This window comes from Coregonus clupeaformis, chromosome 15, assembly GCF_020615455.1.
Source record: "Coregonus clupeaformis isolate EN_2021a chromosome 15, ASM2061545v1, whole genome shotgun sequence".
In the NCBI taxonomy this organism is placed as follows: domain Eukaryota; kingdom Metazoa; phylum Chordata; class Actinopteri; order Salmoniformes; family Salmonidae; genus Coregonus; species Coregonus clupeaformis.
The window spans coordinates 49,152,633-49,729,348 of record NC_059206.1 but is presented as its reverse complement, the minus strand read 5'-3'; the positions used below and the strand labels follow the sequence as shown (position 1 = coordinate 49,729,348).

General features: G+C 44.0%; 1 protein-coding gene across 2 annotated transcripts; it reads left to right on the top strand.

The window, feature by feature from the left end:
* Positions 1-94,533: 94,533 nt before the first annotated feature.
* Positions 94,534-343,847, top strand: LOC121582830 (contactin-associated protein-like 4). Of its 2 annotated transcripts, XM_041898958.1 has the most exons (24): positions 94,534-94,840; positions 137,703-137,813; positions 165,327-165,520; positions 170,444-170,591; positions 176,996-177,205; positions 208,078-208,259; positions 209,452-209,592; positions 216,385-216,685; positions 216,919-217,068; positions 217,994-218,165; positions 271,636-271,742; positions 274,958-275,077; positions 277,119-277,316; positions 281,636-281,792; positions 284,464-284,591; positions 287,140-287,310; positions 297,345-297,566; positions 323,081-323,320; positions 325,743-325,973; positions 331,177-331,310; positions 333,951-334,038; positions 340,857-341,075; positions 341,552-341,623; positions 343,485-343,847. In XM_041898958.1, the coding sequence occupies exons 1-24, from the start codon at positions 94,756-94,758 to the stop codon at positions 343,682-343,684; spliced, it is 3,981 nt and encodes a 1,326-aa protein (XP_041754892.1). In that variant the 5' UTR covers positions 94,534-94,755; the 3' UTR covers positions 343,685-343,847. The 2 variants fall into 2 exon arrangements, with proteins under 2 accessions (XP_041754892.1, XP_041754893.1); XM_041898959.1 differs by lacking the exon at positions 341,552-341,623.
* The last annotated feature ends 232,869 nt before the right edge of the window (positions 343,848-576,716 follow it).

The following is a 576,716-nucleotide window of genomic DNA, read 5'->3' as shown; positions in this document are numbered from 1 at the left end:
GGTAGATTTACCACCGCTGTAAAGTCGTAAAGGGACAAGAATCACAATTAATTTATCACCTCTCCTGTCATTGAGAAGGCAATATGAGTCAACACGTGCTAATTTGCCTTGCCTGTGGTCAGAATCACTGGCGTACCACACACCCCCGTAAGGCTTTAGGCCCCCCAACAACCCAGAATACATGGTTTCTCTGTAATTGAGTCCGGACTCATTACTGCCAAAAAAAACATTCATAATCTATGTCTTTATATAGGAGACGTTATATTACAATGAGGAAAGATTGTGAAACCCATCAAGTGGGCTGAAATTAACAAATTGTACCTCTGCTTTCATGGCCTTTCAAAGCTACTTCTGAAATTAAGTGCTTAACCTGGAGTCTGTTTCAACATGCTCTTAAGAGGTAGCCGCTTTAAAAGCATTAGAGCAACTTGAGATGATTGTCAATCACAATTCTTAGCAGTGCAGCAGCTGGTTTTAAATGAATTAAATGTTTTAACAGGGCGCCATGTGGATGGAAAGATATCAGCTCAAGCACACAATGTCCTTTGGCTCGACTTTACAGCATGTCATCATACAGTATGTCGTCAATGAATCTATTTGATCTTATACCACACTATCAAGCAATACCAGGGACAGCAATGGGCATGTACAGTGCCTTCAGAAAGTATTCACACCCCTTGACTTTTTCCACATTTTGTTGCATTACAGCCTGAATTTAAAATGGATTAAATTGAGATGTTTTGTCACTGGCCTACACACAATAAATACCCCATAATGTCAAAATGGAATAATGTTTTTAGACATTTTTACAAATTAATAAAAAATGAAAAGCTGAAATATCTTGAGTCAATAAGTATTCAGCCCCTTTTCTGTCGGCCTTGCATTAAAGAACATAATTGGTTAAGGAAAACTGTGATAAATAAAAAAGTATATCAGTTTCATTTAAGGACCAAAGGATTGACAGCCGTCCCATATAGATTGCAAAATACTTGGGAAGAGTTTTTTGACATACCGATCCCATGGCATAGTGTTTATGAACTGATACGCAAAACGACACCGGATTCAAAACTTAGAATCTTTCAACTTAAATAACTATATAAAATGATTGCTACCAATAGAATGTTATTTATATGGGGGATACAATCTTCCCAGCTCTGCATATTTAGCTGCGACGAGACAGAATCATTAGATCATTTGTTTTGGTACTGTCCATTTGTAGCTTGTTTTTGGACACAGGTCCAGGAATGGCTAAAGGATTGCAATATTTAGCTGGAGCTAACCCTGCAGATAGCACTACTGGGTTATCTGAAAAGTCATAGTCAATCGATCAATAACATAACAATACTATTAGCAAAAATGTTTATTTTCAATTCACAATCTGTAGAAACAATGAGAATAGAAAGGTTCAGAACTTTTGTAAGACATCACAGTACAGTTGAAATATATATGGCAAATAGAAATCCTATATGGATGGTGTTAAAAGATAGATGGGAGGTGTTGAATGGAATTGAAGGATGGGACTAATAACAACTAACAACAAACAATAACAAGATAACTAATAATGTAGGCACGCTGTATCCATAATAGGTGTATGGGTTGTAGGTTGGGAGCTTTTGTGAAGGAGCACAGTTTGAAAGATATGGCATATAGAAGCAAACCGGATGGCCATCATGAAAATGATCGGAGAGGTTGAGAGGAGAAGAAGTTCAGGAGAAAGAACAAACAAAATGTAATTATTGTAAAATTGACTGTGTCCATAAAATGTAGATAGTGGGTATGGGCTGGAAGTAGAGGCCTAGGCGTTGTTGTTCACTATTTTACTCCAAGTGGGGAAAGGGTGGCAGGGTTGGAAAGTAATAAAGGGGAATATATATATATTTTTAAAGGATATGTATGTATGTGTGTGTGTATGTATGTATATGTATATGTGTATATACACAGCTCAAAAAAATAAAGGGAACACTAAAATAACACATCCTAGATCTGAATGAATGAAATAATCTTATTAAATACTTTTTTCTTTACATAGTTCAATGTGCTGACAACAAAATCACACAAAAATTATCAATGGAAATCAAATTTATCAACCCATGGAGGTCTGGATTTGGAGTCACCCTCAAAATTAAAGTGGAAAACCACACTACAGGCTGATCCAACTTTGATGTAATGTCCTTAAAACAAGTCAAAATTAGGCTCAGTAGTGTGTGTGGCCTACACGTGCCTGTATGACCTCCCTACAACGCCTGGGCATGCTCCTGATGAGGTGGCGGATGGTCACCTGAGGGATCTCCTCCCAGACCTGGACTAAAGCATCCGCCAACTCCTGGACAGTCTGTGGTGCAACGTGGCATTGGTGGATGGAGCTAGACATGATGTCCCAGATGTGCTCAATTGGATTCAGGTCTGGGGAATGGGCGGGCCAGTCCATAGCATCAATGCCTTCCTCTTGCAGGAACTGCTGACACACTCCAGCCACATGAGGTCTAGCATTGTCTTGCATTAGGAGGAACCCAGGGCCAACCGCACCAGCATATGGTCTCACAAGGGGTCTGAGGATCTCATCTCGGTACCTAATGGCAGTCAGGCTACCTCTGGCGAGCACATGGAGGGCTGTGCGGCCCCCCAAAGAAATGCCACCCCACACCATGACTGACCCACCGTCAAACTGGTCATGCTGGAGGATGTTGCAGGCAGCAGAACGTTCTCCACGGCGTCTCCAGACTCTGTCACGTCTGTCACATGTGCTCAGTGTGAACCTGCTTTCATCTGTGAAGAGCACAGGGCGCCAGTGGCGAATTTGCCAATCTTGGTGTTCTCTGGCAAATGCCAAACATCCTGCACGGTGTTGGGCTGTAAGCACAACCCCCACTTGTGGACGTCGGGCCCTCATACCACCCTCATGGAGTCTGTTTCTGACCGTTTGAGCAGACACATGCACATTTGTGGCCTGCTGGAGGTCATTTTGCAGGGCTCTGGCAGTGCTCCTCCTGCTCCTCCTTGCACAAAGGCAGAGGTAGCGGTCCTGCTGCTGGGTTGTTGCCCTCCTACGGCCTCCTCCACGTCTCCTGATGTACTGGCCTGTCTCCTGGTAGCGCCTCCATGCTCTGGACACTACGCATACAGACACAGCAAACCTTATTGCCACAGCTCGCATTGATGTGCCATCCTGGATGAGCTGCACTACCTGAGCCACTTGTGTCGGTTGTAGACTCCGTCTCATGCTACCACTAGAGTGAAAGCACCGCCAGCATTCAACAGTGACCAAAACATCAGCCAGGAAGCATAGGAATTGAGAAGTGGTCTGTGGTCACCACCTACAGAACCACTTCTTTATTGGGGGTGTCTTGCTAATTGCCTATAATTTCCACCTGTTGTCTATTCCATTTGCACAACAGCATGTGAAATTTATTGTCAATCAGTTTTGCTTCCTACGTGGACAGTTTGATTTCACAGTAGTGTGATTGACTTGGAGTTACATTGTGTTGTTTAAGTGTTCCCTTTATTTTTTTGAGCAGTGTATATATATATTTATATAAAAAACATGGGGGATTGGAAGTGATGCAGACAATTACATTGATGGAAGTTACAATCTATCTGCAATATTAAGCTGATCTACCCCCTAAAATTAAATTAGAAATAAAATAATAATAATAATTGTATTCAGCCCCTTTATTATGGCAAGCCTAAATAAGTAAAAATGAGTAAAAATGTGCTTAACAAGTCACATAATAAGTTGCATGGACTCACTCTGTGAGCAATAATAGAGTTTAACATGATTTTTGAATGACTACCTCATCTCTGTACCCCACACATACAATTATCTGTAAGGTCCCTCAGTCGAGCAGTGAATTTCAAATACAGATTCCACCACAAAGACAAGGAAGGTTTTCCAATGGACCTAAGCACAGGCAAAATCATATAGGAAAACCTGATTCAGTCTGCTTTCCACCAGCGACTGGGAGATAAATTTACCTTTCAGCAGGACAATAAACTAAAACACAGGCCAAATATACACTGGAGTTGCTTACCAAGAAGACTGTGAATGATCCTAAGTGGCCGAGTTACAGTTTTGACTTCAAATCTATGGCAAGACCTGAAAATGGTTGTCTGGCAATGATCAACAACCAATTTGACAGAGCTTGAAGAATTTGGAAAGAATAATGGGCAAATGTTGCACAATCCAGGTGTGGAAAGCTCTTAAAGACTTACCCAGAAAGACTCATAGCTGTAATCGCTGCCAAAGGTGATTCTACTTTTGACTCAGGGGTGTGAACACTTATGTAAATTATATAATATATTTGCAACAATTTCTAAAAACAGGTTTTCACTTTGTCATTATGGGGTATGTTGTGTAGATGGGTTGGGAAAAATCAATTTAATCCATTTTGAATTCGGGCTGTAACAACAAAATATGGAATAAGGGGTATGAATACTTTCTGATGTTGCATCATTTGACAGGTCATTTGTGGATATAAAGGCTTAAATTAAATCACAGGCGAGATGAGGGAAGGGTAAGATAGGCCCTTAAATGGCAGGTATTCCAAGAAAGAAATAAAGTAGTCGGCCAGTACGATGCAGAAAACATAAGTAAGCTATTTACAGATAATATTTACACAAAGAATACATAAGTAGGAGCAGATCAGTCTATGGTATACATAACATAAGCACAACTGCAATGTGTTTCGACTGCAAGAGTCTTCTTCAGGCAGCCTTTACTACATTTTTCGTACTGGCAGCCTATTTCTTCTCTTTCTTCAGTTGAAACACACAATGTCCTTGGACACAATACCTTTACTACAGCATGTCACCATACAGTATGTCGTCAATAAATCTATTTTATCTGATATTGTATTCAGTGAATTTTACTGTGCACTATCAAACAATGTCAGGGGACAGAAATGGGCATGCAACTTGCATGTTGTATCAAACAGCAGGTTACAGTTGTGACAGTCAGTAGTGTTGTGTTGAGGAAATGGCCAACGCAGTGTGACAAGCCAGGCTGGGCTGGGAGGGATACAAGATCTGCACAGCAAAGGGCCCACAGAGTGAAAAAGAAAAGGAGTGAGGAGGAAATTGTGTTGGAGAGGAGGAAAATAATTCCAATCAGATAATATACCCTTGGGTAGTGTTAAATGCATTAAAGGGATACTTCTAGATTTTGGCATGAAGCCCTTTATCTACTTCCCCAGAGTCAGATGAACTCATGGATAGCATTTTTATGTCAATGCATCCAGTATGAAGGAAGTTAGAGGTAGTTTCACGAGCCAACGCTAGCGTTAGCGCAATGACTGGAAGTCTATGGTACCTACTAGCATGCTAGCAGTTACCATAGAGCAATTGCGCTAACGCTAGTTAGCAACTTCCTTCAAACTGCATGCAGAGACAAAAATGGTATCCACTAATTAATCTGACTCTGGGAATAAACCAATTTCCTTTTTATAGGTTTCGGGCATAACTACATTTAAATCCACCACCATTTTGTGAATTACTAAAACTACAGATGTCTTTAACATGAAGCAAAGTCCTTACAGAAACCCAATGGAAGTGATGAGGGCATGTGTTTTTTTTTTTAAATGGCCAAATAAAATCAGCTTTAATTAACATCAAACCAAATAATGGAGTTGATTTCAGGTGATTTGGACATTATTTGCCCCAATCACTTCCATTGATTATTAGCTAGCGGTGGCTAAAGTTAGCTGGTTTGTAATGGCCGTTTAAAGAAAACTGAACCATGGATTATAGTTTCTCCTGGCCCATAGACTACTTTCACGGTGAGGAACCATTAACATTAAGTTGTAAAATAGTGAACAACTCCTTTAACAGTGCATCTCCAAACAGTACCACTCCTGTTATGTATTGAGGTCAGTTTCTCCTGTGGGATCAGTCCATTTCTCCGTATTATTCTGCCCATTGATCCACAGATGGCCCACTGACGGAGGGTTGTATCACTGCCACTCCCTCCTTCCCTCACGTCAAAAATATTGAAATTCCCCCAACTGGATCCCCTAGCTGCTCTAACAATGGGTACATCCCAAACTGCACCCTATTCCCTTTACAGTGCACTACTTTTGACCAGGGACCATTTGCGATGCAGACAATGTTCCACCTGAAAAGTGTCTGTCTGTCACTCACAGGCTGATACTGGGGAGATGCTCAGGGGTCAATATGGCGCTGGAACCCTGTGGTGTGTACCGCTTCGCCTAATATCACACTCCACATCACACTCAATATCACACGGCCTGGTCAACCTCAACCCAAGTGCCGCTCACAACACAAAGTACACACACTCCACTCTAGTTCTGTGGTTAAGTCGTGACCCTAAAGGAGTTGTTATTTTATTGTGTTAATATATATTTTATTTTTATTTAGCAAATAGTTTTCTTACTTTTTAAATCTACATTGTTGGGAAAAGGCTCATAAGTAAACATTTCACTGTAAAGTCTACACCTGTTGTATTCTGCGAATGTGCCCAATCAAATGTGATTGATTTGATTATGAATCAGATCTAGAAGTCACACTTGAATACTTCTGAACACCTCTCCCATCTTCTCACTATTTCCCATTGAATTATACTAAGACCCTAGTGTTTTTTTTAACTAGGCAAGTAAGTTAATAACAAATTCTTATTTACAATGACGGCCTACACCGGCCAAACCCGGAGGATGCTAGGCCAATTGTGCGCCGCCCTATGGGACTCCCAATCACGGCCGGTTGTGATACAGCCTGGAATCGAACCAGGGGGTCTGTAGTGACGCCTCAAGCACTGAGATGCAGTGAGATGCAGTGCCTTAGACTGCTGCGCCACTCGGGAGCCCAAGGATAATTGAACCCTGACACAATTAGTGCATCGGTATGTTTCAATTATCACAGACTTTTAATTATCCCAGCAACTTATACCCTTGTACAGTGAGGGAAAAAAGTATTTGATCCCCTGCTGATTTTGTACGTTTTACCACTGACAAAGACATGATCAGTCTATAATTTTAATGGTAGGTTTATTTGAACAGTGAGAGACAGAATAACAACAAAAAATTCCAGAAAAACGCATGTTTTAAATTGATTTGCATATTAATGAGGGAAATAAGTATTTGACCCCTCTGCAAAACATGACTTAGTACTTGGTGGCAAAACCCTTGTTGGCAATCACAGAGGTCAGACGTTTCTTGTAGTTGGCCACCAGGTTTGCACACATCTCAGGAGGGATTTTGTCCCACTCCTCTTTGCAGATCTTCTCCAAGTCATTAAGGTTTCGAGGCTGACGTTTGGCAACTCGAACCTTCAGCTCCCTCCACAGATTTTCTATGGGATTAAGGTCTGGAGACTGGCTAGGCCACTCCAGGACCTTAATGTGCTTATTCTTGAGCCACTCCTTTGTTGCCTTGGCCGTGTGTTTTGGGTCATTGTCATGCTGGAATACCCATCCACGACCCATTTTCAATGCCCTGGCTGAGGGAAGGAGGTTCTCACCCAAGATTTGACGGTACATGGCCCCGTCCATCGTCCCTTTGATGCGGTGAAGTTGTCCTGTCCCCTTAGCAGAAAAACACCCCCAAAGCATAATGTTTCCACCTCTATGTTTGACGGTGGGGATGGTGTTTTTGGGGTCATAGGCAGCATTCCTCCTCCTCCAAACACGGCGAGTTGAGTTGATGCCAAAGAGCTCGATTTTGGGCTCATCTGACCACAACACTTTCACCCAGTTCTCCTCTGAATCATTCAGATGTTCATTGGCAAACTTCAGACGGGCCTGTATATGGGCTTTCTTGAGCAGGGGGACCTTGCGGGCGCTGCAGGATTTCAGTCCTTCACGGCGTAGTGTGTTACCAATTGTTTTCTTGGTGACTATGGTCCCAGCTGCCTTGAGATCATTGACAAGATCCTCCCGTGTAGTTCTGGGCTGATTCCTCACCGTTCTCATGATCATTGCAACTCCACGAGGTGAGATCTTGCATGGAGCCCCAGGCCGAGGGAGATTGACAGTTATTTTGTGTTTCTTCCATTTGCGAATAATCGCACCAACTGTTGTCACCTTCTCACCAAGCTGCTTGGCGATGGTCTTGTAGCCCATTCCAGCCTTGTGTAGGTCTACAATCTTGTCCCTGACATCCTTGGAGAGCTCTTTGGTCTTGGCCATGGTGGAGAGTTTGGAACCTGATTGATTGATTGCTTCTGTGGACAGGTGCAGTCCAACAGGCAGATGATCTCCGGGAACCAGGGTTGTCTGGGCCAACGGGGAACCACCAGAATCAACAACAGACCCTCTTGACGGATCTTCTCAAGTCCACCGTAGGAAACGCATAGCGCAGGGTCGGTGGCCACTGATACGCCAAAGCATCCGTTCACAATGGAGCGCCCAGATCCCTCATTGAGAAGAACAGACGACAATTCACATTTTTGTACACAACTGAATTTGTCCCAATACTTTTGGTCCCCTAAAATGGGGAGAATATGTACAAAAAGTGCTGTAATTTCTAAACGGTTCTCCCGATATGGATGAAATTAAAGCTGACAGTCTGTACTTTATCCTCATAGTCATTGTATCATTTCAACCAAAGTGCTGGAGTACAGAGCCAAAACAGATTCCTTTCTATTGAAATGTAGTCTTGGTAAGTTATTTTATATCTTTAGGGATATGACTACCAAGTATTTCTACTTCAATATCCCCCCATTTTATATGTAAACTACAGGGTAATGTGAAGTTTGTGTCTTTAAATGTCCACAGAGGCTAGAGAAGAAAATATAAACCCAACATGTAAAGTGCTGGTCCCATGTTTCATGAGCTGAAATAAAATATGCCAGAATTCTTCCATATACACAAAACACGTATTTCTCTTCAATTTTGTGCACAAATTTGTTTACATCCTTGTTAGTGAGCATTTATCCTTTGCCAAGATAGTCCATCCAGCTAACAGGTGTGGCATATCAAGAAGCTGATTAAACAGCATGATCATTACACAGGTGCACCTTGTGCTGGGGACAATAAAATGCCACTCTAAAATGTGCAGTTGTCACACAACACAATGCCAGTGAGAAAGACAAGAAAGTAGTCAAGACGACTAACTTGATTATAAGCCTCCTCCATGTATTTGTATTTATTAAGGATCCCCATTAGCCAACACAGCTACTCTTCCTGGGGTCCAGCAACATTAAGGCAGTTATATACAGTTTAAAATATTACATGACATTACATTTCATAACACTTTACCCAATACATTTACTGTGTTCCCTCAGGCCACTACTCCACTATCACATATTTGCAATACAACATCCATGTGTATGTGTGTGTAGAGTGCGTGTCTTATCATGTGTATGTGGGTCTGTGCCTGTGTGTGTCTCTTCACAGTCCTCGGTGTTCCATAAGGTGTATTTTTATGTTTTTTAAATCTGATTCTACTGCCTGCATCAGTTACCTGATGTGGAATAGAGTTCCATGTAGCCATGGCTCTATGTAGTACTGTGCGCCTCCCATAGTATTTTCTTGACTTGGGGATTGTGAAGAGACCTTTGGTGGCATATCTTGTGGGGTATGAATGGCTGTCCGAGCTGTATGCTAGTAGTTTAAACAGACACTTTGGTGCATTCAGCCTATCAACACTTCTTACAAAAACAAGCAGTGATGAAGTCAATCTCTCCTCCACTTTGAGCCATTATAGATTTACATGCATATTATTAATGTTAGCTCTCCGTCTACATTTAAAGCTAGCCATGCTGACCTGTTCTGAGCCAATTGTAATTTTCAGAGGTTCCTCTTTGTGGAACCTGACCACACCACTGAACATTAGTGCAGGTGCGACAAAACTAGAGCTTGTAGGACCTGCCTTGATGATAGTGTTGGTAAAAAGGTAGAGAAGCGCTTTATTATGGACAGACTTCTCCCCATCTTAGCTACTTTTGTAACAACATGTTTTGACCATGACAGTTTACAATCCAGGTTTACTCCAAGCAGTTTACTCACCTCAACTTCCTCACTTTCCATATTATTTATTACAAGATTTAGTTGAGGTTTAGGGTTTAGTGAATGATTTGTCCCAAATACAATCCTTTTAGTTTTTGAAATATTTAGGACTAACTTATTCCCTGCCACCCATTCTGAAACTAACTGCAGCTCTTTGTTAAGTGTTGCGGTGATATAACTCGCTGTAGTAGCTGACGTGTATAGTGTTGAGTCATCTGCATACATAGACACACCGGCATTATTCAAGGCCAGTGGCATGTCATTAGTAAAGATTGAAAAAAGTAAGGGGCCAAGACAGCTGCCCTGGGGAATTCCTGATTCTACATGGATTATGTTGGAGAGACTTCCATCAAAGAACACCCTCTGTGTTCTGTTAGACAGGAAACTCTTTATCCACAATATAGCAAGATTATGATCGATAATGTCAAAAGCTGCACTTCTTTTTATCATCAGTTTCTCTCAGCCAATCATCAGTCATTTGTGTAAGTGCCGTGCTTGTTGAATGTACTTCCCTATAAGCGTGCTGAAAGTCTGTTGTCAATTTGTGTACAGTAAAATAGCATTGTATCTGGTCCAAAAAATGTTTTTAAAAGTTTACTAATGGTTGGTAACAGGGTGATTGGTCGGCTATTTGAGCCATAAAAGGGGGCTTTACTATTCTTGGGTAGCGGAATTACTTTTGCTTCCCTCCAGGCCTGAGGGCACACACTTTCTAGTAGGCTTTGAAGATATGGCAAACAGGAGTGGCAATATCGTCCACTATTATCCTCAGTCATTTTCCAAGTTGTCAGACCCTGGTGGCTTGTCAATGTTGATAGACAACAATAATTTTTTCACTTCTTCCACACTCACTTTACGGAATTCTAAATTCAAAATTCAAATGCTTGTCTTTCATATAATTTCATCAGTTATACTTGGATGTGTAGTGTCAGTGTTTGTTGCTGGCATGTCATGCCTAAGTTTGCTAATCTTGCCAATGAAAAAGTAATTGGCAATATCAGTGGGTTTTGTGATGAATGAGCCATCTGATTCAATGAATGACGGAGCTGAGTTTGCCTTTTTGCACCGAAATGTCATTTAAGGTGCCCCAAAGCTTTTTACTATCATTCTTTATGTCATTTATCTTTGTTTCATAGAGTAGTTTCTTCTTAGTTATATTCAGTTTAGTCACATGATTTCTCAATTTGCAGTACGTTTGCCAATTGGTTGTGCAGCCAGACATATTTGCCATTCCCTTTGCCTCATCCCGCTCAACCATACAATTTTTCAATTCCTCATCAATCCACAAGGATTTAACTGTTTTTACAGTAATTTTCTTAATGGGTGCATGCTTATTAGTAACTGGAATGAGCAATTTCATAAATGTGTCAAGTGCAGCATCTGGTTGCTCCTCATTACACACAACACACCAACAAATATTCAACAACATAGGAAACACCACAAAACGTATTGTATGACCTCTTATACACTATCTTAGGCCCAGCCTTTGGAACTTTGGTTTTCCTAGATATGGCCACTATATTGTGATCACTACATCCGATGGATTTGGATACTGCTTTAAAGTAAATTTCTGCAGCATTCGTAAAGATGTGATCAATACATGCTGGTAATTTCATTCATGTGCTGTTTGTAACAACCCTGGTAGGTTTACTGATAACCTGAACCAGGTTGCAGGCATTAGTTACAGTTTGAAGCTTTTTCTAGAGTGGACAGCTTGATGAAAGCCAGTCAATATTTAAATCACCCAGAAAATATACCTCTCTGTTGATATCACCTACGTTATCAAGCATTTCACCCATGTTATCCAAATACTGACTGTTAGCACTTGGTGGTCTATAGCAGCTTCCCACCAGAATGGGCTTTAGGTGAGGCAGATGAACCTGTAGCCATATTACTTCAACAATATTTAACATGAGATCCTCTCTAAGCTTTACAGGAATGTGGTTGTGAATATTAAACGGCAACACCTCAGCCTCTGGCATTTCTGTATTTTCTGTAGATGTTATAACCATGTATTGCTACCACTATCATCAAAGGTATTATCTAAGTGAGTTTCAGAGATTGTCAGAATATGAATGTCATCTGTTACTAGCAAATTATTGATTTCATGAACCTTGTTTGTTAAGCTACATATGTTAACGTGGGTTATTTTTAGCGCTTTTCTGGGATGCTTGATTGTTTTCATTTCTTTACTGGGAAGCTTAGCAGAAATAGATATGCTCATGTTATTTATATTAGTGCAGGGTGAGCTGCACACAGTAGACTTCCTACTAGGGCACACCACTTCAGTGTTAACAGTATAACTCTGGTTCATAGGCACATGATTACTGCATTCAATAGCTGTAGGATCAGCAGAGGCATTCAGGGCAGTTAGAGGGACATAAATTAGGTTACTTGCATTGTGTCTTCCAACTCCCCTGGGATAATGTACATTTGCTGAAGCATTATGACAACTCAGCGACACAATGGTAAGGCATTAACTGAGCTGGGCTTGGGTCATTGACAAGTAATTGTCTCAACGCAGCCTTATAAGGCTGTGAAAGGATCCAGGAACCCAAATGATTTGAGTGGATCCCATCCTCCTTATAAAACAAGCTTTGTTTCCAGAAGGTATCAAAATTGTAAATAAATGTTACACCCACAGAGCTGCAATAGTATTGTAGCCAGTTATGGAGGGCTAAAAGTCTGCTGAAACGTTCAATGCCACGATTTAGGGAGGGCACAGGGCCAGATTGTTATGTGGGCAGCTTGTCTCTCCCTTTTCTGTTTCCCTTCCTCCTTGTTTTGTCCCCTCTTTGTCTGTTGTATCTGTATGTGTGTTTGTCCCCTTTATGTGGGTGTGTCTGGAGTGGATCAGGGGGCGTGCTCAGGATCTGCCTCTCCTGTGCAGCTGCGGGTTGTTTCCAGTGATTCCTGCCTACGCAGCTGCATCCTATTCTCTCATCAACCTGCACTACTAATTCCTGGGCATGGCTCTCCACCGGCGCCAGATCGTTGTTCTTACTAGAGCGGTAACTTGGCTCACCAGTAAAGTTATTATCTTAGTCTTCAGCCTGGCTTTTTACTCTCCTTAACCTGTCATTTGTTTTGTCTTCAGTTCAGACATACCTCCCTGCCTGCCTGCCTTCGTGCCTGCCTGCCTGCCTGCCTGCCTCAGCCTCTCCTTCCTCCGGAGCCGACTAGCCCACTCTGTTCCTTTTCTTCAGTTGTTTTTTGGACTAAGACAAATTGAACTTTTATTAAAATAATTTTTGTTTCCTCCACTCCCTTAGTCGTGTTTGTTTCTCTGAGTGCTGGGTTGAACCATAGCGTAACAGAACGATCTGGCCATGGACCCAACAGAGAAACAGCACGGGGCAAACGAAGACAGCTTCCAACAAGCTATCCAGGCTCAAGGAACGTTGCTAGGACAGCATGACCAATTGATTCGGACTCTTGTGGAAGATAATCATCAACTGCTGAACCAGGTGACTCAGTTAACTACACAAGTCTCTAAATTGTCTGTTATCAGTTCTCCATCTCTCTCTAACCCCCAGTTTGATGCACCCCAAGTTGTTTCCTCGGACATTATGCAGGCTTCGTTCCGTCGGGAACCCCCTGTCACGTCGCCTGAACCGTTCAATGGAGAATTGGACAAGTGCCGGGGATTTTTGCTTCAGTGTGACTTGATTTTTCGGCAGAGACCACTGTCGTTTTCTACTGATTCCTCTAAGGTACATTATGCTCTGGGGCTGTTAAGAGGGAGAGCTCTGGTTTGGGCTGAGGCTGTGTGCTCAGATCAAACTTTGACTGGATTGACTTTTGCAGATTTTTCTGCTAAATTGAAGACTGTTTTTGACCATCCTGACCATGTGGGTAATTCCTCCAAGATACTTTTTAATTTGAGGCAGGGCTCTAACAGTGTGGCAGAGTACTCTATTGAGTTCTGGACGTTGGCAGCGGACTCCAAGTGGAACAATGTGGCACTTCAAGGAGCATTTCTAAACGGTTTGAATGAAGCCATTAAGGATGAACTGGCTGCTCGTGATGAGCCACATGATTTACATTCTCTCGTTTCCCTGTCCATTAAGCTAGACAACCGGTTGCGGGAGAGGCGTCGGGAGAGAGGCGGTCGGCCACATCTAGGAGGACGAGTTCCCCAGCCTTCAACCACTCGAGTCTCACTCCCCGGAGCCGGCAGCGTCTTGTTCCTGATCCCATCCCGAGCACAGAGGAGGAACCAATGCAAGTGGGTCGAGCTCAACTACCTCCAGCAGAGCGGCAACGGCGCCTCCAGGCAGGTGAGTGCCTGTACTGTGGAGACGCCACACACATTCTGGCTACATGCCCTAAGCGACCCAAAAGACAAGGCTCGCTCGTAACGGTGGGTCTACTTGCGAGCCCAGAGTCAGATCCGAACCCGTCATTCCCCGATTACAAGTACCTGTAACCTTACGTTTCCAGAGTCATTCCCTGCCACTCTCAGCTCTCATAGACTCAGGTGCAGAAGACAACTTTATTAGCCACCAGTTCGTTACCCAAGCTCGTATCCCCATGGAGCCACTACCTACCCCCATTCGGGTCACAGCCCTTGATGGGCGCCTCCTCGCGGAGATAACTCATCAAACCTCCCCCGTTTCCCTAGTGATTTCTGGCAATCATTGTGAAAGCATTCAGTTAAGAGTTATGTCTGGCTCAGCTACCTCCCTAATCCTTGGCTTCCCCTGGTTGGCTCTTCACAACCCACAAATTGATTGGACACGTCACACCATTCTCAGTTGGAGCACTAACTGCCATTCAGAGTGCCTTAGATCAGCGGTTCCCCCCACTAAGTGTAACCCAACTCATCCCTCAGCTCCTCTCGATCTGTCATCTGTCCCCAAAGAATACCATGACTTAGCGGAGGTTTTCAGTAAGGACAAGGCTCTGTCTCTACCACCACATAGGCCTTATGATTGCCCTATTGAACTGCTTCCTGGTGCTCCCTTGCCCTCTAGTCGCTTATACAATCTGTCCCGACCGGAAAGAGAGGCAATGGAGCAGTATATTGGGGATTCTCTGGCCTCGGGCATAATCCGTCCCTCGTCGTCTCCTTTGGGTGCAGGGTTCTTTTTCGTGGAAAAGAAAGACAAGTCGTTACGCCCCTGTATCGATTTCAGGGGTTTAAACAACATAACTGTTAAAAACAAGTATCCCCTTCCACTCATCAACTCAGCTTTTGAACCTCTGCATGGCGCCACAGTTTTTTCCAAGCTCGACCTCAGGAACGCTTATCACCTTGTCCGAATCCGAAAGGGAGATGAGTGGAAAACCGCTTTCAACACTCCACTGGGACATTTTGAGTATTTGGTCATGCCCTTTGGGCTCTCAAACGCCCCTGCTGTTTTCCAAGCCATGGTGAACGATGTTCTTAGGGATTTTTTGAACCGTTTTGTCTTTGTATACCTGGATGATATTCTTGTTTTTTCCAAGTCACCCGAGGAGCATGAGTCACACGTCCGGCAAGTCCTTCAACGGCTCTTGGAGAACAAGCTGTACGTCAAAGCAGAAAAGTGTGAGTTCCACAAACAGTCTACATCGTTCCTTGGTTTCATAATTGAGAGCGGGCAGGTGAAGGCGGACCCCGAGAAGATCCGGGCAGTGACGGAATGGCCCACACCCACCACCCGTAAGCAACTTCAACGATTTTTGGGCTTTGCTAACTTCTACCGTAAATTCATTAAGGGTTTTAGTAAAGTGGTGGCACCCCTTACTAGACTCACATCCCCTAAAGTCCCTTTTCTGTGGTCCCCTGAGGCGGAGCAGGCGGTAGGGGTTTTGAAGGAACTGTTTTCCACCTCCCCCGTGTTGATACACCCCAATACCTCTCTGCAGTTTGTTGTGGAGGTGGACGCGTCGGACTCAGGTGTGGGAGCAGTCCTCTCCCAGCGCTCTCCCACAGACCAAAAGCTTCACCCCTGTGCTTTTTTCTCCAAGAAATTGTCACCCACAGAACGGAATTACGACGTTAGAAACCGGGAACTGCTGGCGGTCAAGCTAGCACTGGAAGAATGGCGGCACTGGCTGGATGGAGCTGAACTGCCGTTTGTGGTCTGGACAGACCACAAAAACTTGGCTTACATCCAAGCCACTAAGAGACTCAACTCACGCCAAGCCAGATGGGCCCTGTTTTTTAGTAGGTTTAACTTTATTCTTACATACAGACCAGGGTCAAGAAATGTTAAACCAGATGCTTTGTCCCGCCAGTTTGCTGACCCTTCGGAGACCAGCGAGCCTGAGGCAGTCCTGCCTTCCTCATGCGTCGTGGCGGCAGTACAGTGGGAGATCGAGTCTCTTGTGAAGACTGCACTTGCCACGGACCCGGGACCGGGTGATGGACCTCCCAACCTACTCTTTGTTCCCGAGACGGTCCGGTCTCAGGTGTTGCAGTGAATTCACACCTCCCGTTTTGCTGGTCACCCTGGGATGAGACGCACGTTGACGCTGCTTAGGAGACATTTTTGGTGGCCTTCAATGGAAACTGACGTTCGGGCTTTTGTGGCAGCCTGTTCAACCTGTGCTCGGGGCAAAGCCTCCCATCAGTCCCCTTCGGGGCTGCTGCTACCCCTCCCAGTTCCCAGCCGTCCCTGGTCCCACATTACCATGGATTTTGTCACCGGCCTACCCAAGTCTGAAGGTAATGATACTATACTTACCATTGTGGACAGATTCTCTAAATCTGTCCACTATATAGCATTACCAAAATTACCGTCTGCCAGTGAGACAGTGGACCTCCTAGTCCAACATGTATTCCGTCCCCATGGAATACCTGTGGACATCGTATCTGATAGAGGCCCACAGTTTACTTCCCGTGTTTGGAAGGTTTTCTGTTCTGCTTTGGGTGCTTCCCGTTAGTCTGTCCTCAGGGTTTCATCCCCAGACCAACGGTCAAACAGAAAGAGCCAATCAAAACCTCGAAGCAACCCTTCGTTGTGTGGCTGCTCAACATCCATCATCCTGGGCCAAACATCTGCCTTGGATAGAGTACGCCCACAACTCCCTCACCACCTCTGCCACCGGTCTTTCACCCTTCGAGGTTACCATGGGTTATCAACCCCCTCTGTTTCCTGCTCAGGAGAAGGAATTGGCTGTTCCTTCGGTTCAGGAGAACCTCCGCCGCTGCCAGAGAGTGTGGAGCGACGCTCGGGAAGCATTGCTTCGGACCACCGACAGGAACAAGACGACAGCGGATAGGAGCAGGACTCCCGCACCTGTGTTTCATCCTGGTCAAGAGGTTTGGCTGTCATCTAAGAACGTACTCTTCGTACCAAATCACGCAAGCTGTCTCCCTCGGTACCTGGGTCCGTTTGTGGTGGAGTCCATCATTAACCCCGCTGCGGTTCGTTTGAAGTTGCCTTCAGCCATGAAGATACACCCTACTTTCCACGTCTCCCAACTGAAACCTGTGTCCTCCAGCCTTTTGTGCCCGCCGGCTGATCCACCTCCACCTGTTCGCCTCATTGACGACCATCCGGCCTACACCGTCAGTAGGCTCCTGGACTCTCGGAGGCGGGGTAGGGGTCTCCAATACCTAGTCGATTGGGAAGGTTATGGACCAGAGGAGAGGTCTTGGGTCCCTAAGCGTTTTGTGTTGGATCCTCAGCTGATCACGGACTTCCATCACGACAACCCTGACAGGCCTGGTGGGTCGCCAGGTGGCGACCATTGAGGGGGGGTACTGTTATGTGGGCAGCTTGTCTCTCCCTTTTCTGTTTCCCTTCCTCCTTGTTTTGTCCCCTCTTTGTCTGTTGTATCTGTATGTGTGTTTGTCCCCTTTATGTGGGTGTGTCTGGAGTGGATCAGGGGGCGTGCTCAGGATCTGCCTCTCCTGTGCAGCTGCGGGTTGTTTCCAGTGATTCCTGCCTACGCAGCTGCATCCTATACTCTCATCAACCTGCACTACTAATTCCTGGGCATGGCTCTCCACCGGCGCCAGATCGTTGTTCTTACTAGAGCGGTAACTTGGCTCACCAGTAAAGTTATTATCTTAGTCTTCAGCCTGGCTTTTTACTCTCCTTAACCTGTCGTTTGTTTTGTCTTCAGTTCAGACATACCTCCCTGCCTGCCTGCCTTCGTGCCTGCCTGCCTGCCTGCCTGCCTGCCTCAGCCTCTCCTTCCTCCGGAGCCGACTAGCCCACTCTGTTCCTTTTCTTCAGTTGTTTTTTGGACTAAGACAAATTGAACTTTTATTAAAATAATATTTGTTTCCTTCTCTCCCTTAGTCGTGTTTGTTTCTCTGAGTGCTGGGTTGAACCATAGCGTAACACAGATATTATGGGGCGTTTGTTGGTGTCAAACAGAGGCCCATTCAGTTCTTTAAAATCCATCTTCAGCTGTTCTGAGCTGCCCTTCATAATGTAATTGAATCAATCCCACATTAACTATGATAGACTCAATTTTCTGATGCAGGTTTAAAATGTTTGGGAGCAGCTTAATTGATATCCTGTACTCGTGCATTGACCTGCCCAATACAACTGCCGGAGAAGGGGATGGAGAAATCCGCCCATTCCTACCCGTCACACAATTCGTTGAACCTTTCACGGGCCCACGAGAAGCAGGATAGCATACGCCCGCTGCTCCCGGCAATAGGTCCAGACCTCCCACAGCAGGCAGTGCCCCGTCAGATCCAGAGAGAGGGAAAGGAGCCAAACTCAACGATGAAGCTGGTGCTGGAGTCAGCATAGCCGTCGCAGACACAGGCAATCCCAGCGATGAAGGCGCAGGTAGATCAGGTACCAGTGCAGCGAAGCTATTCCTTATGTCAATTTGCTCCGAACTTCTCGCAGTCACTCCCGTCCGCTTAGCAGCATGCAGCTGCCTTCGGTTTCCACGACTTGTGACATGGGACAAGTGCTGATTGGAACAATCCTCTTGCTGTTCTCTATCTACTCCACTACAAGATGGAGGAGGAGAAGCAGATAGAGTCTACTTCCTTGGCAGGCAAGTTCCAGGTAGCACAGGCCATTTGGATAGGGACAGATGACAAGGCAGGGAAACATCCATCAGGCCCGAGCGGCGTCCAGCCACAGGAGTTGAGAACGAGAAAGTTCCAATTAGCATTTTCCCCATAAGTTCGCGCAGAATTGAAATTTGTCTTGCTAAGGATAGCCACCTCATTCCTGTAATCCTCCGCTAGCAAACAATTGCCGCATTGGAACTCCGGATTGTCAATATTGTCCTGGACCAGAGCATAATAAACACAGCTTCTACAGCGCTGGAAACATTTGTTAGCTATTCCAGGCGAAGCGGGCTCCATTGCAACCTAGCTAGCTAGCTGGCTAGTTGGTATCAGGTGTTGACACAAACACTTATGAACAAAATACAACTTTGGAAACAACAGGCCGAAGCAACAGGTTGAGGCGCAGGATGTATCCGAGTTCGTGACAGGTATTTGTAACAGGAAATGAAGTGGTACAGCCGAACTTCATGTATATTTCACTAGGTCAGGATTTTTAAGCCTCCATATATCTACAAGTTCTAATCTGTCTATGATATTCGTGATCTCTTTAAGTGCCTGAGGGTGATAGTTTGTAGTGTGATTTCCTTTATGCCCATTGCAGTACTTAAAACCGTGTTATAATCTCCCACCAAAATAATGAAATCCTTGGTTGCATGTGAGATCGGTAGATTATTGTAGTGTGGATCGCCGTTATTCGGACCCTATAAATTGATGAGCTAAATCTGTTTATCGTCCAAAAGCATATTTAAAAGGATCCACCTACCTTGCTGATCTATTTGACAGTGTGCACATTTGGATCGAAATGATTGTTAATTAACATCATCACCCGTTTTTAATTTCTTTGACCATGACAGAAATACAGTTCTTCCTCCCAATCCCTTTTCCATACATCTTCATCTAAGGTTGTAGAGTGGGTTTCCTGTAAACAATAAGTATTATATTCCTTCTCTTTTAGCCAAGTAAGGACTAATAGTCTTTTTTTATAATCTGCTAGACCAAATACCTCTTTCCGAGTAGCCCACACACAGCTCTCCCCATCCCAGTAAGGACGCATCTGCCGTCATCACCCTGTGGGACACTACCCGGCCCATGTGAATCCTCTGCAACAGCAGTCACGGGTCCCTCCAAGGAGTCAATACCCTTAGGCATGACAGGGATACCTTGAGCAACCGATGACAGTGGCGAGATGCATCCAGACGCGTAGCAATCACCCTGCGCTGAAACAGACGTATCAACAGAAGTCCCAGAGGCACCACAGCTATCATTCAGGCCATCAGATCCAATAACCACAGGCACAAGCGAAAAGGCACTGAGTGTCCCAGCTGAAAACGTGCCAGACAGAGCTGGAATGCGACCCTCCTCTGTTGGGACAAAAACGCATGATTCAGAACCGAGTCCAGACAGAGACCCAGAAATGGAATGCGCTGAGCCGGAGTCAAACAACTTTTCTTGTGATACACTATGAACCCCATAGACTGAATATGGGAAACCAGTGTGGCAGTGTTGAGCACCATCTGTTCCCTCGACTCCACTATGACCAGCCAATCGTCCAGATACTGTAGGCCAATACTCTGATCCCCTGGCACCGCACCATGGAAAAGGTGCGGGCGATAGGGAGAGCCCGAAAGGCTGGACCAGAAACTCGTAGGCCACACTCTTGAAATGAAACCTCAGAAATTGTCTGTGGGGAGGATGTATAGCCACATGAAAATATGCATGCTTCAGATCTATGGACGTGAAACAATCGCTGGGACGCACCGACTGCAATAGCCGGCGAAGTGTGAGCACTTTGAACTTGCAAACCTTGAGGTGCTTGATTAAAACACGCAAGTCCAGCATGGGACACAAAGTTCCATCGCTCTTAGGAACTAGCTAAGAAGTAATGGCTGTACCAACCGCTCTGTAGCCTGCTTTTGAAGGAGAGAGGACCTCTGGGACCATTGACGTAATGACGCCATGAAAAGGACTGCAAACTGCAGTCCGTACCCCTTGTCATTTTCCTCATCACACATGGTGAAACTGTGCATGCCCACCACTGGACGGAGCATGCTGCCAGTCTCCCATACATTATCTCCTGAAGAGGCAGAGCGCCACACTGAGAACTGGGATAATTTGTTATTTCTGTCATGCTTGTTTTAATATCCACCACTCTTGACAACCGTGTGTCTGAATGTGGGGAAGGAACTGTGTTTACTATGCCCACACCTGGAAGATACCGCACTCTCTATACCCCTCAACACAGAGGAACCTTGGGTAGAAACAATTTGTGGTACCGGCGTTCTGATACCAGGCCCACACCGGGTTTGGGGACTTCGGCAACCAGTAACTTTCCCCCATTGACAGAGTCACTTGGGAGCAATGTTGCCATAGTAAATGCTTGGGGAGGAGGTCCCAAGAACAAGCCCGCTTCCCCGGCCTCCAGCTATGGTTGCAAGGTCTGCTTCTTCCCCTGCGCAGCGGAAGAATCCGCTTTCACCCTGCTCTCCTTTAACCCAGCACGGCATCAGTGCCAAGACCTCCGCTGCTGCCCAGAAGCACCAAGACGGTCAAAAACCGAAATTGAAGCTGCCCCCTGGCCTAGGGCAACCCAACTCTGGCCTGGACCCTTTCCTTCACGCCTCGGGAACTGCCGAACCGACCCCGCAAAATATTTTAGTGGGAAAAGGATCGGTAGAGCTGCGTCCTGTTTTTGTTTCTCATCGAAACGGGCCTGTAAAGACTCCATAGCCGAGCCAAGCAACCATCTTGGCGAAACTGGCTCATCCAAATCAGTGGAGGCTGCTAAGGGGGATAACTTCTCATAATAATGTCTGGAACAGAGCTAATGAAATGGCATCAAACACATGGAAACCATGTGTTTGATGTACACTGAACAAAAATATAGAAAAGCAACATGTAAAGTGTTGGTCCCATGTTTCAAGAGCTGAAATAAAAGATCCCAGAAATGTTCCATAAGCACAAAAAGCTTACAGTGCTATGAAAAAGTATTTGCCCCCTTTCTAATTTTCTCTACTTTTGCATATTTGTGATACTGAATGTTATCAGATCTTCAACTAAAACCTAATATTAGATAAAGGTAACATAAGTGAAAAAATAACACAACAATATCATATTTATTTCATAAACAAAGTTATGCAACACCCAATTCCCCTATGTGAAAAAGTAATTGTCCCCTTACACTCAATAACTGGTTGTGCCACCTTTAGCTGCAATGACTCCAACCAAATGCTTCCTGTAGTTGCTGATCAGTCTCTCACGTCGCTGTGGAGGAATTTTGGCCCACTCTTCCATGCAGAACTGCTTTAACTCAGTGACGTGTGGGTTTTCAAGCATGAACTGCTCGTTTCAAGTCCTGCCACAACATCTCAATTGGGATTAGGGCTGGACTTTGACTAGGCCATTCCAAAACGTCCAATTTGTTGCTTTTTAGCTATTTTCATGTAGTCTTGATTGTGTGTTTTGGATCATTGTCTTGCTGCATGACCCAGCTGTGCTTCAGCTTCAGCTCACAGACGGATGGTCTGACATTCTCCTGTAGAATTCTCTGATACAGAGCAGAATTCATGGTTCCTTCTATTAAGGCAAGTCGTCCAGGTCCTGAGGCAGAAAAGCATCCCCAAACCATCACACCACCACCACCATGTGGATGTGTTCTTACTGTGGAATGCAGAGTTTGGTTTTCGCCAGGCATTAATGGAACCATGTCATCCAAAAAGTTATACTTTTGAATCATCTGTCCATAGAACATTCTTCCAAGAGTCTTGAAGATCATCCAGGTGCTTTTTGACAAACTTGAGTCAACTTTTTGGACGAGATGGGTCCCATTATCCCATATTATTATATTGTTGCATGTTGAGTTTATATTTTTGTTCAGTACATTTGATACCATTCCACTTATTCCGCTCCAGTCATTACCACGAGCCCAACCTCCCCAATGAATGTGCCACCAACCTCCTGTGATCCAAATCCATCCGCCTGTGCCTCAGAAATCCGGGACAACGTCAGAACTTGCTTAAGGGCGTTGACTCCTTGGGAGGACCTGCAACTGCTGCTGCAGGGGGTTCACATGGGCTGGGTAGTGTCACGCAGGGTGATCACAACCACCGTTACCCCCATACTTTTGCTCACAGCCAGGATAGACAGACACAGCACAAAATCAGCTGTAGCTCTGAAACCAGCTTCCCCGCCTCCACAGTCTTATACAGCTTCTGCAGCAAATCGATATGACCATACCTTCCCCCAACCTTGGAGGAACTCCGCTGTGGGGGAGAAGACTGCCAATCCACTCCCAGGTGGTCTGCCGCCCTACGACACTCATTAAAGACTAATTAACCACCGATAGTTCACGCTCTTCTGCTTATTCCCTTCTGCTTCCAGGAGTATTCTAGCCTGGTTTCTGGAAAACCTGAGAAAGTTACTGGAATTTTGCAACCCTATGCAACACCTAGCCTCTCCCAGTAGGATCTGTGGTGCAACAGTAGGGTGTTAGCCCCTCTCAGTAGGGTGTCTGTTCGCCTCAGTGCTTATCAGCAGGTTATGTTGTGCACCTAGCCCTTCTCAGTAGGGTCGGTGTGCTGTGCGCCTCAGAGCACCTGGAATACTGGAATGAGGTCACAGTGGGTTAGTGGCTCTGCTGACTGGGCCGCTGGCTGTGATGAATTACTGGTCCGGAGGGCCAATGACATTTTTCCCTTCATGTCAAGGCCTGTCAAGTCACAGACACTTCTCTGGGACACAGGCTGTTTATTTAGCATCCCTCAAACCGTCTGGAAGGTGGATTTTGGATCGTGTGGCTGAGCTGAGGCTAAGCTATGGGACAGACTGAAACTGGCTGCTAACGGGGTGTTCTTATGATCAGAGCTCAAAACATCTCCCAGAGAGGTCTTTCAGAATGGTTGTAGAGATCAATATCTTTATCGACTGTTATTGTATGCTGTTCTTCTACTTTTGAAAAAAATAACAGCTTCCATCCACAAACACAATCTTTCTCCAAATATTGATACTCTGACACAATACTAAGGCTTTTGAGTAAAGGGAAGTGTAGGGTAATGCTTTGTATATTAGCTTGATGCATAATACATTTGAAACACCTGCATTTCTTGTAAATTGCTCCTTGTGGTATGGTTTCACAAAGGTGAAAAAGCATGTACAGTATATTCCAGTAACTACAGTGCAATGATCAATAGGATACCTTTGTGAGGATATTGTATTACTCGATGGAGGTTGTGTACTGCACGTCATTGGCACAGTATATACTGTACTTAATAGTGATCGTTATCGCTGTCATAATTAATACTTGCTAAAATTGAGAAAAACAACTATTAGTAGGGTTCCCATAAGACTATATCAACCAGACTATTTTTATAATTGGAGTTAATTGCAGTGTTAATTTCGGCACTCTTTTTGTCATTTGAATAATAATATAGTCTAGTTATTGTCAAAATTACAAAAACAGTGGGCCATTTTAGTCAACTACTGTAAATGTCCTTTCTTTTTAGTAATATTTTAGTCAAATCACATTTTTATTGCCTCATTAATCCGAGGGACAAATCTGGGTTTGGGGGATGCCAGAAGAACGCTACCTGCCCCAATGCATAGTGCCAACTGTAAAGTTTGGTGGAGGAGGAATAATGGTCTGGGGCTGTTTTCCATGGTTCGGGCTAGGCCCCTTACTTCAAGTGAAGGGAAATCAACGCTGACATTACACGATTCTGTGCTTTCAACTTTGTGGCAACAGTTTGGGGAAGGCCCTTTCCTGTTTCAGCATGACAACGCCCCCGTCCACAAAGCGAGGTCCATACAGAAATGGTTTGTCGAGATCGGTGTGGAAGAACTTGACTGGCCTGCACAGAGCCCTGACCTCAACCCCATTGAACACCTTTGGGATGAATTGGAACGCCGACTGCGAGCCAGGCCTAATCGCCCAACATCAGTGCCCGACCTCACTAATGCTCTTGTGGCTGAATGGAAGTACCCGCAGCAATTTTCCAACATCTAGTGGAAAGCCTTCCCAGAAGAGTGGAGGCTGTTATAGCAGCAAAGGGGGGACCAACTCCATATTAATGCCCATGATTTTGGAATGAGATGTTCGACGAGCAGGTGTCCACATACTTTTGGTCTTGTAGTGTAAATTGTTTCATCTAACATGTCCAAGCAGGAACGCATGATGTGCAACCTAATCCAGTGTTTGTTATGAATTGTGAGTTGACAATAGGGTATTGTTATATTTTACTGTTAAAATAGGGCTCCAGAAATTTCTGAAATTTCTGTTTCAATAGAGATGAATTTGCCTACATCTTTATGTGCACTAGTATCATTTATTTTGGGTCTTATTCACCACGTGAGGAAGTGAAAACTTAAAACACATTAGCTAGATCTCTAACACTAAATATAAGACCCACTGCTAGTAGTCATGTATTAATCTAACAATAAATGTAATTCCCCCCAAAAAACCTTGCAGTTGTAGCCTGCTACCCAATGCACTTGGAATGGCCTATGCGCAATTGCGCATTTCGTGCGCTTCCCATCTTAAAGCCATATAAAATATATTTGTTGTAAAATAGTTCCTATTGGGCTCAATATTAAGCGATCACAAATAAAAAGTATCCACACAGAAATCTGAGAACAACAGTAGTTGCTTCCAAAGCTATTTATTTCCGTCAATTGGATTTTGCAATGTTATACAAACAGAAGCCTTTTTTCTCTCTCCTGGAGCACAAGTCAAGTGGCTCCCTCATCACAGCAGCAGGCCCCAGCAGAACAGGCCGAGGGACTGGGCTGACAATTATAGGAATCATGAGGATAATGCACTCTACTGTTTGATCGAATCATGGTTTTAGCCAAAAACTAGGAAGTTCTGAAACTTTTGAGTGAGGTAATTTGTTCAGCTCGCACACGACCTATTACAGATTTAACACGCACAGCAAAGTCAAAGGGTCGCAAAATGCCACTAAATGGTTGCAGTCTTCTGGAGCCCTGCCCCTTGACATACTGTAGCTATATTGTAATCAAAGTTGTGTCATAACTTAAGTAGTGGTCTGATAGGTTGCAGCAAACTACTAGCTAGCATTATCAATCTGTTATTAGCCTACCTGAGCATAGCCCAATATATTGGGATGAGGCGCTTTTAGATGTTTCTTGAGGTCGGTAGCATTTCCCCCCGACAACTTGTGGGTGTAAACGCTGTCTTCTCCCATGGAAACGTTGCATTTGGTATTGTTTGAATCTACACGATAAGTCAAGTGGCTCCAAACATCGCCCCTTTTTCTACCGGGAGCTTTTACCACCAGAAGAGTAGCCATGGTTCCTTACTTACATCAATTCAAATATCACTGAAAAGATCTCAATCTCTCCAAAACTCTTGTCTAGTCCACTTACTAGGCAGATTTTAGTCACAGAGATGATTTAGTCTCGTTTTTGTCAACCCAAATTATTTTTTTATTTAATTTAGTTATATTTTTTTCTGGGTCTATTTAGTCAGTTATGGCTCATCAATTGCCACTGAAATATAGGTGTTTGACAGTGGCATCATTAGGCCGGGGCTGCAGACCCGATGTTTTTGGTCCAGCCCCGAACCTTTTCATGGTCCAAAAAACTTTGTTGGTTCTTTTACATTATCGTCTGATATGAGTTTCCATAACCACACATCACTTGCACTATGCAGTATAAAAAATTAATGGAAAAAACATGCCAATTTTTAGGACAAAAATAAACAATGAAATATACTGCTCTAGGCAAGCAGGAGGCACTGCAAGAAGCCCTTGGAGTGACACCGTGCCTGCTGTGATTGGTCGAGATTTCCCAATGGAGTGGACCTACGGCGACCACATGGCTCGGATTGTGCGAGACAGCTCCGCATTTTGGCCCTTTGTCCCACGTCCCGCAACCAAACAATCATGTCCCACATCTTATCAACAAATTCACATTTTTATTTTTTGTCCCGTATTTCAGTCAGACATTTCAACCTCTCTTGCATTGGCCTTATGAAAATATGTATATCATAAGGATGTGGTACTTCAGTAGTTACTGTCTGGCTAGCTAGCTGAGACCGAAGAGATTAGAAAACGTTTTTCTGACTGAAGCACATAATTTATCTTCTGTCAGTGATACAGTGTCCCCCTGTGGACTGAAGCTGAACTATACTACAACATTATATTTAAACCTGTTCAAAATTAGCAATGTTGAGGTGGGAGAACTGACTAAATTAAATGAATCATAGAGATCTTATAACCTATTCCATTCTACAGGCAAACATGCTTGGCTCATGCCTGTTATTTCCATATATGTAACTAGAAAAAAAAGCCCATTATTATTATTATTATAGGGCCCCATGTAGCTCAGTTGGTAGAGCATGGCGCTTGCAACGTCAGGGTTGTGGGTTCGTTTCCCACGGGGGGCCAGTATGAAAAATGTATGCACTCACTAACTGTAAGTCGCTCTGGATAAGAGCATCTGCTAAATGACTAAAATGTAAATGTTATTAATTTGGTTTAATTATTTAATTGAGCTTTTATTTGTATTACTCTTTTTATTCACATAGCTACTTACTTTTTCTATTGTTGTTGCATTGTCAAGCGGTTATATCATGTGTATGATAAAAATGATAAAAAACACTTGAACTTGATCTTAGAAGGGAAGGGGGAGGGCAGCCAGAAAGAGAGGGGAAAAGATGGCTAGCTTTTTGGTTAGATTGTAGATGAACAAAACTTGACAATACATAGGCCCTTAAATTATGTGTCCTCAAATGTTATGTAATCAAAAAATCTCCCATTAGCTGGTAGAACTGACGAGGTTTTATAACTTATTGCATTCTACAGGTACATTTTTATGGCTCATGTCTCTTTATATTCAGATAGCCTAGATCAGTGATGGGCTACTTTGATGGGGGTGGGGGCCATAAAAAATCAGTCTTGTCCAAAATAGAGTTTTGTGACTTGTGGTTGTAACTGCATCAAAAAATAAATTAAGGTTGTTTTTATTTCAATCCTGCCCACATGCCCACAGCTGACAGCACACAAGTAATCATCAATACGGAGTGCAGCTGCCCGTGCCCCGATCGTAATCCCTGTGGTAAATTTGGGTTTACTTTAGATATCCTTATGGGGCTAGTTACGGACGATCTGTAAATTACACAATGTACATGGGACAATATGTTAAAATTCCAATAGCTCCAAATTTCAATGACTTAAAAACCTCAAACCAACTATACATTTTAGAAATTCATATACAAATATTGAAAGCATTTAATGAGAACACTAAAAAAACAAACAAAAAAAAAACACTAAAAGGTGTGCAACATGAAAATATTGTCTCATTTACATTGTGTAATTTATTGACTGTCCCTAACTAGCTCTGGAGATCCAAAGTCAAAGGCAGGTTGCACACCAACCGGCTGAAGCCAATTGGTGAAATAATTTGGCTAACTCTTCCCACCTGTGAACACACACGAGGCACCCACATCAAACCACACCCTGAAACCAACTCAGTCATGGCCGCTAGCATTTCTTAATGAACCAAATCAAAAAACGAGGCAAAATCAGGAATTGCAGTCGCCCTTTAAAACTAACTAATAACATGCTGCACCACTACCTTGTGACCTTTCAGATCAGCTAAGGAGGAGGACAGATGAGAACAGCAGGCCAGTGGAGCACTTATAACAGCAGCAGCCAAGGGCAAATGGTGGGGAAGAGGATGATTTAGGGTGTTTTCACATATAGACCTCTTTAAAAGAACCGATCTGAGTCCTCTTTAAAGTGAACTCTGTATTCACACTGCCCTTGCCTTTGAATGAGGAATCAACTCTTGTGCCAGTTCACTTTACCAATTTTGTGGTGCGAGTCCTCTTTGCACTCACATTGCTATGTTTAGAAAGGAACCAATATCTTTTTCCAACATTCACTCAATGCACTCTGGGCCTTTACAAAGTGCAGGATAAGCCATTTAATCAGAACGTGTTATCGGACAGCTAGATATACCTACTTACATTTTGGAAGCTAATAGACTGCATTTAGTTAAAATATGAGACATAATAATTGTTAACATGTAAATATTATTAGTAACAGAATAAATAACAGAAGAGTAACAGCAGATTAAATAATGCTGTAATTGAAAATTGTACACCCAATGTAGGCTACTGCCCCTTTAAGAACTATAATAGATTTTGTATCCTGTTGTGATTCTCACCAAATATGTTGTTGTCTTCTCACACTATTCAAACCCCACAATTGAATAAACAGTTTATGAAACTCTCTTATTGATCACATATTGCAAATAAATAATCTGAACTAACAACTCCACACATATTTTGGAATTTCTGTGCATCCTTGACAATCGCTAATCAATATCCAAAAACAGCACTTTTCTTGCTGCGAATCTGCACATCATCTTCTCTCTTTTGTGGTACCAATGTGAGTGTTTATGGCAGGGGGAGCGGTGTTGCAGTAGTCTCTTTTGAGGGGTCTGAGTTCCTTTGGAGTGTTCACACTGCACAAAAACTTCTGCGAACCGCACTGAGGTCACAAAAATTGGCTGAAATGGACCAAGTGTGAAAATACCCTTAGGTGACTGTCACAGATTCTGCCGAGGCTGCCCCTCCTCCTTGCTCGGGCAGGCTGCGGCGTTCGTCGTCACCGGAATACTAGCTACTGGCGATCTATGTTCTATGTTTCTATGTTGCACCTGTTGTCTAATGTCACAGACCTGTTGCCCATTATTGTAATCCCTATTTAACCAACTGGTGGAGATGTCCATTAGGCTGGATAACCTGTTGGAGACCCACGGACGGTCTGATCAGGGCCCATTCATTCCATCCCCCAGCACCTCCGACTCTACCCCCATGGAGCTTTGAGGTGCTGCGCTTAGGAAGACCAGGAGAGGGGCCATCCTCTACACCAACTGTGGCCGCAGAGGACACACTGCGGGTCGGTGCTTGGGAGGGTCCCCAGGGAGTCGAGGCAGTAAGCAGAGCACTGGTCGACCATCTCAGGTGAGTAGGCACCCGACTCACCCAGAGCTCCCTGTTGGTCAGTTATGTATAGAGGTTGTGTTTCCAGTGTTTTCTCCTCATTCCCAGCATAAGGCGCTAGTAGATTCAGGCGCAGCTGGGAATTTTATTGATCGTAAATATTCTCATAGGTTAGGGATTCCTACTGTTCGTGTGGATGTGCCCTTCCCTGTCCACGCATTAGATAGTCGCCCGCTAGGGTCAGGTCTAATCAGGGAGGTTACCGCACCCCTCTTAATGAGGACGCAGGGGGGTCATGAGGAGAGGATCAGTCTCTATCTGATTGATTCTCCTGCGTATCCTGTGGTGTTGGGACTTCCCTGGTTAACCACTCATGATCCCACTATTTCCTGGCAACAGAGGGCTCTCAAGGGATGGTCCAGTCAGTGCTCAGGGAGGTGTGTAGGGGTTTCCTTGGGGGCTACTACGGTGGAGAGTCCAAACCAGGTCTCCACAGTGCACATTCCTTCTGAGTATGCCGATTTGGCTCTCGCCTTCAGTAAGAAGAGGGCGTCTAAATTACCACCCCATCGTCCGGGGGATTGTGCGATAGATCTCCAGGTAGGCGCTGCACTTCCCCGGAGTCACGTGTATCCTCTGTCACAGGCGGAGAAGGCGGCTATGGAAACATATGTCTCCGAATCTCTGAGACAGGGATACATTCGGCCTTCCACTTCACCTGTTTCCTTGAGTTTCTTTTTCGTGAAGAAGAAGGATGGTGGGTTCCGCCCGTGCATTGATTACCGTGGGCTTAATCAGATCACTGTCAAGTACAGCTATCCCTTACCTCTGATAGCATGTATGACGGAATCAATGCACGGGGCGCGCTTCTTCACGAAATTGGATCTCAGGAGCGCGTACAATCTGGTGCGTATTCGGGAGGGAGATGAGTGGAAGACTGCTTTCAGCACTACCTCAGGACACTATGAGTACCTCGTCATGCCATACGGGTTGATGAATGCTCCATCAGTCTTCCAAGCCTTTGTCGATGACATTTTCAGGGATCTGCACGGACAGGGTGTAGTGGTGTATATTGATGACATTCTCATATACTCCGCTACACGGGCCGAGCATGTGTCCCTGCTGCGTAAGGTACTTGGACGACTGTTGAAGCATGACATGTATGCCAAGGCGGAGAAATGCCTGTTCTTTCAGGAGTCCATCTCCTTCCTAGGGTACCACATGTCCGCGTCTGGGGTGAAAATGGAAAGTGACCGCATTTTGGCCGTGCGTAATTGGCCGACTCCAACCACGGTGAAGGAGGTGCAGCAATTTTTGGGATTTGCCAATTACTACCGGAGGTTTATCCGGGACTTTGGTCAGGTAGCGGCTCCCATTACCTCGTTGCTGAAGGGGGGACCGGTGCGTCTGTGGTGGTCAGCTGAGGCGGACAGGGCGTTCAATCATCTGAAAAACCTGTTTACCTCGGCTCCAGTGCTGGCTCATCCAGATCCCTCCTTGGCCTTCACGGTTGAGGTGGACGCGTCGGAGGCTGGGATAGGTGCTGTACTTTCCCAGCGCTCGGGCACACCACCCAAGCTCCGCCCCTGTGCGTTCTTTTCTACGACACTCAGTCCGGCGGAGCGCAACTATGATGTGGGGGACCGAGAGCTGTTGGCCGTGGTCCAAGCCCTGAAAGCGTGGAGACATTGGCTTGAGGGGGCTAACCACCCTATTCTCATTTTGACTGACCACTGCAATCTGGAGTACATCCGGGCGGCGAAGAGATTAAACCCTCGCCAGGCAAGTTGGGCAATGTTTCTCACCCGTTTTTGTTTCACCCTTTCGTACAGGTCAGGTTCCCAGAATGCTAAGGCAGATGCTCTGTCCCGACTGTATGACACGAGGAGAGTTCCATGGAGCCCACTCCCATACTTCCGGCGTTGTGTCTGGTGGCACCGGTGGTGTGGGAGGTGGACGCGGACATCGAGCGGGCGTTGCGTAACGAACCCACTCCTCCCCAGTGTCCAGAGAGTCGTGTGTACATCCCGCTGGAGGTCCGCGATCGGTTGATCTATTGGGCTCACACGTCACCCTCCTCTGGTCATCCTGGTATCGGACGGACAGTGCATTGTCTTAGTGGGAAGTACTGGTGGCCCACCTTAGCTAAGGACGTGAGGGTTTATGTTTCCTCCTGCTCGGTGTGCGCCCAGTGTAAGGCTCCTAGACACCTGCCCAGAGGGAAATTGCAACCCCTACCCGTTCCACAACGACCGTGGTCCCACCTATCGGTGGATTTCGTGACGGATCTTCCTCCCTCACAAGGGAATACCACGATCCTGGTCATTGTGGATCGGTTTTCTAAGTCCTGCTGCCTCATTCCTCTGCCCAATCTCCCTACGGCCCTACAGACTGCTGAGGCCCTATTTACACACGTCTTCCGGCACTATGGGATACCTGAGGATATAGTGTCTGATCGGGGTTCCCAGTTCACCTCGAGGGTTTGGAGGGCGTTAATGGAACGTCTGGAAGTCTCGGTCAGCTTGACCTCAGGGTTTCACCCCGAAAGTAACGGGCAGGTGGAGAGAGTCAACCAGGAGGTGGGTAGGTTTCTGAGGTCGTATTGCCTGGACCGGCGGGGGGAGTGGTCGGTTTTCCTCCCCTGGGAAGAGATGGCCCAAAACTCACTCCGCCATTCCTCTATTAACCTTACTCCATTCCAGTGTGTATTAGGTTATCAGCCAGTTCTGGCACCTTTGCATCAGAGCCAGATCGAGGCACCTGCGGTGGATGAATGGTTTCGGCACTCGCAGGAGACCTGGAACGCTGCCCATGTGCGCCTGCATCGGGCGGCAGAAGGCGAGCGCCGACCGCCACTGCAGTGAGGCTCCGATGTATGCACCGGGGGACCGGGTCTGGCTCTCAACCCGAAACCTACCCCTTTGCCTGCCCTGCCGGAAGCTGGGTCGGCGGTTTGTGGGGCCATTCAAAGTCCTGAGGAGATTGAACGAGGTATTTTATAGGTTACAGCTTCCTCATGAGTATCGTATTAACCCCTCATTCCATGTGTCTCTCCTCAGGCCGGTGGTAGCTGGTCCACTCCAGGAGTCTGAGATACGCGAGGTTCCTCCGCCCCCACTGGACATCGAGGGTGCACCGGCGTACTCGGTCCGTTCCATCTTAGATTCGAGGCGTCGGGTGGGAGGCCTGCAGTATCTCGTGGAGTGGGAGGGGTACGGTCCGGAGGAGCGGTGCTGGGTCCCTAGGAGGGACATCCTCGATCCCTCCATGTTGAGGGATTTCCACCGTAGTCATCCGACTCGACCCGCACCGCATCCTCCTGGCTGTCCCTGAGGCCGGTGTCGACGCACGGCTGGAGCCGCACGTCAGGGGGGGGGGGTACTGTCATGGATTCTGCCGAGGCTGCCCCTCCTCCTTGCTCGGGCAGGCTGCGGCGTTCGTCGTCACCGGAATACTAGCTACTGCCGATCTATGTTCCTATGTTGCACCTGTTGTCTAATGTCACACACCTGTTGCCCATTATTGTAATCACGCCTTCCCTATTTAACCCAGTGGCTCCCAATGTGTTTTGTGCGTGGTTGTTTTTTCGTTTCATGTGCCGTTGGTGAGCGGGTTAGTTCCTTCCTGTGTGGAGGTATTTCTGTGTTTTCTTTACTAATTTTCAGTAAAGTACGTTTCTTCGAGTTCTGTGTCCTGCGCCTGACTTCGATCCACCGCATTACACTGACACTCGTTACAGTGACCCAGACACAGGCACAAAACAAGTTACCCCAGTATCCCCTTGAACAGACAATAAACAGAGAAAGCAACAGAAGAGTAGATGATGGAGAGAGACACTAAACAAGACACAGATACAGCAACAGAAGAGTATGATCTGATGGAGAAAGACACACCCAGTACTTAATTTGTAAATCGGGAGGTGCCGGGACACAAAGTGAGAGATAGAGGGGGTGACCTGGGGGGCTTGCCAATAGCAGAAGCGTTTCTAGGATTTGCACACATGGGATTTGTTTTTTAAGATGGTCTTGGGGAAACTTTGCTTTCTATAAACGCAGTTGTTTGATATTTGCTGCGCGTGCCAAATTGTGGGCTTCCTGACTGTATGCGCTTGTGATTCAGTTATTGTAGTGAATTTGTATTGAAATTTGCATAGTTATAGTAGGGCCTATTTATATTTTCAGAATTAATAGGTGGACACGTACCTTACAGAATATCTCACCATTTACATCGTCTCCTCTCGCTCTCCTTCATTTCTTTCTCGAGCGCACAGAGTGGCTCTCAACAGTTTAATTAAATACGTTTTGTTGTGAAAACATCCATATCAATGTTCTCAAACAGATTTTGGGGCTTGAGTGGGCTACTGCCTGTTCTTATCAAATTGCAGATGCGTTCCTCCCAGTGTTCTACAGGCCAGCATTCAGGTAGGCTACTGCCAACAACATGTTCAATTCAACTGCAAATAATATCGCCTATCTAACCATAACCATGCAAGGAAGAACATACAACTAATAAGAATATAGAATAATTTTGGACAAATTATGAAGTTCAGTGCTGGAGAGTTGCAGGCTCATGTCTTTCAGAGCAGAAAGAGGGAGAGGGATAATATACATATAATCTCATTGTAATTCTGTGAGAGAGATACAGGGGCACACTTCTCTCTCTCACCACAGCAATGGCCACGCGTTGGTCTCAAAATAATAATAATATCATATGCATGCTGAAAATCGTTTTTTAGGGGGCAGCAGAATTAACGAGGAGGCAACTTGATATAGCCTAAGCCTCTTCGCTTTTATTAGCATTTTAACATTGCAAACAGTGAAAATTAGGCCTGTTTGTCATGCCATGTGATGTACTGGATCCAGGCAGAAAGGTTTCAGAATGCAGCGGTCCAAAACTGAGAGGTGCCTGATCCTGTTCCGGCAGAATTGGCCTCAAATTAAGCACTGGACACACCAGACAACCCACAGAGACAGTAACAGAGAAGAATAGGTGATGGAGAGAGACACCATACAAGACACAGAAACCGCAACAGAAGAATAGATGATGGAGAGAGACACACCAGACAAGACACAGAAACCGCAACAGAAGAATAGATGATGGAGAGAGACACACCAGACAAGACACAGAAACCGCAACAGAAGAATAGATGATGGAGAGAGACACACCAGACAAGACACAAAAACAGCAACAGAATAATAGCATATGATAGATAGAGACACCAGGAGAACAGAACAGGCCATAACAGAAGATGATAGACAAAAGAGACAGTAACAAACAAGAACCTAAGACAGCAACAGACAACACACAGAGAAAGAGACAGAAGAGGTCAGAAGGAGAGAAAACAGAGGTAGGTTGAGCACACAGTAGACTGTATCACCTCAAGCTGCTCTATAGATACTAATTAGTTGTATTTATTTGCACAAATTATAACAGGTGAAATACAGACAGTGACAAAGTAAAACATGGTTTACAAACAATTTGCAGGTGAGGTGAAAAAGCCAATCACTATTTAAAAAATGGTTTACTTTTACACTTTTTACAACCAGGACAGGACAGGAGAGGAGGGCAGACAAGAGAACGACACAGAGAAAGAGAAAGCGATGGAGAGAAGCAGAGGAGGGGTGAGCGCTAGTGATGCGCGCCTTGACTCATAACCTGCAGTCCCTGTGGTTATATCCGCGGGGCGGGCTGGTTTAGGGATGAATAAAGAGAAAACAATACCTTTAGAAAATCCATAAATGTACAGTACCAGTCCAAAGTTTGGACAAACCTACTCATTCCAGGGTTTTATATTTGAGATTCTTCATAGTAGCCACCCTTTGCCTTGATGACAGCTTTGCACACTCTTGGCATTCTCTCAACCAGCTTCATGAGGTAGTCACCTGGAATGGAATTCAATTAACAGGTGTGCCTTGTTAATAGTTAATTTGTGGAATTTCTTTCCTTCTTCATGCATTTGAGCCAATCAGTTGTGTTGTGACAAGGTAGGGGTGGTATACAGAAGAAAGCCCTATTTTGTAAAAGACCAAGTCCATATTATGGCAAGAACAGCTCAAATAAGCAAAGAGAAACGACAGTCCATAATTTCTTTAAGACATGAAGGTCAGTCAATACGGAACATTTCAAGAACTTTGAAAGTTTCTTCAAGTGCAGTCGCGAAAACCATCAAGCGCTATGATGAAAATGGCTCTCATGAGGACCGCCAGATGAAAGGAAGACCCAAAGTTACCTCTGCTGCAGAGGATAAGTTCATTAGAGTTAACTGCACCTCAGATTGCAGCCCAAATAAATGCTTCACAGAGTTCAAGTAACAGACACATCTCAGCATCAACAGTTCAGAGGAGACTGCGTGAATCAGGCCTTCATGGTTGAATTGCTGCAAAGAAAACACTACTAAAGGACACCAATAAGAAGGAAAGACTTGCTTGGGCCAAGAAACACGAGCAATGGACATTAGACCGGTGGAAATCTGTCCTTTGGTCTGATGAGTCCAAATTTGAGATTTTTAGTTCCAACCGCCGTGTCTTTGTGAGACACAGAGTAGGTGAACGGATGATCCCTGCATGTGTGGTTCCCACCGTGAAGCATGGAGGAGGTCTGGTGGTGTGGGGGTGCTTTGCTGGTGACACTGTCAGTGATTTATTTACAATTCAAGGCACACTTAACCAGCATGGCTATCACAGCATTCTGGAGCGATACCCCATCCCATCTGGTTTGCGCTTAGTGGGACTATCATTTGTTTTTCAACAGGACAATGACCCAAAACACACCTCCAGGCTGTGTAAGGGCTATTTGACCAATAAGGAGAGTGATGGAGTGCTGCATCAGATAACCTGGCCTCCACAATCACCCGACCTCTATCCAATTGAGATGGTTTGGGATGAGTTGGACCGCAGAGTGAAGGAAAAGCAGCCAACAAGTGCTCAGCATATGTGGGAACTCCTTCAAGACTGTTGGAAAAGCATTCCTCGTGAAGCTGGTTGAAAGAATGCCAAGTGTGTGCAAAGCAGTCATCAAGGCAAAGGGTGGCTACTTTGAAGAATCTAAAATATAAAATATATTTTGAATTGTTTAACACTTTTGTGGTTACTACATGATTCCATACGTGTTATTTCATAGTTTTGATGTCTTCACTATTATTCTACAATGTAGAAAATAGTAAAAATAAAGAAAAACCCTTGAATGAGTAGATGTGTTTGAGTTTAATTCAAGAAGAGAAAAGCTGTGAAATGGAGAGTTGAAAATAAATAGAAGGGAGGGCTTGAAAAGTAATGTTTGGGAAAGATTTGGTGAAGTGGTAAGAGGATGATAGCAGTGCCGGCTATGTTACAGTGCTTTCAGAAAATATTCATACCCCTTGACTTATTTCACATTTAGTTGTTACAGCCTGAATTATATTTCTTTTTTATTGAATACAATTTATTTTGGGTAACAGACATAGACAACACAATGTACATTGTGAACCCAGAGGATATCACTTAAAAGTATTAATTAAAACGCTTTTTCCAAAGTGGTCCTCGATGGTAAAAACAATAACACATAATGATTAAAAGGCAAGACAAAATTACAAACAACCATAAATACATTCATTTATATTGACATCCTATAAAGTGGCACTATGAACGTTTAAACAGAGAAAAATCTGGCCTTAATGGCCATGTACTGTTATAATCTCCACCCGGCACAGCCAGAAGGGGACTGGCCACCCCTCAGAGCCTGGTTCCTCTCTAGGTTTCTTCCTAGATTTCTGCCTTTCTAGGGGGGTTGTCCTAGCCACCGTGCTTCTACATCTGTATTGCTTGCTGTTTGGGGTTTTAGGCTGGGCTTCTGTTTAGCACTTTGTGACATCTGCTGATGTAAAAAGGGCTTTATACAGTGCTATGGAAAAGTATTTGGCCCCTTTCTAATTTTCTCTACTTTTGCATATTTGTGATACTGAATGTTATCAGATCTTCAACCAAAACCTAATATTAGATAAAGGGAACATAAGTGGACAAATAACACAACAATTACATATTTATTTCATAAACAAAGTAATGCAACACCCAATTCCCCTGTGTGAAAAAGTAATTGCCCCCTTACACTCAATAACTGGTTGTGCCACCTTTAGCTGCAATAACTCCAACCAAATGCTTCCTGTAGTTGTTGATCAGTCTCTCACGTCGCAGTGGAGGAATTTTGGCCCACTCTTCCATGCAGAACTGCTTTAACTCAGTGATGTGTGGGTGTTCAAGCATGAACTGCTCGTTTCAAGTCCTGCCACAACATCTCAATTGGGATTAGGTCTGGACTTTGACTAGGCCATTCCAAAACGACCAATTTGTTGCTTTTTAGCAATTTTCATGTAGACTTGATTGTGTGTTTTGGATCATTGTGTTAGGCCTACTGCTGCTAGGTAGCTCTCTCTGCTCTCTCCCTCCCCTCTGTCTGTCCTTGATTGCAGGAGTGAAGTCTGGTGTGTGGGAGTCAGGGTTCCAGCTGCAGCTCATTCACCATAATCACCTCAGCCTTTAAGACCCGGTCAAACTTGCCACTCATCGTCAGATCATAGTCAAGACTACCATGTTAGTTTCGCTGTTGACTCAACCTGCTTGTTTTCGCCCTTTGTGTTTTTGGCCTGTTCTAGTTACTTTTCTCCTGTGCCACAGATTATTGGAACCTGACTCCTGCCTCCGCTTCACTCCTGCCACCACCATCCTGCTTACCACTACCGGACCTTCCTTTTGGACTCACCACGGACACTAGGACGTTACGGTACCACTCCTGCTCTGAACCTGGATCTGTTACCCTCCCTGTTAACCTGGACTTGCTCTTCCCCTATTATTGGAAACCTGGACAAATTGAACTTTTGTAAATAAACCTGTTAAACCTTCTCTGGCTCGGTGTAGTTGTCTCCATTTGGGTTCATATCTAGTTAAATCGTGACACATTGTCTTGCTGCATGACCCAGCTGCGCTTCATCTTCAGCTCACAGACGGATGGTCTGACATTCTCCTGTAGAATTCTCTGATACAGAGCAGAATTCATGGTTCCTTCTATTAAGGCAAGTCGTCCAGGTCCTGAGGCAGCAAAGCATCCCCAAACCATCACACCACCACCACCATGCTCATGGGCGGCGCACAATTGGCCCAGCGTCGTCCAGGGTAGGGGAGGGAATGGCCGGCAGGGATGTAGCTCAGTTGATAGAGCATGGCGTTTGCAACGCCAGGGTTGTGGGTTCGATTCCCACGGGGGGCCAGTATAAAAAATATATATATATATTCACTAACTGTAAGTCGCTCTGGATAAGAGCGTCTGCTAAATGACTAAAAATGTAAAAAAAAATAAAAAATGCTTGACCTTTGGTATGATGTTCTTACTGTGGAATGCAGAGTTTGGTTTTTGCCAGGCATTACTGGAACCATGTCATCCAAAAAGTTATACTTTTGAATCATCTGTCCATAGAACGTTCTTCCAAGAGTCTTGATGATCATCCAGGTGCTTTTTGACAAACTTGAGTCAACTTTTTGGACGAGATGGGTCCCATTATGCCTGGCGAAAACCAAACACTGCATTCCACAGTAAGAACATCATACCAAAGGTCAAGCATGGTGGTGGTGGTGTGATGGTTTTTGGGATGCTTTGCTGCCTCAGGACCTGGACGACTTGCCTTGATAAAAGGAACCATGAATTCTGCTCTGTATCAGAGAATTCTACAGGAGAATGTCAGACCATCCGTCTGTGAGCTGAAGCTGAAGCGCAGCTGGGTCATGCAGCAAGACAATGATCCAAAACACACAATCAAGACTACATGAAAATTGCTAAAAAGCAACAAATTGGAAATTTTGGAATGGCCTAGTCAAAGTCCAGACCTAATCCCAATTGAGATGTTGTGGCAGGACTTGAAACGAGCAGTTCATGCTTGAAAACCCACACGTCACTGAGTTAAAGCAGTTCTGCATGGAAGAGTGGGCCAAAATTCCTCCACAGCGACGTGAGAGACTGATCAACGACTACAGGAAGCATTTGGTTGGAGTCATTGCAGCTAAAGGTGGCACAACCAGTTATTGAGTGTAAGGGGGCAATTACTTTTTCACACAGGGGAATTGGGTGTTGCATAACTTTGTTTATGAAATAAACATGTAATTGTTGTGTTATTTGTTCACTTATGTTCCCTTTATCTAATATTAGGTTTTGGTTGAAGATCTGATAACATTCAGTATCACAAATATAGTGGGGGAAAAAAGTATTTAGTCAGCCACCAATTGTGCAAGTTCTCCCACTTAAAAAGATGAGAGAGGCCTGTAATTTTCATCATAGGTACACGTCAACTATGACAGACAAAATGAGTAAAAAAAATCCAGAAAATCACATTGTAGGATTTTTAATTAATTTATTTGCAAATTATGGTGGAAAATAAGTATTTAGTCAATACAAAAGTTTCTCAATACTTTGTTATATACCCTTTGTTGGCAATGACACAGGTCAAACGTTTTCTGTAAGTCTTCACAAGGTTTTCACACACTGTTGCTGGTATTTTGGCCCATTCCTCCATGCAGATCTCCTCTAGAGCAGTGATGTTTTGGGGCTGTCGCTGGGCAACACGGACTTTCAACTCCCTCTAAAGATTTTCTATGGGGTTGAGATCTGGAGACTGGCTAGGCCACTCCAGGACCTTGAAATGCTTCTTACGAAGCCACTCCTTCGTTGCCCGGGCGGTGTGTTTGGGATCATTGTCATGCTGAAAGACCCAGCCACGTTTCATCTTCAATGCCCTTGCTGATGGAAGGAGGTTTTCACTCAAAATCTCACGATACATGGCCCCATTCATTCTTTCCTTTACACGGATCAGTCGTCCTGGTCCCTTTGCAGAAAAACAGCCCCAAAGCATGATGTTTCCACCCCCATGCTTCACAGTAGGTATGGTGTTATTTGGATGCAACTCATCATTCTTTGTCCTCCAAACGCGACGAGTTGAGTTTTTACCAAAAAGTTCTATTTTGGTTTCATCTGACCATATGAGATTCTCCCAATCCTCTTCTGGATCATCCAAATGCACTCTAGCAAACTTCAGACGGGCCTGGACATGTACTGGCTTAAGCAGGGAGACACGTCTTGCACTGTAGGATTTGAGTCCCTGGCGGCGTAGTGTGTTACTGATGGTAGGCTTTGTTACTTTGGTCCCAGCTCTCTGCAGGTCATTCACTAGGTCCCCCCGTGTGGTTCTGGGATTTTTGCTCACCATTCTTGTGATCATTTTGACCCCACGGGGTGAGATCTTGCGTGGAGCCCCAGATCGAGGGAGATTATCAGTGGTCTTGTATGTCTTCCATTTCCTAATAATTGCTCCCACAGTTGATTTCTTCAAACCAAGCTGCTTACCTATTGCAGATTCAGTCTTCCCAGCCTGGTGCAGGTCTACAATTTTGTTTCTGGTGTCCTTTGACAGCTCTTTGGTCTTGGCCATAGTGGAGTTTGGAGTGTGACTGTTTGAGGTTGTGGACAGGTGTCTTTTATACTGATAACAAGTGCAAACAGGTGCCATTAATACAGGTAATGTGTGGAGGACAGAGGAGCCTCTTAAAGAAGAAGTTACAGGTCTGTGAGAGCCAGAAATCTTGCTTGTTTGTAGGTGACCAAATACTTATTTTCCACCATAATTTGCAAATAAATTCATTAAAAATCCTACAATGTGATTTTCTGGAAAAGAAAATCTCAATTTGTCTGTCATAGTTGACGTGTACCTATGATGAAAATTACAGGCCTCTCTCATCTTTTTAAGTGGGAGAACTTGCACAATTGGTGGCTGACTAAATACTTTTTTTCCCCACTGTATGCAAAAGTAGAGAAAATTTGAAAGGGGACAAATACTTTTCCATGGCACTGTAAATAAAATAGGCAGCTTCATTAAATAGTACCCGCAAAACACCAGTCTTAACGTCAACAGTGAAGAGGTGACTCCGGGATGCTGACCTTCTAGGCAGAGTTGCAAAGAAAAAGCCATATCTCAGACTAGCCAATAAAAATAAAAGATTAAGATGGGCAGTCTGAGATATGGCTGTTTCTCAAACTAGACACTCTAATGTATTTGACCTCTTGTTCAGTTGTGCACCGGGGCCTCCCACTCCTCTTTCTATTCTGGTTAGAGCCAGTTTGCGCTGTTCTATGAAGGGAGTAGTACACAGCGTTGTACGAGATCTTCAGTTTCTTGGCAATTTCCCGCATGGAATAGCCTTCATTTCTCAGATCAAGAATAGACTGACGAGTTTCAGAAGAAAGTTATTTGTTTCTGGCCATTTTGAGCCTGTAATCAAACCCACAATTGCTGATGTTCCAGATACTCAACTAGTCTCAAAAAGGCCAGTTTTATTGCTTCTTTAATCAGCACAACATTTTTCAGCTGTGCTAACATAATTGCAGAAGGGTTTTCTAATGATCAATTAGCCTTTTAAAATGATAAACTTGGATTAGCAAACACAACGTGCCATTGGAACACAGGACTGATGGTTGCTGATAATGGGCCTCTGTACGCCTATGTAGATATTCCATAAAAAATCAGCCGTTTCCAGCTACAATAGCCATTTACAACATTAACAATGTCTACACTGTATTTCTGATCAATTTGATGTTATTTTAATGGACAAAAAAATTTGCTTTTCTTTCGAAACCAAGGAAATGTCTTAGTGACCCCAAACTTTTGAACGGTAGTGTAAGTATTCACACCCTTGAGTCAATACTTTGTAGGAACACCTTACAGCTGTGAATCTGTCTCTAAGAGCTTTCCACACCTGGATTGTGCAATATATGCCCATTATTATTTTCAAATGTCTTCAAGCTCTGTCAAATTGGTTGTTTGTCATTGCTAGACAACCATTTTCAGGTTTTGCCATAGATTTTCAAGAAGATTTAAGTCAAACTGCAACTCGGCCACTCAGGAACATTCACTGTCTTCTTGATAAGCAACTCCAGTGTAGACTTGGCTTTCTGTTATTGTCCTGCTGAAAAGTGAATTCATCTCCCAGTGTCTGGTGGAAAGCAGACTGAACATGGATTTTGGTTGTGCTTAGCTCTATTCCATTTATTTTTATCCTGAAAAACTCCCCTGTCCTTAACGATTACAAGCATACCCATAACATGATGCAGCCACCACTATGATTGAAAATATGGAGAGTGGTACTCAGTAATGTACAATGTGCCCTTGGCCTGAGAGGATGGAAGTTCAATATGTAGCTAGATGTAGAACGCTAATGTTAAATAGTTAACGTTGCCCAATTCATGCATTTAGCTGTTGAAATTCCTATTTCTGGGGGGCCGGGGGAGAATGCCCTCGGACCCCCCTACTGGCTTTCGGCTACGCCGCCAATATCTTCATATCCTAGAAACGCCCTTGGTGTTTGACAAATATTTTTATCACTATTTTAGTTGACGAAGTTAACACTGGTTAAATGTCAAGCACCTTTATGAAACAATACAGTATTTCTGTACTGTAGGTCTGTGCTCTTGTTTTGGAGTGTGTATGTTTTGTTTTTCTGTGTAATAACTGTCCAACATCACTGCCTGCTTTCTGCTCTGCAATATTTGAAATCCATCCTCTCATAAAAAAGCATTATGTGTGTCTTAAATGGGCACCCTATTTTCTTAGTATTTAGTGCACTATGTTTGACCAGGACCGATGGGATCTGGGGCTCTGGTCGAAAGTAATTCACTAAGGAATAGGGTGCCATTTGGGATGCAGACTACATCTGTTCATACTGTACAGCTGTTGCTTTCTCCATGTTGTTCCTATTCTTGGCTGATCCCTCCAAAATATTATCTTACTAGTGTAATGTTCACATTGCAGGTGCTACTTAGTTCTAGCCTGGTTCAAGGTATGTTTGTGCTGTTGGCAAAATGGTCATAACAATGACCATAGTAGTTGGCAAGACAGCACAAACAGATCTGGGACCAGGCTATCTTAGTTCACTGTAGGAATCTCCAGGTAGATACTTCAATCTACTTCTATTCAAAATACCTTTGTGATGAAAAGTGTATTTCCTATGCTGTTGCTGTTTTCATCTGTGAGGAAAGAGAGTTAGTAGTCATGGACCAGAGTGAGGCTCAGTCTCGCACTGGTGTTGGCTAATCCACGCTTTAGGAGTGCTAATCCTTGACATGGAGAGTTATGCTAGCCTCTTCGGCGTGTTGAATCAACAAGTAATAACATTGTTGAAGGGCTTATATGATTCTGCCTGTTTGTTGAGCTCCTGCTAAAAAAGTAAAGGGAAAAGAGAAAAGTAAAAGACGCCTACCAACACAAACAAATAGGATTAACTAGAGGTGTTTTTATTTTGGTAAATATCACGGTTGACCAGTTACTGTGACTTATGTTTTCAAAGTAGAGGTCGCCAGACAAACTCTTACTGATATCAAGGTGGTTAAATGAGAAGCTGGGAAGGAGGGTTGTTGGTGGCTGGGTATCATGAATACAGATTTCCCTTATGTAATAGGCTGTTTCCCCATAAGAGTGTTGTTGTTTTTCACTATTAAATCTTATCATTGTTGTGCTATTGCTATCCATCGCTATCCGCTTTTGTTACTGTTATTCATCTGACAACCTTTTTACTGGTCAAGCTTTTAATAATGGAGAGGTATATTTTCTGGGGGATTTAAATATTGACTGGCTTTCATCAGTCTGCCCACTCAAGAGAAAGCTTCAAACTGTAACTGGTGCCTGCAACCTGGTTCGGATTATCAGTCAACCTACCAGGGTAGTTACAGTGCATTCGGAAAGTAATCAGCCCCCTTTTTCCACATTTTGTTACGTTACAGCCTTATTCTAAAATTGATTAAATAAAAACAATTCCTCATCAATCTACACACAATACCCCATAATGACAAAGCGAAAACAGCTTTTTAGAAAACAGAAATACCTTATTTACATCAGTATTCACACCCTTTGCTATGGGACTCGAAATTGAGAACAGGTGCATCCTGTTTCCATTGATCATCCTTGAGATGTTTCTACAACTTGATTGGAGTCAACCTGTGGTAAATTCAATTGATTGTACAAGATTTGGAAAGGCACACACCTGTCTATATAAGGTCCCACAGTTGAGAGTGCATGTCAGAGCAAAAACTAAGCCATGAGTTTGAAGGAATTGTCGGTAGAGCTCTGAGACAGGATTTTGTCGAAGCACAGATCTGGGGAAGGGTACCAAAACATGTCTGCAGCATTGTAGTCCCCAAGAACACAGTGGCCTCCATCACTTTTAAATGGAAGAAGTATGGAACCACCAAAACTCTTCCTAAAGCTGTCCGCCCAGCCAAACTGAGCAATCGGGGGAGAAGGGCCTTGGTCAGGGAGGTGACCAAGAACCGGATGGTCACTCTGATAGAGCTCCAGAGTTCCTCTGTGGAGATGGGAGAACCTTCCAGAAGGACAACCATCTTTACAGCACTCCACCAATCAGGCCTTTATGGTAGCGTGACCAGACGGAAGCCACTCCTCAGTTAAAGGCACATGACAGCCCGTTTGGAGTATGCCAAAAGGCACCTAAACGAGATTTTTTGGTCTGATGAAACCAAGATTGAACTCTTTGGCCTAAATGCCAAGCATCATGTCTGGAGGAAACCAGGCACCACTCATCACCTGGCCAATACCATCCCTACGGTGAAGCATGGTGGTGGCAGCATCATGCTGTGGGGATATTTTTCAGCGGCAGGGACTGAGAGACTGGTCAGGATCAAGGGAAAAATGAACGGAGCAAAGTACAGAGAGATCCTTCATGAAAACCTGCTCCAGAGCGGTCAGGCCCTCAGGTGAAGGTTCACCTTCCAACAGGACAACAACCCTAAGCACACAGCCAAGACAACGCAGGAGTGGCTTCGGGACAAGTCTCTGAATATCCTTGAGTGGCCTAGCCAGAGCCTGGACTTGAACCCAATTGAACATCTATGGAGAGACCTGAAAATAGCTGTGCAGCGACGCTCCCCATCCAACCTGACAAAGCTTGAGAGGATCTGCAGAGAAGAATGGGAGAAACGCCCCAAATACAAGTGTGCCAAGCTTGTAGCGTCATACCCAAGAAGACTTGAGGCTGTAATCACTGCTAAAGGTGCTAAAGGTACTGAGTAAAGGGTCTGAATACTTATGTAAATGTAATTCTTCAGTTTTTAATTTTTATAAATTTGCAAAAAAATCTAAAACCTGTTTTTGCTTTGTCATTGTGGGGTATTGTGTGTAGATTGAGGATTCTTACAAAAACAATCCATTTTAGAATAAGGAAGTAACTTAACAAAATGTGGAAAAGGTGAAGGACTCTGAATACTTTCCAAATACAGTGTACCAACAGCACAGGAATGAAATCATCAACATGTTTTGACCACATCTTTACTAACCCTGCAGAAATTGGTTTAAAGCAGTATCCAAATACATCGGATGTAGTGATCACAATATAGTAGCCATATCTAGGAAAACCAAAGTTCCAAAGGCTAGGCCTAGTATAGTGTATAAGAGGTCATACAATACGTTTTGTAGTGATTCCTATGTTGTTGATGTAAAGAATATTTGTTGGTCGGTGGTGTGTAATGAGGAGCAACCAGGCACTTGACACATTTATGAAATTGCTTATCCCGGTTACTAATTAGCATGCACCCATTAAGAAAATGACTGTAGAAACTGCTAAATCCCGTGGATTGATGAGGAATTGAAAAATGGTATGGTTGAGAGGGATGAGGCAAAAGGAATGGCAAATAAGTCTGGCTGCACAACCGATTGGCCAACGTACTGCAAATTGAGAAATATTGTGATTAAACTGAATAAAATGAAGAAGAAACTACACTATGAAACAAAGATAAATAACATAAAGAATGATAGTAAAAAAGCTTTGGAGCACCTTAAAGGACATTTTCATTTAATCAGATGGCTCATTCATCACAAAACCCACTGATATTGCCAACTACTTTAATGATTTTTTCATTGGCAAGATTAGCAAATTTAGGCATGACATGCCAGCAACAAACACTGACACTACACATCCAAGTATAAATGATCAAATTATGAAAGACAAGCGTTATAATTTTGAATTCCGTAAAGTGAGTTTTGAAGAAGTGGAAAAAGTATTGTTGTCTATCAACAATGACAAGCCACCGGGGTCTGACAACTTAGATGGCAAATTACTGAGGATAATAGTGGACGACATTGCCACTCCTATTTGCCACATCTTCAATCTAAGCCTACTAGAAAATTGGGCCCTCAGGCCTGGAGGGAAGTCGTGTGGTCAGGTGCCACAAAGAGGGACCTTGGAAAATTACAATTGGCTCAGAACAGGGCAGCACGGCTGGCCTTTAAATGTACATGGAGAGCTAACATTAAATCTCTCATGGCTCAAAGTGGAGGAGAGATTGACTTCATCATTACTTGTTTTTGTAAGAAGTGTTGACATGCTGAATGCACCGAGGTGTCTGTTTTAAACTACTAGCACACAGCTCAGACAGCCATGCATACCCCACAAGACATGCCACCAAAGGTCTCTTCTCAATCCCCAAGTCAAGGACAGACTATGGGAGGCGCACAGTACTACATAGAGCCATGGCTATATGGAACTCTATTCCACATCAGGACAGGGATGTCCAATTCAATTCCTATAGTTTTTTGTTATTTCCTTTCAATTTGTGTCCAATTAAAAGCTAGACAATCAGGTGAGGGGAGTTTCTAACTAATCAAGGGCCTTAATTGATCAATCAAGTACAAGGGAGGAGCGAAAACCCCTGAACCTTTAGTTACATGGCCCTCCAGGAATTGCGTTTGATCCACTGCCCTATGAAATGCAGATTGCACGATCACACTAGCAGTGAGTAGATATGGTTGTCCTTGTTCAATAGAGCCATTGGGCTTGTCTCAACGATGTTCCTATCTGCCAGGACATTGCAGGACATCTATAGTAGGTTGACTCATTTTCCTTGTTCCCACGAAGGCAGGCTTTTCAAAACAGGGGCGGTACTAGTTCACAGCTTCACCGGAGCTATGTTACCGTACACTCACTGTCTGTCAAAGATTGCTAAATAATTAGCTACAATGGCGCTTCTGATTCCTCTTTCCAAGAAGAGCTAGACTATTATTATTTTTTAATGTTCTTTTACATAGGAACATACAGCCCTATTTATTTGAGCCGGAATACACTGAAGAGGAGTTGAGACAGTGAGAAATAAAATTGCGAGACCAGCAAGAAGCGGCGGCAGCATAGACCAACTGGACCAAGACTCAGGAGGGTAAATGACAAACGAGTTAGTTGTTTTGCTGTCCGTAGCTAGCTAGCAATATAATACCCTTTTACACAAGGCAGTGTTGTTCAGTACAGTACATTTTGTTGATTTATTCGGCCAAAACGGTGCTTGCTAGTACCACTACAAGCGAAGTTTAGCCAGCTAGCTGTGTTTGCTATACCTAAAATGTACTGTAGTCTAACGTTATAGCTAGCTAACTACTCTAGCGAGCCTCAGTGCCTCTCATTAGGAGCAAAACTGGAGAAATGTTTTGATGATGGTGGAGAGTAAAGGAATGACTTTGGCTTGATGACTCAAATTAATCTTAGAGTAACTATACCTGTGTGTTGTAGCTAGTTAGCTAGCTCACATGTGTCTGTGAGATGTCTCATATTCTACACCATGCTGCTACAGTAAGAATACAGACAGTACACAACGATTGCCCATGAATGTGTAATAGCGTTTTCATCTTTCTCTCACAGACAATACCGCTTGGATACAAAAAAGTTGAAGACTCTCAAGAGACGTGAAAGGTCCCATAACAACAATCTCCCCTCCAAACACCTCACTGCACCACATGCAAGTATTCCCTTTGTAGAACTGTAGTATTTATTATAAGCGTTAGTAGTATATTTTTCATCTACTGTATATATCATACATTGCCATAACTGTTCCTGCATACTGCTGTGTAAACTCACCTTGGTCTCCAGAGCAAACTTTGTCTTGAATACAAGCCATGTCTACTTATTTGCTACATTGACAGACTAATCTACTATTTTATTAAAACATGTTTACTTGCCAACAAATTAAAGATTAAATGATAAACTAACTCCCTGCATTATTTGTTTTAGCAGTATGACTGAAGCTAGTTTATCCAAATACATTTAATGAATATCACAATGAATTGATCAAGAAGTGGAAGTCATCACTTTATTCGTTTCTGATGCAGTTGGAAGCATTTAGTCACTTGTCATTACACATTAAAAATATTACATAAAACACCATTATAGACATACGGTATGGTATGTACAGCAGTTGTGAGCATACTAGGCATTCTATATTATACTACAACATCAGTCTAACTGAATATATATGTTGTGTTGGTTGAATGTTGCAGTAGGTTCCAGAATGTTCTTCAGCTGGTGAACCTCTTCTTGTGTTGGGTAATGGCAGCTGGTTTAGCAGGCTTTGGCGATGTTGGCAGGGATGTTGCATTCGGGGGGCTGTGACTCTGGATCCTTGTAGACAACCGTTTGGTCCTTTCTGCATTCCACAGCCAGGTGGACAAGCCTCTCGTACACTTTCTTCACCAACCACTGCTTTGACCTCTTGCAGAAGATGTGTTTGTACTGCAAGTCTCCTGGAAAGACATGAAGACTGATCATGAGGATGTTTAACGATACAAAAAGGGTATAGTAGACTGGTATGTGTTTTGTTACACTCAGTCAATAAGATGTGAAAAGTTTGACTTGTAGTCGTGTATTGTTATGTATGAGCACCTACAGTTACGCAATCTACAACCACTGTGATTATTATTTGACCCTGCTGGTCATCTATGAACGTTTCAACATCTTGAAGAACGATCTGACTTTAATGGTAATGTACTCTTATAATCTCCACCACAGCCAGAGGAGGACTGGCCACTCCTCAGAGCCTGGTTCCCCTCTAGGTTTCTTCCTAGGATCCTGCCTTTCTAGGCAGTTTTTCCTAGCCACCGTGCTTCTACATCTGCATTGCTTGCTGTTTGGGGTTTTAGGCTGGGTTTCTGTATAAGCACTTTGTGACATCTGCGGATGTAAAAAGGGATTTATAAATACAGTTGATTGATTGATGGAGAGTTGTTGTCACGACTTCCTCCGAAGCTGCCTCCTCTCTTCGGCGTTCGTCGTCACCGGCCTTCTAGCCACTGTCGCTCCTCATCTCATCATTCAATTTTTTTTGTCTTGTTTACCGTTGAAGTCGGAAGATTACATACACCTTAGCCAAATACATATAAACTCAGTTTTTCACAATTCTTGACATTTAATCCTAGTAAACATTCCATGTCTTAGGTCAGTTAGGATCACCACTTTATTTTAAGAATGTGAAATGTCAGAATAATAGTAGAGAAAATGATTTATTTCAGCTTTTATTTCTTTCATCACATTCCCAGTGGGTCAGAAGTTTGCATACACACAATTAGTATTTGGTAGCATAGCCTTTAAATTGTTTAACTTGGGTCAAACATTTTGGGTAGCCTTCCACAAGCTTCCCACAATAAGTTGGGTGAATTTTGGCCCATTCCTCCTGACAGAGCTGGTGTAACTGAGTCAGGTTTGTAGGCCTCCTTGCTCGCACACGCTTTTTCAGTTCTGCCTACACATTTTCTATAGGATTGAGGTCAGGGCTTTGTGATCGCCACTCCAATACCTTGACTTTGTTGTCCTTAAGCCATTTTGCCACAACTTTGGAGGTATGCTTGGGGTCATTGTCCATTTGGAAGACCCATTTGCGACCAAGCTTTAACTTCCTGACTGATGTCTTGAGATGTTGCTTCAATATATCCACATAATTTTCCTTCCTCATGATGCCATCTATTTTGTGAAGTGCACCAGTCCCTCCTGCAGCAAAGCACCGCCACAGCATGATGCTGCCACCCCCGTGCTTCACGGTTGGGATGGTGTTCTTCGGCTTGCAAGACCCCCCTATTTCCTCCAAACATAACGATGGTCATTATGGCCAAACAGTGCTATTTTTGTTTCATCAGACCAGAGGACATTTCTCCAAAAAGTACGATCTTTGTCCCCATGTGCAGTTGCAAACCGTAGTCTGGCTTTTTTATGGCGGTTTTGGAGCAGTGGCGTCTTCCTTGCTGAGCGGCCTTTCGGGTTATGTCGATATAGGACTCGTTTTACTGTGAATATAGATACCTTTGTACCTGTTTCCTCCAGCATCTTCACAAGGTCGTTTTCTGTTGTTCTGGGATTGATTTGCACTTTTCGCACCAAAGTACGTTCATCTCTAGGAGACAGAACGCGTCTCCTTCCTGAGCGGTATGACGGCTGCGTGGTCCCATGGTGTTTATACTTGCGTACTATTGTTTGTACAGATGAACGTGGTACCTTCAGGCATTTGGAAATTGCTCCCAACGATGAACCAGACTTGTGGAGGTCTTGGCTGATTTCCTTTGATTTTCCCATGATGTCAAGCAAAGAGGCACTGAGTTTGAAGGTAGGCCTTGAAATACATCCACAGGTACACCTCCAATTGACTCAAATAATGTCAATTAGTCTATCAGAAGCTTCTAAAGCCATGACATCATTTTCTGGAATTTTCCAAGCCGTTTAAAGGCACAGTCAACTTTGTGTATGTAAACTTCTGACCCACTGGAATTGTGATACATTGAATTATAAGTGAAATAATCTGTCTGTAAACAATTGTTGGAAAAATGACTTGTGTCACGCACAAAGTAGATGTCCTAACCGACTTGCCAAAACTATAGTTTGTTAGCAAGAAATTTGTGGAGTGGTTGAAAATTGAGTTTTAATGACTCCAACCTAAGTGTATGTAAACTTCCGACTTCAACTGTATTACACACACCTGGTTCATATCCCCTCATCAGTACCTGTATAAGTGTTCCCTCTGCCCCCTTGTCTTTGTGTGTGATTGTTTATTGTAGAGATGATTATAGCTCGGTAGAGCTCTTTTGTATTTTGTATCGCCGGGATATTCACCTGTGTGCCTTGTTGTTTTCCAGTGTGCCGTATTTCCGCACTGGAGTGTTTTACGCATTGCTGCGTACCGCTGTGTTACGGAATAAACCAGTTATTCTGTGATTTTACCTCCTCACATAATCACAGACCAAGACATGGAGTCAGCAGGAGATGAGCACATGCCTGGAGTCAGGGCGCGGGTCCGGGAGCATTCTACGATGCTAGCCAGCTTGGGAGAAGCAATGGATCGGGTTCTCCAGGTCATCCAACGCCTGGAGAGGAGAGGACCCGATCCTTCGGGACCAGCTGAGCAACCGGATCCAGCAACCCAAACCCCAGCACCCAGAGGATTAATCTATCCCGACCAAGGGATTATGACGGGACAGCTGCCCGCTACCAGGGATTCCTCCTGCAACTGGACCTCTACTTCTCCACCATCAGCCCGGCTCCATCGGAGCGGGAGAAGGTGTCCACCCTCGTCTCCTGCCTCTCGGGGAAAGCCCTAGAGTGGGCCAACGCGGTCTGGAGTGAAGGAGGAGCCGCGTTGGACAACTACGGGGAGTTTGCTCGCCTCTTCCGGGCAGTCTTCGATCACCTGCCCGAAGGAAGAGAAGCGGGCGAGCGGCTGGTCCAACTGAGGCATGGGAGGAGGACCATGCAGGACTGTGCCCTGGAGTTCCGTACTCTAGCGGCTGGGTCTGGGTGGAACGAGCGGGCCCTCATCGACCGTTTCCCGTGCAGCCTGTGAGAGGACGTCTGAAGGGAGCTAGCCTGCCGGGATACCATGTTGACTTTCGACCCGGTTGGACAACCTGTTGCTGCTAGTGGACGTCCTGTAGGGGGCCTGCCCATTTCACCACCCTTCAACCCGGATTCAGTTCCGATGGAGCTGGGTGGTGCAGCGATCCGGGAGAACGGAGGACGACTGCTCCAGTGTCACTCGTGGCAGGAGAGATTATTCTGCTGCACGCTGTCGTCAGGGTTCTTCCGGGTCTGGAGGCGGCAGGCAGGCCAGTCTTGCATCACCCCAGGTAGCGCAAACCCACACTCGTTCAGAGCCGTCTGCGGCGCACTGCACCATACACGTCACCTTCCCTGGTTACACAGTAGTTTCCCAGTGTAAGGTGCTGGTCGATTCAGGCGCAGCTGGGAACTTTATGAACAGGTCATTAGCTCATAGTTTAGGTATTACTTTGGTTCCCTTATCCATTCCACTACCCATCAAAGCACTTGACAGTCGACCATTAGGGTCTGGGTTCGTTAGGGAAGTTACAGCACAAGACGCTGTGCCTCCCAGGAGTCATGTATATCCCCTGTCGCAGGCTGAAACGGAGGCGATGGAGACATACGTCTCAGAGTCCCTGCGCCAGGGTTTCGTACGTCCCTGCACTTCACCTGCATCCTCAAGTTTATTTTTTGTGAAGAAGAAAGACTGAGGTCTGTGCCCTTGCATTGATTACTGAGCACTGAAAAAGGGGTCAATACGTTATAGTTATCCTCTACCGCTCATTCCCTCTGTAATCGAGTCAATGCATGGGGCACGCTTCTTCACAAAGTTAGATCTCCGGAGTGCATACAACCTGGTGCGTGTCCGAGAGGGGGATGAGTGGAAGACAGCATTCAGCACAACCACGGGGCATTACGAATACCTGGTGATGCCGTACGGTTTGATGAATGCTCCATCCGTCTTCCAGTCCTTTGTAAACGAGGTGTTTCAGGACATGCTTGGTCGCGGCTTAGTGGTCTATATCGATGACATTCTGGTGTATTCCGCTACGCGCGCCAAGCTTGTGTCCCTGGTTCGCAAAGTGCTGGGCAGACTGTTGGAACATGACCTTTATGCCAAGGCAGAGAAGTGTCTGTTTTTCCAACAGTCCGTCTCCTTCCTCAGATACCGCATTACCACCTCAGGTGTGGAGATGGAGGGAGATCGCATTTCAGCCGTGCGTAATTGGCCGACTCCAACCACGGTAAAGGAGGTGCAGCGCTTTATTGGCTTTGCCAACCACTATCGGAGGTTTAACCGGGGCTTTGGCAAAGGTTGCAGCTCCCCTCACCTCTCTGTTGAAGGGTGGGCCATCCCGGCTCCGCTAGTTTGCTGAGGCTGACAGGGTCTTCAGTAACCTGAGTGTCCTGTTCACCTCAGCCCCGGTACTGGCCCCGGTAGTGGAGGTGGATGCGTCGGAGGTGGGGATAGGTGCTGTCCTATCTCAACACTTGGGCACGCCACCCAAGCTCCGCCCCTGTGCCTTCTTCTCCAAGAAGCTCAGCCCGGCGGTGCAGAACTACGACGTTGGTGATCGGGAGCTGTTGACTGTTGTTTGAGCACTGACCATGTGGAGGCACTTGCTCAAGGGGGCGAAACACCCTTTCCTCGTCTGGACAGACCACAGTAACCTGGAGTACATCCGGGCAGCGAGGAGGCTGAACTCTCGCCAGGCCAGGTGGGCCCTATTCTTCACCTGGTTTGATTTTACACCCTTACATCCAAGGTACGAAGAACGTGAAGGCAGACTCACTGTCACGGCTGTACGACACAGAGGAAAGGCCCACAGACAACACCTCCTGCATTGTGGCGCCGATAGTGTGGGCGATGGACGCAGACATAGAGTGGGCGTTACGCACAGAGCCATCTCCACCTCAGTGCACAGCTGGGCTGCAGTACGTGCCGTCTCTTGTCCGTGACCGTCTGATCTATTGGGCACACACGTCCCCCTCCTCTGGTCACCCAGGTATCGGCCGTACAGTGTGCTGCCTGACCGGAAAGTACTGGTGGCCTACCTTGGCTAAGGACGTGAGGGTGTATGTCTCCTCCTGCTCGGTGTGCGCCCAGAGTAAGGCACCTAGGCACCTCCCAGCGGGTATGTTACATCCCTTACCAGTTCCACAACGGCCATGGTCCCACGTGTGTATTGACTTTCTTACTGATCTTCCCCTCTCTCAGGGTGACACCACCATCCTGGTTGTTGTGGACCGCTTTTCAAAAGCCTGCCGCCTCCTTCCTCTGCCCGGTCTCCCCATGGCCCTGCAGACTGTGGAGGCCCTGTTTACTCATGTCTTCCGGCACTACGAGGTGCCAGAGGACATAATGTCTGACCGGGGTCCCCAGTTTACATCCAGGGTCTGGAATGGGTGAATCAAGAAGTGGGTAGGTTCATGCGGTCCTACTGCCAGGACCGCCTGGGGGAATGGTCGGTGTTCTTGCCATGGGCCGAATATGCCCACCACTCCTCCACTTTCCTATCACCATTTCAATGTGTTTTAGGTTATCAGCCAGTTCTGGCACTGTGGCATCAGAGCCAGACCGAAGCTCCTGCGGTGGATGACTGGTTTCGGTGTGCGGAAGAGACGTGGAACGCTGCTCACGTCCATCTCCAGCGCAACGTGCGTCTGTGACGATCCCGGCTGTCTGAGTCGGGTCCTGTCTGGTGACTAGTGTTCCTGTTCGTAAGCTCCAGTTTCCCGAGGGTTCGGGAACGCTCCGGGGAGCGCTCTTGTTTTCCGCACCTGCATCCCATCAGCAATCTGCACACCTGGTCCTGATCATCACCCTTCTTAGGCTCTGGCCCAACATCCAGTTCCTGCCGGATCGTTAGCCATGAACAGTATGTTTGTCAGCGTATCAGTCTCTGAGCCATTAGTGTTAGTTTTGTTGTTTTGCACCTTTTGACTTGCTGTGTACTGACCTCCGTTTTGTTCTGTCTGCAGTCTCTCACCCGGAACCTTCACCCAACCTCTGCCTGATGGTCGGCGGCTGCCGAGCCAGTACCGGACCAACCACTGCACCCTCAACAACCCATCCACGCCACCCGCTCTGTTCCCTGGATTATTCAGCCTCACTCGGAATCTATTAAATAAACACTCACCTTTCTCTCAACGTACCTTGTCCTGGTCTGCTTCTGGGTTCTGGCATAGTAAACCGTGACAGAACGATCCGGCCAGTAATGAACCCAGCGGACCTGGACTCTGTTCGCCATGCTATTACCCAGCAGGAGAAGATGTTGGGCCATCATAGCACGGTACTACAGGAGATCGCGTTGTCAGTTCGGAACCTTTCTACCGGTCTGACGGAGGTCCAGAACCAACGTAAGTGTCCGGTGGAGGATCCACTACCGGTTTCACCCATCTCGCCTGCCGCTTCTGAAGCTGTGTCCATCCGTGAGCCCAAGGTTCCGACGCCGGATAAATATGAGGGGGAGCTGGGAAGATGCCGTTCCTTCCTTATGCAGTGTGGATTAGTGTTCGATCTACAGCCCTACTCTTATGCCACAGACAAGGCTAGGATAGCCTTTGTGATTGAGTTGCTGCGTGGTCGAGCGCTGGAGTGGGCTTCAGCCGTTTGGGAACGACAGGATCCCTGCATGGCTTCATACCAGGGGTTCACGGCCGAGATGAGGAAGCTCTTCGACCATTCCGTCCGAGGGAGGGACGCAGCTAGGCGCCTGTTTTCGCTTCGCCAAGGAACTCGCAGCGTGGCCGACTTCGTGATCGAGTTCAAGACGTTGGCTGTGGAGAGTGGGTGGAACGAGGAGTCTCTGCAAGCGGCCTTTTACCAGGGTCTGTCGGAGCAGCTCAAGGATGAGTTGATCTCCTATCCGGAGCCTAGTGACCTGGACAGCTTGGTAGCTTTGTCTATTCGGGTGGATAATCGAGTCCGAGAGCGAAGGAGGGAGAAGCAATGGGGTCCGTCCAATCGATCAGCTTCTCAGTTCCCAGTCGGGTCGGGTGATGGACCAGAACACGTCGATCATTCTCCACCACAATGGAATAGTGGAGAGGTCCTCTCTCCCGATTCTGAACCCATGCAAGTGGGGCGGCACGGGTTAACCAAGGAGGAGCGTCAACATAGACGTAAGACCAACTGCTGCCTCTACTGTGGTAGCTCGGGACATTACATCTCCACTTGTTCCCGGCGGTCGTCAAACTGCCCGGCTCGCTAAAGTTGGGAGGACTTTTAGCGAGCCAGTTTCAACCTCTCAGTACCTCTGTCAGACCCCGTTTCCCGGCTACCCTTGTGAACAGGAATCAGAGCTTAGCGCTTAACGCTTTTATCGATTCAGGTGCCGATGGAAGCTTTCTTGATGCCGAGTTGGTGGAACAGCTGGGGCTTTCCAAGGAGCAATTGCCGGAAGCCATTGAAGCGACCACTCTGAACGGCAGTAGTCTGGCACGTATCACGATGAGGACTGAACCGGTTAAGATGCGGTTGTCGGGGAATCATTCTGAGATGATTTCATTCTTCATTCTGCCGTCTTCCCATGTTCCTCTGGTCCTTGGATACCCCTGGCTGAAGGAACACAATCCCACGTTCGATTGGGTGACGGGCAAGGTAACGAGTTGGAGCCTTGATTGTCATGCTAACTGTCTCAAGACTGCCTGCCCCCATTCGGTTCCCAGTCAGGTGATTGAGGCTAAACCCCCAGATTTGTCCCTGGTTCCCGAGACATATCACGATTTGGGGGAAGTTTTCAGTAAGCAGAAGGCTCTGTCACTCCCTCCCCACCGACCATATGATTGTGCCATCAACCTGGTTCCTGGAGCTGTCTACCCCAAGGGAAGGTTATACAGTATCTCCCGACCTGAACGTGAGGCGTTGGAGACCTACATCAAGGAGTCCCTAGCTGCTGGTCTCGTTCGTCCCTCGTCATCACCCCTGGGGGCAGGATTCTTCTTTGTGGGTAAGAAGGATGGCTCTCTTCGACCGTGTATTGATTATCGGGGGTTGAATGACATCACGGTCAAGAACAAGTATCCCCTGCCCTTGATGAGTTCTGCCTTCGACTCCTTACAGGGTGCTACGGTGTTCACCAAGCTAGACCTACGCAATGCGTATCACCTGGTCCGGATCAGAGAGGGGGGACGAGTGGTTGACGGGGTTTCAATACACCGATGGGTCACTTCGAGTATCAGGTGATGCCGTTTGGACTGACCAATGCTCCAGCGGTATTCCAGAGTATGGTGAACGACGTCCTGAGAGATATGATCGGTCTCTTTGTGTTTGTTTACCTGGATGACATTCTGATCTTCTCGAAGGAACCTTCCGACCACGTCCAGCATGTCCGGCAGGTTCTGCAGCGATTGTTGGAGAATCGCCTGTTCGTGAAGGCCGAGAAGTGCGAGTTTCACGCCCACACGACATCCTTTCTCGGGTACATCATCTCCAGGGGAGAGATTAGGATGGACCAGGAGAAGGTTAGAGTGGTTCTGGAATGGGCCCAGCCCGGTACGAGATTGCAGCTCCAGAGATTTTTGGGGTTTGCGAATTTCTACCGCAGATTCATCCGGGATTACAGCCGTGTGGCCGCTCCGTTAACTGCCTTGACTTCCAGTATCAGGACCTTCAAGTGGAATCCGGAGGCGGATCGAGCGTTTCTGGATTTGAAGAGGCGATTCACCAACGCACCGATTCTCTCTCAACCGGACACGGCCCGTCAGTTCGTCGTTGAAGTGGACGCGTCTGATGTGGGAGTTGGCGCCATCCTGTCGCAGCGATGCTCCACGGACAGTAAACTCCATCCCTGCGCCTACTACTCTCGTCGCCTTTCGCCTGCGGAGAGGAATTACGATGTGGGTAACCGGGAGCTTCTCGCGGTGAAACTTGCCTTGGAGGAGTGGCGCCACTGGTTGGAGGGGGGCGGAGCAACCGTTTATTGTCTGGACTGACCACAAGAATCTTGCTTACGTGCAATCGGCTAAACGTCTCAACTCCCCGTCCAGGCCAGGTGGGCGTTGTTTTTCGGACGATTCAAGTTTGCCCTGACGTTCCGACCTGGATCTAAGAACGGCAAGGCGGACGCCTTGTCCCGGATGTTCTCCAAGACGGAGGAGAGTGGGTCCAAGACCGAGACAATCCTCCCCCGGAACTGCGTCGTGGGAGCAGTTATGTGGAAGATTGAGGAGGAGGTGCTGGCGGCCCTTCGGACTCAGCCCGGTCCCGGTAACGGTCCACCCGGTCGGTTGTTTGTGCCTGAGTCGGTTCGTCCTGCTGTCCTCAAATGGTCCCACGCCAGCAAGATGGCTTGTCACCCTGGCGTGGCTCGGACAATGGCGTTTCTTCGCAGACGTTTTTGGTGGCCTGCCATGGCCGAGGATACTCGGGGTTTTGTTGCTGCCTGTCCAGTGTGTGCGCAGAATAAGAGTACCAATCGGCCCAGCTCTGGACTACTTCACCCCCTTCCTATTCCCCGGCGACCATGGTCGCATCTGGCCCTGGACTTCGTCACTGGGTTGCCCGCTTCTGAGGGGAACACGGTCGTTCTGACTATCGTGGACAGATTCAGCAAGTTCGCCCACTTTGTGCCTATTGCCAAGCTTCCCTCTGCCTCGGAGACGTCCGAGATCCTGGTTAGGGAGGTTTTCAGGGTCCACGGGTTGCCCAGTGATATCGTTTCCGACCGTGGCCCTCAGTTTACCTCTGCTGTCTGGAAGTCCTTCTGTTTGGCCATTGGAGCTACAGTCAGTCTCACATCTGGGTTTCACCCCCAATCCAATGGTCAGGCGGAGAGAGCCAACCAGAAGATGGAATCCACGCTACGCTGTCTGGTCTCTTCCAACCCCACCTCCTGGGTCTCTCAGTTGCCTTGGGTTGAGTATGCCCACAATACTCTTCCTACATCTGCCACTGGGATGTCTCCCTTACAGTGCCTGTATGGCTACCAACCTCCCCTGTTTCCTTCTCAGGAGAAGGAGCTCTCAGTGCCTTCTGTTCAGGCCCATATTCGTCGTTGCCACCGGACCTGGCATCGGGCCAGAAAGGCACTCCTTAGAGTTTCGGACCGGTATCAGCTCCAGGCGAATCGTCGCGGATCCCCGCTCCCACCTATACCATCGGAGATAGGGTTTGGTTGGCCACACGGGATCTTCCGTTACGGACTGAGTCTAGGAAGTTGTTACCGAAGTTCATTGGTCCGTTTGTGGTGGAGAAGGTGATCAATCCAGTGGCAGTTCGACTCAAACTACCGAGGACGCTCAGAGTCCATCCCACCTTTCATGTCTCCTGCCTCAAGCCTGTCTTCCTCAGTCCTCTGTTGCCTCCTCCGCCTCCTCCTCCTCCTCCTCGGATGATCGGAGGTGGTCCTGCCTACACGGTGCGTCGCATCATGGATTCCAGACGGCGGGGCCGGGGTTTCCAGTATCTCGTGGACTGGGAGGGGTATGGCCCTGAAGAGAGGAGTTGGATTCCGCGGCGACAGGTCCTAGATGCGGACCTCATCAGTGACTTCTACCGCCTCCATCCTGGCGCTCCGGGGAGTCCGCCCGGTGGCGTTCGTCGGAGGGGGGGTACTGTGACGATCCCGGCTGTCTGAGTCGGGTCCTGTCTGGTGACTAGTGTTCCTGTTCGTAAGCTCCAGTTTCCCGAGGGTTCGGGAACGCTCCGGGGAGCGCTCTTGTTTTCCGCACCTGCATCCCATCAGCAATCTGCACACCTGGTCCTGATCATCACCCTTCTTAGGCTCTGGCCCAACATCCAGTTCCTGCCGGATCGTTAGCCATGAACAGTATGTTTGTCAGCGTATCAGTCTCTGAGCCATTAGTGTTAGTTTTGTTGTTTTGCACCTTTTTGACTTGCTGTGTACTGACCTCCGTTTTGTTCTGTCTGCAGTCTCTCACCCGGAACCTTCACCCAACCTCTGCCTGATGGTCGGCGGCTGCCGAGCCAGTACCGGACCAACCACTGCACCCTCAACAACCCATCCACGCCACCCGCTCTGTTCCCTGGATTATTCAGCCTCACTCGGAATCTATTAAATAAACACTCACCTTTCTCTCAACGTACCTTGTCCTGGTCTGCTTCTGGGTTCTGGCATAGTAAACCGTGACAGCGTCGCCAGAGGGCCAACGCTGACCACCACCGCAGTGAGGCCCCGGTCTTTGTACCGGGTTATCGGGTCTGGCTCTCGACCCGGAATCTGCCCCTCCGCCTGCCCTGCCGGAAGCTGAGCCTGTGGTTTGTGGGGCCGTTCAGTCCTGAGGAGAATAAACGAGGTTACCTATAGGTTACTACTCCCTCCAGATTATCGTATTAACCCCTCGTTCCATGTGTCTCTCCTCAGGCCGGTGGTGGCTGGTCCGCTCCAGGAGTCTGAGGTGAGGGGCCCCCGGCATACTCCGTCTGTTCCATCCTGGATTCGAGGCGTCGGGTGGGGGGCCTTCAGTACCTCGTGGAGTGGGAGGGGTACGGTCCGGAGGAGCGGTGCTGGGTTCCGGTGAGGGATATCCTTGATCCCTTCCTGTTGCGGGATTTCCACCGTCGCCATCCGGCTCGCCCTGCTCCCCGTCCTCCTGGCCGTCCCCGAGGGCGATGTCGGTGCGCTGCTGGAGCTGCGCGTCAAGGAGGGGGTACTGTCACGACTTCCTCCGAAGCTGCCTCCTCTCCTTTTTTGGGCAGGCTTCGGTGTTCGTCATCACCGGCCTTCTAGCCACTGTCGCTCCTCATCTCATCATTCCATTTGTTTAGTCTTGTTTATTACACACACCTGGTTCATATCCCCTCATCAGTACATGTATAAGTGTTCCCTCTGCCCCCTTGTCTTTGTGTTTGATTGTTTATTGTGGAGATGATTATAGCTCGTTAGAGCTCTTTTGTATTTTGTATCGCCGGCATATTCACCCATGTGCCTTGTTGTTTTCCAGTGCACTGGAATGTTTTACGCATTGCTGCGTACCGCTGTGTTACGCTGTGTTACGGAATAAACCAGTTATTCTGTTATTTACCCTCCTGCGCTTGCGCTCCTTTTAAATCACGCATCACAGTTGTGCTGTTAAGTAGACATGCGCTGCCAACAATAGAGTGAATAGGCTAGAAGAATATACTAACAGCCTCCCCCATGACAAAGAATTGACTGCAAGGGTGTGAAAAGTTTCCGGAGCACTTGTCTTGTAGACAGTTTAGTGTATGCATGCATGCTAACCTTCACACACAATACCCACCCCCAAAAGACACCAGTCAGTCACCCACACCATCCCCCCTTACCAATACCTCCTTTTCTCCAATTTAGACTTCAAGCCTTCCAGGAACAATCAACTAATCCTCCATAATACAGAAAAAAACTACAGGAGAAGTTGTAGCCTACTTGTAAACACACAAACTATGACAACAAGACACGGACAATGTTTATGCCTAGTTCCAGTATATATATTTGCTCGTCATGGAAAGATTTAGTAGATTTTAGTACGATTTTAGAAGATGACACACAAGTTCCTGGTGCTGAGCTAGATGTTGATTCTCTGCAGATGTTGATGGGATCAGACTCTAAATAGAAGACAGTCACGTTAGCTTCTGCGGTAGTTAGTTAGCTAGCTAGCTAACGGTTAGCTAACATAACCTAACGAAGCTAATGTTATCTTGTAAAGTTACAAATCAGATCGCCAGATAGCAGCTGTCTAATTACATTGATATGCTTTGGAATGTCTAGCCAGCGTATTATGAAAGCTAGATAGCTAGATTTTGGTTTAGATAAACAAATGTAGTTTGCTAAGTAATTAGTTAGCTAGGTAACGTTAGCTACCTTACCTCAGCTTGTTCTCTTTTCTGCTGCGCTGATGTTGGCTGATCGGATGACTTCCTCTTTGAAGTGAAGGGGAAAATTGATGGAATAGCATCACTTTTCAACATTCGACGACATGGCAAACCCATCAATTGAGACTTCAGTTCTGTTTTGAAATCAAACGCAGACATTTTGCTATTTCCTCCACGGGTCAGTCCTCCACGTCCTGAAATATGAATTATGGACATTGTGGTTTGCTTACAACCAGGAAATGTAGCTGGCCCGTTTCTACCGGTGAGATGCAGAAATGCTCGTATTTGCATGTAGTGAGGAAATTCCACATTTTTATGACACATATGATATGTTAATAACATATTAATGGACATATATAGTGAAATGGAGCAGCGGTGAAATTTCCCTTTAATGCCGATCTTAATCAGGGGAGGCAAATGCTGCTTTTCAGAAATGGGTTTTACTTTTCCACTCTCATTAACCTCTTTATAAATCAGAAGTAATGACCTGGTAATGTCAACAGAGTGCAGCTAGGCCAGGGGGAAAGTTTGGTTTTAGTTGGTGGGGAAGAAAACTTGGACCAATTGCGACGAAATAAATGAAACCAGGAAGAAATGCGTGATTTAGGAGTACAGTATATCTGTTAGATACTGGATTGATTTTGCCATGCTGAGCTAATAGTTGGATCCTGGCCAAAATCCCACTAATTTAGAGCATGGCGAGCGATGGGGATTTTTTAAATTTTATTTTTTATTTTCTTTTATCTTTTTTAATCTTTTTTTCAAATAGTTCCTTTCTTTTTTTTTTCTTTATTATTATTATTTATTTATTTTTTTCGGGGGAATGGATCAGCTTAATATTGCAGATAGATTGTATCTTCTATCAATGTAATTGTCTGCATCACTTCCAATCCCCCATGTTTTTATATTTTTTATATTTTTATATATATACTCCCCTTTTATTACTTTTCAACCCCACCATCCTTTCCCTACTTGGAGTAAATTAGTGAACAACAATGCCCAGGCCTCTACTTCCGGTCTATACTTACTATCTACACCTTATGGACAGAGTTAATTTTACAATAATTATATTATATATATATATATATATATATATATATATATATATATATATATATATATATATATATATATTTTTTTTTTATTGCTCCTGAACTTCTTCTACTCTCAACCTCGCCGATCATTTTGATGATGTCCATCCGGTTTGATTCTATATGCCATATCTTTCTAACTGTGCTCTTTCCCAAAAGCTCCCAACATACAACCTATATACTTATTATGGACACAGTATGCTTACATTATTAGCTATCTTTGTTATTATTTGTTGTTATTTGTTATTAGTCCCATCCTTCAACTCTATTCAATACCTCCCATCTATCTCTTAACACCATCCATATAGGATTTCTATTTGCCATATATATTTCAACCGTACTGTGATGTTTTACAAAAAGTTCTGAACCTTTCTATTCTCATTGCTTCTACAGATTGTGAATTAAAAATAAACATTTTTGCTAAAAGTATTATTATATTATTGATTGATTGACTATGACTTTTCAGATCACCCAGTAATGCTATCTGCAAGGTTAGTTCCAGGTAAATATTGCAATCCTTTAGCCATTCCTGGACCTGTGTCCAAAAACAAGCTACAAATGGACAGAACCAAAACAAATGATCTAATGATTCTGTCTCTTCACAGCAAAATCTGCAGAGCTGGGAAGATTGTATCCCCCATATAAATAACATTCTATTGGTAGCAAGAATTTTATATAATAATTTAAATTGAAAGATTCTAATTTTTGAATCCGGTGTCGTTTTTGCGTGTCAGTTCATAAACACTATGCCATGGGATCGATACGTCAAAGATCTCTTCCCAACTATTTTGCAATCTATATGGGACGGCTGTCAATCCTTTGGTCCTTAAGTGAAACTGATATACTTTTTTATTTATCACAGTTTTCCTTAACCAATTATGTTCTTTAATGCAAGGCCGACAGACAAGTTCCTTACTTTCTCCCCCTTCCACTTTCCTCTTCCACTTTTGCGGTAAGGCTGCAATTATTTGGTTGTAATTTTGGGTAGAGCAGACATTTCCATATGTTTTTGTCAGCTGCATGTGCGACATAACTCCACCAGTCCTACCGATGATATCATTTACGAAGATTATACCTTTTTTAAACATTCTATCAAAAAAGAAAGGTTTTTTGTCAATTAGTATATTTGAATTTAACCACAATATTTGTTGCATTATTTGTTTTGTCGTTTCTGGAGGATTAAATTGAAATTGCAACCAACTTTCTATGGCTTGTTTTAGAAATAGTGACATTTGGGAGATTATTTCCTTTTCAAATAACTGAAAGTGAGAGGTTGTAATCTGAATAAAGGGAAAAAGGCCTTTCTTGAACATTGGGTGAGACAATCTTACTAATTTGCTTGAGAACCAGTTCGGATTTAAGTATAACTTATGTATGACTGAAGCTTTTAGTGATAGGTCTAATGCTTTAATATTTAATAATTTCTGTCCTCCGAATTCATATTCATTATATAAATATGCTCTTTTAATTTTGTCTGGCTTGCCGTTCCAAATAAAATTGAATATTTTTTTCTCATATAATTTAAAAAACTGTTCGCTGGGCGTAGGCAAGACCATAAGCAAATAGGTAAACTGGGATAATACTAAAGAGTTAATCAGGGTGATTTTTCCACAAATTGACAGGTATTTTCATTTCCATGGTTGTAAGATCTTATCTATTTTTGCTAACTTTCTATTAAAATTTATTGAAGTGAGATCATTTATTTCCTTTGGGATATGTATTCCGAGTATATCCACATCACCATCAGACCATTTTATTGGTAAACTACATGGTAATGTAAAAATTGTATTTTTTAGTGATCCAATACGTAATATAGTACATTTGTCATAATTTGGTTGTAATCCAGAGAGGTTAGAAAATGTATCTAGATCCTCTATGAGGCTGTGGAGGGATTCTAGTTGTGGATTTAAAAGAAAACATGAATCATCAGCGTACAATGACACCTTTGTTTTTAAGCCCTGTATTTCTAATCCTCTGATATTATTATTGGATCTGATTTTAATAGCTAACATCTCGATGGCCACAATAAATAGATATGCCGATAGTGGACAACCTTGTTTCACTCCTCTTGACAGTTTAAAACTTTCTGAGAAATAGCCATTATTTACTATTTTACACCTAGGGTTACTATACATGATTTTGACCCATTTTATAAGAGATTCTCCAAAATTGAAATGCTCCAGGCATTTATATATAAACCCCAGTCGAACTTTATCAAATGCCTTTTTCGAAGTCTGCTATGAATAGCAGGCCTGGTTTCCCATATTTTCCATAGTGTTCTATTGTTTCCAATACTTGCCTTATATTATCTCCAATGTATCTTCCATGTAAAAAACCTGTCTGATTAGAATGAATAATATCCGATAATACCTTTTTAATTCTATGCGCTATACATTTTGCTAGGATTTTTGCATCACAACACTGAAGTGTAAGGGGCCTCCAATTTTCAGTTAGAGGAGATGGAGGCGACTGAAAAGAAAACATATGCTTAAAGTACTTTGTTTCTTCCTTCAAAATATAATTTGGTGAATTATGGGTGACTCCGTCAATTGTAACCAGTTTCATTAAGTTCTTTTTGGTAGCATTCCTATGTTGAAGATTAAAAAAGAATTTTGTGCATTTTTCCCCATATTCCATCCAGTTTGCTTTATTTTTATAATATATTACACTTGATCTTTCTTGAATAAGTTTCTCCATTTCTTTTTGTTTTTCCTCTAATTTATTCTGAGCCTCTATGTTACAGTTTTTATTGCCATCTATCTGTTCTGTTAGACTTTCTATTTCCTTTCTTAGTATAAACTCTTTTTACCTAAATTGCTTTTGTTTTCGAGATGAGTACTAAATTGCATGGCCTCTAAAGGCACATTTAAAGGTGTCCCATACAATAAGGGGATTCGCTGTACCTATGTTGTGTTGGAAAAAGTCAGTTATAAATTCCTTTGTTCTAATTATAAATAAATTATCATCCAATAGGCTTTGATTAAATTTCTAATATCCTCGCCCACGTGGAAATTCAGTAAGAGTAATGTATATGCCTATTATATGGTGGTCCGACCACATTCTGTCCCCTATCAACACTTTCTTTACTTTTGGTGCCAACGAGAATGAGATAAGAAAGAAGTCAAGACGACTAGCTTGATTCAGTCTCCGCCATGTATATCTCACTAGATGAGTATATTTAAGCCTCCATATATCTACTAGTTCTAATGTATCCATGACATTCACAATTTCCTTAAGAGCATGTGGGTGATTGTTTGTGGTGTGATTTCCTTTACGGTCCATTGAGCTATTTAAAACAGTATTATTTTTATTTTTATTTTTATTTCACCTTTATTTAACCAGGTAAGCCAGTTGAGAACAAGTTCTCATTTACAACTGCGACCTGGCCAAGATAAAGCAAAGCAGTGCGAAAAAAACAACACAGAGTTACATATGGGGTAAAAAACATAAAGTCAAAAATACAACAGAAAATATATATACAGTGTGTGCAAATGTAGCAAGTTATGGAGGTAAGGCAATAAATAGGCTATAGTGCAAAATAATTACAATAGTATTAACACTGGAATGCTAGATGTGCAAGAGATTATGTGCAAATAGAGATACTGGGGTGCAAAAGAGCAAAATAAGTAACAATATAGGGATGAGGTAGTTGGGTGGGCTAATTTCAGATGGGCTGTGTACAGGTGCAGTGATCGGTAAGGTGCTCTGACAACTGATGCTTAAAGTTAGTGAGGGAGATAAGAGTCTCCAGCTTCAGAGATTTTTGCAATTCGTTCCAGTCATTGGCAGCAGAGAACTGGAAGGAATGGCGGCCAAAGGAGGTGTTGGCTTTGGGAATGACCAGTGAGATATACCTGCTGGAGCGCAGACTACGGGTGGGTGCTGCTATGGTGACCAATGATTTGCCTAGCAGTGATTTATAGATGGCCTGGAGCCAGTTGGTTTGACGACGAACATGTAGTGAGGACCAGCCAACAAGAGAGTACAGGTCACAGTGGTGGGTAGCGTATGGGGCTTTGGAGACAAAACGGATGGCACTGTGATAGACTACATCCAATTTGCTGAGTAGAGTGTTGGAGGCTATTTTGTAAATGACATCGCCGAAGTCAAGGATCGGTAGGATAGTCAGTTTTACGAGGGCATGTTTGGCAGCATGAGTGAAGGAGGCTTTGTTGCGAAATAGGAAGCCGATTCTAGATTTAACTTTGGATTGGATATTCTTTATGTGAGTCTGGAAGGAGAGTTTACAGTCTAACCAGACACCTAGGTATTTGTAGTTGTCCACATACTCTAGGTCAGACCCGTCAAGAGTGGTGATTCTAGTCGGGTGGGCGGGTGCCAGCAGCGTTCGATTGAAAAGCATGCATTTAGTTTTACTAGTGTTTAAGAGCAGTTGGAGGCTACTGAAGGAGTGTTGTATGGCATTGAAGCTCGTTTGGAGGTTTGTTAACACAGTGTCCAATGAAGGGCCAGATGTATACAAAATGGTGTCGTCTGCGTAGAGGTGGATCTGAGAGTCACCAGCAGCAAGAGCGACATCATTGATATACACGGAGAAAAGTGTCGGCCCAAGAATTGAACCCTGTGGCACCCCCCATAGAGACTGCCATAGGTCCAGACAACAGGCCCTCCGATTTGACACACTGAACTCTATCTGAGAAGTAGTTGGTGAACCAGGCGAGGCAGTCATTTGAGAAACCAAGGCTATTTAGTCTGCCAATAAGAATGCGGTGGTTGACAGAGTCGAAAGCCTTGGCCAGGTCGATGAAGACGGCTGCACAGTACTGTTTATTATCAATCGCGGTTATAATATCGTTTAGGACCTTGAGCGTGGCTGAAGTGCACCCATGACCAGCTCGGAAACCGGATTGCATAGCGGAGAAGGTACGGTGGTATTCGAAATGGTCGGTGATCTGTTTGTTAACTTGGCTTTAAAATACTTTCGAAAGGCAGGGCAGGATGGATATAGGTCTGTAGCAGTTTGGATCTAGAGTGTCACCCCCTTTGAAGAGGGGGATGACCGCGGCAGCTTTCCAATCTCTGGGGATCTCAGACGTTATGAAAGAGAGGTTGAACAGACTAGTAATAGGGGGTTGCGACAATTTTCGGCGGCTAGTTTTAGAAAGAAAGGGTCCAGATTGTCTAGCCCAGCTGATTTGTAGGGGTCCAGATTTTGCAGCTCTTTCAAAACGTCAGCTGTCTGAATTTGTGTGAAGGAGAAGCGGGGGGGGGCATGGGCAAGTTTCAGCGGAGGGTGCAGTATTTGGTGGCCGGGGTAGTGGTAGCCAGATGGAAAGCATGGCCAGCTGTAGCAAAATGCTTGTTGAAATTCTCGATTATTGTAGATTTATCGGTGGTGATAGTGTTTCCTAGCCTCAGTGCAGTGGGCAACTGGGAGGAAGTGCTCTTATTCTCCATGGACTTTACAGTGTCCCAAAACTTTTTGGAGTTAGTGCTACAGGATGCAAATTTCTGTTTGAAAAAGTTTGCCTTTGCTTTCCTGACTGCTTGTGTATATTGGTTCCTAACTTCCCTGAAAAGTTGCATATCGCGGGGGCTATTTGATGCTAATGCAGTACGCCACAGGATGTTTTTGTGCTCGTCAAGGGCAGTCAAGTCTGAGGAGAACCAGGGGCTATATCGGTTCTTAGTTCTGTATTTTTTGAATGGGGCATGTTTATTTAAGATTGAGAGGAAATTACTTTTAAGGAACAACCAGGCATCCTCTACTGACGGAATGAGATCTATATCCATCCAGGATACCTGGGCCAGGTCAATTAGGAAGGCCTGCTCGCTAAAGTGTTTTAGGGAGCGTTTGACAGTGATGAGGGGTGGTCGTTTGACCGCGGACCCGTTACGGACGCAGGCAATAAGGCAGTGATCGCTGAGATCCTGGTTGAAGACAGCTGAGGTGTATTTAGAGGGTATGTTAGTCAGGATGATATCTATGAGGGTACCCATGTTTACGGATTTAAGGTTGTACCTGGTAGGTTCGTTGATAATTTGTGTGAGGTTGAGGGCATCTAGTTTGGATTGTAGGATGGCCGGGGTATTAAGCATATCCCAATTTAGGTCACCAAGCAGTACGAACTCTGAGGATAAATGGGGGGCAATCAATTCACATATGGTGTCCAGGGCACATCTAATCCCCCACCATAATAATATTGTCTTGAGTTGCTTGCAGGCTTGATAATTTATTATATATATATTGTCAAAGAATTGTGGATCATCATTATGTGGTCCATAAAGGTTAATGAGCCATATCTGTTTATGGTCCAATATCATATTTAAAATAATCCATCTACCTTGTGTATCTATTTGTACAATTTGCACATTCGGATCGAAATTACTATTAATTAATATCATCACCCCTTTTGAATTTCTTTGCCCATGGGAGAAGTATATTCCCCCCCCCCCCATTCTTTTTTCCACGCTACTTCATCTCGAATTGTTGAATGAGTTTCATGTATACAATAGATATTATATTCCTTCTCTTTGAGCCATGTAAATATTGTTCTTCTTTTGTTATTATCAGCTAAGCCATTACAATTATAACTGGATATACTTATTTCACCATACACCATAATGAGATACAAGTTTCAAGTCTATTTATCATTATATATGTTTGTAAATTTACCAATAAAAAATAGCGTAATGATTGAGTGTCCATATAGCTGTACCGTGATATTTGCATTGCTACGGAGCAACCCTTCAATTGTTCTCTACTAATTCCCCCGCTAAAACCCCTCCCCATCCCAAGTTGAGCCGTTATCCCAGTGATCAGCATCCCACCCACGTCCCTCCGCATCCCTAAGGCCCCGAGAGGCCTGGACCCATCCATCGAAAACAGCACACAGTACCACCCACAAAACAGAAGCAGATTAATCGCCAAAAGCATTTCCAATGCTTTCACCTCTATATATACAGTGGGGAGAACAAGTATTTGATACACTGCTGATTTTGCAGGTTTTCCTACTTACAAAGCATGTAGAGGTCTGTAATTTTTATCATAGGTACACTTCAACTGTGAGAGACGGAATCTAAAACAAAAATCCAGAAAATCACATTGTATGATTTTTAAGTAATTAGTTTGCATTTTATTGCATGACATAAGTATTTGATCACCTACCAACCAGTAAGAATTCCATCTCTCACAGACCTGTTAGTTTTTCTTTAAGAAGCCCTCCTGTTCTCCACTCATTACCTATATCAACTGCACCTGTTTGAACTTGTTACCTGTATAAAAGACACCTGTCCACACACTCAATCAAACAGACTCCAACCTCTCAACAATGGCCAAGACCAGAGAGCTGTGTAAGGACATCAGGGATAAAATTGTAGACCTGCACGAGGCTGGGATGGGCTACAGGACAATAGGCAAGCAGCTTGGTGAGAAGGCAACAACTGTTGGCGCAATTATTAGAAAATGGAAGAAGTTCAAGATGACGGTCACTCACCATCGGTCTGGGGCTCCATGCAAGATCTCACCTCGTGGGGCATCAATGATCATGAGGAAGGTGAGGGATCAGCCCAGAACTACACGGCAGGACCTGGTCAATGACCTGAAGAGAGCTGGGACCACAGTCTCAAAGAAACCATTAGTAACACACTACGCCGTCATGGATTAAAATCCTGCAGCGCACGCAAGGTCCCCCTTCTCAAGCCAGCGCATGTCCAGGCCCGTCTGAAGTTTGCCAATGACCATCTGGATGATCCAGAGGAGGAATGGGAGAAGGTCATGTGGTCTGATGAGACAAAAATAGAGCTTTTTGGTCTAAACTCCAATTGCCGTGTTTGGAGGAAGAAGAAGGATGAGTACAACCCCAAGAACACCATCCCAACTGTGAAGCATGGAGGTGGAACCATCATTCTTTGGGGATGCTTTTCTGCAAAGGGGACAGGACGACTGCACCGTATTGAGGGGAGGATGGATGGGGCCATGTATCGCGAGATCTTGGCCAACAACCTCCTTCCCTCAGTAAGAGCATTGAAGATGGATCGTGGCTGGGTCTTCCAGCATGACAACGACCCGAAATACACAGCCAGGGCAACTAAGGAGTGGCTCCGTAAGAAGCATCTCAAGGTCCTGGAGTGGCCTAGCCAGTCTCCAGACCTGAACCCAATAGAAAATCTTTGGAGGGAGCTGAAAGTCCGTATTGCCCAGCGACAGCCCCCGAAACCTGAAGGATCTGGAGAAGGTCTGTATGGAGGAGTGGGCCAAAATCCCTGCTGCAGTGTGTGCAAACCTGGTCAAGACCTACAGGAAACGTATGATCTCTGTAATTGCAAACAAAGGTTTCTGTACCAAATATTAAGTTCTGCTTTTCTGATGTATCAAATACTTCTGTCATGCAATAAAATGCAAATGAATTACTTAAAAATCATACAATGTGATTTTCTGGATTCACAGTTGAAATGTACCTATGATAAAAATTACAGACCTCTACATGCTTTGTAAGTAGGAAAACCTGCAAAATCGGCAGTGTATCAAATACTTGTTTTCCCCACTGTATATAACTATTTTTTTTATTATGCATATCCTATTTTCCATCATTATCAATTAATATGCGTACTAATGTCGGCAGTTCACGCGTAGGATTCTAACATATAACCCGGATTGCCATTGTATTACATTTAATTCATTGACAAGCAATTATTATCCTAGCAAATAATTCCCGTGGTCCATCCCATACCCTCCCCCCCAACATCCCCACCCCCCCACACACGCACATACTCACATACTCCAACACACTCAACCCCCCTTCTCCACAATCCACCATAAAATCAGATACTCAACGGCTGTTATATCCCAGAGCCCAACTCAAGAAATAACTTGATTTACGAGTGCACATACAGTTAAAGCTGATTGAGAAAGCATGCAGATTGAGCAGAAATTGATAACAATGTGAGATTTGATTAATCTACTTAATCTATGTCAAGTCCTAGGTGATGGAGATCAGATCCACCCTCTTCACCTGAGACACAAACACTCTGATCCCCTGTTGTAACCATTTTCCCAAGCATCTCCATGCGGTCAGACCTTTGATTATTTTGTGCCACCTGGGCTACAATGATAAACCCCCTCTCTGATTGTCCGAGTGTGACCCCCTCCCCATGGGTTACTGCAGCCAGTGTTGCCAGCACTGCCACTACCTGGGTGGGCGTACCCCACCGGAATCCCCACCGGCTAGGTAAAAGGTCGCCAAGGTTCTCATTAGCAGCTTTGAGAATTTCCTTGCCCTGACAAAATTTGAGTTGTAATGTTTTTACTCATTTGATATGAGGACACATATATATTTGTGTTGCTGTGATTGTCAATTGTTTATTTATTAGGCACAAAATGGAACAGAGGCGATATCACCATTTTAATTATGCTATTTCAAAAGATAAATCAATTGAATCACCTTCACACAGCATTCCAGCATTCCAAGTGAGTAGCCATCTCTGGTTGTTTAGGGTCACGGCTACAGTCATATAAATACATTATAGGATCTCTGTGGAACCCATTCATGCCAGCTAAAAAATAAATAATCTGACTATGAGTTATTTGAAGGTAAGTCATAATTATAAGACATGTAAGTCATAATTATGAGATACTAAGTCATTATTATGAAACTGTATGTAAGTCCTAATTATGAGATAGTAAGTCATAATAACGAGATACTAAGTCATAATTATAAGATAGTATGTCATTATTATGAGATAGTAAGTCAAAATTATGAGATAGTGGCTGTGTCCAAATACCCATACTTGCATCCTAAAAAGTAGGCTGTTTAAGTATGTGAAAGAAATACAGTTTTATAATATGTGACATTTCGAAAATAAATTATATTTTAAATGCCAGAATGTCAAACTCATTTAGGCTTTGACAACAGCTGATAATCAGCTGTCAATTAGATATGGGGATGTGGTACCGAAATGAACCAATAGCGGGAAATAACGAAATCGTGCATGACGTATTCTCAGTATGCAAAAATTTAACGTTTTATAGTATGTGAAGTTTTGAAAATCGAATATGCTTTAAATGCCATCTCTGATGCTCGTCGGATGTGGCTGGGCTTGCAAACTATTACGGACTACAAAAGGAAACCCATCCGCGAGCTGCCCAGTGACGCGAGCCTACCAGACTGGCTAAATGCGTTTTATGCTCGCTTCGAGGCAAGCAACACTGAAGCATGCATGAGAGCACCAGCTGTTCCAGACGACTTTGTGATCACACTCTCCGTTACCGATATGAGCAAGATCTTTAAACAGGTCAACATTTACAAGGTCATGGGGCCAGACGGATTACCAGGGCGTGTACGCAGAGCATGCACGGACCAACTGGCAAGTGGCTTCACTCACATTTTTAACCTCTCCCTGACCGAGTCTGCAATACCTACATGTTTCAAGTAGACCACCATAGTTCCTGTGCCCAATAACGCGAAGGCAACCTGCCTAAATGACTACCGCCCCGTAGTACTCACGTCGGTAGCCATGAAGTGCTTTAAAAGGCTGGTCATGTCTCACATCAACACCATCATCCCGGAAACCCTAGACCTGCCCCAACAGATTGACAGATGACACAATCTCAATTACATTCCACACTGACCTTTCCCACCTGGACAAAAGGAACACCTATGTGAGTACGCTGTTCATTGACTACAGCTCAGCGTTCAACCCCATAGTGCCCACAAAGCTCATCAATAAGCTAAGGACCTTGGGACTAAACACCTCCCTCTGCAACTGGATCCTGGACTTCCTGACGGGCCACTCCCAGGGGGTAAGCTTAGGCAACAACTTATCTGCTATGCTGATCGTCAACACAGGGGCCCCTCAGGGGTGCGTGCTTAGTTCCCTCCTGTACACCCTGTTCACCCACGACTGCGTGGCCAAGCTCGATTCCAACACTATCATTAAGTTTGCTGATGACACAACGGTGGTAGGCCTGATATCCGACAATGATGAGACAGCCTATAGGGAGGAGGTCAGAGACCTGGCAGTGTGGTGCCAGGACAACAACCTCTCCCTCAACGTGAGCAAGACAAAGGAGCTGATCATGGACTACAGGAAAAGGAGGGACGAACACGCCCCCATTCACATCGACAGGGCTTTAGTGGATAGGGTCGAGAGCTTCAAGTTCCTCTGTGTCCACATCACCAACAAACTATCATGGTCCAAACACACCAAGACAGTCGTGAAGAGGGCATGACAATGCCTATTCCCCCTCAGGAGACTGAAAAGATTTGGCATGGGTCCCCAGATCCTCAAAAAGTTCTACAGCTGCACCATCGAGAGCATCCTGACCGGTTGCATCACTGCCTGTTATGGCAACTGCTCGGCATCAGACAGTAAGGTGCTACAGAGGGTAGTGCGCATGGCCCAGTAGATCACTGGGGCCAAGCTTCCTGCCATTCAGGACCTGTATACTAGGCGTGTCAGAGGAAGGCCCAAAAATTGTCAAAGACTCCAGTCACCCAAGTCATAGACTGTTCTCTCTGCTACCGCACGGCAAGCAGGACCGGAGTGCCAAGTATAGGTCCAAAAGGCTCCTTAACAGCTTCTACCCCCAAGCCATAAGACTCCTCAACAATTAATCAAATGGCCACCCAGACTATTTGCATTGACCCCCCCACCTTAGTTTTTACACTGCTGCTGCTCGCTGTTTATTATCTATGCATAGTCACTTTACCCCTACCTACATAGTCAATTTAACCCCGCACATTGACTCAGTACCGGTACCCCCTGTATACAGCCTCGTTATTGTTATTTTATTTTGTCACTTTTTAAAAAGTTTATTTAGTAAATATTTTCTTAACTCTATTTTCTTAAAACTGCATTGTTGGTTAAGGGCTTGTATGTCACGCTCATTGTATAAATGATTGGACCAAGGTGCAGCGTGGTATGCGTACATAGTCGTTTATTATTTAAACACCGACAAAACACAGACAAAATATCAAAATCCAACATAATGTGAAGTTCAAAAGGCTAAACATCCAACAAGCCAAACTGAAACAAGATCCCACAACATAGGTAGGCGAAATGGCTACCTAAGTATGATCCCCAATCAGAGACAACGATCGACAGCTGCCTCTGATTGGGAACCACACCCGGCCAACATAGATATACACATTCGAGAATATACACATAGATATTACATTTACATCATTTAGCAGACGCTCTTATCCAGAGCGACTTAGTTAGTGAGTGCATACATAATTTTTTTATTTTCATACTGGCCCCCCGTGGGAATCGAACCCACAACCCAACGCTATGCTCTACCAACTGAGCTACATCCCTGACCAAACCAACTAGAGATCTCTGCCAGGGTGTGACAGTACCCCCCCCACATCCGGCCGCAAAACCTGGCTCCTTAGGGAAGAGTCAATCTTACTGTCCTCTCCTTTTCTGGCTCCCCGTTGCACACCTGGTCCGGTCTGAACTCTGGCGCGATGCTTCCCCTCTCAGTCCTCCCACGATGCACCAAGCCCTGTCTGGACCCTGGTGTGGGAGGCACCGACCCTGGAGAGGGGCTGATGTCTGGGCCTGGACCGGCAATCCTCCCGTGATGCACCAAGCCCTGTCTGGACCCTGGTGTGGGAGGCCCCGTCCCTGGAGAGCGGTTGACATCTGGTTCTGGCTCTGCAGTCCTCTCGCGATGCACCAAGTCCTGTCTGGACCCTGGTGTGGGAGAGTAGACGACCGGACCCGGACTGGGCACCGGTGGAGCAGACTGCTCTGGCACTGGAGTGGAGCAGCTGACCGGAGCTGGACTAGGCACCGGTGGAGCGGACTGCTCTGACCCTGGACTGGACCGTACCGGGCTGGCGACACGCACCACTGGTTTGGTGTGAGGAGCAGGTACGGGCCGTACAGGACTGGAGACACGCACCACTGGTTTGGTGCGGGCAGCAGGTATGGGGCGTACCGGGCTGGTGACACGCACATTTACATTTACGTCATTTAACAGACGCTCTTATCCAGAGCGACTTACAAATTGGTGCATTCACCTTATAGCCAGTGGGATAACCACTTTACAATATATTTTTGTTTTCTTTCTTTCGGGTGGGGTAAGGGGGGGTAGAAGGATTACTTTATCCTATCCCAGGTATTCCTTAAAGAGGTGGGGTTTCAAGTGTCTCCGGAAGGTAGTGAGTGACTCCGCTGTCCTGGCGTCGTGAGGGAGCTTGTTCCACCATTGGGGTGCCAGAGCAGCGAACAGTTTTGACTGAGCTGAGCGGGAACTGTGCTTCCGCAGAGGTAGGGGGGCCAGCAGGCCAGAGGTGGATGAACGCAATGCCCTTGTTTGGGTGTAGGGACTGATCAGAGCCTGAAGGTATGGAGGTGCCGTTCCCCTCACAGCTCCGTAGGCAAGAACCATGGTCTTGTAGCAGATGCGAACTTCAACTGGAAGCCAGTGGAGTGTGCGGAGGAGCGGGGTGAAGTGAGAGAACTTGGGAAGGTTGAACACCAGACGGGCTGCGGCATTCTGGATGAGTTGTAGGGGTTTAATGGCACAGGCAGGGAGCCCAGCCAACAGTGAGTTGCAGTAATCCAGACGGGAGATGACAAGTGCCTGGATTAGGACCTGTGCCGCTTCCTGTGTAAGGCAGGGTCGTACTCTCCGAATGTTGTAGAGCATGAACCTACAGGATCGGGTCACCGTCTTGATGTTAGCGGAGAACGACAGGGTGTTGTCCAGGGTCACGCCAAGGCTCTTCGCACTCTGGGAGGAGGACACAACGGAGTTGTCAACCGTGATGGCGAGATCATGGAACGGGCAGTCCTTCCCCGGGAGGAAGAGCAGCTCCGTCTTGCCGAGGTTCAGCTTGAGGTGGTGATCCGTCATCCACACTGATATGTCTGCCAGACATGCAGAGATGCGATTCGCCACCTGGTTGGTGCGGGGAGCAGGTACGGGGCGTACTGGGCTGGTGACACGCACCAATGGTTTGGAGCGAGGAGCAGGTACGGGCCATACAGGACTGGAGACACGCACCACTGGTTTGGTGCGAGGAGCAGGCACGGGCCTTACCAGGCTGGGGACACGCACCACTGGTTTGGTGCGAGGAGCAGGAACAACCCATCCTAGCTGAACTCTCATTTTAGCCCGGTAAGAGCGGGACGCGGGCACCAAGCGCACCGGGCTGTGAATGCGCACTGGAGATACAGTGCATATTACAGCATAAGAGGGTGCCTGTTTGGTCACACACTCCTTAACACGAGCGAGGGGAGTTGGCTCTACTCTGAAACCTGGCTCCGCCAGCCTCTGCTCTAAGGACTGCGTTCTCCTGTTCTCTAGGATTAATTCCTCTCTCAGCTCCTCCTGTTGCCTAGCCAGCTCCTCTCTCCGTGCATCCACTAACTCCTTCTCCCTGTGGGCCTCCTGCAGTGTCTCCTTCTGAAGGGAGAGCTCCTGCTCCCTCTTCTCTATCAGCCCCCGTAAGGTGGTGGTCTCCTCTCTGAATGCTGAGCTGCAGGTCTTTCAGGGCCTCCTGCTGCTTCGCCCACCACCCCGTGTCCCCCCCAAAACATATTTCTTGGGGCTGCCTCTCGGGCGTCCTTAGTGATCGAGAGCTTTTGAGTGGCCGTTTTTTCTCCCTCGCTGGCTCCCAAGGAAGGCGATCCATACCTGCCTGGATCTCTTCCCAAGTCCAGGATCCCTTACCGTCCAAAATGTCCTCCCATGTCCATGTTGTCTGCTCTTCCTGTTCACGCTGCTTGGTCCGTTGGTGGTGGGATCTTCTGTCACGTTCGTTGTATAAATGATTGGACCAAGGTGCAGCGTGGTATGCGTACATAGTCATTTATTATATAAACACCTACAAAATAACAAAATCCAACAGAACGTGAAGTTCAAAAGGCTAAACATCCAACAAGCCAAACTGAAACAAGATCCCACAACATAGGTAGGCAAAATGGCTACCTAAGTATGATCCCCAATCAGAGACAACGATCGACAGCTGCCTCTGATTGGGATCCACACCCGGCCAACATAGATATACACATTCTAGAATATACACATAGATATTCACACCCTGACCAAACCAACTAGAGATCTCTATGTCAGGGCATGACATTGTTAGTAACCATTTCACGGTAAGGTTGTATTCGGCGCATGTGACAAATAAAATGTAATTTGATTTGATTTGTTATACTAATTTCGGCTTTTCATCTAGTATAAATTCGCTGCACACTTTTCAACTTGGAAGATGGCGAATAGTGAAGCTTCTGTGGTGTTGTTAAAATGTAAGTAGTTTTTGTTCTTCATAAAATGATCACAACTATTTCGTCATACATCTTTGAAAACAGATTTGCAGCCTGCTGGCGTTCCTTTAGCTAGCTACATGCTTTAGTAAGACTAGAAGTTATAACTGTTAGAACAGTAACGTTAGCTACTGGGTTACTTGCTGTTGATCAACAACTTCATATTTAACGTTAGCTTATTTAGCTAGCTAGCTAGTTTTATAGCACTTAACCTGTTAATGTGAAAGTAATGGTAAGCTGCACTCATTACTGTTTCACCTTGGCAGTCTAGCTACAGAAAGTTCACACAACTCTACTTTGGTCATGTTTTGGTTAATGTTGTACTTCATCTTATATCTTTTCAGGATCTACGTGAAGGAGTGTGAGCTGGGGGGGAAGCTGTCACCTGCATGGGTGATAAAGAAGTGACAGAACTTTAAGCATAAATACACAGTACTCTACTGTATGTTGTCTTGACATTTATTGCTGTGTTTACTAATAGAGTTCCCCTTTTCTCTGAGAGCAACAACACTTTTCCATCTATTTCCTATGCTTCACCGGCACATTCATGTAAGTGTGAAGATAATATAAATGTTAGAAAGGTGCAAGTATTCCAGAGAAATGTACTGCAATTGGCATAATACCTTTTACAGGCCTTTACATGTAGTATGTTTGATGCTGAAAGCTGTCCTTTTCCTTATTTTTCAGGAGTTGAAAGCTCCCTCCACCGGAGTCAACACGGAGGGACGGGAGGCCACAGCCGCATCCTGGAAGTGGTATGCCGTGATGGATGAGGCGCTGCAAGGGCTGCCACTCCATCACACCACCAGTCATTATCTCCTCATCCTCCCAAGGTGCAGCTGTGGGCTCCTCTCCCTCCCAGAAGGGTCAAGATGTGGGCGGGAGAAGGGTGTGACTGCCATGGAGGCACGCCATATTGCCATTTTAGAGGCCATGATTAAGAAGTTGTTTTATGTATTTTGTATGAATTTTATTTATAGCTATTAATTTGTGTGTGGACTTTATTGATAAATCAATCAATGTGAGATATTTATTGGATATAATCTCTGTTCGGATATTGGTTAGGCTACGATTAGGCTGTGGAAATGTTTATCAATAAAGTCCTCACACTTGTCTCAAAGCAGCGCAAAACGGTGCTGAAATAGATGACCACAGGCGGGTAGGCTATTGCTTCAAATGTATTATAACAATATGATGACTTTGGGAGTCTCAGTAAGCAACAATTTGATGCATTCAATTGCATTATCCTACTTTATTCCAATGTTTTCTTCCTTTCTTCCCACAGTAATTCGTTATGGATCCATCCAGTTATGAGTACTGCTCATTATCATCTTGTCTAGTTAGCTAATTTATCTAGGTCTACTCTCGACCAAAAGCCTGTGACTTGTCTTAATCAATCAATATGATTTGGTTTCACTGAATCTCTGTCTGTATACAGTGCATTCGGAAAGTATTCCTACGCCTTGAATTTTTCCACATTGTGTTACGTTACGGCCTTATTCTGAAATTGATTAAATTGTCCCCCCCCCCCCCCCTCATTCATCTACAGACAATACCACATAATGACAAAGCAAAATCTGGTTTTTAGAAATGTTTGCAAATGTATACAAAAACCTACAGCCTCGAGTCTTCTTGGGTATTACGCTACAAGCTTGGCACACCTGTATTTGGGGAGTTTTTCCCATTCTTCTCTGCAGATCCTCTCAAGCTCTGTCAGGTTGGATGGAGAGCGTCACTACAGCCAGGGGTTCGATCCCAGGCTGTGCATTACCGGCCGTGACCTTGAGTCCCAAAGGGCGGTGCACAATTGGCCCAGCGTTGTTCGGGTTAGGGGAGGGTTTGGCCGGGGGGGCTTTACTTGGCTCATCGCGCTCTAGCGACTCCTTGTGGTGGGCCGGGCGCCTGCAGGCTGACTTCGGTCATCAGCTGAACAGTGTTTCCTCCGACACATTGGTGCAGCTGGCTTCCGGGTTAAGCGGGCGGGTGTTAAGAAGCGCGGTTTGAGGGTTATGTTTCGGAGGACGCATGACTCAACCTTCGCCTTTCCCGAGCCCGTTGGGGAGTTGCAGCGATGAGACAAGATCACAAAATTGTGGAGGTAAAGGGTGTAAAAAATAAATAATAATAGATGTCCTCCCACATCAGCCCACGTCTTCTCCCGCTCCTAAACTTGCCGGCGTGTGCACAGGAGATATAAAAGGTGTATCCCGGCAAGAATGTGGTGAAAATGGGACTGTATGAATTGAGTTCTAAAAAACATTGCCAGATTTTTTTTACAGGCAACATATACCGTAAAGTCTTTCTGTAAAGGGTTTAATAAACATTTTTATTTGATACCGGTACATCTACTGTTGGTGTATTTTACTTTCAAATTTCAACATTCAAAAATGCACTCGCACATCTGAGCTATCTTGTTGCAGGTGCATGGTAACAATTAGATAAGTTGAAAGAAAAAAGAAAAAAGAAAGCTGCACACTGCTCTTGCTAGTATAACCTTTTTATTGAAGCTCAAGTGTCAGCCTTTTGGCCTTCGTCAGAGCTTTTTACTCTACTAAACTAAATAAACCATCTTTGGTATAGTAATAATTGATTAACTTTCTATAGCGTTTTTCATAACAATCCCAAAGTGCAAAAGCAAAAAACAAACAAGCAATACATCATCATGAGTAGCCTAGCTATAGTTGGCTAGGTAAACCAATAGAGGCCCAGTCTTGCATCCTCCAAAGATGGAGAGGGACAATTCTTGGTTTGATCAGAGGAAGGTGGTCAGGGAGATGTTCGATGAAGATGTAGTTTGGTGACAATCTTGTAGATGCCTAGCTACTCTGGAAACCAGCCTGTGTCGTGTAGCCACTGGACTTCTCCTTCATAGTGTATGGCACAACTTCGGTGATGACTCAGCAGCTCTGGGCACCAGAAAGCTCTTCATTACGAGCCCTCTGCCCTTAGCACTGCATTCCTCTACTGCATCTCCCATTCCTCTCAAGCTTCAGGTGACTCTTCAATCAATACATGCGTAGGCCCACGGTACAGTCAAGTTTACTCTTAATATGTCGTTCCAAATGCTAGCTACTTAGCTCATGTTAGCCCAAAACAACAAATCAAAAGGTCACTGTGTCACGCCCTGGCTCTGGGGACTCTTAAATGTTGAGCCAGGGTGTGGACTTGTTATGTTTAGTTTTCTAGGTTTTGTTCTAGATCGTTTATTTCTATGTTGGCCAGGGTGGTTCCCAATCAGAGACAGCTGTAGCTCGTTGTCTCTGATTTGGGACCATACTTAGGCAGCCTTTTGGCACTAGTTTATTGTGGGATCTTGTTCCGTAAGGTTTGTGTTATTAACCTAGGACTTCACGTATCGTTTGGTTTGTTGTTTTTGTTTGTGTGTGTACTTAATAAAGATGTACGTTTATCACGCTGCGCCTTGGTCCGCTTCTATCGACGATCGTGACACACTGGGTGGGGCTACAGACGATCCTTTCCAGTTCATATGTGAAGCCGTAACTGATGGTGTTTTCAAGACAACAGGGAACTCTGTAAAAAAAATTTAAAACGGTCATCCAACTCAGAATTACAAGTCAGAATCTGGGGCATCATCCTAGAGCTCCGACTTCTCAGGCCTGAAGATCACCAATGTCACAATCTTTCCCAGTCTGAGCTCGTTTTGTTTCCGAATTCCCAGTTGTCTTGAACGCACCAAAAGTAATATGTTTCGGCCGTGTCATACTGCATACTTTTTCTAAACTGTACGTGCTAAATAGTATGTAGTACAATTAGTACACAGTATGGAGTTTAAGTAAGTAGCAGGCAAACCAGATTTCGGACACGGACAGAAAGTAATAATTATGAAATAGTAAGTAATAATTATGAGATATGTAAGTCATAATTATGAGATAGTAAGTCATCATTATGAGATACGTTTAATCTGTATCCAGACTGATGACTAGAAATAGACAGCGATTTCATACATTTGAAAAGGTCCACAAAACGCCTTCCTCTGCTCTCACAACAACAACAAAAAAAATTTGCCAAGAGCTGGGTGTGAACTCGTGATGCTCGGAGCCAGAGCGCACTGCTTAGACAACTGCTCTACCGCAGTTTTCACAATGCTCTAGCTAGCCGCGAGAATACTTGATGTTACTAGATGGTAATAGCGCGTAGTTTTTAATTATTTCGTTTTAAGCCTTCCCCAAACCCTAGGCCTAACCTTAACCACTCAGAATTAATACCTAAACGTAACCCTTTGAGTTGTGTCTGTTTTAACCCTGTAACCATGCAGAATAAATGTGTCAAAAATAGATGTTCATCCATAATACATCGAATTTCAAAGGGAATCTATGAGATATTGTTGCTGTATCACATGAATCCAATATGGACTTTGTATAAGTCCCTTTTCAACTTTCAAAGATAACCAAGGATATCGTCAATCACACATTGTGTGTTTGTGTGTGTGTGTGTGTGTGTGTGTGTGTGTGTGCGTGCGTGCGTGCGAGAGAGTTTGTGGTGATATTGTTCCATATTAATGGATTGGATTTTTCCCTTAAATAATGTACAATCGACATAAATTCTATAAAGCCGATTTACCATCATTTGATTGTAACATAATTTCGTTTTTAGAATGTTGAAGTAAAAATAAATTCAGTCATTTATATGGTAAAAACAACTGTAATTTAAAGGGGCGGTACACCAACATTTTAAGTATACTTAATTTTATTGACAAAAAGTGATTCGTCCATTGATCCTTATTATATTATTAGATGTTTGGTAGTAACACTTCTTAAAAATACATTAAGATTGCCTACTTGCTCACTCATTTTCTCCAAAATGTTTGCAGACAGACTACTCACCATGTGGCCATAGTGGAGAGTGGTGTAATCCCATCACCTGGTGATATTTGTAGGGTTGTGGCTTAAGGCACATTCATTCTACAGTCTTTTAAAGTGCGTGTTTCAGTAGTGACATCAAAAGTGGGGACAGCATTTTTCAGAGAACGATGTTTAAAAATAAACAAAACAAATAATTAGATCAGTATCGTTCAATGTAATAATGGATCTACTCAAGATGTTGTATTTAAACAATAGTTACAAAAAATACAAAAATGGCTTTATTTACAAACATGAAGTTTAGGAGTCAGGGTTTGCGACAGCCACCTCTCAATAGAAATAGGTATATAAACAATGACTTTGTACTATATTAATTTAACAATATGTTTGTTATTGCCTTGGATGGAATTAGAACGTATCATGTAATAAATCTTCTACTTTTATGTGGGTGGGACAGCAATTTACACCACTTCTGTAGAATCACCCATATAACATTTCCTGTAGATGTTTGTTTTTTAACAATACACACCAATGCAGCATTATTTGTACATTTAGAAGGTAGCTGTTTCTGTATTGCAGTTCTACCAAGTATTCATACCACTGACCGACTTTTATGAGCTGTTTTGACTGCAAATAAGCATATACAGTCGGAAGTTTACATACACCTTAGCCAAATACATTTAAACTCAGTTTTTCACAATTACTGACATTTAATCCTAGTAAAGATTCCCTGTCTTAGGTCAGTTAGGATCACCACTTTATTTTAAGAATGTGAAATGTCAGAATAATAGTAGAGAGTGATTTATTTCAGCTTTTATTTATTTCATCACATTCCCAGTGGGTCAGAAGTTTACATACACTCAATTAGTATTTGGTAGCATTGCCTTAAAATTGTTTAACTTGGGTCAAACGTTTCGGGTAGCGTTCTACAAGCTTCCAATAATAAGTTGGCAAAATTTTGGCCCATTCCTCCTGACAGAGCTGGTGTAACTGAGTCAGGTTTGTAGGCATCCTTGCTCGCACACACTTTTTCAGTTCTGCCCACAAATGTTCTATAGGATTGAGGTCAGGGCTTTTTGATGGCCACTCCAATACATTAACTTTGTTGTCCTTAAGCCATTTTGCCACAACTTTGGAAGTATGCTTGGGGTCATTGTCCATTTGTTAGACCCATCTGTGACCAAGTCAGTGCACCAGTCCCTCCTGCAGCAAAGCACCCCCACAGCATGATGCTGCCACCCCCGTGCTTCACGGTTGGGATGGTATTCTTCGGCTTGCAAGCATCCCCCTTTTTCCTCCAAACATAACGATGGTCATTATGGCCAAACAGTTCTATTTTTGTTTCATCAGACCAGAGGACATTTCTCCAGAAAGTACGATCTCTGTCCCCATGTGCAGTTGCAAACCGTAGTCTGGCTTTTTTATGGCGGTTTTGGAGCAGTGGCTTCTTCCTTGCTGAGCAGCCTTTCAGGTTATGTCGATATAGGACTCGTTTACTGTGGATATAGATACTTTTGTACCTGTTTCCTCCAGCATCTTCACAAGGTCCTTTGCTGTTGTTCTGGGATTGATTTGCACTTTTCGCACCAAAGTACGTTCATCTCTAGGAGACAGAACGCATCTCCTTCCTGAGCGTTATGACGGCTGCGTGGTCCCATGGTGTTTATACTTACTTACTATTGTTTGTACAGATGAACGTGGTATCTTCAGGCGTTTGGAAATTGCTCCCAAGGATGAACCAGACTTGTGGACGTCTACAAAAAAGAAATCTGAGGTCTTGGCTGATTTATTTGGATTTTCCCATGATGTCAAGCAAAAAGGGCACTGAGTTTGAAGGTAGGCCTTGAAATCCATCCACAGGTACACCTCCAATTGACTCAAATGATGTCAAGACACCTATCAGAAGTTTCTAAAGCCATGACATCATTATCTGGAATTTTCCAAGCTGTTTAAAGGCTCAGTCAACTTAGTGTATGTAAATTTCTGACCCACTGGAATTGTGATACAGTGAATTATAAGTGAAATAATCTGTCTGTAAGCAAATGTTGGAAAAATTACTTTTGTCATGCGCAAGTAGATGTCCTAACCGACTTGCCAACACTATAGTTTGTTAACAAGACATTTGTGGAGTGGTTGAAAAACGAGTTTTAATGACTCCAACCTAAGTGTATGTAAACTTCCGACTTCAACTGTATGTAAGGTAATTTTGATTTTGTACACGGTCATACCTAGTTAGAACCAGTTATATCCATATACGAGTACATAAGGTGCTTCATTTCTACAGGTCATCTGTCTGTCTGGTCAAAATCACTGATACAGGTCCCCCTCCACCCTCTGAGGATATGTATAACTTAATGTTATATCTCCAGAGAAACCTGGATTCAAATAAATACTTTTTAGATTTGCCTTAGAATAACTACTTTTCGGAAAATACACACCAATACAGCTCTCTGTGTAGATTCAGAGCATATCTGAGTTCTGTATTGCAGTTCTATCAAGTAATTATACCATTGACAGACTTTTTATACCATTGGCAGATTTTTATATGCACAGAAAAAAGGTAATTTTGGTTCTGTACATGGTAATACAATACGTGGTATAGAAAAGTACAATCTTAGGCGAGTACATGGAGAGCTATATCTGGTCAAAATCACTGATACAGGTCCCCCTCCACCCTCTGGTGGTATGGATAACTTGTTATTTATTATGTCTCCAGAGACACCTAGATTCAAATAAAGGTCCTATCTATCAACACCTATCTAGGTGTTTTTGGCTGGGGGTCAAAATGACCCCAAAGGACTTAAATGTTATAAAAGTCTATATTGATACAGAAACACTAAACAATGACAAAGTCAAGAAAAATGTGAAGAATTTAATAAACCACCTTTGCACTGTGATCAAAAATATGCAGTCGGTAGTATGAGGATTAAAGAGGCAATCTGAGATTATTTAATTATTAATACATAGCCATTGATTCTTGAAGAATGTAATGTAACCCCATCAGAACCCAAAATATAACCTTGTTTTATGCCATTGTTTGTAAATAATTGTAAAGAAACACTGTATAGCTTAAAAAAAAACTATCATTTTGATCTCATGGATTGTCAGCATCCATATGTGAGAATATTTGCGTCTATGTATTTGAGAGTAAACCAATCCCATAATAATGACTTACTATCTCATAAATATGACTTACTATCTCACAATAATGACTTACTATCTCACAATAATGACTTACTATCTCATAATTATGACTTACTATCTCATAATTATGACTTACGATCTCATAAATATGACTTACGATCTCACAATAATGACATACTATCTCATAAATATGACTTACTATCTTACAATAATGACTTACTATCTCATAAATATGACTTACTATATCATAATTATGACTTACGATCTCATAACTCGTAGTCCGATTTTTTTGGGGGGTGGCGGGAACGGGCTTCCATAGATCTCCATGGCTACTGTACCATGCACACACCCATATAGAGCAGCAGCTGTGCAACAACCACTTCAACCTCTATCTCACTCTGTTGACTCCGCAGGTCAAGGTCATGGCCTTTGGGAGAAATACATATTTAATGGATTATAAAAGGTTCAGTAACTGTTGCTGTGTTTCCATTTGAGGACTTCAATAAGTCATCTTGACTACCCAGGTTCACAATGTAATGGTATATTTTTGATACACAGTAAGATACACAGAAATACACTTTTAGAAAAAAAGGTGCTATCTAGAACCTAAAAGGGTTCTTTGGCTGTCCCCATAGAAGAACCCTCTGAAGAACCCTTTTTGGTTCCAGGTAAAACCTTTTCGGTTCCAGGTAGAACCTTTCTGGGTTCCATGTAGAGCCTTTTCCACAGAGGGGTCTACATGGAACCCAAAGGGGCTCTACCTGGAACCAAAAAGGGTGTACTATATACTGTAACCATAGCTATTGAACTTCACTATAAATCATTTAGCCCACCATTTAGGTCCATAAGGAAAGTATATGAGAGTGAGTACATTTTAAAACACGGCCTCATTTAGAGTGAGCCTTCTATAGAGTTTGAGGGGGAAGTTTGTCAGGGCTCATGGCTGTAAACCAACTGGACCCACTGCTCTAGCTAAGTATCAGCTGCTCAGCTACGTAATCTCACACCACCCTCTCCTTGAACAGCAAAGTAGCATCATAAATTACTGTACTACCTTCTTCTGGCTTTATTTCCTTTCCTTGTGTTCGCTGAATTGTGGTCCCATGAATTTATTAAGCCTGTAAAAGGCCACATCCAGTTAGTCTACAAATTACAGACGGTCTCTTTCTCCCCATACATTTAGTGGTTCTCAGCCCCTGACTGTCTCTTGTCAGGTCACATCACAATGACCTCCCATGTTGAAGTAAAGCAGCTAATTTACAGTACGTTCGGTTAAAACACAAGGACCTACGCTCTCCAAACCCATGATTTACTCCTTATTGTTTCTGAGTTCCGACATGCCAAGAAGAGGTGCTAGAAACACCTTGATCTCTGAAACTCTACGCCCTTACAGAAATTGATACTTTTCAGCTATCTGGTTAAGCACATTCTTCTCTGTCAGTTCACAAATATAAAACACAGTATCAACACAGGACAACTGCACAAGTCTTTGCCAGGGCAATACAACACAACACAACACTACACAGCACAGCACAGACCAGCTGGTACAGAGAGGGGATATAAAGCAGAATAAGTGTGCATCGATCGCCATCGATCATAGAGTGGCTCAATTTAGTATGCAAACAAAGACAACGTTGAAACCAGTGGACTGCTTTAGAACAGATGCAAAGCCAAATTACTCATTCACTATAGGAAACAACCTAACTAACTAATGGCAAAACTAGCGTCTCTGCACTGCGTGAGCCTAATGTCCGCTTAATTATTCCATAATGAAGAACTCCTTCAAATTGTTGTGCTGGAAAATGTTACAGCAGCAAACTGGACAAGTTGTACCTTTGTTGATTTACTTTACATGATTTCAAGTTTCATATGTGAAAAGACCTTGGATCCGAAACATTTGAATTCATCACACTCAAAGGAGTTAAACCGATCATAACATATTTAGACTTCTTATAGCACACTAAATAAGGAAGGTTCTGATAGGAAGTTTTGCACTGAGGAAATGTCTGATTTTCATTTTTGCACACTTAGAAAGATTATGAGTATTTTTATGGTTATTCGCAAAACTACCAGCATAATCATGCAGCCTGGATTACTTTTAAATTTGTCAAGAGTTGCAAGTACTGTACACTGTATTTTGTTTGAGTTTGAAGGCATTTTGTCCAAATGGCTTAGCTGAAGAGCTTCTTTAAAGATTAACAATGTTCTATTGAATAAGATTTTGAGGCACAAAACTACCAACAAATCCTGAGTAAATGTTTTCTGAATGAGTATGAATATTCAATTTCATATGCAAACTGTTCCCAAGTTTACATTTAGTAAACTTGTGTGAAATGTAAATGAGTAGAGATTAATGTAGGCATACCAAATGTAGATCAAAGACAACATTTGGATGTATACATATGCATTAGCTACTGTATGCTTTCTCAGAGATATCTCCAATGCTATTTTAGAGATATTTTCCTCCTTTGTTGTCCAACTTATTTTACAGAAAAAAGCAGTTTCTCATACCAACCAGCTTTCCTTCCATTCTACTGAGTTTGGTTGAACAAAACTACTCCATACTCCTTGTTACGAAACCATATAGCCTCAATTACTAACACTCCTAAAACTAAAGGTGTGTGTATATTGAACACTCTATAACACTCCATCTTGCCCACTCTTATACACAGAGCCCTTTACTAATTCATATTCTCCACACATCTCTCTTATTTAGAACTCTTTTCAACATCTCTGTTCAATGGGAGGAGGAGTTCCAATGGGAAATGGACATCTGAAAGCAAAAAAACAACAACCTTGATGCCGAAACAAAGATAGGCAGCCCAGCAGGTAGGCATTGTTACAGGACTCACTTATGTGAAATGTAATTACACCGGTAACTCTTTGACTCTGACTGTGTGAGTAGGAAACTCCTCCATTAACATTTGTATGAGTGTACATTCACAGTGTGGCTTAAGGCATGCAAATAGATATCAATAAAGAGATTGGATGATGCTGTTTGTACAAATGAGCCTCATTGTTTTTTGAATCACTTTAGCATTTGTTGCAGTGATGAATGTATTACTTAATCATCTGCAGGCAAACAATTATGAACTCTTACTGTAAATATCAATATCAATGCAACAACACAAGACCCAATAGGCTGAGACACAATATCTTAGAAATGTCCTGGATATTGTCGACACAGGAGGCTGGTATAACTTTGGATTTAATCTTGTTGAGAAATAGAAAATAATATGTGTATTGAGCTGTAAATAAATATGTTATACATTCTACACATGAGTAGAGAGGTTTTCCCAAGCCAGCTACAATATGTTGCTGGAAAAATCTAACCCTTTGGGCTTTCCAGCCTTAGATTAGAAATAGTGGTTGCATCCAAAATGGCACCCTCTACCCTAAATAGTGCACTACTTTTGACCAGAGCCAATAGGGATGCATCCAGTGACTTGTACTCACGGCCACAAACATATAGGCTACACAGATTCCTAATACTAACCCATATTGCACATACAGCCAATGAGGTGATGCTAGTCACACACAAGGTAATATGAAACTAGAAAAGGAAATGTCCTCTACCTCCAAACAGATTTTATATCTCCCCAACATTCCTTCCCAGGTCATATAATGGAAATCCTACATGGGGAAACAAGATTTACATGGGGTTCAATAAAGAGAGTGGAATTTTCAACATTTCCGAGCTGTATTTATCCAAACATGGAAGTACTAGTCCCAGATAGATAGATGGAGCTGCATCATGAAAGAAGAGACACAAACATTAATCGTCAAGTGATTTCCCACAACATGGTAATAAAAGGAAAGTTCTGTCTTTGAATTTACAAAGCTGGTCAGTATAAAGGCTTTTTGGTATTGTGGAGGCACATGTCACTCAACACAGTGATGCGTTTCCATTGACAGAATACAATCTTTAGTGTGTACAGCAAATGGCTGGAAACGCTTTGAAGCTCAGGTTCTCCCTGTCTGTCAGTCAGACTCTCATGTATTGTATAAAAGCCTTTTACCTGCCAGGACATCCGATACGGCAATTAAATAGCCCAGTGGTTCCAGTCTGTAAGTGTAGTCTGTCAGCGGTGCACTGGGGTGTGATGATTAGGGCTAGTGTGTGCGTGTTTGAAATCCGTCCCTCATATGCAGTGCCCTCAATACAAAAGGTCTATTATTCCATGTTGTCTTTGTCTCAGTGCGCTCTCACCATAACGGTTTATTGGCCTGTATTATAATTAGTTAGTCTATAAATACATTATGAGTCTGTGTAACTCCATTGGGTGTGATGAATTCAAATATTTTGGATGCAAGCCCTTTTAGCCTTTTACCCTTTTAACATATGAACTGTGAAGTCATGTGTAGGAAATCTGGAAACAATGGTTCAATGGGTGAAGCATCAGGCTTGACCTAAAGTACAATACTACAAATTGTCTTCATCCCAACAATACAGTGTGATCTCTTTTATGCATGTGGGTGTAAGACCTATATGTAGGCTACTGTCTGTATGTGTCCATGGGGGTTGGCTCTAAGGCACATTCGCACAGCTACATTCCATACGTCATCTTTCGGTATATCATCTCCAAAAGAATGTGCTGGAGGTCTTTCTAAGATGATGGATGAACTATGTGGCAGCAAAGCAGTGTCTTTACCATTATTACCATAGAAATGCAAAACGATAACATCTCCCACCAGTGGAATTGTTGTTTTTATGTTAGATGTGATATGACAGGGGTGGAGTTGTTGCTTTACAAAGAGATGGAAAATATATTATAATCAAATGTTGACATTGGGATAAGTGCCATTGCTGTGTGTGTGTGTCAAGTTTTGGTGCACACTGCCAAAAAAGCCATTTAAAGCTATTATGGAAACATAATGGATGGCTCAGCGAGGACATTGTTTTTTTAGGCTGCAGACAATGCATTATGTCACTGAACTATTCTACATGCCCTACAAATTAACGGTAAAATTAACTATACTTAAGTATATTTTAGCAATTACATTTACTTTTGATACTTACAGTAAGTATATTTAAAACCAAAGAGTTTTAGACTTCTACTCAAGTAGTATTTTACTGGGTGACTTTCACTTTTACTTGAGTAATTTTCTATTAAGCTATCTTTACTTTTACTCAAGTATGACAATTGGGTACTTTTTCCACCACTGAGCATGATAATGCACGGCCCCATGTCGCAAAGATCTGTATACAATTCCTGGAAGCTGAAAATATCCCAGTTCTTCCATGGCCTGCTTACTCACCAGACATGTCACCCCATTGAGCACGTTTGGGATGCTCTGGATCGATGCTCAATATCTAGCAACTTCGCACAACCATTGAAAAGGAGTGGGACAACATTCCACAGGCCACAATCAACAGCCTGATCAACTCTATGCGAAGGAGATGTGTGGCACTGCATGAAGCAAATGGTGATCACACCAGATACTGACTGGTTTTCTGATCCACGCCCCTACTTTTTTTCTTGAATAATGTTTTAAAGAATGTGCAGATATTGTACAATCCAGTTGTGCAAAGCTCTTTAAGACTTATCCAGAAAGACACACAGCTCTAAGGGTTGGGGTGAGGTGTGACCCAGGATATACAGTAGGCAGTAGGCAGAGATGGTGAAACAAGGATCTTTACTGGTGGTCCCAAAGCCAAAATACAAAATAACAGACTTATCACGATAAATGAAAGGTGGAGCAAATAAGTCTCGAAAAACCGGCTGACAGCCAAAATACGAAATACTACCTAAGACTGAAACAAATAACGAAACAGGGTAACCACTTCTCAAGTACCTGTACATAAGCCACCCCCCTTGGCATTTTTCCTATTTTGTTGCCTTACAACCTGGAATTAAAATTGATTTTTTGGGGGTTTGTATCATTTGATTTACACAACATGCCTACCACTTTGAAGATGCAAAATATTTTTTATTGTGAAACAAACAAGAAATAAGACAACAAAACAGAAAACTTGAGCGTGCATAACTATTCACTGAAACAGGTTTCCCTCAAGAATTTCCCTGTATTTAGCGACATCCATCATTCCTTCAATTCTGACCAGTTTCCCAGTCCCTGCCGATTAAAAACATCGGTGTTGGTGTTCTCGGGTTGATGAGAGGTGTTGGGTTCGCGCCAGACATAATGTTTTCCTTGATGGCCAAAAAGCTCAATTTTAGTCTCATCTGACCAGAGTACCTTCTTCCATATGTTTGGGGAGTCTCCCACATGCCTTTTGGCGAACACCAAACGTGTTTGCTTCGTTTTTTCTTCACGCAATGGCTTTTTTCTGGCCATTCTTACGTAAAGCCCAGCTCTGTGGAGTGTATGGCTTAAAGTGGTCCTATGGACAGATACTCCAATGTCCGCTGTGGAGCTTTGCAGCTCCTTCAGGGTTATCTTTGGTCTCTTTGTTGCCTCTCTGATTAATGCCCTCCTTGCCTGGTCCATGAGTTTTGGTGGGTGGCCCTCTCTTGGCAGGTTTGTTGTGGTGCCATATTCTTTCCCTTTTTAAATTATGGATCTAATGGTGCTCCGTGGGATGTTCAAAGTTTCGGATATTTTTTTATAACCCAACCCTGATCTGTACTTCTCCACAACTTTGTCCCTGACTTGTTTGGAGAGCTCCTTGGTCTTCATGGTGCCGCTTGCTGGGTGGTGCCCCTTGCTTAGTGGTGTTGCAGACTCTGGGGCCTTTCAGAACAGGTGTTTATATACTGAGATCATGTGACAGATCATGTGACACTTAGATTGCACACAGGTGGACTTTATTTAACTAATTATGTGACTTCTGAAGGTAATTGGATGCACCAGATCTTATTTAGGGGCTTCATAGGAAAGGGGGTGAATACATATGCAATCACCCCTTTTCTGTTATTTATTTATTTTAATTCTTTTGAACAAGCAATTTTTTTCATTTCATTTCACCAATTTCAACTATTTTGTGTATGTCCATTACATGAAATCCAAATAAAAATCAATTTAAATTACCGGTTGTAATGCAACAATATAGGAAAAACGCCAAGGGGGATGAATACTTTTGCAAGGCAGTGTAGAGAAACTAGCAGAGAAAAATGAGCAAGGGAACACAGGGAAGTGAGGGCATAAATACACAAGTGAACAGATAGACACAGGTGACACCGATAGGATGATGATTAGTCCCGACTGTGAGTGAGGAGGTGCCTAAGGTTGTCGGAGGATGACACCTAGTGGGTCGCTCCGGAACTGCGACCCCCTCCTGTAACACACAGCTGTAATCGCTGCCAAAGGTGATTCTAGCATGGATTGACTCAGGGTGTTGAATGCTTATCTAACCAAGATATATTAGTGAGTTATTTTTCATATTTTTTTCTGAGTATTTTGTGTAGATCGTTGACAAAAAAATGACAATTAAATCCATGTTAATCCCGTTTTGTAACACAACAAAATGTGGAAAAAAGTAAAGGGGTTTGAATACTTTCTGAAGGCAATGTATACGAAAAAGGTAGGCTACCATCCTCCATGCCTCCTCACAGCCACTGCCTACCTCTCATTAAAATATCCACTCATACAATAGCTCAGGCTAAATGTTTGGCTAAATTATTTTAAATTTTTAAATTTTAGTCATTTAGCAGACGCTCTTATCCAGAGTGACTTACAGTTAGTGAGTGCATACATTTTCATACTGGCCCCCCGTGGGAAACGAACACACAACCCTGACGTTGCAAGCACCATGCTCTACCAACTGAGCTACAGGGGACCCTAATGATGTCACCATACCTGTAACTGAGACGCATAGCCATAAGTTAGTTAAATAGAAGACAACATTCAGCCCAGGATTTGTATGTCTTGAAGGCATTGCTTAACGGACACTTTAAAAGCTACTGACTTAACGCCAATGGAGGCTGGGGCTGTAGAGGTGTGTCTCAGCCTGCTCGCTCACTCTCTCTGAGCACTGCACAAAGAATGCATTCAACTGTTCCTCCTCGAGTCGGACTCGGCAGCAGTCAAATGGCGTGAGCAGGAGGGCACTGCACAGGACAGAGCGGACGCACGGGCATCACACAGACTCACGCGCAATTCATTTACGGATCTAGAGGAGGACAGGACAGGGCTCTGTCCTCCAGCAGCAGCCTTTCGTTTCGAACATGGATTTGGGGACCAGAAGACACACTGGAATGCTTTTACAGCTAGCCGTCCTTCTCTGCTGTTCAAATGGGGCAATTGGAAAAGGTGAGCAACGTGCGTTTTCTCCACACACACACACACCGTTGCGGACCTGCTGCTTGAGTGCATGAAGAGGGATAGAGTGGAATTTGCTGTATTGAAATTGTAAAGACTACGTTTTTTCTCAGCTTTGTGTAGTCTACTTTGCTTGTATGTAGTCCGGGTGATTTAATATAGTGGTTTATGTTTTACTTTCATTATGTCTACCTTGACGAGGGATATTAGCTTAGACTACTTTTTTTGACAGATTGCCACAGTCAGCAGTGACATTATTGCTATTTATTCGTTTGGGCATCCAAAACCCTCTGTAGTTAATGTGTTAAACCTCTTTTGCTGAGTGCTTAAATATGTTTTCCAGAATCCTTTATTGCCCACCCTGTCATTTATTAAACGGAGCTTTCCCCTGCCATGTGGGTAGGATACCGGCCGTTGATGATGATGCTTTCACTTGACAGAAATGCGCAGCAAGCCCATCCAGTGTGTAAAAACGAGAAATGTATTGGGCAATCAGAGTTTGCAGTGCAGAGCAGAGCAGTGTACTCAAATGTAGCAGCTGTTGTTATTATATCCCTGCGGTTAAGTGGAATGGTTATGCTATCAGTGCATATTCCCGCAAATTGTATTTGCTACAACAAATACGCCAGTGTAAACAACGGGTAGGCTACAATTAGACAGTTCAAGATATACCATTCGACAAAGAGTACTTTCACAAACATGGCTAATGCACATAATAGCCTATAGGTTGAGTTAACAAACATCCAGATGGGAAATTTGATGTATTCTTTTTGACCACTTCATAGGCTAAATTTCCACATACTGCATAAAATGCACTGAAGAAGCTTTTGTGAACAGGGTCCCACGAAATTGTGTGTGTGTGTGTGTGTGAGTAAGAGAGAATTGGTCTAGTAGGCTGGTGCGTAAACTAACCCTCTCTGGACATCAGTGCAGCGCACAGCACAATGTGGTTCCTGCTGATTCCCATCAAAGGTAGATGACTTCACTGAAACCTGTGTTTTGGTTTTAAGAGGGTGTGTGTGTGTCTCTCTGTGTGTGTCTCTCTCTCTCTCTCTCTGTGTGTGTGTATGTGTGTGTGTGTGTGTGTGTGTGTGTGTGTGTGTGTGTGTGTATGTGTGTGTGTGTATACGAAATGAAGCGAGGGCGACATGTTTATTGCATCAATCATAATGCATTACAGGATGTAGGCAACTACAGACATAGGCTACAGATGCCAAGAAAACAGAATTTCACAGACATTGGAAGATAGGAAAACATTTGTGTGTGTGTGAGCCTATGTGTGTGTGTGTGTGTCTGTGTCTGTTTCCGTGCACACACACACGTGTGTGTATGAGAGAGAGAGAGAGAGAGAGAGAGAGAGAGAGAGAGAGAGAGAGAGAGAGAGAGAGAGAGGTTTGGTGGTTGGAACTGTAATGAGATGCATCTGTATTGTAATTGGAGCAGATGGCTGTAAACTTTGCAAGTCCCTGGCCCTCCACTCCACTGCCTGCACTGCTCTGCTACTCAGTGCCCTCTATGTCCCAAATGGCACCCTATTCCCTATATAGTGCACTACTTTTTACAAGGGCTCATAGACCTCTGGTCAAAGTAGTGCACTATGTAGGAAATAGGGTGCCGTTGGGGACACAAGTAGAGTCTGCTGCTGTGTCACGGACACTGCCTGATTCTCCCTATCCAGCCAAACACGTTATACACACATGTTACACACACACGTTACACACACACACACACACACACACACAGGCCATCACTGTGAGGTTGAACAACTGTGGTATAATAATATACAGTACATTTTACAAAGTGAGTGGAGACACTGGCTGTCCTGCTGTTGAGTGAATTTGCTGTGTGTGTGTGTGTACGTGTGTGTGTGTGTGTGTGCGTGTGCATGTGTGCACAATATATATATTTTTAGAAACATTTATTTAATTAGGCAAGTCAATTATGAAAAACTCTTATTTACAATGACGGCCTGCCGAGAGGCAAAAGGTCTCCTTCGGGGGCAGGAGCAAAAATAATAATGTCAAAAAGTAAGACAAAACACACATCACGACAAGACATAAAGAGAGACCTAAGACAACAACACAGCATGGCAGCAACACATGACAACAACACGGTAGCAACACAAAATAGCAGCAGCACAGACATGGTACAAACATTGTTAGGCACAGAAAACAGCACAAAGTGAAAAAAGGTAGAGACAACAAATCATCATGTGAAGTTGCAGTCTCATTGCAGAGGGACATTTTCCTATTCATAATGGAGATGTTACAAAAATGACAACAAAGCAAAGGATACATATGTTAAAATCTGCAGATGTTGCCTAGCTGTCTTTGAATTGTTTTTCGCCCTGAGGTGCAAACATTTTAGTTGTTACTTGATGTGATTGGAGAATACATTTGCATCACAAATGGCACCATGTAGTGCACTGCTTTTGACCAGGGCCCATCATATACTGCCTTTACAGTGAGGGAAAAAAGTATTTGCTCCACTGCTGATTTTGTACGTTTGCCCACTGACAAAGAAATGATCAGTCTATAATTGTAATGGTAGGTTTATTTAAACAGTGAGAGACAGAATAACTTTTAAAAAATCCAGAAAAACGCATGTCAAAAATGTTATAAATTGATTTGCATTTTAATGAGGAAGATACGTATTTGACCCCCTCTCAATCAGAAAGATTTCTGGCTCCCAGGTGTCTTTTATACAGGTAACGAGCTGAGATTAGGAGCACACTCTTAAAGGGAGTGCTCCTAATCTCAGCTTGTTACCTGTATAAAAGACACCTGTCCACAGAAGCAATCAATCAATCAGATTCCAAACTCTCCACCATGGCCAAGACCAACGAGCTCTCCAAGGATGTCAGGGACAAGATTGTAGACCTACACAAGGCTGGAATGGGCTACAAGACCATCGCCAAGCAGCTTGGTGAGAAGGTGACAACAGTTGGTGATTATTCGCAAATGGAAGAAACACAAAATAACTGTCAATCTCCCTCGGCCTGGGGCTCCATGCAAGATCTCACCTCGTGGAGTTGCAATGATCATGAGAACGGTGAGGAATCAGACCAGAACTACACAGGAGGATCTTGTCAATGATCTCAAGGCAGCTGGGACCATAGTCACCAAGAAAACAATTGGTAACACACTACACCATGAAGGACTGAAATCCTGCAGCGCCCGCAAGGTCCTGTAGTGTCTGAGGGTCTATGATTGTGCTGACGTTTGCAAAAGTGTGTTAGAGGAAACTTGGCTCTGCTTTCGGAAACATCTGGGAAGCATTACTAAATTCCTGGAAAAGAGGATATGGGAAGAAATGTGAAAAGCCAGGGATTGGTGTATTAAAATCACGCCATACTATGTCACATAGGATATAAATACCATGTCTTGAACAAAGGAGGGAAGAATAGCAAATCACAGATTGGGTCCGGCTGTTCTTCAGATATCTGCAGGTATCTGTAAATCTGACGCTGAAACTCTTTGTTATAATAAACCTTTATAATCAAAGTACAGTGTCAGCGGATCTTCTTATCATCACAGCATAATTAGCAACGTTGACTTGGACACCACAGTCCCCCTGCTCATGAAAGCACATATACAGGCCCGTCTGAAGTTTGCCAATGAACATCTGAATGATTCAGAGAAGTACTGGGTGAAAGTGTTGTGGTCAGATGAGACCAAAATCGAGCTCTTTGGCATCAACTCAACTCGCCATGTTTGGAGGAGGAGGAATGCTGCCTATGACCCCAAGAACACCATCCCCACCGTCAAACATGGAGGTGGAAACATTATGCTTTGGGGGTGTTTTATCTGCTAAGGGGACAGGACAACTTCACCGCATCCAAGGGACGATGGACGGGGCCATGTACCGTCAAATCTTGGGTGAGAACCTCCTTCCCTCAGCCAGGGCATTGAAAATGGGTCGTGGATGGGTATTACAGCATGACAATGACCCAAAACACACGGCCAAGGCAACAAAGGAGTGGCTCAAGAAGAAGCACATTAAGATACTGGAGTGGCCTAGCCAGTCTCCAGACCTTAATCCCATAGAAAATCTGTGGAGGGAGCTGAAGGTTCGAGTTGCCAAACGTCAGCCTCGAAACCTTAATGACTTGGAGAAGATCTGCAAAGAGGAGTGGAACAAAATCCCTCCTGAGATGTGTGCAAACCTGGTGGCCAACTACAAGAAACGTCTGATCTCTGTGATTGCCAACAAGGGTTTTGCCACCAAGTACTAAATCATGTTTTGCAGAGGGGTCAAATACTTATTTCCCTCATTAAAATGCAAATCAATTTATAACATTTTTGACATGCGTTTTTCTGGATTTTTTTGTTGTTATTCTGTCTCTCACTGTTCAAATAAACCTACCATTAACATTATAGACTGATCATGTCCTTGTCAGTGGGCAAACGTACAAAATCAGCAGGGGATCAAATACTTTTTTCCCTCACTGTATATGGCTGAGTAGTCCGTTCAGTAGTCTGTAGTTTTCAGTAGAGGGCCTGCCCTCCACTGTGAATTTAAGGCCCTGTGTGGCTCAGTTGGTAAGAGTGTGTTGCTGGCAATACAATTGTTGTGGGTTAAATTCTTGTAGCGATCACATACACATATTGCATGAGTAGCTGTTCATTTCATCAGAGGGTCAGTATACAGTACTGCCTGTTGTGTAAGGATGCGTATCCCTAATATATTTTGAGGCTATTTCATGAGAGCGTCTGTCCTCGCCATCCATTGACAGGTTAAGGTCTACCATATGCGGTTTGTGAAGTTGTACATATTATACTGTATGTTGTATAAGATGCGTATCTCTAAAATATTCCAAGGCTATTTCATGAAGGCATCTGCCCTCGACCTCCACTATCAGGTGAAGGTCTCTCTGGCTGGTTATGCTGTTTATAGGGAGGATGGGGGGTACTGCACAGTGTACTGCGTATTGTATAAAGACTAGAGTATCCCTGAATTATTCAGAGGCTACCCTCTTATCTGTGGAGGGTCTATGAGAGTATCAGGCTTAATCAGAGCTCTGCAGTGTTTTGATAGAAACCCCAAGACGAGAGAGAGAGAACACTACAGAAGCAGGGCTGTAGCCGCTGTAGCTGGGGGAAGAACTTCAATAATTCTCAGCTGGAGACTCACAGTCGACTGTTTATAGTTCGCTCGTTCGAGTGACCTGTTTTCACAGATTATGTTTTTATGCATGTACCCAGCGTCCTTTACAATTAAGAGCCCAAAACACAGCTATGTGAATCACTTCTATTTCATATAGGATGAATAATTAATTAAGTTGATGCACAACTTATTTATTTTTATTTTTTATATGACCCATTGTATAATACAGTAAACATGAGACAAGTTTATATAATCAAAATAATGAGTTGATAAGTAGGCTACTCTGCGTTGACCTGGTGATAAACCCTGTAAAGAGCCTCTTGGTAGAAGCATTGCTCTGTTAGCAGAAAATAATAATAATATGCCATTTAGCAGACGCTTTTATCCAAAGCGACTTACAGTCATGCATACATTTTTGTGTATGGGTGGTCCCGGGGATCGAACCCACTACCTTGGCGTTACAAGTGCCGTGCTCTACCAGCTTAGCTACAGAGGACCACCAGTAGTTTACCATCTGAGTGTGTATGTGTGTGTGTGTGTGAGAGAGAGAGAGAGAGAGAGAGAGAGAGAGAGAGAGAGAGAGAGAGACAGAGAGAGAGACAGAGAGAAAGAAAGAGACAGGGTGGGAGGGACAGAGGTAGGGGGAGAGAGAGAGTACAATATATCCTAATCTCTTTACCAGCTCACAGTAAACAGACAGAAAGTGATTCAGAGTTGAAGGAGGATGATAATCCTGCATCTCTCAACTCTCATTAACACAAAACTTGTATGAGCACCATCATTTTGTCATGGACAGAGGAGAGTTGAGGAGAATGTGGTAGTCACTCCGCGGTGCTGAAAGGACAGCACCGTTATCCAGCCAGCTATGGAGTTGTCATGTTCGTTGGCAGTGGAACAGTTTGTCCCACGGGTTGTGGGAAAGTAGTAGTGATGGGGGGAGAAAATCGATGCAATTACGTATCGCGATATTATTTTAGACAATATTATATTGACACTTTGACTCCAAGTATCACAGTATCGAATCGCAATACATATGAAATTGTGAGAATCGCAATACATATCGGCACCTAAGTATCGTGATAATATCTTATCGTGAGGCCCCTGGCTATTCCCAGCCCTTGAAAGTAAGGTTACAGTCCACCTGAATACATAGTCATAAGGGCTACATAACACTGCCATAATCATGACAAGCGGTGGATTGTACATTTACATGGTTCATTTGATCACTGAAAAAGAAAAGGAGAGCTGCACACTGTAGGAGCTCAGATGCAATAATTTAATAACCTAATAACCAACGTTTCGAAACGTTGGTTATTCAGTTATTAAATGATTGCGTCTGAGTTCCTAGAGTGTGCGGCTCTCCTTTTCTTTTTCAAGTGTTCTACTCCGTTAGCCAGCACCTCGCCTAAATAGGTGTGCATTTCTTTCGCCTCCAAATTCATTTGATCACTGTGAATTGTCATGTGTGTAAGCATAAGCTCCTTCCCAGACACTCACCCAAATGTGGAAAGAGTTTGGTGGACCAATGCGTCAAACTTTGCCTTCGTTAGCCAATACAGAGAGCCTGGAGAAAAACCCAGGGAATTGGCTTAATTGGCTTAATCTACCAACCAATCATCTCCCACAACACCTTTATTAAATTAAATGATGGCAAAATCCTTTATTCAGTAGGTCACTCCCATATAATTCTATGGTCACTCCCACTGATTCGGTTTTTATTCGCTCTCAAAATCATACCTTTTTAACAGAAAAACAACACAATTGGATGTTCTAAGTCCACATAAATGCTTAAACCACATCATGAGACCACTTTTGAGTTCTGGGAAAAATAGAAGACATTTAGATTTTTGGGTGTAGTTACCCTTTAATTCAAGTGCCCAGCAGCAAGAGACAGTTGTTTGGTTAGCAATGTTTCTGTAGCGCTCATGTGATTGGAGAGTTTGCCAAATAAATGGCCACTGGATTGATGCAAATAATCATAATATCATTCTGCCAGGTGGGCATAGGCTACTTTGTAGTTGACATTTAATTAAGAAGGTTTTTGGGAAAGCCTTTCCATCTACCAGAAGACAGTTGTAATTTCATTAGCATCATCGCTAACGGCTACACAAAGTGGTAGACAAATGCACACACTCAGACAGTCGCATTCCTGTGCTGTTGCCTCTTCAGAAAGTTGAAGGTAAATACGAATCACTGATGCATTTTGTTTATGTCTTTTGATAATCTTGGGCAAATTAATGAATGTTCTAATAAGTTAAATACATGTTTGAATATTGTTGAATTCCATTTTAATGTCTGGATTCTGTGATTCCATCCACATTCTCCGCAATGCAGATTTTATAGGTCCCTATTTACAAAAGCCAACTTTGAGTGGTTACTCTGAGGAAGGTCTTTGTGAAAACACATTAAAACACAGAAATGTGCATTGATGTAAATGTGCAGACTTTTCTACAGTTTAGTCTTTCAACTGATTGACTCATTCCATGACCCCCCCCTCTCTCTCTCTCACTCAACCTCTTTCCCCTCTCGCTCCCTCTTTCTTTCCCTCTCTCTCCTGCCCCCTCGCTCTCCCTCCCCCTCGCTCTCCCTCCCCCTCTCTCACTCTCTCTCTCTCTCTCTCTCTCTCTCTCTCTCTCTCTCTCTCTCTCTCTCTCTCTCTCTCTCTCTCTCTCTCTCTCTCTCTCTCTCTCTCTCTCTCCTCTCTCTCTCTCTCTCTCTCCTCTCTCTCTCTCTCTCTCTCTCTCTCTCTCTCTCTCTCTCTCTCTCTCTCTCTCTCTCTCTCTCTCTCTCTCTCTCTCTCTCTCTCTCTCTCTCTCTCTCTCTCTCTCTCTCTCTCTCTCTCTCTCTCTCTCTCTCTCTCTCTCTCTCTCTCTCTCTCTCTCTCTCTCTCTCTCTCTCTCTCTCCTTCTAATCATGGCCTAATGGCAGATTACACCATGATATCTCAGGCCCCTGCCCTGGGTGTATACACAGATAGAAATGAGTCACACTCACACTAGTCTCGCTTGCCAGACTCATGTCGCTCCAAGCTCTTCATTGAGCTTCATAACTGTGACGTCAGTAGGCCCTTTATTAAGCTTCATAACTGTGATGTCAGTAGGCTTTTTAGTCAGACTGTACAGGCAACATAATCAATTACAGTGGACCGGCGAGGGCAGGAGCAAACCGTCGACAGAGATGCCCTCTTTGGCTGTGAGTCAGCTGAACGTGTCCCCAAGGTGTTTAGGAACAAGCAGAGAGTTTGGCTTGTGATTGAGGCTGCAGGGAAACTTTTTATTCCTCTAATTTAGACTGTCAGCATCCCAAATGCTACCCTATTCCCTATATAGTGCATTACTTTTTACCAAGGCCCATAGGGCTCTAGTCAAAAGTAGTGCACTATGTAGGGAATAGTGTGCCATTTGGGATACAGTCTTAGACTTCAGGCAATGACTCCCTTTTCATCCACTCTACCTTGACTATTTCCCACAGACAGGGGTTATTAATCAAGTAAATAAATATGCCTGGACTGGAAATTATGTATATTTGGCCAGTAAACCAACCAGTCGGGTGCTTCATTGCTTCAAATGCAGCACACAACTCCCTGCCTCATTGGAATTGATTAACTTTTCAATGAGCTGGTTGTTTGTATTGTGAAGAACATAAACCAGTGAATAAAAACAACTTGATGCAAATGTCTGTGTGGCGTACGTATTTCCCTGCAAAGCCCACTGTCCATTATGATTCATGAGAGAGGTGGCGTCTTATAGAGGTTGAATGACGGAAGGGGAAAGCGGATATTGAGGAGAGAATAAATCGGCCTCATATTTCTTCTTTACTGTAATTTATGAAAATGTCTGTTGGAGAAGTCGAGCCTTGAATGGGATCTTATGAAGTCAAGGTTGCACAAAGGTAGCACTGGTCGTTTTTACTGTGTGAATTTGAGGCTGTCTCTAGCAGTCATGAATCTAGATTATTAACGGAGAGAGCAGTGTTTAAGCAGGAAATTGACTTAAAATGGCAGTCCATCTATCTTTGATTCTGACCCATGCAATTCTGTATTAGCTCAAGGCCAAATTCTTCAAAAGACTGGCACCGTCAAAATGGACACATTTATCACACAGCCCTCATCATCATAGATGAGTTGGTACTGGACCAAATATCTGTCATGGTGGCACTGTTCATAGTGTGTCCAACTGTGCTCTCAGCTTCTGTTATCTTCAGTCCTACTTTGCTGTAATAACTAGAATATTCAACCTTGCTTCTACAGATTAGGCTGCAGTTGTTTCACATTCATACAGTCATCATTCACAACAACACCTGATTTTATTGCGCAATATGCAATGTTATTTTCCATTTCCACTCATGTATGTCAGGGCAAATCACAGCTGTGACATTTGACAGGGTATGCTTTCTAAATGGCACCCTATTCCCTATTTAGTGCACTATTTTTAAACTGGGGCCCATGGGAAAAGGGTGCTATTTGGGATTCAGACTCTGACACAGGGATAAAGCACAGGTGTGCTACCTACCATTCAGCCATTTGCTATCATTCATCTACCGTTCACCCAGCAGCTAAACAGTACCACACTCCTGTATATGCAGTTGAGCTAGGTGATGTAATTTGTGAAAGCGATATTGTTCTGATATAGATGATATTGTTCTTGTTGCCTGCTGTTGTTTGCAATGATTAAAGCATTGACAATAAATGCCATGTCCAAGTCGCCTGGCAGATTGACAGACAGGTTCCTGATACAGTATCTGTTCTCAGTCATTTCTATTCATTATTGTAGATAATTTCCACTGCCGGTTGTGCTGTTCTACTGTTATCACATCTCACACCTCACTCCACCCATCCCCTGACGGTGGCAGAGAGACTGGGGGATCATAAACTGGGTCCCCAAACTCCCAGTGACCTGGCCACTGATCGGTTGCTAGGGTTAGGTGGTTGCTGGGGGCCGGACAACCGACAGTCCTCTTACCTGCTCAGGTCACACAGCCTCCTCAGTCTCTCTCCAAGTGGACATGTGTGATGTAGTGCGTGGACAGAAGTGACTTGGTGTAACTATTGTAACTTGTGTGTCTATTGTTTACTATTGTAACTATTCTTAGTTGTTCATAGTAGTTGTGCTTTGTGTTATACAGTCCTTTTCTTATCCCATAGTGTTATACAGTCCTTCATTGCTCTCATTGTGCTATTATATTGTGTACAGCCTATTAATTGCATTCATGTCTCTTTATACAGGACCACATCCATTCTCATATGTCCTCTGGAAATAAAGGTTCTTATTGTGTGTAACTCTCTGCAAAGTTGCCTTATTCCTCTGACTGGGAAACATGTCAGTGAGTCACAGACCAGCCCAACTGGAGAGCTGCTCTCTTTCAATTATTTAGTTTAGTCATTCGTATTAAAGGCTACAGTCAGGAGCCTTATGCAGAGAACAGAGTTTAACATCTGAGGAGGTGTAGTGTTATTATTTAGCCTGTTTGTTTAAAATGCAATTTGTACTGCTATAGTGGTACATATGAAAATAAAAGCTTATTCCAAATTAAACGAAAACCACCCACCTCTGTGTCATGTGTCTGCACTTGTCATCCCCAGACAGTCCCATATTTCAGCTCCTTTTCAGGTGTCCGGACTTTTCTTTCTACAAAAAAGGTCATTTTGTCAGCAAGACGCATCAATTAATTCAGGCTACAAGAGTGTAGACCCAATCGCCGAATGTTATTACACTTTTTGGTGTTTTGTAACAGATGTCTCTTTCCATTCATCAAATGGTGTGAATGCACAGTGCACGGTCTGGATGCTGGAATTATTTTGGAGTGGACGAACATGCTAATTATAATGTTTTAAGTGATTTGTTTGACAATAAGATTAAATAATCATGACTGGTAGTGTTCATGCCAAATTAAAAGGTAATACATGTTTTACCGGTTAATTACATGTCTTTACTATTAGGCCTATACAGTGGGGAAAAAAATTATTTAGTCAGCCACCAATTGTGCAAGTTCTCCCACTTAAAAAGATGAGAGAGGCCTGTAATTTTCATCATAGGTACACGTCAACTATGACAGACAAATTGAGGAAAAAAAATCCAGAAAATCACATTGTAGGATTTTTAATGAATTTATTTGCGAATTATTGGGGAAAATAAGTATTTGGTCACCTACAAACAAGCAAGATTTCTGGCTCTCACAGACCTGTAACTTCTTCTTTAAGAGGCTCCTCTGTCCTCCACTCGTTACCTGTATTAATGGCACCTGTTTGAACTTGTAATCAGTATAAAAGACACCTGTCCACAACCTCAAACAGTCACACTCCAAACTCCACTATGGCCAAGACCAAAGAGCTGTCAAAGGACACCAGAAACAAAATTGTAGACCTGCACCAGGCTGGGAAGACTGAATCTGCAATAGGTAAGCAGCTTGGTTTGAAGAAATCAACTGTGGGAGCAATTATTAGAAAATGGAAGACATACAAGACCACTGATAATCTCCCTCGATCTGGGGCTCCACGCAAGATCTCACCCCGTGGGGTCAAAATGATCACAAGAACGGTGAGCAAAAATCCCAGAACCACACGGGGGGACCTAGTGAATGACCTGCAAAGAGCTGGGACCAAAGTAACAAAGCCTACCATCAGTAACACACTACGCCGCCAGGGACTCAAATCCTGCAGTGCAAGACGTGTCCCCCTGCTTAAGCCAGTACATGTCCAGGCCCGTCTGAAGTTTGCTAGAGTGCATTTGGATGATCCAGAAGAGGATTGGGAGAATGTCATATGGTCAGATGAAACCAAAATATAACTTTTTGGTAAAAACTCAACTCGTCGTGTTTGGAGGACAAAGAATGCTGAGTTGCATCCAAAGAACACCATACCTACTGTGAAGCATGGGGGTGGAAACATCATGCTTTGGGGCTGTTTTTCTGCAAAGGGATCAGGACGACTGATCCGTGTAAAGGAAAGAATGAATGGGGCCATGTATCGTGAGATTTTGAGTGAAAACCTCCTTCCATCAGCAAGGGCATTGAAGATGAAACGTGGCTGGGTCTTTCAGCATGACAATGATCCCAAACACACCGCCCGGGCAACGAAGGAGTGGCTTCGTAAGAAGCATTATAAGGTCCTGGAGTGGCCTAGCCAGTCTCCAGATCTCAACCCCATAGAATATATTTGGAGGGAGTTGAAAGTCCGTGTTGCCCAGCGACAGCCCCAAAACATCACTGCTCTACAGGAGATCTGCATGGAGGAATGGGCCAAAATACTAGCAACAGTGTGTGAAAACCTTGTGAAGACTTACAGAAAACGTTTGACCTGTGTCATTGCCAACAAAGGGTATATAACAAAGTATTGAGAAACTTTTGTTATTGACCAAATACTTATTTTCCACCATAATTTACAAATAAATTCATTAAAAATCCTACAATGTGATTTTCTGGATTTTTATTTTTCATTTTGTCTGTCATAGTTGACGTGTACCTATGATGAAAATTTCAGGCCTCTCTCATCTTTTTAAGTGGGAGAACTTGCACAATTGGTGGCTGACTAAATACTTTTTTTCCCCACTGTATGTTTTCTTTTCAGGTCCCATGAAATAAATAGAGTTAATTTGAGAATCGGTCAGAGCATCTTGCCTAGTGGTCACCCTCCAGCTCCCAGCCCTTCAGTGACACATTCTGAGCTCGTACCCCCATTTCACTCCCCTGTGGTTCCCCCGGGAAGGCCAGGCAGATAGGCTGACCCAGTGCCAAATCTGTGTCAGAACCAAAAAAGGAACCCTTTTCTTCCAGCTCTCCTCTTCTCTTCTCTTCTCTTCTCTTCTCTTCTCTTCTCTTCTCTTCTCTTCTCTTCTCTTCTCTTCTCTTCTCTTCTCTTCTCTTCTCTTCTCTTCTCTTCTCTTCTCTTCTCTTCTCTTCTCTTCTCTTCTCTTCTCTTCTGTGCTCTACAAGCTCCCGGCGCCAAAAAGGTCAGGGGACTTGCAGATACATGGGGCCCTGGCTACCAACAGTTCGTTAGCAAGGGTTGACCTGGGGGTAGGTGAGGGCTGTCCATTCTGCTCATTGCCTGAAACTGTTCAGCATGTATTCTCTGTGTATGCCAATGTGATGCCTTTGCTGTCTTTGTTGGACTGTCTGGGTGAGAGGTTGGAGGTTGGTAATGTGGTGTTTTTAGTACAATGAGGTTGGCTCATTAAAGATAGAGTCAAATACCCTCTCCCTCTCCATCCCCTACTCTCATCTGCTTAATTCTGTGCATTGCATTCACAGTACCTGAGCACTCCAAGCCCAGGTGTCCCACTGCTCCGTGTGGAGGGCAGGCACCTAAATATTTTATGAGTTACCTCAGGCTCCCCAAAAGACTTCATTTGGAAACATGACTGGGCGGTGAGTTAGTTTGACCTCCTGAAGAGGTTTTCGATCAGCATCGTCGTAGGCACAAAGCTAAGCAGTGATCAAGGTTAAAGCTAGAAGTAGGGCTGTGGTTCAACACAGACTCTGTGAACTGGTAATTTCTCTATCCCCTGAATACAAACTAACCGAAGGTAAGGAGAAGAGGGTGTACTGTACTGTACCAAAGGGTTCAGTGAGGACTATCACCCATTGACTGACAGTCACCCACAGTCTGTGTGTCTGTGCACCCGTGCATTCAAATGTGTGTGTATTTAAGTGTAGTCTATAATTGCCCCATATAACCAAGTGATTGAGCTAGAATTGGTCTCAGATGAATTGATTGAATACAGGGCCTTACTCCCTGTATTCACTTCCGGAGTCTCCCAAACCCCCTCAACACATGCTCTCTCCATTCCTCATTAGCTTTGTGCTAGTACATCAGTACAGTAAAGTGGAGTGGAATAGCGCATCCAGGGGACCTGCTGTTCTAATGAGAGGCTAGTTCTGGATAGGCAAATAAATAATAATAATCACCTGAGCTACGGGTCTAATTACTCACTCCATTTTACTGTCCCAAGTGGCTCCTCCTTAGCAGTAGAATAATATACTACCTATAGTGCACTACTTTTGACCAGAGCCAATAGGGCTCTGGTCAAAAGTAGTGCTTTATATAGGAAATAGGGTGCCATTTGGGACACACATTATGGTTTAATGTAGTACAGGCTGCCACTGACTATCAGAGTCATATTTCACTTATTTTATGTTATGACAAAAGCCTAATTAGTATGGTTAAAAGAAGCGATTTATTTACAACAGATGTGTGAATTTATATGTTGCTGCTGAGTTCTGCACTAACTCATTCTAGTGTAGATAGTAATCCATTGTGTGTGCGATGGTGTCACGGTTTCGGCCGAGGCTGCTCCTCCTCCTGGTTCGGGCAGGCTTCGGCGGTCGTCGTCCCCGGAGTACTAGCTGCCACCGATCTATGGTTCATGTTCGTTTGGTTTTGTCTTGATGTTGTACACCTGTGTCTTGTTAGTCCTCGTTAGTGTCCTATTTAGTTCTCGTTGTGTGTGTCTGTCTTTGTGTGTGATTGCTCTTCTGTTTCGTGTTGGAGCTACGTACTTCCCTCCAGTGTTTTGGAGAGGTTTTTCGCACATGTTAGTGCGCCGTTTGTTTGACGCCTGTGTGCGCCGTTATTTCGCCTTCGGGCTTATTGTGCTTATTTTCTACGTGAATATTGCACTAAAGTCTTTTGGACTGAGCTTCTTTGTCCTGCGCTTGATTCATGCACCACACCCACCTTCAGCACCCCTTGACAGATGGGTCCTCTGGAAGTGTAGCAGCGTCTGTGTCTGTTTCAGGCTTGGGCGATATATTGTTTATACTTTATACCGGGGTATTTAGAAATACAGACGGTATGATTTTTAATACCGTTTAATATTATAGTTAGTTATAAGCAGTGGTGTAGCACGCGCAAGGCATGGGTGCCTCCACCCATTAAAAAATATACATACCAACGGCATGATTTTCATACTGTTTAGTAAAATATACAGTATATATACAGTATATACAGTACCAGTCAAAAGTTTGGACACACCTATTCATTCCATGGTTTTTCTTTATTTTTACTATTTTCTACATTGTAGAATAATAGTGAAGACATGAAAACTATGAAATAACACATATGGAATCATATAGTAACCAAAGAAAAGTGTTAAACAAATCAAAATATATTTTATATTTGAGATTCTTTAAAGTAGCCACCCTTTGCCTTGATGACAGCTTTGCACACTCTTGGCATTCTCTCAACCAGCTTCATGAGATAGTCACCTGGAATGCATTTCAATTAACAGGGGTGCCTAGTTAAAAGTTAATTTTTTGTGGAATTTCTTTCCTTCTTAATGCGTTTGAGCCAATCAGTTGTGTTGTGACAAGGTATGGGTGATATACAGAAGATAGCCCTATTTGGTAAAATACCATGTCCATATTATGGCAAGAACAGCTCAAATTAGCAAAGAGAAACGACAGTCCATCATCAGTTTTAGACATGAAGGTCAGTCAATCCGGAAAATGTCAAGAACTTTGAAAGTTTCTTCAAGTGCAGTCACAAAAACCATGAAGTGCTATGATGAAACTGGCTCTCATGAGGACCACCACAGGAAAGGAAGACCCAGAGTTACCTCTGCTGCAGAGGAAAGTTCATTAGAGTTAACTGCACCTCAGATTGCAGCCCAAATAAATGCTTCACAGAGTTCAAGTAACAGACACATCTCAACATTACTGTTCAGAGGAGACTGCGTGAATCAGGCCTTCATGGTCGAATTGCTGCAAAGAAACCACTACTAAAGGACACCAATAAGAAGAATATACTTGCTTCTGCCAAGAAACACGAGCAATAGACATTAGACCAGTGGAAATCTGTCCTTTGGTTTGTGAGACGCAGAGTAGGTGAACGGATGATCTCTGCATGTGTGGTTCCCACTGTGAAGCATGTAGGAGAAGGTGTGATGGTGTGGGGGTGCTTGGCTGTTGACACTGTCAGTGATTTATTTAGAATTCAAGGCACACTTAACCAGCATGGCTACCACAGCATTCTGCAGCGATACGCCATCCCATCTGGTTTGCGCATAGTGGAACTATCATTTGTTTTTCAACAGGACAATGACCCAAAACACACCTCCAGGCTGTGTAAGAGCTATTTGACCAAGGAGAGTGATGGAGTGCTGCATCAGATGACCTGGCCTCCACAATCACCCGACCTCAACCCAATTGAGATTGTTTGGGATGAGTTGGACCACAGAGTGAAGGAAAAGCAGCCAACAAGTGCTCAGCATATGTGGGAACTCCTTCAAGACTGTTGGAAAAGCATTCCTCATGAAGCTGGTTGAGAGAATGCCAAGAGTGTGCAAAGCTGTCATCAGGGCAAAGGGTGCCTATTTGAAGAATCTAAAATCTAAAATATATTTTGATTTGTTTAACACTTTTTTGTTTACTACATGATTCCATATTAGTTATTTCATAGTTTTGATGTCTTCACTATTATTCTACAATATAAAAAATAGTAAAAATAAAGAAAAATCTTTGAATGAGTAGTGTATATATATATATATATTTTTTTTTTTTATGGTCGGAGGCAGCCCCGCCTTGCGCATGCTACGCCACTGCTTATAACTAACTAATTATATGTTAAGAATAACTTAAGAAATCTAAGATGTGTCAAATAAATTACATCCAGCTCAGGGCTCCAGGTATCCATTTGGTTTGCTAACTTGCTAGCTAAGTGGCTAGATTTCAAGATCAAGCTTCTTGGTTACAGCAGAGACATTCAATCCCCTCCTGATGCCTAAATTGTTATTTAATTTTTTTATTGCGCCCCTTGTGAGCAGCACTTCCGGTAATAAAATACCCCGGTATGGTACAGAAATGGTATGATAGTAGTGATTATCAGTTGGTAAGGCATATCTCAACACTGAAAAAACACACTTACATGGCAAAGGTACAACACCTAAAGCAAGATGGATTACTATAAAATGCATGAGCAACACTTAGATAAAAACTTACAAGTGAGATATGACAACTTTGAGGAGAAGGGAGAAAAACATGACAAATATTGGTGGAGAGTAATGGCATTTTCCCCTTTACTGTAATGAATGTTACACATCAGATATAGAATGCATTGACTGTTTTCTGTGATGGTATATGATCGTCATTTACCCCTCTGAGGCTTCACTGCTGAAAAACCCCATCAGTGGCAGACCTGGGTTCAAATACTTCATGAAATCTTTCAAATACTACTGAGCATTTGCTTTAGCCTGCCTTGAGTGTCAGGTGGGCGGGGTTAACTTTTCTATTGGTTATATTGTACCAGGAAGCGAGCTCAATAAAGCACAGTTAAAGTATTTTAGGTATTTTAAATAGTATTTGAACCTATATAGGTCTGCTCATTGTGTTTTGTTTAGTTGTTATCCCAGTGCTCCAGCCCTGCAGAAGGATTGTGTTGTCACTGTCGCGGGGGAGAAATCACAGAGGGAATGTGATTATCTTAGAACTTTTCAAAGCAGTAGCGCTAACAGTTGAGTACAGTGGTCACCAACCTTTTGTCAAGATCTTTTCTGAGTCCAAATGCAAGCCGATATCTACTGCTCAGATATTTTTTAAACATGACTTAAAAAACTTAAGCGTATGCAACATTAACCAATTAAAAACAGTTATGTAGCAATGAGGTTTGTGCAGTAGGCTATAGGCCCAATACAGTGCCTTGCAAAAGTATTCAGCCCCCTTGGCGTTTTTCCTATTTTGTTGCATTACAACCTGTAATTTAAATGGATTTTTATTTGGAATTCATGTAATGGACATACACAAAATAGTCCAAATTGGTGAAGTGAAAGTATACAAAATAAATAACGGAAAAGTGGTGTGTGCATATGTATTCACCCCCTTTGCTATGAAGCCCCAAAATAAGATCTGGTGCAAGCAATTACCTTCAGAAGTCACATAATTAGTTCAATAAAGTCCACCTGTGTGCAATCTAAGTGTCACATGATCTGTCAAATGAGCTCAGTATATATATACCTGTTCTCAAAGGCCCCAGAGTCTGCAACACCACTAAGCAACGGGCACCACCAAGCAAGCGGCACCATGAAGACCAAGGAGCTCTCCAAACAGGTCAGAGACAAAGTTGTGGAGAAGTACAGATCAGGGTTGGGTTATAAAAAATATCAGAAACTTTGAACATCCCACGGAGCACCATTAAATCCATTATTAAAAAATGGAAAGAATATGGCACCACAACAAACCTGCCAAGAGAGGGCCGCCCACCAAAACTCACGGACAAAGCAAGGAGGGCATTAATCAGAGAGGCAACAAAGAGACCAAAGATAACCCTGAAGGAGCTGCAAAGCTCCACAGCGGAGATTGGAGTATTGTCCATAGGACCACTTTAAGCCGTACATTCCACAAAGCTGGCCTTTACGGAAGAGTGGTCAGAAAAAAGCCATTGCTTAAAGAAAAAAATAAGCAAACATGTTTGGTGTTCGCCAAAAGCCATGTGGAAAACTCCCCAAACATATGGAAGAAGGTACTCTGGTCAGATGAGACTGAAATTGAGCTTTATGGCCATCAAGGAAAACGCTATGTCTGGCGCAAACCCAGCACCACTCATCACCCCGAGAACACCATCCCCACAGTGAAGCATGGTGGTGGCAGCATCATGCTGTGGGGATGTTTTTCATCGGCAGGGACTGGAAAACTGGTCAGAATTGAAGGAATGATGGATGGCGCTAAATACAGGGAAATTCTTGAGGGAAACCTGTTTCAGTCTTCTAGAGATTTGAGACTGGGACGGAGGTTCACCTTCCAGCAGGACAATGACCCTAAGCATACTGCTAAAGCAGCACTCGAGTGGTTTAAGGGGAAACGTTTAAATGTCTTGGAATGGCCTAGTCAAAGCCCAGACCTCAATCCAATTGAGAATCTGTGGTGTGACTTAAATATTGCTGTACACCAGCGGAACCCATCCAACTTGAAGGAGCTGGAGCAGTTTTGCCTTGAGGAATGGGCAAAAATCCCAGTGGCTAGATGTGCCAAGCTCATAGAGACATACCCCAAGAGACTTGCAGCTGTAATTGCTGCAAAAGGTGTCCCTACAAAGTATTGACTTTGGGGGGGTGAATAGTTATGCATGCTCAAGTTTTCTGTTTTTTTTGTCTTATTTCTTGTTTGTTTCACAGCAAAAAATATTTTGCATTTTCAAAGTGGTAGGCATGTTGTGTAAATCAAATGATACAAACCCCCCTATAATCAATTTTAATTCCAGGTTGTAAGGCAACAAAATAGGAAAAATGTCAAGGGGGGTGAATACTTTCGCAAGCCACTGTACATTATCACTGCATATTGGCTATGCTTAAATTGCCCTGCCAATGTTGTTCTTCTCAGACCATTCTGAAATTATACAGTTGAAGTCGGACGTTTACATACACCTGTCACGCCCTGACGTATGGAACTCTTGTTTGTCGAGTCAGGGTGTGGAAATCTATGTGATGTATATCTATGTTTAGGATCTAGGTTGTTATTTCTATGTTTGGCCGGGTGTGATTCCCAATCAGAGACAGCTGTCGCTCGTTGTCTCTGATTGGGGATCATACTTAAGTAGCCTGTTTGCCTACCTTGGTTGTGGGATATTGTTCCGTGTTAGGCTTGTATGTGTTTAGCCTGAGGACTTCACGTTACGTTGTTTCTTGTTTTGTTTATGTTTAGTGAGTTTAATAAACATGTTCGCATTCCACGCTGCACCTTGGTCTGACCCGTCTCTCAACGCTCGTGACAGAAGATCCCACCACCAACGGACCAAGCAGCGTGCCCAGGAGGAGCAAACACCCTGGACACAGGTGGGGAAGATGTGGTCTTGGGAGGAGATATTTGCGGGTAAAGGACCCTGGGCGAAGGAGGAAGCCCAGGCAGGAGAGGAGAAACGGCGACCCAAAAGGACTCGGTCAGGAAGAAAGCCCAAGAAGCAGCCCCAAGAAAATTGGGGGCACAAGGGGTGGTTGGCGGAGCCAGGGTTCAGAGCAGAGCCAACTCCCCATAGTCACGCTAGGAAGCGTGTGACCGTGCAGGCATACCACGCTGCACCTTGGTCTGACACGTCTCTCAACGCTCGTGACAGAAGATCCCACCACCAACGGACCAAGCAGCGTGCCCAGGAGGAGCAAACACCCTGGACACAGGTGGGGAAGATGTGGTCTTGGGAGGAGATATTTGCGGGTAAAGGACCCTGGGCGAAGGAGGAAGCCCAGGCAGGAGAGGAGAAACGGCGACCCAAAAGGACTCGGTCAGGAAGAAAGCCCAAGAAGCAGCCCCAAGAAAATTGGGGGCACACGCGGGGTTTGGCGGAGCCAGGGTTCAGAGCAGAGCCAACTCCCCGTAGTCACGCTAGGAGGCGTGTGACCGTGCAGGCTCCGTGTTATGCGGAGCGACGCAGTGTGTCGCCAGTGCGCCGGCACAGTCCGGTGCGTCCTGTGCTAGCGCCACACACGTGCCGTCCGAAAATGGGCATCCAGCCAGGACTGGTTGTGCCGGCTCAACGCTCCTGGTCTCCAGTACGCCTCCTCGGTCCAGCATATCCTGCGCATTTTGGCCCTAACTGAGTCAGGTTTGTAGGCCTCCTTGCTCGCACACACTTTTTCAGTTCTGCCCACAAATGTTCTGTAGTATTGAGGTCAGGGCTTTGTGATGGCCACTCCAATACCTTGACTTTGTTGTCCTTAAGCCATTTTGCCAAAACTTTGGAAGTATGCTTGGGGTCATTGTCCATTTGGAAGACCCATTTGCGACCAAGCTTTAACTTCCTGACTGATGTCTTGAGATATTGCTTCAATATATCCACATCTATTTTGTGAAGTGCACCAGGCCCTCCTGCAGCAAAGCACCCCCACAGCATGATGCTGCCACCCCCGTGCTTCATGGTTGGGATGGTGTTCTTCGGCTTGCAAGCTACCCCCTTTTTCCTGAAAACATAACAATGGTCATTATTGCCAAACAGTGCTATTTTTGTTTCATCAGACCAGAGGACATTTCTACAAAAATTACGATCTTTGTCCCCATGTGCATTTGCAAACCGTAGTCTGGCTTTTTAATGGCGGTTTTGGAGCAGTGGCTTCTTCCTTGCTGAGCGGCCTTTCAGGTTATATCGATATAGGATTAGTTTTACTGAGGATATTGTCACGTTCGTTGAATGACGGGTCAGACCAAGGCGCAGCGTGATATAAGTACATGTTTATTTTAACTATTAAACACACGACAAAACAACAACCGAAACGAAACGTGAAGTCCAAGGTAGAACAAACAACATACCTTACAAGGAACAAGATCCCACAACTACACAGTGCCAATAGGCTGCCTAAGTATGATCCCCAATCAGAGACAACAAGCGACAGCTGCCTCTGATTGGGAACCACACCGGCCAACATAGATCCACACATACTAGATAACACCACATAGAATATACGCAACAAAGAATATACACACCCTGACTCAACATATACAAGTCCCCTGATCAGGGCGTGGCAGTACCCCCACCCCAAAGGTGCGGACTCCGACCGCACAACCTTCACCTAACAGGGTAGGGGCCGGGTGGGCATTCCGCCACGGAGGCGGATCCGGCTCCGGGCGTAACGACCACATAATTTCCGCCTCCCTGTTGCGCCCCTGGTCAGGTCCAGACCTCGGCGCGCTGCTTCCCCTCTCCTTCCTCCCTCGATACTCCAGGCCCTGTCTGGACCCTGGTGTGGGAGACCCCGAACCTGGAGAGGGGCTGACGTCATGGTCTGGACTGGAGCTGCTGACCGGAGCTGGACCAGGCACCTGTGGAGCGGACTACTCAGGCTCCGGACTCGAGCCACTGACCGGAGCTGGACCAGACGTCGGTGGGATGGGCTGCTCAGGCTCCGGCTGGAGCTGCTGACCGGAGCTGGACTAGACCCCGGTTGAGCGGACTGCGCTGGCTCCGGAGTGGAGCAGCTGACCGGAGCTGGATCAGGCACCGGTGGAGCGGACTGCTCTGGCTCCGGAGTGGAGCCGCTGACCGGTGCCGGACCAGGCACCGGTGGAACGGGCACGGGCCGTGCCGGACTGGACACACGCCCCACTGGTCAGGTGCGAGGAGCAGGCATGGGCCGGACCGGACTAGGAACACGCACCACTGGCCTGGCGCGAGGAGCAGGCACGGGCCGTACCGGACTGGGAACACGCACCACTAGCTTGGTGCGAGGAGCAGGAACGGGCCGGGCCGCACTGGCGACGCGCACCACTAGCTTGGTGCAAGGAGCAGGAACGGGCCGGGCCAAACTGGCAAAGTGCACCACAGCCTTGGTGCGAGGTGCAGGAACAGGCCGAACTGGACTAGCGACGCGCACCACAGGCTTGGTGCGAGGAGCAGGAACGGGCCGGGCCAAACTGGCGACGCGCACCACAGGCTTGGTGCGAGGAGCAGGAACAGGCCAAACCGGACTGGCGACGCGCACCACAGGCTTGGTGCGTGGAGCAGGAACAGGCCGGGCCGGACTGGCGACGCGCACCACAGGCTTGGTGCGAGGAGCAGGAACAGGCCGGGCCGGGCTGGCGACGCGCACCACTGGCTTGGTGCGAGGAGCAGAAACAGGCCGGGCCAGACTGGCGACGCGCACCACAGGCTTGGTGCGAGGAGCAGGAACAGACCGGGCCAGACTGGCGACGCGCACCACAGGCTTTGTGCGAGGAGCAGGAACGGGCCGGGCCGGACTGGCGACGCGCACCACAGGCTTGGTGCGAGGAGCAGGAACGGGCCGGGCCGGACTGGGAACTCGCACCACTGGCTTGGTGCGGGGAGCAGGAACGGGCCTGACCGGACTGGCGACACGCACCACTTGATTGGTGCGAGGAGCAGGACTGGATTCCTTCATTAACCCCCGCTCCTTCTGCTACCTAACCAGCTCCTCTCGCCGTGCCTCTACTTTTTCCTTCTCCCTTTTAGCCTCCTGTAGCGCCTCCCTCTGACCGAATATCTCCTGCTCCCTCTGAGCCAACAGCCCCCGTAACATGGTGGCCTCCTCTCCTAACCTGCAGACCTGCCCTTTCACGGCCTCCTGCTGCCTCGTCGTCCACACCGTGTGCCCCCCCCCAAATTGTTTTATTGGGGTTGCCTCTCGGGTCTCCGTTGTCGGCACTGTTGGTGCCGTTTCTCCTCTCCTACCCGGGCTTCCTCCTTCATCGCCTTCCGATAACGGACTGTCTCCTCCTCTGTAATTCTCCCCCAACCGAGGAGGACATCTACTAATGTTACCTCCTGTTGAGTCCCAGGCGTTTGCTCCTTCTCGGCACGCTGCTTGGTCCTTGTTTGGTGGGATCTTCTGTCACGTTCTTTGAATGACGGGTCAGACCAAGGCGCAGCGTGATATACGTACATGTTTATTTTAACTATTAAACACACGACAAAACAACAACCGAAACGAAACGTGAAGTCCAAGGTAGAACAAACAACATACCTTACAAGAAACAAGATCCCACAACTACACAGTGCCAATAGGCTGCCTAAGTATGATCCCCAATCAGAGACAACGAGCGACAGCTGCCTCTGATTGGGAACCACACCGGCCAACATAGATCCACACATTCTAGATAACACCACATAGAATATACGCAACAAAGAATATACACACCCTGAATCAACATATACGAGTCCCCTGAGTCAGGGCGTGGCAGTACCCCCCCCACCCCAAAGGTGCGGACTCCGACCGCACAACCTTCACCTAACAGGGTAGGGGCCGGGTGGGCATTCCGCCACGGAGGCGGATCCGGCTCCGGGCGTGACGACCACATAATCTCCGCCTCCCTGTTGCGCCCCTGGTCAGGTCCAGACCTCGGCGCGCTGTTTCCACTCTCCTTCCTCCCACGATACTCCAGGCCCTGTCTGGACCCTGGTGTGGGAGACCCCGAACCTGGAGAGGGGCTGACGTCATGGTCTGGACTGGAGCTGCTGACCGGAGCTGGACCAGGCACCGGTGGAGCGGACTACTCAGGCTCCGGACTCGAGCCACTGACCGGAGCTGGACCAGACGTCGGTGGGACGGGCTGCTCAGGCTCCGGACTGGAGCTGCTGACCGGAGCTGGACTAGACCCCGGTTGAGCGGACTGCTCTGGCTCCGGAGTGGAGCAGCTGACCGGAGCTGGATCAGGCACCGGTGGAGCGGACTGCTCTGGCTCCGGAGTGGAGCCGCTGACCGGTGCCGGACCAGGCACCGGTGGAACGGGCACGGGCCGTGCCGGACTGGACACACGCCCCACTGGTCTGGTGCGAGGAGCAGGCACGGGCCGGACCGGACTAGGAACACGCACCACTGGCCTGGCGCGAGGAGCAGGAACGGGCCGGACCGGACTGGCGACGCGCACCACTGGCTTGGTGCGGGGAGCAGGCACGGGCCGTACCGGACTGGGAACACGCACCACTAGCTTGGTGCGAGGAGCAGGAACGGGCCGGGCCGGACTGGCGACGCGCACCACAGGCTTGGTGCGAGGAGCAGGAACAGGCCGGGCCGGGCTGACGACGCGCACCACTGGCTTGGTGCGAGGAGCAGGAACAGGCCGGGCCGGGCTGGCGACGCGCACCACTGTCTTGGTGCGAGGAGCAGAAACAGGCCGGGCCAGACTGGCGACGCGCACCACAGGCTTGGTGCGAGGAGCAGGAACAGACCGGGCCAGACTGGCGACGCGCACCACAGGCTTTGTGCGAGGAGCAGGAACGGGCCGGGCCGGACTGGCGACGCGCACCACAGGCTTGGTGCGAGGAGCAGGAACGGGCCGGGCCGGACTGGGAACTCGCTCCACTGGCTTGGTGCGGGGAGCAGGAACTGGCCGGACCGGACTGGCGACACGCACCACTTGATTGGTGCGAGGAGCAGGACTGGATTCCTTTATTAACCCCCGCTCCTTCTGCTACCTAACCAGCTCCTCTCGCCGTGCCTCTACTTTTTCCTTCTCCCTTTTAGCCTCCTGTAGCGCCTCTGACCGAATATCTCCTGCTCCCTCTGAGCCAACAGCCCCCGTAACATGGTGGCCTCCTCTCCTAACATGCAGACCCGCCCTTTCACGGCCTCCTGCTGCCTCATCGTCCACACCGTGTGCCCCCCCCAAAAATTGTTTTATTGGGGTTGCCTCTCGGGTCTCCGTTGTCGGCACTGTTGGTGCCGTTTCTCCTCTCCTACCCGGGCTTCCTCCTTCATCACCTTCCGATAACGGACTGTCTCCTCCTCTGTAATTCTCCCCCAACCGAGGAGGACATCTACTAATGTTACCTCCTGTTGAGTCCCAGGCTTTTGCTCCTTCTCGGCACGCTGCTTGGTCCTTGTTTGGTGGGATCTTCTGTCACGTTCTTTGAAAGACGGGTCAGACCAAGGCGCAGCGTGATATACGTACATGTTTATTTTAACTATTAAACACACGACAAAACAACAACCGAAACGAAACGTGAAGTCCAAGGTAGAACAAACAACATACCTTACAAGGAACAAGATCCCACAACTACACAGTGCCAATAGGCTGCCTAAGTATGATCCCCAATCAGAGACAACGAGCGACAGCTGCCTCTGATTGGGAACCACACCGGCCAACATAGATCCACACATTCTAGATAACACCACATAGAATATACGCAACAAAGAATATACACACCCTGACTCAACATATACGAGTCCCCTGAGTCAGGGTGTGACAGATATAAATACTTTTGTACCTGTTTCCTCCAGCATCTTCACAAGGTCCTTTGCTGTTGTTCTGGAATTGATTTGCACTTTTCGCACCAAAGTACGTTCATCTCTAGGAGACAGAACGAGTCTCCTTCCTGAGCGGTATGACGGCTGCATGGTCCCATGGTGTTTATACTATTGTTTGTACAGATGAACGTGGTACCTTCAGACGTTTGGAAATTGCTCCCAAGGATGAACCAGACTTGTGGACGTCTACAATGTTTTTTCTGAGGTCTTGGCTGATTTCTTTTGATTTTCCCATGATGTCAAGCAAAGATGCACTGAGTTTGAAGGTAGGCCTTGAAATACATCCACAGGTACACCTCCAATTGACTCAAATGATGTCAATTAGCCTATCAGAAGCTTCTAAAGCCATGATATAATTTTCTGGAATTTTCCAAGCCGTATAAAGGCACAGTCAACTTAGTGTATGTAAACTTCTGACCCTCTGGAATTGTGATACAGTGAATTATAAGTGAAATAATCTGTCTGTAAACAATTGTTGGAAAAATGACTTGTGTCATGCACAAAGTAGATAGTCCTAACCGGCTTACCAAAACTATATTTTGTTAGCAAGAAATGTGTGGAGTGGTTGAAAAACGAGTTTTAATGACTCCAAGTGTTTGTAAACTTCCGACATCAACTGTATATAAAGAAAATGGTATTTGATCACACTGGTAATAGATAATTTGTTGTATTGTTTGTGAGGCACAGCTAAGTGAGCATAATATATATATGTATATTTATATATTTTTTTTTACTGGACTGATGGCCTGCATCTGATGGTCAGTCTGAGGGGAGGGAGCAGTGGTGAGGCTGCCTCTCACCTGACTCAACGACACCTTTCCTCCGTTCTTCCTCCCTCCGCTGAGAAAAGGGGACACAGTCTTCCAGCTGATGGTGAACCTCAAGTCGCACTGCATTAGTTCTGCCTCATGCACCAATTCATGTTGTTACTCCTATGACCAGAGAAAGTGAAATATTCCTCGATATTAAAAAAGACAAGTCAGTAATAATAACAACGTAAGCTTACACTGTCCACCCACACACATCATGTCTTCTTCATGTCCAAGCCAGGCCCATCACAGAGGAGTAGAGGTGAAGGGAGGGGAGGATCCAGCTGGTTGCAGTAATGGTTGAAAACATCTTAGGGTGTGTCCCAAATGGCACCCTATTCTCTTAATAGTGCATTACTTTTGTCCCGGGCCTCGTTGCTGGGTTATAGAGCATCTTAGTTTATTTTTCAAGCAAAATTTGATTACCCATTCTTGGGAACTATTAGCAGTGGCGTGTATTCATGGATGCCAAGGGAAGCCAGGCTTCCCCAAAAAATAAAATGCTATTTCGTCTCTCTGTGTTTCATAATTGTCCTTCAATTTGCAAGAGGCTGAATGTATCTCACAGGAGAAAGCATCCGAGCGAGTGAAACAGCGCCCCTCTGTCTCTCTACGTGTAGGCCATCTATCTGATGCTGTCTGGTCCAAACGAGTATGACATTGTTGCTGCCCGTAGAAGGCAAGGGAAGCCAGTGAGCATTTGGCCTCCCTTGATAAAAAAAAGTATACAACATTTGCCAATCAGCGTTGAGCTAAACTGAGCGAGCTCAACTGTGAATGGTCCTGGCGCACTAAAAAAAGTGTCAACGGAAGCCAGCTTGCATTTTGGCATCACTCCTATCAAATCCTATTGAGAGTATACATCATTGACAGAAAAACTTGAATCGTTGTGTTGTTGTCCTCCTGTGTCTAGCTAGCTAGCTAAAATTGTCCCTTTCCTAAATTAGCCATGGATGGAGATAGGGATTTGGACTTGTAGTTTTACTTAATTCTCCGTACTGGCTAATGATTATAACGGCGATTCTGATCCAACCATTAATTCCTACATTGTTGTGCCCCTGGCCTGAGAGGATGGAAGTTCAATATGTAGATAGATGTAGAAGGCTAATGTTAACTAGCTAACTTTGTCCATGAAGGGAAGTTAGTCTAGCGAGCAAGCATTTTAGCCAGGTAGCCTAGGATAACAAAAAAATATAAGTGTGTACTGTATGACAGAGTGATAGACCGTTTCATCAACATGAAAGAGATGAGGATGGCATTGGTGTTTCTCTACAAGTAGGGCGAGTCAACATGTTTTTCTACTTGCACGAACACGTACGCACACATACACAAGCGCACACACATACACACAGAAATCAGAACCATGGACAGCCACATCATATTTAGCTTACGTTGATTGGACTAAATTGTTTTTGGTATCTTTTAGTTGTCACTGTATTAGACTAAGCAGAGGTGATTTGATGATGTTGAAATGTTGAACTTGAAATGGTGCTGGAATAGTGCAGGCAGCTCCTGGTTTCTTTGCGACTTGCAAAGACTCTTGCATTAACTTGATTGACCGTGCTGTAGGTCATGTAACTGTCTGTTACATGCAATATGCTTTGTGGACTTCATTGGACAGAGGTTGCGCTCTGGTTTTGTGATAAAACAAAGGTGTGGCTGAATTTAGTGATTTTACCCACGCACCGCTACTGACTATTAGTAAAGTGAAGTTACCTGAAGGATTTTTGCTGAAATCTGCATTAGCATGATAGCAAGGCAAAGTATTGCAGTCAGTGAATGTTCCTAGTTGTGGCTGCGCTCTAGTAATAAACGTGTTTGAACCCAATCATGTAAGTGACAGCCTTGCAGCTGCCATCTGCTTGTCTCAACTCTGTGTCTGCGTGGTATTGTAAAGAGAGTTAAGACTGGCAGACTGACAGATTCAGGATAAATAGTTTTTTTATCATCCTCCCTTTGATCGTAGCCTTCTCTGATTACATTTATCTTGGTTGTGGTCAACCTTGATGGTGCAGTATGCTGTTATTGTAAAGCACAAATTATTGTTTTCAGATAATTTCAAAGATGAAGATAGTTTGTTTGGTGAGCTGAGCATGATTTATGGATAGCTATTTTCAGCTATTGTCAGCTAATGTCTTGCTGCATTGTTTAACTGGATCATTTTGGTGGAAGCTGAAGTTAGGAGGCGTCACAAGGATGCCAGGTGTGTTTGCTGAAGGCTACAGCGATGAGGATCAAACACCTCTCTCTTTGTGTTTGTTAGCGCTTCAGTACACACACACACACACACACAGTTTGTTAGCGCAGCAGCAGAGCTTCAGCTTGCCATTTGACGGCTTCCAGAGAGGAAAGGGAGAGAGGGAGAGAGAGAGCGAGGGAGAGAGGGAGAGAGAGAGAGAGAGGGAGAGAGAGAGACTGCTGGGAGAGGTATCTGACTGAGCAGCAGTAAATGAGAAGTTAGAGGAGAGCTAGCGAAGATTCCTGTCTATTAGTGCCAGTAACAACAACATCAGAAAGAGAGAGAGAGCCCTGTTTGCTTGCTCACAGTTAAAGATACTCTGATTATGCTGCTGTAGTCTAGTGCAGCTCTCCTCCTGTGTGTGTGTGTGTGTGTGTGTGTGTGTGTGTGTGTGACTGCTGCAAAGCAAATGGCCTCTGAAACATAGCGGGGTTCCACTACAGATTGGAGAAGTGGGGCTTGATAATGCCCCATTACAGGCTGCAGCTATCATAACCTCTCTATGATTGGATAGTCAGGGCTTGCTTTTGTGTAATAGCAGTCAATGACAGTTCACAGATCACACTACAAGGCAGTTTGCAAGCCCATTAGTACATTATTTAATGCTCACCCACCACTATTTCTGCAGAGCCATCCTGTGCTCATGTAACAGTTTTACTTCCATCCCTCTCCTCACTCCAACCTGGGCTTGATCCAGGGACCCTCTGAACACATCGACAACAGTCACCCTATAAGCATCGTTACCTATCGCTCCACAAATGCCACGGTTCTTGCAGAGCAAGGGAAACAACTACTTCAGGGTTTCAGAGTGAGTGATGTCACCGATTTAAACGTACTAGCGCGCACCGCTAACTAGCTAGCCTTTTCACACTGGTTACACTCACATGCTGCGAAGAAAGGTACTGGTCATTCAGTTTTTTCTTCTTCAAAAGACTGGCACACAAATCGTCTTCAAAAGCCATAGACTGGACCAAAGTTGATTATCCATGTTTTTAACTCACTTGACTTTTGTGCACGTTTGCCCTTTGGAGAGCATAGGTCATTCACAAACTTCCTCCATCGAGTTCGGTTCCATATTCAGGTGTATTTTGTTAGAAATTAACTTCCGGCATTTTGTATTATTGTAGATACACCAGTAGATTTGCAGAGTATCTTTTGGGGCCAATATGAAATAAGAAAAACTAGTAAGTTAATTTTATTATCAGGGACACTTCTTTCCCCTGTGGAGGTTGGTTATGCATGTGTTTCACTCTACAGAAGCTTCTAGCTGCTCTACTTCCTGTGGCAGTCAGTGTAAATGTTATAGGATGTGTCCCGAATGGCACCCTATTCCCTACATAGTGCACTACTTTTGACCAGAGCCTATAGGGAATAGGGTGCCATTTGAGATGCAAATAAAGCTAACCACGTTGTGCTAGCTGGCCACAAGCCCAATCTGGCTCTCCCTCTCTCTCAATCTGGCCAATTAATTCCCTGCCAGAGGAAGAAGCTAATTTAAACAGTGACTGAAGCACCCCTGAAAAGTCACTACATTGAGTTAGCACCCAGGTAAACCGGCGACCCTGTTTTCTTATTTTTCTTTTTAAAGTACACGACATCTTATCACCAGGTGAATGATGATGGCAAGGATAATTATTCAACATTTGATAAATCGTTTTTCATTATTTTGACCTCCCTACATTATAATTGGAAGAGGAAGTGTTAACTCTAACAAAGGCTATTAGCTAGAAATGTAACTCCAAACACATTTTCGTTAATAAAAGCTGTTTAGCTGGATAAACAAAGGTTAGCCATGTGTTAGGAAAAATGTATGTCCAAGTCAAGAAAGCTTACCAGCAGCCAGCGGTACTTGCAGCGATTGGTACTCACGGGTGCTTTTTCAAAGCCTATGTCAGGTACTCCAGTGAGTGTATTTAGCTCCAATGAGTGTAATTTGCTCAATATTAGGAGCTGAGAAATAAAGCTGACATCGTTAGAAATAAGATATTCTCATATTTCCTACAGTAGGTATGTATACTGAACAAAAAATTAAACGCAACAATTTCAAAGATTTTACTGAGTTACAGTTTATATAAGGAAATCAATCAATTTAAATACATTTATTAGGCCCGAATCTATGGATTTCACATGACTTGGAATACAGATGTGCATCTGTTAGTCACAGATACCTTAAAAAAAAGGTAGGGGTGTGGATCAGAAAACCAGTCAGTATCTGGTGTGACCACCATTTGCCTCATGCAGCGCGACACATTCCTTCACATAGAGTTGATCAAGGCTGTTGATTGTGGCCTGTTGAATGTTGTCCCACTCCTTTTCAATGGCTGTGCAAAGTTTTAATTTTATATACCCCCTTTTTCTCCACAATTTCATGGTATCCAATTGGTAGTTACCATCTTGTCCCATCGCTGCAACTCCCGTACGGACACGGGAGAGGCGGAGGTCGAGAGTAGTGCGTCCTCCGAAACACAACCCAACCTAGCCGCACTGCTTCTTGACACAGTGCCCGCTTAACCCGGAAGCCACCCGCACCAACGTGCCGGAGGAAACACCGTACACCTGGCGACCAAGTCAGCGTGCACTGCGCCCGGCCCGCCACAGGAGTCGCTAGTGCGCGATGGGACAAGAACATCCCTGCCGGCCAAAAGCTCCCCTACCCTGGACGGTGCTGGGCCCATTGTGCACCGCCCCATGGGTCTCCCGGTCGCGGCCGGCTGCGACAGAGCCTGGAATCGAACCAAGATCTCTAGTGACACAGCTAGCACTGCGATGCAGCACCTTAGACCACTGCGCCACTCGGGAGGCCCCCGCTGTGCGAAGTTGCTGGATATTGGCAGGACCTGGAACACGCCGTCATACACGTCGATCCAGAGCATCCCAAACATGCTCAATGGGTGACACATCTGTGAGTATGCAGGCCATGGAAGAACTGGGACATTTTCAGCTTCCAGGAATTGTGTACAGAGCCTTGCGACATGGGGCCATAATGGCGGCGGATGAATGGCACAACAATGGGCCTCAGGATCTCGTCACAGTATCTCTGTGCATTCAAATTGCCATCGATAAAATGCAATTGTGTTCGTTGTCCGTAGCTTATACCTGCCCATACCATAACCCCACCGCCACCATGGGGCGTGTTCACAACTTTGACATCAGCAAACTGCTCGCCCACACAACACCATACACGTGGTCTGCTGTTTTGAGGCCGGTTGGACATACTCCCATATTCTCTAAAACAATGTTGGAGGCGACTTATGGTAGTGGAATGAACATAAAATGATCTGGCAACAGCTCTGGTGGACATTCCTGCAATCAGCATGGCAATTGCACGTTCCCTCAAAACTTGAAACATCTGTGGCATTGTGTTGTGTGAGTGGCCTTTTATTGTACCCATCACAAGGTGCACCTGTGTAATGATCATGCTGTTTAATCAGCTTCTTCATATGTCACACCTGTCAGGTGGATGGATTATCTTGGCAAAGGATAAATGCTCACTAACAGGGATGTAAACAAATTTGTGCACAACATTTTAGAAAAATAACCTTTTTGTGTGTTTGGAAAATTTCTGGGATCTTTTATTTCAGCTCATGAAGCATGGGAGCAACACTTTACATGTTTAGTTTATATTTTTGTTCAGTGTAATTCAAAATTAATTTTCTGTTATCGCTAGCGATATTCATAAAAACATTTGGGGAAAAATGTACTTTAAGAAAAAAATAATTGGCGGACCCCCTGCAGTAGGGGTCAGCGGACCCCAGGTTGAATACCCCAGAGATAGCACATTTGGTTGGGTGTGCTGCTACTGTTCTGCACTTCAATCTGTCTGAAGACTGAGAGACTAAAGGCCCCATGGGTCAAGATAGAGTAGAACCAAGTTGTACAGAATAGAACAGAAGAACAGAGTACTGCGGTTTAGTTTGAATTGTTAGTGTTCCATTAGATAGTTCCATTCCACAAACAAGCATTTTATTGGCCCTCATTAGGGTATATGTCTGCTGAATGCAGCATGGTCAGAATTTTTTTATGCATCCAAAAGACATACAGTGAATATGACTGAACTCTTGGAGTTCAGTCCAGTGCCTTGCCCACGGTATGGTTTCTTATCCATACTGTATTTATTTTTGTTGTTTGTGAAGGTGATGTATCACCTTCATCAGTATTCACTCTCCACTTCCATCACCTGGACTGTGGGCAGTTTGTTATTTCAGCAAAATGTGAAATGGGACACAGTAGATGGATGGATGGATGAAGCACAGGAAGGGAGAGAAGTGGAGTGGAGGGGAGCAGATAGGAGACAGTAGCCTGTCTCACTCTGTCGGCTGTGGCTCCTGCCAAGGATCCGTCCTTTATCAATACTGATTAAACACTTCTAATGGGTTCTGAGGTCACTCCCTGAGAAGTACTCCTTTGAATGAGGTAATGACTGCATCCCAACTGGCACTCTATTCCCTATACGACTTTTGACCAGGGCCCATAGTGCACTATATAGGGAATAGGCTGCCATATTGGGATGCATCCAATATCTAAGATAGTAGTATTATGTAGCGAAGCGTTATAGAGAATACAGCTAATTATTACATAGATTATGTTTCTAAGACTAAACAAAACATTACCTTGGTATTTAAGTGTTGTTATGGGCTAGAGCTAGCTGGAGGAATGAGGCGCAGTAGCTACAGTATAGGCCTATTTTTGCAAAGGAGGCTCCTGCACAAGGAATGGTGAGTTTTCCATCAAGGTTCAGTTTTCCATCAAGGATGTGAACAACCAGGTATACAGCATTTACCTCCAGTTTCCGCCTCCGCACCACGGACGTCTGTGCATGACTGATCACGGAGTCAGTCAGAGACGTGGGTAACGGCACTGAAATGCTAAACTCCGAACGCCAAGAAATGGCTCTTGTGTTTTCAAACGCTCTGCTCTTTCTGTCAAGTAGTTTTCAACGAGTACTCTCATTAGTGATTATTAACTTAGCTTTTACTCCTCTGCTCTGTTTTTGGAGTGCACTTTCACATTTCCCACTCTAAAACACTATAATTGAAAAGCTTTTCACACTGAATACTCAACAAACAACCCTAATCTACAGTCATGGAGAAACAGAGAGTGCAGTTTGGTCATGAAGAGAGTATGTGTGCGCAACTGATAAGAGGTTCGGCAAGCTGGTTTATATAGCATTATCTAGTTGAAATGTCATCATCTAAAATGCTATTTGGAGAACAACAAAAATTAGCAAACTTACCCCAGCCATTATCACATTGGTTGCTGTAGCTTCACTCACCTCAGTTGATCTACAAAAACATAGACTATTAGCTTTACAATTAGCCGCTACACATTAACTCACATTAACTCAGCATCAGGTTTGAAAACTATAATTAAATAATTACGTACATTAAGGTAAACAAATACGTTTGCTGTACATAACTTTTTTTGTTGCAGTTTCATAGCTAATTTCCTGCAATTCTACATATTTGTGACCGACTGGCTCGAATCTCTCTTATGTAGCAAAATTGAAATTGTGTTTTTCACATTGGATAAAAGTAGAGACTCAGAGTTAGAAAATGGTATATCATACACTACAATTTTGGATTGGCCTTGAATTTTTTGGTACACCAACTGGAGAGCTCTTCTTTGTCTACACCCATTCAGCATCGTTCACACCCTCTTAAGCCTTTACCCCACCCATCTCTTTAAGGCTTCACATGTGAGGCCATGTGCTATACAGAGTGAGTACGGTGGTGTACTAACCAACCAAAGATTTCAACACTAAAGACTGATTTATACTATGTCTATCGACATCTCTGTATAGAGTTGTCGCAGTGACATCGTTGTTGTTATGAAAAAGTATAAACACAAAAACAACAGGCTGCATGACATCAGCAGCCTGATGGTCCAAAATAGCATAACTGGTGTATTTTAACACTTATAAACCCATCCGTTTAAAAATGAATTTAGTATATGTAAATCTAGAAAACCAGGCAACTAAAAGCAACTTTCTAAACAATGTTTTGGTTCGTTTTTAGCTTGTTAGCTAGCTAGCTAACGTTAAGTTATCATATATATCATATATATATATATCATATATATATATCATATATATATATATATATATATATCATATATATATATATATATATATATATATATCATATATATATATATATATATATATATATATATATATATATATATATATATACCATATCATATACACTACCGGTCAAAGGTTTTAGAACACCTACTCATTCAAGGGTTTTTCTTAATTTTTACTATGTTCTACATTGTAGAATAATAGCGAAGACATCAAAAGTATGAAATAACACATATGGAATCACGTAGTAACCAAAAAAGTGTTAAACAAATTATTCAAACAGCCACTCTTTGCCTTGATGACAGCTTTGCACACTAATGGCATTCTCTCAACCGGCTTCACCTGAAATGATTTTCCAACAGTCTTGAAGGAGTTTCCACATATAATGAGCTCTTGTTGGCTGCTTTTGCTTCACTCTACGGTCCAACTCATACCAAACCATCTCAATTTGGTTGAGGTCGGGGGATTGCGGAGGCCAGGTCATCTGATGCAGCACTCCATCACTCTCCTTCTTGGTAAAATAGCCCTTACACAGGGTGGAGGTGTGTTGGGTCATTGTCCTGTTGAAAAACAAATGATAGTGCCACTAAGCCCAAACCAGATGGGATGGCGTATCGCTGCAGAATGCTGTGGTAGCCATGCTGGTTAAGTGTGCCTTGAATTCTAAATTAATCACAGACAGTGTCGCCAGCAAAGCACCCCCACACCATAACACCTCCTCCTCCATGCTTTACGGTGGGAAATACACATGCAGAGAGCATCCCTTCACCGACTCTGCGTCTCACAAAGACACGGCGGCTGGAACCAAAAATCTCAAATTTGGACTCCAGACCAAAGGACACATTTCCACCGGTCTAATTTTTTACATGTATTTTTATTTTTTATGTCCATTGCTCGTGTTTCTTGGCCCAAGCAAGTCTCTTCTTATTATTGGTGTCCTTTAGTAGTGGTTTCTTTGCAGCAATTCGACCATGAAGGCCTGATTCACACAGTCTCCTCTGAACAGTTGATGTTGAGATGTGTCTGTTACTTGAACTCTGTGAAGCATTTATTTGGGCTGCAATTTCTGAGGCTGGTAATGAACTTATCCTCTGCAGCAGAAGTAACTCTGGGTCTTCCGTTCCTGTGGCGGTCCTCATGAGAGCCAGTTTCATCATAGCGCTTGATGGTTTTTGTGACTGCACTTGAAGAAACTTTCAAAGTTCTTGAAATATAATATAATATAATATAATAATAATAATAATAATAATAATAATAATATAATATGCCATTTAGCAGACGCTTTTATCCAAAGCGACTTACAGTCATGCGTGCATACATTTTTTTATTGTGTATGGGTGGTCCCGGGGATCGAACCCACTACCCTGGCGTTACAAGCGCCGTGCTCTACCAGCTGAGCTACAGAGGACCACAGGAAATGTTCTGTATTGACTGACCTTCATGTCTTAAAGTAATGATGGATTGTCTTTTCTCTTTTCTTATTTGAGCTGTTCTTGCCATAATATGGACTTGGTCTTTTACCAAATAGGGCTATCTTCTGTATACCCCCTTATCTTGTCACAACACAACTGATTGGCTCAAACGCATTAAGAAGGAAAAAAAATCCAGAAATACATTTTTAAGAAGGCACACCTGTTAATTGAAATGCATTCCAGGTGACTACCTCATGAAGCTGGTTGAGAGAATGCCAAGAGTGTGCAAAGCAACTTGCTACTGTATTTGAAGAATCTCAATATAAAATATTTTAATTTGTTGAACACTTTTTTGGTTACTACATAATTCCGAAATAAGAATTTTAGAACTTGGACACTGTCTCGTTCACTTAACGTTATATCCTAATTTGACTTTGGTGCATGTCATGTTGTTCTTCACATTACTGTCTCTGGTAAACACACACTATATCAAATAAAATCAAAGTTTATTTGTAACATGCACAGGATACAGAAGGTGTAAATGGTACAATTTAATGGTTACTTTCATAGTGGAGTCTTTTGTTTAGACATGTAGCTAGCTATTTAGCTAAACAATAAACCATAATCCCAACTCATAATGTTACTACCCTGCATGAATCTACAGGTAGCTAAAGCTAACCAACTAGGTTCAATGTTAGCTAGCTAACATTAGGCTATAACTAGCAATGCAAATGGCTCTGTGATACAAATAATATTACTACACAGATCATACACGTAATGTTAGCTAGCTAGCAAGCCGTCCAGCCAGCAAACGTTAGCTAGCTAGCTAACAGTACGCTTTAACAGAAACCGACTTTCTGACCAAATTAGAAACTTCTCTGAAAATGTAGATAGCTAGACTCTTACCCGTATACATGGATGAACGCTTCTCCCTCTCTATCAGAGATGACATGGTTGCCCTTAGTTTGAAGATGTAATCCAGAGACAGGTGTTTCTGACTCGCTCTGCATATTTGCAATCAAACGCCTGCATTTACTCCCTCTCCTTAGCTAGCATACTCTGCTTCCACCGGGCATTACACTGATTTCGAAACTCAGTCCTCCAGAAAGAGGAGAGCATTAGCACCCTTTTGCAGTTCTTTGTGATATCTTTCACAAAATACATATTAGAAAGGATTACCTACACATATTGAGCAGCTCATGTTATAGACAGAAGCGTGCTACATGACAGACCAATCCAAACTCATCTCTCGGCATGTCCAGTCCATCCATTATCTCAGCCAATCATGGCTAGGTGGAATGTTCCTGTCTTTTTCCGTGGGTAAACCAACTAGGCTCATAATGTATTTGTATGTACAGATGGCATACAAGTCTGTTATTAAGGCACATGAAATATCACATGTTCCACAAGGCATTTCTGCCACAATTTTTTTTGGATAAAAAATAAATATTTACGTTCAAATGCCTCTCCTGTGAAGTAGTGACGTGCGACATACGCTTAGTTTCCTGAAACGAGTTTCCTGAAACCTTGTGTATTCTATTATTAGAACTAAACCCTGACTGAGTTTGAAAAAAATTCAGAGGTCTGGACCTCAGTGTCCTCATGTGTAGCTATGGCCCTGCTGGTGACATCACCAAGCGGTCAATGAGTTAATAGACCAATAAGAAAGAGAGTTCCAAACCTCTCTGCCAATAACAGCTCGTTTTCAGTTTTCCCCTTCCCACTATAAAAGTTATTGCATAAGAAATTGCTCTTGCTAATAATCTATTTTTGTTTATTTTTGACCATGTTAATTGAAAACAATCACGGTAAGGTACTTAATTGTTATCCAGAAATGATTTGATATTGAGATAAAAAAAAGAGGGTTGCATTGGGCCTTTAAGGTTGCAGTTCGGCGCACAAGCATAAACCTTTCAATATGTATTCTGCTGAATTACATATATTTTGGCCAGCCCCAGTCCATTTCATATAAAAACATTGATCTTAGTCAACTGCAGCTAGCACGATTCTGCCATATTGTTTTTTTATTGTACTGTTTTTAATATTCATTTAAAAACAATGAAATAGGCCTACTTCATCTGTGTGAATTTGCGTGCACACATACACTACCGTTCAAAAGTTTGGGGTCACTTAGAAATGTCCTTATTTTCGAAAGAAAATTAATTTTCTTGTCCATTAAAATAACTCCGGGATGCTGACCTTCTAGGCAGAGTTGCAAAGAAAAAGCCATATTTCAGACCGCCCATCTTAATATTTTCTTTTTATTGGCCAGTCTGAGATATGGCTTTTTCTTTGCAACTCTGCCTAGAAGGTCAGCATCCCGGAGTCGCCTCTTCACTGTTGACGTTGAGACTGGTGTTTTGCGGGTACTATTTAATTAAGCTGCCAGTTGAGGACCTGTGAGGCGCCTGTTTCTCAAACTAGACACTAATGTATTTGTCCTCTTGCTCAGTTGTGCACCGGGGCCTCCCACTCCTCTTTCTATTCTGGTTAGAGACAGTTTGCGCTGTTCTGTGAAGGGAGTAGTACACAGCGTTGTACAAGATCTTCAGTTTCTTGGCAATTTCTCGCATTGAATAGCCTTCATTTTTCAGAACAAGAATAGACTGACGAGTTTCAGAAGAAAGTTATTTGTTTTTAGCCATTTTGAGCCTGTAATCGAACCCACAATTGCTGATTCTCCAGATACTCAACTAGTCTCAAGAAGGCCAGTTTTATTGCTTCTTTAATCAGCACAACAGTTTTCAGCTGTGCTAACATAATTGCAAAATGGTTTTCTAATGATCAATTAGCCTTTTAAAATGATAAACTTGGATTAGCAAACACAATGTGCCATTGGAACACAGGACTGATGGTTGCTGATAATGGACCTCTGTACGCCTACGTAGATATTCCATAAAAAATCTGCTGTTTCCAGCTACAATAGCCATTTGCAACATTAACAATGTCTACACTGTATTTCTGATCAATTTGATGTTATTTTAATGAACAAAAAAATTCATTTTCTTTCGAAAACAAGGACATTTCTAAGTGACCCCAAACTTTTGAACGGTAGTGTACATGTGTATGTGTGTGCGCGTAGCCAAAATACATGTATGTGCATTTGATTGTGCACGTAGGTTAGACAAGGCTGGTGGGAGGATTTATAGAAGGACGGGCTCATTGTAAGGGCTGGAATTGAATTAATGTAATACGAAACACAGCATACATATAAAACAATGTGTTTGACTCCGTTCCATTGATTCCATTCCACAATGAGCCTTTCCTCCTATAGCTCTTCCTACCAGCCGCCTCTGGTGTATGCGCATGTGTATGTGCGTTTGCATGTGCCAGCCAGTTCACCCGTTATACAAGTCAGTATTCGACGTCCATCCATGTCTAAGTATGTCGGGAGATAACATGGAAACCAGCCACTAGGGGGCAACAGTGAGCAATGTTACCTTCAAGTAGGTTTCGGTTTTCCTAGGGCGTTTTGGACGTGGATGGTGGATGGGCATAAGCATCTGCCTCTGATTCCAAAGGTTGCAAGTTAATAATTATTGTGTTGGATTCACGTCTCCATCTCAACCAAGTTATAGAATAGGACTAAATCAAATCAAACTTTAAATGCACTTTAAATAAAGTTTGATTTGATTTAGTCCTATTCTTTAACTTAGACGTGAATCCAACATATAAATTAGTAATTTGTAGAAAAAACTGGAATTTAACACAGACTAAGTCAGTGGCACAAAAGATACATCTCCTTAATTATAATATAATATGCCATTTAGCAGACGCTTTTATCCAAAGCGACTTACAGTCATGCGTGCATACATTTTTGTGTATGGGTGGTCCCGGGGATCGAACCCACTACCTTGGCGTTACAAGCGCCGTGCTCTACCAGCAATAGAGCATATAGCCTTTTAACTTGTCGACAAGTTAACAAATGATATGTTGGATTCACGTCTCCAACTAAACCAAAAATAAAAATGAAACAATAGGGTTTATTTGTTTATTTGGATCCCCATTAGCTTTTGCAGAAGCAGCGGCTACTCTTCATAGGATACACAAAAAACACAAAACATGACAAGTAACGAAACACTGATACACTGATAGAAAAGGACAGTCACACAAATGTAAAATACAATGATATGCAAACAATGCAACTAAAAAAGAATACAAACAATACAACCAAAAAAGAATGTGCGTATTAGTGTCTCTGTGTGTTTGTGTCCCCTCACTGTCCCCGCCTTTCCATGAGATGTTGTTTAACCTCTTAAGGATCAGACCCTTTTTTTCAATTTTCGCCTAAAATGACATACCCAAATCTAACTGCCTGTAGCTCAGGTCCTGAAAGCAAGGATATGCATATTTTTATACCATTTGAAAGGAAACACTTTGAAGTTTGTGGAAATGTAAAATTATTGTAGGAGAATATAACACATTAGATCTGGTAAAAGATAATACAAACAAAAAAACATGCGTTTTCTATATATATATATTTTTTCAGCATCTTTGAAATGCAAGAGAAAGGCCACAATATAATATTGCAGTTTTGGTGCAATTTAGATTGCAAATAATTTAAGCTTTCTGCCCATATAAGACATGTCTGTGTCCTGGAAAGTTTGCGGTTACTTACAACAGTCATGCTAATCACCGATCCAGTAGAGGTGAATTCGTTTTTAAATGTAATTTTGCTGTTTGCTTGAGTAATTGAAGAGGGAAGGGAGTTCCATGTGATCATGGCTCTGTATAATACTGTGCTTTGCTGTGAATTCGTTTTTTGAATTTGGGGACTGTGAAGAGACCCCTGGTGGCATGTCTTGTGTGGTATGTATGGGTGTCTGAACTGAATGTTATTTGATTATGCAGACAATCTGTAATTTTCATCACAGTAATATTTCACATAAAAACTAGAAGAGAAGCAGTTCATCTCTCATCAACCCTCAACCAGGGAAGACTGGCATTCATGTTGTTGATGTTAGTTCTGTATGTGCTGTTAAGGGCAAGGCGTGCTGCCCTGTTTTGAAATAACTGCATGTTTGCTAGGTCTTTCTTTGCTGCACTTGACCATATTACCGGACCGTAATCAAAATGGGACAAGACCATAGCCAGAGCCTGAACAACTAGTACAGTTGTCATAAACGCAGAACATCTTTTTATAAACAGACATACCCCTCCCCATCTTCACAACAACTTTGTCAATATGACTTGACCATGATATTTGACCATCCAATGTCACACCCTTTATGCACATCTCCAGGTTAAGCCAGTTGCTCAGATTAAACTATTCAAGCATTAGATACAGCTCCTTTAAAATGTTGATATTTGGTTGTGTTGTCAACCAAACACAATTTAATATTACTTATCTAATACAGTAAATAGCCTAAAGGTAAGGCTATCTTACAAACAAATGTAACAGTATTTTATCAACCTTAAAATGAGAAACACATCCATGGCCACATTTTGAGGTTACTTTAAATGGCTTCTTATGTAATCATAGAAAGTGTGCATGTTCAAGATAGCATGCAAAGTTTGCAGGTCTGTGGAGGTCTTCACAATTGCTATAATAATCTGTACAGAATCTCGAACAACATTGATCACTTGCACTATGTACTTTTAATGTAATCTCAACTGCAATCCAGGTCATTTGTTGTGCTATTAGATGAAGCACAATGATAACACATTAAGCTGTTGTATAAATCTAACATATCTGACATTGTATTCCCATTTGAACTTTTTTGTGCTTTTAAATGGTTGAAAGTGCAGTGATAGCACATTTAAATGAAAGCTAAGGGCTCGATTCAATCCATATCACCGAAGTTCAGCGCTATAGGGCGATTGAAATTTAAAGGCAATGTTCCCACATTTGTGGAGACTGCATTCATGGTAAACTCTGCATATGTCGTCTCAATCGGAAATTACCTTTACATTTCAAGCACGCGTTATAGTGCTGAATTTTGGCTATACTGATTGAATCAAGCCCTAAACCGAAAATCAGACATTGTTTTCCCATTGGAATTTGGTTGTGCTTTTAGACTCACATTGGGAATTCAACAAACTTCTGGATGTCTTTTTGAGTGTGTGAAAAAAGGTTGAAATCTCATTGATCAACATCTCAACCAAATATTCCCCAAATTTACCAATTGAAATGACGTGGTGTGCCCAGTGGGACGGTACTCATGCACACATTTGTGAAGGTGTTGGAACATAACAATGTGATCTGCACACTGTAGCAATTTTAGTTATTATTAGCATGGTGATGACATCCTGTGATGTCACTTCAATGGTGTCATTGGTGCTGACAGACAGCAATAACAGCGTGTTAACTGGTGGTCCAACGGAGATGACATGGTTATCAAATTGAGACAAAATGGAAAATAGTGTCTCTCAAATTGCTTTAAACATGCTTCCTCCCTGATGATGTTTTTGACTACATCTCTGAATAATTTGGAAATGCTGTACTAATAATACAGTTACTAATAGTTCAGAGTTCACCTGTGATTGTAAAGCCTAACCCTGTCCTTTGTGTTTTCCTGTTTGCTTGACAGACAGCTGTGATCGCCCACTGGTGTCCAACCTGCCCCAGTCCTCCTTCAGAAGCTCATCCCAGTTGTCCAACAGCCATGGGCCCGGCTTTGCAAAAGTCAACAGGAGAGATGGTGAGTCCTGGACTTTTGACACATGAGCCTGATATGGGCACTGTATTGATTGTAGGATTCCTTAGTATCTCCACTGTTATTTCGAGCGTGTATTCCGGCCGTACACAGTGGGCTGCTGTGTTGTGGTGCTCAGCTGCTCATTGCGGAAAGGGAGAGAGAGGGTTGGATTCCCCACAGGACTGTGCATAGAGAACATCAAAGGCAGGTTTCAGCAGCAGCAGTAGCGCAGGATCAAGATCCCACTATTTTTTTTTTTTTAAGTCCCTTGCTGGCGAATTCAGTTTGAGAAAGGGAGGAAAACAGTCAGAGAGAGAGACAGAGAGAGACAGAGAGCTGCTGTTACCTCATCCCCAGCTGGTCGCCTAGATAGATATTGGAATACTACATCACAAGCCCCAGTGCAAGGTCGCCCTTCTTTACCATCGGAATGCATCTGAATTCATCCACACACAAAATTCACATTGGTTGATTTGTTGGTTGGTTTGGATGCTGAATTCTGATAGAAGGGTATCCTTGCCTTTCTTAGAGGGGAAAATGCTATCACGGTGGTTCTTTGTTTGAATGTTTTAAAACGGGTAGGGTTGATCTATTTTGTGGTTTATCCTACCTTGAAAGCAGAAAATCAGTTGGCAATAGGAGGGATTTTAAGCAGCCACATAAGAGCATCTGTGCACATGATTTTCTTCGACTGTGAGACCAAAGCAATCTAAGCTTGTTGGATGCTTCTTCCAAGCTGAATTTGATGGCTGTAGCAGTAAGCACACACAGTGTTGTTTTTTCACTATTTCCATCTGAGTTGATCTGGGTGAAGTGGATCAATAGGTGTCCAAAACTGTCTATGGTATTATCAGTTTGGTATACTGTATTTCCCTGTGTTTGACCATGATGAAGCTGTATCAGCCAGGTTAACCGTTTTTTATATCAGATAATATATGCACCGTGGCAAAGCTGGTTGAAATTACTATACATTGCTACACACTAAAACAGATGGTTCTGTGCCAAATAAGGTTATATAAGAACAATGCTCATATGGTTCTAAATGGAACCTTTATGGTGCTATAAAGAACCCTTTCCTAAGGTTCTATTAAGAACTATTAAAAAAAGGTTCTGTATATCACCAAATCGGGTCCTGCTACGGTTACATCCCTTTTTGGTGCTGTATAGAACCCTTTTTAATGGTTATTTTTCTAACCTTAATGGATAATGGTTCTATAAAGAACTTTTCTCAATCTCAAAGGTTCTACAAATAACATTTTGAAGAAACATACAGGATTCTTTTATCTGGTTAGCCATTTTATATTGTTAAAATTCCATATGTTTTATTATTGTGTTAATTGACAAGTTGAATCAGGTATGCTAGCTCTGGAATGACTGGGGGTCTGTAAGGAGAGAATTGAGAACCACTGATTGACACAAAGGTTCTCAATTGAACTGCAAATAACCATTGAAGGGCTCAAAGGGTTATTTGGGTCATTATGGTTCCACATAGAACCATCTCCCTTCCCAAAGAACCCTTGAAGAACCCGCATATTTTAGTGTGTACAACTAGAAATCACCATCATTTCAACCAGATTTCTGGCTATAATGGCGTCATTGCAACCAGTTTTGCTCGCTGGCTGAACATTTCTCCCTTTCATATAATGATGGAATATGTAATCAGTTGTTTACATGGCAGAGGTTACATGGTTACATGGTTATTTACTCGGTTGCCTCTCAACAACCACTCTTCTATTTGACCTTTGACCACTTTCTAAGGTCACACCTTTATGTGACTGGAGGAGGATCTAACATGGCATCACAAAGGGTTGAGACAGGGATGTTAATTACAAAATGCACTAGATGACACAATCCCAGCTGTTCTAAGAAGAAATCAATGAATCAATTAATGGATTCATCTAATTTACATCTCTGCCTGAAAAATTTAAAACTCGGCATCCTCTAGCGTTTCTCCGAGAATATTCGCATTACTGATTCGATTTACTGACAAAATGAACAGTGGTAACTGTCAAAAGCTCCATAATATTGCCCTCTGTTCAGTTCTACTGGTATAATATCTTCTCACCAGGCTCGTTTATTATTGAGAATGGTCTTTTGTGATCTGACAACTAAGTTGATTGAAATAGTGAATTAAATACTTCCATTCAATAATTATAATCAGAAAGCAGCAACATGAGAACAGTGGTGATAGGATTGCATACAGTATATAGTCTGTAAGGTCATTGTATAAGAACATATCAAAGTGGCCTATTGTCTGATCCATGCAAATGATATTGTTTGTCCTCAGACTGTCCTCAGAATTGATTGGTTGGTTCCCCTCTCTAGTCAATAATATAATATAAAAATATATGCCATTTAGCAGACGCTTTTATTGAAAGCGACTTACAGTCGTGAGTGCATGCATTTTACGTATGGGTGGTCCCAGGAATCGAACCCACTACCCTGGATTTACAAGCTCCATGCTCTACCAACTGAGCTACAAATGACCACCAATCTAGAATTAGAATGCTATTCAGGCCCCACCGTTCTACACTTTCTACTACACACACCAAACCCACCAACTATTCTACAGTCGTGGTCAAAAGTTTTGAGAATGACACAAGTATTGGTCTTCAAAAAGTTTGCTGCTTCAGTGTTTTTAGATATTTTTGTCAGATGTTACTATGGTATACTGAAGTATAATTACAAGCATTCCATAAGTGTCAAAGGCTTTTATTGACAATTACATTAAGTTTATGCAAAGAGTCAATATTTGCAGTGTTGACCCTTCTTTTTCAAGACCTCTGCAATCCGCCCTGGCATGCTGTCAATTAACGTATGGGCCACATCCTGACTGATGGCAGGCCATTCTTGCATAATCAATGCTTGGAGTTTGTCAGAATTTGTGGGTTATTGTTTGTCCACCCGCCTCTTGAGGATTGACCACAAGTTCTCAATGGGATTAAGGTCCGGGGAGTTTCCTTGCCATGGACCCAAAATGTCGATGTTTTGTTCCCAGAGCCACTTAGTTATCACTTTTGCCTTATGGCAAGGTGCTCCATCATGCTGGAAAAGGCATTGTTCGTCACCAAACTGTTCTTGGATAGTTGGGAGAAGTTGCTCTCGGAGGATGTGTTGGTACCATTCTTTATTCATGGCTGTGTTCTTAGGCAAAATTGTGAGTGAGCCCACTCCCTTGGCTGAGAAGCAACCCCACACATGAATGGTCTCAGGATGCTTTACTGTTGGCATGACACAGGACTGATGGTAGCACTCACCTTGTCTTCTCCAGACAAGCTTTTTTCCCGGATGTCCCAAACAATCGGAAAGGGGATTCATCAGAGAAAATGACTTTACCCCAGTCCTCAGCAGTCCAATCCCTGTACCTTTTGCAGAATATCAGTCTGTCCCTGATGTTTTTCCTGGAGAGAAGTGGTTTCCTCGCTGCCCTTCTTGACACCAGGCCATCCTCCAAAAGTATTTGCCTCACTGTGCATGCAGATGCACTCACACCTGCCTGCTGCCATTCCTGAGCAAGCTCTGCACTGGTGGTGCCCCGATTCCGCAGCTGAATCAACTTTAGGAGACGGTCCTGGCGCTTGCTGGACTTTCTTGGGCGCCCTGAAGCCTTCTTCACAACAATTGAACCTCTCTCCTTGAAGTTCTTGATGATCCGATAAATGGTTGATTTAGGTGCAATCTTACTAGCAGCAATATCCTTGCCTGTGAAGCCCTTTCTGTGCAAAGAAAATATGACAGCACGTGTTTCCTTGCAGGTAACCATGGTTAACAGAGGAAGAACAATGATTTCAAGCACCACCCTCCTTTTAAAGCTTCCAGTCTGTTATTCTAACTCAATCAGCATGACCGAGTGATCTTCAGCCTTGTCCTCGTCAACACTCTCACCTGTGTTAACGAGAGAATCACTGACATGATGGCAGCTGGTCCATTTGTGGCAGGGGCTGAAATGCAGTGGAAATGTTTTTTGGGGATTAAGTTCATTTTCATGGCAAAGAGGGACTTTGCAGTTAATTGCAATTCATCTGATCACCCTTCATAACATTCTGGAGTATAAGCAAATTGCCATCATAAAAACTGAGGCAGCAGACTCTGAAAATTAATATTTGTGTCATTCTCAAAACTTTTGACCACGACTGTACACATGCTGTGATCAGATATTTGGCCATATCCATGCAATCCAAGGTAGTGTAGAAACATGAAAAACCTATTGAGATCCAGTCAGGATCAGATCTGGTTATACCACCTCCATAGGGGGACAAGAACGCATTATGGCAGGCCAGGTTTTGATCTCCCTCTGACTTTATTTTCTCTCCTCCAATAAAGCATCATTAGTTTACTTAGTTCAACCCAGTTTCTCTCTTTCTCCTCCCCCCCTCTCTCTCTCTCTCTCCCTCCCTCCCTCCCTCCCCCTCATTACCTTTCCATTCCCTCCCTCCCTTGTCTTCTCTTTCATACCTATTCTACTTTCTCTCTCCCCTCTCTCTTTCTAATAACTTCTCTCTCTCCTTTTCACTTTCTCATTCCCTCCCTCTCATCATCACTATCTCTGACACTGCCCTGTCCCCTTGAATACAGAAACTGTGTGTTTAATTCTAATTATGAGTTACTCTGTCTCCAGTTTAAAGGGAAACTTCACCGCTAGACACTATTTGGGGTGTTTTTCCAGTCTCCCTACATAATTATGAGTGATGAGAGGTGTTTCAGACATAATTATGCACCATAGCGGTATTTTTTAAATTTTTGCGCTACGAGACTTCAACCAATGACGTCATTGGTTGATTGAGCCTGCTGTCTGATCAAAAACTGAATGGAGTCATGTTTTGTAGCAATTATTGTGGCCTTTGTGTTTCACCGATTGCACGATCACGCTAGTAGATATGGTTGTCCTTGTTCAATTACTGCACTGTCGGAGCTAGAAGCACAAGCATTTCGCTACACCCGCCAAACACGTGTATGTGACAAATAAAATGTGATTTGATTTGATTTAAATAGAGCCATTGGACTTTTTGCTATCTGCCACGACATTGCAGGATATCTAGGTTGACTCATTTTCCCTGGCTTTGTAAAGACTACAGCCTGATGGGAGCCCTACTTCCTTGTCCAATTGTGTTCCCACCCTCGAATGCAGGCTTATCAAAATGGGGTTTGTATTAGTTTCTAAAGGTTCACGGAGCTATGTTACCGTGCACTGTCCATCCGAGATTTCTAAATAATTACAATGGCTGCTGATGATTCCTCTTTCCAAGAAGAGCTGGACTGACGAAACTGTATGGGACATACAGCCCTATTTATTTGAGCCGGAATACACTGAAGAGGACTTGAGACAGTGAGAACTAGAATTGCGAGACCAGCAAGCAGCGATGGGGAGCCATCGCCAGACTCCAAATAGTGCTGCCTATGCAGGTGCTGTCCAGCAATGCCGACAGAAGACGAATGTCTGTGCCGCAACGATTCGATCACGGACAGTTCTTACTGGAGAGGGTCAGTGCAGACCCCATGGATCGTGTGTGTGTGTGTGACAGAGCATCAAAGTTTCAACACACATATGGATAGAGGGTGCTGGAGACGTTCTTCAGAACCTCCAAGATCAACTGGCAGCTGCAGCCTAGACCAGCTGGACCAGGAGGGCAAATGACAAACGAGTAAGTGGTTTTGCTGCCGGTAGCTAGCTAGCAAAATAAGCTCTCTTTTTACACAAGGCAGTGTTGTTCAATACAGTATCATTTTGTGATCGATTCGGCCATAACGGGGCTTGCTAGTACCACTAAAGGCCAAGCTAGCCAAGTTGAGCTATCTGGCTTTGTTTACTATACCCAAAATGTACTGTAGCCTAAAGCTATAGCTAGCTAGCTAGCTAGCTAATGTTAGCTAGCTAGCCTCAGTGCATCTCATTAGGAGCAAAACTGGAGAAATGTTTTGATGATGGTGACGAAGACTAAAGGAATGACATTGGATTTATGACTCATCCCATTGGGCACACACTGGTTGAATCAGTTGTTTCCACGTCATTTAAATTAAATGACGTTGAACCAACGTGGAATATATGTTGAATTGACGTCTGTGCCCAGTGCGATATTAGTCTTTGAGTATCAATACCTGTGTGTTGTTGGGGCCATTTGAGCAATTTGACTCAAGAGATGTGAAAGGTCCCATACCAAAAAATCTCCCTTTCTATCAAAGTGACTACACCTCACTGCACCCACCAAACGCAACTATTCTCTTTGTAGAACTGTAGTATTTATTATAGGCGTTAGCAGTATATTTTTAATCTACTGCACTGTATATATGTCAAACATTGTCATAACTGTTCCTACATACTGCTGTGTAAGCTTACCTCGGTGAGTAAGATTGTAGCTAGTTACTTCCAAATACATTTCATGAATACCACGATGAATTGATCCAAAAGTTGAAGTCTACACTTTAGTTGTTTCTGATGCAGCTGGAATCATTTTGTACACTTAAAAATATTATATAAATTTTCAAACTCCATTATATACATACACTACCTTTCAAAAGTTGGGGTCACTTAGAAATGTCCTTGCTTTCGAAAGAAAAGCAATTTTTTGGTCCATTACAATAACATCAAATTGATCAGAAATACAGTGTAGACATTGTTAATGTTGTAAATGGCTATTGTAGCTGGAAACGGCTGATTTTTTAATGGAATATCTACATAGGCGTACAGAGGCCCATTATCAGCAACCATCAGTCCTGTGTTACAATGGCACGTTGTGTTTGCTAATCCAAGTTTATCATTTTCTCAATCTCAAAGGTTCTACAAATAACATTTTGAAGAAACATACAGGATTCTTTTATCTGGTTAGCCATTTTATATTGTTAAAATTCCATATGTTTTATTATTGTGTTAATTGACAAGTTGAATCAGGTATGCTAGCTCTGGAATGACTGGGGGTCTGTAAGGAGAGAATTGAGAACCACTGATTGACACAAAGGTTCTCAATTGAACTGCAAATAACCATTGAAGGGCTCAAAGGGTTATTTGGGTCATTATGGTTCCACATAGAACCATCTCCCTTCCCAAAGAACCCTTGAAGAACCCGCATATTTTAGTGTGTACAACTAGAAATCACCATCATTTCAACCAGATTTCTGGCTATAATGGCGTCATTGCAACCAGTTTTGCTCGCTGGCTGAACATTTCTCCCTTTCATATAATGATGGAATATGTAATCAGTTGTTTACATGGCAGAGGTTACATGGTTACATGGTTATTTACTCGGTTGCCTCTCAACAACCACTCTTCTATTTGACCTTTGACCACTTTCTAAGGTCACACCTTTATGTGACTGGAGGAGGATCTAACATGGCATCACAAAGGGTTGAGACAGGGATGTTAATTACAAAATGCACTAGATGACACAATCCCAGCTGTTCTAAGAAGAAATCAATGAATCAATTAATGGATTCATCTAATTTACATCTCTGCCTGAAAAATTTAAAACTCGGCATCCTCTAGCGTTTCTCCGAGAATATTCGCATTACTGATTCGATTTACTGACAAAATGAACAGTGGTAACTGTCAAAAGCTCCATAATATTGCCCTCTGTTCAGTTCTACTGGTATAATATCTTCTCACCAGGCTCGTTTATTATTGAGAATGGTCTTTTGTGATCTGACAACTAAGTTGATTGAAATAGTGAATTAAATACTTCCATTCAATAATTATAATCAGAAAGCAGCAACATGAGAACAGTGGTGATAGGATTGCATACAGTATATAGTCTGTAAGGTCATTGTATAAGAACATATCAAAGTGGCCTATTGTCTGATCCATGCAAATGATATTGTTTGTCCTCAGACTGTCCTCAGAATTGATTGGTTGGTTCCCCTCTCTAGTCAATAATATAATATAAAAATATATGCCATTTAGCAGACGCTTTTATTGAAAGCGACTTACAGTCGTGAGTGCATGCATTTTACGTATGGGTGGTCCCAGGAATCGAACCCACTACCCTGGATTTACAAGCTCCATGCTCTACCAACTGAGCTACAAATGACCACCAATCTAGAATTAGAATGCTATTCAGGCCCCACCGTTCTACACTTTCTACTACACACACCAAACCCACCAACTATTCTACAGTCGTGGTCAAAAGTTTTGAGAATGACACAAGTATTGGTCTTCAAAAAGTTTGCTGCTTCAGTGTTTTTAGATATTTTTGTCAGATGTTACTATGGTATACTGAAGTATAATTACAAGCATTCCATAAGTGTCAAAGGCTTTTATTGACAATTACATTAAGTTTATGCAAAGAGTCAATATTTGCAGTGTTGACCCTTCTTTTTCAAGACCTCTGCAATCCGCCCTGGCATGCTGTCAATTAACGTATGGGCCACATCCTGACTGATGGCAGGCCATTCTTGCATAATCAATGCTTGGAGTTTGTCAGAATTTGTGGGTTATTGTTTGTCCACCCGCCTCTTGAGGATTGACCACAAGTTCTCAATGGGATTAAGGTCCGGGGAGTTTCCTTGCCATGGACCCAAAATGTCGATGTTTTGTTCCCAGAGCCACTTAGTTATCACTTTTGCCTTATGGCAAGGTGCTCCATCATGCTGGAAAAGGCATTGTTCGTCACCAAACTGTTCTTGGATAGTTGGGAGAAGTTGCTCTCGGAGGATGTGTTGGTACCATTCTTTATTCATGGCTGTGTTCTTAGGCAAAATTGTGAGTGAGCCCACTCCCTTGGCTGAGAAGCAACCCCACACATGAATGGTCTCAGGATGCTTTACTGTTGGCATGACACAGGACTGATGGTAGCACTCACCTTGTCTTCTCCAGACAAGCTTTTTTCCGGATGTCCCAAACAATCGGAAAGGGGATTCATCAGAGAAAATGACTTTACCCCAGTCCTCAGCAGTCCAATCCCTGTACCTTTTGCAGAATATCAGTCTGTCCCTGATGTTTTTCCTGGAGAGAAGTGGTTTCCTCGCTGCCCTTCTTGACACCAGGCCATCCTCCAAAAGTATTTGCCTCACTGTGCATGCAGATGCACTCACACCTGCCTGCTGCCATTCCTGAGCAAGCTCTGCACTGGTGGTGCCCCGATTCCGCAGCTGAATCAACTTTAGGAGACGGTCCTGGCGCTTGCTGGACTTTCTTGGGCGCCCTGAAGCCTTCTTCACAACAATTGAACCTCTCTCCTTGAAGTTCTTGATGATCCGATAAATGGTTGATTTAGGTGCAATCTTACTAGCAGCAATATCCTTGCCTGTGAAGCCCTTTCTGTGCAAAGAAAATATGACAGCACGTGTTTCCTTGCAGGTAACCATGGTTAACAGAGGAAGAACAATGATTTCAAGCACCACCCTCCTTTTAAAGCTTCCAGTCTGTTATTCTAACTCAATCAGCATGACCGAGTGATCTTCAGCCTTGTCCTCGTCAACACTCTCACCTGTGTTAACGAGAGAATCACTGACATGATGGCAGCTGGTCCATTTGTGGCAGGGCTGAAATGCAGTGGAAATGTTTTTTGGGGATTAAGTTCATTTTCATGGCAAAGAGGGACTTTGCAGTTAATTGCAATTCATCTGATCACCCTTCATAACATTCTGGAGTATAAGCAAATTGCCATCATAAAAACTGAGGCAGCAGACTCTGAAAATTAATATTTGTGTCATTCTCAAAACTTTTGACCACGACTGTACACATGCTGTGATCAGATATTTGGCCATATCCATGCAATCCAAGGTAGTGTAGAAACATGAAAAACCTATTGAGATCCAGTCAGGATCAGATCTGGTTATACCACCTCCATAGGGGGACAAGAACGCATTATGGCAGGCCAGGTTTTGATCTCCCTCTGACTTTATTTTCTCTCCTCCAATAAAGCATCATTAGTTTACTTAGTTCAACCCAGTTTCTCTCTTTCTCCTCCCCCTCTCTCTCTCTCTCTCCCTCCCTCCCTCCCTCCCCCCTCATTACCTTTCCATTCCCTCCCTCCCTTGTCTTCTCTTTCATACCTATTCTACTTTCTCTCTCCCCTCTCTCTTTCTAATAACTTCTCTCTCTCCTTTTCACTTTCTCATTCCCTCCCTCTCATCATCACTATCTCTGACACTGCCCTGTCCCCTTGAATACAGAAACTGTGTGTTTAATTCTAATTATGAGTTACTCTGTCTCCAGTTTAAAGGGAAACTTCACCGCTAGACACTATTTGGGGTGTTTTTCCAGTCTCCCTACATAATTATGAGTGATGAGAGGTGTTTCAGACATAATTATGCACCATAGCGGTATTTTTAAATTTTTGCGCTGCGAGACTTCAACCAATGACGTCATTGGTTGATTGAGCCTGCTGTCTGATCAAAAACTGAATGGAGTCATGTTTTGTAGCAATTATTGTGGCCTTTGTGTTTCACCGATTGCACGATCACGCTAGTAGATATGGTTGTCCTTGTTCAATTACTGCACTGTCGGAGCTAGAAGCACAAGCATTTCGCTACACCCGCCAAACACGTGTATGTGACAAATAAAATGTGATTTGATTTGATTTAAATAGAGCCATTGGACTTTTTGCTATCTGCCACGACATTGCAGGATATCTAGGTTGACTCATTTTCCCTGGCTTTGTAAAGACTACAGCCTGATGGGAGCCCTACTTCCTTGTCCAATTGTGTTCCCACCCTCGAATGCAGGCTTATCAAAATGGGGTTTGTATTAGTTTCTAAAGGTTCACGGAGCTATGTTACCGTGCACTGTCCATCCGAGATTTCTAAATAATTACAATGGCTGCTGATGATTCCTCTTTCCAAGAAGAGCTGGACGACGAAACTGTATGGGACATACAGCCCTATTTATTTGAGCCGGAATACACTGAAGAGGACTTGAGACAGTGAGAACTAGAATTGCGAGACCAGCAAGCAGCGATGGGGAGCCATCGCCAGACTCCAAATAGTGCTGCCTATGCAGGTGCTGTCCAGCAATGCCGACAGAAGACGAATGTCTGTGCCGCAACGAATTCGATCACGGACAGTTCTTACTGGAGAGGGTCAGTGCAGACCCCATGGATCGTGTGTGTGTGTGTGACAGAGCATCAAAGTTTCAACACACATATGGATAGAGGGTGCTGGAGACGTTCTTCAGAACCTCCAAGATCAACTGGCAGCTGCAGCCTAGACCAGCTGGACCAGGAGGGCAAATGACAAACGAGTAAGTGGTTTTGCTGCCGGTAGCTAGCTAGCAAAATAAGCTCTCTTTTTACACAAGGCAGTGTTGTTCAATACAGTATCATTTTGTGATCGATTCGGCCATAACGGGGCTTGCTAGTACCACTAAAGGCCAAGCTAGCCAAGTTGAGCTATCTGGCTTTGTTTACTATACCCAAAATGTACTGTAGCCTAAAGCTATAGCTAGCTAGCTAGCTAGCTAATGTTAGCTAGCTAGCCTCAGTGCATCTCATTAGGAGCAAAACTGGAGAAATGTTTTGATGATGGTGACGAAGACTAAAGGAATGACATTGGATTTATGACTCATCCCATTGGGCACACACTGGTTGAATCAGTTGTTTCCACGTCATTTAAATTAAATGACGTTGAACCAACGTGGAATAGATGTTGAATTGACGTCTGTGCCCAGTGCGATATTAGTCTTTGAGTATCAATACCTGTGTGTTGTTGGGGCCATTTGAGCAATTTGACTCAAGAGATGTGAAAGGTCCCATACCAAAAAATCTCCCTTTCTATCAAAGTGACTACACCTCACTGCACCCACCAAACGCAACTATTCTCTTTGTAGAACTGTAGTATTTATTATAGGCGTTAGCAGTATATTTTTTAATCTACTGCACTGTATATATGTCAAACATTGTCATAACTGTTCCTACATACTGCTGTGTAAGCTTACCTCGGTGAGTAAGATTGTAGCTAGTTACTTCCAAATACATTTCATGAATACCACGATGAATTGATCCAAAAGTTGAAGTCTACACTTTAGTTGTTTCTGATGCAGCTGGAATCATTTTGTACACTTAAAAATATTATATAAATTTTCAAACTCCATTATATACATACACTACCTTTCAAAAGTTGGGGTCACTTAGAAATGTCCTTGCTTTCGAAAGAAAAGCAATTTTTTGGTCCATTACAATAACATCAAATTGATCAGAAATACAGTGTAGACATTGTTAATGTTGTAAATGGCTATTGTAGCTGGAAACGGCTGATTTTTTAATGGAATATCTACATAGGCGTACAGAGGCCCATTATCAGCAACCATCAGTCCTGTGTTACAATGGCACGTTGTGTTTGCTAATCCAAGTTTATCATTTTAAAAAAGGCTCATTTATCATTAGAAAACCCTTTTGCAATTATGTTAGCACAGCTGAAAACTGTTGTGCTGATTAAAGAAGCAATACAACTGGCCTTCTTGAGACTAGTTGAGTATCTGGAGCATCAGCAATTGTGGGTTCGATTACAGGCTCAAAATGGCCACAAACAAAGAACTTTCTTCTGAAACTCGTCAGTCTATTCTTGTTCTGAGAAATGAAGGCTATTCTATGCGAGAAATTGCCAAGAAACTGAAGATCTGTACTATTCCCTTCACAGAACAGCACAAACTGGCTCTAACCAGAATAGAAAGAGGAGTTGGAGGCCCCGGTGCACAACTGAGCAAGAGGACAAATACATTAGTGTCTAGTTTGAGAAACAGGCGCCTCAACTGGCAGCTTCATTACATAGTACCCGCAAAAAACACCAGTCTCAACGTCAACAGTGAAGCGGTGACTCCGGGATGCTGACCTTCTAGGCAGAGTTGCAAAGAAAAAGCCATATCTCAGACTGCCCATCTTAATCTTTTCTTTTTATTGGCCAGTCTGAGATATGGGTTTTTCTTTGCAACTCTGCCTAGAAGGTCAGCATCCCGGAGTCGCCTCTTCACTGTTGACGTTGAGACTGGTGTCAACTAGTCTCAAGAAGGCCAGTTTTATTGCTTCTTTAATCAGCACAACCATTTTCAGCTGTGCTAACATAATTGCAAAATGGTTTTCTAATGATCAATTAGCTTTTAAAATGTTAAACTTGGATTAGCAAACACAACGTGCCATTGGAACACAGGACTGATGATTGCTGATAATGGGCCTCTGTACGCCTATGTAGATATTCCATTAAAAATCAGCTTTCCAGCTACAATAGCCATTTACAACATTAACAATGTCTACACTGTATTTCTGATCAATTTGATGTTATATTAATGGACTTTTTTTTGTTGCTTTTCTTTCTAAAACAAGGACATTTCTAAGTGACCCCAAACTTTTGAACGGTAGTGTATGTACAAGCGCTAGCAATATCTACAGTATGCCACAATGCAGTTGTGAGCTTTCTAGGCATTTTATACTATACTACAACATCAGTCTAACTAAATATGGATGTTGTGTTGGCTGAATGGTTTAGGCAGGGTCCTAAATGTTCTTCAGCTGGGGAACCTCGTCTTGTGTTGGGCAATGGCAGCTGGTCTGGCAGAACTTCATGAGCTCCGACCTTGGACTCATAGACTATACACTTTGGCTCTTGCCAGCCCTGTGCAGTCAAAGGTGACCTAGACTAGTTCCTGGTGCTGAGCGTCATGTTGATGCCACTGCAGATGTTGATGGGATTGGACTCTGTAAATAGAACACATAGACCAGTCACTCACAGTAGTTACTAGCTAACGGTTAGATAGTGTCTGGCAGGCTGTAGCTAACGTAACCTAATGTAGCTATCGTTAGCTTGCAAAGTAACCAATGAAATATTACCTCAGCAGCCTGTGCTTGCTTGAAGTTTGCACATCCAGGTACTGAGCACCACATCATGACTAATCTTTACAGTTATTCGCAAGGTGATGTTCTATGAACGAGTGGCTGGTCCAGTAAGGAACATTAGCTACCTGTTGATTCCCGTTCTCAACTGGAACCATCTCGATGGGGTGGTACTACATCCTGAAATCGCTATAAATTCTTGATATTGTGGTTTGCTTACAAGCAGGAAATGTAGATGGCACGTTTCTACCGGAAATGTAGATTTTAATAACATATTAATGAGGATATAAGCATTTTGCTACACCCGCAATAACATCTGCTAAATATGTGTACGTGACCAATAAGATTTAATTTGATAAAGTGGAGAAGCAATTCGGACAACTTCAGTTCATCCCCTCGCCAAATATCCCCTCGCCAGGTAATCACTTTCTAAAAAGATCTAATTAGATTTTAAAGTGAAATTAAAATCCATTAATTAAAATTAACTCTATAAAGGACTATTGGCTAATCAGATATTGTTCCATTTGTTCACTCAGAGTTCCACTATCCCCCACCTGTTGCATGGTCTGATTGGTCTCTCCATGTCTTTGGTCTGGTGAACATTTACCTTAACTGGCAGCTCAGCCAGATGCCAGCTTGGAAAGTCATATCAGCGTTGCATTGGCATAATTATGTTGCAATTAAACCTCCCTAATTCAGCCCAGTGTTTTCCCTCTGCCATGCTATTCATGTGGCCATTATTGGAGGGTTTATGTCACCCAAGACCCTGCGCCCTAAACGGCTCTCTATTCCTCATTCATTTGCTAGCAGGTGGAAAAACAGTACATTATTGATGAGAGAGTCGCCCGTTCATTAGACACACATCTGTTCTTCACTGAAAAGCTGGTACAACTTGCCAAAGTCATGCCCGTCTCACCTCTAAAAGAGAGAGAGCAGCACATACCAGGCTTGAGATAGGTTCTTAACAGAGCTGTGTGCATAACAAATGGTACCCTACTCCCTATACAGTGCACTACTCCCTAAACAGTTCACCATAGGGCTCTGGTCAAAAGTAGTGCACTATGTAGGGAATAGGGTGCTGCCCATGTTGCTGGGGATCAGAAGTGTCCGGTGCGAGAGAGGCAGGTTGAGGTGTCTAGAGTCAGAGTAGTGCAGAAGGTGTCGTATACTGAGGCAGTGAAGAAAGTAGAGGAGGATGGGTCAAGGGTGAGGGATTCTGAGAAGATTCCTGTGACTAGTGGATCTGTGCCAGCACAGAAGGATATGCCAATGAGTGATAAATGCTTCAGTAAGATTGGCTTCTTAGCGTTCATAGCACTCACAGAAAATAGATGTTGTGGTGGCAGCTGCAGAGAAGTACTTGGGGGTACTAGATTACAGCATGTGTTGAGTGGTAGTGTCCCGTCCTCTCAGGACATTGGCCTGGGGTAGGATCAGATAGGGTTAAAGTAGTGGAATAAGGTGATGGGTTTTAATGATTATAGGGATAGTTGGTAGGGTAATTAAAATACATTTTTATTTTTTATTTTTCCCGGTTCCCATTTTGTATCACAAAGTGTAATGGATCTATTGTATAGTTCAGTTGGGGGCGGTAATGCAGCATATTGGATGCCAACCGCCGTTGAAGAAGAGATGTATTAGAAACCCTACAGATACACTGGTCAGTCATAGTGGAATTCACCACTGATCTCTGAAGGAAAATTGTATTTTGTTGAACCTTAGAAGAGGATATAGTGTTTGCAGTAGGGGACAATGGAGTAAGTTGAGCCAAATGGGTAAGTTGAGCCAACCTTGTTTCTAGGAAACCATACACAACATAAATAATTTCACCAAATATTTAGGAATATGTCATAATTTCGGTTAAGGAAGAAATCACATGGAAAAAGTGGTAAGCAATAAAAAAAAGAATGTATTTTCAACAAGTCAAATTATTTTTTTGTGTTAAAGATTTCATGATCCTTGTATCTAAACCAAAGTAGATAATTTGTGACCCACCACCTGGATTTGGTCCAATGCAGCTAAAATTGTTTTTATTTTATTTACATTAGATAAAAGTAGAGACTCAGAGCTAGAAAATGGTGTATCATACACTGCAGTTGAGGAACAATGGGAAAGTAATTCTGCTTTGAAAGTTGATAAACTTGTAACCCCACTTTTGAGAAAATGGCCCTTTAATGTTTTGGTACATCTACTGGAGAGCTCTTCTTTGTCTACACCCATTCAACATCATTCACACCCTCTTAAGCCTTAGCCCCACCCATTTATATCAGGATTCACATGTGAGGCCATGTGCTAAACAGAGTGAGTAAGGTAGTGTAGTAAACAACCAAAGATTTCAAGACTAAAAGTGGTGAAAGTAATAGCAAAAATACACTATCTAGTCCTTGGCCTATATCCTAATCTGACTTTGGTGCAGGTCATGTTGTTCTTCACATTAAAGTCTCTGGTAAACACACTATATAAAATATAATCAATGATTATTTGTCACATGCACAGAATACAGAAGGTGTAAACGGTACAGTGAAATGGTTACTTGCATATTTGCATAGTAGCAATATAAAAAAAAAAGTAACTAGATAAATATTGTATAAATATTTTATAATTATTAGATGATTCTTACCTGACACACATGTCTAAATTGATGGGTCATATGAAAGAAATGATATAACCACCTCCCAGCCACATCTAGCTAAGTGGATGGGTCACTATTGTCTAGACATGTACACATACTCATGAGATACAATAGATGATCGTAATCACCCTCAGACACACCTGGCTAACTTCATGGGTCATGTAATCATCTGGCGAAGTGGAGTCTTTTGTTTAGACATGTAGCTAGCTAGCTAGCTAAACAATTAACCTAATGGTGCTTTCAAGACAACTGGGAGCTTGGAAAAATACGAGGTCAAATCATGACGCCAGTGATCTTCAGGTCAGAAAGTCGGGGCTCTAGAAAGAGGCCACAGTTCCCGAGTTGGAATTTCGAGTTGGATGACCGTTCAAAATGATTTTTCCCAGTTGGAGCTCATTTTTTTCAGAGTTCCCAGTTGTTTTGAATACGGCAATAATCCCAAACCCATACTACTAGCAATACAAACAGATTGTCATAGCTAGCCACCATAAATTAATCTGCAGGTAGCTAAAGCTAACCAACTAGGTTCAATGTTAGCTAACTAGTTAACATAAGGCTATAACTAGTAATGCAAATGGCTTTCTGCGATACAAATAATATTACTACACAGATCATACACGTAACGTTAGCTAGCGAGTCAGCCAGCCAGCTAACATGAGCTAGCTAGTTAACAGTATGCTTTAACTTGCAATGAAAAATACTTTGACAAAATTGTATATGTATAGTATCTGAACATAGACTCTTACCCGTATACATGGATGAACGCTCCTCCCTCTCCACCACGAATGCCATGGTTGCCCTTGGTTTGAAGATGTAATCCGGAGACAGGTGTTTTATACAACAGCCTTCTGTGTTCTCTTTTCGACTCCCTCCGCATATTTGCAATCAAACGGCAGAATTTTCTCTGTCAACTTCTTCTGTGACAACACTGTTGATCACCATTTCTTCACCACCACTGTCATCAGAAGAGTCATCAGAAGCAACACTTTTGCATTTCTTCATGATATCTTTATTTTTTATGCGGTAGAAAGGATTATCTACACATACTGATCAGCTCATGTTATAGCATGAAGCATGCTACAGTGCCTTGCAAAAGTATTCATCCCCCTTGGCGTTTTTCCTATTTTGTTGCATTACAACTTGTAATTTAAATGGATTTCTATTTGGATTTCATGTAATGGACATACAAAAAATAGTCCAAATTGGTGAAGTGAAATGAAAAAAATAACTTGTTTCAAAAAATTCTAAAAAATAATGGAAAAATGGTGCGTGCATATGTATTCACCCGCTTTGCTATGAAGCCCCTAAATAAGATCTGGTGCAACCAATTACCTTCAGAAGTCACATAATTAGTTAAATAAAGTCCACATTTGTGCAATCTAAGTGTCACATGATCTGTCACATGATCTCAGTATATATACACCTGTTCTGAAAGGCCCCAGAGTCTGCAACACCACTAAGCAAGGGGCACCACCCAGCAAGCGGCACCATGAAGATCAAGGAGCTCTCCAAACACGTCAGGGACAAAGTTGTGGAGAAGTAAAGATCAGGGTTGGGTTATACAAAAATATCCGAAACTTTGAACATCCCACAGAGCACCATTAAATCCATTATTAAAAAATGGAAAGCATATGGCACCACAACAAACCTACCAAGAGAGGGCCGCCCACCAAAACTCACGGACCAGGCAAGGAGGGCATTAATCAGAGTGGCAACAAAGAGACAAAAGATAACCCTGAAACAGCTGCAAAGCTCCACAGCGGAGATTGGAGTATCTGTCCATAGGACCACTTTAAGCCGTACACTCCACAGAGCTAGGCTTTACGGAAGAGTGGCCAGAAAAAAGCCATTGCTTAAGGAAACAAATAAGCAAACACGTTTGGTGTTTGCCAAAAGGCATGTGGGAGACTCTCCAAACATATGGAAGAAGGTACTCTGGTCAGATGAGACTGAAATTGAGCATTTTGGCCATCAAGGAAAACGCTATGTCTGGCGCAAACCCAACACCTCTCATCACCCCGAGAACACCATCCACACAGTGAAGCATGGTGGTGGCAGCATCATGCTGTGAGGATGTTTTTCATCGGCAGGGACTGGGAAACTGGTCAGAATTGAAGGAATGATGGATGGCGCTAAATACAGGGAAATTCTTGAGGGAAACCTGTTTCAGTCTTCCAGAGATTTGAGACTGGGACGGAGGTTCACCTTCCAGCAGGACAATGACCCTAAGCATACTGCTAAAGCAACACTTGAGTGGTGTAAGGGGAAACATTTAAATGTCTTGGAATGGCCTAGTCAAAGTCCAGACCTCAATCCAAATGAGAATCTGTGGTATGACTTAAATATTACTGTACACCAGTGGAACCCATCCAACTTGAAGGAGCTGGAGCAGTTTTGCCTTAAAGAATGGGCAAAAATCCCAGTGGTTAGATGTGCCAAGCTTATAGAGACATACCCCAAGAGTCTTGCAGCTGTAATTGCTACAAATGGTGGGGGGGGGGGGCGTGAATAGTTATGCACGCTCAAGTTCTGTTTTTTAAAATCTTGTTTCAACCCAAAACATATTTTGCATCTTCAAAGTGCTAGGCATGTTGTGTAAATCAAATAATACAAACCCCCCAAAAAATCAATTTTAATTCCAGGTTGTAAGGCAACAAAATAGGAAAAATGCCAAGGGGGGTGAATACTTTCGCAAGCCACTGTACATGGCAGACCAATCCAAACTCATCTCTCGGTATGTCCAGCCCATCCATTATCTCAGCCAATCATGGCTAGTGGGAAGGTTCCTGTCTTTGTCCGTGGCTAAACCAACTAGGCTCGTAATTTAACAATTTTATTCATATTTACAGATGGCATACAAGTTTGGCACATGAAAGTTCACATGTTCCAGAAGGCATTTCTGCCCAAAAACTATTAAGTTCAAATGCCTCTCCTGTGAAGTAGTGACGTGCGACATACTGTACACCTAGTTCCCTGAAATGAGCCACATATTTCCCTTGACGGAGTGATGCCGAATGTAAAAAATGGCTCAACTTACCCCACTCTCCCCTACTATGTAATTATACTCAGTGCGTTGTTATCTACTCCCGAGTGGCGCAGTGGTCTAATGCACTGCATCGCAGTGCTAGCTGTGCCACTAGAGATCCTGGTTCGAATCCAGGCTCTGTCGTAGCCGGCCGTGACCGGGAGACCCATGGGGCGGCGCGCAATTGGTCCAGGGTAGGGGACGGAATGGCCGGCAGGGATGTAGCTCAGTTGGTAGAGCATGGCGTTTGCAATGCCAGGGTTGTGGGTTCGATTCCCACAGGGGGCCAGTATGAAATAAAATAATGTATGCACTCAATAACTGTAAGTTGCTCTGGATAAGAGCGTCTGCTAAATGACGTAAATGTAATGTAAAATGCAAAGCTGGTTGAAATCATGACATAATTTCAACCAGTTTACAAGGTTGTAATCTGTTTGTAATGATGCCATTTCAATATGATTTTTTCTCTCCCACTGGGTAGTAGATATGGCATTAGATAAATGTTACACCGTTTGGATACAGAAAGTGTTGATTTCATACAAAGGTAAAATATTACACTTGTCACTGATGATCTTTTCAGACTTTTGCCCACGAAAAACTGTTATGGTTAATATAAGTGTTGATTTTGGACAAAATATGATTTCCTACTGAAATTGTTACTATTAACAGTAATATAATGTGTTGATGTGAATGGGCAGCAGCACAGCAGTGGTTTAATGTCCACGTCCATGACACTTCATTAACCCTAATAACCATGCACAGCAGTGGTGGTCAGTGCCGTTTAAGATGAGGGAAGATTATACTTTTTTTTTATGAGCATGGCCTTATTTCTACTACAGCATATTGGATGACTGTCATTCATATTCCATTCACCCAGCTCAATGTAACATTGACAGGTTTAGGCTACAACATGATACTCAAATTTTCCCTATACCCATCATAAGATTGCTACAACCTAGCCTATGAATGAATGTTTACAACGTAGGTGCACAGGTCAAGAGAAATTTGAGTAATCAAGGTGACAGACATTGACATATTCAATACCGCCTTGCACAATCTAGGGTGTAATTATTAGTCCAACAGTTGCAAACAAGAGTTTCTATTGGACAAATTCAGGTATGTTTATCCCCATTTTATTCAGTTTGCTTCCATTTAAGAAATGTTTTTCAAAAGAATCAGCGGAATGAATACAACCCTGTTCACATGCAAACATAGTTCACTTTCATAGCAGCCATATACAAACAGCATGATCCCTTTAATCGCTGGATAATTCCTTCTCGCATCTATGCGCTCTCCTCTTCTCACCTTTTCCCTTTGCTTGTGGACAACACATCAGCTGTCCGTGACCTGGCGATAAAACCTTTCCAAGCCAAACCTTCATATCATAACCGCTAACCCTTACACATCATTGTCACCATATTAGCTAACGTCAAGTCAACATAGCTACTAGAACTAATGCTTTAGTAAACCCGCTACAATCATGCAGTACAGTGTACAGTTAGCAAGCAGTTTAGCAGTTACACAGGGCACGGTGGCAATACATTAATAAAACCAAAAGCTTACCTTGACTTGGAAGAGTTCCAGTGTTGGATAGCCATAGCCAGCTAGGTAACATAGCATCCCTCTCTGTCAGTTCATGCTGCAAGAGCTCTGATCAGTTGGAGGATGTCCTCCGGAAGTTGTCATAATTACTTTGGAAGTCTATGGAAGGGGGTGAGAAACACAAGCCTCCTAGGTTTTGTATGGAAGTCAATGTACCCAGAGGAGGATGGAAACTAGCTGTCCTCCGTCTACATCATGGTGCTACCCTACAGAGTGCTGTTGAGGCTACTGTAGATTTTCATTGCAAAACAGTGTGTGAATATATTTAGTATAGTTTTATCTAAAAAGGATAACTTTTTTAATGTTTCACAATTTGTATTTATTACTGAGGAGGATGGTTCTCCCCTTCCTCTTCAGAGGAGCCTCCACTGATGCACAGTGGGAGAAGCAGCAACCCAGTACGTTCTAGTCAGGGATTTGAACAGATAGCACTGCAGACTGAGCGGGGGAGGACACAATGATAATCCAGGTTTATGTCCCAAATGGCATCCTTTTCCCTGTATAGTGCACTACTTTTGACCAGACCATATGGTGTGCACTATATATGGTATAGGATGTCTTTTTTATTTATTTTTACCCATAATGCATTCATACTTCCCAGCAGACCTGGGGAGAAAAGTGTTGTATTATGTATCTTATTTGAAAATACCAACTTTTCAAATACCCGAGGTAGTCGAATGTAGTTCATATAGAGTTTAAACTAAAAGGCAACTATTTTCTTTGATATTCAAATACAGGTCTCAGAAAACCAAATCATATTTCAAAGTATTTTGAATACCTCTCAGAAAACTAAATAATATTTAAAGGTATTTGAATATATGCAAGTTTTATATTTAAAAAAAAACATGTATTTGATGGCTGCTATATTTTGGATGAGGAACCAAAAACTACAACAGTTAGTTGAATTAGTCTAAATATATTATCATAAGCACATGGTTTGGAGGTCTTTTAGATATGAATCTTAATATAACCTATAGCCTAGAATTAAATACATGAGGGACATGGACTCTCCTCAACATTAGAGTAGACCACTTTTGTAGCTTCAAAATGACAAAAAAAAATATTTTCATAATGAGTGAGACATAAGGTAATACAGTAACACTTGACATCAAGTTCCTATACATGTGTAGTAACTTTGTGATTATTACAATAGCAACATTGTTGTTACATAGGACTTTGGAAATTGCTTTATAATTGAATAATAATGGAGTTATTACATAAGTGGAATAAGAAAGTCACTGTTCCTCTTGTATATGGTATATAAAAAACTATCAGCTCATTGCTTTGCAATTAAAATGTAATTACCAAGGTATTATGCAACAACATGCTACTACACTTTTCTCCTAAAATAATTCCAGTTTTATTACACAGGCACAAGAACAGTTTCATTTTAAGTGTTACTGAGAATATTAACAGGAACAAAATATGGCTATTAAGTGTTGAAAGGAAACTAAATATCCCAAAACTGCCTTCTTGAATGAACTACAGGCCAACGTAGGTGGAAAATTGTTACTTTCTATTCTGAGTAAACTATCCCTTTAAAGACAGTATAGTGTGTGTTTGAAACAAGAACACTTACCCTCAGAAGGACAATATGTTCAAAGTTGTTTTTTCTAAGTATCCAACATGCTGTTTGTAATATTTGAGGTATCATAAAATGTATTGCAACTGTTTGCTGAGGAGTATTTCTGTCTGTAATAAAGCCCTTTTGTGGGAAAATAACGTATTCTGATTGGCTGGGCCTGGCACCCCAGTGGGTGGGCCTATGCCCTCCCAGGCACACCCATGGCTGCGCCCCAGCCCAGTCATGTAAAATCCATAGATTAGGCCCTAATGAATTTATTTCAATTGACTGATTTCCTTCTATGACCTGTAACTCAGTAAAATCTTAGAAATTGTTGCATGTTGAGTTTATATTTTTGTTCAGTATACTTATCTGTACAAAATATAATTGGTTAATTAGTTTGACTTAATTATGTACACCTGGGGCAATGGACATTAAGGAGAATTTACAACATGTTCAGATAGATTGTGTATTGTGTAGCTCAAACATGATTGTCAGATAGATTGGAAAAGTATAGGAGATTGTGTGTGCTCTATTAATTATAGTTCTATCTTCAAACTGACGTTCCAGATACAGCCCTGCCATTAGTTGAAGGAAGCCAATCCAATAGTTTTCAGAGAAGTAGTCACTTCCTGAGATCTGTATTCAAATATGTTTTTTAAGTAGTAATTTTTGGGGATCTATAGTTAAATATTATAGGAGGGAGAAATGGCATAAACAAATACACATGATCACACTATCCTCTTAAAAGTTTGTTCCAATTCTTATAGGGTTTGTGATAACACTTTATTTTGAGATGCCCCCTATGCTCAACTAACTATTAATAGACTATAATTTTTTAACATTTTTAAGACAGAATAAAACACAGGAATGTGTTAATTGCTTGTGAGAATGAGAGATGAAAGCTGATAAAGCTGCTTCATACAACCCATTTTCTGTCTTTGGATGCATCCCAAATTGCACCCTGTCCCCTATAGAGTGCTCTACTTTGGTCCCCTATACACTACTTTTTGACCTGGGCCAGGGCCTATTTGGGATGAATACTCTGTCTTTGTCTTCTGTCTTTGTAGGTGGATGCCCTCCTGGTATTGTGCACTCTTCTCCTCTTTGTTCCCCCTGCATGTTGTCTATTCCATCACCAGTATTGAGCAAAGGTCAATGTGTTTGCTCTCTGGCTCTCAGCGTCTGTCTGAAGTTACTGAAGTTAAGTACTTATTCAACCTGGCCTTTCGCTGCCGCATGTCCTAAATGCCAACACATACAGGCAGCGTGTGTCTTGCCCCTGAACAGACCAGACAGTATGAGTGGAACCAATAGGCAGTTATATAAACAATAAAGTAGGATATTTAATATAAATGACTACCAACTCATTCACCTCAGTATACAACATCTAAACATGTACATGTGTATGTAGTATGTACTAGATTATCTTTCATTTAGTTTGGTGCAGGTGTGAGGTGTACGTAGTATGGGTATTGTGCAAGTGCACACTTTGGGAGAAGTGTGGAGAATCAGGAGAATCTGGTCCCTAAGTCTATGTGGGATTCCTACCAGTTCTGGAGAGTTTTTGCGTCAGCTTAGTTAGATGACATCTTTGCAAATGTTAAGTGGTCTTTAACCTCGGTGTCTTTGTGTTGGTTACTTAAAAGGCTCTGTGTGTCTCTCTCTGTAAGGTGCACTGCAGCTTGCTGGCCCATTTCTATTCCCAGCTGCGGTATGAGTAGTTTCGGTCCTCTAGCTGTCTTGTGTTGTGTCTTTGGGCCGGCCCTGCTGGAAGCCTGGGCACCTCCTCCAGACTCCTCTCTGCTCCCACCCTGTCCATCTGGCGTCCGGGGCCCTGAGGTGGCGCTTTGGCCTGACTCAGCACTTTCTACTTCCCCTCTGTCACAGACATTAGCACACCTCTCATCCTGTGGTCCGTTCTTTCTCACGGTGGTGTCTCCATTCTACAGTGCCATTTCTCCCTCCTCCTGGCTCCTGCAGAAGCCAAAGAGCTGTTCCACAACCTGTTGTGTTGTTTCATGGAACAGGACACTTTGCTGATCCGATTGCTCAATTTTTTCTATCTACATTTACATTTGGTCGTTTAGCAGATGCTCTTATCCAGAGCGTGCATTCAACTAAGGTAAGACAACCATATATCACAGTCATTGCAAGTAAAACCTTCCCCCCAAAAAGCAGCTAATTATTGATTGTTGTTACTGCACTTGATAAGTGCCTGTGTAGGGATTGACTCTAAACACTACTGCAGTCATATCCAGAGCTCCAGTTTGAGTGGTTACTTTATTTTGAATCCGATGAGAGACTTTAATTGTCTTGGAGGACTTTTCTGCACATTTAAACCAGTCTGCTGCATTATTGGAGCTGCTCTGCTTTATCATACAATGATATTCATATCAGGTGTTTGCTACTGGCAAATGGAGAGTGACTGCTTGCTCATATGAGCTCTGAATACCAATGATACCTGAGAATAATTGATCCTTTATTTGTATGTATTGAAAGAAACATGAGGTTGTGTGTGCACAGTACCTGATGTTGGATCATTCTTCCTCATTTTGCTACCAGCTCTGTAATGGATGTTGATGTGTTTAGGTTAGATCTCGTAGTGCAAGGCTGCTATATTCCCACAGATGATATACAGTACATTGTACAGAATGTGTTCATTGATTATGTACACTGAGTTCTCTTGGCTCGGTAGGCTCCCATCCCACGTCATGCCTCAGCTGGCTCGTCAGGCTCCCATGCCTCAGCGTGCTCGGCAGGCTCCCATCCCACCTCATGCCTCAGCCAGCTCGTCAGGCTCTCACGCCTCGGCCGGCCCGTCAGGCTCTCACGCCTCGGCCGGCCCGTCAGGCTCTCACGCCTCGGCCGGCCCGTCAGGCTCTCACGCCTCGGCCGGCCCGTCAGGCTCTCACGCCTCGGCCGGCCCGTCAGGCTCTCACGCCTCGGCCGGCCCGTCAGGCTCTCACGCCTCGGCCGGCCCGTCAGGCTCTCACGCCTCGGCCGGCCCGTCAGGCTCTCACGCCTCGGCCGGCCCGTCAGGCTCCCATGCCTCGGCCGGCCCATCAAGCTCGACAGGTTCCGGTTCCTTTTTTTGGGGGGTTTGGGACGTCTGGTCTGGGTGCCGCTGCCGAAGGAACCGGGGATGCCTCAGCTGGCTCGTCAGGCTTCCATGCCTTAGCTGGCTCGAGAGGTTTTCTTGTCTCGTTTGGCTCGGTAGGCTCCCATCCCACGTCATGGCTCAGCCGGCCCGTCAGGCTCCCACGCCTCAGCCGGCCCGTCAGGCTCCCACGCCTCGGCCGGCCCGTCAAGCTCGACAGGTTCCTGTGCCTCGGTTGGCTCGTCCAGCTCCCATGCCTCGGCCAGCCTGTCAGGTTCGCCCTGGTGGGACACCGGGTGACGTCCCTAGAGAGGGGGGGGTACTGTCACGCCTGCTCCTGCTGCCCCTCCCTGGTGCTCGAGGGTGCCAGGCTGCCCATCATTACGCACACCTGCCACCATCATTATCCGCATCTGGTATATCTGTCTGTTCCTCAGTCGTTTCCCCTGTCCAGACGCTGTCCGTGTTTTGTTTCATGTCTGTATTTTTTTTAAATGTTCACTTCCTGTACTTACTTCTGGTCTCCCAGCTTCTGTCCTCACAGAGACATGGATTGTGTATGTGTGCCATTCAGAGGGTGAATGGGAAAGACAAAAGGTTTAAGTGCCTTTGAACGGGATATGGTAGTAGGTGTCAGGCGCACGGGTGCAGCTTAATATTAGGAAGGCGTTCCTAATGTTTGGTATATTCAGTGTATGTCATATGTTCTACAATACTATAGGATACTGGACTGCTACCAAACTATGCGCAAGCTTATCGTATGCTGTTTTTGTTGACAGGTTTGTTTATCTAATGCCCATTTGTTTCTTTTTAAAAATGAACTTCCCTCCCCTGAACTACAAGGTCACCCATATATTAAAAACACACTTTCCCAAACGTTCCCCTCAAAAGTTTGTTTCTCCTCTCATAGAGTTTACAATATAATGATGGCTACCAAATCAAAATGTATTTGTCACATACACGTGTTTAGCAGATGTTATTGCGGGTGTAGCGAAATGCTTGTGCTTCTAGCTCCGACAGTGCAGTAATATCTAACAAGTAATATCTAACAAGTTCACAATATATACCCAATACACACAAATCTAAGTAAGGAATGGAATTTAAGAATATATACATATATGGACAAGCAATGACAGAGCGGCATGGACTAAGATACAGCAGAATATTATAGAATACAGTATATACATATGAGATGAGTAGTGCAAGATATGTAAACATTATTAAAGTGACTAGTGTTCAATTTCTTAAAGTGGCCAGTGATTTCAATAGGCAGCAGCAGCCTCTAATGTGCTAGTGATGGCTATTTAACAGTCTGATGGCCTTGAGATAGAAGCTGTACCTGTCCTATTCACAGGGGGTACTTGGGAAGACTCATAAGAATATAGGCCTAATGATCAGTTGCACATGAGGGGGTCATGCAGAGCAAAATGTGGTTGGGGAAAAATAACCAAAAAAAGGTTTAGAACCACTGAGTTATGTAATACGTTATACAGGGTCACTCATAAACAAATACACATGATCACACTATCCTCTTAAAAGTTTGTTCCAATTCTTATAGGGTTTGTGATAACACTTTATTTTGAGATGCCCCCTATGCTCAACTAACTATTAATAGACTATAATTAACAATAAGTTACATAATGTTGGATATTGTGTGTCTGTGCATGTTCCTTCTGTCATAGGGCCGGTTTCCCAGACACAGATTAAGCCTAGCCTTTAGGCTTAATCTCTATCCGGGAAACTGCCCCTTTGTGTCTGTGTGTGTCGGTTCCTCTTCTCATAGAGTTAGTTTATAATATAAAGAGTTACAATATGTGGGATCCCTGTGTGTTTCTCCTGCAGGTGCCGGGGGCTGGGCTCCTGTAGAGTCTAATAAGTACCAATGGTTAGAGGTGGACCTGGGGGAGCGGACAGAGATCACGGCCGTGGCCACGCAGGGTCGCTACGGCAGTTCAGACTGGGTCTCCTCCTTCCTCCTCATGTTCAGCGACACGGGACGAAACTGGAAACAGTACCGCCAGGAGGACAGCATCGGGGTAAGTCTCAGTGGGCAACCTTGACTAGTGTACATTGTAGGTAATCATACCTGGAAGACAGTGTCAGGGTCAGTGGGCAACCTTGACTAATTGTAGTCATTTAAACCTGCAAGACAGCATCGGGGTGAGTCACTGAGCAAAGACACCCTTGTGCTACGTTTGACCAGGGCTAGCCTCTGCTCCTAGGCTTCGCTCACGTTGTGGTGAGGTGAAAGCCTGTGGCAGATGCTAGACCAGGGCCCATGGACTCTGGTCAAAAGTAGTGCACTATATTGGAATAGGGTGCCATTTCAGACGCAGCCAAGTACACCATGTAGCTAAACTCTCAAATAGCCTCATAAGCGTCCTTTCACTATCAATGAATAATAGATGAATCACTGGAAGGCAGGAAAAGCCCAGCTTAGCGCTATACTGTTAGCTGAGATAATTATTGGATATAGCTGCTTTTTAGTGTGTTGCCATCCTGGTTACTTGCTTTCGGTACTAAATAACATTCTGTTAATTTTAGCTGACACGAGGAGGAGAGAATTAGAAAGATTGTCAATAAAAAAAATCTAATTTTACAACATATGTGAATACAGTACTCTCATCTACTCACAGTTTGACTACGCATATTTTTAAGTACTTGGCATCAAATTTCTGCACATGTACTCATAAATCCTAAGAACCTCTTAGAGGATTTTTTAACTCCAAATGACAGCAGGAGTCTAATATCAGTACCAGTCACAAGTCCTGGTACGTGTTTTTTGTTTCCTCAGACAGGGCTTAATAAGTTTGAGTTTAAGGGATGAGTGTTGTTCGCTCTATCTTTCTCTACTATGAGCGAAGGCTTGTCAGACAGGGGGCAGGCGTTGGAGGGATTTGCACCTTGACTCGGGCATATTTCAAAGGGACACCTCCCTCCCGGAGCAAATGAGATGCAACTTCCTGAGCTTCATCATACGCATGCACGTATGGGAACACACACACACACACAAATGAGATGCAGCTTACTGAGCTTTCTCAGCAGGAAACAATGACATTTGTTGGGCTTAACACTCCACCAGACGCACGGTTCATATTTTTTTTCCCCTCATCAATCTACACACAATACCCCATAATGACAAAGCATAAACAGGTTTTTAGAAATTTTTGCTAATTCATTACAAATAAAAAACTGAACTACCTTATTTACATAAGTATTCAGACCCTTTGCTATTAGACTTGAAATTGAACTCAGGTGCATCCTGTTTCCATTGATCATCCTTCCTCAGACAGGGCTTAATAAGTTTGAGTTTAAGGGATGAGTGTTGTTCGCTCTATCTTTCTCTACTATGAGTGAAGGCTTGTCAGACAGGGGGCAGGCGTTGGAGGGATTTGCACCTTGACTCGGGCATATTTCAAAGGGACACCTCCCTCCCGGAGCAAATGAGATGCAACTTCCTGAGCTTCATCATACGCATGCACGTATGGGAACACACACACACAAATGAGATGCAGCTTACTGAGCTTTCTCAGCAGGAAACAGTGCAATTTGTTGGGCTTAACACTCCACCAGACGCACGGTTCATCCGCTCTCTTCAAAGACGCTGTGGATGCTTCTCAGCACTCCACATTTTGCAACAATGCTAAGAAAAGTCAATTTCAGTCTGGGACAGACATCAAATGTTATATTATAAACGCAGGTTTTCGACACCAAAAACTCACTGTAGTATGACACGGAGCTCTTTGTTTAAAAACTTCTAATGCAACCTCAGACCTCAAAGCTCACTTTGCATTTTAAGTCTCAGTTGAAGTGGGTTCCCATTGATTTCCTTTACAATAGGCAGGTGATTGGAGGGGGGAAACAGTCCCCATTACTCTTATGAGAAAGGCTCAGGATGGGTACTGAAGTCCTGTGGTTATTGATTGCTGCTGGCCACACACATTGCTGTATCCGCATCTCTCGGGCCAACTGACGCAAGGTCTACGACTATGCTAGTCAACATGACAGGGAACTGGTTTCTATCTATATATCGTGTAACTGCATCTATCGTGCCAACCTGGCATAAGGTATAGTACAGTGCATTTGGAAAAGTATTCAGACCCCTTGACATTTTCCACATTGTTACGTTACAGCCTTATTCTAAAATTTATGAAATAATTTTTTCCCCCTCATCAATCTACACACAATACCCCATAATGACAAAGCAAAAACAGGTTTTTAGAAATGTTTGCTAATTCATTACAAATAAAAAATGGAACTACCTTATTTACATAAGTATTCAGACCCTTTGCTATTAGACTTGAAATTGAACTCAGGTGCATCCTGTTTCCATTGATCATCCTTGAGATGTTTCTACAACTTGATTGGAGTACACCTGTGGTAAATTCAATTGATTGGACAAGATTTGGAAAGTCACACACCAGTCTGTATAAGGTCCCACAGTTGACAGTGCATGTCAGAGCAAAAACCAAGCCATGAGGTCGAAGGAATTGTCCGTAGAGCTCTGAGACAGGATTGTGTCGAGGCACAGATCAGGGGAAGGGTACCAAAAAATGTCTGCAGCATTGAAGGTCCCCAAGAACAAGGTGGCCTCCATCATTCTTAAATGGAAGAAGTTTGGAACCACCAAGACTCTTCCTAGAGCTGGCCGCTCAGCCAAACTGAGCAATCGGTGGAGAAGGGCCTTGGTCAGGTAGGTGACCAAGAACCCGATGGTCACTCTGACAGAGTTCCAAAATTCCTTTGTGAAGATGGGAGAACCTTCCAGAAGGACAACCATCTCTGCGGCATTCCACCAATCAGGCCTTTATTGTAGAGTGGCCAGACGGAAGCCACTCCTCAGTAAAAGGAACATGACAGCCCGCTTGGAGTTGACCAAAAGGCACCTAAAGGACTCTCAGACCATGAGAAACAAGATTCTCTGGTCTGTTGAAACCAAGATTGAACTCTTTGGCCTGAATGCCAAGAGTCACGTCTGGAGGAAACCTGGCACCATCCCATCCCAGTAAGGATCGAGGGAAAGATGAACAGAGCAAAGTACAGAGAGATCCTTGATGAAAACCTTCTCCAGAGTGCTCAGGACCTCAGACTGGTGCGAAGGTTCACCTTCCAACAGCACAATGACCCCAAGCACACAGCCAAGACAATGCAGGAGTGGCTTCGGGACAAGTCTCTGAATGTCCTTGAGTGGCCCAGCCAGAGCCTGGACTTGAACTCGATCAAACATCTCTGGAGAGACCTGAAAATAGCTGTGCAGCGACGCTCCCCATCCAACCTGACAGAGCTTGAGAGGATCTGCGGAGAAGAATGGGAGAAACTCCCCAAATACAGGTGTGCCAAGCTTGCAGCGTCATACCCAAGAACACTCGAGGCTGTAATCGCTGCCAAAGGTGCTTCAACAAAGTACTGACTAAAGGGTCTGAATACTTATGCAAATGTAATATTTCTGTTTTTTTTACTTTTAAAATAAATGTGCTAACTATTCTAAAAAACAGTTATGGGGTATTGTGTGTAGATTGACGAGGAAAAAAAACAATTTAATCAATTCTAGAATAAGGCTGTAACGTAACAAAATGTGGAAAAAGTCAAGGGGTCTGAATACTTTCAGAGTACGTTTGGTCTCCCCTAGCCAACATAAGAGCCAGGGCAGTAATTCCCTCTAATCTATCTCACAATAATAGTAAGGACTTTGTGTTAATTAGGTATTTCACCCTTATTTTAGCGTGTGAACCACCAATTAACTGGAGTGTCAACTTCAAAGGAAGGCTGGAATTCCTAGGGGATGACCCCATTGTTTATCCATCTTAATGAGAGACAGGGGCTGTGTCCCAAATGGTACCCTGTTCCATATTTAATGCACTACTTTTGACCAGGGCCCATATACAGCACTGGTCAAAAGTAGTACACTAAATAGGGAATAGGGTGCCATTTGGGACACAGCCAGGGAGCAGGAAGAGAGGAAAAATAATATAACACAATACTGATATGTAATATGTGCATGTCTTATTAGACACATAAGTTAGGATCAGAGAGGTTAACGACACTCATTACTCATAGAGTAGACCTAAGTGTTTGCCAGCAAACATGAGACAGAAAGAGCATCAGTATTACATTTCTTATTCATCTGATCTTATCAGTAACAAACCACTCTTCAGATCCCACATTATCAATGAGACCACATGTTCTTCTCTATGTGGAGGCAAAGCTATTGGGAGCCTTCATCAGTGTGCGAGTATATATTTTTATTTCAAGAATAAAAACGGGGTTTGCCAAAGCAGTGGAGGCTGGTGGGAGGAGCTATAGGAGAACAGGCTTATTGTAATGGTTGGAATGGAATGAACTGACCTCCTGAGTGGCGCAGTGGCCTAAGGCACTGCATCGCTAGCTGTGCCACTAGAGATCCTGGTTCGAATCCAGGCTCTGTCGTAGCCAGCCGCGACCGGGAGACCCATGGGGCGGCACACAATTGGCCCAGCGTCGTCCAGGGTAGGGGAGGGAATGGCCGGCAGGGCTGTAGCTCAGTTGGTAGAGCAAATGCCAGGGTTGTGGGTTCGATTCCCACGGGGGGCCAGTATGACATTTAAAAAAAAATTATGCACTCACTAACTGTAAGTCGCTCTGGAGCGTCTGCTAAATGACTAAAATGAAAATGAATGGAATGGTATCAGACACATCAAACATATGGAAACCATGTTTGACTCCGTTCCATGAAATCCATTCCAGCCATTACAATGAGCATGTCCTCCTATATCTCATCCTACCAGCCTCCTCTGATCCAAAGAAGATAAACAATGACATCATACAGTGGTAAATCAGGTAGTGCATATGGTAACTCTTTATTTGGATAGTCCCAAATAGACGGTTTGTAGATGTTCAACTAACTGTCAACAACATTTCAATGAACTATCCATTAACCCTAACCCTCTCTGTATTTTTGTGCCCTCTGTGTGTTTCTCCAGGCGTTCACTGGGAACAGCAATGCAGACAGTGTGGTGCAGTTCAAACTGCAGCAGCCATTCTTTGCCAGGTTCCTGCGGTTACTTCCTCTGGACTGGAACCCTAACGGGAGGATAGGCCTGAGGCTGGAGGCCTATGGATGCCCTTACAGTAAGTACAACCAGGGGGGTTGGACAGGACATAATTTCCTTATTGCAATGAGATTACTCTAATCTGGTTGTATCAATGTCATTGCAACCAGTTTTGCCCCCTGGGTATTTTTTCCATTATTATACTAGGAAAGCAAGTACTGGAGGTGTACATGTACTAACTGCTTTTTTCTTAAGATGAGCCAACAAACAAGATGCGAAAGCTGAATTTATTTTCTGTTCACCGTTGTCATTTCTGTCTCACACAGACATATACTGTATATTTTTTCTCATACTGTGGCAGTTAGGCCTCTGTTTCTCCCTCAGTCCAACAACCTATCCCTGGATTGTTTTTAATCAGTCCACCATGTAGAGCGATGATTTATGAGTTGTATTACATAAATATATGAATAGTTTATTTTTTATTTTTGTAGACAGCACTAGTGGGAGGAAATGTATAATGAGACAAATGAGAGAGGACAGAGTGGATGTGTTTTGATATTTTATATTGCGTTTTTGAATTATTATACATGAGAACAGACGGTTTCACTCTCAAAACAATTAGCATCCAGGGTTTGTTTATACTTATTTATAGCGATCTTTTCTGGCTTTGGGAATGGAATTACAATCTGGGCGTTTTTGTTTGAAACACTCAGTGAATGCAACCAGTGCTATAGTTGTTCAATGGCCCAATTCAAATAAAAAGTTGTATTTGGTCATTTTTCTGTAATGACCATTTCACCATGTAATCGGTAACCATGTCAAGTAAATGCCAGGGAAGAAGTAGCCTTGTAAAACAGTGTTACCCAAAATTACAATATATTATACACTGAGTATACCAAACATTAGGAACACCTTCCTATTCTTGATACACACTGGAAACTGTTGAGCGGGAAAAACCCATCAGCGTTGCAGTTGTTGACACAAACCGGTGTGCTTGGCACCTACTACCATACCCCGTTCAAATGCACTTAAAAATGTTGTCTTGCACATTCACCCTCTAAATGGCACACATACACAATCCATGTCTCAATTGTCTCAAGGCTTGAAAATCCTTCTTTAACCTCCCTCCACCCCTTCATCTACACCTACTGAAGTGGATTTAACAAGTGACACAACAAGGGATCAAGTATGTATGGCTGTGATTTGAAGGCCCCAGCCAGAGGCCATACTGAGCCCCCCCCCCCCCCTCAAAATCATGTAATGGGATTTATTTATAGTAAAGACATGTCATTTAACTGTACAAATGTATTACCTTTTAATGTGCCATGAACATAACCAGTTATGATGTTCTCATCTGATTGTCAAACAAATCACATCAGAAAGTAGGTTACCTTCGCACGTTCATCCAAAATAATTCCAGCATACGAACAGTGCACTGTGCACCCGCCAACTTTCCTTCAATTCGCAAGTGGCTGAAAATATGTCACCGTAGAAAGCATCCGAGCAAGCGAAACAGCGCCCCTCTGTCTTACTATTTGTAGCCCATGTATCTGATGCTGTCTGGTCAAAAAGAGTATGACATGCCATAATATTTTTGGCCAGACAGCATCAGATACATGGGCTACGCCAGGGTTCCCCAAACTCGGTCCTCGGGACCCCAAGTGCTTGAAGAATTGTAAAAATAATAATGTGAAAATATTGTACAATCCAGGTATGCAAAGTTCTTAGAGACTTACCAAGAAAGACTCACGTCTGTAATCACTGTCAAAGGTGATTCTAACATCTATTGACTCAGGGGGTTGAATACTTATCTAATCAAGATATAGAGTTTTATTTTTCATGTATTTTTAACAAATGTATTTTTTTTTTTATCCACTTTGACATTATAGCGTATTTTGTGTAGATTGTTGACAAAAAAATGACAATTAAGTCAATTTTAATCCAACTTTGTAACACAACAAAATGTGGAAAAAGTCAAGGGGTGTGAACACATTCTGAAGGCACTGTACATGTCCTCTGCCTCAGCCTTGACAACGATGTCAGTATTATCAGCAGCACCTGTCTTTTTAATAAATAAATAAATAAATATTGTATACCTCTAAAGTCTAAGGGCCCAGGGCTGGGTCTCTAGTAAGCTAACGTACGGAATTGTTTTAAGATACCAAAGATCATTTAGCTATTGGATTTTAAATGTAGGACCCTGCAAATATATACAGTTGAAGTCGGAAGTTTACATACACTTAGGTTGGAGTCATTAAAACACATTTTTCAACCACTCCACAAATGTCTTGTTAATAAACTATAGTTTTGGCAAGTTGGTTAGGACATCTACTTTGTGCATGACACAAGTAATTTTTCCAACAATTGTTTACAGACAGATTATTTCACTTATAATTCACTGTATCACAATTCCAGTGGGTCAGAAGTTTACATACACTAAGTTGACTGTGTCTTTAAACAGCTTGGACAATTCCAGAAAAGGATGTCATGGCTTTAGAAGCTTCTGATAGGCTAATTGACATCAATTGAGTCAATTGGAGGTGTACCTGTGGATGTATTTCAAGGCCTACCTTCAAACTCATTGCCTCTTTGCTTGACATCATGGGAAAATCAGCCAAGACCTCAGAAAAAAATTTGGGAGCAATTTCCAAACACCTGAAGGTACCACGTTCATCTGTACAAACAATAGTATGCAAGTATAAACACCATGGGACCACGCAGCCGTCATACCGTTCAGGAAGGAGACGCGTTCTGTCTCCTAGAGATGAACGTACTTTGGTGCTTAAAGTGCAAATCAGAACAACAGCAAAGGACCTTGTGAAGATGCTGGAGGAAACAGGTACAAAAGTATCTATATCCACAGTAAAACGAGTCCTATATTGACATAACCGGAAAGACCGCTCAGCATGGAAGAAGCCACTGCTCCAAAACCGCCATAAAAAAGCCAGACTAAGGTTTGCAACTGCACATGGGGACAAAGATCGTACTGTTTGGAGAAATGTCCTCTGGTCTGATGAAACAAAAATAGAACTGTTTGGCCATAATGACCATCATTGTGTTTGGAGGAAAAGGGGGTGGCTTGCAAGCCGAAGAACACCATCCCAACCGTGAAGCACGGGGGTGGCAGCATCATGCTGTGGGGGTGCTTTGCTGCAGGAGGGACTGGTGTACTTCACAAAATAGATTGCGTCATGAGGAAGGAAAATTATGTGGATATATTGAAGCAACATCTCAAGACATCAGTCAGGAAGTTAAAGCTTGGTCGCAAATGGGTCTTCCAAATGGACAATGACCCCAAGCATACTTCCAAAGTTGTAGCAAAATGGCTTAAGGACAAGAAAGTCAAAGTATTGAGGTGGCCATCACAAAGCCCTGACCTCAATCCTATAGAACATTTGTGGGCAGAACTGAAAAGCGTGTGCGAGCAAGGAGGCCTACAAACCTGACTCAGTTACACCAGCTCTGTCAGGAGGAATGGGCCAAAATTCACCCAAATTATTGTGGGAAGCTTGTGGAAGGCTACCCGAAACGTTTGACCCAAGTTAAACAATTTAAAGGCAATACTACCAAATACAAATTGAGTGTATGTAAACCTCTGACCCACTTGGAATGTGATGAAATAAATCATTCTCTCTACTATTATTCTGACATTTCACATTCTTAAAATAAAGTAGTGATCCTAACTGACCTAAAACAGGGAATATTTACAAGGATTAAATGTCAGGAATTGTGAAAAACTGAGTTTAAATGTATTTGGCTAAGGTGTATGTAAACTTCCGACTTCAACTGTATATACAGTGCATTCTGGAAGTATTCAGACCCCTTTACTTTTTCCACGTTATGTTATAGCCTTATACTAAAATTGATTAAATCGATTACCGCATCGAGTCTTCTTGGATATGACGCTACAAGCTTGGCACACCTGTATTTGGGAAGTTTCTCCCATTCTTTTCTGCAGATCCTCTCAAGCTCTGACAGGTTGGATGGGGAGCGTTGCTGCACAGCTATTTCCAGGTCTCTCCATAGATGTTCGATCGGATTCAAGTCCGGGCTCTGGCTGGGCCACTCAAGGAAGTTCAGAGAAGCCACTCCTGAGCACTCTGGAGCTGTTTTTCATCAAGGATCTCTCTGTACTTTGTTCCGTTCATCTTTGCCTCGATCCTGACTAGTCTCCCAGTCCCTGCCGCTAAAAAACATCCCCACAGCATGATGCTGCCACCACCATGCTTCACCGTAGGGATGGTGCCAAATTTCCTCCAGACGTGATGCTTGGCATTCAGGCCAAGGAGTTCAATCTTGATTTCATCAGAGCAGAGAATCTTGTTTCTCATGGTCTGAGAGTCTTTAGGTGCCTTTTGGCAAACTCCAAGCGGGCTGTCATGTGCCTTTTACTGAGGAGTGGGGTCCATCTGGCCACTCTACCATATAGGCCTGATTGATGGAGTGCTGCAGAGATGGTTGTCCTTCTGGAAGGTTCTCCCATCTCCACAGAGGAATTCTAGAGTTCTGTCAGAGTGGCCATCCGGTTCTTGGTCGCCACCCTGACCAAGGCCCTTCTCCCCCGATTGCTTAGATTGGCCGGGTTGGCCAGCTCTAGGTGGTTCCAAACTTCTTCCATTTAAAAAAGATGGAGGCCACTGTGTTCTTGGGGACCTTCAATGCTGCAGACATTTTTTGGTACCCTTATTTTAACTATTTTCTATATTGTAGAATAATAGTGAAGACATCAACATTACGAAATAACACATATGGAATCATGTAATAACCAAAAAAGTGTTAAACAAATCTAAATATATTATATATATGAGATTTTTCTAATTAGCCACCCTTTGCCTTGATGACAGCTTTGCACACTCTTAGCATTCTCTCAACCAGCTTCATGAGGTAGTCACCTGGAATGCATTTCAATTAACAGGTGTGCCTTGTTAAAAGTTAATTTGTGGATTTTCTTTCCTTCTTAATGCGTTTGAGCCAATCAGTTGTGTTGTGATAAGGTAGGGGTGGTATACAGAAGATAGCCCTATTCGGTAAAATACCGAATAACGACAGTCATCATTACTTTAAGACATGAAGGTCAGTCAATCCGGAAAAATTCAAGAACTTAGAACGTTTCTTCAAGTGCAGTCGCAAAAACCATCAAGCGCTATGATGAAACTGGCTCTCATGAGGACCGCCACTGGAAAGGAAGACCCAGAGTGTGTGTATATATATATATATTACATACATACATACACACACACACACACATCTGATGAAACATTGAATTTGGCCTTAATGGTATTAGCCCATAGAAACACATTGAATAACAGATTAAAACATGGAAAAATAGATAGTCAAAGATTAAATCAAAAGGAAGTATGTTTTGAGGTGTCTGTGCTATATCTGAGAGATATAAGAAAGCTCAGAATAAAAAAATAGAAAAGTATTTTATTGTGGAATTATACCTTTCACTTTGAAATGCCCTACTCACTTCCATGAATTTTCAGCTCGGTACCGAGTTACCTTCAGCAGAGTCCTGTGACACAAAATGGAGAACACCGTTGTGTTCGTAACAGTCTCATCTTTCCATAGAAGGTCAAATTAGTGTGTAGCCCAAACCGCTCGGATGCTACAGATATTTTGTGAGAAGATGTCTCCTTGTCTATTTTTTTTGTCTGACAAACACTGCTGTAGCTCGGCCACCTTCCATCGCAGATATGGAAGTCCGACATTGGCGTATGCGTTGTATTGAGACGCAGCCCATACAAGAAAACAGATATCTCTAGCTTAAACAGACAAATTTCAATTGGGATTTTATTTTATTTTATTATGCCTCAAACGAAGCATGGGGGGCCTGAAGCAGATACATTATTTTAATAAAAATATATATTAAATAATAAATATGCCCATTGATGATGAGGCCTCTTCTGCCTAATGGTATATCCGCCACTGTACATTACCAACAATATAAATAAGATGAAATGTAAGATAAAAGCATGAGATAAAATGTGTCAGTACCCTCACATTAAAGTCTTCTTTAGTCTTTAATCACAGATCTTCAATCATTGAAGTGGTTTGATGTGTGAGGGACAAAGGCTACCCCGCCTCATTAGAAGCAGTTAAGTATGGAGAAATTAGCTTCTTATCTGAATCTCACTCGACCAGCACACACTGGGGTCTATAATGTATAGCTAATAGCTAATGAAAATACTGAGCACTGAATGACCACCACTTTGAGATTGAATCACCTGCTCATACCTCTACTATTCTCTTTAGTATCCAAGTGGCCAGATGTGGTTAAAATTCAGTTATTCCAGCTGGTTTACAACTAGAGCTGAAAATAATGAATATTCCTTTGTCTTTCTGCTGAATATGAAGGTTGTGATATGCATTTCTACTCTACTAGTGCAGAATCTTACTGTAATGTAATGTCTTGTTTGCATAATCTGATTGTACTACTGCACCCTACTGTAGAATCTTTACTTATGAATGTGTTTTTTGCAGAGTCTGATGTGGCAAATTTTGACGGCAGCGGCTGCTTGCTCTACAGGTTCAGCCCCAACCCAACACCAATTCTAACAGCCAAAGACACTATCTCTCTGAAGTTCAAAACCCTGCAGAACTCTGGGACACTGATACACACAGAGGGACAACACGATCGCAGCCTCACGCTGGAGTTACACAAAGGAAAACTTTTACTCCACCTCAGAAAAGGTACAGTACTAATTACAATAACATCCCATAATCTCCTACAGCGTTTACTCTACTTTTCTGTGATGTATGGTTTTCACAGTTAGGCATGTGTTTGGTGCCGACTCAGCGATTTAGGCGATTAGCCTACTGTAGTAAAAATGATACATTGACTACTTACTACGGCATAGCAGAGCCGGAAAAAAAGTTTTACGTTTGCCAGGCACAAGTGGTGCTAAACTTCAGGCGGGTGCTGTGATGTCAGGGAGCCAGCTTGTCGAAGGCATCGACATATGCTACACCTCTTAGCAGGACCATCTGTCTGTTGCATACTACACCTCCCAGCTAGCCCTCCTCCCAGTCCTCCTCCCAGCCCTGCTCAGCTCAACGCTCCACAAGGGTAGGAGGAGGGCCAGAGAGACACCTCTCTCTATCTCCACAGGGAGGTTAGTGCTTAGTGCAGATCTACTTTACTATAATTTCACAGAGCGTACAAGACACACACACGCACACATGCATGCACACACAGAGCACATGGAGCACACAGATCACATGAACCACACAGAGCACATGGAGCACACAGAGCACATGCATGCAAGCACGCACACTGTAGTGCAGATGTACTGTCAGCACACTAAGCATGTCTAATACTATGTTAGCCTACACAGGATTATTGAAACAGTTAAGAGAAATTAGGGGCATAATAATATACCTACTGCATTATTTAGGGAAGGATACCTTGTTGCTGCATATTGTAGTTTGCTGTATACTGTAGTTGGTTAGGATATCCAATCCCAAAACCAAATAAAGGGTCTTTACCATGATGCTCTGTTATTCATTAGTAGTGGTAGACCTAAAATGAAACTGGACAATCTATGACTGGAATAACATGATTGTCAAAATAGAAGGATGGGGAAAAGAGAAAGCAAGTGACAGACTGGATCTTTGCCAAAAACAGAATATAGGTAAAAACCAATCATCGTATATCAAACTATTTGAGAGGATCAAATTGTCTGCTAGACTAAATCAAACAAAAAGGTCTTAGGCTACAGTACCTGTCATCGTGATTTATATTTTTCAAATTCCATTTTACAGTACATGATGACTGAGGCCTAACTGAAGAGGGTTGTGAGTCCAAAATCTATTTGAGGGACAAAGATGTTTGAGTATTTCGTTTTTGGTGGAAGTAGTTACTTATAAACCTGGATAGGCAGCCACCCTTGTCTGAGCATAGTGTGTACATTTCAAAAGTCTGTTTATAGGAGTATTTACCAATTTGTGATGTAACATTTATTTAACCAGGTTTTCCCAGTGAGGTCAAAATACCTCCTCCATACATCTCTTCCAACAATTAGCTTATAGGAACTCCCTCTAGGCAGTTCTAGGTTAGGTTCACTCTCTAGAGCCTAGAGTATAGGTACTGCCATTTCTGTCTATCTTAGAGCCCTGCCACCTGCTCGCCCCGTACACTGAATTCCCTCAACAGCAGTTTCAGTTCCCCTGCAATAGCCGTTTTCGACTCCACAATGTGATTGAATCGAGCTGATTGTCAATGTGCTGACAGTAAACCGCAGTTAAGCTCTGTCATTTTAAAGGAAAGCTCAGAGGGAGAAAATTAAAACCATCCGTCGTTATGACGGACGAGAGATTACATGTTATTCTGCTTATCCTGATATGGACCGGTGCTGACAAAATAAATGCGTCTCCACCTCAATCAAAGTGTTTGTCTGAACGCTCTCCCTCTCTCCGTATTTGACATCACTTCACTGTTTTCCTCTTTCCCTCTTGTTATTTATCAGGCTTTTCGCATTTTTATCCCAATCCTCTCCCCTCTCTCCCTCCCCCTCTTTTTCCAATTTGTTCTCATGCAGTAATTTGCCATTTGCAGTTGTATGCTCTCTGTCCGTCTCTTTCACTCTTTCTCTCCATGCCACCCCATCCCTGACGTGAATGTAATGTTGTGTCTATTGCATCAGTGTGATTCTTCCTCTGTTTGATATCAATGTTGAATAAAATTAGGCATGATCTCTTGAAAGCATCAGACATCCAATCTCCCATTAGTAACTGGAGCATACTGTACCTCTAGTACCCTCAACGTTGATGTATGTCACAATATGACAATAACAATTTAGAGGAGACAGAGATTGTCCTCTCCTCTCTCTACTATTATAACTGGTGTCATTCCCCTGTCAAGAAGCTTTCTCTGCACAGTTTCTGTTATCGTGATGGCTAGCTTGAAGTGAAACGCTGGTCTCCTTGGTGTGTGTCCCAAATGGCACCCTATTCCCTATAGTATACACTGCCCAATGGTCTCTGGTCAAAAGTAGTGCACTATATAGGGAATAGGGTGCCATTTCAGACGTAGCCCTGTTCTTTCTCTTTGAGGTAATCAGTGAGTGCCGTTTGTCAGAGTAGTTTTCACCACAAAGGGCCTTGTCATGGCTGTGTCAGGTAGTGTAAGGGAAGGATGGTAGGCCATTCTTCCTCCATCCACTCCTCAGTGGATTGGGAAAGGAGAGATTTACAGTGCTGTAGGGGCACACTGCACTTTACATCTGTTACTAAACTGGTTCTGGCAGAAACTCCGCATAGAGAACTTGTGAGTTACATTCAAACATACAAACACTTAAACAAACTCGAACAAACACATACATACAGTGCCTTTGGAGAGTATTCAGACCCCTTGACTTTTTCCACATTTTGTTACGTTACTTATTCTAAAATGTATTAAATTGTTTTTTCCCCCCTCATCAATATACACACAATACCCCATAATGACAAAGCAAAAACTGGTTTTTAGAATGTTTTGCTAATTTATAAAAATTAAAAAAACGGAAATATCACATTTACATAAGTATTCAGACCCTTTACTCAGTACTTTGTTGAAGCACCTTTGGCAGTGATTACAGCATTGAGTCTTCTTGGGCATGACGCTACAAGCTTGGCACACTTGTATTTGGGGAGTTTCTCCCATTCATCTCTGCAGATCCTCTCAAGCTCTGTCAGGTTGGATGGGGAGCGTCGCTGCATAGCTATTTTCAGTTCTCTCCAGAGATGTTTGATCGAGTTCAAGTCCGGGCTCTGGCTGGGCCACTCAAGGACATTCAGAGACTGAGGTCCTTAGCGCACTGGAGCAGGTTTTCATCAAGGATTTCTCTGTACTTTGCTCCGTTAATCTTTGCCTCGATCCTGACTAGTCTCCCAGTCCCTGCCGCTGAAAAGCATCCCCACAGCATGATGCTGCCACCACCATGCTTCACTGTAGGGATGGTGCCAGTTTCCTCCAGACGTGATGCTTGGCATTCAGACCAAGGAGTTCAATCTTGATTTCATCAGACCAGAGAATCTTGTTTCTCATGGTCTGAGAGTCTTTAGGTGCCTTTTGGAAAATTCCAAGCGGGCTGTCATGTGTCTTTTACTGAGGAGTGGCTTCCGTCTGGCCACTCTACCATAAAGGCCATCGGGTTCTTGGTCACCTCCCTGACCAATGCCCTTCTCCCCCAATTTCTCAGTTTGGCAGGGCGGCCAACTCTAGGAAGAGTCTTGGTGGTTCCAAACTTCTTCCATTTAAGAATGATGGAGGCCACTGTGTTCTTGGGGACCTTCAATGCAGCAGAAATTTTTTGGTACCCTTCCCCAGATATATACCCGACACAATCCTGTCTCGGAGCTCTACGGACAATTCCTTCGACCTCATGGCTTGGTTTTTGCTCTGACATGCACTGTCAACTGTAGGATCTTACATGGACAGGTGTGTGCCTTTCCAAATCATGTCCAATCAATTGAATTTACCACAGGTGGACTCCAATCAAGTTGTAGAAACATCTCAAGGATGATCAATGGAAACAGGATGCACCTGAGCTCAATTTCGAGCATCATAAGGTATTTCTGTTTTTAATGTTTTATAAATTAGCAAACAATCTGTTTTCACTTTGTCATTATGGGGTATTGTTTGTAGATTGCTGAGGTACATGTTTATTTAATCAATTTTAGAATAAGGTTGTAACGTAACAAAATGTGAAAAAGTCAAGGGGTCTGAAATTCCATAAACCCCTTTGAAAAGGTATATTTCTCTAAACACCTATCGTTGAGGAAAACCACAAAACCACTCTCCCACATACATCATGTCCATACAGACATCCAAACACACAAATACAGTACCCATGTACAGTACAGGCGCACACATACACAGTGTCAACAAAGCTCTGGTCCAAGGCTTTTCATGAGTCAACAGTGTGCAATATGAACCAAGGCTGCAGTGCTCACATTGAAAAACATAGGCAGTTCCACTACCAAGGAACAGACAGTCGCAAGCTGTTTGCAGTAACTTCGCAGCCCGTGTGTGAAAATGAATTAAATAAATGGGCTTGCCAAGATTTATGTCCAGTATCCAAAACCATTCCATTTCCTCTGTATTTTACATTCATCAAAATGTCGGTTTATATTGTTCCCCACTGGCTCATATTTCATCCCAAATCTTAACTGTCAACTGTAATATTTGTTGAATGCAAATATACGAGGGTCATTGTGACCTGCTTCTGGATGTGGGGTGGTAATTGAATCCAACAGAGTTAAGAATATGTCAGCCATGAATATTGTAAGGGTACATACTGTAAATGCATACAGGTATATTGAGGATTGTTTTGTAAACTAAATATAAAAGTGTTTTTCTCTGGCCAATAGGACTGTCAGTCAGTCTGTCTGTTTGTTTGTTTGCTTGTTCCCTGCTATTATGTTCACTTTGCAGAACAAGAGCCAGTTTTCTTATGGTTGGTGTACTAACCAGTATAACGTGATACGTTTTCTCCTGACGATCAATATAATATGTAATCAAGTTCTCCTCTTATAATAAAGTCATAATATCACAGTCAGAGTAGGGCTGTTGCGGTGACCGTATTACCGCCACACCAGCAGTCACGTGTCATGACCGCAGTAAAATTCCACATGACCGTTGAGTCACAGTAATCTCACTCTGGACATGCGTTGGTTGTACCCAATTTGCTAACCACCATCAGGTCGCTAATGGCCTGGTACTCAGGGCTCTATTGTCCCTCTAACCACTCTGACATCAATGCAAATGCGATCAAAAACCACATCAAACACTTATCATCAAAACAGCATCATGCTTTTAAACTCACCTCATTGTGATGATCAATTTGAAGAAAGAAGTTCAACAGCAGGTTGAAACTGAGTGAAAAACATGGTTGTTGTGGATGTTGTTTCAAAGCCTATACAACGAAATGGACAGCGCTTTCTAAGATGATGATTAATTCAAAACACCCATATGTATATTAGCGCTTATGCATATGCATAGGCTTATGAGCTCAAGCCTGGGAAAAAAAAAAAAATGAATTAAAATGTGGATTGTGCCATTATACAATACATAGCCTACCACATAGTATACATGGCAGGTACATAATTGGTCTAGACTATAATCCAAAATTAAACAAATTTGAGTAATCGCCTTTGAGTGAGGACCGTCTTATGCATACTGGATGTTAGCTCCAAAATGTCTATCCACCAGTCTGGGACAGAACGTATAGCTCTAGGCCACGTGTCAAACTCATTCCACCCTTGTACTTGATTGATTAATTAAGGTCACTAATTAGTAAAGAACTCCCCTCACCTGGTTGTCTAAGTCTTAATTGTAAGGAAAAAACTAAAACCTGCAGACACTCAGCCCTCCGTGTAATGAGTTTGACACCCCTGTCCTAGGCAATGCTGTTGGTTCATTGATTATGCAGGGCGGCTTATAGTTAGCCTACAATTATAGTGAAATTAAATAGTCTAGTAATAGTGAATTTTTTATATTTTCATAATTATTTGGGTGACACATTAGCTTTAGCTACAGAATCTCTCACCACCATGCATTTCCTTCTCCTCTCTCTCATTTATTACTTTCTCAAGCGTGCAGAGGGGCTGTCAACAGTTTAGTGAAATATGTTTTGTTGCGAAAAAATGTTAATATCAATGTTCCTGAACAGATTTCAGGTTTCCTAAATTAAGCACTGCGTAGCTGCAGGAACAGGGTTGGAGAGCCCATGGCATATAGAGTTTGGGCGGAATATCAGCTGTCGAGCAGCGAGAGCATGCTCCTCAAACAGTGGTTGATGCATGGAGTGAAATAAGTGTTCTTATATTTATTTCTCAGCTGCTCATATTAAGCACATGCTCCGCTATAAAACCGAATTAGACTACCCAGCATCATTGAAAAATGGACCCGGAAAGTGTGCGGACTCCATTTGCTATTCAAGTGCATACAGATGACATGGCTTTTTTCCCCTGCCCCTGTTCCTGCCCATTTGATAATGGGCCATTCTAAATTGAAACTAATTTTACATATTACTAAAGACAAGATTAAATTGAGAATAGCCTGAAGGGTGAAAATATGTTCACTTGATGAGAAAACTGCTGTGGAGCCTGAGGCAAGGAACAGAGTGCAAGGTTTTTTTGCGATTTTCTCAAATCATCAATAGCCTATAGTTGGATGATGCAGCCCATATATGTTTTGAATTCTAAGACATTCTAAGGTTTGTATCAACTAAAGCTGCTAAATATCTCTATATCTAGTATATAGGACCTGTTTCAAATGATCACTTTTATGCTCAACATAGCCACTTCATATGCAAACTCGCTCCGGAATGGGGAAATAATAATAATATGCCATTTAGCAGACGCTTTTATCCAAAGCGACTTACAGTCATGCGTGCATACATTTTATTTTTATTTTTTTTGTGTATGGGTGGTCCCGGGGATCGAACCCACTACCTTGGCGTTACAAGTGCCGTGCTCTACCAGCTGAGCTACAGAGGACCAAGCCTCCAAATAAGCTAAATGAACAAGCCTACATCCTATGGCATGGAGCATAGCCAGATAACATAGAGTAGGCCAACTCATATTCTGTTCTTCTGAACAGGGGTGCAACTTTCATTCCAGTTTTATCATTGGAATGTGATACAAACGAGGCAACTGTGTGCTTTAGGACCATGCAGATGCCTCCGAGCAGTCGGGTAGGCTATCTGGAGTGTTTATCCGAAAAAGAAAAAAGAAATATGACCCTCAACTTTAGACCTGACTAAAATAAATAATGCATTTATTGTGATGGTGTACTATATATTAAATTGATTTATAATATTTTTTTTAATGTAGATGTTCCAAAGGCGCCCATCAGCAGCTTGTATGCAGCTTCTATGTGTGGAGGCCTAGAGTCCGTGAGACCGGCAGTCTTTTTTTATTTAGGAGGTAGATCAGCTTTAATATTGCAGATAGATTGTGGCTTCTATCAATGTAATTGTCTGCATCACCTGTCTTTGTGCTTGTCTCCACCCCCCTCCAGGTGTCGCCCATCTTCCCCATTATCCCTTGTGTATTTATACTGTGTTCTCAGTTTGTCTGTTGCCAGTTCGTCTTGTCAGGTCTTACCAGCGTTCTTTCCCATCTTCCTGTGTATCAAGTTCTGTTTCCTAGTTTTTCCCGGTTCTGACCATTCTGCCTGCCAAGACCCTGAGCCTGCCTGCCGTCCTGTACCTGCCTGACTCTGACCTGATTACGAACCTCTGCCTGCCCTAACCCCAAGCCTGCCTGCCGTCCTGTACCTGCTTGACTCTGACCTGATCACGAACCTCTGCCTGCCCTTTGCCTGCCCCGTGCTTATAATAAATCATCTAAGAACTGTACTATCCACCTCCCGTGTCTGCATCTGGATCATATCCTGATACGTGATAGTACGAACAGGCCATGACTGACCCAGCAGACTCGGACCAGCTCCACAACGCTGTCTCCTCCCAGGGAGCCACCATTGGAAGACACAAGGATTTACTTCAAGGTCTTATGGAAGGTTTCCAGACCTTGGAGGGCTCTTGCCTGGGCTACGGCGGTATGGGATCAACAGTCCACCGTTTGCCTCATATTGGAGGAGTTTGTGGCGGAGGTATGGAAAGTGTTTGATTCTCTGTTGTCCGGGAGAGAGGCGGCTCGTAAGCTGCTCCAACTACTTCAGGTTTCCCGTAGTGTGGCAGACTATGCGGTGGATTTTCGCACGTTGGCGGCTGAGAGTGCCTGGAACCTGGAAGCCCTGTTCGACGCATTCCTTCACTGGTTATCGGAGGGGATTCAAGACGAGCTCAGAGCCCGGGAGCTGCCCCTGGACCTCGACTCCCTTATAGCCTTGACCATACGGAACGATGGGCGGCTACGGGAACGTAGGAGAGGGAGGGAGTCTGTTCCCTGTCGCCGACGCTCGTCCTCGATTTCCGCTTAATCTCAGAGGAATCTCCAGTCCAAATCTCTCCGGGTGCTCATAGACTCTGGGGCCGACGAGAGCTTTATGGATGCTACCCTGGTGTTGGAGCTGGGAATCCCCACACAACCCTCTCCATTCCCATGGATGTCAGAGCATTGGATGGGCGCTCTATTGGCAAAGTCACCCACACCACGTGTCCCATTAACCTTAGAGTCTCGGGTAATCACAGTGAGTTTATGCAGTTCCTGCCCATCGAATCCCCTCATGCACCTGTGGTTTTGGGGTTTTCCTGGATCCAGAGGCACAATCCCCTGATCGACTGGGCTACTGGTTCTATCCTGGGTTGGAGCCCGTTATGCCATGGGCATTGCCTGAAGTCCACGCTTCCTGCCCCGGGACATCTACCTGCGGGCTTGTGAAAAGCCCCGGACCTCTCGGCCGTTCCCGCAGAGTACCAGGACCTCCGGGAGGTTTTCAGCAAGGGCCGTGCCACAGCGCTTCCTCCGCATCGGCCCTATCACTGCGCCATCGACCTTCTCCCGGGCACTACACCGCCTTGGGGGCGGCTTTATTCCCTGTCAGGTCCAGAGACCAAGGCGATGGAGACGTACATGGAGGACTCCGCCGGCGCAGGGTTCTTCTTTGTGGAGAAGAAGGACAAAACCCTGCGTCCAGAGCCTGAATGACATCACAGTTAAAAACCGTTACCCTCTTCCACTCATCGCCTCGGCTTTCGAGCCTCTCCAAGGGGCTACCATCTTTTCCAAGTTGGACCTCCGGAACGCCTTCCTTCTGCTACGGATCCGGGAAGGGGATGAGTGGTAGACCGCCTTTAACACGGTTAGCGGGCACTACGAATACCTGGTGATGCCATTCGGACTGACCAATGCCCCTGCTGTGATCCAGGCCCTGGTAAACGACGTTCTCCGGGACATGTTGAACCGGTTCGTATTGGCCTACCTTGATGACATCCTTGTGTTTACCCACTCGGCTCAGGAACATGTCCTCCATGTCAGACAAGTCCTCCAGTCTCTTCTGGAGAACCAGCTGTTCATCAAAGTGGAAAAAAGCCAATTCCATCGCACCACCATCTCCTTCCTGGGGTACATCATAGCTGCAGGCAACATCCAGATGTATCCTGAAAAGGTGAGAGCGGTGGTGGATTGGCCGCAACCCCACCTCCGGAGTGCAACGCTTCCTGGGGTTCGCCAATTTCCACCTCCGGTTCATCCGGGGCTACAGCACCCGGGCTTCCCCTCTGTCAGCACTCACCTCTCCCAAGGTCCCGTTTACGTGGTCTCTAGCTGCAGACCAGGCGTTCTTGGACCTCAAACACCAATTCACTACCGCCCCCATCCTAATCAATCCGGATCCATCCCGGCAGTTCGTGGTGGAGGTCAACGCCTCGGACGTCGGAGTGGGGGCTGTCCTGTCCCAGCGTTCGGCCCAAGACCAAAAGCTGCATCCTTGCGCTTTCCTCTTCCATCGTCTCAACCCCACGGAAAGGAATTACGACGTGGGTAACCGGGAACTTCTGGCGGTGAAGATGGCATTGGAGGAGTGGAGGCACTGGTTAGAGGGGGCGGAACACCCATTCATAGTTTAAAAAATATAATTTATTTAACCTTTATTTAACTAGGCAAGTCAGTTAATAACAAATTCTTATTTACAACGAAGGCCTACCCCGGCCAAACCCAGACAATGCTGGTCCAATTGTGCGCTGCGGGATTCCCTATCACGGCCAGATTGTGATACAGCCTGGAATCGAACCAGGGTCTGTAGTGATGCCTCTAGCACTGAGATGCAGTGCCTTAGACCATGATAGTATGGACAGATCACAAGAACCTGGAATATCTCCGCACCGCCAAGCACCTCCACTCCAGGGAAGCTCGGTGTGCCCTGCTATTCATCCAATTTAACTTCACCATCTCCTACTGCCCAGGGTCCAAGAATGTGAAGCCGGATGCGCTGTCACACCTCTATTGCCCACTGCTACACCATCGGACTCCGAGACCATCCTCCCTACCTTTTGTCTCATGGCTGCACTCATCTGGGGTATAGAGAACCGGGTCCATGAGGCACAGCCTTCCCAGCCAGTCCCCAGGGGGGGCCTGGCTAACCAGATGTTTGTCCCGGACTCTGTCCGTTCCTCGGTTCTGGAATGAGCTCATTCCTCTCGACTGGCCTGCCTTCCTGACCCCCATCGGACCCTGGCCTTTGTATGACAACGTTTTTGGTGGCCCACCTTGGTTCCTGACATCTCCGTGTTTGTCGCCGCCTGCATCGTATGTGCTCAGAATAAGACTCCTCAGTAAGCTCCAGCTGGCCTCCTTCAACCACTTCCCGTACCTCACAGTCCCTGGTCACATATATCCCTGGACTTCGTCACTGGTCTCCCCCTGTCTGATGGCAACACAGTTATCCTTGCTGTGGTGGACCGGTTTTCCAAAGCCACCCACTTCATCCCTCTCCCCAAGCTACCCTCAGCCAAGGAGAAGGCCCAGCTCATGGTGCAGCACGTCTTCCGGATCCATGGACTTCCGGTGGACATGGTCTCCGACCAGTGTCCTCAGTTCTCGTACCAGTTCTGGAAGGCATTATGCATTCTCATTGGGTCATCGGTCAGCCTGTCCTCCAGGTTCCAGTCGGAGCGAGTCAATCAGGACCTTTGCTGCCTGTTCTCCGCTAATCCCACCACCTGTAGCCAGCAGCTCGTGTTGGTGGAGGACGCCCGCAACACCCTCCCTTGCTCAGCCACTGGTCTTTCGCCTTTTCAGTGCTCCCTGGGATATCAACCCCCGCTCTTCCCGGAGCAAGAGGAAGAAGTCAGCACACCCTCGGCCCAGATGTTCATCCACCACTGTCGCCGTACCTGGAAGAGAGCCTGGTCGGCTCTTCTCAAGACCACCTCCAGGTATCGACGACAGGCGGACCGCCACCTTTATCGTCTCGGACAGAGGGTATGGCTATCCACTCGGAATCTGCCCCTCCGGGTAGAATTCCGCAAACTGTCCCCCCGTTTTTGTCTGCCCTTTCCCCATCTCCAAGATCCTTAGCCCCTCTGCTGTTCGTCTTCTGTTGCTCCGTACCCTCCATATTCATCCCACTTTTTATGTGTCTAGGATTTAACCTATGTCTCACAGCCCTTTCTCTCCTGTTTCCATGCCGACCCCTCTCCTCTGTCTCATCGACGGCCAACTGGCGTACACGGTGAGGCGCCTCCTGAAGATTTGCCCGCAGGGCAGGGGATTCCAGTACCTGGTTGACTGGGAGGGTTATGGCCCGGAGGAGAGGTGCTGGGTCCCGGCTAGGAACATCCTGGACCCAGCCCTCATCGCTGAGTTCCATCGCCGGCACCCCGGTCAACCAGATATGCGCCCAGGTAGGATGCCAGGTGGCGTCCCTGGGGGGGGGTACTGTCACACCCTGATCTGTTTCACCTGTCTTTGTGCTTGTCTCCACCCCACTCCAGGTGTCACCCATCTTCCTCGTTATACCAGTACCTGTGTTCTCAGTTTGTCTGTTGCCAGTTCATCTTGTCTTACCAGCGTTCTTTCCCATCTTCCTGTGTCTCAAGTTCTGTTTCCTAGTTTTTACCGGTTCTGACCATTCTGCCTTCCCTGACCCCGAGCCTGCCTGCCGTCCTGTACCTGCCTGACTCTGACCTGATTACGAACCTCTGTCTGCCCTGACCCCGAGCCTGCCTGCCATCCTGCACCTGCCTGACTCTGACCTGATCACGAACCTCTGCCTGCCCTGTCCCCGAGCCTGCCTGCCGTCCTGTACCTGCCTGACTCTGACCTGATTATGAACCTCTGCCTGCCCTGACCCCGAGCCTGCCTGCCGTCCTGTACCTGCCTGACTCTGACCTGATCATGAACCTCTGCCTGCCCTGACCCCGAGCCTGCCTACCGTCCTGTACCTGCCTGACTCTGACCTGATCACGTACCTCGACCTGCCCTTTGCCTGGCCCGTGTTTATAATAAATAATCTGAGAACTGTACTATCCGCCTCCCGTGTCTGCATCTGGGTCATATCCTGATACGTGATATATTCTCATATTATTGATCAAGTCTACAGATTGTAAATTAAAGATACAACATTTTGCTAAGAGTATTATTGATCGATTGACTATGACATTTCAAATCACCCAGCAGTGCTATTTGCAGAGTTAGCTCCAAGTAAATGTTGCAGTTTTTCAGCTATTGCTGAACCTGCGACCAAAAACAAGTTACATATGGGCAGTACCAAAACAAGTGATCTAATGATTGTCTCTTAGCAGCAAAATCTGCAGCGCTGAGATGGTTGTATCACCCATATATATATAACATTCAATAGGTTGCAAGAATTTTGTATAATAATTTCAATTAAAAATCTCAGTTTTGAATCCGCCGTGGTTTTCTGTATCAGTTCATAAACCATGTGCCATGGACTCGGTACATCTAAAATCTCTTCCCAACTATTTTGCAACCTGTATTGTGCAACTGTCCATTTTTTGGTCCTTAAATTAAACTGGTATACTTTTTTTTTAATGCAGGGCCGACAGACAAGTTCCTTACCTTCTTCCCTTTCCATTTGCCTCCTCCATTTTTGTGGTAATGCTGCAATCAGTTGGTTGTAATTTTGAGACAGGCAGTCTTTTGCATTACAATAAAAGGCTGACAAAATGTAATGACCTCCATAATCCTAAATCAGAGCAATTATATGGTAACATGCTTCTCCTTCATCATTCATCATTCTTAATGACTTTGACCTTTCTGTCAATGATACATGTAGACCAGAGGAGGCTGGTGGGAGGTGCATGATTATTTTCCTGCTGTAGCAAACTGGCTCAAATTAAGATCCTACGTCTGAATTCGAGCCAGTTTGCTACAGTAGGAAAATAATCTTGCAGCAACAGGAAATGTGAAATATTATGTGAATTATAATAATGGACATTTGTGTAGGGGTACCAGTCAAAGGTTTGGTACTAGTCAAAAGTTTGGACACACATACTAATTCCAGGGTTTTTCTTAATTTTTTACTATTTTCTACATTGTAGAATAATAGTGAAGACATCAAAACTATGAAATAACATATGGAATCATGTCGTAACCAAAAAAGTGTTAAACAAATCAAAATATATTTTATATTTGAGATTCTTCAAATAGCCACTTTTGGCCTTGATGACAGCTTTGCACACTCTTGGCATTCTCTCAACCAGCTTCATGAGGTAGTCACCTTGAGTGCCTTGTTAAAAGTTAATTTGTGGAATTTCTTTCCTTCTTAATGGGTTTGAGCCAATCGGTTGTGTTGTGACAAGGTAGGGTTGGTATACAGAAGATAGCCCTATTTGGTAAAAGACCAAGTCCATATTATGGCAAGAATAGCTCAAATAAGCAAAGAGAAATGACAGTCCATCATTACTTTAAGACGTGAAGGTCAGTCAATACGGAAATGTCAAGAACTTTGAAAGTGCAGTTGCAAAAACCTTCAACCGCTATGATGAAACTGGCTCATGAGGACCGCCACAGTAAAGGAAGACCCAGAGTTACCTCTGCTGCCGAGGATAAGTTCATAAGAGTTACCAGCTTCAGAAATTGCAGTCCAAATAAATGTTTCACAGAGTTCAAGTAACAGCCACATCTCAACATCAACTGTTCAATGGAGACTGCGTGAATCAGGCCTTCATTGTTGAATTGCTGCAAAGAAACCACTACTACAGGACACCAATAAGAAGAATATACTTTTTTGGGCCAAGAAACACGAGCAATGGTTATTAGACCGGTGGAAGTCTGTCCTTTGGTCTGATGAGTCCAAATTTGAGATTTTTGGTTCCAACCGCCGTGTCTTTGTGAGACGCAGAGTAGGTGAACGGATGATCTCTGCATGTGTTTTTCCCACCGTGAAGCATGGAGGAGGAGGTGTGATGGTGTTGGTGTGCTTTGCTGGTGACACAGTCAGTGATTTATTTAGAATTCAAGGCACACTTAACCAGCATGGCTACCACAGCATTCTGCAGCGACACGCCATCCCATCTGGTTTGTGCTTAGTTGGGCTATCATTTGGTTTTCAACAGGACAATGACCAAACACACCTCCAGGCTGTGTGAGTGTTATTTGACCAAGAAGAAGAGTGATGGAGTGCTGCATCAGATGACCTGGCCTCCACAATCACCCGACCTCAACCCAATTGAGAGGGTTTGGGATGTGTTGGACCGCAGAGTGAAGGAAAATCAGCCAACAAGTGCTCAGCATATGTGGGAACTCCTTCAAGACTGTTGGAAAAGCATTCCAGGTGAAGCTGGTTGAGAGAATGCCAAGAGTGTGCAAAGCTGTCATCAAGGCAAAGGGTGGCTACTTAGAAGAATATAAAATATAAAATATATTTTGATTTGCTTAAGACTTTTTTGGTTACTACATGATTCCATATGGGTTATTTCATAGTTTTTCATGTCTTCAACTATTATTCTACAACGTAGAATAATAGTAAATATAAAGAAAAACCCTTGAATGAGTTGGTGTGTCCAAACGTTTGACTGGTACTGTACATGCTTATAGCTTGATTGCTGCTGTTTTCAGTGTACAATGCTATTTTTGTTTTGAATCCACAATTGCTTGTTTGTTATGTACTGGACAGTGCCTTGCAAAAGTATTCATCCCCCTTGGCATTTTTCCTATTTTGTTGCATTACAACCTGTAATTGAAATTGATTTTATTTAGATTTCATGTAATGGACATACACAAAATAGTCGAAATTGGTGGAGTGAAATGAAAAAAATAACTTGTTTCCAAAAAATGTTTTACAAAAATTATGGAAAAGTGGTGCGTGCATATGTATTCACCCCCTTTGCTATGAAGCCACCTAAATACGATCTGGTGCAACCAATTACCTTCAGAAGTCACATAATTTGTTAAATAAAGTCCACCTGTGTGCAATCTAAGTGTCACATGATCTCAATATATACACCTGTTCTGAAAGGCCCCAGAATCTGCAACACCACTAAGCAAGGGGCACCACCAAGCAAGCGGCACCATGAAGACCAAGGAGCTCTCCAAACAGGTCAGGGACAAAGTTGTGGAGAAGTACAGATCAGGGTTGGGTTATACATAAAATATCAGAAACTTTGAACATCCCACGGAGCACCATTAAATCCATTATTAAAAAATTGAAAGGATATGGCACCACAACAAACCTGCCAAGAGAGGGCAACCCACCAAAACTCACAGACCAGGCAAGGAGGGCATTAATCAGAGAGGCAACAAAGAGACTAAAGATAACCCTGAAGGAGCTGCAAAGCTCCACAGCGGAGATTGGAGTACATCGGGGAAAAAAAGTATTTAGTCAGCCACCAATTGTGCAAGTTCTCCCACTTAAAAAGATGAGAGAGGCCTGTAATTTTCATCATAGGTACACGTCAACTATGACAGACAAAATGAGAAAAAAATAATACTGAAAATTACATTGTAGGATTTTTAATAAATGTATTTGCAAATTATGGTGGAAAATAAGTATTTGGTCAATAACAAAAGTTTCTCAATACTTTGTTATATACCCTTTGTTGGCAATGACACAGGTCAAACGTTTTCTGTAAGTCTTCACAAGGTTTTCACACACTGTTGCTGGTATTTTGGCCCATTCCTCCATGCATATCTCCTCTAGAGCAGTGATGTTTTGGGGCTGTCGCTGGGCAACACAGACTTTCAACTCCCTCCAAAGAATTTCTATGGGGTCGAGATCTGGAGACTGGCTAGGCCACTCCAGGACCTTGAAATGCTTCTTACGAAGCCACTCCTTCGTTGCCCGGGCGGTGTGTTTGGGATCATTGTCATGCTGAAAGACCCAGCCACGTTTCATCTTCAATGCCCTTGCTGATGGAAGGAGGTTTTCACTCAAAATCTCACGATACATGGCCCCATTCAATCTTTCCTTTACACGGATCAGTCGTCCTGGTCCCTTTGCAGAAAAACAGCCCCAAAGCATGATGTTTCCACCCCCATGCCTCTCAGTAGGTATGGTGTTCTTTGGATACAACTCAGCATTCTTTGTCCTCTAAACACGACGAGTTGAGTTTTTACCAAAAAGTTCTATTTTGGTTTCATCTGACCATATGACATTCTCCCAATCCTCTTCTGGATCATCCAAATGCACTCTAGCAAACTTCAGACGGGCCTGGACATGTACTGGCTTAAGCAGGGGGACACGTCTGTCACTGCAGGATTTGAGTCCCTGGCGGCGTAGTGTGTACTGATGGTAGGCTTTGTTACTTTGGTCCCAGCTCTCTGCAGGTCATTCACTAGGTCCCCCCGTGTGGTTCTGGGATTTTTGCTCACCATTCTTGTGATCATTTTGACCCCACGGGGTGAGATCTTGCGTGGAGCCCCAGATCGAGGGAGATTATCAGTGGTCTTGTATGTCTTCCATTTCCTAATAATTGCTCCCACAGTTGATTTCTTCAAACCAAGCTGCTTACCTATTGCAGATTCAGTCTTCCCAGCCTGGTGCAGGTCTACAATTTTGTTTCTGGTGTCCTTTGACAGCTCTTTGGTCTTGGCCATAGTGGAATCTGGAGTGTGACTGTTTGAGGTTGTGGACAGGTGTCTTTTAGACTGATAACAAGTTCAAACAGGTGCCATTAATACAGGTAACGAGTGGAGGACAGAGGAGCCTCTTAAAGAAGAAGTTACAGGTCTGTGAGAGCCAGAAATCTTGCTTGTTTGTAGGTGACCAAATACTTATTTTCCACCATAATTTGCAAATAAATTCATTACAAATCCTACAATGTGATTTTCTGGATTTTTTTTTCTCAATTTGTCTGTCATAGTTGACGTGTACCTATGATGAAAATTACAGGCCTCTCTCATCTTTTTAAGTAGGAGAACTTGCACAATTGGTGGCTGACTAAATACTTTTTTCCCCCACTGTATCTGTCCATAGGACCACTTTAAGCCGTACACTCCACAGAGCTGGGTTTTACGGAAGAGTGACCAGAAAAAAGCCATTGCTTAAAGAAAAAAATAAGCAAACACGTTTGGTGTTTGCCAAAAGCCATGTGGGAGACTCCCCAAACATATGGAAGAAGGTACTCTGGTCAGATGAGACTAAAATTGAGCTTTTTGGACATCAAGGAAAACTCTATGGCTGGCGCAAACCCAACACCTCTCATCACCCCGAGAACACCATCCCCACAGTGAAGCATGGTGGAGGCAGCAGCATGCTGTGGGGATGTTTTTCATTGGCAGGGACTGGGAAACTGGTCAGAATTGAAGGAATGATGGATGGCGCTAAATACAGGGAAATTCTTGAGGGAAACCTGTTTCAGTCTTCCAGAGATTTGAGACTGGGACGGAGGTTCACCTTCCAGCAGGACAATGACCCTAAGCATACTGCTAAAGCAACACTTGAGTGGTTTAAAAGGAAACATTTCAATGTCTTGGAATGGCCTAGTCAAATCAAATCAAATCATATTGTATTGGCCACATGCGCCGAATACAACAGTTGCAGACATTACAATGAAATGCTTACTTACAGCCCTTAACCATCAGTGCATTTATTTTTTCTAAAAAAGTAAAATAAAACAACAACAAAAAAGTGTTGAGAAAAAAAGAGCAGAAGTAAAATAAAATAACAGTAGGGAGGCTATATATACAGGGGGGTACCGGTGCAGAGTCAATGTGCGGGGGCACCGGCTAGTTGAGGTACGAGATAATATGTACATGTGGGTAGAGTTAAAGTGACTATGCATAAATAATTAACAGAGTAGCAGCAGCGTAAAAAGATGGGGTGGGGGGGCAGTGCAAATAGTCCGGGTAGCCATGATTAGCTGTTCAGGAGTCTTATGGCTTGGGGGTAGAAGCTGTTGAGAAGTCTTTTGGACCTAGACTTGGCACTCCGGTACCGCTTGCCGTGCAGTAGCAGAGAGAACAGTCTATGACTAGGGTGGCTGGAGTCTTTGAAAATTTTGAGGGCCTTCCTCTGACACCGCCTGGTATAGAGGTCCTGGATGGCAGGAAGCTTGACCCCAGTTATGTACTGGGCCGTATGCACTACCCTCTGTAGTGCCTTGCGGTCGGAGGCCAAGCAGTTGCCATACCAGGCAGTGATGCAACCAGTCAGGATGCTCTCGATGGTGCAGCTGTAGAATTTTTTGAGGATCTGAGACCCATGCCGAATCTTTTCAGTCTCCTGAGGGGGAATAGGCTTTGTCGTGCCCTCTTCACGACTGTCTTGGTGTGTTTGGACCATGATAGTTCGTTGGTGATGTAGACACCAAGGAACTTGAAGCTCTCAACCTGTTCCACTACAGCCCCGTCGATGAGAATGGGGGCGTGCTCAGTCCTCTTTTTTTTCCTGTAGTCCACAATCATCTCCTTTGTCTTGGTCACGTTGAGGGAGAGATTGTTATCCTGGCACCACACGGCCAGGTTTCTGACCTCCTCCCTATAGGCTGTCTCATCGTTGTCGGTGATCAGGCCTACCACTGTTGTGTCATCGGCAAACTTAATGATGGTGTTGGAGTCATGCCTGGCCATGCAGTCATGGGTGAACAGGGAGTACAGGAGGGGACTGAGCACGCACCCCTGAGGGGCCCCCGTGTTGAGGATCAGTGTGGCAGATGTGTTGTTACCTACCCTTACCACCTGGGGGCGGCCCGTCAGGAAGTCCAGGATCCAGTTGCAGAGGGAGGTGTTTAGTCCCAGGATCCTTAGCTTAGTGATGAGCTTTGAGGGCACTATGGTGTTGAATGCTGAGCTGTAGTCAATGAATAGCATTCTCACGTAGGTGTTCCTCTTGTCCAGGTGGGAAAGGGCAGTGTGGAGTGCAATATAGATTGCATCATCTGTGGATCTGTTGGGGCGGTATGCAAATTGGAGTGGGTCTAGTTTTTCTGGGATAATGGTGTTGATGTGAGCCATGACCAGCCTTTCAAAGCACTTCATGGCTACAGACGTCAGTGCTACGGGTCGGTAGTAATTTAGGCAGGTTATCTTAGTGTCCTTGGGCACGGGGACTATGGTGGTCTGTTGAAACATGTTGGTATTACAGACTCAGTCAGGGACATGTTGAAAATGTCAGTGAAGACACTTGCCAGTTGGTCAGCACATGCTCGGAGTACACGTCCTGGTAATCCGTCTGGCCCTGCGGCCTTGTGAATGTTGACCTGCTTAAAAGTCTTACTCACATCGGCTACGGAGAGCGTGATCACATAGTCATCCGGAACAGCTGGTGCTCTCATGCATGCTTCAGTGTTGCTTGCCTTGAAGCGAGCATAGAAGTGGTTTATCTCGTCTGGTAGGCTTGTGTCACTGGGAAGCTCGCAGCTGTGCTTCCCTTTGTAGTCTGTAATAGTTTTCAAGCCCTACCACATCCGACGAGCATCAGAGCCGGTGTAGTACGATTCAATCTTAGTCCTGTATTGACTCTTTGCCTGTTTGATGGTTCGTCGGAGGGCATAGCGGGATTTCTTATAAGCGTCCGGGTTAGAGTCCCGCTCCTTGAAAGCGGCAGCTCTACCCTTTAGCTCAGTGCGGATGTTTCCTGTAATCCATGGCTTCTGGTTGGGGTATGTACGTACGGTCACTGTGGGGACGACATCATCGATGCACTTATTGATGAAGCCAGTGAGTTTCCCTGCATTAAAGTCCCCGGCCACTAGGAGCGCTGCCTCTGGATGAGCGTTTTCCTGTTGACTTATGGCCTTATACAGCTCATTCAGTGCAATCTTAAAGCCAGCATTGGTTTGTGGTGGTAAATAGACAGCTATGAAAAATATAGATGAAAACTCTCTTGGTAAATAGTGTGGTCTACAGCTTATCATAAGATAATCTACCTCAGGCGAGCAAAACCTAGAGACTTCCTTAGTATTTGATTTTGTTCACCAGCTGTTGTTTACAAATATACACAGACCGCCACCCCTTGTCTTACCGGAGTCAGCCGTTCTATCCTGCCGATGTAGCGTATAGCCCGCTAGCTGTATGTTAAGCCCAGATCTCAATCCAATTGAGAATCTGTGGTATGACTTAAAGATTGCTGTACACCAGCGGAACCCATCCAACTTAAAGGAGCTGGAGCAGTTTTTCCTTGAAGAATGGGCAAAAATCCCAGTGGTTAGATGTGCCAAGCTTATAGAGACATACCCCAATAGACTTGCAGCTGTTATTGCTGCAAAAGGTGGCTCTAAGTATTGTCTTTGTTGGGGTGAATAGTTATACGCGCTCAAGTGTTTCTTGTTTGTTTCACAATAATAATTATTTTGCATCTTCAAAGTGGTAGGCATGTTGTGTAAATCAAAAATCCATTTTAATTCCAGGTTGTAAGGCAACAAAATAGGAAAAATGGCAAAGGGGGTGAATACTTCCGCAAGCCACTTTATATGCAGTGTTTTAGAGCTGGTGTATACGATCACAGTAAAATGAGTATGAAATATTAAAACATCCTGAAACTACAGATGTAGGATCTACTCCGAGCATACTCCGAGGATCTACTCCGAGTGTACTCCGAGCATGTGCTGACCAACTGGCAAGTGTCTTCACTGACATTTTCAACATGTCCCTGACTGAGTCTGTAATACCAACATGTTTCAAGCAGACCACCATAGTCCCCGTGCCCAAGGACTCTAAGATAACCTGCCTAAATGACTACCGACCCGTAGCACTGACGTCTGTAGCCATGAAGTGCTTTGAAAGGCTGGTCATGGCTCACATCAACACCATTATCCCAGAAACCCTAGACCCACTCCAATTTGCATACCGCCCCAACAGATCCACAGATGATGCAATCTCTATTGCACTCCACACTGCCCTTTCCCACCTGGACAAGAGGAACACCTACGTGAGAATGCTATTCATTGACTACAGCTCAGCATTCAACACCATAGTGCCCACTAAGCTCATCACTAAGCTAAGGATCCTGGGACTAAACACCTCCCTCTGCAACTGGATCCTGGACTTCCTGACGGGCCGCCCCCAGGTGGTAAGGGTAGGTAACAACACATCTGCCACACTGATCCTCAACACGGGGGCCCCTCAGGGGTGCGTGCTCAGTCCCCTCCTGTACTCTCTGTTCACCCATGACTGCATGGCCAGGCACGACTCCAACACCATCATTAAGTTTGCCGACGACACAACAGTGGTAGGCCTGATCACCGACAACGATGAGACAGCCTATAGGGAGGAGGTCAGAGATCTGGCCGTGTGGTGCCAGGACAACAACCTCTCCCTCAACGTGACCAAGACAAATTGATTGTGGACTACAGGAAAAAAAAGAGGACTGAGCACGCCCCCATTCTCATCGACGGGGCTGTAGTGGAACAGGTTGAGAGCTTCAAGTTCCTTGGTGTCCACATCACCAACAAACTATCATGGTCCAAACACACCAAGACAGTCGTGAAGAGGGCACGACAAAGCCTATTCCCCCTCAGGAGACTAAAAAGATTTGGCATGGGTCCTCAGATCCTCAAAAAATTCTACAGCTGCACCATCGAGAGCATCCTGACTGGTTGCATCACCGCCTGGTATGGCAACTGCTTGGCCTCCGACCGCAAGGCACTACAGAGGGTAGTGCGTGACGGCCCAGTACATCACTGGGGCAAAGCTTCCTGCCATCCAGGACCTCTATACCAGGCGGTGTCAGAGGAAGGCCCTCAAAATTGTCAAAGACTCCAGCCACCCTAGTCATAGACTGTTCTCTCTGCTACCGCACGGCAAGCGGTACCGGAGTGCCAAGTCTAGGTCCAAAAGACTTCTCAACAGCTTCTTCCCCCAAGCCATAAGACTCCTGAACAGCTAATCATGGCTACCCGGACTATTTGCACTGCCCCCCCACCCCATCCTTTTTACACTGCTGCTACTCTGTTAAGTATTTATGCATATCAATCAATCAATCAATTTTATTTTATATAGCCCTTCTTACATCAGCTAATATCTCGAAGTGCTGTACAGAAACCCAGCCTAAAACCCCAAACAGCTAGTAATGCAGGTGTAGAAGCACGGTGGCTAGGAAAAACTCCCTAGGAAGGCAAAACCTAGGAAGAAACCTAGAGAGGAACCAGGCTATGAGGGGTGGCCAGTCCTCTTCTGGCTGTGCCGGGTGGAGATTATAACAGAACCATGCCAAGATGTTCAAAAATGTTCATAAGTGACAAGCATGGTCAAATAATAATCAGGAATAAATCTCAGTTGGCTTTTCATAGCCGATCATTAGAGTTTAAAACAGCAGGTCTGGGACAGGTAGGGGTTCCATAACCGCAGGCAGAACAGTTTAAACTGGAATAGCAGCAAGGCCAGGCGGACTGGGGACAGCAAGGAGTCACCACGGCCGGTAGTCCCGACGTATGGTCCTAGGGCTCAGGTCTCTCAGTTGGCTTTTCATAGCCGATCATTTAGAGTTGAAAACAGCAGGTCTGGGACAGGTAGGGGTTTCGTAGCCGCAGGCAGAACAGTTGAAACTGGAATAGCAGCAAGGCCAGGCGGACTGGGGACAGCAAGGTGTCATCATGCCCGGTAGTCCTGACGTATGGTCCTAGGGGCTCAGGTTCTCAGAGAGAAAGAGAGAACGAGAGAATTAGAGAGAGCATACTTAAATTCACACAGGACACTGGATAAGACAGGAGAAGTACTCCAGGTATAACCAACTAACCCCAGCCCCCCGACACATAAACTACTGCAGCATAAATACTGGAGGCTGAGACAGGAGCGGTCCGGAGACACTGTGGCCCCATCCGAAGAAACCCCGGACAGGGCCAAACAGGAAGGATATAACCCCACCCACTCCGCCAAAGCACAGCCCCCGCACCACTAGAGGGATATCCCCAACCACCAACTTACAATCCTGAGACAAGGCCGAGTATAGCCCACAGAGGTCTCCACCACAGCACAAACCAAGGGGGGGCGCCAACCCAGACAGGAAGATCACGTCAGTAACTCAACCCACTCAAGTGACGCACCCCTCCCAGGGACGGCATGAAAGAGCACCAGCAAGCCAGTGACTCAGCCCCTGCAACAGGGTTAGAGGCAGAGAACCCCAGTGGAGAGGGGAACCGGCCCGGCAGAGACAGCAAGGGCTGTTCGTTGCTCCAGCCTTTCCGTTCACCTTCACACTCCTGGGCCAGACTACACTCAATCATATGACCTACTGAAGAGATAAGTCTTCAGTAAAGACTTAAAGGTTGAGACCGAGTCTGCGTCTCTCACATGGGTAGGCAGACTGTTCCATAAAAATGGAGATCTATAGGAGAAAGCCCTGCCTCCCGCTGTTTGCTTAGAAATTCTAGGGACAATTAGGAGGCCTGCGTCTTGTGACCGTAGCGCACGTATTGGTATGTACGGCAGGACCAACTCGGAAAGATAGGTAGGAGCAAGCCCATGTAACGCTTTATAGGTTAACAGTAAAACCTTGAAATCAGCCCTTGCCTTAACAGGAAGCCAGTGTAGGGAAGCTAGCACTGGAGTAATATGATCAAATTTCTTGGTTCTAGTCAGGATTCTAGCAGCCGTATTTAGCACTAACTGAAGTTTATTTAGTGCTTTATCCGGGTAGCCGGAAAATAGAGCATTGCAGTAGTCTAATCTAGAAGTAACAAATGCATGGATTAATTTTTCTGCATCATTTTTGGACAGAAAATTTCTGATTTTTGCAATGTTACGTAGATGGAAAAAAGCTGTCCTTGAAACAGTCTTGATATGTTCGTCAAAAGAGAGATCAGGGTCAAGAGTAACGCCTAGGTCCTTCACAGTTTTATTTGAGACGACTTTACAACCATCAAGATGAATTGTCAGATTTAACAGAAGATCTCTTTGTTTCTTGGGACCTAGAACAAGCATCTCTGTTTTGTCCGAGTTTAAAAGTAAAAAGTTTTCAGCCATCCACTTCCTTATGTCTGAAACACAGGCTTCTAGCGAGGGCAATTTTGGGGCTTCACCATGCTTCATTGAAATGTACAGCTGTGTGTCATCCGCATAGCAGTGAAAGTTAACATTATGTTTTCGAATAACATCCCCAAGAGGTAAAATATATAGTGAAAACAATAGTGGTCCTAAAACGGAACCTTGAGGAACACCGAAATGTACAGTTGATTTGTCGGAGGACAGACCATTCACAGAGACAAACTGATATCTTTCCGACAGGTAGGATCTAAACCAGGCCAGAACTTGTCCGTGTAGACCAATTTGGGTTTCCAGTCTCTCCAAAAGAATGTGGTGATCGATGGTGTCAAAGGCAGCACTAAGGTCTAGTAGCACGAGGACAGATGCAGAGCCTCGGTCTGACGCCATTAAAAGGTCATTTACCACCTTCACAAGTGCAGTCTCAGTGCTATGATGGGGTCTAAAACCAGACTGAAGCATTTCGTATACATTGTTTGTCTTCAGAAAGGCAGTGAGTTGCTGCGCAACAGCTTTTTCTAAAATTTTTTGAGAGGAATGGAAGATTCGATATAGGCCGATAGTTTTTTATATTTTCCGGGTCAAGGTTTGGCTTTTTCAAGAGAGGCTTTATCACTGCCACTTTTAGTGAGTTTGGTACACATCCGGTGGATAGAGAGCTGTTTATTATGTTCAACATAGGAGGGCCAAGCACAGGAAGCAGCTCCTTCAGCAGTTTAGTAGGAATAGGATCCAGTATGCAGCTTGAAGGTTTAGAGGCCATGATTATTTTCATCATTGTGTCAAGAGATATAGTACTAAAACACTTAAGTGTCTCTCCCGATCCCAGGCCCTCGCAGAGCTGCGCAGATCCAGGACAGCTAAGCCCTGGAGGAATACGCAGATTCAAAGAGGAGTCCGTAATTTGCTTTCTAATGGTCATGATCTTTTCCTCAAAGAAGTTCATGAATTTATCACTGCTGAAGTGAAAACCATCCTCTCTTGGGGAATGCTGCTTTTTAGTTAGCTTTGCAACAGTATCAAAAATAAATTTTGGATTGTTCTTATTTTCCTCGATTAATTTGGAAAAGTAGGATGATCGAGCAGCAGTGAGGGCTCTTCGGTACTGCACGGTACTGTCTTTCCAAGCTAGTCGGAAGACTTCCAGTTTGGTGTGGCGCCATTTCCGTTCCAATTTCCTGGAAGCTTGCTTCAAAGCTCGGGTATTTTCTGTATACCAGGGAGCTAGTTTCTTATGACAAATGTTTTTCGTTTTTAGGGGTGCAACTGCATCTAGGGTATTGCGCAAGGTTAAATTGAGTTCCTCAGTTAAGTGGTTAACTGATTTTTGTCCTCTGACGTCCTTGGGTAGGCAGAAGGAGTCTGGAAGGGCATCAATGAATTTTTGTGTTGTCTGAGAATTTATAGCACGACTTTTGATGCTCCTTGGTTGGGGTCTGAGCAGATTATTTGTTGCGATTGCAAACGTAATAAAATGGTGGTCCGATAGTCCAGGATTTTGTGGAAAAACATTAAGATCTACAACATTTATTCCATGGGACAAAACTAGGTCCAGAGTATGACTGTGGCAGTGAGTAGGTCCAGAGACATGTTGGACAAAACCCACTGAGTCGATAATGGCTCCGAAAGACTTTTGGAGTGGGTCTGTGGACTTCTCCATGTGAATATTAAAATCACCAAAAATTAGAATATGATCTGCTATGACTACAAGGTCTGATAGGAATTCAGGAAACTCAGAGAGGAACGCTGTATATGGCCCAGGAGGCCTGTAAACAGTAGCTATAAAAAGTGATTGAGTAGGCTGCATAGATTTCATGACTAGAAGCTCGAAAGATGAAAACGTCATTTTTTTTTTTGTAAATTGAAATTTGCTATCGTAAATGTTAGCAACACCTCCGCCTTTGCGGGATGCACGGGGAATATGGTCACTAGTGTAACCAGGAGGTGAGGCCTCATTTAACACAGCAAATTCATCAGGCTTAAGCCATGTTTCAGTCAGGCCAATCACATCAAGATTATGATCAGTGATTAGTTCATTGACTATGACTGCCTTTGAAGTGAGGGATCTAACATTAAGTAACCCTATTTTGAGATGTGAGGTATCACGATCTCTTTCAATAATGGCAGGAATGGAGGAGGTCTTTATCCTAATAAGATTGCTAGGGTGAACACCACCATGTTTAGTTTTGCCCAACCTAGGTCGAGGCACAGACACAGTCTCAATGGGTATGGCTGAGCTGACTACACTGACTATGCTATTGGCAGACTCCACTAAGCTGGCAGGTTGGCTAACAGCCTGCTGCCTGGCCTGCACCCTATTTCACTGTGGGGCTAGAGGAGTTAGAGCCCTATCTATGTTGGTAGATAAGAGGAGAGCACCCCTCCAGTTAGGATGGAGTCCGTCACTCCTCAGCAGGTCAGGCTTGATCCTGTTTGTGGGTGAGTCCCAGAAAGAGGGCCAATTATCCACAAATGTTATCTTTTGGGAGGGGCAGAAAACAGTTTTCAACCAGCGATTGAGTGCTGAGACTCTGCTGTAGAGCTCGTCACTTCCCCTAACTGGGAGGGGGCCAGAGACAATTACTCGATGCCGACACATCTTTCTAGCTGATTTACACGCTGAAGCTATGTTGCACTTGGTGACCTCTGACTGTTTCATCCTAACATCGTTGGTGCCGACGTGGATAACAATATCTCTATACTCTCTACACTCGCCAGTTTTAGCTTTAGCCAGCACCATCTTTAGATTAGCCTTAACGTCGGTAGCCCTGCCCCCTGGTAAACAGTGTATGATCGCTGGGTGATTCGTTTTAAGTCTAATACTGCGGGTAATGGAGTCGCCAATGACTAGGGTTTTCAATTTGTCAGAGCTAATGGTGGGAGCCTTCGGAGTCTCAGACCCCGTAACGGGAGGAGTAGAGACTAGAGAAGACTCAGACTCAGACTCCGACTCGCTACATAATGGGGAAAACCGGTTGAAGGTTTCTGTCGGCTGAATGAGCGACACCGGTTGAGCATTCCAACAGTATTTCCCTCCAGAAGCCATGAGAAAGTTGTCCGGCTGCGGGGACTGTGCGGGGGGATTTATACTAACATTACTGTCTGTACTTACTGGTGGCACAGACGCTGTTTCTTCCTTTCCTACACTGATATTACCCTTGCCTAACGATTGCGTCTGAAGCTGGGCTTGTAGCACAGCTATTCTCGCCGTAAGGCGAGAATTCTCCTGTATATTATGAGTACAGCGACTGCAATTAGAAGACATCATGTTAATGTTACTACTTAGCTTCGGCTGTTGAAGATGTTGATGAACCATGTCCAGATAAAGCGTCCGGAGTGAAAAAGTTGAATAAGGGAAAAAAGTTGCGATGGAAAAAGGAAAATAACGTAAAGTTGGCAGCTAAAACGCACAGGAAAATGACTCTTCTGTCTCGGGATAAACGTCCGGGGTGAAAAAGTTTAACGAAAAAAGATGAGTGAGGACAAAACTAAAAAGTTGGTAAATTTGTTGAACACAGAGATTGATTAAACGTTTATTAAAAGTAAAACGTGAATAGTTTGTTAGGTAGCCAAGTAGCAACAAACAGCAGAGCAGCACGGAGACAATGCGGAAGCGAGACGGAAGTCACGTGAGTCTCTACTGAGGCACAGGAAGTATGCTTGGGGGCATAGTCACTTTAACTCTACCCACATGTACATATTACCTCAACTACCTCAACTAGCCGGTGCCCCCGCACATTGACTCTGCAACGGTACCCCCCTGTATATATAGCCTCCCTACTGTCACTTTATTTTACTTCTGCTCTTTTTTTTCTCAACACTTTTTTTTGTTGTTGTTTTATTTTTACTTTTTTTGTTTAAAATAAATGCACTGTTGGTTAAGGGCTGTAAGTAAGCATTTCACTGTAATGTCTGCACCTGTTGTATTCGGCGCATGTGACCAATAAAATTTGATTTGATTTGATTTGAAATTAGATATATTCTTTGATAACATTTTTGGTTAGGGCAAATCAGGTCTGAAATTTCAAAGTGGAAATTACAAACTTTAGAAGCCTTTTTAAAACTCAAATAGACTACAAGTTTGCATTTCCTGCTTTGCAGTAACATTCTCAGCAACAAAATATCAAATTAAGATCCTACATCTGTAGATATTATTATTTATTGTCATTGGTAATCTGATTTAAAGTTGCAGCAAATGACAGTAACATAATTGCATATGCAATACAATTAAATTATGCTCTTTTCAGGCTGTCCCCCTGAGTATTCCAGTTCATTCTCCAGCAAATATAATGACATTATATGAACCAGATTGTTCAGACACAAAGCATTCGCTACCCCATCAACGGAGAGCTATGGCTTTTATGGTTGCCTCTTTATATAAGACCTCTGCATGTTCCTTGGTCAACAACAGAGATGTACAGGTAACTGATAAAATAATGGAAATACTTGAGTAAATGAGGAATACAAAGTATATTGAAAGCAGGTGCTTCCACACAGGTGTGGTTCTTGAGTTAATTAAGCAATTAACATCCCTTCATGCTTAGGGTCATTATTTTGGCCATTATTTTGGCTACCATGGCTATGCCCCCATAGGATGGCAATGCCCCCATCCACAGGACACGAGTGGTCACTGAATGGTTTGATGAGCATGAAAATGATGTAAACCAATAAACCAATTTAACATTTATGGGACATTCTGGAGCGGTGCCAGAGACAGCGTTTTCCATCAACAAAATGAATTCTGGAATTTCTCGTGGAATAATGGTTTCGCCTCCCGACAATGGAGTTCCAGACACGCATTTAAGCTTTTCTGGCTCGTGGGGGTCCAACACCCTATTAAGACACTTTATGTTGATGTTTCCTTTATTTTGGCACTTACCTGAACATAAAAAGGCAGTTTTCAAATGACCGTCTAGACAAATCAAATAAATAAAAAATATATTTGCCACATGCGCTGAATACAACAGTGAAATGCTTACTTACAAGCCCTTAACCAACAATGCAGTTTAAAAAAAATTGTGTTAAGTAAAAAATAGATAAGTAAAAAATTAAAATAGCAAATAATTAAAGAGCAGCTGTAAAATAAAATTACAGTAGGGAGTACTTTGTGTAGAATATATAATGTGTATAGAGATGCTGCACCTTGCTCATTGTCATCTATATTTATATTTATATTTCCAAACTAGAAATGTGATCCTCTGTAGCTCAATTGGTAGAGCATGGCGCTTGTAACGCCAAGGTAGTGGGTTCGATCCCCAGGACCATCCACATGTTAAAATGTATGCACACTTGACTGTAAGTCGCTTTGGATAAAAGCGTCTGCTAAATGGCATAAAATAAATGTGTTCTTTAGCATCACAGTACCCAAGCAGAATTTCACCAGCATGGTTTATTTAAATGTTGTGTCTCAAATGGGCCTTGGTCAAAAGTAGTGCACTATATAGGTATAAAGTACAATTTGGGACATATTCTTGGTTTTAGAAGTCCTGTTTATAACAACACTGCACTTAATTAAAAAGTGATCCATGTTTAGATCTTGCCACTGTGAGATGGTGACAACCTCATCCAATCTTACCCTCTGAAAGATTGATCACGAGGAGAGTTATTAAAGTTTGACACCAGCGCAAAATAATGTATTTTTAAGACTCTAACTCTGCAACGAGACTCCTCCCGCACATCAGCCCATGGGGATTAGTTATGGGCCTTAGAGCACCCTGCTCCCTATATAGTGCACTACTTTTGACCAGAGCTCTATTGGCCCTGGTCAAAAGTAATGCACTAAATAGTGAATAGGGTGCTATTTGGGAGGCACACTAGGTATAGGCCAAACTGCCTTGGCAACGGAACAAGCTCACAACTCAGTTAATCAATACCAATAAACTGATATTGATTTGTTTGTGAGGCTCGCCCTCAAGACCTCTTAATCGTGCCCCATCCCCATCTCTCTTCTCAACTAATCTGACATCATACAAATTTCCTCTACATAATTAATGTGTTAAAGTGACACACATTCGTAATTTCCAGAGGTTCGTGCAGCATGTAATCTCTGTTAATGATGTTGTTGCCTCTGTTTGATTCCCAAATGGCACCTTATTCCATATATAGTGCACTAGTAGGGACCCATAGGGCCCTGGTCAAAATTAGTGCACTATGTAGGGACTAGGGTGCCATTTGGGATGCAGACGAGTCTCCTGTCTGAGGTTCAATTAACTATCTATTGTAGTTTAAAACATTGAAACACTGAGCCCTCAAGACCTTTGCACTGTTCAACCTTATGAAGTCTGTCTTCTCAAAGCCAGCACAGTCATATATATTAATTTTAACTAATTGCTAAGGGCCATTAAGTAATGGATTTTGATTAATGAATTGTCCCCTAGTCACTGAGGTTGACTGCTTGGAAGTCATGTTGTTTGATAGATTGAGTAGTTGACTGGCGCCTCTCTTACTGCTGTTTGTGTCTCTTGAATAATTCAGTATGTGGTGACCTAAACACTGAAAACCAGTGGTTGCTCGTGGCACTTTACCTGGGAGGACTGAAAACCAGTGGTCGCTCGTGGCACTTTACCTGGGAGGACGAGCTCATATTAATAGCTGGAATGGAACGGTTTCAAACACATCAAAAACATGGTTTCCATGTGTAAGATACCATTCTGTTTGTTCCATTCCAGTTATAACTATGAACCATCATCCCCTCACCAGCCTCCACTGCTGGAAACATTCCCTCTTCTAGCATTGCTTGTCCTAGAAAGGAAAACACTTTCACTTCTACCAGACTCTCTGTTGTTGTATTCTAGGTAAAAGTGCCTCTCCTGGTCCTGAGAGCCACACGGTCGTATCACTGGGTAGTCTTCTAGATGACCTGCAATGGCACCACGTAGCCATCGAGCGCGTTAGCGGCCATGTCAACTTCACTGTGGATAGAAGCACTCAGCAGATCCAGGTCCCTGCAGAACTCAGTCCTTTTGAGATAAACGAGGTGTGTTGTATGTGACCTGTTCCTCAAATCATTCCACAGATACACACACATGTACACAGAGTACGCATACATAGACACAAACACACACACGGACACACAAACACACACATACACACACGTAGGCATGCACAAATACACACACACATGCACAAACACCTGTACACACGCACACACACACACCACACACACACACACACACACACAACCATTCCTGCATGCTCTCTTGCATTCCTGCATGCTCTCCCAAATAGCACACTCCATTTGTTTCTATCAGATGTGTTCACAGATACTGTACAACGTACACACAGGAGACACACACAGGAGACACACACACACAAACAATAAAACATATATGTTTTAGTAATAGAGTTATAGCTTTGTATAACGGATGTCTAGTAAGCCACTGAATTCCCTACAAGAATGATTCATCCAAGGCCGTACCAAAGAAAATTCTAATCAATAACAGTAGTCCCTTCCTGCAGTCAAATTATCAACTCACCCTCTAGTGGCCTCATGGGTGGAATGTTATTAACATTTTTCATAATTTAATTAATATGTTTCTATTTTATTTTTACGCCCATAATCCAGGGTTTCTATGTCAAACGGTTTTGTTATATGTCAGTCTTCTGTGATGTGTATATAAAGTGTAATATTGGGATGCAAACACAAAATTGAATACATTTCAACTCTACATCTGACATGGTACAGGTGTCTTCTTTTTTTAAGCCCATAACCATGTGTGTGAGGTGTATATTTTTGTTTCAAAGTAGATTTGTTTAAGACTACCACGAAACACTCTGTGTGACCCTGATTTAGCCCACTGCAGTAAAAGGTTAACCCAACCTCCATACAATATTTCTAGACTGTTTTTAATAAATGGGAGTTGGAAATAATTTTCTATTGAAATTGAAAAACAATACACTTCTGGTCATGGTCTACATAAGACCTAATGAGACAGTTATGTGTACAGTGCCATTTTTGTCCCTACCTGAATACACAGAATGTGATAATTACTTACTTTAGTTTACTTGGCCTTGTATTGTTTCCTAAACATAGGTCATTGATTAACCACTTCCAATCCCATTCTATCACCACTAGTTCAATATGTTACTATATCAAAGCCCCTTGTAATGATAATGTAGGTACCATTTTTTTGTAGAATATTAACATTGGCTTGATGTTCTTTCACAAGATAAGCTTTGGTGGCATCCAGTGCCATGGCACACAGACGGTTCTGTCCAGGAGGAACTTCCATGGGTGTCTTGAGAACCTTCTCTGGAACGAGGTGAACGTGAATGATCTGGCCAAGCAGCAGCAGAAGGTCTCCATCATGGTATGTTACCTCAGCCTTGGTCGTATAGTATAAAACTTTTTCCGGTGTGCACTATACCAGTGTTTCCCAACTCCAGTCCTCCAGTACACCCAACATCACACATTTTTGTTGTAGCCCCGGACAAGCACACCTGAGTATATTTGTCAACTAATCATCAAGCTCTCATTGAGTTGTATCAGGTGAGTTTGTCTGGGGCTACAACAAAAATGTGTGCTGTTCGGTGTTCTGTAGGACTGGAGTTGGGAAACACTGGTATAGTGCACACCGGAAAAAGTTTTCAGGTGTGCACTAGTTCAGGTAGTCTCTTCCCATTTTGGTCAGTTTCCATCTGTTTGGTGTGTAGAGAATACGACCCTGGGGAACTTTGGATGGTTTGTACTGTGTTTATCTTCTGACCTGGGTTCAAGTAGTATTTGTTTTCTCTCAAATACAGTAGTTGACCTTGATTGAGCTTGACTGGCTGGCGCAATGGAACTGGTGGTATAGTCCCAAAAAGTGCAAATGTATTAAAAAATTAACAGATATTTCAGCCCAGGTCTGTTTCTGTGTGGTGATGTGTATATCGAGCGGTATTTTGGGGAGTTGCATTGGAAAATAACAACATCCTCAACTATTTATGAGGTTCGGATGGAGCTTCCACCCTGCTTTAACCTGACAAAGAATTGTATATTCTGGACAGCTGTTGTAATCAATGCTAGGGATGGAACCCCCCCCAAAAAACGGCCGGACATTTGTACGTTTAAGTCTATTTCTGCCGTAACATGGACTCTTAACAACGTGTAGAAACTTCGTTGCTCCTTTCTGAAACAAGCAAACAAGTCTTCGGTTGCCTAGGCAACACACACACACACACAATGCAGCAGCACACATAGAAATAGAAGGAATAAAACTGGCTTGGAACCTCTAACCCTGGCAGTTTGACTGGTAAACTCATGGGTACACTCACAATGGCTGCCTGGTATTGAGATGCAATAATTTCCATGGTCATGTAGAATGTTCTTTCAAATTATGTTAACTGATGCATAGAATTAGGAATTAGAATACTTAAATTTGATTTAACCTTTATTTTATCAGTGAGTCATACTGAGACCAAGGTCTCTTTAACAGATAAGCCCTGAATTACATAAATTACAGAAAATACACACATCAAAATAGAAATACAAAATGAAAACAGAAAGAAAAACACGGTCATAAAAAACAAACACATTCGTCAGGAATAAGGGCCTCAATCAGCTTTCTGAATTGCCCTAGAGGCACCAGAACATTACATTTATGAACATTTTGAAGATTGTTCCACAAATAAGATGCAAAATAACTAAAAGCTGATTTACCTAACTCAGTAGAGACCAAAGTCATTTCCAGAGTTAGCCATCCCTGAGACTGGTGTGGTAACTCATATGTCTAAAGTTTAGTAATGATGTTAGGTACAGTGGGACTATTTGTAAAAGGGCTTTATACAAAATAAAAACCTCCGTGACATCAAAGAGAGCCAAACCAACTTTCTGATAGATAGAGAATGCAGTGAGGAGTACTACAATTGTTGCCGGTACTAAAGCACAGTGCGCTATGATAAACTGCATCTAACGGCTTTAATGACGTGGCAGCTGCGTTCATATACAGTGGGGAAAAAAAGTATTTAGTCAGCCACCAATTGTGCATGTTCTCCCACTTAAAAAGATGAGAGAGGCCTGTAATTTTCATCATAGGTACACGTCAACTATCACAGACAAAATGAGAAAAAAGATTCCAGAAAATCACATTGTAGGATTTTTAATGAATTTATTTGCAAATTATGGTGGAAAATAAGTATTTGGTCAATAATAAAAGTTTCTCAATACTTTGTTATATACCCTTTGTTGGCAATGACACAGGTCAAACGTTTTCTGTAAGTCTTCACAAGGTTTTCACACACTGTTGCTGGGATTTTGGCCCATTCCTCCATGCAGATCTCCTCTAGAGCAGTGATGTTTTGGGGCTGTCGCTGGGCAACATGGACTTTCAACTCCCTCCAAAGATTTTCTATGGGGTTGAGATCAGGAGACTGGCTAGGCCACTCCAGGACCTTGAAATGCTTCTTACGAAGCCACTCCTTCGTTGCCCGGGCGGTGTGTTTGGGATCATTGTCATGCTGAAAGACCCAGCCACGTTTCATCTTCAATGCCCTTGCTGATGGAAGGAGGTTTTCACTCAAAATCTCACGATACATGGCCCCATTCATTCTTTCCTTTACACGGATCAGTCGTCCTGGTCCCTTTGCAGAAAAACAGCCCCAAAGCATGATGTTTCCACCCCCATGCTTCACAGTAGGTATGGTGTTCTTTGGATGCAACTCAGCATTCTTTGTCCTCCAAACACGACGAGTTGAGTTTTTACCAAAAAGTTATATTTTGGTTTCATCTGACCATATGACATTCTCCCAATCCTCTTCTGGATCATCCAAATGCACTCTAGCAAACTTCAGACGGGCCTGGACATGTACTGGCTTAAGCAGGGGGACACGTCTGGCACTGCAGGATTTTATTCCCTGGTGGCGTAGTGTGTTACTGATGGTAGGCTTTGTTACTTTGGTCCCAGCTCTCTGCAGGTCATTCACTAGGTTCCCCCGTGTGGTTCTGGGATTTTTGCTCACCGTTCTTGTGATCATTTTGACCCCACGGGGTGAGATCTTGCGTGGAGCCCCAGATCGAGGGAGATTATCAGTGGTCTTGTATGTCTTCCATTTCCTAATAATTGCTCCCACAGTTGATTTCTTCAAACCAAGCTGCTTACCTATTGCAGATTCAGTCTTCCCAGCCTGGTGCAGGTCTACAATGTTGTTTCTAGTGTCCTTTGACAGCTCTTTGGTCTTGGCCATAGTGGAGTTTGGAGTGTGACTGTTTGAGGTTGTGGACAGGTGTCTTTTATACTGATAACAAGTTCAAACAGGTGCCATTAATACAGGTAACAGGTGGAGGACAGAGGAGCCTCTTAAAGAAGAAGTTACAGGTCTGTGAGAGCCAGAAATCTTGCTTGTTTGTAGGTGACCAAATACTTATTTTCCACCATAATTTGCAAATAAATTCATTAAAAATCCTACAACGTGATTTTCTGGATTTTCTTTCCTCAATTTGTCTGTCATAGTTGTCGTGTACCTATGATGAAAATTACAGGCCTCTCTCATCTTTTTAAGTGGGAGAACTTGCACAATTGGTGGCTGACTAAATACTTTTTTTCCCCACTGTAGATGATGTCGCCATAGTCTAGGACCGATAGGAACGTCGACTGAATAATCTATTTTCTACTATTTAATGAGATTTCTAGAGAAGAAGCTCATTTTTATACTCAGCTTCTTAACGAACTCATCAATATGCCTTTTTAAAGACAGATTTTCATCTATCCAGATGCTTAGATATTTTTAAGCAGGGACATGTTCAATATGTACACCATCCAAACTTGCTTAGGCATGGAAGAAGAGGAATTTGTACTCTTCCGTTCATTTACTGTTTTTCTGAAATTTTGAAGGATCACCAGCAGAGTCAAAGATGGAGCTGAAAAAGTAGCTTGATTTAGCTTTCTTAAACAAGATAGTACATCTGTTTCTCAATTGTCTGAAAGATTGCCAGTCCACTACAGAGTCAGTTTTCATTGCTTTGGCCAAGGCCTAATTTCTCATCTGAATGAGCTGGGGATTGCCAATCCAGATTCAAATTGCCTATAATGACCAACTCCGAGGACATAAAAAGGTGTTAAACACTCAGATATAGTACCGATATTATCATTTAATAGGATATTAAAGTAATTTAATAGGATCGCTATGAACTGATGTGGCTCTTGCAATGGAATGTATTTTTTGTAATGTCAGTTGAGTTGACTCAACAAATCACAGCACATATTTTAGCACATATTTTACTTCCTGCTTTGCTCGTATGGGTACTCTAGCAATGACCCCCAGTCCACCCATTCTATTCATTCTATTTCTATGGCAGCACATGCAGTCAGGAGCGCAGTAAAAATAAAAGAAAGTAAGTAAAAAAAATGTGCTATTCAAACGGTTATTACGGTGACCTTGGTCATTTGGCTGGCCAATTACTGTCATCCAAAATTCCATGACCGTCACAGCCCTACTCAATACAAATGGGTTATTTTCATGTTGATTGGTCCATTAATTCATTCAACAAATCCATGATGAGAATGGTATAGGGAGCAGAGAATGTTCTTTTGTGGAGCTAAATCCCTCTAGATGGTGTTTAGCTCTCTCCTAAACACATTTTACATCTTGTAAATGATTACCTTAACCGCTCCAAAATGAAGTAGGGAGGAATGAGAAATAATCCATGTGGGAAAGCTTTTTAGGTTTTGCACTGAAATTCATAAACACCCACATTCTAACAAAGAGAATACCAGTAGCCAGAGATGAGATATTACCACTTGTTTAAATGTAATAAGGACTTTAATGAGGGAAATCATTTAATAAAAAATGAAATAAAGATAGCCAGCCAAAGGGTTATACTTTAATTACATAATATTTATTTGTAATTTTTCTGGGCCTGAAGTTTCTGTTCACTACAGTAGCACACTGTAAGCACTCTATACTACATGTGTTGCTGTATATCACTTTGACTGCTACTGTTTCCCTCTTGCAGTTACTGAACAGCAAAGCCAAACTGTTATAAAGATACCTCCTTCATATCCCTTTGGGGTAGACGGTACTGTAATACATCACTTTTGCTGCCTCAGCAAGGGACCATGAAACCATTTCTACCAGATGTCCAAACCCTACTCCCAGACACACAGATGGCCTGCAGTCATTACTTCAGAAATCTACATTGAACTCACCTGGTTAAATCAAACTGAACGCTGTGCTCACCGTTGTTTTAACTGAAGCAAAACAATGGTTGAGCTCAGCGTTCAGCATGGTTTAACCAGGTTAGCTTTTGACTCCAAGCCTCTTTGTTTGCTCTACTAATGTCCTGAGACAATGTCCCTATAAGTTTGAGGACTCTCATTATGATAATATACAGTGGGGGAAAAAAGTATTTAGTCAGCCACCAATTGTGCAAGTTCTCCCACTTAAAAAGATGAGAGAGGCCTGTAATTTTCATCATAGGTACACGTCAACTATGACAGACAAAATGAGAATTTTTTTTCCAGAAAATCACATTGTAGGATTTTTTATGAATTTATTTGCAGATTATGGTGGAAAATAAGTATTTGGTCAATAACAAAAGTTTCTCAATACTTTGTTATATACCCTTTGTTGGCAATGACACAGGTCAAACATTTTCTGTAAGTCTTCACAAGGTTTTCACACACTGTTGCTGGTATTTTGGCCCATTCCTCCATGCAGATCTCCTCTAGAGCAGTGATGTTTTGGGGCTGTCGCTGGGCAACACGGACTTTCAACTCCCTCCAAAGATTTTCTATGGGATTGAGATCTGGAGACTGGCTAGGCCACTCCAGGACCTTGAAATGCTTCTTACGAAGCCACTCCTTTGTTGCCCGGGCGGTGTGTTTGGGATCATTGTCATGCTGAAAGACCCAGCCACATTTCATCTTCAATGCCCTTGCTGATGGAAGGAGGTTTTCACTCAAAATCTCACGATACATGGCCCCATTCATTCTTTCCTTTACACAGATCAGTCGTCCTGGTCCCTTTGCAGAAAAACAGCCCCAAAGCATGATGTTTCCACCCCCATGCTTCACAGTAGGTATGGTGTTCTTTGGATGCAACTCAGCATTCTTTGTCCTCCAAACATGATGCTTTGGGGCTGTTTTTACCAAAAAGTTCTATTTTGGTTTCATCTGACCATATGACATTTTCCCAATCCTCTTCTGGATCATCCAAATGCACTCTAGCAAACTTCAGACGGGCCTGGACATGTACTGGCTTAAGCAGGGGGGACACGTCTGGCACTGCAGGATTTGAGTCCCTGGCGGCGTAGTGTGTTACTGATGGTAGGCTTTGTTACTTTGGTCCTAGCTCTCTGCAGGTCATTCACTAGGTCCCCCCGTGTTGTTCTGGGATTTTTGCTCACCGTTCTTGTGATCATTTTGACCCCACGGGGTGAGATCTTGCGTGGAGCCCCAGATCAAGGGAGATTATCAGTGGTCTTGTATGTCTTCCATTTCCTAATAATTGCTCCCACAGTTGATTTCTTCAAACCAAGCTGCTTACCTATTGCAGATTTAGTCTTCCCAGCCTGGTGCAGGTCTACCATTTTGTTTCTGGTGTCCTTTGACAGCTCTTTGGTCTTGGCCATAGTGGAGTTTGGAGTGTGACTGTTTGAGGTTGTGGACAGGTGTCTTTTACACTGATAACAAGTTCAAACAGGTGCCATTAATACAGGTAACGAGTGGAGGACAGAGGAGCCTCTTAAAGAAGAAGTTACAGGTCTGTGAGAGCCAGAAATCTTGCTTGTTTGTAGGTGACCAAATACTTATTTTCCACCATAATTTGCAAATAAATTCATAAAAAATCCTACAATGTGATTTTCTGGATTTTCTTTCCTCAATTTGTCTGTCATAGTTGACGTGTACCTATGATGAAAATTACAGGCCTCTCTCATCTTTTTAAGTGGGAGAACTTGCACAATTGGTGGCTGACTAAATACTTTTTTTCCCCACTGTATATTATGAATGTCCTCCTTCAGGAGATTTTGCTGATTAGCTAGATCTCTTCTATTGCTATTCCCGATATACTCAGGTCAGAGGTCCCTTAGCTTTATTTCACCTTCTAGCTGAGGACAAATTAATATTTATGTTTTTCATATTTCATTATTATTATATAATTTTTTATTTGTTTTATTTCTTCAGGGCAATGTGACCTTTACTTGTGCTGAGCCAGTCTCCGTCCCTGTGACGTTCGCTGGAGCCCAGTGTTTCCTCCAGTTGCCGGGTGCAGCGCTACTGCAGAGAGATGCCGGTGGCGGCGGGGTTGCCTTGGTGGCAGTTGGTGTGGTGATCAGCCTGCAGTTCCGGACCTGGAACAGAGCGGGCCTTCTGTTAACCTTTGACCTCCAACAGCAGGTGGGGAGCCTGTGGCTCTACCTGAGCGAGGCCAGAGTCAGGCTGCAGATACACAAGGCTGGCAGGATCCTAGTGGACGTTGCCACAGGTCAGATAAACAGTAACATCTGGTTGTTGTTTTGTTTTTGTTTTCTATGTGCCGTTTTTATTTCAGAGAATAACACAGTCTTATTACCCTAGATAGCTAATCACTCGAAAAGGAAAAACAACCTTGTTGCGCCCTAAGACTTTGTTATGCGGAATATCGAGTTATCTGAGAGCAGCTTACTGTTGTGAACCGTTGACTCTGACACATTTTTGTTGTGTCTGTTCTGTCTATAGGGTTTGGTCTGAACGACGGCCAGTGGCATTCAGTAGACCTGACTGCAAGGCGAGGTCGTCTGACCATCACTGTGGATAAAGAGGAAAGCTCCACGGCTTATGCCAGCCCATCTTTCCCCGTGGTATCAGGAAACAACCTCTTCTTTGGAGGTAAGAGAGAGCATTATACTTACATCAGACATTGGACCCCAAGTTTTTCCTGACTGTGTCACATGACCAGGAAAAACTCTGGGCCCTAATCGTAAATACTACTTGGATTTCAAGGGACAAATCCTAATTGTAGTTAGATAGGCAAGTGTAACTCTAACTACTGTTGGTGCATACAGTAGCGTTTGATCTCAGGGCTTAGTGCAAAGAAGCATATAGCTTCTTAACCAGACTTCAGGATCTGTCATCCTCCAATTTAGCTTCCATCAGAGCAGTGTTTCTCTGTTTGGCTTCTAAGCTGCTCTCTCTGTCCCCCTCTCCTCTCTCCCCTCCTCCTCCTAATCCTCCTCCTCCTCTTCCATCTCTTTAGTTCCTCTCATTTCTCTCGGTTCTGCTTCTGAGCTGGTCTCTCTGTCCTCCTCTCCTCTTGCCTCTCCTCCTCTCCTCCTCCTCTTTCCCCTCCTCCTCCTCCTTCTCCTTCTCATCTTTAGCTCCCTTCGTTTCTCCATCGGTTCTGCTTCTGAGCTGGTCTCTCTGTCCCTCTGCTCTCTCCTCTCCTCTTCTCAACAAAGGCTCTTTAGCAGGCTTGTCATGCCATTTAATTACCTTTAGCTAGCAGTGTAACCAGAGAGCCAGGCAGGCAGCACCAGCTCGGTGTCCACAGTCTAAACACACTGAAAACCAGGCAGAATAACGCTTGTGCTTAGAAAATGTCCTGTGTTCAACACTTGGCCTTGAGCTTGAGCTGCACTATATGGTATTTTTTCTAGCCACTCAGGAATATAGTCTGCTTCGCTACTGTATGAACAATGTACATTCATATAAGATACAACATATCTACGTAATTCTTTATCATGGGACAATGGTCTTCTGTAAGTCCTACAAGGGAATGGCTATTGATTTATGGCTATTGTTTGGTCTAATACAGGTTGCCCGGACAGCAAGAATAACCAGGAGTGCAGAAACCCTTTCAACGTGTTCCAAGGCTGTATGAGACACATCCATGTGGATAATAATGCTGTGGACCTGATCAAGGTGCAACAGATGGTGATAGGAAACTACAGCGACCTGCAGATTGACATGTGTGGAATCATCGACAGGTCAGTACAATACACCACTCCCTGATTGGATTGTTACTAGGGTTTCAAAACTTTCCCCAAATTCCCAAGGATTACCGGATTTCCTGTTAATTTGCTTCTGATTCCAGGAATCTTCTAACTGGGATTCTGGAAAACCTAGGCATTTTGGGAAAAGTATCGGAATTTTGAAACCTTAAAAATACTTTTACTAATGCTTTATTTTCCTGGGTTCTCACACATACACCCAAACTTAGCCTGATACAACTTGTACAAGGTACACTGACTGAGTGTGTGGACTATTGGATGAACTTATCGTATTATGAAAGCTCCTGATTCAACTTTATGAGTGTTTACATTTTGTAGATACTGTATTTGCTAGATGTAGTTCTGTGTTGATTTAAGACTTTTTTCTTCAATAAAGTGATTACCTGACAGGTTTGGTTTTGCTACACAGAGAACTCTGTGTGCATTGTGTGCTTGTCACTCGAATGCTTACTTATTAAATCCTAAGATCTTCCCCTCTGCTTCTCTTGATTGTTTTCTCATCTAACTTTATATGAAGTGGAACCTTTTTTGAGATGAGATGTGCTATTTTGACAATACAATTTATTTACAATACAACAGTGGAAAGTCAAAGGGAGAGATTACACCACCACGTCGAGTCACATAGATGAGGAATCAGCAGAAGATACAAGATGGGTCCCATATGAAATATACACTTATTGTTCAGTGGAGGCCATAGTTTGGAAATAACCACTATTACATTCCCTGCAGAATCCGATTTGTTACAATTATGTCATTGCTTCGGCTGCACCTCTCTCCTTGGCTTTAAATTGCTATCCATTTGGTCAGTATCTCCCATCGCCTTCCTCTTATATTGTCATTGTTACGGCCATTATCATCAAAGTCATCATCATTTTTATCCCCCATTATCATTCTTATCATCACCACCATCATACTAGTCATCACCATCACTGCAATCACCACTCCACTATCACCATCTATCAGTATTGTTATTGTGTGCATCCCAAATGGCACCTTTTTCCCTATAAAGTGCACTGCTTTTAACCATAGGCCCTGGCCTGGCCACTATTGTCGTAGAAATATTTGACTCAAAAAGTAGTCAACTTAAAAATATTTCTCAAGAGACTGGAACTTGTGAATTTAGACTTGTATTATTTGCATAACAAAGCCGAGCTTGCTCCATGGAGCAACAACTGTCTCTCTTTGGCTTAGAGCTCCCTTTTATACACACAAATGCATAATCATGTTACATAGCATATACAGTCCCTCCCCTTAGTGCAAATGATTAACTTATTTTAGTGCCACTCTACCCTTATCTTTCAACGTCCAGATGTCACCTGTAATTTACTCCAAAAGGTCATGGGCGCTTTTCCACAGGAAGCCTCTTCCCTAATCTCATTATATTGGTAGCAGACCCTTTCCCTAATCTCATTATATGGTTGCAGACCCTTTCTTTACAAATAATACACGTACATACATTAAGGCATTTATCATTTACCATCCTCCCTGGCCCTTGAGATTATGTGCATGTGGCCATGTGTCAGGTCATAGGGTCATAAGCAAAACAAATGATAACACTAGGTCCATTGTTACTCCAATCTCCACACAGCCATCACATGTCATTGACATACCCAGACCAGCTGCAGGGAGTTTATGAAAAACACATAAATGTCTCTGCTCTATATTAACCCTTCAACTGGTTGTCAATCCATAAACATTTTAAGGCACATAGGTGTTTAATTCTACAACATATGTACTTGAAAATCATCCATATATTCCCCCCTTTGGGACAATTTTTTTTTTTTTTTAATGAATGTAAGCCTGTGCATTTACTTATTCTTAGCCTTGCCATATGTGGTTACTTTTCATATACATATATTTAAACCAATATATATTCCTCATTGTTTGACCTATCCTGATGAGGACCCAGAGCCCAGTCAGGTATTGGTTACAAGTCTTGAAGGTTTCCCTCTAAGCTAACCTCCAATTGTTGCTGTTGAGCTATGTAACCATTGCTCCCCTTTTTGTTTTGTTGTATTTCCAATATACGTGGTAGTATCCTAACACATCAAAATATATAAGAAATAAATGCAACTTTGTTTTAACCATAATATTTAGGACATGTTAAGAATAGTGTCAACATCTTTAGCTTACATAACCTTTTTTTACCCATATCATAATTATTATAACAATCAAAAGAATCAATATCTAATCCATTCATTGCAATGTCAACATCATTAGTTATTAACATATTAATAACTTATTCAAATCAATCAGTCACCTTATAATTCATAGTCATTATCAGATGAATTACCCAAAACAAATTTAGAATGACAATTCTTAGTTATTCACTTTGGTTCCATCATTCAAAGTTAAATCTCTCACCTTGGCACATATTGACACTGGCAGAATGTATATTTATATATATATATATATATTTGTCATTTATCTGACACTCTTATCCAGAGCAACTTACAGGAGCAATTAGGGTTAAGTGCCTTGCTCAAGGGCACATCGACAGATTTTTCACCTAGTCGGCTCGGCGATTAGAACCAGCGACCTTTCGGTTACTGGCACAACGCTCTTAACCACTAAGCTACCTGCCGCCCAGAATTACTATCATAATTCTAGCATTAACTTCCTCATAACAAGAATTACAACAGATCATTATCTTAATACATTCCTAGTCTAAATTACTATACATTTAGCAGTGTATAATACCTCCTTAATCAACATACTACCTTAACTAACACTCCCTTACTCTACCGGCACTCAATCTTCTGGCAGGCCCATTATGTTCTTCAGATAGCTTCATAGTTCATCTTGGTTGCCCATGGCAATGTCCCAATTCCAATGTCACCCCTGAGCCGCCCCACCTCCACCATCATTCTGTTTTGTCAATTTGCAAACCAGTATACCCTATGAAGAATGTTGCATTTGCATAGACCTCTCACTTCCTGCTCATTCCACATGGACTCCTGTCACATTCCTGAGAGAAAAGGCACAAAAGAGAAGGCAATTGATTGCCTTAATTTGATGCTGGATTCAGGTCTCCTGGCAGAGGTGGTGTCGGACAGGAACGTCTTCAACGCCTTTGTTGTTCCTCTTCAGCCGGGTAGAGGTCTTTTGGTTTTTATTGTGGTTCACACCGCTCTGGACCAAATTATTTCTACTATGCATTATAACACCATCTGTAATAACATATTGAATGTCTGGAATCTCTCGGTGGTCTGGAATCTTTCGGCGGTCTGGAAGGTCTTGGAAGTCTCTGTGGTCTCCTAGTCATCAGTTCCCTCACTCTGGTACAATGGTTTAGATGACACCCGATCACACTCCCCTCTATCCGTACCGCTGTTGGTGTAACTGGGACGATGATGTATGGTCACCTTTAGCTGTTAACCTTCTCCCATCACTAGGGTCTCCGGATCAGCCAGAGTCCCTCTCAATCTATCGACATCGGTCTGCGATGAGTGTCCTTCTATCAGCCTACCCATAGGGAAGCTCGGAGTTACTGCTGCAAAGACACAAGCACAGACACACACAAAAGACAACAATGCTACCCAATGGCTGAGGTTGGAACACTCCTATAGTGGGAAACATGGATCTAAGCATCTGTCTCCACCACTTTTACCATCATTAAGGTAGCCAACAACACCTGGTACAGGCCCCTCCACATAGGGTCTTTCTTCTGTAGTCTTTTGCCATCACATAGTCTCCAGGGCACAGAAAATACTCAGATTATCCTACTCAGTTGGGCAGAGTTATCTTCACCCATGAAAAGAAAATCTTAAGAACATTGTTAGGTTAGGTGAGACACAGTATGCTACTTATGTCCTCTCATCCGTCAAGAGAAGCCTTGAAATTATGAAGCACACCTGCTTCCAGCTTGTTGTAGTCCACTTATTTCATGCCTCCTATCACAAAAACAAAAAAGATTTAACCTAACCCATAACACATTATTACTACTGCTCATATCCTTAATACACATTGCATATTTCCCCACAAAACCATTATAAAACATTAAAACCTCTGTAATCCCAACTTCCCCCCTTGGACACATGCATCACATCGTGATTCATGTGTACAAAAAACAAAACAACAACAATATTGCCTATCAAACCTAAAATAATAACTAACCTTAAAATGACAACCCTTGAGCATACCTTTACTTAACTGTATTCCATAACACTATTCAAGGAATACCTCTCCTTCAGGACTAACTCTCTCACATCATCCTTGTCCTGTTTGGACTAATTTATATATAGGATTTTTTCCAAATTATAAACTTCTTCACAATTATCCTTATTATATCTAACCCCCTAATACAGCATGCCTCTAGAATTTATAGTGCGGGTGATCAGGTCACACTATAAAGCCAGGACAGATTTCAGAGGTCATTGAAATCATTCAATGACTTGTTTCATCCAATAGTATACTACTCCTAACAACCATCAAGACCTTTCATAAATGTTGTATCCCGAGTGTACAGTACGTCCTTAGTACAGCTCTTTTCAAAATAAATCACACATATTTACCTATCCCTCAGTAAATAAAACCCAAATTACATGTGTATGCCCCTTTAAGATATTTCACTTCCATCCCGTCACAAAACCCAAAATAGAAATAAAATCCTATACAGAATAATATTTCATACTAAGTAGTTTGTTTGTGGTTATTCGAATACCATATAGTAAAACAATAAACAAACAAAAAATGGCCAGGCCTTATTTATTTTGGTAGCTCCCTATGACAACCTAAAAATACAACTACTTAATTTTACTAACTAGTTCCACCCTAGCCTACAGACTTTTTAACATCTCAATGAGATATAAAGAAATCCCCATGTTCCTGGAAGAGAAAGTATACATGTCGTTAACATATAATCAACAATCCAAAGATAGTAATTACACACAAAACATCATACATATATCCCCAGTCCCATCTCATCAACAATCATTAACCCCAGCATCGATTTAAAATTGTTTGATACGTCGTGTCCTACTTTACCCCTAACATAATATTATAGGAGACTCCCATAAATCCTTAAAAGAAACTCCCACTTAGAAGACACTAGATAATAACACATTTTATTAAGTTAACTACACCTTCCACTATAAACCTATAACCCCTTTTTAGTAATTTAAACGTCTCAAACTGTTGCATTGATGTTTTTTTTATTTTATTTTTTTATATAAACTTATTGTTTCATAATCCAAAACCCATAAAAAGATGTCTACTTAATCCATCAAGCCAACAGCAACAACTACCTCCCAAGGTTCAACGTACTATAAACAAATTATCGTTATCTGAAGTAATAAAACATCGTCATAACTCACTGCTGTTTAAACAAACTATATAATGTCATAATAAAATGATCAATTATCAAATATCGTTCCTTATTCAACTATCGAGACATGTTCTTCATTAGTAAATCGTCTCCACAAAGCAATACTACCTAATAACATATTCTCATTCTCCTAAATATAAATAATTACTTCTATTAAACAATCCCATTCAACATCAAGTCAACCTGTCTCATTACCCAATTAACTTATATTTTAAACCCTCTACAATATCTATCATACTCTACCGCGAATTTCCCTTATAACGGTACCTCAACAGATGACAAATTATTTTATATTTATAGTAAAAACCAATAAAACATCCAATTCATCAATATGCAATTTTAATTACTATGTTATCCATCCAACATGGATTGGTAGGACAACATCTTTCCTATAATGCTATCAATGAAACCAGTAATTCACATCAATAACATCAATGTAAAATATTTGCTTTCTGTCCCTTACTGGATTCGAACCAGGGACCCTCTGCACACATCGACAACATTCACCATCGAAGCACCGTTACCCGTCGCTCCACAAATGCCACACAAAGCATCTACTTCCAGTTCATAGAGCAAGTGACGTCACACAACGAAAACCGCACTAGCTCTCACCGCTAACTAGCTAGCAATTTCCTGCCGATAATAATAATAATTATAATAATAATATGCCATTTAGCAGACGCTTTTATCCAAAGCGACTTACAGTCATAATATTCAACCTCCTATGACTTCCTACAAAATATGCGATCCCTTGTACACCTAACTTAACCCATAATGTCCCTTATAGCGTTCTCACGTTTCAGCAAGCCCCAATGTTTAACACCCACAGACAAAAAATGGAAATTCTTCAATTTTTACTAGCAGACCTAATAAAACACACTTTCAAACAGCGTTCTGCATTTACCTCTATCATAGGGTTTAAAAACGAACTTAACAACATTAACCATCCTAAATTGCCGTAGTAACGTCATGTTTGGTTCAGTTGATCTATTACCATATATGAACATTCACTTCTCCATGCGTCGTAAACTATGTCCTATTTCTCTTGTAATCAACTAAAATCATGCCACGCAATTAAACCATCACTCCGCCATTATCAGAATGAGATCTATTAATCTATCCTTTCTAAGTAAGCTACAAGTAACACCAAACACTTGCTGTAGTTTACCATCATACATTGAAATCATCCATTTATCACAATCCAATTTATCTATAGACATATTCCACCATTGTCACTCGTTTAATCTAGCAACACCTTATTCAATGACTAAAAAATTACCACCACGTACTCTCCTCTCCATACCCATTAACATTTTAGCAGATGCTCTTATTCCAAACGACATTATTATACTTATACTAGCCCCCCTTGGGAATCGAACACCCAAACCTGGCGTTGCAAGCACTGTGCTCTACCAACTGAGCTACAGAGGACCACAGATGAGCGTATAGTGCCTTTTTCTGATAATGTTATAATTGTAGCCTATTGCATTACTTTAGTTTAAAATATAAGTTTGTTTATTCAACAAATCTAGAACCCACTATAAATTGGTGCTATTCACTCAGCATAATAGCCAAAGCTCCTTGCATCCCCTGGTTTACGCAACGAAAATACATTATCATTCTACAATTCACCAACTACTCCCATACACCACTGGTGACGCAAACCATAGAATAAAGTAATAACAATTTGAATTTTGTCAAATAAATGTTTTCCATCCAACTATTCAAACTTGCTTTAAATAACTCTTTCAGCTCGATACAGTCAAGCAAGTATGACTCTCTTTTAACCGGAAACTAATTCATGGCATTAGTAAAGTCTATTCACATCCCAACAATAACTAATAATATATTTATATTCATACTATTATAATACCTTACTTTTATTCCAGTCTACCTAAACAATTCAAATTATGGCCAAATCTCTTATCCAAATTGCCAGTCCGCTATTCAAATGTAACTGTCCTTTCTGATTTAGACTATAGACACTCCTCCTTTCCCGTTGAATAAGTGAGTCCTTCAGTCTGAAAAGACTCAGGCTGCTAAATCGTCCAGTCTTATCCTGAATGTTCCTTCAATCTAAACAACCCACAACCATAGCTGAACTATACTTAGAAAACCTAGATGCATCTAGCGATGCAGAATATATGCTTTATTGAAATGACAAGTTAATCCTCCTTTATTCCAATGCTAATGGTCAGTAGTTTTAGCATCTGGCACATACCACACTTTATCAGAAAATAGCTTTGAAGGACACAGATCTCACACGCTCAACGTATACAATTTAACAGTCAACGAGTCAAACCCCACATTCATTGATTTTGCACCAGATCTAACGACCTAACCAAATGAATTATATTTTCCCCTAATATACTAATTCCTTGACTATCTTATCTCTGCTTCTGAAATAATAGATAGTTTATTATAATGCTTAATTCTACCACATGTCCTATGTACCCTCTCCCATTTCCACGTACGTCTACGTGTTTGGGCAAGTCAACACCTATAATTTTATCCAATCCCTCGTATTAAATCACACTCACATAAAATTCATTATATTCCAATATATTCATATCTACCAAACCATTCATGTTTCTAATTATTCTTTATTGCCACAAATCAGTTAATCACCATCTAGTCTCAGCGGAACAAACAACAAATTACCCAAATCCTTTCCCTCAGTCATAGAATCCTCCTAGAATCATATATGCTGGTCACTATTCCCTGATCTTACAAAATTCTATGACAGGCATTGTTGTACGAAACTCCAAGATATAATTTACAAGAAAAGCTTATTATTCCAACGTATATACAATTATCAAACACACCTCTATATCTCATCATTCAAACTTCAGAGTGCGACTAATTTACACCATTATACCACTCTTATTCCATATTTATACAATGTTGTTCTCAAACGCCCTTAATTACTATTTGTATAACCTACAGGAATATTTTATTCTATCAAAGGGCCCAAATTTGGAATGTTAACCCTATCCTAGTTATTATTTTACTGTAGTCAATTTATCATAATACTACATCACCTCTAAAGTTTCTAAATATAATGTAAGAAACATACCCTAAAAGATTTATCAAAATACAATGCATAGACATCATATGACCACACTGGTACACGTGACCTGTTCCTCCAACAGGATTTATTCTACGCCTCCTGGTAACGTGAATTGGTCAACTCAGTTGGTCAATGAATATCCACGCGCCATTCACTCTTCCTCTCTTGGTGTGAGACCGGGTGCGTCCTTCCTACCAGGTTATACTCAAACAACGGTCCAGGAAAGGTGCGCCAACCTTTCTCCACCAAACACCGACACTTCAAACGACCTCAAACACAGCTTCTCTCCTCAACACAGAAAATAAGCTGTTATCTGCAGGATTTCTTATTATTCTCATTCATACAGATGAGCAGCCACTTGTGCCCAAATGAATCAGACAGTTGAATGACTCACAGCCGCCCAAGCAACCCATTCACCCATACGAGATGAGCAGACCTACTCTATTTAACACTTTCTCAATATTTTGAAGCCCTTGTAGCTATTTAACCCGTTCACCTACTCAGAATGACCGGTGTTACTCCAATTTATGCTGTCACCTACGCCGGATGACCTAACTTTTTTACCTGATCGACCCTCCCTAATTTTGGCATCACCACAACACAGGATGATCCCCTACCTACCCGAGCAGACCTCTAACAATGAATTCCTCATTAGAGCGGTACCGTAGGTCCCAAATTTAGCTAGCCACCTGCCCGTTCAGACCTCTGGAGTGCTAATTTTAGCTCTCCAAAGCGGTATCCACAGGATTCTATTTATTTAGCCCAGGTGTTACACTTCCTCTACACACCTGGACTTCTACTACGCTTTCCTAAGCGACCTGTAAATTCATAAATTCAGCCCTCTTTCTCTGATACACTTTCACGACACAGAGAAAGAGCGTTATTGCACAGGATTTTGCCTACCTAAGCAGTCCTCAAGACGATTCACTTCCACTACACGTATAGAGCGGTATCTGTAGGTCTTTCTAACATGTTATTGTCTGATCGCTCAACCAGCTGGACAGCCGCCCGTGTCGAAATGACCCAGACAGAGCGATCAGCAAGATGAATCAAATGAATCAAATGAATCAAATCAATTGAACAGACGGTTCAGACAAACAACAGAGTGACATTGACATGTATTCTTAAATTCAAAAGCTCCTAGCCTCTAATGTTCTGGTTCTTAAATTTGGAGAGACTTACTTTGGTATTTCTTTAGATGTTGTCGAGCCCCGGATCGGACAACACAAACGTTTCACAACTGCAGATGTATACCATCTCTGGTCCCTATTTTTCAACTCCTGGCAAAGCTCGCCAATTATGTCGTAAAAATATTTGACTCAAAAAGTAGTCAACTTAAAAATATTTCTCAAGAGACTGGAACTTGTGAATTTAGACTTTTATTATTTGCATAACAAAGCCGAGCTTGCTCCATGGAGCAACAACTGTCTCTCTTTGGCTTAGAGCTCCCTTTTATACACACAAATGCATAATCATGTTACATAGCATTTACATTCCCTCCCCTTAGGGCAAATTATTAACTTATTTTAGTGCCACTCTACCCTTATCTTTCAACGTCCAGATGTCACCTGTAATTTACTCCAAAAGGTCATGGGCGCTTTTCCACAGGAAGCCTCTTCCCTAATCTCATTATATTAGTAGCAGACCCTTTCCCTAATCTCATTATATGGTTGCAGACCCTTTCTTTACAAATAATACACGTACATACATTAAGGCATTTATCATTTACCATCCTCCCTGGCCCTTGAGATTATGTGCATGTGGCCATGTGTCAGGTCATAGGGTCATAAGCAAAACAAATGATAACACTAGGTCCATTGTTACTCCAATCTCCACACAGCCATCACATGTCATTGACATACCCAGATCAGCTGCAGGGAGTTTATGAAAAACACATAAATGTCTCTGCTCTGTATTAACCCTTCAACTGGTTCTCAATCCATAAACATTTTAAGGCATATAGGTGTTTAATTCTACAACATATGTACTTGAAAATCATCCATACTATATAGGGAATAGTGTGGGTGCCATTTGGGATGGAGACATTGCTATCTTCGCCGTAGTTCTTGCCATTATCATCTGCCCTCTATTCCAGATTGCATTTGAACGAGACAGCGAGTCAAAGCCACTCAGAAGCAGAGCTAATGGATCACTGTCGGCTTCCTCTACGCTCAAATAGGAACACAATTAGTGGGACAATTATCTACTCTCCTTGTGGCCATACAAACACACACACACACACACACACGCTCACACACGCACACAAACACACACACAGTTTTAGCAAAGTCTGCACTGCTAGTCATCAGAGAGAGAAATATCTCCTGCTTCACTGATTTTAATTTAATATCTGCGCGTTTGTAAATGTATCCTATTATTTCATTGTACCTCACTATGAAATCGGGGAGGGGACTGTGTACCTGTTTCCACAAAGAAAACTTTGGTGAATGATGCGTCTTGCCATAGAGATCTGGCATTTACAAAATTACTCTGATTGGCCCAAGGCGGGGGTTGATTCACTTTTTAAGGAATTTACAGTGCATTCAGTAAGTATTCACACCCCTTGAATTGTTCCACATTTTGTTGTGTTACAGCCTGAATTTAAATGGAATAAATTATGATTTTCTTTCAGTGGCCTACACACAATACTCCATAATGTCAAAGTGGAAGTATGTTTTTCAAATTGTTTACAAATTAATTAAAAATGAAGAGCTGAAATGTCTTGAATCAATAAGTATTCAACCACTTTGTTATGGCCTGTAATTTTCATCATAGGTACACGTCAACTATGACAGACAAAATGAGATTTTTTTCCAGAAAATCACATTGTATGATTTTTAATGAATTTATTTGCAAATTATGGTGGAAAATAAGTATTTGGTCAATAACAAAAGTTTCTCAATACTTTGTTATATACCCTTTGTTGGCAATGACAAGTTTTTTGTAAGTCTTCACAAGGTTTTCACACACTGTTGCTGGTATTTTGGCCCATTCCTCCATGCAGATCTCCTCTAGAGCAGTGATGTTTTAGGGCTGTCGCTGGGCAACACAGACTTTCAACTCCCTCCAAAGATTTTCTATGGGGTTGAGATCTGGAGACTGCCTAGGCCACTCCAGGACCTTGAAATGCTTCTTACGAAGCCACTCCTTCGTTGCCCGGGCGGTGTGTTTGGGATCATTGTCATGCTGAAAGACCCAGCCACGTTTCATCTTCAATGCCCTTGCTGATGGAAGGAGGTTTTCACTCAAAATCTCACGATACATGGCCCCATTCATTCTTTCCTTTACACAGATCAGTCGTCCTGGTCCCTTTGCAGAAAAACAGCCCCAAAGCATGATGTTTCCACCCCCATGCTTCACAGTAGATATGGTGTTCGTTGGATGCAACTCAGCGTTCTTTGTCCTCCAAACACGACGAGTTGAGATTTTACCAAAAAGTTCTATTTTGGTTTCATCTGACCATATGACATTCTCCCAATCCTCTTCTGGATCATCCAAATGCACTCTAGCAAACTTCAGACGGGCCTGGACATGTACTGGCTTAAGCAGGGGGACACGTCTGGCACTGCAGGATTTGAGTCCCTGGCGGCGTAGTGTGTTACTGATGGTAGGCTTTGTTACTTTGGTCCCAGCTCTCTGCAGGTCATTCACTAGGTCCCCCCGTGTGGTTCTGGGATTTTTGCTCACCGTTCTTGTGATCATTTTGACCCCACGGAGTGAGATCTTGCGTGGAGCCCCAGATCGAGGGAGATTATCAGTGGTCTTGTAAGTCTTCCATTTCCTAATAATTGCTCCCACAGTTGATTTCTTCAAACCAAGCTGCATACCTATTGTAGATTCAGTCTTCCCAGCCTGGTGCAGGTCTACCATTTTGTTTCTGGTGTCCTTTGACAGCTCTTTGGTCTTGGCCATAGTGGAGTTTGGAGTGTGACTGTTTGAGGTTGTGGACAGGTGTCTTTTATGCTGATAACAAGTTCAAACAGGTGCCATTAATACAGGTAACGAGTGGAGGACAGAGGAGCCTCTTAAAGAAGAAGTTACAGGTCTGTGAGAGCCAGAAATCTTGCTTGTTTGTAGGTGACCAAATACTTATTTTCCACCATAATTTGCAAATAAATTCATTAAAAATCCTACAATGTGATTTTCTGGATTATTTTTTCTCAATTTGTCTGTCATAGTTGACGTGTACCTATGATGAAAATAACAGGCCTCTCTCATCTTTTTAAGTGGGAGAACTTGCACAATTGGTGGCTGACTAAATACTTTTTTCCCCGACTGTAAATGTAGCTGATACTAGCCTTCTGGCTTCAAAAGAAAACAGGTCTCATTCCTAAAATAAAATCCCAACTTCAGCTTCAATTTCTTTGTAAGTTGTTGAATATGCAATTTAAAAGAGAGGCTGTCATCAATAAAAATTCCAATATATTTATATGAGGTTAAAACCTCAATCTCATTGCCCTGACAGGTAGTAGTAATAGGTGAAAGGTTCAGTGGTCTATTTCTTGCTTTAGAAAACACCATTAGTTTAGTTTTGTAAACTTTGAGGATAAGCTTAAATTGTATGTTGAACAGTATAAAAAGCAGTTTGCAAGTTCTGGAAGCTTTTGTGAGAGACGAGGCACAACAATAAATAACAGTATCATCAGCATAAAAGTGAAGTTGCGCATTTTGCAAATTTTTGTCTAAATTATTTATATAAATAGCGAATAAGAGGGGACCAAGTACAGAACCCTGGGGCACACCATTACAGACAGAGAATTTAACAGACATGAGCCCATCAAATTGAGTGCGCTGAGTTCTATCAGACAGATAGTTAACAAACCATGCAACTTCATGCTCCGAAAGACCTATGCTCGACAATCTCTGCCTCAGTATAGCATGATCAACTGTATTAAAAGCCTTAGAGAGATCAATAAAAAGTGGGACACAGTGCTGTTTTTTGTCAAGGGCTTCAGTGATATCATTTAAAACCTTAATGGCTGCAGTAATTGTGCTATGCTTTTTCCTGAAGCCCGATTGGTACATTGATAAAATAGAGTTAGTATATAAAAACTATTTTAGCCGTTCACTAACAAGGGTTTCAAGTATTTTTGCCAGGGGTGACAGCTTTGAGATTGGCCTATAATTATTTAAAAGAGTTGGATCTCCCCATTTTAAAAGTGGTAGGACAAAGACTTCCAGATCCTTGGAATTTCATTACATTTCAAGGTTAGATTGAAGAAATATGTAAATTCTTCAGCTATGAAATCAGCTGCCAGTTTTAAAAATCAGGGATCAAGAAGATCAGGACCTGCAGGCTTTCTCTGATCTAAGGATTTCAGGGCTTTATGTACCTCCTGCACTGAGAATGGCGAAAAGCGAAAAGTTTGACCAGCTCTCACCGGTTCATCCACACAAGGTTATACAGAGACAGAGGATACTGAATCAAAAAGCCTACCAGATGGTACAAAGTGCTCATTGAAACAATTCAGCATTTCAGTTTTGTCATATACAGCAACAGAGTCCTTCAATACACATGACGTTAATTCATTAACATTACTGTTACCAGAAATAGACTTAATAGCCTTCCAAAACATTCTAGGGTCATTCAGGTTATCAGTGGTAGCAGACATAACATATTCAGACTTGGCCTTCCTGAGAAGAACACTTGTTTCGTAGCTGCCTAAAAAAAAGCCAATCAGCATCAGAACATGATTTCCTTGCTTTAGCCCAGGCTAGATTATGTTTGTGAATAATACAGGACAGCTCAGAAGAAAACCATGGATTATTCCGCCCTTTAACTCTGAACCTGCGGAATGGGGCATGTTTGTTTACTATTTGGAAAAAAACATAATGAAAGAACTTCAAGGATGTTTCCACATCAGGAATAAGCTCAATCTTGCTCCAGTCAAAATCAAACAAATCATGAAAGAAAGCCTGCTCATTAAAACTCTTAAAATGTATCTTACGAATAAAGCGTGGGTTTGTCTTAGGTACCTTAGTATTTCTAACAGCAACAACAGCACAATGGTCACTTAAATCATTACAGAAAACACCAACCGCAGAATATTTATGTGGAACATTTGTCAATATCAAATCAATCTGTCAGAGTGCTGTGTGTGGATGTAGTGAAGGGAATCAAGCGCAGGAACAAGGATGTTCTTCAACAGACTTTAGTAATTTCCAAAACAGGAATGAGTCGCCAACCCAACCGGGCGGCACGAACAATTACGCACAACACACAGTGCGGAAAACAAGAAAAAGCGCACGCAGTGCGAACTCACGAAATAACAACAAACGAGAGAGAAAACTCCTCGGAGGCAATAGCTGACAATAACAATCACACATAACACCTGACCCAAATAAACGAAACTAAATAGGGAACACAATCAAACACTAACAAGGGACAGGTGTTACAAACAGACAAAACCAAACGAACATGAAACATAGAACGGTGGCAGCTAGTACTCCGGAGACGACGACCGCCGAAGCCTGCCCGAACAAGAAGGAGGAGCAGCATCGGCCGAAACCGTGACAGTACCCCCCCCTTGACGTGCGGCTCCAGCCGTGCGCCGACCCGGGGCTCGGGGACGACCCGGACGACGCGGAGCAGGGCGCGCAGGATGACCCCGATGGAACTCGGTCAGCAGGGACTGGTCCAATATGTCCCTCCTTGGCACCTAGCACCGCTCCTCCGGGCCGTACCCCTCCCACTCCACGAGATATTGAAGACCCCCCATCCGGCGTCTCGAATCAAGGATGGACCTCACAATGTACGCCGGAGCCCCCTCGATGTCCAACGGGGGCGGAGGAGTCTCCTCTATCTCATACTCCTGGAGTGGACCAGCTACCACCGGCCTGAGGAGAGACACATGGAACGAGGGGTTAATATTCCTATAGTCAATAGGCAGTTCTAACCTGTAACACACCTCGTTCAACCTCCTCAGGACTTTGAATGGCCCCACAAACCGCCGACCCAGCTTCCGGCAGGGCAGGCGGAGGGGCAGGTTTCTGGTCGAGAGCCAGACTCGATCTCCAGGTGCGTACACAGGCCCCTCACTGCGGTGGAGATCGGCGCTCGTTTTCTGCCGACAGATGGCCCGCTGCAGATGTACGTGGGCAGCGTTCCATGTCTCCTCCGAGCGCCGTACCCATTCATCCACCGCAGGGGCCTCGATCTGGCTCTCGTGCCAAGGTGCCAGAACCGGCTGGTACCCTAACACACACTGGAAAGGGGTTAGTTGGGTGGAGGAGTGGCGGAGAGAGTTCTGTGCCATTTCGGCCCAAGGAACGTATCTCGCCCACTCCTCCGGCCGGCCCTGGCAATAAGACCTCAGAAACCTACCCACCTCCTGGTTAACACGTTCAACCTGCCCATTACTCTCCGGATGGTAACCCGAGGTAAGGCTTACCGAAACCCCCAACCGTTCCATAAACGCCCTCCACACTCTGGAGGTGAACTGGGGGCCTCGGTCAGACACTATATCCTCGGGTACCCCGTAATGCCGGAAGACATGGGTAAACAGAGCCTCAGCGGTCTGTAGGGCAGTGGGTAGACCCGGCATGGGAAGGAGACGACAGGCCTTCGAGAACCGATCCACAACGACCAGGATGGTAGTATTCCCCTGTGAGGGGGGAAGGTCGGTAACAAAATCCACCGAGAGGTGGGACCAGGGTCGTTGTGGAATGGGCAGGGGTTGTAGCTTACCCCTGGGCAAATGTCTGGGCGCCTTACACTGGGCACACACCGAACAGGAGGAGACATAAATCCTCACATCCCTAGCTAACGTTGGCCACCAGTACTTCGTGCTAAGGCAGTGCACTGTCCGGCCGATACCCGGATGGCCAGAGGAGGGGGACGTATGAGCCCAACAAATGAGGCGATCGCGTACCTCGAGCGGAACGTACGTCCGACCCACTGGACACTGTGGAGGACTTGGGTCGGTGCGTAACCCCCGCACGATCTCGGCATCAACCTCCCATATCACCGGTGCAACCAGACAAGACTCTGGTAGTATGGGCGTGGGCTCCACGGACCTCTCCTCCGCGTCATATCGCCGAGACAGAGCATCTGCCTTCCCGTTCTGGGACCCAGGGATGTAAGTGATTTTAAACACAAACCGGGCTAGAAACATAGTCCAGCGGGCCTGGCGAGGATTCAGTCTCCTAGCTGCCCGGATGTATTCCAGGTTACGATGGTCAGTTAGAATGAGGAAAGGGTGTTGAGCCCCCTCGAGCCAATGCCGCCACACCTTCAGGGCCTGTACCACGGCTAACAGCTCCCTGTCTCCTACGTCATAATTCCGCTCCGCCGGACTGAGCTTTTTAGAATAAAACGCACAGGGACGGAGTTTAGGTGGTGTGCCAGAACGTTGGGAAAGAACGGCCCCTATACCGGCCTCTGACGCGTCCACCTCTACCTGGAAAGGTAAAGAGGGATCTGGATGCGCCAACACCGGCGCCGAGGTAAACAGGTCCTTCAGTTTCCCAAAAGCCCTGTCCGCCTCAGCTGACCACCGCAAGCGCACCGGACCCCCCTTCAACAGAGACGTTATGGGAGCTGCCACCTGTCCAAAACCCCGGATAAACCTCTGGTAATAATTTGCAAAACCCAAGAACTGTTGCACCTCCTTCACAGTGGTTGGGGTCTGCCAATTACGCACAGCTGACACTCGGTCTACCTCCATCTTCACCCCTGACGCAGACAACTGATAACCCAGAAAGGAGACCGACTTCTGAAAGAACAGACATTTCTCTGCCTTGACATATAGGTCATGCTCCAACAGCCTCCTCAATACTCGGCGCACCAGGGCTACATGCTCTGCTCGGGTAGGACTGTACACCAGAATATCGTCGATGTACACGACTACTCCCTGTCCCTGCATGTCCCGGAAAATCTCATCGACGAAGGATTGGAAGACTGAGGGAGCATTCATTAACCCATATGGCATGACTAGATACTCGTAGTGTCCGGAAGTCGTGCTAAACGCTGTCTTCCATTCATCGCCCTCTCTAATGCGCACCAAGTTATATGCGCTCCTGAGATCCAATTTTGTAAAGAACTGCGCACCGTGCAATGACTCCGTCATAGTCGCAATCAGAGGAAGTGGATAGCTGTACTTCACCGTAATCTGATTGAGACCGCGGTAATCAATACACGGGCGCAGACCTCCATCCTTTTTCTTCACAAAAAAGAAACTTGAGGAAGCGGCTGAAGTGGAGGCCCGTATGTATCCCTGTCTCAGAGACTCAGCGATGTACGTCTCCATTGCCTTCCTCTCCTCTTGAGACAAGGGATACACATGGCTCCGCGGGAGAGCTGCTCCTGACTGGAGATCTATCGCACAATCCCCCCGTCTATGAGGCGGCAGCTGCGCCGCCCTAGTTTTACTAAACACCAGTTTCAAATCCTCATACTGGGGAATATGCAGTGCTGGCATTAGATTCGGACTTTCCACCGAGGTCGCCCCTATGGAAACACCCAGACACCGCCCCTCACACTGGGCAGACCACCCTTTAAGAGCTTTCTCTCGCCACATAATAGTAGGGTCATGGGTCATCAACCAGGGAAGGCCCAGCACTACCGGATACGCAGGAGAGTCAATCAGATAGAGCTGAATCGTCTCCTCATGACCCTCCTGCGCCATCATCTTAAGGGGTGCTGTGACCTCCCTAATCAACCCAGACCCTAACGGACGGCTATCTAGGGCATGAACAGGGAAAGGCTTATCAACTGGAAGGAGTGGAATCCCTAACTCTATACAAAACTGGCGATCTACAAAATTCCCAGCTGCGCCTGAATCTACCAGCGCCTTATGCTGGGAACGAGGTGCAACCTGTGGAAAACAAACAGGCAAGGTTAGGTGAACGACAGAAAGCTCTGGGTAAGTAGGGCGCCTACTCACCTGGGGGGACCCCCCAATGCGTGACCTGCCTTCTCCTCCACCGGGGGACCCTCCCCAACACCTAGCCGCGGTGTGCCCTCCACGGCCACAGTTAGTGCAGGGAACAGCGCCCCTCGGGTTCCTACTCCTCCGTTCTCTAGCGCCAGCACCCCCGAGCTCCATAGGGCTCAGCTCGGAGGTGCTGGAGGGTGAAATGGGCGAACCCCACCCGGGACGTCCACGGGTGGCGAGCAGGGTATCCAGCCGAATGGCCATGTCGACAAGTTGGTCAAACGTCAACGAGGTGTCCCTGCACGCCAACTCTCTCTGGACGTCCTCCCGGAGGCTGCAACGGAAGTGGTCTATAAGGGCCCGCTCATTCCACCCTGCATCGGCCGCTAGAGTCCGGAATTCCAAGGCAAAGTCCTGGGCGCTCCTCATCCCCTGTCGGAGGTAGAACAGACGCTCCCCCGCCGCCTTCCCTTCCGGTGGATGGTCAAACACAGCACGGAAGCGGCGGGAGAACTCCGCATAGGTAGTGGTAGCGGCGTCCATTCTCCTCCATTCGGCGTTGGCCCACTCCAACGCCTTGCCGGTGAGACAGGAGATGAGGGCTGAGACGCCTCGTGTCCCGAGGGCGCCGGGTGTACGGTGGCGAGGTAGAGCTCCACTTGCAGCAGGAACCCTTGACACCCGGCAGCGGAGCCGTCGTACGCCCTCGGGAGCGAGAGCCGAATCCCACTGGGTTCCGGAGATGGGACAGGAGGACTGACCGATGGGGATGGTTCGGTAGGTGGGGTCGTGGGTACCCCGCTGGTTTCCCATCGGTGGAGAGTGTTCATCACCCCCTCCAGGGCATGACAGACCTGGTTAATCCGGTCCTCCTGCCCACGAAGACGTTCCTCCATACTTGCTGTTGGCGCGGTCGCTCCTGCTGATTCCATGGGGGATGTGTGATTCTGTCAGAGTGCTGTGTGTGGATGTAGTGAAGGGAATCAAGCGCAGGAACAAGGATGTTCTTCAACAGACTTTAGTAATTTCCAAAACAGGAATGAGTCGCCAACCCAACCGGGCGGCACGAACAATTACGCACAACACACAGTGCGGAAAACAAGAAAAAGCGCACGCAGTGCGAACTCACGAAATAACAACAAACGAGAGAGAAAACTCCTCGGAGGCAATAGCTGACAATAACAATCACACATAACACCTGACCCAAATATACGAAACTAAATAGGGAACACAATCAAACACTAACAAGGGACAGGTGTTACAAACAGACAAAACCAAACGAACATGAAACATAGAACGGTGGCAGCTAGTACTCCGGAGACGACGACCGCCGAAGCCTGCCCGAACAAGGAGGAGGAGCAGCCTCGGCCGAAACCGTGACACAATCAGGGTAGATTTCTCTGGACATTTGAGATTTGGGTGGGTGAGTGAATTAATCAACTGGGTAAGATTAATAGAATTACAATACATTTTAAAATCATCAGACACTGGCTTTAACCAACACCAGTTGAGATCACCAATCAAGATCATTTCACTGTAAAGAAGTTAAGACATAAGGTGCATCAGAGAAGAAAATGCATCACCGAGAGCAGAGGGGGGTCTATAACAGCCAATCACAGTTATAGAGAGACCCTTTGAAACCTCAAGATTCAAAGCAAGAAATTCCAACTGTTTACAAATAGTTTCAGACTTTGCCACACTTACAAGGAATTTAGTCTTTACATATATAGCCACACCCCCACCTTTCTTAACTCGATCAGTGCGATACACATTATAACCATTTATACAAATATCCTTATCAAGAACAGCAAAGTTTCAGAAAACACAATTACATCAGAATCAGTTGATTTAGCCCAAATCCTAACCCCATCAATTTTAGACAACAGGCTGCGTACATTTAAATGAAAAATACTAAAACCAGATCTAGATTTAAAATCAGAGGGGGTTTGGAGACATTGCATTTCAGGGCCAGGGTTAGATTGCACGTTACCTGATATCAACAAAAGAAGAAGAACTAGGCACCTCTGTTAAATAACCTTGCACGGCTTCTCTTTTTTAAGAGACCTACTGCAAGCGAATTCTACAAGTGAGTTTCCAGACAATACAAAACAGTCATTTAAAACCATTAGACTTTGGTAGTGACACAAGTTGGTAGTGTTCACATCATGACACAAATGCATCGGCACTTGGACGACTGTACCGAGTGAAAAAGAGTGAGTTCCCGCAGACACAATGTCTAATGGACGGGAGAGCACATTGTCAGATGTGCTCACCCAGAGACAATATTTGTTTCCTTCAGAGTTCAGTAATGTCAGTGCGCAAAGCAATACCATGAAAATTGTCATTTTCTCTGAGGGATGTAAGAAATAGAGGCCAAGGAAAGGTAAGGGGAGAGAGGGACTGAGTGTATGTATGTGAATGTGCGCGCGTGTGAGTAGATTGGGGGTGAGAGTCGATTGAGAGAGCGGGTTGGGGATTGTTGAGCTGCTGCTGACAGCCAGGTAGAGAGGGAAGAGGAGCAGCTTGGACGAGACACTCCGCGGAGGGAAAACAGAGGATAGAACCCAGGCCAGCCAGAGAGAGGGATACTTTGGTAAACTTCGAGTAAGCAAGTGCAAATATCGAAAAAAAAAAAAGATCAGAGTTGAGGGAGACCCGCGATCTTTACACCAGCAAAACTAAATAGTTTTCACTACACAACAAGAAAAGTGTAGATTTGCTCCACCATAAAGTTATTAGTAGGTTAAAAACTACTAGTCACAGACAAACGACTTGACATGTTGCCATCTTGGACATCAAGAGAGGCCGCAGTTGCTCGCAGGTCTGCATACCTACCCAAATATTCCAAGATTTTCATAAAACAGCCACACATGTACAGTGGAGAAAAAAAGTATTTAGTCAGCCACCAATTGTGCAAGTTCTCCCACTTAAAAAGATGAGAGAGGCCTGTAATTTTCATCATAGGTACACGTCAACTATGACAGACAAAATGACAAACAAAAATCCAGAAAATCACATTGTAGGATTTTTAATGAATATATTTGCAAATTATGGTGGAAAATAAGTATTTGGTCAATAACAAAAGTTTCTCAATACTTTGTTATATACCCTTTGTTGGCAATGACACAGGTCAAACGTTTTCTGTAAGTCTTCACAAGGTTTTCACACACTGTTGCTGGTATTTTGGCCCATTCCTCCATGCAGATCTCCTCTAGAGCAGTGATGTTTTGGGGCTGTCACTGGGCAACACAGACTTTCAACTCCCTCCAAAGATTTTCTATGGGGTTGAGATCTGGAGACTGGCTAGGCCACTCCAGGACCTTGAAATGCTTCTTACGAAGCCACTCCTTCGTTGCCCGGGCGGTGTGTTTGGGATCATTGTCATGCTGAAAGACCCAGTTACGTTTCATCTTCAATGCCCTTGCTGATGGAAGGAGGTTTTCACTCAAAATCTCACGATACATGGCTCCATTCATTCTTTCCTTTACACGGATCAGTCGTCCTGGTCCCTTTGCAGAAAAACAGCCCCAAAGCATGATGTTTCCACACCCATGCTTCACAGTAGGTATGGTGTTCTTTGGATGCAACTCAGCATTCTTTGTCCTCCAAACACGACAAGTTGAGTTGTTACCAAAAAGTTCTATTGTGGTTTCATCTGACCATATGACATTCTCCCAGTCCTCTTCCGGATCATCTAAATGCACTCTAGCAAACTTCAGACGGTCCTGGACATGTACTGGCTTAAGCAGGATTTGAGTCCCTGGCGGCGTAGTGTGTTACTGATGGTAGACTTTGTTACTTTGGTCCCAGCTCTCTGCAGGTCATTCACTAGGTCCCCCCGTGTGGTTCTGGGATTTTTGCTCACCGTTCTTGTGATCATTTTGACCCCACGAGGTAGATCTTGCGTGGAGCCCCAGATCGAGGGAGATTATCACTGGTCTTGTATGTCTTCCATTTCCTAATAATTGCTCCCACAGTTGATTTCTTCAAACCAAGCTGCTTACCTATTGCAGATTCAGTCTTCCCAGCCTGGTGCAGGTCTACAATTTTGTTTCTGGTGTCCTTTGACAGCTCTTTGGTCTTGGCCATAGTGGAGTTTGGAGTGTGACTGTTTGAGGTTGTGGACAGGTGTCTTTTATACTGATAACAAGTTCAAACAGGTGCCATTAATACAGGTAACGAGTGGAGGACAGAGGAGCCTCTTAAAGAAGAAGTTACAGGTCTGTGAGAGCCAGAAATCTTGCTTGTTTGTAGGTGACCAAATACTTATTTTCCACCATAATTTGCAAATATATTCATTAAAAATCCTACAATGTGATTTTCTGGATTTTTTTTTCTCATTTTGTCTGTCATAGTTGACGTGTACCTATGATGAAAATTACAGGCCTCTCTCATCTTTTTAAGTGAGAGAACTTGCACAATTGGTGGCTGACTAAATACTTTTTTTCCCCACTGTATGTGGTCTCTCATTTCTGCATCACCAAATGTTGCACAAGACAAAAGAGTAGGCTAGGTGTGCTTCAATTGCTCATTCAGTGCAGCGGACTGCAGGCGTGTAGTGCACCGGAGCTTCGCTCTGCCACCTCTCACAATGGTGCTTGTTTAGTAAAGTTAGATCAAAGCTGAATCAATGTCTTGGAAGATCACATAATGATGAATTAGTATTTTACATAACATAACCAAATATACAGAGCTTTCGGAAAGTATTCAGACCCCTTGACTTTTTCCACATTTTGTTACTTTACAGCCTTATTCTACAATGAATTAAACAATTTTTCCCCCCTCATCAATCTACACACAATACCCCATTATGACAAAGCTAAAACCATTTTTTTTTTTACATGTAAAAAAAAAAAAAAAAAAAACATTTACATAAGTAATCAGACCCTTTACTCAGTACTTTGTTGAAGCACCTTCGTCAGCGATTACAGCCTCGAGTCTTCTTGGGTATGACGCTACAAGCCTGGCACACCTGTATTTGTGGAGTTTCTTCTCTGTAGATCCTCTCAAGCTCTGTCAGGTTGGATGGGGAGCGTTGTTGCACAGCTAATTTCAGGTCTCTCCAGAGATGTTCGATCGGGTTCAAGTCTGGGCTCTGGCTGGGCCACTCAAGGACATTCAGAGACTTGTCCCGAAGCCACTCCTGCATTTTTTTGACTGTGTGCTTAGGGTCATTGTCTTGTTGGAAGGTGAACCTTCACCCCAGTCTGAGCACTCTGGAGCAGGTTTTCATCAAGGATCTCTCTGTACCTTGCTCTGTTCATCTTTCCCTCGATACTGACTAGTATCCCAGTCCCTGCCACTGAATAACATCCCCACAGCATGATGCTGTCACCACCATGCTTCACCGTAGGGATGGTGCCAGGTTTCCTCCAGACGTGACGCTTGGCATTCAGGCCAAAGGGCTCAATCTTGGTATCATTAGACCAGATAATCTTATTTCTCATGGTCTGAGAGTCCTTTAGGTGCCTTTTGGCAAACTCCAAGCGGGCTGTCATGTGCCTTTTACAGAGGAGTGGCTTCTGTCTGGCCACTCTACCATAAAGGCCTGATTGGTGGAGTGCTGCAGAGATGGTTGTCGTTCTGGAAGGTTCTCCAATCTCCACAGACAAACTTTGGAGTTCTGTCAGAGTGACCATCATGTTCTTGGTCACGTCCCTGACTATGGCCCTTCTACCCCGCTTGCTCAGTTTGACCGGGCGTCCAGCTCTAGGAAGAGTCTTGGTGGTTCCAAACTTCTTCCATTTACGAATGATGGAGGCCACTTTGTTCTTGGGCACCTTCAATGCTGCAGACATATTTTGGTACCCTTCCCCAGATCTGTGCCTCAATACAATCCTGACTTGGAGCTCTATGGACAATTCCTTCGACCTCATGGCTTGGTTTTTACTCTGACATTCACTGTCAACTATGGGACCTTATATAGACAGGTGTGTACCTTTCCAAATCATGTCCATTTATTTGAATTTACCACAGGTGGACTCCAATCAAGTTGTAGAAACATCTCAAGGATGATCATTGGAAACAGGATGCACCTGAGCTCAATTTCAAGCCTCATAGCAAAGGGGCTGAATACTTTCTGTTTTTATTTTGAATAAATTAGCAAAGATAAATAAAACCTGTTTTTGCTTTGTCATTATGGGGTATTGTGTGTAGATTGATGAGGGGAAAAAACGATTTAATGAATTTTAAAATAAGGCTGTAATGTAACAAAATGTGGAAAAAGTCAATGGGTCTGAATACTTTCTGAATGCACTGTAATAGCATAGTATAGCATTACTGTTACACCAAAAACTTTCTTATGAGATTTAAGGATGGTTTGCTGAAAAGTAAAAAAATATATAATATATAATGTGTCCAAAACTCAACAGCGCGCACCACATGGCAAAATGTGCTTTGACTACAAAAAAATACAAGAAGGCTATATAGTTTGTTAACACCATCTGCTCTAAAATAATGTACTCTTTACTCCATACATTTTCCCTGACACCCAAAAGTACTCGTTACATTTCGAATGCTTAGCAGGACAGGAAAATGGTCCAAATCACACACTTCTTGTCACGGTTCCCTAAGACAGAACCCAGAAGCAGACCAGGACAAGGAGAGTTGAACGAAGGTGAGGGTTTATTACAGATTCAAAAGGTGCAGAATAATCCAGGAGACGGAGCGGGTGGCGGAGATGAGTAGGTGGAGGTGAAGTGGCAGATTAAACGATGGCACGGCAGGGGTTGGGTGAAGGTTCCGGGAGAATGACTGTAGACAGAAAAAAACTGAGGTAAGTACAAGGCAGGTCAACAAGGTGCAAAACAACAAAACTAACGCTAGTACTAAGAGGCTGATACGCTGACAAAACATACTGTTAATGGCTAACGATCCGGCAGGGAATGGATGTTAGACCAGAGCCTAAGAAGGGTGATGATCAGGACCAGGTGTGCAGATTGCTGATGGGATGCAGGTGCGGAAATCAAGAGAGCTCCCCGGAGCGTTCCAGCACCCTCGGGAAACTGGAGATCACGAGCAGAACAACTAGACCACAGACAGGACCCGACTCAGACTGCCGGGATCGTTACAGTACCCCCCTCCGACGAACGCCACCGGGCGGACTCCCCGGAGCGCCAGGATGGAGGCGGTAGAAGTCACTGATGAGGTCAGCATCTAGGATCTGTCGCCGCGGAATCCAACTCCTCTCTTCAGGACCATACCCCTCCCAGTCCACGAGATACTGGAAACCCCGGCCCCGCCGTCTGGAATCCATGATGCGTCGCACCGTGTAGGCAGGACCACCTCCGATCATCCGAGGAGGAGGAGGAGGAGGCGGAGGAGGCAACAGAGGACTGAGGAAAACAGGCTTGAGGCAGGAGACATGAAAGGTGGGATGGACTCTGAGCGTCCTCGGGAGTTTGAGTCGAACTGCCACCGGATTGATCACCTTCTCCACCACAAACGGACCAATGAACTCGGTAACAACTTCCTAGACTCAGTCCGTAAAGGAAGATCCCGTGTGGCCAACCAGACCCTATCTCCGATGGTGTAGGTGGGAGCGGGGATCCGGCGACGATTCGCCTGGAGCTGATACCGGTCCGAAACTCTAAGGAGTGCCTTTCTGGCCCGATGCCAGGTCCGGTGGCAACGACGAATATGGGCCTGAACAGAAGGCACTGAGAGCTCCCTCTCCTGAGAAGGGAACAAGGGGAGGTTGGTAGCCATACAGGCACTGGAAGGGAGACATCCCAGTGGCAGATGTAGGGAGAGTATTGTGGGCATACTCAACCCAAGGCAACTGAGAGACCCAGGAGGTGGGGTTGGAAGAGGCCAGGCAGCGTAGCGTGGATTCCATCTTCTGGTTGGCTCTCTCCGCCTGACCATTAGATTGGGGGTGAAACCCAGATGTGAGACTGACTGTAGCTCCAATGGCCAAACAGAAGGACTTCCAGACAGCAGAGGTAAACTGAGGGCCACGGTCGGAAACGATATCACTGGGCAAACCGTGGACCCTGAAAACCTCCCTAACCAGGATCTCGGACGTCTCCGAGGCAGAGGGAAGCTTGGCAATTGGCACAAAGTGGGCGAACTTGCTGAATCTGTCCACGATAGTCAGAACGACCGTGTTCCCCTCAGAAGCGGGCAACCCAGTGACAAAGTCCAGGGCCAGATGCGACCATGGTCGCGGGGGAATAGGAAGGGGGTGAAGTAGTCCAGAGCTGGGCCGATTGGTACTCTTATTCTGCGCACACACTGGACAGGCAGCAACATAACCCCGAGTATCCTCGGCCATGGCAGGCCACCAAAAACGTCTGCGAAGAAACGCCATCGTCCGAGCCACGCCAGGGTGACAAGCCATCTTGCTGGCGTGGGACCATTTGAGGACCGCAGGACGAACCGACTCAGGCACAAACAACCGACCGGGTGGACCGTTACCGGGACCGGGCTGCGTCCGAAGGGCCGCCATCACCTCCTCCTCAATCTTCCACCTAACAGCTCCCACGACGCAGTTCCGGGGGAGAATTGTCTCGGTCTTGGACCCACTCTCCTCCGTCTTGGAGAACATCCGAGACAAGGCGTCCGCCTTGCCGTTCTTAGATCCAGGTCGGAACGTCAGGGAAAAATTGAATCGTCCGAAAAACAACGACCACCTGGCCTGACGGGAGTTGAGACGTCTAGCCGATTGCACGTAAGCAAGATTCTTGTGGTCAGTCCAGACAATAAACGGTTGCTCCGCCCCCTCCAACCAGTGGCGCCACTCCTCCAAGGCAAGTTTCACCGCGAGAAGCTCCCGGTTACCCACATCAGACGCGTCCACTTCAACGACGAACTGACGGGCCGTGTCCGGTTGAGAGAGAATCGGTGCGTTGGTGAATCGCCTCTTCAAATCCAGAAACGCTCGATCCGCCTCCGGATTCCACTTGAAGCTCCTGATACTGGAAGTCAAGGCAGTTAACGGAGCGGCCACACGGCTGTAATCCCGGATGAATCTGCGGTAGAAATTCGCAAACCCCAAAAATCTCTGGAGCTGCAATCTCGTACCGGGCTGGGCCCATTCCAGAACCGCTCTAACCTTCTCCTGGTCCATCCTAATCTCTCCCCTGGAGATGATGTACCCGAGAAAGGATGTTGTGTGGGCGTGAAACTCGCACTTCTCGGCCTTCACGAACAGGCGATTCTCCAACAATCGCTGCAGAACCTGCCGGACATGCTGGACGTGGTCGGAAGGTTCCTTCGAGAAGATCAGAATGTCATCCAGATAAACAAACACAAAGAGACCGATCATATCTCTCAGGACGTCGTTCACCATACTCTGGAATACCGCTGGAGCATTGGTCAGTCCAAACGGCATCACCTGATACTCGAAGTGACCCATCGGTGTATTGAAACCCGTCAACCACTCGTCTCCCTCTCTGATCCGGACCATGTGATACGCATTGCGTAGGTCTAGCTTGGTGAACACCGTAGCACCCTGTAAGGAGTCGAAGGCAGAACTCATCAAGGGCAGGGGATACTTGTTCTTGACCGTGATGTCATTCAACCCCCGATAATCAATACACGGTCGAAGAGAGCCATCCTTCTTACCCACAAAGAAGAATCCTGCCCCCCAGGGGTGATGACGAGGGACGAACGAGACCAGCCGCTAGGGACTCCTTGATGTAGGTCTCCAAAGCCTCACGTTCAGGTCGGGAGATACTGTATAACCTTCCCTTGGGGTAGACAGCTCCAGGGAACAGGTTGATGGCACAATCATATGGTCGGTGGGGAGGGAGTGACAGAGCCTTCTGCTTACTGAACACTTCCCCAAATCGTGATATGTCTCGGGAACCAGGGACAAATCTGGGGGTTTAGCCTCAACCACCTGACTGGGAACCGAATGGGGACAGGCAGTCTTGAGACAGTTAGCATGACAATCAAGGCTCCAACTCGTTACCTTGCCCGTCACCCAATCGAACGTGGGATTGTGTTCCTTCAGCCAGGGGTATCCAAGGACCAGAGGAACATGGGAAGACGGCAGAATGAAGAATGAAATCATCTCCGAATGATTCCCCGACAACAGCATCTTAACCGGTTCAGTCCTCATCGTGATACGTGCCAGACTACTGCCGTTCAGAGTGGTCGCCTCAATGGCTTCCGGCAATTGCTCCTTGAAAGCCCCAGCTGTTCCACCAACTCGGCATCAAGAAAGCTTCCATCGGCACCTGAATCGACAAAAGCGTTAATCGCTAAGCTCTGATTCCTGTTCACAAGGGTAGCCGGGAAACGGGGTCTGACAGAGGTACTGAGAGGTTGAAACTGGCTCGCTAAAAGTCCTCCCAACTTTAGCGAGCCGGGCAGTTTGACGACCGCCGGGAACAAGTGGAGATGTAATGTCCCGAGCTACCACAGTAGAGGCAACAGTTGGTCTTACGTCTATGTTGACGCTCCTCCTTGGTTAACCCGTGCCGCCCCACTTGCATGGGTTCAGAATCGGGAGAGAGAACCTCTCCACTAATCCTTTGTGGTGGAGAATGATCGACGTGTTCTGGTCCACCACCCGACCCGACTGGGAACTGAGAAGCTGATCGATTGGACGGACCCCATTGCTTCTCCCTCCTTCGCTCTCGGACTCGATTATCCACCCGAATAGACAAGGCTACCAAGCTGTCCAGGTCACTAGGCTCCGGATAGGAGATCAACTCATCCTTGAGCTGCTCCGACAGACCCTGGTAAAAGGCCGCTTGCAGAGACTCCTCATTCCACCCACTCTCCACAGCCAACGTCTTGAACTCGATCACGAAGTCGGCCACGCTAGCGAGTTCCTTGGCGAAGCGAAACAGGCGCCTAGCTGCGTCCCCTCCTCGGACGGAATGGTCGAAGAGCTTCCTCATCTCGGCCGTGAACCCCTGGTATGAAGCCATGCAGGGATCCTGTCGTTCCCAAACGGCTGAAGCCCACTCCAGCGCTCGACCACGCAACAACTCAATCACAAAGGCTATCCTAGCCTTGTCTGTGGCATAAGAGTAGGGCTGTAGATCGAACACTAATCCACACTGCATAAGGAAGGAACGGCATCTTCCCAGCTCCCCCTCATATTTATCCGGCGTCGGAACCTTGGGCTCACGGAAGGACACAGCTCCAGAAGCGGCAGGCGAGATGGGTGAAACCGGTAGTGGATCCTCCACCGGAAACTCGCGTTGGTTCTGGACCTCCGTCAGACCGGTAGAAAGGTTCCGAACTGACAACGCGATCTCCTGTAGTGCCGTGCTATGTTGTCCCAACATCTTCTCCTGATGGGAAATGGCATGGCGAACAGAGTCCAGATCCGCTGGGTTCATTAATGGCCGGATCGTTCTGTCACGGTTCCCTAAGACAGAACCCAGAAGCAGACCAGGACAAGGAGAGTTGAACGAAGGTGAGGGTTTATTACAGATTCAAAAGGTGCAGAATAATCCAGGAGACGGAGCGGGTGGCGGAGATGAGTAGGTGGAGGTGAAGTGGCAGATTAAACGATGGCACGGCAGGGGTTGGGTGAAGGTTCCGGGAGAATGACTGTAGACAGAAAAAAACTGAGGTAAGTACAAGGCAGGTCAACAAGGTGCAAAACAACAAAACTAACGCTAGTACTAAGAGGCTGATACGCTGACAAAACATACTGTTAATGGCTAACGATCCGGCAGGGAATGGATGTTAGACCAGAGCCTAAGAAGGGTGATGATCAGGACCAGGTGTGCAGATTGCTGATGGGATGCAGGTGCGGAAATCAAGAGAGCTCCCCGGAGCGTTCCAGCACCCTCGGGAAACTGGAGATCACGAGCAGAACAACTAGACCACAGACAGGACCCGACTCAGACTGCCGGGATCGTTACACTTCTCAAGTGAACATCGCCGGTCATCCCTACTGCCTCTGATCTGATGGACTCACTAAACACAAATGCTTCGCTTGTAGATTATGTCTGAGTGTTGGAGTGTGCCTCTGGCGATCCCAAAAAAAAAAATTATAATACAATTATCCCATCTGGTTTGCTTAATATAAGGAATTTGATGTGATTTATACTTTTACTTTTACTTTTGATACTTAAGTATATTTCAGCAATTACATTTACTTTTGATACTTAAGTATATTTACAACCAAATACTTTTAGACTTTTACTCAAGTAGTATTTTACTAGGTGACTTTCACTTTTACTTGAGTAATTTTCTATTAAGGTATCTTTACTTTTACTCAAGTATGACAATTGGGTACTTTTTACACCACTGTGTAAGGGCATGTCTGGATACAGCAAATGTCATCCAAAACTCACTGCAGCCATAGATAACCTGGCTATACAATACAGTAGCCTCTGCTGCAGAGCCAATGGGAAAACAAAACATTGCTGCAGCACTGCAGGGGGTAAATTACTGTACATGAATGGCAATACGAGCGAATGCTATGGGGAATTATAGGAAATTAGCTAGTAAACAGTAAGAGTGGAATAACTATACAATAGAATGGAAGTCATTTTCAATACATCGTAAATACAATTAAGTGTGACAATTATGGGATGGAAATCATTATGGTGATTAAGATCTTAAGATAAATATCCTGCATGTTTGCAGTGTATAAAAGTGACATCAACACATCTCCGATTCTTATCGTATAAGGTGAGGTGGCTATGGACCTGATCGAGCATGTTATTTTCTCTGTTCCTGAGCAACTTGGTATTTTTATAGATTTAGGTAGCTAGCTAACCTAGAGAGAGAGCAGACTAAAATAACTGTGCATTATAAATTATTCAATTCTCCTATCCACTCATAAGGCTTAGCTACCAGCTTTGTGCTACTGCCTTATTCTCTTTGTCAAGCACACACACACACGTGCGCACGTACACACATACTCACACATACACACACGCACGCTCTGTGTCTTAAAGTAATGTAGTGTGCAGGATGCCTGCCTGATGTGTCAACATTGGCGTCATTATTTCATTATATACTCTATGCACTGTTTATGCCTGTGTTAATTTTTCAAAGGAGCACTTTCAACACGCCTCCTGCCTGATGCCGAGGTGTCACACAGACCAAAGGGACATGGAGGGAGCTAAAAGCAGCACTCTCCCTATAGCTTCCACATGCACGCACAAAGGCAGGCGCACTCACATACACACACACACACACACACACACACATGCACAAGCCTCACAAATTAACTCCCTCTCCCCCTCCCCCTCTCTCTCTCTCACACACACACACACACTAACACTACTTTCTCGTATTACTTTCTTCATCCCTCCTGACAAGCAGCAGAGCAACAGCATCACACAGGCATTCCCATTTACACTGTGGCGAGATTGAAGTTACGTAACAGCGGTAGGGGGTAGAGCTGGAGAGTCGAACTCATTTTGCCCCAGGGGCAGCATTTGGTCTTCAATGAGGTCCGGAGGGCCGCACTGAATTTTTTAAATATTTCCTTACAGTCACAATTTGCAAAACATAGTCCTCTATCCATCGTTTTCGGAATTTTTTATGCTCCCTGACAGTCCAGTGATTATTAGCAAAATGGACAGTCAAGAAACTGTATGAATATAGGTCCATTACAGCGACAGTCGGTGCCGTTTTAAGATGAGCATGGCCTTATTTCTATTACAGCATATTGGATGACTGTCATTCATATTCCATTCACCCAGGTCAATGTAACATCGATAGGTTTAGGCTACTACATGATTCCCTATACCCATCATGAGGGTGCTACAACCTACGAATGAAAGTTTACAACGTAAGGGCACAGGTCGATAGAAACATTTGAGTAATCAAGGTGATAGACAGTGACACATTCAATACCGCAATGCACACTCTTGTGGGTAATCATTAGTCTAACAGTTGCAAATGAGAGTTTCTATTGGACAAATTCAGGTATGTTTATCCCTGTTTCGTTCTGTTTCATTCTGTTTAAGAAACATTTTTCAACAGAATCGGCAGAATGAATACACACCTGATCACACGCAAACACAGTTCACTTTCATAGCAGCCACATACAAACAGCCTGATCCCTTTGATTGTTGTATAATTCCGTCTCACATCTATGCGCTCTCCTCCTCTCACCTTTTCCTTTCGCTTGTGTACTTCAGTGTGCAACACATCAGCTGTCTGTGACCAGGCGGAAAAACCTTTCCAAGCCAAACCATCATATCATAACTGCTAACCGCTACGCACAGCCTACATCGTTGTCACCATATTAGCTAACGTCAAGTCAACTTAGCTACTAGAAGTAACGCGTTAGTAAACCAGCTACAATCATGCAGTACAGTGTGGCAATAAATTAATAAAACCAAAAACGTACCTTCAGTCGGTAGCGTTCCACTGTTGGATAGCCATAGCCAGCTAGGTAACATAGCATCCCTCTCGGTTTGAGCCAGGTGTTTGAGTAGGCTAAACTAGCTAGCTGCATTTGCTAGCTAAGTAAGTGAAAGTGAAAAAGTGCTTCTCCTTCATAAAAAATTGTTTAAGTTCAAAACTGTTCAACTATTGTCTTTCTCTCTCTTTGAGTCAATTACTCACCACATTTTATGCAATGCAGTGCTATCTATCTGTAGCTTATGCTTTCCGTACTAGATTCATTCTCTGATCCTTTGATTGGGACGACAACATGTCAGTTCATAATGCAAGAGCTCTGATAGGTTAGAGGACGTCCTCCGGAAGTTGTCATAATTACAGTGTGAGTCTATGGTAGTGGGTGAGAACCATGAGCCTCCTAGGTTTTGTATTGAAGTCAATGTACCCAGAGGAGGTGACATAAGGAATTGTTTTAAGATGGTCATACTATGGATACTTTAGCTATTTGATTTAGAATTTTAGGACCCCTTTAGGTATCATTTAAAAAAAATAAAAAATGATTTGATAAAATACTAAATTTGGCCTTTACTACCATAGCCCAGAGAAACGCATTGAATAAAACATTCATACATGGCAAAAAATACAGTCAAAATAGATAATCGCTAGAAACAAGGTTTTGAAGTGTTTCTCCTATACAGTGGCTTGCGAAAGTATTCACTCTCCTTGGCATTTTTCCTATTTTGTTGCCTTACAACCTAGAATTTTTTTTTTTGGGGGGGTGTTTGTATCATATGATTTACACAACATGCCTACCACTTTGAAGATGCAAAATATTTTTTCTTGTGAAACAAACAAGTAATAAGACAAAAAAAATGAAAACTTCAGCGTGCATAACTATTCTTATTTTTTTCTTTAAGCAATGGCTTTTTTCTGGCCACTCTTCCGTAAAGCCCAGCTCTGTGGAGTGTACGGCTTAAAGTGGTCCTATGGAGAGATACTCCAATCTCCGCTGTGGAGCTTTGCAGCTCCTTCAGGGTCATCTTTGGTCTCTTTGGTCTCTTTGTTGCCTCTCTGATTAATGCCCTCCTTGCCTGGTCCGTGAGATTTGGTGGGCGGCCCTCTCTTCTCCACAACTTTGTCCCTGACCTGTTTGGAGAGCTCCTTGGTCTTCATGGTGCCGCTTGCTTGGTGGTGCCCCTTGCTTAGTGGTGTTGCAGACACTGGGGACTTTCAGAACAGGTGTACATATACTGAGATCATGTGACACTTAGATTGCACACAGGTGGGCTTTATTTAACAAATGATGTGACTTCTGAAGGTAATTGGTTGCACCAGATCTTATTTAGGGGCCACATAGCAAAGGGGGTGAATACATATGCACGCACCACTTTTCCGTTATTTATTTTTTAGAATCTTTTGAAGCAAGTAATTTTTTTCATTTCACTTGACCAATTTGGACTATTTTGTGTATGTCCATTACATGAAATCCAAATAAAAATCCATTTAAATTACAGGTTGTAATGCAACAAAATAGGAAAAACGTCAAGTGGGATGAATACTTTTGCAAGGCACTGTATCTCGGAGACATAAAAAAGCTCAGGAAATATATATGTAATTTTTTTACACCTTTCACCGCAGATGCGGAAGTGCGACATCGCCGGATGCGATGGATGGAGACGGATCCAATGCAGATATCTCTAACTTAAACTGACGGATTTTGATGGGGATTTTGAATATTACCTAGTCAGCAGGCTTGTCAAACATTATATTTTTATTTTAGCACACTATTTTTTAGGTTTTCAGGCCAGGTTTCTGAACCCAGATTAAGGGCTGGATTCAATTAGATTGACAGCTGCATAGCGTTGTTTTGGTAGTATCGGAGGTGGAACTGCGTTAGAGCTGTCAAATCCACAATCAGCTCCTTGTGTTACATTATCACAGACACTGCCACTGGATGCAACGAAACCACACCCGACTATAATCCGACAAATCCCATGCAGCCATGTTAAAAGTTCAAACATTTGAATTAGACTGATATGCATAAATCCCCCCATCCAAATTAACATGAAAACATGCATTAGCCTAACATCAATGTTTTGACATTTGAGAGTTATTAAGCTATTTCTAACATTGATAGAGCCTTTCTAGCACCGTTTTGAACTTCTGACGCAGTAAGGATAATAAGGAAGGGTTTGTGACACAAGAGCAGCCGCTCACCGATATGTCAGTTTATACAGCAGTTACACCTCCAACACCGCCAAATCATATGCTATGCAGATGTCTGCCAACGCTGGTTAATGCTGGTTAATGCTTGATCTGATTGAATCCAGGCCCAAGCTTTCTCCTGGACTGATAAGCATGCTCAGCTGAGAAGGTCCATTGAAAGTGCTTCTAAGGCAACACTATAAGCATATTCTGTGTCTGTGAAAGCGGCCCTTTGTGTTTGAATCTAACCATTTTACTGATGTTTAATATATAGTATTGAAATGTGTGGCACTCACTAGATATGGTTGAACATAATTTGATTGATATGCACAGTACCGGTGCATTTTGTCATTTTTTCTAGTTAGACTCAGTCTGTTTCTCTACAACTGACACACAAACGTGCACATTCACACATGCCAACATACACACACACACATGCCTGCAGATGTAATAAATTCCACTGAAATGAGAAGAAAGCTGGGGATATCAGTAATTTATTTCACCCCCCCCCCCCCCCTAACGTTACACCACAATAACATCTGTTAAATGGAGTTAGAAGATGACAACTTTATTTCTGCTGGCTGTGAACGTTTTTACTATGTGATTCTGTCCAGTGAAAAAAGAAAATCCCAAATCCTCTCTGACTGCCTGTGTACTAACACATAAGGGACGGTTTGAAATGTACAGAATGTGGACGCTAATTTGAGAAGGTCTAATTAATTTGAACAGTGTTTATTTTAATTAGAATTTACTAACAAAAAAGAGGGCTTTGTGTTGGAGCCAATATCTTCCTATTTAAGAAATAAGAGGTAAACCTACCCATTTGACAGACAAAATTATAGGCTGCTATCCATAGATTTGTCCACCAATTCCTCCACCCACCATGCACACTTTAAATACCTCTGTGTCAGTGAAGGGCTTGGTGTGTTAAGTTAAAACCAGGGCTCAAATTGAAGGGGGTATGTGAAGGTACCTTTTGTTAAATAAAATGTCAAAAAGCATAGGTCTACCCCTTGTTAGCATAACATCTTTAAGAAAATAAAAAAGAACCTGATTATATAAAGCAATCTATAACAGCACTTTAGTCCGCAATGCTTTTAGCTAGAAACAAAGTACCCGGGAAAGACGTGACTCTGATGCATATGGGGATATATTTGGGCCGTTTCTATGACATTCAGAGATTGAGCTACAACCTTTTATAGTCAAAGAGATTTTAAATGCATTTATAAAAGGCTACTTTTTCTCAGACCCACAAATGCGATGATAAATTCATGCAATGTTTTTTTAAAGGAGATATTTTTACCCCTACCCTTGTCCATGGTGGTCTGCAAACCCACAACCATCTGGCAAGCAGCTCTAAGCGATATAAAAATTGCCAAGTTGCCATGTAATGTTAACACGTTGTCATGTAATATTTAAAACAGCATATCTATGGCTCTGGTCTGTCCTGTAAGTGAGGGTTAATGGTATGCATGTTCTCTGCTATCCACTCTATGTTTTAATTATTATTTTGGGTATAGGGGATGGTCACTTGTTTTTTTTTTCTAGTGTTCAGGGATGATCGGATAAAATATATTTCACTGAAAGGAGGGCCATCCATTTTCATTTTAGAGAGGTACTATTTTCTCCAAGGTACACCTTATTATAAATAACGTACAGGTATTTCACTGAGTGGTATATCCAAATACACAGTCATACAAGTATGTTGTGCATGGTTACCATTGTATGTGGACTCCTGCTTGTCGAACATCTCATTCCAAAATCATGGGCATTAATATGGAGTTGGTCCCTCCTTTGCTGCTGTAACAGCCTCCACTCTTCTGGGAAGGCTTTCCACTAAATGTTAGAACATTGCTGCGGGGACTTGCTTCCATTCAGCCACAAGCGCATTAGTGAGGTTGGGCACTGATGTTGGGCGATTAGGCCTGGCTCGCAGTCGGCGTTCCAATTCATCCCAAAGGTGTTCGATAGGGTTGAGGTCAGGGCTCTGTGCAGGCCAGTCAAGTTCTTCCACACCGATCTCGACAAACCATTTTTGTATGGACCTCGCTTTGTGCACGGGGGCATTGTCATGCTGAAACAGGAAAGGGCCTACCCCAAACTGTTGCCACAAAGTTGGAAGCACAGAATCATCTAGATTATCATTGTGTGCTGTAGCGTTAAGATTTCCCTTCACTGGAACTAAGGGGCCTAGCCCGAACCATGAAAAACAGCCCCAGACCATTATTCCTCCTCCACCAAACTGTACAGTTGCATTGGGGCAGGTAGCGTTCTCCTGGCATCCGCAAACCCAGATTCGTCCGTCGGATTGCCAGATGGTGAAGCGTGATCCATCACTCCAGAGAACGCTTTTCCACTGCTCCAGATTCCAATGGCGGAGAGATTTACACCACTTGGCGGTACCGTTCTGTGAGCTTGTGTGGCCTACCACTTCGCAGCTGAGCCGTTGTTGCTCCTAGACATTTCCACTTCACAATAACAGCACTTACAGTTCTAGCAGGGCAGAAATATGACGAACTGACTTGTTGGAAAGGTAGCATCCTATGACGTTGCAACGTTGAAAGTCACTGAGCTCTTCAGTACTGCCCATTCTACTGCCAATGTCTGTCTATGGAGATTGCATGGCTGTGTGCTCAATTTTATACACCTGTTTTTGCTTTGTCATTATGGGGTATTGTGTGTAGATTGATGAAGAAAAAAAAATTGTTTAATCAATTTTAGAATAAAGCTGTAACGTAACAAAATGTGGAAAAAGTCAAGGGGTCTGAATACTTTCCGAAAGCACTGTATATTTGATTATGTTATGTAGAATACTAATTCATAATTATGTGATCTTCCAAGACATTGATTCAGCTTTGATCTAACTTTACTAAACAAGCACCATTGTGAGAGGTGGCAGCGCGAAGCTTCGGTGCACTACACGCCTGCAGTCCGCTGCACTGAATGAGCAATTGAACCACACCTAGCCTACTCTTTTGCCTTGCGCAAAATTTGGTGATGCAGAAACAAGAGACCACAAACATGTGAGGCTGTTTTATTAAAATCTTGGAATATTTGGGTGGGTATGCAGACCCCGCGAGCAACTGCGGCCCCTCATGATGAGTTCAGATTTTTTGTGGCCCCCACCCCCATCAAAGTTGCCCATCCCTGGCCTATAACATTGGCCTACATCTCGTCTTGCGCTGCGCAGAATATCAGATCTCAACCACGATTGGAGAAGTGTTTAATAACACCAGTAGGCTAGGCTACCACATCCTTATGATATACTGTATATCATTTCATAAGCGCAACACAAGAGACAGGTCGGAATGTCTGACTTTAATACTGGGCAGGTAGCTTAGTGGTTAAGAGCGTTGTGCCAGTAACCGAAAGGTCGCTGGTTCTAATCCCCGAGCTGACTAGCTGCTTTGAGAAAGGCACTTTACCCTAATTGCTCTGGATAAGAGCATCTGCTAAATGACAACAACAAAAAATCTACCTTTTTAATCCATTTTAAAATAAGGCTGTAATGTAACAAAATGTGGAAAAAGTAAAGGGGTCTGAATACTTTCGGAATGCACTGTACATCAAAATCCACAGTCATTCAAGTATGATGTGCATGGTTGCCATTGCATTGCATTCTATAATGAATGGTTGTGGCACCACCAGGGGTTGATAGTGCTAGCGGAACCGCTTCTTTGCAGTGCAGGCAGTGTAGTCCTTCCAATACAACACATTTTCTAAAGAAGCCAATCAACTATACAGTCGTGGTCAAACATTTTGAGAATTACACAACTACTAATTTTCACAAAGTCTGCTGCCTCAGTTTTGATGATGGCAATTTGCATATACTCCAGAATGTCATGAAGAGTGATCAGATGAATTGCAATTAATTGCAAAGTCCCTCTTTGCCATGAAAATGAACTTAATCCCCCCAAAACATTTCCACTGCATTTCAGCCTTGCCACAAAAGGACCAGCTGCCATAATGTCAGTGATTCTTTCGTTAACACAGGTGATAGTGTTGACGAGGACAAGGCTGGAGATCACTCTGTCATGCTGATTGAGTTAGAATAACAGACTGGAAGCTTTAAAAGGAGGGTGGTGCTTGAAATCATTGTTCTTCCTCTGTTAACCATGGTTACCTGCAAGGAAATGCGTGCCGTCATCATTGCTTTGCACAAAAAGGGCTTCACAGGCAAGGATATTGCTGCTAGTAAGATTGCACCTAAATCAACAATTTTTCGGATCATCAAGAACTTCGAGGAGAGAGGTTAAATTGTTGTGAAGAAGGCGTCAGGGCGCCCAAGAAAGTCCAGCAGGCGCCAGGACCCTCTCCTAAAGTTGATTCAGCTGTGGAATCGGGGCACCACCAGTGCAGAGCTTGCTCATGGAATGGCAGCAGGCAGGTGTGAGTGCATATGCACGCACAGTGAGGCGAAGACTTTTGAAAAACATCAGGGACAGACTGATATTCTGCAAAAGGTACAGGGATTGGACTGCTGAAGACTGGGGTAAAGTCATTTTCTCTGATGAATCCCCTTTCCGATTGTTTGGGGCATCCGGAAAACACCTTGTCCGGAGAAGACAGGGTGAGCGCTACCATCAGTCCTGTGTCATGTCAACAGTAAAGCATCCTGAGACCATTCATGTGTGGGGTTGCTTCTCAGCCAAGGGAGTAGGCTCACTCACAATTTTGCCTAAGAACACAGCCATGAATAAAGAATGGTACCAACACATCCTCCGAGAGCAACTTCTCCCAACCATCCAAGAAGAGTTTGGTGACAACCAATGCCTTTTACAGCATGATGGAGCACCTTGCCATAAGGCAAAAGTGATAACTAAGTGGCTCGGGGAACAAAACATCAAAATGTTGGGTCCATGGCCAGGAAACTCCCCAGACCTTAATCCCATTGAGAACTTGTGGTTGATCCTCAAGAGGCGGGTGGACAAACAAAAACCCACATATTCTGACAAACTCCAAGCATTGATTATGCAAGAATGGGCTGCCATCAGTCAGGATGTGGCCCAGAAGTTAATTGACAGCATGCCAGGGCGGATTGCAGAGGTCTTGAAAAATAAGGGTCAACACTGCAAACATTGACTCTTTGCATAAACTTAATGTAGTTGTCAATAAAAGCCTTTGACACTTATGGAATGCTTGTAATTATACTTCAGTATACCATAGTAACATCTGACAAAAATATATCTTAACACTGACGCAGCGAACTGTGTGAAGACAAATACTTGTGTCATTCTCAAAACCTTTGACCACGACTGTACAGCTACAGTGCCTTCAGAAAGTATTCATACCCCTTGACTTATTCCAGATGTTGTTGTCAAAATTAACGTTTTTTTCTTATTTAATGGTGCTTGAATTTGTTGATAATAATAATAATAATAATATGCCACTTAGCAGACGCTTTTATCCAAAGCGACATACAGTCATGCGTGCATACATTTGATAAAATTATGGACATGATTTTTTGATTTGAACAAAATGCAGGACTGTCCCACACAATCCGGGACATGTGGTCACTATACCTGTCTCACCTGTTTACTGCAGGGCCCTTATCAGGCTCAGCCGCCCCTTGAAGACAAACTACAGTTCAGACACAAGTGAATGACAACGAAGAAAACAGCACTGTAGCCTACACTGTTGTTTCTTTCGGCCTGCTGTGCCTATTGCTAAGCCGGTGACTTTTCCGCCCTGTGACATGGCTATATTTGTGACCTCTCTGTGATTGGGTTCACGATGCAAGAGGCTTAGCCTGCCGAGGGCTAGGCGGGAGGTGGCGTCGAGGCCGGGAAGAGAGGGGGGTTATAAGTAGCGGAAGGTGCCTAGCTGTGCCAACCTCCTGTCACCCTGTCTGTGAGCTACTGTGGCATACTGTTCTGGAGCAGGTGCTCTCTCTCTCTCTCTCTCTCTCTCTCTCTCTCTCTCTCTCTCTCTCTCTCTCTCTCTCTCCCCTCCCTACTACTACGACTACAGTGAGGGAAAAAAGTATTTGATCCCCTGCTGATTTTGTACGTTTGCCCACTGACAAATAAATTATCAGTCTATAACTTTAATGGTAGGTTTATTTGAACAGTGAGAGACAGAATAACAACAAAAAAATTCAGAAAAATACATGTTGAAAATGTTATAAATTGATTTGCATTTTAATGAGGGAAATAAGTATTTGACCTCTCTGCAAAACATGACTTAGTACTTGGTGGCAAAACCCTTGTTGGCAATCACAGAGGTCAGATGTTTCTTGCACACATCTCAGGAGGGATTTTGTCCCACTCCTCTTTGCAGATCTTCTCCAAGTCATTAAGGTTTCGAGGCTGACGTTTGGCAACTCGAACCTTCAGCTCCCTCCACAGATTTTCTATGGGATTAAGGTCTGGAGACTGGCTAGGCCACTCCAGGACCTTAATGTACTTATCACAAGCCGTGCTAGAACTCCGGTCTCAGATGTGGAGAGCTGGGGGTAATACCCCTTAGCCACAGAGGAGGTGTAGTAGGACCCAAATGAAACACCCAAGGCAATACTCCAGGCCAGTAGATTTAATGTAAAAACAAAGGTTCTTCGCCATTCACAAATAGTCCAACAAAAGTTCTTCTCAGAAAGAGGTATGTTAACAAAACAGGAGGCAAAACAAAATAACTCCACGAGGGAGAGAAAACAAACTAAAGATAACTTAGAAAACCTTACTTGGAAAGACACGGTGGAACAAAGCAGGAGACACATAGCCAGGACTCAATAACCAAGTGAGAAACAAGGGGAAAACACACAGCTAAAATACACAAGGGGAAACAAGGCACAGGTGACCTGGATCAAGCTAATTAGGACACACGAGGAAGAACTAAGGCAGAGGGGGAACACAGATGACCTCTAGAGGCCCGGAGACAAACAGGAGGCAGGAAGCTGACAGGACCCCCTCCTCTAGGAACGACTCCTGACGTTCCTTCCAGAACACCCCGGCCCCAGGGTGCGAAAATCTCGGATCAAACCTGGGTCCAGGATGTCCCTGGCTGGAACCCAGGAGCGCTCCTCTGGCCCGTAGCCCTCCCAGTCCACCAGATACTGCAGAGAGTTCTGGACCCTCCGGGAGTCCAGTATCCGGCGGACTGTGTAGGCTGGCTGGCCGTCAATGATCCTGGGAGGTGGCGGGGGTCTGCGTGGGGGGGCAAAAGGAGAAGACAAGACAGGTTTAAGGAGTGAAACATGGAAAGTGGGGTTAACTCTAAGGGAGCGAGGCAGAACCAAACGATACGAAATAGGGTTAACCTTTCTAGCAATGCGGAAAGGGCCGATGTATCTCTGGGAAAGCTTCTTGGATTCGACCCGGGAGGGGCAGGTTCTTAGTGGCCAACCAAACTCTCTGACCAGCTCGGAAACTAGGGCCGTCCGGCGGTGTCGATTAGCCTGACTTTGGTATCTCTGGGAGGTCCGAAGGAGGATACACCTGGCCTTCTTCCAGGTCCGCCTACAGCGTTGGACAAAGCGCTGGGCCGAGGGAACACCAACTTGCGCCTCTTCCTCTGGAAATAATGGAGGGTTGTAACCGAACTGGCATTCGAAGGGGGACAATCCGGTGGCTGAAGACTGGAGGGTGTTGTGGGCATATTCAGCCCAAATGATATAGGTGGCCCAAGACGTGGGATTACTGGCCGCCATACACCGCAGGGTGGTCTCCAGATCCTGATTAATCCGTTCCGTTTGGCCATTAGACTCTGGATGGAACCCTGACGATAGGCTGGCTGTGGCCCCAATAAGCCTGCAGAAGGCCCCCCAAAACCGGGACGAGAATTGGGGACCTCGGTCAGAGACCACGTCCCAGGGGAATGCCAAATATCCGGAAGACATGGTTCATGAGGAGCTCAGCAGTCTCCTTAGCCGAGGGCAGCTTGGGCAGGGGAATAAACCGGGCAGCCTTAGAGAACCGGTCAACGATCACTAGGATGACGGTGTTGCCCTGGGATGGAGGAAGTCCCGTAACAAAGTCCAGAGAAAGGTGTGACCATGGCCTTCGAGGAATAGGTAAGGGATGGAGCAGTCCCTGGGGTCGCTGGCGCGTCGACTTTCCCCTGGTTGCACACCGGGCAGGCCTCAACATAGACCTGCACGTCCTTCTTGATGGACGGCCACCAAAACCGCCGTCGGAGGAATTCCAGTGTGCGAGCACTGCCTGGATGGCATGTCAAGGGCGACTCATGACCCCACTGCAAGACGCGGGCCCGAACAGAGAGAGGAACGTACAGGCGACCGGCAGGACCACCGCCTGGATCGGGCTCATGGACAAGGGCTTCTCGTACCCCTCTTTCTAGTTCCCACTGAAGAGGTGCGACGATCCTAGACCTCGGAATAATCGATGCCAAGGGCTTCTCTTGTACCTCGGGAGAATAGGCTCGAGACAGGGCATCCGGCTTGACGTTCTTGGTGCCAGGTCGGTAAGACAGGAGGAACTGGAATCGATTAAAGAAAAGGGACCATCGTGCTTGCCGAGGGTTCATCCGCTTAGCCTGTTGGAGATATTCCAGGTTCTTGTGGTCTGTGAGAACCTGGAACGGGTGCTGAGCCCCCTCAAGCCAATGGCGCCACTCTTCCAAGGCCAGTTTTACTGCAAGCAACTCTAGATCCCCCACGTGGTAGTTGCGCTCGGCCTCAGACAGGCGGCGAGACATGAAGGCACAAGGGTGTAATCTCCCATCCTCACCCCTCTGTGACAGGATGGCTCCCACCCCCACCTCTGAGGCGTCCACCTCCACCACGAAAGGTCTTTCTGGGTCAGGAGTCACCAGAATCGGAGCAGACGTGAAGCGGCGCTTGAGATCCTCGAAGGCCCCTGCTGCTTCCGGACCCCAGTGAACCTTGGTCCCTCCTCCCTTGGTAAGCGTCGCCAAGGGGGCTACCACTGAGCTGAAATTCTTGATGAACTTCCGATAGAAGTTAGAAAAGCCAATGAACCGTTGAACCTCCTTGACCGTGGCAGGTGTGGGCCAGCTGCGGACCGCTTCGACCTTCTTGGGATCCATCTCTAGGTGCCCGGGAGTGACAATAAACCCGAGAAACTGAGTCTGAGAAACATGAAATTCACACTTCTCAGGTTTAACATAGAGGTGATTGTCAAGGAGCCTCTGGAGAACCCGGCTAACATGCCCCTCATGCTCCTTCAGTGACCTCGAGAAGATGAGGATATCGTCCAGGTACACGAAGACGAACAGATTAAGCATATCCCGGAGAACATCATTAATCAGGGCTTGGAATACTGCGGGGGCATTGGTGAGCCCGAACGGCATCACCCGATATTCATAGTGCCCCGTGGGCGTGTTGAACGCCGTCTTCCATTCGTCACCTTGCCGGATCCGCACGAGATGGTAAGCATTGCGGAGATCCAGTTTAGAAAAAATGGAAGCCCCTTGAAGCAGCTCAAAAGCAGTGGCCATGAGAGGAAGAGGATATTGATTCCGAACCGTGATCTTGTTGAGTCCCCGTAATCAATACAAGGCCTAAGACCCCCGTCCTTCTTTTCAACAAAAAAGAAGCCCGCCCCAGCCGGGGAAGTAGAGGCATGGATGAGGCCGGCTGCCAAGGACTCCTTAATGTAGGTGTCCATAGCTGCGTGCTCGGGGGAGGACAAGGAAAAGATCCGACCTCTAGGAGGGCAGCACCCAGGGAGTAGATCAATGGCACAGTCATACGTGCGATGAGGCGGTAAGGAAGTAGCCCGGGCCTTGCTGAACACAGCCTTGAACCGATGGTAAACACTGGGGACTAGGGAGACGTCAACAGACTCTTGAAACTGGGTATTAGGGGCTGAGGGACTCTGAAGCATGCAGGTGAGTTGGCAAGTGGGACCCCAGCTTAGAATGGTGCCAGTAGGCCAGTCGATCTGGGGATTATGTCTGCATAGCCAAGGGTGACCCAGGATAATAGGATACTCGGGAGAGTCAATGAGATAGAAGGTTTCCTCCTGCTGGTGTTGAGAGATGGTAAGTCGCAGGGACTGAGTCGCCTCTGTAACCTTTCCTGGTTCCAGAGGTCTGCCATCTAAGGCTGTAACTGCCTGGGGATGAGGAAGTAGTTGGGTAGGGATCTTAAGTTCCTTAGCCAAGGTTACATCCAGGAAATCACCTGCGGCACCGGAATCGATCATAGCCTGGACCCGATGCTGGTGGCCCTCCCAGGACAGAGTGGCTGGAATAGCCAGGACAGCGTTAGTAGGAGGAGCTCTAATTCTCCCCATCACAGCCCTCCTGTAGCTGGGCGGGGACTGGCGTTTCCCGAAAGCTCGGGGCAAGTGGATCGGAAGTGGCCGGCAACCCCGCAGTAGAGGCACCGACGCTCCCTCATGCGACGTTCCCTTTCATTGGTAGAAAGCCTGGAACGGCCTAACTGCATGCTCTCTGGGGAATCCTGGAGCAGTTCAGGAGCCGGGGAAGCTCTGAATGACGGAGTCCAAACAGGAGAAACAGAGCTGCTCCGAGGAACTTGGGACTGAGACACCTGGCGGCGAGCCGTTCTCCGCTCTCTTAGACGATTGTCCAGGCGGATGGCCAAGGCTATGAGGGACTCGAGATCTCCAGCTGGTTCTCGGGTGGCTAACTCATCTTGAAGGGGCTCAGATAACCCTCCCTGAAAGCAGACCCTCAGCGCCTCATCATTCCATCCGCTCCTTGCTGCTATGGTCCGAAAATCAATGGCGAAATCTGCCGTGCTTCGGGAGCCTTGACGGAGAGACAGTAGGCGCTTGGAAGCCTCCCGCCCACTGACAGGATGATCGAACACCCGCTTGAACTCTTCTACAAATGCAGCGTGGGAATCACAACAGGCCTCCTGGGACTGCCACACCGCAGAGGCCCAGGCGAGCGCCTTGTCTGAAAGAAGGGTAATGATGTAGGCAATCTTGGAAAGGTCTGTGGGAAAACTTGAGGATTGGAGCTCGAAGGTGAGGGAGCATTGGGTGAGGAAACCCTGGCAAGAGCTTGGATCCCCAGAAAAGGGCTTGGGAGGTGGTAGTCGGGGCTCCGCCAACCGAGAAGGCCTGTCGTCACTGGGAGGTGACCTGGGGGAAGGGAGAGGACCAAGGAGGCGTTCAAAGAGCTGGTGAAGGGAACTCATCATTTCGGCCAGGAGTTGAGAATGTCTAGCCATCAGCTCCTCTTGTCGGCTGAGAACGGCTTCATGGCGCTGGAAAGAAGCCTCATGTCGAGTGATCACCGCCAACAGGTCCTGGGAACTGAGTGTTTCTGGGTCCATGATTGACTTGGTTATTCTATCACAAGCCGTGCTAGAACTCCGGTCTCAGATGTGGAGAGCTGGGGGTAATACCCCTTAGCCACAGAGGAGGTGTAGTAGGACCCAAATGAAACACCCAAGGCAATACTCCAGGCCAGTAGATTTAATATAAAAACAAAGGTTCTTCGCCAACCACAAATAGTCCAACAAAAGTTCTTCTCAGAAAGAGGTATGTTAACAAAACAGGAGGCAAAACAAAATAACTCCACGAGGGGAGAAAAACAAACTAAAGATAACTTAGAAAACCTTACTTGGAAAGACACGGTGGAACAAAGCAGGAGACACATAGCCAGGACTCAATAACCAAGTGAGAAACAAGGGGAAAACACACAGCTAAAATACACAAGGGGAAACAAGGCACAGGTGACCTGGATCAAGCTAATTAGGACACACGAGGAAGAACTAAGGCAGAGGGGAACACAGATGACCTCTAGAGGCCCGGAGACAAACAGGAGGCAGGAAGCTGACAGTACTTCTTCTTGAGCCACTCCTTTGTTTCCTTGGCCGTGTGTTTTGGGTCATTGTCATGCTGGAATACCCATCCACAACCAATTTTCAATGCCCTGGCTGAGGGAAGGAGGTTCTCACCCAAGATTTGACGGTACATGGCCCCGTCCATCGTCCCTTTGATGCGGTGAAGTTGTCCTGTCCCATTAGCAGTAAAACACCCCCAAAGCATAGTGTTTCCACCTCCATGTTTGACATGGGGATGGTGTTCTTGGGGTCATAGGCAGCATTCCTCCTCCTCAAAACACGGCGAGTTAAGTTGATGCCAAAGAGCTCGATTTTGGTCTCATCTGACCACAACCCTTTCACCTAGTTCTCCTCTTAATCATTCAGATGTTCATTGGCAAACTTCAGACGGGCCTGTATATGTGCTTTCTTGAGTAGGGGGACCTTGCGGGCGCTGCAGGATTTCAGTCCTTCATGGCGTAGTGTGTTACCAATTGTTTTCTTGGTGACTATGGTCCCAGCTGCCTTGAGATCAATGACTAGATCCTCCCGTGTAGTTCTGGGCTTCATTCCTCACCGTTCTCATAATCATTGCAACTACACGAGGTGAGATCTTGCACGAGGTGAGATCTTTAAGAGTGTGCTCCTAATCTCAGCTCGTTGCCTGTATAAAAGACACCTGTCCACAGAAGCAATCAATCAATCAGATTCCAAACTCTCCACCATGGCCAAGACCAAAGAGCTCTCCAAGGATGTCAGGGACAAGATTGTAGACCTACACAAGGCTGGAATGGGCTACAAGACCATCGCCAAGCAGCTTGGTGAGAAGGTGACAACAGTTGGAAGAAACACAAAATAACTGTCAATCTCCCTCTGGCTCCATGCAAGATCTCACCTCGTGGAGTTGCAATGATCATGAGAACGGTGAGGAATCAGCCCAGAACTACACAGGAGGATCTTGTCATTGATCTCAAGGCAGCTGGGACCATAGTCACCAAGAAAACAATTGGTAACACACTACGCCGTGAAGGACTGAAATCCTGCAGCGCCCGCAAGGTCCCCCTATTCAAGAAAGCACATATACAGGCCCATCTGAAGTTTGTCAATGAACATCTGAATGATTCAGAGGAGAACTGGGTGAAAGTGTTGTGGTCAGATGAGACCAAAATCGAGGACTTTGGCATCAACTCAACTCGCCGTGTTTGGAGGAGGAGGAATGCTGCCTATGACACCAAGAACACCATCCCCACCGTCAAACATGGAGGTGGAAACATTATGCTTTGGGGGTGTTTTTCTGCTAAGGGGACAGGACAACTTTACCGCATCAAAGGGACGATGGACGGGGCCATGTACCGTCAAATCTTGGGTGAGAACCTCCTTCCCTCAGCCAGGGCATTGAAAATGGGTCGTGGATGGGTATTCCAGCATGACAATTACCCAAAACACACGGCCAAGGCAACAAAGGAGTGGCTCAAGAAGAAGCACATTAAGGTCCTGGAGTGGCCTAGCCAGTCTCCAGACCTTAATCCCATAGAAAATCTGTGGAGGGAGTTGAAGGTTCGAGTTGCCAAACGTCAGCCTCGAAACCTTAATGACTTGGAGAAGATCTGCAAAGAGGAGTGGGACAAAATCCCTCCGGAGATGTGTGCAAACCTGGTGGCCAACTACAAGAAACGTCTGACCTCTGTGATTGCCAACAAGGGTTTTGCCACCAAGTACTAAGTAATGTTTTGCAGAGTGGTCAAATACTTATATTCCTCATTAAAATGCAAATCAATTTATAACATTTTTGACATGCGTTTTTCTGTATTTTTTGTTGTTATTCTGTCTCTTACTGTTCAAATAAACCTACCATTAAAATTATAGACTGATAATGTCTTTGTCAGTGGGCAAACGTACAAAATCAGCAGGGGATCAAATGCTTTTTTCCCTCACTGTATACACAGTATATACATTGGCTTGCGAAAGTATTCACTCCCCTTGGCATTTTTCCTATTTTCTTGCCTTACAATCTGGAATTAAAATTGTTGGAATTAGAATTTCCCTGTATTTAGCGCCATCCATCATTCCTTCAATTCTGAGCAGTTTCCCAGTCCCTGCCAGTGAAACACACCCCCACAGCATGATGCTGCCACCACCATGTTTCACTGTGGGGATGGTGTTCTCAGGGTGATGAGAGGTGTTGGGTTTGTGCCAGACATAGCGTTTTCCTTGATGGACAAAAAGCTCAATTTTAGTCTCATCTGACCAGAGTACCTTCTTCCATATGTTTGGGGAGTCTCCCACATGGCTTTTGGCGAACACCAAACGTGTTTGCTTATTTTTTTCTTTAAGCAATGGCTTTTTTCTGGCCACTCTTCCGTAAAGCCCAGCTCTGTGGAGTGTACGGCTTAAAGTGGTCCTATGGACAGAAAGTCCTATCTCCGCTGTGGAGCTTTGCAGCTCCTTCAGGGTCATCTTTGGTCTCTTTGTTGCCTCTGATTAATGCTCTCCTTGCCTGGTCCGTGAGTTTTTGTGGGCAGCCCTCTCTTGTCAGATTTGTTGTGGTGCCATATTCTTTCCATTTTTTTATAATGAATTTAATGGTGCTCCGTGCGATGTTCAAAGTTTCTGATATTTTTTTATAACCTAAACCTGATCTGTTCTTCTCCACAACTTTGTCCCTGACCTGTTTGGAGAGCTCCTTGGTCTTCATGGTGCCACTTGCTTGGTGATGCCCCTTGCTTAGTGGTGTTGCAGATTCTGGGGCCTTTCAGAACAGGTGTATATATACTGGGGCTTATTTAGGGGCTTCATAGCAAAGGGGGTGAATACATATGCACACACACACACACACACACACACACACACACACACACACACACACACACACACACACACACACACCTGTCTGTCCTCCTGAGGGAGCAACCAACCTTCACTGACTGAATGATAGCTGCGTCTAGTCAGAATCCCACTTTTCCGTTATTAATTTTTTTGAATTTTTTGAAACAAGTTATTTTTTGCATTTCACTTCACCAATTTGGACTATTTTGTGTATGTCCATTACATGAAATCCAAATAAAAATCCATTTAAATTACAGGTTGTAATGCAACAAAATAGGAAAAATGCCAAGGGGGATGAATACTTTTGTAAGGCACTGTATATATATATTTCGGACTCTGACATTGCTTGTTCTGTTATTGCTCACTCTGATATTTATGTTTGTATAGTATATAAAACATTTTTTGGGGGGGGTGTATTAAACTATATGTGTATTGTTATTTTTAGATATTACTGCACTGCTGGAGCATAACCATTTCACTGCACCCGTGAAAACATCTGCAAATCGGTGTATGTGTAATCTTTGATTTGAGTTTGATTTGATAGGGAACCGGACACTATTCCTTCATATGATTCTGACTAGACGCAGCTATCATTCAGTCAGTGAAGGTTGGTTGCTCCCTCAGGAGGACAGACAGGTGTGTGTGTGTGTGTCTGTGTGTGCACGTGTGTGCGCGTGTGTCTGTGTGTCTGACTGTCTCCAAGCTTCAGATCTCCGAGCAGTTGACCACCTGACCCCACAACGTCATAAAGAGACTGTTATTAACAAGAGAATGTTACCTGCCTGCAGGCATTTACTTGTGTGCAAATGCCAAATAAAACATTGAATGAGAAGAAAGCTGGCCATGTGAACAGCAGGCTGCGGTGAGAGATAGAGAGTGTGTGTGTGTGTGTGTGTGTGCGTTTGAGAGAGAAAGAGAAAGAGATAATGTATGTATGAGGCAGCAGGCATCATTGAGAGTGTGAGGCAGCCTGTGAAATCCTGTGATTCAACTCAGTGGCTGTCCTGGAATCAATTCCAGTCAGGCGAGGCAGACGAATGTGTCTCAGGCTGGGCTGCTGGGTTGAGGATGATGAGGATGGCTGGCAGGATGGCCTCCCTCCTTCACATGCCATTTTAAATCTTTATCTGAGAGAGAGCAGTGTTAGAAGGCAACCGTTTCATTCTCAGCTTGAAATATGTTATCTCATTCCGTGCTTGTTGGGAAGGGCTCAAAATCCGTACCCATGCTGCATTTAGAGCCTATATCTACAAAAAACACACACAAATATGGTAACATAGGCTACAAAAAGGTATGCATCATGAAACGCGTACATATCCACACACATACAGTCGTGGTCAAAAGTTTTGAGAATGACACAAGTATTGGTCTTCACAAAGTCTGCTGCCTCAGTTTTTATGATGACAATTTGCATATAGTCCAGAATGTCATGAAGAGTGATCAGTTGAATTGCAATTAATTGCGAAGTCCCTCTTTGCCATGAAAATGAACTTAATCCCCCAAAAACATTTCCACTGCATTTCAGCCCTGCCACAAAAGGACCAGCTGACATCATGTCAGTGATGTTAACACAGGAGTGACGAGGACAAGGCTGGAGATCACCATGTCATGCTGATTGAGTTAGAATAACAGACTGGAAGCTTTAAAAGGGTGGTGCTTGAAATCATTGTTCTTCCTCTGTTAACTATGGTTACCTGCAAAGAAACATGTGCCGTCATCATTGCTTTGCACAAAAAGGGCTTCACAGGCAAGGATATTGCTGCTAGTAAGATTGCACCTAAATCAACCATTTATCGGATCATCAAGAACTTCAAGGAGAGAGGTGCAATTGTTGTGAAGAAGGCTTCAGGGCGCCCAGTCCAGCAAGCGCCAGGACCGTCTCCTAAAGTTGATTCAGCTGTGGGATCGGGCCACCACCAGTGCAGAGCTTGCTCAGGAATGGCAGCAGGCAGGTGTGAGTGCATCTGCACGCACAGTGAGGCAAGACTTTTGGAGGATGGCCTGGTGTCAAGAACGGCAGCGAGGAAGCCACTTCTCTCCAGGAAAAACATCAGGGACAGACTGATATTCTGCAAAAGGTACAGGGATTGGACTGCTGAGGACTGGGGTCATTTTCTCTGATGAATCCCCTTTCCGATTGTTTGGGGCATCCGGAAAAAAGCTTGTCCGGAGAAGACAAGGTGAGCTCTACCATCAGTCCTGTGTCATGCCAACAGTAAAGCATCCTGAGACCATTCATGTGTGGGGTTGCTTCTCAGCCAAGGGAGTGGGCTCACTTACAATTTTGCCTAAGAACACAGCCATGAATAAAGAATGGTACCAACACATCCTCCGAGAGCAACTTCTCCCAACCATCCAAGAACAGTTTGGTGACGACCAATGCCTTTTCCAGCATGATCGAGCACCTTGCCATAAGGCAAAAGTGATAACTAAGTGGCTCGGGGAACAAAACATCAACATTTTGGGTCCATGGCCAGGAAACTCCCCAGACTTTAATCCCATTGAGAACTTGTGGTCGATCCTCAAGAGGCGGGTGGACAAACAAAAACCCACAAATTCTGACAAACTCCAAGCATTGATTATGCAAGAATGGGCTGCCATCAGTCAGGATGAGGCCCAGAAGTTAATTAACAGCATGTCAGGGCGGATTGCAGAGGTCTTGAAAAACACTGCAAATATTGACTCTTTGCATAAACTTAATGTAATTGTCATTAAAAGCCTTTAAAAGTCATTAAAAGCCACTTATGGAATGCTTGGAATTATACTTCAGCATACCATAGTAACATCAGACAAAAATATCTCATAACACTGACGCAGCGAACTTTGTGAACTGGACACTCTTCCTTCATATGATTCTGACTAGACGCAGCTATCATTCAGTCAGTGAAGGTTGGTTGCTCCCTCAGGAGGACAGACAGGTGTGTGTGTGTGTGTCTGTGTGTGCACGTGTGTGCGCGTGTGTCTGTGTGTCTGACTGTCTCCAAGCTTCAGATCTCCGAGCAGTTGACCACCTGACCCCACAACGTCATAAAGAGACTGTTATTAACAAGAGAATGTTACCTTCCTGCAGGCATTTACTTGTGTGCAAATGCCAAATAAAACATTGAATGAGAAGAAAGCTGGCCATGTGAACAGCAGGCTGCGGTGAGAGATAGAGAGTGTGTGTGTGTGTGTGTGTGTGTGTGCGTTTGAGAGAGAAAGAGAAAGAGATAATGTATGTATGAGGCAGCAGGCATCAGTGAGGCAAAAACACTGAAGCAGCAAACTTTGTGAAGTCAAATACCTGTGTCATTCTCAAAACTTTTGACCACGACTGTATACGTCAGAATATATGGGGCATTTCTCATCTGGTGGCCTTTTAGTTATAAAATGTTTTCAGATTATTCGAATATAATTCTAATGTTGCCCATTGCTAATTTTCTGAATTGACCATTTCAAAGGAGAACATTCTCTTCATGTCATGAATGAACATTCTAATAATGTCCACCTGTGCTGAACAGTTCTTGAGGAAAACTTTAGAAAGGTGTAGAAAAGCTAAAGAAATAGGACCTTGAACCAAAAGCTGATGCACTTATTTACATTTACATTTACATTTTAGTCATTTAGCAGACGCTCTTATCCAGAGCGACTTACATCCAGAGCGACTCACTTATCTTAAGGACACTATTATAAAGGACATAAAAATATGTATTTATTCCTAGTCATTCACAGGACATTCACAGGACATCAAACAATGGTTGTTTTTAGTCCGAAATGCCTTTCTGAGACTGCAGAATTCAGGGCATTCATACTTCTTGCACTTTGTGGAGCAGAGCTGTTGTGAAGGAAGATGCCACGGAAGTGAGTTTGTGTTTATACAGGACCTCCCGCCCCCACCTACTGTCAACCAATCATGTCAATGTGCAGCTATATGGCGCTATACAGAGCCCTCCGCATTGTTACAAAATTTGGGAGGCACACGGCGATGAGGTACGGAGCTCGATTGGGCCTCTGTAAGCCTCCGGAGGCTCCGCAATTGCATCACACCCTCCGTAGCAAGCATAAATTGGCTTTTACTCTTGAAAGTGAACTTGAATCCTTGAAAAATATACATGCAGATTTTTGACCTTTTGGAAATATGTGGTGAATAAATATCTCTCTTTTCTTTTCAGATGCTCTCCAAGCCATTGTGAACACGGGGGGAAATGCACTCAGTCTTGGAGTACCTTCCATTGCAACTGCTCTAACACAGGCTACAGTGGAGCAACATGTCACAGCTGTAAGAGGCATTGTCTGTATCTTATAACTGTACAGTGTTGGTTTTATATCTGAAGAATATATACAGTACATGCCTGCATGTGGCTGTGTGACTAAACAGGACTAAGCAGAAATACTGTCAAGAGGATATTGTGTTTGTTCCTTATACATGCACAGACAAACGGTCCGTTGAATTCAAGGTCAAATGTCTTATCTGTGATGCAGCAATAGCCTGCAGCAGTGCCAGAACATCTTGACAAAGCCTCACCATAGATAAGGAATAGGACAGAGCCTTTAATGATGCTTCTCCCTCTCGCTGCAACCCGGTGTCATCATAAATAGTGTGAAAGAAGATGAAATTAAGCCATTTGTCAGTCAAACAAAATCGCCTCACTATTTAACACTTTTAACACTTGGAGTTGCGCTGAAAGTGAGGTGGTGGTGGAGACAAAGAAAGGACTAGCAGTGATTTTCTCTGTATGCATAATTAGATTTGAATTAAGACCCAGATCAATCACAGGAAGTGAGGAAGGAAATAAGACATTTGTGAGATTGGAGATGTCATGTGTGACTAAACTGTTAAAGGATGTTAGTTATTCTGTTCTGTATTCTGGAGGGGAGGGTTTGTATTGTATTATTACACACATCTAATGACTTGTATGGTGCAGGGTACAAAGGGATACAAAGAAATGTCTGACGGAGACCTTTGGGTCAAAAGGTTGCGCAACAAAACAACGGGAGCATTCATCAGTGTGCGGCACAGGAGGTTGGTGGTGGCCTTAATTGGGGAGGACGTGCTCGTGATAATGGCTGGAGCGGAATAAGTGGAATGGTATCAAATACATAGAGCACATGGTTTCCAGGTGTTTGATACCATTCCATTCACTCCGTTCCGGACATTATAATGAGCTGCCTTCCCCTCAGCAGCCTCCAGTGTTGTACGGTTATCTATTTTTTATTTCTTGAGGGTCTGTAGTATGCCAGGTCAATGTGTTCTAGTTACAGTACAGAAGGATTTCATAGTGCTGTTCATGGCGACCCACCATTTTGTTCCTGTCCAGAACTAACACATCTTATTCAACACTCACCTGGATACATCCTCCTGTTAACATTGTTATTGTTATAGCCTTGTATTCATTATTTATCAGTCAGCCACGCCCACTAGCCATTAACCAGGAGCTATTCAGAATAGTATGGACTGGGATACACAGTGGCTGTGTCTGAAATGGCATCCTATTCCCTGTATAGTGCACTAAGTAGTGCACTAAGTAGCTCTGGTCAAAAGTAGTGCACTATACAGGGAATAAGGTGCCATTACGGACACAGTCAGAGAAACAGCAACATCTGCAGTGATGGGGCCTGTGTTCCTTAGGGACACCAGCTAGCACCCTTTAATCTGGCATGCAATGGTTTTCTGTGTGTTTCCTTTCAAATAATGATGGGAAGCACATCAATAATGTAACAACATCCGCAACAACAGAACAGACTGCACACACAAACACACACACACACACACACACACACACACACTACATCTACAGAACAGAACAGACAGCAGGCACACAAAACTACTGTAGAGGGTAAAGCAGAGTAGAAAGAGAGATGACCTAAGACAAAGAGAGCCTTTCGCGGTTCTGTGTCAGTTGCAGCATTGCTGTTTGGCAAACACCAACATGCCTCAGTACAGTAGTGTCTTGGAATATAACATTTTGTTTTGTTTGTCTTTGTGTATGTGTGTGTTGTGTTGGCATGCCCAACATGCTTTGGTGTCTTAAATAAGAATATGAAAAAAATAAAAATAATGCTTTGTGTAATGTTATTGGACAGTCCTTGCCACCCAAAAGCCTTAAGTATGCTCCTCAGCTGAAGACTGTGTTGACAGTACGGTCCCTCTTTTCCTTTTCACGCCAAATCATGTCCAAATCATCCTTTTTTTTTTTTTATGACTGTGTAACTCAACTAAGTTACTTGAAGATGATTTGGACATGATTTGGACATGATTTGGAAAATGTTAGTTTAGGTACCATTGACTTGCATTGGATTGCCGGGGGTGGCAAGTTGCCCCATTGGTGGGGGGGGGGGGGGGTGGTCTACAGATCTGTTGGGGTGGTGTGCGTCTAGTGTGTCTGTGATGATGGAGTTGATGTGTGCCATAACCAGCCTTTCAAAGCACTTCATGATTACAGATATGAGTGCTACAGTGCAGTACTCATTGTGGCATGAAGCCTTAGAGTTCTTGGGAACAGGAATGATGGTATTCATGTTAAGACGTGGGGATTAAAGACTGGGACAAAGAGAGGTTGAAAATAAACGTGAATATGCCTTCCAGCTGATCTGCGCATGCTCTGAGAATGCGCCCTGGAATACCGTCTAGCCCCACGGCCTTGCGAGTGTTGACCTGATTAAAGATCACCCAGTCCTCTGGGTCGGTGGGTGCCCTCACGCACGTTACGGTGTTGTTATTGTCGAAGTGTGCATAAAATGCATCGAGTTCGTCTGGAAGAGAGGCATTGTTGGACAGATCACTGGGTCTTCCGTTGTAATCCATAATGGACTGTAGCCCCTGCCAGACGTGGCGGGCGTCGGAGCCTATGTAGTATGAATCCACCCCAAAAAAATGTCCCCTTTTTCGTGGTATCCAATTGGTAGTTACAGTCTTGTCCCACCTATATTGTCGTTTTGCTTGTTTGATGACTCTGAGGTCGTAGCGGGACTTGTTGTACTTGTTTCTGTCCTCAGCTGTAGCCTCAGGGTTGTCTGTTAACAATGTGTGCTGTAGCCCTGTCCTTTAGTTTAGCACCAACCTCTGTGTTAATCCAGGGCTTTTGATTGGGCAAGCAGATTTCACTGTGGGGACAATGTCGCCAATGCATTTTATTATGAAGCCGGTGACGGAGGTGGTTAGCTCGTCGATGTTATCGGCGGAGTCTCTGAACATATTCCAATCAGCGCTAGCAAAGCCGTCCTGTAGCATAATCTCTGATTCTGATTACCATTTCTCAATGGAGCGAGTCACAGGTATTTCCTGTTTGAGCTTCTGCTTGAATACAGTAAGCAGGAGTACAGAGTCATGATCTGATTTGCCGAATAACGGACAAGGGAGGGCCTTGTATGCTTGCTTGTGGGTAGATTGTGTGTGTGTGTGTGTACACATTTTTGTTTATAATTTCAATCAGTACTCATTTCAGTTATGATTTAGCAGTAACATAACCTGAGTATTTGTTTTCTCCTCCTCAGCCATCTATGAGCAGTCGTGCGAAGTGTACAAACACAACGGCAACACATCAGGGCTGTATTACATAGACGTGGATGGAAGCGGCCCGATCAAGCCACAGCTGATTTACTGCAACATGACAGGTAAGCCACACGCACACTCACAGGCACACACACACCGCAAGGTGTGGGGGCCCACGGTCTATCTATATATATATATATATATATATATATATATATATATATATATATATATATATATATATATATTCTGTATATACAGTACCAGTCAAAGGTTTGGACACACCTACATGAAGCTGCTTAAGAGAATGTCAAGAGTTTGCAAAGCTGTCATCAAGGCAAAGGGTGGCTACTTTGAAGAATCTCAAATATAACATATATTTTTATTTCTTTAACACTTTTCTGGTTACTACATGATTCCAAATGTGTTATTTCATAGTTTTGATGTCTTCACTAGTATTCTAAAATGTAGAAAATAGTAAAAATAAAGAAAAACCCTGGAATGAGTAGGTGTGTCCAAAGTTTTGACTGGTACTGTATATATATATATATACTTTTTTATTTTTTGGAGGGGGAGGTTTGGGGGCCCCCTTCGAGGTCAGTCCCCCCTGCTCCAGATAGCATATGAACACATAATATGCCACGTGAATCTGAGGTATGCCACAGACAAACACACACAAACCATAGAGCTAATTAAACCACTGGATGACGAGCTAGAGTAGGGTTTCCTTGCATACATTATGACCACTGCATGACTAGTTAGGGTTTCCCTGCATACATTACCTTTCTTGCATACATTAGTACATTGCATACATAACCAATGGCAGCACTGAGACAGTTTTCTGATAATCTTCTTGTAGTTTCTACCATTGCCTAATGTATACATATGTTAGATCTTAATTTGAGCCAGTTTGCTAGCAGGAAAATAATCCTGCAGCAACAGGAAATTTGAATTATTCTGTGGATTATAATTGATGGAATTTTTTTGAATTTTTTATAATCGTGGTCCTCTGTAGCTCAGCTGGTAGAGCACGGCGCTTGTAACGCCAAGGTAGTGGGTTCGATCCCCGGGACCACCCATACACAAAAAAAAATTATGCACGCATGACTGTAAGTCGCTTTGGATAAAAGCGTCTGCTAAATGGCATATTATATTATATTATATTATAATGGGAATTTTTCATAAAGGGAAATCAAGTCTGAAATTTCAAAGTGGAATTTTCAAAATTCAGAAGCCTTTTTAAACCTCAAATACACTATATATATAAATGTGTATGTGGACACCCCTTCAAATTAGTGGATTCAGCTATTTCAGCCACACACATTGCTGACAGGTGTATAAAATTGAGCACACAGCCAAGCAATCTCCATAGACAAATATTCGCAGTAGAATGGCCTTACTGAAGAGAAGAACTTGACTGGCCTGCACAGAGCTCTGACCTCAACCCCATCGACGACTGTGAGCCAGGCCTAATCGGCCAACATCAGTGCCCAACCTCAGTAATGCTTGTGGCTGAATGGAAGCAAGTCCCCGCAGCAATGTTCCAACATCTAGTGGAAAGCCTTCCCAGAAGAGTGGAGCCTGTTATAGCAGCAAAGTGGGGTTCAACTAAAGGGCCACCAACACTAGCGTATGGTACTGGCTTATTGCCCGCCAGTGGCGCTTTAGTTATCTCCCTCACTGACGGAAACAGATAGGCACCTCGTTTAGGGTGCAGTTGATGTCTCTCAGTAAGTAACTGAGCTATGAGCTGTGGCTTTAGAGGGTGATGCGTGCAGCCGAACGCACCATTGAGTGCACACTGCCTGCCTTCCCTACAGGACACCTACAACACCAGGTGTTGCAGGAAGGCCAAGAAGATCATCAGGGACCCCAGCCACCCAAGCCATGCCCTGTTCTCCCCGTTTCAATCACCTAGCAGTACGCAGGCAGTACAGGAGCATCATGGCAAAAACTTGAAGACTGGCCAATAGTTTCTACCCTCAGACCATCAGGCTGCTGAATAGCCATGCCACTCCCCTGAGTGAAAACGTTTGGGAACCCCTGACTTACCTTACTTGCTGCTCCTCTCTCTCTCTCTCTCTCTCTCTCTCTCTCTCTCTCTCTCTCTCTCTCTCTCTCTCTCTCTCTCTCTCTCTCTCTCTCTCTCTCCTTCTCCTCCAGATAAAACATGGATGGTGATCCAACACAATAACACGGAGCTAACCAAATTAAAGGCCTCCTCTCGGATAAATCAGCATTTAGCCTATTTTAACTATTCGGCCGATGAAGAACAGCTCGGGGCCATAATTACCCAGGCAGAGCACTGCGAGCAGGAAGTCTTCTACCACTGTAGAAAGTCACGCCTCTTAAACACACCAGGTAAGCCCTTTTTATTAACAGTATTGATCCCAGCCAGCCATAAAGGTCAGGATGATTAAAAAGCTGCTCACTCGGCCGACTGTGAGTCAGTGCATGCGTTCCAAAAGGCCAAAAGTACTGCACTATATAGGGAATAGGGTGCCATTTGGGAGACACCCTGTGAGAGGGAGTACTGCACGCCACACGCAGAGCTTAAGTAGACGTCACAATTGGATTATTATGCTCTTTCTTGCAAACTAATTTAGGTTTGGAGGGGAGATTTATTTTCTTTGAGTAATGTATGTAGGCCTAACGCCATTGTGTTGTGATAGAATATTAATAATTTCTGGATATGAGACATGCACTGAGTGAGTTAGCTTTTAGGTGATTTGTTTATTTTTGTTGTTTGGTGTGTCGTTGGTGTTTATCATATGGTATTAATTTGTAGTTTCGACAACCTTGTAATTACTATTTAAGACCTGCAAATGAACATGAAACAAGGCAACGCACAGCTTCACAGAGTAATTGCTGTCCATTAGCTGTCTTGTTACTGTAGAGGCTGACTGAGAGAAGAGGAAAACAATGTCAAAGCTAAATAAATAATGTTGGAAAATGTCAAATTAAGAATAATGAGGGGAGCGTGATCAGCAAAGTCCGGAAGTGGTGACTTAACCATTCTCTATAAAGCACACTCTCTCTCCTCTTGTTCCAGTCTTTTTGTGGAAGGTGTCTCTGTTATATATCAAATCAAATCAAATCAAATCAAATCAAATTTTATTGGTCACATGCGCCGAATACAACAGGTGCAGACATTACAGTGAAATGCTTACTTACAGCCCTTAACCAACAGTGCATTTATTTTAAACAAAAAAAGTAAGAATAAAACAACAACAAAAAAGTGTTGAGAAAAAAGAGCAGAAGTGAAATAAAGTGACAGTAGGGAGGCTATATATACAGTAAAATAAAGTGACAGTAGGGAGGCTATATATACAGGGGGGTACCGTTGCATAGTCAATGTGCGGGGGCACCGGCTAGTTGAGGTAGTTGAGGTAATATGTACATGTGGGTAGAGTTAAAGTGACTATGCATAAATACTTAACAGAGTAGCAGCAGCGTAAAAAGGATGGGGTGGGGGGGCAGTGCAAATAGTCCAGGTAGCCATGATTAGCTGTTCAGGAGTCTTATGGCTTGGGGGTAGAAGCTGTTGAGAAGTCTTTTGGACCTAGACTTGGCACTCCGGTACCGCTTGCCGTGCGGTAGCAGAGAGAACAGTCTATGATTAGGGTGGCTGGAGTCTTTGACAATTTTGAGGGCCTTCCTCTGACACCGCCTGGTATAGAGGTCTTGGATGGCAGGGAGCTTTGCCCCAGTGATGTACTGGGCCGTACGCACTACCCTCTGTAGTGCCTTGCGGTCAGAGGCCAAGCAGTTGCCATACCAGGCGGTGATGCAACCAGTCAGGATGCTCTCGATGGTGCAGCTGTAGAATTTTTTGAGGATCTGAGGACCCATGCCAAATTTTTTTAGTCTCCTGAGGGGGAATAGGCTTTGTCGTGCCCTCTTCACGACTGTCTTGGTGTGTTTGGACCATGATAGTTCTTTGGTGATGTGGACACCAAGGAACTTGAAGCTCTCAACCTGTTCCACTACAGCCCCGTCGATGAGAATGGGGGCGTGCTCAGTCCTCTTTTTTTTCCTGTAGTCCACAATCATCTCCTTTGTCTTGGTCACGTTGAGGGAGAGGTTGTTGTCCTGGCACCACACGGCCAGATCTCTGACCTCCTCCCTATAGGCTGTCTCATCGTTGTCGGTGATCAGGCCTACCACTGTTGTGTCGTCGGCAAACTTAATGATGGTGTTGGAGTCGTGCCTGGCCATGCAGTCATGGGTGAACAGAGAGTACAGGAGGGGGACTGAGCACGCACCCCTGAGGGGCCCCCGTGTTGAGGATCAGTGTGGCAGATGTGTTGTTACCTACCCTTACCACCTGGGGGCGGCCCGTCAGGAAGTCCAGGATCCAGTTGCAGAGGGAGGTGTTTAGTCCCAGGATCCTTAGCTTAGTGATGAGCTTAGAGGGCACTATGGTGTTGAATGCTGAGCTGTAGTCAATGAATAGCATTCTCACGTAGGTGTTCCTCTTGTCCAGGTGGGAAAGGGCAGTGTGGAGTGCGATAGAGATTGCATCATCTGTGGATCTGTTGGGGCGGTATGCAAATTGGAGTGGGTCTAGGGTTTCTGGGATTATGCTGTTGATGTGAGCCATGACCAGTCTTTCAAAGCACTTCATGGCTACAGACGTCAGTGCTACGGGTCGGTAGTCATTTAGGCAGGTTATCTTAGAGTTCTTGGGCACGGGGACTATGGTGGTCTGCTTGAAACATGTTGGTATTACAGACTCAGTCAGGGACATGTTGAAAATGTCAGTGAAGACACTTGCCAGTTGGTCAGCACATGCTCGGAGTACACGTCCTGGTAATCCGTCTGGCCCTGCGGCCTTGTGAATGTTGACCTGCTTAAAAGTCTTACTCACATCGGCTACGGAGAGCGTGATCACATAGTCGTCCGGAACAGCTGGTGCTCTCATGCATGCTTCAGTGTTGCTTGCCTTGAAGCGAGCATAGAAGTGGTTTAGCTCGTCTGGTAGGCTTGTGTCACTGGGCAGCTCGCGGCTGTGCTTCCCTTTGTAGTCTGTAATAGTTTTCAAGCCCTGCCACATCCGACGAGCGTCAGAGCCAGTGTAGTATGATTCAATCTTAGACCTGTATTGACTCTTTGCCTGTTTGATGGTTCGTCGGAGGTCATAGCGGGATTTCTTATAAGCGTCCGGGTTAGAGTCCCGTTCCTTGAAAGCGGCAGCTCTACCCTTTAGCTCAGTGCGGATGTTTCCTGTAATCCATGGCTTCTGGTTGGGGTATGTACGTACGGTCACTGTGGGGACGACATCATCGATGCACTTATTGATGAAGCCAGTGACTGATGTGGTGTACTCCTCAATGCTGTCTGAAGAATCCCGGAACATGTTCCAGTCTGTGCTAGCAAAACAGTCCTGTAGCTTAGCATCTGCGTCATCTGACCACTTTTTTATTAGCCGAATCACTGGTGCTTCCTGCTTCAGTTTTTGCTTATAAGCAGGAATCAGGAGGATAGAGTTATGGTCAGATTTGCCAAATGGAGGGCGAGGGAGAGCTTTGTATGCGTCTCTGTGTGTGGAGTAAAGGTGGTCTAGAGTTTTTTCCCCTCTGGTTGCACATTTAACATGCTGGTAGAAATGAGGTAGAACGGATTTAAGTTTCCCTGCATTAAAGTCCCCGGCTACTAGGAGCGCTGCATCTGGATGAGCGTTTTCCTGTTGATTAATGGCCTTGTACAACTCATTCAGTGCAATCTTAATGCCAGCATTGGTTTGTGGTGGTAAATAGACAGCTATGAAAAATATAGATGAAAACTCTCTTGGTAAATAGTGTGGTCTACAGCTTATCATAAGATACTCTACCTCAGGCGAGCAAAACCTTGAGACTTCCTTAGTATTTGATTTTGTGCACCAGCTGTTGTTTACAAATATACACAGACCGCCACCCCTTGTCTTACCAGAGTCTGCAGTTCTGTCCTGTCGATGTAGCGTATAGCCCGCTAGCTGAATGTTGTCATTGTTGTCGTTCAGCCACGACTCCGTGAAACATAAGATATTACAGTTTTTAATGTCCCGTTGGTAGGATAACCGTAATCTTAAATCGTCAATTTTATTCTCAAAAGATTGAACGTTGGCTAATAGGATTGATGGGAGAGGCAGTTTACTCGTTCGCCGTCGGATCCTTACAAGGCACCCGGATCTGCGTCCACGATATCTCCGTCTCTTCCTCACGCGAATGACGGGGATCTGGGCCTTGTCGGGTGTCTGTATGATATCCTTCGCGAACGCCTCGTTGAAGAAAAAGTCTTCGTCCAATTCGAGGTGAGTAATCGCTGTCCTGATATCCAGAAGCTCTCTTTGGTTATAAGAGACGATGGCAGAAACATCATGTACAAAATAAATTACAAATAACGCGGAAAAACACACATAATAGTACAATTGGTTAGAGGGCTGTAAAACGGCAGCCATCTTCTTCCGGCGCTGTTCTTCCGGCGCTATATCATCAGTGTCGTCATTGAAAATAGCACTTAACTGATCTCTAGGTAAAACATATCTTGTCCGACCTGTTTAGGAGACATTTACAATACCCTGAGCTTAATGTTTTTACATTAGTGCCCAAACGTCCAATGCCCTACATGTAAATACATTAACAAGAGTTTGGGAGTCTGTAAGGTTTTTGAATAAGTGTGTGTGTGTGTGTGTGTCTCAGATGGATCTCCGTTCACATGGTGGGTGGGTCGTACAGACGAGCCCCAGACGTACTGGGGCGGGGCAGTACCAGGGAGCCAGCAGTGTGGCTGCGGTCTTCAGGGTAACTGTATCGACTCAGACCACTACTGCAATTGTGATGCTGACCACAAAGAATGGTACAACACCATCACCAATACAACTCATTCTCAAAATGTTTCCCTTGTTACTTCGCTCTCTCTCTCTTTTTTCCCTCATTCTTTCTCTCTCTTCCTCTCTCTCTCTCTCTCTCTCACTTTGCTTATTTCTTCCTCCTCTTCTGAATAGCCACTACTCTTCATCTCCTTTACCCCATCATTTCCTATGTCTTTCCCTCCCTTACCCTCTTTCCCTAGGTTCCCTGCCCAAACAGGCTGTAGTATAACATGTAGTTATACTCAATAGGAACTATACTGACTGAGATCCGCCTTTCAATATTTAATCATATTCAGAAAGGGCCTTGTTCTCTCACCGGCATTTGTATTTTTAGATATCATTTTTATAGCCAGTGCTATAAGCCTGCAAGAACATAAACAGCATCTGAAAGTTAAAATAAACATAATCTGGATGGTGGTTGTTAGTATTTGCACAATTTCCTTTTCTATTTCCTATTCTAAAGTTGTTATGGACTGCAGAAATGGGTTCAAATCAATAGAGGCTGCTGAGGGGAGGACGGCTCATAATAATTACTGGAACGGAGCAAATGGAATGGCATCAAACACATGGAAACCATGTGTTTGATGTATTTGATACAATTCCACTCCCTGTTCCGCTCAAGCCATTACCACAAGCCCATCCTCCCCAAGTAAGGTGCGACCAACCTCCTATGGTTCAAATAGTATTTGTTTTCTTTCAAATACTTTGAGTGCTTGATTGAGCATGCCTGGTGGTGCCAGATGTGCAATGTTTGCACTTCTGTGACTATTTCTTTGGTTCCTATAGACCAGGCAAGGGCAATCAGGCGCAGTTAAAGTATACTAAACAAAAATATAAACGCAACATGTAAAGTGTTGGTCCAATGTTTCATGACCTGAAATAAAAGATTCCTGACATTTTCCATACACACAAAAATATTATTTCTCTCAAATGTTGTGCACAAATTTGTTTACATCTCTGTTAGTGAGCATTTCTCCTTTGCCAAGATAATCCATCCACTTGACAGGTGTGGCATATCAAGAAGCTGATTAAACAGCATGATCATTACACAGGTGCACGTTGTGTTGGGGACAATAAAAGGCCACTCTAAAATGTGCAGTTTTGTCACATAACACAATGCCACAGATGTCTGAAGTTTTGAGTGAGCATGCAATTGCATGCATGGCAATTGGCATGCTGACTGCAGGAATGTTCACCAGAGCTGTTGCCAGAGAATGTAATGTTCATATCTCTACCGTAAGCTGCCTCCAACGTCGTTTTAGAGAATTTGGCAGTACGTCCAACCGGCCTCGCAACCACAGACCACGTGTAACCACGCCAGCCCAGGACCTCCATATCCGGCTTCTTCACCGGCGGGATGGTCTGAGACGAGCCACCCGGACTGCTGATTAAACTGTGGGTTTGCAGAACTGAAGATTTTCTGTAAAAACTGTCAGAAACCTTCTCAGGGAAGCTCACAGCGTGCTCGTCGTACTCACCAGGGTCTTGACCTGATTGCAGTTCGGCGTCCTAACCGACTTCAGTGCTCACCTTCGATGGCCACTGGCACGCTGGAGAAGTGTGCTCTTCATGGATGAATCCCGGTTTCAACTGTACCAGGCAGATGGCAGACAGCTTGTATGGCGTCGTGTGGGCAAGTGGTTTGCTGATGTCAACCTTGTGAACAGAGTGCCCCATGGTGGCAGTGGAGTTATGGTATGGGCAGGCATAAGCTACGGACAACGAACACAATTGCATTTTATCGATGGCAATTTGAATGCACAGAGGTACCGTGATGAGATCATGAGGCCCATTGTCGTGCCATTCATCCGCCGCTATCACCTCATGTTTCAGCATGGTAATGCACAGAACCATGTCGCAAGGATCTGTACACAATTCCTGGAAGCTGAAAATGTCCCAGTTCTTCCATGGCCTGCATACTCACCAGACGTGTCACCCATTGAGCATGTTTGGGATGCTCTGAATCGACATGTACGACAGCGTGTTCCAGTTCCCGCCAATATCCAGAAACTTCGCACAGCCATTGAAGAGGAGTGGGACAACATTCCACAGGCAACAATCTACAGCCTGATCAACTCTATGTGAAGGAGATGTGTCGCACTGCATGAGCCAAATCGTGGTCACACCAGATACTGACTGGTTTTCTGATCCACAACCCTACTTTTTTTTTAAGGTATCTGTGACCAACAGATGCATATCTGTATTCCCAGTCATGTGAAATCCATAGATTAGGGCCTAATTTATTTATTTCAATTAACTGATTTCCTTATATGAACTGTAAAATCTTTGAAAGTGTTGCATGTTGTGTTTATATTTTTGTTCAGTGTATTTAAAAGATACTAGATACAAGTACTATTTGAACACAGGTCTGATTGACTAAACTGTTTTTTACGTTGTATGTTGTTACTCTGTTTATTGTCATGAGTCTTGTGCTGGAGGCAGAACAGAGATATTTTCCCTTAGATAGGCCAGCTGCAAAGTCAAAATTGGCTATATTGTAAAAATTCATGAAAACAAAAATATAGCCTGACTTTGCAGCTGGCCTATCTAAGGGGAAATTGCTCAGTTCTGCATCCAGCACAAGACCACTCTTCAGAGGTGCCTCCAGAACAAGATTCATGACGAAAAACGCTAACCTGCTCTTATTTCCAACAGGGCTGCTGACTCTGGCCTGCTCACCCATAAGGAGAATCTACCAGTCAGATGGGTGGTGGTGGGGGATATACAGAGACCTGAATCAGAGGCAGCCTATAGAGTCAGCCCACTTAGGTGTCATGGCGACAGTAAGTATCAAGTGATTAAATAATTAAAATAGTCATTCACTCTATACTCCCAATGGTTTATTGGGTAGCACCAACGTTTTGGCGCACAGTGCCTTCCTCTGGGTTAAATAGTAAGTATATTAAGTCAATTAGTCATTCTACTGTATCAGTCCATTATTTTCTCCATTACTGACCCTCCCCAGATATATTGACTGGGTCATACTGAATACTGTATGCTCGCTTTTGATACAGTTGATACAAACTCGTTTTTCAACCATTCCACAAATTTCTTGTTAACAAACTATATTTTTAGCAAGTCGGTTAGGACATCTACTGTGTGCATGACACAAATAATTGTTTACAGACAGATTATTTCACTTATAATTCACTGTATCACAATTCCAGTGGGTCAGAAGTTTACATACACTAAGTTGACTGTGCCTTTAAACAGCTTGGAAAATTCTAGAAAATGATGTCATGGCTTTAGAAGCTTCTGATAGGCTAATTGACATAATTTGAGTCAATTAGAGGTGTACCTGTGGATGTATTTCAAGGCCTACCTTCAAACTCAGTGCCTCTTTGCTTGACATCATGGGAAAATCAAAAGAAATCAGCCAAGACCTCAGAAAAAAAATTGTAGACATCCACAAGTCTGGTTCATCCTTGGGAGCAATTTCCAAACGCCTGAAGGTACCATGTTCATCTGTACAAACAATAGTTCGCAAGTACAAACACCATGGGACCACGCAGCCGTCATACCGCTCAGGAAGGAGACGCATTCTGTCTCCTAGAGATGAACGTACTTGTGAAGATGCTGGAGGAAACCGGTACAAAAGTATCTATATCCACAGTAAAACGAGTCCTATATCGACATAACCTGAAAGGCCACTCAGCAAGGAAGAAGCCACTGCTCCAAAACCGCCATAGAAAAGCCAGACTACGGTTTGCAACTGCACATGGGGACAAAGATCGTACTTTTTGGAGAAATTTCCTCTGGTCTGATTAAACAGAAATAGAACTGTTTGGCCATAATGACCATCGTTATGTTTGGAGGAAAAAGGGGGTGGCTTGCAAGCTGAAGAACACCATCCCAACCGTGAAGCACGGGGGTGGCAGCATCATGCTGTGGGGGTGCTTTGCTACAGGAGGGACTGGTGCACTTCACAAAATAGATGGCATCATGAGGAAGGAAAATTATGTGGATATATGGAAGCAACATCTCAAGACATCAGTCAGGAAGTTAAAGCTTGGTCGCAAATGGGTCTTCCAAATGGACAATGACCCCAAGCATACTTCCAAAGTTGTGGCAAAATGGCTTAAGGACAAGAAAGTCAAGGTATTGGAGTGGCCATCACAAAGCCCTGACCTCAATCCTATAGAAAAGTTATGGGCAGAACTGAAAAAGCGTGTGCGAGCAAGAAGGCCTACAAACCTGATTCAGTTACACCAGCTCTGTCAGAAGAAATGGGACAAAATTCACCCATTTTATTGTGGGAAGCTTGTGGAAGGCTACCCGAAGCGTTTGACCCAAGTTAAACAATTTTAAAGGCAATGCTACCAAATACTAATTGAGTGTATGTAAACTTCTGACCCACTGGGAATGTGATGAAATAAATAAAAGCTGTAATAAATCATTCTCTCTACTATTATTCTGACATTTCACATTCTTAAAATAAAGTGGTGATCCTAACTGACCTAAGACAGGGAATTTTTACTAGGATTAAACGTCAGGGATTGTGAAAAACGGCGTTTTTATGTATTTGGCTAAGGTGTATGTAAACTTCCAACTTCAACTGTATGTCAGTCTATCAGTTAATCTATCTGTCCATTATTTGCTATATGGAAATTGAGTATGTGCAGTACACACAGGCTGTGATTCAAACAAATGCAGATAAATGACCTGAGCACAGTAATAGACTACAAGATGCTTTATTTAGCTCAGTCATTCGTTCCACACCTGTTTGATGCTAATGCAACATTCTCTTCATCTTGCACTCTGATTATGTACATAACCTAATTATGCATAGGGATATACCACATTAGCCGAATTGTAAAAAAACAATAATGTTCTCTCTTTTATGTTGTTATGCTGATGGCAGTAGGTAGTCGTTGTTGTTAATCAGACAATAATGAAATAATCACACATCTCCATCTCTTTGTTATTCCTAATTGCCTTGGTTGCCTACAAATATTACATAAACGGGGAAAACAATGGTGGAATATTATTAGTAGAAACTGTTGGCCTGACCGTCTCATCAATGGATCATTATTATAATGGACTGAGTTGGGGACAGTATACTCAAAGCCACATCTTATTTAATTCTCAGTCTATTTAGACCCTTGTGTCCAATTAGCACCCTTTTGCTCAATGAGCACCATTCATATTGTTAAAGAAGCAAAGCAGAACTTAAACAACTTTTATTTCCTGAGAGGGCACTTCCTGTGTGGTGACGGATTGGTACATACAAGATGTAAAACAGCATAGAAGACAAAAAAAACATTATAACTGTATAAAAGTATAAACAGTATAAATTGTAATTATTATGTATTATTTGCTTCATTTTCCTAGAGAACTTCTGGAACGCAGCGTTCTTCAACAAAGAGACATCGTACCTGCACTTCCCCACGTTCCACGGAGAGCTCAGTGCAGACATCTCCTTCCTGTTCAAAACCACCACCTCTTCAGGGGTCTTCCTGGAAAACCTGGGCATTAAAGACTTCATACGGGTTGAACTCAGCTGTAAGTAGAGCGGTCCCCTGTAGCTCAGTTGGTAGAGCATGGCGCCTGCAACGCCAGAGTTGTGGGTTCGTTTCCCACGGGGAGCCAGTATGAAAATGTATGCACTCACTAACTGTAAGTCGCTCTGGATAAGAGCGTCTGCTAAATGACTAAAATGTAAATGTAAAAAAATGTAAATGGATGATACCACTGTGGAGAGAATGCTTGACTCAATAGTTCATGATCAATAGTCTTTGGGTGCAGGGTTCAAAAAGCATATAGACGGGGAAAGGAAAAGCTGCACTAACTAAAATTCACTGAACTTCTGTGGAGAGAACTGACCATGGTGTTCATCTTGAATATAATAGGTCCTGAATTTGGCAATTGCTTGAATGCAATACACATCTTCCAATGCTGTTAGGCACAATTTAGCTTGAATGCAATAGGCGTTAACATATTTGAATGGTGTTAGCTTGAATGCAATGCACATCCTCTTCGACCATGATGTTAGAAAAAGATTAAGCTTGAATGCAATACACATCTCCGAATATTGTTACAATATTATTTGGCTTGAATGCAGCACATCATCTTTCTCCATGGCGTGGAACATGATTTGGCTTAGTAGGTCAGCTCATTGTCAGAGATATTGCAATTGCAGAGATTGTAAAGTTCTAACACTTTGAACGGTGCTTTCTAAAGATAAAATATTGGTCTATTTGTAAAGCAGCGGTAAAGCGTGAAACTCCTTTTCTGAGACGACATATGATAGAGGGAGTCTGCGGTGCTACACAGACATCATGAGCGTACTCTCCTTGGGGAAATTATGGGACTGCCATTGTTAAAGTGAAGCACAGACTTTGGCGCTGATATACTTATTTTATGTTGACTCCTGTTTAGATAGAACTGCATTATTATGGGCCCGGAGTTAGAAGTTTTGTCTCTACATTATGGTCTGGTGCTGTGACTGTTATTGTTTCATATGCCTTCTCCTGGTCCCATGGCAACAAATCCACACTCCGGTAGAATACCCCGAATCCCCATGAGCCTTTGCGATTGGAGGATGCCGACTTAGGAGGGAAGAAGCCTTTCTATTCTGTATTGTCAGGACTCATTTTTTTTTACATCTGTAGCGGAGTGTTAACTTTGTTGTCGAGGTGCTAGATGTTATTGTCTGTAGAGACAATAGCCAGGGGTGATGGATGGGAGGCCTGCATAGAGAGACCTACCAGAGTGTAGGGGTATGTTCCTGCTGTAACGACCCATTCTACAGATGTAGGATCTTAATTTGAGCCAGTTTTCTACAGCAGGAAAATTATCCTACAGCAACAGGAAATGTGAATTATTATGTGGATTATAATGAATGGCCATTTTTGTAGGGGGTGATACATTTTTCATAAGGGAAAATCAAGTCTGAAATTTCAGTATGGAAATTACAAACTTCAGAAGCCTTTTTAAACCTCAAATACACTACAAGTTTTACATTTCAATATTTCCTGCGACAGGGGGATCAAATTAAGAACCTACATCTGTACACATCACTGACTTCACAAAGCTTAATTAAAGCCCCTTAACCCCACTAAACTGAATTACTGGGGACACGGCATGATATGTACCTATAGTACAGACAGACGTGTCTATTGTTGTGAGGTGTTTGTAAAATCACAGCCATACCATGTTATCGATTGAGCGTCCATGTAGACTAGTAAAAGTTGCACAACTGACTCTTCAGGCTTAATCAAAGTATATCCTATGGAAATATAACCATTTATACAGAATAATGAATATTCATTCACCCCCTAATTTGTTGACAAAGTTATTGAACTGTTAATGTGGATGCTATTTTTAACCTTACCGTTGCTGTTACATTCCCTGTCAGGCCCCCATGCACAATGAGGTTGTGTGTGTGTGCCTGTGTGCATGGGTGTGTGCATGTGGGTGTGTCGGCATTGGTGTGTATGTGTGTGTTCTTAAGAGGCAGAAAGGGAAGCTAGCTGTGCAGTGAATACTAAAGAGATCAGAATAGATTATTAGCTTTTTCACAGAGTTTTTGTCACCGCCATGCAGACCAGAGAAGTGTTTGATGACAGACTCCGGCCCTGCCCTCAGCTTCCTATGCACAGTGGTGTGTGTGTGTGCATTTGTGTGTGCATGCAAACCTTTGTGTGTGTGTGTGTGCATGCGCGTTTGTGTGCTGCCCTGAGCTCTTCCAAGATCCTATTCATTAACATGATCCATTCAGATAAGATCCCATCGTCCTACAGATGGGCAGGCAGGAGGAGCATCAATTACACAGCCATGTATGAACATATGCGCTGAATGAATGAGAAAAATGCCTGACAAATGTTTTCAAGGGGGAAAAAAGACAGCTAGCTACTGTATAGTGGAGCCAACTGCCAGGCCAGCAGTGGATGTTTTTGTTGTAAATTAGGATTTGGATGTGCGTGTTGTACACTGAGTGTACAAAACATTAGGAACACCTGCTCTTTCCATGACATAGACTGACCAGGTGAATCCAGGTGAAAGCTATGATCCCTTATTGATATCACTTGTTAAATCCACTTCAATCAGTGTAGATGAAGGGGAGGAGACAGGTTAAAGAAGGATTTTTAAGCCTTGAGACAATTGAGACATGGATTGTGTATGTGTGCCATTCAGGGGCTTAATGGACAAGACAAAATATTTAAGTGCCTTTGAATGGGGCACCGGTTTAAGTGTATCAAGAACTGCTACGCTGCTGGGTTTTCACGCTCAATAGGTTCCCGTGTGTATCAAGAATGATAAATTAGTGGAAAAACAAAAATAAATGGAAAAACTTATTCAAGATCAAGTGTAATATATTATAAAAATAAAGCAAACTGGATGGAATATGGGGAAAAATGCACCAAATTATTTTTTAATCTTCAACATAGAAATGCTACAAAAAATAATTTACTGAAACTGGTTACAAATGACGGAGTCACCCATGATTCACCAAAGGATATTTTGAAGGAGGAAGCAAAGTACTTTAAGCAAATGTCCCGTGTAGCTCAGTTGGTAGAGCATGGCGCTTGCAACGCCAGGGTTGTGGGTTCGATTCCCACAGTAGGCCAGTATGAAAATGTATGCACTCACTAACTGTAAGTCAATCTGGATAAGATCATCTGCTAAATGACTAAAATCGCCTCCATCTCTTCTAACTGAAGCTAATTGTAGGGATTTTTTTTCTATTGATAATGTAAAATTAACAGCCATACTGAAAATTACAGAGGAGGAACTTCTGGATGCAATTAAAGATTTAAGTCCGGGAAAACTCCAGGGTTGGATGGCATACCAGTCGAGGTATACCAAACCTTTTTTGATATACTCAGAGGACCATTATTAACATGTTTTAACCACTCCTATGTAAATGGTAGATTATCAGACACTCAATAAGAAGGTCTGATTTCATTATTACTGAAACAGGATACAAGTGGGAAATATAAAGATCCAGTCCATTAAAAAAATTGGAGGCCCCTTACACTTCAGTGTTGTGATGCAAAAATTCTAGCAAAATGTATAGCGTATAGAATTAAAAAGGTATTGTCGGACATTACATTGGAGATAATATAAGGCAAGTACTGGAAACAATAGAATACTATGAAAAATCTGGGAAACCAGGCCTGCTATTCATAGCAGACTTTGAAAAGGCATTTGATAAAGTACGACTGGAGTTTATATATCAATGTCTGGAGCATTTCAATTTTGGAGAATCTCTTATAAAATGGGTTAAAATTATGTATAGTAACCCTAGGTGTAAAATAGTAAATAATGGCTATTTCTCTGAAAGTTTTAAACTGTCAAGAGGAGTAAAACAAGGTTGTCCACTATTGGTATATCTATTATTATTATATATTATTATTATGGCCATTGAAATGTTAGCTATTAAAATCAGATCCAACAATAATATCAAGGGATTAGAAATCCAGGGCTTAAAAACAAAGGTGTCATTGTATGCTGATGATTCAGCAACTTGAATCCCTCCACAGCCTCATAGAGGATCTAGATACATTTTCTAACCTCTCTGGATTACAACCAAATTATGCTAAATGTACTATATTACGTATTGGATCACAATTTTTTTTTTACATTACCGTGTACTTTACCAATAAAATGGTCTGATGGTGATGTGGATATACTTGGAATACATATCCCAAATGAAATAAATGATCTCACTCCAATACATTTTAATAGAAAGTTAGCAAAAATAGATAAGATCTTGCTACCATGGAAAGGTAAATACCTGTCTTTTTAAATTACACTACCTTTCAAAAGCTTGGGGTCACTTAGAAATGTCCTTGTTTACGAAAGAAAAGCAATATCTTTGTCCATTAAAATAACATCAAATTGATCAGAAATACAGTGTAGACATTGTTAATGTTGTAAATGGCTATTGTAGCTGGAAACGGCTGATTTTAAATGGAATATCTACATAGGCGTACAGAGGCCCATTATCAGCAACCATCAGTCCTGTGTTCCAATGGAACGTTGTGTTTGCTAATCCAAGTTTATCATTTTAAAAGGCTAATTGATCATTAGCAAACCCTTTTGCAATTTTGTTAGCATAGCTGAAAACTGTTGTGCTGATTAAAGAAGCAATAAAACTGGCCTTCTTGAGACTAGTTGATTTGATTACAGGCTCAAAATGGCCAGAAACAAATAATTTTCTTCTGAAACTAGTCAGTCTATTCTTGTTCTGAGAAATGAAGGCTATTCTATGCGACAAATTGCCAAGAAACTGAAGATCTCGTACAACGATGTGTACTACTCCCTTCACAGAACAACACAAACTGGCTCTAACCAGAATAGAAAGAGGAGTGGGAGGCCCCGGTGCACAACTGAGCAAGAGGACGAATACATTAGAGTGTCTAGTTTGAGAAACAGACGCCTCACAGTTCCTCAACTGGCAGCTTCATTAAATAGTACCCGCAAAACACCAGTCTCAACGTCAACAGTGAAGAGGCGACTCTGGGATGCTGACCTTCTAGGCAGAGTTGCAAAGAAAAAACCATATCTCAGACTGGCCAATAAAAAGAAAAGATTAAGATGGGCAAAAGAACACAGACACTGGACAGAGGAAGATTGGGAAAAAAAGTGTTATGGACAGACAAATCGAAGTTTGAGGTGTTTGGATCACAAAGAAGAACATTTGTGAGACGCAGACCAAATGAAAAGATGCTGGAGGAGTGCTTGATGCCATCTGTCAAGCATGGTGGAGGCAATGTGATGGTCTGGGGGTGCTTTGGCCGTGGTAAAGTGGGAGATTTGTACAGGATAAAAGGGATCTTGAAGAAGGAAGGCTATCACTCCATTTTGCAACGCCATGCCATACCCTGTGGACGGCGCTTGATTGGAGCCAATTTCCTCCTACAACAAGACAATGACCCAAATCACAGCTCCAAACTATGCAATCATTATTTAAAATCAAATCAAATCAAATTTTTATTTGCCACATGCGCCGAATACAACAGGTGTAGACATTACCGTGAAATGCTTACTTACAGCCCTTAACCAACAATGCATTTATTTTACACAAAAAAGTGTTGAGAAAAAAAGAGCAGAAGTAAAATAAAATAACAGTAGGGAGGCTATATACAGGGGGTTACCGGTGCGGAGTCAATGTGCGGGGGCACTGGCTAGTTGAGGTAGTTGAGGTAGTTGAGGTAATATGTACATGTGGGTAGAGTTAAAGTGACTATGCATAAATAATTAACAGAGTAGCAGCAGCATAAAAGGTGGGGTGGGGGTGGGGGGGCAGTGCAAATAGTCCGGGTAGCCATGGCTTGGGGGTCGAAGCTGTTGATAAGCCTTTTGGACCTAGATTGGCGCTCCGGTACCGCTTGCCGTGCGGTAGCAGAGAGAACAGTCTATGACTAGGGTGGCTGGAGTCTTTGACAATTTTGAGGGCCTTCCTCTGACACCGCCTGGTATACAGGTCCTGTATGGCAGGAAGCTTGGCCCCAGTGATGTACTGCAAATGGAGGATTCTTTGACGAAAACAAAGTTTGAAGGACACAATTATTATTTCAATTAAAAATCATTATTTCTAACCTTGTCAATGACTACATTTCATATTCATTTTGCTATATTTCCTATTCAAACTCATTTCATATATCTTTTCATGGAAAACAAGGACATTTCTAAGTGACCCCAAACCTTGTGACCCCAAACCGTAGTGTACAGTGGTGAAAAAAAGTATTTAGTCAGCCACCAATTGTGCAAGTTCTCCCACTTAAAAAGATGAGAGAGGCCTGTAATTTTCATCATAGGTACACGTCAACTATGACAGACAAAATGAGAAAAAAATTCCAGAAAATCACATTGTAGGATTTTTTATGAATTTATTTGCAAATTATGGTGGAAAATAAGTATTTAGTCAATAACAAAAGTTTCTCAATACTTTGTTATATACCCTTTGTTGGCAATGACACAGGTCAAATGTTTTCTGTAAGTCTTCACAAGGTTTTCACACACTGTTGCTGGTATTTTGGCAAATACCTCCATGCAGATCTCCTCTAGAGCAGTGATGTTTTGGGGCTGTCGCTGGGCAACACGGACTTTCAACTCCCTCCAAAGATTTTCTATGGGGTTGAGATCTGGAGACTGGCTAGGCCACTCCAGGACCTTGAAATGCTTCTTACGAAGCCACTCCTTCGTTGCCCCGGGCGGTGTGTTTGGGATCATTGTCATGCTGAAAGACCCAGCCATGTTTCATCTTCAATGCCCTTGCTGATGGAAGGAGGTTTTCACTCAAAATCTCACGATACATGGCCCCATTCATTCTTTCCTTTACACGGATCAGTCGTCCTGGTGCTTTTGCAGAAAAACAGCCCCAAAGCATGATGTTTCCACCCCATGCTTCACAGTAGGTATGGTGTTCTTTGGATGCAACTCAGCATTCTTTGTCCTCCAAACACGACGAGTTTAGTTTTTACCAAAAAGTTCTATTTTGGTTTCATCTGACCATATGACATTCTCCCAATCCTCTTCTGGATCATCCAAATGCACTCTAGCAAACTTCAGATGGGCCTGGACATGTACTGGCTTAAGCAGGGTGACACATCTGGCACTGCAGGATTTGAGTCCCTGGCGGCGTAGTGTGTTACTGATGGTAGGCTTTGTTACTTTGGTCCCAGCTCTCTGCAGGTCATTCACTAGGTCCCCCCGTGTGGTTCTGGGATTTTTGCTCACCGTTCTTGTGATCATTTTGACCCCACGGGGTGAGATCTTGCGTGGAGCCCCAGATCGAGGGAGATTATCAGTGGTCTTGTATGTCTTCCATTTCCTAATAATTGCTCCCACAGTTGATTTCTTCAAACCAAGCTGCTTACCTATTGCAGATTCAGTCTTCCCAGCCTGGTGCAGGTCTACAATTTTGTTTCTGGTGTCCTTTGACAGCTCTTTGGTCTTGGCCATAGTGGAGTTTGGAGTGTGACTGTTTGATGTTGTGGACAGGTGTCTTTTATACTGATAACAAGTTCAAACAGGTGGAATTAATACAGGTAACGAGTGGAGGACAGAGGAGCCTCTTAAAGAAGAAGTTACAGGTCTGTGAGAGCCAGAAATATTGCTTGTTTGTAGGTGACCAAATACTTATTTTCCACCATAATTTGCAAATAAATTCATTAGAAATCCTACAATGTGATTTTCTGGATTTTTTTTCTCAATTTGTCTGTCATAGTTGACGTGTACCTATGATGAAAATTACAGGCCTCTCTCATCTTTTTAAGTGGGTGAACTTGCACAATTGGTGGCTGACTAAATACTTTTTTCCCCACTGTAATGAGAAAAAAATATTCCATTTTATTTGGAATGGCAAGCCAGACAAAATTAAACGGGCCTATTTATATAATGAATATGAATTCGGAGGACAGAAATTATTAAATATTAAAGCATTAGACCTATCACTAAAAGCTTCAGTCATACAAAGGTTATACTTACAGTTGAAGTCGGAAGTTTACATATACTAGGGTTGGAGTCATTAAAACGTATTTTTCAACCACTCCACAAATGTCTTGTTAACAAACTATAGTTTTGGCAAGTCGGTTAGGACATCTACTTTGTGTATGACACAAGTAATTTTTCCAACAATTCTTCATTGACAGATTATTTCACTTATATTTCACTGTATCACAATTCCAGTGGGTCAGAAGTTTACGTACACTAAGTTGACTGTGCCTTTCAACAGCTTGGAAAATTCCAGAAAATGATGTCATGGCTTTAGAAGCTTCTGATAGGCTAATTGACATAATTTGAGTCAATTGGAGGTGTACCTGTGGATGTATTTCAAGGCCTACCTTCAAACTCATTGCCTCTTTGCTTGACATCATGGGAAAATCAAAAGAAATCAGCCAAAACCTCAGAAAAAAAATTGTAGACCTCCACAAGTCTGGTTCATCCTGGTTCAATGCCTGAAGGTACCACGTTCATCTGTACAAACAATAGTATGCAAGTATAAACACCATGGGACCACGCAGCTGTCATACCGCTCAGGAAGGAGACGCGTTCTGTCTCCTAGAGATGAACATACTTTGGTGTGAAAAGTGCAAATCAATTCCAGAACAACAGCAAAGGACCTTGTGAGGATGCTGGAAGAAACAGGTACAAAAGTATCTATAGCCACAGTCAAACGAGTCCTATATGGACATAACCTGAAAGGCCGCTCAGCAAGGAAGAGGCCACTGCTCCAAAACCGCCATAAAAAAGCCAGACTGGTTTGCAACTGCACATGGGGACAAATATAGTACTTTTTGGAGAAATGTCTTCTGGTCTCAGAGGCACTGAGTATGAAGGTAGGCCTTGAAATACATCCACAGGTACACCTCCAATTGAATCAAATGATGTCATTTAGTCTATCAGAAGCTTCTAAAGCCATTACATAATTTTCTAGAATTTTCCAAGCTGTTTAAAAGCACAGTCAACTTACTTCTGACCCACTGGAATTGTGATACAGTGAATTATAATGGAAATAATCTGTCTATAAACAATTGTTGGAAAAATTACTTGTGTCATGCACAAAGTAGATGTCCTAACCGACTTGCCAAAACTATAGTTTGTTAACAAGAAATTTGTGGAGTGGTTGAAAAATGAGTTTTAATGACTCCAACCTAAGTGCATGTAAACTTCCGACTTCAACTGTATATATATTTGCAAGAAAAAAACCATATGGGGGATTGGAAGTGATGCAGACAAGTACATTGATGGAAGTTACAATCTCTGTGCAATATTAAAGCTGATCCACCCCCCAAAACATGATTTATCTTTTTATCTAAAAACATATATAAAATAATAATAAAATATAACAAAATAACAAAACAAAAAAAGAATGATCCACCACCCAAAGGACATCCAGCCAACTTGAGACAACTGTGAGAATTATTGGAGACAACATGGGCCATCGTCCCTGTGGAACGCTTTCGACACCTTGTGGTCCATACCCCGATGAATTGAGGCTGTTCTGAGGGCAAAAGGGGAGGTTCCTAATGTTTTGTACACTCAGTGTATACGTATGATGATAGATCTCGGGGAGAGTGGAACTGGAACACAATGTTGTCAGGCCAGTTTGTACTGGTATCGGCATGACAACACCTCATATTTCTTTATTCTGTTGATACTCAAGGTCATAGCAACCACCATTTTCAATAAACAGATCAACAACGCTTCACAGTTCATCAGTCAGTCGACGTAAAACTGAAAGAAAGTGAAAAAAAAAGAAAGTCAAACGATCTTGTCTGAGCAATGAAAGTTACCGTGGTGTGTCATTTTCGCTTGCAGGGCCCAGATGAGGATTTTCATAGACATTTTTATAGATCGGAAATAAAATGTCAGGAAAAATATTTAGATGTCCAGGGGGATTTCATTTTTATATTATTTGATAGTTATTTGGCTGTAAAAGCTCTGCTGCTACTCTCTGCTAGTGGGATATTTAACCACCCATCCAAATGCTACTCATCTGGTGTGCCTGACCATCTCTCTTTCTCTCCCTCCCTCGCACCCTCCTCTTTCTCTCCCCCATCCTCCTCTCTCCCTCCCTCTTACAGCACCGATGGAGGTGGTCTTCTCGTTTGACGTGGGCAATGGCCCCTTTGAGGTGCATGTGGAGACGGGCGGCGTGGCGCTAAATGACGACAGGTGGCACCGCGTTCGAGCAGAGCGGAACGTGAAAGAGGCTTCGCTGCGTGTGGACGCTTTCCCGGGCGCCACACAGAAGGCCCCCGCCGACGGTCACATCCATCTACAGCTCAACAGCCAATTATTTGTAGGTAGGAAAACCCAGTTGCTTCAGACCGCTACTTCTCCCTCATTAGAGGCATGGAAAAACACCAGACCTGGGTTCAAATGCTATTCAAAATCTTTCAAATACTTTGAGTGTTTGCTCTTGCCTAATCTCTCATGGATAGGCTACGTAAACATAAATGGTACTGTAGGTCTGTCATGATACAAGGGGATGCATGAGATAATGAGCAGCATTAGTTCTGGTGCTTTGGACAAATCACGATTTTGCAGATTTTAGTATCTTTGAATTTCAGAAGGGGAGGGGAAATTTGGCCCATAGACTTGAAAAAAGAGAGAGGGTGGAGCTCTTTGTCCCGGTTCCGATCCTCGTTTTATCTCTTCTCTTAACATGTATGGATCCAGAACTTAACCGAGATAAGCTCTAGCCTGCCCTGAGAGTACCAGATAGGCAGGGTTTACAGTTTTGGGACAATTCTATTGGTCCATTATTAAACCAGGCAAGCTAAATCAAGCACATATACAAGTATTTGAACCCTGGTTCTACCGGAGAAATATTAACACCTTCCTAATATTGAGTTTGTCAGGGCATGGACTCTACAAGGTGTTGAAAGCGTTCCACAGAGATGCTGGCCCATGTTGACTCCAATGCTTCCCACAGTTGGCTGGACGTCCTTTGGGTGGTGGACCATTCTTGATACACACGGGAAACTGTTGAGCGTGAGAAACCAAGCAGTGTTTCAGTTCTTGACACAAACCGGTGCTCCTGGCACCTTCTACCATACCCCATTCAAAGGCACTTAAATCTTTTGTCTTGCCATTCACCATCTGAATGGCACACATACACAATCCATGTCTCAATTGTCTCAAGGCTTAAAAATCCTTCTTTAACCTGTCTCCTCCTCTTCATCTACACTGATTTGAAGTGGATTTAACAAGAGACATAAATAAGGGATCATAGCTTTCACCTGGATTCACCTGGTCAGTCTATGTCATGGAAAGAGCTGGTGTTCATAATGTTTTGTACACTCAGTGTAAATACCTAAGTCAGAGGTATTAGGCTTTCCACATCCACCAGCCTTATCCTCACTTAGAACCACAGGGAGGGGGATGTCTGTCGTTTGTAAACCGATGGATTAATGTCTACTTTGTTGTGTCCCAAAAGGCAACCTATTCCCTAGAGTGCAACTATGGGCCTTGGTCAAAATAAGTGCACTACATAGGGAATAGGGTGTAATTTGGGACGCAACCTTTGAGTTGGGGCACCATGAGATTCAGTTTGCTCTGCCAGTGGCGAACAGAGACTCTGAATCCGTAGCTTCCAAATATAGGTACCGGTAAATCGAGATGAAATTGGTGTGTGAAATATTGAGCAATTTCTCTCCTTTTTCAAGTTTTTAGTACAGTACAGCATAGTTCATAAGGTAAGTAAGTACTTAGGAGAAAGAGAAGACCCAGCTTCTAATAGTAAGATGCATTGGATGTACCACCTATCGATCAGCCTCCATCACATTACTGGCTAAATGCCAATCCTCTGTGGTTTCCTATTCAATGTGCAGGTGCTGAGCCGACTGTTTCCTGATTACTGAACAATAATCACATTCAATAAATAACCATGAATCACGCTGCTGATGGGCTTTGGATCATGCAGTTCTACAGTAGAAGATTGTGTGTGTGTGTGTGTGTGTGTGTGTGTGTGTGTTTGTGTGTGCAAGCACCCATTTATCTATTTTTGCATATTTTTTTACACTAAATCAGATCTTCAACCAAAACCTAATATTAGATGAAGGGAACCTGAGTGAACAAATAACACAAAAAAATGTGATACTTATTTCATTTATTCAATGAACAAAGTTAATTCAACACTCAATGCCCCTGTGTAAAAAGGTCCCCCTTACACTTGTCATGACGTGACTTTTATTAATATGGCGACTGTTCTTTATCAAATCAACTACCTATGTTTAATTGTCACTCGATTAAACTAATCATGTAACAATTAACTCATTAGGAATTTGGGGCACCACGGAAGAAGTTGTTTAACGAGTTACCATCTCCCCGAATTAAACTCTTAGAAGATACAGTGGGGAAAAAAAGTATTTAGTCAGCCACCAATTGTGCAAGTTCTCCCACTTAAAAAGATGAGAGAGGCCTGTAATTGTCATCATAGGTACACGTCAACTATGACAGACAAAATGAGGGAAAAAAATCCAGAAAATCACATTGTAGGATTTTTAATGAATTTATTTGCAAATTATGGTGGAAAATAAGTATTTGGTCAATGACACAGGTCAAACGTTTTCTGTAAGGTTTTCACACACTGTTGCTGGTATTTTGGCCCATTCCTCCATACAGATCTCCTCTAGAGCAGTGATGTTTTGGGGCTGTCGCTGGGCAACACGGACTTTCAACTCCCTCCAAAGATTTTCTATGGGGTTGAGATCTGGAGACTGGCTAGGACACTCCAGGACCTTGAAATGCTTCTTACGAAGCCACTCCTTCGTTGCCCGGGCGGTGTGTTTGGGATCATTGTCATGCTGAAAGACCCAGCCATGTTTCATCTTCAATGCCCTTGCTGATGGAAGGAGGTTTTCACTCAAAATCTCACGATACATGGCCCCATTCATTCTTTCTTAAACACGGATCAGTCGTCCTGATCCCTTTGCAGAAAAACAGCCCCAAAGCATGATGTTTCCACCCCCATGCTTCACAGTAGGTATGGTGTTCTTTGGATGCAACTCAGCATTCTTTGTCCTCCAAACACGACGAGTTGAGTTTTTACCAAAAAGTTCTATTTTGGTTTCATCTGACCATATGACATTCTCCCAATCCTCTTCTGGATCATCCAAATGCACTCTAGCAAACATCAGATGGGCCTGGACATGTACTGGCTTAAGCAGGGGGACACGTCTGGCACTGCAGGATTTGAGTCCCTGGCGGCGTAGTGTGTTACTGATGGTAGGCTTTGTTACTTTGGTCCCAGCTCTCTGCAGGTCATTCACTAGGTCCCCCCGTGTGGTTCTGGGATTTTTGCTCACCGTTCTTGTGATCATTTTGACCCCACGGGGTGAGATGTTGCGTGGAGCCCCAGATCGAGGGAGATTATCAGTGGTCTTGTATGTCTTCCATTTCCTAATAATTGCTCCCACAGTTGATTTCTTCAAACCAAGCTGCTTACCTATTGCAGATTCAGTCTTCCCAGCCTGGTGCAGGTCTACAATTTTGTTTCTGGTGTCCTTTGACAGCTCTTTGGTCTTGGCCATAGTGGAGTTTGGAGTGTGACTGTTTGAGGTTGTGGACAGGTGTCTTTTATACTGATAACAAGTTCAAACAGGTGGAATTAATACAGGTAACGAGTGGAGGAACGAGGAGCCTCTTAAAGAAGAAGTTACAGGTCTGTGAGAGCCAGAAATCTTGCTTGTTTGTAGGTGACCAAATACTTATTTTCCACCATAATTTGCAAATAAATTCATTAAAAATCCTACAATGTGATTTTCTAGATAAATAATTCTCAATTTGTCTGTCATAGTTGACGTGTACCTATGATGAAAATTATAGGCTCTCTCATCTTTTTAAGTGGGAGAACTTGCACAATTGGTGGCTGACTAAATACTTTTTTCCCCCACTGTATATATGTTATATATATCGATAACAGTCACTTATCAAAAAATTACGTCTTATCAGTCTCATTCTGAACGTCGCATAATCCTTGAACCTGCAAGAACCCTAACCTTATTGATGAATCAGCAATACACAAATTGTCTTAATTATTTATTTAATAACTAACTAAATAATAAGACAATACAAACACACACACACATATGTTATTGATTACTAACGTAATAAAATGAAAACAGGTCCCTAGTGGACTGGACTAACAATAGCATGAATGCTTGGAAGGGAGAGACAGAGATTCAAACTATCATTGATACTTTGGAAACTACGCTCACGGAAATACAAATGTTTAGCACCCGCTCATTCGGATTAGAAATGCAACATGTATTTACGTGTAGCTGTCCTCAATAGTTGAGTTGATGATGAAGGACTCTGGTTTGTCCACCAGAGAACCCAATGTCCTTGGTAGAGTTTCTGGTCGTAGTGGTGGTTAGAATGGATGCTTCAGCATACCCTGTAGTTCGTAGAGTTGATCTGTTAGTATAGATACTTCAGTTGTACCAACTGTTGTCGGAGAGGGATTGTCCTTCCCAACACCTGTCTTTAGTGAAAGTTCTCTAGACGACTATACATGCCAGCTGCAGACTGAGATGAGAAGGTCTAGTGCGTTGTCTTCTTCTTCATCTCGTGTAGAGATTGATAGTTTTCAGAGTTTCTCACCATTTCAAACATGTGGACTAACATCTCACGTTTTCTGGTCTTTCTAGTATAACTATTTTGTAACGTTAGCGCACGCTTCACGTCTGCTGGTATGGTAGAAATTCAACCATTTGCAACATCCGGTTTACACCGTAATCTGCTTGGTCAATGTTAATTTGTTTTTCAAGGCTTTTATGCCCTCGGGGTAAAAGGGGCGTGCCACTGACTGAGAACAAATCAATGTGGAAAACAATAATCTCATCTAGAATGCTAAAATCACATTGTTATCTTCACAAAAATATTATTATTCTTAATCATTAATTTTATACAACAATTAGATGCAAACCTCATAACCTCATATTATTATTATTATTATTATTATTATTATTATTATTATTATTATTATTATTATAACTGGGATGTGTACACCCCCAGAGATAGTTATGTTGTTCCACCGTCTTTAATGACATCACAACATAGTAACGAATTTGACATAATTGTTCTTTAAGTCCCCACCGACCATTTCCCACATTCTTTGAAGTAGGAATATTGTTTCATTATCCACTTTTGGATGTTGAAGTCTTGGCGGGAAGACTTATTTTGTTCCACATGGAAATTCCCTCTCCCACTACTGCATGGCACGGAAAATAACGTTTCTGTATGGAATTTCCGACCGGTCAAAACTGGCCCCAGGAAAGGGGGTGTTCAGACCTTTGCCTAGCCGGCATCTTTGATCCTCAACCCATGAGGGCAAGTCAAGACACACTCGATAACTTGTTGTGCCACCTTTAGCTGCAATGACTGCAACCAAATGCTTCCTGTAATTGTTGATACCAGGCGGTGCCAGAGAAAGGCCCTAAAAATAATCAAATACTCCAGCCACCCAAGTCATAGACTATTCTCTCTGCTACCGCACGGCAAAGGGACACCTGACTTCTAGTAACCTCAACTAGAAGCAATAATGTTTACACTATCTCTTACTTTCATGTAGACTATTTTTGCTTTGATCACATCAGAAGCTCTATTTTTCTACCCATTCTAAGACTGTTGAACAGTTAATCAAATGGCTACCTAGACTATTTTCATTGACCCACTTTATTTTGCACAGGCTCTATGCACAGTCACTGGACTCTACCCACCCACTCACACATATTACACTGACACTCCAACACACACATACACACACACACACACACACACATACATACAAACACACTACAAACGCACACAAAAAACACACACATGCATATTGACACCACACACTCACACACTTCCACACTCTTTCACACTCTTCACATACACTGCTGCTACTCTGTTTATTATCTATCCTGATTGCCTAGTCACGTTTACCCCTACCTATATGTACAGTGCATTCAGAAAGTATTCAGACACCTTGACTTTTTCCACATTTTGTTACGTTACAGACTTCTTCTAAAATTAATTAAATAGTTTTTTCCCTCATCAATCTACACATAATACCCCATAATGACAAAGCAAAAACAGGTTTTAAATAAACTGAAATATCACATGAACATAAGTATTCATACCCTTTAATCAGTACTTTGTTGAAGCACCTTTGGCAGCGATTACAGCCTCGCGTATTCTTGGGTATGACGCTACAAGCTTGGCACACCTGTATTTGGGGAGTTTCTCCCATTATTCTCTGCAGATCCTCTCAAGCTTTGTCAGGTTGGATGGGGAGCGTCGCTGCACAGCTATTTTCAGGTCTCTCCAGAGATGTTAGATCGGGTTCAAGTCCGGGCTCTGGCTGGGCCACTCAACGACATTCAGAGACTTGTCCCGAAGCCGCTCCTGCGTTGTCTTGGCTGTGTGCTTAGGGTCGTTGTCCTATTGGAAGGTGAACCTTCGCCACAATCTGAGCGCTCTGGAGCAGGTTTTCATCAAGGATCTCTCTGTACTTTGCTCCATTCATCTTTCCCTCGATCCTGACTAGTCTCCCAGTCCCTGCCGCTGAATAACATCCCCACAGCATAATGATGCCACCACCATGCTTCACCGTAGGGATGGTGGCAGGTTTCCACCAGACATGACACTAGGCATTCAGACCAAAGAGTTCAATCTGGTTTTCATCAGACCAGAGAATCTTGTTTCTCATGGTCTGAGAGTCCTTTAGGTGCCTTTTGGATAACTCCAAGTGGGCTGGCATGTGCCTTTTACTCAGGAGTTGCTTCCGTCTGGCCACTCTACCATAAAGGCCTGATTGGTGGAGTGCTGCAGAGATGGTTGTCCTTCTGGAAGGTTCTCCCATCTCCACAGAGGAACTCTGGAGCTCTGTCAGAGTGACCATCGGGTTCTTAGTCACCTCCCTGACCAAGGCCCTTCTCCCCCGATTGCTCAGTTTGGCTGGTTGGCCAGCTCTAGGAAGAGTCTTGGTGGATCCAGACTGATGGAGGCCACTGTGTTCTTGGGGACCTTCAATTCTGCAGAAATGTTTGGTACCCTTCCCCAGATCTGTGCCTCGACACAATCCTGTCTTGGAGCTGTACGGACAATTCCTTCGACCTCATGGCCTGGTTTTTGCTCTGACATGCACTGTCAACTGTGGGACATTATATAGACAGGTGTGTGCCTTTCCAAATCATGTCCAATCAATTTAATTTATCACAGGTGGACTCCAATCAAGTTGTAGAAACATCTCAAGGACAATCAATGGAAACAGGATGCACCTGAGCTCAATTTCGAGTATCATTTCAAAGGGTCTGAATACTTATTTAAAGAAGGTATTTCAGTTTTTTTTTTTTTTTATACATTTGCTAACATTTCTGAAAACCTGTTTTCACTTTGTCATTATGGGGTAACGTGTGTAGATTGATGAGGAAAACAAATAATTTAATCAATTTCAAAATAAGGCTGTAACGTAACAAAATGTGGAAAAAGTCAAGGGGTCTGAATACTTTCATGCACTGTACATATTAACTAAATTACCTCAACTACCTCGTACCCCTGCACATTGACTCGGCACTGGTATTCCTTGTATATAGCCTCGTTATTGTTATTTTATTGTGTTACTATTTTCTTTTTTATTTAGCATTTTTAAAAGTGCTCGTAAGTAAGCATTTCATGTTAGTCTCCATCATTGGGAAATTGAAAAAATATGGAACTACCCAGACTCTGCCTAGTGCTGGCCGTTCAACCAAACTGAGCAACCGGGCAAGAAGGACCTTGGTCTGGGAGGTGACCAAGAACCCAATGACCACTCTGACAGAACTACAGAGTTCCTTGGCTGAGATAGGATAACCTGACAGAAGGCCAACCGTCTCTACAGCACTTCACCAATCTGGGCTTTATGGAAGAGTGGCCAGACGGAAGCCATCCCTGAGAAAAAGGCATATGACAGAATGCCTGGAGTTTACAAAAAGTCACGAGCATAAGGCAAAAATGTCTGTGTTCTGATGAGACCAAAATTGAAATCTTTGGCCTGAATACAAAGTGCTATGTCTGGAGAAAACCAGGCACAGCTCATCACCCATCTAACACCATTCTTACCGTGAAGTATAATGGTGGCAGCATCATGCTATGTAGATGCTTTTCAGTGGCAGGGAGACTGGTAAGGATAGAGGGAACAATGAATGGAGCCAAATACAGGCAAATCCTTTATAAGAACCGACCTTAGACAAAGATTTACGTTCCAACAGGACAATTACCCCAAGCATACAGCCAAAGCAATGCTGCAATGGCTTCATAACAATAATGTGAAAGTCCTTGAGTGGCCCAGCCAAAGCCCAGACTTGAATCCCATTAGAAATATGAAGATTGCTGTTCACCGCCACTCCCCATCTAACTTAACAGAGCTTGAGAAAATCTTAATGAAGAATGAGAGAAAATCCACAAATCCAGATGTGCAAAGCTGCTACAGACATACCCAAGAAGACAACTCAAAGCTGTAATTGCCACCAAAGGTGCTTCTACAAAGTATTGACTCAGGGGAATACTTATGTAAATTAGATATTTCAGTATTTAATTTTCAATATATATTTTTTTAATTCTAAAAACATGTTTTCACTTTGTCATTATGGGGTATTGTGTGTAGATGGGTGAGATTTTAAAAAATATATAATTTTGAATTCAGGCTGTAACACAACAAAATGTGGAATAAGTGAAGGGGTATCAATACTTTCTGAAGGCACTGTATATGAATGTATAACATATGTGATTTGAATATGTTTTAGGTACATATGTCAGTAAGCCTATAACAAATGTGAGATTAATATTTTGGAAAGTACATATGACAGTAAGCCTATAACATATCTGCCAAAATAAAGGAAACACCAACATAAAGTGTATGTAACTCTACAAATGTATGGAACTCTATTGGAGGGATGCGACACCATTATTCCACAAGAAAATCCATCATTTGATGGTGTTGGAAAACGCTGTCACAGGCGCCGCTCCAGAATCTCCCTTAAGTATTCAATTGGGTTGAGATCTGGTGACTGATACGGCCATGGCATGTAGTTTACATAGTTTTAACGTTCATCAAAACATTTAGTGACCACTCGTGCCCTGTGGATGGGGGCATTGTCATCCTATGGGGGTATTGCCATGGTAGCTACAATAATGTGCAACTGAGCCTGCCCAGAATGTTTATACATGACCCTAAGCATGATGGCATATTAATTGCTTAGGAATTGCTCAGGAACCACACCTGTGTGGAAGCACCTGCATTCAATACACTTTGTATCCCTCATTTACTGAAGTTCTTCCTTTATTTTGGCAATTACATGTATATGGTTTGTTCATAGCTACAGTGCATTCAGAAAGTATTCATACCCCTTGACTTATTCCACATTTTGTTGTGTTACAGCCTGAATTCAAAATGGTTTCAATATTTTTTTTCACCCATCTACACACAATACCCCATAATGACAATGTGAAAACATGTTTTTAGACATTTTTGCAAATTTATTGAAAATGAAATACAGAAATATATCATTTACATAAGTATTCACACCCCTGAGTCAATACATGTTAGAATCACATTTGGTAGCAATTACAGCTGTGAGTCCCTCTGGGTAAGTCTCTAAGAGCTTTGCATACCTGGATTGTACAACATATGCACATTATTATTTTTACAATTCTTCAAGTTCTGTCAAGTTGGTTGTTGTTCATTGCTAGACAGCCATTTTCAAGTCTTGCCATAGATTTTCAAGCTGATTTAAGTCGAAACTGTAACTAGGCCAACTCCAGTGTATATTTGGTCTTGTGTTTCAGGTTATTGTTGTGCTGAAAGGTGAATTTGTCTCCCAGTGTCTGTTGGAAAGCAGACTGAACCAGGTTTTCCTCTAGGATTTTGCCTGTGCTTAGCTCTATTCTGTTTATTTTGAACCCAAAAAACTCTGTAGTCCTTGCCAATGACATGCATACCCATAACATGATGCAGCCACCACCATTCTTGAAAATATGAAGAGTGGTACTCAGTGATGGATTTGCCCAAAATATAACGCTTTGTGTTCAGGTCATAAAGTTAATTTCTTTGAAATATTTTTTGCAGTTTTACTTTAGTGGCTAATTGCAAACAGGATGCATGTTTTGGAATAATTTGTATTCTGTACAGGCTTACTTCTTTCCACTCTGTCATTTAGGTTAGTATTGTAGACTAACTCATGGCTGTGATAGGAGAAAACTTAGGATGGATCAACAACATCGTAAATTCTGTAATTGTTTTAAAGTCACCATTGACCTCATGGTGAAGTCCCTGAGCGGTTTCCTTCCTCTCTGGCAACTGAGTTAGGAAGGAAGCCTGTATCTTTATAGTGACTGGGTGCATTGATACACCATCCAAAGTGTAATTAATAACTTTACCATGCTCAAAGGGATATTCAATGTCTTTAAAAAAATGTTTTTACCCATCTACCAATACCTGCCCTTCTTTGTGAGGCATTGGAAAACCTCCCTGGTCTTCATGGTTGAATCTGTGTTTGAAATTCACTGCTCGACTGAAGGACCTTACAGATAATTGTGTGGGTGTAGTACAGAGATGAGGTAGTCATAAAAAAATCATGTTAAACACTATTATTGCACCAGAGCATATGAGCGGAGTGGAGCGGTGAGAATCTCAGCTCCTCGCTCACGGAGCTGTTCACCCCTCCGCTCCCCCCGCTCAAAGCCACATCAGGCCAGTCCACTCATTATCGCTCAGCGCTCAACGCAGTTTGCATCGCGCTCCACTCAAATCGCCCCCCCGCTCGCTCCAAAAAAGGAAAGAAATCTGCATGTATTTCACTTTTAGCTTAAACCACAGCCTTACTTTATCTACCCGAGTTTGTTGCATACAGACTCATCTCGGATTATCCATTCTGTCTTGAAACAGGGATCTAACACTGATGCTAAAATGAGATGTTAATCAGTATAGTATATTCCATAGCGAATTGTCACGTTGTTTGCCAATGTTTCTGCAAAAGCAACGATGCCCATTGGAAGTGCAGCGTGAGTGTCATCGGTGAGCAGGGATTTGATTTCTGTGACAGCAGGGAGGATCCAGGTTCCCCAGCTCCTTCTGCATTTTGTCTGTGAGGTCTGCCAGTGGTGTCAGCACACTGACAAGGTGCGTCAGCTGCCGTACTTGATTCAGGGTGATGTTAGCAATATTTGACTTGAGTTTGTTTTGCCATAACGGGTATTTTTGGAACAACCGGATGAACGACTGAATCATCCGCAGCTGGCTGCTCCATCGAGTGGCACAGGCATTTGTGGGGCGGACACCTAATTGGTCGGTTTCCTCTGTGTTCAGGGTGCTCTTGCGTACACTTTCCACCAGGTGCCCGACACTCACTAACAGCCTATTAATGTTGTCATGCTCGTTTCGGCGTCTTTGATCGCCAGCTGAAGCATGTGAATGGGGCATCTCAGATGGAAATTTGACACAGTAAAGTACTGATTTATCATAGTTTCTACATTAGAGGTTATCACTTCCACATGGACTAGCGAGGGCGCAGGTGGTCCCTCATCCTCTTCTTCATGTTCTGCGCTGCTGCTGGCATCCACGGTCACTTCACCCTCCGCCTCCTCTTCAGTGTCAGGGAGGAGGTTAAACGCCTTGATCATGTTGCTGGCACTGTCAGTGACGACCCGAATCACACGTTGTTGCACGTTCCAATATTTCAGTACACTTTCATACTTTTGGTAAATACGATCTGCGGTATGGTGCCCCTGTATGTGCTCACAGCCCAACAAAACCGTGTGCCCCCGGAACGTCCCATCAATGAAACTGGCCACGATGCCAAGGAAGCTGTGCCCTCTTCTGCTGGTCCAAATGTCCGCTGACAGAACGAGCCCATCACCATTTTGCAGTAGGTCTTGCAGTTTGGCTTCCATCTCTTCCAGGGCATGTGGCATGAGCGTGTCCCGTATGGTGTTGTAGCAAGGGGGGATGTAGCCCGGTTGAGCTGCGCTGGCGAAGTGTTGCATCCCTTCATGTTCTCCTTTACTCAGCGGTTCATAGTCCATGAAAATCATTTTAAAAAATGCTACATCCAGCTCTCTTTTTCTCTCCCTTGTTATGGTTGGGCCTTTGCGTGCAGTGAAGAAACTTTTGAATTCCTCAACCCTTTTCTCTTGTTGCTGCTGCTGCTCCTCTCGCTCTATAAAATACAAATTCATGGACAACACAAATTAAATTAAACAGATGGATTCTGGGTCAGGCTTGAGCATGCTTCAGACTCGTGGTGTGAGCGAGCGAAATTGGAGCAGGACATAGGGCGACGCTCCGTCCTTTTAAAAATGCCGCTCTGCGCTCTGTCCAAAATCCGCCCGCTCGCGCTCCACGCTCGCTCCCGCTACACTCCGCTCACATGCTCTGTATTGCACACAGAGTGAGTCCATGCAACTTATTATGTAACTTGTTAAGTATATTTTTAGTCCTGAACTTAGTTAGGCTTGCCATAAGAAATGGGTTGAACACTTATTGACTCAAGACATTTCAGCTTTTCATTTTTAATTAATTTGTAAAAATGTCTAAAACCATAATTCCACTTTGACATTATGGGGTATTTATTGTGTGTAGGCCAGTGACACAAAATCTCAATTTAATCAATTTTAAATTCAGGCTGTAACACAACAAAATATAGAAAAAGTCAAGGGGTGTGAATACTTTCTGAAGGCACTGTACATCTACTGGCATGCCCATATGTTAGAAGGCTTTGGCGCACAGCATGTGGCCATATCATAGGACTGACACATCAGTGAATATGAACCATGCATGGATATACTGTATGTGTCTCTCAATACATAGAATTCATGATGTACATGAAAATGTCTTAGCGGTCACATTTGTGACCAATGGGAACATACAGTGGCTCTAACTTATTATATATACACTACCGTTCAAAAGTTTGGGGTCACTTATAAATGTCCTTGTTGTCAAAAGAAAAGCAATTTTTTTGTCCATTAAAATAACATCAAATTGATCAGAAATACAGTGTAGACATTTAATGTTGTAAATGGCTATTGTAGCTGGAAACGGCTGATTTTTTATGGAATATCTACATAGGCGTACAGAGACCCATTATCAGCAACCATCAGTCCTGTGTTCCAATAGCACGTTGTGTTTGCTAATCCAAGTTTATCATTTTAAAAGGCTAATTGATCATTAGAAAACCTTTTTGCAAATATGTTAGCACAGCTGAAAACTCTTGTGCTGATTAAAGAACAATAAAACTGGCCTTCTTGAGACTAGTTGAGTATCTGGAGCAGCAGCAATTGTGGGTTCGATTACAGGCTCAAAATGGCCAGAAACAAATAACTTTCTTCTGAAACTCATCAGTCTATTCTTGTTCGGAGAAATGAAGGCTATTCCATGTGAGAAATTGCCAAGAAACTGAAGATCTCGTACAACGCTGTGTACTACTCTCTTCACAGAACAGCGCAAACTGGCTCTAACCAGAATAGAAAGAGGAGTGGGAGGCCCCGGTGCACAACTGAGCAAGAGGACAAATACATTCGAGTGTCTAGTTTAAGAAACAGACGCCTCACAGGTCCTCAACTGGCAGCTTCATTGAATAGTACCCAAAAACACCAGTCTCACCGACTCCAATATGCTGACCTTCTAGGCAGAGTTGCAAAGAAAAAGCCATATCTCAGACTGGCCAATAAAAAGTAAAGATTAAGATGGGCAGTCTGAGATATGGCTTTTTCTTTGCAAATCTGCCTAGAAGGTCAGCATCCCGGAGTCGCTTCTTCACTAGTTTGCTGAGGAAGTATTTTTTTAAAATCAATTTTAGAGTAAGGCTGTAATTTAACAAAATGAGGAAAAAAAGTCATGTTGTGAATACAAAATCATAAAATGTGCATTCATCAAATCCTGAAGTATAATTCCAGTACAGATTAACTTCCTAGGAACCCCAGGAGGTTTTCTTCCATAGGGCATCTGGATATGCATGAGGAAAGACATTCCTCACATCAATATTAATTCCATTACCCTGTCTCTGTCTCTTCCCCCGAAGCCACTGTTTGTTCTCCTCCAAAGTGGGTGTTTGCAGATATGACAGAGATATTTGCTTGTATATAAAGTCTTCTACTACAGCCTGGTTTTCCTCGTGTTTCCTTTTTTTAATAATTAGAATATGGTCTTGGGCGAAAACAGACTGAAGAACAGCACAAAGACACTTATAGGCTCAATATGAGGTTGCATAAAGGTTTATCAGAGCCTGTCAGAAGGCAATAGGATGTTATGAAATGAAATGATACATTCGCTTAGTCAGTCCATCGAAAAATAATATGCCCCCTCTCTGAATTTCAAAATATTTGCATATTTTTGACCAGGGCGGGCGCCAGAACAAATTTGTTGGACGGACATTTAATTTCCGTTTTTTTTAAGGTACCTCCAATGTGTATATGTTACACCCCTGAAAAAGGGAAGAAATAATCACGAACGTGACGCAGTTATGTTTCCTCACTGACAAATTTAGTGTAATGATTTTACAAAAATACCACATTTTACAGAACAACAGATCTACAGGAACCAGAGATTTGTAGGGTACAAAGCTTATTCAAGTCACAACAGCATAAACTGTAATTCACTAAAACATATACAAATGTTTCAATATAACTGTCAAACACAAAGTAATTTTAGCTCAGTAACCCATAACTACATTTATCAACCATGTCAACAAAGTATTCGAAACACATTATACAAATAACCCCAAATATTATATTAACAACGCACATATTCATTCACAATTAGCATAAAATGGCAGCTACTCTCAGTACGAAGCTATCGCTGCAACCAAGCAGATTACAGTCACACACGCACCTAATAACTCTCTTCAACTTAACTCTAACTTCCTCAAGATGTTACTAACACATACCTTAAACTCTCTTCACAGGTTAGCAAGTTATTACATTCAAATTAACTCGTTTCATATCAATAACGTACCTGAAAAAGGGAAGAAATAATCACGAACGTGACGCAGTTATGTTTCCTCACTGACAAATTTAGTGTAATGAGAAAAAGACCGCGATTCCCCCAGGAAGTTGGGTGGAGACCAGAGCAATCGATCTCAGGCTCATAGATTAAGAGCATTTAGTAGATCACAGATGAACACTTTTACCCTTAAATTAGGCACCACAAAATAAAGTAGTCAATATAACATTTACACATTCCTCTTACAATATTAACCCCTTTGACTCTTGACGGATTTTAAACACATTTATGCATTTTATCAATCTCTATGAACTAGTACTGGATGCATTCTCTTTTTAACCTTAGATATTTTAAGATCCTTACATACCATGAACTTACTAATACTTTTTAGTGTATAACAGGCTATGAATATGTCCTTTAACCTGTCACACTCTCCCCGACAAAATAAATGTTGTCCCAACATTACCAACATTATCTTCTTAAACAGTCTATAAGCACTGGACGTAGAAAATCCTCTTCTGTAAGCTAGTCCTTGAGCAGAGGTCAAAGTTCACAGTTCAAATAGAACCAAGAAGTTATATTCACAGTCCATATCTGTTGACCAGCTGTATAAACAGTCCATAAGCAGTCTTTTCTCATACTATTGTCAACAGTCCATCAGTTTTAATGATCTATATGCATAGTCTGCTAATTGTCTTGTGAAAGTCTGTGAAATCAGTCAGTAGTCCATGGTCAAACATGTCAACTCTGTCTGTGGCCTCAAGTTTGCTGAAGTCCATACATGTAGGGTGGCTGAAGGTAATATCGCTGTAGTGATGGCAGCCATGGAACCAGTCCTGGTGCAGGGTAGACAGGGAACAACTGTGGCTGTGGCTGTATACTGTAGCAGGAAGGGATACCAAGCTGATCATAGGTGATACGTCTTGGAGGGTGTCTCTCTCTTTGTGGCAGCTGGTAAGCTGGTTCCTCAGGTTCAGCAGCAGCAGTTAATGAAGGAAAGGCACTTAGTGGACGATCATCAGGCACATTTTCAGCAGGCAAGTTCATCTCCTCAGCAGGCAGTTCTTTAACTGTTGTTTTCTCCTCCAGCTGATTTTCAACAAGCGGCTGTGCTGGTAGCATATCAGGAACTGGCACCGCAACTGTTTGTTTCACTGGTGGGGGCCTGTTTTCCCGACTCTCTCGCTGGTTCAGCATACCTCTCAGGTACTGTAGGAAATGTGGGGACCTGTAGCGGCTCATGATGAAGGTCATATTCATCCCCGCTGTCTTCATCAGAATCTAGAGGCTGTGATCCAGGCTGATGTCTCTTTTTCTTACTTTTGTCATCTTTAGTCATTTCTGGTTGTCTCTCAAAAGGTAAGTGGTCACAGGACATGAGCAGGTTTCTGTGCAGGACCCTGGAGCGTCCCCTACCCTTTTCTGGTCTCAACTCATAAATCGGCAGGTCTGAACCCATTTGTCTCACTACTGTGTGAATTTGATCTTCCCAATAGTTACGGAGTTTGCCTGGTCCTCCTCTTGGTGTCAGGTTTTTAATCAGAACTCGCTCGCCAGGGCTGTAGCACTGAACTCCTAACTTTAGTGTCATAGTACTTCTTACTTCTTTCAGCAGCTTTCTGAGCATTTTCTTTTGCAATGGCGTATGCTTCTTCCATTCCTCGTTTCCAGTTCTCCACGTAGTCTCGCTGGTTACTGGAACCTGCCTCTGTGCACAATCCAAAGAACATATCAACTGGAAGCCTGGGTGATCTCCCAAACAGAAGATAAAATGGTGAATAGCCAGTCACTTCGCAACGGGTGCAGTTATAGGCATAAACCAGTTTGTTTAGAGACTCCTTCCAGTTTGACTTTTGTGTCTCAGTTAGTGTCTTTAGCATTTGCAACAATGTTCTGTTCATTCGTTCCACTTGACCGTTCCCCATCGGGTGGTAGGGTGTTGTTCTGGACCCGGCCATGCCACTGAGTTTCTTTAACTGATGGAACAACTGATTTTCGAATTCTCCCCCTTGGTCATGGTGGATGCGGGAGGGGAACCCAAACTTCAGGGCAAAGTCATTGAAGATGAGATTTGCAGCAGTTTTTCCTGACTTTGATGTGGTGGCGTAGGCTTGAGTGAAACGTGTAAAATGGTCAACAATCACGAGGATGTACTCATATCCCCCTTTGCATCTGTCGAGATGGAGGAAATCTATACATACCAGTTCAAATGGCTGTGTTGTCACAATGTTTGTCAGAGGAGCTCTTGTTTCATGGCCTGGCTTTTTCTGCTTGACACAGCTACAAGTTTTAGTCACATAGTGCTCGATGTCAGATTGCATATAAGGCCAGAAGAAGCGGTCACGTACTAGTGATACAGTGCGGTCAGTACCTTGGTGTCCCATGTTATTGTGCAACTCTTCCATCACTTTACCTTTGTACTGCTCTGGTAGAACTAACTGCTTGCGGGCTGTAGTGATTCTGTAAAGAATACCATCACTGTCGATTGTCAATTTGTCCCATTCTCTGAATAGGCATTTTGTCTTTGGACTGAATTCCTTTTGCTCTTTAACTGGCGGTTTGGAACCAGACAGCTTGAAATCGAGCACAGGACGGATGACCGGATCAGACTCTTGTGCCTCTCTTATCCCCTCTTTTTGGGATCGAGCTGATTGTTGCTGTAGTTGTCTCACCTTCAGCTGATACTGACATAGATGCAGCTGAAATTGACCAAGGCACAAAAGGCTCTTTCTGTACCTCTACTGCTTGTATAGTGGCGGCAATGGTGTCTGGTGGAAGCTCCTCAGAACATTCTCTCATCAGTGACTCTACATCCAGTGGCATCCTTGACAAAGCATCTGCATCACCGTTCTCTCTGCCTGGCCTGTACTTTATTGTAAAGTGGAAATCAGCCAATTCTGCAACCCACCTGGAAGTGGTTGCGTTCAGTTTTGCAGTAGACAGAATGTAGCTCAGCGGGTTGTTATCACTGTATACAGTGAAGGTCGGAGCATAGTACAAATAATCATGGAACTTATCAGTGATTGCCCATTTTAGAGCTAGAAATTCTAGCTTGCCAGAGTGGTAGTGATAGTTCTTCTCAGCTGCTGTTAAGGTTCGAGAGCCATAAGCAATGACCCTAAGCTTCCCATCTTGCTCTTGATAAAGAACTGCTCCCAAGCCTTGGTGTGACGATCAGTGTGTACAACAAATGGCTGAGTGAAGTCAGGGAAACCTAAGACTGGTGGGTGAAGCAGACACTCAATCAGCTGTTCAAGTGCCTGTTGATGCTGGTCAGTCCACAGGATTGGCTTGTTTGAGGGCACCACATGACTTACTTTCTTTGTTTTTGCTTTCCGTGGGTGGTCAGGTAATTTCTCTGAATCTGCTTTCAGGAGGTCATACAGACAGCTGGCCCTCCTAGAAAAGTCTTTGATGTACTGTCTGTAGTAAGTGAGTAAACCAAGCATTTTTTCTGAGCTGGCCCACAGTCTGTGGTCTGATCTCTTTCAATGCTCTTACTGCTTCAAAATCGGCTGGGTCAACTTTGCTGCCGTCTGCAGACACTATTCTGCCCAAATAACGGACCTGGGGTTTAAAGAGATCACACTTACTTGGCTTGAGTTTGATGCCATACTCTCTGAGACGCTGCAAAACCTTTTGCACATCATTCACATGGCTGTCGAAAGTTTTACTGAAAACTAGCGTGTCGTCCAGATAAGGAATGCAGATGTTGTCCCGGAGCCCTTCCAAACATTCCTCCATACAACGCTGAAAAGCTGCAGGAGCGTTCATGAGGCCAAATGGCATACGTATCCACTCATAGAGTCCCCATGGGGTCACAAATGCTGTCAGTGATCTGCTTTCTTCAGAGATGAACCCTTGGTGATATGCTTTTCCCTGATCTAAAAGGGAGAACCAGGAATTACCACCTAAACTGTCCATGATGTCCTGGACCCGAGGGATGGGCTGGCGGTCGGGATGTGTCTTTCTGTTCAGGTCTCTGTAATCTATACACAACCGGAGGGTCCCGTCCCTTCTTCCTAACACACACGACAGGTGAAGAATATGAAGAGTTTGACTTCCTAACCCAACCCTGGGCTATGAGGTCATGAAGGTAACCCTTCATCTCCTGATACAGTGGCCTGGGCACTGACATGTATGTGCGCTTGACTGGTTCAGAGTCCTTTAGAGAAATAGTCATTTTCAATCGTTCAATGCAGCCAATGTCATTGTCTGATCTGGAGAAGGAGTGACACTCTTCTCTAAGCATTTTCCTAACAACCTCTCTCTGTTCTTCGGTTAGGTGACTTAAACCTACTGGTGGATCCCACTGTTCAGTAGCAGTACATGGGGTTTGAACACTGGTGTGATTCACTGTGGCTGGGGTGACAGCTTTTTCAAAGACTTGGGCAGGTAACACAGTCATAATGGTTTGTACTGTACCGATTATGGTGCGTCCTAGCAGGGCAATGTCGTGGTCAGTGGGGTTAGAGACATCCAGCATGACAACTGGAAAGACACCTTTCTTAACTCTGACTAGTGTGTCAAAGAACTCAAGTTCATCTGGCCACTGCGGGTTCAGGTCTGGCTGGAAAAGCATTGTCATGTCGTCTTTGAAAGGCTGGGAAGCTACACGGCACTCAATCTGAATGCTACTGTGTTTTGGTACAGCAACCTTCTCTTTCTTGGTTTTCACTGCGTATTCATCTGTCTGTTCTGCGCTAACAGCCTGTATAAAAGCCCTAACCTTATTTCTTTTGAGGCTTGGGAAAGCTTTTTTCACTGTACTGTACCGTTTAGTCTTTTCGGTCCTTGTCAGGATGTGCTCAATAACATTGAAACCTATGATGGGATGAGATAGGTGACAGCCTTTCATTACCAGCACTGGGATGATCAATTCCTTCGTTTGGTCAGTTTCAGAGGCTAGCCGAAAAGTTGTTTCAATCCATCCCAGGTACGGCATTTCAGTCCCATTTGCTGCCGTCAATCTTAGATCATCAGGTGAGTCCAGAATTTCTGAAACATCCCTCAGCCTTGCGTTTGGGAGAGATTCCGCTTTCCATCGTTCATCAATGACCGATACCTGAGAGCCTGTGTCCCATAGAGCTTGGAGGTGGTGGCGATTCAGGTGACACTCAACAAGGCACTGTCTACCGACTAGCGAGGTGACCTTATGGGGGTGGCAACCTTGAGCTAGGGATGGTAAAGAGTGGGCATTTTCTTCTGTACAGGAAAGCTTTTCACAGGTAGAGTCAATTTTCAGGTGAGTGCATTTTTCCTTATGTTTAGTCCAATGTTGGTTTTGACATCCTTTGGAACAGTACAGTGTCTCTTTACATGATGAACATTGTTTCAGGTTCTCAAATGACTCTTCTCTGGCACAATTTGCACATTTCTGGGACTTTTGGTAGCTATGGTTAACACTTGTCCCTCAGCGGTAACCCTTCCCCGTTTAAAGGGGCCTCTTTGGATGGTCTGACTCCCCGGATTTTACATCCAGCTTGAAAATGTTCTCCACTCCCACATCGGAAGCAGTGTGTGCAGCGTGCATCTGTTCTGGCCTGCTGGCAGACAAAACACCTCCTTGGAGCTTGAGCAGAGCGGTTGGTATACAGGTTAGGTGCATATTGATACTGCGCAGGGTCAGGTGCATGGGGCTGACTGTAGTTGCTGTAATACTGCTGCTGGGAAACAGGTGGCTGGGGTTCCCTATCTGGCCTCCTAACTGGAAGTGGGGCATGGGCATAAGGCGATGACTGAAACATAGGCTGCTGTAATGTCTCCTTAATCTGAGCAATCTCTGCACTGAGACCTTTTAGGGAAGCTACACCTGTCTTAAGTTCAGCTAACTCTGTTAACAGTTCTGCGGGTATCTTAGCTTTGGCTTCCTTCACAGGACACTTTGCAGATGGCGTATCTTCTAACTGGACTACACTTACAGTTGTAGCAGGCTGTGGGGCATTAAAACGCTTTTGTTTCGTCTTTCTAACTCATTAGCACAAGCAATGTTAGCTTCTCTAGCAAAACCTCATCTGATGTTTCGCTATCAAGCAGGAGAGGCTGCATGTCTATCCTGATACTGTCACTCTGGAGACCTGTAAGGACTGTGTGTAAACACATGCGCTGGACTAGGGCAGGGTCATACTTAAGCCCTGATTCTGACTCCTGGGACGCAAATAGTACTTTCTGCCTCAAATCTAAGACGCGCATCAGGAAGCTTTGAGGGGTCTCCTTGCTATGCTGTGCTTCTGAAGCTAGCTGTTTGTAAAGCTCTGTTGCACTCTTCTCTTGGAAGTGGGAACGCAGGATGCATCTAAGTGTGGGAAGAGTTAGCTGGGGTTTACCTTCCAAGTAGCTGCGTAGCTGTGAGCCTGGAGAAATAGCCCTGATTACTGCGTCTACTATTTCTACCTCAGGATAGCCTCTGTTAAGTCCATTCTCAATCTGATGGGCAAGGCTGGAAAAAGTCAGTTTATCTTTCTGGCCCGGTTCACCTATCTGACCAGAAATTTTTAACTCTTTGCGCCAGTATGAGCCGGGCTGTGCACTGGGTGAGAGCTGCATGCTCCTCTGAAGATGGGCAGGGGGTTGGGGCTGGCGCAGAGAATCACTGGCTTGGTCTGCAGTACTCTGCTCAGTTCCCACCCCTTGTTGTGGGGTTACAGTTCTCAGTCCCTCTATTCTGTGATGTGTTCTGGCTGTTTCAATATCATGGTCAGTTTGCCCTGTCTTGCTATCTATGCCACTGATCATCTCTGTCATTTTGTCTTTAAGTAACAATAATTCCGACATGCCGCCATCTTCTAACTCTGCAACTTCCTCTCTTTCAAGGAACATCATAATGTGAGTCATCAGTGATATGCGGGATTTGTCTTGAACATCTCTTCTCTGTTCGCCTGATATGTCAAGGAAATCACATACGTCTAGTAACTTGTCTTTAGTCAGGGTGTGCAATTCTCCTACTACCTCTTCCTGTAGTTCTTCCAAGGCGGTTGTCATGTTGACAGGACAGGAGGAACCTTTACTGTGCAGGAGTTGACTCTGAATTAGATGGTCCTTACTGTCTCTGATGGTCTCTCAACGGCCTCAGTTGACACGATGCTTAACCACCAACTTCCAGCTCCCCTCGAACAGCAACACTTTCCTCACTGCAGCCTGCCTGGGTTGTTATGTAGGGATTTAGCTGGCTCGGAATTCAGCGACCAGGATGTGGAAGCCGGACATCTGAGCAGCAATCTCAGCGGAGCCTCCAAAATGTTACACCCCTGAAAAAGGGAAGAAATAATCACGAACGTGACGCAGTTATGTTTCCTCACTGACAAATTTAGTGTAATGATTTTACAAAAATACCACATTTTACAGAACAACAGATCTACAGGAACCAGAGATTTGTAGGGTACAAAGCTTATTCAAGTCACAACAGCATAAACTGTAATTCACTAAAACATATACAAATGTTTCAATATAACTGTCAAACACAAAGTAATTTTAGCTCAGTAACCCATAACTACATTTATCAACCATGTCAACAAAGTATTCGAAACACATTATACAAATAACCCCAAATATTATATTAACAACGCACATATTCATTCACAATTAGCATAAAATGGCAGCTACTCTCAGTACTGAAGCTATCGCTGCAACCAAGCAGATTACAGTCACACACGCACCTAATAACTCTCTTCAACTTAACTCTAACTTCCTCAAGATGTTACTAACACATACCTTAAACTCTCTTCACAGGTTAGCAAGTTATTACATTCAAATTAACTCGTTTCATATCAATAACGTACCTGAAAAAGGGAAGAAATAATCACGAACGTGACGCAGTTATGTTTCCTCACTGACAAATTTAGTGTAATGAGAAAAAGACCGCGATTCCCCCAGGAAGTTGGGTGGAGACCAGAGCAATCGATCTCAGGCTCATAGATTAAGAGCATTTAGTAGATCACAGATGAACACTTTTACCCTTAAATTAGGCACCACAAAATAAAGTAGTCAATATAACATTTACACATTCCTCTTACAATATTAACCCTTTGACTCTTGACGGATTTTAAACACATTTATGCATTTTATCAATCTCTATGAACTAGTACTGGATGCATTCTCTTTTTAACCTTAGATATTTTAAGATCCTTACATACCATGAACTTACTAATACTTTTTAGTGTATAACAGGCTATGAATATGTCCTTTAACCTGTCACATATATAGGCTATATAAAAATACAAATAATAATATTAAGTGTTCAATAAATTGTGTTCGTGGAGTGCCTATGTTACAACTATGAAACAGAAAGCATTGGTGTTGGAACCTGGTAGGCTATAAGCTTATGTTTATAACAACAAAATACAAATAAATAGTTTCAACCACCAAGAAGCATGGTCAGCAAGATGCATGGTCAAATGACAAAAACATCAGTAGCCTAAACATCATTACAAGTGTGCTTGATAATAGTGAAAATCATCACAATATAAAATCAAATCAAATTGTATTTGTCACATACACGTGTTTAGCAGATGTTATTGCGGGTGCAGCGAAATGCTTGTGCTTCTAGCTCCGACAGTGCAGTAATATCTAACAAGTAATAACTAACAATTTCACAACATATACCCAATACACACAAATCTACTAAAGAATGGAATTTAAGAATATATACATATATGGACAAGCAATGACAGAGTGGCATGGACTAAGATACAGTAGAATATTATAGAATACAATACAATATATACATATGAGATGAGTAGTGCCAGATATGTAAACATTATGAATATGTGTTGATATGACAGCAGTCAACAAGTAAATTATCAGTTGGCGCAGGTCCATGTCACATAAACAAGGAAAGCTGTTGAGTGCGTTGCTGATTTTATTTCTTGCTTGAGATGTAGGGCCTGCTCCCTCAGTGATGACATTTTGTGCTGATAATAGCCCATAGAATTATATTCCCGAACGGTGCCTTCCTCTCTCCTGTCTCACCGTTTCATTTGGTGTTGGCCTGGAAACCTGCTAAGTGCGCATAGATCTGGCTTTTTTGCGCTTAGGCCTCGGAAGTGTAGGTTCAGGTTGAGGCTCAGAATCAGAAGAATACTCATCAGAGATGTCATCATGACGTATTTCTTCCCCATCATCAGAGTCGTTTTCATTCAGGTTGTAGCAACGCTAACAAGTGTATCCATTCGTCTTGGTCTTCTTGCCATTGTAAATTACACACGCTCTCATTGTGTACGCCAATTAGGCCAGAGTAGACTGATTTAGAATAGATCAATACAATAGAACGGTCCACCCTGTTCTTCAATCACAATTGGTGATTACATAATTATGCATTGTTTGCTTCCCCTCGCTCATCAACTCATCCATTCTCCCCCATCATATTTATTTCATCTCTTATTATAGGCCTATGTCTGAAATTAGTTTCGGTATAATTTAGGTTCACTTTCGAGGCAATTATCGGGGTGATTTTCAACTGGGTATGCCATCTTCAACTATCGGCAGAAGGAGGGGAGCTGGCCTTACTTTCGAGAGACAGAGGTGCAATAGGGAAAACCATATAAAAAATGACATGCCATCCTGAAATTATTGAGCCCTCCAAATGACTGCTTTAGTGGTTCTATTGTGGGTTTTATAGTAATGACATGTAGCCTAATTTAACAGTAAAAATGTATTAGCCTACCCTTTAAACACGCCGACTTTCACCTGAGGGTCCTAATGACATGTTTTCCTTTTAAATGTTTTTATTCTCTGACAGCTTTCCTCTCCACACTTACACTCTCTCTCTCTCTCTCTCTCTCTCTCTCTCTCTCTCTCTCTCTCTCTCTCTCTCTCTCTCTCTCTCTCTCTCTCTCTCTCTCTCTCTCTCTCTCTCTGACACAGCTTTCCTCTCCTTTTCTGCTCCAGTGGCCCAAACAGAGCGGCTTCTCCTCTCCTCAGGGATTTGTCTCAGCTCGCTGTTCCATTTTGCCAGAATCATGAGCTCATTCTGACGCACAATTACCCAAACATGATTATATCCCACTGGACAGTTACCCAAAGTCTGCTCTGCAATGACCAAATGACAGTTTATTCCAACTCAACTATCTTGAGAGTATTCAATAACATTTGATTTGACACCTACCTAGGAAACGCTTTAACAGTGTAGTGTAACTTTGCTTTAAAAAATACATTTTATTCAACAGTTTATAGAAGGAAATCTTTTTTACATTCCATTTGACCAAGAACTTGACATACAGTATCTAAGAAATGCATTGTAGTGCTGCTTTGCTTCAAAAAAGGTTTACATTATTTTGAAAAGTTACCCCCCAAAATATTTTAACATTACGTTTGACCAAAGGGTTGACACAGCCTACCAAAAAAAATGCTTTAACATTGTAGTGCTGCTTTTCTTCTTTTTTTTTACCAGTTTTCAGTTTGAATCAGAATGGCAATTGAACCCGCAGACAGAGAGCCAGAGTGCCTTGCCTTGCAGGGGGAGAGGCTCATTGATTCTTTGTTGTGAAAAGTCTTTCATGAACTCCAAGAACAATCTGAGCTGCCAGCTCTGAAGTATGGGGGGATGCCAGAAAGAAGAGAGAGAAGAGAAGGAGAGGGAGGTTAGCAGCCAGAGCAGTGGCAGCAGACAGACAGCTGATCAAATTCAAGTCCCTGAATGCGTTTTCCACCCACAACTTTGTTTTGATAGCCCTGTCGTCTTTTAAATGACAAAGTTATGCTCCTGGGAGCGGCGGGCGGGTGACGTGTCAAATAACTCTGGTACTGTAGCCATACGTGCCATGCGTGCCCCGTCACACAGAAGAAAATAAAAGAACAGATAAAAAAACAGGAACAATGCATTTTGACTGTGTGCTCTGCGTTGTGTGTTGGCAGGTGGCACTGCTTCCAGAATGAAAGGTTTCCTGGGGTGTATCCGCTCGCTGCAGCTGAACGGGAGGACTCTGGACCTGGAGGAGAGGGCTAAGATCACACCTGGGGTGAGGCCGGGCTGCCCGGGACACTGCAGCAGCTACAGGCAGCTGTGCCAGAACCAGGCGAGGTGTGTGGAGAGGTACAATGGCTTCTCCTGCGACTGTGGCCTCTCCGCCTACGCAGGCCCCTTCTGCCAGAGAGGTAAATAGACCATGAGCATCACCTCGACCTCAGCCTCTGAGCTCTGAGGTTCTGTTGATCAACTCACCTGCCTCTGGGAGATTAGCCATGTGAGAGGATGTCAGTCGGTCCCAATTCACTCCATAATCCTATTATTTGGCCCTAACCCTTTCGATGTTTGTAGATAAGGTGGAAGCAATGTGGAGGAAGCTTCACCACTTTATTGAGGATACAGTACCTATCCCTGACCCTTTAGATATAGCTACAGTGGGGAAAAAAAGTATTTAGTCAGCCACCAATTGTGCAAGTTCTCCCACTTAAAAAGATGCGAGAGGCCTGTAATTTTCATCATAGGTACACGTCAACTATGACAGACAAATTGAGAAGAAAAAAAATCCAGAAAATCACATTGTAGGATTTTTAATGAATTTATTTGCAAATTATGGTGGAAAATAAGTATCTGGTCACCTACAAACAAGCAAGATTTCTGGCTCTCACAGACCTGTAACTTCTTCTTTAAGAGGCTCCTCTGTCCTCCACTCGTTACCTTTATTAATGGCACCGGTTTGAACTTGTTATCAGTATAAAAGACACCTGTCAACAACCTCAAACAGTCACACTCCAAACTCCACTATGGCCAAGACCAAAGAGCTGTCAAAGGACACCAGAAACAAAATTGTAGATCTGCACCAGGCTAGGAAGACTGAATCTGCAATAGGTAAGCTGCTTGGTTTGACGAAATCAACTGTGGGAGCAATTATTAGGAAATGGAAGACATACAAGACCACTGATAATCTCCCTCAATCTGGGGCTCCACGCAAGATCTCACCCCGTGGGGTCAAAATGATCACAAGAACGGTGAGCAAAAATCCCAGAACCACACGTGGGGACCTAGTGAATGACCTGCAGAGAGCTGGGACCAAAGTAACAAAGCCTACCATCAGTAACACACTACGCCGCCAGGGACTCAAATCCTGCAGTGCCAGACATGTCCCCCTGCTTAAGCCAGTACATGTCCAGGCCCGTCTGAAGTTTGCTAGAGTGCATTTGGATGATCCAGAAGAGGATTGGGAGAATGTCATATGGTCAGATGAAACCAAAATAGAACCTTTTGGTAAAAACTCAACTCGTCGTGTTTGGAGGACAAAGAATGCTGAGTTGCATCCAAAGAACACCATACCTACTGTGAAGCATGGGGGTGGAAACATCATGCTTTGGGGCTGTCCTTCTGCAAAGGGACCAGGACGACTGATCCGTGTAAAGGAAAGAATGAATGGGGCCATGTATCGTGAGATTTTGAGTGAAAACCTCCTTCCATCAGCAAGGGCATTGAAGATGAAACGTGGCTGGGTCTTTCAGCATGACAATGATCCCAAACACACCGCCCGGGCAACGAAGGAGTGGCTTCGTAAGAAGCATTTCAAGATCCTGGAGTGGCCTAGCCAGTCTCCAGATCTCAACCCCATAGAAAATCTTTGGAGGGAGTTGAAAGTCTGTGTTGCCCAGCGACAGCCCCAAAACATCACTGCTCTAGAGGAGATTTGCATGGAGGAATGGGCCAAAATACCAGCAACAGTGTGTGAAAACCTTGTGAAGACTTACAGAAAACGTTTGACCTGTGTCATTGCCAACAAAGGGTATATAACAAAGTATTGAGAAACTTTTGTTATTGACCAAATACTTATTTTCCACCATAATTTGCAAATAAATTCATTAAAAATCCTACAATGTGATTTTCTGGATTTTTTTTCCTCATTTTGTCTGTCATAGTTGACGTGTACCTATGATGAAAATTACAGGCCTCTCTCATCTTTTTAAGTGGGAGAACTTGCACAATTGGTGGCTGACTAAATACTTTTTTTCCCCACTGTACATACATCTAAAAACGGTTAGGGGGAGGATGGGGATGATTTGAGACCAGCTGGTGGAGCTAATGTTTGTGCACTCAACAAAAACACAGAGGACATACTGTATTACAATATAAGACTACTGTTAGAACTGTTGTTAGATTCTAAATCATCTCCATATCTATGGTGAAAGCTATGTGTTTCTGAGTCATCGCCATCAGCAGGTCAACTGTGTGATGCAGGCAGGCCGATTGTACATTTTCAATAATTAATAAGAATTACTTGGACCACTTCCTGGTTAGAACATTAGCGGGCAAGCGCCATGGTGCCGTTAAAGAGAGTATTGTTCTGTAAGTAACAAGGTGATTGTATGGTTTTATTTACAGTATGTCTGTTAGAATGAAATTGCAAATATGAACAAAGGTGTAGGTTGTTATATAAATTAAAGTTTTAAAGTTGTTAATTGAGTTTACAGAACGTTAACAGATGTATAACAAAGTGAATAACTGTTCTAACACAATGTGGAACTATTGGCCTATTCAATTCAACCCAAAAAATAACCACCAACTCCTCTATTCTGCTTTCCCAACCTCCAGAGGTCTCCGCTTACTTCAAACCCGGGACATCGGTCCAGTACACATTCAAGGAGCCGTACGAGCTGACTAGAAACACCAGCACCCAGTCCCAGTCCTCCTCCATCTACTCTGATCTGACGCCTCGAGGAGAGAATGTCTCGTTTAGCTTTAGAACCACACAGAGCCCTGCGTTACTGCTCTACGTCAGCTCCTACTACAGAGAGTACCTGGCTGTGCTGCTCAACAGGAATGGTAAGAGGCAGAGAGATAAAAATAAATAAAATAAAGATATATTTTCTGCCGTTTTAATAAGTTCAATGATGTGAAATGTAAAAGTAACACACCTTTATTTAACATTACTGTACAGGGTCATTAGAGCTCTATATCAGCTTGTAGGGTCTTTAACATGCAGAAAAATGATGTACATATCAAGTACCGTAAAGGTGTACATCTATTTTCATTTAGTTATGTAATATTACTACATCTAGAAAAGTTATTAACAACAACTGTAAGAGAGAGAGAGAGAGCATTGTTAGAAAGCAGCTTTATCAGAATTCATTTGGATTAATTTGAGTCTCCAAGTCCCCATAGACAGCAGGCCTGTCAGACACTACTGCCTCTCAATTCATGCACATTACATTTTTCGGCATTGTCTGTCTTTCTAGGAGAGCACAAGCAAGACCTCTCAGTAACAGTGAGAGGATAGTGCAAAAGTAGTGCAAAATCTTTCTTAAAGGGGCAATCAGCAGTTGCTATATTCAAGTTTGGACTTGTAAATTAACGATATGTACCCATTTATTCTTGAAGAATATAATTTATAAATGCCTCATGAGCTTAGTTCAACTGTCGCACCCCATCAGAACCCAAAATATAAGCTAGTTTTACTTTAATGTTTGTAAACAAATTAAATGTGAACAAACCTCAATAGCCTCAAAACAGGGTTACAACTACAATTTAGATATCATGGATGGTCAGTCCTTGCATCCATAGCTCTGTCTATGAATCTGAGTGGTTACATTTCTCCAGCCTCATCCTTCAGCTTTTTACCGAAACAGGGGCAGGTAAAACACCATTGTTTCTACTGCTGATTGCCGCTTTAATATTAGTAATTGTATTCAATATAGTAAATGTAAAAACATCTCTGAATACAAAGCAGTAACGCTTGGCCCTCTGCTTGAATCAAAGAATGGGCCCTCCACACTTATTTAATATAATTGTTTCATTTGTCCTATTGTGCAAATCATTTAATGTCTGTTCTAGCCCTTACAAATAATTTGTTTTTTTCTACTAGATGTGTGTAAAAGAAAAAATATTTCAAATAACAAATAGATAGTCTGCTTAAAGTTTAAAATTCCACCTTTGCATGAAGTGATTATTTGTGTGCAGCAGCATCAATGAGAGTGTTTTTTTTATAAGAGATGCAATACATTTCCAATCTCCCCATTCATTTGAATGTTTTTTTTCTGAGCTGACTGACAACGCTAACACAACCGTGCATTACTCAGAGCCCCTCGGATACTTAATTCCTTGCAAATTACTAAAATGAAGTTGATTTAATATTGCTGTTATTGATAGGGAACTAGAGATTAATCCGCTTAGTAGCTGAATGCCTTGTAGGCTTATGTTATGAAATTAGTCACTGTAGCCTTCAACATTGAGGAATTTTCCTTGAAATGCTGTAAACAACAATTTGCAGGGTACATCGTGAATGCTGCACACATGTTAGCGATATTGTTCAGTGGCTGTCTGCATTTTAATGATAGTGATATTGTTACATGTCTATCACTGTTTGCATTTAACCATTTACTGCTGTGGGCTAAATCAGGGTCACAAAAATTGTTTCTTAGTAGTCTCAAAACAAATCTACTTTGAAACAAAAGTATACATCTCACACACATGGTTATGGGCTTAAAAAAAAGAAAACACCTGTACCATGTCAGATAGTCAAAAGTTTGGACATACCTACTCATTCAAGGGTTTTTCTTTATTTTTACATTGTAGAATAATAGTGAAGACATCAAAACTATGAAATAACACATATGGAATTACAGTGAGGGAAAAAAGTATTTGATACCCTGCTGATTTTGTACATTTGCCCACTGACCTATAATTTTAATGGTAGGTTTATTTGAACAGTGAGAGACAGAATAACAACTACAAAAAATCAGAAAAACGCATGTAAAAAATTTTATAAATTGATTTGCATTTTAATGAGGGAAATAAGTATTTGACCCCTCTGCAAAACATGACTTAGTACTTGGTGGAAAAACCCTTGTTGGCAATCACAGAGGTCAGACGATTCTTGTAGTTGGCCACCAGGTTTGCACACATCTCAGGAGGAATTTTGTTCCACTCCTCTTTGCAGATCTTCTCCAAGTCTTTAAGGTTTCGAGGCTGACGTTTGGCAACTCGAACCTTCAGCTCCCTCCACAGATTTTCTATGGGATTAAGGTCTGGAGACTGGCTAGGCTACTCCTGGACATTAATGTGCTTCTTCTTGAGCCACTCCTTTGTTGCCTTGGCCGTGTGTTTTGGGTCATTGTCATGTTGGAATACCCATCCACGACCCATTTTCAATGCCCTGGCTGAGGGAAGGAGGTTCTTACCCAAGATTTGACGGTACATGGCCCCATCCATCGTCCCTTTGATGTGGTGAAGTTGTCATGTCCCCATAGCAGAAAAACACCCCCAAAGCATAATGTTTCCACCTCCATGTTTGACGGTGGGGATGGTGTTCTTGGGGTCATAGGCAGCATTCCTCCTCCTCCAAACACGGCGAGTTGAGTTGATGCCAAAAAGCTAAATTTTGGTCTCATCTGACCACAACACTTTCACCCATTTCTCCTCTGAATCATTCAGATGTTCATTGGCAATCTTCGGACGGCCCTGTATATGTGCTTTCATGAGCAGGGGGACCTTGCGTGCGCTGCAGGATTTCAGTCCTTCACGGCGTAGTGTGTTACCAATTGTTTTCTTGGTGAATATGGTCACAGCTGCCTTGAGATAATTGACAATATCCTCCCGTGTAGTTCTGGGCTGATTCCTCACCGTTCTCATGATCATTGCAACTCCACGAGGTGAGATCTTGCATGGAGCCCCAGGCCGAGGGAGATTGATAGTTATTTTGTGTTTCTTCCATTTGCGAATAATCGCACCAACTGTTGTCATCTTCTCACCAAGCTGCTTGGCGATGGTCTTGTAGCCCATTCCAGCCTTGTGTAGGTCTACAATCTTGTCCCTGACATCCTTGGAGAGCTCTTTGGTCTTGGCCATGGTGGAGAGTTTGGAATCTGATTGATTGATTGCTTCTGTGGACAGGTGTCTTTTATACAGGTAACAAGCTGAGATTAGGAGCACTCCCTTTAAGAGTGTGCTCCTAATCTCAGCTCGTTACCTGTATAAAAGACAACTGGGAGCCAGAAATATTTCTGATTGAGAGGTGGTCAAATACATATTTCCCTCATTAAAATGCAAATCAATTTATAACATTTTTGACATGCGTTTTTCTGGATTTCTTTGTTGTTATTCTGTCTCTCACTGTTCAAATAAACCTACCATTAAAATTATAGACTGATTATTTCTTTGTCAATGGGCAAACGTACAAGATCAGCAGGGGATCAAATACTTTTTTCCCTCACAGGAAAACTTGAGCGTGCATAACTATTCACCCCCCAAAGTCAATACTTTGTAGAGCCACCTTTTGCAGCAATTACAGCTGCAAGTCTCTTGGGGTATGCATCTATAAGCTTGGCATATCTAGCCCCTGGGATTTTTGCCCATTCTTCAAGGCAGAACTCCTCCAGCTCCTTCAAGTTGGATGGGTTCCGCTGGTGTACAGCAATCTTTAAGTCATACTACAGATTCTCAATTGGATTGAGGTCTGGGCTTTGACTAGGCCATTCAAAGACATTTAAATGTTTCCCCTTAAACCACTCGAGTGTTGCTTTAGCAGTATCCTTAGGGTCATTGTCCTGCTGGAAAGTGAACCTCTGTCCCAGTCTCAAATCTCTTGAAGACTGAAACAGGTTTCCCTAAAAAATGTCCCTGTATTTAGCGCCATCCATCATTCATTCAATTCTGACCAGTTTCCCAGTCCCTGCCGATGAAAAACATCCCCACAGCATGATGCTGCCACCACCATGCTTCACTGTGGGGATGGTGTTCTCGGGGTGATGTGAGGTGTTGGGTTTGCGCCAGACATAGCGTTTTCCTTGATGGGGCCAAAAAGCTCAATTTTAGTCTCATCTGACCACGGTACCTTCTTCCATATGTTTGGGGAGTCTCCCACATGACTTTTGGTGAACACCAAACATGTTTGTTTATTTCTTTCTTTAAGAAATGGCTTTTTTCTGGCCACTATTCTGTAAAGCCCAGCTCTGTGGAGTGTACGGCTTAAAGTGGTCCTATGGACAGATACTCCAATCTCCGCTGTGGAGCTTTGCAGCTCCTTCAGGGTTATCTTTGGTCTCTTTGTTGTCTCTCTGATTAATGCCCTTTTTTCCTGGTCTGTGAGTTTTGGTGGGCGGCCCTCTCTTGGCAGGTTTGTTGTGGTGCCATATTCTTTCCATTTTTTAATAATGAATTTAATGGTGCTCCGTGGGATGTTCAAAGTTTCTGATATTTTTTTATAACCCAACCCTGATCTGTACTTCTCCACAACTTTATCCCTGACCTGTTTGGAGAGCTCCTTGGTCTTCATGGTGCCGCTTGCTTGGTGGTGCCCCTTGCTTAGTGGTGTTGCAGATTCTGGGGCCTTTCAGAACAGGTGTATATATACTGAGATCATGAGACAGATCATGTGACACTTTGATTGCACACAGGTGGACTTTATTTAACTAATTATGTGACTTCTGAAGGTAATTGGTTGCACCAGATCTTATTTAGGGGCTTCATAGCAAAGGGGGTGAATACATATGCAGTTCTTTTTTTCATTTCACTTCACCAATTTGGACTATTTTGTGTATGTCCATTACAAGAACTCCAAATAAAAATCCATTTAAATTACAGGTTGTAATGCAACAAAATAGGAAAAATGCCAAGGGGCGATGAATACTTTTGCAAGGCACTGTGTATCTTTTCAAAGTTACCTGGATGTTATATAGAAGTAATATTAAGGTTATGTCTTCATATGTCATGTATCTCTCGAAGGATGTTAAATTGAAATTATTAATGTCATATATATGTATATATTTTTTTTTGTCATTTAGCAGACACTCTTATCCAGAGCGACTTACAGGAGCAATTAGGGTTAAGTGCCTTGCTCAAGGGCACATCGACAGATTTTTCACCTAGTCAGCTCGGGGATTAGAACCAGCGACCTTTTGGTTACTGGCACAACGCTCTTAACCACTAAGCTACCTGCCGCCCATGTTATGTCTCTATATCTCCTGAAGGTTACCTGGACATTAAATAGAAGTTACTGTATATTAAAGTTTTGTCTCAATATCTCCTGAAGGTTACCTGGATGTTAAATACAAGCTGCAGAACAGTAGAGATGCTGAGGTGATCAGGACCAGCATTAGGAACTTGGCCAACGGACAACTTCACAGAGTCTCCATCAGGAGGATATCAGAGACTGTCAGTGTTCAGGTAACTTATTTTGTCACTGTTTAGGTAACTTATTTTGTCACTGTGAAGGCTACTTATTCTCATTCAAAATAAAGACATGCTCAGCAGTTACCTTAGTGCAGTGGTTCTCTCCTGGGGTACTAGTACCCATCCACAAGGGGTACTTGTGAAGATTCGTAAGAACATAGTCCTAATGATTGGTTGCACATAAGGAGGTAATGCAAGCAGAGCAAAATGTAATTGAGTGTAGCATAACCTAAAAAGATTCAGAACCACTGCCTTATTGAAAGTCAGCAAGAGGCAGGTAAAGAGAAGTAGGCCTATACAGTGGGGAGAACAAGTATTTGATACACTGCCGATTTTGCAGGTTTTCCTACTTACAAAGCATGTAGAGGTCTGTAATTTTTATCATAGGTACACTTCAACTGTGAGAGACGGAATCTAAAACAAAAATCCAGAAAATCACATTGTATGATTTTTAAGTAAATAATTTGCATTTTATTGCATGACATAAGTATTTGATCACCTACCAACCATTAAGAATTCCGGCTCTCACAGACCTGTTAGTTTTTCTTTAAGAAGCCCTCCTGTTCTCCACTCATTACCTGTATTAACTGCACCTGTTTGAACTCGTTACCTGTATAAAAGACACCTGTCACACACTCAATCAAACAGACTCCAACCTCTCCACAATGGCCAAGACTAGAGAGCTGTGTAAGGACATCAGGGATAAAATTGTAGACCTGCACAAGGCTGGGATGGGCTACAGGACAATAGGCAAGCAGCTTGGTGAGAAGGCAACAACTGTTGGCGCAATTATTAGAAAATGGAAGAAGTTCAAGATGACGGTCAATCACCCTCGGTCTGGGGCTCCATGCAAGATCTCACCTCGTGGGGCATCAATGATCATGAGGAAGGTGAGGGATCAGCCCAGAACTACACGGCAGGACCTGGTCAATGACCTGAAGAGAGCTGGGACCACAGTCTCAAAGAAAACCATTAGTAACACACTACGCCGTCATGGATTAAAATCCTGCAGCGCATGCAAGGTCCCCCTGCTCAAGCCAGCGCATGTCCAGGCCCATCTGAAGTTTGCCAATGACCATCTGGATGATCCAGAGGAGGAATGGGAGAAGGTCATGTGGTCTGATGAGACAAAAATAGAGCTTTTTGGTCAAAACTCCACTCGCCGTGTTTGGAGGAAGAAGAAGGATGAGTACAACCCCAAGAACACCATCCCAACCGTGAAGCATGGAGGTGGAAACATAATTTTTTGGAAATGCTTTTCTGCAAAGGGGACAGGACGACTGCACCATATTGAGGGGAGGATGGATGGGGCCATGTATCTCGAGATCTTGGCCAACAACCTCCTTCCCTCAGTAAGAGCATTGAAGATGGGTCGTGGCTGGGTCTTCCAGCATGACAACGACCCGAAACACACAGCCAGGGCAACTAAGGAGTGGCCCCGTAAGAAGCATCTCAAGGTCCTGGAGTGGCCTAGCCAGTCTCCAGACCTGAACCCAATAGAAAATCTTTGGAGGGAGCTCAAAGTCCGTATTGCCCAGCGACAGCCCCGAAACCTGAAGGATCTGGAGAAGGTCTTTATGGAGGAGTGGGCCAAAATCCCTGCTGCAGTGTGTGCAAACCTGGTCAAGACCTACAGGAAACATATGATCTCTGTAATTGCAAACAAAGGTTTCTGTACCAAATATTAAGTTCTGCTTTTCTGATGTATCAAATACTTGTTCTCCCCACTGTATGTACTATATCTAACCTGCTGAGCTGTAATTGTAAGTGTATACATGTTAGCAGTGTGGGATCTGTGTCGTGGTGAGTAAAGGTAATTAAAAATAAAAAGAACATCACTCCCAACAGATTTAAATATACAGTGAGATGTGATACAGTATAGTGGTTGAAGAGTGATGCAGGTTTTGCATGGTCCAAGTCCTTTGCCAACCTCACAGTAGGCGACAACCCTAGGCTGTGCTGCAGAGCTCTACTTATTCAGAATGTACAGACACATTCCAAATATCAGCCATTAAGCAGGCAAACTCATTCAAAATTTAAAGACATTTCAGGCAACATTAATGACTGCGAAGGAGAAATTAAGAAGAAAAGGATAGCTGATAAGAGTATAGAGAAATCAATGTTGAAATCTGTAAGGAGACTGGCAGAATATACTTATAAACCTCGTAATGAAAGAAGTGCGAGTCCAATATGTTGGAATATTGTAATGCACTACATTTCCATACTAATCTCATAGTGGACAACACTCATGAGTGTTTACTTCCATGCTTCCGACCACCCAACAACATGTTCTAGTCTGACTAGTCAACAAAAAATCAATTTTGTTAAGCTACTGTTTGGCAATCTCAGCAAAACTGCATAAATTAGCGTAAGCTTTGAGTAGTAATCACATTTTCAACAAAATCTGTCCAAGCTCTAGCACTACTTTCCTTTTTTAATTGAATGGCAGACTGAACAGCCAAGCAATGATGTGTTTAAAGTACTTTGAAGAGCAGGGTTTAATTTAAACACTCTAAATGGAAGAGTACATTTTCCATAATCTGAAACATGAATGTGTAAATTGTATTTATTTAGTCCCCAACTTGAGTATTCAACAAAGTGTTTACAGGTCCTATTTCACCCTTATTTTTTCAGATTGACCAGCACGGAAGGGAAGACTTCAATCTCACATCTGATGCAGAATTCAACACTATCAAGTCAGTTGTCCTGGGGAAAGTGCAAGGTGAGTAATATACAGATGTAGGATCTTAATTTGATCACTCTTCTGTTGCTGAGAATTTTCCTGCACAGCAGGAAATGCAAACTTGTAGTGTATTTGAAGTTTTAAAAGGCTTCTAAAGTTTGTAATTTCCACTTTAAAATGTCAGACTGAATGAAAAACATATCAACCCCTACAAAAAATGTCCATTAATTATAATCCACATAATAATTAACATTTCCTGTTGCTGCAGGATTATTTTTCTGCTGTAGCAAACTGGCTCAAATTAAGATCCTTCATCTGTAAAACAGCATTATTAAAATGATGAAGGAGAAAGCCATTGAATAAAGAATGCTGAGAGGTGTTTGGCCGTGTCTCTCAATCACAGAACTGGAGAGCTAGTTACGATCCCACTTACCTGAAGCTTTTACATCAAATGAAAATATTATTCAAATTTGGACAAATAGCTACTTTAGCTCAAATAGAGATGGAATCATTATTTATTATTATGTGCATTTTAGTGCTATATAGGAGGATGATAAACTGCTGGGGCAAATGCACATCCATTACAGTATTGTTTGTTCAGTCAGGCAATCGCAGTTCGACATGACATGTTATCATCGGTGCATGTCTGTTTACTTAAAGTCTGAAAAATATTGGCTTTATGCATTGTTATTTTCTATCCCCCGCTTCAGAAATAGGGCACTTTATGCAGGTCTAATGCCAATGTATTTGCTTTAAAATAGGACGTCTGCTTTCAATAGTAATGAGGAATGATTGAAAGGAACAGACGCATAACATACAGCAGTTACAGTCTAGTGCATTCTGATACACTATAACAAACAAAACAAGATGAATAATGCTCCCATACTAGGCCAACCTACAGTATATCAATGCCCTACCCATGTTAGATGCAAACCATTTCTATTAATCTGTGACAATGTCAAGAATGTCACTATAACAAAGTCATACAGTAGCTACTGTGACATTGCTATTAACTTCTTCATGACCTTTCAAGAAGCTCCATTAGTCTAAAATCAGAATAATCCAGTATAGCTGTGGGCTATAATGACATGTGGGGCTAAGGGGTCTGCTCTCTGGTCATGTGGGACACACACACACAGCTCAGCGTTCAACACCTTAGTGCCTTCAAAGCTCATCACTAAGCAAAGGACCCTGTAAATAAACTCCTCCCTCTGCAACTGGATCCTGTACTTCCTGACGGGCCGCCCCCAGGTGGTAAGGGCAGGCAACAACACATCTGCCATGCTGATCCTCAACACGGGGGCCCCTCAGGGGTGTATGCTTTCTCCTGTACTCCCTGTTCACCCACGACTGCGTGGCCAAGCACGACTCCAACACCATCATTCAATTTGCCGACGACACAACAGTGGTAGGCCTGATCACCGACAACGATGAGACAGCCTATAGGGAGGATGTCAGAGACCTGGCAGTGTGGTTCCAGGACAACAACATCTCCCTCAACGTGGTCAAGACAAAGGAGATGATCATGGACTAGAGGAAAGGGAGGGCCGAGCACGCCCCCATTCACATCGATGCGGCTGTAGTGGAGCAGGTCGAGAGCTTCAAGTTCCTTGGTGTCCACATCACCAACAAACTATCATGGTCCAAGCACACTAAGACAGTTGTGAAGAGGGCACGACAATACCTATTCACCGTCAGGAGACTGAAAGATTTGGCATGGGTGCTCAGATCCTCAAATAGTTATACAGCTGCACCATCGAGAGCATCCTGACTGGTTGTATCACCGCCTAGTATGGCAACTGCTCGGCATCCGACCGCAAGGCGCTACAGAGGGTAGTGCGTACAGCCCATCACAGCACTGGGGCCAAGCTTCCTGCCATCCAGGACCTCTATACCAGGCGGTGTCAGAGGAAGGCCCTAAAAATGGTAAAAGAATCCAGCCACCCTAGTCATAGACTGTTCTCTCTGCTACCTCATGGCAAGCGGTACCAGAGCGCCAAGTCTAGGTCCAAAAGGCTCCTTAACAGCTTCTACCCCCAAGCCATAAGACTACTGAACAGTTAATCAAATGGCTACCCGGACCATTTGCATTGACCCCCCCTTTTTTGCGCTGCTGTTACTCTTTGTTTATTATCTATGCATAGTTCACTTTACCCCTACCTACATGTACAGTGGGGAAAAAAAGTATTTAGTCAGCCAACAATTGTGCAAGTTCTCCCACTTAAATAGATGAGAGAGGCCTGTAATTTTTATCATAAGTACACGTCAACTATGACAGACAAAATGAGAAAAAAAATCCAGAAAATCACATTGTAGGATTTTTTATGAATTTATTTGCAAATTATGGTGGAAAATAAGTATTTGGTCAATAACAAAAGTTTCTCAATACTTTGTTATATACCCTTTGTTGGCAATGACACAGGTCAAACGTTTTCTGTAAGTCTTCAAGGTTTTCACACAAGTTGCTGGTATTTTGGCCCATTCCTCCATGCAGATCTCCTCTAGAGCAGTGATGTTTTGGGGCTGTCGCTGGGCAACACGGACTTTCAACTCCCTCCAAAGATTTTCTATGGGGTTGAGATCTGGAGACTGACTAGGCCACTCCAGGACCTTGAAATGCTTCTTACAAAGCATCTCCTTCGTTTGCTCGGGCGGTGTGTTTGGGATCATTGTCATGCTGAAAGACCCAGCCACGTTTCATCTTCAATGCCCTTGCTGATGGAAGGAGGTTTTCACTCAAAATCTCACGATACATGGCCCCATTCATTCTTTCCTTTACACGGATCAGTCGTCCTGGTCCCTTTGCAGAAAAACAGCCCCAAAGCATGATGTTTCCACCCCCATGCTTCACAGTAGGTATGGTGTTCTTTGGATGCAACTCAGCATTCTTTGTCCTCCAAACACGACGAGTTGAGTTTTTACCAAAAAGTTCTATTTTGGTTTCATCTGACCATATGACATTCTCCCAATCCTCTTCTGGATCATCCAAATGCACTCTAGCAAACTTCAGACGGGCCTGGACATGTACTGGCTTAAGCAGGGGGACACGTCTGGCACTGTAGGATTTGAGTCCCTGGCGGCGTAGTGTGTTACTGATGGTAGGCTTTGTTACTTTGGTCCCAGCTCTCTGCAGGTCATTCACTAGGTCCCCCAGTGTGGTTCTGGGATTTTTGCTCAACGTTCTTGTGATCATTTTGACCCCCACGGGTGTGATCTTGCGTGGAGCCCCAGATCGAGGGAGATTATCAGTGGTCTTGTATGTCTTCCATTTCCTAATAATTGCTCCCACAGTTGATTTCTTCAAATCAAGCTGCTTACCTATTGCAGATTCAGTCTTCCCAGCCTGGTGCAGGTCTACAATTTTGTTTCTGGTGTCCTTTGACAGCTCTTTGGTCTTGGCCATAGTGGAGTTTGGAGTGTGACTGTTTGAGGTTGTGGACAGGTGTCTTTTATACTGATAACAAGTTCAAACAGGTGCCATTAATACAGGTAACGAGTGGAGGACAGAGGAGCCTCTTAAAGAAGAAGTTACAGGTCTGTGAGAGCCAGAAATCTTGCTTGTTTGTAGGTGACCAAATACTTATTTTCCACCATAATTTGCAAATAAATTCATTAAAAATCCTACAATGTGATTTTCTGTATTTTTTTTTCTCAATTTGTCTGTCATAGTAGACGTGTACCTATGATGAAAATTACAGGCCTCTCTCATCTTTTTAAGTGGGAGAACTTGCACAATTGGTGGCTGACTAAATACTTTTTTCCCCCACTGTACATATTACCTAATTTACCTCGACTAACCTGTACCCCGCACATTGACTCGTTATCGGTACCCCCTGTATATAGCCTCATTATTGTTCTTTTATTGTGTTACATTTTTTAACTTTAGTTTATTTAGTAAATATTTTCTTAACTCTTTTTTTTCTTAAAACTGCATTGTTGGTTAAGGGCTTGTAAGTAAGCATTTCACGGTAAGGTCTACACCTGTTGTATTCAGCGCATGTGACAAATACAATTTCATTTGATTTGACACACACACAGACAGACAGAGCTCTGTGGTAGTGTAGTGTATCTCAGATGACCTGAGCCATGTTAACACGTGACCAGGTACTCGCTCTTCTCTAACCCCTCCACCCTGCTGCTGTCTGTGTGTCATATCAGGATCAAAGAGCTGGCATGAAAGTGGATTTGGTGTCATTCCCAGCAACACCTGTCATCAATCACGCTAACAAATTGACCTGTAATGAATGCAGAGGGGAGCGAGAGAGAGAGAGAGAGAAGTAGAAGAGAGACAGGGAGAGTCACAGAGAGACTAAGAGAGTGAGAGAGGGGCTAAAGGGAGAGAGAGTAGGAGAGAGAGAGTGAGTAGGAGAGAGAAAGAGGAGAGTATGTGGATGAGGTGTGACTGAGGAGAAATAGCTATCTGGCAGTTGTAAGAAAGAAGGTTACCTTCAGGATACAGTAGCAGTGTGATACAATGTGATGCAGTACAATGCCATCAGCTCACTGCCTTCCATCCCATTCATTTTAAGAGCACTTATAACCATGCAAATTCCCATAATTAAATCAATAGTCATTGGTCATTTTGAAGAGCCAGTGACCCAGTTTCCCTGGCAAACATAGGGTTTCACTGGATCCAAGCTAGTCAAATGGAAGCAGTATTTCTGGGGTCTCTCATTATCTCATTATATTATAAGTCTAGATTCAGATTCAGAGTGTTTAATAGTCACATGTACAGGGTTGCAGGTGTGATTGCAGGGTGAAGTCTTAGGGTCCGAGCTCCAACATGCAGGACTAGAGAAAACAAAAGAATGAAAATGGTAATAAAAACAACAATAGAAATAGCACTATATACAGTGGGGAGAACAAGTATTTGATACACTGCCGATTTTGCCTGTTTTCCTACTTACAAAGCATGTAGAGGTCTGTACCTTTTATCATAGGTACACTTCAACCGTGAGAGACGGAATCTAAAACAAAAATCCAGAAAATCACATTGTATGATTTTTAAGTAATTAATTTGCATTTTATTGCATGACATAAGTATTTGATCACCTACCAACCAGTAAGAATTCCGGCTCTCACAGACCTGTTAGTTTTTTTTTAAGAAGCCCTCCTGTTCTCCACTCATTACCTGTATTAACTGCACCTGTTTGAACTCGTTACCTGTATAAAAGACACCTGTCCACACACTCAATCAAACAGACTCCAACCTCTCCACAATGGCCAAGACCAGAGAGCTGTGTAAGGACATCAGGGATAAAATTGTAGACCTGCACAAGGCTGGGATGGGCTACAGGCCAATAGGCAAGCAGCTTGGTGAGAAGGCAACAACTGTTGGCACAATTATTAGAAAATGGAAGAAGTTCAAGATGACGGTCAATCACCCTTGGTCTGGGGCTCCATGCAAGATCTCACCTCGTGGGGCATCAATGATCATGAGGAAGGTGAGGGATCAGCCCAGAACTACACGGCAGGACCTGGTCAATGACCTGAAGAGAGCTGGGACCACAGTCTCAAAGAAAACCATTAGTAACACACTACGCCGTCATGGATTAAAATCCTGCAGCGCAGGCAAGGTCCCTCTGCTGAAGCCAGCGCATGTCCAGGCCCATCTGAAGTTTGCCAATGACCATCTGGATGATCCAGAGGAGGAATGGGAGAAGGTCATGTGGTCTGATGAGACAAAAATAGAGCTTTTTGGTCAAAACTCAACTCTCCGTGTTTGGAGGAAGAAGAAGGATGAGTACAACCCCAAGAACACCATCCCAACCGTGAAGGTGGAAACATCATTCTTTGGGGATTCTTTTCTGCAAAGGGGACAGGACGACTGCACCGTATTGAGAGGAGGATGGATGGGGCCATGTATCGCGAGATCTTGGCCAACAGCCTCCTTCCGTCAGTAAGAGCATTGAAGATGGGTCGTGGCTGGGTCTTCCAGCATGACAACGACCTGAAACACACAGCCATGGCAACTAAGGAGTGGCTCCGTAAGAAGCATCTCAAGGTCCTGGCGTGGCCTAGCCAGTCTCCAGACCTGAACCCAATAGAAAATCTTTGGAGGGAGCTGAAAGTCCGTATTACCCAGCGACAGCCCCGAAACCTGAAGGATCTGGAGAAGGTCTGTATGGAGGAGTGGGCCAAAATCCCTGCTGCAGTGTGTGCAAACCTGGTCAAGACCTACAGGAAATGTATGATCTCTGTAATTGCAAACAAAGGTTTCTGTACCAAATATTAAGTTCTGCTTTTCTGATGTATCAAATACTTATGTCATGCAATAAAATGCAAATTAATTACTTAAAAATCATACAATGTGATTTTCTGGATCTGTGTCTCTCACAGTTGAAGTGTACCAATGATAAAAATTACAGACCTCTACATGCTTTGTAAGTAGGAAAACCTGCAAAATCGGCAGTTTATCAAATACTTTTCTCCCCACTGTATATCATAACAACTGTAGCAGTGATGAATAAATAAATGTCCATTGGGGTGGAGGCAGAGTAAAGACTGTTGAGGGGGTGGGGGAGAGTGACCATAGGGGGAGCAGCATGACCATTGAGGGAGTGTGGGGACCAAGTGAAAGAAAAACAATACATATTATTATAACAAAATCTATAATATACATATTAACAACTGCAACAGTGATGAATGTCGTTGGCAAAGAAAAAGTCAGCTGGGGGGGTGGGGGGAGGATGTCCCTAGGAGGAGTAGCAGCTATTGTTAGCAGTCGATGAATTAGATAATCAATCAATATCACACTGAGAGAGCAGTGAATCTACTACTTTTGACTGATCACTATACTGGATCTCACTGACTGTTTCTGCATTTTTGTGTGCGTGTGTATGCGTTTGTGTGTTTAGAGTCTGGTGAGCTGGATCCAGAGATTGCCAGGCTGAACTCCCTGGGTTTCAGTGGCTGTCTGTCGGTGGTCCAGTTTAACTCCATCGCTCCACTGAAAGCAGCGCTACTCTACCCAAACACCAGCCCAGTCATAGTGACAGGACCCCTAGCTGAGTCCACCTGTGGTTCCTCATCTCCAGCCAATCCCTACCCAGCCAAAACCACACACCCCCTATCAGGTAAGAGGGGAGGATTCAAGTTCTCCCTAGCTATTCTGGTGGGTGGAGTCTTTGGTGATGGGACTCTCTCTCTTTCTGTTTGAGTGCTTTTTCTTTTGCTTTAACTCCACTTGAGAATCTACGCTTCTTTTCTGAACTGCTTTTCAAACTTTATCAAGGGTCCATTTAATACGTACACCATCTTCCTTGTTAATTAAATGAGAATGAAAGTGATTACACTGTGGCAGATGAGCTAATGAATTTGTATGAGAGAGATTTCTCATTTGCATAATCTTTCTTTGGTGGTCATCCTCATGCAGTTTATGACTGAGGGTGCAGTGTTAAATGAACCCTGCATGGACTGATGATGGATGTTACTGATTCTCTTTTGTCTTTCTTATCCTTTCTTTTCTCCTCTATCTCTATTTCTTTTTTCTGCTGTCTCTTGCTCTCTATTTCTATGTCTCTCTTTCTGTGTATCTCTCTCTCTGCTGTAGATCATTCAGGTACAGTAGGTACTGGTGAGCCTATAGTTAATGCAATCAAGAGTGACTCTGGATTGATTGGAGGTAACAGGAACATGTTTCTCATGTCACAATAATCCATAGTTGTATTTAGTGAAACAACATCATGGCAGGTATTAAATTATCCTGGTCAAAATAGAGAATGTTGATGATACAGGGCTCACTTGGAAAATACAGTGCCCTCTGTAATTATTGGGACAGTGAAGCGTTTTTTCTTTTTTTGACTGTATACTTCAAAAGTGAAATAAAACAATGTCTATGAGGTTAGTGCAGACTGTCAGCTTTAATTTTAGGGTATTTTCATCCATATTTGGTGAACTGTTTAGAGATTACATGATGAGTGACAAAGTTACAGATGCACAAATATCATACCCCCCCAAAAAAATGCTACCCTCCCCTGTTATTGTAATGGTGCGAGGTTAGCTTGTCTTGGGGGTATGATATTTGTGCATCTGTAACTTTCTCACTCATCATTATTCACGATTAATTCAGGATTATCTATAATCATGGTAGCATCCACATTAATGTGGAAGTGTTTAGAAATATATTATATTCTTATTTACAATAAAAGTGACTCCATTTCTATTGGGCACAAAATAATATGAAACACAACCAAAACAAAGACCAAATGCATCCAACAAATGTGTAGTCACAAACTTGATGTAGTCATTGGGTGCTATGAATATGGGAACAAATACTTAACTTTGTACTACTTTAATACACATATAAGTGAATTTGTCCCAATACTTTTGCGCCCATAAAAATGGGGTCACTATGTACAAGAAGTGAAGTAATTTCTAAACGGTTCACCCGATATGGATTAAAGCTGACAGTCTGCACTTTAACCACATAGTCATTGTTTGATTTCAAATCCAAACTTTTGGAGTATAGAGCCAAAATAAGAAAAAATGCTTCACTGTCCCAATAATTACGGAGGGCACTGTATATATTTTTCTCAATGAGACAACCCTGTGTAAATACAATTTTAATTAAATCAATAAATAAAATATTTCAGCAATTGATATGGCATATTTGCAGCATCACATCACTAAACTTTGAAGCGACTTTAGCCACAGATTCAAAGTCAAGGTTGATTAATTCCCATCCGTTCAATTGCTGGAATGTAGAAAGTAGTTCAAAGTCGTCCTTATACAGGCTGACTCAGTGCCAAATGCACAAAGGACACCAAAACTAATTAAACGTTTAAATAAATTATTTGCTGATTAATGAACTTTTTACAGCTATCTTCAAATACTTTGTCATTTTAAAACCACTGTAATATACCATTAAATTGAGTCCCGCCTTATTCTGGCTTCCTAATAAGATATATCCTTTTCTCTTGATAATGAAATAATGAAATGCACCATGCATAGCATAGCAGTGTACAAGGACTGTAGCTAAGGTTTATGAAATGAATGCCTGCGACATTTGCGAGAATTGAACTGGATTTCTTTGTGCTGTGCCTTGCACAGAGATAAACTACGGCTTTCAGAAGCTTGTCTAATGCCTTTTAGAGTTTAGATTAACAACAGAAATCAGACAGGCTGGGTAATAGCAATGAAATACCCACAGGAGATGGCATATTATTTCTGTTAAGGCTCCCATGCCATAGACAGATTTCACAGAACTAAACGTGGAGCTGAGAAAGGTGTTAATGTGGTCTCAGCCACTGTGCCTTCTCTGTCTTTACTTCTGAAACCCATGCATATGACACAGTTACACAATGTGGAATTATCATAATTGGTTGCTAGTTAGAATTCTTCAGTGTTCTCAAAAAAAAACTATTGTCTTGTCGAAGTGCCTTTTTTCTGTAACAACATAAGGAATAGTGAATGTGAATTCATTTTGTTTTGAAATAAGTGCCCTTTTGTTGTTTCTTAACTCAATGTTTTGTACTCCTCGGCAGGTGTGATTGCCATGGTGATATTTGTGATTCTGTGTGCGTTGGCAATAATGGCAAGGTTCCTGTATCGACGGAAAGAGATGTTCCACAGCCAAGAACCCAAAAGCATCAAACCTGAGGCAGACAGTCCTGAATACCCTTTCCACAGCAAGCCCACCTCACAGAACGAACTAAGTGAAAACAAAAAGGAGTATTTCATATAGGTCCGTCTGTCCACCCCCGGACCGTCTCAATGTTGGACTTATCCAGTGAATCTGATTAAGGAAGGACAGAAATGCCTTCCAAGTCCTAGAGACATTAATTACAGTGCCTTGCAAAAGTATTCATCCCTCTTGGCATTTTTCTTATTTTGTTGCATTACAACCTGTAATTTAAATGGATTTTTATTTGGATTTCATGTAATGGACATTCACACAATAGTCCAAATTGGTGAAGTGAAATGAAAAAAATAAATTGTTTCAAAAAATTCTACAAAATAAATAACAGAAAAGTGGTGTGTGCATATGAATTCACCCCCTTTGCTATGAAGCCCCTAAATAAGATCTGGTGCAACCAATTACCTTCAGAAGTCACATAATTAGTTAAATAAAGTCCACCTGTGTGCAAACAAAGTGTCACATGATCTGTCACATGATCTCAGTATACAGCATATACACCTGTTCTGAAAGGCCCCAGAGTCTGCAACACCACTAAGCAAGGGGCACCACCAAGCAAGCGGCACCATGAAGACCAAGGAGCTCTCCAAACAGGTCAGGGACAAAGTTGTGGAGAAGTACAGATCAGGTTTGGGTTATGAAAAAATATCAGACATTTGAACATCCCACGGAGCACCATTAAATCAATTATAAAAAAATTGAAAGAATATGGCACCACAACAAACCTGCCAAGAGAGGGCCGCCCACCAAAACTCACAGACCAGGCAAGGAGGGCATTAATCAGAGAGGCAACAAAGAGACCAAAGATAACCCTGAAGGAGCTGCAAAGCTCCACAGCGGAGATTGGAGTATCTGTCAATAGGACCATTTTAAACCGTACACTCCACAGAGCTGGGCTTTACGGAAGAGTGGCCAGAAAAAAAAAACATTTCTTATAGAAAAAAATAATCAAACACGATTGGTGTTCACCAAAAGCCATGTGGGAGACTCCCCAAACATATGGAAGAAGGTACTCTGGTCAGATGAGACTAAAATTGAGCTTTTTGGCCCCATCAAGGAAAACGCTATGTCTGGCGCAAACCCAACACCTCTCATCACCCCGAGAACACCATCCCCACAGTGAAGCATGGTGGTGGCAGCATCATGCTGTGGGTATGTTTTTCATCGGCAGAGACTGGGAAACTGGTCAGAATTGAAGGAATGATGGATGGAGCTAAATACAGGGAACATCTTGAGGGAAACCTGTTTCAGTCTTCCAGAGATTTGAGACTGGGGCGGAGGTTCACCTTCCAGCAGGACAATGACCCTAAGCATACTGCTAAAGCAACACTCGAGTGGTTTAAGGGGAAACATTTAAATGTCTTGGAATGGCCTAGTCAAAGCCCAGACCTCAATCAAATTGAGAATCTGTGGTATGTAGATTGCTGTACACCAGCAGAACCCATCCAACTTGAAGGAGCTGGAGCAATTTTGCCTTGAAGAATGGGCAAAAATCCCAGTGGCTAGATGTGCCAAGCTTATAGAGACATACCCCAAGATACTTGCAGAAATAGGGGGGTGGTTTGAATAGTTATGCACGCTCATGTTTTTTGTCTTATTTCTTGTTTGTTTCACAAAAAAATGTATTTTGCATCTTCAAAGTGGTAGGCATGTTGTGTAAATGAAATGATACAAAACCCCCAAAAATCCAATTTAATTCCAGGTTGTAAGGCAACAAAATAGGAAAAATGCCAAGGGGGTGAATACTTTCGCAAGCCACTGTACATTCACAGTGCTTTACACACACATGCAGTAAAATACCCTCAGCAACTGTCAAAACAAGATCGCTGACCAAGATGTGGAGAAGATAAAAAATATTATATCAATTTGTCCATGTATTGTTTTTTCTTGCTTTACTGGTGTTGTTTTTTAAATACTACACTGAACAAAAATATAAACACAACATGTAAACTGTTGGTCCCATGTTTCATGAGCTGAAATAAAAGATCCCATAAATGTTCCATACGCACAAAAAGCTTATTTCTCTGAAATGTGTTTACATCCCTGTTAGTGAGCATTTCTCCTTTTTGAATATAAACCATCCACCTGATAGGTGTGGCATATCAAGAAGCTGATTAAACAGCACAATTATTACACAGGTGCACTTTGTGCTGGGGTCAATAAAAGCCCACTCTAAAATGTGCAGTTTTGTCACACAACACATTGCCACTGATGTCGGAGGTTTTGAGGGAGCGTGCAAATGGCATTGAATGTTAATTTCTCTACCATAAGCTGTGTCCAACATTGTTTTAGAGAATTTGGCAGTACGTTCAACCGGCCTCTCAACCGCAGACCACGTGTATGGCGTCGTGTGTGCGAACGGTTTGCTGATGTCAACGTTGTGAACAGAGTGCCCCATGGTGGTGGTGGGATTACGGTATGGGCAGGCATAAACTACGGACAACAAACACAATTGTATTTTATCGATGGCAATTTGAATGCACAGAAATACTGTGACGAGATCCTGAGGCCCATTGTGAGGCCCATTTTTCTTAAAGGTATCTGTGACCAACAGATGCATATCTGTATTACCGGTTAATGTGAAATCCATAGAATTTATTTCAATTGACTGACTTCTTCATATGAACTGTAACTCAGTAAAATCAATGAAATTGTTGCATGTTGTGTTTATATTTTTTGTTCAGTATAAGTACTGGTAATATGACACAGAAGTGTTAATGATATAGACATTGAAAGGTGTTTATACTGTCATTCATGGGAGTGTAAATATTCGTACAAAATGTAAATGTTGAATTAATTAATGTCTTTATAACAATCGCTGTCTAATATTCTTCTCCGGTGATACAATACTGAAAATATTATAATAAAATACACGAGAGGGATTTATATGTACCTGCAGTATGGTTAATAAGATGAAAATAAACGTTTGGACTCTTGAGTTGAAAATATTTTGCTATTATATTGATGAATGTTTGCTTCATGTAGTGTTAAGATGTCTGAGCCATGCAGATTCCCTCTAAAGTACACTCCACATATAGTACTGTGTATTTACATATTTACAATATGGCACACCAAGTTTCTCTGGTACTTACAGTTAAAGCATCACATCCAACCAATCTACCAAAATACATATAACCATTTAGAAATGGGTATGAGTCAAGCGGGGGGATTCCCCCATCCGCTCTACAATTCGCAGCCTGCATAGCAATGGCCATTGAACAAATGAAAATAATGAAAATTCCACTGAAAAAACCTGTATATTAATACAGTATTGTGTTCCATATGTATGATTATTTTAAAAAAAAAATTGGGGGGGGGGCTTTTCTGTACTTCAGACAGTTCCTTTGCAAGCATTACCTGTAATTTTATGTGCTTTCTCTGCATTACCCTGGACAAAAATAAAGCATTGCCATTTAAACTCTGCTTCCTTACCACCCACAGGTAGGCCCTTTTAACAGACTGAGTTCTCTGAAAAGCATTGAACAGAACTCAAAACACTAGGCTCGCTCTAAAATGCTCTGTCTGATTGTTACCTTCCTTTTAATGACGACACAGGAGAAGTATTTAAAAAATAAAATAAAATGCTAATCTTTATGAAAATACATGGTTTGGTTTGCCTGACAAACAGACAGGTTAGGTGGCATAGTGATTCACAGGTAGCAAGGGGATAATCAGAGGAAAGTAATCTGTGAGACGCTGACAGAGAAGAAGAGAAGACATCTGATGAAAGCCGACCTGTCGAGATAGTATTGAAAATATCAAACCCTAGTGTGTCTTCATTTGGCTCAGGCTCAAACAATGGCACAGAATAGAGCAGGGAGGTAAAGATGATTGTCACCAGAGGCTGTTAATCACAAACACTTTTTTTTCTGTTAGCTGGACTCGGTAGCACTTCAGTTTACAGTGCTGAAATAACAGGGTAACTGGACAGTAATAGGAAACAACACAGAAATAAGACTGCAATGACCAGGTAAGAACGTGGTAATAATCAGTTAATAGTTAGTATGTAGCTGCTAAATACTGATAAAAAGTGATATGAATTTTCCTGGTTGTTATGAAACAATTATTAATTACTGAAGAACTATCAATAATAGAGGTGAATAAGCAGAAGTTATGTAGTAAGTATTTAAGGCCATTTCACCTTTTCTCAGCAGCACTGTCTATACAGTGCTTATTAAGAATGTACTTAGAACTTTCCTGGAAAGACGTTTGAGAAACGACATCATACGTATACTGTGTGTGGACCAACCTCAAAACATACCTTTTGGGTCTTTGCTTGTAGCTGGGTAGTTACTATGGATTAACACCGGTAACTGGGATCTCAGGACTGTTCTGGGACCACTCTTCACTTTTCCCGAAAAAATGTAATGACAAAACCCGGAAAATTACCAAATTGTCCCCCAATGTCCCACTAATGAAATTTCACAAAATACACATGTGTAGTGTAGTAGCAGAATGGCAACATTTTTTAGAGCACATTATCCAAACAGGTTGTCGCATCGAAGCCTTTAGCCTAGCGTATTTACATCACACAAAGTCTCCATAAATTCAAAGCACACGCATAATTGACACTGTCAGACTGCCCATGAGACCCGAATGCAGTTTAAAGTTCTCATCAGAACTGAAAATTAGATCCTGGTCCGAACCAAGCCCGGTGAGCTGAAGCCCGAGCCCAGTTCTGGTCCAACATGACAGAAATTAAATGAGCCCGAACCTAAAAAAAGCCATATTTCTAGAAAACAGTAGGCTATATTGATTTAAACTGGTGTTGAGAAGAACGCGGCAGAGGCTGACGGCAGCGGAGTGAGGAGATGAGGAAACAGCCATTGGGCCTAGAAAAAGCGCAGAGAGAGTAAAACTCACCTTAGTTATGATCAACTGAATGATGGAAATATTGAAATAAAGTAGGCTAATGCAATTGAAGGCATGTATCAAATTCTTGCTTATACTGAAACTCCCAAAGTCATATCCAACCATTATACTATACTGAACAAAAATATTAACTCAACATGTAAAGTGTTGGTCCTGTGTTTCATGAGCTGAAATAAAATATCCCATAAATGTTCCATACGCACAAAAAGCGTATTTCTTTCAAATTGTGTGCACAAATTTGTTTACATCCCTGTTAGTGAGCATTTCTCCTTCGCCAAGATAATCCATCCACTTGACAGGTGTGGCATATCAAGAAGCTGATTAAACAGCATGATCATTACACAGGTGCACCTTGTGGTGGGGGCAATAAAAGGCCACTCTAAAATGTGCAGTTTTGTAACACAACACAATGCCACAGATGTCTCAAGTTTTGAGGGAGCGTGCAATTGGTATGCTGACTGCAGGAATGTCCACCAGAGCTGTTGCCAGAGAATTGAATGTTTATTTCTCTACCATAAGCCGCCTCTAACGTCGTTTCAGAGAATTTGGCAGTATGTCCAACCGGCTTCACAACTGCAGACCACGTGTAACCATGCCAGCCCAGGACCCCTACATTCGGCTTCTTCACCTGCGGGTTCATCTGAGACCAGCCACCCGGACAGCTGATGAAACTGAGGAGTATTTCTGTCTGTCATGAAGCTCATTCTGTTTGGCTGGGCCTGGCTCCTCAGTTGGTGGGCCTGGCTCCCAAGTGGGTGGGCCTATGCCCTCCCATGCCAACCCATTGCTGCGCCCCTGCCCAGTCATGTGAAATCCATAGAGTAGGGCCTAACACATTTATTTAAATTGACTGATTTCCTTATATGAACTGTAACTCAGTAAAATCGTTACAAATTTTGCATGTTGCGTTTACATTTTTGTTCAGTATAATTTTAAGCAATAGTTGTGTGTGGTCACCTAGATTGTAATTTCAGCACCGTTTTGATTGGGACAGTGCCATTGCGCTGCTTTGAGACAAGTGTGGGGGACTTGTCTAGATAAATCAATCAATGTCAGATTTTTGTTTTCACTGAATCTCTGTTTGGATATTTGATAACAATAAGGCTGGGGAAATGCTAGCTAAATTGAGGTGCTAATCATCTTTATTCTAGTTTGCTTATATATTAGCTGATCCGAACATTTTGCTAGCATGTTATACAAGTGGATCATGCTCTTCAGCCTGTCCTACACCTGACCAAAAGCCTGTGACTTGTCTGATAATCAATCAATGTGATTTTGTTTCACTGAATCTCTGTCTGTATATTTGGTTAATTGATCTGTGGCTAGACAAGTGGAAGTGGTAGCTCATTTATTTGTTTGCTTATCTATCACTGATCAGAAACATTTAGCATGCAATAATGTAGCCTAAATCAAGTGTATTATTTATTTATTGACTCACGTAGTAGCCTTATATAGTCTTATATAGAGCCTATCGTCCCAATCCCATTGAAACCCCAAATCCTGACTCCTGTCTCGCATGAAAATTCTTAACTTTATTCTGTTATCCATAGGTTGCATTATCAAAGCATATCTCTCCTATGCATGTCAAAATTCCGCTAAACATTTACCCAGCTTCTCTGCGCTGTCTCATATTGCTGCCCATATGAGCGCTTCGGTAGAGAATGGGTGATCAACAAACGGTATGAGAGTAGATATGTATAAAAAAATAAAAAACAGAGTTGGTCCCCGTTAAGAGACCTTGATATTTAAACAATTTCCTCTCTTCATCTCCCTGTTATTCATGAGCTGATCTGCTATCTGTATAGTCATCAACTCAATTTTGCCAAACAAGAGACATTCTGTAATTCGTTGGAGGTTATCTAGCAAGCTTGGCAACCTTTGGGCAATTGACTTTTGTTGTAACTGCCGTTACAAAGTTTGTATGATTCGACAACGCTATAGCCTACTCGGGGTGTGCTCTGTGCGTCCTGAGCGTGCTCTGTGTCGAGATAACCTAGGCCTATGGCTGAAATGTGCTGAATTAATTGAGGAACATGATAACGCTCTGAAATGATGAACGGCCTGTTTCGCAATTCACAGCAATGTCATTAGCGATCAAAGTTACTCTATCATTACTAAATATCAGATGTGGGGAAGTTACAAACACAGATACCCTGTTAATAGCTAGCTAAATAGCGTTCCATCAGATGGTGTAAAACTATTTTTACACAATACTACCTCCTCACCAGTAGTTCGCTAGTAACACTACAAAATTAGAAAACGTGTTATGAACTCTGCATTAACTTTAACGTGTTATAAACATTTTAAACATGAACTAATACACCGGAGCAGTCGTAATAGCTACCTCCCCCCTGTAAGCATTGAAGCAGAGCAGGTGAGAGAGCGCACACTGGTCTGATGTTACTCCAGACCGAATCTCGGTTACACAGAAGTAAAATTCTGGCGGAAGTTGTCACTTCTCGCCGTTTATACATGAATCACAGATACATGTAGAACAATGAGCCAGATATTTAACCGGATGTATAAATGTGAGCATCCGGTTGGCGTTTCCACTCACTACCAAATATGGTGATGAGAGGAAGCCTAGTGGCCGGCAGTGGGAGAAGATGGAGCGAGATGGATTTTGGCCGACATTCTGCTTATTTTCGCATTGATGAAACATTTTATCTCCATACAGTTTTCTGTTTCCAAAACTAGAATCTGTATCAAACAGAGTGGACTGCATTTTGTAGACTTCACATTTTGGCAAAGTAAAAAAAAATTGCGTTGTTTAGAAGAAGTGCAACAGCGAATTAAGTTTTTGCACACACCACACGGAGTAGAACATGCAAATAGGATCTCACTAGCGCGTGCTTGGCTCTGTCCACCTCCTTGCTTGTTCTGCCCGCTATGATTCATTTGCTCCCATTGGAAACGACAGGCTCTGGTCTATTTTAGGTTAGTTATAACAAATCTTTGCATGAATCTGTCCACGAGAGATTACTCCAAACCTAAGCAATCCATCACAGAGTGATTCTCAATTGCAAAAGGTAGACATGAAATCACAGCATTTGAATGCTGGAAATTCACAGCACTTGTATGAAAGGATTGTATTTTACTTAAATCCCTTTGTTCTTTTACATTTCTGCCTTTTGCAATTGAGAATCGCTCTGTGATGGATTGCTTTGGTCTGAAGTAATGTCAGACCAGCGTGCGCTCTCTCTCCTGCTCTGCTTTGACTCTTTGATGAGGGCAGCAGGTTTGGGCCAGTAACAGAAAGGTCATTGGTTTGAATAACCGAGCTGACAAGTTGAAAAATCTGTGTATGTTCCCTTAGCAAGGCACTGAACCCTAATTTGCTCCAGGGGCGCTGTACTTCTATGACTAACGCTGTAAAACAACACATTTTACTGCACCTATCCAATGTATGTGACAATAAAAACATATATTTATTTGTATTTTTTTGTAATTCAGAACTATTTTATTCAGTCTATGTAAGAAGAAAATATTACTGTTACTAGTTGTTTGCTCTGGTCCACACTAGCTCTGGTCCAGGGCATAGCTAGTAGCTCTGGTCCGTGCTAGCTCTGGTCTAGGGCATAGCTAGTAGCTAGCTAGCTCTGGTCCGCACTAACTAGTTCTGGCCCAGGGTATAGCTAGTAGCTAGCTAGCTAGCTCTAATCCACACTAACTAGCTCTGGGTTTTTTTCTTTAAAAAACTGCATTGTTGGTTAAGGGCTTGTAAGTAAGCATTTCACTGTAATGTCTACACCTGTTGTATTCGGCGCATGTGGCAAATAAAATTTGATTTGATTTGGTCCAGGGTGTAGCTAGTGGCTATAGAGCTCTGGTCTGCACTAGCTCTTGGCCCAGGGTGTATCTAACAGCTAGCTAGATAGCTTTGGTCCAGCTCTCACCCAAGGTGTAGCTAGTAGTTAGCTAGCTCTGGTCCGCACTAATTAGCGCTGGTCTAGCACTGGTCCGCACTAATTAGCTCTGGTCTAGGGCGTAGCTAGTAGCTAGCTAGCTCTGGTCCATACTATCTCTGATCTGCAAGATGCTCTGGTCCAGAGCGTAGCTAGCTACTTTGCCAGTAGTTAGCTAGCTAGCTAGTAGCTACGCTAGTAGCTATAGGAAATATTACTGTTCATTACTTTTGAATAATAGCACTCAAGTTAATGAAATACTTTTACTGTTGTCTAACAAATGTATTATATGAGTCTGCTTCGATGCTTGTTAAGGAGAGGTGTGTGCAGCATAGAAAGGCTCACCATTTAATGTAATTGCTTTGCACTGCGTTTATTAACTGCAGGTATTTCATATTTTCCAGTAATAAAAGACCAGAACCGCCAGCAGTGTGTCCTGTGTCCAGTCAATCTACATTCACCACAACACAACGCAGAACCAAAGCTAGAGCGCAGTAAGCAGCGCATTCAAACATAGGCCCAGACCAGTTACACTAACAATAAATTAAGTTCCATGAATGTATACATAGTAGCTTAATTACTTGTGATTGTGTCAATCTGTCTGTGGAGAAATATCATGAAATGAAGTCTGATATACCTAAAAGTAAAGTTATAAAGAAAGACAGTAAGGTACACAGAAACTATGGTGAAACTATTAAGAAAACTGTAGGCTATTACACCATTATTTATCATTAGGCTACTGCATGTCAGAGGCATGAAAAATTAGCGAATGGATTTGAAAACGGGTGGTATAGCCTATGCTCCAAAATGTGATGTGGTTAAATGAGAACACTGACATTTTGCCAAGGCAGAGATGAATGGCCCACACCGAGATGAGCATGGACAGCAGTGGATGCATAAATTCTGGCCTAATGACAATAGCCAAATGTCATTACACTTTGTAGTGTTTTGTGTAACAGATGTCTCTTTCCATTCACCACTGTTTGGAGGCTGGAAATATGTTGCGAGTGGATGAACATGCGTGGGTAGCCTAGTAAAGGAGACCTTTGAAGTGATTGTTTGAGAATCAGATTAAAACATAATGACTTGTGTTTATGCCACAATAAAAGGTAATACATTTTAAAAGTTGAATGACAAATCTTTACGACTACACTCTTAGTGCTAAGTAGAACCGTACAGGGTTATTCGGTTTGTCCCCATATGGGAACCCTTTTTTGGTGCTGGGTAGAACCCTTTGCAGAGTGGTTCCACCATTCTTATTAGCCTTTAAAATTGTATTATTTATGAAAATACATTACATATATCATAAGGCCTTTCTTTGAGGGTCTAGTTATACAATAAAACCAACAGATTGGATTAGTTTAGAAAACCGTATGTTATTTACCTTTGTGTAGCATAAAATGTATTAACCAATCAATGTAAATGCAAAAAACACAAATAATACAGTAAAACAAACAATTCTGTGGTGGATCCTAGTGGTGGATAAATTATATATTGACAACCAAATGTTCAGAGACACAAAGACTACTCCATGGCTATTCTAAAAGTTGTAATAGAGGAGTCAAATATTGGAGCACCTGATACTAGCAATGATAGGGATTGTAATATTAAATAACATTTATAGTAAGTATAGTATTTTATAAATGGATAAAACGATATAACAAGCAGAATAATACATCTTTATATACAAATAATTAGAACATGGATTTTTGGCGGGAGGTTGTTGTTTTGGCGGATGGTTGTTGTGGTTGGTCCTGTGTTCTCTCTGGCGTCCTTTCCCCCCTTGCAGCAGATGTGGATGCGGGTGCGTTTGCACGCTCGGCCCATTTCTTACGCAGTCAACCATGTGGTGTGCATTTTTGTGTTTGAAAAGGTGCGGCGTTAAGTGAGTGAGAGGGGAAATGGTTGCATATCCCAGAGCCGACCGGGGGTCTATGAACAGGGGTAGTGAGAGAGAGAGCTTTCAATTTTGTGTAGATGAGGGATATACATTTTTAAATATAGTATACATCTAATCTAATTATTCATTGTCCTATCATGATGGAAAGATCCCTAACCCTATAACCTGGACACCCACCTGAGCGACCCATACACCAAAGAGAAGTTCCCATCTATTTTATGGACCTGCTGTGAATATGCAGCCTAAACAGAGAAATAAATGCGGTCAGAGACCTACTTGAGCAGCACCGCCCCCTCAAGATTCTGAGCCTGCCTGGCAGGGTTGGTCCTACAAAGCCAGAGCCCCCTGATGGGAGAGCATAATATACAAGGAAATTCTCAAAGCTGCTAATGAGAACCTTGACGACCTTTTACCTAGCGGGTGGGGATTCCGGTGGGGTACGCCCACCCAGGTAGTGGCAGTGCTGGCAACACTGGCTGCAGTAACCCATGGGGAGGGGGTCACACTCGGACAATCAGAGAGGGGGTTTATCATTGTGGCCCAGGTGGCACAAAATAATCAAAGGTCTGACCGCATGGAGATGCTTGGGAAAATGGTTACAACAGGGGATCAGAGTGTTTGTGTCTCAGGTGAAGAGGGTGGATCTGATCTCCATCACCTAGGACTTGACATAGATTAAGTAGATTAATCAAATCTCACATTGTTATCAATTTCTGCTCAATCTGCATGCTTTCTCAATCAGCTTTAACTGTATGTGCACTCGTAGATCAAGTTATTTCTCGAGTTGGGCTCTGGGATATAACAGCCGTTGAATATCGGATTTTATGGTGGATTGTGGAGGAGGGGGGTTGAGTGTGTTGGAGTATGTGAGTATGTGCGTGTGTGCTTGTCTGGCATCTGTTGTGGGGGGGATGTTGGGGGGGTATGGGATGGACCGCGGGAATTATTTGCTAGGATAATAATTGCTTGTCAATGAATTAAATGTAATACAATGGCAATCCTGGTTATATGTTAGAATCCTATGCGTGAACTGCCGACATTATTACGCATATTAATTGATAATGATGGAAAATAGGATATGCATAATTTAAAAAATAATAATAGTTATATAGATATATATATAGAGAGGTGAAAGCATTGGAAATGCTTTTGGCGGTTAACCTGCTTCTGTTTTGTGGGTGGCACTGTGTGCTGTTTTCGATGGATGGGTCCTGGCCTCTCGGGGCCTTAGGGATACGGAGGGACGTGGGTGGGATGCTGATCACTGGGATGACGGCTCAACTTGGGATGGGGAGGGGCTTTAGCGGGGGAATGAGTGGAGAACAATTGAAGGGTTACTCCGTAGCAATGCAAATATCACGGTACAGCTATATGGACACTCAATCATTACGCTATTTTTTATTGGTAAATTTACAAACATGTATAATGATAAATAGACTTGAAACTTGTATCTCATTATGGTGTATGGTGAAATAAGTATAGCCAGTTACAATTGTAATGGCTTAGCTGATAATAACAAAAGAAGAACAATATTTACATGGCTCAAAGAGAAGGAATATAATATCTATTGTATACAGGAAACTCATTCAACAATTCGAGATGAAGTAGCGTGGAAAAAAGAATGGGGGGGGGGAAATATACTTCTCCCATGGGCAAAGAAATTCAAAAGGGGTGATGATATTAATTAATAGTAATTTCGATCCGAATGTGCAAATTGTCCAAATAGTTATGCAAGGTAGATGGATTATTTTAAATATGGTATTGGACCATAAACAGATATGGCTCATTAACCTTTACGGACCAAATAATGATGATCCACAATTCTTTGACAATATATATAATAAATTATCAAGCCTGCAAGCAACTCAAGACAATATTATTATGGTGGGGGATTATAATACTGTTTTAAATAGCTCAATGGACCGAAAAGGAAATCACACCACAAACAATCACCCACATGCTCTTAAGGAAATTGTGAATGTCATGGATACATTAGAACTAGTAGATATATGGAGGCTTAAATATGCTGATCTAGTGAGATATACATGGCGGAGACTGAATCAAGCTAGTCGTCTTGACTTCTTTCTTATCTCATTCTCGTTGGCACCAAAAGTAAAAAAAAGTGTTGATAGGGGACAGAATGCGGTCGGACCATCATATAATAGGCATATACATTACTCTGACTGAATTTCCACGTGGGCGAGGATATTGGAAATTTAATCAAAGCCTATTAGATGATAATTTATTTATAATTAGAACAAAGGAATTTATAACTGACTTTTTCCAACATAACATAGGTACAGCGAATCCCCTTATTGTATGGGACACCTTTAAATGTGCCTTTAGAGGCCATACAATTCAGTACTCATCTCGAAAACAAAAGCAATTTAGGTCAAAAGAGTTTATACTAAGAAAGGAAATAGAAAGTCTAACAGAACAGATAGATGGCAATAAAAACTGTAACATAGAGGCTCAGAATAAATTAGAGGAAAAAAACAAAAATAAATGGAAAAACTTATTCAAGAAAGATCAAGTGTAATATATTATAAAAATAAAGCAAACTGGATGGAATATGGGGAAAAATGCACCAAATTATTTTTTAATCTTCAACATAGGAATGCTACCAAAAATAACTTAATGAAACTGGTTACAATTGACGGAGTCACCCATAATTCACCTAATGATATTTTGAAGGAAGAAACAAAGTATTTTAAGCATATGTTTTCTTTTCAGTCGCCTCCATCTCCTCTAACTGAAGCTAATTGTAGAGATTTTTTTTCTATTGATAATGTCAAATTAACAGCCACACAGAAAGACTCATGTGAAGGTGAAATTACAGAGGAGGAACTTCTGGATGCAATTAAAGACTTTAAGTCCGGGAAAACTCCAGGGTTGGATGGCATACCAATCGAGGTATACCAAACCTTTTTGATATACTAAGAGGACCGTTATTAGCATGTTTTAACCACTCCTATGTAAATGGTAGATTATCTGACACTCAAGAAGAAGGTCTGATCTCATTATTACTGAAACAGGATACAAGTGGAAAATATAAAGATCCAGTCCATTTACAAAATTGGAGGCCACTTACACTTCAGTGTTGTGATGCAAAAATCCTAGCAAAATGTATAGCGCATAGAATTAAAAAGGTATTGTCGGATATTATTCATTCTAATCAGACAGGTTTTTTACATGGAAGATACATTGGAGATAATATAAGGCAAGTATTGGAAACAATAGAACACTATGGAAAATATGGGAAACCAGGCCTGCTATTCATAGCAGACTTCGAAAAAGGCATTTGATAAAGTTCGACTGGAATTTATATATAAATGCCTGGAGCATTTCAATTTTGGAGAATCTCTTATAAAATGGGTCAAAATCATGTATAGTAACCCTAGGTGTAAAATAGTAAATAATGGCTATTTCTCAGAAAGTTTTAAACTGTCAAGAGGAGTGAAACAAGGTTGTCCACTATCGGCATATCTATTTATTGTGGCCATCGAGATGTTAGCTATTAAAATCAGATCCAATAATAATATCAGAGGATTAGAAATACAGGGCTTAAAAACAAAGGTGTCATTGTACGCAGATGATTCATGTTTTCTTTTAGATCCACAACTAGAATCCCTCCACAGCCTCATAGAGGATCTAGATACATTTTCTAACCTCTCTGGATTAAAACCAAATTATGAGAAATGTACTATATTACGTATTGGATCACTAAAAAATACAAATTTTACATTACCATGTAGTTTACCAATAAAATGGTCTGATGGTGATGTAGATATACTCGGAATACATATCCCAAAGGAAATAAATGATCTCACTTCAATAAATTTTAATAGAAAGTTAGCAAAAATAGATAAGATCTTACTACCATGGAAAGGAAAATACCTGTCAATTTGTGGAAAAATCACCCTGATTAACTCTTTAGTATTATCCCAGTTTACCTATTTGCTTATGGTCTTGCCTACGCCTAGCAAACAGTTTTTTAAATTATATGAGAAAAAAATATTCAATTTTATTTGGAACGGCAAGCCAGACAAAATTAAAAGAGCATATTTATATAATGAATATGAATTCGGAGGACAGAAATTATTAAATATTAAAGCATTAGACCTATCACTAAAATCTTCAGTCATCCAAAAGTTATACTTAAATCCGAACTGGTTCTCAAGCAAATTAGTAAGATTGTCTCACCCACTGTTCAAGAAAGGCCTTTTTCCCTTTATTCAGATTACAACCTCTCACTTTCAGTTATTTGAAAAGGAAATAATCTCCCAAATGTCACTATTTCTAAAACAAGCCATAGAAAGTTGGTTGCAATTTCAATTTAATCCTCCAGAAACGACAGAACAAATAATGCAACAAATATTGTGGTTAAATTCAAATATACTAATTGACAAAAAACCTTTATTTTTTGACAGAATGTTTAAAAAAGGTATAATCTTCAGTAAATTATATCATCGGTAGGACTGGTGGAGTTATGTCGCACATGCAGCTAACAAAAACATATGGAAATGTCTGCTCTACCCAAAATTACAACCAAATAATTGCAGCCTTACCGCAAAAGTGGAAGAGGAAAGTTGAAGGGGGAGAAAGTAAGGAACTTGTCTGTCGGCCTTGCATTAAAGAACATAATTGGTTAAGGAAAACTGTGATAAATAAAAAAGTATATCAGTTTCACTTAAGGACCAAAGGATTGAAAGCCGTCCCATATAGATTGCAAAATAGTTGGGAAGAGATCTTTGACGTACCGATCCCATGGCATAGTGTTTATGAACTGACACGCAAAACGACACCGGATTCAAAAATTAGAATCTTTCAATTTAAATTATTATATAAAATTCTTGCTACCAATAGAATGTTATTTATATGGGGGGATACAATCTTCCCAGCTCTGCAGATTTTGCTGTGAAGAGATAGAATCATTAGATCATTTGTTTTGGTTCTGTCCATTTGTAGCTTGTTTTTGGACACAGGTCCAGGAATGGCTAAAGGATTGCAATATTTACCTGGAACTAACCTTGCAGATAGCATTACTGGGTGATCTGAAAAGTCATAGTCAATCAATCAATAATATAATAATACTTTTAGCAAAAATGTTTATTTTTAATTCACAATCTGTAGAAGCAATGAGAATAGAAAGGTTCAGAACTTTTGTAAAAACATCACAGTACGGTTGAAATATATATGGCAAATAGAAATCCTATATGGATGGTGTTAAGAGATAGATGGGAGGTATTGAATAGAGTTGAAGGATGGGACTAATAACAAATAACAACAAATAATAATAAAGATAGCTAATAATGTAAGCATACTGTGTCCATAATAAGTATATAGGTTGTATGTTGGGAGCTTTTGGGAAAGAGCACAGTTAGAAAGATATGGCATTTAGAAGCAAACCGGATGGACATCATGAAAATGATCGGAGAGGTTGAGAGTAGAAGAAGTTCAGGAGCAAAAAAATAAATAAATATATATATATATATAGATATAGAATTATTGTAAAATTAACTCTGTCCATAAGGTGTAGATAGTAAGTATAGACCGGAAGTAGAGGCCTGGGCGTTGTTGTTCACTAATTTACTCCAAGTAGGGAAAGGATGGTGGGGTTGAAAAGTAATAAAGGGGAATATATATATAAAAAAAATTAAAAAACATGGGGATTGGAAGTGATGCAGACAATTACATTGATAGAAGATACAATCTATCTGCAATATTAAGCTGATCCATCCCCCCCAAAAAAATAAAAATAAAAAAATAAAATAAATAAATAATAATAATCTGAAAATCTCACTGCAATAGAGCATGCTGGGAAATATTATATAGCGTATGGTTCTATGTAGAACCCTTCTTGCCTTTCAAAGAAACCTTCTTGCCTTCCAAAGAATCATCAAAGAACCCTTTCTTCCAAAAACGTTTTTTAAGACGTTAAGGTTCTAGGTAGAACCCTTTGCCTTAAAAAGTACCCTTGTCTTCCAAAAATGGTTATTCTGATCAAAAGGATTCTTGGTAGAACCCTATCCCTTTTGGAACCCTTTTTTTCTAAGAGTGTAGACCCACAGAGATCCTATTGAATTAATAGGGATTCTATATGTAATTCTATGATTAAACGTGTGCACACAGTGCCAATATATGCTCCAAACACCGGGTTACCAACATATTCAAATAATGATTGACATATTTTCATTAAAAGCGTTATTTTGATGAATTTATTAATACTATTTCATCCTTCCACAAGATATAGTCCCGACACAAATCTAGGGTTGCCACCCAAGCCGGCTGGTTGTTTGTTCTATCGTTTCAGTTGCCAGAGACGCGACCCAATTTTTGTTCTGTATCTATGGACTCGACCCAGTCGTTCGTTCTAAATGTTCCATTGCCATACTGGCTGGCAACGTTCTTATCCCTTGCTTGCTAGCTAGCCAACTACGGCTAACTAACAGTCACGTCAAACAGTGCAGCCAGAATAACAATGAAGTAGCTGCATCTGCATTTGTTTAAGCTGTTTTCTAGTGGCTGCATCTGCATTTGTTTAAGCTGTTTTCTAGTGACATTTATTTTGATACATCCGTAACAATGAGCTAATGATGCACAATTTTACCTGGGTTTTCTAAATAATGCTAATTCAACCATTCTCCTATTATTATGATTATTATTTGTATATTTTTTTAACCATTTTCCTATTTGTTTAAAATGCAGTGGTAAATATGTTTTACAGTGGTAAATATGAAAATAAAAGCTTCCAATGAAACAAACGACCCCACCTCTCTGTCATGGTTTAAAAGGCCTATGCCTTTATTCGAATGCATTAGATTTATATGTTGATTTATCAATGTTTTCTTTTGTCAGTCAGCTGTTTAGAGTGCTCATTACTTTGTTTTTCAGGTGCGCCCTGGTACTGGTGTTCTCCGTGTCCAGAAGTAGTAGACCATTTATTTAGCATTATTATTTTCAGGATCAGCTGATGATGGTTGATAATATCACTAGACAACTAGCCTACAGCTAGACAACAATGCTCATCCAATCCATCCAACAAGTATACAGCGCCTTGCAAAAGTATTCAGCCCCCTTGGCGTTCTTCCTATTTTGTTGCATTACAACCTGTAATTTAAATGGTTTTTATTTGGATTTCATGTAATGGACATACACAAAATAGTCCAAATTGGTGAAGTGAAATTAAAAAAATAACTTGTTTCCAAAAATTCTAAAAAATAAATAATGAAAAAGTGGTGCGTGCATATGTATTCACCCCCTTTGCTATGAAGCCCCTAAATAAGATCTGGTGCAACCAATTACCTTCAGAAGTCACATAATTAGTTAAATAAAGTCCACCTGTGTGCAATCTAAGTGTCACATGATCTGTCACATGATCTCAGTATATATACACCTGTTCTGAGAGGCCCCAGAGTCTGCAACACCACTAAGCAAGGGGCACCACCAAGCAAGCAGCACCATGAAGACCAAGGAGCTCTCCAAACAGGTCAGGGACAAAGTTGTATAGAAGTACAGATCAGGGTTGGGTTATAAAATAATATCCTAAACTTTGAACATCCCACGGAGCACCATTAAATCCATTATTAAAAAATGGAAAGAATATGGCACCACAACAAACCTGCCAAGAGAGGGCCGCCCACCAAAACCCACGGACCAAGCAAGAATGGCATTAATCAGAGAGGCAACAAAGAGACCAATGATAACCCTCAGCGGAGATTGGAGTATCTGTCCATAGGACCACTTTAAGCCATACACTCCACAGAGCTGGGCTTTACAGAAGAGTGGCCAGAAAAAAGCCTTTGCTTAAAGAAAAAAATAAGCAAACACGTTTGGTGTTCGCCAAAAGACATGTGGGAGACTCCCCAAACATCTGGTCAGATGAGAATAAAATTGAGCTTTTTGGGCATCAAGGAAAACGCTATGTCTGGCGCAATCCCAACACCTCTCATCACCCCGAGGGAGGGAGGGAGGGAGGGAGGGAGGGGAAGGAGGAGGGAGGGAGGGAGGGAGGGAGGGAGGGAGGGAGGGAGGGAGGGAGGGAGGGAGGGAGGGGAAGGGAAGAGAGAGGAAGGAGGAGGGAGGGAATTACCAGTAAATTAAATAATAATTACTTAAGTACAGTGCTAAAATAACTGGGTGCCGACCGGAAAGTAATAGGAAACAACAGCGGAACAAGACGGAAACAAGACAGCAACGACAAGGTAACTACCCAGCTACAAGCAAAGACCCAGAAGGTATGTTTTGAGGATGACCCACATACAGTATAAGTATGATGTAGTTTCGTAAACGTTTCTTTCTACGAAAGTTCCAAGTACATTCTTAATAAGTGTAGACGGTGCTGCTGAGAAAATGGCCTTAAATACTTACTACATAACTTCTGCTTATTAGCCTCTATTATTGATAGTTCTTCAGTAATTAATCATTGTTTCTACATAGCAACCAGGAAAATTCATATCACTTCATACCAGTATTTAGCAGCTACATACTAACTATTAAAGGGTTATTACCATGTTCTTACCTGGTCATTGCGGTCTTATTTCCCTGTTGTTTCCTATTACTTTCCGGACGTTACCATGTTATTTCAGCACTGTTACTCTGAACTCCTGGAGCACATAGTATTTTAATTGGAAGACTTGTGAAAACTTCAATGTTCTTTTTCTCCACAGTGCTTCTTTCGGTCAAGTGAGATGTTCCCGAGCATTTAACATTATATGAATGGTCATTAATATCTAAAAGAGATTATGTTTGAAGAGAGGTGTCCATTAGGCGGCAGTTTTACTGCCCTCATAGTCACACTCATGCTGCTGCCAGAACATTCCATCGCCGAATGGTCATGTCCAATTATAAAAGATCTCCACTGCGATATGTATTAGGGCAGAGTGTTAACACTCTGCGTCCCAAATGGCACCCTATTCTATTTGTAGTGCACTACTTTTGACGAGGGCCTATAGGGCTATGGTCAAAAGTAGTACACTATATAGGAAATATGGTGCCATTTGGGGAAACAACCTCTGATTATAAATCCACAGAGAGTGGATTCTAAAATACCTATGAACAGGACACACGGACAGCTGATAGTGAGTCTCTGCCAAGTATCGCTTTATTCATGTTGGTATGTTAGGGCAGGATGCTACCCAATATCACTGACTACAGGACCACAGAAAGTGCAATCTAAGGGCTCTATTCAATCTGTAAAGCTGAAGCGTTATAGATTCCGTGATAGAAATGTAAAGATCATTTCTGATTGAGCTGACATATGCAGCGTATACCGTGAATGCAGTCTCTGCTAACGTGGGAACATTGCCTTTAAATTTCAATCACACTGTAAAGCTGTACTTCTGCAATGCGGATTGAATAGAGCCCTAAAATACCTATGTACAGAAACAGCATATTGAGTCTCTGCCTAATGAGTAAAACACAGGTGGCATCACGTCCTTGTGGTATTTTAGCAGAAAAGCAAAGGGACAGTGTGTCACTGTGTACCTCTTACTGCAATATGCCTGTGAATAGATTAAAGCGGAGGAGTGAAGGCATCTGTTTTGATTCATTGGACAAGCTGTCTATACCGTTCAAGAAACAAATATACAGTATCTGAAGTTTGAGGGGTATTAAAGGTTTACATTTTTTCTTTGCTTAGTTTAAAACTTGTTTTACACTGATCGGGATTGAACTGAACACTACTATAATTTAATTATGCTTATTGGTGATTAACAGTTTCATGTCAGTGAGTTGTCATTCTATTCATGTTTATTTTCAATTTTTTTTATATTAAAACATACAATCTACCTACAGATACATTCAGTCATCTAACAGACTCCCATCCAGAGCGACCCACAAGAGAAACCAGGGTAAAGCGCCCCGCCCAAGAGCACATCGACAGATCTCCCACCAAGTCAGAAATGGGGACCCGAACCTATCAGCCACCGGCCCAAGCTCCCAACCACCAGGCCACCAACCATCCAAGATCTCCTCACAGTTCCCCAAGAGCTGCCCTTCAACCATCCGAGACCCACCCCCAAATAAAAAACCTCTCCCTCCATTCCCCACCCCCAAACCCCCCCTCCAAGCCACCGTCTCCCAATGCACCAACAATCAACAGAATGAACAAAAGAGAAAAAAACACACAAAAAAGGGAAACAACAACATAAAGCAACAATGCAAAAACAAAAGACATCAAGAACAACAAAAATCTAAATAGCAAGGCTGGCTGTATGCATTTGAGTGCATGTGTGGCACTATTTACAAGTGTGTATGTGTATGTGTGTACGTGCCTGTGCACATGTGCTTTTGAATGCGAGTGCGTGTATATGCATGTATACATTCATACAAGCACCTGCACGGCATCAGCCTCAGGCAAACAGGCATTGGATGTAACAGCGTTGCCCCTCAGTGTCATTCAAACATACTTTTTTTGTGTGTTTTCTTTTACTTTTATCTTTGATCATTCTATCCCCCTCCCAGCAACTCCACTCCCACTTGTCTCCAGTTCCACATACCAACCCTCAGTTTCCTTCAGCCCATCCCACCTATCTCTGCTGGCCACCCTCTTCGGATTTCTACGCGCCATATATCTTTAAACTCTGCTGTGATGTTTAACATACAATTTGAATCTATCTAATCTAATAGAATCCACAGATTGCGAGTTGAAGATAAATACTTTTACTAGGAGTATTAGTATATTAGTAATTGACTGACCAGGTCTCTCCAGATCTCCCATCAATTTGTATTCAGTTTGTTATGAAATATAAAAAGTACAGTATATCCTGTTCAAAAAAAAATTATATGAATATTGCTACACCAAAATACAGGTCCAAAGGTATTGGGACAGTGAAGCATTTTTTGTTGTTTTGGCTATGTACTCCAGCACTTTGGATTTGAAACGATACAATGACTATGAGGTTAAATCCAATGACTATGAGGTTAAAGTGCAGACTGTCAATTTTAATTTGAGGATATTTTCATCCATATTGAGTGAACCATTTAGAAATTACATCACCTTTTGTACATACAGAGCATTCAGAAAGTATTCAGACCCCATGACTTATTCTAAAATGGATTAAATTTTTTTTTCCCCTTATCAATCTACACACAATACCCCATAATGACAAAGCAAAAACCGGTTTCTATACTTTTTTTGCAAACAAACAAAATAATAATAATGAAATATCATATTTACATAAGTATTCAGACCCTTTACTCAGTACTTTGTTGACGCACCTTTGTCAGCGATTACAGTCTCATGTCTTCATGGGTATGACACTACAAGCTTGGCACACCTGTATTTGGGGAGTTTCTCCCAATTTCTCTGCAGATCCTCTCATGCTCTCAGGTTGGATGGTGAGGGTCGCTGCACAGCTATTTTCAGGTCTCTCCAGAGATGTTCGATCGGGTTCAAGTCCGGGCTCTGGCTGGGCCACTCAAGGACATTCAGAGACTTGTCCCGAAGCCACTCCTGCGTTGTCTTGGCTGTATGCTTAGGGTCATTGTCCTGTTGGAAGGTGAACCTTCACCCCAGTCTGAGGTCCTGAGCGCTCTGGAGCAGGTTTTCATCAAGTATCTCTCTTTACTTTGCTCCGTTCATCTTTCTCTCAATCCTGACTAGTCTCCCAGTCCCTGCCGCTGAAAAACATCCCCACAGCATGATGCTGCCATCACCAAGCTTCACTGTAGGGATGGTGGCAGGTTTCCTCCAGATGTGACGCTTGTGGTTCAGGCCAAAGAGTTCAATCTTGGTTTCATCAGACCAGAGAATCTTGTTTCTCATGGTGTGAGAGTCCTTTAGGTGCCGTTTGGCAAACTCCAAGTGGGCTGTCATGTGCCTTTTACTGAGGAGTGGCCACTCTACCGTAAAGGCCTGATTGGTGGAGTGCTGCAAAGATGGTTGTCCTTGTGGAAGGTTCTCCCATCTCCACAGAGGAGCTCTGGAGCTCTGTCAGAGTGACCATTGGGTTGTTGGTCACCTCCCTGACCAAGGCCCTTCTCCACCAATTGTTCAGTTTGGCCGGGCGGCCAGCTCTAGGAAGAGTCTTGGTGGTTCCAAACATCTTCCATTTAAAAATTATGGAGGCCACTGTGTTCTTGGGGACCTTTAATGCTGCAGAAATGTTTTGGTACTCTACCCCAGATCTGTGCCTTGACACAATCCTGTCTCGGAGCTCTACGGACAATTCCTTCGATCTCACGGCTTGGTTTTTGCTCTGAAATGCACTGTCAACTGTGGGACCTTACATAGACAGGTGTGTGCCTTTCCAAATCATGTCCAATCAATTGAATTTACCCCTGGTGGACTCCAATCAAGTTGTAGAAACATCTCAAGGATGATCAATGGAAACAGGATGTACCTGAGCTCAATTTCGAGTCTCATAGCAAAGGGTCTGAATACTTATGTAAATAAGGTATTTCTGGGGTTTTTTAAACTTGTTTTCGCTTTGTCATTATGAAGATAATTTTTTTATTGAATCCATTTTAGAATAAGCCTGTAACGTAACAAAAAGTGGAAAAAGGGAAGGGGTCTGAATACTTTCCGAATGCACTGTAGTTAATTAAATCTGCCTTTAATTTCCTTGCAGCCCACGTTTGGAATAATCTCCAAAAGACGTTTCGATTGGATGCTTTGAAGTCCGTAGAGCAATTCAGACGGCTGAAAGAGGATTTTCATAACGAAGAATGTGTTTGTTTTAATTAACTGTGTTTTGAATCTTTATGTGTATTTAATGTGCATATTGTCTACATTTATTTTTGTCTATACTTGCCTGTTGTATGTGCTTGTTTTTGAATTGTGCAGGGCTCATTTGTAAAACAGACTTTATTCTCAATATGACTTCCCTGTTGAAATACAGGAAGAAAAAAAAATATGTACACTACCAGTCAAAAGTTTGGACACACCTACTCGTTCAGGGTTTTTTCTTTAATTTTACTATTTTTTACATTGTAGAATAATAGTGAAGACATCAAAACTATGAAATAACACATATGGAATCATGTAGTAAACAAAAAGGTGTTAAACAAATCAAGTCACCTGGAATTCATTTCAATTAACAGGTGTGCCATCTTAAAAGTTAATTTGTGGGATTTCTTTCCTTCTTAATGCGTTTGAGCCAATCAGTTGTGTTGTGACAAGGTAGGGGTGGTATAAAGAAGATAGCCCTATTTGGTAAAAGGCCAAGTCCATATTATGGCAAGAACAGCTCAAATAAGCAAAGAGAAACGACAGTCCATCAGTACTTCAATACATGAAAGTCAGTCAATATGGAACATTTCAAGAACTTTGAAAGTTTCTTCAAGTGCAGTTGCAAAAACCATCAAGCGCTATGATGAAACTGGCTCTCATGAGGACCGCCACAGGAATGGAAGACCCAGGGTTACCTCTGCTGCAGAGGACAAGTTCATTAGAGTTACCAGCCTCAGAAATTGCCGCCCAAATAAATGCTTCACAGAGTTCAAGTCACAGACACATCTCAACATCAACTGTTCAGAAAGGGGACTGTGTGAATCAGGCCTTCATGGTCAAATTGCTGCAAAGAAACCACTACTAAAGGACACAAATAAGAAGAAGAGACTTGCTTGGGCCAAGAAACACGAGCAATGGACATTAGACCGGTGGAAATGTGTACTTTGGTCTGGAGTCCAAATTTGAGATTTTTGGTTCCAACCGCCGTGGCTTTGTGAGATGCGAGTTGGGTGAACGGATGATCTCTGCATGTGTAGTTTACATTTACATTTTAGTCATTTAGCAGATGCTCTTATCCAGAGTGACTTACAGTTAGTGAGTGCATACATTCTCATACTGGCCCCCCGTGGGAAACGAACCCACAACCCTGGCGTTGCAAGCGCCATGCTCTACCAACTGAACTACAGGGGACCCACCGTAAAGCATGGAGGAGGATATGTTATTGTGTGGGGGTGCTTTGCTGGTGACACTCTCTGTGATTTATTTAGAATTCAAGGCACACTTAACCAGCATGGCTACCACAGCATTCGGCAGCGATACGCCATCCCATCTGGTTTGGGCTTAGTGGGACTATCATTTGTTTTTCAACAGGACAATGACCCAACACACCTCCAGGCTGTGTAAGGGCTATTTTACCAAGAAGGAGAGTGATGAAGTGCTGCATCAGATGACCTGGCCTCCACAATCCCCCGACCTCAACCCAATTGAGATGGTTTGGGATAAGTTGGATGGCAGAGTGAAGGAAAAGCAGCCAACAAGTGCTAAGCATATGTGGGAACTCCTTCAAGACTGTTGGAAAAGCATTCCAGGTGAAGCTGGTTGAGAGAATGCCAAGATTGTGCAAAGCTGCCATCAAGGCAAAGGGTGGCTATTTGAAGAATCTCAAATATAAAATATATTTTGATTTGTTTAACACTTTTTTAGTTACTACATGATTCCATATGTGTTATTTCATAGTAGAAAATAGTAAAAAACTTTTGACTGGTACTGTATATATATATATATTATTTTACTTATATTTGTATTAAAGTAGTCAAAAGTTAAGAATTTGCTCCCATATTCATTGCATGCAATGACTACATCAAATGTGTTGGATGCATTTGCTGTTTTTGGGTATGTTTTGTGCCCAATGGAAATTAATGGTAAATAATGTATTGTGTCATTTGGAGTAACTTTTATTGTAAATAAGAATAGAATATGTTTCTAAACACTTCTACATTAATGTGGATGCTACCATGATTACAGATAATCCTGAATGAATCATTAATAATGATGAGTGAGAAAGTTACAGACTCACAGAGCTGCTTGGGAGTCCTACCGGAGAGTAGGAAGCGTAGATACCGATGGAAAGGCAGACGTGGCAGGGTCTTAGTGAGATTAAGATGCCGGGTGACCTGTCCCCCATTATCTAGCATACTACTGGCCAATGTTCAATCATTAACGAACAAACTTGACGAACTCCGAGTGAGGATCTCCTTCCAGAAGGACATCAGATTCTGCAACATACTTTGCTCTCCTCCGACACCCAAACGGATTATATACAACATGCGGGTTTTACAGTTTTTCGAGCGGATAGGAATCAGGCTCTCTCTGGCAAGAGCAAAGGTGGTGGGCTCTGCTTTATGACCAACAACACATGGTGTGACAGGGGAAACGTACTTGCGAGCTTCTGCTACCCGAAATTGGTCATCAAATTTTGCCCTTTTTACCTTCGGATGTACACATCGCCATGGATGTGTACATCCCGCCCCAAGTCGACACCAAAAATGCTCTCAAAGATCTTCATTGGACCCTTTACAAACTGGAGACTACATTCCCGGAGGCAGCATTCATTGTTAAAGGGATAAAACACAGATACTTCAAAACATACTTCCATTTGATTTATTTTTTAACTATCTGTTTTGACTATCTGGTATGACCTTTTTAAAACAATTCCATATGTAAGCTTAGTAGAAACTCAGCCCCAGCCTTGAAACCCTCTGTATTTTCAAATATTGTGGTGGCAGCATCATCATGTTATGGGTATGCTTGTCACCGGCAGGGACTGGGGAGTTTGTCAGGATCAAAATAAATATGAAAAGAGCCCATAGGGCTCTGGTCAAATGTAGTGCAGAGTGCCGTTTGGGACACAGCCTCTATCTGTATGCATAAACAGGATACTGCTTAGCTCAGTTGGTAGAGCATGGTGCTTGCAACGCAAAGGTTGTGGGCCAGTATGAAAAAATATATAAAAATAAATAAATGTATGCACTGACTACCTGTAAGTCGCTCTGGATAAGAACGTCTGCTAAATGACTAAAATGTAAATGCTTAAGACGCACCTCACTACAAGTTGCTTAGGCTTCCTAATATTTGGAGCATAATCAAGTGTTTCAGCAATTAAGCACAGACTATATTACGACCTTGAGCCAGGGGCGAGATAAGACTGCTAGATTCCACATTCCAAGACGTTAATTTTCTGTTAGAGTACACAGTGACCAATCATTGATTAGAGTTGTATGCATGCCTCCGATTTCTAACTGGTCACACATTCAAATCACTTCATCAGGGCTGCATCCCAAATTTCACCCTATTCCTTATTTAGCGCACTATTTTGACCAGAACCCTATCAAAAGTAGTGCACTAAATAGGGAATAGGGTGCCGTAATTACTTTGCCATGAGTGATGATGCAGATATAGATACACTGGGTGAGAATGTTTATGATTCATTTAGTATTTAGTGTGAAAAAACAACTTGTATCAAGAAAATAGATTATTCATTTTGAACAATATCTTAAGAGGTTTGTTCAGAGTTCTGTTTGGAGAAGGGACATTGTATAATGGCAAGTGCGTTTGATGTTTTGTTTTCTTTGCAGACTGTTTTGATGAGCATAGCTTGCAGGTGTGAGTTCCAGCTCTTTACCAGGTGTTGTGACTATCTCCTAGTGGTGTACTGGTGCCTGGATAAGTGGGTATACTCAAATTCTGCAAAAATACATCTAAACGCCATGCCCGGTAAAGGAAAGGTGCCCTATGAGAAAAATTATATGAGAAACAGTGACATACACTCTGAATGACCTAAAATTATAAATCCCATATTGGTCTTTCACAGTCAGGCCAACCCAAGCTGTAATGTGCAAGTAGGTTAATAGTAGGACTACTATTGAAACAGATAAATGAGGCTGCCAACTGATTCAGAAATTCACAGGTTTCAAATTATGATTTCTTTTATCAGGTTTTCGCTCTCAAAGTCACACCTTTTTAATAGAAAAATAACCAAACTGGATGTTCTAAGTCTACAGCAATGCTTAAATGACATCAGGAGACCACTTTTGATGTCAGAAAAATCTAAGAAATTTTGATTTTTTTAGTGTAGTTACCCTTTAATTCAAGTGTTCAGGCATCTCGCACTGTTGTTTGGTTAGTGGTGTTTCTGTAGCACATGAGATGGTGTTTGCAAAACAAATGGCCACTGTATTGATGCAAATAATCATGATATCATTCTGCCAGGTAGGCATAGGTTACTTTGTAGCTAGTTAACATTAAATTGACAAGGTTTTTAGGAAAGCCTTTCCATCTACCAGAAGATGGTTAGGCCTATCATTAGCATCTCTATATTTTTCCTGTTGCTTAATTGTTTGAAACCTGGACGTTTTGCTTCATATTATGAGGCATGTCTTACCTTGCTTCAAAGTAGCCTATAGCCAAAATCCCACCATAGAAACGTGGAGACAATTATTTTATAAAGACTTCCTCATATGGATTCTCCTGTTCTATTGGTTATCATTCAACTTTTTTTCATTGCCTAGCAGCAAAAGGCATCATCCTAGTCATATTAGCAATCCATGATAGTTGTTGCATCTTTAGATCTCCCCTCTCTAAATGTCTAATTGTTGGACAGTGTTTTCCTGCAAATTGCATTTTGGAACATTCGCACCGTTCTAGGCCTACCACCGTGTGCACATTGCTGTGCTTGAAATGTGAAGAAATAATAGTTTATCAACATTTTAAAACTATGGTCTGATCTGTTCCATCAGCCTTGTTAATTGATATGGCGTATTCCTCCACTACAGTACTTTGATACACATCCTGGGGATTAAAACGTGAGTATACGCAATGCCCACTGAAAAATAAGTTTTTATACGACATATACCCTCCACTACACCACTGTTATCTCCCACTATACTGAAGTAAGGATATTAATCTGTGATGTTTCTCCTACCCATTACTCGCTATTAACTTTTCTGTCAGATTAGTACAGTATGCTTTGAAAATGGTAGGCCCTATAATAAATACATTTTTCTGATGTATTCATACAGGAGCAATTGTACTCAAACAGGGGTATAATTCTGTCTACAAAATACCACAAAACTCAGTTTGAATGGCTGCAACCAAGTCTTGAATAATTTTACTCAGCCTTAATTGTCATTCATATTTGAGCTGTTATTTTTCATTTTACTTACTCAGTCTCCCATGGCACTGGTCTATGTTCTGTAGGCGAGAAAGGAGAGTCATTAGTGCTGTAAGGAACATTTATATTCTGTGTTTTATATTCAGCGGCTCTTTCTGGGAGAGACCTATCACCTATTTAGAGCCTGGCCAAGATCTCAAGACCTCTCCAGTGAGGTGAGCAGTGTTACACCATCCACAGTCAGTGCTCGCTGGGAGAGAGGACACAGGGCAGAGAGGGCATTGGTGCAGTATGTGTGTGTGTGTGTGTGTGTGAGTGTGTGTGTGTGTGTCTTCCAGCCAGCACAGAAGGAGAAATGGTTGTGTTCACAGGAAATGGAAATCCCCTCGTTACAGTGTTCATCTATTTTCCTTCACTCTTATATCATGAATATCAATTTGCTATGTTACTGTTACATCCTGATCTGTTTCACCTGTCTTTGTGATTGTCTCCACCCTCTCCAGGTTTCGCCCATCTTCCCCATTATCCCAAGTGTATTTATACCTGTGTTCTCTGTTTGTCTGTTGCCAGTTCGTTTTGTTTTGTCAAGCCTTCCAGCGGTTTTCCCCTTGCTCCTGACTTTTTCAAGTTCCTGTTTTCTAGTTTTCCCGGTTTTGACCATTCTGCCTGCCCTGACCCTGACCCTGAGCCTGCCTGCCGTTCTGTACCTTGTCACACCACCCTGGAATATTGACCTCTTCCTGCCCTGACCCTGAGACTGCCTGCCTTTTGGACTCTGATCTGGAATACTGACCTCTGCCTGCCCTAGACCTGTCATTTGCCTGCCCCCTGTTTTTTTAATAAACTTTTGTTTCTTCGACACTGTCTGCATCTGGGTCTTGTCCTGAAACGTGATAGTTACAAATGTATGGTGTCCATATAAGGACAGCCTCAGTCTCAGAATTAAACAACTCCTGCTGAGACTGAGGCTGTCCTAATATGGACACTGTACATTTGGGCTCACTTGAAAAAAAGATGTCAATCTCTAAATTAAATAAAGGCAGTGGTGTAGTGCAATTTTTCTCAATGAAAGTTGGTACCGACATATCATTTTACAATATACATAGCCTACAATGCATTATCGAAATATAATGATTGCCTATGCCTACACATAATGGCTCAAAGAAAATGTTATATTAAAAAAATCCTAAAACACCAAATTAGGAGGCCATCATTGCTGTCAATCATGAATGATATTCTTCACATTTTACGGCTGAAATATCCATGCTGCATCTGCATGCCAACCATTGATCCCAATCAGTTTCATGGGAATATGCATTTTGATCTTAATGATGTAAGTAGCCTAAATACTGTTTAATTTAATTTTAGAGCAGAGGGAGTTAAGACGCTACACTTCCACCTGTATTTTGTTTCAATCAAAGCAAATGCTAGCCTAGTGGCGCGCGCTATTGAGTTCTGGTCGCATGAGACATTTTTTATAATAAGTAGCCTCCTGTAATTACGTGGTGTTTTTGGTAGAGCAGTTGAGAGCATAAAGTTATAGAGCCTAAAGTTATACTATGCTATTATAATCGGTTTGTTATGTAGAATACTAATGAATAATTAAGTGATCTTGAGAGACATATTGATTCAACTTGAATTTAAACTTCACTAAACGTGCACCATTCTGAGAAGTGACAGAGCGTCGCTCCGGTGCGCACCGGCTGCATTACACCCCTGAATAAAGGATAAATAAATAAATGTGACCAGACTGGACATACAGTATGCGTAGGTGGGTGAATGAGCTGTCTGAAATATAATGTCAAGTGATGGCTGACCTGGGAGGGTGTCAGCACCTGTTTGTTCATCTGGTGGACAGCAGACAGCCATAGCAAACAGAAGACTTTGTTGGTCCTTACCTGCTCATGATCTAGCACATCAGTCAAGTTCATGAATAGAGTATGAACATAGGGCATTCTGTATAAACCTACAGCACAACCAAGCGTGCTGAAATACAGGGTTGGGGTTAATTCCAATTGAACTTAAAATTCCAATTCAATAGGGTCAATGCATTCTTGCACCTCCCACATTCCATTCCCCTTCATATTGGGTTTCATTTCCGTTTGACTTCGGTTTGACTTCTGGCCTGTCGCGATGCTTTGATAATTCAGGGAGGAAGGGGATGTCACTAAATATGGATACAAATTTGTTACAACTACTAAATGACATTGACATAATTCGAAAGCTACAGCAAGTCATTGGTGAGAAAAAAAAGTAAAACAAGTGTTTCCCCATAACATTACCGCCACAAAGCTGATGCTAGATAGCTAGCTTCTTTTTCATTGAAATAGCATGGCTGGTTGTTTGCTCTGTGTATATTTGATGTGTAGTTGGTTGGCTTTGCTAGTTAGCAAGCTGAGATATATTTGCTTAAATTGGCTAGCTAGCTAGCTTGCAAATAATGTTTTAAGGAGAACAGGCTTGCTCCCTGTAGAATCTAGATAAGAGGGGATGGGGAAGATGATGTGCAGCTGCTTCTATCTGGCTGTTGCAATGCCCAGACGAGGTGAGAGCAAACTGCTACAGTCAGAGATAAAAAGGTAAAATCTCTCAGATTATATCTTGATTAGCTAGATTTCAACATTGAATCAATGCAATGGTAGACATTTTATTGATTTGCTAATTGCACTGCTTTTCCTGAAAATGTATATCTGATAAAGCTAGTGTGGTATCTGAGGAATTTATGACTTTGCTAACGTTTTCAAATGGTATCTGAGAGGATGTTTATTCAGCTTAGGGGAGCATCTGGGGAGCAGTTTTATGGGGGCACCCCATAGAACAGAGGAAGTCTGTTGTGTGGAGACAGGTGATTGGTCTGTATGGGAAACCACCCATATCATGGTAAAGATTATAAATACTTGGTTGAGACAAAGGAGGTCAGAACAAACATATTATTTTGGGTCGCTGTTCTCCAGATGCCTGCAGACATCTGTAAACTTATGCTGAAATCTTGTTATATAAACAAACCTTTGTAATCAAAGTACAGTGTAAGCGGACTCCTTGGTCTCACAGCAAAGATTAGCATTATTCTTTATAAACAACACTAGCTAGTAGTTGTTGTTCTAATGCAATGTCAAGGAAATGTTACAGCCACAACATCATGATCAAGTAGTCATGCATCTGCAGACCAGCGAGGAGGAAAGTCTATAGAACAATAACAACTAGCTAGTTATATCAGATAGACGTTTTCAGGAAAAGCAGGGAGAGAGCAACCTAGTAGTAGTAACATTATTTTTTGAAACCACCACATGTGCATAATCTGTATCTGTATTATATTCCATATTATGTTTTAATCTATTTGTACGGTATTGTTATCTGTCTCATGTACAGATAATTAGCATGAAGAAGACTGACTTTAGGATGTCCAGTCAAAAACGCATCTTATGACGAATTGGTGAAATACTATGTTAATTGTGTATATAATCCTATAAGAAAACCAAAAGTCCAAAGCTCATGTCTCTATCATAATCCATTCAAAGGTTATTCAAGTTTTTATCTTTGTAAAATAGCTAAAATTAGGGTGACTTAATCAATGGATGCCAGAGAAAAAAAGTGGTACAAAATCTGGAAAATTGCATCGTGTCAGCTAGGCTGGATTCTGTGCAAGAATTTAGGCTTCTGGCTACCTGACAGGCTCACTTTCCCATTGAAATCGTCATCTTTCTTCTCGAATCCGCAGGACAAGATGGATATTGATTTTGATACATGACGTAGTATTTTCATATTTTAGTATACGCTTTTCATATGAATTCGAAATTCCTGTTCTTTTTCGAAGATTTCTCACAAAATATGTATCTCTGTGAAATGTCAACGGAGCACTGAGCATATACCAAGCTTTTTATTTTCAAAGCCTTTTACATTTAATTCAGCTCGTGTCATGCTAATTTTGCCACGGAAATAACTTTGAAGACGATGACCACAAAATGTAAAATCCTCAAAAGTTGTAACGAGAAACCTGCACCGCTATGTCAACAGTGCTTGGTGCTTATTATCGGATGTATTAGGTTACGAAATCCGACTTTTTGGATATAATGTTAATGATATGTTAGAGACAGACCCCACTGAATGATTCAGAACATGAATAATCATATTTGTCTTGGTAAAATGTATTTTATAACATAAGGAAGTGAAATTTCATCACCAAAGTGCATTTTCTTACCTAATTCTGCACAGTGCCCATGAGAACTGCCATTGATGGGCTCCTGGTTAAGCACCACAGCGAGAAAGACATCCTGAAGCGAGTTGATGGGACATACAGCTCTGTCATCAGCTCTACCACCAGTATCATGACTGTGTCATTGTCATTAGCTACTACAGCTAAACTCATTTAAGAATGTTTATTTTACCATTGTCGTGACGTGACTTTCATTAATCTGATGACTGTTATTTATTGAATAAACTAACTATGTTTAATTGTTATCTGAATAAATTAATAATGTAACAATTAACTCATTAGGAATTTGGGGCACCACGGAAAAAGTTGTTTAAAGAGTTACCATCTCCCGAATTAAACTCTAAAGGTCTTTACCTATCACATCCATAAAACAGTCAACGTATTAATTCTGAACGGTCATAGACTTCTTGGATCTGTAGGAACCCCAGCTTTACTTATGATTCAGCACTACGCAAATTGGTTTAATTATTTATTTACTAGCTAACTAAATAATAACACAGAATAACATACACACTTAACACATGAGAAAAAGTCCCTAGCGGACTAACAACAACATGACTGCTTGGTTACCAAAAGATGGAGGGGTAGAGAGAGCGAGAGAGAAAGACAGACAAAGAGAAAGAGACACTCATCGTTGATACATTTGGAAACTACCCTCAAAGTAATCATAATACTTTGCTCACAAACCACCGCCCGTTTGGAGTAAGAAATCATGAATGTATTTACGTGTGGATGTCTTTGTTCGTCGTCTATCTCTGTTGAACCAAGCCTTCATGAAAGGGGGTTTGGCTGGGTCTTCACTCAGCTCAGTTGTAAGGCGCTGATTGCCCACAAGAGGTCACAATGTCCTTCTTCTTAGTTGTCCTGGCTTGTATTGGAATGTTTCCTCAGAACAGATACTTAGCTGTCCCAGTGATTGTCTTCTCCACCTCGTGTGGTTAGTCAGAGTTTGAACCACTTTACACGCACAGCTGCAACCTGGCAATGTTTGGGTCTAGTCTGCGAGGTGATCTTCTTCAGCTCGTGTTGAGGTTCAACGTTCCAATCATTTTCAGACGTGTAGCGACCACTCCACGTCTTTCTGGTCTGATATGTTAATTCTTAACTCATCCTTTATACACTCTGGAAAAAAGGGCGTTCCGTCATGCTGACACAATCTCTGAGCTCACTTGGGGCGTGGCTAGATACTGGTGCAAAGCATCATCAAACAATATGATCTCATTAGAAAACTAAAATCACATTCCTATCTTAACAAAGATACTTTCCTCATTTGTCATATTATATACAAAACACATTGGATGAACACTTGACAGATAAATGAGATATATTTTCCAAGTTACAGTATTTTCTTGATACTATTCTTAATGACACCACAAAAAAATAAACAATGTGACATGATTATTCTTTAGATCCCCACTGACCATTCTCCACATTTTGACGTTAGAAATATTGTTCCAGTGTTGACTTTTTAGACGTTAGAGTTTTGGCGGCAAAAGTCTTCTGGAGACAACGGGACATTCCAATCACCAATACTGGAGGGGTAGAAAGAGATTCCCCTCCTACCTAATTTATGACCAGGAGTGAGGTGTCAAAACCGGCCCAGTGCCCTCCTCCCCTGTGGGTGGTAGAGGCCTGGTTATTGTCAACCATTGACAAGCTGATCTGAGCCCTTGGATCCTCACACAGGACAGTCATGACACCATATAGTATAGATTTTTTTCCCTACAAGATCTAGGGCGATTGTGCTTCAGAGTCTATCAATGACAAAAGAACAGTGCAGAGATGTAACATTACATTGAGCAATAAGATCACAGCTTGCTAAATAGCAAAGCCAAACAAACATAAACCCAAACAGACAATAATTTTGTAAACTAATGTTAGCTTCAACTAACATGACAAGTACATAGACCTATTTCTCTGTTAAACAATGTTAGATACAGTTATACAGTGTATAACTGTATCTATGGCTGGTGCTAGCTAGCTAGCTAACCAGCCATGTCAAGCCTATGGAAGAGGCTAGCTAGTTTGTAGTGGTTATGCTATGTGGAAATACTCATTATGAAAGTTTTCCCAATTGTTCGCACCAGCGAAGCTGTAGCTTACAAATGATGTGAATGCAATTGTGTTGTTTTAACTATTTTTTACAACATCTCCTCCCTGTTGGCAATGATGATTGCGGTTGGCAATGCCTGACAACCCACCAAAACCGGCTCCACCAATAAGAAGAGAGTGGCTATTCTTGAATTCACTCATTAAGTGGAGAATTTACTTGAATTCAATTCGAATTTCAACAAACTTCAAGTTATGGAATTGAATTGGAATTAGACTGTTTGGATTGTTTGAATTAGAATTTATTTGGAATTCAATATGTGTAAATTTCCCAGTTAGTGGAATTAATGCACTTAGTTTTAAAAATGGACTGTAATCATTTGAAGTTGTATTACTATATTTCCAGTATACAGGGCCTTCACAAAGTATTCATACCCCTTGACTTATTTCACATTTTGTTGTGTTATGGCCTGAATTCAAAATTGATTAAATATTTTTTTTAATTACCCATCTATACACAATACCCCATAATGAAAAGGTTTTTTGACATTTTTGCAAATGTATTGATAATGAATTACAGACATATCTAATTTACATAAGTATTCATTTAGATCAGTAATCACACCCCTTTTCTATGACACTCCAAATTGAGCTCAGATGCATCCAATTTCCTTTGATTATCATTGAGATGTCACTACAACTTAATTGGAGAGAAACTGTGGCCAATTCAATTGTTTGAACATGATTTAGAAAGAAACACACCTGTCTATATAAGGTCCCACAGTTGACAGTGCATATCAGAGCAGAAGCTGTACCATGAAGTCCAAGGAACTGTCCAAAGATCTCAGAGATATAATTGAATTTGATGAGGCATATATCTGGGAAGGGTATTAAACAATTTCTAGAATGTTGAAAGTTTCCAAGAGCACAGTGGTCTCCATCATTGGGAAATTGAAAAAATATGGAACTACCCAGACTCTGCCTAGAGCTGGCCATCCTACCAAACTTGGCTGAGATGGGAGAACCTGCCAGAAGGAAAACATGCTCTACAGCACTTCACCAATCTGGAATTTATAGGAGAGTGGCCAGACGGAAGCCACTCGTGAGAAAAAGGCACGCCTGGAGTTTGCAAAAATGCATGTGAAGACTCTGAGAGCATAATGCAAAAGATTCTGTGTTCTGATGAGACAAAAATGGAACTCTTTGGCCTGAATACAAAGTGCTATGTCTGGAGAAAACCAGGCACAGCTCATCATCCATCTAACACCATCCCTACCTTGAAGCATGGTGGTGGCAGCATCATGCTTTTCAGTGGCAGGGGCTGGGAGACTGGTAAGGATAGAGGGAACAATTAATGGAAGCCAAATACAGGCAAATCCTTGATGAGAACCTCCTTCATAGTGCAAATGACCTTAGAATGGGGCGAAGATTTACGTTCCAACATGACAATGACCCAAGGCATACAACCAAAGCAAACCTACAATGACTTCAGAACAAGAATGTGAAAGTGCTTGAGTGGCCAAGCCAAAGCCCAGACTTGAATACCATTGAAAATCTGTGGAAAGACTAGAAGATTGCTGTTCACTGTCGCTCTCCATCTAACTTAACAGAGCTTGAGAAAATCTGCATGTAGGATTGGTAGAAAATCCCCAAATCCAGATGTGCAAAGCTGATACAGACATACACAAGAAGACTCAAACCTGTAATCGCTGCCAAAGGTGCTTCTACAAAGTATTGACTCAGGGGTGTGAATACTTATGTAAATTAGATGTTTCGTCATTTCAATTTCAATACATTTGCCAAACATTTCTAAAAACATGTTTTCACTTATGAGGTATTGTGTGTAGATGTGTGAGAGATAACAATCTATTTAACTATTTTAAATTCAGGCTGTAACACAACGAAATGTGCAATAAGTCAAGGGGTATGAATACTTTCTGAAGGCGCTGTATCTAGGCTGTCTGAACAGTGACATGATCCTCCTGAAAGCTCAAGGGAATTGAATTTGTGGAATTGTTGGGATAATAATGAATTCTTGGAATTGACCTATCATTGGAATTGAGAGGAATTTAATTATCTTTGGATTCAAAGACTGACCTAGAATTTGAATGTATTTAAATGGTATTTGAAAGGGAATTTAATTACATTTGTGAAATTAACCCCAACCCTACTGTATACTGCACAGTGCAGAACTCCAACTGCAATGTCAGCTACTCTTGACTAGACCCCAGTTGGTAACCCGTGTTGCATTTGATCCTGTTTGACATACTGCATGGAAATAGATGTTGTTTAAATGTCAAAAGGCCTTTCATAACACACAATGAGTGTACTCCATGCAAACACTGACATCAAAATGAATATGATAAAAAAAGTTTTTTCAAGACATATTCAAAATGCTTTCGTAACTCTCTGTGTAAATGTAAAGTAAAAAACACCCTCTCGTCCTCACTCTTCACTTCAACCTTACATACCATGCAATTGTCACTGAAAATACCTAATTAAGGCATGTACAGTATGTGTCTCTCAGTACCGTAGCGTCCCCATTTTCCGGATGACCTGTCACTAGCCAATGTAACCATGGCCAAAGATGGAGATTGGAGACATTTTGTTGGTGGTTTTGATTTACTATGTATCAAAGCATTTTGTCTGTAGACTCTGGCATCTCAATTGCAGAGCTGTTTTCACACGCCTGCCTCATACAAGACAACAACAAAGCAAGTCATGTAATGTGCAATCACAAGGAGAATAATAATCAGCATGAAATTCAATGACAGACAATGGCTGAAGGAGGCCAGTGAATAATTTTTGTAATTTGTGAGATGGACAAGGAGATGATAAATATCTACAAAATGTGAACAAAAGTGCCTACTTAGAGTACTACAAGACGGGAACAAAGTCAAAGTCAGATGAGGAAGACTATAAGGAACAACAGAGTACAGGTCAGGTAAGCGTTGCATTATGTGAATTAATAGATTGAAAAAGACCCAAGTCCCATTACCATCAAATGATTATCATAAATAAAAACCATAGAGTGATTCTGTGCACCTCATGAAATGTGTGTATAATGACTGAGTGTTAATTACTTCAAATTGTTCATTAATGTTATCCCTATTTCTTCCATAATGGCACTTATACGTCACCTCTGGAATCCCCAAGGGACCATTACAGGATAATTAGGCCACTTCTCTCTCTGCAAAACCTCTTCATAAAGAATGAGAGCGAGAGAGAGAAAGAGAGCGAGAGAGAGAAAGAGAGCGAGAGAGAGAGAGAGCGAGAGAGAGGCAAACGGCAAAAGAAGCACAACTGAAATTGATGAAAAAAATTAATGAAAAAGACTACAGATGACAACTGGTTTGATACAGATTGTAAAATTATCAGGAAAACACTTTGAACACTATCAAACCAAAAGCACAGCGACCCAAATAATGGTGAATTATGCCTTCATTACTGTGGGACTTTTAAAAAAGCATGCAGATCTGATGGCATCCTAAATGAAATGCTCAAATTCACTAGTGTAAAATTTCAATTGGCTATATTAAAACTGTTTAATACGTAGGTTTTTTCCCTGACATCTGGAACCAAGGACTCATAACCCCAATCTTTAAGAACTGAGACAAATTTGACACAAACAATTACAGAGGCATTTGTGTGAACAGTAACCTGGGGAAGGTTTTCTGTAGTATTATAAATGTAAGAGTTCTAAACTTCATTAATAAGCACAATGTCTTGAGTAAAAGCCTAATTCGATTTATACCAAAACATCGCACGACCGATCATATTTACACCTTACACACCCTGATAGATAAACATGTCCACCAAAATAATACCAAAAAAGCATTTGATTATATTTGGCATACAGGACTGTTCTAAAAGTTTTTGAAAGTGGTGTAGGGGATAAAACATATGACATAATTAAATATGTGCAGCATCAAAATTGGCAAGAAAAAAACAGAATTCTTTAACCAGGGGCAGGGCCTTCACCAGGCTTGCAATCTGAGCCCCGCTCTTCAATATTTACATCAACTAATTGGCCACTATTCTAGAAAAGTCCTCAGCCCCTGGTATTAGTCTCCACAATTCAGAGGTTAAATGCCTGCTCTTCGCAGATTACCTGTGCCTGCTGTCACCCACAGCACATGGCCTACAGCAAAGCCTGGACCTGCTAGAGCAGTACTGCCAGACCTGGGCCCTGGTAGTAAACCCAAAAAGACAAAAATAATAAATGTCCAGAGAAGATCCAGATCTCAAAGAATTAGACCAAAGTTCTCAATTGGTACAACATATATAGAGCACTGCACACACTACAATTACTTACGTTAAAAAAATAAGCTCAACTGGACACCTAAATGAGGCAGTGAATGAACTAAGAGAGAAAGCATGTAGGGCATTCTATGCCATTAAAAAACAAATTCAAATTGAAATAAAATGTAGCTAAAACCAATTGAATGTGTCATTGAACCAATTGCACTTTATGGCAGCGAGGTGTGGGGTCCACTTGCAAGATTTCACTCAATGGGACAAACACCCCATTTAAACCCTGCATGCAGAGTTCTGTAAGATTCTCCTACATGTCCAGAGGAAAACTACAAACAATGCATGCAGGGCAGAATTAGGCCAAATCCACTAATAATAAAAACTCCAAAAATTGCAATTATGTTTTGGAAACGTCTAAAATACAGTGGTCCCCTCTCATATCATTACCAAGCCCTGCAATGCCAAGAGTTGAACAAAGAAAAGAGTCCCCTCATCCCTCATTGCACCACAGCAGAACCCGAGACAGAGCTGGATTTCCTGACAAAATATCAAAAATATAAAACAATTAGAGAGTGTCATTTCCCCAAATTTGAAACCCTTATTCAAGGTTTCAAAGACCTTTCTGATGAGTATAGGCTACCCATCCTGTTGGGGGAAGACTCAAAGAGCTGTGGGTTGGCAGCGCACTACATTGCTGCATGCCATAAGATGAAGGACAGTGTCTGACAGACCAACCGGCACATCCTCTATGCCATTGTTATTGTCCATTGTATGGTTATTTTTACCCGTGATTATTGTTGTTACTGATTGTCCCGTTGACAATCTTGAATAATATTTTATTTATGTTAATATTGTAAATGACATTTTAAAATGAAATTAGAGTCTTACAAGCTCAGGTCAACCTCTCCTCTGTCATTAACCTCAGCCAATCAAGGCTTAGGCCTAGATTCAATCAGATCAAACGTTAACTGGCAATAGCAGACAGCCACATAGCGGATGTTTTGGCTGTGTTGGAGGTGGAACTGTGTTGGAGCCGTCAAATGGGTGAAGAGCTGCTCTTGAGACCATTGTCACGAAGCCTCATCTGCCCCACTCACCTTAGAAGTTCAGAACGAGAAAGTGTAGGCTATATAGAAATAATTACGCTCAAATTAAAAAATCATTAAACTAAATAATGAGGATTTCTATCATCCTAATCGAGGTGTAGATTACATCTCACATTCCAGTGTTTGAACTTGTAAACAAGGATGCATGGGATTTCTCTTAATGTAACTCCGTGCAGCCAATGACAATGTCCGCTTTAGGTATAATGCCAGGAGCTGCTTGTGGATTTGACAGCTCTAATGTAGTTCCACCTCCGACACCGCCAAAACAAACGCTATACAGATGTCAGCTAAAGCAGTTCTGATTTAATCTTAATCTATGGCTGATGTAAGACATTACTCAACATTAAATTGTTATACATTATTAACAGGCAACAGAATGTGAAGGGAATGCATTCTGCCAGACAGTGCAATAAATAATGGAATAAATAATTACTTGTAAACGTTAGTTAACTATATTCAACTAGAGTATGTCTGTGCTCGTTAATAATGTCTTGCTTGGAGTAGCTTGGAGTAGCTTTATCCAACTTTTACAGCGCATGCAAGGGCAGTCTTTTCTGGGCTGATTGTGTGAATTTAGTTTAGTTTCTTTATAATGAACTTGACAATGTAGGTCACAGGTTAAGTTATCATAAAAGATACAGACATTTTCTGAGGATGGAAGGTCTGACTTTAAAATGTTTTAGCAGCACAAAGCATATCATCTACACCAATTAGCAAGGGTGTTTTGACAATTCACATTGGTTCAAATACCTTTTTATTAAAATCAATACACTTTCTGTCACGGTTTACTAAGCCAGAACCCAGAAGCAGACCAGGACAAGGTAGGTTGAAACAAAGGTGAGTGTTTATTTAATAGATCCACGAGTGAGGCTGAATAATCCAGGGAACAGAGCGGGTGGCGTGGATGGGTTGTTGAGGGTGCAGTGGTAGGTCCAGTAATGGCTCGGCAGCCGCCGACCATCAGGCAGAGGTTGGATGAAGGTTCCGGATGAGTGACTGCAGATGGAACAAAACGGAGGTAAGTACAAAACAAGCAAACAAGGTGCAAAACAACAAAACTAACGCTACATGCTCTAAGGCTGATCCACTGATAAACATACTGTTCATGGCTAACGATCCGGCAGGGAATGGATGTTAGGACAGAGCCTAAGAAGGGTGATGATCAGGACCAGGTGTGCAGATTGCTGATGGGATGCAGGTGCGGAAATCAAGAGAGCTCCCGCCTAGCACGTTGCCCGGCAACCAGGCAGGGAGCGTTCCAGAACCCTCGGGAAACTGGAGATCCCGAGCAGAAAAACTAGTACCCAGACAGAAACCGACTCAGACTGCAGGGATCGTTACAGTACCCCCTCCGACGAACGCCACCGGGCGGACTCCCCGGAGCGCCAGGATGGAGGCGGTAGAAGTCACGAATGAGGTCAGCATCTAGGATCTGTCGCCGCGGAATCCAACTCCTCTCTTCAGGACCATACCCCTCCCAGTCCACGAGATACTGGAAACCCCGGCCCCGCCGTCTGGAATCCATGATGCGTCGCACCGTGTAGGCAGGACCACCTCCGATCATCCGAGGAGGAGGAGGAGGAGGCGGAGGAGGCAACAGAGGACTGAGGAGAACAGGCTTGAGGCAGGAGACATGAAAGGTGGGATGGACTCTGAGCGTCCTCGGTAGTTTGAGTCGAACTGCCACCGGATTGATCACCTTCTCCACCACAAACGGACCAATGAACTTCGGTGACAACTTCCTAGACTCAGTCCGTAAAGGAAGATCCCGTGTGGCCAACCAGACCCTATCTCCGATGGTATAGGTGGGAGCGGGGATCCGGCGACGATTCGCCTGGAGCTGATACCGGTCCGAAACTCTAAGAAGTGCCTTTCTGGCCCGATGCCAGGTCCGGTGGCAACGACGAATATGGGCCTGAACAGAGGGCACTGAGAGCTCCTTCTCCTGAGAAGGGAACAAGGGAGGTTGGTAGCCATACAGGCACTGGAAGGGAGACATCCCAGTGGCAGATGTAGGGAGAGTATTGTGGGCATACTCAACCCAAGGCAACTGAGAGACCCAGGAGGTGGGGTTGGAGGAGACAAGGCAGCGTAGCGTGGATTCCATCTTCTGGTTGGCTCTCTCCGCCTGACCATTAGATTGGGGTTGAAAACCAGATGTGAGACTGACTGTAGCTCCAATGGCCAAACAGAAGGACTTCCAGACAGCAGAGGTAAACTGAGGGCCACGGTCGGAAACGATATCACTGGGCAAACCGTGGACCCTGAAAACCTCCCTAACCAGGATCTCGGACGTCTCCGAGGCAGAGGGAAGCTTGGCAATTGGCACAAAGTGGGCGAACTTGCTGAATCTGTCCACGATAGTCAGAACGACCGTGTTCCCCTCAGAAGAGGGCAACCCAGTGACAAAGTCCAGGGCCAGATGCGACCATGGTCGCCGGGGAATAGGAAGGGGGTGAAGTAGTCCAGAGCTGGGCCGATTGGTACTCTTATTCTGCGCACACACTGGACAGGCAGCAACAAAACCCCGAGTATCCTCGGCCATGGCAGGCCACCAAAAACGTCTGCGAAGAAACGCCATCGTCCGAGCCACGCCAGGGTGACAAGCCATCTTGCTGGCGTGGGACCATTTGAGGACAGCAGGACGAACCGACTCAGGCACAAACAACCGACCGGGTGGACCGTTACCGGGACCGGGCTGCGTCCGAAGGGCCGCCATCACCTCCTCCTCAATCTTCCACATAACTGCTCCCACAAGAATTGTCTCGGTCTTGGACCCACTCTCTTCCGTCTTGGAGAACATCCGGGACAAGGCGTCCGCCTTGCCGTTCTTAGATCCAGGTCGGAACGTCAGGGAAAAATTGAATCGTCCGAAAAACAACGCCCACCTGGCCTGACGGGAGTTGAGACGTCTAGCCGATTGCACGTAAGCAAGATTCTTGTGGTCAGTCCAGACAATAAACGGTTGCTCCGCCCCCTCCAACCAGTGGCGCCACTCCTCCAAGGCAAGTTTCACCGCGAGAAGCTCCCGGTTACCCACATCGTAGTTCCTCTCCGCAGGCGAAAGGCGACGAGAGTAGTAGGCGCAGGGATGGAGTTTACTGTCCGTGGAGCATCGCTGCGACAGGATGGCGCCAACTCCCACATCAGACGCGTCCACTTCAACGACGAACTGACGGGCCGTGTCCGGTTGAGAGAGAATCGGTGCGTTGGTGAATCGCCTCTTCAAATCCAGAAACGCTCGATCCGCCTCCGGATTCCACTTGAAGGTCCTGATACTGGAAGTCAAGGCAGTTAACGGAGCGGCCACACGGCTGTAATCCCGGATGAATCTGCGGTAGAAATTCGCAAACCCCAAAAATCTCTGGAGCTGCAATCTCGTACCGGGCTGGGCCCATTCCAGAACCGCTCTAACCTTCTTCTGGTCCATCCTAATCTCTCCCCTGGAGATGATGTACCCGAGAAAGGATGTCGTGTGGGCGTGAAACTCGCACTTCTCGGCCTTCACGAACAGGCGATTCTCCAACAATCGCTGCAGAACCTGCCGGACATGCTGGACGTGGTCGGAAGGTTCCTTTCGAGAAGATCAGAATGTCATCCAGGTAAACAAACACAAAGAGACCGATCATATCTCTCAGGACGTCGTTCACCATACTCTGGAATACCGCTGGAGCATTGGTCAGTCCAAACGGCATCACCTGATACTCGGTGACCCATCGGTGTATTGAAACCCGTCAACCACTCGTCCCCCTCTCTGATCCGGACCATGTGATACGCATTGCGTAGGTCTAGCTTGGTGAACACCGTAGCACCCTGTAAGGAGTCGAAGGCAGAACTCATCAAGGGCAGGGGATACTTGTTCTTGACCGTGATGTCATTCAACCCCCGATAATCAATACACGGTCGAAGAGAGCCATCCTTCTTACCCACAAAGAAGAATCCTGCCCCCAGGGGTGATGACGAGGGACGAACGAGACCAGCAGCTAGGGACTCCTTGATGTAGGTCTCCAAAGCCTCACGTTCAGGTCGGGAGATACTGTATAACCTTCCCTTGGGGTAGACAGCTCCAGGGAACAGGTTGATGGCACAATCATATGGTCGGTGGGGAGGGAGTGACAGAGCCTTCTGCTTACTGAACACTTCCCCCAAATCGTGATATGTCTCGGGAACCAGGGACAAATCTGGGGGTTTAGCCTCAATCACCTGACTGGGAACCGAATGGGGACAGGCAGTCTTGAGACAGTTAGCATGACAATCAAGGCTCCAACTCGTTACCTTGCCCGTCACCCAATCGAACGTGGGATTGTGTTCCTTCAGCCAGGGGTATCCAAGGACCAGAGGAACATGGGAAGACGGCAGAATGAAGAATGAAATCATCTCCGAATGATTCCCCGACAACAGCATCTTAACCGGTTCAGTCCTCATCGTGATACGTGCCAGACTACTGCCGTTCAGAGTGGTCGCTTCAATGGCTTCCGGCAATTGCTCCTTGGAAAGCCCCAGCTGTTCCACCAACTCGGCATCAAGAAAGCTTCCATCGGCACCTGAATCGATAAAAGCGTTAATCGCTAAGCTCTGATTCCTGTTCATAAGGGTAGCCGGGAAACGGGGTCTGACAGAGGTATTGAGAGGTCGAAACTGGCTCGCTACAAGTCCTCCCAACTTTAGCGAGCCGCGCAGTTTGACGACCGCCGGGAACAGGTGGCGAGGTAATGTCCCGAACCACCACAGTAGAGGCAACAGTTAGTCCTACATCTGAGTTGGCGTTCCTCCTTGGTTAACCCGTGCCGCCCTACTTGCATTGGTTCAGAATCGGGAGACAGGACCTCTCCACTAATCCTGTGTGGTGGACGATGATCGACGTATTCTGGTCCAATCCCCGACCCGACTGGAACCTGAGAAGCTGATCGATTGGACGGAACCCATTGCTTCTCCCTCCTTCGCTCTCGGACTCGATTATCCACCCGAATAGACAAGGCTACCAAGCTGTCCAGGTCACTAGGCTCCGGATAGGAGATCAACTCATCCTTGAGCTGCTCCGACAGACCCTGGTAAAAGGCCGCTTGCAGAGACTCCTCATTCCACCCACTCTCCACAGCCAACGTCTTGAACTCGATCACGAAGTCGGCCACGCTGCGAGTTCCTTGGCGAAGCGAAAACAGGCGCCTAGCTGCGTCCCTCCCTCGGACGGAATGGTCGAAGAGCTTCCTCACCTCGGCCGTGAACCCCTGGTATGAAGCCATGCAGGGGTCCTGTCGTTCCCAAACGGCTGAAGCCCACTCCAGCGCTCGACCACGCAGCAACTCAATCACAAAGGCTATCCTAGCCTTGTCTGTGGCATAAGAGTAGGGCTGTAGATCGAACACTAACCCACACTGCATAAGGAAAGAACGGCATCTTCCCAGCTCCCCCTCATATTTATCCGGCGTCGGAACCTTGGGCTCACGGAAGGACACAGCTCCAGAAGCGGCAGGCGAGATGGGTGAAACCGGTAGTGGATCCTCCACCGGAAACTTGCGCTGGTTCTGGACCTCCGTCAGACCGGTAGAAAGGTTCCGAACTGCCAACGCGATCTCCTGTAGCTCCGTGCTATGATGGCCCAACATCTTCTCCTGATGGGTAATGGCATGGCGAACAGAGTCCAGGTCCGCTGGGTTCATTACTGGCCGGATCGTTCTGTCACGGTTTACTAAGCCAGAACCCAGAAGCAGACCAGGACAAGGTAGGTTGAAACAAAGGTGAGTGTTTATTTAATAGATCCACGAGTGAGGCTGAATAATCCAGGGAACAGAGCGGGTGGCGTGGATGGGTTGTTGAGGGTGCAGTGGTAGGTCCAGTAATGGCTCGGCAGCCGCCGACCATCAGGCAGAGGTTGGATGAAGGTTCCGGATGAGTGACTGCAGATGGAACAAAACGGAGGTAAGTACAAAACAAGCAAACAAGGTGCAAAACAACAAAACTAACGCTACATGCTCTAAGGCTGATCCACTGATAAACATACTGTTCATGGCTAACGATCCAGCAGGGAATGGATGTTAGGACAGAGCCTAAGAAGGGTGATGATCAGGACCAGGTGTGCAGATTGCTGATGGGATGCAGGTGCGGAAATCAAGAGAGCTCCCGCCTAGCACGTTGCCCGGCAACCAGGCAGGGAGCGTTCCAGAACCCTCGGGAAACTGGAGATCCCGAGCAGAAAAACTAGTACCCAGACAGAAACCGACTCAGACTGCAGGGATCGTTACACTTTCTGTGTCAATTAATGTAGAATATAGTCCTCTCACAGAAGTGGTTTCATTTCCATTTTCTCGTTCTCCGGTCATGTCTTAGACCCGACTTCACGACTGATTTCAGCACAGAAGGAGAATATGTCATGCAGTATATTGCTCTGTAATCATTTGCATTTTACTTTTAAACTGAATGAGATGGTGACTTCTGTCTTCAAAGGGAGCTAGTCAACCATCTCAAGTCTAGAGTCCCTGTGGTACAGAGAACTCTGCTTCACAGCATGACACTTACTTTATCATGACATGACAGACTGGAGCATATTAAATTATTATCAAAAATGTCATTCTGCATATGGAGAATTCTCTGATAGAGACTAAAGTTTGCGGGAATAAAACAATAACACAGATGCAAATTAATGTTCATTCAATTTACTGTAGAGAAAATAATCTGCCCGACTATGATGTTTCAGCTCCATTTAATAACCAGGGAAACAAAATACATGTTGTGACTAGCTTTGCCATTTCCAGGCGCTGTTGTCTTCTGTTTAATAACATTAACTACTTTTTCTCCCCAAGATGTTCATGTGCATATGCAATAAGTCCCCCACGACTTAAACTTTCCACCCTGAACAAGAACAACAAATTGAAAACATCAAAATAAATTATTTAAATTAGCAATCTTTAATCACTGCTTAAACCACCAGAACACAATGTTGACAATATTAGCATTGCCAGTAACTCAGTATAGAGTACAGGATATTCAGAATAAAGCTATTGACATGGGCCTTTTTCCTACACCACACTAAGTAAAACATTAACTGTTCAATAATCTACTCCAGAAGACATCTGTCCCTCTTTATGCCCCCCATCCCTGTACCATGGTGTGAATATGTACAGCGCCTTCAGAAAGTATTGATAACCCTTGACTTATTCCACATATTGTTGTTACAGCCTGAATTAAAAGAAAATAATCTCACCCCATCTACAGTTGTGGTCAAATGTTTTGAGGATGACACAAATACTAATTTTCACAAAATCTGCTGCCTCAGTTTTGATGATGGCAATTTGCATATACTCCAGAATGTCATGAAGAGTGATCAGATGAATTGCAATTAATTGCAAAGTCCCTCTTTGCCATGAAAATTAACTTAATCCCCAAAAAACATTTCCACTGCATTTCAACCCTGCCACAAAAGGACCAGCTGCAATCATGTCAGTGATTCTCTCGTTAACACAGGTGAGAGTATTGACGAGGACAAGGCTGGAGATCACTCTGTCATGCTGATTGAGTTAGAATAACAGACTGGAAGCTTTAAAAGGAGAGTGGTGCTTGAAATCATTGTTCTTCCTTTGTTAACCATGGTTACCTCCAAGGAAACACGTGCCATCATCATTGCCTTGCACAAAAAGGGCTTCACAGGCAAGGATATTGCTGCTAGTAAGATTGCACCTAAATCAACCATTTATCGGATCATCGAGAACTTCAAGGAGAGAGGTTCAATTGTTGTGAAGGCGGTGTCAGGGCGCCCAAGAAAGTCCAGCAAGCACCAGGACTGTCTCCTAAAGTTGATTCAGCTGCGGGATCGGGGCACCACCAGTGCAGAGCTTTCTCAGGAATGGCAGCAGGCAGGTGTGAGTGCACAGTGAGGCAAATACTTTTGGAGGATGGCCTGGTGTCAAGAAGGGCAGCAAAGAAGCCACTTCTCTCCAGGAAAAACATCAGGGACAGACTGATATTCTGCAAAAGGTACTGAGGACTAGGGTAAAGTCATTTTCTCTGATATATCCCCTTTCCGATTGTTTGGGGCATCCGGAAAACACCTTGTCCGGAGAAGACAAGGTGAGCACTACCATCAGTCCTGTGTCATGCCAACAGTAAAGCATCCTGAGACCATTCATGTGTGGGGTTGCTTCTCAGCCAAGGGAGTGGGCTCACTCACAATTTTGCCTAAGAACACAGCCATGAATAAAGAATGGTACCAACACATCCTCCGAGAGCAACTTCTCCCAACCATCCAAGAACAGTTTGGTGACGAACAATGCCTTTTCCAGCATGATGGAGCACCTTGCCATAAGGCAAAAGTGATAACTAAGTGGCTCGGGGAACAAAACATCAACATTTTGGGTCCATGGCCAGGAAACTCCCCAGACCTTAATCCCATTGAGAACTTGTGGTCGATCCTCAAGAGGCGGGTGGACAAACAAAACCCCACAAATTCTGACAAACTCCAAGCATTGATTATGCAAGAATGGGCTGCCATCAGTCAGGATATGGCCCAGAAGTTAATTGACAGCATGCCAGGGCAGATTGCAGAGGTCTTGAAAAAGAAGGGTCAACACTGCAAATATTGACTCTTTGCATAAACTAAATGTAATTGTCAATAAAAGCCTTTTACACTTATGGAATGCTTGTAATTATACTTCAGTATACCATAGTAACATCTGACAAAAAGATCTCATAACACTGAAGCAGCGAACTTTGTGAAGACCAATACTTGTGTCATTCTCAAAACTTTTGACCACGACTGTACACACAATACCACATAATGACAAAGTGAAAACATGTTTTTGGAAATGTTTGCAAATTTATTTAAAATTAAATACAGAAATATATAATTTACTTAAGTATTCACACCACTGAGTCAATACATGTTAGAATCACCTTTGGCATCGATTACAGCTGTGAGTCTTTCTGGGTAAGTCTCTAAGAGCTTTGCACACCTGGATTGTACAATATTTGCACATTATTATTTAAAAACATTCTTCAAGCTCTGTCAAGTTGGTTGTTGATCATAGCTAGACAGCCATTTTCAAGTCATGCCATGGCTTTTCAAGCAGATTTAGGTCAAAACTGTAACTAGACAACCCAGAAACATTCAATGTCATCTTGGTATGCAACTCCAGTGTACATTTGGCCTTGTGTTTTAGGCTATTGTCCTGCTGAAAGGTGCATTTGTCTCCCATTGCCTGTTGGAGAGCAGACTGAACCAGGTTTTCCTCTAGGATTTTGCCTGTGCTTAGCTCTATTCTGTTTCTTTTTATCCCCAAAAACTCCCTAGTCCTTGCCGATGACAAGCCTACCCATAACATGATGTAGCCACCATGCTTGAAAATATGATGAGTGGTACTCAGTGATGTGTTGGATTTGCCCCAAACATAACACTTTGTATTCAGGACATAAAGTTCATTTCTTAACCACATTTTTTTGCAGTTTTACTTTAGTGACTTATTGCAAACAGGATGCATGTTTTGGAATACTTTTTATTCTGTACAGGCTTACTTCTTTTCACTATGTCATTTAGGTTAGTATTGTGGAGTAACTAAAATGTTGTTGATCCATCCTCAGTTTTCTCCTATCACAGCCATTGTAACTGTTTTAAAGTCACCTTTGGCCTCATGGTGAAATCCCTGAGTGGTTTCCTTCCTCTCCAACAACTGAATTAGGAAGGACGTCTGTATCTTTGGAGTGACTGGGTGTATTGATACACCATCCAAAGTGTAATTAATAACTTCACCACGCTCAAAGGGATATTCAATGTCTGGTTAAAATTTGTTAACCATCTACCAATAGGTGCCCTTCTTTGCGAAGTATTGGAAAAACTCCCTGGTCTTTGTGGTTGAATCTGTGTTTCAAATTCACTTCTCGACTGAGGGGCCTTATAGATAATTGTATGTGCGGAGTATAGAGATTATGTAGTAATTAAAAAATCATGTTAAACACTATTATTGCACCAGAGTGAGTTCATGCAACTAATTATGTGACTTGTTAAGCACATTTGTACTCCTGATCTTATTTAGGCTTGCCATAACAAAGGGGTTGAATACTTATTGACTCAAGACATTTCAGCTTTTCATTTTCTATTAATTTGTAAAACAATCTAAAAGCATAATTCCACTTTGACATTATGGGGTATTGTGTGTAAGCCAGTGACACAAAATCTGAATGTAATCCATTTTAAATTCCGGCTGTACCACAACAAAATGTGGAGAAATTCAAGGGGTGTGAATACTTTCTGAAGGCACTGTACGTGTGTAGTGCAGTAAGGGAGGGTCTTTAGTTTTGTATAAGTCCTTGTAATGGCAGCCTGAGCCTGTAGCACTAGCAGGCAAGGCCCATCAATCATACTGATGTGTGAGTAAGCCAGGCGACCCCTGAGACTGATCCTAGTAACACCTAGCTGATCTCTTCCCTGCCTTGTCCATGCCAATAATGGACTAGGAGGATGCGAAGTGTAAGTACTGTACTTTACCACACCTCTTAAAAGGCACCTATCTGGAGGTCTGTACCCTCTCATTTCCCCTCCGCAGTCTCCACTTCTACAAATACCCATGAGGTAGTTCGCTGAAGCCTTCCAGTGACTGGGGAACACTGGGGAAGTAGTCTATTCACTGTGGAGCATCTGTGTTTCTCCTCTATCTATAATTCTCTATCATTCTCTCTTTATCATTCTCTCTCTCTCTATCATTCTCTCTCTCTCTATCATTCTCTCTCTCTCTCTATCCCCCTCACGTGATATACTGCAGCTTTGTGATAACTCTCTAAGCGAACATTAATAGTCAAGCAGAATACATTTACATAATGTTGGTTATTATATTAAACATATTTTTGCTGTTTACACCCTGTGGATCCCATGGGTGTGTCTCAAATGACACACTATTGCTATATTTATAGCACCAGTGGCGATTTTAGCATGTAAATCTTGGGGGGCCAATCCAAAAAAACAAAATTGGGATGCATACCAGCAAAGCCACTACACAACACAACACAAAACAATACATTAATTGCACTATAACGGTGACAAACGGTGCCCACAAACTGTTAGGGCCTTCATAAAGCTGTCCCAATGTAACGATCCCGGCAGTCTGAGTCGGGTCCTGTCTGTGGACTAGTTTTTCTGCTCGTGATCTCCAGTTTCCCGAGGGTTCTGGAACGCTCCGGGGAGCTCTCTTGATTTCCGCACCTGCATCCCATCAGCAATCTGCACACCTGGTCCTGATCATCACCCTTCTTAGGCTCTGGCCTAACATCCATTCCCTGCCGGATCGTTAGCCATGAACAGTAGGTTTACCAGAGTATCAGTCTTAGAGCTTCTAGCGTTAGTTTTGTTGTTTTTGCACCTTGTTGGTTTGTTGTTTACTTACCTCCGTTTTGTTCCATCTGCAGTCACTCGTCCGGAACCTTCATCCAACCTCTGCCTGGTGGTCGGCGGCTGCCGAGCCATGATGGGATCAACCACTGCACCCCCAACAACTAATCAACGCCGCCCGCTCTGTTCCCTGGATTATTCAGCATCACTCTTGAATTTGTAAATAAACACTCACCTTCGTTCAACTTACCTTGTCCTGGTCTGCTTCTGGGTTCTGGCTTTGTAACTCGTGACACCCAAAAGCAGTGTGAATCCTTACCACTACTACACCTGGCTATCAGCGGAGCCTTGTCTGGCAGCGAAACAGTTCATTCAGCCTCAATTACTGCCTTTTTTTTTAACATAGCTGATATGGCTGACTTGCTTAAAAAAATGTGGTTTCTACTAACAATTGAGATGTACAAACTATGGCATAAGGGGACGACGAGCGAATAAGAGGCAATCCATTATTCCGATTAAGACATTAATGAGAGAGCTTCTGTACAGCGACAGAATTCAGAACATGGGCCATTCTTACAGTATTTCCCTTGTACACCAAGTCAGAACCGTAGGATAAATATAGAGGGCATAAAAGCAGACAATGAAAGCTCTTACAATATTCAATGATTACATTTCTCTAAAACAGGCTATAGGCTACAGTAAATGTGCACCACCAAGTCAGAACAGTAGGCTAAGTTATGAGGGGGAAGGGAACCAAATTATTAGGGTGAGGCACATCGACTACTAACAGCTTACTACACAACATATGCATAGTATTACTTTCTTAGCTACAGTATACATATCTCGCTGGCATATTACATAATTTATACAGCAGCATACAAGACATTTTCGGACTCACCTTGTTGTGCTGTGCTCACTTGAACAGGAAGGTGGTGTGGCGGTCCTTCTTCTGGGCAAATTCTGTCATCAAACTTTGTCATCGAAGTCTGGCATTCTCTGGATTTATGGTGCTTTTAAGACAACTGGGAACTCGGTAATAAAACAAGGTTGAATCATGACGTCAGTGATCTTCAGGTCGGAGCTCTAGAAATCATGACGTCCGTGATCTTCAGGTCGGAGCTCTGGAAAGAGGCTCGAGTTCCCGACTTGGAATTCCGAGTTGGAGGACTGTTCAAAATGTATTTTCCCAGTCAGAGCTCGTTTTTTTCCAGAGTTCCCAGTTGTCTTGAACTGACTGAAGTCTGAGATTTCCCAGTTCTGAGTTTCCAGTTGTTTTGAACGTGGCAGAAGACATGCTGGATTGACAGCATGGCCAATGTATTCAATCTTTTCTGCCTCATGGCATGTGAATGTTTATCCTTTTAAGCTTGGAAAAGAGACCCTTAAACCCAGACTTGGACCACACACCCACTCCACTGAATAGCAGGCTAGTGATTGCTTTGCACACTAGCAGTTAGCCACTGATTCCTTCCAAACCACTCATTGGTGAATTTGCGAATTCCAACTTGTTGTGTAATGTTTATGTCCAATTGCCGATGAGCACCGATACGTTTTATCGATAATTTATCTTCATATGACAAGGATTGAAATGGATTTGCCAGTAGATTGTCGACGTAAGTGACAGAATGCTGAGCCAATCCCGGCACAACTGGAGAACATTACCAACCCATACGCTCCATATTTTCCACTGGCTGCCCCACCACCACAAAAAGCACTGAGCTAGGCTGAAACACTTTCATTTTGTAGCTGCCTTAGTCAAGAAAGCAAAAAAGAGACCATGTTTGTATGCGGCTTTATTAACTCAATGATGATTTTTACATTGTTTGCAAACTGATATGTGACACGTATTAATGCCAAAATGCTAAACAGGTGGGGCTAAATAGATGGCACCCTGAATTACGGGTTGCCACTGTAGTACACTGCTTTTGACCAGGGAATAGGGTGCATTTGGAACATATATGTGTCTTATGAGCAGGTCATATCTATGGAATATGCTCCTGCATTTTAAAGTCAGTCAGTGACATTTCTAAAATTGGGCATTTGCTGCTCTGCATAGTGCACCAGGCAATACTTTGCTGTGCCTCCAGTACCTCTTTACAATGAACCAGCAGGTAGCCTAGAGGTTAAGATTGTTGGGCCAGTAACCGAAAGGTTGTTGGTTTGAATCCCGAGCTGTTCGGTTCTGTCCTTGAGCAAGGCAGTTAACCCTCAACAACAACTGCTGATGATGTGGATGTTGATTAAGGCAGTCCCCTGCACCTCTCTGATTCAGAGGGGTTGGGTTAAATGCGGAAGACACATTTTGGTTGAATGCATTCAGTTGTGCAACTGACTAGGTATCCCTTTTCCCCATTGATTAATGTATGTGACAGGCAGCAATATAGGGCTGTCGTGCTGCTGCTTCACCACTGTATCTGTGCTGTACACCTTTCCTTATACCACTGTTATATCCTTTCAGAAGCAACTGTTCTGACATAAAACCTTACCTAGATATGAAATTTAAATTTAAAATGCTTAATAATGAGAGGACTATGTTGAATGTGTGCTATTCATTGGTATTGTTCCCCTGTATTTAATAACATCACTGTAGGTAACGTTGATCTTCACATCATACTTTTAAAGATACAGTGATGACTTTCAAAATACCTGAATATTTACTTTCAAAAGACCAGTGATGACTTTCAAAAGAGCATTCTTTTTCCCCACTGTGACCAAACGGTAATTGACCTATCCCTTTACCCAATTTAAATTAACATGACATTGCCATGCAGTATAACAATAATTACTGACGTTACAGGTATTGATATTACCCTAATAGCATTATGACTTGAATTTACTTCCTGATATATTAATGTATTCCTCAAGCTTAGATTTCACAGTAGCCCTCTGTTGAATTGTAATTTAATTTAATATGCAGCACAGTCAAGGCAGGTGTCAAGCAAAATGCCCCAGAATAAATGGAGCCACATATGAATGAGGTTTCTTGATTACAGCAGCTTCTCCCCTCCTCTCAGGTAAGATGAAACGGGATGAGAAAGTGAGTGAGCGGGCAGATTGTTCAATGCCATGTTTCTCTAAATACCATAGGTGGGCAGACATAATTACTGCTGGTCCGCTATCTGATTAGCCATCTCATGAGACACAACGGTACAGTGAAAGCATCTCCACGCACCAACCAATTACAAATGACACCACAGACCTCCGTTGTCAGTTTGTATCAATCATAATCACTCTGTGCAATGTGCCGGGATGATCAATGTGACGTTTATTAATGCAAAAGATGCTGAATAACACGACTCTGCCTGCCCTGCCGTCGTCTCTCTGTTGAGCAACTGAGTTTAAATGTATTTGGCTAAGGTGTATGTAAACTTCTGACTTCAACTTTACATACACCTTAGCCAAATACATTTAAACTCAGTTTTTCATAATTCCTGACATTTAACCCCAGTAAAAATTCCCTGTTTTAGTTCAGTTAGGATCACCATTTTATTTTAAGAATGTGAAATGTCAGAATAATAGTAGAGAGAATGATTTATTTCAGCTTTTATTTATTTAATCACATTCCAAGTGGGTCAGAAGATTACATACACTCAATTAGTATTTGGTAGCATTGCCTTTAAATTGTTTAACTTGGGTCTGTCACAGCGACGTGTATGCGGTAGGCGAAGTCAAGAGCAGGACACCGAGCTACTGGCAGAAACCTTACTGGATGCAGTGCAAAATACAAAGTACACAGGCAACCTCAAACAGCGAGGAAATAACAAGACCCGCACACATGGGCAACTGCCGCAAGGACCAAAACATTAACGCACAATACACAATGAGAAACAGAGGGTTATAAAGGGAACACAATAAAACATAATGGGAAACAGGTGTAAACAATAAAGACCAAACAAGACAAACACCCAAACATTGATCGGCAGCAGCTAGTACTCCGGGGACGACGAACGCCGAAGCCTGCCCGAGCAAGGAGGAGGAGCAGCCTCGGCTGAATCCGTGACAATACCCCCCCCCCCTTGACGCGCGGCTCCAGCCGTAAGCCGACCCCGGCCTCGGGGATGGCCAGGAGGACGCGGAGCAGGGCGAGTCGGATGACTCCGGTTGAAATCCCTCAACATGGAGGGATCTAGGATGTCCCTCCTAGGGACCCAGCACCGTTCCTCCGGACCGTACCCCTCCCACTCCACGAGATACTGCAGGCCCCCCATCCGATGCCTCGAATCCAAGATGGAACGGACTGAGTACGCCGGAGCCCCCTCGATGTCCAGCGGGGGGCGGAGGAGCCTCTCGTACCTCACTCTCCTGGAGTGGACCAGCTACTACCGGCCTGAGGAGAGACACATGGAACGAGGGGTTAATGCGGTAATTAATGGGCAGTTGTAACCTATAACATACCTCGTTCAATCTCCTCAGGACTTTAAATGGTCCCACAAACCGCCAACCCAGCTTCCGGCAGGGCAGGCGAAGGGGCAGTTTTCGGGTCGAGAGCCAGACCCGATCTCCCGGTGCATACACCGGAGCCTCACTGCGGTGGCGATCGGCGCTCGCCTTTTGCCGCCTGATCGCTCGCTGTAGATGGACATGCGCAGCGTTCCAGGTTTCCTCCGAGCGCTGAAACCACTCGTCCACCGCAGGGGCTTCGATCTGGCTCTGATGCAAGGACCAAAACATTAACGCACAATACACAATGAGAAATAGAGGGTTATAAAGGGAACACAATAAAAAATAATGGGAAACAGGTGTAAACAATAAAGACCAAACAAGACAAACACCAAAACATCGATCGGCAGCAGCTAGTACTCCGGGGACGACGAACGCCGAAGCCTGCCTGAGCAAGGAGGAGGAGCAGCCTCGGCTGAATCCGTGACAGGGTCAAACGTGTCGGGTAGCCTTCCACAAGCTTCACACAATAACTTGGGTGAATTTTGGCCCATTCCTCCTGACAGAGCTGGTGTAATTGAGTCAGGTTTGTAGGCCTCCTTGATCGCACACATTTTTTCAGTTCTGCCCACAAATGTTCTATAGGATTGAGGTCAGGGCTTTGTGATGGCCACTCCAATGCCTTGACTTTGTTGTCCTTAAGCCATTTTGCCACAACTTTGGAAGTATGCTTGGGGTCATTGTCCATTTGGAAGACCCATTTGCGACCAAGCTTTAACTTCCTGACTGATGTCTTGAGATGTTGTTTCAATATATTCACATAATTTTCTTTCCTCATGATGCCATCTATTTTGTGAATTGCACCAGTCCCTCCTGCAGCAAAGCACCCTCACACCATGATACTGCCACCCCGTGCTTCACGGTTGGGATGGTGTTCTTCGGCTTGCAAGCAACCCCCTTTTTCCTCCAAACATAACGATGGTCATTATGGCCAAACAGTTCTATTTTTGTTTCATTAGACCAGATGACATTTCTCCAAAAAGTACGATATTTGTCCCCATGTGCAGTTGCAAACCGTAGTCTGGCTTTTTTATGGCGGTTTTGGAGCAGTGGCTTCTTCCTTGCTGAGCGGCCTTTCAGGTTATGTCATATAGGACTTGTTTTACTGTGGATATAGATACTTTTGTACCTGTTTCCTCCAGCATCTTCACAAGGTCCTTTGCTGTTGTTCTAGGATTGATTTGCACTTTTCGCACCAAAGTACGTTCATCTCTAGGAGACAGAATGCGTCTCCTTCCTGAGTGGTATGATGGCTGTGTGGTCCCATGGTGTTTATACTTGCGTATTATTGTTTGTACAGATGAATGTGGTACCTTCAGGCATTTGGAAATTAATCCCAAGGATGAACCAAACTTGTGGAGGTCTTGGCTGATTTCTTTTAATTTTTCCATGATGTCAAGCAAAGAGGCACTGAGTTTGAAGGTAGGCCTTGAAATACATCCACAGGTACACCTCCAATTGACTCAAATTATGTCAATTAGCCTATCAGAAGCTTCTAAAGCCATGACATCATTTTCTGGAATTTTCCAAGCTGTTTAAAGGCACAGTCAACTTAATGTATGTAAACTTCTGACCCACTGAAATTGTGATACAGTGAATTATAAGTGAAATAATCTGTCTGTAAACAATTGTTGGAAAAATTACTTGTGTCATGCACAAAGTAGATGTCCTAACCGACTTCCCAAACTATAGTTTGTTAACAAGAAATTTGTGGAGTGGTTGAAAAACAAGTTTTAATGACTCCAACCTAAGTGTATGTAAACTTCCGACTTCAACTGTACAGTGATAGAGTGGGGATTGGAACCAGGTGTGTGTAATGATGACGAGACAAGTCCGGGGTTGATGAGTGAAGGGCGTTTGACAGCAGCAGGTTCAGCAGCAGCTAGAAGGCCGGCGACGCCGAACGCCTGAGTTGGACAGGAGGGGGAGCCAAAGCGAAGGCTGGTGTGACAGGCGGCTTATTCAAATGCTTACCCAATAAAATGCACTAAATCACAGATTTGGCACATCATGCACATGTTAGGCTACACAACATGAAATATATTGAGAAAAATAATAGACAGTAGCCTTCAAGTAGACAAATATAGGTAAATTGATTGAACATTAAATGTATTTAAATATGATTGAAATAGGCCTATAGCTGTTTATATTTTAATGCAGTCATCTCGGTTTTCATTTGAAACATATTTTTATACTTTGCTTGTTTGTAGTCAACTTTGTTCAGAAGTTTGTTCAGAATCGGCACAGAGAGACGGATAAACCATGTGATTCTTTGTTTAGCGGAGATCTTCTGTGTATAAAGTGACGTGGGAGGGAAAAAAAGCATCTAACGACGCACTTAGCTGTTTTACGAATGGTCTGAGGCAGGTGTTAGATTACGAGCGTTTTCAAGTGCAACATTAATAACGATGGTTGTGGGAAACAGCTCGGAGTTTTAACAATGCTCCTACGAAAGTTCTAATGATGAACATAGCCTTAAGATTCTTTGGGGGAAACGGGGAGAGGCCCTGAACAGTAACTCCAACATAGGTGACTTAATGACTTGTACTACTTCCTACTGGTGCTGAGAGAGGCTTCACTATGGGAGGGAGTGACTCATCTTGTGCTGCAGGATCTAAGATAGTATTGGAATTCCAGGTTAATAGAGCTGTAATCTGGGCATGATGTATTTGTTACTGTTAAGCTCATTTGTAGTCAGGCAGCTCAAACATACTTTATTAAACTGGTATACGTAGCATGCTGATAAGCTGTTAAATCACAGCCAAAGGTCTTGTTCATAAATAACTTACTGAAGTTTAGTGTGAAGGGTACATTATGCTGTAAGAAGAGAAAGCTCCGGTTTTCTCACCAAGTATAGTCCCAACGGACTTCAGTTGACAAAGCAGGCTCTTACAAGTGAATGTTTCTCATTCTTGATAGACTTCAAACACATAAAGGGAAACCAGAAAGACAGATGTTTTAGAGGAGCAGTATCAGCTAGGAATACTTACAGGATGGAATAGTCTTGGTCTCTTGTCCGGGCCTTTGTTTAAGCTTAAGTACTGTGTGTGCTCTTAGCTTTATATGCTATAAATGTGTGATAACACAGGGCATACTTAGGCTAGGATTCATTCAAACCCGCCATAGAAGACAGAGGACCCATCCCTCCTTTGAACTCCTCCTCCTCTTCTCCTAATACTCCTAGTTCTGAAAAGAGAAAGCATACCTTTGAGGGCGATCGCACTGGTAGTACCTTTTATACAGTTAATTTGACCATTGGAAAAAGAGCTACTGCGTAAATACTGCAATGCAGGGTTGATTGAATTGAGCCCTTTATCTGTAATCTGTATTTTCTGAGGGACAACTTCGATGTCTGTGCCCCGCAGAAATCAAATTAGCAAAATAAAAAACATCCACATCTGTCTGAGTTTTCCATTTTGTAATTTCAATAAGTGTTGTGTTCGAGACCACCTAAAGTGAGACCGATTCAAGACAAGAACGTAGCAAATCGAGTCCGAGGCAAGCCCAAGACCGGAGGGAGGGTGAGACAGAGTCAAGACCGATGATGTTCTGATTTAGTCTCTTCAGTGTTTGTTAGAAAGGAAAGGGAAGAGAAAAAAAGATCCAATCAGGATTTTTCTTTGGTGATCTCTGGGGAGATAAATCTAGCTAGCTAAGTCAGCCATTGGCTAGGCCATCAAAAGCTTGATAGATGGCATCTGCCATTCAACTGTATTAGGGCAATATTTTGGAGTGACAGTGGAATCAACCGATCACATTGTAACTTGTATTGGTGGGACCGTTTTTACAAAAACATATGGAAACGTATGCCTTTTCGAAAGCCAACTGGTCACTGTGCAATAGCGAGCAGTAGTTTTCCCACTGTCTAGCTAGCTAGCTTTTGTTGTAGGCTAATTTGCAGCGGCTACAGCAAGAGTTATTGAAGAGGATATTGTTGCTAATTTGTTAGCTTCTCCCTTTTCAAGAATAACTTTCAACAAGAAGTTAAGTTTCAAATGAGCATCATCTGGTGAGTGGAACTGTGTGTTTTATTGCAGCTCGCATGCTGTTGTTAGCTATCTCTTTGAAAATAACTTACAGTGCATTCAGAACGTATTCAGATCCCTTGACTTTTTCCACATTTTGTTATGTTAGAGCCTTATTCTAAAATTGATTAAATCGTTTTTTTCCCCTCATCAATCTACATACATTACCCCATAATGAGAAAGCAAAAACAGGTTTTTAGACATTTTAGCAAATGTATAAAGAATACAAAACGGAAATATCACATTTACATAAGTATTCAGACCATATACTGAGTACCTTGTTGAAGCACCTTTGGCAGCAATTACAGCCTTGAGTCTTGTTGGGTATGACGCTACAAGCTTGGCACACCTGTATTTGGGAAGTTTCTCCCATTCTTCTCTGCAGATACTCTAAAGCGCTGTCAGGTTGGATGGGGAGCGTCGCTGCACAGCTATTTTCAGGGCTTTCCAGAGATGTTAGATTGGGTTCAAGTCCGGGCTCTGGCTCGGCCACTCAAGGACATTCAGAGACTTGTCCCGAAGCCACTCCTGCATTGTCTTGGCTGTGTACTTAGGGTCGTTGTCCTGCTGGAAGGTGAACCTTCGCCCCAGTCTGAGGTCCTGAGCGCTCTGGAGCAGGTTTTCATTAAGGATCTCTCTTTACTTTACTCCGTTCATCTTTCCCTCGATCCTGACTAGTCTCCCAGTCCCTACCGCTGAAAAACATCCCCACAGCATGCTGCTGCCACCACCATGCTTCACCATAGGGATGGTGCCAGGTTTCCACCAGACGTGACGCTTGGCATTCAGGCCAAATAGTTCAATCTTGGTTTCATCAGACCAGAGAATCTTGTTTCTCATGGTCTGAGAGTCCTTTAGGTGCCTTTTGGCATATTTCAAGCAGACTGTCATCTGCCTTTTACTGAGGAGTAGCTTCTGTCTGGCCACTCTACCATAAAGGCCTGATTGGTGAAGTGCTGCAGAGATGGTTGTCATCCTTGAAGGTTCTTCCATCTCCACAAAGGAACTCTGGAGCTCTGTCAGAGTGACCATCGGGTTCTTGGTCACCTCCCTGACCAAGGCCCTTCTCCCCTGATTGCTCAGTTTGGCCGGGTGGCCAGCCAGCTCTAGGAAGAGTCTTGGTGGTTCCAAACTTCTTCCATTTAAGAATGATGGAGGCCACTGTGTTCTTGGGGACCTTCAATGCTGCAGACATTTGTTGGTACCCTTCCCCAGATCTGTGCCTCGACACAATCCTGTCTTGGAGCTGTACGGACAATTCTTTCAACCTCATGGCTTAGTTTTTTTTCTGACATGCACTGTCAACTGTGGGACCTTATATAGACAGGTGTGTGCCTTTCCAAATCATATCCAATCAATTGAATTTACCACAGGTGGACTCCAATCAAGTTGTAGAAACATCTCAAGGATGATCAATGGAAAAATGATGCACCTGAGCTCAATTTCGAGTCTCACAGCTGTGCCATCTGATCCAAAACATTATCCGACACTCGCTCACCTGCTGCCCGATAGGGATCCTTTCCCAGATATGAAAAGCTGTTCAGCATAAATCAGAATAATCATCATCAGATATGTCATGATCCATTTCTTCCCTGAGTAGTTTTCATTCAGATCTTGCAGCAACACTAATGCAGCATGTGCATCCATTCGTCTTGGTCTTGCATTGTAAATTATGCACGCTCTCACTAATTATGCATTGTTGGCTTCCCCTCACTCAATAACTCACCCAATCATACTATATTTAGTAGTGTGCAAGAGTGTGCAAAGCTATCATCAAGGCAAAGGGTGCCTATTTGAAGAATCTCAAATATAAAATATATTTTGATTTGTTGAACACTTTTTTGTTTACTACATTATTCCATATGTGTTATTTCATAGTTTTGATGTCTTCACTATTATTCTACAATGTAAAAATGTTTTAAAATAAAGAAAAACCCTTGAATGAGTAGGTGTGTCCAAACTTTTGACTGGTAGTGTATGTGTGAAATTAGTTTAAGTATAATTTAGATTCAGTTTCGAGGCAATTATTGGGGTGAATATCAACTATCGGCAACATGGTCTCAGAGCATTTCGTATTATTCTGTACGTAAACCCAAGACATTCCGTTGGCATTGGTGTAAAGTACTTAAGTATAAATACTTGAATGTACTACTTAAGTCGTTTTTTGGGGTGTATGTACTTTAATTTACTATTTATATTTTTGACAACTTCTACTTTTACTTCACTACATTCCTGAAGAAAATAATGTACGTTTTACTCCATACATTTTCCCTGACACCCAAAAGTACTTGTTACATTTAGAATGGTTAGCAGGACAGGAAAATGGTCCAATTCACGCACTTATCAAGAGAACATCCCTGATCGTCCCTATTGCCTCTGATCTGGTGGACTCACTAAACACAAATGCTTCATTTTTAAATTGTGCTGTCTGGTTTCTGTAATATAAGCAATTTGAAATTATTTATACTTTACTTTGGACACTTAAATATATTTTTTTGCCTACCTACTTTCATCTCCTTTCAAAAGTTGCCAGACCAGACCTCCCTCTTTCTCTGTCTGACTTTACAAAGGGGATTTAGTATTCCCAATACATATACATTTTCCACTCAGTAAGCCACCTTGAGACCTGGCAATTGTATATTAAAGTGATTTCTTGCAAACATTTTTCAATATCACCTCACCCCTCTTTATCAAGATGGTAGATAACTCTGAAGTAGCGCTGGCTTGGCTGAGGGTATAGGTAACGGTTGTAGCACCCACACAACAGGGCAATTAATTAACTACACTGCGAGTGGCTCCCCCCTTCTCCCACCTCACTGATTTAAGCCCTGTGAGATCAGATAAGTCTAATGGCATAGATCATGGGCTTTTGTACACCCAAGATTACATCTCAGAGTATGTTGAAGTGGACTACATTTATAAATAACAGGGTTTTTTAAAGACTCAAGGTTCCTCCACCTCATGTTTTATTGATGCCCAGCTCCATCCACAAGACCTTGACTACATTCTTCAGTCCATATCAGTGGGTTCAGCCTGGTCTCATAGACTAGACATAACAAAGTAAAAAGAAATCAGAGACACTCAAATTAATAAGATATGTTAGGCTTGGTATGGTTATATAAGACAGATGGTTACTTAAGGCAAAAACGAAAGTAGGGTGCTTGGTAAGGGTGGATGGGTGGGCGTATAACTAGAATAAACAGCAACCCAAAAGTTGTGAGTTCGAATCTCATCATGGACAACTTTAGTATTTTAGCAACTTTTCAACTACTTATTACTTTTTAGCTACTTTGCAACTACTTAGCATGTTAGCTAACCCTTCCCCTAACCCTAACCTTAGCCCTTTTAGCTAACCCTTCTACTAACCCTAACAGTTTTCACTAACCCTATCCCTAAACTTAACCCTAACCCTTAACTTTAACCCCTAGCCTAGCTAATGTTAGCCAGCAAGCTAACATTAACCACCTAGCCACCTATCTAGAATTCGTAACATATAGTACTTTTTGCAAATTCGTAACATATTGTAGGCTTTGCAAATTCATTACATATAATACGAATTGAAATTAGTAATGTCATACGAAATGGGTGATGGATACCACAATGGGTGATGGATACCACAATTGAAATAAATGCATTAGGCCCTAATCGATGGATTTTACATGACTGGGAATACAGATAACCATCTGTTGGTCACAGATACCTTAAAAAAAGGTAAGGGTGTGGATCAGAAAACCAGTCAGTATCTGGTGTGACCACCTTTTGCCTCATGCAGCGCGACACACCTCCTTCACCTATAGTTGATATAGGCTGTTGATTGTGGCATATGGAATGTTGTCCCACTCCTCTTCAATGGCTGTTCGAAGTTGCTGGATATTGGCATGAACTGGAACACGCTGTCGTACATGTCGATCCAGAGCATCCCAAACATGCTCAATGGGTGAAATGTCTGGGAATGGGGGGTTATGTCCCCTCCACATTCTGAAATTGCATTTTTATCATCAACAGTGTGCTTTAGGACCAAGTGAATGCCTCAGCAAAGTAACATAGGCTGTTTGGAGTGTTCAGCCAGCTGGATTTAGGACCAGGGGAGTAGGCAGGATGCAGTCGCAGGTTTAGAACTACTGAATTTATTAAAGCACCATAGCTTAAAGCGGGACGAAACCCACATTGCAAAATATAAAGTACTCAGGAAATAGTAGGAGAGATTCCTCTCAGGAAAACAAGCAACATATACAATTACCGACAAAGACAAATGACAGAGGGAGTACATATACAGTGATAGAGTGGGGATTGGAACCAGGTGTGTGTAATGATGACGAGACAAGTCCAGGGTTGATGAGTGAAGGGCGTTTGCCAGCAGCAGGTTCGGCAGCAGCAAGAAGGCCGGCAACACGGAACGCCTGAGCTGGACAGGAGGGGGAGCCAAAGTGAAGGCTGGTGTGACAGTTTCTCCTGCCAAAGGCAGAAATGCAGCCCACTCCCCTGGCCGGTCTTGACACTAACTATGAAGGTCCCTACCCAGTTCCAGTTGATTTACACTTTCCACCTGCCCTTTTGATTGGGGACAGTACCCAGAGGTGAGGTTGACCGTGACCCCCATTCGTTCCATGAAGGCTTTCCAGACACGGGAGGTGAAATGTGGACCACGGTCAGACACAATGTCCTCCGGGATCCCGTAATGCTGGAAGACGTGAGAGAAGAGAGCCTCCGCGGTATGCATGGCCATTGGGAGACCAGGCAGAGGAATCAAATGACAGGCTTTGGAAAACCGGTCCACAATGACCAGGACGGGGAAGGTCTGTGACAAAGTCCACAGAGAGATGGGACCAGGGTCGTTGTGGAACCGGCAGCGGGTGGAGTTTACCATAGGGGAGGTGTCTCGGTGTCTTGCTCTGTGCGCAGGTGGAGCAGGAAGAGACGTAAACCCGGACGTCCCGGGCCAAGGTGGGCCACCAGTACTTGGCAGAGAGACAGTCGATAGTACGGGCTATACCCGGGTGTCCCGACACAGGTACTGTGTGTGCCCGCACATCAGAGGGCATGTAGATACTTCCCTCGGGACAATGGGCAGGTGAGGGCTCCTGTCTCAGGGCTCAACGGATGTCCGCGTCCACATTCCACACAACAGGAGCCACAATGTGGGACAGGGGAATAATGGGTGTCACTTCCTCCCTCCGATCCTCTGTGTCATGCACTCGGGACAATGCATCGGCCTTAACGTTCTTAGATCCTGGCCGGTAGGAGAGGGTAAAGTCAAACCTGGTGAAGAATAGGCTCCACCTGGCCTGACGCGGGTTCAGCCTCTTCGCTGCTCGAATGTACACTAGGTTCCAGTGGTCTGTCCAGTCACGCCATGCCTTCAGTGCCTTCTTGACGGCCAGCAACTCACGATCCCCCACGTCGTAATTCCGCTCCGTGGGAAACAGCTTCCGTGAGTAGAAGGCACATGGATGGAGTTTAGGCGGCGATCCAGTACGTTGGGAGAGAACAGCTCCTACTCCAACCTCGGAGCCATCCACCTCCAAGATGAAGGGCAGAGACGGGTCAGGGTGAACCAGAACCAGTGCGTTCTTAAACCATTCCTTGAGCGCACTAAAGGCTTTGTTCAGCGCAGCTGTCGAGGACCTCCCTTCAGGAGGGAAGTGAGAGGGGCCACCACTGTGCTGAAACCCCTAATAGTTGGCAAAATCTAGGAAGCGCTGCACCGCCTTGATGTTGGCGGGAACAGGCCACAACCGTACTGCACTGACCCTTTGTTCTTCCATCTCCACTCCCGCGGTGGATATCCGATAACATGTCAGCACTGAAATCACCAAGGCCACCTTTTCCCTCTCGGAGTCCGTCCCGGCATGACGTGCAAGGTGGAGGTCACACTGCAGGAGAAACCGCCTACAGTGAGCTGGGGTGCCGTCAAACCGCTCCGGGAAGGCAGGTGGATGTTTCTGATCGGACCGGGTGATGTAGATGGTGGTGGGGTGTCTGGAATGACGTGAGGAGCTGGGAAGGTGGAGGTGTAGCGTACAGTTGGCATACGGTCCGGATCACCTCGTCCATGGCAATTCCGAGGTGCTCCAGGCATGAGTCGAACGCCTGACCTGGACAGGAGGGGGAACCAAAGCGAAGGCTATTGTGACAACGTGGACACCACAGAGCAGACTGACAGGCTGTGTGAAGGCAAATCTTCTGGAAGGCTGGCTGGACCAGCACAGGAGAGTTGAGCATAGTTCAGTGTGTACAGTGAGGGAAAAAAGTATTTGATCCCCTGCTGATTTTGTATGTTTGCCCACTGACAAATAAATGATCAGTCTATAATTTTAATGGTAGGTTTATTTGAACAGTGAGAGACAGAATAACAACAAAAAAATCCAGAAAAACGAATGTCAAAAATGTTATAAATTGATTTGCATTTTAATGAGGGAAATAAGTATTTGACCCCCTCTCAATCAGAAAGATTTCTGGCTCCCAGGTGTCTTTTATACAGGTAACGAGCTGAGATTAGGAGCACACTGTAAAGTGAGTGCTCCTAATCTCAGCTTGTTACCTGTAAAATAGACACCTGTCCACAGAAGCAATCAATCAATCAGATTCCAAACTCTCCACCATGGCCAAGACCAAAGAGCTCTCCAAGGATGTCAGGGACAAGATTGTAGACCTACACAAGGCTGGAATGGGCTACAAGACCATTGCCAAGCAGCTTGGTGAGAAGGTGACAACAGTTGGTGCAATTATTCGCAAATGGAAGAAACAATCTCCCTCGGCCTGGGGCTCCATGCAAGATCTCACCTCGTGGAGTTGCAATGATCATGAGAACAGTGAGGAATCAGCCCAGAATTACACGGGAGGATCTTGTCAATGATCTCAAGGCAGCTGGGACCATAGTCACCAAGAAAACAATTGGTAACACACTACGCCGTGAAGGACTGAAATCCTGCAGCGCCCGCAAGGTCCCCCTGCTCAAGAAAGCACATATACAGGCCCGTCTGAAGTTTGCCAATGAACATCTGAATGATTCAGAGGACAACTGGGTGAAAGTGTTGTGGTCAGATGAGACCAAAATCTAGCTATTTGGCATCAAGTCAACTCGCCGTGTTTGGAGGAGGAGGAATGCTGCCTTTGATCCCAAGAACACCATCCCCACCGTCAAACATGGAGGTGGAAACATTATGCTTTAGGGGTGTTTTTCTACTAAGGGGACAGGACAACTTCACCGCATCAATGGGACGATGGACGGGGCCATGTACTGTCAAATCTTGGGTGAGAACCTCCTTCCCTCAGCCAGGTCCCAAATCCAACTTCAGTCCCGCAGTGTTATTTTAGGTGTATGTGAAGCAGCTCACTTGCCAGCCATGGTCCTAGCAATTCTGTGCCCTATAGGCAATATCAAATGCGCAACAATTACTTAGGAAATATTTCTCCATCTGAAAGTCTTCCCACTCCTAAAAGGTAGGCTATAAAAATAGCTCAAGAAAGTGCAAGTCTCTCCAACACCCATATATCAGCCAATATGTTAGATGTAGTTTGAAGAGAGCAGAGTTGGAGAGACTTGCACTTTCTCTTGAGCTATTTTTATAGCCTACCTTTTAGGAGTGGGAAGATCTTCAGACGGAGAAATATGGATGAGCAATATAAGGCCTATTTCTAGGCATTGTAGTAAACCATAGCCTAATCATAGGCCTATTTAGGAAGTACACTGCTCAAAAAAATTAAGGGAACACTTAAACAACACATCCTAGATCTGAATGAATGAAATAATCTTATCAAATACTTTGTTCTTTACATAGTTGAATGTGCTGACAACAAAATCACACAAAAAGTATCAATGGAAATCAAATTTATCAACCCATGGAGGTCTGGATTTGGAGTCACCCTCAAAATTAAAGTGGAAAACCACACTACAGGCTGATCCAACTTTGATGTAATGTCCTTAAAACAAGTCAAAATTAGGCTCCGTAGTGTGTGTGGCCTCCACGTGCCTGTATGACCTCCCTACAATGCCTGGGCATGCTCCTGATGAGGTGGCGGAAGGTCTCCTGAGGGATTTCCTCCCAGACCTGGACTAAAGCATCCGCCAACTCCTGGACAGTCTGTGGTGCAACGTGGCGTTGGTGGATGGAGCGAGACATGATGTCCCAGATGTGCTCAATTGGATTCAGGTCTGGGGAACAGGCGGTCCATAGCATCAATGCCTTCCTCTTGCAGGAACTGCTGACACACTCCAGCCACATGAGGTCTAGCATTGTCTTGCATTAGGAGGAACCCAGGGCCAATCGCACCAGCATATGGTCTCACAAGGGGTCTGAGGATCTCATCTCGGGTACCTAATGGCAGTCAGGCTACCTCTGGCGAGCACATGGAGGGCTGTGCGGCCCCCCAAAGAAATGCCACCCCACACCATGACTGACCCACCGCCAAACCGGTCATGCTGGAGGATGTTGCAGGCAGCAGAACGTTCTCCACAGCGTCTCCAGACTATGTCACGTCTGTCAAATGTGCTCAGTGTGAACCTGCTTTCATCTGTGAAGAGCACAGGGCGCCAGTGGCGAATTTGCCAATCTTGGTGTTCTCTGGCAAATGCCAAACGTCCTGCACGGTGTGGGCTGTAAGCACAACCCCCACCTGTGGACGTCGGGCCCTCATACCACCCTCATGGAGTCTGTTTCTGACCGTTTGAGCAGACACATGCACATTTGTGGCCTGCTGGAGGTCATTTTGCAGGGCTCTGGCAGTGCTCCTCCTTGCACAAAGGCGGAGGTAGCGGTCCTGCTGCTGGGTTGTTGCCCTCCTATGGCCTCCTCCACGTCTCCTGATGTACTGGCCTGTCTCCTGGTAGCGCCTCCATGCTCTGGACACTACGCTGACAAACACAGCAAACCTTCTTGCCACAGCTCGCATTGATGTGCCATCATGGATGAGCTGCACTACCTGAGCCACTTGTGTGGGTTGTAGACTCCGTCTCATGCTACCACTAGAGTGAAAGCACCGCCAGCATTCATAAGTGACCAAAACATCAGCCAGGAAGCATAGGAACTGAGAAGTGGTCTGTGGTCACCACCTGCAGAACCACTTCTTTGTTGGGGGTGTCTTTCTAATTGCCTATAATTTCCACCTGTTGTCTATTCCATTTGCACAACAGCATGTGCAATTTATTGTCAATCAGTGTTGCTTCCTAAGTGGACAGTTTGATTTCACAGAAGTGTGATTGACTTGGAGTTACATTGTGTTGTTTAAGTGTTCCCTTAATTTTTTTGAGCAGCGTACATTTCCTTGGAAAGATAACTGCCCCGTGCTTCTCCGCCCATGTATAGGCTATAGCCTATTTCATTGATTTTGGCGTTAATACGTCTCACATATCAGTTTGCAAAACAATATAAAAAATTGAGTTAATAAAGCTCTTTTTTGCTTTCTTGAGTAAGGCAGCTCCAAAATGTAGGTGTTTCTGTGGTGGCGGGGCAGCCAACGGAAAATACAGAGCGTAGGGGTTGAAAATGTTCTCTAGTTGCGCCGTGATTGGCTCAGTGTTCTGTCACTCATGGGGACACTACATCACCGTAAAATCTACAGGGAGAGCTAGAAAGTTCAAGCCCCTTGGGTGCTGCCATAGATTTACATTAGAAGTGCCCATCAAAGAAGGCTCAAGGTCATTGGCCACAGTTAAAATGACGTCAAATCACGTTATATCTACCGTAGCTTTGATTGGACTGACCATTTCATACATTCAACATCTTAGCTAGCAAGCTAGACAAGCAGTCATAATCATGAATCAAGTCGACAATCTACTGGCAAATCCTTTTCAATCCTTGTCATATGAAGAGAAATTATCGCTAAAACGTGTTGGACATAAACGTTACAAAACAAGTTGGAAATCGTAAATTCAACAATTAATGATTTGGAAGGAATCAGTGGCATTGCAAAGCAATCACTAGCCTGCTATTCGGTGGAGAGGGTGTGTGGTCCAAGTCTGGGTTTAAGGGTCTCTTTTCCAAACTTAAAAGGATCAACACTTACATGCAACACCATGGGCCAGAAAAGGTTGAATACATTGGCCATGCTGTCAATCCAGCGTGACTTCTGCCTCATTCAAAATAACTGGAAATCGGAACTGGGAAATCTCAGACTTCAGTGAGTTCAAGACAACTGGGAACTCGAGCTCCGACTGGGAAAATACATTCTGAACGGTCATCCAACTCGGAAATCCAAGTCGGGAACTCAGGCCTCTTTCCAGAGCTCCGACCTGAAGATCACGGACGTCATGATTCAACCTTGTTTTATTCAGAGTTCCCAGTTGTCTTGAAAGCACCATAAATCCTGAGAATGCCAGACTTTGATGACAAAGTTTGATGAGAAAATTTGCTCACATGAAGGACCGACGTGCCACCTTCCTGTTCAAGTGAGCACAGCCCAACAAGGTGAGTCCGAAAATGTATTGCTGGCAGCTGCATAAATTATGTAATATGCCAGGGAGATATGTATACTGTAGCTGAGAAATATATACTAAGTGTATGTTGTGTAGTAAGCTGTTAGTAGCCCATGTGCCTCACCCTAATAATTTGGTCCCTTTCCCCCTCATAACTTAGCCTACTGTTCTGACTTGGTGGTGAACATGTAGCCTATAGCCTGTTTTAGAGAAATGTCATCATTGAATATTGTAAGAACTTTCATTGTCTGCTTATATGACCCTTTTATTTATCCAACGGTTTTGACTTGGTGTACAGGGAGAATACTTTAAGAACGGCCCATGTTCTGAATTCTGTCGCTGTACATTTCAAAAGTGCTGAACAAATAGTTATATTGACTTTGTCCGTCTTAGCTCGCTCATTAATGTCTTAATCAAAATTATGCATTGCCTCTTATCCGCTTGTCGTCCCCTTATGCCATAGCTTGTACATCTCAATTGTCAGTAGAAACCACGTTTGTTTAAGCAAGTCAGCCATATCAGCAATGTTTTTTTTAAAGGCAGTAAGTGAGGCTGAATGAACTGTTTCGCTGCCAGTCAAGGCTTCGCTGATAGCCAGGTGTAGCGGTAGTAAGGATTCAGTACATGGTGCTGAAAAGAAAGCTCTGCTGTTGGGACAGCGTTATGTAGGCCCTAACAGTTTGTGGCCACCGTTTGACACCTTTACAGTGCAATTAATGTATTGTTTAGGGTTGGGTTGTGTAGTGGCTTTGCTGGCATGAATACAAATAATGTTGAGTTTGCCCCACCAAGATTGACATGCTAAAATCAGCACTGCATAGTAGCTTAACCTAAATTATGTGCACGTGGTGCCTTTTCCTTTTCAATGATGATTAAATTTTTGGATTGCACTTTGACTCACGTTGGTTGAGCGCCCTCCACTTCTTTCCATTATCAATATTTATTTACAGACGCTGTAGTAAACTACAGTCTAATCATATTTAAGTTAATTTCATGTTCAAGTTAACTGCCACTTGATTTTCTGCCCATGTAGGCAGCCTACTCTATTTGAATGAGACCACACATACTAGGTGCACTTGAACTCTCACGCCCAACTAGGAGAGGTAGGCTACTGAAGTTGAAGCAGTGAATTCTGAGTGTGAATAATGTGAAAAATATCTAAATACAATAGGTAGGCTAATGCATACAAAGCAGAAAGAGGACATTTTCCAAATAATCTGTGGGACAACAAAAATATTTTAATCCCAAAGTCGTCTGTCTGACCACCCGCTCCCGGCCACAGCATGAAAAATGCCTAATGCTTTCAATGCTCTCTGTCAGAACCCGCAGGTCCCGTAGGCATCCCGTGGGAATGCAGCCCTCTAGTACAGTCAGTACACAACACTATGCTCATCATGTCTTAGCAGGATCAGATGGTGACAGGGGTCCCAGCAGGGTCAGACAGCCAGGGAAGACCAGTCTACGGAGCTCAGGTGAATTTTGCAGTAGGCCTATATTAACAATATCAGTGAATGATACAAAGTTCCATCTTGAGTTGATGGGTAGACCTACAGCAGCTACAGGACAGCAGTTTAAGCTTAAAGCTATAGTCTGGGATCTGGGAATAACGGTAATTTCAATTATTGAACCACTGATTCTATTCTTGGATAATATAATGTATAAATGTACACCAAGGTAATTCTTTGTCATGCCTCATTTTAGGAGGATCAGATGGTGACAAGGGTCTCAGCAGGGTCAGGCAGCCAGGGAAGACCAGTCTGTGACGGTGAATTTTTGCAGATAGAACACTTTATTCTCTCTGTGCAGCAAACACTTGACAAGCCAGATGCTATTTTAAGGCAGTCTGACAAACCTCCAAAGTTGATTTCCAAACTGTATCAAGGGTTGATAGATGCTTTCCCGATGACACAAAACACGTAAAACAATAATGTGAGGAAGACCTGGTAGAAGCTATTGATGATGATGAATGGATACAGATATGTTTGAATGCCCAGTCATTTTCATATAATCTCAGACATATATTACTGCAGTTTAAGGCTATATATAGAATGTACTATATGCCAGTGAAACTGAATTAAATGCTCTCAGAAATGTCATTCCTCTGCTGGAGCTGTAAAACACAAACGGGGACATATTTGCATATGTTATGGTCTTGTGAAGGCTGGTTGAATTCTGGCAAAGAGTATGTTCTTTTATCTCAGCATGTCTACAGACACCTGCATTTTGGAGCTGCCTTACTCAAGAAAGCAAAAAAGAGACCATGTTTGTATGCGGCTTTATTAACTAAATTATATATATTTTTACATTGTTTGCAAAGTGATATGTGACACGTATTAATGCCCCACCTGCCCTGAATGACGGGTCGCCACTGTCTGTAGGAAACTTCAACCCCACACTTCCTTGTAGAGTGACGCACGCTGATTGTATAAGCAACATTTTTGCTGTCCCTTTATTAATGAACCCTAAAATGTTTCAACTTGAAAGTGTAAAAAAAAATCCAGTTACCTTTTACCCCCAAAAATGTTTTTGCGAATTGAGAATGAGAGATTAATGTTGCTTTAAAAGCTATCAAACTCCTTCTAGCAACGACCAGGCAAGGAACTATAAGGTGAACATTATCTCAGGAACCCTCTGCTCCTCAAAGCTTTGTTAATGTGCCTGTAATCTATGAATCTTAAAGGATCTATTTCCACCTGCCTGGGTACCACAGGGGAGACAACATGGCTTCTTGATCTAGATCTCTATACCCTAGATTATTAATAACGATCATCATAATACCTGTGAATGTTACAGGAGCAACACAGAGCATATGCACATTCTCTCACTATCACAGCTCAGTGTGCTTCTGTGTTGGAGATAAAACTCATCCCAGAGCCATGTTTTCAATTACACCCATTATTGCAGCGGGTTACAGATAGCTCACCATTTATCAAAAGGGAACAACAGGTTGCCACTAAGCTGTCCTATTGTAGTGGAGCTCACCTGGCTCACGCTGTTACAACCTCTCATTTACCTCATGTCACAACCCAGATTGGCACACCTGCAACCTGACATTTAGATTGAGAATTTAGATATGTGTTGTTATCTCCTAGCTGGCAGCAGTACACTGCGTGCAAACCCTCGTTTTTGCCTGTCGTGACTTCACTTGTCGCTTTCAGTATCTTCTATCCATCTGGACTCTTTTTTATTTTTTTCATTATGCTTGATGATTTCCTAAGATTGAAATGGGACCTGCCAGGCAAAAAAAACGAAATTGCAATAATTGTAGCCATTAATGTTGGGCATTGTTTAATTTCCCCCCTTCTGTCTGAACCATTATGAAAGGCAAGATTGCTGGGATTAGTCCATTAATTAAAGCAGAGACTTAAACGTGTTTGAATATGGCAGTTGCATTTGCATTTTCGATTAATTGGCTTTACTTGAACATACAATATGTCCTTTACTGTGGCTTGCTTTTGAGCTTGTAGACGTGTTCAGAAGACAAAAGTTTCAGCAAGGAATCTCAATCTGCTGATTGAAGACATTCTCTAAATGTGTCCGTAGATTTTGCTGTAATCCACCCAGTCTTCAGTTTTGATTGAAATGTACATCCATCTTTCCAGTTCTTCGGTCTTGACACCTTTGACTGATTTTGTAAATTTGTTTTCGGTTGCTACAGTACCAACCACCATCTTCTGGTTTAAATTGAGGTCTCTATCGAGAATCATTAATTGAGGCCCAGGCTCTACCATCCTGGTTGATTGAAGCAATTTAGTTCGTTACATTTATAACAGTCTTTGAAGTCATATAAGTATTTGATACTCATAAATCATACAAATGCAATGTATTTCATACAGCTGTCATTGATTACATTTTTGCTGAACTACAATATACAAACAGATTGTTTTGAACAATTAGCTATAGTTTTTGTTTCATTACATTTAGGAAATCCTTGAAATGTCCACACAGGAGGGAACCTTAAGTGGAAAACCTGGTGATGAAGTAAGGAGTAAATCATTTGTGATACTCACAATTGCAGTGGGAACCCAACATTATAAAACCTTTGTCAAGGACATTGAATTCAAGGAATAGGGAGGAGGAAATAATATGTATTCTTTCAATGCATTATGCGTATGGCCAGGGAAAAGTACAGTGAGCTCCAGTCGCCATATTGGGATGCAGCTATGATATTTGTGCATCTGTAACTTTCTCACTCATTATTATTCATGATTCAATCAGGACTATCCATAATCATGGTAGCATCCACATTCATGTAGAAGTGTTTAGAAACATATTCTATTCTTATTTAAAATAAAAGTGACTCCAAAATGACACAATACATTATTTACCATTCATTTCTATTGGGCACAAAGTAATCTGAAGCACAACCAAAACAAACAGGAAATGCATCCAACAAGTTTGTAGAGTCACAAGCTTGATGTAATGATTGCGTGCTAGGAATATAGGTCAAGATACTAAACGTTTGACTACTTTAATACACATAAGTGAATTTGTCCCACTACTTTTGGTCCCCTAAAATTGGGGGGACTATGTACAGAAAGTGCTGTAATCTCTAAATGATTCACCCGATATGGATGAAAATACCCTCAAATTAAAGCTGACAGTCTGCACTCTAACCTCATAGTCATTGTATAATTTCAAATCCAAAGTGCTGGAGTACAGAGCCAAAACAAAAACAAAATGTCACTTTTACAGCTCACTGTATATGTGTTACACAAGCAATATTAATAATTCATTAACAAATGCTCCTGCTTTTCATATCCAGCCAAATTTACTCCATTAATTCTAAAAGCAACATGTATACACAGCTGTGATGGTAGGACTGGGTGAGTTTGATACATTTACATTTATATGCAGGCAGATTCTGTCCTTATCATTCCACCCCCAAATTAGGCATTTTAAACATTAGCAGGGACCTAAGATCTCCATTTTATAATTATCCCAGTGATCTACCGTGAAACACACCGAACCATTGCCGATGATTGTGTCATGACTTGCCCTCATGGGCTGAGGATCAAAGATACCGGCCAGGCAAAGGTTTGAACACCCCCTTTCCTGGGGGCCAGTTTTATGACCGGTCGTAAATACCGTGCAGACTTTCTCTTCCTTGCATTGAAGTATTGGGAGAAAGGACCCCTTTGTTAACAAAGGAAGTCTTCCCTCCAAGACTCCAACATCCAAAAGTGGATGATGAAACAATATTCCTACTTAAAAGAATGTCGGAAATGGTTGGTGGGGACTTAAAGAACAATCATGTCAAATTCGTTACTATGTTGTGATGTCATTAAAGACGGTGGAACAACATAACTGTATCTCTGGGGGGGTATACTTCCCAGTTATGAGGTTTGCATCTAATTGTTGTATAAAATGAATGATTAAGTATAATAATACTTTTGTGAAGATAACAATGTGATTTAGCATTCTAGATGAGATTATTGTTTTCCATATTAATTTGTTCTCAGTCAGTGGCCACACCCAGATGAGCACAAACATGATGGAACGCCCCTTTTACTCCGAGTGCATAAACAGCCTTGAAAAACATTTTAACAACAGACCAGCAGACATGAAGCGTGAGCTAAACGTTGCAAATGGTTTAATTTCTACAAGACCAGAAAACGTGAGATGTTAGTCCACATGTATGAAATAGAGAAACTCTGAAACTCTACATGAGGTGAAGAAGAAGACAATGCAATAGACCTTATCATTTCAGTCTGCAGCTGGCATGTATAGTCGTCTAGAGAACTTTCACTAAAGACACGAGAGGATAGGACAATCCCTCTCAGACAACCACTGGTACATCTGAAGTATTCATTCTAACCACCACTACGACCAGAAACTCTAGCAAGGACATTGAGATCTCTGGTGGGCAAACCAGAGTCCTACATCATCAACTCAACTATCGAGGACAGCAACACGTAAATACATGTTGCATTTCTAATCCGAATGAGCGATTTATTAGGGTGCATAAGTATTATGATTACTGTGAGCGTAGTTTCCAAAGTAACTACGATAGTTTGAATCTCTGTCTCTCCCTTCCATTCTGACCCCTCCACTACCCAAGCATTCATGCTAATGTTAGTCCAGTCCACTATGGACCTGTTTTCATTGTATTACGATAGTAATCAATAACCTATGTGTGTTTGTATTGTGTCATTATTTAGTTAGTAAATAAATAATTAAGCCAATTTGCTGATTCATCAATAAGGTTAGGGTTCTTGCAGGTTCAAGGATTATGCGACGTTAAGAATGAGACTGATAAGAGGTAATTATTTAATAAGTGACTTATCGATATATATATAACATATATCTTCTAAAAGTTTAATTCGGGAGATGGTAACTCGTTAAACAACTTATTCCGTGGTGCCCCAAATTCCTAATGAGTTAATTGTTACATGATTAATTTAATCGAGTGACAATTAAACATAGTTAAGTGATTCGATAAATAACAGTCACACATTAAAGTAAGTCATGTCATGACAATTGCTTAAATTGTGTATCACTTATGCTTTTTACCATATCACAAACATACGTGATGACCATGTTAAACCACTTAATCACATTTATAATAATATCCATATTCAAATCACACCTTTATTCAGATAGATGGCATCCATATTTTATATATCGCATCCATATTTACGGCTCAGCGCCACTGTGTTGAGGGGCCACTGCTCTTCGGGATAATTATTCACCCTCTGCTCTTGTAATACATCACTAACACTGTTTACTGGCCCAAGGTCACTGCTTAGCTGAGAGAGAATGTGAGAGAGAGATGGAGCGTGGGGGAGAAGGGAGAGAGAGAGTGAGAGAAAGTGAAAGCGGGAGAGAGAGATAGCGAGAGAGAGAAGAGAGCGGGTTAGAGAGAGAAAGAGAGAGAGAGGGCAAAGTGCTTGATGGATTAGTATTTTCTAGGGTTTCGAAATACATGAGACAGTGACAGATTTTGTGTTTCAAAAATCAAGAAAGGGACCTTTTCACTGGAATGCTGTCGGACACTTTCGAATGCCAAGTGAAAAATGGCCTCTGCGTTTCTTTGAGCCATAACCTCTCATCAACCTTTGAATTAAGTGTACTGTTGTATCTTCCATGGAATGTCAATTATTTTAGCGTGATACGGAGATACAGTATGCCCAGATTCAATTTGTTACAATATGCTAATAATGCATCGCCACACAGAATGATGAAGCACTGACAAAGGAGAGCTAAAAAGAGCAGCTTTAAAGTGGTGATCATGACCTTGGTAGCAACGAGTGGGTGTGCTTCAATAGGAAACTAACCATTCAAAGTGATTACACAAACATTCAGTTTGGAGCAAGAATCAACGGAAGCGTATCATAAATAAAATATATCTTAATTTCATGTATCACATCTCTATAGGTTGTGTCTGTAACGTGAGTATTATGTATTTTTAGGGGCATTTTCAAGCCCAAACGGCAATAATTTGAATTAGTAACTAGTTCTACCACTGATATAGTGGGTGTCCTTATGCACTGATTACAGTGATGAGTCATAGTTTCTCCATGCCTTGTGTGCAGACTAAGCCATTCCCATCTCTTAATTACCGGCTGTTATCAGGAGGCACAAGACAGTGGCACAGCATGCCGGAGATGAAGAGTTCGCTGGACAGGAATTACAATCCCATTTCATGATTGTTTCATGGAAGGAAAGCAGTTTATTTTGAACAGTACAAAGAGCACTGATGACGGCATTCCAGTAAGACGTGTGTGTGCGTATGTTATTTTTCTTCTTCCGGTAGTGAGTGAATGAGTGAGTGAGAGAGAGAACAGTAAACCAGTCACACCAATCAGACTTTGTTCTCTCGTGCTACAGACATTCAAAAAGACATGAGCAATCTCTCGGGATTCACCTTCAATGAAAAACAACCAAATGTTTTGCTGTGGGGCATCCATTCAGTCATGGTTCACCACAAACCCACCTACACACGCATAAGGAGCTTAGCTTGTTAAATCAACACCCACCATCTCTATCTGTTATTTTCTCAGATGCTGAGAAGTTATTTAAACTCTACTCTCAAGGGCATTGTGGTGTCCGAACAACGATGCTGCGATGATGTGTTGATAAGGAATCCGCTGACACTGTACTTTGATTATAAAGGTTTATTATATCAAAGATTTCAGCATCAATTTACAGACTTACAGCAACGAAACCAATCCCAAATATGATCACTCTCTCATTATTTTGTTAAAACATGGTATATATATCCTATGCTTTATGTAACATAAGGTGACGTGATTTGAATAGACCAATCCCTGGCCTCCACATAGCCGAATCTCCTCTGTTTTAGGGGGCCCCTATAGTAACACTTTCCAGATGTTTCAGCAAAGTAGAGTAAAGTTCATCTAACCCCCAATATGATAGAAGTTCAGATACTACATATTTCCCCCCTTCGAGACTAATTAAGTCTCGAAAACAAAAATAATAGGATAATGACAAATAACAATTTTTATTACATCATGCTTCTTGTGTAACTTTAGCAATAAAACAAAGTTTATGGAGTGTGAACAAATTGTTATGGAGTGTAAGAGCGAAAAACCTGTCTGGCAGCTTTCTTTCCAAATATCCATCAATCAATCAAGACAGAACAATTATCTCACGGCCCCTCTGCCCCAGGCGACCACCTAAGTACTCCAGATCAATTTATAAATCTTTATCAATGCATTTTAAGCTATGGTGCAATCGAATACACGTGAAAGCCTCAGAAAACAAAATATAAAATCAAAAAATGGATTCTCTCTGTCCCTGCCTAGACCCAATATCCCTAAGCGTCAAAGTAAAAAGAAAAACATCTGAGGTCCCCACATGTACCGAACCACAGAAAACATAATTCTTCAAAAAATTAATACAGAAAGAATATGACACAAATTATGTATTACAGATGCAAATATGTACAGTGGGGAGAACAAGTATTTGATACACTGCCGATTTTGCAGGTTTTCCTACTTACAAAGCATGTAGAGGTCTGTAATCCAGAAAATCACATTGTATGATTTTGAAGTAATTAATTTGCATTTTATTGCATGACATAAGTATTTGATACATCAGAAAAGCAGAACTTAATATTTGGTACAGAAACCTTTGTTTGCAATTACAGAGATCATACGTTTCCTGTAGGTCTTGACCAGGTTTGCACACACTGCAGCAGGGATTTTGGCCAACTCCTCCATACAAACCTTCCCCAGATCCTTCAGGTTTCGGGGCTGTCGCTGGACAATACAGACTTTCAGCTCCCTCCAAAGATTTTCTATTGGGTTCAGGTCTGGAGACTGGCTAGGCCACTCCAGGACCTTGAGATGCTTCTTACGGAGCCACTCCTTAGTTGCCCTGGCTGTGTGTTTTGGGTCGTTGTCATGCTGGAAGACCCAGCCACGACCCATCTTCAATGCTCTTACTGAGGAAAGGATGTTGTTGGCCAAGATCTCGCGATACATGGCCCCATCCATCCTCCCCTCAATACGGTGCAGTAGTCCTGTCCCCTTTGCAGAAAAGCATCCCCAAAGAATGATGTTTCCACCTCCATGCTTCACGGTTGGGATGGTGTTCTTGGGGTTGTACTCATCCTTCTTCTTCCTCCAAAGACAGCGAGTGGAGTTTAGACCAAAAAGCTCTATTTTTGTCTCATCAGACCACATGACCTTCTCCCATTCCTCCTCTGGATCATCCAGATGGTCATTGGCAAACTTCAGACGGGCCTGGACATGCGCTGGCTTGAGCAGGGGACCTTGCGTGCGCTGCAGGATTTTAATCCATGACGGCGTAGTGTGTTACTAATGGTTTTCTTTGAGACTGTGGTCCCAGCTCTCTTCAGGTCATTGACCAGGTCCTGCCGTGTAGTTCTGGGCTGATCCCTCACCTTCCTCATGATCATTGATGCCCCACGAGGTGAGATCTTGCATGGAGCCCCAGACCGAGGGTGATTGACCGTCATCTTGAACTTCTTCCATTTTCTAATAATTGTGCCAACAGTTGTTGCCTTCTCACCAAGCTGCTTGCCTATTGTCCTGTAGCCCATCTTAGCCTTGTGCAGGTCTACAATTTTATCCCTGATGTCCTTACACAGCTCTCTGGTCTTGGCCATTGTGGAGAGGTTGGAGTCTGTTTAATTGAGTGTGTGGACAGGTGTCTTTTATACAGGTAACGAGTTCAAACAGGTGCAGTTAATACAGGTAATGAGTGGAGAACAGGAGGGCTTCTTTAAAAAAAAGTAACAGGTCTGTGAGAGACAGAATTATTACTGGTTGGTAGGTGATCAAATACTTATGTCATGCAATAAAATGCAAATTAATTACTTAAAAATCATACAATGTGATTTTCTGGATTACAGACCTCTACATGCTTTGTAAGTAGGAAAACCTGCAAAATCGGCAGTGTATCAAGTACTTGTTCTCCCCACTGTATATATATCAGTGCAGACACTGGAATGTAGTCCACTACACTGCAGCTCCTGAGCAGTGTCGACTTTCAATGCAACGTCGATGATGGAATCTGAACATTTCCACACCGTCCTTGTTCAGCTTCCTCCAGTCCATTCATATTGTCCATGTTTGAGTATTTGAATCCCACTCTACACATTCCCCATATGCTTCTGGAAGAAAAGAAAACACCAACCAGTATCTTTTGCAAAGCAACACATGAAAATTAAAACATCAATATCAAAAATAATATATAAAAATGATATATAAAAATGATATATAAAAATGATATATAAAAATGAATCACATTCCATTTCCCCCCTTTGATTCATAAGAAAACACTAAATATCACAACAATATGCAAAGAAAGAGCCATGTCATGTTTCAACAGCATCAGTCTGTGACTTCTTTGAGTATTTGACAGAAGGTTAAACCCTCATATCATTTCGTTTGCAAAACCCTGCAAGGGTCAAAGTGATCTGCCAAAAATGTTACACCATACCATGGAAAAAGTCCAAGTCCCCACTTCTCTCCTAGACTTATCCTCTAATGGTAGGATTCCAGATTATAAAATTTGCCTGCCCATCCATCTGTAATTTGCAAAACAGAAGAATCAAATCCATATGCCTTCCATGTAGTTTCTCTCTTCCGTAACGAGCGGTATTGATCAGATATATCTTCTGGTGTTCCATCTAAATTAAAGAACTCATCCTGTACATCCGGGATAGTATTCTGCACTATTTCAGATGAATCTTAATCATTCTCTGCTACCATCTGCTCTCCTATTTCAACACTGTCCTTACTACCATTTACACCAATCTCCATCTGTATCATAGACTTCTGAGTTACAGTTACTACATCCTTTAATTTCAGAAAAGTTGTTGTTGGTGTCTGTGTCACATTTACGAAATGTGTTATCGCCGTCGTAACATTTATCTCTTTCAGAGTTACTGTTAAAATAGTGGCTTTAGTTGATGTATTAACACTCTTAATTGTTTCCAAGGGCAAAGTGACAGATGTCCTCTGTGTATTATTTACTCTTGGAGTGACTACTGTAATATACTGCTCCTGAACTCCATTGGTGACTGTGGAAACTTCAACAGGCTTTAAATCTTTCATCATAAGCGTCACCTTACGAGTTACATAGCCTTCTATCCAGTAATTCTTAACCGGAACAAATTTGAACGCTGGCTCTAAATAGGTACACGTACAGTGGGGAAAAAAAGTATTTAGTCAGCCACAAATTGTGAAAGTTCTCCCACTTAAAAAGATGAGAGAGGCCTGTAATTTTCATCATAGGTACACGTCAACTATGACAGACAAAATGACCAAAAAAAATCCAGAAAATCACAATGTACGATTTTTTATGAATTTATTTGCAAATTATGGTGGAAAATAAGTATTTGGTCAATAACAAAAGTTTCTCAATACTTTGTTATATACCCTTTGTTGGCAATGACACAGGTCAAACGTTTTCTGTAAGTCTCCACAAGGTTTTCACACACTGTTGCCTGTATTTTGGCCCATTCCTCCATGCAGATCTCCTCTAGAGCAGTGATGTTTTGGGGCTGTCGCTGGGCAACACGGACTTTCAACTCCCTCCAAAGATTTTCTATGGGGTTGAGATCTGGAGACTGGCTAGGCCACTCCAGGACCTTAAAATGCTTCTTACGAAGCCACTCCTTTGTTGCCCGGGTTGTGTGTTTGGGATCATTGTCATGCTGAAAGACCCAGCCACGTTTCATCTTCAATGCCCTTGCTGATGGAAGGAGGTTTTCACTCAAAATCTCACAATACATGGCCCCATTCATTCTTTCCTTTACACGGATCAGTCGTCCTGGTCCCTTTGCAGAAAAACAGCCCCAAGCATGATGTTTCCACCCCCCATGCTTCACAGTAGGTATGGTGTTCTTTGGATGCAACTCAGCATTCTTTGTCCTCCAAACACGACGAGTTGAGTTTTTACCAAAAAGTTCTATTTTGGTTTCATCTGACCATATGACATTTTCCCAATCCTCTTCTGGATCATCCAATGCACTCTAGCAAACTTCAGACGGGCCTGGACATGTACTGGCTTAAGCAGGGGGACACGTCTGGCACTGCAGCATTTGAGTCCCTGGCGGCGTAGTGTGTTACTGATGGTAGGCTTTGTTACTTTGGTCCCAGCTCTCTGCAGGTCATTCACTAGGTCCCCCCGTGTGGTTCTGGGATTTTTGCTCACCGTTCTTGTGATCATTTTGACCCCACGGGGTGAGATCTTGCGTGGAGCCCCAGATCGAGGGAGATTATCAGTGGTCTTGTATGTCTTCCATTTCCTAATAATTGCTCCCACAGTTGATTTCTTCAAACCAAGCTGCTTACCTATTGCAGATTCAGTCTTCCCAGCCTGGTGCAGGTCTACAATTTTGTTTCTGGTGTCATTTGACAGCTCTTTGGTCTTGGCCATAGTGGAGTTTGGAGTGTGACTGTTTGAGGTTGTGGACAGGTGTCTTTTATACTGATAACAAGTTCAAACAGGTGCCATTAATACAGGTAATGAGTGGAGGACAGAGGAGCCTCTTAAAGAAGAAGTTAAAGGTCTGTGAGAGCCAGAAATCTTGCTTGTTTGTAGGTGACCAAATACTTATTTTCCACCATAATTTGCAAATAAATTCATTAAAAATCCTACAATGTGATTTTCTGGATTATTTTTTCTCAATTTGTCTGTCATAGTTGACGTGTACCTATGATGAAAATTACAGGCCTCTCTCATATATTTAAGTGGGAGAACTTGCACAATTGGTGGCTGACTAAATACTTTTTTCCCCCACTGTATATTCTCCCTGATCTTCCCATGTAGCATTACGCAAAAGAAGTGAGCAATCACTCATAACCCTCTTCCACTTCATATCGTTGTACAAAATATATTTCCTTCAACTAGGGGGCACAACTTCTACTTCTGGTCCTGATAACAACACTTCTTCTCTGTAATTATCTCTCCACTTGGGAGGAATGTCACCACCCCCACTCCGTCTCTCACATCTACAAGGAAGATGAGCTGTTCCAACAATCCTAACCCTAATCACAGTCTTTTCTAAAATTGGTGTTGGAGCGATCGTCCGAGGCGCCATTGTAGTCAAATGTGATACATTTATAGCTTTAGTAACTGTCAACGTTAAAAGAGTAGAATTGCTTCTCACTGTTGTTGTGTTAGGCTGAAGTGTTGATGTCATTGTTGTTGATTCTTCTATTTTTCCTACAGCTTTGAGTTCTTTACTTGTATTTCCATCTATCACCACTAGTGTCACTCTGAGTCCCGACTCTAATCCTTCACTTTCAAACTGTGGATTATAAAAAGTACATTTATAATCACCTTGATCCTCCTGCTGGGAGGATCACCTTCAATCTTCAGTCTTCAGCTGCAATCACCTTCAATCTTCAGTCTTCTTTTATCATTCAGCAACGCATACTTTCTCAATGCAACTGCTCCTAACAGATCTAAACTCCTGCCATAGCTATCTTCCCACTGAACCCTAATACACTCTCATACACTGACATGGGAGCTGAGCTGACTTTCCTAGAGTTATTTCAACCCTAGTTTTCGTAACGTTTTGGTCTGACTTTTTTCCGAACTGGTCTGGGGCTACTTTGTCTAACCGAATCACCGACTTCTCCTGTAACAGAGTTGCCCTTGGTGATCTCTGCGGTTTCACATTCCACCGAAATATGCCCTGTTGTTTCTGGGACGTATTGAAAATCAATGTCCCCAAATCTCCTTTCCTGTCCATCCATTGCAGAGTCGTGTCTGACATCATCAGAAGTGTACACATGATCATCAACGTTGTCCACAGCATGGACAATCTCTCCTTCTGGGTTTTGACTCTGGATATTGTCATGCATCTCTCCTTCTGTCTGTTCTTCCCTATCTTCATCCTGCTCTCTTGAGCCTTCAACATCTTGGCTCTCTGTGCGTGGCACCTCTTCTCTAGGCGCTTTAACACAATGTGACAAATGATACCACGTTGGAGACCCTTTAACCTGGACAGCCATTCCAGTACTACGAACAACTTCAAAAAATTTCACCAAAACGTCGCCTGTGCTTGACCACTGTTATTCTCCCTTCCGGAACGGCCACAAGGCCCTCTCCCGCCCGCCCTTCGGCAAATCAGATCTGTTCAACATTGGTCTGACCAATCAGAATCCATGCTACAAGACTGTTTTGATCACGTGGACTGGGATATGTTTCCGGGTCGCATCTGCGAATAACATTGATGACTACACTGACTCTGTCACTGGGTTCATCAGGAAGTGCATTGAACATATCCAAACCAAAAATTTTGGATAAATTGCAGCATTCACTCAAAACCACCGCATTTAACCAGGGGAAGGTGACTTGGAACATGGAAAAGTACAAATAGACCAGCTACAATCTCCGTAAGTCAATCAAAGAGGCAAGATGGCGTGGCAGTGCGGTTGTGTACTCTGTAGTGTGTCCGTGTAAATAGCCTGATTTTTATTTTTTATTTTATTTTGTTGTATATATTTCCCTATCCCATTTTTCCTCCTTCTACTAAATATACTTTCCTGCAACCCACCTCACTCAATGTGGAACGGATTCTATTATTTACTTAACTTTTATCTAGAATCTCCAGTTGAAACTAGCTAGCCAGCTAACTAGCTACTTGCTATTAGCCACCGTTAGCAGTTTTCACCCAGAACATCTGATTTTCTGCCGGAATAACTGAATCACTGGACCTTTAACACCGGATCGCAACCAGCTAGCCGCAACCGAATGGATGTTGCTGTTGGCTAATCACCACTGACCCCGAAGCAAGCACCAGTTAGCCTTGAGCTAGCCTCGAGCCAGGCCCATATCCCGGCTATCTACCTCTCTGTCTACCGGATGGGAGTAGCCAGCTAACTAGCTACTTGCTATTAGCCACCGTTAGTGGTTTTTTTACCATTGTCCGTGGCTTGCACTACCTACCAGCCAGCTCTAGCCTGGACTATTATCGGCCAGTCTGCACAGCGTGTTATCGACGCAGAACATATCAGATTTTCTGCCGGAATCACTGAATCACTGGACCTTTAACACTGGATCATCGCAACTAGCTAGCTGCAACCGAATGGATGTTGTGGTTGGCTAATCAGCCTTGAGCTAGCCTCGAGTCAGGCCCATCTTCCGGCTATCTACCTCTCTGTCAACCGGACGGGACCTCCTAGTGTCGACACGGAGCCCCGCCAATCCATCACGACTGGTTTGCCGACGTAATCGTCTGTGGTTTCAACAGGCTTCCCGTTGCGACAACCACAGAGATCCATCTGCTAACCCCGGCCCACTAGCACACGCAATTCAACAGCCGTGCTTCCTGATCGCCTGTGCTGTAGCACCAATTCAAACTGCTTTCGGACTCACATTGCTGTTCACTGGACCTTATGATCACTCAGCTGCACAGCTGATGCCTGCTGGACTGTTCCTTTACACGGTACCCTGTCCTGTTTTATCTGTTTAGCCTTAGCCCAAACTTTCATCGCCATTACCAGTTGTTGTCTTAGCTCTCTCGAATAACACCTCTGATTGCTTTATGCTTCTCTCCCATGTCAATATGCCTTGCCTAATGCTGTTCCAGTTAGTTATTATTATACAATTTCACTGTAGAGCCCCAAGTCCCTCTCAAACTGCCTCAAATAGCTCCTTAGTTCCACCCCCCATACTCGCGGAGACCGGCTCAATCGGTGCCTCCAGTGATGCTATCTCTTTCATTGTTACCCAACGCTTAGGTTTACCTCCACTGTACTCATATCCTTCCATATCCTTGTCTGTACATAATGCCCTGAATCTATTCTACAACGCCCGGAAATCTGCCCCTTTTATTCTCTGTACCCAACGCACTAGAAGACCAGTTCTTAAAGCTTTTAACTGTATCCTTATTCTAGTCCTCCTCTGTTCCTCTGGTGATGTAGAGGTTAACCCAGGCCCTGCAGCCCCAGTATCACTCCTACTCCACAGGCGCTATCATTTGTTGACTTCTGTAACCGTAAAAGCCTTTTTGCATGTTAACATCAGAAGCCTCCTTCCTAAGTTTGAGTTATTCACTGTGTTAGCACACTCCGCCAACCCTGATGTTCTAGCAGTGTCTGAATCCTGGATTAGGAAGGCAACCAAAAATGCAGAAATGTCCATACCCAACTATAACATTTTCCGTCTAGATAGAACTGCCAAAGGGGGTGGAGTTGCAATCTACTGTAGAGATAGCCTGCAGAGCTCTATCATACTATCCAGGTCTGTGCCCAAACTGTTTGAGCTCCTACTTCTAAAAATCCACCTTTCCAGAAATAAGTCTCTCACTGTTGCCGCTTGCTACAGACCCCCCTCAGCCCCCAGCTGTGCCCTGGACACCATATGTGAATTGATTGCCCCCCATTTATCCTCAGAGTTCGTACTGCTTGGTGACCTAAACTGGGATATGCTTAACACCCCGGCCATCCTAAAATCCAAACTAGATGCCCTCTCAATCTCACACAAATTATCAAGGAACCTACCAGGTACAACCCTAAATCCATAAACATGGGCACCCTCATAGATATCATCCTGCCTAACTTACCCTCTATATACACCTCCGCTGTCTTCAACCAGGATCTCAGCGATCACTGCCTTTTTGCCTGCGTCCGTAACGGGTCCGCGGTCAAACGACCACCCCTCATCACTGTCAAACGCTCCCTAAAACACTTTAGCGAGCAGGCTTTCCTAATTGACCTGGCCCAGGTATCCTGGATGGATATCGATCTCATTCTGTCAGTAGAGGATGCCTGGTTGTTCTTTAAAAGTGCTTTCCTCTCAATCTTAAATAAGCATGCCCCATTCAAAAAATTCAGAACTAAGAACAGATATAGCCCCTGGTTCTCCTCAGACTTGACTGCCCTTGACCAGCACAAAAACATCCTGTGGCGTACTGCATTAGCATCGAACAGCCCCCGCGATATGCAACTTTTCAGGGAAGTTAGGAACCAATATACACAAGCAGTTAGGAAAGCAAAGGCTAGCTTTTTCAAACAGAAATGTGCATCCTGTAGCACTAACTCCAAAAAGTTTTGGGACACTGTAAAGTTCATGGAGAATAAGAGCACCTCCTCCCAGCTGCCCACTGCACTGAGTCTAGGAAACACTATCACCACCGCTAAATCTACAATAATCGAGAATTTCAACAAGCATTTTGCTACGGCTGGCCATGCTTTCCACCTTGCTACCACTACCCCGGCCACCAGCTCTGCACCCTCCGCTGCAACTTGCCCATGCCCCCCCGCTTCTCCTTCACACAAATTCAGACAGCTGATGTTCTGAAAGAGCTGCAAAATTTTGACCCCTACAAATCATCTGGGGGCGAGACAATCTGGACCCTTTCTTTCTAAAATTAGCAGCCGAAATTGTCGCAACCCCTATTACTAGCATGTTCAACCTCTCTTTCATAACAACTGAGATCCCCAGAGATTGGAAAGCTGCCGCGGTCATCCCCCTCTTCAAAGAGGGTGACACTCTAGATCCAAACTGTTACAGACCTATTTCCATCCTGCCCTGCCCTTCGAAAGTTTTTGAAAGCCAAGTTAACAAACAGATCACCGACCATTTCGAATCCCACCGTACCTTCTCCGCTATGCAATCCGGTTTCCGAGCTGGTCATGGCTGCACCTCAGCCACGCTCAAGGTCCTAAACGATATTATAACCGCGATCGATAATAGACAGTACTGTGCAGCCGTCTTCATCGACCTGGCCAAGGCTTTCAACTCTGTCAACCACCAATTCTTATTGGCAGACTAAATAGCCTTGGTTTCTCAAATGACTGCCTCGCCTGGTTCACCAACTACTTCTCTGATAGAGTTCAATGTGTCAAATTGGAGGGCCTGTTGTCTGGACCTATGGCAGTCTATATGGGGTGCCACAGGGTTCAATTCTCGGGCCGACTCTTTTCTCTGTGTATATCAATGATGTCGCTCTTGCTGCTGGTGACTCTCAGATCCACCTCTACGCAGACGACACCATTTTGTATACACCTGGCCCTTCATTGGACTGTGTTAACAAACCTTCAAACGAGCTTCAATGCCATACAACACTCCTTCCGTAGCCTCCAACTGCTCTTAAACACTAGTAAAACTAAATGCATGCTCTTCAATCAAACGCTGCTGGCACCCGCCCACCCGACTAGAATCACTACTCTCAGCGGGTCTGACCTAGAGTGTGTGGACAACTACAAATACCTAGGTGTCTGGTTAGACTGTAAACTATCCTTCCAGACTCACATTAAGCATCTCCAATCCAAAGTTAAATCTAGAATCGGCTTCCTATTTCGCAACAAAGCCTCCTTCACTCATGCTGCCAAACATGCCCTCGTTAAACTGACTATCCTACCGATCCTTGACTTTGGCGATGTCATTTACAAAATAGCCTCCAACACTCTACTCATCAAATTGGATGTAGTCTATCACAGTGCCATCCATTTTGTCACCAAAGCCCCATATACTACCCACCACTGTGACCTGTACGCTCTTGTTGGCTGGTCCTCACTACATATCCGCCAAACCCACTAGCTCCAGGTCATCTATAAATCACTGCTAGGCAAATCCCCGCCTTATCTTAGCTCATTAGTCACCATAGCAACAGCCACCCGTAGTATGTGCTCCAGCAGGTGTATCTCACTGGTCATCCCCAAAGCCAACACCTCCTTTGGCCACCATTCCTTCCAGTTCTCTGCTGCCAATGACTGGAACGAACTGCAAAAACCTCTGAAGCTGGAGACTCTTATCTCCCTCACTAACTTTAAGCATCAGTTGTCAGAGCACCTTACCGATCACTGCACCTGTACACAGCCCATCTGAAATTAGCCCACCCAATTACCTCATCCCAATATTGTTATTTATTTTGCTCATTTGCACCCCAGCATCTCTATTTGCACATCATCTCATGCACATCTATCATTCCAGTGTTAATACTAAATTGTAATTATTTTGCACTATGGCCTATTTATTGCCTTACCTCCATAACTTGCTACATTTGCACACACTGTATATATATTTTCTGTTGTATTTTTGACTTTATGTTTTGTTTACCCCATATGTAACTCTGTGTTGTTGTTTTTTATCGCACTGCTTTGCTGTCACGGATTCTGCCGAGGCTGCCCCACCTCCTTGCTCGGGCAGGCTTCGGCGTTCGTCGTCACCGGAATACTAGCTGCTGCCGATCTATGTTCTATGTTTCTATGTTGCACCTGTTGTCTATTGTTACACACCTGTTGCCCATTATGTGATTACTCCTTCCCTATTTAACCCAGTGGCTCCCAATGTGTTTTGTGCGTGTTTGTTTTTTCGTTTCGTGTGTCGTTAGTGAGCGGGTTAGTTCCTCCATGTGTGGAGCTATTCTGTATTGTTATCTTTACTTATTTCAGTAAAGTACGTTTCTTAGAGTTCTGTGTCCTGCACCTGACTTCGATCCACCACATTACACTCGTGACATTTGCTTTATCTTGGCCAGGTCGCAGTTGTAAATGAGAACTTGTTCTCAACTGGCTTACCTGGTTAAATAAAAAAAATAAAAATAAAAGGACGACATTACAGGGACAAAGTGGAGTCATAATTCAATGGCTCAGACGTAAGTGGCAGGAACTTCAGACAATCACAGATTTGAAAGGGACACAACGCCTCACTCAGACAAACTTAACACATTCTTCTCCCACTTCGAGGAAAACAACACAGAACCGCCGTCGTGGCCCCCGCTGCTCACAAGGACTGCAGGCTCCCGATCTCTGTAGCTGACGTGAGTAGGACTTTCAAGCCTGTTAACCCTCGCAAGGCTGTCGGCCCAGATGGCATACCAAGCCGCGTCCTCAGAGCATGCACAGACCGGCTAGTACTTTTAAAATCAAATCATAGTTTATTGGTCACGAACACAGTTTAGCAGATGTTATAGTGAATGCAGCAAAATGCTCATGTTACTAGCTCCTAACAGTGCAGTAAAAGGTCAAATAAGTACACAAATAAATAATAAAAAACTAGAAACAAGAAATCAAGAATGTCAGAAGGAATCGCATTAACAACACAAATAGTACTGAATCAGTAAACCAAATTCAATCTATAAGTATATACACCAAAAAGATATAGTAAGAATTATGTAGATATTATACAGTGAGCTATGTTAAGAATCCAGTATATAAATACACAGTGTGTATAAACAGTGTAACAAAAATGTAATGTACAGTAGTAGATATACACTTCTTTCAGAAAGTACTCATACTCCTTGACTTATTCCGAATTGTTTTGTTACAGCCTGATTTCCTTCGCTGACGTGAGTAGGACGTTCAAGTGTGTTAACCCTCACAAGTCTATCGCCCCAGACGGCACACCAAGCCGCGTCCTCAGTGCATGAGCACACCAGCTGGCTGGAGTATTTACAGGCATATTCAACCTCTCCCTATCCCAGGCTGTTGTCCCCACTTAAAGATGTCCACCATTGTGCCTGTACTCAAACAAGCTAAGGTAACTGAACTAAATGACTATTGTGGGTATCTATTTTCTCATAACTGGATGTGATGCTTAGAAGGAATGCATTAATGATTAAACATAATAGGTTTGTACTGTACTGATATAAATTGTTTCACATAACAAGCTGTGGTTCATGTGAGGAGCTGTTAGGGAGTAGGGGGAGATAAGAACTTGTGTCTCAAATGTCTCACATACACGAACACTGCCTCTTTGTTAAACCGCGCTCAAGGACATGTCTACTGCAAAAGTGCCGACTCTCTACAGGGTGTGATGATAACAACTTATGCCTGGCAACAGTGTGCAACGGTAAAGCGCCAAGGGGCTGGGACCAGCCTGTGGGCCAACGATTGGCTGAGTAAGTCTAAACCACGCTCAGTCTCTACTCTGATTGGCCAGCAGGGAGCGGGAACTATCTCTGTCAGAGTATTTGAAGAAGAACTTAGAGCAATGGATCAGTTCTCTGAGTGCCCTGCGTGGTATTTCAGTGGACCCGTATATACGAACATCATATTTACCATTGAAGTGTTTTGCATTAATTAAAATACTAGTCTATTTTAGATGACGTGTATTTACCTTTTTTGTTCCTATACCAGATTTGAATTGACGCAACTTAACAATTGGTGACCCCGACGTGATCTGGTAGAAGGGACTTTGCTGGGTATTGTCCGGCCCAGTGGACATCTCTGTCATTGGACGGTGTGTTTCACGAAGAGTCCGGACTACTAAAAACAGGTAAGCAGACACCTATTGTTATATAACTAAAGTTCTGCACATTGGCTTTATCCAAATAAATTTTGTGAAACACCTGTTTGATGTAAGTGAACTAAATTATGAAACTATTATGAGTAGATGAGCACCATATTGTGATATGCAAATGTAGGTAAATGTGAGTGTTAAACCCTGGTACCATAGAGTATTGTTTCACCGGCAAGGACCGTAACTACGGGGTACGGCTAGGATTGAGGAAAAATACTGACATCCCCAGGCTAGGACCACCAGGGGTGGGAACTGGGGGTACAGGGAATTATTGGGTTAAAAGTGTTGCGCTACTGGCAAGGATCATATCTACGAGAGTACGGCTAGGATCAGAGGGACACTTAAAATTTTAGATAGTGTTGCGCTATCGGCAAGGTCCGTAATTAGTACGGCTATGATCGTAGGATCACTTTAAAGTACACTATAGTGTTGCGCTTCGGCAGGGAGCTGTACTTGGGGGTACCGCCCAGATTGGAGGAGCACTTTAAAGTATAGGGTGTCTTATGCATGAGCGTGTGAATGATCCCAGTGTAATAAAATAGTGTTTGCAGACGAAATAAAAGAGTGAATGCGGGTTACTAAAATTAATAAACCTGTATACCTTGATAGAAAACTAATTAGGAATTAAAGACGTCTGTGGCTGTCCAAACTGTATAATTTGTGAATAACTATTGGGTTTGTGGTTGCTTAAACCGTATAACCCGTTAATAACAATTGGGAACATAAAGGTAAAATAATGAATAACTAGTATGACTAAACTGAAACGTTTGAACTGATATAACTGAACTGTAACGTTTGATGTTTGACATAGCATAATACTGGTTTTAAATAATTATGTTGAAGCAATTTGGTTTAGTATTTTATTTAACGTTTGATGTTTGACCCTGCAAAATATTGGTTAAATAATTAGACTGAAATAATTTGGTTAATCGTTGAAATATAAATATGCACCGACTTTAACTCATTAGGTGGGAATAATTAGATTTAAATAAATAGACTAACGTACTTTAAATAACGGCAGAATATTGGAAACGCTAAAACGAAAAACAGACAAAACCTGTTCTGACTGGACACAAAAGGAGGAAAACGCGAGGGGAGGGGCTGGAGACAGCGAGAGTGTGGCTTTTGAAGAGTCAGGAGAGAAAAGGGGGGTGATTTGTGTCGATTGAGAATTGGCTAAAAACACCACGAAGCAATTGTTTGAGAGGTACCTATACATTTCTAACGATATATACGTATGAACTTGCTCACCCGAACGTAGACCTACATCATGGGTGAGAAAGTAGAGAATATTTACATTAGCATTTTTGGTCATTTGGCAGAAGCTCTGGTCCAGAGCGACTTATGGGAGCGATTGGGGTTGAGTGCCTTGCTCAGGGACACATCGGCAGATTTTTCGCCTGGTCGGCTCGGGGATTGGAACCGGCGACCTCTCGGTTGTTGGCGCGGCGCTATTGGTCACTAAGCTGCCTGCCGCCCCATATGAGTTTAAGGTTGTGCCGTTGTTTGATCATGTGATAAGGTTTAATGGGTAATCGGACCATAACTAATGTGGTTATAGAAGTAATGTATAAATAGTGGAGAGCCAATAGGGGGCTCCATTGAACTATTATGTTTTATTTGGCATTTCAATGGCATAAGGTGAAATCTGTATGTATGAGGGGAATTCGATTATGTATTATTATAGTATTATGGACATTCCGTAATAAATAAACTGAACCAAACAAGACGTTACTACAGCAATAGAGGATGGTTAATGTTGTTACGTTAGTTTTTAAACCCGATGATAGAGGTAAATGCAGAACGCTGTTTGAGAGTGTGTTTTATTTTTTTTACTAGGGTGTTTGAGATGAAAGGGCTGGCTAGTCGGGAGTGATGACGTGGCTGGTTGTGCGACATGGAAGTGGTTGTTTGGCGTACTTTGAAAGCCAAACAACCAGAGAGAACAGTTAAAGAAATTGAATAGCGAACTGAAATGGCGATAGAGCTGTGAAAATTGAGTTGAGGACAAAGGAGAGTAATTTATGGCTCTGGTTAGCGGGAGAAAAAATTAAATAGAGACAGTCAAGCGAGTTAGATTGAACTGTGGGATTTCAAGTAGAGGTCTAGATACTTGACTGGAAGGCAGTGCTTTGATAAATTCTAATTGTTATTACTTTATTCGATGGGTTGCTTGACGCCAGTGGTGTATACAAATAGTTGGTACATTTTAGAACAATCATTTATTTTCGTTACGGGGAACAGGGGATGCAAGTGGCTTTGGCTGTTGTGCTGGGGGAATAGCGCCAGCCTGTGGTGGGTCTTAGATTTGTTAAATAAACAAACTTATATTTTAAACTAAAGTGATGGAATAGGCTACAATTATAACATTATCAGAAAAAGGGCACAATATAATGTGTAATAGTTATTACAATTATTATTGATAGTTATTACAGCTATTATCATTGATCCAGTAATGATAGAAGGATAGTAGAGGAAAGGCAGGGGATTAAATCTCATTTAGGGAAAGAAGCAGAGTATGAAGATATATTAGGGAGAAAATACCATTAACTGAGGGATATAAAACATTTAGCTGAAAAACACAACAGGAATAATTTACCTTACACCCTAATATAGACGTTGCATTACATTTGATGTAACCGTGATTGTATTGGCTAAAAAATGAAATATGACAGAGACAGATTTTCCTAGGGGGTTGATCAAATAATTGATAATGGATCATTTGAGATGAGATCACATGTAGCAGATTTAGGGTAATCAATTAAATAATCATTGTATACTCGAGGAATTTTGAGTGGTTTTATGGATTAGTTATGAGGAATTAGATTGATACAAACAATTATTGATGGGTTAGGACTGGGGATATCTGTATCATGTTTTGTGTGTACTACCATCTTTAGATTACTGATGGTAATTGAAGGTTAACAAAAATTATAACCAGGAGAAAGAGAATTAGCTTATCTCATTGGAATGTTGCTCAGGGCTAGGGGGAGCAGTAGTGAAGTTAGGCAGTATTTAGGTCATAAAAGTGAGATACCAAATTAAGTGAGGCCTGGCTATTTGTGGTTGTTGTTTTTCAAATTGGGTTTTTCAAACAAAAAACAACACACCTAGTATGATGTTTATAAAGCCTTGTTGTTTCAATTTTGGGGGGTTTTCAGCAGGTCAAGGGTGATAGGTCTTAGAGGAGCACGCACAGTGAATTTTATGGAGTTTTTCGGTTTTGGCTGAGTTTGGGGTATATATGATTTCTTATGAGAATGAATGTAGTGAGGACTTAATGAACACTTGGGATAAGTAACATTTATGAAATATTTAGAATAATGGTAATGTTTGGTATACTATGGGATGGAACAGTTCGTTGAATAATTTCAATTGCCTCTGAACTCTGTTTTAACCTTCTGGTGTTAATTAATCATCCACACTAGTACATTCTAAAGGCATGAGAGGAGGACTTTAAGATAGTTTATTTTACTAAGTTGAGGGTAATTTATAATACTGTGAAAAGTGTGAAGAAGATTATAATTTGGTAATAATATATATGATTTGAACCATAAAATAACAGAAGAGAGAGTGGAGGGATGGCAATTGGATAATGAATTACCAATATTACCTAAGTGATTGTTTAGGTAGGTGGTAATATTGACACATGGGCAAATCATGTGTCAAAAGGGGGATGGTAGGATTAAATAATAAATATATATGAAGGAGAGGACAAAATACTTTTAAAAAAAACCAACAAGAATAGAAATTGAGAGCTGAACATGTATGTGTGAAGATAGTTTATTAACCACATCCGTATGTCAGAGGTTTTGTGCCCCACAGGTGAACTAAAGGAGAAGGTGACCCACTCTAACTAACCAGGAGACTGGTGAGCATCCAGTCCCTAAAGAAGAAAAACTGGAAGCAGGCCTGTTGGGAAGGGCCCTATCAGGTTATATTGGTCACTGCCTTTGCCATTGGAATAGCTGAGAGATCCACCTGGGTGCATGTCACACACTGCAAAAAGGTAAACCCAGCTACACCTGACGAACAAACACAGAGTTAGGAGAAAGAACCGATCACCACTAGGGCTCGGGGGTTGGCTCCTTAATGAAGATTCCCTTACCATGTCTGATCATCCCTGTGTGAGTTCGATAGAAGGTATAGCAATGGGTTGGCCTCTGGCGTCTGACATGTTCTCAGGGCGAGGGTGGGGATTCACAGGTCTCCCGACGGCAGGTAGCTGTCTGATTGTGGGGGCCATATTCCTAACACACTCAAACCCTCCTGATCCGCCAGAAGTAGTAGTTAACCTAACACAAGTTGATAAAATAATACCTGAGCACAGTCTACGAAGGCATAGGAGACAGCTAGACGTAGGGAAAGGGGAAGTACTAGGGACTTTAGGGAAGGACATCACCTTTTGAGGTCTTTGCGGACCAGTTGGGGACTACTGGCTGGTAGTATCGTAAAGGATGGGAGATATATATGTATGTCACCATGTACATCCTGGGACTATGTAGTTGCTGTCAGGTTTATCCTCCATGATTAAATTGTTCAAGCCACCTGGGAATGTGGTGAAGGAGTCTTGTAGTAACTTGCACTATCTGTATCCCCCGATAACAAAGTCACCCCGACCTAGGTTGCCTCCGTTTGAAGTCTCAGGGGATTCTTATTATTGTTTTTCTAGGACTAGTAAGATAGGATACAGGGTAGGGCATCTTAGCTCCTGCTCCCACACAGAGAATGTCACAACTAAAGAGACCATGACTAATCTCTACTCTTTGTTGCAGCCAGAGGATTTTAGGAACCAAAACCAGGCCCGTGCTGATATCTGATGGTTGTGTGGTGATAACAGATTGTGAACTCACCTACATACGCAAACAATCAAACGTGTCAGAGACTGGTGAGTTGTCACGTAGAAAGTGGGACCTCCTCCCGGGATCCTTTGATGAAAGGATATATATTGATGGGATAGGAGTACCTCGAGGGGTTCCAGAAGAATTCAAAGCTAGGAATCAGATCGCAGCTGGGTTTGAATCAAGTCTTTTCTGATGGTCAACAATTAATAAAAACGTAGATTGGATAAATTATATTTACTATAACCAGCAAAGATTTATAAACCACACTCGTGATGCAATAAAGGGATTGGCTGAGCAGACAGCGGCAACTAGCTTAATGGCATGGCAGAATAGAATAGCTTTAGATATGCTTTTGGCTGAGCGGGGCAGAGTTTGTGTTCTGTTTGGATCTATGTGCTGTACTTTCATCCCCAACAATACAGCACCGGACGGGTCCGTGACCAAAGCGCTTCAGGGACTCACCACGCTGGCGAATGAACTGGCTGAGAACTCTGGTATTGATAGCTCCCTAAACGGATGGTTTGATAACATATTTGGTAAATGGAAAACTATTGTTGTAACTATTCTGGGTGAAGTTATAGCTTCTATGGGTATACTTGTTCTTTGTGGATGTTGTCTTATTCCCTGTGTCCAAGGGTTGGTGAGAAAGGCGATGGAGCAGGCGGTTTCCCAACGGATGGTGAGATTCGGCCCAATCCCGGACTCCGACCTAAGGAATGACGGATATGACCTACCAGGCTTGGTGTAGTGACACCCTAGAGGGTGTCTAAAGGGGATCAAAATGTACTTCCCTGTTTATGTTTTATGTTTTAATAATCTTGTGTTTTGTGTTCTATTAATCCTGTGTTTTATGCTTTATTAATCAAGTTAACCATTGTGAATGTTTGTCTTTCCTTATGTGAAGGTTTGAAGTTCCTGGGTGGCTGATAGCCTACCTAGTACAAGTGGGTGTAGATGGAAGGACTGAGGGTTTTTATTTTTTATTATCATTATTGCCTATTAATAAAAGTGTGATCCTTTTTGTTTGTATTGTATTTAAATGAGTGACACCCAAGAGGGTGTCAATAGGGGGAATCCTAAATTTTCCTGAAATTTGTTATTTTGGGTTTTCTTATTTTGGATTCACACCCAGTGGGTGTGAAAAGGAGGATTGTGGGGATCCATTTTCTCATAACTGGATGTGATGCCTAGCTTAGAAGGAATGCATTAATGATTAAACATAATAGGTTTGTACTGTCCTGATATAAATTGTTTCACATAACAAGCTGTGGTTCATGTGAGGAGCTGTTAGGGAGTAGGGGGAGATAAGAACTTGTGTCTCAAATGTCTCACATACACGAACACTGCCTCTTTGTTAAACCGCGCTCAAGGACATGTCTACTGCAAAAGTGCCGACTCTCTACAGGGTGTGATGATAACAACTTATGCCTGGCAACAGTGTGCAACGGTAAAGCGCCAAGGGACTGGGACCAGCCTGTGCGGCAACGATTGGCTGAGTAAGTCTAAACCACGCTCAGTCTCTACTCTGATTGGCCAGCAGGGAGCGGGAACTATCTCTGTCAGAGTATTTGAAGAAGAACTTAGAGCAATGGATCAGTTCTCTGAGTGCCCTGCGTGGTATTTCAGTGGACCCGTATATACGAACATCATATTTACCATTGAAGTGTTTTGCATTAATTAAATTACTAGTCTATTTTAGAAGACATGTATTGACCTTTTTTGTTCCTATACCAGATTTGAATTGACGCAACTTAACACTATCGCCCATAGCACTCACCTCTATACTAATGAAGTGCTTTGTGAGACTAGTCCAGGACCATATCACCTCCTCCTGAAGTGCTTTGAGAGACTAGACCACAGAAGCTTTTGCCTTATGCTCTGAGTCTTTCACGTGCAATTTTGCAAACTCCAAGCGTGCTGTCATGTGCCTTTTTCTCAAGAGTGGCTTGTGCCTGGACACTGTCCCATAAAACCCAGATTGGTAAAATGCTGTAAATACTGTTGTCCTTCTGGCAGGTTCTACCATCTCAGCCAAGGAACTCTGTAGTTTGTCAGAGTGCATTGGGTTCTTGGTCACCTCCCTGACCAAGGTCCTTCTTGCCCGGTTGCTCAGTTTGGTCGGACGGCCAGCTCTAGGCAGAGTCTGGGTAGTTCCATAATTTTTCAATTTCCCAATGATGAAGACCACTGTGCTCTTGGAAACTTTCAACACTCTATAAATTGTGTTATACCCTTCCCCAGATATATGCCTCGTCACAATTATATCTTAGAGATCGACGAACAGTTCCTTGGACTTTATGGTATAGTTTCTGCTCTGACATGCACTTTCAACTGTGGGACCTTATATAGACAGTTGTTTATCTTTCTAAATCATGTCCAAACAATTGAAATGGCCACAGGTGGACTCCAATCAAGTTGTAGCGACATCTCAAGGATGATCAAAGGAAATTGGATGCACCTAAGCTCAATTTGGAGTGTCATAGCAAAGGGGTGTGAATACTTATGTAAATGAGATTTATTGTATTTCATTTAATACATTTGCTCTAATTTCTAAAAACATGTTTTCACGTCATCATTATGCAGTATGTTGTGTAGATGGGTGAGGTCTATTTAATCTATTTTTAATTCAGGCTGTAACACAACAAAATGTGGAAAAAGTCAAGGGGTATGAATACTTTCGAAGGCACTGTATTAGAACGAGCTCTGTGAAAAACAGTATAAAAGAAACAGGTGTCTTTACATAAATCAAATCGGTCACATATGTGTTTAGCAGATGTTATTGCGGGTGTAACGAAATGATTGTGCTTCTAGCTCCGACAGTGCAGTAATATCTAACAATTTCACAACATATACCCAATACACACAAATCTAAGTAAGGAATGAATTAAGAACATATACACTGCCGGTCAAAAGTTTGGACACACCTACTGATTCAAGGGTTTTTCTTTATTTTTACTATTTTTTACATTGTAGAATAATAGTGAAGACATCAAAACTATGAAATAACACATATGGAATCACGTAGAAACCCAAAAAGTGTTCAACAAATCAAAATATATTTTACATTTAAGATTCTTCAAATAGCCACCCTTTGCCTTGATGACAGCTTTCCACACTCCTGGCATTATCTCTATCAGCTTCATGAGGTAGTCACCTGGAATGCATTTCTATTAACTGGTGTGCCTTCTTAAAAGTTAATTTGTGGAATTTATTTCCACAGTTTGAGCCAATCAGTTGTGTGGTAGGGGGTATACAGAAGATAGCCCTACTTGGTAAAAGACCAAGTCCATATTATGGCAAGAACAGCTCAAATAAGCAAAGAGAAACGACAGTACATCATTACTTTAAGATGTGAAGGTCAGTCAATACGGAAAATGTCAAGAACTTTGAAAGATTCTTCAAGTGCAATCGCAAAAACCATCAGCACTATGATGAAACTGTCTCTCATGGCGACCGCAACAGGAATGGAAGAACCAGAGTTACCTCTGCTGCAGAGGATAAGTTCATTAGAGTTACCAGCCTCAGAAATTGCAGCCCAAATACATTTTTCACAGAGTTCAAGTCACAGACACATCAACATCAACTGTTCAGAGGGGACTGTGTGAATCAGGCCTTCATGGTTGCTGCAAGGAAACCACTACTAAAGAACACCAAAATAAGAAGAGACCTGGTTGGGCCAAGAAACACGAGCAATGGACATTAGATTGGTGGAAATGTATCCTTTAGTCTGGAGTCCAAATTTGAGATTTTTGTTTCCAACCGCCGTGTCTTTGTGAGACGCGGTGTGGGTGAACGGATGATCTCCGCATGTGTAGCTCCCACCGTAAAGCATGGAGGAGGAGGTGTGATGTGGGGGTGCTTTGCTGTTGACACTGTGATTTATTTAGAATTTAAGGCAACCTTAACCAGCATGGCTACCACAGCATTCTGCAGCGATACACCATCCCATCTGGTTTGGGCTTAGTGGGACTATCATTTGTTTTTCAACAGGACAATGACCCAACACACCTCCAGGCTGTGTAAGGGCTATTTTACCAAGAAGGAGCGTGATGAAGTGCTGCATCAGATGACCTGGCCTCCACAATCCCCCGACCTCAACCAAATTGAGATGGTTTAGGATGAGTCGGATCGCAGAGTGAAGGAAAAGCAGCCAACAACTGCTCAGCATATGTGGGATCTCCTTCAAGACTGTTGGAAAAGCATTCCAGGTGAAGCTGGTTGATAGAATGTCAAGAGTGGGGAGTTCCTCCTTTTACCTAGTACAGCTGTGCCATCTGATCCAAAACATTATCCGGCACTCTCTCACCTGCTGCCCGATATGGAAAGCTGTTCAGCATAAATCAGAATAATCATCAGATATGTCATGATCCATTTCTTCCCTGAGTAGTTTTCATTTAGATATTGCAGCAACACTATGTTCAAAATATGTGCATCCATTCATCTTGGTCTTGCATTGTAAATTATCCACGCTCTCACTAATTATGCATTGTTGGTGTCATGATTTAACTGGATTTGAACCCAAATGCAGACAACTACACCGAGCCAGAGAAGGTTTAACAGGTTTATTTACAAAGTTCAATTTGTCCAGGTTTCCAATAATAGGGGAAGAGCAAGTCCAGGTTACAGGGAGGGTAACAGATCCAGGTTCAGAGCAGGTGTGGTACCGTAATGTCCTAGTGTCCGTGGTGAGTCCAAAAGGGAGGTCCGGTAGTGGAAAGCAGGATGGTGGTGGCAGGAGTGAAGCGGAGGCAGGAGTCAGGTTCCAATAATATGGTCGTCTTGACTATGATCTGACGATGAGTGGCCAGTTTGACCGGGTCTTAAAGGCTGAGGTGATTATGGTGAATGAGCTGCAGCTGGAACCCTGACTCCCGCACACCAGACTTCACTCCTGCAATCAAGGACAGACAGAGGGGAGGGGAAGAGCAGAGAGAGAGCTACCTAGCAGCAGTAGGCCTAACAGTACCCCCCCCTCTACGGACGCCACCTGGCGGCCGACAGGGTTTATCGGGATGTAACCGATGAAATTCATGGACCAGAGCAGGATCCACAATGAAGCTCCTTGTCACGGTTTCGGCCGAGGCTGCCTCTCTCCCTTGTTCGGGCAGGCTTCGGCGTTCGTTGTCTCCGGAATACTAGCTGCCACCGTTGTATGTTTCATGTTCGTTTGCTTTTGTCTGTTTGTTGTCACACCTGTTCTCGGTTAGCGTAATTAGTGTCCTATAAGTTTCTCGTTGTGTTTGTCTAGTGTTGTGTGTTATTGATTTTGGTCTGTCGTGTGTAGGGCTTCATTTTGTAATTTCGCTCGGTTGAGCTTCCCTCCACTGCGTTGGAGTGTTACGCACCTGTTTTGTGCGCTTTCGTTTTGTTCGCCTTCGTGCGTAATTTCGCCTTCGGGCAAGAGTTGTCTTATTTCCTTGTTGGAGATTACTAAGTCTGTTGGACTATACTTCGGTGTCCTGCGTTTGATTCCACCACTGCACCCACCTACAGCACGCGTGACACTACTGGGCACCCAGGAACGTTCCTCAGGACCATAACCCTCCCAATCCACCAGGTACTGGAAACCACGACCCCGGCGGCGAACATCCAGAAGTCGCTGGACAGTGTAGACAGGACCCCCACCCACGATCCTGGGTGGAGGAGGGGGACGAGAGGGCGGGCACAGAGGGCTAACCGACACAGGCTTAATCTGGGAAACATGAAAAGTGGAATGAACCCGTAGGGAGGCAGGAAGCTGTAGCAGGGGTTAACAATAGACAGTATCTTGAACGGTCCTATAAAACGCGGCGCCATCTTCTTAGACTCCACTTTCAATGGAAGATCACGTGACTTAAGCCATACCTCGACCAGGAGAGTAACTGGGAGCCTGGGACCGGTGACGGTTGGCTTGCCTCTGCATGTACGCCGAAGCTCGGGACAGAGCTACCCTGGCCTTCCTCCAGACCTTGAAGCAGCGGCGCATGTGGGACTGCACCGAGGGTACCGCCAGTTCCCTCTCTTGAGAAGGGAACAGGGGAGGTTGATAACCCAGAGCACACATAAAGGGAGACAAACCAGAGGAATCGTTAGTCAAGGTGTTATGAGCATATTCCACCCAGGGGAGCATGGAGCTCCATGACCCAGGGTTAGACCCTGTGACACAGCGGAGAGCGGTCTCCATCTCCTGGTTCGCTCTCTCGGCTTGCCCGTTGGTCTGGGGGTGATATCCAGAGGACAGGCTGGATGTGATGCCCAAAGCTTTACAGAAAGCTTTCCATACCTGGGAGACAAACTGGGGACCCCTGTCAGAGACAATATCAGTGGGTAGACCATGAGAGCGGAACACATGTTCAACCAAAATATCAGCCGTCTCTGGCAGTGGGCAGTTTAGGTAGGGCCAAAAAATGAGCGAACTTAGAAAAACGATCAATCACAGTAAGAATGACAGTCTTTCCAGACGAGGGGGGAAGTCCAGTGACAAAATCCATAGCAATGTGCGACCAGGGCCAGCTGGGTATTGGCAGAGGTCGTAGATGACCAGCGCTGGCCTGGGTGGAGTTCTTACTTCGTGCACATACCGTACAAGCAGCAATGAAGGCTCGAGTGTCCGCCTCCATCCTGGGCCACCAGAACTTCCGTCGCACAAAGTCAAGGGTCCGCGTAACTCCAGGGTGACAGGTAAGGGGAGACGAGTGAGCCCACTGAAGTATCTGGGAGCGAGCAGACTCAGGGACAAACAACCGGTTAGGATGACCCCTCCCAGGGTCAGCTTGATGATGTTGAGCCTGTCTAACAATCCCTTCGATGTCACATGTGATGGCCGCAATACTGCAGGTAGGAGGCAAGATGGGTTCAGGGTTACTACCAGTATCGACAGCCGAATGAACACGAGACAGGGCGTCAGGCTTGACGTTGCGTGACCCAGGACGGTAAGACAGAGAAAAATTGAATCTCCCCAAAAATAGTGCCCACCTGGCTTGACGGGGGTTGAGCTGCTTCGCTGACTGGATGTATGCCAGATTCTTATGATCCGTCCAAACGATGAAGGGTTGTTCCGCCCCCTCCAACCAATGCCGCCACTCCTCGAGAGCCAGCTTAACGGCATGCAGTTCATGATTGCCAACATCATATAATTCCTCTCTGCCTGAGAAAGTTTCCGTGAAAGAAAAGCACAGGGATGCAGTTTGTTATCTTCAGGAGAACGTTGTGACAACACCGCACCTACCCCAGTGTCGGATGCATCCACCTCCACGACAAACTGGTGGTCGGGGTCCGGCTGCATCAGAATGGGAGCCGAGGTGAAGCGATGTTTCAGTTCTTCGAACGCTGATTCGGCCCCTTCATTCCAAGCGAACGGTAGTGAGATGGAGGTGAGAGCGGTGAGTGGCGCCGCAATGCGGCTGTAGTCCTTGATGAACCTCCTGTAGGAGTTCGCAAACCCCAGGAATCATTGAAGTTGTTTGCGGGTGGAGGGGGCTGGCCAGTCCGTGACAGCAGAGATCTTAGCTGGGTCCATCCGCAACTCCCCCTGAGCTATTATGTAACCCAAAAAAGAGGTCTCAGACACATGAAATTCACATTTCTCCATCTTCACAAACAGTTTGTTCTCCAACAACCTTTGCAACACCTGGCGCACATGCAGTTCATGTTCCTGGGAGGACTCTGAGAAAATCAGGATATCATCCAGATAGACAAAAACAAACCGATTCAACATGTCCCCGAAGGACATCATTGACTAGTGCCTGAAAAACAGCAGGGGCATTGGACAACCCAAAAGGCATGACCAGATACTCAAAATGTCCCAAGTGTGTGTTGAAGGCAGTCTTCCATTCATCACCTTTACGAATGCGCACCAGGTGATACGCATTTCGTAGATCCAGTTTGGTAAAGATAGTTGCACCATGAAGGAGGGGAAAAGCAGAATTAATTAAAGGCAGAGAATATTTGTTCTTAATGGTGATGTTGTTAAGTCCACGGAAATCAATACAGGGTCTGAGGGTCTTATCCTTCTTTCCAACAAAAAAGAATCCCGCTCCTACAGGTGACGAGGAAGGACGAATAATACCTGCCGCCAAGGAGTCCCGAATGTAGTTCTCCATAGCCTCCGTCTCCGGGCGGGAGAGATTGTACAGGCGACTGCTGGGGGAGAGGGGCTCCTGGCTGGAGGTCAATGGCGCAGTCGTAAGGCCGGTGAGGAGGAAGAGAAGTAGCTCTGTGTTTGCAGAAAACGGATGCCAGGTCATGATACACGTCAGGGACAGCAGAGAGATCCATGGACTCCAGTGGAGGTTGAGGCACAGTGCTGGCAGGGGTCTGAGCAGAACACAAACAATTCACATGACAAAATGTGCTCCATGAAACAATTCTACCTGTCACCCAATCAATGTGTGGATTGTGTCTTATGAGCCAGGGAATACCAAGGACCAGGGGGTCTGTGGGCAGTCAATGATGTGAAACTGAATGTTCTCCTGATGATTACCCGACACTCTGAGACAAACAGGCACAGTCTGATGAGTAATACGGGTCAACAATTGTCCATTTAGACCCTTAGCCTGCAGCGGACGGTCCATAGGTACAGTCTCTAAATCCATTTGTTGAGCCAACTCTCGATCCAAAAAGCTTTCATCGGCACCAGAGTCAACCAGCGCACTAACAGGGAAATCCTGGGACTGCCACACTGCGAGACCCCTGCCGAAGAGAAAACAAACGTTTAGCAGCCTCCTTGCCCCGTACGGGGTGGTCGAAAACCTTCCTCATCTCAGTGGTGAAGGCAACGTAAGCGTTGCAAATATCCGACTGACTCTCCCAGACCGCGGATCCCCAGGAACGAGCGGAACCGCTAGTAGAGTTGATAAGGTAGGCAATACGGGCTCTTTCTGGGCTGTTGTTCAAACACCAACGAGCATTGAGTCAAAATATCACCACAGGTTCCCATGTTCCCGTCATAGCGCTCTGGAGCAGGAACAAAAGGCTCTCCGATCTGGGCTGGAGGAGCCGGAAAAACAGGCGGAGCATGAGAAGGAGCAGTTTGTATGCCATGAACGAGGGGTGCATTATTAACTTGGGTAGTAAGGGCAGACACTTGATTGGTGAGTAATTGAACCTGATTAAGCAGCACCTGACTGTTCTCGGATATAGTCTTAAACAGGGTATCATGTTGGCCAAGTAAAAGGCCCTGATTGGCTATGGCAGTCCGAATTTGAGTGCACTCTGGGGTGGTATCCGAGCTACTGTCTGCTGGGTTCATGTTGGTCAGATCATACTGTCATGATTTAACTGGATTTGAACCCAAATGCAGACAACTACACCGAGCCAGAGAAGGTTTAACAGGTTTATTTACAAAGTTCAATTTGTCCAGGTTTCCAATAATAGGGGAAGAGCAAGTCCAGGTTACAGGGAGGGTAACAGATCCAGGTTCAGAGCAGGTGTGGTACCGTAATGTCCTAGTGTCCGTGGTGAGTCCAAAAGGGAGGTCCGGTAGTGGAAAGCAGGATGGTGGTGGCAGGAGTGAAGCGGAGGCAGGAGTCAGGTTCCAATAATATGGTCGTCTTGACTATGATCTGACGATGAGTGGCCAGTTTGACCGGGTCTTAAAGGCTGAGGTGATTATGGTGAATGAGCTGCAGCTGGAACCCTGACTCCCGCACACCAGACTTCACTCCTGCAATCAAGGACAGACAGAGGGGAGGGGAAGAGCAGAGAGAGAGCTACCTAGCAGCAGTAGGCCTAACAGTTGGCTTCCCCTCACTCATTAACTCACCCAATCATACTATACTTAGTAGTGTGCAAGAGTTTGCAAAGCTATCATCAAGGCAAAGGATGCCTATTTGAAGGACCTCAAATATAAAATATATTTTGATTTGTTTAACACTTTTTTGTTACTACATGATTCCATGTGTTATTTTATAGTTTTGATGTCTTCACTATTATTCTACAATGTACAGTGGGGGAAAAAAGTATTTAGTCAGCCACCAATTGTGCAAGTTCTCCCACTTAAAAAGATGAGAGAGGCCTGTAATTTTCATCATAGGTACACGTCAACTATGACAGACAAAATGAGAAGAAAAAAATCCAGAAAATCACATTGTAGGATTTTTTATGAATTTATTTGCAAATTATGGTGGAAAATAAGTATTTGGTCAATAACAAAAGTTTCTCAATACTTTGTTATATACCCTTTGTTGGCAATGACACAGGTCAAACGTTTTTTGTAAGTCTTCACAAGGTTTTCACACACTGTTGCTGGTATTTTGGCCCATTCCTCCATGCAGATCTCCTCTAGAGCAGTGATGTTTTGGGGCTGTCGCTGGACAACACAGACTTTCAACTCCCTCCAAAGATTTTATATGGGGTTGAGATCTGTAGACTGGCTAGGCCACTCCAGGACCTTGAAATGCTTCTTACGAAGCCACTCCTTCGTTGCCCGGGCGGTGTGTTTGGGATCATTGTCATGCTGAAAGACCCAGCCACGTTTCATCTTCAATGCCCTTGCTGATGGAAGGAGGTTTTCACTCAAAATCTCACGATACATGGCCCCATTCATTCTTTCCTTTACACTGATCAGTCGTCCTGGTCCCTTTGCAGAAAAACAGCCCCAAAGCATGATGTTTCCACCCCCATGCTTCACAGTAGGTATGGTGTTCTTTGGATGCAACTCAGCATTCTTTGTCCTCCAAACATGACGAGTTGAGTTTTTACCAAAAAGTTCTATTTTGGTTTAATCTGACCATATGACATTCTCCCAATCCTCTTCTGGATCATCCAAATGCACTCTAGCAAACTTCAGACGGGCCTGGACATGTACTGGCTTAAGCAGGGGGACATGTCTGGCACTGCAGGATTTGAGTCCCTGGCGGCGTAGTGTGTTACTGATGGTAGGCTTTGTTACTTTGGTCCCAGCTCTTTGCAGGTCATTCACTAGGTCCCCCCGTGTGGTTCTAGGATTTTTGCTCACCGTTCTTGTGATCATTTTGACCCCACAGGGTGAGATCTTGCGTGGAGCCCCAGATCGAGGGAGATTATCAGTGGTCTTGTATGTCTTCCATTTCCTAATAATTGCTCCCACAGTTGATTTCTTCAAACCAAGCTGCTTACCTATTGCAGATTCAGTCTTCCTAGCCTGGTGCAGGTCTACAATTTTGTTTCTGGTGTCCTTTGACAGCTCTTTGGTCTTGGCCATAGTGGAGTGTGACTGTTTGAGGTTGTGGACAGGTGTCTTTTATACTGATAACAAGTTCAAACAGGTGCCATTAATACAGGTAACGAGTGGAGGACAGAGGAGCCTCTTAAAGAGAAGTTACAGGTCTGTGAGAGCCAGAAATCTTGCTTGTTTGTAGGTGACCAAATACTTATTTTCCAGCATAATTTGCAAATAAATTCATTAAAAATCCTACAATGTGATTTTCTGGAAAAAAAAATCTCAATTTGTCTGTCATAGTTGACGTGTACCTATGATGAAAATTACAGGCCTCTCTCATCTTTTTAAGTGGGAGAACTTGCACAATTGGTGGCTGACTAAATACTTTTTTCCCCCACTGTAGAAAATAGTAAAAAATAAAGAAAAACCCTTGAATGAGTAGGTGTCCAAACTTTTGACTGGTACTGCACATATTTGGACGAGCGATGTCAGAGCTGCATGGACTAAGATACAGTAGAATAGTATAGAATACAATATATACATATGAGATGAGTAATGCAAGATATGTAAACATTATTACCCCACATACAGTGGGGTCTGAAATTATTGACACCATTGATAAAGATGAGCAGGAATGACTGTATGAAAAAAATAACGAAAATACTGAGCTATATTGTATGCTCCAGAAAAGTATATTAATTTATACTAATACAGTTGCTCAGAGAAAGAGATTGAGAGAAAAAAACATATTACTTGTTTAACATGTAGGGATCAAAATTATTGACACTAGTATTTGGTCCCACATTCCTAACAGGCAATGACTACATCAAGCTTTTGACTCTACAAAATTGTTGGATGCATTTGCAGTTTGTTTTGGTTGCGTTTCAGATTATTTTGTGCCAAATAAAATTGAAAATGTTAAATAAGGTATTGTGTCATTTTGGAGTCACTTTTATTGTAAATAAGAATATACTAGGTTTCTAAATACTTGGTAAACAGGCCTACCACTGTCATGTCATCAGCAAAGAGTTGTGTGTAGGAGTGGGGCTGAGCACACACCTCTGGGGGCCCTCGTGTTGAGGATCAGCATGGCGGAGGGGTTGCGTACCCTCACCACATGGGGTCAGCGTGTCGGGATGTCTATGACCCAATTGCACAGGGAGGGGTTCAGACACAGGGCTCTGAACTTAGTGACAAGCTTGGAGGGCACTATGGTGTTGAAAGCAGAGCTGTAGTCGATGAACAGCAATGTCACATACAGTAGGTATTCCTCTTGTCCAGGAGGGATAGGGCGGTGTGCAGTGCAATGGCGTTTGCATCGCACGTGGCTCTGTTTGTAGTGGGTCTAAGGTGGAGGTGATTTGGTCCTGGACTAGTCTCTCAAAGCACTTCATGATGACAGAGGTGAGTGCTACGGGGTGACAGTCATTTAGTTAAGTTACCTTAGCTCGCTTGGGTACCTGCACAATGGCAGACATCTTGAAGCAAGTTGGGACAACAGACTGGAATAAGGAGAGGTTGAATATGTCTGTAAACACTCCAGTCAACTGGTCTCCGCATGCCCTGAGGACGTGGCTTGGTATGCCATCCGGGCCAGCAGCCTTGCGAGGGTTAACACACTTGAAAGTCATACTCACGTCGGCTAAGGAAATCAGGCTGTAACAAAAAAAAGTGGAGTAAGTCAAGGTGTATGAGTACTTTCTGAAAGCACTGTATATCTACTACTGTACATTACATTTGTTACACTATTTATATACTGGATTCTTAACACAGCTCATTGTATAATATCTACTACTGTACATATTCTTACTATATATTTTTGGTGTATCTACTTAGATTGCATTTGGATTACTGATATAGTACTATATGGGTTGTTAATTCAATTCATTCTGACAGTCTTGATTTCTTGTTTTTGTAATTATTTGTGTACTTGTTACTGCATTGTTAGGAGCTAGTAATACAAGCATTTCGCTGCATCCGCTATAACATCCGCAAAACTGTGTCCGCGACCAATAAACTTTGAAAAGTACCAGATTCACAAAACCTTAGATGGGTTGGTTGTCTAGCAATAAAACCGAGGTGGGTGCAAAACAGACGGGGTTGGCTTAGATTGTTTACAAAATGTGAACTATATTTCGGCTACAATGTTTATTGACAACTTAAATACATTTGCACAATGAGCACTTGTCTCAAATATATCATTACAGTTGTTGGTTAGCTAGCTAGTGAATTAGCATAGACGTGAGATCAGTCAAAACAAGACATGGTATCAAGAACAAGATAAAACTACACAAAATTAGCCACCTACGATTCCCCCCATTTGCAGCTTCTTGTCATTGTTGCTACCTATCTGGCCATCCCAAATCACAATAACACACGGACTTCTGCCCCATTGAAGTGTGTGTGTAACTGGTGCTGTACTGCACAGCTGTATCTCTGCGTTGTGTGTGATTAATTGGGACTATAGACGTGAACTTCGGAGATCCTGCTGTTTTAATTAATCAGAATTCTCTCTGCATCCAAAAGAAAATACAAAACATTTGTAGAGCACAAATATGTTCTGCCCATTGTCGCCTCTTTCTCTCAGTGCATCAAAATTATTTTTAGAAAACAAAAATGAGTACAGCCTCTCCTTATAATGTATCAACACATAACATACATTTTACATAGATGAAACCACATACCTGCATCCAAAAGAAAATACAAAACATTTGTAGAGCACAAATATGTTCTGGCCATTGTCGTCTCTTTCTACAACATAGATGCACAATACAAAGGACTGGGATCAGTCGAGGAGCTAGCCATCGTTCACACATACAATACCTTCTTTTTTTAATTTTTAATTTCACCTTTATTTAACCAGGTAAGCCAGTTGAGAACAAGTTCTCATTTACAACTGCGACCTGGCCAAGATAAAGCAAAGCAGTGCGATAAAAACAACAACACAGAGTTACATATGGGGTAAAAAAAACATAAAGTCAAAAAATACAACAGAAAATATATATACAGTGTGTGCAAATGTAGCAAGTTATGGAGGTAAGGCAATAAATAGGCTATAGTGCAAAATAATTACAATTAGTATTAACACTGGAATGATAGATGTGCAAGAGATTATGTGCAAAAAGAGATACTGGGGTGCAAAAGAGCAAAATAAATAACAATATAGGGATGAGGTAGTTGGGTGGGCTAATTTCAGATGGGCTGTGTACAGGTGCAGTGATCGGTAAGGTGCTCTGACAACTTATGCTTAAAGTTAGTGAGGGAGATAAGAGTCTCCAGCTTCAGAGATTTTTGCAATTCATTCCAGTCATTGGCAGCAGAGAACTGGAAGGAATGGCGGCCAAAGGAGGTGTTGGCTTTGGGGATGACCAGTGAGATATACCTGCTGGAGCGCAGACTACGGGTGGGTGCTGCTATGGTGACCAATGAGCTAAGGCGGGGATTTGCCTAGCAGTGATTTATAGATGGCCTGGAGCCAGTGGGTTTGATGACGAACATGTAGTGAGGACCAGCCAACAAGAGCGTACAGGTCACAGTGGTGGGTAGTGTATGGGGCTTTGGAGACAAAACAGATGGCATTGTGATAGACTACATCCAATTTGCTGAGTAGAGTGTTGGAGGCTATTTTGTAAATGACATCGCCAAAGTCAAGGATCGGTAGGATAGTCAGTTTTACGAGGGCATGTTTGGCAGCATGAGTGAAGGAGGCTTTGTTGCGAAATAGGAAGCCGATTCTAGATTTAACTTTGGATTGGAGATTCTTAATGTGAGTCTGGAAGGAGAGTTTACAGTCTAACCAGACACCTAGGTATTTGTAGTTGTCCACATACTCTAGGTCAGACCCGTCGAGAGTAGTGATTCTAGTCGGGTGGGCGGGTGCCAGCAGCGTTCGATTGAAGAGCATGCATTTAGTTTTACTAGTGTTTAAGAGCAGTTGGAGGCTACTGAAGGAGTGTTGTATGGCATTGAAGCTCGTTTGGAGGTTTGTTAACACAGTGTCCAATGAAGGGCCAGATGTATACAAAATGGTGTCGTCTGCGTAGAGGTGGATCTGAGAGTCACCAGCAGCAAGAGCGACATCATTGATATACACGGAGAAAAGAGTCGGCCCAATAATTGAACCCTGTGGCGCCCCCATAGAGACTGCCATAGGTCCAGACAACAGGTCCTCCGATTTGACACATTGAACTCTATCTGAGAAGTAGTTGGTGAACCAGGCGAGGCAGTCATTTGAGAAACCAAGGCTATTTAGTCTGCCAATAAGAATGCGGTGGTTGACAGAGTCGAAAGCCTTGGCCAGGTCGACCTTAGCTAGCTAGTAACCACATGTTGAATTCAGAATGTTAATATCATCCTAAAAAGTACAATTACAATTGCATCTTAACAATACCATCCACTTATGTGTAAACTCTAAATATACAACATTATTCATGAACAAAACACTGTGTACGACTTTGTGCTTAAAGGAATCTAACTTTTCTGAAGACGACAGAAAAAGCGTGCCTACCTCTCAGTGCATCAGAATTTGAGCACGACCACAAAGGGCAAAACATGAGTACACACTCCCCTATTCCCAGGATGCAGGCATGCATAATAACAAATCAACATGCTATATTAATATATGAACCTGGTGAAATTCACAAAGTACTTTAACAACTGTTACATGTGCATCGTTTTAGTGACATTGCCAGCTAACCTGTCTATATAAGGTTTACATGAGTTTTAATAACTCTCCATATACTCCCAATCTACAGCTGAAGACTGTTTTAAGACAAGAAAAAGTTCATTGCAAGTGACCCAAAAGTGCAACTGATCAGTCTTTTCTGGTTCTGATTTAGAAACCATTTTCTCATTTACCCAAAGTTAGAACTACTAAATGTTATTGCCTCATTCTTTTTATACCTAAATGTAAGTTAAACATTTCACTTTCATAATTCTCACCCTCTGTTATTTCCATAACAACACATTACACAACAGTCGGCCATGGTGTTGATAATATAAATATAGTTTTGTCATGGTGTTATTTCTTTACGTTAATTAGCAAATGTATGTGAAACCATGAGATTATGATTAACCATATGGTTTTGCCTATTTGTTTTTGAAGGAGAAAGACGTATCAAAAGATGCCACTGCTCGTGAGGAGCATAAGCTGTACCATTTTGCTCAAGGACTATAGGTTATTCAGATAATAATGTTGCTTATTTATATCTTGGCAAATGCCTATGATTTCAATATTGGCATATGCAATGAATGTGCATTAGTTTTCCATGGCTGATATTTACAAAGTGTTGTCATCCTTATAACAGATAGTATTTTCACATTCATCTAGGCCTGCTACAGATTTAGGCCTGACTTACTTTACAAGGAGTTTCACTGGTACTTGCCTCACAGTTCAGCCAAGGCCACTGTGGCACCAGTGGGAATTCTCTCTGAAATTCCAGCACGGAGCAGCAACCTATTGTGGCGGTTTCGGCACCAAGATCTTTGTAAGGCAGGGTTTACATATACAAAAACACACCACCAGTCCAAGTGAAGGGTTCAACCGGTTTATTACTAATCAGGTTTCGGCATCGTTCCTGATATACCAAACTCAAAACAGACAGTAAATACTTGTCACCAGTGGACGGTCCTCCAATCTTGGTCTTTGGAGGTTCAATCCATGTTGAAATGATAAACTCCTTTCTTCCGTTAATCCTCCTTCTCCACCGTACGTTCTGTCTCTCAAATAACCTCCTACTCCTTCACCTGCCAGGGTCAAAGAAAGAAAACCCAGGGCGCGGTTAAGTAGAGGCACTGATTGATTTCATCTGTCTACAGTTTGGCTCTGATTACAACTGGAGACAGTTGTGGCTGTTCTGCTGCAGTCTAGAAGTTTTCCCCTGAGCTGTCCGTTGTCCTGCCTCTGGGGAATACTTCACAGTGCTATCCCTGGTCCTGACAGTCAAAAAAACAAAGAAACCTCGCAGGCACATAACGTCCATCCACCACACAACCTCTGAAACCGCTACACTATTTTTTTCCAAAGACCTCTCCCTCACTGGAGTCTAGTTCCTCTTATTGATCATGAAACCACTCCCTTGGCCAGGCTTTGCCAGACAGACTCTATTCAACACTGTTAGTCCAAATTTCCCAATGCTCCAGACAATGGCGTTGTAGAATTAGTCCGAACGACCTCAGCTATGACACTGCATTTGGAATGGTCATAACTACTATTGTTGTGGTGCCTGATAAGTGGACACTGATATTATTTTGGCCTGAAAATGAACCCAGTGATTGTACCATCTGCACTCTAATCACCCTATGTGGTCTGGCAGGTTGTAGAGATACAAAGAAAAGTACCATAGATCGGCAGAGCCTGATTCCTACATTACATGATTAGCTACAACAGCAAACAGAACAGGTTGACAGTAAACCCCTCTCTATATCATGATTAAACATGTAATGTATTTAACACCTACTTAGAAATGTTTAGGCGCTGTACCAGCTGCCCAATTATGGAAAATAAATTCATGCTACACTGAAAGATGGCACCTGTAGTCATTACAAATCTGATACATTTTCATTTTAACATAATGGGGCTGTTTACTTCTGTCTCTCCCTCCGTTTTGGATTTCATCAATACATGAATTAGATTTTGGTAACATAACTCATTTTGTATTTCTCGTTCACTGCAGAAGTAGGCTTGGAAATGGTTTGGAAATAAAATAGGCTACTGCTCTGTTTTTGTCTCTATGCAGTTGTATGAAGCTTATTGGCCTATCAAATTACTTGTACTGTCACGACTTCCTCTGAAGCTGCCACATCTCCTTGTTCGGGCAGGCTTTGGCATTCGTCGTCACCGGCCTTCTAGCCACTGCCGCATCACATCTCATCATTCCATTTGTTTTGTCTTGTCTATTACACACACCTGGTTCACATCCCCTCATTAGTACATGTATAAGTGTTCCTTCTGCGCCCTTGTCCTTGTGGGTGATTGTTTAATGTGAGGAGAGAGTAGCTGGTTGAGCTCTGTGTATGTTGTATTGCCAGGGTATATTTTCCCTGTGTGCCTGTTTTGTTCCAGTGCGCCTGTTTTGTGCACTGGACTGTTTGACGCTATTCTGCGTAACTCTGTATTCCGGAATAAACTCTGTATTCTGTGATTTATCCTCCTGCGCCTGACTCCTTCAAATCACCCATCACAGAATCACCCACCGTAATGGAGTCAGCGGGAGAGGAGTGCATGCCTGGAGTCGTGGCACGGGTCCAGGAGCATTCGACGATGCTAGCCAGCTTGGGAGGAGCGATGGATCGGGTTCTCCAGGTCTTCCAACACCTGGAGAGGAGGGGACCCGATCTGTCGAGACCAGCTGGGCGACCGGATCCAGCCACCCACATCCCGACCACAGGATTTCGACGGGACAGCTGCTCTCTGCCAGGGATTCCTCCTCCAACTGGAGCTCTACTATTCCAGCATCAGCCCGGCCCCATCGGAGTGGGAGAAGGTGTCCGCCCTCGTCTTCTGCCTCTCGGGGAAAGCCCTGGAGTGGGCCAACGCAGTCTGAAAAGAAGGAGGAGCTGCGTTGGACAACTATGGGGAGTTCGCTCGCCTCTTTCGGGCTGTCTTCGATCACCTGCCCGAGGGTCGAGAGGCGGGCGAGCTGCTGGTCCACCTGAGGCAGGGGACGAAGACCGTGCAGGACTTCGCCCTGGAGTTCCGGACTCTAGCAGCTGGGTCCGGGTGGAACAAGTGGGCCCTCATCGACCATTTCCGGTGCCATCAGCGGGAGGACATCCGAAGGGAGCTAGCCTGCCGGGACACTATGTTGTCCTTCACTCAACTGGTGGACATGGCCATCCGCTTGGACAACCTGCTGGCGGCCAGAGGACGTCCTGGAGGGGGTCTGCCCGTTCCAACTCCGCCCGACTCGGATCACGAGCTGATGGAGATTGCTGGAGCGGCGATCAGAGAGAGCGGAGGACGACAACGCCAGTGTCACTCTGGTGGCACGAGAGGACATTTCATCGCACGATGTCGTCAGCGTTTTTTTGGTTCTGGAGGCGGCAGGCAGGGCACTCTCACGTCACCCCAGGTATCGAACATCCACACTCGTTCAGAGCCCTCTGCTGCGCACTGTACCCTACCCATCCACTTTCCTGATTACATTGTAGTTCCCCAGTGTAAGGCACTAGTCGATTCAGGCGCAGCTGGGAACTTTATGGACAGGTCATTTTCACACAGTCTAGGCATTTCATTGGTTCCCCTATCCATTCCACTCCCTATCAGAGCACTTGACAGTCGACCATTAGGGTCCGGGTTTGTTAGGGAAGTTACAGCACCAGTCACTATGGTTACCCATGAGACTCATTGCGAGCAAGTCACTTTTTTTTATTATTGAGTCTCCTGCTTTACCTGTTGTATTAGGTATTCCTTGGTTAGTACTCCACAACCCCACCTTTTCATGGCCGCAGAGGGTTCTCACGGGGTGGTCGCGAGAGTGTCAGGGTAAGTGTCTCGGTGTTTCTGCTGGTGCAACACGGTGGAAAGTCCAGACAGTACCTCCACTGTGCGCATTCCACCCGAATACCTCGATTTGGCGCTGGCATTTTCCAAAACGCAGGCGACCAAGTTACCACCTCATCGAGCGGGGGATTGCGCGATAAACCTCCGGGTAGACGCTGTGCCTCCCAGCAGTCATGTGTATCCCCTGTCACAGGTTGAAACGGAGGCTATGGAGACATACATCACCGAGTCCCTGCGCCAGGGGTTTATACGTCCCTCCACTTTGCCCGCCTCCTCAAGTTTCTTTTTTGTGAAGAAGAAAGACTGCGGTCTGCGCCCTTGCATTGATTATTGATCACTGAACAAGGGGACGATACGATTTAGTTATCCTCTCGCCCTCATTCCTTCGGTGATCGAGTCTGCTGCCTTTGATACTGTGAACCATCAGATCCTCCTCTCCACCCTCTCCGAGCTGGGCATCTCCGGCGCGGCTCACTCCTGGATTGCGTCCTACCTGACCGGTCGCTCCTACCAAGTGGCGTGGCGAGAAGCTGTCTCCGCACCACGTGCTCTCACCACTGGTGTCCCCCAAGGCTCAGTTCTAGGCCCTCTCCTTTTCTCCCTATACACCAAGTCACTTGGCTCTGTCATATCCTCACATGGTCTCTCCTATCATTGCTACGCTGACGATACACAACTAATCTTCTCCTTTCCCCCTTCTGATAACCAGGTGGCGAATCGCATCTCTGCATGTCTGGCAGACATATCAGTATGGATGACGGATCACCACCTCAAGCTGAACCCCTGGCAAGACGGAGCTGCTCTTCCTCCCGGGGAAGGACTGCCCGTTCCATGATCTCGCCATCACGGTTGACAACTCCGCTGTGTCCTCCTCCCAGAGTGCGAAGAGCCTAGGCGTGACCCTGGACAACACCCTGTCGTTCTCCGCCAACATCAAGGCGGTGACCCGCTCCTGCAGGTTCATGCTCTACAACATTCGGAGAGTACGACCCTGCCTTACACAGGAAGCGGCACAGGTCCTAATCCAGGCACTTGTCATCTCCCGTCTGGACTACTGCAACTCGCTGTTGGCTGGCCTCCCTGCCTGTGCCATTAAACCCCTACAACTCATCCAGAATGCCGCAGCCCGTCTGGTGTTCAACCTTCCCAAGTTCTCTCACGTCACCCCCCTCCTCCGCACACTCCACTGGCTTCCAGTTGAAGCTCGCATCCGCTACAAGACCATGGTGCTTGCCTATGGAGCAGTGAGGGGAACGGCACCTCTGTACCTTCAGGCTCTGATCAGTCCCTACACCCAAACGAGGGGCATTGCGCTCATCCACCTCTGGCCTGCTGGCTCCCTTCCTCTGCGGAAGCATAGTTCCCGCTCAGCCCAGTCAAAACTGTTCGCTGCTCTGGCACCCCAATGGTGGAACAAGCTCCCTCACGACGCCAGGACAGCGGAGTCACTCACCACCTTCCGGAGACATTTGAAACCCCACCTCTTTAAGGAATACCTGGGATAGGATAAAGGAATCCTTCTACCCCCCCAATTGTAAAGTGGTTATCCCACTGGCTATAGGGTGAACGCACCAATTTGTGAGTCGCTCTGGCTAAGAGCGTCTGCTAAATGACGTTAATGTGCCCTTGAGCAAGGCACTTAACCCTAATTGCTCCTGTAAGTCGCTCTGGATAAGAGCGTCTGCTAAATGTCTAAAATGTAAAATGTAAATGTCAATGCATGGGGTGCGCTTCTTCACCAAATTAGATCTCCGGAGTGCGTACAACCTGGTGCGTGTCCGAGAGGGGGACGAGTGGAAGACAGTATTCAGCACAACCACGGGGCATTATGAATACCTGGTGATGCCTTACGGTTTGATGAATGCTCCATCAGTCTTCCAGTCCTTTGTGAACGAGGTGTTTCGGGACATGCTTGGTCGCGGTGTAGTCTACATCGATGACATGCTGGTGTATTCCTCTACGCGCGCCGAGCATGTGTCCCTGGTTCACAAAGCGCTGGCCCAACTGTTGGAAAATGACCTTTATGCCAAGGCAGAAAAGTGTCTGTTTTTCCAACAGTCCATCTCCTTCCTCGGATACCGCATTACCACCTCAGGTGTGGAGATGGAGGGAGATCGCGTTTCAGCCGTGCGCAATTGGCCGACTCCAACCATGGTAGAGGAGGTGCAGCGCTTTATTGGCTTTGCCAACTACAATCTGAGGTTTATCCGGGGCTTTGGCAAGGTCGCAGCTCCCATCACATCTCTGTTGAAGGGTGGGCCGTCCTGGCTCTGTTGGTCTGCTGAGGCTGACAGGGCCTTCAGTAACCTGAGGGGTCTGTTCACCTGAGCCCTGGTACTGGCCCACCCCAATCCATCACTACCGTTCGTAGTGGAGGTGGATGCGTCCGAGGTAGGGATAGGCGCTGTCCTATCTCAACGCTCAGGCACGCCACCCAAGCTCCGCCCCTGTGCCTTCTTCTCCAAGAAGCTCAGCCCGGCGGAGCAGAACTACGACGTTGGTGATCGGGAGCTGTTGGCTGTTGTCCGAGACCTGACCGTGTGGAGACACTGGCTCGAAGGGGCGAAACACCCTTTCCTCGTCTGGACGGACCACCATAACCTGGAGTACATCCGGGCAGCGAGGAGGCTGAACCCTCGCCAAGCCAGGTGGGCCCTATTCTTCACCCAGTTTGATTTCACTCTATCATACATCCCGGGTATGAAGAATGTGAAGGCAGACGCACTGTCATGGCTGTACGACACAGAGAAGAGGCCCAGAGACAACACCCCCATACTCCTGGCCTCCTGCATTTTGGCGCCGGTAGTATGGGCGATGGATGCGGATATAGAGCAGGCGTTACACACAAAGCCATCTCCACCCCAGCTGGGCTGCAGTACGTGCCTGCTCTTGTCCGTGACCGTCTGATCTACTGGGCACACAAGTCCCCCTCCTCTGGTCACCCAGGTATCGGTCGTACAGTGCGCTGCCTGACCGGAAAGTACTGGTGGCCTACCTTGGCTAAGGACGTGAGGGTGTATGTCTCCTCCTGCTCAGTGTGCACCCAGAGTAAGGCACCTAGGCACCTCCCAGCGGGTAAGTTACAGCCTTTACCAGTTCCACAACGGCCATGGACTCACCTGAGTATTGATTTCCTTACTGATCTTCCCCTCTCTCAAGGTAACACCACCATCCTGGTTGTTGTGGACCGCTTTTCCAAGGCCTGCCGCCTCCTTCCTCTGCCCTGTCTCCCCACGGCCCTGCAGACTGCGGAGGCCCTGTTTACACACGTCTTCAGGTACTACGGGGTACCAGAGGACATAAAGTCTGACCAGGGTCCCCAGTTCACATTCAAGGTCTGGAAGGCGTTCATGGAACGTCTGGGGGTCTCAGTCAGCCTGACCTCTGGTTTCCACCATGAGTCTAATGGGCAGGTGGAATGGGTAAATCAGGATGTGGGTAGGTTCCTGCGGTCCCACTGCCAGGACCGGCCTGGGGAGTGGTCGGTGTTCTTGCCATGGGCCGAATATGCCCAGAACTCTCTCCGTCACTCCTCCACTAACCTAACGCCATTCCAATGTGTTTTAGGTTACCAACCGGTTCTGGTACCGTGGCACCAAAGCCAGACCGAGTTTCCTGCGGTGGATGACTGGTTTCGGCGCGTGGATGAGACGTGGAACGCTGCTCACGTCCACCTCCAACGCGCCGTGCGTCGCCAGAAGGCCAACGCTGACCACCACCGCAGTGAGGCTCCGGTCTTCGTATCGGGTGATCGGGTCTGGCTCTCGACCCGGAATCTGCCCCTCCGCCTGCCCTGCCGGAAGCTGAGCCCGCGGTTTGTGGGGCCGTTCAAAGTCCTGAGGATAAACGAGGTTACCTATAGGTTATTACTCCCACATGATTATTGTATTAATCCCTTGTTCCATGTGTCTCTCCTCAGGCCAGTGGTCCGCTCCAGGAGTCTGAGGTGCGGGAGGTCCCTCCGCCTCCTCTGGACATCGAGGGGGCCCCGTTGTACTCTGTCCGTTCCATCCTGGATTCTAGGCGTCGGGTGGGGGGCATTCAGTACCTCGTGGAGTGGGAGGGGTACGGTCCGGAGGAACGGTGCTGGGTCCCGGTGAGGGATATCCTCGATCCCTCCCTGTTGAGGGATTTCCACCGTCGCCATCCGGCTCGCCCTGCTCCGCGTCCTCCTGGCCGTCTCCGAGGCTGGTGTCGGCGCGCTGCTGGAGCTGCGCGTCAAGGGGGGTACTGTCACGACTTCCTCCGAAGCTGCCACATCTCCTTGTTCGGGCAGGCTTCGGCGTTCGTCGTTACCGACCTTCTAGCCACTGCCGCATCACATCTCATCATTCCATTAGTTTTTTCTTGTCTATTACACACACCTGGTTCATATCCCCTCATTAGTACAGATATAAGTGTTCCCTCTGCCCCCTTGTCCTTGTGGGTGATTGTTTAATGTGAGGAGAGATTAGCTCGGTTGAGCTCTGTGTATTTTGTATTGCTGGGGTATATTTTCCCCTTGTGCCTGTTTTGTTCCAGTGCGCCTGTTTTGCGGACTGGACTGTTTGACGCTATTCTGCATAACTCTGTATTCCGGAATAAACTCTTTATTCTGTTATTTATCCTCCTGTGCCTGACTCCTTCAAATCACCCATCACATGTACCTACAATCTTATAGAGAGATTATGAATGCAGGTGGAGCTATTGAAGCGTATCAATATCGCTGTCTGATTTTGTCTAGAAGCACCTTGATGATGAGTACGTTTATCTCTTGGTGTTGATAACTGAAGATCCATTTTCTTTATTCCAAGACATTCCTCCCGAGAGTGACAAATATCTTTTGTCCTTTTTTCTTGGACCTTAGGATTCTGAAGTCATGACAATCTTCCTCTTTTGTACTGCACCTGTTGCTCTGGAAATTGTGGGTCACAACAATACAGAATACTTTCCATTATACATCTAATAAATTGGAAATTTCTTTCAGAAATTACCCTCTACCCTATTCTTGATAACATGAATACATATGTTTCCAGCATTGTGACAAGTTTAAAAGTGCTTATCTTACTAGTTTTACTCTCTTCGCATTATAAATGCTTTATTTTATGGGTCTGTGATCCAATTAATGATAACTGTTTAACAGAAGTTTTGAATTAGTGAATGAAAGTTCATTTAAACTTAATCTGTTAAAATCAAGTAATTAGTTTTAAAAAGGGGACTCAAGTTTTATGAGTGGGAAGTTGTATGGGTCATGTTCTTTTGTTCTCTCTTCAACCACATTAGTACATTAAATTACAGTCAGAGCGACTTACAGTACATGTCTATAGTCTCGCCTGCAGTTTATTACAAAGTACAGTACTTGTCTTTTATGTGCATAAAGATAAATGTATCTTTGCTCTGTATTTTAGAGTAGGAAGATGTTATTGGAATAAGCATAATGGATATAGCTAACCACCATGCAGGCTCTATACGATGAAGCATCATCAAGACATTAAAATGGCCACAGTACAATTTCAGGAAAGGATTAACTGACAAATTGACAGCTATTTCTGTATACTATCTTTGAGTGAAATGAATTACTTGTGGGGATTACAGTATATTAAACATTATCTCACAAGCATTTGCATTTGTCAGGTATTTCAGCAAGTGATTTTACCCGGACATATTTATCTCGAGACTAGAGAAGATGTAGAGACAGAGAACATTGGAACACACAAGGGTAATGAGAGGGTGACACAAGCACAATTTCAGTATAGTTTTATGTCCAATTATGTCCATTACAGCTGCAGAAAGACATTGATTATCTATGTGTGTTACGAATGCAAATTAGTCAGAAATGACTAGAAGTGCACCTAATCAATTCATTAAAGTGTTTTCAAGTAGCAGAAAATATTGTAATTTCAAATAACCATACCACAAGGTAGATACTCTGCCTGCTTTATTCATGACGAGAAAACTAACTGGAACAAGCTAGATAGCCAAGTTGCTAGTTATCTACAGTGCCTTGCAAAAGTATTCATCCCCCTTGGCATTTTTCCTATCTTGTTGCATTACAACCTGTAATTTAAATGGATTTTTATTTGGATTTCATGTAATGGACATACACAAAATAGTCCAAATTGGTGAAGTGACATTTTATAAAAATAGCTTGTTTCAAAAAATGTATAATAATAATAATGGAAAAGTGGTGCGTGCATATGTATTCACCCCCTTTGCTATGAAGCCCCTAAATAAGATCTGGTGCATCCAATTACCTTCAGAAGTCACATAATTAGTTAAATAAAGTCCACCTGTGACGTTCTGGCTCCGGGACTCTTAGTAGTGAGCCAGGGTTGTCATTTTCATTTGGGTGTAGTTCTATGTGGGATCTAGTTGTTTCATTTCTATGTTTGGTTGTGATGTTGATTTAGTCATATGACTCCCAATCGGAGGTAACGAGTGTCAGCTGTCGGCTCGTTATCTCTGATTGGGAGCCATATTTATACTGTGTGGTTTCACCTTGGTTTTGTGGGTTTTTGTTTCCGTGTTGCTGTTAGTCATTATCAGTATTGAACTTCACATTCGTCATTTGTTTGTTGTTTTCGTGGTTGCTTTTATTTAAATAAAGTCATCATGTTCACTCCACGCGCTGCGTATTGGTCCGTTTCCTCAGACGATCGTGACAGAAAAACCCACCATAAAAGGACCAAGCAGCGCGTCCAGGAGCAAAGGGTCTGGACATGGGAGGAACTGTTGGACGGTAAAGGGTCCTGGACTTGGGAGGAGATCCTGGATGGTATGGATCGCCGACCATGGAACAGACGGTGGAGAGGCGACGGCGAGAGGAGCAACGGCATTGGCAGGGCCATCGTCGGAAGGGACGGGAGGCAACCCCAAAAAAATTTTGGGGGGGGGCACATGGCTTGGGCGGCTGGGCAGCAGGAGGCTGCCACAGGGAGAAAAGGAGAGAAGGCTAACGGAGTACGGGAGCCATTGGCGAGTAGAGGGAGGGAAGTGTGTGTGGCACGGCGTGAAAGACTGATGTGTGTTGCCAGTCCGGTCCGGCCCGTTCCTGATCCTCGGTTGAGGCCAGTGGTGTGTGTTCCCGGTACGGACCGGCCTGTTCCTACTCCAAGCACCAGGTCCACGGTGTGCTACGCCAGCCCGGCCCGGCCTGTTCCGGCCACTCGCACCAGGGATGCGGTGCGCGTCGCCAGCCCAGCCCGGCCTGTTCCTGCTCCACGCACCAGGGATAGGGGTGCGCTCGCCAGCCCGGCCCGGCCTGTTCCGGCCACTCGCACCAGGGATGCGGTGCGCGTCGCCAGCCCAGCCCGGCCTGTTCCTGCTCCACGCACCAGGGATAGGGTGCGCTTCGCCAGCCCGGCCCGGCCTGTTCCGGCCACTCGCACCAGGGATACGGTGCGCGTCGCCAGCCCAGCCCGGCCTGTTCCTACTCCACGCACCAGGGATACGGTGCGCCGCCAGCCCGGCCCGGCCTGTTCCGGCCTCTCGCACCAGAGATACGGTGCGCGTCGCCAGCCCAGCCCGGCCTGTTCCTGCTCTCCGCACTAGGCCTTATGTGCGTCCCCAGGGTCCAGCATGCCCTGTTGCTGCTCTCCGCACTAGGCCTTATGTGCGTCCCCCAGGGCCAAGCATGCCCTGTTGCTGCTTCCCGCACTAGCCCTGAGATGCGTGTCCTCAGCCCGGTACCTCCAGTTCCGGCACCACGCATCAGGCCTACGGTGCGTCCCCAGGGCCAAGCATGCCCTGTTGCTTCTCCCCGCACTAGCCCTGAGATGCGTGTCCTCAGCCCGGTACCTCCAGTTCCGGCACCACGCATCAGGCCTACGGTGCGTCCCCAGGGCCAAGCATGCCCTGTTGCTTCTCCCCGCACTAGCCCTGAGATGCGTGTCCTCAGCCCGGTACCTCCAGTTCCGGCACCACGCACCAGGCCTACGGTGCGCCTCAGACGGCCAGAGTCTGCCGTCTGCCCAACGGGGCCTGAACTGTCCGTCTGCCCAACGCCGTCTGAACTGCCCGTCTGCCCAACGGCGCCTGAACTGTCCGTCTGCCCAACGCCGTCTGAACTGCCCGTCTGCCCAACGGCGCCTGAACTGCCCGTCTGCCCAACGCCCGTCTGAACTGTCCGTCTGCCCAACGCCGTCTGAACTGCCCGTCTGTACTGAGCCTGCAAAGCCGCCCCGTCTGCCATGAGCCTTCAGAGCCGTCCGCCAGACCGGAGCCGCTAGAGCTCTCCGCCAGACAGGATCAGCCAGAGCCTTCCGCCAGACAGGATCAGCCAGAGCCTTCCGCCAGACAGGATCAGCCAGAGCCTTCCGCCAGACAGGATCAGCCAGAGCCTTCCGCCAGACAGGATCAGCCAGAGCCTTCCGCCAGACAGGAGCAGCCAGAGCCTTCCGTCAGACCGGATCAGCCAGAGCCTTCCGCCAGCCAGGAGCAGCCAGAGCCTTCCGCCAGACGGGATCAGCCAGAGCCTTCCGCCAGCCATGAGCAGCCAGATCCGTCAGCCAGCCATGAGCAGCCAGATCCGTCAGCCAGCCATGAGCAGCCAGATCCGTCAGCCAGCCATGAGCCGTCCAGCCAGGATCCGCCAGAGCCGTCCAGCCAGGATCCGCCAGAGCCGTCCCAGCCAGGATCCGCCAGAGCCAGCCAGCCAGGATCCGCCATTTAGTCAGGTGCTGCCCCTTAGTCCAGTGCTGCCCCCTTAGTCCAGTGCTGCCCCTTAGTCCGGTGCTGTCCCTCAGCCTGGTGCTGCCTCTTAGTCCGGTGCTGCCCCTTAATCCAGGTGGGTTTAAGTGGAGGGTGGTCATTGGGAGGAGGTTAAGAAAGCGGGTAGTAACTATAGTGGGGTGGTGGTTAAGCCCGGAGCCGGAACCGCCTCCGGGGAGCAACACCCACCCAGCCCTCCCCTATTGTGGGGTTGTGAGGCGCGGTCGCAGTCCGCGCCTTTAGGGGGGGGTACTGTGACGTTCTGGCTCCGGGACTCTTAGTAGTGAGCCAGGGTTGTCATTTTCATTTGGGTGTAGTTCTATGTGGGATCTAGTTGTTTCATTTCTATGTTTGGTTGTGATGTTGATTTAGTCATATGACTCCCAATCGGAGGTAACGAGTGTCAGCTGTCGGCTCGTTATCTCTGATTGGGAGCCATATTTATACTGTGTGGTTTCACCTTGGTTTTGTGGGTTTTTGTTTCCGTGTTGCTGTTAGTCATTATCAGTATTGAACTTCACATTCGTCATTTGTTTGTTGTTTTCGTGGTTGCTTTTATTTAAATAAAGTCATCATGTTCACTCCACGCGCTGCGTATTGGTCCGTTTCCTCAGACGATCGTGACACCACCTGTGTGCAATCTAAGTATCACATGATCTTGTCACATGATCTCAGCATATATACACCTGTTCTGAAAGGCCCCAGAGTCTGCAACACCACTAAGCAGGGGGCACTACCAAGCAAGAGGCACCATGAAGACCAAGGAGCTCTCCAAACAGGTCAGGGAGAAAGTTGTGGAGAAGTACAGATCAGGGTTGGGTTATAAAAAAATATCTGAAACTTTGAACATCCCACGGAGCACCATTAAATCCATTATTTAAAAATGGAAAGATTATGGCACCACAACAAACCTGCCAAGAGAGGGCCGCCCACCAAAACTCATGGACCAGGCAAGGAGGGCATTAATCAGAGAGACAACAAAGAGACCAAAGATAACCCTGAAGGAGCTGCAGCGGAGATTGGAGTATCTGTCCATAGCACCACTTTAAGCTGTACACTCCACAGAGCTGGGCTTTACGTAAGAGTGGCCAGAAAAAAAGCCATTGCTTAAAGAAAAAATAAGCAAACACATTTGGTGTTCGCCAAAAGGCATGTGGGAGACTCCCCAAACATATGGAAGAAGGTACTCTGGTCAGATGAGACTAAAATTGAGCTTTTTGGCCATCAAGGAAAACGCTATGTCTGGCGCAAACCCAGCACCTCTCATCAACCCGAGAACACCATCCCCACAGTGAAGAATGCTGGTGGCAGCATCATGCTTTGGGGATGTTTTTCATCGGCAGGAACTGGGAAACTGGTCAGAATTGAAGGAATGATGGATGGCGCTAAATACAGGGAAATTCCTGAGGGAAACCTTGTTTCAGTCTTCCAGAGATGTGAGACTGGGACGGAGGTTCACCTTCTGTTAGGACAATGACCCTAAGCATACTGCTAAAGCAACACTCAAGTGGTTTAAGGTGAAACATTTAAATGTCTTGGAATGGCCTACTCAAAGCCCAGACTTCAATCCAATTGAGAATCTGTGGTATGACTTAAATATTGCTGTACACCAGGGGAACCCATCCAACTTGAAGGAGCTGGAGCAGTTTTGCCTTGAATAATGGGCAAAAATCCCAGTGGCTAGACGTGCCAAGCTTATAGAGACATACCCCAAGAGACTTGAAGCTGTAATTGCTGCAAAAGGTGGCTCTACATAGTATTGACTTTGGGGGGGTGAATAGTTATGCACGCTCAAGTTTTCAGTTTTTTTGTCTTATTTCTTGTTTGTTTCACAAGAAAACATATTTTGCATCTTCAAAGTGGTAGGCATGTTGTGTAAATCAAATGATACAAACCCCCCAAAAATCCATTTTAATTCCAGGTTGTAAGGCAACAAAATAGGAAAAATGCCAAGGGGGGTGGATAATTTTGCAAGCCACTGTACCTAGCTAAGTTAGTTAGCTGGCTACATTAACCAGTAATACAAAATACGACTAAATTTTTTAAAATGTTAGCGGTCACCTTGAGAGGCTTGATAGGGGGTAAAAAAGGTTTAATTTGTTAGCTAGCTAGGATACCAGTTAGCATTTACCCCCAATCAAGCCTAGCTAGCTAGCCCTACTGGCTGCTGGCCAAATGAGCAAACATTCTTCATTCTAGTTAGTAAGATAAATAAAACATCTCAAATTAGCTACACACTTAAGCATTAACTTCTTTGATGTATTTTCTGAACAGCTTCTCACTTCTTTGTTTCTCCAGTTGTCAGTTCGGCCACACACCATTTACACACTAATTTGTCACGGCCAAATTCAAAAATGACAGTTGGAACAGATTCTTGTTGCTAGGCTACCAGTTCCAGTGCTTTTAGTTTGCATTTGCTTGTGCCTTTATCCAGAGGGAATACAAAAATTATCGCTAGTGTCTTAAAGAATGATATGGATTTAATATTTTTGAAATTATACAGCATGCCCTCAACACTCAAATAAGCTTCAGAAATTGTCCTTATTTAGCATATCAAAATGCATATCAAGATCCTGATATGGACCTCAGTCAAGAGCATGTGCATTGTATGTACTGAGAACATGTACTATGTAGGCCTGCTGTCATATAGAGAAAATAAAATGTCCACAAAGGCCTATCTCAGGATATCTAATGAGTTAATATCCGGAGGGAATCCAACAATTATTTGTGCATGAATGAAAAATATGGATTTAATATTTATCAAATTATTGAGTATGTGGTGAAAACTAAGAAATGTATCAGAAATCGTCCTTATTTTCAACATATCAAAAAGCTTATCAAGATCCGGATATGGACCTTAGCCAAGAGAAGCATATTTGGAATCATTATAGTTTCATATCTTCAATGTGCTGAGAAAACACAGATATGCATTGTATACAGGCAGTATTTGTCAACATGAAGAGAGAAAATAGAAAGTGTCATGTAAAGATATCCCCTGAACCAATCACACAGCATCTGCGGAAGAGACTACGCTCACTGAAGCTCACCTCAGCACGACTAGATCCCTGTCTTCCTACTTAACTGTTCTCAGGCGAACCGTGAGGTTAACGCTGCCGAACGTAGGACCTCAGCTCCTGTCGACAGTGATAGTGAACGTAGGACCTCAGCTCCTGTCGATAGTGTAGAGTACTGACCGAAAGCAACATTTCTGCTCAGAGTACAATTTATTTTCTACTCCTCAGTCTCCGGTGATAGCTAGCATCACACGGCTAGCTATCGAGACTTGGTTAGCCCACGCTGCAAGGCTTTAGCTAACTTGGCTAGCTAGCTCACGGAAGAAGAGCGTCTCCACCATTTGTGTCCAAATGCGTTTTGCGCATTTCCTTGAATGAAGTGATAGTATTGCGCTAGAGCGGCAACAACCTTTGCTTTTTTGGGGAGTCTCCCTGCAAGGTGGGGCCTCTATCTCGTTAACGGCTATCCCTTGGGATAGTGGAGGCTATTGTATTGGAAATATAATAGCAAGGGTTAAGGCCCGGAAGGGCTCGTTCCACCAGAAGTATAGCTACCTCTTCGGCACTGTTTTAAGGCATTTCCTTACGGGAGATTTGCGTTATGGCATGTTGGGCCACCCCTCATACATTTGTGAGGTCTTTACCGGCTGGATGTCACTGCGCCTTCATTGGCACATACTTCATCAGTGTCGGAGCCTCTGAAGGGTGATGTTGTTGGGAATACCCTGGCTTCGAAGAGCATGTCTGTGATATGGGAGTTGGCCATATTCCAATTTGAGACATTGCAACAAGTATTTGAAATAGAACAGGGTTACTTGCGTAATCCAGGTTCTATGATAATATGAGTGAGATGTCTCACCGCATTTCCCTGCTCACAGGAGCGCAAGGAAGAGAGGCATGCTTGAGAATGACCAGTGGGCGGTTGAGTGGCGCCTTATAAGGAGGAGAGGGGCTCACCTCATTCACCACTCTACCAGTCTGTCTCCAACAGATGCTGTGTGATTGGTTCTTCGTGCCCAGTGATCAGCTGAGCGAATCCCAATATGACAAATCTCACTCATATTATCATAGAACCGGTGTTACGCAAATAACCCTAAGTTCTCCTATGTGGACAGCCAAAGAACCCTTTTGGAACCCTTTTTTCTAAGAGTGTAGTAGCACTGTGCTAGTAGCCTATTATTTGAAATGGTCTCTGAACTTGTTTATATTACTTGGTAAACAATGATGATGATGATGGGGCCCCGTGTAGCTCAGTTGGTAGAGCATGGCGCTTGCAATGCCAGGGTTGTGGGTTCGATTCCCACAGGGGGCCAGTATGAAAAAAAAATGTATGCACTCACTAACTGTAAGTCGCTCTGGATAAGAGCGTCTGCTAAATGACAAATGTAAATGTGATAATGATTTATTTAATTTTGTTTCATGTGTACTATGGCAGCTAAAAGCTGAATTACTGTAACACACAGGGGCGCAACTTTCACTGGGGACAGGGAGGACATGCCCCCCCCACACAAACACACATTCTGAAATTGCATTTTTGTCCCCCCAGTTTTATAATTGGAATATGAGACAAAAAGCAGCAACAGTGTGCTTTAGGACCATGCGGACGCCTCCGAGCGGTCGGGTGGGCTGTTTGGAGTGTTTAACCAGCTGGATTTGGACTGCGCAGACACCACAGAGCAGGCTGACAGGTTGTGTGGAAGGCTGGCTGGACCAGCACAGGAGAGTTGAACATAGTTCAGTGTGTATGTGTCGCGCTCTTTCACCGTGTTGTAAAAAGAAGCAGAGCAGAAACTTGCTGCTCTTTAGTTGACTGATGTAGCTGGCAAGGTAACTGCTGTTGAACTTAACAGAAAAAGAAAGAAAAACAAGTGTTTATTCGCAGTGCTAAGCTAGTATTGTAACTGACATGTAACGTTAGGTAATGTTTTATCCCCTCTCAACTCTCAATGAATATGCTAAGCTAGCGAGTAGCTACCACAGCCAGGTCAGCTGTAGCCTCTAGTTATCTCTCAGATAGCGATATGAGGTGGCTATTATTACTATCTAACAGCTGTTGTTTGCATGGAAATGTTTTGTAGCCTTTGTCTTGTCCCGTTTCAGAAGTAAATGAACTGGGCAAGCTTTCGCCTGTTGATGTACCGTGAGTGAGAGAGCTGGCCAAATGTTGGCTGACATTAGATATTATTTTTGCCTCAATCAAACTAGACCTGAATCAAACGAACCCATCAGCCAAACGATTTAAGATTGATATTCTGACGTTTTTCAGTGCAATGTGAGTTTTATTAGTTAGTATGGCAATGTAACGTTATTGATCTGTCAGTTTCCCTAGTTAATTCCCTACTTTTCAAACTGACACAGTAGTAAACAGCTCTAACATTACAGGCTTCACTGTCATGGTCTTCATCCCCCTCCCGCCTGCACCTGCTGGCTTTCTGTCCGACTCCCATCAGCTACCACAAGAACTTGTCCCAAACCCAAACACAGTCCCGCAATGCTATTTTAGGCGTATGTGACGCATCTCATTTGCCAGCCATGGCCCCAGCAATTTTGTGCCCTATATGCAATATCAAATGCGCAAAAATAACTTAAGCTTCCTGCCATCCAGGACCTCTATACCAGGCGGTGTCAGAGGAAGGCCCTCAAAATTGTCAAAGACTCCAGCCACCCTAGTTATAGACTGTTCTCTCTGCTACCGCACGGGAAGCGGTACCGGAGCGCCAAGTCTAGGTACAAAAGGCTTCTCAACAGCTTCTACCCCCAAGCCATAAGACTCCTGAACAGCTAATCATGGCTACCCGGACTATTTGCACCCCCACCCCATCTTTTTACGCTGCTGCTACTCTGTTAATTATTTATGCATAGTCACTTTAACTCTACCCACATGTACATATTACCTCAACTACCTCAACTAGCCGGTGCCCCCGCACATTTACTCTGAACCGGTACCCCCCTGTATATAGCCTCCCTACTGTTATTTTATTTTACTTCTGCTCTTTTTTTCTCAACACTTTTTTGTTGTTGTTCTTATATTTTACTTTTTTATTAAGAAATAAATGCATTGTTGGTTAAGGGCTGTAAGTAAGCATTTCACGGTAATGTCTACACCTGCCATATTCGGCGCATGTGGCAAATATTATTTTATTTTATTTTATTTGAAATAGGTTAATTTACCAGAGATACTCACATGGTCCTTATATTGTATTACTGGGTTATAGCAGCCAATATGCTAGATGTAGTTTGAAGAGAGCAGAGTTGGAGAGACTTGCACTTTCACTTGAGCTATTTTTTCAGCCTACCTTTTACAAGTGGGAAGATTTTCAGACTGAGAAATAATGGGTGATCAATATTTAGGCCTATTTCTAGGCAATGCAGTAAACTATAGCCTAATCATATTCCTATTTAGCAAGTACATTTCCTTGGAAAGATAACTGCCCTGTGCTTCTTCGCCCATGCATAGGTTATAGCCTACTCTTTCTAATTGAGACCACATGCGCACCTGATCTCGCACGTATGGCTACTGAACTGGAAGCAGCAACAATGATGACAGCAACACTTGCTACGTTTTGCATAGTCCTATAGGATATATCCTACCTTTTAGGAGGACGATTTGCAGGCAGAGACAAATAAATGTGTAATCAATATTTATTGAAAATGAAAAGATGCAATGCTTGCTCACCATAGTAGCCTAACCTATGTGCGCATTGTACCTTTTCCTTCTCAATGAGGATTGCATTTTTTTATTGCACTTCGTCTCGTGTTGGTTGAGTGCCCTCCACTTTCCATTATCGATAATTATTTACAGACACTGTAGTAAACTACAGTCTAATCATATTTAAGTTCATTTCATATTCAAGTTAACTACCACGTGATTCTCCGCCTATGTAGGCAGCCTACTCTATTTCATTGAGACCACACATACTAGGGGCACTTGAACTCTCACGCCAACTTGGAGAGGCAGGCTACTGAAGTTGAAGCAGTGAATTCTGAGTGTGAATAATGCAAGAAATATGTGCTTTTAATACAATAGGTAGGCTAACACATACAAAGCAGAAGAAGGACCATTTCCAAATAATCTGTGGGACAACAAAAATATTTAAAACCCAAAGTCGTCTGTCTGACTGCCCACTCCCGCCCGCAGCATGAAAAATGCTGACTGCGCCGCAATGATCTCTGTCAGGACCCGCAGGTCCTGTAGGCATCCCGTGGGAATGCAGCCATCTAGTGCAGTCAGTACACAACACTATGCTCATCTTGTCTTAGCAGGATCAGATGGTGACAGGGGTCCCAGCAGGGTCAGACAGCCAGGGAAGACCAGTCTACAGAGCTCAGGTGAATTTGGCAGTATATTAACAATATCAGTGAATGATACAAAGTTCCATCTTGAATTGATGGGTAGACCTACAGTAGCTACAGGACAGCAGTTTAAGCTTAAAGCTACAGTCTGGGATCTGGGAATAAAGGCCATTTCAATTATTGAACCATTGATTCTATTCTTGGATAATATAATGTATAAATGTACACCAAGGTAATTATTTGTCATGCCTCATTTTAGGAGGATCAGATAGTGACGTTGGTCTCAGCACGGTCAGGCAGCCAGGGTGTTACGAAGATGCTGGGAGACAGGAAGCAGGTGCAGGAGTAGGCTTGACAGCTTCAGCCGCAGGACGACGCCGGCCAGGAGGACGCCAGCCAGGAGGATGGCCCCAAGGGCAAGGAGCGGTCCGGTCCAGACGGTGGAGATTGAAATCCTGGAGGATGTTGGGGTCCAGGATGTCGGCCGCCAGGACCCAACAGTCCCATCTATGTCCAGGGGAGGCGGGGGGACGGCACCAGCCAGTGGACCAGGAACCACCGGCCTGAGGAGGGAAACATGAAAAGAGAGTGTGATCTGGTTGTTGTTGGTGGGGACCTCATTGATCCTCTGGAGGACCTTGAAGGGCCCCACAAACCAGGGGCTCGGCTTCCAGCAGGGCAGGCGGAACGGGAGGTTCCTGGTGGAGAGCCAGACGTGATCACCAGGATGGAACACGGGTGCCTCACTGCAGTGGCGATCTGCCTGCTCCTTCTGGCCTCACGTGGGCAGCGTTCCAAATGTCCTCTGCGTGCTGAAACCACTCGTCCACCACACAGGCTTCGGTCTGGTTCGGGGTCCATGGGGCCAGCGCTGGCTGACACCCCAGGATGCACTGTAAGGCAGTCAGCCCGGTGGAGGAGTGATGAAGTGAGTTCTGGGCGTACTCCGCCCATGGAAGGTTCCGGGCCCACTCCTCCTGCTGGTCCTGGCAGTGACTCCAAAGGAACCTCCCCAGCTCCTGGTTGATCCTCTCCGGGTGTGAGGCTGGCCGTGGCCCCCAACTTCTCCATGAAAGCTCTCCAAACCACGACATGAATTGGGGGCCACGGTCGGAGATGATGTCCTCCGGAAGACCATAGTGCCGGAAGACCTGCTGGAACAGTGCCTCAGCAAACTGGAGAGCGGTAGGGAGACCAGAGAGAGGGATAAAACAGCAGGATTTCGAGAATCTGTCCACAACAACCAAAATAGTGGTGAAACCATCAGACATGGGGAGATCAGTGACATAATCTATGGACAGATGGGACCAAGGTCGCTGTGGCACGGAAAGGGAGAGGAGTATCCCTGCTGGAGCGTGCCGGGGAGATTTGGTTTGGGCACATATGGAGCAGGAGTTGACATAGCGGGCGACATCCTGTGCCAAGGTGGGCCACCAGTACTTAGCAGATATGGATTGAATGGTGCGGGTGATACCTGGGTGTCCAGCTGTGAGGGATGTGTGTGCTCAGGTCAACAGCCGATCCCTTACCTCCATGGGAACGTAGGTGCGCTCCGGAGGGCAGTTAGTAGGCGTGGTTTCCCTCTCCAGGGCCTGGCGGATGTCCACATCTACATCCCAAAGCATGGGGGCAACGACTCGGGAAGGCGGAATGATGGGCGCACTCAGGACAAGAGCCTCTCCCAAATCGTGGAGACGGGACAGGGCATCAGCTTTGATGTTCTTTGAACCTGGGAGATATGACAGGGTGAGTTTGAATCTAGTGAAAAAAAGGGCTGCCTCGCTGTCCGTATGTACTCCAGGTTCGATGGTCGGTGAGGATGAGAAATGGGTCCTTGGCACCCTCCAGTCAGTGTCTCCACTCCTCTAATTCCAACCTCATCGCCAGGAGCTCCCATTCACCGACGTCATAGTTCCTCTCTGCAAGAGACAGTTTCTTTGAGTAGTATGCACATGGATACAATTTATGTGGATTACCTTGCCGTTGGGACAGGACGGCCCCCACGTCCACTTCTGAAGCGTCCACCTCCACCACGAAGGGCAGCGTAGGATCTGGGTATTTCAGCAACAGGGCAGAGGTGAAACGCCCCTTCAGTAGGCAGAAGGCCTTACCGGCTGCAGGTCTCCACACCAACCTACAGGGATCACCCTTGAGAAGAGAGATGAGAGGAGAGGCGATCGAGCTGAAGTTTTTAATGAAGCGGCAGTAGAAGTTTGCAAACCCCAAAAACCGTTGTAGCCACTTTACGGTGGTTGGGACTGGCCATGACCTGACTGCCTCAACCTTGCTCTCATCCATCTCCACTCCCTGCGGGCTGATCCGGTATCTCAAGAAGGATACAGCGACCTGATGGAACTGGCACTTCTCTGCTTTTAAATACAGGTGGTTCTCCAGGAGGCGTCACAGGACTACTCAGACGTGGGCGATGTGATCCTCCAAGGTAGTCGAGTAGACCAGGATGTCGTCAATATACATGACCACCTGGTGCCCGAGCATGTCCTGGAACACCTCGATCACGAATGCCTGGAACACATTGGTTTAACCATAAGGCATCACCAAGTACTCGTAGTGTCCAGACATTGTGCTGAAGGCCGTCTTCCATTCATCCCCCTCCCAGATGCGGATCAGGTTGTAGGCACTCCGCAGGTCCAGTTTAGTAAAAAAACGGGCCCCACGGAGCTGTTAGATTGCGGTCGGCACCAACGGGAGAGAGTAGCGGCACTTGGTAGTGCTGGAATTGAGACCTCTGTAGTCTGTAGTAAAAATGCAGGAAATGCCATTTAGATGGCCCAAAAATGTTTGACCCCCAGACCCCCAACCAGGTTATGTCCCCCCCCACTTCTAAAACCAAAGTGGTGCCCCTGGAAACACATACAAGAAACATTTAAATTAATAAGATGAGATACAACAAATTGAACAAAAAGAATACATCTGGGAGTTGAAGTAAGAATGGAGGTAAAAATGACTGAGGAAGCATTCTTGGTCACAGTCACAGCTAGGGAGGTCAGAGTCAGACAGGTCCACAGCTATCAGCACACCTCGCTGTCCCCGAAGCCCTCAGCCTCTCCTTATTGCCTCCATAGGTAACTGGCTAGCTAATCCGCAGTGCTGAAAAACCCAGACAAAATCACTGGATTATTAAGAAATTCTTATTTAACTATAAAAACTAAAAGTGTATTAAATTAAACTACAATTAAAAACAACCCAATTTGAATAATACACAACATGTACAGGACACATTAAATTATTCTACCATTATGGTGCCATGGCAACCAATCAGGGATAACATAGTGGTGGAGAGTCAACTCCAAAAGTCCTGGAGTTGTTCAAAATAAATTATCCTGGTCAGCTAGGCTGACGTAGGATACTGATTAGCCTTGAATATTTTGGTTAGTAGAGATTGTCTGACGGCTCCATATGCATTGCTAATCACCCAGTTAATTTGTGTGCGTGAACACACTCTGACATTGCAGCTGTAGCTAATTTAAAATAATCTTGGTCAGTTTTGTCAAATTGGAGTCGGATTCGAGAAATAATCCAAATGCTCTGATAGCAGGAATTGGAGTCGACTCCAAAACCCTGGAGTTGTTCACCACTAGGATAGCAATGTTATTGTTCGTGTCCTCGTTGTGCAAAATAATTATTGTTCAGTTACAGAAAAACAAACAAATACTGTAGCTTTTTAAAACAGCATGTCTTTTACCTGGGACTGAGAATAGCCATTTTTTGAATGGAAATTGACTTTATCATCATCATCATCATCAGTTTGATGACTGGATTGTTCTACAACCTGGGACAGCATATGGGACTACCTACTCAGGGTGTTAGTTATTACATAGTAATAACACATGTATAAACCTGTTATAAAGATGTTGCTTTTTAAGCCTGTTAGTTATTACATAGTAATAACATGTTTATGAAGCTATTATAACCAGACATTTCCCAAGCAGCCTTTAAATCCTATGGCGTCCATATTAGCAAAGCATCTTCTTCCTGTCAGTGTTTTACATTTAACTGTGTTGGTTCAACTTGTCACCCACTAAGGCCCAGAAGTCAAGGTAAAGTATGTTCCTGTTGTTAGTTATTACATAGTAAAACACATTTATAAAGTGTTTTTTGTGTTTGTATTTGTTCTGGATCCCCATTAGCAGCTGCCAAAATTAAGGCAGTTATACAATTTTAAAAAATATAATACATTCACAGATTTCACAACACACTGTGTGCCCTCAGGCCCCTATTCCACCAGTACCACATATCTACAATACAAAATCCATGTCTATGTGTGTGTATAGTGCGTATGTTATCGTGTGTGTGTATGCATGTGTCTGTGCCTGTGTTTGTGTAGCTTCACAGTCCCCGCTGTTCCATAAGGTGTATTTGTATGTGTTTTTTAAATCAAATGTTACTGCTTGCATCAGTTACTTGATGTGGAATAGAGTTCCATGTAGTCATGGCTTTATGTAGTACTGTGCGCCTCCCATAGTCTGTTCTGGACTTGTGGCATGTCTTGTGGGGTATGCATGGGTGTCCGAGCTGTGCGCCAGTAGTTCAAACAGACAGCTCGGTGCATTCAACATGTCAATACCTCTCACAAATACAAGTAATGATGAAGTCAATCTCTCCTCCACTTTGAGCCAGGAGAGATTGACATGTTTTGTCGCACCTGGATGTTAGCTCTCTGTGTACGTCCAACGGCCAGTCCCTTTTTGTGGCACCTGACCATAGAACTGAACAGTAGTCCAGGTGCGACAAAACTAGGGCCTGTAGGACCTGCCTTGCTGATAGTGCTGTTAAGAAGGTAGAGCAGCGCTTTATTATGGACAGACTTCTCCCCATCTTAGCTACTGTCGTATCAATATGTTTTGACCATGACAGTTTACAATCCAGGGTTACTCCAAGCAGTTTAGTCACCTCAACTTGCTCAATTTCCACATTATTTATTACAAGATTTAGTTGAGGTTTAGGGTTTAGTGAATGATTTGTCCCAAATACAGTGCTTTTAGTTTTAGAAATATTTAGGACTAACTTATTCATTGCCACCCACTCTGAAACTAAATGCAGCTCTTTGTTAAGTGTTGCAGTCATTTCAGTCGCTGTAGTAGCTGACGTGTATAGTGTTGAGTCATCCGCATACATAGACACACTGGCTTTACTCAAAGCAAGTGGCATGTCGTTAGTAAAGATTGAAAAAAGTAGGGGGCCTAGACAGCTGCCCTGGGAAATTCCTGTGTTCTGTTAGACAGGTAACTCTTTATCCACAATATAGCAGGGAGTGTAAAGCCATAACACATATGTTTTCCAGCAGCAGACTACGATAGATAATGTCAAAAGCCACGCTGAAGTCTAACAAAACAACCCCCACAATATTTGTATCATCAAATTCTCTCAGCCAATCATCAGTCATCAGTCATCAAGTGCTGTGCTTGTTGAATGTCCTTCCCTGCTGCGTGCTGAAAGTTTGTTTACTGTAAAATACCATTGTATCTGGTCAAACACAATTTTTTCCAAAAGTTTACTAAAGGTTAGTAACAGGCTGATTGGTCAGCAATTTGAGCCAGTAAAGGGGGCTTTACTATTCTTGGGTAGCGGAATGAGTTTTGCTTCCCTCCAGGCCTGGGGGCACACACTAGTATTGTAGGCTTAAATTGAAACTATTGCAAATAGGAGTGGCAATATCGTCAGCTATTATCCTCAGTAATTTTCCATCCAAGTTGTCAGACCCCAGTGGCTTGTCATTGTTGATAGACAACAACAAGAAAATCACCTCTTCCACACTCACTTTACGGAATTCAAAATTACAATGCTTGTCTTTCATAATTTGGTCAGATATACTTGGATGTGTAGTGTCAGTGTTTGTTGCAGGCATGTCATGACTAAGTTTGCTATTCTTGCTCATTAAAGTAGTTGGCCATATCAGTCTGTTTTGTGATGAATGAGCCATCTGATTCAATGAATGATGGAGCTGAGTTTGCTTTTTTCCCAAACATTTAATTTAAGGTGCTCCAAAGCTTTTTACTATCATTCATCATTCTTTATGTCATTTATCTTTGTTTCATAGTTATCTTTGTTTCTTTGTTATAAACAGAATTTCTCTGAAAGTTCTGTCCCTGTCACTGTTTTTCATTGAACTATATAGTTACACATGAAATAGAGAATAGATACCCGCACACTGATGAATGCTCTTGTCATTTTATTGCGCAACGTTCTGACTTTGAAGGTCTGCATTGGTTGTGCGTACACTACATTTGAAACTAGTCACCCTGTGACCCACTAAGGCCCAGAGGATCTGGTAGAGCATGTTCCTCACTGTTGTTCCACTAGTCCCCCTTCACCTCCACGCCACGTTGCACTCAATACTAATATATGGAAATTCATGCTAATTTGCAATAATGAATAAAAAAATCCCATAATTCAGCCTGTCACTGATGGGAATGTGTACCTAACAAGTGTGCGACCTCATTTTAATCTGCTTAGTGGTATAAAATAAAAATAAATGATTACGCTCACTTGTTAAAATATTCATCGTTAGGCACTTTTTGGTTATCAATTTCACATTCAGGGATCTAAATCTTTACCACAATATATTATTTTGCTACTGTGTTAAAATATTTATCAATTTCCCTAACACCAGAGAGGAAGAGGCGAAGCGAGAGGGGTAACTTGGCCGAAAATCTGTCTCCTCCACCAGGTGGCGTTTATTAGTTTTTTTCACCCACCAACCGAGGACTTTTTGTATGGAGGTCAATGAGAGAGTGATGAATTTGGTCAACAAAAAATGTAATGGCTAATTTGCTACGTGAGGCTTATTTAATCTAATAGAAGTTTCTTAATGATGAGGTTGTTACGAGTGTACTAATATAAGTAGGACACGTGACATCTCAGCTACAGTGGGGGAAAAAAGTATTTAGTCAGCCACCAATTGTGCAAGTTCTCCCACTTAAAAAGATGAGAGAGGCCTGTAATTGTCATCATAGGTACACGTCAACTATGACAGACAAATTGAGGAAAAAAAATCAAGAAAATCACATTGTAGGATTTGTTATGAATTTATTTGCAAATTATGGTGGAAAATGAGTATTTGGTCACCTACAAACAAGCTAGATTTCTGGCTCTCACAGACCTGTAACTTCTTCTTTAAGAGGCTCCTCTGTCCTCCACTTGTTACCTGTATTAATGGCACCTGTTTGAACTTGTTATCAGTAGAAAAGACACCTGTCCACAACCTCAAACAGTCACACTCCAAACTCCACTATGGCCAAGACCAAAGAGCTGTCAAAGGACACCAGAAACGAAATTGTAGACCTGCACCAGGCTGGGAAGACTGAATCTGCAATAGGTAAGCAGCTTGGTTTGAAGAAATCAACTGTGGGAGCAATTATTAGGAAATGGAAGACATACAAGACCACTGATAATCTCCCTCGATCTGGGGCTCCACGCAAGATCTCACCCCGTGGGGTCAAAATGATCACAAGAATGGTGAGCAAAAATCCCAGAACCACACGGGGGGACCTAGTGAATGACCTGCAGAGAGCTGGGACCAAAGTAACAAAGTCTACCATCAGTAACACACTTCGCCGCCAGGGACTCAAATCCTGCAGTGCCAGACGTGTCCCCCTGCTTAATCCAGAAGAGGATTGGGAGAATGTCATATGGTCAGATGAAACCAAAATATAACTTTTTGATAAAAACTCAACTCGTCGTGTTTGGAGGACAAAGAATGCTGAGTTGCATCCAAAGAACACCATACCTACTGTGAAGCATGGGGGTGGAAATATTATGCTTTGGGGCTGTTTTTCTGCAAAGGGACCAGGACGACTGATCCGTGTAAAGGAAAGAATGAATGGGGCCATGTATCGTGAGATTTTGAGTGAAAACCTCCTTCCATCAGCAAGGGCATTGAAGATGAAACGTGGCTGGGTCTTTCAGCATGACAATGATCCCAAACACACCGCCCGGGCAACGAAGGAGTGGCTTCGTAAGAAGCATTTCAAGGTCCTGTAGTGGCCTAGCCAGTCTCCAGATCTCAACCCCATAGAAAATCTTTGGAGGGAGTTGAAAGTCCGTGTTGCCCAGTGACAGCCCCAAAACATCATTGCTCTAGATGAGATCTGCATGGAGGAATGGGCCAAAATACCAGCAACAGTGTGTGAAAACCTTGTGAAGACTTACAGAAAACGTTTGACCTGTGTCATTGCCAACAAAGTGTATATAACAAAGTATTGAGAAACTTTTGTTATTAATACTTATTTTCCACCATAATTTGCAAATCAATTCATAATAAATCCTACAATGTGATTTTCTGGATTTTTCTTTCTCATTTTGTCTGTCATAGTCGACGTGTACCTATTATGAAAATTACAGGCCTCTCTCATCTTTTTAAGTGGGAGAACTTGCACAATTGGTGGCTGACTAAATACTTTTTTTCCCCACTGTACTTGAGACGGTCTATGCACATATGATGACATGGTGTCTTCATTTGCACTGTACTATGGGACAATATAGACGCTCGTTGATTACCTGGCTGATGAATGCTCCTGAATCCTCTATGAAACTTTTAATCCTACTTAAGAAAAGCTGCTAATCCAATATCATGAGGTTGGTGAAGGGAGAAGAGCTTTAGAGTGGATATGGCACTACGGCATGACAAATGACTGAGTGAGCAACCAAAGATTTAGCGTTAGCTTGATTGCATTGATAACATCGCTCTTTAGAAAACTTCTGATGGATTTGCTCAAGATTAAGCGTGGTGGGGAAGGATGGTGGAATTAAATTCCAAGATGGAGACTACTCTAACACAGGGTAATCTGCATAATGAACTTTGAGACAATATGCAGCTTTAACAGAGCTCAAGCTGCAACCCCCATAGGAAACATTAATCTTGAGACATCTTGCATACGTCCCTAATGGTATCCTTTTCCCTATACAGTGCACCACTTTTGACCAGGGCCCATAGGACTCTGGTCAAAATTAGTGCACTATATAGGCCAGTGAATAGGGTGCCATTTGGGATGCAGTAAGAGAACCGCTTCATCTCGAGACAGGGGGAGAAGAATGGATAGATCCTTCTCTCTTCTCTTCTTGTAAAATTATGTCATCCCTGTTCCTCATCCCTTTCTGTTTTGTTTCTGTTTACTTTCTCTTGTCAATGTCTGTTTGCCTCCTACTTTTGTCTATTTCCTAGTTTCTCTGTGGTTTTGGCTTTCTGTCTCATCTGCTGTGTGACACATTTACAAGGTAAAAGTGTCCCATTTGTCATGAGTAAGAGATTTTTCTTGTGGGTATATTAGAAGTTGAATGCATAATTAATTCCAAAATGAATTTTCACAGCAGAGAGAGGTAGCTGTGCTGTATCAACTTGTTTATCTTCAGCGTGTGTTAATCCATAAATCGTACTAAAACAGTAGTTTTGGTTGCCGTGGGTTTGTACTTTCCAGACAATGCCCTTAAACTATTTGTCTGCTAATTAGCCAGTCTTATGTCTACTTTTACCACACATACATACACCACACACACAAACACACACACATATGATTTACTATCCTTGTGGGGACCTTACATTTTTCCTAAACCTAACCCCTAACCCTAACTCTAATTGTAACCCTAACCCTTAACCTAACCCCTAAGCCTAAAATAGCCTTTATCCCCCAGTACACACGTACACACACAGACAAATGTGTGTTTCTAAAGTGTCTCAATTTAAGATACAGAAAGGGTAGATAGATGAATTTGGTTATGGAGTTTTTAGTAGCTATACCAAGCTGTAGGTCTCCGTGACTTACTATGTTGAAACTCACTTACATTGGGGATATTTTGATGAGGCTGCCGTCCAACTACATAATCTGTTGTTTCATTTAGTGTCTTGACTAGTTGAATTTCCTCAATCTGCCTTCTCGCATGTATCAGTTCTGGATTTGATTGATCTAATGTATTATTGTCATTCTCCCTCCACTGCTATCCTCTGGCATGAGTATGATTGGTCGTGTTTTCTTTAATCTGTCTCACGTCATGTTCCAATCTAATCTAATTTAATTTGTCACATACACATGTTTAGCAGATGTTATTGCAGGTGTAGCGAAATGCTTGTGCTTGTGTAGCTCCGACAGTTCAGTAATGTCTAACATGTAATATCTAACAATTTCACAATGTATACCCAATACACACAAATCTAAGTTAGGAATGGAATTTAAGAATATATACATATATAGACAAGCAATGACAGAGCGGCATGGACTAAGATACAGTAGAATATTATAGAATACAGTATATTAATGAGATGAGTAGTGCAAGATATGTAAACATTATTAAAGTGACTAGTGTTCCATTTCTTAAGGTGGCCAGTGATTTCAATAGGCAGCAGCAGCCTCTAATGTGCTAGTGATGGCTATTTAACAGTCTAATGGCCTTGAGATAGAAGCTGTTTTTCATTCTCTCGGTCCCAGCTTTGATGCACCTGTACTGACCTCGCCTTCTGGATGATAGCGGGGTGAACAGGCAGTGGCTCGGGTGGTTGATGTCCTTGATGATCTTTTTGGCCTTCCTGTGACGTCGGGTGCCTAGGTGTCCTGGAGTGCGGGTAGTTTGCCCCCGGTTGGCAGACCGCACCACCCTCTGGAGAGCCCTGCGGTTGCGGACGGTGCAGTTGCCGTACCAGGCGGTGATACAGCCCGACAGGATGCTCTCAATTGTGCATCTGTAAAAGTTTGTGAGGGTTTTAGGTGCCAAGCCACATTTCTTCAGCCTCCTGAGGTTGAAGAGGATCTGTTGCGCCTTCTTCACCACACTGTCTGCGTGGGTGGGACAGATTGATTGGTCAGATCATCAGCACTGCACTCTGTCTCCTTTGGTATTCCACAAATTACCATCCCACTATCACTTCTACACTCCTTTAATTGGTTGAAATGTCTTCCTGTCCTTCCCTGGTGGTCCATGTCCTTGTTTGATCAGTCCCCTCCTAATGTTCCCTGTGTAAATGCTCCATACAATGCATGTCTGACAGGCTGTCTGGATGGGTCTGGATGGTGCTGAGGAAGGGCCATGTTTTTCCAGAGTGAGGGCCTTGTTTTTCTACAGGCTTTGACAATCAGACAGTTAGGCTCCAGTGGGCACCACTCAAGCTGTGACAGTCCACATTGTTCCCCAGTGACAGGCAGCCAGCGCTGCTCACATAGAGAGAGAGAGAGAGAGAGAGAGAGAGAGAGAGAGAGAGACGTGATAAGAAGCCTGAAGAAACGCATTTAAGGTGAAATGATGGAGCTTCTTTATTTTCTAGTTCCTTTGTTCTCCTGAGGCTTCAAGGGTTTCAGGAGGCAGTGGGTCCATGTAGCTTGCTCACTAAGTGGTTCTCTGATCCAGCTACCGTCTCCTAGCCATGGAAGGATTCACAAGCTTTCCACCTGCCTCTATCCCCATAATTTGTCTGGTCTTTTTTTTTTACATGCAGACACGTGTTGTGAGGCCTTTAATGCCCTAACTGTGTATTGTGTGTATGTGTGTGTCTGTGCACCTCTGTGTTTGTGTGTGTGTGTGTGTGTGTGTGTCTGCGCATTTGTGTGTTTGTGTCAATACCTTGTGTATTTGTATCTCAGTCAATACTTTGTCTACTCTCTTTTTCTTTGGATAACAATTTTTTCACCCACTCTTCATTTCCCTTGGTGACGTTGCAATGCAATCACACAGACCAAATCTGTAGTCTTACAAAATATTACCCCTCACAGACACCCAGGCCAGCGATGGTATAGCTATAGAATAGCCTGCTTCAGTTCCAACAACCCCCACCCATACCATAAAAAGTTATTTAATTCCCCTGGCCTGTGGATTAGTCTTCAAGTGCCCTAACGATGAGCCTGTTATCATGCCACAGAGCATTCCAGCATTGTGACGATCCCGGCTGTCTGAGTCGGGTCCTGTCTGGTGACTAGTGTTCCTGCTCGTATTCTCCAGTTTCCCGAGGGTTCGGGAACGCTCCGGGGAGCGCTCTGGTTTTCCGCACCTGCATCCCATCAGCAATCTGCACACCTGGTCCTGATCATCACCCTTCTTAGGCTCTGGCCCAACATCCAGTTCCTGCCGGATCGTTAGCCATGAACAGTATGTTGTCAGCGTATCAGTCTCTGAGCCAGTAGTGTTAGTTTTGTTGTTTTGCACCTTTTGACTTGCTGTGTACTGACCTCCGTTTTGTTCTGTCTGCAGTCTCTCACCCGGAACCTTCACCCAACCTCTGCCTGATGGTCGGCGGCTGCCGAGCCAGTACCGGACCAACCACCGCACCCTCAACAACCCATCCACGCCACCCGCTCTGTTCCCTGGATTATTCAGCTTCACTCGGACTCTAACAATAAACACTCACCTTTGTCTCACGTACCGTGTCCTGGTCTGCTTCTGGGTTCTGGCTTAGTTAACCGTGACAGAACGATCCGGCCAGTAATGAACCCAGCGGACCTGGACTCTGTTCGCCATGCTATTACCCAGCAGGAGAAGATGTTGGGCCATCATAGCACGGTACTACAGGAGATCGCGTTGTCAGTTCGGAACCTTTCTACCGGTCTGACGGAGGTCCAGAACCAACGCAAGTGTCCGGTGGAGGATCCACTACCGGTTTCACCCATCTCGCCTGCCGCTTCTGAAGCTGTGTCCATCCGTGAGCCCAAGGTTCCGACGCCGGATAAGTATGAGGGAGAGCTGGGAAGATGCCGTTCCTTCCTTATGCAGTGTGGACTAGTGTTCGATCTACAGCCCTACTCTTATGCCACAGACAAGGCTAGGATAGCCTTTGTGATTGAGTTGCTGCGTGGTCGAGCGCTGGAGTGGGCTTCAGCCGTTTGGGAACGACAGGATCCCTGCATGGCTTCATACCAGGGGTTCACGGCCGAGATGAGGAAGCTCTTCGACCATTCCCGTCCGAGGGAGGGACGCAGCTAGGCGCCTGTTTTCGCTTCGCCAAGGAACTCGTAGCGTGGCCGACTTCGTGATCGAGTTCAAGACGTTGGCTGTGGAGAGTGGGTGGAACGAGGAGTCTCTGCAAGCGGCCTTTTACCAGGGTCTGTCGGAGCAGCTCAAGGATGAGTTGATCTCCTATCCGGAGCCTAGTGACCTGGACAGCTTGGTAGCTTTGTCTATTCGGGTGGATAATCGAGTCCGAGAGCGAGGGAGGGAGAAGCAATGGGTTCCGTCCAACCGATCAGCTTCTCAGGATCCAGTCGGGTCGTCAAACCGCGCGGCTCGCTAAAGTTGGGAGGACTTTTAGCGAGCCAGTTTCGACCTCTCAATACCTCTGTCAGACCCCGTTTCCCGGCTACCCTTATGAACAGGAATCAGAGCTTAGCGATTAACGCTTTATCGATTCAGGTGCCGATGGAAGCTTTCTAGATGCCGAGTTGGTGGAACAGCTGGGGCTTTCCAAGGAGCAATTGCCGGAAGCCATTGAAGCTACCACTCTGAACGGCAGTAGTCTGGCACGTATCACGATGAGGACTGAACCGGGTTAAGATGCGGTTGTCGGGGAATCATTCTGAGATGATTTCATTCTTCATTCTGCCGTCTTCCCATGTTCCTCTGGTCCTTGGATACCCCTGGCTGAAGGAACACAATCCCACGTTCGATTGGGTGACGGGCAAGGTAACGAGTTGGAGCCTTGATTGTCATGCTAACTGTCTCAAGACTGCCTGCCCCCATTCGGTTCCCAGTCAGGTGATTGAGGCTAAACCCCCAGATTTGTCCCTGGTTCCCGAGACATATCACGATTTGGGGGAAGTTTTCAGTAAGCAGAAGGCTCTGTCACTTCCTCCCCACCGACCATATGATTGTGCCATCAACCTGGTCCCTGGAGCTGTCTACCCCAAGGGGAAGGTTATACAGTATCTCCCGATCTGAACGTGAGGCGTTGGAGACCTACATCAAGGAGTCCCTAGCTGCTGGTCTCGTTCGTCCCTCGTCATCACCCCTGGGGGCAGGATTCTTCTTTGTGGGTAAGAAGGATGGCTCTCTTCGACCGTGTATTGATTATCGGGGGTTGAATGACATCACGGTCAAGAACAAGTATCCCCTGCCCTTGATGAGTTCTGCCTTCGACTCCTTACAGGGTGCTACGGTGTTCACCAAGCTAGACCTACGCAATGCGTATCACCTGGTCCGGATCAGAGAGGGGGACGAGTGGTTGACGGGTTTCAATACACCGATGGGTCACTTCGAGTATCAGGTGATGCCGTTTGGACTGACCAATGCTCCAGCGGTATTCCAGAGTATGGTGAACGACGTCCTGAGAGATATGATCGGTCTCTTTGTGTTTGTTTACCTGGATGACATTCTGATCTTCTCGAAGGAACCTTCCGACCACGTCCAGCATGTCCGGCAGGTTCTGCAGCGATTGTTGGAGAATCGCCTGTTTGTGAAGGCCGAGAAGTGCGAGTTTCACGCCCACACGACATCCTTTCTCGGGTACATCATCTCCAGGGGAGAGATTAGGATGGACCAGGAGAAGGTTAGAGCGGTTCTGGAATGGGCCCAGCCCGGTACGAGATTGCAGCTCCAGAGATTTTTGGGGTTTGCGAATTTCTACCGCAGATTCATCCGGGATTACAGCCGTGTGGCCGCTCCGTTAACTGCCTTGACTTCCAGCATCAGGACCTTCAAGTGGAATCCGGAGGCGGATCGAGCGTTTCTGGATTTGAAGAGGCGATTCACCAACGCACCGATTCTCTCTCAACCGGACACGGCCCGTCAGTTCGCCGTTGAAGTGGACGCGTCTGATGTGGGAGTTGGCGCCATCCTGTCGCAGCGATGCTCCACGGACAGTAAACTCCATCCCTGCGCCTACTACTCTCGTCGCCTTTCGCCTGCGGAGAGGAATTACGATGTGGGTAACCGGGAGCTTCTCGCGGTGAAACTTGCCTTGGAGGAGTGGCGCCACTGGTTGGAGGCGGAGCAACCGTTTATTGTCTGGACGGACCACAAGAATCTTGCTTACGTGCAATCGGCTAAACGCCTCAACTCCCGCCAGGCCAGGTGGCGTTGTTTTTCGGACGATTCAAGTTTGCCCTGACGTTCCGACCTGGATCTAAGAACGGCAAGGCGGACGCCTTGTCCCGGATGTTCTCCAAGACGGAGGAGAGTGGGTCCAAGACCGAGACAATCCTCCCCCGGAACTGCGTCGTGGGAGCAGTTATGTGGAAGATTGAGGAGGAGGTGCTGGCGGCCCTTCGGACTCAGCCCGGTCCCGGTAACGGTCCACCCGGTCGGTTGTTTGTGCCTGAGTCGGTTCGTCCTGCTGTCCTCAAATGGTCCCACGCCAGCAAGATGGCTTGTCACCCTGGCGTGGCTCGGACTATGGCGTTTCTTCGCAGACGTTTTTGGTGGCCTGCCATGGCCGAGGATACTCGGGGTTTTGTTGCTGCCTGTCCAGTGTGTGCGCAGAATAAGAGTACCAATCGGCCCAGCTCTGGACTACTTCACCCCCTTCCTATTCCCGCGACCATGGTCGCATCTGGCCCTGGACTTCGTCACGGGGTTGCCCGCTTCTGAGGGGAACACGGTCGTTCTGACTATCGTGGACAGATTCAGCAAGTTCGCCCACTTTGTGCCAATTGCCAAGCTTCCCCTCTGCCTCGGAGACGTCCGAGATCCTGGTTAGGGAGGTTTTCAGGGTCCACGGTTTGCCCAGTGATATCGTTTTCCCGACCGTGGCCCTCAGTTTACCTCTGCTGTCTGGAAGTCCTTCTGTTTGGCCATTGGAGCTACGGTCAGTCTCACATCTGGTTTTCACCCCCAATCCAATGGTCAGGCGGAGAGAGCCAACCAGAAGATGGAATCAACGCTACGCTGTCTGGTCTCTTCCAACCCCACCTCCTGGGTCTCTCAGTTGCCTTGGGTTGAGTATGCCCACAATACTCTTCCTACATCTGCCACTGGGATGTCTCCCTTCCAGTGCCTGTATGGCTACCAACCTCCCCTGTTTCCCTTCTCAGGAGAAGGAGCTCTCAGTGCCTTCTGTTCAGGCCCATATTCGGCGTTGCCACCGGACCTGGCATCGGGCCAGAAAGGCACTCCTTAGAGTTTCGGACCGGTATCAGCTCCAGGCGAATCGTCGCCGGATTCCCGCTCCCACCTATACCATCGGAGATAGGGTTTGGTTGGCTACACGGGATCTTCCGTTACGGACTGAGTCTAGGAAGTTGTTACCGAAGTTCATTGGTCCGTTTGTGGTGGAGAAGGTGATCAATCCAGTGGCAGTTCGACTCAAACTACCGAGGACGCTCAGAGTCCATCCCACCTTTCATGTCTCCTGCCTCAAGCCTGTCTTCCTCAGTCCTCTGTTGCCTCCTCCGCCTCCTCCTCCTCCTCCTCGGATGATCGGAGGTGGTCCTGCCTACACGGTGCGTCGCATCATGGATTCCAGACGGCGGGGCCGGGGTTTCCAGTATCTCGTGGACTGGGAGGGGTATGGCCCTGAAGAGAGGAGTTGGATTCCGCGGCGACAGGTCCTAGACGCAGACCTCATCAGTGACTTCTACCGCCTCCATCCTGGCGCTCCGGGAAGTCCGCCCGGTGGCGTTCGTCGGAGGGGGGTACTGTGACGATCCCGGCTGTCTGAGTCGGGTCCTGTCTGGTGACTAGTGTTCCTGCTCGTATTCTCCAGTTTCCCGAGGGTTCGGGAACGCTCCGGGGAGCGCTCTGGTTTTCCGCACCTGCATCCCATCAGCAATCTGCACACCTGGTCCTGATCATCACCCTTCTTAGGCTCTGGCCCAACATCCAGTTCCTGCCGGATCGTTAGCCATGAACAGTATGTTGTCAGCGTATCAGTCTCTGAGCCAGTAGTGTTAGTTTTGTTGTTTTGCACCTTTTGACTTGCTGTGTACTGACCTCCGTTTTGTTCTGTCTGCAGTCTCTCACCCGGAACCTTCACCCAACCTCTGCCTGATGGTCGGCGGCTGCCGAGCCAGTACCGGACCAACCACCGCACCCTCAACAACCCATCCACGCCACCCGCTCTGTTCCCTGGATTATTCAGCTTCACTCGGACTCTAACAATAAACACTCACCTTTGTCTCACGTACCGTGTCCTGGTCTGCTTCTGGGTTCTGGCTTAGTTAACCGTGACAAGCATATATAATTTCTTATTTTCCCTGGCTTTTTGAATCACTTCCAATCCCCTCTTATCTGTACGGCTGGCTACTATGTGGACTGCCATCTACAGTGGGGGAAAAAAGTATTTAGTCAGCCACCAATTGTGCAAGTTCTCCCACTTAAAAAGATGAGAGAGGCCTGTAATTTTCATCATAGGTACACGTCAACTATGACAGACAAAATGAGAAAAATAAATCCAGAAAATCACATTGTAGGATTTTTAATGAATTTATTTGCAAATTATGGTGGAAAATAAGTATTTGGTCAATAACAAAAGTTTCTCAATACTTAGTTATATACCCTTTGTTGGCAATGACACAGGTCAAACGTTTTCTGTAAGTCTTCACAAGGTTTTCACACACTGTTGCTGGTATTTTGGCCCATTCCTCCATGCAGATCTCCTCTAGAGCAGTGATGTTTTGGGGCTGTCGCTGGGCAACACAGACTTTCAACTCCCTCCAAAGATTTTCTATGGGGTTGAGATCTGGAGACTGGCTAGGCCACTCCAGGACCTTGAAATGCTTCTTACGAAGCCACTCCTTCGTTGCCCGGGCGGTGTGTTTGGGATCATTGTCATGCTGAAAGACCCAGGCACTTTCATCTTCAATGCCCTTGCTGATGGAAGGAGGTTTTCACTCAAAATCTCACGATACATGGCCCCATTCATTCTTTCCTTTACACGGATCAGTCGTCCTGGTCCCTTTGCAGAAAAACAACCCCAAAGCATGATGTTTCCACCCCCATGCTTCACAGTAGGTATGGTGTTCTTTGGATGCAACTCAGCATTCTTTGTCCTCCAAACACGACGAGTTGAGTTTTTACCAAAAAGTTCTATTTTGGTTTCATCTGACCATATGACATTCTCCCAATCCTCTTCTGGATCATCCAAATGCACTCTAGCAAACTTCAGACGGGCCTGGACATGTACTGGCTTAAGCAGGGGGACACGTCTGGCACTGTAGGATTTGAGTCCCTGGCGGCGTAGTGTGTTACTGATGGTAGGCTTTGTTACTTTGGTCCCAGCTCTCTGCAGGTCATTCACTAGGTCCCCCTGTGTGGTTCTGGGATTTTTGCTCACCGTTCTTGTAATCATTTTGACCCCACGGGGTGAGATCTTGCGTGGAGCCCCAGATCGAGGGAGATTATCAGTGGTCTTGTATGTCTTCTATTTCCTAATAATTGCTCCCACAGTTGATTTCTTCAAACCAAGCTGCTTACCTATTGCATATTCAGTCTTCCCAGCCTGGTGCAGGTCTACAATTTTGTTTCTGGTGTCCTTTGACAGCTCTTTGGTCTTGGCCATAGTGGAGTTTGGAGTGTGACTGTTTGAGGTTGTGGACAGGTGTCTTTTATACTGATAACAAGTTCAAACAGGTGCCATTAATACAGGTAACGAGTGGAGGACAGAGGAGCCTCTTAAAGAAGAAGTTACAGGTCTGTGAGAGCCAGAAAACTTGCTTGTTTGTAGGTGACCAAATACTTATTTTCCACCATAATTTGCAAATAAATTCATTAAAAATCCTACAATGTGATATTCTGGAGAAAAAAAATCTCAATTTGTCTGTCATAGTTGACGTGTACCTATGATGGAAATTACAGGCCTCTCTCATCTTTTTAAGTGGGAAAACTTGCACAATTGGTGGCTGACTAAATACTTTTTTCCCCACTGTATATCCTTTTTAACAAGTACACCTGCCAGCCTCGCCGTCTGTCTGTCTGTCAAGTTGGTGAGGATAGAAAAAGAAAGATATTCTCTCTCTCTCTCTTATATATATATATATATATATATATATATATATATATATCGCTCTCTGTTATATAATTACAATTTCCCATTTCCAAGTACATGGAGATGTTGGTTCTAATTAATGGTTTTCCAACAATAACAGAAGGGGAGAGGGAATTATTGATGGGTCCTGTGATTCACTTCTCTGCAGTGTTGGCACCTAACACTTTATTATGCAATTCATTCAACTTAACATTTGCATTTGAAACAGAAGCAGACAAAAAGCAATGATGACTCACACGAGACAACTAAAACCCATTTTCATACACAAAGAGCCAAGTAAAGCCAATGCTGCTACGAACAACGCAAAATAAACTACTGTCTGGTACACTGGGGCCACTTTTATGGGCTTCCTGTCACCATTTTGGGAAGTCTGTAAAATACTCTGTAGTTAATTTCTGTGTGATTGTTATTTGAACTCTAAATGATGGAAAACCAGTCAATTATTGTCAAAATGAACCAGTCCACATTCACAAACAGGAATGTGTGCGGAAAAAAACTAGAGAAATACTTAAAGAGCATTATAATGAGAATAAAATCAACAACTCCTAAAGTTGTTCTGTTTCCCCTTGCCAAGGACACATTACATTTGAGATACACACTTATTGTTCCTATCCTGTAGCTTCAGTCTCTGGCCTTTGTTGACAGGGGTCAAAGTATGCACTTGTTTTTACTGTTGTTGTTGTTGTTGTTGTTGTTGTTGTTGTTGTTGTTGTTGTTGTTTGTGGAGGTGAGAACTTTGGTCCAGGTCTGAGCTGACTTTCAGCAGTTTAATTGGTTTCAATGCAGTTATGGGCTAGAATGCCTGGACAGAGAGGCAGTGATGGGTTAGCCAGGTGTGTGTGTGTGTGTGTGTGTGTGTGTGTGTGTGTGTGTGTGTGTGTGTGTGTGTGTGTGTGTGTGTGTGTGTGTGTGTGTGTGTGTGTGTGTGTGTGTGTGTGTGTGTGTGTGTGTGTGTGTGTGTGTGTGTGTGTGTGTGTGTGTGTGTGTGTAATGGGCTAGCTGCATGGGTCTGACTCTGGACAGAGGCCAGTCAGCTGCATCATCGGGGTTTGGTCCTTCAAGCTTCACCAGTTCACTGATTCTCACTCATTACCTCTGAGCAGTAAGAGGATCCCACAGTACACTGAAATTGGAGAACACTTTACAGTAATATGGCACCCACTCCCAGGGTGAAGCCCAGATGAAGACTCCCCATGCCACTTTCTGTCAGCAAATCATCATTGTCAACATTATAGATTGATATACATATAGCCCTAACATTTTTATTCAATTATGTCACCCTCTGGAGTGTGTGGGGAGAATTTGGAAATAGAAAGGGTGGGTGTGTGTGTGTGTGTGTGTGTGTGTGTGTGTGTGTGTGTGTGTGTGTGTGTATGAACAATGATACATACAATTTAAATGTGCAAACATTTCATACTCTCTGCAATATGACCTATTGGGTAACACTTTACATTAAGTTGCCACTATTACTATGTAACTACACAATAATAACTGTTGTAACAAGCTAGTAACATAGGTATTATTATGTAATTACATGGTAATAGGGTCATGGCGGTATCAGTTATTACACAATTGGAACAAGGACTGTGTAATTACACATCCACTTGAAGGTTATTCCACATGTGTAATTACTTATGCTATCACTCTTTCTTGTTGTAACTAATGTATTGTAGTTACATGTTTGAAAGTCACCTGTGAAGTACCATGTTAATAACTCAAACCAAAAAATGACATTGTTACATTTAACACGATGCCATTACCATCAAATCCACAGGTAATACCAGGATTGATACCATCTTGATCTAATGATGTAAATAGGCTAGGACCTGGTAACAACAATTGTAATAAGGCACACCCTGTAATTAACTACTGGTTATGTTCAATACGTTTATTTCTGTGTTATTACTTGACTCAAATGGTAGGCCTATACTGAATAAAGTGCAATGTAAGAACAATGTAGTTACATAGGATATACTTGTAATTATCATGTACCTACCCAGGAGCAAGCAACTTAGTGTAAAGTGAAACCCAGTAGGGTATAACATGTTTAATTACTATGTACTTACAATGTAACAACCTTTGCAGATAATAGGCTAACCAGGAGAAATTAGGAGACATGAGAACATTATGTATAACCAGGGCTGTGGCAGTCACGACATTTCGTCAGCCGTTGATGTCAAGCAAATAACTGCCGGTCTCACGGTAATTGGCCGTTAATTAACATAAACACATTTAGCATCTCCTGGTTTCCACACGTAGCCTACAAGCCACTGATGCAGACCTTTGGAACATCTGCATTTTCAAAAGTATAACAAATCCATGTAATATAGCCTACACCTTCACAATAAATCCAATATTTATTTTAGACAGGTCTAAAGAAACATGATATGAATCAAATGTAGTCTATTTCAGAAGAACAGAATAGCATACTCTGAGTTGTCCTTATGTTAGGTCCTGATCTGGCTATGTCATATGGCTGTGGGTGTCACGCCCTGACCTAGAGAACTCTTGTTGGTTGGGTCAGGGTGTGAGTTTCAGTTTGAGATCTATGTGATTATATTCTATGTTGGAGATCTAGTATGTGTATGTCTAGGTTTGGCCGGGTGTGATTCCCAATCAGAGGCAGCTGTCGCTCGTTGTCTCTGATTGGGGATCATACTTAGGTAGCCTGGTTGCCTACCTTAGTTGTGGGATCTTGTGTTCCTTTTAGGCTTGTGGTATTTTAGCCCTTAGGACCTTCACGGTTATGTTGCTTTTGTTGAGTGTTTATTCGTTCTAATAAACATGTATGCATTCCACGCTGCACCTTGGTCCAATCCGTCTCTCAACGACCATGACAGTGGGCTACACTAGTTCATTTAGCAGACAAGATTTGCTTAGAATTCCGTGGCATTATTTTATAGTATTTTATAGTATGAAGAATACAATTTGAACAAAGCTGAATAAAATGGAAATACTTTCTCCAAACGATTTGAGGGAGTGCGCACATGCGGCTATTTTGTGTTGAGCGGTTAACAAAGAAATAGGTACTCCTCTATGCTTAATTTAGAGTTATTCATGTAACTTTAGTTGTTCTACAAATGTTGGGCTATATGTTTAGATTTTTAATACATTGTAAGGCTGAACGATGCGACTCTAATGATGATTTGAAAAAAGTAACTTGAAAGGCATGAGCTCTGCTTAGTTTTATGCGCAGTCTCTCCTTCACAATTTGACAAACACTTGATAATACCTTGAATACCTTTTGTGTGGCCATAATGCACCCTAAAAAAATACATGCCTTTTGTGGCCAGTGGCCGTTGTGCCCTTGGGCTAAATATGAAAATTATAATTCCCTTCTCCGAAGCACCTCTCACTCACATGGCTCTACATCATTTCTCACATATTACAAGTGAAGACATACACATCGGGGACACAACTGCGCTTGTCCTAATCCAATTCCAAGGTGCATATTGAAGATATTGGAAGAACTGTCCACATTTACTTTTCGTCAGCCAACAAGATGAGCAGGCCTAACGAACAGAAAAAGCACTAGCCTATGTCGATCTAATATCCCCCATAGTACAGAAGTTGACCTATTCTATTCTGTGCGAGAAATAAATATTCCAAACATAGTCTGGGACAGTTGAGATAGATCCCAAATTAATAAAACCACTAGCATAAAAAAAAAAAAAAAATGTACACAATGAGGCTGACGCAACAGATCAGAACATTTAGCTGAAAATGTTGATAAACTATTAGGTGATTTCTTCACATTATAAGCGTAGTAATGCGCACACGGCAGTAGGCTATAAGCGCAAATGTTCCATTAGTGGGAAAACACTATTATCAAAAGTAACCGCAAATGTGATTATGCATGTAATGCTTTTATTATAAAGGTGCATTTTTATGGTGAAAAGGATCTTCCCTAAACTTGAAACTCACGCGCTGCTTATGTATGCCAGATAGGCTCTACACCCCTTGTAAAGCGGATTAATGTGCTTAATTTAAAAAAGTTATTTGGCCACTTTGGCTGTGATACAAACCTTATCAAAACATATAGGCCTATGGGCTAGGCTACATCAGGTGTGCGACTATGATTCGAAAAAGTTGCGCAAAACAAAGGCATTGTTTCTTGCCTTATGCTGGGCATCATTCACAAGTGATAATATTTAATTCACAAATAAATATAGTAGGCCTAGCCTATAGAAAGCTGATGAGATACTCCTATTTTTAATTGAGGCCATCACTCTATTTTCTCACGCAATTGCATAGCCTATAGCAATGTTGCACAAGATGAGCTCATGGGCTCTCATGAAGTGTTTGATTAGATTTGCGATTACATTTGCATTGATGTCAGAGTGATTAGAGGGACAAAAGAGTGCTGAGTACCAGGCAGTTAGCAAGTTTAGTAGGCTACTAATGACCATCAGCAGCATTAGAGCTTGGAGAAGCCTAATTACAATGACATAACGGTCACGTGAAATTTGTCTGCCTTCATGGCTCGTGACCGCCGGTGTGGCGGTAAAAAGTTCCCCGCAATAGCCCTAGGCATAACGTTTTTAGTTACATTGTACCTACAATATAACAATCAACTCTGTAATTACAATGTTTTTACAAGGGATATACATATATTTACAATGTACTTACCCAATTGAATGTAAAGCAAAATTAAATGTTGAATTACTATTTATACAATGGGTGGTTCTAATCCTGAATGCTGATTGGTTAAAACAAGTTACCACCAGCTAAATCTATGACGTTAAAATGCCTATTTATTCCATCTGACTGCGCAATCCACTGTCTCGTCAGCCCAACCAGGCAATTTATAAACTTGATCTCCACTATAAATAGCATCTAGACATAATCTCACATTTCTTTTGGACTAACATTTAGTTTTCAACAGCGGAGATTTGCATAAACCTTGCTGTCTGTCTCTCCGACATTTGCAAAATTGTTTCAATATTCAAATTCGATCTCCAGCTGTCCCATGGTAATGAAAGTGTCAGGAGTCGGGAAGAGACAGACAGGCAGGCAGTGTTTCTCAGCCAGTCAAAATCATGAATCACCTGGCATCATTTTTACGGATACAAATAAATGTCAATTGAAAAAAGGTCAAACTAGTTTGCAGTCTTTCCAGCTTCAGTTTGACGTGATTGTGTTAGCTGTATTGTTGGCTAACTCCTCTGAACAACAGTGTCCTGACGAGAGAGCACATTTCCTACGTCAAGCGAAATCACGAATCATTAGCTCATTGTTATGGATGTATCCAAATAAATGTCACTAGAAAACAGTTTAAACAAATGCAAATGCAGCTACTGTTGTTATTCTGGCTGCACTGTTTGACGTGACTGTAAGTTAGCTGTAGTTGGCTAGCTAGCAAGCAAGGGATAAGAACGTTGCCAGCCAGTATGGCAATGGAACATTTAGAACGAACGACTGGGTCGCGTCCATAGATACAGAACAAAAAGACTGAAAGACAGGGTCGGGTCCCTGGCAACCGAACCGATAGATAGCAACTGTAGATTTGTGTTGCGTACTCCTGAGTGGCGCAGTGGTCTAAGGCACTGCATCGCAGTGCTAACTGTGCCACTAGAGATCCTGGTTCGAATCCAGTCTCTGTCACAGCCGGCCGCGACCGGGAGACTCATGGGTGGCGCACAATTGGCCCAGCGTCGTCCAGGGTAGGGGAGGGAATGGCCGGCAGGGATGTAGCTCAGTTGATAGAGCATGGCGTTTGCAACGCCAGGGTTGTGGGTTCGATTCCCACGGGGGGCCAGTATAAAAAAAGATGTATTCACTAACTGTAAGTCGCTCTGGATAAGAGCGTCTGCTAAATGACTAAAATGTAAAATGTAAATGTTGGGACAATATCTTTTGGAAGGATGAAATAGTATGAATAAATTCATCAAAATAACGTTTTTTATGAAAATATGTCAATACTTATTTGAATATGTTGGTAAACCTTTGTATAGAAGTGATAATGCCCTCAAAGCCACAATATATCCTTCAAACACCGGCTTCTCTGGCATTATCACCTAAGTAGTTACAATGTAATAACCTTTACAGACATTAGGAGAAATTAGGAGACAGGAGAACGTTTTTCAGTTGGACTTTTCTTTAATAGATTTAACAAAGATTCATATTCAAACCATTCAAATTCAATTACCCATTTCAGAACCATAGCAATAACTTATTTGGTTAGTGAAACGTAGGGCATAACGAAAATGGCGCCGACAGAGAGGGCTGCCTCGCTTCTAGTCCTTAGGAAACTTTGCAGTATTTTGTTTTTTTATGTATTATTTCTTACATTCTTAGCTCAGAAAATCTTAAGTGTTATTACATACAGCCGGGAAGAACTATTGGATATCAGAGCGGCGTCAACTTACCAACACTACGACCAGGAATACGACTTTCCCGAAGTGGATCCTTTGTCCGCACCACCCAGGGCATTGGAACTGATTCCAGAGGCCGACCCAAAACAACGCCGCCGGAGGAGAAGCAGGTGAAGCGGTCTTCTAATCAGACTTAGAAGGCGCGCACACCGCCCATCGCTTCCAAGTATATTACTCGCTAATGTGCAGTCCCTAGAAAACAAAGGGAACGAGATCAGGGCAAGGGTTGCTTTCCAGAGAGACATCAGGGATTGTAACATACTCTGTTTCACGGAAACATGGCTCTCTCGGGATATACTGTCCCCGTCCATACAGCCATCTGGGTTCTCAGTACATCACGCCGACAGGAATAAACATCTCTTCGGGAAGAAGAAGGGTGGGGGGGTTTGTTTCATGATTAACGAGTCATGGTGTAATTGTAACAACATACAGGAACTCAAGTCATTTTGTTCACCTGACCTAGAATTCCCCAAGAGAATTCTCTTCGGTTATTATTACAGCCGTGTATATCCCCCCTCAAGCCGATACCACAACGGCCCTCAAGGAACTTCACTGGACTTTATGCAAACAGGAAACCATATATCCTGAGGCTGCATTTATTGTACATTTACATTTACGTCATTTAGCAGATGCTCTTATCCAGAGGGACTTATAAATTGGAGCTTGGGTTTTTAATAAAGCACATTTGAGAAAAAGGCTACCTAAATTCTATCAGCATATTGACTGTAGCACTCGCGCTGGAAAAACACTGGACCACTGCTACACTAATTTCCGCTATGCATACAAGGCCCTCCCCCAATCTCCTTTCGGCAAATCTGACCACGACTCCATTTTGCTCCTCCCTTCCTATAGGCAGAAACTCAAACAGGAAGCACCCGTGCTAAGGACTATACAATGCTGGTCTGACCAATCGGAATCCACGCTTCAAGATTGTTTTGATCACGCGGACTGGGATATGTTCCGGGTAGCCTCTGAGAATAATATAGACGTATACGCTGATTCAGTGATTGGGTTTATAAGGAAGTGTATAGGAGACGTCGTACCCAATGTGAATATTAAAACCTACCCTAACCAGAAACCGTGGATAGATGGCAGCATTCGCAAAAAACTGAAAGCAACCACCACATTTAACCATGGCAAGGTGACGGGGAATATGGCAGAATGCAAACAGAGTGGTCGTTCCCTCCGCAAGGCAATCAAACAAGCAAAACGTCAATATCGAGACAAAGTGGAGTCACAATACAACGGCTCAGACACGAGAAGTAGGTGGCAGGGTTTCCAGACAATAATGGACTACAATAGGAAAACCATCCATATCGCGGTAACCAACGTCTTGCTGCCAGACAAGCTAAACAAGTTCTTTGCCTGCTTTGAGGATAACACAGTGCCACCGACGTGGCCAGCTACCAAGAACTGTGGGCTCTCCGTGGCCGACGTGAGTAAGACATTTAAACGTGTTAACCCTCGCAAGGCTGCCGGCCCAGACGGCATTCCTAGCCGTGTCCTCAGAGCATGTGCAGACCAGCTGGCTGGTGTGTTTACGGACATATTCAATCTCTCCCTATCCCAGTCTGCTGTCCCCACATGCTTCAAGATGGCCACCATTGTTCCTCTACCCAAGAATGCAAAGGTAACTGAACTAAATCACTATCGCTCCGTAGCATTCACCTCTGTCATCATGAAGTGCTTTGAGAGACTAGTCAAGGATCATATCACCTCCACCTTACCTGTCACCCTAGACCCACTTCAATTTGCTTACCACCCCAATAGGTCCACAGACGATGCAATCGCCATCAAACTGCATACTGACATATCTCATCTGGACAAGAGGAATGTAAGATTGCTGTTCATTGACTATAGATCAGCATTCAACACCATAGTACCCTCCAAGCTCATCATTAATCTTGAGGCCCTGGGTCTCAACTCCGCCCTGTGCAATTGGGTCCTGGACTTCCTGACGGGCCACCCCCAGGTGGTGAAGGTAGGAAACAACATCTCACTTCGCTGATCCTCAACACTGGGGCCCCAAAAGGGTGTGTGCTCAGCCCCCTCCTGTACTCCCTGTTCACCCATGACTGCGTAGCCATGCACGCCTCCAACTCAATCATCAAGTTTGCAGACTACACAGCAGTAGTAGGCTTGATTACCAACAATGATGAGACAGCCTATAGGGAGGAGGTGAGGGCTCTCGGAGTGTGATGTCAGAAAAATAACCTCTCACTCAACGTCAACAAAACAAAGGAGATGATCGTGGACTTCAGGAAACAGCAGAGGGAGTACCCCCCTATCCACATCAACGGGACAGCAGTGGAGAAGGTGGAAAGTTTTAAGTTCCTCCTTCACAGTTTGGTGAAGAAGGTGCAACAGCGTCTCTTCAACCTCAAGAGGCTGAAGAAATTTGGCCTGTCACCTAAAACCCTCACAAACTTTTACAGATGCACAATTGAGAGCAACCTGTAGGGCTGTATCACCGCCTGGTACGGCAACTGCACCGCCCCCACAACCGCGGGGCTCTCCAGAGAGTGGTGCGGTCTGCACAACGCGTCACCGGGGGCAAACTACCTGCCCTCCAGGTAACCTACAGCACCCAATGTCACAGGAAGCCAAAAGGAGAATCAAGGACAACTACCACCACTGCCTGTTCACCCCGCTATCATCCAGAAGGCGAGGTCAGTACAGGTGCATCAAAGCTGGGACCGAGAGACTGAAAAACAGCTTCTATCCCAAGGCCATCAGACTGTTAAACAACCATCACTAGCTCAGAGGCGCTGCTGCCTACATAAAGACTTGAAAATCACTGGCCACTTTAATAAATGGAACACTAGTCACTTTAATAATGGCTCTTTAATAATGTTTACATATCTTGCATTACCTATCTCGTATGTATATACTGTATTCTATACTATCTATTGCATCTTAGCCTATGCCGCTCTGTCAATGACAATGACATTGCTCATCCATATATTTATATATTCTTATTCCATTCCTTTACTTAGATTTGTGAGTATTAGATATTTGTTGTGGAACTGTTAGATATTACTTGCTAGATATTGCTGCACTGTCGGAACTAGAAGCACAAGCATTTCGCTACACTCGCAATAACATCTACTAACCATGTGTATGTGACCAATACATTTGATTTGATTTGGTCAGTAAAGGTCAGTAAACGTTACAAAATCGTCAATAAACTCAGGCCACATTTAGTTAACAATGTTATTTCACTATTCTGAGACTTACATTGCACTTTTGCACATTACAAACCATTCAAAAACAGGACAAATTAATAGTCTGGGGCCTTAGCGCCAAAAAGTCATGAAACCGTTATGCGGTGAATACAAGCGTGAAATTTGGTAGAGATGCTTTTTGGGATGTATTAATTGATATTAGAAAGGGTGCCCAAAAATTGGTGCATGGCTGCCAATACGGAATCAGATTCTGGAAAGGTGATATTACTGTAGCATTTTTGTTGCCATATATAATCAACATTTCTTGTGTATTTGTGAGTAGTAGACCAGTCTTCAACAATATGTCATTATATTTCATAAGCAACCAGTCTAATGTGGCAGAAATGTTTTCTTACAATATACCTTGTAAATTAATGGTTTATAAACAACTCTAAGGGAGGCCCTATAAAATCTGTGATGTTTTCCCAAATTCTGTTTTATATTTTACCAAATTATATTTCCTCAGTTTTATTTTTCCTGGTTTGGATTTTTTATTTTATTTTTCACCCTGAAAAGTAAAAAATGTCATAAAGAAACAACTGAATTGGATGTTCTGAGTCCATGTCAATGGTTAAATCAAATCAGAATAACTTATTCTTTTTTGGTCTGGAAGAAAAATAACAGATTGTTTTATGTAATTCCCCTTTAATAGACACAAATGATATACTTACTAATGATATACTCCTGCCAGGTAAGCCTACTTTGCAGTTAACATTTAATTTAGAAGGTTTTGGGGGAAAAGTATTTCTGTCACATCAACTGGCTACACACGGAGTGATAGACAAACATGCGCGCCACTCAGACAGACAGGGGCAATATTGCTGGAAATTAATTGGCAGATATTGTGTTAGGTTTTTTAAGCCAATAGAGGCTAACCAGGGGTGGGATAATGTCTATGTTGCGTTGATTAGATAGTAGCTGGGAGCTTGCGGTGTCTGATAATTGTGAGATTTGTTTATGACAGTCTGCGATGGAACACATGAAAAATTGCATACAATTTCGGAATTGTTTGGTGAGCTACTCATAGGTGGGCTGCGAGCTACTGGTAGCTCGCGATCGTCCTGTTGGAGACACATGCCCTACGAGTTACATTATGTAGCTAATTTACTGAGACCATGGTAACAACAGTCAACATATAATATTAATTCTAGCTAGCTACCCAGCTAACAAAAGGACGTCCTGAGGGAAAATGGTAAGGGACCAACAGGGAACTTTTGTGAAAAATCACAGCACAGTTGAAAAATATATGGCAAATAGAAATCAAAACTGGATGGTCTTCAGAGATAGATGGGAGGGGTTGAGGGTAGCTGAATGATGGGACTAAAAACAAACAAAATATAACTATTGTAAAGTATACTGTGTCCGTAAAATGTATATAGTATATATAAACTGGAAGTAGAAGCCTAAGTGTTGTTGTCCATTGGTTTACTCCAATTAGGGGAGGGGTGGTAGGGTTAGAGGAAAGTAATAAAGGAAAATATATTTAAAATATATATACACTACAGGTCAAAAGTTTTAGAACACCAACTCATTCAAGGGTTTTTCTTTCTTTATTTTTTTACTATTTTCTACATTGTACAATAATAGTGAAGACATCAAAACTAGGAAATAACACATATGGAATCATGTAGTAACCAAAAAAGTGTTAAACAAATCAGAATATAATTTATATTTTATATTCTTCAAATAGCCACCCTTTGCCTTGATGACAGCTTTGCACACTCTTGGCATTCTCTCAACCAGCTTCACCTGGAAAGCTTTTCCAACAGTCTTGAAGGAGTTCCCACATATGCTTAGCACTTGTTGGCTGCTTTTCCTTCACTCTGCGGTCCGACTCATCCCAAACCATCTCAATTTGGTTGAGGTCGGGGGATTGTGGAGGCCAGGTCATCTAATGCAGCACTCCATCACTCTCCTTCTTGGTAAAATAGCCCTTACACAGCCTGGAGGTGTGTTGGATCATTGTCCTGTTGAAAAACAAATGACTGACGTTCATGTCTTAAAGCAGTAGGTTTGTCCAAACTTTTGACTGGTACTGTAGGTTGAGAGAAATTAGAGTAATCAAGGTGAGAGACAGTGACACATTAAATACAGCCTTGCACACTTTTGCCTACATCTAGCTGATCAAGGTTGTAATCATTAGTCCAACAGTTGCAAACGAGAGTTTCTGTTGGACAAATTCAGATATGTTTATCCCCGTTTCGTTCCATTTGCTTCCGTTTAAGAAAAGTTTTTCAACAGAATCGGCGGAATGAATACACCACTGATCACACGCAAACACAGAACTAGCAGCCACATATAAACCGCAAGATCACTTTGCTCGTTGTGTAGGTACATTTACATGTTAGTCATTAAGCAGACACTCTTATCCAGAACGAGGAGCAATTAGGGTTAAGTGTCGTGCTCAAGGGCTCATTGACAGATTTTTCACTTAGTCGGCTCAGGGATTCAATCCAGTGACCTTTCGGTTACTGGCCCAACGCTCTTAACCGCTAGGCTACCTATATATAATTCCTTCTAGCATATACGCTCTCTCCTCCTCTCACCCTTTCGATTCGCTTGTGGACTTCAGTGCACAATATAACAGCTGCCTGTTACCAGGCGAAAAAAACATTTCTAAGCCAAATTTTCATACCATAACAGCTAACCGCTACACACAGCCTACATCGTTTTAACATCATAGTATACCCGCTACAATCATGCAGTACAGTGTACAGCAAGCAGTTTAGCAGTTACACCGGAGGGCCCTGGTGGCAATAAATTAACCTCTTCATCACGAGGTTCCCCATATCCGGGGTACTCCTCCCGCAATCTCAAACAATGGCGTAGTACGGTTTTTAAACATGTGTGAATACCTGAATGTTATACACTACTGGAACGAGAAGCGTCTCAACTGTGAATCTAGCTAAACTGTTGTTGCCCAAATTAAATAATATTCCGACTCCAAGCAAATATATAAGCATATAGCAAAACCAGTACTGTATTTTGAAACCGTGCATGCCCGTATATTCGTAGACAGATTGCGTATTTTTCTCAACCTATCTACACAAACGATACACCATTCAAAAGCTGCTAGCTCACAGATTCCAACAGTGATAGCCGTGTTCCTCTATGACCAACACTCACTAAACTATTAATCAAAGAACGTCAATAACAAACTTCCATTTTTTTTATCACAACAACAAACTGCGTCTTACCGTTGTTGTTTCTGTTACCAAAAGTAGTGTCTGATCGAATAAAACCACTTGAAAAGATACTCTAGGGTCTCTCTCTCATTCCGAGTCGATTTCAATGAGTTTCCATCGTTTTACATGGCCAACAATATGTTTGAAGATGAAGTCAGTAGTTTGGTTCAATCACAACAGGCACTGTTTTGTTGCCATCTTCTGGATATATGATGCAATCCTCGTGGTTTGTCATTGTTCTCATTTAATTCTACAGATCCAGAGCTTTCGATAGAGGGGTCACATGTCAAAATCGACCAACCAGTTGTTGAAATATCCAAGTGCGCACCTCATTGTCTCATATTAGTTGACTTGCTGCGTTATGCACGGTTACGCAGAGCGCACAACAACACTAGAATTTCGGAGGTAAAACGCAAAGTTTATTCAAATATGGCAGGCTCTAGTAACAAATATACAGTTACAGAGGCGTTATTAATTGTAACAGATGAAAGTTGGACTCCATGTATCCCCATTGACGCTGAATCAGACGATGAGGACCTGCTTAGACCGGACGAACCTGACCCCAACGACTAGAACGAAGGTTATCGTGTCCAGGGCCCTACTCAAGCATCAGAAGAGTATGTAATCCCATTGTTATTTATTACTTCTAATACTACTATTACTAATTTATTGTATGAGTACAAAACATACATTCTAAAATATCTATTTGAGTAACTGAAGCTCAACGTAAGTTAGCGCTAGCTAGCTTAGCCTAGAGGCCCACTCGCAAATTGACTTACAATAGAACGCTATGTGTATTATTTATTGTCACTGAATTATCACTTAAGTCAACATTCTCATAGTTCTAACTATTTATTTTATATATCTGACTATTTTGAGTCAGATTTGTCAATGAATGAATACAAGTGTGTTTTAGTCATGGTTTTCTTTTCTCTTTTGTCTTGTTTGTACAGTGAAGATGATTATAGGGGTATGAGCCACAGCCAGAGTATCTGACTCCTCAGCCACAGCTTCCCCTTCCTCAGGCAGAGCCTCCTCTTCCTCAGCCTGGCCGCTTGTCTAGACAACGCACTTCTGCTCCCCTCCCTCGGCCACGGTCTTCATCGGACACTGAGTCCCCTGTAAAGAGCCCTCAACCCAAAAGAAAAGGAAAAGTCAGCGCATCCAAGTCAGCGTGGTGGAGGTAGGCCTGCCACTCCAAGAGTCGGGGAGGAAGAAGAAGATAGGTGGCATAATAGAGAAGAGAAAAAAGGGTCTACATTTTGTGTGACAACCCACCCAAGGACACCATTTTATAGTTTTGGGATGTGTGTAATTTTTGTTTTTACATTCGTTGTTTATAGTTTCTAATAAATCTGCTCAGTTTGGAGTCAAACTTTCCCATTGTATGGTTTATTTCAATGGGAACACGTATAGAGGTCTGGGAGAACATGGGAAACAACATCAAAACAGTTGTATTTTGATGGAATGTACACATATAGTGATATGTTAGTGAAATGAAATGCCTTTTGCTGTCTGGTACCTGATAAAAGTCAAATGCCACTGATGGTGCCCAAATCTACCCAAATGTCTCCATTTGGTAATCCGCCTAAACATACTTCAACTAAAACCCCTACATCTTTGGTTTACTTTACTTTATTGGCATCAAACTTCACATAAGTACTCATCAGATATTGGGCTATGGTCCCATAGTGTTTAGGGGCTGCAGCTGCATAAGTCCAATAAATTATTCCCTATAAAACCTGAAGTTACTTTCAGGCGGAATCAAAACCTCCCAATTTATGCTGTGTTCTAGCTTCATGTACTCTGACACAGTAATACCCACATTAATTATTTCACTTCAAGATACATCTCCCATGTGTTACCTTTCTTTTGCTACCAAGATTATGTTGATAGCCCTTGTCGTTTTGGAGATATACTCTATTCAATTTGGGCATGCATTTTCGAGGCAGGCACTTTAGCCAGGTGCCTAGTGATGAAGAGGTTAATAAAACCAAAAGCTTACCTTGACTTGGAAGAATTCCAGTGTTGGATAGCCAGCTAGCTAACATAGCATCCTTCTCTGTTTGAACCGGGTGTTTGAGTAGGCTAAACTAGCTAGCTGCATTTGCTAGCTAAGTAAGTGAAAGTAAAAAAATATATAAACTAATGGTCAAAAGTTTTAGAACACCTACTGATTCAAGGGTCTTTCTTTATTTGTACTATTTTCTACATTGTAGAATAATAGTGAAGACATCAAAACTAGGAAATAACACATATGGAATCATGTAGTAACCAACAAAGTGTTAAACAAATCAAAATATATTTTATATTTGAGATTCTTCAAATAGCCACCTTTTGCCTTGATGACTGCTTTGCACACTCTTGGCATTCTCTCAACCAGCTTCATGAGGTAGTCACCTGGAATGCATTTCAATTAACAGGTGTGCCTTCTTAAAAGTTAATTTGTGGAATTTCTTCCCGTCTTAATGCGTTTGAGCCAATCAGTTGTGTTGTGACAAGGTAGGGGGGATATACAGAAGATAGCCCTATTTGGTAAAAGACCAAGTCCATATTATGGCAAGAACAGCTCAAATAAGCAAAGAGAAACGACAGTCCATCATTACTTTAAGACATGATGGTCAGTGAATGCGGACAATTTCAAGAACTTTGAAAGTTTCTTCAAGTGCAGTCGCAAAAACCATCAAGCGCTATGATGAAACTGGCTCTCATGAGGACCGCCACAGGAATGGAAGACCCAGAGTGTCACAGATTCTGCCGAGACTGCCCTTCCTTCTGGCTCGGGCAGGCTTCGTCGTCACCGGAGTACTAGCTGCTGCCGCTCTATGTTATATGTTTCTATGTTCATTTGATTGTTGTCTGTTGTTGCACACCTGTTCCCTATTATGTTAGTTTGTCTTCCTATTTAACCTGTTCACGTCCACTGTTTGGTGTGCGTGTTTATTTGATTGTACGAGTGTCATTTTGTGAGCGGGTTTTGCTCCTCCTTTGTTGTTTTGGAGGGTATGCTTGTATTTCTTTACTACTCAGTAAAGTGGTTCTTCATCTCATTCTGTGTCCTGCGCTTGACTCTGGCCTACCGCATTCCACCGACATTCGTGACAGAAACACGCACCCACTATGGAGTCAGCCGGAGTAACCGAGACGATGGAGGAACGAGTCCAACGTCAGGAATTAATGATTCAGACTCTCGGGGTCACCATGGAACAAGTATTCCAGACAATGTAACGATGGGAGAGAGGTGGTATCCCGTCACCATCTCCAACCACTCACCCACCTACAACACTGGTCACCGCTTCTCCATCTGGGTCCAGTGGGATTCGGCTCTCGCTCCCGAGGGCATATGACGGAACACCTGCCGGGTGCCAGGGATTTCTCCTCCAGGTCGAGCTTTACCTGGCCACCATTCACCCGGCGCCCTCGGGATACGAGAGCATGTCCGCCCTCATCTCCTGTCTATCGGGGAATGCGCTGGAATGGGCCAACGCCAAGTGGGGAGGAATAGACGCAAGTACTGTCCGCTACGAGGATTTCACCCGCCGCTTCCGGGCGGTATTCGATCATCCACCAGAGGGGAGAGCGGGTGAACGTCTGTTCCACCTACTACAGGAGATGAGGAGCGCGCAGGAGTTTGCGCTGGAATTCAGAACTTTAGCAGCCAGCGCGGGATGGAATGAGAGGGCCCTGATCGACCATTATCGCTGCAGCTTAAGGGAGGACGTCCTTCGGGAGCTGGCCTGCAGGGACACCGATCGTACCCTGGACCAACTGGTGGACATGTCCATCAGGTTGGATAACCTGTTGGCAGCCCGCGGACGTTCTGATAAGGCGCTAGTAGATTCAGGCGCGGCTGGGAATTGTATTGATCGCCAGTATGCTCGTAGTTTAGAGATTCCTACTGTGTCTGTTGATAAACCTTTCCCTGTGCACGCATTAGATAGTCGCCCGTTAGGGTCAGGCATAATCAGGGAGGTCACCACCCCACTTCTGATGAGGACGCAGGGGGGTCATGAGGAGAGGATTAGCCTCTATCTGATTGATTCTCCTGCGTATCCTGTGGTGTTGGGACTTCCCTGGTTAACCACTCATGACCCCACGATTTCATGGCAACAGAGGGCTCTTAAGGGATGATCCGGTCAGTGTTCAGGGAGGTGTGTAGGAGTTTCCTTGGGGGCAACTACGGTGAAAAGTCCAAACCAGGTTTCCACCATGCACATTCCTGCCGAGTATGCCGATTTGGCTATCGCCTTCAGTAAAAAGAGAGCGACTAAATTACCACCTCATCGTCCGGGGGATTGCGCGATAAATATCCAGGTAGGAGCTGCACTTCCCCGGAGTCACGTGTATCCTTTGTCTCAGGAGGAGAGGGCGGCTATGGATTCTCCTCAAGTTTCTTTTTTTGTGAAGAAGGATGGTGGTTTACGCCCGTGCATTGATTACCGTGGCTTAAATCAGATTACCATCAAGTAAAGCTATCCATTACCCCTGATAGCTAGTATGATGGAATCATTGCACGGGGCACGCTTCTTCACAAAATTGGATCTCAGGAGTGCGTACAACCTAGTGCGTATCTGGGAGGGAGATGAGTAGAAGACAGCATTTAGTACCACCTCTGGACATTATGAGTATCTTGTCATGCCATACGGGTTAATGAATGCTCCATCAGTCTTCCAATCATTTGTGGATGAGATTTTCAGGGACCTGCACGGACAAGGTGTAGTGGTGTATATTGATGACATACTTATATACTCCACTACAAGGGCCGAGCATGTGTCCCTGGTGCGTAAAGTGCTTGGAAGACTGTTGGAGCATGACCTGTATACTAAGGCAGAGAAATGCCTGTTCTTTCAGGAGTCCATCTCCTTCCTAGGGTACCACATGTCCGCGTCTGGGGTGAGGATGGAGAGTGACCGCATTTCGGCCGTGCGTAATTGGGCGACTCCAACCATGTTAAAGGAGGTGCAGCGTTTCTTGGGGTTTGCCAACTACTACCAGAGGTTTAACCGGGGCTTTGGTCAGGTAGCGGCTCACATTACCTCGTTGCTGAAGGGGGGACCGGTGCGTCTGCGGTGGTCAGCTGAGGCGGACAGGGCTTTTAGTCGCCTGAAGGACCTGTTTGCCTCGGCTCCAGTGCTGGCTCATCCGGATCCCTCCTTGGCCTTCACGGTTGAGATGGACGCATACGAGGCTGGGATAGGCGCTGTACTTTCTCAGCGCTCGGGCCCGCCACCCAAGCTCCGCCCCTGTGCTTTCTTTTCGAAGAAACTCAGCCCGGCGGAGCGCAACTATGATGTGGGGGACCGGAAGTTGTTGGCGGTGGTCAAATCCCTGAAAGCGTGGAGACATTGGCTTGAGGGGGCTAAACACCCTTTTCTAATTTTGACTGACCACCGCAATCTGGAGTACATCCGAGCGGCGAAGAGGTTAAACCCTCGCCAGGCAAGGTGGTCCATGTTTCTAACCCGTTTTGTTTTCACCCTTTATTACAGGTCGGGCTCCCAGAATGCTAAGGCAGATGCTCTGTCCCGATTGTATGACACGGAGGAGAGTTCCGTGGAGACCACTCCCATACTTCCGGCGTCGTGTCTGGTGGCACCGGTGGTGTGGGAGGTTGACGCGGACATCGAGCGGGCGTTACGTAGCGAACCCTCTCCTCCCCAGTGTCCAGAGGGTCGTAAGTACGTACCGCTGGAGGTCCGCGATCGTTTGATCTATTGGGCTCACACGTCACCCTCCTCTGGTCACCCTGGCATCGGTCGGACAGTGACCTGTCTTAGTGGGAAGTACTGGTGGCCCACCTTAGCCAAGGACGTGAGTGTTTATGTTTCCTCCTGCTCGGTGTGCGCCCAGTGTAAGGCTCCTAGACACCTGCCCAGAGGGAAATTACAACCCCTACCCGTTCCACAACGACCGTGGTCCCACCTATCGGTGGATTTTATGACTGATCTTCCTCCCTCAAGAGGAAACTCAACCATCCTGGTCGTTGTGGATCGGTTTTCTAAGTCCTGTCGCCTCCTTCCTCTGCCCGGACTCCCTACGGCCCTACAAACTGCCGAGGCCCTTTTTACACACGTCTTACGGCACTACGGGGTTTCCTGAGGATATAGTGTCTGATCGGGGTTCCCAGTTCACCTCAAGGGTTTGGAGGGCGTTCATGGAACGGTTGGGGATCTCGGTTAGCCTTACCTCAGGTTTTCACCCCGAGAGTAACGGGCAGGTGGAGAGAATTAACCAGGAGGTGGGTAGGTTTCTGAGGTCGTATTGCCAGGACCGGCAAGGGGAGTGGTCGGTTTTCCTGCCCTGGGCAGAGATGGCTATAAACTCCAACCGCCACTCCTCAACTGACCTCACTCCTTTCCAGTGTGTGTTAGGTTATCAGCCGGCCCTGGCACTGTGGCATCAGAGCCAGATCGAGGTGGACGAGTGGGTTCGGCGCTCGCAGGAGACCTGGGATGCTACACATGAACGCCTGCAGCGGGCCATCAGGCGTCAGAAGGCGAGCGCCGACCGCTACCGCAGTGAAGCGGGGACCGGGTCTGGCTCTCGATCCGAAACCTGCCCCTTCGCCTGCCCTGCCGGAAGTTGGGTAGGTGGTTTGTGGGCCCATTTAAAGTCCTGAGGAGATTGAACGAGGTATGTTATAGGTTACAGATTCCTATTAATTATCGTAATAACCCCTCGTTCCATGTGTCTCTCCTCAGGCCGCTGGTCCACTCCAGGTGTCACGAGTTGCTAAGCCAGAACCCAGAAGCAGACCAGGACAAGGTAAGTGAAACGAAGGTGAGGGTTTATTACAAGTTCAATAGTGATGCTGAATAATCCAGGGAACAGAGCGGGCGGCGTTGATTAGTTGTTGGGGGTGCAGTGGTTGATCCCATCCTGGGTCGGCAGCCGCCGACCACCAGGCAGAGGTTGGATGAAGGTTCCGGACGGGTGACTGCAGATGGAACAAAACGGGGGTGAGTAAGCAACAAACCAACAAGGTGCAAAAACAACAAAACTAACGCTAGGCTCTAAGACTGATACTCTGGTAAACCTACTGTTCATGGCTAACGATCCGGCAGGAACTGGATGTTAGGCCAGAGCCTAAGAAGGGTGATGATCAGGACCAGGTGTGCAGATTGCTGATGGGATACAGGTGCGGAAATCAAAAGAGCTCCCCGGAGCGTTCCCGAACCCTCGGGAAACTGGAGATCACGAACAGAAAAACTAGTCACCAGACAGGACCCGACTCAGACTGCCGGGATCGTTACAGTACCCCCCCTCCGACGAACGCCACCGGGCGGACTCCCCGGAGCGCCAGGATGGAGGCGGTAGAAGTCACTGATGAGGTCAGCATCTAGGACCTGTCGCCGCGGAATCCAACTCCTCTCTTCAGGACCATACCCCTCCCAGTCCACGAGATACTGGAAACCCCGGCCCCGCCCGTCTGGAATCCATGATGCGACGCACCGTGTAGGCAGGACCACCTCCGATCATCCGAGGAGGAGGAGGAGGAGGCGGAGGAGGCAACAGAGGACTGAGGAAAACAGGCTTGAGGCAGGAGACATGAAAGGTGGGATGGACTCTGAGCGTCCTCGGGAGTTTGAGTCGAACTGCCACCGGATTGATCACCTTCTCCACCACAAACGGACCAATGAACTTCGGTAACAACTTCCTAGACTCAGTCCGTAAAGGAAGATCCCGTGTGGCCAACCAGACCCTATCTCCGATGGTGTAGGTGGGAGCGGGGATCCGCGACGATTCGCCTGGAGCTGATACCGGTCCGAAACTCTAAGGAGTGCTTTTCTGGCCCGATGCCAGGTCCGGTGGCAACGACGAATATGGACCTGAACAGAAGGCACTGAGAGCTCCTTCTCCTGAGAAGGGAACAAGGGAGGTTGGTAGCCATACAGGCACTGGAAGGGAGACATCCCAGTGGCAGATGTAGGGAGAGTATTGTGGGCATACTCAACCCAAGGCAACTGAGAGACCCAGGAGGTGGGGTTGGAAGAGGCCAGACAGCGTAGCGTGGATTCCATCTTCTGTTTGGCTCTCTCCGCCTGACCATTAGATTGGGGGTGAAAACCAGATGTGAGACTGACTGTAGCTCCAATGGCCAAACAGAAGGACTTCCAGACAGCAGAGGTAAACTGAGGGCCACGGTCGGAAACGATATCACTGGGCAACCCGTGGACCCTGAAAACCTCCCCTAACCAGGATCTCGGACGTCTCCGAGGCAGAGGGAAGCTTGGCAATAGGCACAAAGTGGGGCGAACTTGCTGAATCTGTCCACGATAGTCAGAACGACCGTGTTCCCCTCAGAAGCGGGCAACCCAGTGACAAAGTCCAGGGCCAGATGCGACCATGGTCGCCGGGAATAGGAAGGGGGGTAAGTAGTCCAGAGCTGGGCCGATTGGTACTCTTATTCTGCGCACACACTGGACAGGCCGCAACATAACCCCGAGTATCTCGGCCATGGCAGGCCACCAAAAACGTCTGCGAAGAAACGCCATTGTCCGAGCCACGCCAGGGTGACAAGCCATCTTGCTGGCGTGGGACCATTTGAGGACAGCAGGACGAACCGACTCAGGCACAAACAACCGACCGGGTGGACCGTTACCGGGACCGGGCTGAGTCCGAAGGGCCGCCAGCACCTCCTCCTCAATCTTCCACGTAACTGCTCCCACGACGCAGTTCCGGGGGAGAATTGTCTCGGTCTTGGACCCACTCTCCTCCGTCTTGGAGAACATCCGGGACAAGGCGTCCGCCTTGCCGTTCTTAGATCCAGGTCGGAACGTCAGGGAAAACTTGAATCGTCCGGAAAAACAACGCCCACCTGGCCTGACGGGAGTTGAGACGTTTAGCCGATTGCACGTAAGCAAGATTCTTGTGGTCAGTCCAGACAATAAACGGTTGCTCCGCCTCCAACCAGTGGCGCCACTCCTCCAAGGCAAGTTTCACCGCGAGAAGCTCCCGGTTACCCACATCGTAATTCCTCTCCGCAGGCGAAAGGCGACGAGAGTAGTAGGCGCAGGGATGGAGTTTACTGTCCGTGGAGCATCGCTGCGACAGGATGGCGCCAACTCCCACATCAGACGCGGCCCACTTCAACGACTAACTGACGGGCCGTGTCCGGTTGAGAGAGAATCGGTGCGTTGGTGAATCGCCTCTTCAAATCCAGAAACGCTCGATCCGCCTCCGGATTCCACTTGAAGGTCCTGATACTGGAAGTCAAGGCAGTTAACGGAGCGGCCACACGGCTGTAATCCCGGATGAATCTGCGGTAGAAATTCGCAAACCCCAAAAAATCTCTGGAGCTGCAATCTCGTACCGGGCTGGGCCCATTCCAGAACCGCTCTAACCTTCTCCTGGTCCATCCTAATCTCTCCCCTGGAGATGATGTACCCGAGAAAGGATGTCGTGTGGGCGTGAAACTCGCACTTCTCGGCCTTCACGAACAGGCGATTCTCCAACAATCGCTGCAGAACCTGCCGGACATGCTGGACGTGGTCGGAAGGTTCCTTCGAGAAGATCAGAATGTCATCCAGGTAAACAAACACAAAGAGACCGATCATATCTCTCAGGACGTCGTTCACCATACTCTGGAATACCGCTGGAGCATTGGTCAGTCCAAACGGCATCACCTGATACTCGAGTGACCCATCGGGTGTATTGAAACCCGTCAACCACTCGTCCCCCTCTCTGATCCGGACCATGTGATACGTATTGCGTAGGTCTAGCTTGGTGAACACCGTAGCACCCTGTAAGGAGTCGAAGGCAGAACTCATCAAGGGCAGGGGATACTTGTTCTTGACCGTGATGTCATTCAACCCCCGATAATCAATACACGGTCGAAGAGAGCCATCCTTCTTACCCACAAAGAAGAATCCTGCCCCCAGGGGTGATGACGAGGGACGAACGAGACCAGCAGCTAGGGACTCCTTGATGTAGGTCTCCAAAGCCTCACGTTCAGGTCGGGAGATACTGTATAACCTTCCCTTGGGGTAGACAGCTCCAGGGAACAGGTTGATGGCACAATCATATGGTCGGTGGGGAGGGAGTGACAGAGCCTTCTGCTTACTGAAAACTTCCCCCAAATCGTGATATGTCTCGGGAACCAGGGACAAATCTGGGGGTTTAGCCTCAATCACCTGACTGGGAACCGAATGGGGGCAGGCAGTCTTGAGACAGTTAGCATGACAATCAAGGCTCCAACTCGTTACCTTGCCCGTCACCCAATCGAACGTGGGATTGTGTTCCTTCAGCCAGGGGTATCCAAGGACCAGAGGAACCTGGGAAGACGGCAGAATGAAGAATGAAATCATCTCAGAATGATTCCCCGACAACCGCATCTTAACCGGTTCAGTCCTCATCGTGATACGTGCCAGACTACTGCCGTCCAGAGTGGTAGCTTCAATGGCTTCCGGCAATTGCTCCTTGGAAAGCCCCAGCTGTTCCACCAACTCGGCATCTAGAAAGCTTCCATCGGCACCTGAATCGATAAAAGCGTTAATCGCTAAGCTCTGATTCCTGTTCATAAGGGTAGCCGGGAAACGGGGGTCTGACAGAGGTATTGAGAGGTCGAAACTGGCTCGCTAAAAGTCCTCCCAACTTTAGCGAGCCGCGCAGTTTGACGACCCGACTGGAACCTGAGAAGCTGATCGGTTGGACGGAGCCCATTGCTTCTCCCTCCTTCGCTCTCGGACTCGATTATCCACCCGAATAGACAAGGCTACCAAGCTGTCCAGGTCACTAGACTCCGGATAGGAGATCAACTCATCCTTGAGCTGCTCCGACAGACCCTGGTAAAAGGCCGCTTGCAGAGCCTCCTCATTCCACCCACTCTCCACAGCCAACGTCTTGAACTCGATCACGAAGTCGGCCACGCTGCGAGTTCCTTGGCGAAGCGAAAACAGGCGCCTAGCTGCGTCCCTCCCTCGGACGGAATGGTCGAAGAGCTTCCTCATCTCGGCCGTGAACCCCTGGTATGAAGCCATGCAGGGATCCTGTCGTTCCCAAACGGCTGAAGCCCACTCCAGCGCTCGACCACGCAGCAACTCAATCACAAAGGCTATCCTAGCCTTGTCTGTGGCATAAGAGTAGGGCTGTAGATCGAACACTAATCCACACTGCATAAGGAAGGAACGGCATCTTCCCAGCTCCCCTCATATTTATCCGGTGTCGGAACCTTGGGCTCACGGAAGGACACAGCTTCAGAAGCGGCAGGCGAGATGGGTGAAACCGGTAGTGGATCTTCCACCGGACACTTGCGTTGGTTCTGGACCTCCGTCAGACCGGTAGAAAGGTTCCGAACTGACAACGCGATCTCCTGTAGTACCGTGCTATGATGGCCCAACATCTTCTCCTGCTGGGTAATGGCATGGCGAACAGAGTCCAGGTCCGCTGGGTTCATTTCTGGCCGGATCGTTCTGTCACGAGTTGCTAAGCCAGAACCCAGAAGCAGACCAGGACAAGGTAAGTGAAACGAAGGTGAGGGTTTATTACAAGTTCAATAGTGATGCTGAATAATCCAGGGAACAGAGCGGGCGGCGTTGATTAGTTGTTGGGGGTGCAGTGGTTGATCCCATCCTGGGTCGGCAGCCGCCGACCACCAGGCAGAGGTTGGATGAAGGTTCCGGACGGGTGACTGCAGATGGAACAAAACGGGGGTGAGTAAGCAACAAACCAACAAGGTGCAAAAACAACAAAACTAACGCTAGGCTCTAAGACTGATACTCTGGTAAACCTACTGTTCATGGCTAACGCATCCGGCAGGAACTGGATGTTAGGCCAGAGCCTAAGAAGGGTGATGATCAGGACCAGGTGTGCAGATTGCTGATGGGATACAGGTGCGGAAATCAAAAGAGCTCCCCGGAGCGTTCCCGAACCCTCGGGAAACTGGAGATCACGAACAGAAAAACTAGTCACCAGACAGGACCCGACTCAGACTGCCGGGATCGTTACACCAGGAGTCTGAGATACGGGAGGTTCCTCCGCCCCCACTGGACATCGAGGGGGCACCGGCGTACTCGGTTCGTTCCATCCTGGATTCGAGGTGTCGGATGGGGGACCTGCAGTATCTCGGGGTACGGTCCGGAGGAGCGGTGCTGGGTTCCTAGGAGGGATATCCTCGATCCCTCCTTGTTGAGAGAATTTCATCAGAATCATCTCACTCGCCCCGCACCGCGTCCTCCTGGCCGTTCCCGAGGCTGTTCCCGAGGCCGGTGTTCCCGAGGCCGGGGGGGGGGGTACTGTCACGGATTCCTTCTGGCTCGGGCAGGCTTCGGCGTTCATCGTCACCGGAGTACTAGCTGCTGCCGTTCTATGTTCATTTGATTGATATCTGTTGTTGCACACCTGTTCCCTATTATGTTAGTTTGTCTTCCTATTTAACCTGTTCACGTCCACTGTTTGGTGTGCATGTTTATTTGATTGTACGAGTGTCATTTTGTGAGCGGGTTTTGCTCCTCCTTTGTTGTTTTGGAGGGTTTTGCTTGTATTTCTTTACTACTCAGTAAAGTGGTTCTTCATCTCATTCTGTGTCCTGCGCTTGACTCTGGCCTACCGCATTCCACCGACATTCGTGACACAGAGTTACCTCTGCTGCAGAGGATAAGTTCATTAGAGTTACCAGCCTCAGAAATTGCAGCCCAAATAAATGCTTCACAGAGTTGACGTAACAGACACATCTCAACATCAACTGTTCAGAGGAGACTGTGTGAATCAGGCCTTCATGGTCGAATTGCTGCAAAGAACCCACTACTAAAGGACACCAATAAGAGAAGAGACTTGCTTGGGCCAAGAAACACGAGCAATGGACATTAGACCAGTGGAAATTTGTCCTTTGGTCTGGAGTCCAAATTAGAGATTTTTTGTTCCAACCACTGTGTCTTTGTGAGACGCGGTGTGGGCGAACGGATGATCTCCGGATGTGTATTTCCCACCGTAAAGCATGGAGGAGGTGTTTAGGTGTGGGGGTGCTTTGCTGGTGACACTGTCTGTGATTTCTTTAGAATTCAAGGCACACTTAACCAGCATGGCTACCAAAATAGCATAAATTCAGAAAAACCCTTGAATGAGTAGGTGTTCTAAAACTTTTGACCGGTAGTGTACATACTACGAAATATAGCTATTTCTCTCTCGCTCTCTCGCTTTCTCTCACTCTCTTGCTTCTCCTGAATTTTGGAAGAAATTAATTTGTTCAAAACTGTTCAACTATTGTCTTTCTCACCACATTTTATGTACTTTAGTGCTAGCTAGATGTAGCTTATGCTTTCAGTACTAGATTCATTTTCTGTTCCTTTGATTTGTGGACAACATGTCAGCTCATGCTGCAAGAGCTCTGATAGGTTGGAGGACGTCCTCCGGAAGTTGTCATAATTACTGTGTAAGTCTATGGAAGGGGATGAGATCCATGAGCCTCCTAGGTTTTGTATTAAAGTGAATGTATCAAGAGGAGGACACAAGCTAGCTTTTAGCTGTCCTCCGGCTACACCATGGTGCTACTGAGTGCTGCTGAGGCTACTGTAGACCTTCATTGCAAAACAGTGTGTTTCAATCAATTATTTGGTGAATATATTTAGTGTAGTTTTATCTAAAAATGATAACTTTTTTTATGTTTCACTATTTTTATTTTTATGAAATTCACTTTGAAGGATGGTCCTCCCCTTCCTCCTCTAAGGAGCCTCCACTGGTTGTCGCTGACTAGTTCCCACTGAGTGTCACGAACGTCGTTAAGAGAGGAGGACCAAGGCGCAGCGTGATGAACGAACATGTTTATTTATCATTAGCGATAAACACGGACAGTAAACAAAAACAACAAACGACTCGTAATGTCCTAGGTAACATAGACCAACACGGAACAAGAACCCACAAACACAAAGGGAAAAACAGACAGTTTAAATATGGCTCCCAATCAGAGACAACCAGCCACAGCTGACACTCGTTGCCTCTGATTGGGAGTCACTCAGGCCAACATAGAAAATCACCACATAGAAAGAACACACCCTGGCTCAACATATAGAGTCCCAGAGCCAGGGTGTTACAGTACCCCCCCCTAAAGGCGCGGACTGCGACCGCGCCTCCACTAGAGCAAAACAGGGGAGGGCTGGGTGGGCATTCCTCCTCGGCGGCGGTTCTGGCTCCGGCCTTGCCCACCACCCTCCAATAAACCCCCCATAGCGCCCCTGGTCCGGTCTGGCCCCGCTGGCTGGAGCTGAACTGGACGTAGCAGGAGCGGTTAGCTTCAGCTCCGTAGTGGAGCAGTTGACCGGTACCCTACCAGGCACCGGTGACCCAGGCACGGGTTGTGCTGGACTGACGACGCGCACCCCTGGCTGGTGCGTGGAGCCGGAACGGGCCGGACCGGCTGACGACTCGCACCCCTGGCTTGGTGCGTGAGTAGGAACGGGCCGAACCGGGCTGACGACTCGCACCCCTGGCTTGGTGCGTGGAGTAGGAACGGGCCGGACCGGGCTGACGATGCGCACCCCTGGCTTGGTGCGTGGAGTAGGAACAGGCTGGACCGGGCTGGCGACGCACCCCGTAGGCTTGGTGCGAGGAGCAGGGACAGGCCGGACCGGGCTGACGATGCGCACCCCTGGCTTGGTGCGTGGAGTAGGAACAGGCCGGACCGGGCTGGCGACGCACACCGTAGGCTTGGTGCGAGGAGCAGGGACAGGCCGGACCGGGCTGGCGACGCACACCGTAGGCTTGGTGCGTGGAGCAGGGACAGGCCGGACCGGGCTGGCGACGCACACCGTAGGCTTGGTGCGAGGAGCAGGGACAGGCCGGACCGGGCTGGCGACGCACACCGTAGGCTTGGTGCGTGGAGCAGGGACAGGCCGGACCGGGCTGGCGACGCACACCGTAGGCTTGGTGCGAGGAGCAGGGACAGGCCGGACCGGGCTGGCGACGCACACCGTAGGCTTGGTGCGTGGAGCAGGGACAGGCCGGACCGGGCTGGCGACGCACACCGTAGGCTTGGTGCGAGGAGCAGGGACAGGCCGGACCGGGCTGGCGACGCACACCGTAGGCTTGGTGCGTGGAGCAGGGACAGGCCGGGCCGGGCTGTGGAGACGGATAGGAGACCTGGAGTGAAGAGCTGCCACAACCCGTCCTGGCTGAATGCCTACCCTCACACACTCTGTGTGAGGCATCAGCACAGGACGTACAGAGCTGTGTACCCGTACTGGCATAACAGCACGTGACACTGGCGCAGGATATCCGGGACCGAGGAGAGGCACTGGAGGCCACGAGCGCTGAGCCGGCACACTCCGTCCTGGCTGCATGCCCACCTTCGCACAACACGTGCGGGGTGCTCGCACAGGACGTACAGGACTATGCCGGACCACTCGTGGCCCAGAACACCGCTCCGCATACCGCGGAACCTGCCCAGTCCCATGCTGCCATGCCTGAGTACGGGAAGTTGGTTCCGCTCTCCATCCAGGCTCCGCCAACCTGCCTTCTGGCCCCCCAAACCCGGTGGCCTCCTCTCCAAATCGCCCTGTGGCAGCCTCCTGCTACCCAGCCGCCCATGCCGTGTGCCCCCCAAAAAAATTTTTTTGGGGTTGCCTCTCGTCCGTCCAACGATGACACCACTGACGCCGCTGCTCCTCTCTCGCCAGGGCCTTAATCCTAGCCCATGGCCCTTTGCCCCCGAGCATGTCCTCCCAGGACCACGATTTGCCCACCTGGGCCATCGCCAACCTCTCCATCTCCTTTCCCGGCGCTTCCTCCCATGTCCAGTCTGCCTGCTCCTGGACACGCTGCTTGGTCCTTGTATGGTGGGTTCTTCTGTCACGAACGTCGTTAAGAGAGGAGGACCAAGGCGCAGCGTGATGAACGAACATGTTTATTTATCATTAGCGATAATCACGGACAGTAAACAAAAACAACAAACGACTCGTAACGTCCTAGGTAACATAGACCAACACGGAACAAGAACCCACAAACACAAAGGGATAAACAGACAGTTTAAATATGGCTCCCAATCAGAGACAACCAGCCACAGCTGACACTCGTTGCCTCTGATTGGGAGTCACTCAGGCCAACATAGAAAATCACCACATAGAAAGAACACACCCTGGCTCAACATATAGAGTCCCAGAGCCAGGGTGTTACACTGAGCTGCTTGTCTACGGAGCTGTGAGGGGAACGGCACCTCCTTACCTTCAGGTTCTGATTAGACCCTACACCCAAACGATGGCACTACATTCATCCACCTCTGGCCTGCTTGCTCCCCTACCTCTACGGAAGCACAGTTCCCGCTCAGCCCAGTCAAAGCTATTTGCTGCTCTGGCACCCCAATGGTGGAACAAGCTCCCCCACGATGCCAGGACAGCAGAGTCACTGACCACCTTCCGGAGACACTTGAAACCCTACCTCTTTAAGGAATACCTGGAATAGTATAAAGGAATCCTTCTTCCCCCACCCCCAATAAAAAAAAGTTGGTTGTCCCACTGGCTATCATAAATTGAATGCACCAATTTGTAAGTCGCTCTGGATAAGAGCGTCTGCTAAATGATGTAAATGTAAATGTAAATGAGCAAACCATTTCTATACTTACAGCATTCTTATAATTTCATTTTTATCCAATTTTTGTTTGGCGGACCTTATTTTTTTATTGACATTTGTCAATATATCTCATGAATGCAACTGTTCATGTCAAATTGTTTTGTGCTCAAAATGGTAAAACACTTCATTGTGAGGCTAAATATTTTATTTATTTAACCTTTATTTAACAAAGTAAGACACATTGAGGTTAAAAACCTATTTTGCGAGGGCGACCTGGCAAGAAGGCAAAACAGGGAAATAGCAGAAAATATTACAGAAAAATTCAAAATACACACAAAAGACAAAGTGTCACAAGTTACAGATACAATTGAAGAGTAGAAACAACTGCAGCTATCACAAACAGTGTTGTCGATCAGAGTCCTAAAAACAGTTAAGGACACTAACTCCCATAACTTTAATATATTTTATATATGTTACAGGATGAAGGGGCATTATGGGAAGAATATTGTTTCCCCATCTCAGTTCTAGCCTTAGGAACAGACAAGGACTGCAGCGACTGTGAACGAAGACTGTATTGAGTGACTGATCTGGTCAGTAAGGAACAGAGATACAAAGGGAGTTGTCTTATCAATGCTTTGTACACAAAAGTGTACCAGTGCTTTAGCCTCCTGGTGGAGAGAGTGGTCCATTGCACCATAGCATACAAATCACAGTGATGGTTGAGTGATCTAGCATTTGTAATAAATCTTAAAGCACCATGATACACTGTGTCCAGAGTTGTTTAGGTACTTGCTGCGGCCTGCATATAGACAACATCACCATAATCCAGCACTGATAAAAAAAAAGTGTTTTGAACAAGATCCTTTCTGACTAACATTGAAAAGCAAGATTTGTTCCTAAAATGGAAATCAAATTTCAACTTCAATTTATTGGTCAAGTTATCAATGTGCTGTTTGAAATTCAGCTTTTCATCTAACCAAATCCCAAAATTCTTATAGGAGGTGACCCTATCAATTTGCTGGCCTTTAATAGTTAACATCTGCAAGGGAAGAGAAAACCATAAACGTTTTAATTCAAAAAGCTGCCTTGAATAACATCAAAAGCCATCTGTAAGCTGGACATGCAGATAAATGAAAGTAGTGAAAAAAACACTGATTTTTGCTGGGGTCCTTGAGCCTCATGAGGTTAACATTGACAATCTGGTGAAACTAGCTACATTAGCTATGTTGTAGTTGTCAAAAACTGATTTTTGTCATCTTTTGGTTGAAAAGGCAAAAGGTCAGTGGTGAAATGTCACAATTCGGCATCAAATCAAATTCTATTTGTCACATACACGTGTTTAGCAGATGTTATTGTGGGTGTAGCAAAATGCTTGTGCTTCTAGATCAGACAGTGCAGTAATATCTATCAAGTAATTTCTAACAATTTCACAACATATACCAAATCCACACAAATCTAGTAAGGAATGGAATTTTAAGAATATATATACATATATGGACAAGCAATGACAGAGCGGCATGGACTAAGATACAGTAGAATATTATAGAATAGAATACAGTATAGACATGAGATGAGTGCAAGATATGTAAACACTATTAAAGTGACTAGTGTTCCATTTCTTGAAGTGGCCAGTGATTTCAATAGGCAGCAGCAGCCTCTAATGTGCTAGTGATGGCTATTTAACAGTCTGATGGCCTTGAGATGAAAGCTGTTCTTCATTCTCCCGGTCCCAGCTTTGATACACCTGTACTGACCTCGCCTTCTGGATGATAGCGGGGTGAACAGGCAGTGGCTTGGGTGGTTGATGTCCTTGATGATATTTTTGGCCATCCTTGTGACATCGGGTGCTGTAGGTGTCTTGGAGGGCGGGTAGTTTTCCCCCGGTAATGCGTTCGGCAGACCTCATCACCCTCTGGAGAGCCCTGCAGTTGCAGGCGGTGCAGTTGCTGTACCAGGCGGTGATACAGCCCAACAGGATGCTCTCAATTGTGCATCTGTAAAAGTTTGTGAGGGTTTTAGGTGCCAAGACAAATTTCTTCAGCCTCTTGAGGTTGAAGAGGCTCTGTGGCGCCATCTTCACCACACTGTCTGCGTGGGTGGACCATTTCAGTTTGTCAGTGATGTGTACGCCAAGGAACTTGAAGCTTTCCACCTTCTCCACTGCGGTCCCGTCGATGTGGATAGGGGGGTGCACCCTCTGCTGTTTCCTGAAGTCCACGATCATCTCCTTTGTTTTGTTGACGTTGAATAAGAGGTTATTTTCCTGGCACCACACTCCCAGAGCCCTCACCTCCTCCCTGTAGGCGGTCTCATCATTGTTGGTAATCAAGCCTACTGCTGTTGTGTCGTCTGCAAACTTGATGATTGAGTTGGAGGCGTGCTTGGCCATGCAGTCATGGGTGAACAGGGAGTACAGGAGGGGGCTGAGCACGCACCCTTTTGGGGCCCCAGTGTTGAGGATCAGCGAAGTGGAGATGTTGTTTCCTACCTTCACCACCTGGGGGCGGCCCGTCAGAAAGTCCATGACCCAGTTGCACAGGGCAGGGTTCAGACCCAGGGCCTCAAGCTTAAAGATGAGCTTGGAGGGTACTATGGTGTTGAATGCTGAGCTATAGTCAATGAACAGCATTCTTACATAGGTATTCCTCTTGTCCAGATGGGATAGGGCAGTGTGCAGTGTGATGGCGATTGCATCGTCTGTGGATTTATTGGGGAGGTAAGAACATTTAAGTGGGTCTAGGGTGACAGGTAAGGTAAAGGTGATATGATCCTTGACTCTCAAAGCACTTCATGATGACAGAGGTGAGTGCTACGGGGCGATAGTCATTTAGTTCAGTTACCTTTGCTTTCTTGGGTACAGGAACAATGGTGGCCATCTTGAAGAATGTGGGAACAGCAGACTGGGAAAGGGAGAAATTGAATATGTCCGTAAACACAACAGCCAGCTGGTCTGCGCATTGTCTGAGGACGCGGCTAGGGATGCCGTCTGGGCCGGCAGCCTTGCGGGGGTTAACATCCTTAAATGTCTTACTCACGTTGGCCACGGAGAAGGAGAGCCCACAGTCCTTGGTAGTGGGCCTCGTCGGTGGCACTGTGTTATCCTCAAAGCGGGCAAATAAGGTGATTAGCTTGTCTGGAAGCGAGACATCGGGGTCGGCGACGTGGCTGGTTTTCCTTTTGTAGTCCGTGATTGTCTGTAGACCCTGCCACATACGTCTCATGTCTGAGCCGTTGAATTGCTACGCCACTTTGTCTCTATACTGATGTTTTGCCAGTTTAGTTGCCTTGTGGAGTGAATAACTACACTGTTTGTATTCTGCCATATTCCCAGTCACCTTGCCATTGTTAAATGTGGTGGTTCGCGCTTTCAGTTTTGCGCAAATGCTGCCATCTATCCACGGTTTCTGGTTAGGGTAGGTTTTAATAGTCACAGTGGGCACAACATCACCTATACAATTCCTGATAAACTCAGTCACCGTTTCAGTGTATTCGTCTAAATTATTTTCGCAAGCTACCCGGAACATATCCCAGTCCGTGTGATCAAAACAATCTTGAAGCGTGGATTCCGATTGGTCAGACCAGCGTTAAATAGTCCTTAGCACGGGTACTTCCTGTATGAGTTTCTGCCTATAGGAAGGGAGGAGCAAAATGGAGTCGTGGTCAGATTTGCCGAAAGGAGGGCGGGGGAGGGCCTTATAACCATCCCGGAAGTTTGAATAGCAATGGTCGAGGATTTTGGCAGCGCGAGTACAACAGTCGATATGTTGATAGAACCTCGGCAGCCTAGTCCTCAAATTTGCTTTGCTAAAATCCCAATAAAAGCAGCCTCAGGATATGTGGTTTCCACTTTGCATAAATTCCAGTGAAGTTCTTTGAGGGCCATCGTGGAATCGGCTTGAGGGGGGATATACACGGCCGTGACAAGAAAATTATCTTGGGAGATAATACGGTCAGCATTTGATTGTGAGGTATTCTAGGTCGGATGAACAAAAGGACTTGAGTTCCTGTATGTTACTACAATTACACCATGAGTCGTTAATCATGAAACACACACTTCCGCCCTTCTGCTTCCCGGAGAGATATTTATTCCTGTCTGCGCGCTGAACTGAGAACCCATCTGGCTGGACCGATTTCAACAGAATATCCCCAGAGAGCCATGTTTCCATGAAACAAAGTATGTTACAGGCCTTGATGGCTCTCTGGAAAATAAATCCTTGCCCGGAGCTCGTCGACCTTGTTAACCAGAGACTGAACATTAGCGAGTAATATACTTGGAAGCGGTGGGTGGGCGCACCTCCTAAGTCGAACCAGCAGGCCACTCCAAGTGCCTCTCCTCCGCTGGTGATGTTTTGGGTCAGCCGCTGGAATTAGTTCAATTGCCCTGTGGAGAGCAAACAAAGGATCTGCCTTGGGAAAGTCATATTCCTGGTCGTAATGCTGGTGAGTTACCGCCGCTCTAATGTCCAATAGCTTTTCCCGGCTGAATGTAATAATACAAAACACTTTCTGAGCTAATAATGTAAAAAATTATACATAAAAAAACTAAATACCGCAAAGGTTCCTAAGAGCTAGTCGCGAGGCCGACATCTTCGTCTGCGCCAGGTACACATCTCGGGCAACAACATTTTTCCCACTTGTAATTACAACTAGGGGGATTGTTCAAGTGCAATTTCCCAGTCCCAACTTCCAAAAACTGCTATAGCACATGAACGCAGACAGGAATGCTTGACCATTTTTTTCAATGGGAAACTGCCCAATAAGAGCTGGCTCTGGTCTATTTATACCAGCGTTCCACTGGCTTATTACATTTATTCTGTTGAATGTGCAAATGTACAATATCAGTTATGAAATAGTGAACAAAAAGGTTACCTAAATGTAATTACAGAGTTGGCTGTTAACCCTTTGACACGTAGCAACAGAACGTATGACGCAACAAACGCGTCTAAACAGCATTGTTGTCTGAACAGCATCTAAATATATTTTTTTGTACTGATGGAAAATAAAGGTCTTAAACTTTATTCCTCAATTTTACCTTTTATTGTAAAAGATAAATGTGAACTTCATTATCCAAGTATCACACGGAACACAGCCAAACTCATTCCATAAACCAGTCTAAATAACAGGTTGCGCTGATAAAAAATAAAACATAAGTTAGCGACCTAACAGCTAGACTAGTTTACAATGTACCACATCTCTGGTGAGCACAAGAATCTAATGTAATGTTGTTTAGAAAATAAATGCATGTCAGCTAAGCTAACAGCAGCTAAATTCTTTATGATAGCAGCCATGTTTGTTTATGTTTGACTTGGTGAAAACTCCCTAATCCCAGAATGCCATTCACTATAAGATGCAAATAAACAAAGTCAAAGATGGCTGCGCTCATTGCCTGAAAAATATTAACTTAGTTTAGCCACTTTTCAGCATATTACAAATCGTTGATGTACTTGTTACAGTGTATACAAGAACCGGAGCACATGACTTGACAAGTCGTTTACCGTTTTTGACAAATCACAAAGCAAATAAAATGTTTTCACCTCACACATCATCACACCAAATGCAAGCCTACTGCCTAGCCTAACCGTAGCGTGAAAGCTAAACAGGGATGAAACCATTTTAGGGGGGTTTGTTGGGGTGTTCATTTCATTTGTGGGGGGGTTTCAAGTCCATGGGGGGTAGAAATGGGGGAAGGTATCGTGGGGGGATATGATGCAGGAAATATTACTATGATGGGGTATTTATCAATAAATGGGGGGCAAACATAAGAGAAGTTTATACGCTAAATAAAAATAAAACCCCTGGAAAGGGGGGTCTGAGCTGGCAACCCTGAGGTACCAAAGTTACAATCTGATGCCGCGTTCAAAACAACTGGGAACTGGGAAATCTCTGACTTCCGACTTCAGTGTGTTCAAGACAACTGGCAACCCGGGAAAAAATGAGCTCAGACTGGGAAACATCATTTTGGTCTGACAGACGCTTATGTGACAATCAGAATGCATTGTATAATGTCAACAAACATGGCGCTACACATAGCCGGCAAACAGCTTAGCATTAGCTCATCATAATCAGTACAACATTTAAAAAAATATTTTTACATATGTGTCCATTACAATCTATGCAAGAATTGGAATGCATGATTTGTCACCAGTACTTGAAAACATGTGAATAAAACAGTAAATACATTATGATCCATGCATTAATACGGTGTGCTACAGCAGAAACGACAACAAGATATACAGAAAATAAGCCACCCAGCAAACATATGGCCGGCGGGCCAGTAGCGGACCACGGGCGGGCACCACCTGCGGTTCGCTGCCGTTTTGCTCATCGTCTTGAAATTGCATTATGCGATTACAAAATGTGGAACTTCATAAAGGGCATTTTCCAGACAAAGCTGAATGGTACAGTTCAATTCTTGTCAAATCCGTGTGGTTTATATATAAAAAATATATATAATAGTAATATATATATATATATTGTGATGTCACGAGAGGCTACACAGCTTTCAGCGGGATTGCTCAAGTAGTGCAAGGAGACCAGGTTCAACCAAAACAAGGATTTTATTAAAGGTCTTGGGAAACTAACGAAATTATAACACAATTCTGTTCTCTGGTGGCTCTTAAGGGTTAACAGTTCAGGGATGTCTCTTCCACATCCAAAATCATAACTCTCCCTCGCTCAAATAACTTTTCCCCAGCCTTACTGTATTCCACGTTGCAGCTAGTGGCCAACCCAGCAAAACGTCCTTCCAAATGTCCCACACGTATTTCCACAGGTGCATATATCCAAAGGTGAGTATTTCCCAAAGGTAAGTATCTCCAAATCCTTATATTCCTCATGGAAGTGGACGTGCAGCACTCTTGTCCTCCAGAGAGCCCAGGTTGGAGACTGTGTCTCTTCCCTTCCCAAACCTTCAGCTCATCAGCTCCTCATTTGTTTCAGCTGCGTGGGAAGATTGGCCATAGAGGGGTGGAGTTCCCGACCATACCAGCAGATGGAGCCATAGCTGTCTGGGTTTGCAGCCACCTCAGGGGGATGTAACGTCCCTCCAGGACACAGCCTCTCGTGACATCACACATCCCCCTCCTCGGGACCGACGTCCTCGTCGGGTAAAGGCAGCGAAGAAGGCATCACGCCGGGAGAGGGCGTCCGCATTGCCGTGGTGCTTGCCAGCCTGCTCTCTCTTCAACTCCTCCACCTCTAGGACCAGGGACTCAGCCTCCTGTTGTCTCTCCTTGAGTTTCTTACTGAACGCATCAGCCTTGGTTTTAGCAGAGTTTAGCTTCTGTTGAGCAGCTTTCAGTTCCTTCTCTCTCTCTGCCTCCGCATTCTTCATCTTGTTCTCCAACACCTTGTACTTCTCCTCTGCCTTCTTCTGGACCTCCTTACTACTGCGCAGGGTCTCCTCACACTCCTTGATGGTCCTGCGCAGCCTCTCCAGCTCCTCCTGTTGCTTAGGGAAGGAGCTCTGTTGGAGTTTAGCCTGGAGGATATCTAACTCTTCTGTCTTCATGTCTAACTGTTGCTTTAACAAACGATACCTCTCAGCGGTCCCCTTCAGACCAGACAGTTCTTTGTCCAGATTCTGTAGCTCCGTCTCTGTGTCGGTCTGGGCACCTGCCATCCCTATCAGAACCCGGGCGGGAGTGAGTAACTCGGAGGATTGCACCGGAGCCTTCCCAGGATGAGTCTTGCCTCTCCGTTTCCGAGGTACTCGGGTTATCCTCTCCTGAGACTCTCTCCAGAGTGGGTAAAAGGCTGGGCAGTCTCGTCCAATTAGGACAGGGACGGGGAGGGAATCAACCACCCCCGCCGTCGTGTGTATGGTTCCCCGTGTGCTGGTCATTGTAAGTTCAGTAATGGGGTATTCTCTGGTGTCCCCATGGACACAGGAAACTGGGAGGACTTTCCCCGGGGTCAGACACGTTGGGCCCACCAAATCCTTACGCACCAGGGTGGCCCGGCTACCAGAATCCAGTAAGGCCTCCACATCATGGTGATTCACAGTTACCGGGCAGGTGGGGGTCGATCTGGGCCGCCATCTACGACTCCCAAGAGCGAGGCAACACGGTGTGTGGGTGCTGAGCTGGAGGACTCCGCAGTGGGCATAGGTTCATCGGCTGGTTTCCCACACTGCCAGGAGATATGTCCCATCTCCCCACACCGGTAACACTGTCGAGTTTCCCCCTCCTGGTGTACTCTTCTTGGACCCGCCTGGTTTCTGGCTCCCCCTGGAGCCGGGATAAGTCCTGACGTGGCTGGGTTCGAGACCTTGGGGTCCTTTGGACGGGTTCTCCCCATTTGTGGTGGGGCCGCACTCCTGGGGTCTTTTCGGGAAGCATTCAGCATCTCCGCTGTGGCCTGGTACTTTTCCACAGCTTCCACGGTCAGATCAGCCGTGGTCAAGGCCTGTTGACTGATGAACCGTTTTGCCTCATAAGGCAGGGCGCGTAGGTAACGATCCACCACAACGGCCTCCACCACCGCCGCTGCTGTATTCCTCTGCGGATCCAGCCATTTCCTTGCGATTCGGACAAGTTCATGCATCTGCGCCCGAGGAGGTTGGTCTGGTTGGAAGGTCCAGCTGTGAAAGCGCTGGGCCATACCAAACTTTGTGAGTCCATATCTGCTGAGGATCTCAGACTTCAGGGCATCATAGTCAGTAACCTGGTCAGGGCCCAGGTCCCGGACAGCATTCAGCGATTCTCCGGTTAGAAAGGGGGGCTAACAGACCAACCCACTGTTGCTTGGGCCAGGCTTCCCTAGTGGCCGTGGCCTCAAATGCATGCAGGTATGCCTCAATGTCATCGGTAGCTCCCATCTTAGATATAAAGTCACTTGCCTTTATTGGGCGGGTATTTTGGACAACCATCTGTCTCTGCAACTGCAATTCCTCTGCCTTCAGAAGGTTGGCTGTCTTTTGCTCCTCCAAGAGAGCCACGGTTGCTTGCATCTGGGCTTGCTGGCCAGCAACAAGGGCTTTCAATATGTCCTCCATTTCAGTCGGCGGGGAGCCTACGGCCAACTTGGAAAACTGGGTGATCAAACCTTCGGTATCCTCCTCTGACATGCACTATTAACGCTTGAGCGTGCCCGTATTCTCCACCATCTGTGATGTCACGAGAGGCTACACAGCTTTCAGCGGGATTGCTCAAGTAGTGCAAGGAGACCAGGTTCAACCAAAACAAGGATTTTATTAAAGGTCTTGGGAAACTAACGAAATTATAACACAATTCTGTTCTCTGGTGGCTCTTAAGGGTTAACAGTTCAGGGATGTCTCTTCCACATCCAAAATCATAACTCTCCCTCGCTCAAATAACTTTTCCCCAGCCTTACTGTATTCCACGTTGCAGCTAGTGGCCAACCCAGCAAAACGTCCTTCCAAATGTCCCACACGTATTTCCACAGGTGCATATATCCAAAGGTGAGTATTTCCCAAAGGTAAGTATCTCCAAATCCTTATATTCCTCATGGAAGTGGACGTGCAGCACTCTTGTCCTCCAGAGAGCCCAGGTTGGAGACTGTGTCTCTTCCCTTCCCAAACCTTCAGCTCATCAGCTCCTCATTTGTTTCAGCTGCGTGGGAAGATTGGCCATAGAGGGTGGAGTTCCCGACCATACCAGCAGATGGAGCCATAGCTGTCTGGGTTTGCAGCCACCTCAGGGGGGATGTAACGTCCCTCCAGGACACAGCCTCTCGTGACATCACAATATATATATATATATATATATATATATATATATATATATATATTGTTTTCAGCAATAGTAGTATCGTGTCCCGTCGGATGTTGGTGGCTATTGCTGTCAAACAAAGAGTCCGCTTAGGCTGCACCTTGATTAGAAGCTTTTATTAATATCACAAGTTTACAGCATAAGTTACAGACCCGCGGTGTCTGGAGAAGCACCGTCCCAAATTAATCTGAATGCTTCTGCCGCCTCTTTGTCTCCCTCATACTTATAAACAATGGCAAAAATGGGTTGCTCCCTCTTTCGTCCAATCACCGGTCTCCCCTGGGGCGTCACCCTACAAACGGCTACATTTGAACTAAGATAAACATCCTCTGGTTCCATTAAGAAAGTCATAATCTTTAATACACTACATTTCCCCCCTTCGAGACTAACTAAAAGTCTCGAAAACAAACAGAATAGGATTATGACTAGTAACAATTTATCTTATTGAGTATCTTTAACATTAAACCAAAAAAACATTTTTCTCTAGAGTGTAAATACCTTTCTATGAAATATGAATAAATGTTTATGAAGTGTGAATACATTACTATGAAATATGAACAAATCTTTATGGAGTGTGAGAGCGAAAAACTGTCCGGCAGCCATCTTTCCAGATATCCATCCATCAATCAAGACAGTAAAATTCTCTCACGGTTCCTCTGCCCCAGGCAACCACCTAGATACTCCAGATAAACTCATAAATCCCTATCAATGCATTTGAAACTATGATGCAATTAAATACACATGTAAGCCCCTGCAAACAAAATCCTATCCAAAAAATGTCCACTCCAAGGCTGGTCAACCCATTGGACCCTACAGTGGACCTCTCCATGCCTAGACTCCCTGTCCCTAAGCATCAACGAAATAAACAAAAACATCTAAGATCCCCACATGTATCCAATAACATCAAATATCATTCTACAAAAATTAATACCTAAGAATATGACACAAATTATGTATTACACATGCAAATATGTCTATATTTCATTGCAGACACTGGAATGTAGTCCACTACACTTCATCTCCCCGTAGTCTCGACTTCCAATGGATTGTTGATGATGGAATGGGAACCTTTCCACACCCTCCTTGTTTCATCTCCTCCAGTCATTGTCCTTTCACATTGTCCCTTCATATTGTCCTTGTTTGAGTATTTCAATCTCCACATATTCCCCCAAATGCTTCTGGAAGAAAAGAAAAGACCAAACAGTATATTTTGCAAAACAACACTTTCAAATTAAACATCAATATCAACTAAGAATATAAAAATGATATATAAATGATATCAACTAAGAATATAAAAATGATATATAAATGATGTATGAATCACATTATCCTATTCCCCCCTTTGATTCATAAAATCATACTAACAATCACACTAATATTGAAAAAATTTTGGAAAATGATCAAATAATCAAAAAGGATATTTATCCATTAGTACTCCATCCAGACCCCCTTGTCCATCTTCATCCAGATCAGGAACAGTCAACAACGGCATCTGAGTGTTGTCTCCAGGCATCACAACACCAACCCATCTTAAAATCATAGCTTTCGCAAAGGTCAGTAACAAAGTACAAAAGCAAAACATCACACACAACGCTATCAGAGCTGCAACTAAAATCTGAACCATCACTGCTCCTATTGGGCCTAACTGATCTTGCAACCAAGACTTCGCTGACCATCCAGCTCCTTCAGATCTACCAAATGCATCCCTTATATTCTTCAACGCATCTATAACACTCGTGATATTATCGGAACTATCTGGGATCAAAGTATAACAATCATCCCCGTCAGATTCATAGCCAAACATAAGCCACCTTGTTTTGCCAAAATATAGTCAAGAGCCATGTCATGTTTCAACAGCGTCAGTCTGTGACTTCTTTGAGTATTTGACAGAAGGTTAAACCCTCTTATTGTTTCATTCGCAAACCCCTGCAAAGTATATGTAATATTATCAATATGATCTGCCAAAAATGTTACACCATACCATGGAAAAAGACAGAGTCCCCACTTCTCTCCCAGACTTATTCTCCAATGGTAGGCTTCAAGACTATGAAATGTAGCCATGTCTCTTTTCACCCTATTTTCAACTCTAGTTTCAGATTGATCTGTGTTCGGTGCTACCCCTCTTTTAATAGTAAAAGCCTCATATGGAAGCTTCAACGTCGACATGTAACAACATCCTGTCCATCCATAGGGTAAGAATATATATGCTTTATCACCACAAACCCACCAAATATCTCTAAAATTCCCAATAGTCACATTGCCAGGCAAAAGTTGATCTTTCACCATCAAAGTCCTGCTCTTCTTACTACCTGGTACATAAAAAGTTACATTATATTTGTCATCTCTAATCTTATGTTCATGCTTATCCAAAGTCATCATATAATCATCACAATCTGATATTCCCATGAACATACCCTTTACATCATATGTTTTATTAGAACAAAAACAACTTTTAGCCCTCACTGCTTTCACCTCAAATGCTTCAGGGTTCGCTGTTACCTGACTTTCCTTACCATCCAACAAATTCACATAGGGTAATTCATTTAACCAAGAACACCTAAACCTAGGCTTAAACAAATGTTTTGACAACGACATTACTTTATCTGTCAATGCTCGTTGCTGATACAACAGCCATGACAACGCATAAGACTGACACACACTTGATAGCGGTTGAGCGACCGTCTCTAAAATGGAACCCCACGTCTCTGGTGCTGGAATTCTCAACAGACATGGACCCTCAAGATTCCTCACTGATCTTACAGAATGAGTTAACTGCTGGAACCAAAGATTTCTCCCTGCCCATTCATCTTTAATCTTCAAAACAGACGAATCAAATCCATATGCTTTCCATTTAGCTTCTCTTTTCCCTAACGAGCGGTATTGATCAGATGTATCTTCTGATGTTATGTTGAACCCAAAGAACTCATCCTGTACCTCCATGATATTATCCTGTACTATTTCAGATGAACCTATATTGTTCTCTACCACTATTTGCTGAGTCATTCCTGCTACATCCTTTAATTTCAGAAAAGTTGTTGTCGGTGTCGGTGTCATACTTCCTATATTTGTTATTGCCGTCGTACCATTAATTCCTTCCAAAGTTACCATTAAAGTAGTTGATTTAGTTGATGAATTAACACTCTTAATTACTTCTAGTGGGAAAGTTACCGATATACTCTGTGTATTATTTATTGTTGGAGTGACTACTGTGATAAACTTATCCTGAACTCCTTTGGTGACCGTGGAGGCTACAACAGACCTCAACTCTTCCATTATAATCGTTACTTTACGAATTACATAGCCTTTTAACCAATAATTCTTAACCGGAACAAATTTTAATGCTTGCACTAGATAAGTACACATATATTCTCCCTGATCTTTCTCTGTAACATTACGCAAAATAAGTGAACAATCACTCATAACCCTCTTCCCCTCCATATTGTTGTACAAAATATACTTCCTTTGACTAGGGGGCACCGCTTCTACATCTGGTCCTGATAACAATACTTCTTCTCCATAATTATCTCTCCATGTGGGAGGAACGTCCCATCCCCCACTCCATCTCTCATAGCTACACGGAAGATGAGCAGTCTCACCCCTCCTAACCTTAATAACAGTCTTCTCTTCTAAAATTGGTGCTGGAGCTATTGGTTCCCTTGTAATCAAATGCGATATATTTATGGCTTTAATAACTGTCAATGTTGAAAGAGTTAAATTGCTTCCCACTGTTGTTATAACAGACTGAAGTGTTGATGTTGTTGTTGTTACTTCATCCCTAGTTTTCGTAACGTTTTGGTCTGACTTTTCTCCTAACTGGTCTAGGCGTACTTTGTCTAACTGAATCACTAGCTTCTCCTGTAACAGAGTTGCCCTTGGTGGTCTCTGCTGCTTCACATTCCACTGAAATATTCCCTGTTGCTTCTGGGACGTATTGGAAATCAATTTCCCCAAATCCCCTTTCCTTTCCATCCCCTGCATAGTCATCTCTGGCATCATCAGAAGTGTCACCATTATCAACGTTATCCCCAACATTGACAATCTCTCCCTCTTCCTGTTCTCCCCTATCTCCATCCTCTCTCTCTGCGCGTGGCACCTCTTCTGTAGGCGCTTTAACACAATGTGACAAATGATACCACGTAGGAGACCCCTTAACCTGGACAGCTGTTCCAGTACTACGAACCACTTCAAATGGTCCTTCACGACGTTCGTTATACCACTTCCTTCTGAATACCTTTACGAATACTTTGTCTCCCGGTTGTACTGTATTCCTCTTATCCTCCTCAAGCGCCTTCTGCACCTCTTCTTGTCTTTGCCTGTCAGAAACATATGTGGACAACTTTTTATGAAAATTGGCCATATATGTAACGTACGCTCTCATTTCATCTTCCAACAGAGCCAAGCTTGGACCCTTTCCGCTTGTTCGCAAACAAGGCGTAGGCATCCTTCTTCCTGTTACCAACTCATGGGGTGTCATACGTAGATCACGCAACTCACTTGAGCGACACACCATTAGTGCTAAAGGAAGCGCCGCTATCCAGTTTAGACCTGTATGTTGACAAATTTTCACAATGCGATTTTTCAAGACACCGTTCATTCTTTCACACATCCCTTGACTTTGTGGGTGATAAACTGCTCCAAGACGTTGCTTAATTCCCAATTTTTGCAACATCAATTTAACTGATTTATCCACAAATTCCCTTCCATTGTCTGAGGATATTCGATCGGGTAATCCCCACCTGCTTATGACTTCTTTACACAAGGACAAGCTTCCTTCCATCGTGAAAATCTATCTACAACCACCAACATGTATCTTTTCCCATCAACTGGTTTTATCATATCAACAAAGTCAATAACCAACTCACGCATAGGACCCCTTGGTGTAGGAATGTAACCTGGATGAACAGTTATCCCTCTTCGAACATTATTTTTAAGACAGATAGTGCACCTTCCTATCATATAATCAATTTGTTCAAACAAATATGGAGCCCAAAAACCATATTCCTTTGTGATCTTTCTGTTAACCTCCCCCCTCGCAACATGAGCTAACCCATGTGCTTCCTGAATCATCAGACCTAAGAGGTCTAGAGGCGCTACTATCAACCCCTCATGGTTTCTCCACAGACCAGTAGCATCTTTGACCGCTCCTCGGTCTAGCCATAGCTGTTTGTCGATCATAGAAGCAGCTTCTTGCATCAAAATTACATCCTGAAGCGTAATTTTGTCTTCCAAGTCCACTACATGAGTGACCAGAAAAACCTTTCCCAATTTATCCGCTCCTGCGACGGCTTTTGCAGCTTCATCAGCAGCTTTGTTCCCTTGTGTCACTCTTGACATATCTGTCTTGTGAGCTGCACACTTAGCTATCGCTATCTCTTTAGGCTTCATCATAGCATGCAACAGTTTCATTATTTGCGCATGATGTTGTATCGGAGAACCATCCGTTTTCTTAAACCCTCGACCTTTCCATACTGCCCCAAACAAATGACATACACTATGTGCATATGCTGAATCAGTGTATATGGTTACTCGCTTTCCTTCTGCTAAAAAACATGCTTCTGTTAGCCCCACAAGTTCAGCATGTTGTGCAGACGCAGGCTGTGGTATTACTTCAGCCTTTTCCACAACAAATCCCGTTCCTCTGCCTCTAACTACTGCATAACCAGCACATAATTTATCTCCCACCCGATAACAAGACCCATCCGTCCAATACTCCAGGTCTGCCTCACGTAATGGAAAGGCTTGTAAATCTGATCTAAGCCTCGAATATCTTTCTGCTTCCTGGACACAATCATGTGGCTCACCATCCTCTGAAGTTGGTAAACTCTCGGCTGGATTTACTGTATCACACCTCACTAGGGTGACATCTTCCTGCTCTAAGAGCCTATGATAGTCTCTGAGCCTAGGCATAGTCAATGTATATTTCCCATAGTTCAGAAGATTTCTGAGACTATGATGGGTAAGAATTGTTACTGGGTAGCCCATCGTGACCGATGATGCTTTGTCACACATTGAATATACTCCCACCATTGCTCTGTAGCACAGTGGTAACCCTAGTTCTACCTCTGAATAAGCAGTAGAGTAGTAGGAAATAGGCTGAGGATTCGTCCCCGTGCCTGTCGGTTGACAAAGAACCGCACACGCATATCTACCTCCAGTAGAAGTAGACACATATAGCAAAAAGTTATTCGAGTAATCTGGTAGTGTAAGTGCAGGTGCCTCCTGCAACCTCTGTTTGATCGTTTCAAATGCCACATGGCCTTCCTGTGTCCAGGAAAGATTGCTATGGAGTTGACCACTCTCAGTACCCCTAACCATAGCTCTCAAAGGGGCCATCAAACTAGTATAATCCTCTACCCAAGCTGAGGAATAACCAGCAATACCCAGAAATGTCATCATCTCTCTGACCGTTCTAGGCTTCGGAGCCTTACGAATAGTTTCCACTTGCCTGTCCGAAATGTTTCTCTGGCCATGAGTTATGTTTTGACCTAAATATACAACTTTCTCCTGGCAATATTGCAGCTTTTTCTGTGAAACCTTATGCCCCTTTTCTGCCAATACCTGTAGTAATTTAATTGAGTCTCTATGACATGTTTCCTTATTTTGTGAGCAAACCATTATATCATCCACGTACTGAATGACAGTGCTCTGCAATATCTGATCTATCCCTACCAAATCCTCCTTCAGTACTTTATTGAAGATATGAGGAGAATGCCGGTACCCCTGTGGCATTCTACTGTACTCATAGAATTGTCCCTTATATGTGAACCCAAATAAATTCTGACTCTCTACACTAAGTGGAACACTAAAAAATGCTCCACATAAGTCTAGTACTGTAAAATGTGTCGCATCAGGAGGAACTTGGGCTAACAAGGTATGAGGGTCTGGCACTTCTGCTGGAAAGTCAGTCACTACCTCATTTACTGCTCTCAAATCATGAACTACACGATAAGTTCCATCTGGTTTTTCCACAGGCCACAAAGGCGTGTTACTCCGAGGGTTTTTTGTTGTCCTTAAAACCCCTGCTTTCGAAAGTCCTTCAATTTGTGGTTCAATCCCTTGGATTGCTTCATCTTTCAATGGATACTGATTTTTCCATGGAGGTCTGGCTCCTGGTCGAAGTTCAACTTTCACAGGTTGGGCTGATTTCACAAGTCCAATATCGGTACTATGTTGAGACCACAACCCTTCTGGAACTTGTTGCAACATCTCCTCTTTCATAGAGTCTGAATCCATCTTCATATTGCAAATAGATTCATGTGTCATTCCTACAGCCCGTGGCTCTCCTTGTCCTTGAGCCGAAATCATTATTTTAAGAAATCGTTGATCTTCACTTCTCCAGATCGCCAAATTCTCTTTCATTGGTCTGAAAATAAGTTTCTCTGCTTCTGTCATCATTTCTCCTATTTGCTTTTGCTCAAAGCCTTCCGAAACCAACAAGGTAACATGTGGCACACTCTTCTCAATCACAAATTCTTCATTCAGATAGTCGTCTGTGTTTATCTTCATAGCTGCTCCTTGTGGTCCTAAAATAATGCAACTTGAGCTAAGTTGAACATTCTTCGGTTGATTACTCAACCATTCCTCTGAGTGTGGTTGGGCAGCCTTCTTGAAATACTTGAGCGTACAATGGAATGGATATTCCGGAAGCTTCGCATCCGGCATATTTGCAACAATAAATCTCTCCCATATCTTAGCCTGCTTCGTAAAATCTTCACTGAGATTTCCAATCCAGAATACTGAAGACGAATCCATCTCTGTCATCATCGACAATTGGTAAACCTTTTCCTTTGGCATTTCTATCAGACAGCCGTCTGGTGTACATCTTATTGTACAGTTCAACTTACACAATGCATCTCTTCCCAATAATGCAACAGGTGTATGTTCTGATACCAGTATGGGTATTGTAATTTTCTGATCTTTATAGCAGAGCTCAATTGGTTCCGTAAGAGGAATCAGCTGTTTTACTCCCTCAAATCCGATTGTCCTAATGAGTTGATTGGACATAGGGAGATGTGTAGCATCTTCAGGCCGAACACAGGTGAACGCAGCTCCGCTATCCGCCATCACTTCCAATGGTCGGTTGTTTATTTTCACCTCAATTGTTGGGTCTTTTTCCGGTCCTGATGCTACCAGCTGACACCCCCCTTTCGGATCATCTAGGCACCTCTAGAATCCTTGCTCCGGACCCCTGTAGGGGTTCACCGGTCCTCCAGATGATCTTGACTGGCCCCTGTATCTTCCTCTGAAATTGCCTCAGATTTTTCCTCCTGACCAATTGCAGTCCCGGACATAGTGACCACCCTGTCCACAATTATAACACACATCTTGAGATTGCTGGAAGTGTGGCTGAAACCTTCCTCTTCCTTCGAAGCCTTCTCGTCCTCTTCCTCTCCAATTCTGTGTCTGTCCAGAAATTGGCTGTGGATATGAAACAACTGGTGCCGCCATTGGTGGCTGGTACAATTGCGGTTGGACCTGTTCTGGTTGAAGCTGTGGCAGTGATTGTTGATTTGGTGCACACTGATTCTGCATAACCAAAGCTTGTTTCTTATCCTTTTTATTCTCCCCCAGTTGTATTTGATTGAGTTTTCTGAGAGTTTCTTCGTCCTGTTCTTTCTGATTGTGTTCCTTTTTCCTGTACAGATCCACTTGATGGGCTATATGATCTGTATAGACGCCTTTTGTCATGCTTCCAAGTCCAACCACTTCTGCCAGTTTGCTTCTTACTGGTGAGGGCAGTCCCATTTGCAGTTTAGCTCTCAAAATTGACTGCTCAATTTGACTCACATCTGGATCATTTCCAGTAATATTTCTCCACACTTGATGAACTCTTGACACATAGGCTCTCGGATTTTCTTGTTGTCCTAGTGGGTCAATCAGAATATTATCAGGATGCACATTTGTTGGAAATGTATCTTTCAATGCTCTCCACAGACGATTCCTACTTGCAGCCAACAATTCAGGATCGTTCACTGCAGTCCCTACATATCTAATGAGTCCAGCTCTCTGAAAGACTTCTTCCATATCTGGAATCCCAATGAGATTAGCCAACAGTCTCTTAACGTCTCCTATGGCTGACTGTGTTCCCACCGTAATTTCTTCCAATTTCGAAATCCAAGGATAGGCCCCATTTTGAAGAATAGGCAGCTTCTCAAGTATATTTGACATATCGGTATTTTGCAACGGCTTATATTCAAAGTTTTGACCTCGAATGATAACTGGTATCATTTTACTCGTGGTCTCTTTCCTTGGCCTTAATGCATATTTTGTCTCCCCTTCTTTGGATTCTTTTTTCAGCTGTTTCTCCTTCTGTATCCTCAGCGTCTGGAGTTCTTCCTCTAGCTCTCTTACCTCTCCTAAAGTCCTCGTGTTCTCCAGTTCTGATAAGCATCGGTCTATATCTCCTTCTATTTCTTCTGTGCCAGTCCTTGTAGGATAAACTCCTTTTGAATACACAGCACCTTTAGTCTCCTCTTTATCGCTTTCTTCATCTTTGCTTTCATCAGAACTCGAATATATTGTATCCTTCTTCTTCAAACCTTCCTCAGCACTGTAATATATTGTATCCTTCTTCTTCAAACCTTCCTCAGCCCTGGAATATCTTGTATCCTTCTTCTTCAAACCTTCCTCACCCCTTCTCTCCGTTCTGGCCAACCTCCGTTTGATCACAGGATCATATCCACCCATGATCCCCTCTAAATCACTCTGATCATCATCGTCCTCATCCAGTTTCATCCTACTTAACCTCATTCCACCCTTAGTTTCCAGACTTCTCATTTTCTTTTTACTTTTGGAGCTTGGATGCATTTTTATGGTCGTTTCTGCTTGTCCTCTCTCTATTATTCGTTCATCTTCATCTCTGATGCAATAATCACCCTGCTGGAGGATCACTGGAAGCTGAGGATAAGCATCCCTAAGCTCTACTTCCTTCTCATAAGGTGGGGGTCTTTTCGCCGAATCCGTATGTGAGAAAGGTATACTGACTTCTACCCTTAGTTTCTCTGTCGACTTCTCTTCATTTAGCCTTTTCTCCATACCTTTGCTTCTCTTATTATTATTATTATCTTATCGTTGGTATCTTTCATCAGTTTTTGTCCTTCATCTTCAAACAGCTTAAGAACACCCAGCTCCCTTTGTCTCTTTTCTTTACGTCGTTCCTTTTGGTTTCCCTTCTTCTGACCTGCCTTGTAAATTGACAGAAGCACTTTCATGATGTTGATGACGTCAGGGTTAAGAGTCCCTTCCACTGGCCATGGTTGTTCAATGTCAGGCCAACGTTTGTTCCATTTGCCGGATAACCTCGCAATACCCTTAACTAAAGGATTACTATGTTCAACTATATCAACCGGTGTAATGACTTTCATAGCCTTGCTGTCCTTTCTCCCCATTGTAACTACTCTTTTATATTCCTTTATTGTGAAATATTTTATTTTAGCCTATATAGCCTATGGCTTCCCCCCTTTAATTATTAATTTAACCTAAACAACCCCCCCAAAAAAAAAAATATATATATATTCTAAAAATATTTCTAATTAAAATAAAAAATCAATTAAAAAAATCAATCAAAATTTAATTAAAAATTATGAATAATTAAAACCAATCTTTAACCAATTTATCAATTAGTGGCCCACTTACCATAACCCATCCGGAAAGTGAATACAAGTAGTCAACTTCACAGCAATCCCAAAAACCAACGACTTCCAATCTACAACCCTACCACACTCATAAATTCCATTGTTTAATATGCACCCAAGTATCTTAATTTCACAGAATAATGTCAGTACCTGCTTTCCAACCGAACCCCTAATCAAGCCAAGTAATGTACAGAGACTCCAAAATGCAAATTTTATTCAAATGATCAGTCTGTTGCCAAGCATCTGCGAAATTGTCATAACATCAAACATCCTGTAGGGGAAGATTTGTAAACAAAAAAGCACTGGCCTGATTTGACTGATCCTCTGCCTGCGTCACACCTTGTCACGTGACGCACGTCAGCCCCTCCTCTCTCTCTCCTCTGCTCTCGTCCTATCGCCTCTCATATGACAAGGGAACAAAACGGGGCAGACAAGCATTTAAAGTTTATACACTTAACTAAGTTATCCACATTCAATATTCCCCCACTCATATTCGCTATAAGACTTAATTCAGGACTAAATAGCTCAATAACATTTTTATTTAATTTTTGTTTATTTTAATCGTCTTTTAATTTAATTTATTATAATCCGTCAACATATATCTAATTTATAAATTCACTACATCTCAACAAATAGTTTCATTTTCGAACAACAGTCACTTTAACGATTAGAAGATTCGTGTCCAAATCTCTCTTGTCTGTGGCTATTTCTCTGTCTCCCCCTGCAGCGCGCAGCCCCACAGAAATATGACACTTTACCCACAATCCCGTATTGTAGTTTTAGCCAATCCCCTCGTGTTGAAGTTTTAGCGCCGTAAAATCAAGCGCATGCGCAAATCCATTTAACAATACGATTGCCAAACAATAGACCGCCAGCATTCTACCTCAGTTCTCTATTTTACACTTATAGTCAGACAATAACACTTAACAGAGCTCACATTTGCGTAGAACTCTGAATTCCACACACACAAACACATTTAAGAGGGTTATCCTATCGCAATGGGACCTCTAAGGACACCCGTTAGCATGTAGCACGCAACACAATTAGCATTTAGCCTTAGCATTAGCCTTTATGTACAATGTGGCCTGAACCAGCATTTAGCATTAGCATTAGCATTAGCCTTTAGCTACCTGTGGCCTACCCCACACAATAAGCATCCTGCACTGCCCTTTTCTTTTGACTTATTTTCCTACCGTTTGTGCTACCGTGGATTTAACGACAATTCACCGAGAAATTACACCCAAGCGGACCCCACGTCGGATGAAAGTCGAGCAATAATCACATTCAGATAAATTTCATCAACCAGAGTTTTCTTTAAAACCCACCGACTGCACATTCTAACGCGCAACCGGATTTGTCGGCCCATTCTAAATGGCCCCCCCTGGGGTCTTAAGCGGTACAGTGCTCTAATGTATACGCATATCTGCCTTAATTCATACCATCGATTGCTCTAAAATTCCAATTATTTACCGTTTACCAATGCAACCATTTTAGAATAATTATTACAACTCCTAGTCGACCGCAAGAGCACCACATCCGCACAATCCCGAGTAATTTACATGGTACACCTTCACCAGCGCACATTCACAAGCCAGCCAAACAACTAATGCCCAATAATTTGTGAGTAATCTCACCTTTTTTTAGCCGGCTTGAGCGGTAGTCACCTCGCTGCTTATGAATGAAACAAAGGGAAGTTGCAGGCCAATCTCAGCGGAGCCTCCATTCTATCGTGTCCCGTCGGATGTTGGTGGCTATTGCTGTCAAACAAAGAGTCCGCTTAGGCTGCACCTTGATTAGAAGCTTTTATTAATATCACAAGTTTACAGCATAAGTTACAGACCCGCGGTGTCTGGAGAAGCACCGTCCCAAATTAATCTGAATGCTTCTGCCGCCTCTTTGTCTCCCTCATACTTATAAACAATGGCAAAAATGGGTTGCTCCCTCTTTCGTCCAATCACCGGTCTCCCCTGGGGCGTCACCCTACAAACGGCTACATTTGAACTAAGATAAACATCCTCTGGTTCCATTAAGAAAGTCATAATCTTTAATACACTACAGTAGCAGTACTTATTCAATTTATGAGAAGGTGTTACAGCAGGTCGTACGCACGGGTCCGCATATCGACATGCCGAAGTTCCTCCACTGAAGGTCAGACGTCCACCTAGCATAGCGGCTTGCCGCTCAATAAATGCTAGTGGACCGATGAGCGACTGCCGAATATGGGCTTGCCGATGGTCTGCCACCGGAGGCCCGACCGCGGCAAGCCGATGACGGCGTGCCACCCAAAAAACGCTGGTGGACCGACAGGTCATTGTTAGCTGGGCACTTCTTTTTATAGGAACGCACACATGTCCAAAGTCCAATTTATAAGGAAAACAACCATGGAGGAAATAATGCGGGCACCAGCCATAAAATGTGCTGGGGCAAAAACGTTTGTGCAAGGCCTGTTCTGACTAGAGATGCGCAATGTCTTCATAATTGATCTGGGGAAACACTAGGGAAGTGCTTGGGCTCTCATTGAAGATAGAACTTTGTCCGGCTCAGTAAAGCCTCAAACATAAATTGTCTGCAATAGTGAAATGGGCTACTTCTTCTGTGAATTAACAAGGAGGCGGAACACACCTCAATTCAAACTGTTGATAGAAAATAAAACTTGTTAGAAAATAATTTGAAATTGAAAAGTTGAAACATAATTAGCAGGCAGGGCGGGTAACTGTCTTGTTGCGTAACAATCACATTTTGGAACAGTGAGAGCATTCTTGTCACAAGTTTAGAGAGGAGTAGGCAGGAGGCAGTCACAGGCTTAGAACTACTGAATTTATTAAAGCACCATAGCTTAAAGCGGGACGAAACCCACAGTGCAAAATAAAAAGTACTCAGGAAATAGTAGGAGAGATTCCTCTCAGGAAAACAAGCAACATATACAATGACCGACAAAGACAAATGACAGAGGGAGTATATATACAGTGATAGAGTGGGGATTGGAACCAGGTGTGTGTGACGAGACAAGTCTGGGGTTGATGAGTGAAGGTCGTTTGCCAGCAGCAGGTTCGGCAGCAGCTAGAAGACTGGCGACGCTGAACGCCTGAGCTGGACAGGAGGGGGAGCCAAAGCAAAGGCTGGTGTGACAGTACCCCAACCCCTGGGGTGCCGCCGACCTTGGGGACGACCCCAGAGACGCGGTGCGGAACCCAGCACCGCTCTTCGGGACCGTACCCCTCCCAGTCGACCAGGTACTGGAGAGACCCCCCACCACGCCTTGAGTCCAACAGGCTGCGGGCGGAGTACGCCGGGGCTCCCTCGACATCCAAGGGAGGGGGAGGTGCTTCGTGGGCTCCAGCACTAGCCAAGGGACCAGCTGCCACAGGCATGAGGAGAGATACATGAAATGAGGGTGAGATACGGTAATTGACGTGGAGCTGTAATCTGTACCTCACCTCATTGATTCTCCTCAGTACTTTGAACGGCCCCACAAACCACAGGCTCAGCTTCCAGCAGGGCATGCGGAGGGGCAGGTCCTTCGTAGAAAGCCAGACCCTGTCACCGGGGTGAAAGACCGGGGACACACTGAGGTGACGATCAGCCTGCTCCTTCTGCCGGAGGACGACGTGTTGGAGACGAGTGTGCGCTGTGTTCCATACCTCCTCGGCACACCGGAACAAATTCTCCACCGCAGGAGCCTCGATCTGACTCCGGTGCCAGGGTGCCTGGGCCGGCTGATAGCCTAGAAGACACTGAAAGCGTGTGAGGTTAGTGGAGGAGTGACGGAGGGAGTTTTGTGCGTATTCTGCCCAAGGCAGAAACGCAGCCCACTCCCCCGGCCGGTCCTGACAGTAACTACGAAGGTACCTACCCAGTTCCTGATTTACCCTTTCCACCTGCCCATTTTATTGGGGATGGTACCCAGAGGTGAGGCTGACCATGACCCCCAGTCGTTCCATGAAGGCCTTCCAGACAAGGGAGGTGAACTGAGGACCACGGTCAGACACGGTGTCCTCCACGGTCTGCATGGCCGTAGGGACACCAGGTAGAGGAATCAAACAACAGGCTTTGGAAAACTGGTCCACAACGACCAGGACGGTGGTGTGCCCCTCCGAGGGGGGAAGGTCTGTGACAAAATCCACAGAGAGATGGGACCAGGGTCGTTGTGGAACCGGCAGCAGGTGGAGTTTGCCACAGGGGAGGTGTCTCAGTATCTTGCTCTGTGCGCAGGTGGAGCAGGAAGAGACGTAAACCTGGGTGTCCCGACACAGGTGCTGTGTGTGCCCAGGCCAGGAGACGGTCCTGCACATCAGAGGGCACGTAGATACGCCCCTCGAGACAGTGGGAAGGTGAGGGCTCTTGTCGCAGAGCTCGACGGATGTCCGCGTCCACATTCCACACAACATGAGCCACAATGCGGGACAGGGGAATAATGGGTGTCACTTCCTCCCTCCGATCCTCTGTGTCATACACCCAAGACAACGCATCGGCCTTAACGTTCTTAGATCCCGGCCGGTAGGAGAGGGTAAAGTCAAACCTGGTGAAGAATAGGGCCCATCTGGCCTTACGCGAGTTCAGCCTCTTCGCTGCTCGAACGTACTCTAGGTTCCGGTGGTCTGTCCAGACAAGGAATGGGTGTTGAGCACCCTCCAGCCAGTGTCACCATGCCTTCTGCACCTTCTTGACGGCCAACAACTCACAATCGTAATTCCGCTCTGCGGTAGACAGCTTCCGTGAGTAGAAGGAGCATGGATGGAGTTTAGGCGGCGATCCAGTATGTTGGGAGAGAACAGCCCCTACTCCAACCTCGGAGGCGTCCACCTACACGATGAAGGGCAGAGATGGGTCAGGGTGAGCCAGAACCGGTGCATTCGTAAACCGTTCCTTGAGTGCACGAAAGGCTTCGTTGGCCTCCCCAGTTCAGCGCAGCTGTCAAGGACCTCCCTTCAGGAGGAAGGTGAGAGGGGCCACCACTGTGCTGAATCCCCTAATGAAGCGCCTGAAATAGTTGGCAAAACCTAGGAAGCGCTGCACCACCTTGATGTTGGAGGGAACATGCCACGACCGTACTGCACTGACCCTCTGTTCTTCCATCTCCACTCCCACGGTGGATATCCGATAGCCCAGGAAGGAGACTGCCTGCTGGAAGAAAAGGCACTTCTCCGCCTTGGCGTACAGGTGATGCCCTAACAGCCTCTCCAAAACGGACCTGACATGAGAGACATGTTGATCGCGTGTAGTGGAGTACGCCAAGATGTCGTCTTTGTACACCACTACAGAGTGACCCAACACGTCCCTAAACACCTCGTTAATGAAGGATTGGAACACCGAGGGTGCATTTGTCAGGCCGTAGGGCATTACCCTGTATTCGTAGTGCCCGGTGCTGGTGCTGAAGGCGGTTTTCCATTTATCCCCCTCTCTGATGCGCACCAGGTTAGGGCAGGACTCAGTGGAGGACCAGGATAGTCCGGGAAGGTGACAGGAAAGAGGATGGGCTGGGTGAACAGAGAGGAGCAAGGCACGTCCACGCCTACCTGGGAAGGTGCAGGAGTGCTCCTCGGCCTGTCGCTTCCTCGCCTGATTCTCCTCAGGACAGGTGTTCCAGGGGTCGTCCAACTCCCTGCAGTAGGAGCAGAGACCCTGTTGACGTCGGCATTGACATTCATCTGGGCGAAGGTGTGTCGTGCCCACCTCCATAGGCTCTGTCTCGCTGGAGGTTCCTGGGAGAGACCCAAACCCCTGGGATTGGTGACGACGGGCACGCAGGAGATTATCCAGGCAGATGGCCATGGCAATGAGCTGGTCCAGTGTGAAGTCCACATCGCGACAGGCCAGCTCGGTTTGGACGTCCGCCTGTAGCCCGCTGCGGAAAACCGTCAACAGGGCCTGGTCATTCCAGCCAGTGGATGCAGCTACCTTCCGGAAATCCAGAGCGTACTCAGATGCTGGCCTGGACCCCTGGCGCAGACGGAGGAGACGCTCACCTCCCTCTCGGCCCTCTGCTGGGTGGTCAAAAACGGCACGGAAGAGTTGGGTGAAGCACTCATAGGACTGTACTTCTGGACCGTCCCTCTCCCAGATGCCGTGCGCCCACACCATAGCCCGGCCTGTCAGCACTGAAATCATCAAGGCCATCTTGTCCCTCTCGAAGGCCGTCCCGGCATGACGTGCAAGGTGGAGGTCACACTGCAGGAAAAACCCCCTACAGTGAGCTGGGGTGCAGTCAAATCGCTCTGGGAGGGGCAGGTGGACGTTGCTGATCGGACCGGGTGATGTAGATGGGGTGGCTGGAACGACCGTGAGGAGCTGGGAAGGTGGAGATGTAGACTGCAGTTGGCGTACGGTCCGGATCACCTCGTCCATGGCAGTCCCGAGGTGCTCCAGGCACGAGTCATGGAGAGGTCTGGATGTCCTGCTACCTCCTGTTTTCTTGGGTCGGTCATTCTGTCACAAGTGTAGAGAGGAGTAGGCAGGAGGCAGTCGCAGGTTTAGAACTACTGAATTTATTAAAGCACCATAGCTTAAACCGGGACGAAACCCACAGTGCAAAATATGAAGTACTCAGGAAATACAGTGGCTTGCGAAAGTATTCACCCCCCTTGGCATTTTTCCTATTTTGTTGCCTTACAACTTGGAATTAAAATGGAGTCCGCCCTCCAGCCCAACATTCCACGTGAGTACGCAGAGCTCTCCGATGTCTTCTCTGCCTCCAAGGCTAAGTGTCTCCCTCCTCACAGGCACTGGGACTGCGCCATTGACCTGCTGGAGGGACAACACCCCCCGAAGAGTCGCCTATACTCCCTCTCCATAGTGGAGACTGAGGCCATGGAGAAGTATGTGGCGGAGACCCTGAAACAGGGGTTCATCAGACGCTCTACCTCTCCTGCCTCCGCCAGCTTCTTCTTCGTAGCCAAAAAAGACTGAGACCGTGCATTGACTACCGGGGGCTGAACGCAGTCACCACCAAGTACCGGTACCCCCTCCCTCTGGTTCCATCGGCCATCAAACAGCTGCGAGGAGCCCGGTACTTTACCAAGTTGGACCTGAGGAGTGCCTACAACCTGATCAGAATCCGGGAAGGAGACGAGTGGAAGACGGCATTCAGCACTACCTCAGGACACTATGAATACTACATCATGCCCTACGGCCTTGCCAACACACCTTCCGTGTTCCAGTCCTTCATCAATGACATGTTCTGAGACATACTGAGTAGACAGGTGGTGGTGTACATCAACGATATCCTGATCTACTCGGCTACGTTCGAGGAGCACGTCAGGGACGTCAGAGCGGTCCTACTCCGACTCCGGGAACACAGCCTGTTGGTGAAGGGGGAGAAATGTGAATTCCACCAACAGGTCATCTCCTTCCTGGGATACAGAATCAGTCCTCAGGGGGTGTTCATGGAAAGAGCGAAGACGGACGCCATCAGGTCATGGCCAGTCCCCACCACCATCAAGGGCCTACAGAGCTTCCTGGGGCTTCGCAAATTTCTACCGGCGTTTCATCAGGTCCTTCAGCTCCATAGCCGCCCCGCTCACCTCTCTCCTTAAGGGGGGGCCTCAGAAGCTGTCCTGGAACCCTGAGGCTGACGATGCCTCCAAGAGGCTGAAGGAGAGGTTCACCACAGCGCCCCTTCTAAAACACCCAGATCCAGCTCGTCCTTTCATCCTGGAGGTGGACACATCTGAGGAGGGCGTGGGTGGGGTAAGGTAAGCCAGAGAAAATGTATCCCTGTGCCTTTTTCTCGAAAAAGCTTACCCCCGCAGAGAGGAACTATGGAGTTGGAGACCAGGAGCTGTTGGCGGTGGTCCTCGCTCTGGAGGAATGGAGACACTGGCTGGAGGGCGCAGTCCATCCATTCCGGATTCTCACTGACCACCGGAATTTGGAGCACATACGGGCAGCGAAACGGATGAATTCTCGTCAAGCCAGGTGGGCCCAATTTCTTACTCGCTTTCAGTTTATTCTGTCCTACCGCCCCGGATCCCAGAATGTGAAAGCCGACGCACTCTCCAGGATGCACCATACCAGAGAAAGGAAGGATCTGGGGGGTCCTATCCTGCCACCGTCTCTCATCGTGGCACCTGTCGTTTGGGATGTGGATGAAGACATCTGCCTGGCGGCTCCGGAGGACCCAGCGCCTACCAACGCCCCTCCGGGGCGCGTGTATGTACCCATCAGGGTCCGTGACCGCCTGCTGATCTGGGCGCGCACCACCCTTACGGCAGGACACTCCGGTATGACGCGCACCCTACATTCTCTCTCACAAAAATACTGGTGGCCCACCTTGGCTACTGATGTCTCCCTCTATATCAACTCCTATTCCGTATGTGCCCAAACGAAGACACCTCATCATGCAATAAAATGCAAATTAATTACTTAAAAATCATACAATGTGATTTTCTGGATTTTTGTTTTAGATTCCGTCTCTCACAGTTGAAGTGTACCTACGATAAAAATTACAGATCTCTACATGCTTTGTAAGTAGGAAAACCTGCAACATCGGCAGAGTATCAAATACTTGTTCTCCCCACTGTATGTACTTTTCTACAGTTTTGGAAGGTATAGCCTACCTCAAGCTAGTCCCCCTCTGACTCAGAGCACAAAGAATCAGACTGATCCGAACTCACTGGCTCTGGTGGATGGGATACCTCCTGGGGGGCTTGGACAGTCGATGGTCCTAAAGTCATTTGGAGAGGTAAATTAAAGGTACATTTTTATAAGCTCAGCATAACTACAATTTCTTGCTTTCTCAAATGTCAACCAAAGCTTAACATACTTTGTCTATTGGGATTCACCAAAGTATAGGGCATCAGGGCTTTGAGTGGTCGACCGTCCAACTGCTCCAACTGGAGAAGATTGTTGGTTTCCACCGAAGTAACCCTAGGAAGACAAAGAGAAAAATATCTGTGTTAGGGAAACTAAAACTAGCTTCATGTTATTTTGTGTGCAAATGCAAATAGTTATTTATATTTACCTTAACAGATGGTGACACCAGCTAGGAGCGAAAGAGCTGTGAGGTTTCCCAGGACTCGCCTTCCTTTCGTCCATCTTCCAAACCAAGTAATTCGCCAGGCCCCGGATGTCGAAGCACTTGGTCCCCTTCTTGATTTTCCTCCAGTAGCTCTCCTTCTGTTTCTCCTGCACCTTGTCGATGTTCAGTCTCACTTTGATTGATAACAGGAATAAATGCAATTATATTTCATACATATTTCTTGGAGGGCCAGAAAATAAATTCACAGCGGACAATCATTTTTACCTGGTCAAAAACCTTCACATCCTTCTCAGTCCATGCCTGAAGGTGTTCCTCCAACATCAGGTGGGGTTTCAGTGATCTGCAAGTATGTTATACAAAAAATATTAATAGACAAACAACAACACTAAGTCAATCACAAATTTGAAAGACTACAGTATAGGCAATAATTGTATTTACAATTGCATTGTTTACCTCAGTCAACAGCTGTGGCTCCCGTCTGTACTCGGTGGAGGCCTGGACGCTGCTGTTGTGTGTAAAGAGAATTCCCTTCAGGTTGTTCTCCCACCGTTCCTGGTACCCGTCAAGGGACTTGCCCATGGCAGTCTTGAGGGTCTGGTTGGTCCATTCATCCAAACCTGGAGGAGGGGGTAGGAAAACGATATATATTGATAATGTAAATATTGAAATATGTCTGATTATGTTCCATGGAAAAACAAAAACAAATTGTAAAAAATAAATAAAACAAACAGAATATAACCTAAAACATCCATACCTTTCCTTCCAGCGTTCATGACCTCGGTCACTCAAGATGACCTCAGGAGAACCGTGGTTGTTGAAGATGTCCATCATCGCCTTGGAGGTGGCCTCCCCAGTCTCGTCCTTCATGGGTATCATACAAAACGAAAATAAATGTTTGGTTCCAAGCACCCTTTTTAATGGGTTACAGAAGGGAATTTAGAGTTAAGCATGTTCTCTTCCTTTACTGACCTTATTGGGTATTGCCTCCACCCACTTGGTAAAGTGATCGGTCGCCTTCAGACACCAGCTGTTGCCATTCCTGGATTTCGTGAAGGGTCCGATGAGGTCCACCCCTAACATTTAAAGTGTTAGAGAGAAGATTACTTTATTCTTACCTGTATCTGTGTCATACACTATGCAGATTTTCATATTTGTAAGGATACTGACACACACACATTCTATAATATTGAACTCTGCTGTGGTCAAATAAAGCTACCATTATAAAACAACTTACCAGGGAAAAATTTGAATTGGGACACTTACAGATCATGTGTCAGGGTGAAACAACTTTGATGGGCTTGAACTCTGGCGCCACAGTCTTCAGCCTCTGAAACTTCTGGCAGGCTAGACAGGGTACTAACCTTTAAACACAAAGTGACAAATTGAAACATTGTGTGCTCTCTGATATTACATTCATTGAAATCATAATATTTTCAGATATAATAGAATGTGATTGATAAACAAAATATTATTTCACTTGCCCAGTTGTCCACCTCCTTGACAATTCCACGTCAGAAGAAGCGTAGGTTGATTTTGGCAATCATGCGCTTCACTCCGAAATGGCCAGCATGCATCTCGTTAAGCACGGCCTCCTTCTCCTTAGTAAAAATCATCCTCCTGTGTGGCTGGCCATCCTTCCCACGTAGGTACATGTGATTGTCTAACAAGTTGGAAAAGACGAGTTGTTGAAATTCTCAGGTCTAAGTGTCACGACTTCTGCCGAGGCTGCCTCCCCTCCTTGTTCGGGCAGGCTTCGGCGTTCGTCGTCACCGGCTTACTAGCCACTGCCGCTCCATATAGCATCATTCCATTTGTCTTGTCTTGTCAATTACACACACCTGGTTCATATCCCCTCATTAGTCTGTGTATAAGTGTTCCCTCTGCCCCCTTGTCCTTGTGGTTGATTGTTTTATGTTTGTTGAGTGCAGCTCGGTGGAGCTACTCGTACCTTATATTGCCGGGGTAGATTATTCCCCTGTGCCTGTATTTTGTTGGAGCTACCCGTACCTTGTATTGCTGGGGCAGATTGTTCCCCTGTGCCTGTATTTTGTTGTCGCTATCCAGCGCAACTGTGTACGACGGAATAAACTCTGTATTCTGTGATTTACCCTCCTGCGCCTGACTCCTTCTAATCACACTCATCACACTAAGTAAATTTGCACTGCTGTTTTTCATTCTCGGTTTCTCTCTCTCCATCTCTCTCTCTCTCTGTCTTCCATTCTCTTCCCACCTCTCTCTCTCTCTTTCCCTCTCTCACTTTCATCCTTTCTTTCTCACTTTCTTCCTCTCTCTCCCCCCTGTCTGTGTCTGTGTCTGTCTAGCGAAGACACCTAGTTAAGGGCATTTGGAATTACCATAATTGCTTACACCTATCCATTTGATCGATCAGGTTTAACTTAGAGCTAGATACCTCAATATGACAGACATATAACTATATGTACAGCTAGCAACCTGTAGATGACCAACTAGCTAGTTGGAAAATGGTTGTTGAAAAATGGTTGTACATAGCTAAATCCGTCCAGTTATCTAATAGAAGCTAACTGCTTAACGTTACCCTGAAATGTGAATTTCTCTGAATGTTGCGCCTCTTGTCGAGATCAGTGGTGCTTTCATATTACTTCGCCTGGTTGGAAAGATCAAATAAAATCTCCTCGAGGGATGCCATTGAAGTGCAAGCTACATACAAACAGAAAGATACAATAACAGTTACAGTAGCTAGCTAGCTAACATTAACTAAATAAAACTGGCTAGCTGACTAGGCAGGCTGAGGTAAATAAGTACAGAAGCTAGCAACGTCAATCTAAAAACAGCTTAAATTATTTATTCCTATTTAACAAAGACAAATATATGGTAAAGAAAGAGTGTTCTCTTTCCAGTCTTTTCAGTCCTCTGAAGCAGTAGGTAGTCACCATCAAAAACACTGTTCTGAGGTAATAATTTTGTGCAAACTGAGCGAGAGCTTATGAGGTGAAACAGAACTGCCCGCATCCTCCATCCTTCGTGACCGCTATGAGGTAAAATACAGTGGCTTGCGAAAGTATTCACCCCCCTTGGCATTTTTCCAATTTTGTTGCCTTACAACCTGGAATTAAAATGGAGTTTGGGGGGGGGGTGTATTTTTTGATTTACACAACATGCCTACCACTTTGAAGATGCAAAATATTTTTCATTGTGAAACAAACAAGAAATAAGACAATAAAACTGAAAACTTGAGTGTGCATTACAAAAAAAAAAAAGTCAATACTTTGTAGAGCCACCTTTTGCAGCAATTACAGCTGCAAGTCTCTTGGCCTAGGTCTCTATAAGCTTGGCACATCTAGCCTCTAGGACTTTTGCCCATTCTTCAAGGCAAAACTGCCCCAGCTCCTTCAAGTTGGATGGGTTCCGCTGGTGTACAGCAATCTTTAAGTCATACCACAGATTCTCAATTGGATTGAGGTCTGGACTTTGACTAGGCCATTTCAAGACATTTAAATGTTTCCCCTTGAACCACTCAAGTGTTGCTTTAGCAGTATGCTTAGGGTCATTGTCCTGCTGGAAGGTGAACCTTCGTCCCAGTCTCAAATATCTGGAAGACTGAAACAGGTTTCCCTCAAGAATTTCCCTGTATTTAGCTCCATCCATCATTCCTTCAATTCTGACCAGTTTCCCAGTCCCTGCCAATGAAAAACATCCACACAGCATGATGCTACCACCACCATGCTTCACTGTGGGGATGGTGTTCTCGGGGTGATGAGAGGTGTTGGGTTTGCGCCATACATAGCGTTTTCCTTCATGGCCAAAAAGCTAAATTTTTGTCTCATCTGACCAGAGTACCTTCTTCCATATGTTTGGGGAGTCTCCCACATGGCTTTTGGCTAACATCAAATGTGTTTGCTTATTTTTTCTTTAAGCAATGGCTTTTTTTCTGGCCACTCTTCCGTAAAGCCCAGCTCTGTGGAGTGTACAGCTTAAAGTGGTCCTATGGACAGATACTCCAATCTCCGCTGTGGAGCTTTGCAGCTCCTCCAGGGTTATCTTTGGTATCTTTGTTGCCTCTCTGATTAATGCCCTCCTTGCCTGTTCCGTGAGTTTTGGTGGGCGGCCCTCTCTTGGCAGGTTTGTTGTGGTGCCATATTCTTTCAATTTTTTTATAATGGATTTAATGGTGCTCCGTGGGATGTTCAAAGTTTCTGATATTTTTTTATAACCCAACCCTGATCTGTACTTCTCCACAACTTTGTCCCTGACCTGTTTGGAGAGCTCCTTGGTCTTCATGGTGCCGCTTGCTTGGTGGTGCCCCTTGCTTAGTGGTGTTGCAGACTCTGGGGCCTTTCAGAACAGGTGTATATATACTGAGATCATGTGACAGATCATGTGACACTTAGATTGCACACAGGTGGACTTTATTTAACTAATTCTGTGACTTCTGAAGGTAATTGGTTGCACCAGATCTTATTTTGGGCTTCATAGCAAAGGGGGTGAATACATATGCACGCACCACTTTTCCGTTATTCATTTTTTCGAATTCTTTGAAACAAGTAATTTTTTTCATTTCACTTTACCAATTTTTACTATTTTGTGTATGTCCATTACATGAAATCCAAATAAAAATCCATTTAAATTACAGGTTGTAATGCAACAAAATAGGAAAAACGCCAAGGGGGATGATACTTTTGCAAGGCACTGTACATGTAGAGCCAAGCAACCAGCATAGCAATGGACGCTTTGGTTCATTACGTAAGCCAGTCAGAATGTTGCAAGTTCTAGCAACGGATGCTAGAACTCATCGAATCCCATTGTGATGACACTTTTTGGCAGGGGGACACTATTTGGCATGACAGGCCCTGTACAATAAAAACAGCCCTAATTGGCCCTATATATAGCTAACCCTAGCTTCGTGTCCTTATCCCAGTTCTACCCTATCCCTAGCTTCAACCATTTTTTTGTTTTTATTTCTGGTGTGTTTTTTTGTGCCTTTTTCTCCCCAATTTCGTGGTATCCAATTGGCAGTTATGGTCTTGTCCCATCGCTGCAACTCCCGTACGGATACGGGAGAGGCGAAGGTCGAGAGCCGTGCGTCCTCCGAAACACTACCCAACCGAGCCGCACTGCTTCTTGACACAATGCCCGCTTAACCCGGAAGCCAGCCGGAACATCCCTGCCGGCAAAACCCTCCCCTAACTTGGACGACGCTGGGCCAATTGTACGCCACCCGATGGGTCTCCCGGTCGCAGCTGCGACAGAGCCTGGACCCGAACGACCTAGCTTCAACCTTAACCAAAACCCTAACCCAAACCCTAAACCTAACACTAGCTTAATGTCCACAACCCGGTTCAACTCCAAACGTAGCCATAACCCTAAACCTAACCCTTTACTGTAATATACTGTACTGTACCATCACAGCCAGGGAAAACACATACAGTATACTGTATACCTAATGTAATACAAGGGAAACACTAATACAGATAATGCAGTTGATCAAAGGGTAAGTGAGTAGCATAACATAGCATCAAATTATGAGTTGTCAATTCTGCATTAATTGTAGATTATTACTACAAACTTTGACACAGAAAGAGGTATCCATAAACATACTTATAAAGCTGAATTTCAAATCAGAATGTACCACCTGTTTGTGGAACTGTAAGGGAAAAATTATGGAAATGTGATTGAAGAAAAATGGCTTCATAGCTATCCAAATGCTGACGAAATATGGATAATGTATAACTGAGCAAACGATTTACTTGAGAATAGCCGACAGTAATAGCATGTTTGTTGGACTCACTCTCAGTCCAGTGTTTGAGTGACGAGGTATATCTATCACTGGTCCATGAGGCTGAGTCTGCGTCCCAAATGGTATCCTATTCCCTATATAGTCCACTACGTTTGACCAGGGCCCATAGGGCAATATATAGGGGATAGGGATTTGGGATGCAGCCTGAGGTTGGCTGAGTGTGTTTGTGGTTGAGCAGTGTAGATGCAGACATGACTGGAGTGATAGACAGTGCCCTGGGCACCAACACTTAGCCTTCCAGGCACCCATCCAGCCTCTGGCTCTCTCCCTTGAGTCCCCTGGGTCTCCATCAGTCATCAAGCATATACATGCTGATAACACTACCTGGCTGTGACCCTCAGAGACCACCATCGAATCCCCACTATATCAATACACAATCATAAACCCCCAGGTCTTAGCCTAGCGTGCCCAGCGCTTAGCACGCCACTGAAGTAAGAGTGATGGTTAGTGATAGTCCCAGACTGCCGCTGAGGGGATCACAGGCAGACAGGCAGTGATCAAACCAAGGTGTGTGTGTGTGTCGGCTCCACTCTAATGACACAGAATCCCTCCAGCAGATGGGACATATTCAGTATCCTAAAGCTGTAACACTTTACCTCATGAATAATCCAACACTCACAGGATCACTGATTTCAAGCTCACTGCCACAAAAACACATTTAATTAAAGTACTTTCAAAACATTCCAAGTATGACAACTTCTGCACCACCATACAATTTCCTGAACCCGAATGCTTACTTTGTGCTATCATGCCAACTCCCTGTCATTCATTGTCATGCAAACATGTTTGGCTTGACAATGAGCAATGGAGTAGATGAGAGCACAAACAGATCTGGGACCAGGCTACAATTTCCTCTTATTTTATTGATGCTTCAGCCAGTTATCATTAAAACCTCCTTGTACCAGAATCACTGTTACTAGTTACTTCTACTTACTTCCACCAATAATGACACTGTTTCCACTCCCTCTCCTACAAAGGCACATCAATCATAACAACAATTAGACAGTCATGTAAAACGTTTGCATGGTAAATTGTCGTGATTATATCAGGAATATTCATTGTGCGCCTGAGCCCCGTGTCAGGTCAACTATTTCAAAAGGAAGCTGACAAGGTCCAGTTTTTGGATATGTGTGTTTGTGTACGTGTGTGTGTGTGTGTGTGTGTGTGTGTGTGTGTGTGTGTGTGTGTGTGTGTGTGTATGTGCGTGTGTTTGTGTGTGTTTGTGCGTGTGCCAGGATTTAACACGAGCCAAACAGTAGCGGTAATAGCAGCAGCAAGGTCTGTCTACTCTATTCACCCTCACGCTCCAACCAACAAAATATTCAGGACACCCAAAAAAAGGAAGTGAACTTTACCTCAAATTACAAGATGGATTGAGGCGGCTAACATTAAGAACAGGGATTTAGATAAGCCAACTGCTATACCGTATTGACTCATTGTTCCAAGACTCCAGGGCACAGAAAATTACAGTAGATGGCACTGGGCCAACTTATCATAATTTAGATTTAGAAAATAAAGTCATCCTGCCTTGTTACTTTGTCCAGAAGCACAGGGACGTAGTAGTAGGTCTAATTAACTGGGCTGGCCAGCTAGCTGCCATTTCATTCTTATCCCTGTGATGGCTCTGTTAGGAAGCCATTATACTTCCACGTTCTGGAGCTCTGGATGCATTGTATTCACCCTATGTAGTGTACTGTACCATAAAACAGCCCTAGTTGGGCCTATATACTAACGCTAACCCTAGCTTCATGTACTTAACCTGGTTCTACCCTATCCCTAGCTTCAACCCTAACCAAAACCCTTTACTGTACTGTACTGTACATTACCATCACAGCCAGGGAAAATACATACAGTGTATACCTAATGTAATACAAGAGAAACACTTATATAGGGCTACTGTATCAGATAATGCAGTGGGTCAAAGGGTAAGTGATTAGCATAACATTGCATGAAATGAGTTTTGAATTCTGCATTAATTTTAGATTACTACATACTTTACCTCAGAATGTACCACCTCTTTGCGGAACTCATACGAAAAATTATGAAAATTGTATTGAAGCAACATGGCTTCATAGTTACTGAAATGCTAATGAAATATTGATTAAGTATAAATGAGCAAACTATTAGCTTTGAAAATAGCCTACAGTATAGCCTGTTGACCCTCCCAACCTCTGGCTCTCTCCCTTGAGTCCCCTGGGTCTCCATCAGTCATCAAGCATATACATGCTGATAACACTACCAGGCTGTGACCCTCAGAGGCACCATCAAATCCCCACTATATCAATACACAATCATAAACCCCCAGGTCTTAGCCTAGCGTGCCCAGCGCTTAGCACGCCACTGAAGTAAGAGTGATGGTTAGTGATAGTCCCAGACTGCCGCTGAGGGGATCACAGGCAGACAGGCAGTGATCAAACCAGAGTGTGTGTGTGTGTGTGTGTCAGCTCCTCTCTAATGACACAGATTCCCTCCAGCAGAAGGGACATATTCAGTATCCTAAAGCTGTAACATTTTACCTCATGAATAATCCAACACTCACAGGATCACTGATTTCAAGCTCACAGCCACAAAAACACATTTAATTAAACTACTTTCAAAACATTCCAAGTATGACCACTTCTGCACCACCATACCATTTCCATGGGCAAATTTTTTTTCTCAACTTATAGACAGCAGAACAGAACATAATAGCAGCCCAATTCATAGGCCTATGCTTCAAATTAAACACTATTTGTAACATATCTGGTTAGTAGCCTATACAATCAGTTCAATGTCAATAATCTGATTTCACTGATAAAATCACCAATGTCTCTATTAAATTGGTTTTTAATATTTATCTGTGTGTTAATTGGGGAAAAACAGCTTGTAATCAAGATAAAATGTCGCTCTGAAAAAGTAGCAAAAGAAAGGCGGATAGTGAAAATAGAAGTTTCAGGGAAGAACTTCGCCAATGTTAAACCAGTGTCTTGCCACGAAACGGTTGCTGTTTGAAGATAATTAAATATTAGACATCCATATGAATCCAAGCATGGCACATTCAAAAGTTACCTTTCCACCCAGACAGAGTCTCTACGGACGCAGAAAAATGTACGCTTAAATTGCTGGCTACTCGTCCGTTGCTTAACCCAACAATAGACAGAATAGCAAAGTCCATGTTTTGTCTCCTCCAATATTGAAGGGCGCAGCTCAGCTTCAGAATGTCGTAGAGATTAATCAATATATCCCCATATGCATCATGGTCAATTTTGTGGGATTGTTTCTAGCATAAGCCATCACAGAGTTAAGCATTGTAATAGAACACTTTGTACTATCTGGATGCCTTTTATTTATTTATTTCAAAATACAAAGCTAACAATAGGTATCCTACATATCTGAGAGATATAAGAAAGATCAGGAAACTTGTTATTTTGTGAGCAAAACAACCCACATGTACGTGTTCGTGAGAGTCTCACCTTTACACAGAGGGGTCATAGTGTGTAGCCCAAACTGTTCGGACACTACAGACAATTGTGTGACCAATTTAAGGGATGTCTCATGGTCTGACAAACACCTCTCTAGCTCTTTCACCGCAAATGCTTAAGTGTTACATAGGCGGATGCAGTGGATAGCTTAAACGGACGAATTTGTATGGGGATTCTTGTATTATGCTAATTAGATGTATGCAGGTGCGCGGACATCAACCTTATTAATAAGTTAATGATTTAAAAAGTGTCTGTGTCATGACATCATAATACATTTGGTCTCCAGTGTATGGGCTACTACTCTTTCTACCGTAGGCTACATCATTGGTCCTCTGTAGCTCAGCTGGTAGAGCACGGCGCTTGTAACGCTAAGGTAGTGGGTTCGATCCCCGGGACCACCCATACACAAAAAAAAAAAAATTTATGCACGCATGACTGTAAGTCGCTTTGGATAAAAGCGTCTGCTAAATGGCATATTATTATTATTATTATTATCATTTATGTTAAATTAATTTGATGGAGCATTGGTGGAGAACCGCAGTGCTGCGTCTCTCCAACAGCAACCTGCAAAGGCGCGCTGGGCATGGACAAGCTAAATATTTTGCACCACTGCCTTTGGCAAAGTGGGCACTGCTTATCATGAGGAAGGCATCAGAGCTCACCTAGATAGGCCTCATGCCACTTGGTGAGAGAAGTTATCATTGTTTTAGGGCAGAATAATGTGAGGTGTAATGTGTTGTTGGAGGTGCGTCTTGGTCAGTTTAGCTCAGAAAATGCTGCCCTAGGAAGCTGCCTAATCGTGCCTAATGGGCGGGCCGGCTGTGGGGCCTAATCATAGAATTATATTTAGAATCCCTATTAATTCAATAGCATTTCTGTGGGCCTAGTCATAAAGATTTGTCATTTAACTTTGAAAATGAATGACCTTTTATTGTGGTATAAACACAACCAGTCATGATTTTTTCATCTGATTGTCAAACAATCACTTCAAATGGCTCCTTTACTACAGTCGTGGTCAAAAGTTTTGAGAATGACACAAATATTAATTTTCACAAAGTCTGCTGCCTCAGTTTTTATGATGCCAATTTGCATATACTCCAGAATGTTATGAAGAGTGATCAGATGAATTGCAATTAATTGCAAAGTCCCTCTTTGCCATGAAAATGAACTTAATCCCCAAAATAACATTTCCACTGCATTTCAGCCCTGCCACAAAGGGACCAGCTGACATCATGTCAGTGATTCTCTCGTTAACACAGGTGAGAGTGTTGACGAGGACAAGGCTGGAGATCACTCTGTCATGCTGATTGAGTTAGAATAACAGACTGGAAGCTTTAAAGGGAGGGTGGTGCTTGAAATCATTGTTCTTCCTCTGTTAACCATGATTACCTGCAAGGAAACACGTGCTGTCATCATTGCTTTGCACAAAGAGGGCTTCACAGGCAATGATATTGCTGCTAGTAAGATTGCACCTAAATCAACCATTTATCGGATCATCAAGAACTTCAAGGAGAGAGATTCAATTGTTGTGAAGAAGGCTTCAGGGCGCCCAAGAAAGTCCAGCAAGCGCCAGGACCGTCTCCTAAAGTTGATTCAGCTGCGGGATTGGGGCACCACCAGTGCAGAGTTTCCTCAGGAATGGCAGCAGGCAGGTGTGAGTGCATCTGCAGAATACCTTTGGAGGATGGCCTGGTGTCAAGAAGGGCAGCGAGGAAGCCACTTCCCTCCCGGAAAAAAAGCTTGTCCGGAGAAGACAAGGTGAGCGCTACCATCAATCCTGTGTCATGACAACAGTAAAGCATCCTGAGACCATTCATATGTGTGGTTGCTTCTCAGCCAAGGGAGTGGACTCACTCACAATTTTGCCTAAGAACACAGCCATGAATAAAGAATGGTACCAACACATCCTCCGAGAGCAACTTCTCCCAACCATCCAAGAACAGTTTGGTAACAAACAATGCCTTTTCCAGCATGATGGAGCACCTTGCCATAAGGCAAAAGTGATAACTATGTGGCTCAGGGAACAAAACATCGATATTTTGGGTCCGTGGCCAGGAAACTCCCCAGACCTTAATCCCATTGAGAACTTGTGGTCGATCCTCAAGAGGCGGGTGGACAAACAAAACCCCAAAATTCTGACAAACTCCAAGCATTGATTATGCAAGAACGGGCTGCCATCAGTCAGGATGTGGCCCAGAAGTTAATTGACAGCATGCCAGGGCGGATTGCAGAGGTCTTGAAAAAGAAGGGTCAACACTGCAAATATTGACTCTTTGCATAAACTTAATGCAATTGTCAATAAAAGCCTTTGACACTTATGGAATGCTTGTAATTATACTTCAGTATACCATAATAACATCTGACAAAAATATCTAAAAACACTGAAGCAGCAAACTTTGTGAAGACCAATACTTGTGTCATTCTCAAAACTTTTGACCACGACTGTAGGCTACCCACGCATGTTCATCCCCTCACAACATATTTCCAGCCTCCAAACAGTTGTGAATGGAAAGAGACATCTGTAACACAAAACACCAAAAAGTGTAATGACATTTGGTGATTGTCATTACAGGTCAGAATGAATGCCTCCACTGCTGTCCGTGCGCATCTCGGTGTCGGCCACTCATCTCTGCCTTCGCAAAATGTCAGTGTTCTCATTGAACCACATCGCATTTTGCAGCGTAGGCTATAGGCCTACCACCCGTTTTCAAATAAATTCGCTCAATTTTTACGCTTCTGACATACGGTAATGATAAATAATGGTGTAATAGGCTACATTTTTCTTGACATTTTGTTTTCATTATTGTGATAGGCTCATGTTTTACCGGTATGACATACACCCATTATTTATTTTGCCGGGCTCTATCCACTCCCTCTCCTATAAAGGAACATCAATCATAACAACAATTAGACCATCATGCAAAATGTAATGTTATGACTATAACTACTGTTCCCTGAAGGAAGGAAACGAGGTACAACATGCTATTGGGAGTCGCACTCTCGCAACTTCGGTTGAAGGATGTACAATCACGCCTGACAAGGCCAATGGAATCCGCACCTTGCTGGATACCCTACCTTCCACAGGTCATAAGCATGAGGCTCGGATTCATTCCACTCTTCAACGAGCCCAGAAACGGGGCCAAACAGGTGTTGTACCTAGTTTCCCTCCTTCAGGGAACATAGTCATAACGTTATGTTCCCTTTCAGTCAGTCAACTTTGGTACAACATACTATGGGGTAATATACTGTAATCACGCCCCAAGCCGACCCCAACGGATACTAAATGAAATGGCCCACGGCAGACCACCCAGACCTGACCCCGCCAGATGCGGCAGTCTGGGTATCGCGCACACGGCGTGCTGCCTAGTATCTTTCCCCTGTCCCAGCCATAAGCACACCGTGGGCTACACTGGAAGCAGTGACATCTGTCACGGTTCAGACAGACGACAAGAGGACCACAATTGCGTCACACCAGAAAGTTTATTTAAACTTAAGGGGAAAGGGATGTAGGGAGTGAGTGAAGGCTCCAGGGGTTATCCCGTCCGATGTGCTGGGTCTGTGCCTCCCCCCAGTGGCAGCGATGCGTCCGATGACGCCGGTGGTTGGTGGTCCAGAAGTCCTGGGGGGGGGAGGAAACACAGACACAACGGGGCGGAATGAAACCAGGCAGCAGTACAGTTCAAGGGAAATCCAAAATACGTAGTAGCAAGGCAGAAGGCTGGTCAGAGTTACCGGGATTGAAGAGTAGTCAGGAGTCGTAATGGCAGAAGCAGGTCTGGATCTCCTGAGGCAGAAGAGTATCCAAAAACCAGGCAGGTCCGGGGGTCACAAAACCAGGGTGAGCCAGAAGCGCGAGCAAACAGGTTCCGGGGTGTGAGCTTTGCAGACGATCTGACACCGGAGAGCTGAAAGACAGGGCCTTAAATACTGGGAGAGGTTAGTGGGTAATGCAGCGCAGCTGGCAGAGTAATTAGAGCCGAGCAGAGCAGGGACAGGTGGAGCTAGTTAGGCTGAGTAGAGAGAGGGAGGTGAGCAGAGTGGAAGATAGTGGAAACCAATTAAGGTGGTAACCCGGTGGAGTGAGAGGGCTCATGACAGAACCCCCCAAAGGGGACGGCCCCAGAAGTCCCAAGAGCAACACCACGCCGGGCGGGAGGAGGGGAGCCGGAGGAGGGCTAGAACTCCTCCGAACGGTCCGAGTGAACGTCCTCATCCTCGGAGGAAGCCGGAGGGCCGTGGTCGGGGAGATGGGACAGGTCCCGAGACAGGGTCAGGCACAGGACAGGAAGCCGAGCGGGCCGGACGGTTAGGGACCCCTCTGGGGCGGCCCCTACGGATTGCAGGTTGATCAGGATGCCGTTGGTGAAAGCGGTGATGAGAGTCCTATCCACAATCCGACTAGCTGGCACCCAGGTCCTTTCCTCAGGTCCATAGCCCTCCCAGTCAATGAGGTACTGGAGACCCCTACCCCTCCGTCTGGACCGAAGCAGGCGGCGGGACGGTGTAAACCAGACCACCTTCGACGAGCCGTGGAGGAGGAGGACAAGGCGCAGCAGGGACCAGCGGACTCCTGGGCACAGGCAGGGGCTGCAGCAATCCGGCTGGGGGCTGGCAGGACGACTTGTGTTGGTTGCAGATGGGGCAGGCTTGGACGAATTCCCGTACATCCTTCCTCAGAGAGGGCCACCAGAACCTCTGGGCGAGCAGGTTGTAAGTGCGGGTGGAGCCAGGGTGACAAGCTAGGCGGGAGTCATGTCCCCACTGAACGACCTGGGACCTCAGGTCTTCGGGGGACAAAAAGGCGGTCAGCTGGGCAAGTGCTGGGACCTGGCTGGTTACGGAGAGCCTCCAGCACCTGTTCCTCAACAGCCCAGGTCAGAGCTGCAACGATGCAGGGACTTGGCAGAATCGACACAGGGTCCTTGGAGGGGTCAGGAGCGGAGTTAGTAGGTACTGGCCGAGGGGGTAGTGCGGCGGCAAGCAGGCAGGTTCGGTGGCAGTCCTCTCCCCACTCCCTGATCACCCCGGTCACCCAGTCGAGCTGAGGGTTGTGCCGGGCGGAGCCATGGGTAACCCAGGATGAGGGGGTTGGCCTGGAGAGGGGAGCAGGTGAAACTGGATAGTTTCTTGATGGTTTCCGGACAGACCCATCGAGACCGGGGCCGTGACATGAGTGACCGATCCGAGTAAGTGTCCGTCCAGTGCCCGGGCAGGAATAGGAGGTGTCAAACGGAGGTTCTCCAGTCCCAGTTGGCGTGCCAGCTTGATGTCCATTATGTTGGCTTCGGCGCCAGAATCCACCAGAGCAGCCAGGGTGTGAGTTGAGTCAGGGAGGCGGAGGTGAACTTGCAGCAGGGGGTTTGCGGTCGGAGGACTGGATGGTCATTGAACTCAACCGGACTCCCCCTATGCCCGGTGAGCTTCGGCCCTTTAAAGGGCAGGTTACCACACGATGTCCATCACCTCCACAATAGAGGCAGAGGTTTGAGGTGAAGCGTCGCTGGCGCTCTGCAGGAGTGAGAGAGGCTCGCCCAATCTCCATAGGCTCAGACTGATCAAGCTGACCTGGGTGAGTGGCAGTAGATGACAGGAACCCAGTCGGATCTCTCCGAATGCCGGTAGTAGGTGGACCTTGGCGCCCCCTCTCACGACGACGGGTCTGTATCCTACTGTCGATCCTGACAGTCAGTGCGATGGCTTCATCAAGAGTGGAAGGCAGTTCCTGGGAGACCAACTCGTCCTTGATATAGTCAGCCAAACTATGGAAGAACGCGTCCACCAACGATGGTGTGTTCCAAGAACTTCGTCTAGCCAGGGTTCGGAAGTCGATGGAATGGTCTGCGACTGTACGTCTGCCTTGTCGAATACTGAACAGTTCACGAGACGCCTCTGCGGTTGGTGAATCCAGGTCAAACACCTTCAGCATCTCCTCAGCAAACAGGTCGAAGGTTGCACATGCGGGGGTTTGACGTTCGAACTCTGCTGTTCCCCAGAGTCGAGCTCGGCCCGTCAGGTGAGTGATGGCATACCCAACCTTAGCCCCCTCCGTGGCGAAGGTCCTTGGCTGCAAGGAGAACTGAAGTCGGCAGCTAGTCAGGAATGGCCGGACCTGGGTTGAATCGCCGTTGAACCGCTCGGGGTTTCCAATCTTGGGTTCCGGAGCAGCGGCTGCAATGACCGGGGCAGGTAACTCGGGGGCAGGGCTGGTGGGCAGACTGGCTGGGGTCAGGTTGGTGAGGAGTTGAATGATCATGGCGAGTTGTTGTTGCTGCTGCTGGGACTGCTGCTGGTGCTGCTGGAACTGCTGATGCTGTTGGTAGCCGGCCTGAAGCAGAGAGGGTGATGTCGCCGCTCATGCGGCCTAGCTCTCTCTCAGTGTGTTCCAGGCGTAGCATGGCGGTGGGTTGCTCAGGTTCTTCGGTTTCCATGTCGGGGGAAGTGTGCGCTGGGTCCATGATGGTCAGATCGTACTGTCACGGTTCAGACAGACGACAAGAGGACCACAATTGCGTCACACCAGAAAGTTTATTTAAACTTAAGGGGAAAGGGATGTAGGGAGTGAGTGAAGGCTCCAGGGGTTATCCCGTCCGATGTGCTGGGTCTGTGCCTCCCCCCAGTGGCAGCGATGCGTCCGATGACGCCGGTGGTTGGTGGTCCAGAAGTCCTGGGGGGGGGAGGAAACACAGACACAACGGGGCGGAATGAAACCAGGCAGCAGTACAGTTCAAGGGAAATCCAAAATACGTAGTAGCAAGGCAGAAGGCTGGTCAGAGTTACCGGGATTGAAGAGTAGTCAGGAGTCGTAATGGCAGAAGCAGGTCTGGATCTCCTGAGGCAGAAGAGTATCCAAAACCAGGCAGGTCCGGGGTCACAAAACCAGGGTGAGCCAGAAGCGCGAGCAAACAGGTTCCGGGTGTGAGCTTTGCAGACGATCTGACACCGGAGAGCTGAAAGACAGGGCCTTAAATACTGGGAGAGGTTAGTGGGTAATGCAGCGCAGCTGGCAGAGTAATTAGAGCCGAGCAGAGCAGGGACAGGTGGAGCTAGTTAGGCTGAGTAGAGAGAGGGAGGTGAGCAGAGTGGAAGATAGTGGAAACCAATTAAGGTGGTAACCCGGTGGAGTGAGAGGGCTCATGACAGACATCCAAGTGATAAAACCTCACAAAAGTGTGTGGTGATACCCAACTCACCGCAGCACAAATATCTCCTATAGTCAACCCTTTAAACAACGCCCAAGACACTGCCAGACCGCTGGTGGAGTGGGCTTGTACACCACTAGGTAGCCCTTGCCCCTTGTTGCTATATGCCAGGGAGATAGCCTTCACAATCCAGGCGGAGAGATGCTGCTTAGAGAGTACCCTGCCGCAAACTGAATTAGCAAAACAGAAAGAAAGTTGGTCACATAACCAGATATCCCGGGTGCATAAAGCTCGCTCCAGACACAGAGCATGTAACCTCTGTTGCTCTTCAGAAGCAAAGGGAGGAGGCAAAAAAGGGAAAAAGCTTTTGGACGCAACGTCACCTTAGAGCCACCGGGGTGAACTGAGTACAGAAAGGATGTACGGATAACGTGTGGAGGTCCCCAACACATTTAGCCGAGGCCAAATCCATGAGCAGGGGAGGTTTTGTAGGAGAGGATCTTCAGATCCACCGACTTCAGAGGCTCAAAGGGGGCCGCACACTGTGCCTCCAATACCAGCGCCAAGTTCCATGTGGGCGCAATAGGTTTAGAGACCGGTCTGAGACAATGTATACCAGCGGTTCCCAAACTAGGGGTCGCGACCCCATGTGGGGTCGCCTGATATGAAAATGAGGTCAGGGGAGAATTTCCTAAATCTTGGGGGGGGGGAAATATATACAAATATATATATATATATATATATATATATATATATATATATATTTATAATATTGTCTTTGTATCTCAAAATCATTGTAATGTGCTTAACCTTAAAAATCTAATTAAAATGATTCAAAAATAAAATATAAAATTCAACCAGAGAGCGCCCTTAGATCATGGGAAAAGGCCGCACTTGACCGTTGCACTTGAATCATTCCCACTGTGAATGGCTAGGCCCCTACGCTATGAAACCACACACTATTGCAGAGACTTTGATATTACCGGCCACAATTGATATGGTGAAAACAATGTGTGGGGAAGCAGAAGCACAGAAACTAACATTAATATCTTTGTCAGATAACACTGTTAAACGAATAATTCATGCTATTGCTAGCAATCAAGAGAAAACTCTGACTGAACGACTCAAAAACTCTCCAGCTTGTGCTCTCCAAATGGACGTTAGCTGTGAGGGGCGAGATGCCCATGCATTGACTTTGGTTCGCTATACAGTGAAGGAAAAAAGTATTTGATCCCCTGCTGATTGTGTACCTTTGCCCACTGAAAAAGAAATGATCAGTCTATCATTTTAATGGTAGGTTTATTTGAACAGTGAGAGACAGAATAACAAAAACAAATCCAGAAAAACGCATATCAAAAATGTTATAAATTGATTTGCATTTTAATGAGGGAAATAAGTATTTGACCCCCTCTCAATCAGAAAGATTTCTGGCTCCCAGGTGTCTTTTATACAGGTAACGAGCTGAGATTAGGAGCACACTCTTAAAGGGAATGCTTCTAATCTCAGCTTGTTACCTGTATAAAAGACACCTGTCCACAGAAGCAATCAATCAATCAGATTCCAAACTCTCCACCATGGCCAAGACAAAAGAGCTCTCCAAGGATGTCAGGGACAAGATTGTAGACCTACACAAGGCTGGAATGGGCTACAAGACCATCGCCAAGCAGCTTGGTGAGAAGGTGACAACAGTTGGAGCGATTATTCGCAAATGGAAGAAACACAAAAGAACTGTCAATCTCCCTCGGCCTGGGGCTCCATGCAAGATCTCACCTCGTGGAGTTGCAATGATCATGAGAACGGTGAGGAATCAGCCCAGAACTACACGGGAGGATATTGTCAATTATCTCAAAGCAGCTGTGACCATGTTCACCAAGAAAACAATTGGTAACACACTACGCCGTGAAGGACTGAAATCCTGCAGCGCACGCAAGGTCCCCCTGCTCATGAAAGCACATATATATGCCCGTCTGTAGTTTGCCAATGAACCTCTGAATGATTCAGAGGAGAACTGGGTGAAAGTGTTGTGGTCAGATGAGACCAAAATGGAGCTCTTTGGCATCAACTCAACTCGCCGTGTTTGGTAGGAGGAGGAATGCTGCCTATGACCCCAAGAACACCATCCCCACCGTCAAACATGGAGGTGGAAACATTATGCTTTTGGGGTGTTTTTCTGCTAAAGGGACAGGACAACTTCACCGCATCAAAGGGATGATGGACGGGGCCATGTACCGTCAAATCTTGGGTGAGAACCTCCTTCCCTCAGCCAGGGCATTGAAAATGGGTCGTGGATGGGTATTACAGCATGGCAATGACCCAAAACACACGGCCAAGGCAACAAAGGAGTGGCTCAAGAAGAAGCACATTAAGGTCCTGGAGTGGCCTAGCCATCTCCAGACCTTAATCCCATAGAAAATCTGTGGAGGGAGCTGAAGGTTTGAGTTGCCAAACGTCAGCCTCGAAACCTTAATGACTTGGAGAAGATCTGCAAAGAGGAGTGGGACAAAATCCCTCCTGAGATGTGTGCAAACCTGGTGGCCAACTACAAGAAACGTCTGACCTCTGTGATTGCCAACAAGGGTTTTGCCACCAAGTACTAAGTCATGTTTTGCAGAGGGGTCAAATACTTATTTCCCTCTCTGCAGAATCAATTTATAACATTTTTGACATGCGTTTTTCTGTATTTTTTTGTTGTTATTCTGTCTCTCACTGTTCAAATAAACCTACCATTAAAATTATAGACTGATCATGTCTTGTCAGTGGACAAACGTACAAAATCAGCAGGGGATCAAATACTTTTTTCCCTCACTGTACATGTCGGGGGATGCTAGTCACGATGACATATTGTTCTGTCTCACAATTCCCGAGCATGAAACAGTATACGGCATGTTCAGTGTGCTGTGTGGCCATATTGACAAAAAACTGATTCCATATGGGATTGAATGGTGGGCTTTTGCACAGATGGGGCTCCATCTATCACGGGACGGCGGGCAGGCCTCTGCACTCTAGTTATGAATGTGTCTCCCTCTGCCATATGGACGCATTGTAGATACACCGAGAGCAACTGGCGGCAAAAGAGCTGAGCACAGAACTCTGAGATAGACTGCAGCAGGTAACTTTGCTTGTAAACTACATCAAACCACATCCACTGCACACACGCCGGTTCGCAAAACAATGTGGAGATATGGGATCAGAGCATGACAATGTTCTATTTCAAACCAAGGCTTGGTGGTTATCGAGGGGGAGTGTTGGAACGATTTTCGCAAAACTATGTGGAGATATGGGATCAGAGCATGACAATGTTCTATTTCAAACCAAGGCTTGGTGGTTATCGAGGGGGAGTGTTGGAACGATTTTTCGCATTGAGAGAGGAACTGTTGTCATTCAAAATTGATGTAAAAAAAACAGACGTGGTTGAATTTCTGTGTAATGAAGAGAAAATAACTGAAAACAGCATCAGTAAGTGACCCACACGAGTGATGACTGCTCACCTCCAACACTTGGAAGAGCGCTTTGGGACCTACTTCCCAATCCATTTGACTGTGAACCTGGCTCAGTTGACATGCCGGTAAGTGAAATTGAACAGCTGATCGAGCTGTCATGTGACCGAATGCTGCAGACAACGCATTCATGGGGCACTACGGAGGAGTTCTGGTTCCAGACTCCCTCTGAGCATTAATGCCGCTTTCAAAGCAACTGTGAACTCAGAACTGGAAACTCTGAAATCTCAGACTTCCGACTTCAGTGCGCTCAAGACAACTGGGAACTCGGAAAGTAACAAGCTCTGATTGGGAAAAAATATTTTTGAACGGTCATCCAACTTGGAACTCCAACTTGGGAACTCTGGCCTCTTTCTAGAGATCTGACTTTCCAGCCTAAAGATAACTGACATCATGATTTGACCACATATTTTTCAGAATTCCCAGTTGTCTTGAAAGTACCATAAAACTCATGGTAGGCCACCCTTCGCCAACTCATATCTGTGTGAAGCTGGGTTCAGTAGTCTCGTCTGCATTAAAACCAAATATCGATCCAGGTTGGATGTGACAGCAGAGATGAGGTGCACACTAACAACCACGCCCCCTGACCTTGAGAAGCTCCAATGACATGCATCAAGCACACCCATCTCATTAGTGGTGGTGAGATAAGATACATTATGTCAGACTAATTTGCCATTGACTGCCTCACATTAAATGTATGTGATGGTGAGTTGAGAAGACAATCCGAAATACTGTTAGAATGTTTTTCAATTGACTGCCATATCCCCAAATAAAAAAGTTGTTAATTTCTTAATCTTTTTCACATGGTAGCAATAATTTTTAGATATCAAAATGGGGTCGTAGGCCCAAAAAGTTTTGGGACCCCTGACGTACAGTTGAAGTCACAGGTTCATTTATTAACCTTCAAATCATCTTAAACCATAAAACTAAAAATTTCCCTTCTCATTCTAACAAGGCTAATATAATCTGGACCCAGGGGTAGATGTAACATAGTAAATGTATTTTTCCGAGACACTCCAATTAGTATGATATGTTATGTTTCGTATGGTATGTATTAATTTGTGGATGTCCATCATTCATTTCGTATGATATGTTACGAATGACAATTTGTATAATATGTTACAAATTGCAATTAGTATAATAATAATAATATAATAATAATATGCCATTTAGCAGACGCCTTTATCCAAAGCGACTTACAGTCATGCGTGCATACATTTTTGTGTATGGGTTGTCCCGGGGATCGAACCCACTACCTTGGCGTTACAAGCACCGTGCTCTACCAGCTGAGCTACAGAGGACCACAAATTGCAATTCGTACAATATGTTACTATAGTATCTGAAGATTATGCCTTTGTTAAATGTTTTTCATGAAGAAATAGAATGTTGTTTATGGTAGTATCAAGAGGGAATGTTTTAGGTGTAATACCACATACCACAGACAGGGGGTGGGTTGTAGACAGGGGAGACTGGTGATTGGCCAGAAGAGGGGGCATCAGTGTTTATAAATAGGGGTTAAACGATGAGACGTTAGAGCAGCCATTAGAATTGGAGGACACTGCTCTCCAGACCCTGCAAGTCTGTTACTCATGCTGAAGCTTGTGGTCTGAATAAACCTTATGATCAATGTTCAGTATGAGCAGACTCCTTTTGTTCATCAGCAATGACGACCACCATTCATCATATACTACATAATGGCGAGCTTGCCAGGAGGGATGATGCAATCCTTCTTTGCTGCATTTGGAGTCGCCAAGCTAACTCAAGCTAACTTCGGTCTGGAGTCATGACCCGACCAAACACAGCTAAGTTGTTGGTTTTGTTACTGCTTGTGTACACTGGAGGAATGTACCCTTATGACTGTGCCTTAGGTGGTGTTTTTGCTGATGACTGGGGTCTGGCTAATCATTATACAAATTTTAAAAATTGTTTATAGAGATGTGTTGCTTGAATAGTAAGTCAAGAACAGTCGGGGCCAAGATATGTATACGATTTTAGAGCATTGCAGGTTTAGATAAGCCCTCGTGACGAGGCGACCAACAGGGTGGGCCAAAATCCTGGCAACGCATTATGAGTTTCAGGTCAGTCTTGGACTGGGGTTTGGTTGAAAATGTATTGGGGATGGCTTGCTCAACTTCTGTTCGACGGGATAGTTGCATTGGGGGGGATCGCTCACTTAAATAGCCTTACTCACGGCAGAATAAATTTAGGGCAAACGAAACAGTACTCAATTAAAGGAACGCAATGCTGGGTTTTGTTACATGTTGTAGGCCGCAGTTAGCGAAAGGCTAATGCTAAAGGCTAATTGTGTTGCGTGCTACATGATAATCTCAACCTTAGAGGTCCACTGCGATGGATTCAAGCCTCTTAAACTTGTTTGTATGTGGTGGAACTGAAAGTTTTACGCAAATGTGAGCTCTGTTATGTGTAATTGTGTGAGTATAACGTATAAAAATAGTGACGCTGTAGCGTAATGCTATCGGTCTATTGTGTGGGAAGCATGGGCTTAAGGGGGATGTGCGCATGCGTGTGATTTTACTGGGGCTAAAACTACAACATGTGTTTATGTGCTAAGCCTACAAAGCACGGCATTATGGGTAAGGGTCATAGGTCCCCCCAAGGGACAATAGTCACAGAATAGAGAGATTTTGGGAAAAAATCTCCTAGGTGTTAAACGGCTGTTGTTCGAACGTGAAACTATTTGGCGAGATGTAGTAAAGTTATAAATCAAATATATGTTGACGGAGTATAATTAATTAAAGTAAAAGACGATTAAAATTAAATGAAATGTTTTGGAGCGATCTATTTAATAAATGTATGGGCATGTGTTTAATTTTGCGACATTACACTACAGAACGGGGAGTTGGAGTTTATGGCACGAGATTAGGGGAACGTTTTGTTTACGGCACTAGACGGCATCACGATGGGATGCTGCAACTCAAGCATGAGGTTAAAATGATATTTGCGCATGCGTGGGATTCTGTAAAACAACACATTGGTTAAACTGCAGGGGGAGACAGAGGAACACAGACGACGGAACAAATAGGCACAAGGAGATTTTAACACGATGATTCTAGTTTAAACGGTGGTGGGTTAAGATGAAACTTGTTTTGGGACCTATTGAATTTATAAATTAAATATATGGTAACGGATTATAATAGAGTGAATTAAATAATTAAATGACGGATTAAA

Excerpts from the sequence above, each read along its gene's own strand:
- LOC121582830 (XM_041898958.1), top strand. The coding sequence starts at position 94,756 with ATGGATTTGGGGACCAGAAGACACACTGGAATGCTTTTACAGCTAGCC. Across the intron at positions 275,078-277,118 it reads GATTTACTGCAACATGACAG|ATAAAACATGGATGGTGATC; the intron begins GTAAGCCACACG and ends CTTCTCCTCCAG. Across the intron at positions 325,974-331,176 it reads TGTGCTGCTCAACAGGAATG|GTTACCTGGATGTTAAATAC; the intron begins GTAAGAGGCAGA and ends TATCTCCTGAAG.